At 41.3% G+C, this 576,716-nt stretch overlaps 1 protein-coding gene across 3 annotated transcripts; it reads left to right on the forward strand.

Annotated features, from left to right (window-relative positions):
- Window positions 1–163,549: 163,549 nt before the first annotated feature.
- On the forward strand, window positions 163,550–455,766 carry LUZP2 (leucine zipper protein 2). 3 transcript variants are annotated; one of them, XM_033151006.1, is made up of 13 exons: window positions 163,550–163,964; window positions 299,873–299,990; window positions 301,418–301,488; window positions 307,296–307,377; window positions 318,328–318,390; window positions 372,900–372,962; window positions 381,268–381,330; window positions 398,325–398,441; window positions 407,412–407,486; window positions 408,980–409,144; window positions 442,726–442,815; window positions 453,656–453,736; window positions 455,370–455,766. In XM_033151006.1, exons 1-13 carry the CDS (start codon window positions 163,903–163,905, stop codon window positions 455,472–455,474), a joined length of 1,155 nt encoding a protein of 384 aa, XP_033006897.1. In that variant the 5' UTR covers window positions 163,550–163,902; the 3' UTR covers window positions 455,475–455,766. The 3 variants fall into 3 exon arrangements, with proteins under 3 accessions (XP_033006897.1, XP_033006900.1, XP_033006902.1); XM_033151009.1 differs by lacking the exon at window positions 398,325–398,441 and having other exon boundaries at window positions 163,554–163,964; window positions 455,370–455,474; XM_033151011.1 differs by lacking the exons at window positions 381,268–381,330; window positions 398,325–398,441 and having other exon boundaries at window positions 163,557–163,964.
- The last annotated feature ends 120,950 nt before the right edge of the window (window positions 455,767–576,716 follow it).

Raw genomic sequence — 576,716 nt, forward strand, 5'->3', positions numbered from 1 at the left:
CCCGTGTGGTGTAGTGGTTAGAGTGTTGGACACGTGAGACCAGGGTTCAAATCCTCACTTGGCCATGAAGCTCACTGGGTGACCTTGGGCCAGTCACTGCCTCCCAGCCAGACCTACCTCTCAGGATTGTTGTGGGTTTAAAAGAGGAGGGGGAGCTATGTACACCACCTTGAGCCCCTTGGAGAAAAAGGTGGGATATAAATGTAATCATTAAATAAATCTGTGAAGAACATCTAGCTCCTATACAGGTATGCTGCTGATTTTCATAATTGTGGCACTTCAATTATTGTGCAGTTGTGGATACAGAAACAAGCAGCCATTGTGAATGGAAGAATCTGATAATATTTATTTCTCATTTTTCCAATCTTACACTCAGTTCTCAACATTCAGTTTGGGACGAAATCTTCATGAAAATTCATCAGTGTTTTAGCGTGGATTCCTTTTAATATATATATTTTGGGGTGCCAGTTTGCCTAGTATACATATATTTGCAAAACAATCTCCCCTAATAGAATGTATGCTATTTCCAGCAATATGTGGATATATATGCACATGTTACCCTTGTACACATTTCTTGGCAGGGGAACTGCACTGCCAGATTAGGAGAAGTGTGGATTTCAAAGGGCATCTGTGTGTTCAGTTTGTGCATTGTTTTGGAAAGTGCAAATTAGAAAGGCTTGCCTTTAGATGTGAACAGAGACACAGGTGTTAGGAACATGCTCGCTCACAGCCACTAATGCCAGAGGCTATATAACAAGAACATTTGACTAGGGGAATGATGCTCTTCCCTAAACAGTGGTGGCATTCTCTGATGAATGCTATAAGCTATTGCTTATAGCCAGTGGCGGAGGAAGGCTCCACGCTACCCGGGGCGGTGAAAGAAAACGCCCCAGGGCACACTCCATCATCAGGCCGCCACCGTTTCTGCAGCCCCCTTGTAAGCCGCAGAGCTTGTGGGGCTGCCGAGTGCTATCGACGGCTCCCCGCCAGTCGCGCACGGCAGCCCCATGAGCTGCCTTTTCGCTCTGCGGCGCAAAAGGGGGCCACGGAAGCAGCAGTGCGATGGCAGAGTGCGCCTGCGCGAAATGTAGTGCAGGTGCACTCCGTTGTCGGGCCGTGCGCTGCTGCTCCGGGGTGACGGAGGGAGCGGCGGTGCGTGGGAGTGGTGGGAGGGGCTGCCGCTTGTCACCCCCATGCACCGCCGCTTGTCACCCTCCCCTCCCGTCACCCGGGGCGTACCGCCCCTACCCCCCCCCAGCGACACCCCTGCTTATAGCTACCATTCCAAGCACAGAGATTTTCTCCTTGGCGTGACTGTTTCCATCTGTCTTGCCCCATCCCTAAGGGCTGTATAAAGAAGCTGCTATGAAAAGGAGCTGAGGTGACATTCTTTCCTTTGGGTTCAAGTTTAAAAAGTTTTTTGGGGGACGTGCGTGCGTCATTAGGGTCTGATTCCATCAGCTTTGGGAGCAATGCTATGCAAAGAATGTTGGGCTGCCTTTACAGTCCTGACACAGCAGGGACACAGCAAGATATTGTAGTACTGATATCGGATATTGCTAACTGGTCTATTGTTGTGTTTCTGATATAAACTTTTGATACATTTTAACCTCCCCCCTTTTTTTCAATTGTTGGAATGCCAATGGTCAATGTCAATGGAGCACTGCTAGTTCTCCCCACAGTTGCAATAAGTTGCATGTTCAGACCCAGAGACCTCCCCCCCTAAATAAAGACACATTTGACTCAAATTTTAGTTTGGGTTTTTGGCAGAATTTAGGCCACAACTTTATTGATTACAGAAATGTGAGTGGTTGCATAGGCTCTGGTTCTACTAGCTCCCTACACCCTTGCAGGTAGAGCTGACCCAGAGCTCTATCATAGGTCAGCCAAGGGTGAGCACCTGAGGTAGGTTAAAAGCCTGGGAACAGACTCTGTTCACTCCCCAGATGCTCCCCTGGACTCAGGGGTTGACCAAACCAAGTTGAGTCCCTGGATTTCTTTAATGGAATACCCTTCACATAGGGATGATGAGACCGTTCTCCCATCCCTATCACATGAACCAGTGCCTACCCACAACCTTACAAGTTGTGACGAATTGCTACGTGGCAGGCAAAACCCAAATGGCTACAGCCAATCAGCCAAGTGGGAAAATTCCTGCCGTGACCCTGCCACAACCACAGACGACACATGACGGCATAGCACGGTCAACTGCAATGCCCTGAAAATAGGGAGAGGTGGGCAGGTGTTCCAATCCACGAGCCGAAAGAGGAAGCTCTGGGACACGTGCATAGGTTTATATAGGTCCCTCTATCGTTTTACACTGCACCCAGCTGCCAGATTACACCCAGCAATGAGGGACCTACCAATCGGGTATTGTGGCTATCCAATAAACCCACCCACCCACAACCAGGAGGTCAGTCTCCAGGTCTCACCACATGATTTACAAGGCCAAAATGGCCTCCACTAAAAGTCAGGCATTTAGTTCCACTGGTCCCCCTGCTATGGAATACTTTTCTAGCCGGGACTTGGCAGCCAACCTCACTTTTGACTTTCCAGGGTCTCTGGAAGACGGTTGTATGCCAGTTGCTTAAAATGTTATGTAGTTGTTTAAAACATTTCTGATTTGGCCAGTCACATTAATGACTATTTTAATGCTGTGTTGCACTTTTATTGTATATGTATTATTGTGTACTGCCCAATATTTTAAGAGATAGCAGTATATACATACTTTTATAAATAAATTAATGTAATTTATTTCTTAGGGTTTTTTGGACTTTGTGTCTACGAAACACTTTGAGCACAATATTTTTCTACTGACCATGACTATGGTAGGGGTGTGCATGCTTTATAAGAATTCACCACAGCCATATTATACCTACCTTTTCAAAATATTAATGAAAACAAAGCCTTTGGAAGCAATGCTAGAGTTAGCCTGAAGGGATCTTATGTAGGATTAACACCTAGTCAATAATTACAAGGCAAAGAGTTGTCAATTCAGAATATGCTACTGTTACCAGATGTGTTGATTTCACAACTCTAGAAACAATTCAGTCTTGGTAACAAAATCCAACTCTCTCTTATTTTTCAACCCCAGACGAAAGCTTATTAAAATGCACAAAGTGCAAGCATAGGCAATAAACACTCAGTTTCTTAGAAGATACAGGCTGCAATATTTATCCAGAAGTAAGTCCTACTGAATTCAGTGGGTTTTATTTCTGAATAGACAAGTATAGGACTGCACTGTACATTTCTTTATCTGAAAATTAGACCTTATGTACCAAGTATCTGGAAATGTCTGATCTCTTTCATTTTACATGTCCTGAATGACCATGTAATGCATACATACATATATTGAAAAAAGATGTGAATATTGGTGATAATATACCAGCTGAGTCTTTTAAAAACAGTATTTCATGTTTCTGGTAATAAAAGAGGGAGTGTGAGTCTTTTGAGAACTCAGGTGTTTTGTTAATCAAGGTGATTTAAAATATATTTAGCAGCACTAACTACTGTCAGTATAGGTAATGGCCCAGATAAGACACCATTCAGAATTACAGGCGCTAACTGGATTTTCCAATCGAGAGTAACAGTAAGTGATGGCATTTGTGCTTTTAATAAGGCCAATCACATAAAGGATTTGGAGGTGAAAGACACTAATCTAATTCGCTGTGTTAAATCTGGTTACTGATATAGTCCTTCTGTAACACATGCATCTTTGAATGAGCAAGAGATCAGGACAGAAATTGTAGGCAGGATTCAATGCGGCAAAATGTTCTGCATCTTGTAAAATGGAACAGAATATATGATCATTGCCCCAGACTTTATATAACTTGGGTGAAGTTGTTTAGGAAATCCTACATGCAGAGTCAAGTCCTGTAAATTAAAGGCAAGGCCTTGTGGTTGTCATGCCAACCCCAAACCCCCATGGCAGAGTTTTTGTTCATACAGATTGAGTGATAGTAGAAGCTAAACTTGATTATCAGAATTACATGATTAATATGTTTCATGTATATTCATTCATGGGCTACTCACTAGCTTCTTTTCTATGGGAGTTGTCATATTACTTGCAGACCCTGGTCCAGTCTTCTGGGGACCCTGGCCAAGCTGCACAGATTTAGGAAGACATAAATTTCCATTCCAATCTGAGTTCTGCAGCAGTGTCTCTGTTCTGCTGCAGTTTGGCTTCCAACAAAAAAGTATGTTAATTATTCCTTCTTGTTCATTTTAATGCAAAGGAAATACAAAGCAAAAAGGGGGAGGAAGTCATTAACTACATACCATTTGCTGATTGACAACAACAGCAACAACAGCAACAACAGTAAGCACCGATCAGATTTGCTGGATTGCTTTCTGTTCCCAACACTGGACAAAGAAGTGGCAATTTCCACTCCTGGGTTTTGTTTTTGTCATTGCCACTTGCTCACCCCTTGTGCATGCTTACCCCAAGGTAGTGGCTCACTACAAGACCTCCACCAGCTAAGTCTCCTCACAAGCAAACGTGAGGCAGAGACTGCCTGTTACCTCCCAACTCCTCATAATATAAGCTTGTCAGCAGGCTTACATGGTGGCTCATTAGAACACTGCCACTGGCTAAGCCCATTTTCACTACAGGGACAGGGTGAACAGCCATCAGTCTACCCAAACACTCTTCAGGGAGCTGTCAACAGTGCTGCAATGGGCCATCGCTGGTGGGCTTAAGTGGTGACAGACTCTGGGAGGCCAGGCAAGGTGCCAATCCCAGTGGGCCCAGCTGCAGTACCCGGACTCTGACAAAGGGGGATGCTATGCACATCTCCTTGAACTCCTGGAAGGAAGGATGACATAAAGATGCAATAAATAAAATCTGACAAATTCAATTCCTTCTAAACTCCCTATACCTAGTTATCTTGCAGTTTCCTAGAATAACACCTTCTCCATCCAGTGGCCACAGATTTATTTCACCAACACGTGCTTTTATCAAGCTCTCTGAACTTGAACTATCAGTTTACCTCAGTGCAATGCCTCACTCAGCAGAGAGGCAATAGGTCAGTGTCTACTTCCAAGGAAATACAAAGGTGGCCACAAAGGTTACACATTAACTGTCATTAGGTTACACATTAGCTTAACTGTCATTTTGATTAGGAAAAATCTACCAATTGAAGCACCTGTATCTTTTCTTCTAGCAATTTTGAAACTTCAGATCTAAGATCCAAAGTGGCTGGGAGTGAGCAATCCTCATTCACGATGTGACAGATAACAATCCCTCGACCATCTGGCAATCATTAACTTTTTCAAGAGTAAGAGCTGTGAGACCCTGTAGCCTGAATTAAATATGCCAGTTTCATAATCTTGTTGAATTGCACGTATCAATGATCTCATTGTGATTATATGTCGCTAACAAGGGGTCTAATGAGTCAAGCTGTAATTTGGAAATGATGTCGAAGTCCATTTAAATCCAACAGCCCTTCATATTCACAGATGTCAGGCGGCTGATTCCAGTCCAGACTCAAACTCTCAGTAGGTTAGGGACTTCCCCTGCATGCAATGACAGGCTCTGGTGGATTGAGTAGATGAGACCAATAGTGAGTTCAGTGGTCAAGAAGGCGGTTGCTGTATGTGCTGTAGAGGGGGCAGATGAGGCTTGCCATCTTGGGAAGGTAGCCTATCTAGGAGAAGGCAAACTCTAGTCCTAAGCCTCTGCTGCCTTGTGGGATAGCTTCAGCAGAAGAAAAGGGGTAAACCCTACACAAATCCAGAATGGAGTCCTTAAGACAGTTGAAAGGTTATCATCCTAACCCCAATGATAAAAAGAGCCTGCTTGATCAGCCCAATGGGCCATCAAGTCCAGCATCCTATTCTCACAATGGCCAATCAGATGCCCATGGGGATGCTGTGATTCCCAGCATCAGGTATTCAGAGGCATATTGCCTCTGGACATTAGAAACAGAATATAGTTTCTTTTGAGTAACAATGATTATGATTGTTAAGAATATTGGGATCATTTTTCTTGAACAAACAAATGTATTTATCACATTTGTCTCCACGGAGCACAAGCAGTTATATGTAGATGGATTATTTCCTTTTTATCCTCAAAAGAACCCTGTAAGGTAGGATCTGCAGAGCAATAATGACTAACCCAAGATTGCCCACAGAGCTTCATGAATGACTGAGGTTTTGGATCCAGTTTTCCCTAGTCACAGTCCAACATTCAGCCCTACTATACGGCACTTGGCAGTCATATTCAAAAGCATAGCCATAGGCAGTTTGGTTATGTGATTATCACAGGATGTCAGCCATAGATGGAACATTCTGCCCTGTTTCTGCTGTAGTGATCCCTGGAGGCAAGCTTGCCAAGTAATAACAGATCTGCTTTTGTTGTATGGGTGATCACAGAAAAAAACAGCGAATTCTCCCATTAGCTCACAATATAAACAGCCTGAGCTTTGCACATCAATTTAAACAAATTCTGTTGTCCTCTAGAAAGCAAAGGCTGAAGAATCCCTCTCCCCTTGAGATTTGAAAAAGCTGCAGAACATACTGTAGTCAATGAGGCAAAAGAGGGCGGCTGGAAGCTAATGCCGCAGCAAATCTTGCAAGAGCTTATGCACTTTAAATGTGACAACTGAGATCATTTACACATACCTCGGAGTCTGGTGAGGTGAATGAGATTTTTACATGGAATTTATGGGTAGCTTTTGGGAGAACTACATATCAGAGATACATTTGGCAGATTCAGTGTTGCCTCCAGCAACGAAAAATTAGCTCATTTTATCATTATTTTCCCTGGGATAGGTATTCATGTAACTATTTATTTATTTATTTATTTATTTATTTATTTATTTATTGTCAAATTTGCAGAGAAATCAAACAGCAGAAACAAAATCTGTCAGAGTTGCACTGACATCCACCCCCAATTTAGGTGGCATTTTTGACAATATTTATGGTCCAGCTTGTTGTGGTTGCTTTTGGCTCCTGTTCTAACATTAGGTGGAAGTGGATATGCTGTATTTCAGGATATCTTGAATGAACACTTTTAGCATATTTTTGATATGATTTTTTATGGTTGTTTTATGGTTATTTTTAGTATGCAATTTTGTGTTTTATTTCTCTTCTGCAAATTACTTTGGGAATGCTTTTAGTTGTGTGAATCAATAAATTTAAGATAATTTTTGGTTGTTGGGCTCAAATAAATATGTGTTAAACTAACTTTTCCGCCTCCAGACCAAGTATTATGTGGGAGGGATTTAGTCACATACAAGAAATTTAGGTTTGCACAATTAAAGGTGATTGGAGTACTCCGGTGCAACAAATCCACTTTTTGTGCACATTCTCCTTCCATCTGTGGCATAGTTGAAGTAATAGTGTCTCTTGGCATCTTGACTTCCCTTTTGGCCTGTCACTCAGGAATGGTATTTGGCTTTCGAGGCAATGCTTCTGGGATTTCCTTATAAGAACTAGCTTTATGGCACAGCCTGTGTCACAGAAACCAAGAGTCATTGTTTCCATTGGGATATTATCAGAGGGGGAAGATCAGTGCCACATAGGGCACTGTGCATTCTGGGAAATTTAAAATGGGAGACCCTGGGAAATTAAAATGCTGTCTAGACTGAGGAGCATGGCAGCATTTGGGGTACTGTCGGTGCTGCCCACTGCCATCAGGTAAGACTGCTGATGGAGAAGAGAGTCATTTTTTTAAGGTGTCCTCAGGTCTGAAGCTGACCCTGATTTCAACATTCTCTGTTTCCTCAACCAGCCTATGTCCAAATATAAGGAGTGACTTGGATCTAATAAAACATTTTATGCTTTTATTTTACAAAAAGTTCCACAGCTCTTTCTTAACTATAAAGCAATGCGGAGAGAGGACAAATTATAACTGATCGGTGTGTGTATATATTAATCCTTCCCATCCATGTTGACTTTCCTTTCTTCTCCTCATATCAACCTTCTCCCCATTGTGGGGCTACAGAGGTAGGAAAATTGAATCTTTTACTTTCTTGTAGTCCATGAGCACCTGGAAGGCACCAGATTCGAGATAGGGAAGAGAAAGAAATTTGATTAAATTTACATTTTAAAGTGAACCTACCAAATTCACACTTTCTGAAACAATACAGGAACAGGAATACAGCTATCCTTTGGAATTCACAGTTATTTGAATTTTGCAGTGAATTTTTCCAAACAATGCTTACAAAAATGGCATATAGGAGGGGAAAGTGTGCATAAAAATGCATTAGTGAATTGAATTTATCCCCTTATTCCTTTTTTTTTTTGACCAAGGCAAAATAGTTTATTTATTAACTGTTTAACAAAAATATACAACAAACATTCCGACTGCAAGTCATAATAACAACTTTCCAAAAAGAAAAAAAAAATATAACATTGTCAAATATTGTCATCAATTTGTCGGGTTTTTGTACCATTCCTTTCTGAATTATTACATAGAAAAATAAATAAATAAATAAAAATTTCTGTATTAATTTAGATGGCATTAACCGAACATCTCCTTTCATCAATCCATATATACATGACAAGCAAAAGATAGAAAGAAAAAAGAAAAATCAATCAAATACCCTCACCCCCCACCCATCCCCACATAAAACAAAACTACATACTTCGAAATTGAAAAACAATATCAACCCCAAACACAACAAAATAGAACAAAACAAAAACAACACAGAACTCAACCCTCTTGACTTCCTGTCAAGCCCAAACATAATACTCACTCTTACTTATGAGTGTAAATCAACCTGTCTTCTTATCTTTATAGAACTCTTTATTTCACTACCATCTCGTTCAGTGCCCCCATTTCACTTCAACGTCTTCTTTTCCATCGCCAAGACTATTGAAAAGCTGTCATGGCTATCCTTCCCTTGGTGTACTTTTCGACGTATGTTTTATATCCAACCCAATTGTCTAAATTTTTTTGCTTTGATCCCCCTCTTAAACTGTTGGTCATCTGGGCCATTTCGGCGAAGTCTTGCAATTTGTTTTGCCACTCTGTTATTGTAGGTGGCTCCTGTTCTTTCCGCCTCTTTGCTATTATAATTCGGGCAGCTGCCGTAGCATACAGGAAAACTTCCCTTACTTTAACTGGGATTTCATTACCTACGATACTCAATAGGAGAGAATCATGTTTTTTACAGAATGTAATTCCCAACATTTTCTTAATTTCCTCATAAATCGAATTCCAGAATGTTTTTATCTTCTGGCATGCCCACCACATATGGAACAGGTCTCCATTGGTCCCCCCACATCTCCAACACACATTAGATGATCCTTTGTAGATTTTTGACAATTTTGAAGGAGTGAGGTACCACCTGTGTTGGATTTTCATCATGTTTTCTTTTATATTCGAAAAAGTCGTAAAATTCATACTAACCTTCCACAGGTGCTCCCACTCCCTCATCATTATCGGTCTTCCAATGTCTTGTGCCCACCTCACCATGGAGGACTTCACAGTCTCTTCCAACACTTCCCAGTCTAATAATAATTGGTAAACTTTTGAGATTACTTTGATATTATTCTTTATTAGGTCTTTCTCCAACCTGGTTGCCTCTTTAGCAAACCCCGTCTTTTTATCTTGCTGGAACACTCCGTGCAGTTGGTGGTAATCCAACCACCCCCCCCAAATGGTCTTTAATCTCTTCATACTTTCTTAGTTTTAATTCTCCTTCCTCTTCTATTAATAACTCATTATATGTGAGCCAGCTAGATCTCATATTTCTTCTTTTAAGTGCCTTTGCCTCTATGGGGGACATCCATTTTGGCGTTTTTGGTTCTAATAATCTTTTATATTTTTCCCAGGTTTTGAATAGAGCATTCCTGATTATGTGACTTGTAAAATTTTTGTGAACTGCGTATTTTCCATAGTATAGGTATGCGTGCCATCCAAATCGAAGATCGTGTCCTTCTAAATCTAACAATTCGTTATCCCCGAGTAGAAACCATTCTTTCAGCCACGCGAAACATGCGGCTTCGTAATAAATAACATTCTTTCATTCTTTCAGCCACGCGAAACATGCGGCTTCGTAATAAATTTTAAGATCGGGGAGTCCAAACCCCCCCCTTTTTTATCTATGAGCACCTTATATTTTATTCTTGGTCTCATACCCGCCCATATAAATTTTCTTATCTCCTTGTTCTAATCCTCTATTGATGTTAATTTCCCTATTATTGGGATATTCTGATACAAAAAGAGTAATTTGGGTAATACATTTAATTTGACTGCTGCTATCCGTCCCAGAAAGGAAAGCTTTAGTTTGTTCCAAAATATAAGATCTTTTTTAATTCCTTCCCAGCATCTTTTGTAGTTATCCTCAAAGAGGTTTATGTTTTTATCTGACAACCAAATGCCCAGATACTTGATTTTGGCATATATTTTAAGTCGCGTTATCTCTTCTTATCCCCTTATTCCTATCCAAAGGTAAAATACACAGCTGGAACCCCATGGCTTCAAGAAAGAAGCAAATCATTATGCTACACTGCACACTTACACAGATAATATTTAGTAAGATCCGCACATTAATAATGTGCGGATCTTACTAAATATTATCTGTGTAAGTGTGCAGTAAAACTCCTAAATGTACTATAATGCCATTAGTCAGAGTATGACCTTTTGTAGGTTATATATTTCCCTGTCAGATTTTTGCAACACATCTGGGGGGGGGGAGGTGCTAGACAAACAAATTTGCAGATAATCATGTTTGGGAACATTCTGGATTACTTTCCTATTAGTAGAGCAGTGCAATTAGAAACATATCTAATAAACATCAGGTAGGGACAGATGTAATAGGATTAATGGAAGACACAGCTGAGCAGCTCTATACTGCCTCTAAGAATGTAGCAGGACATGTTTGAGGAGACAGATTTATTGCAACCAAGGGAAATGTTAAAAGTGAATGAAACTTTTTATAAGCTACCAAGACCACAAGTTAATGATTTTTTCTCCCCGGCGTTGTAACTCCTTTTCAGTTTTTAAACTATTATTTATGATGGCTTGTTCAGAGTGACATGAAGCATGGTATAGAATATCTGAGGGCAAAGCAAATACCAGAAGAACAGCAAGAAAAGTCCAAACTTTCTTGTAAATTGCAATTGGAAATATTTTTGAACCCCAGTTATTTAGAATTCCTGTGCTCGCTTCAGCAGCACATATACTAAAATTGGAACGATACAGAGAATTTCTTTCTACATGGATTAATGCTCATCTGTCAGGGGCTGGACTGAGGAGGAATGGTGAGGATTGTCCCCCTTTCTCCTGAACCTTCCTGAGAACAGGAGGACAGTATAGATTTAGAACAGTGGTTTGCAGAAGGGCATAGTTCAGAGGCTGCAAAGGGGAGAAGCTGGAAAATATTGGAAGAGGAGCAGCAGGAGGAAGAAACAGCAGGGGAGAGACAGCTGACAGTGTCTTTGGAAAGTATTCCTGACCCCACCCCCAAGACTAGGCGGGCATTGAAGGTAGTAGAACAGAAAGCTCAGCGGCAAAAAGCTCAGATTAGCTGGTGTAGGGGTGTCGTAGAATAGGAGAGGCAGAGGGGGTAGGACTTTACTTAGAACAACACCATTTCTAGAGAGAGACCGCATTTCTTTGTCTCTCACAGTGATTGCATGTCAATATCCCGACACCCCCCCCCCCCCGTGGTGAAATAAAGACACAGGACTCAGCAAGTAAGGTTAATGGGCATGAAAAGGCCACAACTTTATTGGTTACGGATGTTGAGCGGTATTGGCTTAGGCATTGGAACTAACCAACTATATCCGACTCCAGTACATCGTGCTGGCAGTCTGGGAAGGGTTAATCACCGATGGGAGAGCCCTGCTGCTGCACATCAGCTAGGGACTCACCCTGTGGTCACCGATATGGGGCATACCTTTGGCCCTCACCTACCATGGCTTCGGACAGGGACACGCCCCCCGGACTCATTTAACGAAGTACCCATCAGCATTTGGGGGAGGTGATGGCCCAACCTCCCCCCCCCACCTTCAGCCTTCCTGAGATAATCCAGTGCCTAACCGTCAAGACCAAAGTTATGACGAATTGCTACGAGGTAGGCGAAAACCACCAGGCCAAAGTCAATTTGCCAAGTGGGAAAATTCCTACCAGGCCCCTCAACGGTGACCAACCATGGTCCATAGCAAGGTCAGGAAGAAATGCTGGCTAAATGGAGAGTGGGCGAGGAAAACGTGTCAACTGGGAGCAGGAAGCAAGAGGCTGATCCCTGGCCGCATGCTTGTTTAAATGCAACCAGCCACACCTGTCGGCCGCACCGGTTGGTTAGCCAGCCAGGCGCCGCGTCCAGGGCTCAGCCAATGGCGTCAGGGGATGGAGCCATCCCCTGTGCACGTGAAGGGCTCGTGATGCCTGCAACCCCCCCTCCTTTCTATGGGCGGAAGGGGCTTTATTGAATAAGCTAATTGGTAAGAGCTCTTCTTTTTTTATCTGCTTCTTTGCTGCCACCGGGGTGGAGATCTGATCCCTCAAAGCCTGACACCATCACATGCAACGGACAATGAAATGGGATGTACAGGCAGAGGGGGCCCTGTGATGGACTGGAGGTGGAGCGAGGCAAAGAACTAGTCTTCTCTGTACCGGTGTAAAAATGTATGCACAAACTGATCCCTATCAAACACACATTTTTAAGCAGAAAAAAATGGAGACTCTTCATTCCTATTCATTCCACCTGGTCCAATGTGTATATTTACCCATGTGTTTGACATTACAAGGAGTAGGAATGTCACCACGTAATTTGGACAATGGGTTTGCTTTTAAAACTACTTAACTCAGCTAATGAGGTGGAACAGGAGGCAGTGCTTAGTGTAAGGTTACTAGATTTTTTTCCCAATGAATCTGGGGGCAATTTTCAATTTCCTACTAAATAGATGGATTTTGTCAGGAGACTGATTTGTAAATCCGGGAACTGTCCCCGGGAAACAAAAGCTGCTGCTGCTGTCATTGTTGTGTGGTGACACACCACACCAGGGGTTACTGTATGGCAGGATCAGAAGCAAGGCAATGCTGGATCAGAAGAGTTTGGATTTGATATCCCACTTTATCACTACCCTAAGTAGTCTCAAAGCGGCTCACAATTTCCTTTTCCCTTCCTCCCCCACAACAGACACCCTGCAAGGTGGATGGGGCTGAGAGACTTCAAAGAAGTGTAACTAGCCCAAGGTCACCCAGCAGCTGCATGTGGAGGAGCGGGGACACGAACCCGGTTCACCAGATTACGAGTCCACCACTCTTAACCACTTCACCACACTGGCTCTGGATCAGCAATGTGTAGGTACTAGAAAAGAGCCCTAAACACCAGCAGGCCAAAGAGTCAGCAACTGTACATCACCCACATAGGGCGGATTCTTCTTTCCACTGCCTCTGATGCTACTTCTCCATGTTTCCCAGCAGAAATATGGATGCTTTCTGTTCAGTTATTGCTTAGAGATGATAGACCCAGCATCATACCCTGCACCTCTTAGCCACACACATCAGCCCCTTTAAATGTAAAAGGATGGCCATTGACTTGGATTGCTTTAAAACAGAATGAGACAAATTCATGCAGGAACCTCAAACTGCCAAGTCATAGAATCGTAGAGTTGGAAGGGACCCTGAGGATCATCTAGTACAACCCCCTGCATTGCATGAATTGCAGCTGTCCCATATGGGGATCGAACCTGCAACCTTGGCGTTATCAGCACCATGCTCTAGCCGAGGCATAGGCAAACTCAGCCCTCCAGATGTTTTGGGACTACAACTTCCATCATCCCTAGCTAACAGAACCAGTGGTCAGGGATGATGGGAGTTGTAGCCCAAAAACATCTGGAGGACCGGGTTTGCCTATGCCTGCTCTAGCCAACTGAGCTAATATATAAGCCCTTAACATTAAGGGCATGCCAACAACTTACAATGACTACTAGCCACAATGCTATTTCCAGCCTATTTCCAGTGTTGGAGGCACCATGCCTCTGACAACCACTTGCTGGGCATTGTAAGCAGGGAGAGTTCTGTGGTGCACATGTTCTGCTTTCAGGCTTCCCATTGGCCTGGTTGGCTACTGTGAGTGGAGGACAGAGTGCTGGGTTAGATGGGCCTTTGGCCCAATCCTGCAGGGAATCTTTTTAGGTTTCTCCATTAAGCTAATCCATTGGGGGTGGGGTGGGGCTAAGAAGGAGGAATCGTGAGGAATGAGTCGACCACCCACCTGGTAAAACTCCCCCTACCTTCATATGTAGTTTATTTCCACATTGATAACAGTGTGACGGTTTTGAGTTGTGGATCCCAGTCTAGCTTACAATTATGAGCTGCACGTTTTTTGTTAGTAATTATGGCTATTTGTAATCATGAGGTTTCGGCAGCGAGCACTGTGCAATATGCATATTAAATAGAAATAGTAACTAAGGTTCTAGTCTTTAATAAGCTTAATCAGTTGATTAATCATCAAAAGGTTTTTCTGATTAATTGGGGAAGGTCAATTTTATTCAATGAGGACAGATTTTAATGGGAGAGAAATTATGCGTTTTTAAATGCAGTCTTGGATCTGAGATGCTGCCGTAACAGGAAGCACGAAGGGGGAACTGCCATATCTCCCCTAAGGAGAATCTATATATTCCTGATCTGTGGAGAAGAATACATATCTCAGAAGGGAAATTCTTAAGTTCCTCCCTCCCTCCCCACATTGCTATGCAATCTCAAAGGGTGGAAATGCAACTCAACTCAGTGATGCTTTCCCTTTTAGTACTTTCCAGGAAGCCACTCTTTATTTATCTTTAGGAGTTGGAAAATAATATATGGGGAGGTTAAAAAAAAAAGGACCCCTGGGCGGTTAAGTCCCGTCAAATGTGACTATGAGGTGGGAGTGCTCATCTTGCTTTCAGCCTGAGGGAGCTGGCATTCGTCCACAGACAGCTTTCTGGGTCATGTGGCCAGCATGACATTGCGCTTATCGCGCAGTGGAACACCCTGACGGAAACCAGAGCACACGGAAGCACTGTTTACCTTCCCACCACAAAGGTACCTATTTATCTACTTGCACTGGTGGGCTTTCAAACTGCTAGGTTGACAGGAGCTGGGACGGAGCAACGGGAGCTCACTCCGTCACGTGGATTCAAACTGCTGACCTTCTGATCAGCAAGCCCACGAGGCTCAGTGGGTTAGACCACAGTGCCACCCACTCCCTGTAATATATGAGGAACCCCCTCCCCCACCTCAGTAACTTAAAATGTCTTTGTCGTGTGCATTCATCAGCATCAAACTTTTTATCAGTATAATTGCATAGGGTGGGCGGAGGAGCAGCAATTGTCTGCATTTTATTCAATTAATTTCCAAGATATTGAAATAGAATTGCAGTCAGAATCAGATTGGGTTAACAAACGGAGACCCAATCTTATCTAAAATTATTTTGGTGCGTCTGCTCTGCAGCTCCCTAGCACAGTAATCCTCTTTCTTAATTTTGCTCTCTGTCATTCACTTGTCGTAAGTCCTATTGCCATCACTTTTAGACTCAAGGTGAATCTTAGCTTCAAAAGGATTGCTTTTTCTCATATGACCTTTGTCTTATATTCCCTGGTTGTCTGTTGTTTTGCTTCCTAAGATGAGATACTGGCCAGGTTTCTGCGTAATGCTAAGACATGGAGGTGACTGTAAACCATGTTTTATAAGTCAACAACAAACCATAGCTAACAAACATGGTTTGTTTGTGGCTAATAAACAATGATTATGACATGTGAGCTGAGTTTGGATGATCAAATTAATCATACTGTTGGTTTTTAAAAAGCCAATTGCTTAGCATTATGTGCAAACCAGGCCACTCCACTCATTGTTTGCAGCTGTTCTCAGATAACTAATAATTAGTGCCTCTGATGTAATTATCATTAATAATAAGAATAGTCATATTAAAGGCTTCCTGTTCTACACAAACATAATTTTATGTTTTGCTTAAATGACCAAAACATCTGTTCAATACTTCTGTGCTTCAAGATAATCGGAGTGTAATGAGATTTTAAATTTACCTGTGCAGAAAACAATACAGTCCTATATTAGAAGAAAAAATGGAAATTGCCACTATTGGCTATAGTGGGGAGGGGATGAAACCCTCTTTCATCCACTCTCTGCTGTGAGAAAGGCAGCATTTTTCAAACAGGGGAAATGAAAGTAAGGTCAAAATGCTATTAATTACCAATTTGCCTAAGGGATGCATGTTTGAAATGTTTTTTTGTAGGTTGATGAGTTTGATCATCTCGATCTGAAAATTTGCTTGAGTTACTCTTCTTGCTTGTTAAGTATTATTCCTGCAGCGTGCCTCTGATCCAATTTGGAATAATATTATTTAATTGCTCAGAATGATGGAACATGTTGTTTTCTCAAATGCTATCCACCTGCATCATTTTTTTAAATATTCTCAATGGAACCTCAGACAACAATACACTGAAAGATGAGCATAATCTCCATCACTGTGCCGAAATGTTGATATCAAAGCTCAGACATCAATGAGCTCAGAAAAAGTACAGAACACTCATCCCTAAGGGGATATTTTCTTGCTACAAGCATGCTTTAAGGCTTAAAAAGTTGCAGAATTGACCTTTAATGAGTAATTCTGCCCTTGGATGCAGCGTTTTCTCCCACTAATCCTATTAAATAAACTATTGGGGCTGTAGGGGGCTCTAAACCCCGTCCCTCATGAAAATCCTGATCTGGAATGGGACACTTGTGCCTGTGATTTGAATGGCACAAAAATCCCTTCTAAGTGAAAAGGACATTTTTACAGGAGTGTCCCTGAATCACATTTGAAACAACAGTGAGGAGGGAACTTGCTGGAGTCCGGATCCACATTGGCTGTTTATTGGGTAAGGGGAGCAAACCCTGTACTCAGGGGCAGAACTATGAAGTTTAGGTCACAGGTAGGTTGGCCTTAGTACTTAATCTTTTGGAACAGAGTTGTACATCCTGGTGCAGCCAGCAGCCAGCAAACAGCAGAGAGGTTTTCACAGGTTGCTAGCTGTGAAATAAGTGGTTGTGGACCAACAGCAGTAGTGCCCACAGAATGTGTTGGTGTTGATTCTGCATGTCAGGGAAGCATCTAGTTGTAAAAGGCTGCTCACCTGAACTCAGGGAAGTACAGCCACCCTCACCCCCTGCTTATTTGGAAAATACTGTACCCATGGTGGAGTGAAAACTTTTGCGTATATTCAGTGATTGCTGGCTCTTGTTAAGTGTTGTTGTTGTTGTTGTTGTTGTTGTTGTTGTTGTTGAACTGCTTGTTTTGCATGGACATTTTATTTTTAAGCCCCCTTTGGATATTTTCCCTATCTCTCCATCTCCCCACAACTTTCTAAGTCTGTGGAAATTGGCAGAGAATGAGGATCTGAAGGGCAAGTGATGGTGGATGACCTGTTCCAACATGGATGTTTCTGGTATTTGGAGACTTTTAAGAAGTTTTCTCTCATTCACCGGACTTCTAAGTGATAGCGTGAGTATTTCCACTTAAAGGTGTTTCAATAAATATTTGCTGGAAACCATCAAGTGAGAACTACAGAGGATGCTTCTAAAATGTGCTCTCCGCCAATCACGCACGGCAGCCCCACGAGCCGCCTTTGTGCTCTGCGGTGCAAAAGGGGGCCGCGGAAGCAGTGGTCCGCCGACGGAGTGTGCCTGCGTGAAATGTCGTGCAGGCGCACTCCATCGTCGGGCCGTGTGCTGCTGCTCCTGGGGTGACAGAGGGAGCGGCGGCATGTGGGAGTGGCGGGAGGGGCTGCCGCTTGTCACCCCCACACGCCGCCGTTCGCTCCGTCGCCCCGGGAGCGGCAGCACCGCACACACCGTGCACTGCTGCTCCTGGGGCGATGGAGCAGGCGGCGGCGCATGGGGGTGACAAGTGGCGGCCCCTCCCACCACTCCCCATGCACCGCCGGTCACCCCAGGAGCAGCATCGCTGCATGGATGGGGTGCTCGCTCGGCCATGCGTTGCTGCTCCCGGGGTGACGGAGGGAGCAGCGGCGCATGGGAGTGGCGGGAGAGGCCACCACTTGTCACCCCCCGTGCTGCTGCTTGTCACCCTCCCCTCCCCTGTCACCCGGGGCGTACCGCCCCTACCGCCCCCCCAGCAACGCCCCTGGCTAGAGCTAACGACTCAAATCTTTACCACAATGTTCTCATTTCCAGTTCTGTTGCAAGGGAGGATGAGTTTGGCATTGTTTAAATGCTTCTAAAATATGCCTTTGGTATCAAATAAGTAAATGAATCAGTGGAGAGGACTGAATTGACTTTGTGCCATTAGTGCTTTTGTATAAAGATGGCAACTAAGTTGATCAGCCCAAAGCAGAGTACATCAGTCATGTACTAAAGACATGAACCACTTTGCTGTAAGTACAGTCGAGCAGCACACCACAACCAGAAATATGGATTGCTTGCATTTATTTCCCTTGAAAGCCAATTGTTGTGACACTCCAGAAGCTTGACTGAAGAGGCTTGAAAACCCTGTGGTATTACAAATGGCACCTAGGCAAAAATGTTATGTGCCTGACCTTTCCTCGATGTGCCACACAGCAGCCAGTAACAAAACAAGCTGTCTAAATGTCAAAGCAGCAGAATAAATAAGAAAATCCAATCACTGAGCCGGTAGCTACCAGTTAGTTTCCTCTGCTTATATCATCGGCATGCGGCAAGGGAAATCTCATTTGTTTTACTGCCCCATCATTGAGTTGTCCTAGCCTTGCACAATGAATGCCAGTGCTGTGCAGTCTTCATATTATGGGTAGAAATCTGATATTTGGGGTGGGGGTGGGACAAATGGATAATGTTTTTCTATTGCCCTATCCTTCAATCGCCCCATCCCCCAATTGTATGAAAGAGCTGATCATGACTTTTCAGAAACAAAGTTTGCCTGCTGTGTCTGGCCTCAGTAATGGACTGGATGAGAGCAAACAACATGGAGTTCAATCCAGATGAGACTGTCAGTAGTGGTTGCCAAGTCCAGGCAAGGGTGGCACAACCCATTCTGCATGGAGCCACACTCCTCTTGAATGAGCAGGTGCACAGCTGGGACCTTGTGCTCCAGGACCCATCACTGTCACAAGCCTCCATGGTGCAGGGAAAGGCAGGTTGCTTTCTTCTGATGGCATCATATTAGTTGGCTGGTTGTGAGGACAGTGTCTCACACACTGGTTCTTCATCAATCCTGGTGACCAGAGGTAGCCAATGTTGCTGAACTACAGCTTCCATCAGACCTGATCATTAGCCATCCAGGCTGGGGCTGATGGGAGTCGCAGTCCAACAATGTCTAAAGGGCATCAGGTTGGACATAAACTGTAGATAAACCACAATGGACTCAATGGAGATTCCAAAGCAGTGCTCCCAGCCCACCAACTTAGAGGAACACCATTCTTCATATGCTTGCCTTTCTCCAATTGAATTTTTCCCTCCATCCTGGGGCTTGTCACACTGTTACACTTAATTCCCCCTGTGATCAAGAGCTCTTTTCTCAAAGAGCATGTATAAGTAAACCACCCAAACTTTTGTTTTCCCATTCCCTCCTACAGTGTTGACTTGGTAATATATGTAAGGAAAACAGGGCCACTGTGACCTCGTGCTGAGCAGAATAAAAGGAGAAGAAATGTGCTTTTTTGAAAAACATCTCAGCCTCACATCGTCACATCGTCCCCAAAAGTTTAGTTCCCGGAGTTTGCTCAGCAAGCTGACAACTGGGCTGTTTGGCTGCCAAAACCTGAAAGAGAAAAACAGATCTCCAGCTGAGATGCAGCCACTGTTTCTGTATTTTATTTATTTATGTAGATGCTCTCCCTTTCCTGTCTCAATTACAATTTCAAGAGGGCTCATTACAGTATCGCTCTCTCTTGGGCACAGTTCTCGTTTACGCAGTTTTGTACTTTCACAAAGGGTGGGATCCAATGGGTGCTGCTACACTGATGGAAGGCATCCGTCAGCGGAATGAGAAGAGAGGCAGCTCTCAGTAACAACTCTGCTCTTCTGAATTCCCTCCCCCCCAAAAAAATCTGTGCTGGAAGGTTGGGAGATACGTGGAAAACTATCGGGGGGGGGGGGGGCGCATTCAGAGACAGTATGCCTAGGACTACCAGTTTCTGGGAGCTGCAGGTGGGGAGAGAGCTGTTCTGTTCAGCCTCTGCTTGCAGCCTTCCTGTGGGTATCTGGTTGGCCACTGTGAGAACACAGGGCAGGACTACATGGGACTTTGGCCTGTTCTAATGGGAATGATTCTCTGAAAGCTGCCTCTTTCTCCTCATTCCACTGACAGGCATCTTGCATCAGTGTAGCAACACTCCTTTGATTCCACCCCCCCTTTTTTAACCCCCAATGACATAGATGCTTCGTCAGAGAAGAACTCTCCTATCAGAATTTCCCCTGCACTAGGTACCAAGAGTCTTCAGAACTCCAAGTGGTCTCTTTACCTCAGAGATACCCCTCACGGGGCCCTTACTCAGAGAGCTTGGTCATCCCCTTCTCCTGCCACTCTTTCCTTCTTCCTAGTTTGCTTCTGGGGTTTACAGTCCCAAACTCTTCCTTCCAGTTTCTCTTTTCTTCCACTCTTCTTGTCCTCACAGAGCTAGCACAATTTCCTTCTGCCGTTTGGTCCTTCCTATGCCACTCCCATTTTCTCCCTCTGCTCCAAGTCCTGTTGACTTCCTTTTCGTATCTGTGCTTCTAATCGGTCACTCCTGTCCCTTTCCTCTTCTACGCTGGGACTAGTACTGGGCAGTCCCACACAAGAGCTTTCAAAGAGATGCTGACCACTTTCTGCATCCTTCCAATGTGCATCATTCCTGTGCAGCTCCACTTTTGTCAGACAGGCTGAAGAGCCACACAGAAACAGACAGCGTTTGATGGGATCCCCTCATACCTCCCTATCGACTTTGCCTTCTTTTTTGCAACTTCTAAAAAGCAGAGACATCACCTTGCTGACAAAGGTCCGTATAGTTAAAGCTATGGTTTTCCCAGTAGTAATGTATGGAAGTGAGAGCTGGACCATAAAGAAGACTGATCACCGAAGAATTGATGCTTTTGAATTATGGTGCTGGAGGAGATTCTTGAGAGTCCCACGGACTGCAAAAAGATCAAACTTATCCATCCTTAAAGAAATCAGCCCTGAGTGCTCACTGGAAGGATGGATCCTGAAGTTGAGGCTCCAGTACTTTGGCCACCTCATGAGAAGAGAAGACTCCCTGGAAAAGACCCTGATGTTGGGAAAGATGGAGGGCACAAGGAGAAGGGGACGACAGAGGATGAGATGGTTGGACAGTGTTCTCAAAGTGACTGGCATGAGTTTGGCCAAACTGTGGGAGGCAGTGGAGGATAGGGGTGCCTGGCGTGCTCTGCTCCATGGGGTCACGAAGAGTCGGACACGACTGAACGACTGAACAACAACAAGCAGCAAGCTTTCCAAACATGCCTGAATTGTAATTCAATCCCATGTCCTACAGATCCAAGATCCAGGCTTAATTGCCCTATATATATATATTTTTGGGGGGAGAGGTGTTTGATAATTCTAGCCTGCTTCTCAAGTCTACCACTATTTTAAAAACATTGCCCTCATTCTGTTTTGGGAGATTATAATGCTTGCATGCATAATCCTACTTTTTTAATAAATTTGTTTCTTAACATCTAGCTCCAACTTTAATAATAATAATAGTAATAATAGTAATAATAATACTTTTATTATACCCCACCCATCTGACTGGGTTGCCCCAGCCACTCAGGGCAGCTTCCAAGAAAAATACAGGAAAAACAACAAAAACAACAAACTTTATACACTTCCTGAAACATACACTAATATATACACTAGGTGCTTAACTGTTGCCTGTCCACCTTTAGGCATATTAAAAGTATCCTAAATGTTTTTGAAGCATTTTCTAGTTCCTTGTCAGACTAACCCCAGAGAAGTAAAAATTAAATATTCATCTTGCAGCTGCTAAACACCTGTAACTGTCTTATACTAACTCAGATTGTTTGTTCACCTAGCATAGTATTGTATATCCTGGTTGCTAGTAGTTCTGTAAAGTCTCAGGAAGAAGCCACTCTCAGTAATGCCCGTGATCCCTCATTTAAGTTCTAGGAATGGAAAATGGAACCTCCAGCATGAAAAAAATGTGCTTTACTACACAACTATGACCCTGCCAGTTCTTCCCTGTGTTGATGTTCCTGATACTGCATATGGCAGGTTCTTTCTCAGCAAGCTTGTTGCCTGCAATAGCACTGCAGCTGGGATTTGGGTATTTGATTGTTTGTCTGGGTTGGCCTGATATTTCCAGCTTCTATGATTTGTAAGGTGTTCATTGGTTCACATCACAAGACGTGAAGAGTAGTGAAATAATGAATCCTATACAGTGGGCTTCTATACATACTCATAGTAGTTGTACACATACATACATGGGAATAAATCCCACCAAAAAAACAGTGGGACTTACTTCCATGGAATTATGCACAGAACTCCAACCTAATAAGTCTTTTTGTTTGACTATATTTTGTGCTATGCTTTCCCCATTCATTTGAAATAAAAAAGGTAAAGGACCCCTGACAGTTAAGTCCAGTTGCGAACAACTCTGGGGTTGTGACGCTCATCTCGCTTTACTGGCTGAGGGAGCTGATGTTTGTCCACAGACAGTTTTTCCAGGTCATGTGGCCATTATGACTAAGCCGCTTCTGGCGAAACCAGAGCAGTGCACGGAAACGTCGTTTAGCTTCCCGCCAGAGTGGTACCTATTTATCTACTTGCACTTTGACGTGCTTTCGAACTGCTAGGTTGGCAGGAGCTGGGACCAAAAAATGGGAGCTCATCCTCTCCCCGGAATTCAAACCACCGACCTTCTGATCGGCAAGCCCTAGGCTCTGTGGTTTAGACCACAGTGCCACCATTTGAAATACATTTCATTTAATAAGCATTTTATATAAGGGTATCAGCTTTTCAACCAACCTTTTAGCTGTGCCTTTATTTGAACCAATTAGCAGTTGATAACACTTATCTGAATGAACTTGGACAGAGTATTTCAATTTGATGTAAATGTACATGAGAGTTTTAAGCTTGTAATTCTATATCTGAGAGTCAGACCCCCCACCCCCCAAGACTCAGTGGCCGTTATTTATGAGTAGTCATGCATAGGACCCATATTGTCGAGGTAGGGGAAAGCTTGAGAAAATAAAAACCTCCTAGGCACATGCCTTTCGGTGTGTACAGTTCTGTCTTTCTGATTAATTGCTCACATTTTATTTTTGTGGAAGTCACAGACCAGGCAATTTCCATCATTAACTAGTATATGAAGGAATTCAGCTTGCATTATTCTCAAGTCCCTGTTCTTTGTGTGAAGTAATTAATCATTCTAAACTACTGAAATAAAGGTAAGTGAAGTGTAAAATAACTTATTAATTTACTACTTTGCTCATATCCACTTTTGAAAGAGTTTAACTTAATTTGCTGCCAGAGGAAATGCCTCCTGCTAACTGGCATTATGCTGAAGTCGTGATGGATAAAAGTTCCTCTTAATATATACAAGGCCAAATCACATATCTTGCATATTTTAATCAAATTGGAACTCAGCTGAAATTGATCAGAAAACATTTTTCCGAGAAAGTTTCTGCGACCCCTTTTTTCCATCCCCTTAGAAAATACCACTTTGCAGAATTTCATCAGAATATTGCCACCATGTTGTTTAAATGACAGATACCACTACCCCTCCATAGTGCCTCACCCTGAATGATGCTTATCTCCTTCTCTCAAGAAGGTAAAAGAAGTTTCTATATTGTACTGATCACAATGAGATTACTCGGCAGTAAGAAGAGCCCTCAAACGGGTTTTCAAATGAGTTCTCATCCATCTAGACAGTTTTCAAGGCGAGATCTTCCTAGCCTCACCCAGTGGCGTAGCATGGTTTTTCGGTGCCCACTAGGCGTGTGCACACCAGGGGCAGGGTGGGACATGGAAGGTGAATGGAGCCTGCCATGCCAGCCCAGCCCTTGCTGCCAGTGCCTCCGGAGCGACTCTCCCACCTGAAGCCAAGCAGGGTCACGCTGTGCTGCTGGCCTGCCCACAAAGTCTCACCCTTGCTTTGTGAAGCTGAGGTTGAAGGGCACATGGCTGTTGCATCCTTCTCACACCACCCTGCCAGCCCCGAGCTGCTCTTTGAGGCTGGGATCTGATCTGAAAAATTTACCTGGTACCTCGCTTGCCGCCTGAAGCTTGTATTGTATCTGCTTTTCTGATTCTGTTGTGGTCCATGCAGGCTATGCAAGTATCTTCCTAGTCTTCACTGACTTGTCCTCCTTTTCACTTCCTATAATAATCTTGCATTGTGTCGAGTTCATTTAAACGATTGTAGAACAGCCATGCCAGGTTTTTTTAATCTTCATTTTTTGTAGGCTTGCAATTCTCTGTCTAGAATAACTCAGTGGAACAGCCATGCCCTCTTGAACTCTTTTCTATTAAGTTTTCTTTCGAAGAAGATTCCCCTAATCTGGTTTTCTAGAATCTTCTTCCTTTTTCCTTTACTTTGGGTCACAAAAATGTGTGTGTGTGTGTGTGTGTGCGTGTGTCCCCATATCACCCCTGCTTTTTCTCACCTGCAAGGTGCCTGACACTTTTGTTTTCACTATGAATTCGCCTTTGCTAATCAATAAATGCTGACTCTAGCTGCCAACATTTCATATAATATTTAATACAAAATTTCTGTCTGTAGAAGTCTTGCCTGAAATACATCACAACAGTTGCTTAGCTGCTTGTCTCTGTTAATGAGAACCAGATCTAAAACAGTTGAGTCTCTACTTGCTGCTTCAGTCATCTGAAGCAACAGGTTCTTACCACAACCCATGTTTTCATGCATTTTTGAAATGAATATCAGTATTGAGGTCCTCCATTATATGACTTGTGGACAGTTAAAACCTTTCTTCCAGCACCCCAGACAACTATGTCTTTTATCTGTTTTGCTGGTCTACAGCAGACTCCAATTATAATACCTTACAGAAAACACCAGAAAAATCTGAAGTAATGAGAACAAAGGAGGATAAAATAGCAGAGAACAAAGCAGGGAAGGTAGAGACAGGTTATCCACAAAATCAAACTGGATATTCTAGCTCTGGGAATGAATTAAAGTTTTGTCACAGTGCACTTCTCATTTGGTATATGTTTCACTACACAAAGCAAGCAGTGGGTGCCGATGAACAATGGGTGACAGACAACAAAATGGCAGATGAGACTTAGGTCCCATTTACACTGTACATTTAAAGCAGTATCATAATTCTTTAAACAGTCATGGATTCCCCCAAATGTATCATGGGTATTGTAGTTTTGTAAGGGAGAGATGTTAGGAGACCATTTCGCTATCAGGAAAGAGATCTTGGGAGCCAATGAAACCATCAACTCACTGTGCAGCAGCTGTGAAAAATGCAAACCCAGTGTTGAGAATGATTAGGAAAGGAGTTTGAAATAAAGCTGCCAGGATCATAATGCCTTTATGGTATGGCCACATTGGGAGTTTAGTATCTAGTTCTGATTGCCTCATCTCAAAAAGAAGATCACAGCACTGGAAAAGACAGAATTAGGGAAAACTAAAAAAAAAATAATTACTGGTTGGTTGATTGGTTTGCATACAAATGTTTATATAAGCACTTGGTCCATTACTTTTTGCGGGGAGGACAATAACTAAGAAGGGGCATGATAGAGGTTTATACAGTTACAGTTGGCATGGAGATGGTGGGGAAATATTTCTTTCTTTCTTTCTCTTTAAATACTGGATGTTGGGCGCGATCCAAATAAATGAATCAGTAGCAGGTTCAGAACAGACAAGAGGAAGTTGTGTTTCATACACATATAGTTGATATTAAAGGATTTGATTCCATAGGATGTGGCGATGGTCAGTTATATAAGATGGAGCAGATTGTGCTTATGCACCTTTGTGGGAAGACTTGAAAAGTAGAGGTCTCCTTGGATTCTGCCTGGCAAGTCAGATCAACTAAATTGATGGCAGCTGGCTTCTTCTAGCTGCTTGCCAGATTCTGATTTGTCTTTGTGGCAGAGACTTTGTTAAGCTGCTGAAAAGAAGAAATGGATTTGGGTTTAATTTTATTATTGTAATATGTGTGTCAATTAAATCTCTAACTACCTAACAGCATACTTAATGGCAGTGCTCATATAGCTAAATAAGTCAAATTGTGCCTCACAAATAATCCTTTAAAAAGGGATTTGAGTAAGACTGAGATGATAAGAGCTGTAATTTTGGATGATGTGTTCTACAAAACTCAACATGCATCTGTAATAACTGGTGGTGATGAAGGTTTTCACCTCAGGGTTCAGTCATTTCCTCCAGCCACAATTACGCAGCTAACTCCTTGCCCTTCACAGAGTGAGAGCCTGAACTTGGCCCTGGATGTGTGTGGTCAGTTGACTGCCGATAGGATGTTAGAAAGTGCTAAGCAATGTTTAAGCACAGCAATTAAATGCAGACAGGCATTTATAAATCATCAAACTATTGTATGGGGTTGTAGCAGCTCAGCTTTTCTAGTTTAAAATGAGCATTTTTTGTGTGTTCTGTGATCTTTATATGCGTTCTGCTATAATGAGTTCATATTATTGTAATGATAAGGTCTGGACTGAAATCAAGGAGAGGGGCATTCTGTAAAACGCTTTCAATGATGTGCCTCCCTTTAAGGACTCCTCAGAGGGGCTGCAAAATGGGTGCAGGGGTCAATACAGTATTTGCATTCAGCCATTGCCTGACCCTTTTGGTATTTTAGGTGCCACCTGGCATTTAGGAAGCCAGAAGTCCAGGCCATGCTTTTCATAGCCTCAGCCAGCTTCAGCACCATTTGTTGGCACTGAAAATAGTCATCCTTTCCCCAAGAATAACAGCATCACATAACTAATAAAATTGGGATTTGTGGTGATGCCAATTGGGAAAAATAAAGCTAATTCAGATTTGGGTTGGGCAAGCACACTTGATGTTTCCTGAGCACTTGACACGAATACTCTAAGGATATAGTTGCCTGCCAGCATGCTACCCTGCCCATCTCAATAAACATGGGAGAGGACCAGCAGGTCTCTCTGCCAATAGCAAACAATGATCTGTGCATCTTCTGTCACTGTGGGGTTTGAAGCTCCACGTAGCCAATGTGGTTTGGAGCTTCATGTATGTGGCTGAATTCAGCTTTGACTCAAAAATAAGCTGAGCTACATGTGAAGTTTTGGGGGGGAATAGGTCTTTTTCATCTAAAACTCAGGGTGTTTCACAAAATAATGTCCCATTCATTATAGAACGTTTTGCTTATGGAAAGTTTTCTGAGCCAAAAGTTGCTAAGCACATAATAGATTACAAGTGTATTCAGGAATTTTCCCATTGTTGTTGTTCTAGAAGATGCATTGCACTGGTTCCTCTAACTATTGTGGTGGAGATGAAGAAGTTGCTGCAACAAAGAGCTGTAGGAACTTAATCCGTTGTTCTCATCCTTTAGGTTCCTATTACTGTATGCCAGTTCCTTCCTGCTCTGATCCCTTCCAGCTTAGAGCACCTTATGATATTTTGACAGTCATCTTATGGAATATTGTACAATTGTAGAGGTGTTTTTGTTGCTTTTAGTTTACTGAGCCTGCAATCGTTTGTGCTTTGTCATATTGTACACCCCACCTTGATAGCTTTTGGTTTATAAATCTGCAAAAACAACAACAACCCAAACAAACCCAACTTCAAATTCAGCTCAGTGAGGATGATGCTTATTGGGTGACCTTTAGCAACACACAATTTCCAGCCCAATTTGCCCTGGAAGGTGGTTATTCAGATAAACGAGCACCGTGACATCAAATTGCAGAAGTCTGGTCATTGGCTTTTATTGATGTGATGAAATCTGACTTGCGTTTCTGGCAGAAAATGTCCTTGTCAAACTCAGTTCAGGCAGTTAAGTCCAATAGATAAATTCCTGTGCTCTGCACACAGTGGAAGTTTTGGTGCATGTCACCCTTCCACCAGCTTTGTCTTTTAGTGGACAATGTTGATGAACATAGTGCAAAAGCTTTGCTTAGAACAATGATGTAGAAGCCCACATCCCTGTCTTCTTTTTTGATTGGGTGTTTCCCTCATTTAGGTAACTGTAGAAAGAAATACTCCTACCTCTGAAAGAGAAACAGCTGAATGATACACATGAAAAGAGAGTTGGGATATATTTCCCATATATGTATAGGAGGATTTTCTTGCCAGAAGAGAGCAGTGCATCAGGAGTGGAGCCTTAGCAACATGCACATTGATTTTCTTGCTGCCTGAACTACTGCAGGACAATTGGTCAAGGTGAACAGAAATGCTGTAAATGAAAACAGAAGGAGATGGAGATAAATTGATAGACCGTACAGCCAAAGCCTGAATTAGACAGGTACTTTGTAGGCCTTAAATGAATGGGGGCTTTAAACTCTGGGCATGAATTCAAAAAGGTCATGACAATACTTCTCCGATATCAGTTTTTGCCCTTGATTTGTTTCTAGGTAAATGAATTAAAACATGACATCATGTTGCCTCAGCATATGATAATGCCAACCAATCAGAATATACACTGTGTTGCACCTTTAGGTTGTTTGATCAGTAGTGCAGTTGTGTTTCTTTGCTTTATGTTTTTTTCCCCGTCTACAGCAGGGTGGTGTGTGTTTTAGCTTTTGAACATTATTGATTTCCTTGTCTCCTCCTAACAGGAGGGGACTATATGGCTTACAAAGCCAGCAAACACTTTGGTTGATACGAACATTTAAATATCCATAAAGCAGATTGCTTGGTATGGTGTCATTTAGAAGTAGTTGTGGGGTGTGTGGGTGTGTGGAGAGAGAATGTGCATAAAGTGGAAAAAAAGACTCTGTGTGGTAGTGAGTTGAGGACAGGAAAAGGGAGAGGCAGATTTTTATTCTACCGAAAGATGTACCCTCCCTACACACACATTTCTATTTCTTTCCATTTTCCTGAAATACATGAGGACTTCACCAATAATGAATGGTGGAATGGGGCTGCACTGCTTGCCTGGCCTCCCTCTGACTATATTGCTGCTGTATATCAGGATGGAGGGGAACAGGGGTGAAACGGTGATGTTTTTGGTGTGGCCCAAGTGCAGCAGCAGAGCAAATCCAGTGCTCCTGCTGCCACCTTGCCCCTACATCTCTCCACCTCAGAATGCAGTAGCAACTTAGCCAGAGGGAGGCCAGGTGCAGCCCCACCACTTTCTCAGTAGTGGCGCCCACCCTGTGGAATGCTCTCCCATCACATATCAAGGAAATAAACAACTATCTAACTTTTAGAAGATATCTGAAGGCAATGCTGTTTCGGGAAATTTTTAATGTCTAATGTTTTACCATTTTTTTATGTGCTGTAAGCTGCCCAGAGTGGCTGGAGAAACCCAGCCAGATGGGCAGGGAATAAATATAATATAATGATAACAATGATAATAATGATAATGATAATAATAATAATAAATAATAATACAATTACCATGCCATCTGCTACAAACTATTCCACAGCACACAGCACTGAGCTGCCTAATCCTAGGTGGCAAATTGGAGAATGCATGAACTAAGCAGCAAATAATAACTCTTGGGCCCCCATACCAGACGCTGAGAAAGCAGTGACACTTTTCTCTCTCATCTGGGGCCTCCTTTCATGTGAGACCTCTGGATCCACCCCTTCTCTTCTTCTCTGAGAGCCAGTGTGGTGTAGTGGTTAAGAGCAGTAGACTCATAATCTGGGGAACCGGGTTTGCGTCTCTGCTCCTCCACATGCAGCTGCTGGGTGACCTTGGGCTAGTCACACTTCTCTGAAGTCTCTCAGCCCCACTCACCTCACAGAGTGTTTGTTGTGGGGGAGGAAGGGAGAGGAGATTGTTAGCCACTTTGAGACTCCTTTGGGTAGTGATAAAGTGGGATATCAAATCCAAACTCTTCTTCCTCTCTTCTTCTGTGAGAAATTCCACCTGGGCTTACCTGCCCCCAACACAGGAGATGTAGGTGATGGGATATGTGGCATGGTTGGCTAACCCTTTTCCTTCATGTGGTCAGACCTGGTTCCAGCTAGTATAATTTGCTTCAGTGCTTGGAGCACAGTTTGCCAGGCTTTTGGCACTCATGGGCACATTTGCAAACTGGAGAAAAAGTTGTGGACTGCACATGGACACACACAGACACCAGGTAGGCATCAAAGTCTATTTTATTGTCTACAGTAGCTAGCTTCTTTGAAGCCTAATTTCAGCAGTGGAAGGGGTATCCAGGATAGGCCTCTACAGGTACATGGGTGCCCATGGTGCCAAGCTGACATCCTCTGGCCTTGACACAGTAGTTTGTGCAATTACTTTTCGGTACATTTATACCCACATTTCCTTAATAGAACTGAAGGGTTCCAAGAAAGGCTTCTACCCAGCCATGAAACCAAAGCTGCTTAATGTCAATAAAGTTTAAAGTTTATGTTCCTTCGTTCTATAGATGTGGCCTCATAATAGCTCTGGAAGTAGTGGCTGAAGGCATCAACTATTTTTTACCTGTCTATACTTCACCTGTGAAAGGACCCAGGTGGAAACTCTGACATACGCTGTAACAAACCAAGTGAAAATAATGAAGGGGTCTAAAGACCCTTGAAGGGGTCTAATGAGCAGGGAAGCAAGTGACGCCACATAATATTTCTATTGGCAGCAAAATGGAGGTTATATTGAGTTTAAGAAAAGCACAAACAAATCTTACTTTGATTTGAAGAAGGAAACAGGTGTGTGTGTGTGTGTGTGTGTGTGTGTGGTGTCTTAGTCTTTGAGTGAAAGATTCTGTCTAGTTCTAATAGGAGGGAAGGATTAAATCTAATGACACCATGGCAATGCAAAACAATTCCCTTCTCATGAATAATTGTGCTTTCCATAAATACAAAGCTTGCTCACCTACTAAGGATAATAAAGTACTTCATATTGCAGTGCTTTTTACAGAAATGGGAAGGGCCATAGTTTAGTGACAGAGTCATACATGCATTGCTTTTAAAGCAATCAGCCCCAGCCAGCATGGCCAATGGTCAAGGAAGATGGGAGCTGTAGACAAAAACTTCTAGAGGGCTTCACATTGTGTATAGGGTAGACTTGGCTACAGTGATGGTAGCAGCCCAGGTCTCCCTTCATTCTACAGTGCCTGAAATCACAATGTCATATAAAACACAACAAGTAAATGCAACCACAATGTGTGTTTCCACTCCTTTTCTTCCATAGCCTGATTCGAAATCTTTTTATGTTATTTCGTAGATAATTTGACCCTTGCATTTGTCCCAAAGCTTGGAATATTCCTTTAAAAAACCCACATGGATACACCAAGCAGGTAAAAAACAGATGGTGTGCTCTGTGTGTGGGGGGTTTTTTGCCTGGTGCTCTACAGCAACAAGGCGGGAAATCAAAAAGTCCCCAACATAAACAGATGGGATGGCGGGCAAACTGACATTGTCAGCAGTGGGTTTGCTTATTTTCAGATGGCGCCCAGCCTTGCTCCACAGGATCATCTGCAATTCTCAAATTCACATTCTGTTGTAAAACTGGCTCCTACATTTCATTTTGTATTCAGAGGATCACTCCTGTGAGTGACCATGTGGACAAAAGTGTGAGCAAGTTATTTCTGTAGTTTGAGTCCCCATCTGTGAACTCTGTCAAACAAGACAGTGTGGTTACTCTTTATCTTTTCGGTATTTGTACGTGTCCTTCTTTCTGATTTTTGAATTTTTCTGTGCAACCAAAGCAGTAAGGCAGTCTTGTGCAATTCGTGATCTACCAATATGAATGAAGCCCACCAGCCTGGCACTGTGCCTGGCTGCTTTCTTGACAAGCCCCTTGTCCAAAAAAATGCAGCAAAAAAGGGAGGGAGAGAGGGAGAGAGAGAGAGAGAGAGAGAGAGAGAGAGAGGTTTGATGAGCCCATAGAGGGAGACCAAAGATTGTTGGTGCAATTTGTGAAGCTCATTGCATGGTTCCACAGCATTGCAGGAGCAGAGCTGATCTCTCCTGCCCCATTTTAAAATGCCATTCCAACACAGCTGCTGAGATTTTCATACCACAGCTCCTGCGATTTCCATTCCTGCAAGTCCTGCAAATCATCCTCATGGTCTTCCCTGGGCTTCTCAGGCTCATCCTGCCCCTCTCTAGCAGCTGACCAAACTGTCAGGGCAGCCCAAGACCCTTATCCAGATCATCCAATGACTGTCAGGGGCTTCACCTCCATCATACATTCTTCTTTTTCAAGGTACAAACTACACATCTCTGCACAAAAGCTTCTTTTCATTCCCCTTTCCCTTTTAAGCACGAGTTGTTGCTTAATGTCTTAATTGGCCTAGATATGACTTTGTGCTTTGATCTGGCATGCAGTCTTTGGTCTTTTTCTACTAATCTTTCAGAGAAGCCCTTGAAGAATATATTAAACACCAAATGTCAGGTAATGGATTCTGTTTGTCTGGTTTTATTTGATTGGACACCACGAGACCATGCAAAAAACAAATATTCTTTTTAATCTTTACCATACTGTGAAGCTCAGAGTGACTGAAAGTGCTTGCCTGCACCTTTTCTGTGTTTGTTAACTTATTTTTTTAAAAAAGCTCTTTCTGCTTCCAAAATACCGTGTATTTTTTAAAAAATTTGGCCTGTTTCCCCTTAAATAGTATTCACGGTATGAGAATCATGTGAAAGGCAAGTCATAACATAAAAAATTAAAAAAGATAAAACATTAATTCAGTTCAGGCATCAAGCCTTGCATGATTGCAGTTTTCATTTCAATTAATTTGGGGCATTGCGTAACCACTGAAGGACGTGATGATGCAAACATATATAGCATCACTTAATTTGGATGCAGTTCTTCTCACACAGATCCATACTGCTGAGAATAACAGAGCTGAACTTGATGGATAAGTGAGAGACAACTTCGAGTTTAAGACTGATGGAAAGTAATGGGCAATATGAAAAAGAACAAAAATGTATGTAGTAATTGTGGGCGTACTTACCGGTAATGTAGCACTCCCCACCTCCAAGTGGATTTTCCTCTCTTCAAAAATGTTTTTAAGGGAAAACTAATGAAAAAGGCATTATTGAACCAAAATTAAGCATTTTTGAATCTCACTGCAGACCAAAGATGCTTGGTGGGCTTTGTGCACCTGACTGGGAAGTTGTGCAGCACTGCAGTGTTTTTGCCCCCATTTTAAAATGCCATTTCAACATAAGTCAATGCTGCTGAGATTCACATATCTGTTCCTGCTACGGACGAGTTAAAAACAAAGTTTGGCTTTCTTTCATTAAATCAGTCTGACGGAATTGTGCCCACAGTGTGGGGCAGAATGTCCAAGAGAGATAGGTTTAGAAGATTGATTTAGCCTTTGCAAGAATGATGAAACTAGGATTTCACCTGGAAGAAAAGAAAAGAAACCCCTGTGCCAGTAGACTGACTGATGCATTCAATAGTGTTTGTAATTGGGCAGCACAACTGAATTATCACCACGGAAACTCAGACTCTCAAAAAGATCAAGGTCAAAGGAAGCAGTAAGTAACACTGTGTAGAATCTGAGTTCTTTATGCCTTTCATTTGGGGGCTGTTCTGTTATTAACTTTCAGTTTCCATTATACCTGGAAGACACATCTCCATCCCATAAGAAGACCTCAGGAATCTGCATAACCAAGCATTCCTCTTCTTCAGCAATCATACGAATTCCCTCTCTCCCCCAGAAGAGATGGAGGAGGAATTAGAGTGGTCTAGCAGTGCACCAACCTAATTCTACACTAAAATCTTGCTTATGGATTGGAATGCAGCTCTCAGTAGTACCTACACATCTCTGAATTTTGCGATGCAGTTTGAATGTGCAAAAGGTGTGCTCAAAAATACAAAAAAGTAAAGAAAAATGCATACAAAATGCCAATTTTACAGATGAAGTAGAAAGGTTGCAAGGACTCAGGCCAGGATGGCAATAAACAACAGTTTTCTCTATATTTGTGGTTGAAAGTATAAGACAAATTCCAGTTGCAACAATTGTTAACTCCAGGACAAGGCCCTGTTTTGTTTATTCTTCATCAGCTGGAATAATAAAGAATCTCAAATTAAACTTATATCTTCTGACATTATTATCTATTTAGACTCCAATTTTCTAATTAATTTTACAGATGAATGCATTCAAATGTATATCTTATGTCACAGTGTGTAATTTCTGTAAAATTTGTGTACAATTTTAATGTAGATTTTTTGCGTATTCCTTTTTAAAAAATCCACATGAAACAAGACAGATGTGCTGTTCCACTTGTGCAAGAGACTTCCCTTGTTTAGGGAAGATTTTAATATTTGATGAATTACTGTATTTTAATATTTTGTTGGAAGCTGCCCAGAATGGCTGGGGAAACCCAGCCAGATGGGCGGGGTATAAATAATTAAATAAATGATGATGATGATGATGATGATGATGATGAAGTGGAACTTCCAATTCCTTTCTCCATTACAGGCTCCTGCACTTCTCCAAGTTTAGCACTGGAGGATTGGGGGACCCCTTAGAGAGGGTTCTGGGAGTGCAAAGTGGGAGGAGAGAGAATGGAAATCCACTGGCCCTGCTTGGAACACAACTCGGAACTGATAATTGAGTGCCAGCAAGACTGAAATGGGATGAAATTAGTTCCATCCCTAACTTAACTCTAACAAGTTCACTATCCCTGGGATAACTCTCTGCACATGGTTCTTAGAATCAAGGATAGAATTAATGGCTTCTCTTATTTCCTCTCCTTGCTTTTAATAATATACATCAGAGGATGAACATTCATTACTCATAAATATTCTTGACACAATTTCTTCAGCATATAATATGAAACAAGATGCTTGCTATTATAGATGCATCGTTCAACCCAGACACCGAGGTCCATCGCCGAGGGCCTTCTGGCAGTTCCTTCCTTGCAAGAAGCAAAGTTACAGGGAACCAGGCAGAGGGCCTTCTTGGTAGTGGCACCCGCCCTGTGGAACACCTTCCCACCAGATGTCAAAGAAATAAACAACTACCAGTATCTGACATTTAGAAGACATCTGAAGGCAGCACTGTTTAGGGAAGTTTTTAATGACTGATGTTTTAATGTATTTTTAATCTTTTGTTGGAAGCTGCCCAGAGTGGCTGGGGAAACCCAGCCAGATGGGCGGGGTAGAAATATTATTATTATTATTATTATTATTATTATTATTATTATTATTATTATTATACCAATGTACACAGCGAATGTGCAGATGTGCTGAGAAGCCAGGTGGAATTCTCACACACAAGGTCTTTCAAAGCTTTGAAGGAAAGTTGCCATGAGGGAAAATAATATCTTCCCACAATAAGACTGTGTTATTATTATTTTTCCAGTTATTTTTATTGATTTTCCAAATTTCAACCCAATCTCCATAAATTATTACAAATTAATACCAAATTAATACAATTTTGATTAAATGACTTCCCACTCACCTTTGTTGATGCGACCTTAGCTTCTGATATTACTGCATTGAGTATTTTACATGATCTCCAGTTACAATCCATTACCCAAAACAATCCCTTAATTATCAGCTGTATTCATAGCCATTTCCATTCATGTTAAAACATTATTTAAAGCATTACATACTTTTGTAAAACTTCAAGTGAAAATAGAATACTTCTTTTCCTTTCATTCTGTGTATGACAGTTCTGATATAAGACCTTCATATATAATCTTCATTGGCCTTATCCGCTGCCATTTATATCAAACGTCTCCATTTCTGAAGATGACCTTGAGCAGCATTCCTTTCTGAGTACCTGCGGTGCTGTTACTTTTGTTATTCGGTGCATGTGGTATTTGAGGGTGGCATTATAAACAACCAGGGCTGGTGGTTAGGCTAAAGGTGGCTGAGGTGCCTGCATGCTTAAGAACATGAGAAGAACCCTGCAGGATCAGTCAACAAGCCTACCTACTTTAGTATGCTGTTTTCACAGTGGCCAACCAGATGTTGATGCAATTCCTGGCCACTGGTATTTAGAGACATTCTGCCTGTGAGGGTGGAGGGTATAGTGGTAATTGATAGCCTTATCCTCCATGAATTTGTGTTTTTTAAGCAATCCCTACCTCCTGTCCCCATAGGGACACCACCACTCTCTCCTCCCTGATTCACACAGAGGGCTTCTGCAATTGCCCGAATGGCCTAAACATAGGTGGATGCTTGAATAATTTTCACTTTGCAAATTGACTTGATCTGCACTTCCTGGACAAACATTCAGATCGGGACTTGGAATCAGTATTCAGCAGCTCCCACAAACTTCAAATAGCTTGATGCACTTCTCAGCTCAAAAAGCAAATCAACATATGTTTAGAAATGAGTGGGAGGTTTTTTAAAATTATTTATTAATTTTTGAAAGAGAGAGAATTCAGATGTGAACTTCCTGGCAGGATTTTTATTTTTAATCACAGATTACTCTGGAAATGTGATGTGGGGGAGGGACATATGGATGCAAAACTGCCACAGATTGGGGTGGGGGTGGGGGTGGGATGCTTTGCTCACCCCTGGAGCAGCTGTTACTCTTACCAAACTAGTATGTATACACAAGAGGGGGGCAAATGGGAATATGTCTGCTAACTCTACCACCCCTCGTTGCTCTTGTTGTTGCCTTCCAGCTCATGGAAGGCAAACCTTCAGAGTGGACAGCCTTCCGCATCTGTGGAGGCTTCCAGCAGGTTGTAGAACCTGACTTCCCATGGCCCTAACATTAGCTGCCCCTGACATTAGAGACTCTCTGGTCAAGGAAAAAGTAGCAGAATCATTTGGTATTTCCCTGCCACTATTGCCAAAATATGAATCTTCACTTGGCATTTCAAAATTGGTCAAGTTCTAGATCTCTTTTTACCGCTAGCCCCATACCTCCTTCCTAAGGGCGTACCAGTGCCTTGACTAGTACATTTATTAATTATATCGTCCGCTATATCTTAAAGCATTAAAGTTATAATTGGGTATGTAGTTACACACTGAAATTTCATAGTGAAATCAATGGGACTTGACCCGTGAACAAGATTGCAACCATAACCCTTAAAACTTATTGATTTCAAAGGCTTTTGAACATGTACAATTTCATCTCCAATAGTAGTTGCAATTTGCTTCAGAGAACCCTTATGTGTCTTTTTCATTCTTGATAGGCCTTAAGTGGAGGGGGCTTAATGACATCAGGAAACTCATGGACTCTCATGTTGTCTGAATGTGCAGGTGGGGGAGAATGATATAGTTGCCTGGTGCATTGGCTGCAGGGCTTGATAATTTAGTTACTTAAATTCTTTCTATATTTGATAGATTCGTATCCCAGCCTTCCTTCAAACCAGAGCAAGAGGTGGCTTTCAACAAGGATAATAAAATATCATTATCAAACTCAAACAAGTATTAAAACCAACAAATCAAGGAATATGTAGGGGATACTGGAGCATTTATAGGAAGTTGCCGATTACCCTTCTGAATGTGTTGAATGCTATTTTAGAGGCTCTAATGGCTTGCAGAAACAGATTTCATGTGCTTGAGGGGGCTACAATCTGAAAGGGAGCTTGTGTTGGTTTAGTTTGGGAATATGTGCAAAATTGCACTAACTGCTTGGTCTGTGTCTTGAGTTTTCCTTTCCCCACACCTGATTTCTGTTCAGAGTTAGGATGCAAGCTGTGGTGGGCCTTTTGAAACAGCTCAAGGAAACAGGCATCTGGCATGACTCAGGTCTCAAAGAATGCATGCACATGCATTCGCGGGTATAAAGCCAAGGATGAATTCAGAAGCTGAGTGGTAGTGAAGTGTGGTTGTGGTGAATCTCTCTCCAAACTTGGATCTCTGTATGGCTGTATCTCTTCAGGTTAACCTCTAAGACCAGGTTACTGTACTTAGTAGTGTAGTTTATCATGCATCCGCATCTCTTAACTTCATGTACATAGTGTGTTTGAACTGTCTTAGGGTTGCCATACAGTCATACCTTGGAAGTCGAATGGAATCCATTCCGGAAGTCCATTCAACTTCCAAAAAGTTCGGAATCCAAAGTGTGGCTTCTGATTGGCTACAGGAAGCTCCTGCAGCCAATCGGAAGCCCCATCAGATGATGGGGTTCCAAAGAATGTTCACAAACCAGAACAATCACTTCTGGGTTTGCGGCGTTTGGGAGCCAAAACATCTGAGTACCAAAGAATTCAGGATCCAATGTATGACTGCATTTCAAAAAGTGTATCTTGAGGCAGTAAAACATTTCACACTGAATTGTGTGGGCAAAGAGTTTTCTTTACTGTCAATGCTGGAAAGGCTGACAACTGGAAATGGAGAAGACTCTGAAGTGCTGCTGGGGCTGGTCACAATGGTATGATGTGATATCAAAACAGTATCAATTTGCAGTTGACATATTAGCAGTTTTTTTTTTTTAATAGTAGTTAGCCTTATTTTAAACCTTTTGCGGTCCCTTGCATGAAGACACTATTTAACGGCTCTATGTGGCTCACTTTATATTTTTCTGAGCAGTGGCTGTGTTATGCTGCTCTGACAAATGATGTTTTATTACACAAATGTTTCCCTTTCCCTTAAACTTTTGCTCTCTCAAGTATTGTACAAATGCAAGACAAAATTGAATGGCATTTCTTTAAACATGATGACAACTCTTTCACCCTATAATTATGATATAATGTGGAGCAGGTTAGAAGCTAAACTTCATCTCGTTTGTATTTTCACAAAGTAAATAACTTCATGGATTCAGTCAAATTATACTGTAATACTTATACTGTTGTAATGGAGGTATAATGGGATTCTGCTGTTTTGAGGAACTATTGGTTAAGCAATAGCCTGAATAATTCACTGTTAAATTGGCTTTGGAGTTTTATTTTACTATTTTTTTTTCTGTTTCCAGTTATGTAATCAGCAAATTAAGGATAAACCAAGGCTTCTTCCCTCTCCCTTCTCTTTCTCCCCTTGTGTTTCAGAGCTTAATTCCTGGCCTGGGTCCCCAGTTATTAGCCTGGTCAGTTATCCCCTATTAACCAGAATTCCCTGGTTTGGACATAAGGGGAACTCTGGCTTAATACAAGCCAGGAATGAACATCTGAAGCTGGCATACAAGAGTAGAGCAGAATTGCAAGCCCAGTACTTGTTCCTGTCTTCATAAACCATTGTTTATGAACCTGGGAAGATGGTCCAAACCAGCTCATTATGGAAAGATACGTGATTTCTGTTGAAAGCTACAGCTCCACACAGAAGAAGGAAATGTATGCTTATTCCCGGAGTTTTCTCATGCTCAGCTACTGAAGCACAGCAAGGAACCTTGGAATATGATCTACATGTTATCTTTTTGCTACATAGTTGCTATCAGGAGAACGAGAAGCGGGAGAGATAGGACCCCCTTTTAAAGCTTCAGTCCTGTATGAGCTGTGATGTGTCGTTTCATCCTAAGATTCTTTAACTGCAGATTCAAGGCCCTAGACTTCTAAAATTCAAAGTTGGTGCTCTGCTGGGTCTTCTATTAGCATTGCTGCTGAACTTACACAAAGTTCTCCTGGACGGGAAACAACAAGCAAAATCTTGCAATGCATGTTCACATGAGTTGTCCCCATATGCACCATAATGTCAATAAGCAAGTACAAAAAGTCGATTCATAGACCATTATATAGAATGATACAAATGGAACAGTTCCAGAAAAACTAGTCCAATTTAATAGCTTAAAACAACACAGAAGAGAAAACAATGTCTAACAGAGAGATAAAGGTCACAGTACCAGGGATGCTGAACGGAGGTCAGATGCATTCCACTTATATCAGAAGATGTATCCACTTAGTTAAATGGTCACCCAAATGACAATAATGAAGCAGATGAAGATGCACATTTAGATTTCATCTCTGTGGTCTACTTGTGTGGCTATATCCCTCCCTCCCAGGACACATTTTATCGAATTAAATGGGCGTAAAGGCCACAACTTTATTGGTTACGGATGTTGAGCGGTATTGGCTTAGGCATTGGATCCTAACCACTATATCTGACCCCCAACCCAGGTGTTGGGGGTCTGTGAAGGGTTAACTACCAAGGGCAGCACCCCTGAAGCATATCAAGGGCGGAAGTGGCTTTGTGGTCTACTTTCAAAAGTTAATCTCTTGCTGGACCTGGACTTCTGTATTTTCGAGCACAGCAGTGGACACATAACCTTTATGTTGTTCCCCTAATTTTTTTCAAAGGGGGGAAAGGTGTATATATAATTCATACAAAAATTAGCCCCTTACAAATGTCTTTCATAGGAGTATATTTGTTTACCACACCTTATCAGGGAGCAAACCTGCAGCTATTTCCAAGGGTTTGATTTACTGTTCCACTATATCTTTTCATAAAGCTAGGTTTAGGACTGCTACATTATTCATGCCTCAGGCTTCATCTGAAACAAGTAGCATATCCTGGTGAGTAAATAACATAACCTGACTGATGGTTTACCGCTTTGCCAAAAGGTGAGGAAAAACTCACACTGTGTACGATCAAGGAAATTTTACTCCATAGATTATAGGTGCCTTAAAAAAAATACAAAAGGAGCAGATTGTTAGAGATAAATGATCAACTCTTTCATAAGGGAACAGAACTGCAAAGTACAGAGCTTGACAGGGTGTTCTTCAAGCGAAGTTAAGTTATGAGGCAATTTGAACTGTCTCTGTAATTGTAAGCTAAATCCACCAGATGGCATAAGGAAATGAATGTCATTAACTGCACATGTCCCCTGTTCTGGGTTTAGTCCAAACTAAACAACTGACACTAGCATACAGAAAGAAGAAAAGCTTTATTACACCAAAGGGAAATAAAACAGGAATAAAAGATGGCCCTCGTAATTAAAATCTGGGACTGGATCAGATGAAATCTTTGGCTCGTAAGTCATAGGGTAGCATTTGGGAATTGGTGTGCTTGTTTGATTTTTTTAGACGGAAGATGTATTCAAATGGGGCATTTAAAAAGTTTTATAAAATTATGGAAGATAAGGAGAGAATGAATATAGAGGCTTTTACAGTGGTACCTTGATTCTCAAACTTGGAACCCAAACACTGCAAACCTGGAAGTAAGTGTTCCGGTTTGCGAACTGTTTTCAGAAGCCAAATGTGTTCCGTTTTTAATGTTACACTTCCGATTTGAGTGCCACACTTCTGATTTGAATGCTACACTTCCGATTTGAGTGTTATGCTGAGGTCTGTCTGTTTTAGCTATTTATTTTGCGTTTTTGTTTTTCCAGCTCTTTTGTTTTGCTTTTGTGACTGTGTGGAACCCAGTTCAGCTACTGATTGATTGATTGTGTGACTGCAGCACATTGTTTAGCAGCACATTTATGGATCAATGGTCTCGTTAGATAGCAAAATTCATGTTAAATTGCTGTTTTAGGGGTTGTCTGGAACAGATTAATCCATTTTGCATTACTTTCTATGGAAAAGCGCGCCTTGGTTTTGGAACGCTTTGGTTTTAGAACAGACTTCTCGAACGGATTAAGTTTGAGAACCAAGGTACCACTGTATTCTCCCCCCCCCAATTATCCAATGAGGAAGACCATCAGTAGCTTTGGGAGTGAAAAAAAGCAAGAAATACTTCAGGTAACTAGAGCCTTCCCCAACCTGGTCCACTCTACATGTTTTGGGCTACAACGCCATTGTCCCAGACCACTGGCCCTGCTGGCTGGGGCTGATGCGATTTGGAGTAATTTAGTTTGCACTAGACCCAAATCTGCATGACTGAACTCCTGTTGCCAAGATGCTTCTCAGACAAATTAGGTGGATTGACTTTGACTTGGTGGAAGGAAAGGAATAACAGATATCACCAAGGACTTTTGGTGCAACAGCACATATCACCAAGGACTTTTATAATGATTAGAGTCCCCCTCTGTACCAGGCCCTTCTGAGCCTGTTTAGCAACAAAACAACTTTGCAAAATTGTATTATTCTTTCAGTTACTAAAACAGTTGTGTGATTTCTTTGGCAGATACATGGCATATTATACAGACAATGAACTTTTATTTTTGAAGCACTGCATTGTGGCTTTGTGAACAGCATCATGAGCTTTGAGGGGGGAAGGTGCAGCAGCAGAAGCATTTGATAGATAGATAAAGTTGGCTTACAGAGTGAAGGGGATGTTCTATTGGACTCTCCCTCCCCTCTAATAAATAGAACCCTGAGCGTGTAGGATCAAAATCTTTCCATGCTCAGATCCATCATTGTTCCATTATTAAACAGACTGTGTGACTGGAGGCACTCCTGGACTGTACTTATGCATTGCTACAACTCTGGTGTTAAATATTTGCACCCACACTTCTTTGTAACTAAAGATGATGAGTAATAATAATAAATCAGGTTTGAGGTGAGGGGGGCAGAAGCACAACTTCCTTTACATAGCTTGCTGGAACAAACAAGGAAATATTAAGGAACTGAAATTACAAGGGGAAATTACTAGTGACAAACTCATTTTGCATCATAAAAGTTGGCTTAATCGTTCCCAAGTCGACTAGAAATCTGTTATACTGAAGTTCAAAGAGTGTGAATTCACCACTACTTTAGGTTTATGAGCAGTTAGCACCAGACACTCAATATGAGGCCGTATCACACAGCTGTTACATATCTCTTGGTTCTTCTGCTGCTAAAGGCATCAAAAGGCCTCTTACAGACTCCAGCAAAAGGCTGGTGAAGACCTCTCGTCTAGTTTAGCAGCATAATGCTCACATTCACAAATTGAGGATAGATGACATTAGGCTTTTGGCTTATAAAATATCTCAGAAGGAAACACCTCAGAAAAACTGACCTACCTTCTGATACATCTTAGTTTGAACAGAGTTTGCATCATGATTATTTCTGTCAGGAGTAGCCCAGCTACTCATGAGGAGAGGGGGGGAGAAAGCCCTGTTCAGGAGCAGGGCAGGGAAAGCTGCTCTTCAAGGGGAGACAGCTCACGAAACTATAGGGAGCCTGGACCTCTTTTGCAGACGGACTCCTCCTCCTCCTCCAATCTATCACAGGAATCGTCTCCAAGCGAGGGAGAGGAGCAAGGGCTCCGGGACACTGCTGAAAGACACAGCACCACCAGTCAGACAAGCCCACAGCTTCCGACACAGGCACAGCGCAGGGGGGCTAGAGGACCCAGGAGACATTGTTTCAGGGTGCCGAAGATCTGGTGTTGGGGGGGGGTGTAGCAGAAGGAATGTACTTCCGGATTCTGATAGTGATTGAACGGTCATGTTTTTAACTAGCTCCGCTTGTAAATGTTGTTGTTGTTGTTCAGTCGTTCAGTCGTGTCCGACTCTTCGTGACCCCATGGACCAGAGCACGCCAGGCACGCCTATCCTTCACTGCCTCTCGCAGTTTGGCCAAACTCATGCTAGTAGCTTCAAGAACACTGTCCAACCATCTCATCCTCTGTCGTCCCCTTCTCCTTGTGCCCTCCATCTTTCCCAACATCAGGGTCTTTTCTAGGGATTCTTCTCTTCTCATGAGGTGGCCAAAGTACTGGAGCCTCAACTTCAGGATCTGTCCGCTTGTAAATAGCTATGCTTAATAAATAACTTCAGTTCTTCAAAGGAGTCTTAGTAGTTACTCATGAGCAGCACCTGGGAAGATACTTGACAATTTCATTAAAGGCCAATGAAGTTTTCATGGGGGTAAGGGGCACAATATATCTGATGGATACATAACTAGTGACAACTAGCACACCAGAATTTCTCTGGGCCCTTTTGTGCCATTTAGAATGGTTTTTTATACTGTAATTGCTTCCCTTTCCTGTTTTTCTTTTCTTTTCTTTTTTGCCTACAGAGCCAAATTTAAAACAATCTACATAACTAGTCCAGAGGTTTGCTTTTAGGAAGTCCTTGGAAGGGACTGAAGGGAATTTGGTTTCTTTTATGTCCTGGTGTCTTTCTGCTTGCTAAAGCTGCTGCATCCACGTGGCTGTTTATTCAGTTTTCAGGACTTTCCCCTAACTGTTAAGTTCCACATTCTATTTGAGTTTTCACAGGATGTTCAATATAGTGGAACATTGTGCAAGTTTGGTGGTCATTTCCATGTTATTTGCTTCCAGAAGGAAAAAAAAATCTAGAAGTTTGCAAATGATTTAGAAATGAGTGCTAAGCTTGCAATGTATTCTACCATTGATCCGCCATATTGCACTCTAGTTCTGGAAGTGGCTTTTACATTGTATGAATGCTCAAACTTAATTTGGGAAAAAATTAAAATAAGCTGCCATGTAGATACAGCTTTAAACTTTTACTGATTGCCACATGCTTCTTTATATCAGGAGAGGTGAGGAGCCTCAAGCCCAGGGTCTGAATGTGGCCCCCTAGCCTCCCTGTCCATCCCTTGGGACTCTCTTGAGGCCATGCTCTTTTGCAATGTCCTGTCCCATCTCCCTTGGTTACACATCTCACCAGTCCTGCTCCTGTGATGATGCTTACCTGGATGGAGAGGTGTGGATGTGTGGAAACCTGACATTTGTGTGGTTGGAATGTAGCCTACTGTAAAGACAAGAGTCATACCCATTGCTCTGCCCATTGCCTCAGATCCTGGCTATCTTGAGCGTGTCACCTCTTGAAGGTTTGCCTATGCATTCCCCGGGAGCTGAAAAGGGTTACCCACCCCTTTTTAATATGGTAGGCCTTGCCTTTGGGGCAAAGGCTTCTAATGGTCACAGCATCTTTGGGGGAGCCAGCTTCCAGTTGCCTAGATATGGCTGGGACATGGCTTCTTGCCTACCTTGGAGATCCTTCTCACTCACCACTGCTCAGTCGTCCTGACTGCTTGTGGCTTCTTCTTCTGGCACCTTGTTCAGAGCCAGACTTGAGGATTAGAGTTGGGCTTCATGGAAACAAAATATGATAGCTTGTTTTTAAAAAGGACAAAAAATTGAAAGTGGGAGGGAAATACAACATTTCAGTCAGAGGGACAATCCAGAACAAAAGCCAGCAAAAAAACCAACAACCCCCCCCCCACCACCAATACAAACTTTTCTGGTAAGTAAGGAAGGACATTGCATGAATTGTTGAGCTGAGTAGAGAACAGAGAATGTTTCTGGCTGAAGGTGAAAGATTATGGGAAAGAGTAGCAGAAGTAGATGGTAGAAATAGCCATCTGAAATAAGGCAGGAAAAAATGAACAGGGAATGGAGACAAGCAACTCAGAACACAATTGTTGGAAATGGACCTAAAATATATACAATAGAAGGTTGCTTTAAATATACTTCTTTTTGATCAGATTGATCATGAGCAAGCGTCAGCACAGGTCAGAAGGAGCCAGTATTAAATGAAAAGTCTTTTACACAGATCCTAAACCAAATTTCCTTCAAAGAAAAAGAGCTATTAACTTCAGTTTGTCTTAATGCTATGGAGTTAGTTTAGGATCACAACTGTCATTTTAACTGCTGACTAGGCATGGCAAATATTTGAGATTACTTCTCTACTGCAGGCACATTTGTAAATTTAATACCCCCTTGTACACGCTGCTACAGGTACAAGTGGCAAACCTATTGTTCTCTCATGAATCAGCATCCAGGGAAATCCCAGCATGTTGATCATAGATGGAGAAAAAGGCTTACAGAATAAGATGTGGGATTTGACTCACCCATTGCTTGAAGGCAGGTAGGAATACTCCACACTTTATTCTTGGTTGGCTCTTGTTTTTGGACAGTAACTCAATTTTGGTAGGAATATAACTTAACATCTTATTGTTGTATATCACTTTTTCGCCCTCCAGTTTTTCGCCTACTGTATTTTGTGTATAGCAGTCAGTGATATTGCACACTTTGGATTCTGTCAGAGTCTGAAGGTTCAGGAACAGAAGAGAATTGATGTTTCCTTCTCTTTCTGAACTGCAGTTTGCCAAGGAAAGTCCTGTCTCTAACTGCACTCCCTGCTGTTCCACCAGCGTTTGTTAAACTGACGAGAAGCAAACTGTAGGGATCATCATCAAGCATTTCACATTGCCCATAGCGCAGGTAGATTTTCCATCCCCTGGGACACCAGGACTTCCACAGTGGACAATAAAATAAAATAAAGTAAAATGACAAACAAAACATTGTTTCTTGAATACTTTAAACCTATACACACTTACCTGGGAGTAAGGCCAACTGGACTAAATAGAATCTGTGAGCTAGCATACATACATAGGGCTAGGCTACAGATCTTTAGTCCACAGAATGTCTACAGTTATTTTTAGTGCATGAATTCAGTATAAGTTGGTAGCAGGAAATTTACATCGGAATGAGAAAAAATCAGTTTCTGTAACACCTTGCTGCTAAATATATGCCAGGTTTAGTAAAAGTTGTCCTTAAATTACTATGCAGACACAGAAGATGACAGTCATTTCAAATCTCACTTTCTCAAGTTAGAAATAATGAAGAACTGGTGGGGAGGGGGGAATCCAGATTATATAGTGCTCATGAAGAAAATGCACACGGGAAAACACACTTTACTGCACTAGTAAAAATTTACACAGAAAGAAATCTATACCTTTTAAACACCTTAACTCTATCAGTAAGTTCATAGTTGTCCTCCTCCACCATACCTCGGGGACAGCAGTATCTTGGAAAATACCAGAATATTATCATGCATTTTGCTTTTCCCACAAGCCTCCAAATGTGAGTCCTATTCATAGGTTGAATCTGCTTTCATTTAACGTGTAGGATTTCATGTGCACAGAATCAGACCCACTGGCCCTGCTACCAATCTCTTCATGCTCAGACAACTATTTAAACAGTGTGTGTGGGTGTGTGGGTGTGGGTGGGTGTGGGCTCTGTTCAGTGTTTCAGCTGAGCATGAAGATGTTGGGACGTGGGACTGCCAACTCCCTGTGTTCCTGGAACATGGATTCAGTGTGAATAGGGAGGCTGTACATTTTCACTTTGAGATGCAGCTGGGATTCTGACTGTGCAACATTACAAGAACATATTAAGAGTCCTGTTGGATAAGAGGAGGGGCCTATCTAGTCTAGCAACCTGTTGCTTACAGGAAGGTGACTAGCTCAGTTGGTTAGCTCAGCATGGTGCTGATGATACCAAGGTGTCAGGTTTGAGCCCCCTACAGGACACCTGCATATTCCTGCGTTGCAGGGAGTTGTTGTTACTATTATTTATTGAATTTATATGCCACCCTACAGCTGGGGGGGTCACAGGGGGTTCACAGAATAAAGTTGGACTAGATGAATCTCAGGGTCCCTTCCACCACTCCAATTCTATGCTTCTAAGCAAGACATGGATGCAGTAGCCCTAGGCCTGCTGTTGCCCCTCAGCAACAAATATTTAGAGGCATGCTACCTCCCATTCTGGATGTACAGCCATCATGACATGTAGTCTTTGATAGCCTTATCTCCCATAAATACAGTGAATGCCATTTTGAAGCTAAATTGGTTGCCCTCACCACAGCTTGTGGCAGTGAATCACAGAGTTTAACTATGTGCTTTGTGAATACTCGTGTATGGTCTTCCCTGAATCTCCTACGATTTAGGTTTGTATGATGACTCCGGGCCTGGTATTATGAGTAAGAGAGGAAAAGTACCTCTCTTTTCAATTTTCTTCACACATGAATAGTTTTATTCACCTCTGCATTGATCCTCTTACCTTTTCTTCTAAATTAACCCCCTCACCAAAAGTGGCAACCTTTCATCCTAGGGGATTTTATCCAACTTTTCAGGTTGCGCTTTTCAGGTTGCTATTGTCTACGACTTGTGTTCATTTCACCCTATGTTTGACCACAGTCTTGGTGCTCATATTTCAGGAAAAGCATTCTAGTTCAGTTCTAGCCTTGTGTTTCTAATCCATTTGCCTTCGGCCTACTGGACTAGTAATGTCTTCAATTTGTCACTAGGCTGGAATTTTATTGTGCTTGTAACTCAGCCCTCTGGCTTAATGCTTCATTTTGGTCCAGTGCTTTGACTTTTGACCTCCCAGCCTCTACTTCTGCTTTGCTTCTGGTTAGTTTACTATGTGAGACCTCATCATGCCCAGAGTTATAAAGTTAGGTGATACTGCAAATAGCTGTTTGCATCCCGGTCCTAACACTAACACTCTGTCATCCTCATTCCATGTTATCCATGGTTGATGGGCAATTTTGTGTTTGTCATCAGCATCCCAGGCCATTTGATTGTGGCTCCGAGCCATCTGCAGCACAGAACAGCGGCATTGTGCTGGGGTATCTGTCCTGGAATTCAGCATTCATGGTTATTTAAAGCCTAACATAGATACTCTGCTATCAAGAAGAAAAAGGGGAGGGGGGGAATAAAGGCCCAGCTGCATTCATTTCAATGATTACATATCCAGCTATGTCTGATTATGCGAATGTAAAACACAGCTGCATTCATTTAAGTCATTACATGTTGAAACGTGTAGGGGCTGTACTTTGGTCTTTCAAAAATTAAAAGGAGTTTTGCACTGATGGTATGAAGACTAGCTTTTGGTCATTCGTGTGTGTTTGGATTATAAGCGTTTAATAATTCATTTATCTCCCAGTAGTTTTTCTAGGTTAGGAATATATATTTCTCTTGCATATTTAACACTCTGTTTATTTCCATTAGAAATAAAAAGACATATTTTTAATTGAGGCATTGCCAATGACCTGCACAGCATAGATTACTTTGTACCTGCAGCATACTGTTGTAATTACTGCTACGACTCTATAATTTACGTTCATTTGCATTGGAGTGTTCCAGGTTCCATGAAAACATTGGTCTTCAAAGGGCGAGGCATCACCTGCACTTGTTTGGCAATTTTATTTGAAGTGGGTCAAGCCTAGCAGTTTCCTTTTCCAGAATAGATGGGCAGACAATGGACCCATGGACCAGAGCATGCCAGGTGCTCCTGTCTTCCACTGCCTCCCGCAGTTTGGTCAGACTCATGTTAGTAGCTTCGAGAACACTGTTCAACCATCTCGTCCTCTGTCGTCCCCTTCTCCTTGTACCCTCAATCTTTCCCAACATCAGGGTCTTTTCCAGGGAGTCTTCTCTTCTCATGAGGTGGCCAAAGTATTGGAGCCTTAGCTTCAGGATCTGTCCTTCCAGTGAGCTGATTTCCTTAAGAATGGATAGGCTTGATCTTCTTGCAGTCCATGGGACTCTCAAGAGTCTCCTCCAGCACCATAATTCAAAAGCATCAATTCTTCCATACATCACTACTGGGGAAACCAGTATATAATAGGTTTATAGGTAAAGGTAAAGGGCCCCTGATCATTAGGTCCAGTCATGTCCGACTCTGGGGATGCAGCGCTCATCTCGCTTTACTGGCTGAGGGAGCTGGCATACAGCTTCCGGGTCATGTGGCCAGCATGACAAAGCCACTTCTGGCGAACCAGAGCAGCGCACGGAAACGCCACTTGCCTTCCCACCTATTTATCTACTTGCACTTTGACGTGCTTTTGAACTGCTAGGTGGGCTGGAGCTGGGACCAAGCAACGGGAGCTCACCCCATCATGGGGATTCAAACCACCGACCTTCTGATCAGCAAGCCCTAGGCTCTGTGGTTTAACCCACAGCGCCACCTGCGTCTATATATACACCTATATGTATAGGTATATAGTACATATTAAATGATTGTTGCTGTTGTTGTTAAAGCTTGCTAGTTGCTTGTTACCCCCAAAAGATCTCTAAGTGGCTTACAATATATTTAAATCATCAGCATATGTTTTTTTTTTAATAAAAAAAACATTATAATATAAGCATTTTTACAAGACCTAATATACAAGATTGCCCTGGGAATCCTTTCCTATTCTACAATTCTGTGATTCTATGAAGATTAAAAAGGCACCAAAAGGATTCCACTCTGTTCCCATTTCATTGCTGTTAGACATGCAAAAGTGAGAGCTGCTAACAGCACCCCCCTCAGTTTTAATGTATTTTAAAGGAACCTTCTAACATTCAAATGCTCTGCAACAGGATCCTTCTTCCAAGGACATACCAAGCCACACAGGCTACCACAGCCCATCAGCCTCCAATTCATTATTGTTCTTGAAAGACACGAGGAGGGAAAAGAGAGAAAAGAGCAGAAAAAGGGGCGTCAGAGGGAGCAGACAGCAGGTGAGCTTATGCAAGATGACAAGCAAAAATTTACAGTCACTGTGAGAGACGCAGAAAGTAACGAATATAAGTAACAAGCTGATAATCAGCACAAATTATTGTTGAAGTGAGATTGTCATTGAGCAGTCCCATCATATTATTATGCAATATTGTCCTTATTTATTTAGTCATCCAATCGTTTTCTATTCTGCTTTTCAGGCAGAAGGCTCACAAGCTGGGATGGAGGAGGAATTTGTTTTACACATGGAAATTGGTGGTCCTGACCTGATTTGAGCTTTGCTGGTATTGGATCACCAGCTGTATCAAGTGGAAATTCACGTGTGAGCCGCTTGTGCTTTTAAAGTTCATATAGAAATAAATCCCAAGCAAATTACCGGTAGCTGCCTCAAATACAATATTGTCAAAAAAATAATTAGCTCCCATGACAGCAAATGCAGGTTTTGAGGGGGTGTTTTAATGGAGGGGGGGGGGAATACATAGTGAATTTATGTTAGGAATTGGAAGGCAGGTGCTATAACCTTCCAACCATTTGACTTCACCCACACTGAACTCTTCCAGTGTCACTGAGACAGAAGGATGCTAACCAAATAATGTTATATTAACTCATATTTTATTGCAGAACATGATGAGAAGTTTTTTTAATTGTCAAATAATTAAATGAATGTAAGAAATTAAATTAAATAAAAAATGCATATACTCGGGTAAGGTGTGCGTGTGCGTGTGTGTGCGCGCGCGCATAAATGCATACACTACCAGATATAATGCAAGGTATTACGGGAAATTGCTTGGCAATAATGTGCATAATAGTCAAAACAGCATGGAAAAATGTGTATAATAGGAGAGATTAGCACTAAAATTTTCATGAGGTTTTAAAAAAAAATTAAATTGCAATGTGGAGAATTGAACTTAAAATGGGGAAAATGAGAAAGTGAGAGAAATTAAAATTGACAGGTTCATCCATTCCTACATATAAAACAGTTGAGCCCCATGCTGTAATGCATTTCTGCAGCATAATTTTATATCATGACATCCATATTTTTATTCCGTTTTACACAGTTAAATGCACTATTGTATGTGCCTCTTTATGTGCAAATGAGGCAGATTTTCAGATTAGAGGACAAAACTTTATATTCCACCTTCCCTCCAGGGAGCTCAGAGCGACATACATGGTTCTAACCCTCCCAAGTTTCTCTGCACAACCACCCTGTGAGGTAAGTTAGGCTGAGAGACAGTGATTGGCTCAAGGTCCCCCAGTGAGATTCTGGCTGGGTGGGGATTTGAATACTGGTCTCTCCTGAACCCTGATCCAAGACAACAATGTGCTGTCTTGGCAACTGATGTTCTAGACACACTTCTGAGTAGACATGCACCGGGTCACATTCTCAGGCACATTCGAATCTCTGCATTTCTGTTTGCGTGTAGAGGTCCCCAAGACCACCCCCTAAATAACTCACACAGTACACAGGAATTTTGTTCAAGGTTATTGGCATAATTCTGGCCACAACTTTATTATTATTATTAAATTACAACATGTGAGTGGTTGCTTAGGCATTGGTTCGACTATCAGTCCCATCCAGGGGACAGGCTGACTTCCGCCCGCTTAGTGGAAGTCAACAAAGGGAAAACACATTGGGGAGAGAATTGGGGTCGGGGTGGCCAGGACCCTCACCTCTCCCCTAATGTTCCCAGGGGCTCTTGCGTGGCCCTGGCCCCTGACCAGGGGAACGGACAAAAGCATGGAGAGCCCCTGGATTCCTTTAACGGAATTCCCCGTGCAGCAGCAGCATTGGAGGGGCAGGCACAGCCAATCACTTCCCCTCCACCAACCAATTGAATAACCAATGCCGCTTTATTGCTTTATCGACTGCTGAATTCCATCATGTCTGCCATGATTCCACCACGTCTTTGCTGTTCTTGAAAGTGGAAACCATAAAGAAAAAGGGAGGCAAGAGATGGCTGGCTGAAGGAAGGATGCAGTTGAATGGGAGGGAAGCTTTCTGTCCTTGGCAATTATAAAACTCTTTTCACTGCAGCTCCCATTTCTGCTGCTAGTCCACTAATACTGTCCCCCTCTGCTGAGTCTGCTGTTCCAGAAACAGTATTTTCTGTCAGCAAATGACAGGAGACATTGCTTCTGGCAGGGCTGATGCAGTGGGAGGCCAGTAAACCAGAAGAAACTGTGTGGTAAAAGAATTTTTAAGGTCTACTGCCTGCAAAGCAGGAGTTCCCCAGCACATAATAAGGAAAGAAGAGATTTAGTAGTGTATTAGCGTCATGATGGCTTCTGACAGGTACTGTATGGTACAATAATGTTATTACACTCTACTCTTTCTTGCTCACGGGGCTATAAATCTGTGTTTTAGTTATGAAGCACTATCTTTTGTTCCATTCTCTATAAAAGATGTGGCTTTCAAACATACGGATGTTTGACAATTTTGTTCTGCTAATTCTCTCAAACCGGGGATGTTTGTGTGAAAAGGGGAGGAAGGAGGAAAAGAAATGGAAACCTATGCCATTCACATGCTCTGATTCTCCCTGCTGTTCGAAGCGCCGAATGATTTAGTGAAAAGCCTTAATGGCTTTACATTAGGCATATATCATAGATATTAACAAAGGCATCAAGTCTAATTAATCAAATATACTGCACCATATCCCAAGGCATTTTTCCAATGAAGTCGTTTAGAAGAAACAAAAGAGGCAAACAAAGGTTGGATGTGGCTTGGAGGGGGGGCAACACTTAGATCAGAGGCCGTCAAACTACGGTCTGCAGGCCAGATACGGCCCACCAGGCTTCTTAATCCGGCCCACGAACCTTGCGGACCCTGCCGCCCGCTCAGTCACTCCCCGCGCAAAACAGGCGCGGTGGAGACTGCCGCGATGCAGCACAATCAAAAGCCACGGATGCCTCTGGGCAGGCCAGGCTGCTGGTGCTGCTTCTGATTGGCTGCAGGAAGCCGCAGACACCTCTGGGTCCCGCCCCTTCCTTGCCGCTGAGGCAGCCAAGCGGGAAGGAAGCTCTGCCAAGACAGAGAACGCTGACACTGCTGAAGATGAGGCGGCGTTGGCGGCTGCAGCGTGAGTAACATTGGTGGGGAGTGCTTTCGGGAGGGGGTGGGTCCAGCCCCCCACAAGGTCTGAGGGACAGGGGACTGGTCCCCGCCGGAAAAAGTTTGCTGACCCCTGACTTAGATAAAGGGTAGCAAACGTCTGACAAAGTGACCAAATACCAGCCCTCTAGGCAGCACTGTCCAGTCTTTGGGATTTTTTCCAGGCCATGTCCCATCAGTGAGCAACTACAGACTACACCTATTACTAGCCCTGATCTGCTTCCCATGACCTTCAGTGCTTTTGGCTGACTGGGATGTATTCTTGAACTGTGTAAGTACCTCCTGCTTCCCTGGGTGTGTGGGTTCAGATGTCTAGAAACCGCTGGCTTTTATATGGTGGGTGTACATGTTAATGTTCAAAAGAGAGAGTAAAATCAATCCGTATGTGGTTTTTGACCCCGACCAGCAGGGAAAACGTGGTGAGGCACTTCTGCCCAGGGCTGCCCCCTGGGCATGGAGGCTCTGATGCTGGCTGCCCTGTGACAGCTGTGTGAAGGGTGTCCGTCTGCCAAGGATTGAAGTGGTGTTGGCTAGATGACTCTCGGAGGTCCCTTTTCAACTCTACAGATCTCCGCCTCAGTTAGCAACCAGCCTGAAGGGGCCATGTGTGTGGTGTGTGTAGGTGGGAAGCAGGCTAGATGGCGTGTGGCCCACAGGTTCTGTGTCAAAGTGGTGTTCAAGCGGGCAGCCTAGTTGTGAAGTGACCACTGGCGCCACTTCCAAAATGGTGGCAAGGCTTGTGGGCTCCTTACGAAGTGCTCACTTAGGTGGGACCCCTACCAGCATGGGAGAAGCAGTAGTGGCTTCTGAGTTCTAGCCATAGCTGTCAACTTTTCCCTTTTCTTGCGAGGAATCCTATTCGGAATAAGGGAATTTCCCTTAAAAAAAAGGAAAAAGTTGACAGCTATGGTTCTAGCAAGATACTAAAACCTTGGCTTTGGCAGGGTGGTAGTGGAGGTGGCAGAAGCCAAGCAAAGCAACACCTTCTTTTCCACCTCAGGATGGGCCATCTCTCTCTCTCTCACACGTGCGCGCGCGCGCACACACACACACACACAACCAACAGTGTTTAATTAAAAATAAGGACTAAACATGATTCAAGGTTGAAGGTGGATTTTGCAACATTGAAGGGTAGTTCATATGAACCTGCTTGGGATTTGCCCTCAGTTTGTGAGGCCCTTTCTTGTCAATTCATCCCCTGCCATCTGATGTCCGACTTGTGGGTACAACAGAGGGGGCTATTCTTGGATGCTGCACCTAAATTATGTAATAACATTCCAAGAGAGATTTGTCTGGCACCTTTTCACCAACTTTTCAAAGGTTCCTGACAGTTTTATTTCAGACTATTTCATTTTCAGCAGGCTACCCTCCCCCTTTATAATGAACTTCCTTGAGTTAGCTTAGGGGCCATGCCTATGTGTTTCATTTGCGACTCCTGTTGTGTTTTATTCAGTTGGTTTATTGCTGCTGAGGATTGCTTGCTGTTCTTAGAATTGCATTTTAAGCTTGCTTTTGTCATATATATTTAATTTATGACTTCATGAGTATGCCTTTGACATTGGAAATTAAGGTTACCCAAACATGGATAATGGTGGCATGTGTTTTTATCTTGTTTTTGGTTTATCAAACATTTTACTTTTTAAAAAATGCTTTACATATTTTAACTGGTGTGTTTTTTTGTTGGTAATTTTCTTGCTTCATTTTTGTAAGCTGCTTTGAGATTTTATTACAATCCAAAGGTACAGAAATCTTGTGAAATAAAATAATAAATGGATAAATGACATCGGCAACAGCAATAAATTTCCAGGTATAATTTGAAGTTGAGGTCAATATATATAACTCATGAAATCTGGACCAGATTTGCACACCTGATCAACGATTACCTCACTAAGTGGCAACAGGGAAATGGGTGTTGCTTTCTCCTAAATTATCCATTTCAAGGGGATGAAAAAGAACCAATGCTAGATGTCCTTATAGGGCTTTAGTCAGGATCACTGGCTGTAAAATGCCTGGCATGTTGGAATAGCTGAAATTTTCAGGCCTGGCAAAAGGACTTAGTGTCTATTATGCTAACGAGAACTGTCTAAAAATCTATGAGAAATGAATTATTTAAAGTAGAATGAACGACTGCATAACAGAAGTGCAGAAAGTGTACGACATTATATGAAAATTAATCCAGAATTTCAGGCAGAAAAACAAACTGAATAACATTTAAATAAAATTGAAGAACTCTTTTAAAAAAAGTATAGACCAATTACTTGTGGGTTGTTGTGAGGATCAAATGGGGAGGAACCACGTACCACTTTAAGTTTCATGGGGGAAAGGCAGGTTATAAATGTAGTAAGTATGTAAGATGATCTCAAGAAGGCAGAACAAGACTAGACAAGCTGATAGTGCCTTCCCATGAAAATTTGCCCACACTGATGGAGGGCAGCGTATCTGGAAATATTTCATTGGCCATCTGGTATCACCTGACTGTTCAACCCAGGGAGCTTATAGGCTGCACTATGAACATTCCAACTGATAATTCTGTCCACTGACCAGTTTAGTGAACAGAGCAGGAAGCCAGTTTCCTGATCTACAAGACTTCTGGATTGAGTCTTGCAGCTTCTGTCATGAAACGTCTTCTCTTAGGAATATATATTTGATTCTTTGCAGCACAGTCTTTAATCAAAAGCAAATCCCAGAGTAAATGCCAGAATCACCTTCCCCACAGCCCCAAAAGTAACAACTTATTATCCTGGCCCAAAATGTTTCTTCTTGCTTTTTGTTTTGAACCCCTTGGAGTATTATCGTTTTTAAAATTTGACAATCACCAACTCCATGCTGCTAGATATGGTGTTTCATGGCATGTACCTCCACGGGCAGCCTCCGGCACTGAGAATTCTTCCTACAGGTCACTGAAAGATTGAAGAGGCCACGCGGCTTGTAAATCCGAAATCATCTGGCATCATCAAACATGCTCAGGTCACCAAAACCCAACAGTATGTGCATTTTTAAAAGCCCATTCTGACTACTGAGAGTAATTAGTTCATGTTTATATGGTCTTTTTACCCACAGGCCAGAACACTGCTTTCTGATAGCTGGAAACCAATAGATCAAAAAGGCAACACAGGTGCATAGCTGAACAAAGGCTAAGACTGACATGAAAACATCCCACAGCAGCCCATCATGTACACTACAAAGGATGACCTACAGGCAAACAAAAATACATGATATAAAGTATTGCACAGAGTAAGAAACTAAGAAGAACTCTGCTGACTGGCTGTGCTCACAGGGAGAGGGCCTATGGCAAATTGTCCCTAGAAGAGAAAGAGCAAACACTTTATTTACGATTTTGCTGCGATTGTTACTCACATAATGACAGATTGCTATATTAACCTCAGATGCATACCAGGGAATAATGGCCTATTATGTTTTTCTTTTTTAAAAAAATTTCCAGACTAATGCCTTTTTTTTTGCTGTAACAGCAGCAATCTCCTTTAAAAATAGTAATGAGATGTATTGCATCTCATAGTAAACAGTGCAGACTGTGAGTGTGTCACACTTTTGATTCACCCATGGCTACTCCAGCCTTGTGTAACCTCAAGATCTTGCTGGACTATGACTCCCATCATCTCTGACCATTGGCCATGCTGACCAGGCCTGAAGAGAGCTGGAGTCTAACAACATCAGGAGAGCACCAGTTTAGGAAAAGATGACACACTGCAAGTACATAACACTCCACTTAGTTTCTACAGATGGAAAATTGAAATTACTTCATGGGACTTCCTTTCCCCATGATCTGTTATGCAGTCAAAATGATGTCCCCTTGATTAGGGTCTTATAATTTACCCCATTTCTCTTGGTCTAGACGTGAGTATAGAGAACTCATGGAAGATGAGTGGGCCTGTTGTCTCCACACTCCTCATCTCAGTGTACTAATATTGCATCTTGGTAACTTCAATGATTTACAGTTAGTCAGGTTTGGGGGAGTGGTGCATGTGTGTGTTGCTGGGTGAGGCCTATTTTTTAAAATTATTATTACATTTGTATACCTCCCTATACCCGCAGGTCTCGGGGCAGTTCACAGGATAAAATCACAACACAAAAACACAGAGTACATAATCAAAATAAAAACAAGAACAACCCAATAACCTCCCCCAACACATTTTAAAAGGGCACTGAATGTCAGTCTAAAGAGACAACCACCAGCAGAGGAAAAAAACCTCTTCAGAGTTTTGGCTGTGTTATGTATTCAGTGGTCTGGGTTTGCCCAAGCTTCAGTCTGGACTAAGGAATCTTGAGCCTGTGTTCTGATTCGATACATGATATCCAATCACAGAACATTTCAGGATTTGGGCCTCTGTCATTGGCCCTTAAACTCTGTGTTATGATTTGCAGTTTAGCGTTTAGACAGCCAATCATGTTGAGAGTGGGAGTGACCCAGGCCTTCAGAAATGTATATAACCAGTTGTGTTGTCCCTGTTGTCCAGTTCTGTTAGTTCAATAAAGGTTCTTGCCATTATCACTGTGTCTTGCTTTGTGAGGGAACCCACCTACACTTTAGGCTGGACTGTTAAAGAAAAAAAAGGATCCCTTTAATGCAGAGCCCCCTGCCTAAACATATATATCATGTGTGCATGTAGTCTTACTCAGAAACATACTGCTAGTACGTGGAGGTCGGGCTGAAGAAAGCAATCAAGCAAGCATGTGCTCCCTTTCAAGTGCTTTTTTAAAAAATATCTCGGCACTTAACAATCTGAAAGGGCTGGTGGTCATGGAGATAACTAGGCTTTCAAAGCCTGTTGCCATCATGGAATTGCAGAGTTGGAGAGAACCACGAGGGTCATCTAGTCCAACCCCCTGCAATGCGGGAAACCCACAAACCTGAGATTAAGAGTCTTGTGCCCTACCAAGTTAGCTATGCAGTTGGAATGGAATAAAGGCACACTGGGTTGTTTTGGGAAGCCTAACCACAAAGTTAGAGTTTACCATTCAGGAAGTATGGAAAGAGGAAGGGCCTTTATGGAGAGCCTTGAGGCATGGCTACTGAGGCCTCCTTTGGGGATTGTCAGCTGCCAAAAGTTCTTCTGCAAGTTATGCTTCATTAAAAGGCAAGCTTAGATCGCAGGGCTTTATACAGATCAACACCTATCATGAGATAGAACGCTTATCAACAACTCCTGTTTTCATTTGGGGTGCCTCCCTCTGCCCCATTTCACAACAGTTCCATCTTGGATATATAGATAAATGGAAGGTTGAATTAAGTTGTTTGGTAACTTCTCAGTCTCAAAAGTGTAAACAGGTGTAAGAGTGCATAAGGAGCTACTGTGAATCAGCCCATTGCTAGGTTTCAGTATTTCGTGCAATATTCAGTTGAGTGAACTTTTAAAACGTGGGCATCATTGGTTCTGGCAGATAATAGCCCCACATAACATTTTGCTTTTTATGTCAGCTGCAGCCTGATTTAGCCTCCCAAAATGTCCAGTGGAATGACAGAATCCGCAGGTCACAAACAAGGCGGCTCAAAAAGGGTGATATGTCACATTCAGGGCAATAGTAAAAGCTTAATTTATGTGAAAGCTGATGTCTGTAGCACTTGCTTCAAGAAAGGGGACAAGAGAAAAAGAGATAATACCAAGCTAGGATGATAAATCTGCTCAGAGATGCAATAGCCTCTGCCAGGACTGATGATTTTCTTTTTTAAAATGTCAAACCTCTCACTTCTTTTTATCTGGAAGGCAAAATGTTAATTTTCCATAGCTAAGTATCCACGTTTGCTTTCCACATACAAGTTTTCTCAACTAAGGTTTGTTTTCAGTCTGATTTTTCTGAATGCTTGTTGCTAACTGCTCCTTGATTAAAAAATAGAAAGGCAGGTTACTACTACTTCTATGGTTTAAGCTGGTCTCAGACCGTAATAAATTATCCCTCTCTCTCTCTCTCTCTACTTCTATGGCTACAAGCCATTATGTACAAGCCATATTTATTTATTTAATTTACTTTATTGCACAACATTTATGTACCACTAGATTGTAACAAAACCTCAAAGCGGTTTGCAATAGATATTAAAATAATAAATAAAAACAATTTAAAACATTGAAAGAGAATTAATATTAACTGCAAAAACAATAAAAATATGTCAACGTCTAGGTGTCTGGGTAGGCTTGCCTGAAGAAAAATGGTTTTAGGAGGCACCAAAAAGAGTACAGCAAACAGGCAGGAAGTTCCAAAATATAGGGACTGCCACACTAAAATATAGATGTTATAGCAGTGCAGATCAAGTATTATGTTGCACCTCTTTTGTGACACTTATAATAGTGCCAGTTCTGCAGATTGAAGTGGTTGACTGGGCAAATATGGAGTAAGGCCATCCCTTAAGTAACAGGGATTAGTTTGACTGGTTCTGAGCTATTATGGGCTTTATATACCCTCCCACTTGACCCCTTGGTCTGGGCTAGTGCTGTGCCATGTTCTCAGATGGGTGCAGCTGACTTTGGTCTGGGGCACTCAGCTCACCAATCCAAGTCTCAATAATAGAGGCCAGCTCAACCCCTTCAGCCAAGATCAAGTCATGGATGAGCATGGTCTTACTATGGACTGATCAATAACAACACCAGACCAGCATGTCCCTGAATTCCAGTTTCTGGGAATCACAAGTGAGTAGAGTGCTGTTGCTTTGGGGATTCCCACAGGCATATGGCTGGCCACTGTGAGAACAGGATGCTGAACTAGATGGGCCATTGGATTGATCCATCAGGCTCTCCTTGTGTTCTCCGACTGCAGTAGTTTTGACACTTAGTCAATGGCAAGGGGGAGCTTGAATAATGTTAGCTAATTTATATACAAGGGAGAGCACAACTGCAATTCAGAATAACTCCTTCTGAAGGTCCAGCCACATGCTGATGTTTTTCTCTCACACAGCAATAGTAAATATTTCCTACTTCCTTCAGCCCATGAAGCTACAACTTAATAAAAAAAGAACCCAAGGTCTACTGCTTTTATTTGAATGACCACATAAGTCAGAGGTACTGGCTGTATTTATGAGTAAGTTGCTGAAGTAAAAGTTGCTTGGCAAAAACTAATTTGAAACTTGTTTTCTGGGTTTTCCTGAACATGATCTCTTCTGGCTTACATATTTGGTGTTTATTGCACTACAGATTTCCACTGCAGAAGGTACGAGTGGGTGTAGCTCTGTCTATGATTATTTTTATTTAGACCTTATCTCTGCAGGTGAAATTTTTCAAACGATGCCATCAAGCAAATGCTTTCTCCCTTAGCAACCTCCCAACATTATTTTCTCGTGAAGTTGCCATAGGCTACACCAAATGCGGACTCCAGTTTCAAGGCTCAATCAATGCCAGAGATGCTGTAAAACTGAACTGTGAGCTTCTGCATAGTAGTATTTGCATGATGTGAGACCCAAGGTCCTCTGATTCAAACTAGCTTTTTATTTCTCATGCATGCGTATAGATTCGACAATGCATAAAAATGAAGTGAGATTTCCCAGCCATTTCACCAGTTACTCAGTTATCATCATCCTTTGTCACCAATAGCTTTTTGTAATGACAGGCAAGGCTAGTGAAAGGAGAGGGAGGCTATACATTATATATATAAAAAAACAACAACCACGGAGCGCTGTGGTTCTGAACTGTACGTAAATTAACCTGTTGTCATTTTTGTAGCATTCCAGGTGCTCTTTCAAGCAATTTGTACAAAAATGCATATACTGGGGGCAAAGTGTGAATGAAAGCACATATATCAGAGAAAACAACATCCACATAAGCATAGTATTAAGGGAAATTGCTCTCCAAAAATATGTACATTGGGGGAAATTGCATGCGAAAATGTATATTGGAAGACATTAGCACCCAAATCCTTGTCACTTTTTTTGTTTTCGCGAACTGTTGTGGAAATTTGGAGAACTAAATTTAAGATTGGAAAAATGAGAGAGAGAATGAAGCCAGCATTGACAAGATTCTCCTGTCCTTAGTTCAGTGTTCCAAGCAAATGGTTAAAGAGAGTCACCTTCTCTCAGAAAACAGCCACTTGGAGCACATTTGGGTCAAATCCAGTTGTAAGTCTGTTTTGGTCACATCTGTACCACTTCACCCACATGCAGCTTCAATAGATCTACTATAATCTATTGCTGTTGTCTTTGTCCATGGAGTTTTCTTGGCAGGGATACAGGAGTGGCTTGTCTGTTCCTCCTCCAGGTGGATCACATTTAGTCTAAACTCTCCACTACGACCTGTCCATCTTGGGTGGCCCTGCATGGCATAGCTCATAGCTTCCCTGAGTTATTCAAGCCCCTTTGCCATGACAAGGCAGTGATCCATGGCAAAACTGCGGGAGGCAGTGAAAGATAGGCGTGCCTGGCGTGCTCTGGTCCATGAGGTCACGAAGAGTCGGACACGACTGAACGACTGAACAACAACAATCTATTGTGGGGATGAGGAAGTACCATTTAAAAATAAATAGGTAAAGTACTGGAGTTTGCAGATTGTGACTACTCCAAGGTCACTAAGAGATTTAGCTACATGTCTGCTACTGCCATCCCAAGTGCTCTTGGACTCCAAGTCCCATCATCCCTGGCCGCTAGCCATGCTGGCTGGGGCTGATGGGAGCTGGAGTCCAACAACATCTAGAGGGCACCAGGTGGAGGAAGGTTGGTCTATTACAATGCTGTGGTTAAAAAATAAATGAAGTTTTTTATTTCTGACGCTTATTTATTTTATTTCTCTCTCATCCCATAAGGTCTCTCCCATGGATGTTGTGTGCATTTCCTGCTAGAAAAACGTGGGAACCTTAATCTGGCCTGCGCAAGTCTCATTTATTGCTTATTGTTTTCTTTAGGACTCCGAGGAAATTACTGGCATTAGCAATCCTAAACATGCTTGCTCTGTTTCTGCTTGCACCGAGGCTTCTTTGGTACTATCAGTTGGGTGTTTCAGTCCAAAGTGTTTTAGATCTGATCCTTTATCTCAGGCATTCGCACAACAACTTGTGTTGTGGGTAGGGCATTGTGAAGCCAGGACCTTGATTCAATTCAGGGTCCTAGAATTATAAAGTTCTATGCCGCAAGGTGGTTGCGTGTGGATGCGTCAGATAAAGGCTCATATCTAAAGAAAAATGGCTTTTTCTCTCCTACTTTCCAAACACGTTCAAGAGGCCCTTGACGCTGCTCTGTGAACTATGTAATCTATTCAAAAGAAGAAAAGACACTAATGCGCACACAAGTGAAGATCATGGCACATATGAGCATAATGCAACATTTGGCCCATTCTCCTCCATGAAAACTCCTCTATACATACATTTGAATTGCATATACCCAACACATTTCTTTGCTCATAAAGGAAGAAGAAAGTTCTACAGGCATAGGCAATGAACATATTTCAAAGCCAATGAATCATGACCGTAAAAGCTTACAGAAATTATTATTACTAAATATATATATATATATAATATAATGGGGAAAGCAAATAGAGTGAGAAACTATTATAAGGTATGAATAGAAGACAGAATCTAAAGAATTAAGATTTGGTGATAACATCGGGAATTATAGCTTCTTGGCATGCACTCAACATAACATTGACTTGATGAGGACAAATAAAGAAAAAATATAATGAAAAAGTATAAAGAAAATGTTGGTAATAACTTCGGCTGAAATTGGATTTTATGTTGGAACAAGCCTCTCTGTCATATAAAGTTCCTTGGAGGTTTTAATGATCATAAACATTGAGATTCAGCTTTCAGTTTCATCTTTCAGTTAATATCACCATTAAAATACTCCTCCCTGATAGTTTTTTTAATGTTTCTACTAGCTAGCACTTCCAACCTGATGTGTCATTGGGGCCAAGGACTCAAAGCTACTGCATTTGAAGGGCACAAAAGATGGCATTATGCTTGCAATGTGGGTGGATTTGTGTACATGGCCATATTTAAGAATTGGATATATGTTAATTCTCAAATGGAGGGCATCATGCTTGTAGTAGTTGTACATATGTTCCTTGGGCAGAATGATGAGGTGCAAAGGAGGTCACAGCTCCTGGGTCTTTAACAGGGGCATAGAATTTCATAGGGCATTCATAGTGTGGAACTTGCTATTTTAAAAGCATCCGTTCAAACAAAGCATAGACCTGGTATAAAATGATTAAGGGTAGCATATAAGGGTATGCCTCAGTCCAAGTTTTGACTTTCCATTCAACATAAAACTAGTTAAAAGCTTGTTTCAGGTTTTTCTTTTCCTTTCCTTTAAAACTTCCACGTGGGTCACTATCCTTTGCTTACTTCTCACTTAATCACCACCTATTATCTACTCTCCTGATAAAAAATAACAAACATCTCCATTTCATGGGGCTAAACTGACCTAAAACCGCCTTGCTTTCAAATTCCTACTCACTGGATTTGGGTGAGCCCAGTAGTTGAACCACACCTGAAGAAGTGTGCATGCACACGAAAGCTCATACCAAGAACAAACTTAGTTGGTCTCTAAGGTGCTACTGGAAGGAATTTTTTATTTTATTTTGTTTTGACTATGGCAGACCAACACAGCTACCTACCTGTAACCCACACCTACTTTTGTTTTTCTATCAATTACTGGCTGCATGAACAGCTGAGGGAAGCTAGCCAGGGCTACAAATACAGAACAATGCAAATTTAGAGCCAGAGGGAAGCTTCTGATGGTGAAGTGTCTCTTTAAGAATGGGGTGCTTTTGCGCTGATCCAGCAGGACTTTTCTTATGCCAGGCTTTGTCAGGGAATTTCCATTTACCCTTGATCGCTCCTTCAAAATGATGCAATGGCCTATATATTGGCTTGAGGGGGCTAATACAACCCACAGACTCCTCACTCTGAAAGACACAAAATAGTGGACCTATGGTGGTTTAATTTTCAAGTCACACCACCTCCTTTCATGGGACCCTAGTGTGTATTAGCACCATTTAAGAACGACTGTTTCGGAGGCACAAGATCCCCAGTCCCCATTGAATTGTTCCTCAGAAAGATTGGCCTGATACAGCCTTTCAAAATTTGCAATAAATAAAGCAGTTATGCTTCAGTTACCTCCTCTGTCTTTCTATAGCCAGAGACATACCGCGAACTAAAGCAAGCAACTACACATCAGTCACGCTGCATATACACACTTTTAAATTACTCATCCCCCCCCCTCTAAATTAACTAAATTAAGTATAAAACCTAACTGGAAGTCCCATGCCAGAAGTTTTAAGAAAGTGTTGGAATAAGCACAATTCTTGCTGAGAATACTTTTTGTGGAAGAGACATCAATCTAACAGTTAAGGCAGTTATTCAGTATCGAGTGAGAAAAGACTGGGACATATTTTATTAGCGTCAGTTCGTGAATATAATTTTGTACTGCTCATAATTCAAAGGGAGATTTGAAAACTTCGGCCAGATTTCCAAGATTTGTAAAACTGACTTGTTTCCATTACCTGTAATTCTTATCAATCCTTTGTGTTGCTAAACATCCCACCTCCCCCTACATTAGGCTAGTGTAGCGCCTGCAAATCATTCTGAGCGTGCAGCGACAGCTTCACTGTGGCTACACAAGTTATGGTAAACCTCCAGTCAAACTACTGCAATGTACGGTGCATGGAGCTGCCACTTGTTCAACACAGCTCCATGACTACTAAGTGGAACTGAGCACCAGTGTCATATGATGCCAGTGTCTGAAAAAGGCTCTACTGGCTCCCCAGTGTGTTTTCATCCTCAGTTCAAAGTGCTGATGCTCACCTTCATGGCAAAGTCCTTCATGCCTTAAGGTCCAGCTTGGACAATCTCCTCCTGAACTAGTCCACCCTGTTACTGAATCATCCCCTGACTTCCCCTGCTTTCTGTAGAGTAGTGGCTAGTGAGTGAACAGTTTTCTATATTTCAAATGCACTTACCCGGGGTGCTCCCCTGTCAACTATGCTTGATGCCATTTTGGCACCAGACAAAGGCCTTACTCTCTGAGCCTTTTTAACCTTGTAAGCCCATGTGAGCGTTATATCTGCTCTGATTTATTTCTGATGCTTTGTCTGCTTCTTTATGCTGCCATTTCATTTATTTTATGAGATTTCTGTCTTGTATCGATTCTGTTATTGTGGCCCACCATGGGAACACCAGGAGCTAAAGGTACAGGTAATAAATTTAAATAACTATATATATATATAAAACATATAAAAAGTGTTTAATGTACAAAACACTTTACAGTAACTAAATGTGAAAAGAGGTATATAATATCTGTAGTACTCCTCCTCATAAGACCTCTGTTCAGAAGGGTTTTTTTAATATCTGGTAATAAAAAGGTGGATGGTTAATCCAAGTTTAGAAAGTAGCCCTTTGAAGGACTTTGGCTCTAACTGGGATTTGAAGTTTTACAAGATTTTTTTTTTTAAAGGTGAGAGCCTCTGGGGTGATTAAGATTCACTGTGCTGGAGTTTTGGAGCAAAATATAATGTTTAACAACATTTATACCTAGAATGAGAAAAATTTAAAAATTTAAAAGTAAAGAATAAAGATTAAAACTTTATCGGGGTTTTGATAGAGATATGGTGATGAGAATTTCTGGAAATATGCTTTTTGTGACAGAAAAAACAGATTGAGAACCAGAGGCTTACCAACTAAATACAAATATTTCTATTTGGAATATTTCTATACAGTATTTCTAATTAGAAAATAGTCTGATATCCTTTGTTATACATACCCAAGCTGAAATAATGTGTGTGTGTGTGTGTGTGTGTGTGTGTGTGTGAGAGAGAGAGAGAGAGAGAGAGAGAGAGGATGAACATGTTCCTATTGAGTCTTAAATCTATTAAATAGAAAGCCCTACGCAAATATTCTTCATTCTTTTGAGGAGTGGTATAAAGTATCCTAACCTTCAGGGTATTTTATTTTTCTAAAAGGAAGCTTGAGCAACCATACGTGGGGGTTTTTTGGGGTGGGGAGGGAAAGAATAACATTTCATTATTTTTATTTTACTTGAGGTGCCAATTTACTGAACCAAATGCACCAGCACAGCAAGGGATGATAACAGTGGAATCTTCTAATCTGTTCAAAAGTAGCTAACAAATCTGGCAACATGACGGTTTTTGTGGGGGGACCAATTGCGCTTTGTAGATTAATTTCCTTCAAAACGGAGGCGATAACTGCAGGGTTGGAGTCTGAAAATATTAATTTGGTGCTTCATAGTCTACAAAATCCATCACATAAATTGTAATCAGATTTGTCAGAGCCATTTTTCTTTTCAAAGGCAACATTTTAAGGCTTTTCTGCAAGCACAACTCAGCTTTCATTGCTTTTTTTCTATTATGGGAAGCTTATTTCAACACTGCCGCTGAGGCAATGGAGGGATCCCTCCCCCAATTGTTGTTATTTCAGTTATAACATAACCATGCATAATTTTATGTAGACTAGCTGCCTTTTCAAGCACTTTTATCTGTTTTCACCCTGGAAGCACAGCCAGTAAGGGCCTGGGTGCAAGCAGTGTCCCCCCCCCCTTAAAATAATGTTTATTGGTACTCTCATTTTGACTCAAGAAAAACACCATTTTATAGTTCAAATTGGGAAAAATAAATACAGTAAATACAATGAAACTGACTAGATTCCAACTCCTACTTCACACATTAAATGCTCACTTCCATCTGAAACCTGAAACTCAGGAAACACCATGACAGGAAATGAGGCCGCCATCGGGGGTAGCAACGGAACTGACGTTTCACTGTGCTGGAGAAGAAACTAAAAAGAACATTAGTTTCATCTCCTGTTAGATTCACAAAATGTAGCCCTGTGTCCCCTCAGAAAAAAGCACTGGACACCTTTGCAGGTGAAGGACATTTCTGGAGGTGAGTTGGGCTGTGGGGCACAGAGTGGAGAGATGCTAATCTTTGTAAAGCTAGACACTTGACCAACCAACCATTCTGGCACTCTTGACCCATACTCTTTGAGCATTACCAGGGCTGGTTTGCAAAGATCAGCATCCTCCCACTCTGTCCTGTGATAAGGTAAATAAATAAATAAATAAATAAATAAATAAATAAATAAAGGATTCCTAGACAGTTAAGTCCAGTCAAAGGTGACTATGGGGTGCGGCACTCATCTCACTTCAGGCCAAGGGAGCTGGCATTTGTTCACAGACAGCTTTCCTGGTCATGTGGCCAGCATGACTAAACCGCTTCTGGCTCAATGGAACACCGTGGCAGAGGCCAGAGCGCATGGAAATCTTTACCTTCCCGCTGCAGCAGTACCTATTTATCTACTTGCACTGGTGTGCTTTCAAACTGCTAGGTTGGGAGAAGCTGGGATAGAGCAATGAGAGCTCACCTCATTGCCTGGATCCAAACTACCAACCTTCTGATCAGCAAGCCTAAAGAGGCTCAGTGGTTTAGACCACAATGCCACCTGCTCATGTGATACTTGTGTGTAGGCACTTACAATGCAGTCCTGTATCCGATGGTCTGTTGGAGGATAGCCCTCTTTTTGAAGCTATCCTCTATTTGAAGGGCTGTGTGGTCCTAGTCCAATATAAAGCTAAAGAACAACTAGAGGGGAGAGCAGGGACCATCAGTTGTCCATCAGTAACTGGACAGCATGTATGAGCATGCGGAAAGCAGGCAGATCAGGAACACAGGTCACCAGCTCACATTCTCTCTCACAAGGATGAGATGTGTTGGAGTTCCATTTAAAGTGTACTTCATTATTCCCTGATTTGCATTGGCACTTAGAAAGTAATGTGTGCACATTTTATGCAAATCTGTGGCCTCTATTTGGGCAATGACCATTGCCCTGGTGTGTTTAGTGATGTGGTAGAAAAAACTATGCTGAATAGATAGAATGGAGGTAAAGTCATGCTGGTGGAGATTATTAATATCGCAGACATGTGCATCTGCAAAAACACAATATCCAACTTGCAGGCTCTCTTTACAGTTGTCACATTGTCAGGGAAGCAGAACCATGTCTTTTTTCTTTGCCCTGTCTCTTGACCTCCATGGATTGGTTCAATTTGTAAAGAGAGCCTGCAAGTTTGATGTTGTGTTTTTGCAGATGCACATGTCAATTGCACACACATCTTTTTGGGGAAACAGAACTGAAGACAATTCATATAGCAAAGTAAGGAGGAGGAATGTAAGCCTGCCGTTGAAGAAGTAGTAAGCCCCTAGACATCAATACTTCTGTGAAAACATGCCTACTCAGAAGCAAGGTCCAGAGAGTTCAGTGGAACTTCACTTATGTCTAGCCAAACATGAGTTGACAGCCTAAGTCTCTTTCACTGGGATTTTCAGAAACAGTGTTGCAGGCAACGACCTTGCCAATACACGAGAAAACAAACAAACAAAGCATAATCCTGACATGCTCCTCTGCCATGAAAAGCAGCTTTGTGTACAGAAACCACACCTGAAGTTTTTCTCTAACCGTTTGCTAATGTCTGCTGTTGTTGGAGACTCAGCTACAGTGACCAGCTGAAAAACAGAAATTCTGTAGGAAGTGGATTTTTCAGTCTCTCTCTTTTCTTTCTTTCTTTCTTTCTTTCTTTCTTTCTTTCTTTCTTTCTTTCTTTCTTTCTTTCTTTCTTTCTTTCTTTCTGCACTCCTTCCTTTTAAAAAGAAATGCAGCCTCAAAGAATTTTAAGCAGAGAAGCAACAAAGGGGGTGGGCAGGCTGCTTAACCCTTTCGTCCCTACTGTGTTCCATCTCCAAATTAACTCCCCTGGCTTTTCTCTCCTGTACAATTTAACACATGTTTTCAATGAGGGAGGTATATTTGGAATTTAGCAGTGGAAGTTGTTGGGTGACCGCAATGAGCCTGTCACTTCTGACTTCATTGCTCTGCTTAGATTCCCCCCCCCCCTCCTGAGTTCCCTTTGTTATGAGAAAACAAAATAAAAATGGGGGATACACATATTATTAGCACAGGCTACACCATTTGCGATGGAAGAAAACTAGTGCTTTGAGGCTGCAGAAAACGCATTACCGTATTTTACACTCCATAAGACACACGTTTTCCCTCCTAAAAAGGAAGGGAAAATCCCTGTGCGCTTTATGGAGCGAAGGCTTCGCTCCCACTGCCTCCCCGCATCCCCCGCCACGTTCGGCGGGAGGTGGGGGGAGGCAGCGAGAAGCGAATGGGATGTTGCTGGATCGTGTCAGCACCTCCGTTCACCGAAACAAGCTTCTTTCGGGGAACGGAGGTGCTGGGCACGATCCAGCAACATCCCCTGTGCTTCCCGCTGCCTCCCACATCCCCCACCGCATTTGGCGGAAGGTGGGGAGAGGCAGCTGCAATGCCTGCTTTTGGGATCGGTGGGCGGCAGGGAGGTTGGTGAAGGATCCCAAAAGCAGGCTTTTGGGATCGGTTCAAGGTGAGGGGTGGTGGAGAAAACAGCGGGGATGCTGCTGCTTTCTCTACCACCCTGCGCCCCGCGCGCCGATGCCAAAAGCAGGCTCATCCCCTCTTGCTTTAAAGGGACATGGGGAGGAGGGGAGAAATGGAGCGTTCTCCCCTCGTCCCCATGTCCCTTTAAAGCAAGCGGGAATGAGCCGCTGTGAAGGGAGAAGGGGCTCCCCCACTAGCGCCCCCCTCCCTGCCTTTTAGAGGAGGAAAACAAGGAAAATATTTTTCCTGGTTTTTCCCCTTTAAAAACCAGGTGTGTCTTGTGGTCCGGAGTGCCTTATGGACCGAACAATATGGTACTTAAAATGCTTATTTTAAAAATAGCGATGATCTAATTTCTGACATGGAGTGAAATACAATTTGTAAATTAAGAGGTGGAAGGGTTAGTTCCCTGGTTGCAAAGCTGCCCACTTGGAGTTGGGCAGGAAAGAATCAGATCAGAACTGCAAGATGAAAGTCCCAGGGATTTCTATGCAGCTGAAAAAGCAGGTGGTGGTAATTGCAGGCGAATGTGAGAAATATTAAAAGGTTAACCAACCAACCAACCAACCAACCAGTAAAAAGAGCTTTCTTAGACATCATTTTAAAAAACAACAACATGGGAAACTACATTGTTTTCAGTTTAGTTTTTGGCTCAAGCAAGAACTTTTACTTATTGATTGAAATAACAACCGGCCCTTGAATATTTCTTTTTCTTCACTGCTGATTCTCTGATTTAAAACTGGCCATTTCTTAACCCTTGCCCTTAAATCCTAAGGTTATGTACAGAGGTGAATAAAAGAGTTAATGCTCTTATTATTTCCTAACTATCAGCGGTAAAGTTTGAAGTTGAGCATATTCTTCTTCCTATATTATTATGTGTTGAGCATTAATACTAGCCACCGACAGTATATAAAACCAATAGGCAGCTGGACAAAATATAAGGTTTTGCTGTTAGTATATGAGGCCCTGAACAACTTGGGGCCATCACATTTAAGGGATCCTTGCTCCTTATGTTCTTGCCTGACTATTAGAACTGGAGAAGCACTTTTTACAGTCTGGCAAGATGTCCACTCCATGGCAAATTGAAGCCAGGCATTTAGTGTGGGAAAAATGGTCTGTGGCATTCCTTACCTATGAGTATTAAGCATCACTGCTACATTTTAGGCACTTGCTAAAAACCTTTCTATATTCACAAGCTTCCCTTGGAATATATTATAGTGATTTATATATATACCTCATAATTTGAGTTGTTCATTGCATGGATATTTCTATGGCCAAGAAGTATATAAATCTGTAAACAAACAAGCAAATTAAAATTCCCCACCATGTGTTTTAAATGTGCTATGTCTGCCCAAACAGCATGGTGTCTATGAGATTAAATGATGTATCCTGGAGAAAATAGTTCCTTGCGTTGCAGTGACTGGCAGCAGTTTATCATTGATCTCCCTATTCAAAAGTGATGGAAGAAATTGGAATGGATGTTTGTTGTGGATTCTGGCAACCCTTGTGGACATTCAAGAAACCAGACTCCATGCCACTGCCTTTAAATGCTCTCATGACATGCCAGATGATACTTGAAGCCCTGCTCATGCATTACAACAATGAATTAGGGCAAGACATAAATTCGCTAATGTGCAGTTAATCACTAAGGAACAAGAAGACACATTCCTCAGACTGTGCTAGCTGCATGCAAATGAAACAGAACAAGGATGCAGAAAGGAAGAACAATACAGAGAACGAGAGTAAATGACTCTGACTCATGCCCATCCTCTGGAATTTTTGATGGTTGAGCCTTTACTAGTCATCCAGTGGCCTTTTATTTATTAATGCCCTTCCATCATCAAAGTCTATTCTGACCTGCTATGGCTGGAGTGCTAGTTAACTTGCACAGATGTGGATACTGGTTGACTTTCAAAACACCCTAACTTACTCCTTTCAGGTTTTTCTACATTGGTCAGGAAGCTAGTCATGCACATCATTCTGAATTCCTGCAAAGGCACAAGTTCTTTGTAAGCAATTGTTTCAAAATCTGAACTTGTAGCTCATAAAAATGGTGATATGTTGATATTTGAATCAGCCCATGATGGAGAAGGCTGCTTTTGGGCTTATTATTCTACTATGGCTCCCAAGCAGGATCAGCTAACAGGACCAGTGGTCAGGGATGATAGGAATTATAGTCCCAAAACAGCTAGAGGGCTGAGTTGGCAACCCAACCTCTCTAATCTTTTAAGGTACTCTTGAATCTCAATTCTGTCTTCAGCAGCATTGGTTACCCCTCCTAATTTGATGTCACCTGCAAATTTGCTTACCATTGTGTCAAATAAGTGCTGCCTGTTTGTTTACATGGTACCTCGGGTTAAGAACTTAATTCATTCTGGGGGGTCTGTTCTTAACCTGAAACTGTTCTTAACCTGAGGTACCACTTTAGCTAATGGGGCCTCCTGTTGCCACCGCGCCGCCACTGCCCGCTTTCTGTTCTCATCCTGAAGCAAAGTTCTTAACCCAAGGTACTATTTCTGGGTTAGTGGAGTCTGTAACCTGAAGCGTCTGTAACCCGAGGTACCACTGTATTTAATAATAATAATAAAAAACCATTGAGGTCATGAATGTGACACATCTGGAAGGCAGCATAAAAGTACTTAAAACTGGATACAAAAAATGGAGGGATTGAGCTGTAAATCAGAAAAGTCCTTTGTCAACAGGACAATTGAAACAAAGTGCTTCCGGTGCTTGCTTAATATCAATAGGCAAAAAGTTCCGCAATCCAGTGTAGACACACTAAGCATCTTTCTTTTCTTTTTTGGTAAAATGAGGGTGAACATCATATATGGGCCTTTGGTCTAATCTTCTTTTGTTTCCTGGGCTGCAGAGGGAGAGCTGCCTTCTACTCATGCAATGTTGGACACAACTGATACTTACTTTATAGACTAAATTTAGCATCCTCAAAAGAAGGGAAAATATATATTCCAGAATATGGATTCTACATTTTTTTCATGCATTCTCATGGTGCAAGGTTTATGTTCCTTGCTGGCATGGGTTTTAAGGAATATGAAACAACAGGCTGTTCTCCTGGGTCTATTATTGTCACTGTGCCCTGAGATAATGCAGCAGTGATACCAGGAGATAGCAAGGTAGAAGTGATCATTATTTCTGAAACTCAGCCATGCATCAGGTAATGATTTGTTCCTATTAGCTTGGTAACACTGTGTGAATTTTATTAGCCAAAATCAGCTTTACTTCTCATTTTCTTGGCCTGGTTTCCAGCAGAGGTGTTGCTTATTGAGTAAGAAAGAAGCACAGGAGAATGAAAAAGAGGGGAGGACAACATGTGGGTTGTTGATTTTCACGTGCCAGTGAGCATCAGCTAAGATGAAGGAAAAACGTCTACCAACAAGTTGTATGGGAAGACATTATTTATTTGTATAGACCTACCCACACCAAATTGCATTTCAGAGCTGGATCTCTGTGAGAGACCATAGAGAATTACTGAAGTGCAATTGTCTTTGAATGCAGAGACTCTCAAAAAGGCTTTTGGAAGTCCCCACTCACCTGAGGCTCCAGGTGGGCAGTGTTTGCTGCCCAGTGCGACCAAAGCTAGGACCTTCTTCCCACACGGCCTAAATGCCCATCACCTCACCTTCCAGTCGCATAGGTCTGACGGGAAGGCCAACTCTTAGGAATGGAGAATATTTATGCTTCCTTAGATTGAAATGTGGCTGTGGTAATGCCTCATGAGCTCATATCTACTAACCATAACATAACAGTGTGAAGATGTTAATAGCTTTTGCTCTTGTCAGATAGCTGAGGAAAAATATATGCAACATTTTCACTTCAGGCATATGCATTGTAAGAGAAGAAGAGGATTGCCTGGACTGAAGAGATCCCTCCCTGAATAGCAGTGGGCACATTTGTCAATTTCAATTCATCCTAGTTTCTCATTTTACTATTCTTGCACCCAATTCCCCACATTTCCATGGCAATTCACATTAAACAAAATCCACATAATCATTATTATTTCAGTGCAAATTTCTAACAGTAAATGCATTTTTAATGCAATTTGAACTAATATACTCATCTTTGCAAGCTTCCTCCCCTAATTTATGAAATTTGTGTGCTGTTTCCACTCATATATGCATCGCTATGCACCCTTTTAATAATAACTGCATTTTTGAACCTGTTGTTTGGTTGGAGGTGTACACAAAATTCCAAGAAGTGTGAATTTTGAAGGATAGCTGTATTTCAGTTCACATACTGGTTTGAGAAGTGTGGCTCAAACAACAACCATTTCCTCGCCCAGTCCTACCTGTGACTCACGTATTTATCCTTTAGATGCTAAGCTAATGGTGCAATGATTCTTCTAATTCAGACAGACGTGTTAACATTTCAACAGAACCTAATCCTCCCTAAGATTTTGCACACGTTGCATTTCAAGTTCCTGAAATAAAAATGTGATATGAAACCAAACTGGAAAAAATATGCCTAAACATTTCAGCATCTGCAAAAAAACACACACAAAAAACCCACTTAAGCTCAGCCCACTCAACTGATTTAAATTCATTTAATTACACTTTCTGTGTAATTCACAGCTTTGTTCCTAACAGATGGAGACAGCCCCTTATGTGCTTAAATTATGCCAGTAGCTATCTTATTTTCTGCTACTTTTCTTTTTCTTTTTCTCAGTGATGACTATTACGCATTTTTTTTAAAAAAAAAAAAATATTTCCAATAAACACATTATAAACACAGAGCAAATTGTCAGCTTCGGCAACTGCAAGGGGTAAAGGAAGCAGCAGAAATAGCTAGAGTATACATATAAAGGGGCTGGACACCTGCTCTGCGGAGCAACCTATTTATAGATAAAGCTGCCAGCAGTGACATTGTAAAAAGAAAGTTCTCCTTTCCACTAACTTGGCGTTTGTGGATTGTTGGTCATTTGTTGGAGGATGAACACACCTCTTCACATCTGAAAGAAGAATAATCTGCAAAGCATTGCTTCATGTTGGCAATGAAATCCATAGATAACATCAGAGAGAGAGAGAGAGAGAGAGAGAGAGAGAGAGAGAGAGAGAGGGAGGTTGGCCCCATCTTTCCAACAAAAGAAAATGCTACCTTGTAAGTGAACAGTAGAAGAGGTGGCAGTACTCACCATGAAGTTTTTACAGTAAGTGCCACACTTTGGGGGGTGGGTGGGTGGGGGGAAGGTGCCGGTATACCCTTGACACTCCCAGAAAAATCCCTGGGCAACACCATCCAGATCAAGATGAGCAGGTGACAGCAAAGGTTGCAAGGTTTTTAGCTGGGGCAATTAGAATCAGATCCATTATTTGACTATTGATCCAAACCCCCAATATGCATTTTATGTAATTGACTTTTTACCTTTATCCTCTGTATACCGCATTTTGTTTGTTTTATTGCTGTGGCTGGTGGCTGATGCAAATAAAGATTCATTCATTCATTCATTCATTCATTCATTCATTCATCCAGATCAATTCAAATTGTCCTATTAAATCAAAGTATACACCTCAAGAGCCATTGGCACCATCTTGCTGCTTTTGCACCACCTCTTTGAGTGCATGGGTGGTATCCAACCCAGCATTTCTGATAGCACAAGCAACGGAATGAATCTGCTGCCTCTCCTCCTGCTTCACATCCCTGCAACCCCAGGAGGGTTACCCCAGAACAGACTTAGGGGGGACATGGGAAGAGAAGGAGAGAGTAGGGAAGTTCAGTTGCACAATCAAAAGTCCTTGCATTCACAGAACTACTTCACTGGATACCACAGGCCATGCCCTGCCATTTGTTAATTGGTAACACTAACATCCTTGTGTGCCTTTCAGTGTAAGCAGTTGCTCACTCATCAAACATCTATGACCTTTTCAGAAACCATCTTAACAGACACCTCTATCCCTCTTGTTTCCCATGGAACTTTTTAAAAAATTATAATAATATAATATCTTTATTGCGGTCCAAAGACCCATCGAACAATTTCAGAACAAAATACAGTTAAGACAGCCAACCACAAAAGAGAGAGGAACCAAGACGGTCATTTTGTTTTGTCTCAAGCATGATGATCCTTGTTTCTTTTAACCTCCGAGAGAAACTTTGCCACGGCCAGTGTAATATCATTAGACCTGTCATCCAAAAGATACTTAATATGGGAGGCTTCAGATTCTCCTTCAGATTTTTTTTAATTATAGCAGACTATCTATTATTTTGTCTTCTTAAAACTGTAGTTGCCTTCAGACTCCTCTGCTTAGTATGTTCTCAAGAGCAGTCCTGCTGGCAAACACTCTGCTTCGCTTTCTCTTAGAAATCCTGTCTTTGCATCCCCATCGATCCATACTCTTCCTCTGTGGAAGCCCTCCTACAGCCTTGGGAGCATTGTCTCCTTCCTTCACCGTTCACCAGCAGCAGATCTGGGTTTTTTCTTCTTCTTCTTTTTACCGTGGTGTAATCTGCTTTGAAGACATATGCTGCAATCCTCTGCACATCTCCTTGGGGGCAAGACCTCCTGAACACAGCAGGACTTGCTTTTGTGTAAATATGCATACGGTTGCATGCTTTTAGTCTGGGAAGACAAGCTGTATACCACGCATGAGTAATCCTATTGAAATTTTCAGTTGTAGTTGTATAAAATTGCCAGTAAGGCAATAAATGTAAGTACTAGTATTTATGACACACTTTCAAGTGGTCATTTTCAGAAATGGAATTGCCTTCACAATAAATGTAGAAACTGTATCCACACTGCTCATTGGCCACAGTTAATAATCTTACTGCTTGTGGGTATCCTAGTGGTAAACTTATCTGTTCCTCTGAGTTGCTTGATTTCTCTTTCAGGATGTTTTGGACAAACTGCTTTTCCTCTTGTAATATAGAGAAATACTCATTGTTTAATTCATGCAGAAAAGCTCCATGGAATACATGCCTTGACATAATTTAAATTATATCTGGCTCTGCTTTCCTGTGTTCATATTATAAACTCTGTCTTATGAACTTTAAATTTAAGCATTTCTGGCATTTGAGGTCAGAAATCTTCACTGCAGAATTGAATATCCTTTGGATAATATATTATAACAGATCATAAATTATCTAAACCTGTTTTACAATGCTGTTACAGAACCCTAGTTTCAATTTTTGTCCCTATTTTAAAATTGGATGCTCTGAAGGGATATGGCTTTTTCTGTCCTAAAGTCACTGGAACTATCTTTTCAGGCATCAATGCTAACAAATGTAGGTGACTGTAAGGTAACAAAGCTACATTTTAACCAACAACAGTTCTTGCTTGTGTAGATAGCTCTTATCTTGGAAAGATGCTGGAAGGCTAGCAATGAGATGTGATCTTCCAGAAGCTATTGCAATGTTTTTAATAGGTAGACCTTGAATTTGAAGTCTTAGTTTTGTTAATATAAAACTAGTTCCTGTTTGCTTCCTGGCTCAGTAATCCAAAAACTGTTGCTAAGTAGGGATGGGGAAGAAATTTAATTCAGTTCAAACTGGAAGGCCACCCTACCTAGTTCACACTTTCCAAAACAATACACAAAATGGAAACACAACAGTCCTTTGAAATTTGCACTTATCTGAATTTTCAGATGTAGTTCTTCCGCCAAGTAATTCTACAGAAACACATTTACTATGCTTAAGTGTGCTGCATAAGAAACAATATATTAGTTCAAATATACAAAAATGTATTAAACTACGCAAATTTTTGGACAAAAAATGTACATTAGGAGAAACTCATGCTAAAATATGAATGAACTTTTATGAGGATAAAACTCACAAACTCATTCTGAAATGTGAACTGAATTTAAGATTAGAAAAAAATGAGAAACGTGAGAGAAAGCAAAACCGATATATTCACCCACCCCTATTTGCTGGCCAGTTAAAACCCTGCAGATAGATAGATCTGGGCATTTCAGTTCACCCACAAACACACTCTCTTCTCCCTGCCCTCACATATCCACTGAAAAAGGAAGGGAGAGAACAAAGTAGATCTAAAATAACCCTCTAGTATCATTGTTAGCCAGGCGAAATGAATCTCCATGTTCTGTGATAATGATATGGTTAGTTTTTCTACTGTCTTTTGTAAAATTTAAAATGCATATTTCAAAAACTCAATTTTAAATCAGAAGCTAATAATAGAAAGCATGCAAATCATAGCAGTGCTTTCATTGTTGATTTAAAATGCAAGCTGAACATTTAAACAACATGGGTTTGATGCAATTCCACAGAAAGTGCAGTGGTGGGGGGGGCACATCATTGTGTACAATGGTGTCTTGTTTACCGTTCCCCTCCTGCATCAGTGCAAGGCTGCATTGCCTCATTACAAATGAGAGAATGCATGATGGCAGTTGTAGGAGGAGGTGAAAGAGTGGGAAAGGCCAACATTGCAAATAGGCAGGGCCACACTAACACCCTCTTGTGTGCATGAACCATACACATAGGGAGACAGACGGCCACACATACCTAGACACACACCTGCAGGCAGGTACCAACATAAACATGCTCTCACCTGCAGCCATAGCTTGAAAACAGAAATTAGAACTAGAATCAATGATAGGCAGAGGCAACTAAATCCAGTTTTGCCCCCATTTGTTCTCTGCAGAGTTCTACAATGGCAATACTGAGATTGACAGCAGGAAACAGACAATTGATTGTAAGTAAGAAGGCCAGCAGGTGGGGGCAGACTGAGGTTGGTGGGGCAGCCCCCAACTTGCCCTGGTGCAGCAGCCTGCACTGCTTATAACAAATCAAATTTGGCATGGGAAAATCACTAATGTAGGCAGGTATTAAGAATCCAGACCAAATTTCCCACTGGAGATCATCATTGTCAAAGATCATAGTACTGATCACCTCTTGAGCAGGCACATGTTTGCACTTCTATTACTTCTGTTCGATTGGTGGATTGCATCTGTTGCCATCAGCTGTACAAAAATGACCAGCTGAAAACAGAGCTGAAGCAGGAAATGCAAATGGCTGCTGCACCATTGCAACAGTCATTCCCCTCCCACCCATTGATTTAAAGTAATCTGCAAACTATTATAGCGGCAGCTAAAGAATGCAGAAGTAAATCTCAACCAGCTCTTAAAATAAGATGGATGAGAGCTGCCAATTAGTTATCATTTACTGAAAAGCTATACAATGTTTTATTGCCTGCAGTGGCATTTGAAACACTTTCCATGCAGAAGGAAAGGTTTTGGTCTCCACACACCAACTACGTTAAACATCTAATGGAATTACATTTGCAGCTGTTAATTAACATAATCAAAGTAGACTCAGGTAGATAAGTTGCTATTATTACCGTATAGTGAAGGGAAGGTGTTCAGCATTAACAACTAGTGTCTTCCATTTCCATGGGAGTATTAAAACCCCAAATGCGTAATTCGATTTTATACTGCAAGGGAAAGGATATTTGCAAAAGAGTTTCTGAGAGTGCACTAGGTGTGTTTGGAGAACACTTTTCTATGCTGCAGTGGGGTAGCAGGCAGAGAGAATGGAAGGATTATATTTACAACAACAGAGATGGGAATAGGAGCTTGAACTTTTGAGTTGCTTACTTTCCTTTAATATTACCAAAACACAGACTGACAGTGGGCTAATTTAAAGCATCTTAAAGCTCTGTTTGTTTGTTATTTAGGGCTGGTTTTAAAAATGTTAATATATTGATAATATATATATTGATTCCCAACAAACTTTCAGATAGCTTATGAACAAGATGACCCACCATAGGCAAGTTTGTGTCCTAGACCTAGAATATAGTAGGAAAGGAAGGAATGTTCCTTATATCACATCCATCTGGCCAAGTATTGTGAGCTCTGAGAGGTAGCAGCTTTCAGGGATTTCTAGCAGAGATACTGTATTTCCTATCACTGCTATCTGATCCTTGCCATTGAGTGACAAATGTTTTATTGGTTAAGTGGTGACCCTTGGCTATTACTATAATGCTCCCTGGTCAAATGATGCTTTGATGGCAATGTATGCAGTGAAAAAAGAGGCCATATCCAAAAGTGAAGAGGGCAACAGAGAACATGCAACAAGTGTAGGAAATGGCATTGATCAGGAATGACAGTTCCCCACATCAAATGGGGGGCGACGTTTGCGTGGTTGCGTGCAGCCCCCTGGATTCCAGTGTAACACCTGGTAGTTCGGGCTGGCATCGCCTTCCCCCAGGCAGGGATACCTGGGGTCTCCACCTACCTCAGTCAACTGCCCTGGGGAGGCGTTGCCAAGGGATTGGCCAGGTAAGGGGAGGGACCACCCAGCCCACACAATAGAAGGTGTAGCCTACCTGGGAAGTGGCTGTTGGGGCTCCAGAGCTTCTCCCACCCTTCACTCCCTCAATTAACGCTTATTGTTGCAGGTTAACCTCTTCTCCACAGGTACACAGGCGCTGCTATGTCAAGGCCGTTGCTGAAGGACCGGAAAGGAATTTCCCTGCATTGGCAGGTTTTGCCTTTCCCGTAGCAAAATGTCACAACTTTGGTGGTTTCTTTTTTTTTTTTTTTACAAATCATATTTATTAAGGTTTCCAATAAAATAACATGATCTGAAACATTCCAAATTACATTCCAAATTATTTCTCCAATTATAAAACAAAAAGGGTTCCAGATTGTCCAAATTATTACTTTAAATTTTACTTAAGGCTTCCCATGCTTCAAAATTCCAGAGGCTCTATTATCATAACTATTGCTTTGCTTTCACTTCCAATATTTTCGCAGCCGCTGACATCTCCAACAAGCAAGATAAGTCCAAACAAACAGTATCGCTGTGTGATTTTAAGTCTGTACTCCACATTCCTTCCTTCTCCCTTGCTGGTTGAAATCCAAAAGTCATATTTAGACGGTCACCATCTTCTTGTTTTTATATTTCATATATTTTTCCACTTTTAAAAGCCCCGATCTGCACCAACTTATTAATCTTCGGAGAGTTAGCCATCTCACTTAACTTTGGTGGTTTCAGGACTTGGGCAGAATCTTTTAGTCATCTTCCTAAATGGGGAGGGGCATGGGGTGGTGACTCCACACCCCCAGTGTGACGCCAATACCAGGGTTCCCCGTTAAAGGGGTCTTGGGGGGAGGCATTGGCCATATGCTGAGAGGTTGTCATTGCTCTCCCCCACCAGTGGCAGCAAAACGGAGGGCAGGCTCTCTACTTGAACATATGTTCTCCAGAGCCAGCCCAATCCCCACACATTCTGGATAACCCTGAAGTTTCCCAGATCCCCGGCTGGGGACTGGGAAGGATAAACGCCCAGTGCCTGAGCCAAGGTCTCCCTACATCTGAAACTTAATAAAGCTGTGGCCAATTTTAATCCCATATCACGTTGTCTTGTGTCATTATTCCGCTCAGGGGTCACCTGGGGTTTGGGGGACTCCGCCTGTCCACACAAAAAGACTATGATGCTCTCACTATGGCTTGAGCTGGGTGTCAATAGCACAGCATCACAGGTCACAGGAGCCCTGCTTTCCCTGTTTCTTTGCCATACTTACTCTTTTGAGTACAAATGCTCTACATCAGCAGTGGGGGACCAGAAATAAAATGGTGGACTGGATCCCTACAATTTATTTCTGTGGGCCAGCTTTAACAAGTGGTTGGAGCTGCCCACCTGTGGATCACTTGATGGCACAATGACATCAGGTGACCTGTTTTCCTCTGCCCATGTGGTTTGATTTGGAAGCACCACCCATAACCAAGTATATATGTACCCTACCCCTGATACCAAGTTGTTCAGCTAATTTGGAAGGCAAGTTTGATCAAGGTATGGAAGGATACAATACAACACCTGTGTTTCATATTGCAAAGGAATTCTAGACAGTTGTCAGCCATTTGTCTACGATAAATCAAAGGCAGAATGGGGACAGTCTTTGTCCATATGCTTTCTCAAAAAACAGTTCACATTTTGTATTGCAACATGGAGCCTAAGGATTCTAGGTAGAAAAACAGCTGTAAGTAATTCTTGTCCCCACTACCCCAGTATGTGTGTGGGACTACCCAATAGGTTCCAGCATCTAATTTTAACATTTAAGATCTATGCAGCAATGAAAGCTTCAGTTCTATCATATTCTGAGTTCAGCAAATTGCCAGCGTTGTTTAGTATCATTTTTTAATATCTTTTTTTGGCTACAAAGAGCCTTTTTAGGCTTCTCATAGGGCTTGTGGATACTCTTACCAAATCACATGGTCTGGGGGTTCCTAGTCATTATATGGCATAATGATGGTAATGGCATGGGCAACCAAAAAGGACCAAAACAAAATAAAAATAATAATTATTATTTAAAAAAAAAATCCTTCCAGTAGCACCTTAGAGACCATCTAAGTTTGTTCTTGGTATGAGCTTTCGTGTGCATGCACCTTGTGTAAGGTGAATCCTATCAACTCTTGCTTAGTGAGTCATCAAGAATCTCGGGGGGGGGGGGGAGATAGCCCCTGCAAGACCAATCAGCCTATCTCTGCCTAGACTCACTAGAGCATTTCTACTATCGGAGGCTGATTTGGGGCAGCATGACCAATTTGGTTGCACTGGGTGTGGAGTCTTGGGGGCACAACAGGGGGTGTCCCAACTATGAAGTAGAATGCAAGGCAATAGGTGGGGGACACTGGGTTTTGGCATCACACAGGGCGCCACTGAAATTTGAAACCCCAAGGTCTGCCACTTTTATGCAAGCTTTCAGTGCTGCCATTTAGTAGAAGACAAATTTACCTGGCATAACAGATGAAGCTTTCGGCATGCAATAGATGCTAGACAGTAACACAAATGAACCATCTATGAAAACAACTGACTGTTTGGACTTAGGGTCTAGTTAGGAAAGTGCCAAAGCTAATTGTATCTGCCATCGTTTAAAGTGGTAAAGAGCCTACCTTGAAGTTAATTAGGCTTTTAGAGGTATTCATTGTTCATTATTTTACTCCACTGCGTTTTAACAAAGTGTACCCACACTGAGTGTACCCACACTGTGGGCTCAGACAATGGTGATTAAGACTCATGTCCAGCATGAGTAAAAGTTTTCTGTTTTCTGTTCTCATATTTAAGAATATATTATTTTGCATTTGTGGCAGCAGTATTGCTAAAAGATGGTGATGAGGCTGGACTATAACTATGCCAGATGTATCATTTTTCTCTCATTCATTGCTGTTTTTAAAATGGTCTAGGATAGCATTGTCTCTAGGAAAAAAAGTACATTATTAGTACAGTACTTCAAATATGAGCCAGGGAAATTTATGGGCATTATCTCAACTGTGAAAATTGGAGATAGCATATGACTACCAGTTAAGCGAACAAATTACCAGTCCAATTCTGGCTTGAATTACAAAAATATGAATCTCACAAATTGCCTTGAAAATCAGATAACTTACATTTCCATCACAAGGTAGGGAAAATTGGCTCAAATATTTTGGGTAAAGTAGAGAACATTACAGTTTAATATTTCAGTACCTATATTTATGTCGTTCCAAAGCAGTTCAAGTATTAGGAGATGATATTGCAGCACAGTTCTATGAGTGACTGTTGCTGCCATTATAATAACAGTCATATAGTACATTTCACCCTAAATAGTACCAAAGATGTTGTACTATAATGCTGAAATAGCAAAGCACAGTCCATTACTTAATTGTTCAAGTTGGAACCTGAATTTCAGACTGATGACACTGAGATGCACATTGGATACAAATCCATGCATATTCAGAAAAGATCATTAGTTCATTTAATAATCAAGCCTAGAAAAAAACAGAATAGATGGTAAATGAAGCATAAGAAAATCAGAATAGTGATGCTCAGCCAGCCTACTGCTTCAGATCTCCAAGTTGCCTTTCCAAATGTTGCCGAAAAGAAAGATAAGAGAGGAAAACAGTGGTAGACACGTCATTATTGTGTTTTCCCCCATAAATGGTAAGATGGGCATAGACCAATGAACCTGTCCCCCTCACAGCCACTTCTGAATCATCATTATATTTATTAATGAGCTGACAATAATTTTAACAACTTTATGAGAAATTAATGGCATGAGATTTTCATTGCCTAGTTAAAATATTTCTGTTCTCCAAGGATTTTTAAATATTGCTGCTTTGGGCATTTTGCTACTCATATCTAAAGAAATCTCTGGCATAACTCCCTGAGCATTCTTCACGCAAAAGACATAAATAAAACAAACATGTAAGCTGCAGATTGAAGTTTAGATATTGCCATGTGACTTGCTTGCATAGCCACAAACTTGTGTTAGTTTTATTCTTAGCTATACACTTTTATTGGCTTCCTACTACTTTAGGATGCAACCGTTATGCACACTTACCCAAATGTGCATTATATTGTACATTCAATTGCATGCCTTCCCCAAAGAATCCTAGGAATCACAATTTAGTGAGTAATCACCTTCCCTGCCTCTATCAATCAAACTTTGAGCTTCTTAAAGCATGAAGGGATATATATTGCCAATTAACAATGCCTCGCTTTGAATCTTCTACAGACCCTTCCCCTTTTTAATGTTTGGTGGAGGTGGAGAGTGTTTGTTTATATTGTAAACCATGGGTAGGCAAACTAAGGCCCGGGGGCCGGATCCAGCCCAAATGCCTTTTGAATCCGGCCCGCGGACAGTTCAGGAATCAGTGTGCTTTTACATGAGTAGAATGTGTGCTTTTATTTAAAATGCATCTCTGGGTTATTTGTGGGGCATAGGAATTTGTTCTTTGTTCTTTCTTTCTTCAAAATATAGTCTGAGGGGCAGTGGACCGGCTCCCTGCTGAAAAAGTTTGCTGACCCCTGTTGTAAACCACCCTGAGATCCTTGGATGAAGAGCAGTATAGAAATTTAATAAATACACATTTGAATAAAATTTAAAAAGTAGAAGACGGAAGAGAAAGTGGGTTCTCCATCATAGAGAGCACATGTTGCGGTGGGGGCCAGCAAGCCACCTCCATTGCTGTGGGCGGAATAGTATGGATGGCCAAGGCTCGGATTGGGCCTGGGCTGTTGTTAGGGAGATTCATATGTATCAATTTGTGATGGACAGCCAGAAGCCTATATATGGGTCAGCTCGTTGAGTGACTTCCCTCTTGGCTGTTTGCTGTGGATCACCCGCTCTCCCTCCCTGTGTTTAGGCCTCTGCGCTGACTTTGCTATGCCTGTCATAGGGTCGTCTGCTTTTGGGGCAGGGGCCCGGTAGGAATTTTGCCAGTTGGCTGATTGGCTGTTGCCATCTGGTTTTTGCCTACTATGTAGCAACTAGTCACAACTCGTAAGGTTGGTGGTTAGGCATTGGTCATTATGTGTGATTGGAGGGGCGGTAGTCTCTCCAAATGGTGATGGTGTGCTGGGAATTCCGTTAAAGGAATCCAGGGGCTCATATGCTTTTGTCCGAAACCCCGGTAGGGGTCAGGGCCACGCAAGAGCCCCTGAGAACCACTGGGGAGAGGGTGGGTTCTGCCTACCAACCCCCATATCTCTCCCCAGATGGGATTTCCCACTGCTGAAACGTGGTCAGCTCTGTCCTGTTGGACAGCTAGTCTGGACCAATGCCTACGCAACCACTCATATTGACTTGTATTTTAATAAAATTGTGGCCTAAATTCTGCCAAAAACACAAACAAAATTTTTGTCTCATGTCTGAGTTATTTTGGGGGTGGTGTCGGGGATCTCCACATGCAAATTAAGAACAGGACATATTAGGAAGGCTAGTATTAGGACTGAGAGAGACTGCACATAAGCTTTTAGTCTTTTTGTTGGTGTTCTTTGACAAACCTGCTCTTACTGTGTCAGTTTTGTTGAAAACCTTTTGTCCTCTTTCCTCTGTTTTCTTTATTTTCTGAGACTAGAGAACATCAGAAGAGCCCTGCTGAATCACACCAAAGTCCCATCAAGCCCAGCATCCTGCAATCATAGCGGCCAATCCGACAGCTGTGAGAAACCCACAAGCAGGGACTGAGTGAAATAGCAGTCTTCTCACTTGTGATTGCCAGTAACTGGTATGCAGAGACTTATTTTGACTTTTATACTTATTATAAACAGCTTAGGAACTCATAGTGCTGCTACGCCTCCTAACATGGGTGTAAAGTGGCTCTGTGGGTGCTGCTGCTCATAGCCAATCAAAGTTTTATATTGTGGGAAGCCTCATATTAATCTCAAGGTGGATAACCAGTGGTGGAAATTTCCTTAACAACACAGGCCAAAGGAAAGTCAGTACAGCGACAGCAAGAAGGGATAATATCACTGAAACTGACCAATTAAAGTCATGGTGCTTCTCGGACAAATTAGAGCAGAGGCAATTAGTGCTGCTGCCACGTTCAAAACCAGAGAGAGGAAGAGGAAAGCGGAGACAGATTTGTGGAAAGCCTATATGGGATCCTTAATAGCAATTGACCACATCCCCAGACCTACGCAGAGATAAAGAGCAGAACTGAGACAAATTAGTGGCACCCCCGGAGGGCGGGGGGCATGTTGCTCAAGCCCAAAAACCAATTAAGCTTAATCTAGGGGTGCCAGGGGAGTGACAACAGTGACACATCAGAAGCCAAGCAGCCCCACAGATGTAATTTTCTATATGAAGTGGTGCCAGATACAGGAGTCAGTATTATATATGTTATGCTGGCTGAGGGAACTGTCTGAGTGCAATATCACCTCATGAAAGCTGCTAGTTGAAAGGAAGCCTCTTATTTCCTATGGAACTCATTCACAATCCTGTCTGTCTTTCTGTCTAGATTAGAAACCGGCTGCTGCCCAGCAGAGAGGCCTTCCTGAACTGGAACAAGCAGTTGTGCTATTATGGAGTGACGATTAATATTCTGACTTCACAGAATGAAGGCGTTTGATATAGAATGTGGTTGACTCTTACCTGTCAAATTTGGCCTGTTAGGGAAAGGAGCAATAAGGATTTGGCCCGACGGTTAGATCCTGTCCCCTATACCTGTCACACAGGCTCAGTTAAGGATAGACAGACCAATTAATGTGCAATGCTTCTCAGTTCTGCATCGGGACAGGACTAAGAGCATCCTATCCTGTTTCCCAGAGGAATTCACAGAGCAAGGAGCCCAGGGAACCATTCTAGTCCATAGGCATCTCGATTACTCATGTTAAGTGTTTAAAGCACATAAATCTGTTTTGGCAGAATGGATGCAGTGTGGCAGCCCCTGGACTTTCTAAAGGGATCAGTAGGATGGCAGGTTCTGAAGCACACCCATGATCTGTTTTGGGTCCATTTTGAAATCTGAGTTCAGCAGATGCCTCCCTCATCCCTAGGTTCAATGCATGGGCAATGAAATGGATGGCAGCCACTTGCACCCATTCATCAGGAGCTTAGAACACCCTCTATGCCTATGCATGATGCAGAGATCTCAGCTGTATGGAGAAAGCCTACAGACCTACCAGTTGCATACACATTGGTTCTGCTATAATATTTGGATTGGCATGTGGAGACTGGTCAATGGCATATGCAGTCCTACATATGCATTTTCCTTGGGTGGCTTTTGAAGGGTTGGAAAGGAGCTAAAGTTGTAGGGGAAGAAAACAGTCCAACTAATATGGGTGGGGCTCAGCTTAATGAGTGCAAAATAAAGTCAGCCACATCATGAAAAATCAGCATCACTTACAATGATAGAAGATAATGGCTTGGATTAAAAAAACAAAACAAATTGTCACTGCATTCACTGATGGGCAGGGGCTCCTGCTTCCCCCACCACCACCACCATTGGAAAGAAGATTTCTTTGATTCTCCTTTCTCTCTGCAATTCTTTGTCCTACTCCCCACTATCCAAGAGGATCAGACAACTCTTCAAAGTATATTAAGGGGGTTAAGGATGGGGAAAATTGGGGAGAATCACTTCTGCTCCCTCACCAACAGGAGGAATCCATGAGTGAAGTTCTGTTCACAAGAACTTAGTATGCAACCAATCAGTTGTATCTATAGTAGGACTGAGTAATGTGATCCGACAGTGGAAGGATTTATGCCTATGCAATGAGACTTCCCTCCTCTCTTCCCCCCTGCACCCCCAAAAAAATCTCTTTTAGGGGTTCCCCAATCCTCTGAAGCAGATTTGGAGAGGGCATGGGACACACATGGAGAGGGGGGCAAGTCCCATTGCACAAGCAAAAATCATTATACCAATGGAATGCATTAGTTGGTCACTACCTGTTATATCCAGTTAGCACAACTGATTCTCTACATTGTCTTTTTTTGTGTAATCCAGATTCCTAAATAGCTTTTTATCGCTTCTCATAAAACAGTCAAATACACCAGACACTCTTTATTGGTATTTCCTGAAGTTCACTTCAGTTCTGCTAAGAGATCTTTTTAAAAAAACAAACGAACCACAAACCTCTCTAATTAGAAAACACATTAGGTCTGCGCATTTGGGTTCCACGTAGAACTGAACCCAGGAGAAAATAAATTTAGAATGCAATGGTATATTCTGAATTTGGGAGGCAGTCATTCTGGCAAGCACTCTGTGGTCAAGAGAAAACCATCAATAGGGGAAAAGCTGGAAGGGGAAAGAGTCTCTGTGGAAGAAGTTATCAGTGGTTATTTGCCAGCAGCTATGCTCTGCCTCCACAGTTATAGGCACTAAGGCTGGAAATCACAGAAAGGGAGGGCCTGATCCAACAGGCTCTTATTATGTTCTAACTAAGCTGTGGATATGAAGGAAGATTCTCTGAGCCAGCTCTTTTTACCAAAAAAAAAAAAAAAAAAAAGAACAACCACATTTCCTACCATGATGATCTCAAGATGGTGAAAGAGATGGAGAGGAAAAAATGGCAGAATGTGGGTGTAGGCTGATGAGAATATAGATAGAAAATGCAACACACCCGCAGTAACAATTTCAATGTGTGGAATTCAGCTTTTGCTTCAGTCTCGCAGCTCCAAAGGGAAGAGATGAGAGGCTTGGCCAGTCCAAGGTAATATTTCATTTCTCTTGCAGAGCTGTACTCTTTGTCAACATTCTGTCTGCTGGGATGTCAGGTAATGCTGTGCTTTGAAGCCCCGATGATTGACTGGCTTGCAATACACTTGAAGTCCTGGCAATGAGCTGCTCACCAGGACTTCGAAAGCACTCCCAATATGCTCTGGTTCGGCAAATGGAGAGGTGTGGTGGGCCTAATTAGGCCACTGGGTTGGAGGCTCCCCACCATACAGTTTCTTAAGGTGTCTTTTTCAATGCCCATTTGACAACATAGCTAAATGAAACCTTTACATCCCAATTTGCTTTGTTTCTGAATACTGACTTTTAAGGGGAAATCAGTAAGGCTTTTACATTACCAAGAAAAATAGCCGTTATGGGTATAAAGGTAAAGGGACCCCTGACCATTAGGTCCAGTCACAGACGACTCTGGCATTGCGGCGCTCATCTCACTTTATTGGCCAAGGGAGCCGGCATACAGCTTCTGGGTCATGTGGCCAGCATGACAAAGCCGCTTCTGGCGAACCAGAGCAGCGCACGGAAACACCGTTTACCTTCCCGCCGGAGTGGTACTTATTTATCTACTTGCACTTTGACATGCTTTCGAACTGCTAGGTTGGCAGGAGCAGGGACCGAGCAACGGGAGCTCACCCTGTTGTGGGGATTCGAACCGCCGACCTTCTGCTCGGGAAGCTCTAGGCTCTGTGGCTTAACCCACAGCGCCACCTGCATCCCATTGTTTACATTATGGGTGTAAACAATGTTAAAAAGCCATTAGACTAAATGTGATTGGGTCATGCTTCTTTGGTATTTTCTCCCTCCATTGGGCTCTTAAATGTCCATTTAGGGCAGTGGTTCCCAAACCTTTTGAAGCCACCACCACTTTAGCTCCATAAACTCATCCCCAGTGACACCTACCCTATAAAAAGAATTATTCAAAATGAAGGTTTGCATGACCCACTGTGGAGGACAATAATACAATAAAATTCAAAACAGTAAAAATTAATTGCACATTTATTCCAAATCCAATTAAACCTATGTAGTTTAATTAACTCAACAAAATGAACGAACTTGATCTGGTGATACCAGCTTTTCAAAGTCTGATAGCCGTTTACACCTCCAGCATCCCCCAGCTGCCATCTTGCCTTTTAGCGCCCCTTAGGAAATATCTAGGAGGCAGGAGTCTCCACTTCAGAAACCACTGGTTTGGGGCATTATAGGTTTGGCATTGTATTAGTTTCAGGGAAACACTGAGATGGGGAGCTAATTCTGTTGGTGAACTTGTGCCAATGTTTTGAACTTTGTGGATGAAAATTAATCTTCTAACCATAGAGGAGCCAGTTCCTCCCATGCAATTACATACAGAAGTTAGAAATTTCACATAACTTTCTGCAGCTTGGGAAATGATTTAAGGGCCTTTATACTTGTCCTTTCGGGAACTTCTTAAGAAAAAGTCAATGCAAACATTTAAGTGCCCGTTTCTGAATATAGATGCTTTACTGAGCAGAAGGAACAGACAGTTGTTAAGGATGTTTACAGTGATACAGATGTCAAGGTAGTCATGACTCAGACAGCAGTTGATGGATTTCATATTTTAGATCCCCCCACATTTCCTGCTAGTGACTGCGCTTGGTAATAATTTCTTGTTTTATGTCAGTGTGAACTTCCAAAATGTTTAGTGAAAGCACCATAAATATTCAGAGCTGCATATTTTAGCACATTGCACTTATCTGGCTGTCACTGAGTATGCATGAGGAAGGATTGCTTTCTTCTGTTAATGTATGTATCAAGATTCTTTTTATCTCCAAAGCTTAGGGTGGGTTGCAGGATATTTTTAATCAAAGGGGTTTTGTTTGTTTTTAAGTTAAAATACAGCAGAGCTTTATTATTATATTTTAAAGGGGGGGAATCTAAGCAATGTGAAGTATCAAGTGGATTTAAATCTCAGCCTACAATGGCTGGACAAAATAGCATTTAAGTTCTGTAAGGCAGTAGTTCCCAACTGGTAGTCTGTAGACCCCGGGGGGGGGGGTCCTGTGAAACCCACCCATGGAGTCTGTGACACAGGCCCATAAACTATCTGGGACATAATGTTTTCGGCTGCTGTGCTGTCACACAAGAGCACAGAGCCAAAAACTGCACGAAATAGCAGCTGGGCACATGTCTCATGTGAGCTTGAACACCCCAAAATGTGCATTTTGGAGCACCCTGCTTTTGCACGGGTCACATGAAGATGTGTGTACCGGTTTTGCATCAGCACATGTTGGAGGGTATGGTGGCATCATTCACATAACAAGCACTAACACAGAGATATCAACTTTTTCAAAAGTAGGGGGTCCATGGATTGACTTTTGAAAAAGAGGGGGTTCACAGTGCTTAGCTAAATGGGAGCCATGGCTAAGGCATGGAAATAAAACAAAACATGCAAAAGGTTCCAGCATGAGGGTACATCATTTCTTCTTCTAAGACTGAATCTGAACCCAGCCTCCATAAAGGCTATGGGCAGGAGTCAGCATCATTTTTAAGCCCATGGGCTGTCAGGATGCTGTCGGCGGCTCCTGGCTGATTGCCCAGGAAAGCAGCGAGACAGAGAAAACACAGGCTTTTTAGTCCTTTTTATTATTATTCCAGATGCCAAGGCAAAGCAACCAAGGACATTTCAGTATCTAACACTGCTTGAGTGAAGCTCCATGCCTGCCTCCTCTGTACTTCCCTATTCATCAGACTCCTCCCTTCTCCTATTGCTGTTAAGGGCCAGCTGCCTTTGAACCCTCTTGAATGATTGGTTTAGGGGAAGGGAGCGGGTTCTGGGAGACTCTCCAGTGACAGTGTGTCAGTCAGTTGCTGCTCGGGCTCTGCCTGCTCAGTGCTACCTGGCTCCTCATTTCCCATTATCCCCCAACTTCTTGCCTCTTCTTCTTCCTCTGGGGTGCGCCCTGTGTCAAACTAGTCCTGTAGATCTATACTATCTGCCCCTTCCTCCTCTCTGGAAGGCTCCTGGGGAGGTGGTGTCCACCACTCCTCTTCAGCTGCCCAGTCCCTGACATGGGCACAGTTGGATTTCTGAGCCAGCATGATAAGCACAACTTCCTTTGGTCCTTCTCTCTCCACTCCTCTGGTTCACTCCACCCCAAGAGGCAGAAAGGGAAAGCACACAAGCACGCACACACACACACACAAACTTCCAGGACTGGGGATTCAGAATCTGAGCCTTGAGAATTGCATAATGATGAAAAAGGAAGTGGGAAAGATTGTGACTCTTCCAACTTCCTCCTTCAGCTGTATGTGTTTTTCAATGCAGAAAGATGTAACCACCCTTACCGCCTCAGGGCAGTGAAGTGGAGGGAATTCAGAAACTTTGTGGGTACGAGGTATTCGTACCTTGCACTAATATGCACCACACTGGTCGCTCCAAGACTATATGGTGTAGGCCCTTTGTCCTCTTCCCTTTCTTTCCAACCCCTGCACAGATGAATAGCACAAAGGGTTTACATGCCTAGGAGCAAGTCTTTAATTTATCAGGGGAAGTAGCAGCCATCACGAAATTTATAAACCCTATCCCTTGACTTCTCACCATTTAAGCTAAATCACGTCCCAGTAGCCTTCCAGAAACCGCAACTGAGGAAGCTGGCTAAGGATCACACACAGTGCCAGCATGCCAAAACATTGAAAATAAAATAAAAACCTCTTGGATGTGCCTGCAAGACTATAATCCAAGATACCAATTTAAACGAAATTATTTCTGAAATTATTATTGAATAGGACTTTAAAAGGAAATAATGGCTTGCTGCAAAGGGGTCTAGCATGAGTTGAAAGATTTGTTTGTACAAAATGGTGTGTGTGTGTGTGTGTGTGTGTGTGTGTGTGTGTGTGTTTTCTGCTCCCCTCCCTCCATATGCAGTAACCAACACCATATCTCATGCCATTCCCAAGGGCCCCCTGATCCTCTGGATCAGCATTTTGAGGGCACTTGAAGGTGCAGGAAAGCACTTTGTAAAGTGCTGCTGGGAATTGTAACTCTCTGAGGGGTAAGGTACAGAGCCCAGAATTCTTGGAGAGAAAGAATGTTCTTCTGATGTGTTTTAAAGGTATAGCCTTAGCATCCAAGCCAATGTCTCACTGCAGGTTGATGGTATCTTGGACCGGTTTCCCCCCCTTTTATACTCTTATTTACAAAAGAGTTGTTTCTGTATTGCATAAGCCTATCTATCAAGAGAACCTGTGCCATTGTTCCAAAGTGAAGAGCCAAAGTGGAACGTATTAGGCGGCATCAAGGTTACATGGTGAGCTTTTGAGTCTGACCTAAAAGCTTTCCCACTTCTGTACATGGTTTTGTTTTCCTGAATGGTAAGAGCAGGTGCTGACTTCCGGCTGGCGACGCCATAGCGGGTGGTCGGGGCTGCTTCGGCTGCGAGGCGCCCGATCCATCCCGGGGGTTAGGAGCCCCGCAACCGCAAAGCGGGGCTCCGGTTGGGGTGCGGGAAGAGCGTCCCGCACCCTGGGCTCCCCGGCTGCGCCCACGGAGGCTCCGAACCCTTCCCTTGCCCCCCCTGTAAAGGGGGAGTGGGGGTGAAGGGACAACGGAGCCGGGCTTACGGGGATATGCCCCAACCGGGATGCAAATGCGGCGACAAAGCCCGCGGTGAGCGTCTTAGTTCTACCTTTGAAGAATGGAGCCAAAGGAACCCGGTGGTCGTGAGTAACTAATTTGACCAGAAATCGAGCTTTTGGAACGATCCGGGGGGAAGGAGAAAGGCAGCCTGCCTTCTTCCCTTCGAGTTAAAGAAGCTAACCAATTTGAGCAACTGCTGCTACAGGACTGCTACAATGTGCTTAAAATTGATACATGAGACTGGCAAACTTTTTTCTTGGGAAGTAAATTAGTGGAAAATATCTCCATTTAAAGTTGCGGTATCTGCGCTCCAGTTTAGGAAAATGGCGATGAACAGAGAGGCAGGAGTAGAAATTTGATACCCACTTCCTCCCCCTCTACCAGTATGCTGGGCTTCGTCCTTGAACTGGTACTGAACTCTGGACTAACGGACGAACAGAGGCTCACTGCTTTGAAGGTGGAACTGCTGTACAGGAAAGTCAAAGTCTTGTGTGGGGGTCTGAAAGAGAACCAATTGCCCACAGAGGAGGCTTTTAAAACTTTTAACACTTTGGAAGAAAGTCTTGCCAAAGAGCTGAGAGGATGTCTGGGAAGATGGAGAGAAATGAGTGAGCTACTTCGGAGAAGAAACTCGCCTTTTGGGGGTGGCAGTCCCAAGGCGACGGTAAGATTTGTTATATCCAGTCCCCGAGGTGTGAGCTCGGGGGCCAGGGACAGAGAATTATGGTTTTTACAAGAAGAAAAGGAATGCTACAAAGAACCGGAGAAGCTGAGAGACGACGAGATGGACATCCTGGAGCTCGTGGCAAGGAGAGTTTTGGACTGTGCCTGGATCTGTGGACGCTTGGAGAGGGAAGCCACAGGGAAATTCAGTGTTGATGCCACCAGGAGAAGAATAATGGACAGAGGGGGTGTGGGGTGAAACACTAAGTAAAATTTGAAGTAGCCTGTCATGGAATTTTGAAATCGGAGGGTGAATACTGTCAACAATCTTTCTGTTTTATTTTTTGTTTGAATATGAAAGGAGATATTTTGAGTTACTATGTTATTAGCAGCAGTTTAAAGGATAGAAGAGATAGATATGATATAAATGATTGGTGAAGATTTCAATGGAAGAAGAATTATGATGAGATATTACTACGATGATGCATTGTTAGTTAAATGTTGAATATATAATTGTGTGTAACTATATAATTGAATTTGAATTTCAGGAGAAATGGTTATAAAATAGATTAAGGATATGAACTCGAAGGAGAAAGGGCAGGGGAAGTCAATGGTCAAGATATGGAAATAGAAATTTTCTTTTTAAAGAAAAGATGCAACAAGAAAACTTGACACTGTTGGTATTTGTTTTATCAATGTATTTGTTTTGTATTTGTTTAATTGTAGGTGTGGGTGTGGGTATATGTTGTTATAAGAAAAAGGTCAATAAATTCTTATAAAAAAAAAAAAAAGAATGGTAAGAGCAGGTGCTTTCGCCCTGGGATGTAGAGCTTAATTGGGTTGCCAGTGGTTCTGCGACTGTGCATTTTTACTTTGTGGCAAGAAGACAGCAGGACAGAATGCTTCTAAATAAAAACAAGTGATTACATGCAAAAGTTCTGATTCCTATTTCCCTCCCTTAAAGTGGACTTTTTCTTTCTTTCTTTCTTCTTAATAGCACACATTATTATCTTGATGGTGCCGGCTGGATTAAAAGAGAGTAGCTTGTTAAATGACTACTTTTGTATTCCATTCGGCAATCTTTTCTTTTGAGTTTTTGTTTCATTTCTTTCGCTGTATGGGAGGCAGTGTGTGTACAAAGACATCATTCTGATCTTATGAAAATGTTTCTGTTTACTTCATTGTAAACAAAATGCCTGCTCCAAAGGTCTTATCTTACTGCACTAGGGATTATATAGCTATGTATGAAATTTCAGGCATATCAGTTAATATCTTGAGCCTCCACCACAAAAACAGCTGTTTACTTGGCCGTTTTCCCATGTCATGAAGGCTGAAATTTCAATTCAGTGGCCCACCTCCCCCACCTCCAGTCTCCGTTGTTGTTTGTTTATCCGTTGTGTGTCCTGGCTGAGGGGAAAAACAGAAGACGGATGGCCATAGGATGGTCAGGGATGGTCTAGTTGAGATTCCTGCATTGCCCCAGATGTTTGGCTAGCTGACCCTCAGGGGTCCTTTCCAACTCTTCAATTCTCTGGTGCAGGCTTGTGCAGAGTTTTAGGTACAAGTTGGATGCAAGGATTGCAGCCCATCTTATGCACCGTCAGCTCAGGAATAAGCCCCACTGATCATGATGAGACTAGATTGCTGCTGTGCAGTCCTGTTTGTTTTTTTAAATAAATGTTTTCCTTTTCAGATAATACAGAGCATGGTGAAATCACAATAAATAAAAGCTCCCCTTCAGTAGTTTCAAGCACTACTACAGGTTCCACATAATATCTGTACTGCATTGTTTACTGTGACAGCACCTGCACTTTGGAACTCCCCAACTATTGCAACAAAGCACATGCCTTTGCTAGACTCTTTTCGGGCACCTGCTAAAAGCATTCTTCCTTAGGCAAGCATACCTAGCTGCTTAGGAAGTTGAAGTAATTTTAATTTTAATATTTTAGCTTTTGTATGTTTTAAGATAGGATTGTTAATTTTTCTTGATTTTACTGCTGTGGTGGGGTTTTTTGTTTTGTTTTGTTTTGTTTTTTGGTAAACAAAACAGGTTTTAAAAAATAAATTTTATTAAATAAATAAACAATAAATATAAATAAAATAACACAAGCCAAAACACAACCCATCCTGTAGATTTAAGTATCTGTCCATAGTCGCCTACTTGTTATCAGAGGCCCAAATCTACATTTCTTTGTAAGAAACTATGAAATAACATAAAACCATTTTTGCAGGCAAAAAATAAATAAAAATAAAAAATAAATTGGGGGGGGGGGGCTTGACAAGAAATTTTCCACACCGGGTACCACCTGACCTTCCTTCGCTTCTGAGTACCAGCACATTGGTCAATACTTTTAGTTGTTATTGGTTGCAACTCAAGTTGTTTTAAACTGTTTCTAATATTATTATAAATCCTGGGACTTTAGGTTGAAGGGCAGGTAATAAAACGATGATGATGATGATGATGAGCCACCATCACCCTCAAAAAGCAAAACAAAATGTATTTTTAAAATAAGGATAATGATGTGTACATACACATATTCTTTCAAGGAATAGGTCTCTATTGGTTTAAATGAATGGAGAAGCAACATGCACTAAGGCGAGGATACGAACTAACCTAATCAGACAGTTAAACACTTGAAAAAAATCCAAGAAATACTCTAATATTTTGATGCCGCAGTTTGACCAATATGGAGTGGAATCCTAACATGTCCACAGAGTACAGGGTTAGCTTAAAGGAAATTGCCAGTGCCTAGTGAGACCATTAGTCCATCAAGCTCAGAATCATCTAAACTGGCTGGCAATGCCATTCCAGTATTTCAGGCAAGCACCTTTCCTAGCTCTACCTGTCTTCAATATATCAGAGAGGTACCAGACAGCCCTTCTGCATGCCAAGTATGTGATCTCTAGTACTGAGCTACAGACTTTCCCCAAGTCATATTCATGCTGACTTGATGTCTTTAGTTACTAAGCAGTGACATTCATGTGTGAATGAGCCATCAGAGATCAAAAAACACATAAACGAATACTTTTCATATCATCTCACAGAAGTTTCAAAACTGCTCAATTATTTGTTTGTTTGTTTGTTTGCCCACTAGGGCCAGCTGTGATTCATTAAAAACTGGCTAAGCAACTAATAAGAAACGGAGTTCCAGTATTCTGGACAGAGTGAAAAATAAACTACAACCCTGTCACAGATCTCTTTAGTTATCTTTTTCTAAATTAAAAACTCCCAGCCTAGTCAGCTATTCCTCCTGGAGAAAACTCTCCAACCCCTTTATTATTCTAATTGCACTTTCCAAGATCGTAGACACCAGATTGTACACCGTAACTGTACATAGTATTTAAACAGGTGATCACTCCATAGATTTATATATTGTCATTGTCTCTTTCTCTCTATATGTGAGTTTGCAGAAGTGTACTACAAACTGAGTGAGATGGTGTTGCTATCTTCTTGCCCAAAGGCCAAGAAGCAACAGGAGTCAGAGTAACTTAAAGAGCCATCTTTCTTCAGAAACAACATATAAAGAAAACATAGCAGTTTTGATGATACTAGAAGATTAACACACCCTAATCCCAGCTAACTGGATTAACCACAGCGATCCAACAACGAAGGGAGCTTCTATCAAGGCATTCTTGTAAGGCGATAAATATAAGAATCATAGGTCTACAATTTATTTACAGCCTCTGTCCTAAGAAGTCCTATAATAACTGTTTCCTTATTCATTAACTGCTGCACCCTGACCTGCTGTTTTCAGTGAAATAACTACTGTGGCTCCAAGGTTTCTTTTCTGGACAGTCACAGACAATTCAAACCCTGTAAGCTGATATGAAGTTTTCTATGGTTATTTTGGTTCAAACATACCACCACTTTGCTCCCAAAGTGAAAATGAAATGAAAATTAAGCATTGTTCATTTATATATTCACTGTACCTGTCAGTTGCCTAAGAAACATCATTGTCTGGTCAAGTTATAATATAATAAAAACAGTTGAAAATCACAAATCCATATAATGAAATGCAGCACAAACAATACAGCAGTAAAACAGTTATGAAAATCTAAAAATCATATAAAGTCCGAGTTAATTAAAACAAAAACAAAAACAAACCACTGGTGCTTAGACCCTGTTTGCAGTTTTCCCACAGGAATCTGGTTGGCCACTGTGGGACCAAGATGCTGGATCTAGCAGACTCTTCTTTTGTTCTTTAAAGGGCCACAGAGTTGGGTGAACACATTAAAAGATTAAAAACACAGTTTCAAAAGCCTGTGAAAATAAAAAAAATATTTAGCTGGAACTGAAGAGACATCCAAAAAAAGGCAACTGGGCAAATCTCTCTGTGTAACTGAGGGCGTCTCTGCTGAGAAGAAAGCTTAGTCGTATCTCAGCTTGCAAGAGCACTTGGAGAAGCACTTTTGATGATAATCAAAGAACACATGTTAAAATATTAAAATGTTCACAAATTACATGAAATAAATGGGTGGCATATGCTGTATGACATGCATTAACTTAGAACTAGTAGTGATTGGCATGGCGAGTCTTCATTTTTATCATCTTTAAAAAAATATTATTTTATTAACGTATTTTTTCTTCCATAAGATGCACCAGACCATAAGACGCACCTAGCTTTTAAATGAGGAAAGCAAGAAAAAAAATTCTGACTCAAACCTGGGGCGGCTGCTGCAGAGGAAGAACGTGCAGCCCAAAAGCAGCTTTTGAGCTGCTCCTTCCTCCTCCGCCCCTTTGCCCCTGTCTTTAAAGCCAGCTGGGGAGAAGGGACAGACCGTAGCATCCTCCCCTCCTCCCCAGCTGGCCTTAAAGCAGGGGTGGGAGCCGCGTTGATGCTGCACGCGGCGCTAGCTGCTTTCCCCCTGCTTGCTTTAAAGCCAGCTGGGGAGAAGGGACAAAAAATAAAAACAACAAAACATATTTGAACATTTGACTTCCCCCTATTCCCTTCCCTGGTTCCATTGTTTATCATCATACTGCATGTCCATTTTAAATTATAAAATCATTAAAATTACTTATTATCCAGTCACAATGTCTTTACAAGTATTTTTAAAATCCTGCTAATGTATTAACCTGTGTACATTGCTTCTGTATATATGCAATAAAGTCCTTCCAATCTTCTTTAAATTCATTGTCATCTCTTCCTCTTAATTTCGAAGTCAATTTTGCCATTTCAGCATATTCCATTAATTTCGCTTGCTAATCTTCTTTAGCTGGGACACCTTCTTCTTTCCAATGTTGTGCTAATAGTATTCGTGCAGTCTTGGTATATCCACTCCTGTAAGGCATTGTGAGACTTCAGTGGTCACCTGATGGCTGGTTGGTTTTGTCACTGCTGCATACTGGGAAATAGAGGGGAAGGGTGCTGTGGTGCCGAGGCTGGCATGGTGCAAATACATTGACAGGGTTACTGGATTGGCTCCACCTATGTGTTTGCACTACACCAGTCTTGAGTCTCCCACTCTGCCCTCCAGGAAGCAGCAGCAACATGACTGGCCAGACATCAGCTGAGCCACCCCACCTCACCCTCTGCTTCCCCTGAGAACCTGAAAAGAGATGCCCTTCAAGTAGGTAAAAGGTAAAGGGACCCCTGACTGCTAGGTCCAGTCATGGATGACTCTGGGGTTGTGGTGCTCATATCGCTTTACTGGCCGAGGGAGTCGGCATACAGCTTCTAGGTCATGTGGCCAGCATGACTAAGCCGCTTCTGGTGAACTAGAGCAGCACACAGAAACGCTTCTGGTGCCTTGACCCTCAGACTGTGACTTCATGCTTCTTGTGTCTTGACCCTCGGACTGCAATTTTGTGTTTCTTGTTTCTTGATCCTCAGACTGCGACTTCGTGCTTCTTGTTCTTTGACCCTCAGACTGTGACTTGGTACTGCTGGCTTCTCGACCCTCGGACCCCTGCTCTTTGGACTCTTGTTCCTGCCCTCTTGCCCCTTGTCCTGATGTGCCTTGCTGGGACTTTGTTCGCTAACAGCCCAGACCGTGACAGGTAGTCTGGGAAGCTGACAGGAGAAAGGTGTACTTAAACGAGCACCTAAACAACAACTACAAATAAAGCAAAGGTGGATGAAAGGAAGGTCGCCAAAAAGGTTACTGTTAATAATAAGAAGTTTGTAAGCAACAAAAGGTCAGTGAGGAAGATATAAAGGCCTCTTAAGTGATGGCAGCAGCAATTTATTGACAAAAGAAGTAGACAGTTCTATGAAATTGGATGAATTCTATTGCAGCCCTCACAAAAGCGGGCAGGATGAGATGTCGGAGCCGGACATAAATTTCCACAGGGAAAAAACTAATGGCAATAATAAATAAATAAATAAATAAAATAAGAATTGTGGCAAAACGGATGCTCTAGAAATAAGCTCATCTGAACTCAGAAGGCTAACAAGACTTGGGGCAGCTCTAAAGGGAGGGAACAATCACACAGCAATAGGAAGAGGTTTTGTTTCAAACAATAATAAGAGGACTGGTTAAAAAGGCAGCCATCACCTATTCACCTGATCTCAGAGGTTATCCGGAAGGTCACACTGGCATGCCACCTAATGCCTCCATTGCTACCTTCTGCTGCTGTCCAGTGAGGACATCAGATGTGCATCCCTGTGTCCAGCCATTATCCTTGAAACAGTTAATGCATCTAAGTGGCAAAGTCTGCCTCAATCTATTCAACTCAGCGTTCCAATAACGAATATAATTTGCTCTGAGTCTCTCCATAAAGCGAGTCCTACTTAGAATGGTGTGCTGGTTAAGTTCTAGCTATGATGTCACATCATCATAGCTACAAACATAGAATCACTGCTCCAGGGATGATGAAGTTTGTTCCCTACTCTCAGATCCACAGCTTTTCCCAGCAGGTCCTTGACACCAACACCCCCCAAGGCTGCTTCCTTTTCACCCTCTTTGATGCCAGAGCATTTCACAAGTGCTACAGAGTAGCAAAAGATGATGATGATGATGATGATGATGATGATATATTTATACTTATACTCCGCCTCTTGGAGGTAAAAATCTTTCTCCTCAACACTAAATCTCTCTCCCTCTTTACACTCTGAGAATGAGATTCAATTAATGTTCTGACCCCTCAGATGCCCTCACAGGAATCATAGGGTTAGGGTTGCAGCCTTAAATGCGCTTCACTTTTACCTTTGTATTTTGATTGTGCAAATGGCTCTGGCTTGGGGATTGGGATTGGCTGCTTGTTTGTACATTATTTTGCTAGTAATTTGTATTAAGTTTCTTTGGGGGGAATTAGATACAATTGATTTAAATATATATATAAGTGAAGTGTACACATTCATGCAGCATTTAGTCATCAGAAGCTGTAGAATCTAATGTGCCTTCTGTAGGTAGCTAGGAACATTTCCTAAGACATCGACCCAGTGGCATAAATACATCAGAACTGACCCTGGACTATTGTTGTCCTGTGTGGTGTCCTTCCAGCTGACTAGCCTGTGCCACACAGCGGAGACAGAAATTCAAAGCAAGTTTTCAGGCTCTCCAAGCAGGAGAGCAGCGAACTCCTCCGGACTCAACCAATTCCATCTTGTTTTAAAGTACAGAAGTGTTTGTGAGATAGGGCCTCCCATGGTGTGCCCTCTTCCATAGTTCTGTAGCTTTGAAAGACCCTCTCTGAACTGCCTCATACTGACTGCTGTGCTCAGTAGTGCAGCTGGAAGAGACCCTTGGGGGAAAAGAATAGCTCCAAATCTTTATGAAAGCTCTAAAGCACAGAGCACACCCCAGATTCCCTGAAAGCTTCCTTTTACAACAGCAGATGTTGCTACTTACACAGCAGAAACAACTTTGTGCTCTCTGAGGAAGGAGTTGGTGGGAACCTATGAGAGCAGCCAGGAAGGGGTTGTTCCATATTTATTTTTGTTTTAAAAAATGAACTAAACACACTTGTGATTTATATGTGCTGGGTGTGGATGCTGGGTTCTGTCGATGCCATAAATTAATTGCAAAAACACAAGGGCAAGTATTCAGGTTGGACTTGGCCACATTGATTTTTATTTCCCACGACTGTGGGAGAGATTTGCAAATGTTTCACTTTTCACAGGGAGGGTATGAAACAGCATGAAAATGCCTGCAACAACAAAAAGAAGTTTATTTTAAAAACCAACAGCAGCCGCAAAGACATTCTCTGAGAATGAAGGTTTGAATTCTCCCAGCACCAAAGAGTTCCCTCTTTCTTTCCCTTTATGCATATTTATGAACTATGTGCCTGTGGGGGAAGGAAAAGGATCACATGGCCTGCTCCCTCACTCTGTTTTCTTATTTCCTCGCGACTGAGTTTGAAGAAACTGTGGCTGCGGCTTTCCTTTTCACAGCATTGATCGGGCACTTGTGGCTGCTGCTACATACTAATGTCTGTCAAACACCTCACTCGTTTTGTAGTCTGGGAATGTTTCTGTGGTTTGCAAGTTGCCAGTATCACCCAGTGAGCCTGAAAGAGGCCGTTCTTTAGAGCAGTGTGAGCGGTTCTGGGCTTCAGGAAGGAGGCATGAGAGCTCTGACAGGGGCTTTGAGTCCTCCTGCCTCCTTCCCAAAGCTGGGCAAGTGCTTACCAGGCTTTGGGAAGGATGTAGGAGGGCTCTAGGACCTTGCCAGAGCCTCACACCTTCTTCCCAAAGCTGTCCTTAAGGCAGTGCTGTGAAGGCTGGGGAAAACGTTTGATTGTATAATCTGCAGCCTTCCAAACTTTGCTGGACTTTGGGTGGTATTCAGCTAAGTTTTATGCAGGGTAAAGCCATTGAAATCCAAGAACATGACAAAGTTAGGTACATTAATTTCACTGGGTCTGTTCTGAGTAAAAGTTAGTTGAGTATTGCCCAATTCATGAGTTGCAGTGCCTGATGGGAGTTATGATTCAACAACATCTGGTCACCCCCCTTTGCTTTATAGTGAGCTTTCCAAAGGCACCACAAGGCATTAGTTGACCTTTTAAAAATCTGTGGGGTTTTTAAAGATGTATGATGTTTCCCAGCCCATAGCTTTATGCATCTCTTATGTTTCCGGGTGTACCATAGTGCATGTGTCATTTTTTTTTTAATGAATATGTGGTTTTAAGGATATGTGCTTCTTTTCCAGATGAGCTACCCAAATGCATCCATTTGCAATGGAAGTTACTTTTGTTGTGAAGACAATGCCACGCACTTGCGTGTGCACAGGAAATATATGCTTGTGGGGCTGGATCTAGTCACATCAAGAAGCGCTTCAGTTTAAACATTGCAAATTTAAACAGGGAAAACAGGTAGAGAAAAACAGGACTCTGCGTCACCATCTGGTGGCACAATGTTAGATCACACATTGACGCATATAAATTGCTTTTTCTTTACCAGTCTTCCTGAGTCCTGCGTCTTGGTGCATAAGATACTGTGCAAGTCTCAAGGGCCAGATAGAGAGGCCTTGAGGCCATGTTCAAGCCCTTGGTTTTAGCTTCCTTACTTGTACCTTAAGCCAAGATCCTCTTGTTAGTGCTGGGGCTCAGCTACAAAATGTAGTTTTCAGAGTACACACAGATCTTTAAGTCAGGGTTGGACCTTTAGCTATGGACCCATTTAGTAGTGGGAACTTTTCGGAACCTGCAGGTGCCACTTGCCAAGCATTTCTCTTTTAACTTTTTGTTTGTTTGTTTGAGAAAAGGCTCCCATCTTAAACTGGGGGTGAGGTTACTTTAGTATTTATAGACATTTCCTCACCATTGTATATGCATAGCTTGCCACCAACGCATTTATGATTAGGTGAAAAGAGGCTTTTCATCCTTCATCTGTTCTGTTTGCATAAGTTTAGATGGAGATATCACACCTACACATTTCCTTTTCATTTCTCGAAATTGAAAATTTGTGTGTGTGTTTGTGTGTTGAACCAAAGGTGAAATGTTCCAGAAGGCCTGCAGATGCCATCCTAGTAGTCAAGACAAACCCAAAACTATTTGGTAGTTGTTGCAAGAATGAGCTCATCTATGTTTATAGTCACTTGCTTTGATATATGTGAATTGGCTTCCTTTGATGCTGTGGGCCCTGGGATGCTGGGCTCTTGGCCCACAGAAGGGAGCTATCTTGGATAGTTGCCACCTATGGCCTCAGCGGTCAAGTGAATTGATGGGAGGGTCTTGCCAAACTGCTTTGTGTATAAGGAATGTATAAACGTTTGCTTGGGTGCAAACAAGTCATGCTGACCAATCACTGTTGCAGTGTTCATCCCACAACTGTAAAGGTGTTGGGGGCTCCGAGGGCTGTGCTTTAAGTCTACATCTCCTTATTTTAACAGAGCACTAGAATTGTTCGTTCTAGTGTTTTTGACAACCTCCTTTGGTATCCTTGCATCAAACGGCTCCTGAGAGCCCACCTTTGGGCTGGTGGATTAGAACAGTATGGGAGGGAGGGAGGGAGGGTGGGAGGGAGGGAGGGGGAGAGAGAGAGAGTTAAAAACATTTGGTACAAACAAGCAAATATAACAACAGTGATCATTTTGTATCTTCTTCTTTGGCGATCATTCGTAGCCAAGTAAGATTGTCTTCCACGCCTGCACACAAATTTGTTTTATGCGTGGAAATCAGTACACGATGACCAACACACAGTCTTCACAGTAAGGCTCTGCTTGTTCTGCCATTGAGGACTTCTTGGTTCATTGTCTAACTCCTCCCCTTTGATCTTACCGCCTTGGGTGACCGTGCTGGGAGTATGAGACTCCCTATGGCTTCACTCACAAGGATCACAGGAACGTGCAAGCCCACTCACCGTGACAAGGTGATGATCCACCGAGTGAGATTTTTATATCTTCACAGAAACACAGGCAGGTTTCTTCCAAAGTGCTGTAGCATTTCAAACCATATGTTGCGTTTGCACATCTCTGCAGAGGTTTCTAAATGCTTGGGTTTTTTTTTTAAGTTTCCAAATCTTTTCAGAGTGTTAAACTTTACAGCATGAGCAAATCCCAGCAGTTTTCTCCAGTAAAAAAATAAGGTTACATTTTAAAATAAGGTAAGGTTTGTTTGTTTTTGAAAGAGAGAGAGAAAGAGAACAATCAGATTGTCATAAGAAGCTTAGCATGCTGAAGGTTGCAATATTCAGCTCAATCCTAAACAGTCAAATCTTTTCAAACATTTAAACTATTATATACTAATAGTAACACCTTGAACCTGGCTGGGTAGTAAATCAGCAAACACTGCAAATCTCTAAGCAAGGCTGTTGTACACAGCAGCACAACACTGCATTGAGCTGGTTATTACAACTTTTTGTGTGCCGTTTTTAGTTTGATTGTTATCTTGGATCTCAAACGCCCTAGAACTCGGACATTTTGACTCCCAAGTGCCGCAAACCCGGAAGTGATTGTTCCGGTTTGTGAACGTTCTTTTGGAACTCGAATGTTGGACGGGGGTGGGGTGGGGGGCTTCCTCAGCTTCTGATTGGCTGCAGGAGCTTCCTATAGCCAATCAGAAGTCACGATTTGGTTTTCAAACATTTTGGAAGTCGAACGGACTGGATTCCATTCAACTTCCAAGGTATGACTGTAATTTGCAATAATTTGTTTGCAACATTTTTTAATGCTGTGTGAAATCCCGGAGAGCCTCTGCCACATAGTATGTGAACTGTATAGGCTGGTGGCCTGAATCCATTGAACAGCTGAACTGAACTGTATGCATAGCTACTGTTAGGTATTAATGTTAAACACTATACCGCAACAGGAAATATCAAGTACCTGAGTTGAACTTTATTTTGTTCAGCCAACCATGTTTTCCTTTTCCTTTGGCCTTTCAGTTGGAAAAAAGATATTCTGTTGTGAATTTTGAAACAGCTACTTTTATCCAGAAAGAGTTGCATAAAATTATTCAGTGGAATGATTTTATAGTTAGTATTTCTAAATCTTCTCTAATATAGATGAAGGAGTTCAATTATTGAGGGACACATTGTGGGAGATGTTTGTTTCAGGTATTCAAAAACTTCTTTGCATTATCCCTTTTGCAAAGAGGATTTCACTTCAGATCCTTGCATGTGGAATGCTATTGAAATGCAAAAATATTATGAAAAACACCATTATTTTTAAAATGAATTCCTTGCTAATGGCAGGATTTTTTTTTTTACACAAGGCTACTAAAAGGATGCAAAGCAGCCCATTTATCTCAAAATTTGCATTTTAATGACACTAGGCAGAAGGGCAGGAAGGCATTAGAAGTTAATTTTAGAATACTGGAGTGAGGGACCCTCTTAGGACTTCATGATACAATAGAAGAGGCCTGTCATGGTGATAATAATAATAACTACTTGCTTTCATTAATCATGTCAAAAAGAGAACTATGACACTGATTAATTAATGATTGGCAAGCCACTCCTTCCTAATGGAACTCTTCGTTCATCGACAGTACCACTTTGGCTTTTTGTGAACAAGAATCAGCCTTTGATTAATGGATTACCATTTTCCACTGCTCTACAAATGAAGCTTTCCTTTCCCGCTAACCCCCCACCCCAAAGTGGTGCATCTTAGTTATGTCCGTGACAGTAGTGATAGGTTGTGTGAAGAGTTATTTTCATGGTTGGCATTTCAGGATTATGCAAGCCACCATTACAGCAAAGTGTGGCCAGATCATGTGGATCAAACAAGGGTTTTTAGTGAAGGGAAAATGCTGGGCTCACCCAAGACCCAATGGTTTCAACAGGAAAACTACAGGATAATCCTGTACAGATCTCCTGAGAAGTAACTCCCATTGAGTCAATAGGGATTACTTGGAGGTAAGTAGCATGTGTAAGTATCTCCCGCTGACATCAACCAGACTTGGAGTGCCGGCATTTGAGGACTCATTCCCAATTTCATTTTCATACAGTGACTCCACAGTTCCTGGTGTTCATTAGTGATGACTTCTACTTGCACCAAAGATGTCTGGCGCATGTAGTGCCCATGAAAAAAAAAAGTTTCAGAACCCCCCCCCCAGATGTTTATTTTGATATGCCCCATTTCTGGGTATGTGTGTCATGCGTCCTCCCCATTGAACACGAATTCTTATTTCCCTGTTCCCCAACATTTCTCTTGCTCGGCTTGTTCCAGACAAGAACAGGTTAACTAGTCTGCCATCCAGTAACAGTATATGTGGACTCCTGATTGGGTTCTTCTTTTCCTATTCTCAATAAGCCAAAGCAAAAAGCTTGTTATATTTCCCATAATTTGTTTCTGAAGGTACCACTGTAATGCTGAACTTCTGTGTCATGGGAACATTAAGGTGTACATCTTGTTCCATTTTCTGGTTTTGTCTAATGGAACATTAGTACTGCTGGGTCATCACAATGCTGCTTGAAATATCTTTGTTTTATTCCTTTGATATATTGCCTGTATATGTGTGTAATTCTAGGGTTTCTCAGTCTTGCTCATCCTATTATTTCACTTGACTTTGAAAGCATTTTTGCAACAGGTTGCTTTCCACTTCTCTCTGTGCAATATGTCTGGAGATTTTACTCAGCTGTGGAACATCAAGAATTCAGCTATGGAACATTCCTCATAATGAAATAATAACATTACAGGAGAGTTGTGTTCTAGCTTCTACCATCTCTCTGATTTACATTTATTTATTTATTTATTTTGGTCCTCAGGCTGTTCCCAAGTGGTTTTAGGAATACCAGTGTGCTTACAGCAGGCACTATTTGATTAATGAACAATTATTTTGAGTTAATCATTAGATACTTGCCTATGGGGACTGCCTTAATTAGCTAAATGCAAAGAATTTCCTATCTCTACACAGACAGGCTGTGATATTTTCTTTCCATAAAGCAAAAATAAGATAAAAGGGATGTTAATCATGCTCAGCCGCCTGTTTGAGCAGCTATTCTGCTGGGATTTTTCCTTCCCAAAGCTCAACATCATTTGTGACTTCAGCAGAAAACAGGTCAAGGTATGCAATTTATTAGGGGTCCAAAATATTCTTCATTGACCTAGCAGTCAAAAAAATGCATTTTTAAACTGCTTTTCTACACTGTAGGTAGCAATAGTGATATTTTTATATATAGATCTTGACTTCTGTACAGCTAAAAGTGTTCCTGCAATGTCCTGTAACTGTATCAGTGGCATTCTCAGATGAAACATCTTAGATTTGAACATGCATAGGAAATATGGTAGGTCCTTAAATGTTTGTCCTGCAATGCATGCAGTAGTGTGGTACCAGGCATACCTCAAAGATATTGTGGATTTGACTCCAGACCACCACAATAAAAGCAAATATCACAATAAAGTGATTCATGTGATTTTTTTGGTTTCCCAGTGCCTAAATGTTACATTTACACTATACTATAGTTTATTAAGCCAGGACCCCTGAAGAAGAGAAGAAGAAGAATTTGGATTTGATATCCCGTTTTATCACTACCCGAAGGAGTCTCAAAGTGGCTAACATTCTCCTTTCCCTTCCTCCCCCACAACCAAGGTACGACTGTACACAGAAAAGCAGGAGTTTCAGTTACTTCACAGTGATAGAATTTCCTTTTAGATGCTCACCAAACTTGGAGGATCTGTAACTACTCATGGCAAGGGGTAAACTAGAAAGCTGCATTTGCAGAAAGAGGAATCACATGCCATTGTAATTTTAATATATCTATATACTCATAAAACTTGAACACACTTCAAGCCTTTGTGTAAAGATGGATTTGTTCTTATTTTTGTTTTATACCTAAAAAATAAAATTAATCACCCTTTTACAAAAACAGAGAGAGGCAGAAAATTGAGATACACAGACAAGGAAAATTGTTTCCATGAAATGTAATAGAACAATATGCAAGTGGAGTGAACAAAATTGACCTTAGTAATCATCCCATCAATCTCACATGCAGAGAAATACTTTATTCAGTTCAACTGTAATTACTTTTGTTCATTAGATTAATCTATATGATCTAGTCTTTGGGCATTTTAAAATAGGACAAAATAACGCCATATTTCTTCTTGTGTTGTAAAGAGGTTTTTACAAAGAAATTGCCAGTGTCTCCCTTTTCAAAGGGCTGGCATTGCTGAAATCATTTTTATGAGAGAATCCTGGTTTTTAAAGTTTTCATTGCTGTTGCAGATCAACAAGCACTATGCTTTTGTCATGTTTTTAGTCTCATTATGTTTTAATTTTCTGTGCCAAGCAAAATACCCTATAATTGCCATCTAAACCTGCAATATTACCTTTCACCTCATGGCCAAATATACATATATAACAATGACAATGGATGTACTTATTTATGACTTGCCCAGTATTTAAAAAAGCAAAATATCCAACCATATACATGACTGTTTATGCAACTTCAAGATCCACGATTCAATGGAGTTCTGTGTGAAACCATATATATGATGACATCTGGGGCATAGATTGCATCAAAAATTGGGAAAGCAAGTAAAAAGTGTAAGATGTTTGTAGATGTCTACTTTATAAACTTCCCTCATTTCCAGTCTTGTCTTATCCACACACACCCCATTACAATTTATGCATAAAGCTTGGTGATCTTATTCCCCCCACAAAAAGAACTACATTAAATAGGAGACAGAGAATGAAAGATACCTATTTTGTATAAGAATTGTTTCCGAGACACTCAAATTGGGGTGGGGGGTGGGGTGGAGAAAACCAATGGAACTATAGATCTTGCTTAAAATCAATCATTAACATTTATTGGCCTCATCTCCGAGACTCGACACCAGGTAAATGAAAGCAAATGAGTGTCTGTGCCAAAACATAGCACACTGCTCAATGCAAATGAATCATTGCAGTGCAGGCAGAGGCTTTTAACAGACTAGACACTTGCAAAATGCAAAGAAATTCCATAGCAGTAAAGAGGATACTGATGAGTCAGGCATCTGCATGACATGCCATTTTAGGGTGTTCAAGTCGGCTCTTGCCACCTACACAAATTCAGCCTTATAATCTCTTTGGAGAAGAGAAAAGGGAGCTTGTTGTTATGGTCAGATAAGAGTTCATGGACACGTCTTGCAACTGAGTCCATGGTTGGCCTAGTTGCTGAGACTGCACCATATAACAAATACTTTACAGTAGCTTCAGGTCTGAGTAGGATTTTTTTCTTCTCTGCTTGCATATTGGCCAACCCCAACAGGTTGTTTTGTAAAAAAATTAAAAATCTTGTACTGGATTCAGGGGACAAGGGATCTAGAGAGTAGCTCCATTTAATAGGTTGGCCATGTTGTTGGCAGGAAAGGCTATATTAGTTAAGGGAACAGGTGAGCAATCTTAGACACCTTAGCAGGGAAGAGGTGAGTTGGGCTGTGGGGCCCTTGGTCAAGATAATGTCTGTTCTTCTGGCTAAGCTGCCAGGAGTTGTGGGACCTTGGGTGGGATGGGGCAGGAAAACGCCCCTTCTCACCATACTCACTATGCCTTACTGAGCCCCTTGGAATGGGCAGAGTCTTGCTGTCCCAAGGCTGAGATTAAAGTTAGCTTCCCACTCTTCTAATTTACCCTGCAGATGTTATTAATAAAAGGTGGCCATAACAACTCATCACTCGGGTCTCACCTCTTTTATTCCTGGGTCTGGTTGCAACAAGTATCCATATTTGAGGACAAGATACTAGTTTGGGAAGTGGAGGGCAAGCCACAAGGCACACACAGACACACACACACACACACAGTTCTGTCCTCTAGTGCCTGAGGCAGCTGCCTGCATTTGCCTAACAAGAGAATGGAAGGACGGGGAAGATGTGTTTCCTCCCCAACCTGTTCTGTTGGAAGTGAAGTGTCTATCTGCATACATTTATATCCCCTCCCAATTGTTGGATAATACATACATACATACATACATACATACATACATACATACAATAATTTATTACTTATACCCTGCCCATCTGACCGGGCTTCCCCAGCCACTCTGGGTGGCTTCCAACAGAACATTAAAAACACAGTAAAATATCAAACATTAAAGACTTCCCTAAATGCAATAATCTATTAAACATTAAAAGCCTCCCTAAACATGGCTGTTTTCAGATGTCTTCTAAAAGTCAGTTGGTTGTTTATTTCCTTGACATCTGATGGGAGGGTGTTCCACAGGGCAGGCCCCACTACTGCGAAGGCCCTCTGCCTGGTTCCCTGTAACCTCACTTCTCTCAGGGAGGGAACCGCCAGAAGGCCCTCAGCGCTGGACCTCAGTGTCCGGGTTGAGTAATGGGGATGGAGACGCTCCTTCAAGTATACTAGAACTCGGAGTGGAAGCATGTACAGGATTATTAGAAACTAGATTATTAGAGATGATTCAAGAGGGCTGCTCCTCTATGCGTTTTGTAAAAGGAAGAGAGAGAGAGAGAGAGAGAGAGAGAGAGAGAGAGAGAGAGAGACGTTGGCCCCATCTTTCCAACAAAAGAAAATGCTACCTTGTATGTGAACAGTAGAACTGGGTCTTAGAAAAACACATTACATTGTACCATAGCTGTCAACTTTTTCCTTTTTTTAAGGGAAATTCCCTTATTCCGAATAGGATTCCTCGCAAAAAAAGGGAAAAGTTGACAGCTATGCATTGTACATTATGATGATTGTGCGAGGATCGCAATACAGCTTTGTTAAAAATACAAAATTGTTAAGTGCCCACAATGTTAAATACTTTATTTCACAGTTGTACACAGTTGAAAGCAGGATTCTATAGAGAGCCAGCTTCCAGGTAACAGTAAATAATGAGGTGCAATCTACCCTGTCATGTAATTCTCCCTTCCTAAACTTAATGGTACATTCCCTTTAATTCTAATGAAGCTTGTTATCACCTTTAAAAAAGCAATGATGAAACACTTGCTTTAAAAAAAAAAACACATCAGTGCTTTGAAATATTCTTTTTCTATGTGTGTGTTTGGGGGGGGAAATAATTGAATGGAAAGCAATTAACATTTCTGAGTCATTTAGTCCCCATTATTTAAAATAAAGGGAGGATAGATGTCAATCATTGTCAAAACAATGCTGCATGGAAATACACATTGGAGTAGATAAAAGCATTAGTGCTGTCAGTCTAAAATTCTGAAATAATATGTGTTTTGCAATAATCCATAAGTTGCTAGTCAAAGATTTCTGACTAACAATTTGGGTCTTTTAAATAGAACTATAGAAAAAATATACAAAGGATCTGGTAGCCTGATAGTATGATGGACGGAACTGAACAAATTTATAACTCCTCACTGCTGTTTTGAATACACCCATGCCAAATATCTACAAATCTGAGTAGCAATAAAGATTGCAATAATAACCATCTGTCAGTGCGCTTTTTCAGCTTCTGTTTTCCAGGCTATAAAGTTCTGCTTCATATACATATGCAGAACAACTCTTTCCTGTTTTATTTCATGGCATATAATTCTGACCTGATGCAGCCAAGCATATACCGGTAATGAAGTGAGGGAAAAATTGGACAGGTTATTCTGGTTTCCCAACCCATGCCACCCATATGTTTTGGACTACAACACCCATGAGCACCAGCAAGTGTGGCTGTGCTAGTTGGAGATGATAGGACTTGAAGACCAAATCACCTGAAAGGCACAAGGTTCAGGGAAGCTGGCCTAGCCTGATGAGCCACTGCTCTGGAACAGCTTGATAGTACATAATGCTTAAGTGCCTGAGAGCTGTTGCCAGGTGAAAATGATATCCAATCAACTTTCAGCACTGGCAGAGTATTGGTCCTGAGGGAGGAAGTAGGTAAAGTGGCTATCTAGAAAGGAAAGATTGCAAAACTGTGCTCCTGATTTATTTTATTTTATTTTTTGCAGTAAGGGCTCTGGGGTGGAAGTTTCCCTGGCAAGTTGCAGAGATATTTACGTATGCCCTAATTGTCAGGAATTGAATTCTATGGCTAATAAAAACAGAAATATAGGGTTTACCTGCTCCGCTTCATTAATGCAACACTTGCTTTAAAGATACAGGTAAACGGTAAAGGTAAAGGACCCCTGGACGGTTAGGTCCAGTCACAGGCGACTATGGGGTTGCGGCGCACATCTTGCTTTCAGGCTGAGGGAGCCGGCGTTTGTCCACAGACAGCTTTCTGGGTCATGTGGCCAGCATGACTAAACCGCTTCTGGCACAACGGAACACTGTGATGGAAATGCCATTTAACTTCCCAGTACCGCTGGAGCGGTACCTATTTATCTACTTGCACTGGCGTGCTTTCAAACTGCTAGGTTGGCAGTGCAGCAGCAAGCTATGTTACAGACAAAGGTGCAGCACATCTAATCAACCTTGACAAGTCGATAGTAAGAGGGTGCTTACTGCCCCAAATTCCATCTGGGAGTCAAGTCTGCTCTCTGTGAGGAAAGATTTGGGATCAGAGGAGGTAAAGGAAAAGTGTTTTGTACAGTCAGCTGCAGGGAGTAAGTACGTTGCCTGCGTGTTGACGTTCTTAATCTTTATAAAAATTGTGCATGGAGGAAGTGGATAAAAAAGAGTTTTTCTCCCTCATATCACTAGAATTGTGGACATCCAATGAGGCTGAATGTTGGAAGATTCAGGATGACAGAATCATGGCACAGTTAAACTATGGAACTCACTCCCAAAGGAAGCTGTGGTGACTACTAGTTGGAAAAGAGGAGTAGACACATTCATAGAGGACAAGGCTATCAAGAGCTATGAGGCATGATGGCTGTGTTCTACCTCCACTGTCAGAGGCAGCATGCCTCCGAATGCCACTTGCTGGGAACTGTACATTGGCAGAGTGCTGCTGCACTCACATCCTGCTTCTGGGCTTCACAAAAGCATCTGGGTGCCCACTGTGAGAATAGGATGCTGGACTAGACAGGCCATTGGCTTGATTCAGCACACTCTTCTTGTGACCTTTTGTACTCATTCCCACCCCCAGCATTAATTAATCTATATTAATTAACCTTTGTTTGAGCTCTGTGTGGAACCTCTTAGAAATGTCTTTGCCAAATAAAACCTAAACCAAATAGGGAAAGGATTGATTTCTGCTTAGTAGCAAGCACCTCTAAGTGACGCTTATCCTTTATTTTAATATTTATTTTAATACAAGTTAACAAAAAAAAAACAGATTAAGGAATTCTCTATCAATGGCAACTTAAGTGAATCAGATCAGAAATGCATCTTGCTTTTATTCCACCAATGTTTAATTGAGCTTAATAAAGCTGGCAGCATTTAGAACTATGAGCCAGTTTTTACCACACTTAGAATCAAGATGTGGTAAAGCAAAACAAAACTGGCTCATAGTTAAACGAAGTGATGCCAGCTTTATTTTCGGAGAATGCTAGATCACTCCAATTCTACCTAAGGAGTAGCAGCTTTCCCCGTTCCATTCTTTAAAATGGATATCTCTCTTGAAAAGTAATTGATTTTTGCTCATCATCTAAAACAAGAACCAATGGAAAGAGATAGGCCAAAGATGGGGCTACGATCTATACATAAATGGAGTGAAGTACAGCACTTAATTCTTGAATTTAGGAAACAAATTGTGTACATGCATGCATGGATGCTTGACTAGTCTCTTAGCAAATATATAGGTCAGCCTCCTCTATGTCATGTTGATTTTTGATGTGTATTTGTTGGAGATCAGTTTTGAAAACAGTTTGAAAACTCTCCCATAAAAGCACAGTCCAGGGGAAAAAGGCAGCATACAGTTCTGCTTCATATATAAATTGATTGCTCCTACTCATGGTTCTCTTGAAATACACACACCACAGCGGCAACAATTGCCTCAACATAGCACTCCACAACTACTATACTAAATCAGCCACAGCCACAGCAGAGAACATATGGAATTATATTAAATTTAGAATGGTCATTGGCATAGTCATTACAGCCTGCATTTGCACACCCATCCCTCCGATAACTCCACAGTTAGTGCATTTGGATGCTTGTGTTGTCCAAATTTCAAGTGCTTTGGAAGTCCCAATGCACACCACAGACTTAGGCTGCATGAGGCATCTAAGCTGCTGGTTGGAGGAGGGAACTACAGGAATTCCAATTAAGAAAGGCCAGTTGCAGCCTATAATCTTCCTGGACTGAGACGTGAGGACCACTCTATTGGCTGCTATAAGGATGCTAAGACTGAATGACTTCCCTTAACCTGAACAACTTGTTGATGAGGGAGACACCTGGGATTGCCCCTAGCCTTCATCCAGCTTTCATGTGGCTTTCGACTTGTCACCTGCCCTGAGGTCTGAGAGTTTGTTCAGAGTTCCTCATGGCGTTCTGCATGCCTCACTCCAAAACAGGGAGACTATGGAAAACTTCACAAAGTAGGTCCTTTGAACCCACAATAAAAGATCTCCCTCCCAAGAGATACACTTCCGTGGAAGAATAATATAGTTGTTTTATCCTGGAGAATAGATTTGTGTTCTTTTCCACAAAACGTGGCCACCAATCACCAGCTACAGAACTCTAAAAAAAAAAAAAAAACTTCACCAAACACTTTCCTAACTATTAAGGCTACTTTATAAAGAAATATTTCAGAAACATTTTCCTGCACTGCATGTATCTTTTACCTGGGGTGTCTCCTGGTTCAATTATTCACCAGTATCCAGAGGTTTCATGTTGTGCTTCATACATGCTAAGCAGTCATTTGCATTCCAGAGCTACATCCTGACTCCTCTGGTTCTTCTTTGACATCCTTCAATGCACAGCATCCATAATGAAGATCAGGTGACAGTGGGTAACTATACCAGCAGTTCCGCTTCTTGAGGCAGGAAATAGTTTTTCCTCTGTGGTTTATAAAGAGTCTGACAGCCCCTTTCAAGCAGCCAGAGCATAAGCAATTAATAGTATCAATAGAGAGCCAGAGTTGGATTACCTATTATGCTAAGTATGCTATAGAGTACAAACGTAGCCAAATTGAGCCCACTGCTGCACCGTAATTATTGGAGTTTCTCCCTTTCTCCTAATGATAAGCTCTTTAAAAACTCACAAAGGCTCAGAATGTAGTGGTTGTATCTTCCTTGAAAATAAACGTTTCCAAATGCTAACAGTCTGCAAAACATGAAAACATGAGGTAGTAAATAGAAGAAGAAGAAGAAGAAGAAGAAGAAGAAGAAGAAGAAGAAGAAGAAGAAGGGAAGGGGGAGGAGGAGGAAGAGGAAGAGGAGGTGGTGGTGGTGGAGTAGGAGGAGTTTGGACTTGATATCCTGCCTTTCACTCCCCTCAAGGAGTCTCAAAGCGGCTAACATTCTCCTTTCCCTTCCTCCCCCACAACAAACACTCTGTGAGGTGAGTGGGGCTGAGAGACTTCAGAGAAGTGTGACTAGCCTAAGGTCACCCAGCAGCTGCATGTGGGGGAGCGGGGAATCGAACCTGGTTCACCAGATTACGAGTCCACTGCTTTTAACCACTACACCACTAGGGGACTTCTGGGTGAATGCCGTATGGGTGCTGCAAGAAAGCCAAAAGAAAGTATGGCCTAGGAATCAAAGAATTAAGAGGCCCAGGTCGTATGTTTGTCAGAAGAACATTTCCCCCTTAAAACCCAGCATGAAAAATTAGGCTTAACGATCTCTAAGAAATATATTTAGCTTCAAAAGACATTTAGATTTCTTAGCCACACAAGTTTCAGCTGCAAAATACTATTAGCTGATTTTCCATGGTTAAATTAGTGAGTAATCTGAATCATTGCTGCTGGAAGGGATTAGGATATAGTGAAAGTCCACTGGTGCCTGCTGGTCTCAGTTGACAAGGAATGGTTTTCATCACAGAAATAATGCTTGCAAATGAAGGGCCCTGGAATGGGGTATTGCAGGACCAGGGTGAGGATGGAGCAGAGATGACCATGGGTTGCTGGATCCAAAGCTTTGACATTCCTTCTGGAAGAGTCCAATCCAGTCTCCCTTGGCTACATCTAACAAGCCACACCTACATACAGAGAGAAACATAAAGTGATTTGTTGCTGGGAGACACATTTTGGGAAGGGGTTGGGCAGCTCAGGGTGGAATTAGCTTATTTATTAACCTAATCATAATTCAAAGGCTTACTTTTTAACTGCAGAACAACCAAATACCATTATTCCCTCTGCTCTCAAACTGATAGCAGTGGTGTGTCATATCTGGATCCCCTGATCCTCCAATTAGAAAATCTAGTGGATTTAAAAAAAATAAAAAATAAAGCATGCACTAAGTCTTGCAGGACTCTGATTTGGCACAGTAAAATCCAGTGGCAAAGGATCCATCCAGGACATGGTTGTGACTATGTCACCACACTAGTTTTCTTTCCTTTAATCCATCCCAGCTCCTTGCTATTGATTCTCTGTTTTCCTCACTGTTCATTATTCAGCAATAACCTCCTTCAGAAATAAGGCTCAATGAGTTCAAACAATGCATGGAGGCAGAGATGGATTAAGTTGCCAAATTTAGTTTCTTTCAGTGTTCCAACTGTGAGTTCACATCTTCCCATTTCTGCAGCAATTTGAAAATTTTGCTTTAAGAAGGCCAGGTGAAAAATTGCATGTATTTTCATGCACATTTCTCCTAATTTATACATTTTTTGTGCATAATCTTCCCTTATACAGTGGACCCTCGGGTTACGTACCTCTCTGGATACGTAATCTTCGGGCTGCAAAAGTGGCAAACCCGGAAGTATTTTTCCAGGTTTCACCGCTCATGCATGTGCATAAGCGCTTTATTGTGCGGAAGCGGCACCTCTGGTTACGGATTTTTCAGGGTGCGCACGGATCCCCGGAACAAATTAAATCCATATCCAGAGGGTCCACTGTACACATTTTTTTGGGGGGGGGCAAGTGCTCTCTCCTAATATTTGGTTTATTATTATTATTATTATTATTATTATTATTATGCATCTTGTGCAGGATTTTTTATTAGAGAACTGCATTACAAAATTCAGAGAACTTTGAATTTTGGAGAGCTGTGATCTGATTTGTTTGTTGGTTCTGTATGTGTAAATTAGGAAGGTCTGGATTACAATGTGAACCAAACACATTTCCCCTCCAACCCTATGTGAAGGGGAGATTGGGACAGAATGTGCTATCCTCACCCCACCCAGCCTTGTTGGATCCATCCCAGACTGTTGCAAGCCCTGATATGAGGTTGGAACTTACATGCCTTGAACTGAACACAAATAAGCTCCTACTTGGAATTGGGAGCACTACATTATGGAGTTCCCAATCATATGAAGGAGGAGGTACCTGTTTAGACAAATGTGTGTTAAGCTATCATTTCAGATCTCCCACCTAATGCTCAGAGTTCTGGGCAGAATGTAACCCAAAGTAGACGGTCAGGTGAGTAACAGTTGGGGCAGATACACAGTCCATTCAACTTCAGAGTCTAATTTCCAAAGACAGTTTTTTTAAAAGCCTGATGTCACCCAACACACTGGCTTTCTTGTGCAGCCTTAGTCTTTGACACTTTACCACTTTCTCAATAAATGATGCTGATTTGGCCCTTGCCTGTTAGGGCAGGCAGCCAGCAGTCTCCCATGTGTCTCTTCCAAACCACCAGCCTCTGTACAAGTCTGGTTTGCTCTTGGTGCTGGTGAGTTGGTTACTGATTTCATCTGGACTACTACTCAGTTTAGTGTTGGATTTAAGTATTGGGCATAGACCTTTTTTGGGGGGGGTAAACTTCTACAGGACAAGGCAATAAAAGGCTTTGCTGCTGGCTGCTTCAATTGGTGGCTTAACTATCTTCAGCTCAGTGGCATCCCCATTGACATTTGGGATAGGATATAATGATTTAGCATCGTTCTCATGGGTATTCTGGAGAGAAAAGAAGAAGAAGAAGAAGAGTTTGGATTTGATATCCCACTTTGTCACTACCCAAAGGAGTCTCAAAGCGGCTAACATTCTCCTTTCCCTCCCCCCCCCCCACAACAAACACTCTGTGAGATGAGTGGGGCTGAGAGACTTCAGAGAAGTGTGACTAGCCCAAGGTCACCCAGCAGCTGCATGTGGAGGAGCGGGGAATTAAACCCAGTTCACCTGATTACGGGCCCACCGCTCTTAGCCACTATACCACACTGGCTCTCCCCCAAAGATGGCTGAACTTATTGCTCAAATTCTTCATGCAATATTTTTTTCTTTTAACTCAACACATTGATAACTTCAAGTATGTACAGAACAATATCAATAGACTGGGCGATGAGCAATAAAACCATTTCTGCATTCCGATTGAGGATCACATGCCTGGGTTTGTCATATCCATGGAGAAATATAAGGAAGAAATGTGCATATAATATCTTCTGGAACAGAATATGAAGATGGTTTCTCTTCACTTATTATGGGGCATCCAAGAAATGAACAGCTATAGTTTGGGGAAAATATTGCACCATCTGTCTGTATCTTCAGCTCCTGTTATTCTACTAATATTTGCTTCAGGAAACATTTCGCAAAAGATGGAATGAATATGCATCACATTGCAATATCTGGTCACTTAACAAATATTAACAATTCACCTGATCAATCACATTCAGCTCAACTATGATCTACTTCTTAGTTACACCAGAATACATCAGAAGTCACTATAAATTCAATACTGTAGCATGGAAAAACTGCTGCTGATTATTTACTTTTAGCCTAGATAAAATGAAAACACCATAGCTTTTTGGGGAGGGAGCATACTTAACTTTTTATTGTGATTTAAAATTATATTGACAGTCTTGCTGTGTATTTTAGAGATGTTTGCACAGAGCACCCTGGGATTTTGCTGTACTCTTAGATGACAGCCCTGCAGAAGTGAGATTGGAAACCATTTCTGTAAAAACAGAGTATTTGAACAGAATACTACTGATTGCTGTATTTTGGCCTCCTTTCAAAAAGGTAATTAAGCATGGACTGTTCTTATATCTACTGAAAAGAATCGTAAATATGATTCAGTGCTCGTGTATCCTAGAAAAACATGTTTGCGTAATTTTGCTGATTTGTTTCCTTCGTAATTGTTTTACCTTCACCTGACTAATGAAAGAAAGAGTTGAACAAGGTACAAAAATAGTCACATTTCCTAATCTTTACTACACTGAAGTCAAAACTTTGTCTTCCCTTTTTCATTTGGGTAATTAAAAGTGCCCCACCTTCATCTTATCTTTGCTTGACAGCACATTTCATAGAAAACCTTTGAACTCTTCATTCACTCTTTCCTAGTCATGTTTGACTATCACAGACGGTATGTTTTCTATGCAGGGATTCTTAATATACAGAATTTACAACTGTTGCATCGGGAATCACTAACCAATAATGGCACTAGCTGGCAATAAGTGATCATATATAAGAAATACCAAACAAAGTAAAGTATTCTTTGTTACTCAGCAATCTCTCTCTCTCTCTCTCTCGCTCTCGCTCTCGCTCTCGCTCTCGCTCTCTGTGTGTGTGTGTGTGTGTGTGTGCTCTTTCTATGTCATTTCTATGATTTCTTCCCTTTTTCATTTGGGTAATTAAAAGTGCCCCACCTTCATCTTATCTTTGCTTGACAGCACATTTCATAGAAAACCTTTGAACTCTTCATTCACTCTTTCCTAGTCATGTTTGACTATCACAGACGGTATGTTTTCTATGCAGGGATTCTTAATATACAGAATTTACAACTGTTGCATCGGGAATCACTAACCAATAATGGCACTAGCTGGCAATAAGTGATCATATATAAGAAATACCAAACAAAGTAAAGTATTCTTTGTTACTCAGCAATCTCTCTCTCTCTCTCTCTCTCTCTCTCGCTCTCGCTCTCGCTCTCGCTCTGTGTGTGTGTGTGTGTGTGTGTGTGCTCTTTCTATGTCATTTCTATGATTTAGCACCTGGTAAAGGGACCCAGGTGGCGCTGTGGGTTAAACCACAGAGTCTAGGGCTTGCTGATCAGAAGGTCGGCGGTTCGAATCCCTGCCACAGGGTGAGCTCCTGTTGCTCGGTCCCAGCTCCTGCCCACCTAGCAGTTCGAAAGCACGTCAAAGTGCAAGTAGATAAATAGGGACCGCTCCAGCGGGAAGGTAAACGGCGTTTCCGTGTGCTGCTCTGGTTCGCCAGAAGCAGCTTTGTCATGCTGGCCACATGACCCGGAAGCTGTCTCTGGACAAACGCCGGCTCCCTTGGCCTATAGAGCGAGATGAGCACCGCAACCCCAGAGTCGGACACGACTGGACCTGATGGTCAGGGGTCCCTTTACCTTTACCTAAGAGTGTTAAATAAATGTTAAAACAGTAAGTAGTAGTAGTAGTAGTAGTGAGAGTCAGCTATCAATTACCACAAAAGTTGTGACAAAGAAAACAGCTTCAAGCCTAGCAGAGAGATTCATTGGTATGAAGACAGGAAAAACCTCTCTGCAAAGAGGCCAGTTATACAGAGAGTAAAATTCCATCCCAGCTTTGTGAACTAGCAACTGGTCATGTCCAAAGCAAGAGTAAATTAAAATGGGGAAGGGTGGCTGGAAACCATGGAAACTGGAGTAGATGAGGGTGCTGCTGCCAGAAATTACGCCCCCCCCCCTCACATGCATCCCAGAGCAGAAAAGTTTCCTTTCTGATCTGTACCAAGGAGTGCTGCCTGCAACCACCAGGAGATAGAAAGGACTCCTGCCCCCTCACCTGTGCAGGCAGGGCAAGTATGCCCACTGCTAAGAGCTGCGAGTCTGCATTTATCCTCTCCATTAAGGTAGACTCAGAAGAAAAGGATGATTTCTGTCTTTTTTAAAAAGTGACTTCTATATTTCTGGTTTTCCAAAAGTTCATTGCAACTCTTCCACCCTTCATGTCATTGCATTACTCTGGATAAAATATATGTCTCCTTTCACATTTTGTGAAAACATGAAACATCAAATTGGATTACAGTCATCAAGAGTTCCATAGCAAAGCCATCCATTAAGGCAGATAAGTGATAGCTTAATGCCAGTGCTTTAATCTGTGGCTTTTAATGTTGCAGAATTCTTCCTGTGGCATTAATGAAAGGCTCCCACAGATACTTTCTAAGGAAGTCACTATACTATCAGAAAGCATGCTTAGATCACTTAGAGACGGAGACAAACTATATGTGTAAATGCCTTGTAATGGAAAATATTTTACCGCCCAGTGAGTAAAGCTGGGATAGCTCAGTTGGGAGAAGTGAGACTCTTAATATCAAAGTTGTGGGTTTGATCCCCATGTTGGGCAAAAGATTCCTGCATTTCAGGGGGTTGAACTAGATGACATTCATGGCCCCTTCCAACTCTACAATTCTATGAAAAAGGCAAAAAGGGTCTGCTTCTTTATCTTTCAACCACCACATGTGCAACCTCTGGCTTAAAAATATTTCTGGTCGGCTTTCTTCTTGGTTCTGATTATCTTTTAAAGATGGAAGCTGCCCAGAATGGCTGGGGAAACCCAGCCAGATGGGCAGGGTATAAATAATAAAATTATTATTATTATTATTATTATTATTATTATTATTTAAACTTCTTGTCCCCATCAATATATTGTTGTTACAGTTGTGGTGGTTCAGAAATCTGCAGACATCTCCATGGAGGCACTTTAAAAGATAATTTACACTTTGTAATTGTAATCATATGTTGCCTAAGTACATTTCTGAGCACAATTCAAAGTGTTGGTGCTGACCTTTAATGCCTCCCAGTACGTTTCTGAGTACAATTCGAACTGTTGGTGCTGACCTTTAAAGCCCTAAATGGCCTCAGTACAGTATACCTGAAGGAGCATCTCCACCCCCATTGTTCTGCCCAGACACTGATGTCCAGCGCCGAGGGCCTTCTGGCGGTTCCCTCATTGCAAGAAGCCAAGTTACAGGGAACCAGGCAAAGGGCCTTCTCGGTAGTGGCACCTGTCCTGTGGAACGCCCTCCCACCAGATGTCAAAGAGAAAAACAACTACCAGACTTTTAGAAGACATCTGAAGGCAGCCCTGTTAAGGGAGGCTTTTAATAGACAGGCTTCTGGATAAAGTCTGGTTTCAAGACCTTCCTTAGATGATAACACCTCAGGTGTGCTTCAAGGCCCTGATTGCAGTTTTCACAATCAGGATTTCAGGAATGCTCCTCTCTTTAAAGAAGGATAATGCCACTGGCAAGGGTCCAGAATTATAGGCAGGTGACTGCTGAAAGGACCATCTAGTCAGCACTTTGCACAACCCTGTTCTGTAAATGGGAGGGGGGGGGGAGAAGGGACACTGATTTGTGAGTGACACACGGCAAAGTTGGGGAACACACAGCCTTCCTGATCCTGCTGAAGTGCAACTGCTAACATCCCTGACCATTGATCATGCTGTTTGGGGCTGATAGGTGTTGGGAGTCCACAAATTCCCAACCTTTAATAGATACAGTTTTATCAGCAATATGCAAACCCAGTTTCTGCTCAAACTGGGGGTAGGGGATAGATTGTGCCTGAGGGCTGCCTAGGGAGGAATAATAGAATTGCAGAGTTGGACGGGACCCTGAGGATTATCTGATTCAACTCCCTGCAATGCAGGAACTCACAGAACAGGGCACAGGTGAAGGAGAGGGGGGATGGTTGTCCCATCTGGCAAGCAGAAATACTTGTGCTGACCGAGCAGAGCCAGGGTGGTGTAGTGGTTAGACTAGGACCTGGGAGGCCAGGGTTCAAATCCCCCACTCAGCCATGAAGCTCACTGGGTGACCTTGGGCAAGTCACTGCCTGTCAGCCTAACCTACCTCGCAGGGTTGTTGTGGGGATTAAATGGGGAAGGGGAGAGACATGACACCTTGGGCTCCTTGCAGAAAAAGGTGGGAAGTAAGTGCAATGTTCTTGTTGAAATGTTGATGCTATTCTTAATAATGCTTGAAATGTTGATGCTATTCATCATAAGAACCCTTAAAACATTTTTAAAGTGAAGAGACGATGCCCAAATACATTAAATCCATAAATACATATGCACACTAACATTATTATTTTTTTAGTGGGGAAAAGCTAAAAGCACTGCCCACCATCTGCCATGGAAGGAGATGTTTCAATAGAAGGCTGGGACACCTTTATAAGTGTCAACATTCTATAAAAATGACATCTGCTTGGCTAACGTTTAAAAAATTGGCATACATGATCTTGCAGATGAAATCTACAAATCTGCCAAATTTCAAATTGATGCAATAAAAACTGTCACAGGTACATATAGTTACAACATGCTGTAAAGTGACACATTTACCCATTTTATCCCATTTTTTGAAGAGATATGTCACATATGTTTATTAAAAAATTGTGAAAACTGCTGATGCAAATTATTCTGGTTTATCAAGGAAGGAAATCTTTCATTGGTTTGCTAAAAATCAATGAGTATTAAGGTTTTCCCACTCCATTAAAGCCCAAGGCAGTGAATACTGGCATATAAGACCATTAATTATTAAAGTAAAAATTCTGCCTGTACTCCAATATAGTGGTACCTTGGGTTACAAACTTAATTCGTTCCAGAGGTTCGTTCTTAACCCGAAACTGTTCTTAACCGGAGGCGTGCTTTCGCTAATGGGGCCTGCTGCGATTTCCGTTCTCAGCCTGGAGCAAAGTTCTCAACCCAAGGTACTACTTCTGGGTTAGTGGAGTTTGTAACCCGAAGTGTTTGTAACCTGAGGTACCACTGTAATAGCAAAGGGAACAAAATAGTGGATGCTTGTTCAATGCCTGTTCCTTTAGTTATGAATACAACACTGTGATGCACTTGTGAGTTGAAGTTATTAGAAATATCATTCAGTATTTGTATCTGAATGCTATTTTACTCTATGTTGAAACGTGTCTTTTCTTTCAAAACTCACATTTAAGAATACAGCCCTATGCACATTTTCCTGGGAGTAAGAACCAGGAGTAGACATTCAGGGGATTGTAGCATAAATGTGATTTCCTCTCAAAAGTTCAACACACATTTTGATACGTTTTAACTGCTGGGAACTGCGTTGCAATATTTCAGAAAGTACAAAATTTGGTGAATCATTACGTTCTGCCTGCACATTCGTTCAAGAGATGCAGCTGAGTTGTACAGAAATTCACAAAGAAGAAGAAGAGTTTGGATTTGATATCCCGCTTTATCACTACCCGAAGGAATCTCAAAGCGGCTAACAATCTCTTTTCCCTTCCTCCCCCACAACAAACACTCTGTTAGGTGAGTGAGGCTGAGAGACTTCAGAGTAGTGTCACTAGTCCAAGGTCACCCAGCAGCTGCATGTGGAGGAGCGGAGACGCAAACCCGGTTCACCAGATTATGAGTCTACCACACTGGCATTCCTATGTGCAATGTGGGGGCACTGGATATTTGGTTCCCAAAATATTCACTAGTGCAGTTGGGGAACATGGATACCGTTTGTTACGTACTGGCTCTTCCTGACTTTACAATTAATTCCATTTTTCAAGTAGTCATGTGTGAAGCAGCCCTGAAAGACGTATTTTGACCCTAAACAGACTCCAAGTATCTGAAGGTGTACCACCCTCACATAGATATGCCTGGGGGTTAAGATTTGAATGAGATGCCCTGTTAATGGTCTCTGTGCCCTGTGAAATTCTGGTGTGGTAGTGCATAAGAGAGCCTTCTCTGTGGCAGCCCTCAAGTTATGAAATGCCTTCTCCTCTGAGGTGCATCTGGACCCAACACTGAAATCATTTTGGAGGTGTGTGTTTGATAGGGTCAACCCGTTTGCTTAGAGGTGAAAGATGAGAAAGTTAGACAGTAATAGCCTTGCCTTTGTAAGTGGTTCTGTGTTTTGAGTGTGGCTTCAAAATACAGTTTTATCTAATGTTTTAGCTGCTGGTTTCGTGTGTGAGTTGTTTTAATCGCTACAATGATTGAGGTATATCCCCCATGGTCATGGGTGACTTATAAATGTTTATAATAAATACATAAATATAATGAATGCATAATATGTAATATAGTAAAATACATGCATAAATATGGTTATTCCGTCCAGTGTATTGTCAATGCAGCATATGGATGCACAAGCCTGGCTTCAAGGGAGTATATACAGAGAAATAAATTGCTTGCCAAAATTACCCTTCAGAAGTTGGCAATAGATTTTTTTTTACTTGTTTCTTGGCATCCAGTACAGAAGACTTTTACAACCGCTTACTGCAGCCAGCCAGCACACACACACATGCATACCCTAAAGGACTTCTCCCTCCTGGGACATTCCAACAGTCAAGGATTTTTTGTTGTTTGTTTCCCATTCTCATCCTAGATCGGATAGATTAGCTAGGTTATGATGGATCAGTGTAATAAGAACTATAAGCCAATCGATACTGTAGATACTGCAAGATGAAAATAACAATAAAGCTATAATTGAGAGAAGTGAAAATATACCAGGGTCTTGCCATGGAATGAAAAAGAAGAAAGGAATGGTGCCTTGGGTTTGTATCAGAGACATAGACATGGATTTGAAAACCTGCCCTGTGTACAGACACCTGCAGAAACTATGATGGACGAGTCAATTAAAAAGAGGTTGGCAATCGTTTAGATTTGCTGTCAAAACCTACCAATAAAAGAGGAATTCAGGTTGAGCATTGCAGTTCCAGGAATCCAGATTAAATACTATGGTTCCAGAGATTCGGGTTTTTGCTCCAAAGATTCTGGCAGCCGTACAAAAACCCACCTGCTTTCAACTGATCCAACAAAACTTCACTTCATTGTTGTCACACATCAGTGGGCACTCTGTATATTTTAAACACCTGCGTTTTAATTATATTTTACCGTTCTTTCCCACCCAGGCATACACTGTAATTCACCAAATCCCACTATGAAATGTTAGAAGCCTAAAGGAAAATGCACAGGCACAGAAATCACGAATGATTGATAGAATCATAGACTTTTGGAGCTGGAAGGGACTTTGCGGTTCCTATAGCCCCATCTCCTGTTTGATGTAGGAATATTTCAGCTACAGCATCCCTGACAGATAAATATCCACCTTCAGATGAAAGATCTCTAGTTTAAGGAAAGAGAACCCATCAACTCTTAAGGTGCCTTTTCCCATCATTGAGAAGTTTCTCCAAATATTTGGCCAACACCTGCTTCTTTGCAATTTTCATCCTTCTGGTCTGGCGCAATGGAGAACAAGTCTGCTGCGTTTCGTATTCTTCAGGCCCTCAGCTATAAAACCCATGTATCCCAAAGTGGAAACATCTGGAGCCTTGAAGTAAAGTAGGCATTTATTACAGCAGAAAGAATGGAATCACAACTAGAACTAGACAAAATCGGCATTGGAACTCAAATTTTACATCGGGATATAACTGAGAATGGTATTCCTTGTGCGAGTTTGTACATAGTTTCTTTCAGTGTTCTATTTTATATTAAAACGTGGTCCAAGCATGAAACCATTTTATACAGTCATATTTTAAAAAAAAAATTCCCCAAAAGGTCTGAGAACAGTAGGTTTAGAAGGTATGTGTTTTTTTCTTGGGGAAACACTTGCAAAGGTTTTCTAAATCAGGCAAAACTTTCTTGTAGCCCTGTGCTTTAAAACACACAAAAAGGTTACAGAATCTACTCACAGAACCTGCATTAAGTATATGCTCGTCTAGAGATGACAAGTACTTAATTTACACACAGGAGCAAATACGGGCAAGTAAATGTGAGAGTTCATTTACAGTACGCAATCATTTTTTTTGCCTTCTTTCCTCTTCTCACTCTTCATCAGAAAAAAAAATGTTGCAGGATTAACACATGCTGCCAATTATTTCCAGGCAATTAATTATGGTTCCAAAAACCTATCCTGAATTTTAGGACGCAAATTAACTGATACTGAAAAGTATGAATTTAGCTTTGCCACTCACAATTGATTGGTGGTTTTGGAGAGGCTTGAAGATACCTGCTTCTTAGGCTGCAATCCTATATATACACTTAGAAGTAAACCCTATTGGCCTCAGTCGGGCTTATTTCTGAGTATACATGCATAGGATTGTGCTGTCAGTCATTCCAGAATACACATAAGGGAATTCTATCACTATATCCAGTAAGCTACTTTGGCGTTTTAGCTGCTTATTACCAAGTCTTGCAGAATAATCAATAACAAGACATATTGTTAAATAAAGCCAGATATAACACATTGAATATCTTTTTTAAAAAACAACAACTAAGATAACTTTAGTCATAGTTTGTATTTATTTATTTACTGGGAAGGATATTGTTTTAGAAGAGATTTAAATCTAGGACAAAAAATATTTTTTGTATTAATTTATTGTAATAATTTATGTATGTCTAGTCTGAATTTTATGTTGAGAAGACAAGCAGACATTTTTGCTCCCTTGTGTTTCCTTTTACTATGGAAGGCAAAGATATATTGTAAGAAATCAGACTGCAAGCTATAAAAGTGTTATGTAACACAATGCAACTTTAAATTCTGTAATGGAATTGCATCTTGCAATACAAAATGATGTCTAGCTGTCTATATCAATATGAAAAAACAAAGCATAATTTTGAAGTTGGTTTCATGAAAGCAATCTCTTTAGAAAAGAGATGAGGGACATACCAAAAAGTCAAGGGTGTGGGCACTCCTTCATTTAAGATCATAATGGAGTTTGGGGAAAATATTGCTATTATAGTCATATAAGTTCTCATTTCAACTTTAGAGTCTTTTTCCATGTGCATTCAGAGCCAAGGCCAGGATGGATTCATTTGGTGCACCACCCCACTGGATTGTCTACATGACAACATTTCCAGAAAGCAGGCTTTTTAGATTCCTGACATAATAGTTTCTATTTAAACAATAACAGCTGGTTTCTGAACAGGAAACATTCTGTTAAAAGTAATCAGCGGTGGCTCAGCTAATCTGCCTTGTTTTCCCATAGATCTCCCCTAGTTCAGGATGGATTTATTCATAACAAAACAAAACCTGCTAAATGAGTCTATTTGCACCCTGGACTACACATTGTTTGATTTACAATTTCCTTAATTTTTTTGTATAATGCACACTCCACATTGTGCACTCATAGGTTTCTGAAGCCTTCCATTTCTTCAGCTCATTCATGTCCCCCTACCACGATACCAATGTCCATGTATTTACTAATAAAACAAGAGCACACATTTTCTTGCATAAATCAGTAAGACATCACACCATAGGAATCTTGATGGAAGCCCTGTTCTGTGCCAAATAAGCCTGAGATGCCTTTGCTCAGCGGCACTTTGGCCCATAAATTGCAGCAAAATACTGGGAAAGGTTTTGTCCAGCATCTTCTCTGTGTGATGGGCTCATGGGAAAAAGCTGTCCCATGAGCCCTTGCTGAAGAGGGGAGGAAAAAGCCTATATAAGGCTGCTGACCCTGGAGCTCACAGCCATTTTGCTTTGAGAGCTTCCTGCCCACCCACCCTTGGGTTAGAGCCTTCACTGAGCAATTTTGGGCTGCTGGTCGACAGGACTGGAATGGAATTTTTCTCTCTCAACCTGATTGGCACTTGGTTGGCTGTGAGCTCTTATTTCACCCTGTTTGGATGCATTTCTATGCTGGGTACCAGTTTTGTCCCCCACCACATAATAGTTGGTCGTGTAGTTACAAAAGGCCAATGTGGCTAGGCCCTGTCATGATACCCCATTCTGATCATCTACCCTGTCATGATACCCCATTCTGATCACTCACTGGATGATGAAATTACCCCTAGGCTCATCATAAACATTCATGAAGCCTCTTAAATCCCACAGAAAACCCAAATTTTGTCTTACATCTTTTATGTATGTGTACACACTCTAATAGAGACAGAAATATTCTCTCTCGCAGACCAAAGCAAAACTCCCACCGAGTTCAATGCTATCAAGATATAACTTACTGTATACTAATGTAGGCTCCCAAGAACAAGTAAATATACTAATAAAATATTTAACGCACTATTGAAGCACTATCCATCCTCATTTAATCTAGTTAAAAGTTTCAATGTTCAACATGTTTTGAGCTTAAGTTCTGGGACAAGACGGTACATCAAGCAAGGCTTTCTGCACTGTTCCTCCATTAGTCTATCTGCACTTGTTTGGTGACTGAAGGGCCAATTGCCCCTCTCCAGGAGGCTAGGAGGGTTGTTAATTGTTACAGATCACTGTATTAAAAGTTCAGAAGGTAAGAATTTCTCAGGGAAACCCAAAGGAGAGAGTTGTGAAGTGAAAATGAGTGGCACAGAAAGAGCTAAATATTTATTATCCTTATACTCGTAATTGTTTCATCCAGTATCTCCTCCTTGGTGGAGCTGTCCAAAATTAAGAAAATATATTTTTAAATGTTTTATAAACAGGTTTTTCTTGTACTCAGCAGTTACTGCATATATTTATAGATTTCAAAATAGGGTTATGGCAACCATTGTTCCACAAACTGAGGAATTTTGCTAAAGGTCTTCATTTGAAATTTAGCATCATTTTTTTTTTCAAAATAAGAAGCTCTTCATTCACATCAAATTTTGCTTTTGCTGATTTTGATGTGTTGGTCCTCCGCATCCTCAGCCAAGTGCTTCCAAGCCCTATAATTTAACCTTGAACTTTATGAGTTGATACAGGCACCTCATTCTCCAAACATTAAGACATTTCAGGGGTGCCAGCACTTACGTTGTGTTTGGTTTTCATGGAAGGAATATCAATGGAGACTGTGGTGTTTTTGTGATATATGATTTTATTGACATGTGTATACAGGCTGAGCTTAATGTTACAAGTGTGTACGTGGATTCCCTTGTGTGCAACCAGCACTCATGTATGTTGAGCAGCACACACTGCTGAGAGGTTTAGGAACTTTTGCTGGAGTTATAACGCACACTTGTCTATGGATATGTGTTTTACTCTCAACTCCATGCCCACAAGTATAAGACAGGAGAGCTCACATTATAAACTCTCCAACAGATCTTGGTCCCTCATTTAATTTCTGGGTGAGTTCCCAAAGTCATAGCTTTGGTTTCTGCACAAAGAGCAAATCAAACCTCTGTCTCTTCCCAACTGCAAATGAACCTAGATAAAGACTAGCCCCTGGCCTCCTGTTCTCCTACCTCCCCATGATGTGTCTTTCATTCAGTGAAGGGGAAGGGGGCACGCCTGCCCTGTCCTTCTGGAAGCATCACTACCTGGTTGTTTCTATGGCAACACACCAGTATTTTACCTACTCTTTAGACATGAACAAAGGATGCTTAAGAGGCTGGGCTAGGGCGACGAACTTAGAAAAAGACTAGTTTGACTACCAGGCAGTTCCTTATACAGTAGTACCTCGGTTTAAGAACAGCCCTGTTTACGAACTATTCAGTTTAAGAACTCCGCAAAACCGGTAGTGTCCCGGTTTGCGAACTTTACCTCGGTCTAAGAATGGAAGCCAAACAGTGGAAGGGCACCGGCAGTGGGAAGCCTCATTAGGGGAAGTGTGCCTCGGTTTAAGAACAGTATCAGTTTAAGAATGGACTTCCGGAAATGATTAAGTTCGTAAAGTGAGGTACCACTGTACTGCAGACTCACATCTTACATAAATAAAATCACAGGCTTGGAAGGAACACAAATATATCACTCAAAAAACTCCACAATTCTACTGTATAACAGTGCAGCCAATATTTTTGAAACCTAGGTTTTCTAAAGGTTTTTTATTCTAAACTTACCAGCTGGTTGCCAAGAGGTACAGCAATCCATTAATTTCATTATATGAAAACACATTTGTATTTTGAATTTTCAGTTCTACTTTTCTCCTGAGCCCCAAAGCTCCAGTGACTCTTATTCAAAATATATTGAATAGGTGCTTCACACATGCATTTTTCAGAGAGATGGGCCTAATATCCTTTGTAGCAGCATTAGATGTTGTAGAATTTGACCACAATGTGTCTCTTGATAGACCATTGCAAACAAACAAGTTATTAAAAAGTTATATCTATATAAAAATTCTAACGGATCAATAATTTTTACACAAGGAAAAAAAACCTTCAGCAAAAGATATTTTAATACTTCGTCTTGCTTTGATAGTCTTAAACCACCACACACTTTAAATTTAAAAGAAGCTCTGATTGTGAATACCTTGGAGTGAAATAAACCTAGCAATGCTTCTATGCAAGCCTTTATTTAAACAAATGGGATATGTGCAAGTTTAACACTATCTTGATGCCAGCTCTCTTTCCCATTCCACAATATACACCAGGAGGCTTAGTTTGGTCAGAATCAAGTATATCAGGCATCCCCAACCTGTGGCCCTCCAGATGTTTTGGCCTATAACTCCCATGATCCCTAGCTAACAGGACCAGTGCTCAGGGATGGTGGGAATTGTAGTCCAAAATATCTGGAGGGCCAAAGGTTGGGGATGCCTGAAGTATACACCTCCAGAGTTAACACGGAATACATTATTTCTGGTAAATCGGCTACCATAGCTGTTAGAGGGTCGTGAAAATTTATGTCCTGGGCATTTTAGACTTGTCTATCCATATACTGTCTGAAACCAAAGGGGAACATTGGTTGCTAGATATGAAATATATTGGCATTATTTTCAGCTCTCTTCCGCCGCTATTACTCATACTGAATTTCTGGATTCTAGGCAGTTCTTTCCCTTTCTGCCCATTTGTGGATGTACAGGCCAATACGGGAGAGACATGTTTTCTTACAGATGAGATAGATGAAGGTACCTGGTGATGCTTGCAGATGCACCATGGCATTTCTTCTCAGTGGTCTCCTCCTGGTGGTCGTTCCTCCTCTGGTCACTGCTGTGGATGCACAACCTGACTGTCTCCAGATTCCCACATGGCAGGGCTAGTGTTACCAGCCTTTGTGTCAAGTTTGCAGAAATCTTTGTAACACAGAGTTGGTCTGCCAATGGGCCTGGTGCCTGAAGCCAGCTCCCTGTAGAGCACGTCCTTAGGGATCCTGCCATATTCCATTCTGTGGACATGATCAAGCCAGCGTAGACTTCGCTGAGACAGGAGTGCAAATATGCTGGGAAAGTGGATTCTGAGGTGGGAAGGCAGACATCAAAGTTTGCTTGTATTGTGCTTAAGCCATGCTTCAGCTATATGAATCGCCTTTGGAAAGTTTTGTTTTCTCTCTTTGACAAACAAAGCCATATAGTTTTGAACATTTCCCTCTTTTCTTTTCTTTTCCCTTTTGCCTAAAATGTCAGAGGCTGACGTAGAAAATGTCTTAAGCACCCATGGAGTTGGGAAATAACAAGGAGGAAATTAAATATGACAATCTGATAATTTATTTTAAAAATTGCAGCACAGCAACAAACCTGTTGTAATTCACAGCACCATGAAAACACCTTATGTAACTGACAGCCCTTTAAATGCTCTAGCCATGAGACTGCAGAAACAACAAAACTGCAAATTCATTTTTCTTTCAACCGGGAAAGAAGAGAATGGGAAGGGAATGAATGAAGACTAAAATGCTGGATGACAATGCCATATTAAAAATGTTGTTAATCATTTTGCCATTTAACAATCAATGAGACTTTGTAGCTTCAGTTAAGGTTATGACATACCTTGCATGATAATTTCTCATGTACTAAGTGTGATACAAACATGCGATAGGGACGCGGGTAGTGCTGTGGGTTAAACCACAGAGCCTAGGGCTTGCTGATCAGAAGGTTGGTAGTTTGAATCTCCGCAACGGGGTGAGCTCCCATTGCTCATTCCCAGCTCCTGCACACCTAGCAGTTCGAAAGCACATCAAAGTGCAAGTAGATAAATAGGTACCGCTTGGGTGGGAAGGTAAACGGCATTTCCATGTGCTGCTCTTGTTTGCCAGAAGCGACTTTGTCATGCTGGCCACATGACCCAGAAGCTGCACACCGGTTCCCTTGGCCATTAACGCGAGATGAGCGCTGCAACCCCAGAGTCAGACACGACTGGACCTAATGGTCAGGGGTCCCTTTACCTTTAAACATGCGATATATAAATAGTTTAATGTGAGTAACAATGTCTGCATTATGCTAAGCCTCTTAATTTGCATTATTATTTTACACTTGAGTATTTTATTGATTCTGAATAAGCCACAGAGTAACCAAAATGTGAATGTAGATATGCAGCATATTCCTTAGATCTTTCTACCCTATCAGCTATTATCTTAACTGTTGGAAACAGTATACCTCTGAATGCTGCTGGCTAGGAATTGCAAATGGGGAGGGTACTGTTGCGCTCAGGTCTCGCTTTCAGGCTTCCCACAGGCACTGTGAGAGCAGGATGTCAGATGACTGCTGCAGGACCTGTTTAGCTTGAGAAAGAAGAGACTGAGAGGAGATGTGATAGCTATCTTCAAATATCTCAAGGGCTGTCACATGGAAGATGGAGCAAGCTTGTTTTCTCCTGCTCTGGAGGGTAGGACTTGAACCAATGGATTCATGTTACAAGGAAGGATACTAAACATCAGGAAGAATTTTCTGACAGTAAGAACTGTTCAACCATAGAACAGACTGCCTCAGAGATTGTGGACTTGCCTTGTGTGCTTTTCAAGCTGGGTTTTTATCCAAGCTAGAGAATAGTTCCTTCCACCCTCCCGTACTCCTCTCTACTACTACAGTTACAGCACCAGCAGTGGGGGAAGGAGAGAGGTATTGGTTCAGCCACTCTTTTGGTCTCCATCCCTTCTCTGTTTCTCTCTGTTATGCTAAGGCAGCTTATTAAGAGAGTCCTGGGAAATGTAAATTGATCATGGTATGACATAAATATGAATACAGGTAAGTTGATGAAGATTGTTTTCGTTGTTGTTGTTCAGTCGTTCAGTCATGTCCAACTCTTCGTGACCCCATGGACCAGAGCACGCCAGGCACCCCTATCCTCCACTGCCTCCTGCAGTTTGGCCAAACTCATGCTAGTCGCTTCGAGAACACTGTCCAACCATCTCATCCTCTGTCGTCCCCTTCTCCTTGTGCCCTCCATCTTTCCCAACACCAGGGTCTTTTCCAGGGAGTCTTTTCTTCTCATGAGGTAGCCAAAGTACTGGAGCCTCAACTTCAGGATCTGCCCTTCCAGTGAGCACTCAGGGCTGATTTCTTTAAGGATGGATAAGTTTGATCTTTTTGAAGTCCATGGGACTCTCAAGAGTCTCCTCCAGCACCATAATTCAAAAGCATCAATTCTTCGGTGATCAGTCTTCTTTATGGTCCAGCTCTCACTTCCATGCATTACTACTGGGAAAACCATAGCTTTACTAAACGGACCTTTGTCGGCAAGGTGATGTCTCTGCTTTTTAAGATGCTGTCTAGGTTTGTCATTGCTTTTCTCCCAAGAAGCAGGCATCTTCTAATTTCATGACTGCTGTCACCATTTGCAGTGATCATGGAACCCAAGAAAGTGAAATCTCTCACTGCCTCCATTTCTTCCCCTTCTATTTGCCAGGAGGTGATGGGACCAGTGGCCATGATCTTAGTTTTTTTGATGTTGAGCTTCAGACCATATTTTGCCCTCTCCTCTTTCACCCTCATTAAAAGGTTCTTAATTCCTTCTCACTTTCTGCCATCAAGGTTGTGTCATCAGCATATCTGAGGTTGTTGATATTTCTTCCGGGAATCTTAATTCCGGCTTGGGATTCATCCAGTCCAGCCTTTTGCATGATGAATTCTGCATATAAGTTAAATAAGCAGGGAGACAATATACAGCCTTGTCGTACACCTTTCCCAATTTTGAACCAATCAGTTGTTCCATAATCTATTGTCAATAAATTTATTACCCCCTCTTCAACAGCGGATGAATGAGGAACCTTTGGAAGAATAACAGGAACATGTAAGTTAATCTTTGAAAATGTTTTAATGAGACAAATGAAGCCTTTTTGCATCCCTATGAAGTTAAGTTGATTTCATCGTCTTAGCACACCTGTGTACCCTGATTTCTCTCTCTCTTCTGCTTCTGTTAAACCTATCACAAAGCTTATTTATCCATACCCATTTCTTCTAGACTGATAATAAACACAAAAAGACCAATCTGTATGTTTGAGTACTTCATATTGACAGTGCTTTCACCTTGCTGCATGAGACTTGGCTTCAGAGGTGAGTAGAACACATTCCTATGCAACGTATTGTTATTTGCATCAATCTGGTATTGAGGAAGCCATTTGGAGATCATTTTGTAGTTGCTGAGCAGCTGCAACCTCTATAGTCCATGCTTTTCTCAGCCCAACAAAATGGTTGACCTGGGATTAAAATAGAGAGGCTGAAAGAAGAAGCAGCGGAAGAGCTTTCAGAGATGGTTAGTGAGAGGCCTAGAAATCTTCTCCCATTGGAGCTAAAATTAAGCCCAGCACTGAGGACAAAGCACCTTGTTTACTCAAGGATTTGCACAGTACTTTTATTTCCTCTCTCAGTATCTATGCCTTTGATAATGAATCATGAATTTAAATTTGCAGAAGCTTGTACCTTAGCAGCCACTGTTCTTGTTACATTAGAATCCTGGGATTTTAATTTCTCTTTTATCCACACTCTCGAGGTGACATATCAATGGCTGTAAATTTCCCCAGGGCTTTTGCTGAAAAGGGACTTCAACCTGGACATATGGAAATATTTGTTTCTTTTGAAAGATTTATAGCCTGCTTTCCCCAAAAGTTCAAGACATCCAACAACTAAAAAAAGAACACAAAAGAGAGAGTGTCTCTCTACTAAACAATTGCCACTATCCCACACACATTTGGGATGCAAACAGAAATATTTCTAGCAAAAAGTGAGAAGATTGAGGGAGTCATACATGGTGCAAGTTATGCATGCTAACATTTATTATTATTATTATTATTATTATTATTATTATTATTATTATTATTATTATTTAAAGTCTAAGTTTCCAGTTATTTGTTTATGAAAATACTCGCATTGTGTAATTTTATTTATAAAAAAAATCAAAGCAGCGTACAACAAAAAATATCACACAGACATATTAAATCACAGATCACTGGCTAACTGTAAAATCTCTCCCCCAGCCCCGTAATTCTCTACATAAGCCAGTTCTTGGCATATAAATGTTTGCTGCAAATGTTTAAAAAATAGCATAGGATGTCTGCTGAATCTCTGTTGTGAGAGCATTCTTCAAGACCAGATACTGAAGGCTCAGTTTCATGTTGACACCAGACATGTCTTGCCAGGGCTGCATTCTGACGTGGGGTTTATTGAATTGTTTTTACTGGTTATAATGCTAGTGCTTCTGTTCTGATTCCTAACAATTGTGTGTTCAGGCCCAGAAACCTTCCACCTAAATAAATTCACACTTGACTCAAATTTTAGTATGGATTTTGGCAGAATTTAGGCCACAACTTTACTGATTACAGAAAGTGAGTGGTTCATAGGCTCTGGTTCGACTAGCTCCCTGCCATGCAGGTAGCACTGACCCAGGGTTCCAGCATAGGTCAGCCAAGGGTGAACACCTGGATAAGCGGAAAGCCGGGAGCAGGCTATCTCTGCCACCCAAATGTCCCCCTGGACTCAGGCACGGGCACAACCCCCTCTCAGGGGTTGACCAAACCATTGAGTCCCTGCATTCCTTTAACGGAATACCCTTCACATAGGGATGGAGAGAGCGTTCCCCCATCCCTATCACCTGAACCAGAGCCTATCCGCAACCTTACAATTTGTGACGATTTGCTACGCGGCAGACGAAACCCAAATGGCAACAGCCAATCACCCAAGTGGGGAAAATTCCTGCTGTGCCCCTGTCCCAACGACAGACGACACATGACGGCATAGCAAGGTCACGCGCAAAAGCCCTAAGAGTAGGGAGAGGTGGGCAAGTGTTCCAAATGCGCACGCCGAAAGAGGAAGCTCTAGGTCATGTTCATAGGTATAAATTGGCCCTTCGATCCGTTTGGACTGTGCCCCATTGGTCCAATTAAACCCAGCATCTAGGGACCTTCCACTTGGGTTTTGTGGCTGACCAATCATACCCACCCACAACACAGGGTGTTGGTTTCCAGGTCTCACTGCAACATGTGCCCTCTTTGAGGGAGGACCCAATTCCTTTTACACTATAGTACCTGTTGCATTAGGGAACTGTGGCTTTTCAGTCTTCTGTGCAGTGCTGTACTTTAAATGGCTGGAAAGAACTGTATTCCAGGATATCTCCCCAAATTTCATCACATAGTTACAGCACAAAACTCACATCATTTTCCAAGTTAACAGGGTCACAAGTGGATTTTTCTGAAAACAACTAATACACTGGTACCTCAGTTTAAGAACAGTCCGGTTTAAGAACGATTTGGTTTACAAACTCAGCAAAACCGGAAATAGTGTCTTGGTTTGAGAACTTTACTTTGGTCTAAGAACAGAATCTGAATGGTGGAAGGGCACTGGCGGTGGGAAGCCTCATTAGGGAAAGCACACCTCGGTTTAAGAACGGTTTTGGTTTAAGAATGGACTTCTGGAACGGATTAAGTTTGTAAACCAAGGTACCACTGTACAACTGTGAGCACGAAGCTTCCGCTGGATTCTACCAGATTCCCAGAAACAGCCTTTACATCATGTTACAGATCACATAAAACACAAAAATGAAGAGGCAAGGAAATGTCGGGAAGATGGAGCACCTTCTGAATGCACCCCAAGTCAGAAAACAACAATAGGCAGATGGTCTCATTGACTGAGCAGGGATATAAGGATTCAAGTGGCTCCAAAGGTATGCCGGACCCAAGTTGTTCAAGGGATTTGTAAGTGAATAGCAGAGAGGGCCACGAACCTGGCTTTGTAGCAGATGGACAACTTGTGCAAATGTTTTAACAATGGTGTCATATGCCGTCAGCTCTCTGCCCCATCAGTAGTGTAGCCACCATGTTCTGCACCAGCTGAAAATTCCAAACCAGGCCCAAATGTCTACCTAGAGGAAATCAAGGCAGACCACACAGAGTGCACTGCAGCAATCCAGTACTGAAACGATAATGAAAGTGATTTAGTCCTACAACATTTTATTTAATAAAAAAAAACCAAGAACTGATTTTCCTTTACAAAGGACTCATTTCCTAGCACATTAAAGCGATCGTTACAAATTTTCCTCTCTGAATTACATGACGTTGCTTCTAGAGGGAATCGTGAAGACATTAAAAAGATTTCCAAAAAGAAAGAAAAGAAAAGAAAACCCACTGAAATTTTCAAATTCAATTAGCACTTCCATTTGGCTAAACCTCTGTGTGTTTTGAGAGGAAAAGATTGCTGACAAAACATTCCCTGTGAATGATTCACTCAGACTTCAAAATAGGATATCTTCAAGATGCTATTACTGTACCTTTTGTGTTGGGCAGAACAAGCCAAACTGATTGCTGTTGCTGCTGCCACCACCAAGTCTCTGCAGAGTGGCAGAACTACCACTGCATCTCAGACCAGCCAGCCACCCATAGCTGAAGCAGAGGAGGCTTCTCTTATGGGCAAAGTGGGGCATAGCCCTGCCAAGATTCTGACCCCTCCTTCAACCTCCAAAGCCATGTTCCAGTCTTGGTCCTTTCACCCACAATAATATTGATACATTTCTAGTGGCTAAGAGGCTTCTGTCCATCTTCTCAGCTTAGCAAGTAATAAAAACCACTAGCAGTAGATCCCTCCTCTGTCTCCAATAAGAGGAAACAGGTTTGTTTGTTTTTGTTTGTTTAATAAGCAGGGACAGATCTAGGGAGGGAAGTATGATTTCTGTCCCATTCTCCCTGCTTTTCTCTCTGAGGAGCCATGCCTGGAGGCAGAAAACTTAAGCTCTAAGCTCTTTTGGGGTCTAGCTTGTTCCAAGCTGTTTCCTCTTTTTGTGAGTGCAGTTTCATTGATTGCCTCCCCTCCCTCCCTCTGCCACTCATGGTGTGTGCATGCATGAGAGATTTGCCCAGGCACTTTTCTTTGAGGTGAGGTGGGAAAGCCCAGATTTCCTTCTCCTAACTGAAGTAGAAACAAAACTCATGCGATTGTATGGCTGGGAAGGTCACAATGTTTCCCTACGGGCATTTCTGTATTGCCCTTCTTGATGTCAAATTTGTGCCCATTTCTTCTCTTGAACAGAGACTCTCCAGCACCAGTTTGTTTTATGTGTATGCATGTACACTTGCACATTAAGTGCCCACCCTAAAAGCAAATTTCAAAGAGGGAACACAGCAGGAGATTGCTTCGATACCACTATGACCACCTGTTCACTTTTCCTAGTTATCTCCTCCCCTCCCACTTCCTGGGGGAAATTGGGTCATCTAAACCACTCAACAGTTAATGCCATTTTCTCTCAGCAGTTCTCTGTCTGGTTACCTATGCGTAGGCAGGGAAGCAAAAAATGTGGGTGCAGTGGTGCCACATGTAAATCTCTCATGAAGAAGAGCATCTGTTTCTGTGCGTTGCTTCTCACAGTCTCTTCAGCTCTGGAGAGCTGCTTCCATCTCTAGCCCACACCGCCAGCATTCTTGCTGGCTTATCTCCATTTGCCGCTGAAGGAGAATTAAATAAACCCAGTCGCTATCAGCTCCTACTCTTCCCTAGAAATCTGTCTTTGTTTTGATCAGAGAAGAAGGAAGAGAGATGGGTGGAAAACCTGAAGAAGTTCTCTCTCATTTCAGAACAGGGAGCGATGGTGTTCTCTGGGATTCCATCTCCACTATAATTTTAGAGCAATATCATTACACTTTAAACAGTCATGGCTTCCCTCAAAGAATCATGGGAACTGCGTGTTAAGGGTGCTGTTATGAGAGCCCTATTCCCCTCACGGATTTACAATTGTCCCAGTGGTTTAGCAGTCAATCCCTCTTGTCAACAAACTCTTGGAACTGCAGGTCTGCGAGGGGAATAGGAGTCTCCAAATAATTCTTATGATCAAACTTCATATTCCAGGATTCTCTGAGGGTATGATATTGCATTAAATGTATAGTGCAGATGGGACCTAAATTAATACTGAGAACAAACTCCCCAACTGAGTTCCTGGGTAAGGGTAAGGAATGGATGGTTCCCATTTATAGGACAGGATGGAAAGGAAGTGGGAAAAACTACTAGAAAGGGAATAGGGGAAAATGTATTTTTATGGGGGTAAGCCTTTCTTTTCTGCTTATGCAGTATGCTTGCAATGACAGGTGTGGTTGGGCAGCCTTGTTTTGTTTCTAAATAGAGATGTCCCAGGAGCCAAACTTCAAAACAGTAAGTGGATATTTAGCATCAGGTAGGTAGCCGTGTTGGTCTAATGCAGTTGAAATAAATTCAAAAAATAAAAAATTGCCCAGTAGGTCCTTAGAGACCAACTAAGTTTGTTCTGGGTATAAGCTTTCGTGTGTCTCTGAAGAAGTGTGGATGCACACGAAAGCTTATACCCAGAACAAACGTAGTTGGTCTCTAAGGTGCTACTGGACAATTTTTATTTTTATTTTTGATATTTAGCAATAAGGGATATGCATTCTCCATAGGTTAGTGGCACAGTTTTATTTATATACTGCAGGACTCAACCCTGGTATACAAAAACTGATTCTGTGGTTGAGTCATAGCATACATGAAATATGGAGATTTTTCTACTTATAACCATTGACAGCAAGATGAAGTAAAAAAGAAGAGCAGGCTGTGTAACTAGGCCTCCAGTAGGAAAGCAATTCAAAGAGAGAGAACTAGCTTGAGAAACTAAATGGCATAAAAAATCAGAAATGAATACATTTTGTTCTGCTTGCATAATATACGATTTCTAGGACAAATGAGGATCTTGTGTATTGCCATTTTGTCCCCATGCTTCCATTTTGTCTCACAGTTCCCGTAGCTGTGAAGCTGACAAGGGCTGAAAACAAAGGACAGAGATAGTGGACTGGCTGAACTAGCCTCCACTCTCCCTTTAACCCCTGTGTTATTTTTGAATGTGCTACGGTCACATTAAATGAAATCAGGGCACCCCACTCAACATCATTCATTTTCAGAAATGTCCTTGCTACCTCCATCTCTGTTGTTCTTCTGAAAAATTCCCTTTAGTGGACACCTTGTTTGTGTGTGTGTGTGTTTTTACCACTAGAAATGTTGGGGGGTCCCTGAATTCTGTGTGCTCAGGGTAGGGGCTGGGGTTGTTTTCCTGCTGACACTGTATTTGGGTACTGCATGCATTTGTGGATATGTCCTTCATGCTATGTCCTTATAGAGGACAAACTGATATTTCACTGAGCCGCTACCATTTCACACCATCCCAGTAGCCCAGTCTAAAAGCATTGCACTGATGCACCTGGCTGCAGAGCTTGCTTTGATAATGTAATGCTTCTGGAGATATTTTGCTGGCACAGCATTCTGCATATGCACATTCTAAATATTTGTTTGCTGGTACAGCAAGTCTTAGGGAATGGCAATTAGTCTCACCCTGAAGTGGGCACAAGTAACTTCATGAAAGAAATGGAACATACCCACAATTCTCTTCACATGCATGTTCATTTCTGAGCCGTAGTGGAGTCCTTTTCCTGGATTCTGCATTAATCATGTTTTGTTGTGACACTGAGTATCGGTTGCTTTCCCCCTCCTTAATTCCAGCTCCTGAAAGACCACATATATCAATTTCCTTTTCATTGACGCTAGCAAAAAGTCTAGTTCATGTGGCAGTGAAGAATACCCAAATGCGTTTCAATGACATCTTTGTTCATAACATTGACTATAAACCCAGGCCAACTTTTTTTTAAAGAGTTTGCTATTACCACATCCCCTGGTGGCCACCTCTACTCCTCCCTTTCCTTTTGGAACAATACGACGTCAGACAAAGTATTGTTCCAGGGACGTTGCAGGGGGAACTGGACATACTAAGCAGGTTTCAAACCAGGGCTTTCCACTACCTTACTCCTTGCATCCTGGGTCTTCAGGAGGCCAGGAAGACTAGACCTTAGAGCATTAGTGGCCAGTGCGTGGCCCTCCAGATGCGTAATAATACAACTCCCAGCATCCCCAGCTAACATGGCCAATGGACCTCAGAGATGGTTGGAGTTGTAGCCCACAGATGAGTCACCTTGTCTTTGAGTCAAAGATATAGTTCCAGCCTGAAGATAATCAGCTGACTCTCTAAACCAACTGGAGCGCATATATCCAAGCCAGTTCATCAGTCTGAGTAACTTGTCTTGAGCATTTCGCTAGATTATTGTATTTTAACATTCTGTTGGAAGCTGCCCAGAGTGGCTGGGGAAACCCAGCCAGATGGGCGGGGTATAAATAAATTATTATTATTATTATTATTATTATTATTATTATTATTATTATTATCTCTTCTGTTGCTGTTTTGGAAGTTGACCTTCTGCCTGCTCCCAATTTTGTACTTGCCTCTGGCCCTTTAATTCTTGTCTGCTTGATCCACTGTCTGTCCTCCAGCCTGCTGGTGACCATAACTACTGCCTATGGCCCTCTGCTCCTCATGTTCTTGATCTAGTGACTAACCTCAGCCTTATCTGTGGCCGCATTATTGCCCTTCTGATACTTTCCTGCCTTCACCCAAACTGGATCCCACCTGTAGCTAACCTTGGGAGGAACCCAAGGGCAGCAAAAGAGGAACAATAAGGAAAAGAGAAAGCAATGGTATCACTGCTACACAATAAGCCTCGTGAAATTTGCAAATAAATTTGCCCCCCTACAAAACTTTGCCTTTCGATCTCCCCCACCAGCTGATACCTTTTAGTGCAACTCCACCCCCCCCCCAAATGTGCAAATAATCCTCAGCTACAAATCTTTGCTTCACATTTGCCACCTGCAAGTGGGAGTTTTTGCTCCAGTTTTGCTTAATTTTAGAAACACTATCCCCTTTGTTTGTTACTGGTTTGATGAAGCAAAGCATGCTGAATGGGATGCAGAGTCCTCCCTTTGGCCTTGCACCTGACATTGCATAGATCCCCCCCCCAACATCATTTTACACACTGAGCTATTTGAAGGAGGAAGTTGCCAAACATTCTGTGAGCTGGAACCTTTTCAGACCTTCCTAAACACATGGACAGTGGGGGAGGGAGGAGCTTCAGGAGCAGGACAAAATCATGCAGCCCCTGTCAACAGAAAGCCTGGACAGAAGTTAAGAGGCAAAAATCAGAAGCACACAGTGCTTTAGAATAAATCTCACGGCATCATTTGTGGAACATTGACTTCAAAGGCTTGCACAGTTTTGGCAGGACTGCACTTCATACTGTTAAAAGCAAACTGAACAGCTGAACTAGTTTTGATGGAAGCTGTTTCCATTTATTTAACTAGAATAATCAAAAGTACCAGATTTCAATAAAGTCGCCCAAAGTAATTTTGGAATTGAAATGTAAATATTAGCCCAAGCTTTTAAAAATGAAAACAGGAGGATATCTCTTCTAAGCATATTATGCTCTACATTTGCCAAAATTAAAGGTGACCTTTTTGTTCTTGTAGTTATAACCTTACGTTAGAAAGCTTCGTGTTTGTGGTGTTGACACTCTAAGGTTGCTTTTTGAAAATCTCACTGCTGGGCATTCAGCCTTTATCCTGGACGGAATGAATCTGAAATCCTTAGCTCAAGTGCTCTTAGCAGATAACTGTTCTACATCATTTCAAACACTGAATCATAGGTCAGTACATTTTTTTCTGGCTTGACTAAAAATGAGCTAGCATGAAGACTCAATTTTCTAGTGAATTACACAGTAATGCTGTTTGTCCTACAGGGCCTTTTAATATAAGGTGACAGTTTATGGAGGATCAGCTGCTTCTACTTTCTCAGACTTAAAATAACCAGGCCTTGCTATGAGAAAGTGTTATTACCCCAAAGTAAGCTTGAAAAATAAGGCTGATGCAGCACTATAGCAAAAATGTAGAAACCATGCTCTAGGAGAACCTGGGATTCCTCAGGAACCTTTTCATCTGTCTGTCTGTCTGTCTGTCTCTCTATCTCTTATCTGTTGTCTGTCTGCAAGAAGGATATCCAAGGCAATTTACAAAAGAAATTTTGGCTAAGGAGAGCAATGGATGTGTTCTAGGACAAAATGACAAGATCAGTAGTGGCAATGAGCTTTGCTGAAAGATAATGTGCCAGTGTCACGAAGTTGGAATCCATCTGTCTCGAGAGACAATGGGAGTGCACCTCCGGGGATGAAGTCAAACCGCTGAGTTAGCAGCACAAGCCTGGGCAGTGTTCATGGAGGTCCTGGGCTGCCCAGGTGACAAGACAGCCCCTCCCCTCCAGCTTCGCTGGTGTGGTCCAAAGGAAAGCAGTGCAATCAGTGCTATTTTTCTAGAAAAAGAGGTGCTGGAACAAACCACAAACACCTCCCTCATTCTTTTAGAATGGCAATGGTGCCTACCTGAGATGGGCCAGAACTGAGTTCCAGCGAGTTCCAGCTGAAAAAAGCCCTGAGTGCAATATGTTTGGCACCAGCTGGCCGCAGGAGTTGCTGGAATTAGGCGTACAAGGCACCATTCAACCATCTTAGGGGCTCCACCCTGGATTTGTGTAGAGTTTACTCCTTATCCTTTTCTATCCCCAAAGTTATCCCACAAGACAGCAGAGGTTTAGGACCATAGCTTTCCTTCTCCTAGCTGGGATACCTTCCCAGGTTGATGAGCCCCATCTGCCCCTCACTTCTCTCTACAGCATGCACAGAAACTGCCTTCTGGACAACTGGACTCATTGTTGATCCTGCCCACCCAATCCACCAGAACCTGTCTTCGCATGCAGGGGATGTCCCTAAGTCACCAAGGGCTGGAGACCCATCGGATACCCTCAGCTGGCTTAGATGGCCAGTTGAAGCTGTTCCTGGGGTGTGGCTGCTGTTGCATACTGACAGCTTCTGAGAGCCACAAGTGAGAGTGCAGGTGGGAACCAAAGTTACCCCAGTGTCATGAACTGGCAGGGCTATGGGGAGGAGGAAGAGGATCCCAGCAAGGGATGCAGCTGGGAATGGGACACACTGGGGATGGGGAAGGGAAGGTTGGTGTAGGTGATTGAGGATGACAAGGGGATGAGGGTCAGTGCACAGGAACCAGAGCAGCAGGACCAGAGCCAGAGGGGGCCCTGTCTTCACAAACACAACAGGCTCTGAGGCAGAGGAAGCAGCGGATGGGATACTCCAGGAGGATGAGGCAGATAAGGGCCCAGAGCCCAGCTCCCTAGCTGGCCAGGTAGGGCTCGGTGTGTGATTCCTCAGTTGGAGTAGGCATGGAACAGTTGAGGGTCACGTGCCTCATCAAGCCCAGATGCTGCAATCAGCATGCAGAGTATAAAAGGGCAGCAGAGCTGAGGTGCTGTGTCTGCTCTACTGCCCATGTTGAGGGACTTTGACTTGGATGTTTCTGGGCCTCCATGGACTGTATCCTGACTGCTGGATTTTAGACTTGGCTACTTGGATTGACCCTGACTTTCACACGTTGAACCTTCAGATTTTGAACTTGCTGCCAGCTAGGCCAGGGGTTCAGAAGGTGCACAACATGTTCCCCCACCTGAGGTACTACCCCTCCCCAACACCCCGTCCATGTAATGTACCCTTTTCAGACTTTCCTTTCATGCTGACACCAAATGTGCAGAGAGGCCTGGGATAGCCGTATGTCTTGGGGGCTCTTGCATTGAACACAAGGCACAAATGGCTGGGGCCAGAGGACATGTGAAGGGCAGAGCCAGTAAGCTGTGATAACAATCCAGCTCCATTTTCTGTGCACTCAGTATATGCACAGTGAATACCAGAAAAGGGCTAGAGAAACATAGCTAAGGAGAATATTGGATGTGTTCTATGACATAATGAGGTACGATAACACAGCAGAATAGTCTTGGCTGGTACTCTTCGTGAACTGACTGAGCACCGTAGAACATGGACCACAATCTTCTGCAACACAGATTCCCTGGTCTCCAAACTGACACAGAAATAGATTCCTGAAGGCAGGAGCTTTGCAAATGATTGCATTATGGAAAGAAGTGAAAATGTTATTCTAGCTTATATTGGAAGTGATAAGCTGACAAATTTCAACATCTGAATTCAGCTCGAGTCAATGCAAGGGCGATTTTCTCAACCAACACTCTGAAAATAACAACGGCCATGATCCAGGCAAAGTTAAGAAATTGTTGGCAGCAATCCTGTACACTTACATGGAAGCAACCCCCATTGAAATTAAGAGAACCTGAGAGTAGATGAAGAATTGTACTGCTAAATGGCTGCGCTAAAAATGTAATTAACTCCCTCTGCATTGAAATCGATGTGACCTTAAAATATTTAACTTTGGCTGAATCTAGCCCATTGTTTTTGTTTGTGACCTGTGGGATAGGTTTTACAATGATTTAAAGCAAATTATTGAATGTATCTACTGCTGCTAATAGAAGCCATGCTGCTGTGGATACTTACTATAGATTTTTTATTAGTTGAAGGAGTGATGACTCCTAATGAGTATGATGTATTAGTCATGGCTTGCAGTCTATTCAGTGCTGCTACCGCTTACAAAACTAGATGCTAATTGAATTCTAATTGGATTTTAATTGGAATATAGTCAGAACCAACCCAGGCAGTTGTTTTCACTTCTGAAATTTAAGATCCCATCTGGCTGATATTAAATCTAATTCAGTACTGGCATCTTCTGCCCCCAAAGCCTTGTGCCCCAATCTAGGGAACTAGGAACAACTAGGGAACTAGAATACCTTTGTACCCAGAAGAATGTTGCATATGAAACAACATGGTGTGCAATGGGGTTGTAGTTGTTGCTCTTCTCTCTCCCCACTTGCTTCCCTGTAGGTTACAAGCTTCTCCTGTCAGATAGTTAACTAAAATACCGAAGTTTGATATGTTTGGTATTCAGGAACAACGAAATGCAATGTTGGGGAAAATTTCACCTGTTGAATATCTGCCTGTTGCATAGTTATTATAGGCTCAGCTCTGTTGGGAAAAATAATAATACATGTTATCATTTATATCCCGCCCATGTGGCTGGGTTTCCCCAGCCACTCTGAATGGTTATCCTATTTTGTGGCAATCCTACTTTTGCCAACTTGCTACCGACCCATTGGAGATGCTGGGTACCCAGTTCAGCTGATCTGCATGAGGGAACCTGTATCTACATGAAGAGTGCCCATAGCAGTCTAAGATGATTTGGTTGCAATGTGTTCTACAAATATTTGTGGTTTTTAATGGGATTTTGGAATAATAGCTATATAAAAATCAGGAGGGAAGAGAGTGGTGGGCTGAATTATGACTTTCCTCCAGTCCATAGGGAAGTCTTTCCCTTTGCTTACTCTGAATAGAACTTTATCAGATCCTTGACTGTTATTAAATTAAAGCCTTCACAGAAGCTGCTCATATATTTTCAGGGTCCTCCTATAAATTAAGCTTTTCCTCCTCTAAAAACGAAATACGATATCCTCAAGATACCATAGAAGCTAGAAGATAATGCAGTAGAGCTGTCGTCAACAAATGGCAATCATTTTAAATAAGTCATGCAAAGAGAGAGAAAGTATCAGATTCATAACAGAAATAGCAAACATTCAAATGCATAAAACTGCCAGAGAGAAGAAATCCATGGCGTTCTCGCCCTCGGAAGTCTGAGAAGCTTGAGCTGTTCCAGAGGCATAGGAAGCATTTTTTTTAAAAAAAATTGGATAGCATTTAACATTTGAGCATGAAAATGGTATTATTTATAACTTTTTTAAAAATGCTATTTCCTTCTCTGAGCCTTCAGCACAAAAGCCTTATAACTAATTAAAGTATAACAGATCTTTCCATGTGAGACTATTAATTTTGAGCCCCGGTAATTGTTTGGAACATCCAGAAGATGGAAATACTTATTATGCACCATTAGAAAATGTAAGGACCAATTCCTGCATTGGCGTGCACATTCGCAGTGTCATTTTTCTAGAAAAAGAGGTGCTGGAACTCACCATGAACACCTCCCTTGTTTTCTTGCAATGGCGCCCACCTGAGAGGTGCCAGAACTGAGATCTGGTGAGTTCTGGCTGGGAAAAAATAATCCCTGAACATTCCCTTATATCTGCAATACCCACAGAGGTCATAGATAGAGGTCAGCCAGTGTGGTGTAGTGGTTAAGAGCAGTAGACTCGTAATCTGGGGAACCGGGTTCGTGTCTCGGCTCCTCCACATGCAGCTGCTAGGTGACCTCAAGCTAGTGTCACACTTCTTTGAAGTCTCTCAGCCCCACTCACCTCACAGAGTGTTTGTTGTGAGGGAGGAAGGGAAAGGAGAATGTTAGCCACTTTGAGACTCCTTAGGGTAGTGATAAAGCAGGATATCAAATCCAAACTCTTCTTCTTCTTCTTCAAATATAAATGTGTGTGCCAATGCACATCCGGATCCTCGGTGCTCATCCCCAGCCCCTAGATACTAGGTTTTACATCACTTTGTTCTGCCTGAATATGCCTGCATCAGGGTCATATTAAAGGTTGAAGCCTCCAAAGACAATCTGGTATTTATGAACAGTGGGATGTTACTTCATTAGTACCTGCTTCAAGGGTATGCACCACTGTGTACCTCTCTGCTTTGAGGAGAATTGCCAAAAATAAGAGCTGATGGCAGCATAAAAAGCCCTGAGCTGGAGCATCACAGGGGAATAAGTTGCGGAGGGGGAGGAGAAAGCAAGACCTTGGTTAAAAGGGTAGGTTACATAACCCCAGGTAAACTGTATTGCTCAATGCAGCCAGTGCACTTAGCCAATGTGGGGAAACCAAGAAAACACCATGGTGGGAAATGATTTAACTGTTAGCTTTAGCTTCTGCTGTGAATGAAATAGCTAGTGAGTATTTTCAGAGAAGATGGAATCCATCAGGACAAAATAACTTTCTCAAATGGAAAGCTTCAGAAATTGAAATATAAGGGGAACAGAAGTTATCATTTTTGTTTTTATCCAAGCTGATCCAAACATGGGTAGGAGGCTCTCAACCTGAGGATTGACGCCATCAATAACCCTGCTCAGAGTACAGTTACACACACTGACCATACAGATGAGGCAGTGGAATTGTACAAAGAATTTTCACCCAGAGAGCTTCAGGGCTGTGTGGGGATTTGAACTCTGCTCCCCTAGGCACTTGTCCAACATGCTAACTGCTATGCCATGTTTGTTCTCAGAGATGCTGTCTGAGCTGGGCGTGGGAGGCTGTTCAGTCAGTGAAATATAATTTCCAGAAGGTACTGCCAATGAATTTTTGCTTGGCTCTTATGCTGCTTATATTTGGCGCTACTGAAAAGTTCTGTCTTCTTTTCCATGCTGTTTAGTATCTACATGAAACCAGGGGACAAAGTCATCTAGGGATCTGGCTTGCAATATCATCAGTATGTGGATAACACCCAACTCTCATCAAACCCAGGGGAGACAGTGGAAATGCTAAATCAATGTCTGGCTATGATAATGAACTGGATGACGGCCAATAAACTGAAGCTCAATTCAGACAAGGAGGTAGCGTTAGTGGGTGGTGGTTTTTTTTAAAAAAAAGATGCGAAAAATAAAATAAAAGTTGTAACATATACTCGATATAGAAACCACATTGCTGTAATATGAAACATATTTGCAGTGGGCAGATTATTACCCTCTAAATGGACTTGACCATTCAAGTTGGTCAGAACCCATTGTTCTGGTAATTGGGGTGAAGACTACCAGGAGATGTGGCAGTGGCAAAATCAAATTAAAAATAAAATCTGTTGTTGCCATCCTAGCCATCGGCTCACTAAAAATGCAAATAGGTTTGTCCCTGAAATCACACACCTCCCATCTTCTAAAACCTTAGCCCCATTTGGAGTTGAAAGTTCTTGGAGGATAAGTTTGCCTCAGCCCTATCCCCTTCAATGGCCTTCCTCAAACTGCTGTCTACTCCAAGTTCCATTAGTTGGAATCAGTGCTATTTTTCTAGTAAAAGAGGTGCTGAAATGAACACCTCCCTTGTTCTCTTATAATAGCAATGGCACCCACCTTTGAGGTGTCTGAACTGAGTTCCAGCTGCAAAAAAGCCCTGGTTGGAATATATGTGAAGAGATAACTCTGCATCAATTGAGCATGTTATTAAATCTTTACCAGGCTCCACTCACTCTTGGATCTCTCACAGAGGGCAGTCTGTGATCATGTCTATTTACCTGGGTGTAAATATCACAGTAGGATGCAACATGTATAGATGCAAGACACTTTGGCCCCAAATCTATCAATTCAGTTAAATCCTATTGAAACTAATAGGTGACAGTGATTGTAGCCAACTTACATCCCATTTTACTCAAAATCATATCTCAATGGGACATACAGCCATCTAAGTGTGCATATAATTACAGCCATAATCACAATTGGGTTTAACGAGAAATTTGCCTAAATGCGCCATCATATTTTGTCTTCTTATAGTGACATGAATGTGTTTTGAATAAGCTATTTCAAATCCTTCTGGATAAAATGCAGTACAATCCTGGATGTTCTATTTCTTCCCCTCCCAAACCCACAAAGGTGCTAAATTATAATTTACTTTCATCCCATTCAGATGATTTGTGGGACTTGGCAACAATAAGTAACTTTACAAGTTTAGTCTGAAAGATTTGTGAGTTGAACGAGAGAGGATTGAGGTCTTTCTGTTTGAGGAAGCTGAAGCGGCTTCAACAGTTTTTATGGGTTTCAGAAACGGAAGGCAGTAGTCTGTCGTTTTGTCTGATAATGATTCAGGAGAGAGAACACAGAAGACCCGAAGGAAAGGGACAATTTTGTGGGTTGTTGTGTTTTGTTTTGTTTTAAAAAAGGGAAAGCGTTAGGCACAAAAGTGATGCATGTGTTTGCGCTTTTTATGAATGAACGAGAATTATAAATGCAATCTGTCAGTTGCATTTAAAGAATGATTACACGTCTCAATGCAGAGTATGTTTCAGAGCTTACCTGAATAAGGATTATGCAATAAAAGTCTTATGAACACCCAGCTGCATCTCTCCTCTCAGTTTTCTATATCAGATGCATAGATAAGATTTGGAACTTACTGCTTATTGACTTTTTTAAAAAATCTGATCTTTTTAAAAATGTTGACACAAAACTGCAGTTACAGAGTTGTGCTGTGATCCAGAGTCTTACATGTGCTATGAATGATGTGCCTACTGACATTCTGGTCATGCACTATGCCTTTCACTTCAATGAGGACACATTTCTGCACACCTTACTTTTGATATCCAGACCTGTGCTCCCCTTTTTAATGAATATGAGTTCCCTATGGATATTTCAAGCCCTGCACTTAGAGAATTGTAGGGTTCGAAGGGGTCCCCTGGGTCATCTGGTCCAACTGCTTGCAATGCAGGAATCACAGCTGAATCACCAGGCCACACACCATGACGGAGAACCAAGGCAAAGCGCAGGAAACTGTCTTCCTTCCAGATGCCCCTCACCACAACTTCCTCCACCCAGACAGGTGAGACAGCCGAATTGCCTGGTTAAAGACCACCCAGTTCACTGTCTGGTAACAAGGTGGAGTGCTCAGTGAGCTGCTCTTAGTGAAAGTAACATTAAAAGTTCTCAGGAAGTAGCTTGACTACATCAAAACCAGGAATGAAGGTGGTTTCTTCTTCCTCATGAGCACCATTCAGATGTTCAAGGATGTGCTGATATAGCTAGTTTTCCTTCAACCCAACCTGGAATGTCAGTGGAAAGGGCTTGTGAGAGCTCTGGGTGGGGTTTTTTGCCCCGTCTCCAAAGCAGCTGCCTTGCACAGTCTTGGGACACAGGAAGAGACACTCGGCACCCTCAACATGCTTCATCTGCCCTCTCTTCCCTCCCCCAACACCTGCAGTAATTCAGCCAGCATAGCCTAGCCTCCGGGCTTGTCTTCCACTTCCTGAAACTGTGGAATTGGCTTTTGTTGGTGTTGTTGTTTAGTCGGGTCTGACTCTTTGTGACCCCATGGACCAGAGCATTCCAGGCATTTCTTACACAGCTGCAAATAAAACGTTTTAAATGTGTTGCAAGGTGCAGTATACATATGTGACTCTAGATGGCGACAGAGAGCTATGCAAAATTCAATGTATTTTTCAAAACATTTTAAAATGAAGCATTTTCACAGCTACACACACACACACACACACACACACACACACGCTGGGCTTGGATGGCTGAATCTAAGCAAATATATATAATATTTGTGTAGATTCCGCCTGTGTGTCCTTTCAAATTGTATGTTATTATGTTGGGAATCATCTGCTTACTACCAACAGCTGTTCTCAATTGTCACTAGGACTTTCATTATGCAGTACAGGAGTAGCACAAATGAAGCTATTGGGGAGGTGAGGGGCATGGACTTGGGTGCATCCTTAAAGCAAGGAAGGTGTGATCCTGTCTTTCTAGGGCTGTTGCAAACCAAAATATTGGTGTAACTATTAGTTCCAAGTTAACCACTCAGCCCTGCATGTCTCAGATGTGTTTAAGCAGAAGCAAGCACCACAAAAACTATTCAAAAAGGAGATGTGATTAGGTTATTCATGGAACATTGCATAAAATGTATGAGGAAATGTCTTGGGCAAGGCTGTGGGGAAATGTGGGCTTAATTCTTGGCATCCCATTTCTTGTTAGGATGGAAACACATGAATTGTGTAAGGCACAAGAGTATCATCAATCTATCCAAAGAAATAAGCAGAGCAGATAGGTGCAAATCAATCAATACACGACAGAGGATTTTCAGCACATCTCTGTTCCTACTAATTCCTCCTGCAGAATAAATCAAAATGACAAATCTAGGGCTGGCATCAGATTTGAGAGGGTTCTGGGCAAAGGATAGATCCACCCAGTTCTGCTAGTGGACCCTGGCAGCTTATTTAGTTGTGGTAGTGTTGTTCCAGCAGCGCTGAGCTTGGATGGCTGAATCTAAGCAAATTTCCTACAAGGTCCCATGGTTATGTGAGATCAGAGCATTGTGATCAAATACAAGGGTGCTCTGACTACTTGGCTATATATAGGCCAGAGCAGACATTAGCATGTAAAAAAAATGGTAAAGGACGCCTAGACAGTTAAGTCCAGTCAAAAGCAACTGTGGGGTGTGGCGCTCATCTCACTTTAGGCCGAGTGAACCGACGTTTGTCCACAGACAGCTTTCTGGGTCATGTGCCCAGCATGACTAAACCGCTTCTGGCATCATGGAACCATTACAGAAGCCAGAGCGCATGGAAATGCCATTTACCTTCCCTGCTGCAGCGGTACCTATTTATCTATTTGCACTGGCGTGCTTTCGAACTGCTAGTTTGGCAGGAGCTGGGACAGAGCAATGGGAACTCACCCCGTCGTGGGGATTCGAACCACTGACCTTCTGATCCTCAAGCCCAAGAGGCTCAGTGGTTTAGACCACAGCGCTACCCACACCCATACATTAGCAGGACTCCTGCAGATGCCCAAGAATGAAATTTACTGAGGCCAGCCCTGATAGGGTTGCCGTATGCCCTCTTTTTCCGAGAAACGTCCACTGTTCCATGGGTAGAGTCGTCATAGCAATCCATTATCGCCATAAAGTTGGGAAATGTGTCCTCTTTCTTGCTCTTCAGAATATGGCAACTTACCATGTATGCCAAGAGTGGCTAACCTGTGACTACAGCAGCCATTATCCCTGACCACTGGTCATACTGACTGGGACTGAGGGCAACATCTGGAGAGGTGGCACACATTCCTTGTCCCTGATTTATGCTATACATATCATTGAATAAATAAAGGCCTTTTAAGTAGAGATCTTTCCCAGTCTGCACCTGCGTTAGAATAGTTGAGATGTTTTAATTGCTTTATTGCTTGGATGTTTGCCACCCCAAGCCCCTTTCGGAGGACAGGCACAATATACGTTTAATAAAGAATAGCTCCTCCTATACACAGTGGTGTATTGGAACATATTATTTAAATTTTCTGTACTGGTATTACTCTGCTATGTTCCTTAAGAACTGCAAGGACACGATTAGGGAATTTGTAGAAGTAAATCAAGAGCTTCTAGATACTGCAGTCCTGGGTAAACATAACGGAAAGGGTATAGCATCAGAAATATATAGGTATAATATCTAGAGGTTATGTTTGAAGCAGCATAGAAGACATGAATTTTCAGAATGAGTCAGCAATGTAATTTTTGCTCAGCTGTGACCATTTACTTTTGTCTACTGAGAATTACCATAATTGCATGTGCTAAGTGCAGATAAGCATGCTGTTCAATATACAGTCTACACAAACTAAAGTCAACCCTCCGTTTCCAGTTACTGTGCCCATTAATTTAATGCCTGCCATTCTCTGTTGGCCAGGGGATTTTTTTTCCTGAGGTATAGTAAAGACTGCAAAGAAGCTTGAAATTCAATGCAAAAAAAACAATTAGCTGGTATTAATGAGGTTTAAATGAGAAGTGTTAGAAATGGTTTTAGCTCCTCTTTCTCTTTAACAAACTATTAAGCAAAGAGAGAGAAAGGGAGAGAATTAGTAAAAGTGTGAGTGTATAAAGGCCAGACTGACCGTCCACCCTTTTGTGGGACCACTCAGCCGCTCATGAGATGGAAGGAATGTCCACAACTTTCCAGGAGACAATTCTAAAACTTTCAGATGACAGTGGGCTTCCCTTTAAAGGCAAGGTGGCTATGCTTCTTTCTCCTGTTTTCTTTTGTATTGTAAAGCTTTGCCATTGCTTCAGGCAACAAGTAGGCTGCCCTCAGCAGCCCAGAGACACCCCCTTAGAACATTCTATCCCAACTTTTATCAAAATTATACCACATCACAATTTTATGCTCCTGATGATGAATCTTATCTTTGGAGGGGTGGCCTTCTGTCCCAATGCCCCCCATGCAAATAAAAAATAAAAAAATTATCCAGGCTGAATACAGCTCTAGTGAAAGCTACATCTGAAGCCGCAGAATGTTCTGGAGTTCTGAAGGTTTATGAGACTGTAGGAGGAGCTACTCTGGAGACCTGTATAAAGAATCACTGAGGGAAGTGGGACAGACTTTGGTTGTGTTCTCCAAAATCCGCCTCTGTTTCCAGCTTGTCAATATCCTTCTTAAATTGTGGTGTCATGGTGCCCCAAGCTGGACACAGTACTCCAGGTATGGTCTGACCAAGGTAGAATAGAGCAGTATTATGACTTCCATTGATCTGGACACTTCCATTGACTCGTGTTAGGCTTGTCTTCTACGGAGACACCTAAATCCTTTTCACATGAACGATCAACAAAGATCAGATGTCCCCTTGTCTTATATTTGTGCAGCTGGTTAATCCTGCCTAATCCTGCAGATCCTTACATTTGTCCCTATCTAAATTCATTTTGTTAGTTGGAGCCCAGTTCTTCAATCTATTAAAGTCATCTTGAATCCCAGTTCTGTGTGGCATTAGCTACCCCTCACAGTCTGATGTCATCTGCAAATTTGATGATAATCCCCTTAATTTTTTCATCTGAAAAAAATAGGCCCAGGACAGAGCTGTGCAGCACCCCACTTGACAGTTCCCCCCCCCACCAGGATGATGAGGAACCATTAGTGAGCACCATTTGCACAATGAGTATGGGGTTAAGCATAACATTGTTGGAAGGTCGTCAAGGGTAGTGTGAGTGTCTATTTTTCCCCCATTAAGAATTTCTACAGTGCTCCCAGTTGCCCATGGTTCCTGATCTGAAAAGAAACCCTTGGGTGGAGTCACCTTAAGGCATCTTTCCTTAGAATTTAATTGATGCACAGAGAGCTATGAGGTTGCCTACACAGTGTCTGAAAGCAGTGTGCTCACTGATCCTTTCGTCCACCTTTTAAAAAACTAATTCCCACACCGACTGCTTTAACTGTAGAGATGTGGTATGTGAGAATTCATTTGAGACATAAGATTGTAATCTGCATCTCAGTTACTTTCAGAACCTACAGTTAAATCAGTGAGGTCATCAGAGCAAATGGAGGACCGTGGCTTAATTTCTATGTAGGCATTGGCAATGTTCACCTTTGCTTACTGGCTATAATGTTATTGCCCACAAATGGAAGCGATTTTTTAAAGATCTATTTTTATCATGCTCTGCAGTAAGCAAGCTTAACAAAAAAGCCCCCCCAGTTTAAAAAAAATGTAACTTCCATTTTTAAAAGAAGTAGTATAATATAAAATCAAAACATTGAAGAGAAAAATTAACCAGTAAGTATAATTGGCCTTTATGCCAAGGTGAGCCTTGCACTGTGCATACAACCAATAATTAAGGGTAAGAAAAATTTAGGCAGATTCCAAGCAGTTTCAATAGCATGAGAAGTTTTTAAAAAAGAAAGAAATCCAAGCATATGCTGTGACATTTCCACATCAGCTGATTTGACAAAGTTACCCTTTCAGTCTCGTGGTACTGGCAATATTGTCATGTGAAAAGTGTTAATAGATCTCTACTCTAGAAAACAAGTCGGCACAGCATGTGACCCACCAGTCCAAACCCAACACACCAGCCCATCAACCTGGAGACTTGATCATTCATTCCTCTGATTTTGCAGGCCCTCCTCAGGTAGCAAAATCAAGTTGGTTATTATGCCATGATTGGGTGTCTTGTTGGGTGCCTTCCTGTCATCCAACTGATGCCATCTAGTCCCCAAATACAAATTCCAAAGATGGGTGTGATAGAGCAGCATTTATGGGCAAGAAGACTTGACAATAGGTGATCCATGGCAGTGGAATTCGAGAATACCCCACCCATTGCCTTTTTAAAGTGCCCCCACAACATAAAAACCCAGTTACTGTCAAAGTCTATATGGCTTCATCTATACTGTAAGTTTCCAAGTCAACTCCACAGCCCTATACAAACATTCTTTCTCCCACACACTTGCCATTGTGTGCGGGGCACACACCACTCACAGCATACCTGTTAGGATGTACTACTTACAAGTAGAACTTTGGCAGAGACACATGCCCGACTGGCATGTTCCCTCCCTCCTGGGTGATTGTTCGGGAGCTTCAAAAGCTTTCTTCAGCCTGAACATCACAGTGACTAATGCCAGAAGACATTAGCACACTTAGGAATCCGCAGAGTCTTGCTCAGTTGCGTAACAGAACTCAGCAACTCAGCATTTTGGCTAATCTACTTTATTTACATATAAACACACACAGAGCACTGCAACATGGCTCCGTCTGTCTCTAGCATCAGACAGCAAAGAGAACGAACAAAGGACAATAGTCCCACTTCAGGAAACACAGTAACACAAACATCCTGTCTTCGTGAATTCCCACTCTGTGGAATGAAAACACACACCGTCATGTGATAGATAATAAACCCATGACTGCACACGGGGAATGAATCTCCAACAATACCCGGAGAGGAACATTTGCAGTGGGGACCCTGCAAGATCAAAACTCCAGATCATATGGGATCCTAGACAAAGAGAAAGGTCTCTCCACCACAAAACACAAGGATGATAAAGCAAAGGGAGGGAGGTCACCCCTGCTCCCACCCCCAATACACAATACAGTTAGCAGAACTAAATTCCACTGTGTTCACTCCACTTGCTTCTTAGCAAAACAAAAAAAAAAAAAAGGTGAGGAACTTCAGTGAGATATGCTTCTGAGTAGAGCATGCCGAAAGAAGGCTTTCAACAACCTTGGATCTAAACAAACAAATGAGACACATTTATAGAGTAGGCTTCTCATTTTAATTTCCCAAACATGGGCATATCTTCCTCCCTACTAAGGCTGCTTGCACTGGCTCTTACTGTCGCTGAAAATTGAAAACAGAAGTCTCTCAGAAGCCTGAGGTGTTGTGGAGAACTGGGTAACTGAACACTTTTTAACTTGCTTTATTCTGATAACGAGCTCACTACAATCCCATTTAAATTTATCTATTTTAAGAATCTCCTTATTGCTTGTGTTGCAGGTGGTGGTGGTCCTGTTGTTCATTAATTGATTGCTTTCCCTTTTTTTGCTCCTTTGATTTTTTTGTGCTTTATTAGATTTCTAAGTTGTAAGCACCATTCAACATAATGCATAATACACGGAGTGTACAAAAATATTAATAATAATTAGATTGCAAGCTTTGTTTTATGCCCTGCAACAGTCAGCACTTTGCAACCTAATCGTTAGAACTAATGATCTGGTTAACAAATATTAGGTATAATTAACAACTGTCAAGACTTTGCTGCATTACCTTTGTTTTGAATTATTACTTCATTTGCACATTTTTAATTAGTATATGGAGATTGGGGTTTTTTGGATTTTTTTTTTAAAAAAATGTTTAATGTAGTAGTTCTTTTGAGCCATTTTGGGGGACAACCTCTTGTGTTTGAGATTGTGAGAGCACCTTGATAAACTGGTATTTTCTGTCCCAGATGACTTTATATTTATACTTTACTAGCAAAGTAGGAATGCCAGCATCATGTCACCTCTCCATAATATACAGCTAGTGTGCCTTTTGCTACTGCTTCTGCACAAATAATCTACTCCAGTAATTTCATGTCAGTGGTGGTTGGGGCCTAGGACAAAAGATTGGGTGGAGCAGTTACTTTTGTACAGTTAGCTAGTTTCTAGGCACACCTCTTTCGAGCCTCCATCCAGGCAAGGAAGAGTCTGAGATACATCTCAGCCAGGCAAAATACTTGAGGGTGCAAAGCAAGGGCAGTGAGTAGCATGGGTTAGGGAGAGGAAGAGTGGCTGGGAATTGGGAAAGTTTGAAGGGTCGGGGGAGGGAGATTGGGTACCCAGACCTGATTTTTCCCATCCCTGGCTTATAGCATCATTGAATTCAAGAAGAGACATGTTGCAAGAGGGGAAAGGACCATCTAAACCAGCATCCTGGTCCCCATGTGCCTATGGGAAAACAGAAGAAACATCATCATTGAATGTGAAAGCATCAAATGGAAGCACTATCTTTTGTAAACCCTATTTGAAAAGCTCAGTTCATTTAACTCAGTGTTTCCTAAACTTGGGTCTCCAGCTCTTTTTGGACTACAACTCCCATCATGCCTAACTAGCAAGACCAGTAGTCAGGGTTGATGGGAATTGTAGTCCAAAACAGCTGGAAACCCAAGTTTTGGAAACACTGATTTAACTGGAGCAGTAGATCAGGTCTACCAAAGTAACTATGCATTTGCATTGGCTTGACTATAATTTGTCGTTGTGGTTTATTTGAGGGAGTAGGCTTTGACAGATATAGTCAATGATACATTGATCTCAGAATCACTTCTCCGTGTGACATCCTGGTATGTTAAGGCCCATTACACTAAGCTGTGGTGACTAACCAGGTGCCTTATAAAATGTGGCTACAGCACAGGGAAGAGGGAGCTTTCTTAAGTTTTAATCCCCCCTCTGAGAAAATGTTTCTGTTGAGAGGCAAAACAGTGATTGAATTCAGAAATTAATCTTCCACTCGCCTTTCCCCCAAATGGCATGAACTTCCTCCCTTCACTCAAAAATAAATAAGTAAACCTCACTCTGGATGTAAATGACAGAAGGTTGGTTTATTGGGCTGAAGGTGAGGTGCCTGGCAAGGTTGAAAGGTGAGGATCTGAGAGGTGGGCTTCCAGTAATAGGCCACCACATCACCATGGTAACACGACTGGCTCTGCCATGCAATATGAAGAAATTAAATATAAAAAACACATTCTCACATTAATAGGGAACTGTGAAAAATCATGCTGAACTGAATAGCTGCTATTCTAACCGCTGTAGTTATGGAATAGTGAAAAAAGTGAGATATATCAAATATGGTCTTTTTTATCAATATGCACACTCTTATTTCTCAATAGAACACATCCTCAAACGATGACTAGAACGTGGTTGTATTTGTGACTGTTAAAAATGCCTTAAAGATCAGATGGTGTGTAGAGAACCAAGGTTGGGCATTCAGCTTCAGTTTAGACTTAAATTTGCCAAACCTGGACTGATTCAGGTTTCTGATCTAAGCCCCTAATCTAGTTTATAAATGAGTTACCAATTGGGGAACTCTGCTGGGAGCTGGTCCTGGAGGGAAAATTGGTGAAAAGTGCTCTCTCTCTCTCTCTCTCTCTCTCTCCCTCCCCCCCCCACTTCCTTTTGATAGGAGCAGCTTCCTGAGCAATTCACTCAAGGGTTGCCACCTCTGGTGAGAGCAAACTCTGGAACCAATCCATCATGGTCGCATACAGAGCATATCTCTATGTCACCATTACAGCTGTCATTGGGCCTTCCATACATACCATTTGTAGCACTCTAGCTGTTTGTCAGAGACATGTCCAGCAGAGAGGAATCTGCAGAGGGGGAGGAAGAGACAAAGGAAAACAGGGAGTTGGTTCTTTCACACAACGAAAGTGAGATAAGCCCCTCTCACTCTGGATTGCTTCCTGAAAGTATTCACAGCAGCACAGAGATGAAGGAGCAGGATGCAGGTGGTTGGAGGGGGTTGGATTCAACTCCAGAGGAGGAGGAGGAATTGGCTGCACCTGAGTCTCCAAGAAGTAGGAGGCAGAACAAGTTATTAGAACAAAGGAAGACCAGCAGGAAGCAGGGGAGGACGTGGCCTATATCTGGCCTTGGCAGGGGCCAGAAGCCAGTTGAGTCAACTGACTCTGACAGTGAGGTATGAGTTGTGGGAAGCTCAGGTTGCAGAAAGCCTGTAATTGCTAAAGAGAAGTGCTAAACCTGACACTGTTGTTTGTTTGTTCAAGGGTTTTCGGAGTGAAATTGTAGTGGACCATTCACACCACTGATGTTACTCAAACCACAAATCCCAAGCACCATCCAAAATGTGGCACATTGCAGAAACCAACATTTCACACAAGGAACAACATTGTGGAACCATGCTGGAACGTTCACAAATGTCAGGTTTTTTGAGACAAGAAAAGGTCGTTTGATAGCTATAGTAACCTGAAAAAGCAATGAAATGATTGATGACATTAAGTTGGAAGAAGGCAGGAAAATCCTGTAGCTATAGCACAGGGCAGTCCAATTTTTCATACCAAGTGGGCTGTAAGAGTACTTTGACACAGAACCAATGGGCCACACCCTGCCTTGTTGCCTGGGCAGGGAAACAAGGCCAAAATTTGACAGCCCTCCCAGCCCATGCAATGCCTTTACAAAGACAGCTAAGTGAGACAGTAGGCTTTGGGAAGGATGCTGGAGGACTCTAGGACCCTGTTAGAGCCCTGACACCTCCTTCCCAAAGTCCAGCATCTTACCCCTTGGGGAAGGAAACACAAGGGTTGTGGGTGGGTTGTGCATCAAATGTTGCTGGGGGCTGCAAAAGGAGGCCTCAAGGGCCATATGTGGCCCTCAGACTGTGTACTGGACCACCCTGCTATTGGTCTACAAATGTTACATATGGAAGGGCCCTTCTGTACCAAACCAGTATTTCAGAAATGTAGTACATTTCAAAACACCTCTCTGTGTATAATGCAGCAATGCATGGAGCCATGTTGTTCCAGTATAGTGGACTATTTTAAATGTGTTTGGTTGGATCCAGACTGCCTCCCAAGAACAGAAGGGCTGCTTCCATCAGTGGAAGGCATCTGATTCAGCAGATGAGTCCTTCTGGTAGCAGGAGGGAAAGTTATTTCTCTTGATTTTGCCTTGCTGAAATCTGTTTCAGAGCATTGGGGTACCTTTTGGAACAGAGAAGGAAGTGGTGCAGGAGAGGGAGACAAAATAGTTGCCAGTATCTCTTCCATTCCATCTCTGCCACCTTCTTCTGGCAGGAGCATCTGAGCAGAACTACACGGGGGGGGGGGGGGTTGTCTCCAGTGTGAGCAAACTCTGGGTCCAATCCACTGCGGTTGCATGCAAAGTGTTTTTCAAATAGCAGAGCCATACAATTAGGATCCTGTGAGCACATACAGGCTAATAGGAACCACTTGAGTAGTGACAGTAATTATCTGCAAGTACTAGACTGTGGTTGGGACAGCATATCAAGGGCATGGGTCCATTGAACCTGAATCTTTACCTTTATGCCAGGGGCAAAATCATTTAAATACAAAAAGTAAAATACTTCATATTACCACTATTCACTGTGAAGGGTATGTCTCCATTTCCACATCATAAATGTGAAAACAAGGGGCTGATTCAGACCCTCCAAGTGTCCCTATTTTCCAGGGATGCCCTGATTTAGAGAAGCCATCCCGGTTACTGATTTGATCCTGGAATGTCCCACTTTTCCTTAGGACGTCCCTATTTTCATTGGAGAAATATTGGAGGGTATGGAGTTATCCAACCCTCAAGTCGTCTGAAGGAAATCCTGTTTAGGGAAGGTTTTTTTAAAAAACGTTTTATTATGTTTTTATGTATGTTGGAAGCTGCCCAGTAATATGTGTGGGGTATAAATAGTAAAATTATCATTATGGAATGGGACATGCCTATTTTCATTGGAAAAATGTTGGAGGGTATGCTGATTCCCTTTGAATTTTTCTACAGTGTTTATTTGCAAAGACACCTTGCCATTTGACTATGCATGCCCCGTTCACTATTAATTACCATGTGTGTATTTTGCCATTTAAACTAAATTAGCTTCTAGTTAGCATGTTTATAGCTGATGGTTGCCAAATATTTCCTTTCCTAATCTGCCAGAGGGTGAAAAGAAAGAAGCATAGGTTGAATCTGGGAAGCTTTTGTCTGTAATGTATTGCCACTGTGTGATGTATCAAACCATTTTAAATCTTTCTGATGCGTTCTGCATGAGCAATTATGTATTCAGGCAACCGAACTCTCCTTTCTTATGACCCATGTAACCGTCTTCACTTTCCAGAACAAGCTGTTCTCATTTCATGTAACTGCATTATGCTTTAAATTCTGCATTTCTGTCATACCTTAAAATCTGGGAATCTATTGCCTATCAAAGAGTGGAGTTTTATTTATGTGTCTTGGGAGTGAAGGGCATTCAGGACTTTTACACTTCTGTCAAAAACAGTTTGCCAGTAAAAGATGAGGACCATCATGTAAATAATTTAACCTCTTTCAGAACACACACACACACACACACACACACACACACCTTAATGAAATGTGCCAACTGTTGGGCTTTTTTCTTAATTAAACGACATATAGCGAGAGAAAGCATAAGACACACAAACGCAGAAAGCAGAAATTTGAATTGTCCCTCAAATAGGTGCCTCAGGACTAGGTGGCATCTCAGGGTCTTTAGAGTGGCACAAACATTTCAATATATCTTTTGGTTTACATTTTTACTTCATTCTTTTTTGGTGCCAACTCCCATACTGCCAAGATCTGCACTTCTGATTGGCACAATAACTTCCATTTCTAACTGAGCAGAGTACAGCCGTCTTATGCACAGTGCATGAGGTTAATTTGAAACTTGTCTGTTAATTTAAAGAAACCTGACCTGTGATCTACATTGCAAATCCTGTTGAGTGATGCAACTTTAATTCTAACAACAGACAGATTTTTGCGTCTGTGTGCTTTCCCTTTGATCTCGTTTTTAAGGCAAAAGTGATGTGCACTCCTAGCCTGGGAGCTAAGTAGCATCCACGGTGCTCTCACTTCCCTCCCTAGTTGCCACTTAAACCGCTAGTAATAACAAATCCTTCAGGACATCAATAGAGTCGCTGTGTTGAATAATCGCAAGCTATCAGGCAGGAGGCTTGCAGCAGCAGCTCCATTGCCTGTGACATCACTCCTGAAGCTCAAACCCCACTCTAAGCTGCCTTCATTAGTCAGTGTGTTGGTCTGTCTGCTTTTTCCAGATCTACAGACCGTCACACGCGGGAGCAGGCTCTTTGCAGAGGAAGGACTTTGGGAATCAGAAGCACTGGGAGAGACGGCGGAATAAAGAAGGGAGGGAGAGCGGCAGCGAGCCCCAGAGAACGCAACAGACACACTTACAATATGAGATTCATCCTGCCTGGTTACTTGCTGTCCCTTTTCCCTGTTCTGGTTCTCAGCACCAGGTGAGTGCATAGATCTCTGACTTTGGAATGTGTTTGAGAAGCAGTTAAGGTGCATTTTTTAAGCATGATTTTCATTCCGGCTTCTCTCATGCTTGTAAGTTCAGGGAGCACCTTTTCTTGAACTGATTCCAGGGTAGGTTTTTGTTTCATGTTTCCTCTCTCTCTCTCTCTCTCTCTCTCTCTCTCTCTCTCTCTCTCTCTCACACACACACACACACACACACACACGTCTTTGATTCTGGGTCATTTCCTGATTAGTCCAGTTCATTCATCTCCTTAGCTGGTAACAGAGAAACTGCGAGCTCTGCAATGACCCAAACGCTTTTGTGATGAAGCAAAACTGTTCCAGTATAGCTGTAGCAATTTTGCATGTGTTCCAGTGAAAATAAAGCTAAAGAAATGGGAATGGAGAACGTGGGTTTCTGATGTTATGAGATCTGAGCTGGAAAATAGAATGCCAAAGCCTGGAACAGTTTTATTGCAGTGGGAGTTTTACAATTGAAACATAACCGTGTGGAGTCTTTCTGTTTGTATTTGTGAATGGCATGAGCCTGGAATGGCATCGGGATGGCAGGGGAAATATTTTAAAGTTCCAGAAATATAGGAATCTTCCAGTGTGTGGCTTCAAATCAACGAAAGGTTTTGAGTTTTCAATTTTGGGCATCACAGTTTGGGATCTATGGAGAACATTTATTCCTGAGTCAGGTGCAGCATGTGCTGCAGCCAGTATACATAGCATGTGCAGTAAATCAGATCTTAAGGGATGGCACTCTGTCTCACAGTCACATTGCACACAGATTGAAAGTTAATACTGTGTGCAGAGTAGGATCTGTTTGAGTAAAGACCTCTTCCGACGTCTTGCTGTCAGTGCATGGCTTTCAATTTCCTGGTGCTTATAAACAAGAAAATGACAACCTCCTGCTATGTTGGCTATTAAGTACCTTGTAAACTTCTAAGTCCACAGAGATGGTAAAAAGCAGTGTGCCTACACCTAGGCATGTCTGAGAGAATTACCCATATCCCTTTATGATTAAGTTTTGCTTTCCTGCAAGGTTTCTCCAGCAGTGGATTTGAAGAAGCTTTCTATTCTGGGCTCTAAGTGTACTGTCATTGAAAACAACATTACTCACTAAACAGTTGGGTTTTCAGGTGTAATCTACCTGAGCAAGAGTGCCTGCCAACTGCAGGTGTAACTGAGAAGGAAGGGTCAAAGAAGTAGAGAGAGAAGTAGCAGGACCACAGATAGTTTTGTGCTGAGATGTGCCAGGACTTCTTACTCAGCTGTCTACACTTTTAAAGAAGTTATAATTTTAGGTTCTGCCCTGCTCAGCCAGTAATGAATCCCTCAGATGCTCTTTGATAGACCATCCAATTCTCTTTGGAGCCTTGCATTGCAATTTGCTAATTATCTGAGGCTCTGTTTTGATTTACCGAGTAGATCTTGGAAATACCCTGTCAGTAAGAAAGTCTCTGTCAATTCAGGCTGCTGATCTGGTGGCTAAACTGTATGTGCATTGCCAAATGACACAGGAGTTAAATTCAAATGGAGGCTTGAGATGGAAAAAGCAACTCACCAAGAGATAAAAGTTTGCATCTTAAATGGGCTTTTGATTGAAGTGCTTTTATAGCTGAGTTGATGGCTGCCAACTTATCTCCTGTTTACAAAGAACAGAAAGGGAAAGGCGTATTTGCATTTCCATATGTTTTCAAAATTTGAATAGATTTTCTGAAAGAAAATGAGATCAGAGAATCAGCTGCTGTAACCGAGAATCTTGGCCAATAAATTTTGAAAGGATGTCATTAAAAAGGTCACGTAAACCTCTTTGCCTATGAAGTATATCAATGGTAAACAATTTTCTTCTTCTCTGGACTTACCTTGGAGTAAGCCCCACTGAATTCAGTGGGACTTGCTTCTGAGTAGACATGGTTAGGCTTGCAGCTTTAGATGACAAAACTGGAAAAATATACTTGAGTGTCCACCCCACCTCCATTAGTGTAACTTTCAGACTTAAATTCAACTTGCACAGAGTTCTGAAATGCATGTTAGCTTGATTCTTTTCTGGTGATATTGAAAAGATACACCAATGTGTGCAAATCACCAACCAGTCATTGATTACTTATCAGTGAGTACGGATTTACAAGTAACTTCCTTTTAGAACTGTTGTTGTTGTTGTTGTAATTAATGTGAAGCTTCCACTAGGGTTTTGAACCTGCACTGGAAGCCACAGAGATTTGCAACTCCAAGAGAAAGTGATTTTTTAAAATAACATAGGTTTTATTTGGGATCTTAATGAATGCTTAACATAAAGAAACAAGAGTTGATTGATACTGCTTTGCTGCTGGAAGCATGTTAAGAGATGAGACTTTATTGGGAATGCCCATAATTACACAATAGGAGTGAGAGGGAGGAGACAGTAGACAAATTGGCTCCGGGAACTAATTGAAAGTTGCCTTCCAAAGCATTAGTTTTAGGGTGCATATAATTTGAAACAAAGCTGCAGAAGGGGGCATTTGTATGTATGTTACATTTTACATTTTGATTTTGAGTCCTAAGTTTTGGAGAATATGTTTTTGAAGTTACCCTCTTGTTTTGTGTTAAATATTGCCATGATTCAATGGCAGTAATTCAGGAGGCTGTTGGAAGTGAGCATATTGGGTGGTATTTTGTTAATGTGGTAACTTTGAAGAACTATGGGTATGTCCTTGCAAAGCTGTGAGTGCAATAGGGTGTGCACAGCCTTCTGTTGGTTTTTCTCTTGCAGGGTTTAGCCAGTGATATTTCTCCTGCAATTTGTTCTAGAAGAATGTCATTGAGTTTGTAGCATCTAAGATTGTTCCTTGCTAACATATGGTTAATGCTCAGGCAATTGCCCAAGCTGAGAAGGTTTGCAAGAACAGTTGCTTTAGTGAAGATGGGAATCTATTATCCTGCTGTGTGAAACTGCTTAGCTCAGGCATAGCTAAAGCCACGAGTGCTCTGAGATTTCTTTGGAAGTATTTTCCTGTCAACTTGTCATGGACACAGAACAATCTTCATTTCTTGTATTTACCAGCACTAGAATCAGTGGACAGTCCATTTGATTGGCAGGTGTGACGGGAGGATGCAGACAGTTAAGCTAAAGTTTACCATTCTTATTCCTTGGTGGGGGGGTTATCCCCATTTCTCTCTCTCTCTCTATTTATGAAGAAGAGTATAATTTTAAATAAGTATGCATTCTGCATGTAGTTTTTCAGGAATAACTTACCGGTACTTCCTTTTCTAAATTGTATTTTTTCCCCATGAGCAAAGTAGAATAATCACAATCAAAGTTCTGGATTTCAGTACCTTGAAACTGCTGGCGGCCAAATCATGAGTCATGATTTGAGTCTTCTGATCTAGATCTCCAGCTGGGGCTTTATCAGTAAAATGGAAGCTAGGACACAATAATAATAAAAAAAAAAAGGTGTACTCTCAAGCTGTCTTGCCTAAAACAGCCTTTGCCAACCTGGTGTCTGCCAAATATTTTACACTAGAGGCCCCATCAGCCCAGCCAGAACATACCTAAGAGTAAATGTTTGCAGAAAGAGACATTTCTGTAAGATGTGCTGTCAGAAATCTATCTGGTGGAAAGTCATTGGGGATTGTTCTTCCTTCCCAGCCTCCTGGCATACTGAGTCAAGAAAGCAGCACTGCAGCATCCCAATACACGCTCCTTTGTATCTTTTCACCTTTCACTGCCATCACTTTGGTAGTTGTAAATAGGGATACAGAAGTTGTCTATGTATTTTGTGCTTTTTTGAGTTGCAAACTGACCGACAGTTTTGAAATCATGGGAGTCGGTATCTCAAGGACTATCAGCTCCTTTGTAAATATGCCCAAATGGTCATTATCTGAAGCCCTCCTCTGGATGCTCCTGTTTTCTGAGGTAAGGCTAGGTATGTAGCAGGTGGAGAAAGCACCTTTTCCGTGATGGCACCCCATTTGTGGCATGCTCTCTCCAGGAATTTTTGGGGACTCTGACACACACCATATAATTTTTTAGTTCCTACCAACTAAGTGAGCCTAAAGCACATCCCAATTGTGAGCTAGCTAAGCTGTGGCTCATGCTAACTTTCCTCAGTTTTGCTCTGTTGTTCAATAAATGCAAATATAAAAAAATGAGAGCACATCTCCAGTGACCTCATTCCAAAAGCAACCAAACCCAGGAAACCTCTGAAAGCCCTGAAATTTTTCACCAGCTAGGAAAATTGGGGTACACATAGCAATTCCCTCTTTTTAACACTTTACTTCAGCTCTAACATTTGCAGGCACATGAATTACTTGAGTTCACAGAACAGTAGGCTGCGATTTTGTAGTGAGCCAGTAGGAATCACATCTTAATCATTCTAAGCAATTTATTTTCTAGCTGGCAGTCCAGTGGGTCAAATCCATTCCAAGTAGTTCTTCCAAGTAGTATAGTTTGACTGTCTTATGGATTGTAGCTTTTCTTAAACAACTTTGCTGGTGTGCCTGTGGACTTTTCCAATAGCCCTACAACCATGAAATAATTTTTAGTGAAGCTGTATTGACGTAGCTTTTGATGTATCCTTCTCAGCAAATAATTCTTAGGATCACAAGTTAATATAATGGCTAAGTGGAGAGTACAGCATTAACAAAAGCAGTTTGCTGGGCGGTACAGAGCCACTACTTTAGCCTTCCTGTAGGAACCTTGTTGCTTACCAGGAGAGAGAGGGGTGAGGCAGCAGGGAGGTCTGTGTGGTGCAAACTTGGCAGCAGACCCAACCCGGCACTTCTGCCATTGCTTGTGCATGGTGCTGAGCCACCTGCTGGGAAGTTTGTGTAGCAGGTCTGCCTTCACCCAATGAGCTACTTCTGAGCATTAAGCACCCTGAAATCTTCCAGACCTCCAACGCAGATCTCTGACCCTCTGCTCTAACAGTGCACTCTACACTATGTACATTGTTGTAAAAGAATGTATGCAAGTATTAAAAGTTTTACAAGGCCAGACAGATACTGCTTCTAATCCAGTATTCTGGTAGCTTAAAGCAATAAAGTAAAGTTTATATACATATGTCAAAAGTCTGTTCCCCCAAACCTTTCAGTTTATAGGCATTGGTATTCTTTTTCTAATTTCCTTTTTTTTTTTTTTTGGTCTTTTTATTTCATTATACCAGAATTGTTACCACAATGTACTGTGAAAATACATTCAAAGGTTAATTTGCATTTTAGCTTTTTTCCCCTTTGCCTGAAGTGTGTATTTTAAAAGATGTCAGAAAGTTACTACTACTGTGAAATTATTATAGATTTTAAAGTATGCTAGGACTGTGCTGAATATTTTCCATATTTGGGTCAAAGCTAGAAATTTTGAAAACTTCTCCACTCAGAAGCTTAGACTGCCCAAATGCTTGCCATTTTTTCAGGCCTGCACACTGTCATCCCAACCCCCTTTGGCTGTTGTTTCTTCAGCATTAGAATGGAGAAAAGAGAAAGACAATATGTATGGGAAGATATATTTACAAATTACTTATCAGATTTTACGGTACATTTTGAACATCCACGTTCTTCCTCAGGGGAAACTAATTCAGGTTGCAGCAAAAACACAGCTAAATAGATCTATATTTAGATGGTGAACCTTTGCTAGAAAAGCTAATCTTTCCTGGTGTTAAATGAGTAAATGAACAGTTTTGCCAGAATAGCTGGGACATCGTTAGAAAGGTAGGATCAGGCTGCTTGTTTTTTGCACCATCATTTGCAAATATGGTTGATAACCTTTCCAAACTCTGGCTACGAATGTCATACTATTCAAAAGCTCTTTCTACTGAAGGAGTGGAGTTGGTTCAAGTCAATGAGATAAGTCAGCAACAGCATCTCTATGAAACTTCTTGAGGTTCTAAGATTAATAAATAATAATAATAATAATAATAATAATAATAATAATAATTAATAAAAACAACAACCCTTACAGGCATATACAGGGTATACAGGCATATCAAAATTTGCAGAAATAAATAACTTGCAACATGTGTATAGCAAACCTCAAAATTTTGGCTCCTCCCTGAAGCTTCCTGCCTTCCATCTGACCAAGAGGGTGCCTCAACCCCTTTGGATCAGATGGTTGCAATGGAGGCTGGGGGGAGGTGATGGCTGCAGACAAAGGAAGGTTCACCAAAAATTGCTTTCCTCTTCATTTTGCTGTAAAGGTAAAGATAAAGGGACCCCATTAGGTCCAGTCACGGACGACTCTGGGGTTGCGGCTCTCATCTCGCTTTTTTGGCCGAGGGAGCCGGCGTACAGCTTCCGGGTTATGTGACCAGCATGACTAAGTTGCTTCTGGTGAACCAGAGCAGCGCACGGAAACGCCATTTACCTTCCCGCCAGAGTGGTACCTATTTATCTACTTGCACTTTGACGTGTTTTCGAACTGCTAGGTTGGCAGGACTTCATTTTGCTGACATATGCATTTTGATCTCGGAGCTTAACCAACTGGATTCCACCCAATGCGCTTTCCCACTGCTTTTATTATTAACAGAAACCTATTGGAGTCTTTCTTCCTTTTCTATAGTGTTTCTGTGTGTGTGTGTGTGTGTGTGTGTGTGTGTGTGTCTCTAAAATGGTGTGCAGTGTGAACTGAAACCTGATGCCATTTACTACTAATAATGTGTGTAATGCTGACACTCACTAAATGGGTGTACAAATAATAGGGTAAGATTTGGTTTATTTTAAAAAGAAAATATAACTGGGTCTCATATTAGTTTAATAGCAGGGGAAAGGATTATGGCAGCACCCGCCCGCCCCAAAGTTCAATAGAGCCATTCCACGGCTATCTTAAATTGCTATTATAAAGCACTTTGTAATTCAGTTCACAGGAACAAGTGCCACATTAGTGACTTTTGACAGAACTGAATATAGATTTCTTGAGTCATGAAGACACGATTTCTGGATCTCATTTTAAATTTATTTATTTATTTAAAACATTCATACCCTGTTACTCTAATGCCCGAAGTGCTTATGGGAACAATGTTTCACATTTCTTCCGAAGCACAGCAGAGAAAGCAGTGATTGGTATTGGGTAAAGCCTCTGTTGTTTAAGCAAAAAGTGTGGTGGTAAAATGAAACTTGCAACATAAAACATAAAACACAAATACAAAACAAAAAAGCAAAACAAAAAGCAATTCTTATATCAACTTCTCATTTACCCTTTAACATCTTTGGGTGACTTCCCCCAACCTCCCCTTCCTGGGTTTCATTACAATTCTTCTTTATGCAGTTTCATAATTTATCATAAGTTCATTAACATATTCAAATACCTGTTATTTTATTATCCAATATAATTTCATTTAATCATTTATTAAAATCCCAATTACCCTATTTTATACCAGAAACTTCTTGTTACTTCCCTAGAATTTCAAAAATTTCAAACATTACAATATTTTTTCAAATAAACTTTAAATTTCTTCTAATCTTCCTGCACCATTTCCTCCCTCTGGTTGCACAATCTTGCCGTCAGCTCAGCAAGTTCCATAAAGTCTATCATTTTCAGTTGCCTTTCTTCCACTGTTGGTATCTCCTGATTCTTCCAGTTCTTTGCAATAAGTAGTCTAGCTGCTGTCATGGCATACAAAAATAAAATATTGTCCTTTTTGGGGATTTCCTCCCCCATAATTCCCAAAAGAAAGGCTTCTGGCTTCTTTAAGAAGGTGTCTTTTAACACCTTTTTCATTTCTTTATAAATCCTTTCCCAGAAGTCCTTTATTTTGGGGCACGTCCACCACATATGATAAAAGGTTCCTTCCTTCTCATTACATTTCCAACATTTATTATCTGATGGGTGGTACATTTTAGCAAGTTTTACCGGAGCTAAAAACCATCTATTCATCATTTTCATCCTGTTTTCTTTCAAAACAGTACATGCAGTAAATTTTAACCTTTTCCCCCACAACCCCTCCTAATCTTTCAACATTATATTGTGCCCCACATCTTTAGCCCAGTCAATCATAACCCATTTCACTTGTCCGTCTTTCGCATGCCACTCTAGCAATAAATTGTACATTCTGGAAAGATTCCAGCAATTCTGTCTCCAGTCTGGATTTTTCTATCTGAAAACCTGAGTTTTTACTGTCCATTTTAAACATCTCGTTGATCTGATAGTACCATCGATATTGACTTTCCTAGCCCAGTGTCAAGGCAACCTCTTTACTTACGTGTTTACTTAGGCAATAGGCAGAATTCTTTGAGCGCATTAATTATCTCTTCTTGCAGTGACTGGATCAAGTATAAAAAAATGTCTGAAGAAAGGCAAGACTAGATATTGGGTCTTCTGAGTAGACATGCATAAGGTTGAACTTTAAATCTTACCTCATCCTATGGGATCACCTCATACTACAAGATGTGAATTGCTGTGTCTGGTTTGCTTTGCATCACTATAGAAAGGGACAGAGAAATAAAGGAAGGACCCCAACATGGAGAGGATGGGGGAGTAGCTTAGCATGAGGCACTGAAGCATCTCCTCCTTATGCCGCAAGGGTACCGTAATTTTGTTGGCGCTAACATCTGGCAACAAAGCTATTTTGAAATTTGTGATTTAGCACTGACAAGAACGTGCACAATATATAGATATGTGAGCATTGCAATGATGCCATTCAACTTCTGATCCTTCTCTGCTTCTTAACATGAAAAAGATACTAGTTGATGACCATTTCTGAAGCATTCGTCTTCAAAGTTGTATAACCAGCTTTACTTCCAGGTACCCCCGCTGACATTTCATGTTTTTTATTGCACATATTTATAAACCATTTTCCAAAATAATGGACTGGAGGTTTTAGTAAATGTTCGTGTTTTTTTTTTACAGACAAATTTAATCAGTACCACTTCCTTTATCTTATAATAGCTTCCACCAGCCTGATGCTCTCATTATGTTTTGTACAAAGTTGTTTTAAATAGTTCTGATATAGTGTAATATTGTGTTTTCATATTAAACTTGAGTTTTCATTGTTGTTACCTACCCTGGGACCTTAGAGTGAAGGGCAGGTAATAAAATGTAGTAACAACAGCAACAGCGTATCTATCAACCCCAGCAAATGCAGCCTTGCTTGTTGTTACTGATGGGAGATACAGTCCTTAACCTCTGTTGGGCATCAGGCAGGGGTAGGCAACCTAAGGCCCGTGGGCTGGATGTGGCTCAATCGCCTTCTCAATCCGGCCCGCAGACGGTCTGGGAATCAGCGTGTTTTTACATGAGTAGAATGTGTCCTTTTATTTAAAATGCATCTCTGGGTTATTTGTGGGGCATAGGTATTTGTTCATTTTTTTTTTCAAAATATAGTCCGGCCTACCACATGGTCTGAGGGACAGTGGACCGGCCCATGGCTGAAAAAGGTTGCTGACCCCGATGGAATGCTGTTTTGGATGCACATTTAGGAGAGCCAGTTTAGGATAGCGATTAAGAGTTCAAATTCCCATTCAGCAATGACCTTGGGGCAGTTGCCTTCTCTCAGCCTAACCTACCTCACAGATTTGTTGCAAGCATAAAATGGGGAAAGCCACACATGCCACCCTGTACTCCTTTGGAAAAGACAGGATATAAAGGCAATGATAAATAAAATCAAGAACATTGACAAGACTAATCAGAGGGTGTTTTCAGAGGGTTTTTATTGCCCACTTGTTCTCTTCCTGTAAGCTCCACAACTTTCCACACTTCAGCAAATTATCCCACTATCATCTATCGTGTCAAAAACTTTTTATGAGACGAAGAGTGGCAAGTCTGCATTAAAACACCTAGAATGAAAGTACCTAGAGTGTCAAATACAAAAACTCAAAAACAGGCAGAGATCAGTGGACAGATAAAGTACCATTCCTGCCTGTTGAAGCTTGCCAAACTATTAAAAAAATGTCCAGTTGATTACCGGTAATTATATGCCAAATCACTTATTAATTGTTTAATTAGTTGACTATGTTGACATTGCTGAAATCTCACTCCAGATATATTTTTAATAAGCAAAGGTTGCAATTGCTCATTCAATGAAAAAAGCAGTATTGCATTTTCTCAACCCCCCCCCCTCAAATTCCATTTACCGAATCTGATGAGAACCAAATACCATTAAAAAGCAAATGTCTCCTGGTACAATCACATATGTATTTGTTGCAACAACAAAAAATAAATGTTGTGTTGCGTCATTACATGCCAACATGTGTAACAGAAACAAGCACATGTACTCATCCAGCCCTCAATCATGTTCGCTTCAGAGCGCAGCTATCGTTGTTGTGCCATCTGTGTATTGTAAACATTGCTATTCTTTAATTTTGCCTGTTTGAATTTCTCTGGGAAGATGAAAGATCAAGCTTCCCTCTTGACACATAATTCATTCCACATTTGCTTTTCTATTGTCTTGGAATATTTTCTGGTTTCTTGTAAAATGTACATCTGAAAGGATGCTGGTTTTTCCTCTGCTTTGTGGACCATGCACATTGGTGAAAGGAAGGGGGAGGGACCTTGTAACACCTTGGACTTTTCATATAAATGCTCCTTTGTGAGCTACTGTAATGAACTACAGCCACACATGATCATTTTTCCAGTATAGCACTCCTAGTCATCAGTCAATTCATTGGATTCCTGATAAACATAATGGTTCATATCCATTCCAGGTATAACTTCCATTGATTGCAAAGCCACAAAAATCAATATAGCTACATCAGGGATGGACTGAGCTTGAAGACTTAATAACTACTTTGATGACTTATGATTTGGGGGGAATGCTACAAAATGCTACAAAATGCAGGGAATGCCCAAATCCCTGTTCAGATTCTTTGACTCTGATGAAAACTCATTTTAAAGTGAGTTAAATCATTATGTCATTTGTGTAATAATGAGCTATTACACAATCAATCTGAATTTGTGAAACTCCTAGCACGAGGGTTGATATTTTTAATGCATGACTGAAATTTAGACAAGTTCATATAGAAGAGAGATAAGTAGTAGCCCTGATGACAGCTAAGTAACATCCATAGATTTAGAGGCAAATGTGCTGTAAACCGCTTGTTGTCTTTAGGGGAGACAGCAGAGAAGGGCTGTTAGGTTCATATTAATCCAATACAGTTTAATGTCTGAGAGAAATTTAGGCTGTCTGGAGAGTGCCTGCACCACCTCCGCTTTGCCGCAACAGCCAGCAATTACTATCTAATATTTAAAATAATATTAAAACGTCTTTGAAAATTAATTTGTCTCCCTTCACAGCAAAGCAACAATGGCACCCACAAAGAATAACTCTGAGTAAGGACCCCTTCCTCAGAGCAAGGAATGGAGTATCCATCCTGCTACTGCTTTGTCAACCAATTGTGCAAAAACAGCTGTGGTAGGAGGAGGCAGTGGCAGTGTGACTCTCTCAGACAGTGGAATGTTTTACATGCAAAAGTAAATATTTTGTTGATTTCAATGAGAAGACTGGGCATCTACTTACTACAGTAAGGAAGTACCGTTCAGTTGAAGCAATTGGATATTAAAATGTTTACATTTGAGTGGATCATGCCTGTAATTTGTATTAGTTTAAAACACAGGGTTTTATTTAATTTTAGGCTAGGTTGCAATTTAGTTACTGCTATTATGCATGTTAATTCCATACTTAGAATTACTTATAGTTGCACCTTCCTCCATATAACCACATTCTGCTTATTGGAATCTGCTGACATTTCTAATTCACTGCTGGCATGTGTCTAATAAGAAGTCTGGCAAGAAGTGATACCTATTCCTCTGCTGCACCAATATGCTAAAACTGAGATGTATACTAGTTAACACAGTTATGCTTGTCGTCCATTGTTGATTTAGTAGAGGATGAGTGTGGCTAAGCTCCATCAGAGCTGGACTGAGGGAACTGGATCCACTGCATGTAAATATCCAATCCCTGAATATGCTGTGTGGAACTATCTGTGGCAGTGGCCACTATTGGGAGCCCCAAGGTAATATGATATGCTCTGCTTGCATTAGATAGAGATTATGCTAATCGTACAGGTACACTAGAAAAAAGATGTTTTGGATTTGGAAGGCCGACCTAAGATTAGACAAAATAGTAGACGTTAAAACGGATAAGCTTATTTTTTTCCTGTTGAAAACTCTGCTGCTTTACTATCCTGCTAAACTAAATTGATATTTAACTATCTTGTTAAGTACCACTTCAAGCACACAGATGTCCCCATTTGCAAAACTGAATGGCAAAGCGAAATAGTACAACTTGAACTCAGTAGTTTTTCTTTATAGTCTGTAATATATTGCTATTATTCAGTAGCAGCTTTTCTCTGGTGCTCCATACTCTCCCCACTCTCACCTTGTGGCCTTTAGATGGCTGCTCCACACTGATTCTTCTTCACACTTAAATGGCTGCCAATAAGAACAACAGGGGATGCATTTAATAATATTTTTTAAGCCTCAAGATCTTAGCTACTTTTGTCTTGATGCACACACATCCCAATTTGGCCCACAGGTCTTTCTCCCCAAACCACCCCATCCTGCCCCACCCACCTCTTAAATGTTTCACTGGGGTGGGGGAACATCCTGCCTTTTAGTCCTAGCTGACACAGGGGCTGTAAATGTCAATATCATAGTCTAGGCTAGTCACAAAACATGTCAGGGGCTAGGCTAGTTGGTGTGGCTCTATCGCTCTGTTACTTACAGAGCAGCTATATCTTCTGAACAGGGCTTCCACGCATGGTGAGCCATATGAGACTTCAGACAAATAGACCTTATCCTCCTTACAAGAACCTCCCACAAGTTAGTCTGTGAACTGCCACCTCCCCGGAGAGAAGTGGGGTGTCTGGCTTACTTTCTTCTTTTTCTTATGTGCTAGCATGTATTCATTTGTCTGTCAATGAAATGGGTAATCAATCAGCCAGTTACAAGGGTATTAAAGTGCCTTCTGTTCTGAGTCAGCAGCATGTGAATTCATGGTGTGGACAGCCATCACTGGAATGATTACTGCCTCATCTATTATGGTCTTTAATCATCCCTTCTGCAGCTTCTTAATTATGGGTCCTGTGGCAGGACACAAGGAAAAGCTGCGACATAAACTAGGGAGGGAAATTGCCATTCGTAATGTGCACTTATCGGTTATACTACAGTAGCAGCAAAAAAAGATTTCCAATATCCTATTGAACCTGAGGAAAGCGTCAGATGTCACATAAAAACTAGTGAACAGGTAATAAAATGTGAGCAAATGGCTAAGTTTCAATGGGAGAAATAGCACACCTGCCATCTAGTAGCCTACTGCATGGGCATTGTTTAAAGAGGGTGGGGGGTATCCCCTCCACCATATTTCAAACATCAGTGTTGCTACTGCTGGCTGATGGATGGATTGATTAACCACCACAAGGATTTTTCTTAAAGCATGCTTTTTATCTTTTGCATATATCCAAGAGGAGGCCCAAGAACCTCACTCTGAATATCCACCTCCCTCCACCCACAATCTCTCTCCAGTCAACATGGAAGAATACATTTCATTTGTTTGCGTTGCATTTATACATAACAAAATTAGCCATCAGTATCCCCAGGCTTGGCTAACCTGGGGGAGATTTCTTATTGCATGAAAGCCACACTTTCATACTTTATACCAGTAATAGCCAGCATGTAGGACCTGAAACAGGGCATTAGAGGGGTGGGACAGTGAAGATTTGATTGTGGATCCACTGGATCCTGAGGCAATCCATTTGTGAAATTCATATATTGCCACATGTATTCTGAACCAGTCGTCTCTCTGCCCTTGTTTGTAGGTTGGTTTGGTTCTGTTCCTTTCTGGGATGCGCACATTCCATTTGAATGTGCGAACCAATTCTCTTGTATTTGAGATTTGTTTAAGTTGAAAGCAAGCGAGATTAAAGATCTGTTTGTGCCATTTGCTCTGTGATGGTTTGCTTATTCATTCGTACAAGGCACCACTTGATGTCACAGTGATGAACTTGCATGTGTGATCAAGACCAGATATTTTTAAAGAAAGAAATAAGCTCTGTTCCCAATCAGGGAGAAAGGGAAGTCTTTGGCGTTGTTTTGAGTTAAGGCTCACATTTGATTTTGAAATTCATACTTCTATGAATTTTGGCTGGGTTTCCCCTCCCCTCCCCAATACTGTTAACATAAATTTATATCCAATTTTTATTTTTTGTAGACTAGCTTGTAGGAACCAAGGTGTGAATGTAGATGGGAAAGAAGTCAATGTGTGAAAAATTGAAATGACAGATATGGTTGAACAGGCTTCAGAATGACTCTTTGTTCCTCCTGATACAGCAAAGAAATTGAATACCTGCTTGATGTAAAGATAGAGAAGCCTTTCTACATGCGAAAGAAACAGCTGTGTTTTGCCAACTATTTTTTTATATATAAAAAACCCACAACCAGTCTCTTTAAAGTCAGCATTTCAGCAAGGTGGGGGCTAATCATGTTCTAGCCAGTGCAGCCTGAATACAAATACGTATTTTTAACAATGTGCTGACCTGCCATCCCAAGCTATAAGTAATCTCATTTTCACAGCAATCCTACCTAGGGCCAATGTACTCTCTCTCTCTCTCTCTCTCTCCCTCCATCTATAGATAAATAAGAAGCAAATTTGTGGCTTCCTTTTCAGGTGAACCGCCTGAAGAGCTTCAAGGCAACACTTGTTTGAATCTGCAGATAGCTAGGTTGCCAAAGGATTTTGCTTCAAGTGGAATTCAAGGAGAAGGTGTTAAGTTCCTCCTCAGACAAAACCTCTGAGGAATTTCAAGAGAAGCCAAAGGCTTTTTGATATGACCAGCAGTCCCCACCCCCCATGAATGGGTAGGTTGTAAGGCCAGTTAGTGAGGTATTGTTTCTCTCTAGGCATCATCTGTTAATACATTTGGGGACTGGAACTGACTTTATATTTGTACTTCGGGTCCATTTGGTGCAATATAAGTGGAGCCAAACTTTCTAATTGCCATAATGGGTTCCATTGCTATATCATCACTTTTTAACGTCCCGAATGGAAGCTTTGAGGCACCTGCTTGAATACCCTTGCAGTCTATAGGTTGGATATAGGGAGTACTTTTGGAGCCATGTAGATCAACAGCATGGTTATAACCCTGTCAGAAGTAAGTGTCCTAGCTCAGTCATAGATCACCTGCAGAAGGTCACAGGTTCCATCTCTGGCATCTCCAGACAAGGCTGGGAGAAAGGCTCCTGCACAAAAACCTAGAGAGCTGCTGCCAGGCAGCATGGACAACACTGAGCCAGATAGGCCAATGGTCTGACTCAGCAGAAGGCAGCTTCCTACAACCCTATTGATTTGAATTAAATGAGATTACTCCCAGCTGAGTGAGTTCAGTGAGCACTGTGGGATTGACTTCTGAGCATATGTGTGTAGGGTTGCACTGTAAGGAAAGTTGAAGCGACAGTATTCATTGCATATAAGGAAGGTGTCACCAGAACATAGACACTGTGCGTCAAACAGGAGACTTAAGCATTTGCTCTACCAATGAGCTGCGTGAATTTGGGAAGCGTATTTTGAAGTTGTGCATAAGACACTGAAAGTGGTCTTCTTCTAGAATTTACTTTAAAAAGATCTGAAGAAACTGAAAGGAGAAACAGTGTGCCACAATCAATCAAGTGTGTGTGTGTGTGTGTGTGTGTGTGTACAGTGCCAGATTTACGTATAAGCTAAACAAGCTATAGCTTAGGGCCCCACTCTCTTGGGACCCCCCAAAAAAGTAAAAGAAAAAAACTGGATGTACATTCCCAAAATATAAGATAAAAAATAAATAAAACCAAACCTACATACAGCAACAGTGTTTTGTGTTGTGTAGGCTCCTATGATGTAAATAATGGGCCACACTTGCTAGCCTGCTCCCTAAAATATCACTGGTTTGCTCATTTCTATATATAATGTGCCTACATTCTGCATGTGCAAATGGCTTTAGATACCTATTAGGTCCATGAATTACCATATAGCATATATTCAACGCAAAAAACAGCAAGAATTTGTTGTTGACAGATGACAGCTGGACATATAAAGGGCCCCATTATCTTCAGTAGCTTAGGGCTCATTAAACCTAAATCCGGCCCTGTGTGTGTGTACACACACACAATGCACACAAACACGCGTAAGTCTCAGCACTGGAAATGGTTGTTGCTCCAGCCTTCTACATGCAATGCCTGGGCAATCACAACAAATTTCACAGAGTACATTTAATGCTGGCTGTTTGAGTGATTCACTGAGAGCATTTTTTCCCAATTCTGCCACCAGCTAATGAGGAGAGGGGAAGATTCACTGTCAGAGGGTTATTGTGTGTGTTTTTTAACTAATCTAATAGCGAACTGCAAAGGGAAGGTTCGGTAGTTTCCAATCCAGCCACCATCACAGCGTCCCTGATAACTGTGATAAATAGTTATAAAATCCAACATGGCATCAAACTGCAAAGCTGAACATTCATCTATGTCAGTAAACTGTCATTCAGTAATGTCACTCAGGGAATTAGATTATACATATTTGTTCAAAGGTATGTATAAACTATAGGCCTATATTTACAGCTCTAAGCTCCTCAAAGGCTATTCGGAAAAAGTAACATAAAACCACTGGCTTAAGGAAGGTTGTGAGGAAGGGGATTTCTTCAGCCGATTGAAGAAAATCATGAGTTTGTGCATTCAGATCTGTGCATTCTTTATAAAATTCCAGGGACACCTGGTGCTTTCATCTGCTGCCTCTGCTTCTCCCATCCCCCCTTCCTTTTTGTTCCTAAAGAAAGTGCAATTTGCTTTAAACATACATAATACTAAATGGAGGAAGTTTTTAGCATTTAGGCTAAAAAGTGATTATAGAGTAGAATTCTGCCATTTATGTTTATATGTCATACTCCAAGATTGTTTGCATATGCATGTGTGCATGTACATTTGTTTGTGCTTGTATCTACGGCACACACAAACATATACACTCTTTTATTTCTTTCTAACTGAATTGCTTCTTAGTATTTGGGAAAGAAGCTGATTCCCATCAGCCATAAAGGACACTCTCTGGTGATTTTGGCACTCTCCTCTTGGATAATGGAAGAACAACGGTCTCCATTATATTGACTTCCTCAGCTGCAGTTGCTGCTGTTCAGAGGCAGCAGAGGAGCTAGCTGTCATACTGTTATGGCACCTGCAGTACTGATTTTCGATCCATCAGAACCAGATGCACATGGCTTTTTTAAAGAAAATACCAACTACAAAATAGGAAAAAAAATAATTCAAAATCATCTTGCAGCTCTTACAGTGACGAAGTCAATATTTCCCCAGATTGACTAGAGACCTGAAGTCCTTAGTGTGTTGGTGTACACTGCAACATTTTGCCTTTCTGAAAGTCTTTCCTCAACATTCTGTTACACTGTTGCACAACCAAAGCAACATAACTTAGGAGGGAACTTTTCAGGTGAATGGAGGCATTGTTATGCAGATCATAGTATACTACTTCCTCAATGGCTTCAGTCACCAGGGGCAAGGGTTAGGCTTAGTTCCAGCCATATCGTATCCTTGAGTTACTCACCATTGCCTTTCCCCATACAAATTAAGAGAATGCTGCTCACCAGTGTTAGAAATTGAGCTATGAAAGCTAGAAGCTAAATGGCACCTTAAACCTAAGTTTCCAGATATTCTAATATATCAATGATATTTCTTGTATTTCCCGAAATCTGCCTTTTCGGTAAGAACCCAGCTTGATTGGGATATATAATATCTTGTATGGCTTCTTTTAATCTGAAGAAGTGTGCATGCACACGAAAGCTCATACCAAGAACAAACTTAGTTGGTCTCTAAGGTGCTACTGGAAGGAATTTTTTATTTTGTTTTTTCTTTTAATCTGTTTGCTAATATATTAGCAAATAATTTGTAATCACAATTTAGAAGCCCTGGTCCCCTCAAAAAAATGGGGGGGGGGGGTTTGAAGAAGAAGAAGAAGAAGAAGAGTTTGGATTTGATATCCCGCTTTTCACTACCCGAAGGAGTCTCAAAGCGGCCAACATTCTCCTTTCCCTTCCTCCCCCACAACAAACACTCTGTGAGGTGAGTGGGGCTGAGAGACTTCAGAGAAGTGTGACTAGCCCAAGGTCACCCAGCAGCTGCATGTGGAGGAGTGTAGACACGAACCCGGTTCCCCAGATTACGAGTCTACCGCTCTTAACCACTACACCACACTGGCTCTCAAGGGACCTCAGCTCCTATGAGAGAGGGCAACTCCTATTCTCCCCCTTCACTGCTAAGTGACCAAGCCCTGCCTTATGAAGATCCTTGAAAAACTGCAATTAATCTCTCTATGCAGTACCATACATGTCAATTTAAAATATCTGATTAAAATATAAATATCTAGCTGTGGTGGACTGCTGACAGCTGTTCAGAAAAGCAAGAATGAGGAGGCATAAAAATGAATTTCTAAAATTCTTTCTTACATGAATTTAACAGTGCTGGCCAAACAAACAAAAATTATTGTGAAGATTTTCATGTGGTGATTTATTCTCTTCTTCTCAAACCATTGCCTTATTTAAAAATGTTTGATATTTTATGATGTTTTAAATATTCTGTTGGGAGCCACCCAGAGTGGCTTGGGCAACCCAGTCAAATGAGTGGCATGCAAATTATTATTATTATTATTAGTAGTAGTAGTAGTAGTAGTAGTATTGATACTAAACTTTCTGCAGGCCAGGAGTTATTTATTTTTAAAAGCTAAAATGCTATTTAAATGAATATGTTGCATAGTAAATTGCTCTAGCATTGCTCTAAGATAGGGTTGAGGAACCTCTGATGCTCCAGAGGCTGTTGGATTCCAACTCCCAACAGTCCCAACTAGCATAGTTAATGCTCAAGTATGATGGGACTTGGAGCCAAACTACGTCTAGAGGGCCGCAGTTCTCTATACCTGCACTTAAGGAAAGGAAGACTGTAACTGTGTGTACACCATACATTTAAAGCACAACCCTTCCCCCCAAACCATCCTGGGAACTGTAGTTTGGTAAGGGTGCTGGGGTGAACCAGTTCCCAAGATTATGAGGGCAGGTGCTTTGAATGTATAGTGTGTATACAGCCTTAAAGTCCTTCAGTCAGATCCTCAAGGTGAAAGGCTCTTGAAAGTCTTCCACAGGCTCCCGTGTTAGTTACATTTCTGCTTCAGATGGCTTACTCTGGGACTTGGGAGCAGGCCAGCCACAGTCTTGATTTGTACAGAAAGGATAATTTTTGTGCTTCATCATCTATGGGTTTTCTTATATCTGCCAAATCCTCTGCCCTCCCACATACCGTTGTGACCTAGTACAGTTAAATTATTGTCATCTTACCCTCTTCAGGATGTATCTCAAAGAGTGCTTCGCATCCCACACGAGCCTCCCTTTCTAAATGAAAACACCACAGTGACGGGCCATATTTAAAACACAACATCTCAGACTTAGGCACCTCTCTGTCTCGAACATTGCCAGGGATGAAGGCGCTGCTAGGAGGCTGACCCAGTTCTGCCAATTAGTGCCTTGAAGAAAAATTTCTCTTCCATTCTTTTCGGTCCCTAATGTTATGCATCTGGATACAGTGCCAAGTTTAAAAGAGGTGAGCTAGATGTGCTTAAAGTATTAATCAGACATCCACTCCAGTGTGTTATGATAAAAATAGTTCCCACAGAGGAAAAAGGGACACAGTACTAATTACCACATTACAAATTACTATATTCGACTCAATTCACACATAGAAGCCTGTGTAAGTTGGACTATGCCTTCACTTCATTGTTGATTGATATCTGATGAATGTCCCCCTGATTCAGGCACCTGTCTGAACATGGAAGAGCTTAAAATGCAGAGGGGTGGGGGACAAAAGACGAGCTTGTCAAAGCCTCTATGGTACATTGGGCAATAGATATAGGACATGATATAGATTTCAATCTCTGCGGGAAAACTTTGGAAGAGTGATCTGAAGTTTACAGCATGTTGTTCCTTGAAGGAGAACTACCTGAAAATGATTTACAGATGGTATTTAACTCCGAGTAGGCTTGCTAAGATGTTTAAGCAGTGCCGGATTTAAATATAAGCTAAACAAGCTATAGCTTAGGGCCCCACTCTCTTGGGGCTCCCCCCAGAAATGTAAAGGGGGGGGGGAAACTGGATGTACATTTCCAAAATATAAGATAAAAAACAAACAAATTTGATAAAATACATATTTTGTTACAGTGGTACCTCGCTAGACGAATGCCTCACTAGACGAAAAACTCGCTAGACGAAAGGCATTCGCTAACAAAAGGGTGACTCGCATGATGAATTTCCCTATGGCCGTGACTCACAAAATGAAAATGTTTTGCATTTTTTCTCTCTTAAAACTGCGCTTCCTCCGACCGTGCTTCGCAAGACGAAATTTCCACTATATGACAGCACTCGCGGAATGAATTAATTTTGTCTTCCGAGGCACCACTGTACATGCAAATGGCTTTAGATACCTATTAGGTGTGTGTGTGTGTGAGGGAGAGAGAGAGAGAGAGAGCGTGCAATGGCAGGATATGACACAAAGACCATGAAGTAGCTTGTATGTGGTTTCCCTGCAGTGACTATTGAAGCTAACGGCAGTTTTAAATCAATTACTTGGGCAGCTTTAACAATTTCTTGCAAAAACGCATTTAACTTCTTTATGGGCTCATTGTACAATCAATTTGAAGTGGAATTTAATTTTGACTCCTTTTAAAATGACATTGTAATATGTTATTGCCTGTCTGCATTGAGCTTGTTTGGTAGTTGCAGACAGATTATCCCTCCCACATGTATCTGTATTTTACATATATTTGAAGACAGATTACATTAATGCTAAGGGCCAAAAAAAACAACAACCCACCAATAACAAAGGCAACTATATGTCATCAAGAAGGCTGATCGCCAAAGAATTGATGCTTTTGAATTATGGTGCTGGAGGAGACTCTTGAGAGTCCCATGGACTGCAAGAAGATCAAACCTATCCATTCTCAAGGAAATCGGCCCTGAGTGCTCACTAGAAGGACAGATCCTTCATTGCCTATCCTTCATTGCCTCCCGCAGTTTGGCCAAACTCATGCCTGTAGCCTCGAGAACACCGTCCAACCATCTCATCCTCTGTCGTCCCCTTCTCCTTGTGCCCTCCATCTTTCCCAACATCAGGGTCTTTTCTAGGGAGTCTTCTCTGGGAGGCAGTGGAAGATAGGGGTGCCTGGCGTGCTCTGGTCCATGGGGTCACGAAGAGTAGGACACGACTGAACGACTGAACAACAAAACCAGCTGAGACAAGACTGTTGGAATTTACATTGTTGTAAGTCCTGGAAAATGGGCATTGTGGGGGGAGTGATAGGGTGGGAACAGGAAAGAGAGACATATACTGGATCCTTACTCTGTTCAGCTCAGTCCCATGACCTGGCATCCAGTAAAATGTGGTGTCATTCAGACTTTAAGATGTGTTTTCCCTTTGGCAGGCTTAAACTGGTAAGACATAGTTAGGCATTGGCGGAGGGAGGGGGTGCGGGGAGTGCGGCCCACTCCAGGTGCCATCCTTGGGGGAGCGACATCGCTGCGCCCCCCCCATGCTCACCGCGCCCCTGGATGCTTGCTGCATGGGTGGTGGGCAGTGGGCCCTGCCCCCACGGGCCAGCTAGCCCCACTCCCGCGCCGCTCTGAGTGCCAGAGCAGGTAGCTCCACCTCTGTAGTTTGGATGCCAGCTTAACTTCTCATACTGGTTTCCTATACTGTACTTAGAATTGCTCTCTTAAAGTTTTAAGATGAGCCAGTGATTTTTATGATTCCTCTGTGTTACTTTTAAAGGTATTTTATCCCTTTTCTAAATTTTGTCGTACACCACCTGGATATTTTGTACGAGGGGCTGTCTAGGATTTTTTTTTAATATAGAATATAAATAAATGAAATAAATATATTTCCAGCAAACTCTGCAAGACATAATGAAATCTGGCACAGTTTTTTCATGTTGCTGCTCACTGAATGACTATTTACCTAATAGAGCTTACTAATGGTACTTAAAGAGAAAACCACTTACGATGATTTTACATCAATGACAATAGGTTTTATCTTTCTAAAGCGAATGACAGAATGTGGGATGTAATCCTAGAGTGACAGGTGTTGATGGCCAATTGGCAACAGTCTTGATCCGTACAAGGAATCAATGGGCAAGACTAGCCTTTTCAGTTGCCAAGGTTTCCTTCTAGCCTCTAGCAAGGAGGTAAATTAACATCTAGAAATCCAACAGCAGACCAAGTGATAGAGAAAAATAGATACTTTACAGAGTCCAATATACATAGCATCTGTGTCTGTGTTTTTCTCACATGAGGTTAACAGCTTATGTAAGTTACTTTGATTGATGTAAGTGGCATAGGGAGAAAAATTAAAACCTCCTCACTCACAACTGTTTTTTTATTGTTTTGAAGTTAAAAAGGAAAGGAAAAGTCAGGAGATCTGATGATGTGTAGTTTGGTCCTACTGGAGGTGGACAAATGGATTTGGTATTTTCTTCAAACATGTGTAAATGATTGGGAGATACAGCGAAGAGCTCTACATGTGCCACCAAATTATACCAATGTACTTAGGGAATGGAAGCTGTCGGCCAGGTTACTATAGTAGCAGAAAGTTAGAGTAAGTGGAGCAAAAGGTGGGAGAACAAGGATACTGCAAGTGCCTTATTATGGTAGTGTTCATTAACCTGAGAATGCAGAAGCCATGAGCCTGTGTCTAGCTAGGGTTTAGGTTCTGTGAATACAATGTTACTCAGAGAAAAGCCACTAGATTGCCAAGGAAATTCCAGGGCATAATTAAAGGATAACAACTGAACCATCATTAAAAAAATTATAGATCCAAATGCTAAAGCAAAGGTTATGGGACTAGAGTAGTTCAGTTTAGATAGGAAAATTGCATTTCCAAATTGTGCTTAAATGCCAATAACAGGTGAGATGTCACCCCACAAAGGTGTTCAGAGGAATGGGAAAGAGGCATGACGTTTATAGCCATCTTCTCCCAAACATCCCCATTGGAAAATGTTGGAGAAAGCTAACATCAACATTAGTTTTTAGATATGACCCCCATGTCCTAGAAATTGTCCGTTGAAAGCAATTACCAGCTTGACGGACCCTAAACGGAAACTGATCCAATTTGCAGGCTCAACTCCCATTTTCTTCAGCAGAGTAAAATACCATACCTCAATCCCCAAGGGAGGAATTTGAATGAAACTCTGTCTCCTCTCCTCCATATGCTTATCACCCCTAAGAGAAGAGAAGATTGTCTCTTCCTGTCTTGCTGCTCTTCATTTCACAGCAGTAGGCACCTTGACTGGAACTAATATTTTCTCTTAAAATTGCAAATTCTTAAATATTGTGCCAAGTCAGACATCTCTGATGTGGTAGATGTTCCACATCTCATATGCTGCCCATGTGCCCAGTTCAGTGCCATTGTCCACAGCCACAGATTTGAGAAGTATCCTGAGTAAAGGCAGGTATCAAGAGGTAAACAGTGAAGTGGAGAAGTTTTCAGACGACAATAAATGATTCCAGATTGTTAAATCCCAAGCAAACTGAAGAGCTTCAAAAGGATCACTCAAAGCTAGATGAATAAACAGGTATGAGTAGACTAAATGAAAGAGTGTGTCTCGGTACAGGCTCTTGATCCAGTTTGTTAGAATTGGGGTGAGGGGGTGAATTAGAACATAAAGTTAGAATACTGTATAGTAAGAATTTGTGAATTAGCCTACAATGTAAGATTAACCAATATTCTAAGAGTGAGGGAACACAGACAATTTGATAATTTATTTATAAGAAAGCGGAACGGGTTTGCCATGTAATGGCAAGACACAATGGTAAGACACAAACAATTTATTATTATTATTATTATTATTATTATTATTATTATTATTATTATTATTATTATGTCATTGAAACATCCAGTCCTATTTTGCACTTGACAAGATGCATGAAATTCAAGCAACAATGATTGTAGGGGTGTTGGTGGTGAAGAAAGATGGAAGAAGTTGGATCTTTTTTATTTTAGCATTATAAGCTAATGCTAATGGGGGTGTTAGGGGAAGGGGAGTATCTTTGGTGGGGGAAATGTTTTATCCAATGTGTCTCAGCTATCAATGAGGTTAGGTACTTCCCCTGCGTGCAAAGACAGGCTCTGGCAGATTGAGCAGACAAGACCAATAGTCTATGGGGGAGGGGGGGAGATTCCAAAAGTCAAGAAGGCGGTTTCTGTACATGCTGTAGAGCAGGCATAGGCAAACTCGGCCCTCCAGATGTTTTGGGACTACAATTCCCATCATCCCTGACCACTGGTCCTGTTAGCTAGGGATCATGGGAGTTGTAGTCCCAAAACATCTGGAGGGCTGAGTTTGCCTATGCATGCTGTAGAAGGTAGTGAGGGGCAGATGGGGCTCATCAACTTGGGCAGGTAGCTCATCTAGGAGAAGGAAAACGCTGATCTTATACCTCCACTGCCTTGTAGGATATCCTCAGGAGAAGAAAAGGCTAAGGAGTAATCCCTACACAAATTCGGAGTCATGTCCCGAAAATGGTTGGGTGGTACATTGTATGCTTCTTTTCAGCAATTTCTGCAGCCAAGCTGGTGCCAAACATACTGCTTTGCTTTCCTCTCAGCCACATCAGTGAGGCTGAGGGTTTTGGCATCTGGGTAGCCCAGGACCTCCACACGCATAGTCCAGGCTTGTGCTCTGGGGAGGACACTTTGGTGCTGCTAACACAACAGTTTTACTTCACTCCCGGAGGCACTCTCAAGTGGCTCTTGAGACAGACAGATGCCAACCTACATAAGCAGGAGAACACAATAGAGGTCTATAAAATTATGAAATGTGTAAATGAATATGGATGTTATCACCCTCAAAATAATATAACTAAGGGTCATCTAATAAAATTGTTTGGTAGTAGGTTCACACAAGCAAACAGAAGTCATTTTTTTCATTTAGAATTTACACGTGATATTCATTGCTCCAATATACAGAAATAGCCACAACTGTGATGACTTTAAAAGATTATTAAATCTGGATGTGAAGAATAGATCTCCTTATGTGCTTAGTACACCTTGTCATCTGCCACAGGGGCAAGAACTAAAAACTTCCCCCTCTCCCCATAGCCCCGCAAGAATGAGAATCGTTGAAACACTTGAGCTCTTAAATTAGATCAGTCTGAATAATTATCTTATATCTGCCTTTAAATAGAGCGTTAGCCCATTACTGAATCACTTGATGCACCTGAAAATAGTTCCACCCACATTCACAATTGGCTTGACATCACAACCTTGGAAAGAGTCACCTATTACTCCAGATACAATTTGCATGTGAAGCCTATTGCTCCTGACATGACCTCTTGAAGTAGCTTCTTGGATATAACAGCTGTGAGACATTTATATCGAGCAGGTACATCTTTTTGTCAATGCAAAGGTGACACTATCATATAGGGTGGGTGTGTCTCATGAAGCTTAGCTTGAAATAATAGCAGAGCCATCGGACTACAAGCAATACAATGGGCTGTAATTTTTTTATTTTTCCTCTCTGAGCATTAGTACTTGCAGAATTAATAACAATAGGACTGCTGTCTGTTTCTGCTGTACTCCATATGCCTCATAAATTTAATTCCATTTTAAATGCACAGGAGTGTATTTCATTTCTTGTTGACTTCAACAAAAATTCCTAGTTCTAGGTGATAATTTTTGCTCTGTAACAAGTAACCAAGAATTAGTTTAATTAAAAAAGAAAGAGTTACGAATTACAAGTTTAATAAGCACAAAGGCAGTTACAATGAAGAGAGCAGCTGCTTTACATTCCCACAAGCAGATGGTTCCTTTCTTGTTCCATGTCGAATTCCCCCAATGGAGCATTGGTGAAAAGGAAAGGCAGGAACTGTTGTAACATTTAGATATCATACAAAGTATTAGGCATATGGATGTTTCCTGATGCCTGCATGGGGCCCAGTTCTAGAGTGCATGCTTATTTGTCCTTGCGAGGTGACATGGTTTTAGAGGTTGGCAAAAGCTCCTTTTTATTTATTTATTTTATTAAATTTGATACCACCCTTCATCCATAGATCTCAGGGTGGTTCACAGAATAAAAATACAAGATAAAAATACATATAACATAATGAAAACAAAACAATAACCCACCCATACATTTAAAAGATGTTAATCAGCCAAAGGCCTGGTTGACAAAGAACATTTTCGCCTTACATCTAAAGGTGTACAATGAAGGTACCAGGTGAGCCTCCCTGAGGAGAGCATTCCACAAATGGAGAGCCACTGCAGAAAAGGTCTGTTCTCATGTTACCAACCTCTTGTGGAGGAAGCACATGAAGAAGGGCCTCAAATGACCATATCATAGTCTGGGTAGGCTCATATGTAGAGAGGCATTATGTTCTTGAGGTACTGTGGTCCTCAGTCGATAGTGACTTCCAGAAAAGCAAGACACGAGGTCACAATGCTGCAGGTTAGCAGGAAAAATCTCAACTCTAAGCAGCTTTATTGATCAGAGAAGCAGCCATCTTTGATGCTAAGATACTTCTTTGCAATTACAGATTGTAGAAGATGGAACACAAGTCAGTCAATTTGGCCAATTCCACCCATGTGCTCAGTTGTCCTAATGTTGTCCAGGGCTCCTATGCATACGGGTGAAAGCACATTTATCTTTTGTATTGAAAATAAGTCATATATAAAGCCTTGTAAATTAAAAAAGTTTGTGTTCTTGGAAAGTTTCAACATACCCCCCCCCAAAAAAAACCACAATTTAAGTGGTTGGAAATGGCTGTTAAATAAATAAATAAGAAAATCTTATTGCCCAAACCAAACCTTGATCATCAATGCTTGTATGCTAAACAATTCACTATTTCCTCTTAAAGGTGTGAAGCACATAAAGTCCTAATTCCATATAGCAACAACTTCCCCCCAAAATGCTCCAGGGCAACTTTATTCATTATGTATAAGTGAAGTATTAAAATATAATGGTGTTTATGAGGCATGTGTAGAGGTGTGTGTTGAACAGATTCAAAGATTCATCATGTCTTGTTATAAGCTAATGTGCTGGTACTTTCCAAATTGGATTTTGCAAATTTGACAAAACTGCTTTCTCATTTTCATTTTATAAGCTCTGCAATGAAATGTATTTATCTTATTATTCCAGGAACGGGAGGTTTCCAAGGTAATAAATGACTCCAGTTATTAGGTTCGTCTGTGTCATTTTTCTTTTCTTTTCTTTTTAAACAAAATATTATAAAGATTGCTTGAAACATGCATACTCTGCATTCAGTTATCATTTACCCTATTTCTGGAATGTGTGGACCAACACAGATCAGTACTTGTAGATAGATTGTCGTCATCTTCCTCTGAAGCCCTTTGCATATGTTGCATCTGGCTGAATATCCACAGTGGGGGTTGCGGGATAGCATAGCAGTGGCAGTGCATAAACTTATTCGGTATATTTTCATGTGTGAAATACTCTGGGCCAGTCCCCGGATTTTTTTTTCCAGAGGCAAAGGACAAGATGCCTCCATCCCCATGTCCAGAAGCCAGCTAGACTGGCAAGTGAATTTTACTTCAACACTGGCTGTCCCTACTGCAAATCTGGGCAAAACTTGCAAATGGGATACAGAGTAGGCTATGTGGTAAACACAGCTCTATCCTCCAAGGCCTCAACAGCACTCCCCTGTTGCCAGGAGCGTCCTACAGGCGAGTAGGCATCCGATAGAGACACATGCCCGACTGGCATGTTCTCTCCCTCCTGGTCGGTCATTCGGGAGCTTCAATAGCTTTCTCCAGCCCGAACATCACAGCGACTGATACCTCTGAGAGGCACTGGCACACTTTAGGAACAGCAGAGTGTTAGCAGTCAACATCAAAATAAAATAAAATAAAATAAAATAAAATAAAATAAAATAAAATAATTCCTTCCAGTAGCACGTTAGAGACCAACTAAGTTTGTTCTTGGTATGAGCTTTCGTGTGCATGCACACTTCTTCAGATACACACGAAAGCTCATACCAAGAACAAATTTAGTTGGTCTCTAAGGTGCTACTGGAAGGATTTTATTTATTTATTTTTTTGACTATGGCAGACCAACACGGCTACCTACCTGTAACTGTTGCAGTCAGCGTGACAGACTCAGTAGCGCAGCAATATTGGCTAATCTACTTTATTTACATATAATACACTCAGAGCATCTTGACTCAGCTCCTTCCTCTTTCTCATCAGACAAGAAAGAGAAAGAGACAAAGGACAATAGTCCCACATCACAGAACACAGTAATATAAAACATCCTGTCTCCGTCACTTCCCACTATGTGGAATGAAAACATACAATGTCATGTGATAAAAAACGATCTCATGACTGCAAGCACGAGGCAAGAATGCTAACACCTGCCACCCCAACATCCTCTGTCTGAGGCAGCTGACTTATTCTGTGATAGGACCAACCACATAAATCTTGTAAGATATGGTATGAAGGTTCTCTGTTAATAAATACTATACCACAGAAGTGATAATATAGCCACTAATGATTATAATCACTGAAAGCCAATGCAAATCAATATGAAACTAGCAATGTACCATTTAGGGTTTTCATTCCATTTCATTTTTAAAAGTAAGCATTCTGTCTGAAATATTTTATTTTTGGTCTAAGTTCTTGTGGATTTTTTTTTAAAGTAAGATATGAAAAGTTAACCGCAATCTTAATTTAAAGTGTGAATTGTTTGTTAACGACAATCTTCTCTGTTTACTTAGCAAAATAATTGAAGATGTGGTTGGCAAAATATGCAAAAGCAATCAAATTTGTGCACCTAGCATGTGTAATGTCTAATCAACAATGACTACTTCAAGCTCAAAGATTGCTAAGGGATCTCAAGTGAAAGAAAGAAAAATGCAGGTTATGCAAACTGTACAAGGATTTAACCTACAAAGATTCTAAGCACTAATAAGTGTAACGCCGGTCTTTCAGGTTTACTCACCACAGGGAGCAATATATTTCAAGCAATATGTGTCCTGGATTTTACATCCAAGTGAAAGGAAGGTGAGCCACCTTGCAGCTGGTTCAAGATCAAATGGCATAAAAGAAAACATCCAGTACAGCGGTACCTCAGTTTAAGAACAGTCCTGTTAATGAAGGATTCGGGTAGCACACTCTGCAAAACCGGAAGTAGGTGTTCCAATTAGCAAACTTTGCCCTGGAAGCTGAACGGTGGAAGGGCACCGGTGGCAGGAAGCCTCATTGGGGAAAGCGTGCCTTGGTTTAAGAACACTCTCGGTGTAAGAACAGACTTCCGGAACAAATTAAGTTTGTAAATGTAGATACCACTATGTAGCACATTGCCATACAAAAACAGCAAGCTATGTTGTTTTGTTTTCTGGTACAAGAAGTTCAAACATAGTACTGAACTTAGATCAGAAATAAGATAGTTATGCTTAATCCTCGTTGAAATCATTGAGATCTATTAGTCATTTGAGTTGATGAAGTCCCATGCATTTCAGAACTTGATTCCTGCAGGACCTGGCATAATTACTTTTCTGGATGAAAACTGTACCCAATTGGTACACCTACTTTTTAATCTTCTCAGTAGGTTGTTGTCATCGGTGCCCTGTGAGTGGGAACCACCCACACAGCCCTAAATCTGGCACTGCTCTGTGAGGGGAATAGAGGTTTCCTGACAAACCAGCAAACTACAGCTCCCAGGATTCTTTGTGGGGGAAGTCATGACTACTGAAAGTGTTATGATACAGCTTTAAATGCATAGTGCGGATAGGGTCTGTCTTGCAGTTGGGGAACCTTTGGCCTACCAGATGTTGCTGGATTACAACTTCCATCATCCATAACACTTGTTGTGCTGGCTGAGGAATTCCAGCACTTGTTGTGCTGGCTGAGAATGATGCCCCACAGCCTCTTGAGGGCCCAGGATTCCTCAGCCCTCCTCTAAGCGATTCCAAGCTTCACACTTAAGTCCAGTGCCAGTCCTCCAGCTCATGCAGCTGACCACATGGGTCCTACTGAGGTATTTAACAACAACAACAAATACTTTATTACTTGTACCCCGCCCATCTGGCTGGGCCTCCCCAGGCACTCTGGGCAGCTTCCAACAGGATATTAAAAACACAATAAAAGATCAAACTTTTAAAACTTCCCTAAACTGGGCTGCCTTCCGGTGTCTTCTAAAAGTAAGGTAGTTGTTTATTTCCTTGACATCTGGTGGGAGGGCGTTCCACAGGGTGGTCGCCACTGCCAAGAAGGCCCAGGTATTAAACCAGGTTTTATCTCCCAGTTTACATTTCTTTCCTCCTAATCCCTTCCCGACAGTGGAAATGTAGTTTATAAACTCAGTGGGGCAGAGACCTGTTTCCCCCACTTGCATTCGTTCCGCCAGAAAGCACGGGAGCATACTGACAGTCAGTGGCAGAGGAAGCCGCTCGGGCACCTGGGGTGGTGTGCCCAGGGGCGGGACGAGCTGCCCATGGGGAGGAGTGCATCATGGGGCCTCCAGGATCTCACTGCCTCCTCCCACTCAGCCCCCCTACAGCTGAGGGGGAGACAGCAGGTGGACCGTTTGGGCAGCACGGAGCTTGCACACGCACGAGCTACTGCATCTCTCCCAGGAGGGACGTGACTCAGGCGCCCTGCAGACCCCTGGTGAATGCCACCCAGCATTCTGTCACCCCCCTCAGTGGTGACATCCGGGGCAAACCGCACCCACCACCCACCCCTTTCCTCCACCCCTGCTGACAGTGTAATACATATTCAAATAACCATCATGGATAAAATGACCACTTTTCACATACTTTTTATGAATGTTTCTGACTTCAAGGGACAGTACTGTCATATAATTTTCTAGAAAATTGTAACCTAAGTGAGTATGAAGAAGCCAGTCCTTGCTGTCTGTTTCCAATGAACATTTCACAACATGTTAATACGATAAATTTAATGGCAGAATTCCATTTAATGTAAAGATGGACCTCAGCACCTACATGAGGCTGTGCTGTTCCCCTTTCATTATTAAAGCATTATAAAATGGATGAGAGTTAGAAAATAGCCTTATTGGTAGATAAACAAAAAGACTATATTAAAACAGGATAAACACAAATCACTTTATCTTCTCGGTCTGTGAAATCCCATTTACTGCAGCTTTAGAAACGAAACATGGATTGATGGTTTCTCATACAGCTACCACTTTAGCCATCTTATCTGAAAGATAATGTACTTGAGGAAGAGCCAGGTGCAAAATAATGCAACACACAGCTAATATTAATATTTATTTGTCCCTTCTTCTTTTTTTACTGTGCATGGTACCCAGGCTTCAGAGCTGTTTCTCAGTGACAGCAGAAGCAGACCCCCTGAGATGTACCCTTGAACAGAATACATGTTCCCATGTACAGAATAATCCTGCTCTGTTTATAGATACAGAAGGCAAATCTGGAAACTGTGTGTGTCTCTCTCTGTGTGTGCAGTGGAATCCACTGTGTTTGCACATATTGATACACTGCAACCCAAGTGTTGGATCAGAATGATTAAGTTCAGAATAGCTTGCCTATTCTACATCTATGCCATTGCCTAGGCCTACCTGTCTATTTAGCTACACAAACACACACCATACAGGCACATCTTTTTAATGTCATCTGAAAGTACTTTCAGTTCCAGTTTTCAGGTCTCCTTAACTTGATCCTGTTTCACATTAAATCAGTTCACCTTTCTGAGAGAATATTAGAAACACAAAGTAATGGTTCATCATGTTAACTTTTAGGTGCTTTTTTGGGACACCCTCGCTCAATTAAAGATGGCGTAAGAATCTGCTTTATCAGTTTTGCTTTTTGATAGATAATTGGATCTTCAGGTGCAGCTCATCCTGTGCCCCCATAGCTCTTGCCCTATCCCACCTGCTTCACCTCTGAAGGCTAGGTAGGGATGGGGCAGAAATTCAGTTCAGTTTCCATTTAAAGGCGGATCTTCCAAAGTCACACTTTCTAAAGCAATACACAGCCTGAATACGGCTTCCTTTCAAATGTGCCATTCTTCAAATGTTGCAGGGCAGCTCTCCAGCTTGGTAATGTGTATTAAAATGCATGTATCAAAATGTGCACGAAATGTATATGTTCGCGGACATAACATACAGAAATGCATTGGAAAACTGCATCCAAAATGTGTACATTAGCAGAAATTCACATTAAAATGCTATGAATTTTCATGCACATGCACGCACACATCCACAAAATGTTGTGGAAATGTGGATAATGTTTTATGATTAGAATGCTAAGAGAAACTGAAATTCACCCATCCCTACTGAATTGCTGATCAGCCAATGTAGAAAATACTGCATTATAAGGAACAATGTTCTGACTTATACTAAGGCAGCTTCTTCCTGTGTTCCTGTGTTCCCCATGTCCAATTATATTCGAGAGATCAAAGCATACACATTTTACAATGTGTTTTTCTTCCCTTTACTGATAAGATTATTTTTGAGAACCAAAAACCTTTATGTCAGATCATGAACGGCTAGCTACAGATCATCTAGGTGGGTTTAGTTTAAACCTTGAAAATGTTGACGGAACAAAGAAACCAGGTCCATTAGAATACCCCCCCCCCCAAAAAAAAAGAGAAAGACATGGTTCAAAATCCTGCCAATTAAACTTGGGAGGAAACCTGCATAAGTAAACAGCTGTTTGAATTCTCAAACTAATTGCATTCCAATCCCTTACATGCTTTTGACTCACCAACAATTTTATTACAGCATTTATTTATTTTTTTAAAAAATATGTTGCTTTTTGTCTCTTAGCTTTGTGGACTGAAATGCCTCTGATTTTTTAAGAGAACAATTGGTGAGTTGAGACCCCAGGCAACCCGTTGCAATACAGGAATCTCAACTAAAGTATCCATGACAGATGGCCATCCAGTCCATCTTGCGTGTGGCAATTCCTTCCACTGCTCCTCTTGCCCCATTTCCAAAAATTGCCATCATTGATATTACTTTCTCAACTCTTAATGGAATGTTTCAAAGACTTCTCTAGTGAGATACAGCATTCCTTTGGAGGATCCTATTGCAGTTCCATATACTTTGAAACTGCTCATATAATTGTCATGCCTTCGGAAACATTTTTTACTGAGCAGCTCTTCCTTTCTAAAAGCCACCCAGATGCGAACCAAAGTACATGAAAGTTCCCTTGATTTCAATTGAAGAGTAAGCATGAGTTTAAATATCTACCATTTTAATCAATGGGACTTGAAAGGGTTTTCACTTCACAAGCATGGTAGTTAGGAAAAGAGCTTCACTGAAGCAGTGAAGTAAAATGCCCTAGCCATATTTGGTCTGGATTAAAGAAATAGTGCAGTGCAACGGTGAATGGGTAGAGTGGTTCATAAGCATCAGTGGAGGAATGGTAATGCAGATTTGCTGACATTTGTAAATAAGAGAGAGTACTTAGCACATCAGATTATTGCACCCTGGTCAAATATGCCATTCTTGAAAGTAGAATTGGGGAAGAAATTTGCTTTTGTTTGCATAGAAATGTGAAACTACCAAATTTGCATTTCTTCAACCAGTACTGAAAAAAATAGCTATCATTCAAAATTCTCAGTTCTTAGAATTTGGGTGATGCAGTTCTCCAGTGAAACAATGTGTACAACATACATTCTCCTATCAGAGAATGTGCCTAAAATGCATATGTTAGTGCTAACAACATTCAGAAAAGGCATTATATCTATAAGTCACCTTGAATGTGGGGTATAAATAAATATATGATAATCATTATATTTGGGGAAACTACTTCCAAAAATGTGTATATTAGTCACAACTACATACAAAAATGTGCTTAGTAGGAAAGAAGTGGATGGGTTTTGTTAAACAATTTGTTAAACAAAATCATAACTTGCTGCAGAAACATGGAGAACTGAACTTAAAATTGAAAAGAGAGAGAGAAACAAAGAGAACCAAAATTGAAGGAACCATACATCCCTAGAGAAGACTGAGGGGAAAACATGATACCGTGCTTCAAATATGGTAAAGACTTGTCTCATGCTGACCCAGAGTGCTAGGCTGCTTATAATGGTCCTAAGTAACCAATGGGCAGAATATCTTGATGATAAGAGCAGTTTCTCAAGAATACAATTACTAAGAAGAGTAGTGGGAGCTTTGTCACGGGAGATCTTCTAGCTGTCAGCCATCTTCTTGGGGACAATCTAGCTCTTGAATTCTTGCATCAAGCAGGTGGTTGTAGAAGGATTACAAGCCCCCACCTCCAATCCTGTGAAAATTGTCTCTTGCCAACTATGGACATTTTGAAACAAAGTTTCAAATGCATGAAAAGCATTCTTGATCACACCAAGTGGCAAGCGTCCATATTAGCAAAAGGAAGTCCATTGTATTTGAACGGAATTCATACTCAGCATGGTGTAGATAAATGAAGAAGTTTCCAGGGGTGCAAGAGAGTAGCAAATTCCTTGCTGTACTGTGAGATAAAAAAGAGAATTTACAGACATGAGGAGATCAGTGAACCTGAAAGACAGGTGTTTAATTTAAAAAACAAAACATTTTGTTCTTAGCAGCTTCTAGTTGACTGCCACATTCTTCTGGAGAACAGTTGAGGTCCAACGTTATATCCATTCAGAGCCCAAGAAGGAGCCAGAATCCAAACACTGACAGGCTAAGACTATAGGAGCCACTGCTGTGAAGGTTTCTGCTAGTGTAAATTGCTTTCTCAGTTACACTTGGACTCATGACATAACACTGTTGGGTGCTTCATGTCCTGCCACAAGGAGCTAATTAACTACTGACATATCTTCTCTGCCAAATACTTGTCCTTTCTGTTCTTACTTTGAGTTTCTTGTTAGGGTAATTTAAATATTTTGCATGTTAATAAACCTGACCCCTACTCCACTGGGACTTGACCTTACTTTCCTGCCGTTTGTATCCTACTGTTCTCAAGTCTGGGAGAAAATGCCCTCAAATAAGCCTCTGATACCAATTTGTGATGCCTTTTAAAAGCTTTTTATTGGGAGCTGTATTAAAAATCACCTTATGGTCCTGCTTCTCTTCAAAGTATATGAGCTGAATTTCATGAGCCTCTCACCATATGTTCTTCTTCAAAGCTCTAAATTATACATCATTTCTATTTCTCTGAACTCTTTTAAATGGAGTTATATAGCTAAAGGCAATGATGCCCATTGGATTCCATGGGAACTAAGTGCATTAAAGCAGAAACCAGGATTGGTCCCATGTTTCTTATGTAACCCTCCAACAATTACCCCTAAACGACTTGCAGCACTTTAAGCTGTTAGTGAACTACTGTCGCTAAAATGGCCTCTGACTGAAAAGTTCACACTAAACCTAAGTATATATTCTGTTTTGCTCTTTGGTTATTTTTAAAAGAGCAAAATAATTTTCACTCTTGAAAACATATATTTTTAAACTGTGTTGTTTTTCAGGTTCTTAAAAGTAATACAAAAGTATGACATTTCTTCCGAAAGGCATTTAAGACAACATCCTCCCCACAAAATGTTTCCATAAAAATGAGCTAGAATTGTTGCTCAATCATTTCAGTTGTATTGAAGCAGGAAGCAATCATGGGAACTGTGAAACATCGCTAAACAAGCTATAGCTTAGGGCCCCACTCTGTTGGGGCCCCCAAAAAAATTAAAAGGGAAAAAGAAAACTCTATGTGCATTTCCAAAATATAAGATAAAAAAACTAATAAAATAAAACCTTTATGTGCAAATGGCTTTAGATACCTATTAGGTCCATAAATTACCATATAGCATATATTCAACACAAAAAACAGTGACAATTTGTTGTTGACAAAGGACAGCTGGACATATAAAGGGCCCCATTACCTTCAGTAGCTTAGGGCCTGATCAAACCTAAATCCAGCCCAGCTAATACTGAGCAGGACCATCGGTCCATCTAGCTCAGCAGGGTCAGCCGGAAGTGGCTCTGTAGAATTTCAGCCAGGAGATTTTCATAGGTCTACCTGGAGATCCTGGGAATGGAACCTGAGACATCCTGAATGCAAAGCATGTACCCAAAAGTCTCTTCTCCCAGCACACTGCACCATCCTGTGAGCAACTTGAATTGGCACAACTGGGCCCGTATAACTCATGGAACTGGGTTTAACAGCCTCACGATACAGACATGATAGGAAAATTGCTGACATCTTTCCAGGACCCAACCATAACCCCATTGTTGTTACATCAACTGCTACCAATGACAGTATTGTACAAGGAGTTGTTCCCTCTGCCCAAACAACAGGGCAGTGGTGTCACACAAGGACACTTATGGTGTGTGAAAGGACAAGTGGCCGGGGGACCATCAGAAGAAAGTGGATACAATCCCTTCCCCCCACTCTGTCCAAAACCTTTTCCTAGTTGTTAATACTTTGAGAGAGGTGTTTTGCTGGTGGCAGGTAAGCTGTTGTGTCCTGTTCAGGGAAGCACCAATGCTCAGGGGTAGAACGTAGGCTTGTGCATAGCCAAGTTCTCAAGTTCAATCCCAGCCATCTCCAGGTAGCTCTGGGAAAGTCCTTGTCTGAAACCCTGGAGGTCAGTTTAGACCAGTGGTTCCCAACCTTTTTTTTTTGGCCATGCCCCACCTAAGCATCTCTAAAATCCTCACCCCCCCCCAGTGACATATAATACTTATCATTCAAAAAGTGAACTCCTATTCACATGGAACAAGTCTAAAATGTCATTAACTTTTAATAATAATAATAATAATAATAATAATAATAATAATAATAATAATATTTTATTTGTATACCACCTTTCTATCTTACAATACTCAAGGCGGTTTACAAGCAGAAGAAACAAAAAAATACATCTTTTAACAATCTAATGCAATGCAAAAATGTGATAATAAAACAAAACTTTAAAATAAGCAACCTACATCAAAAAGTAACATTCAACAATTATTAAAATAGTATAAAATAATATCAACATATAAAAGTTAAACAGAAATCTACACAACATTTACAATAAACAATTTCTAAACTAATCAATAAAACAACGGCAAGCCACAGTACATAAAATAATACAATACAAATTGAGAAGCAAAGACTAGAGGGTGGGGCAAGGCAGGTGGAAGAAGGCATTGCCTGATGGAGTCTCTCCCCTCACAGTTCTTCCTTCAGGAACAGCTCCCTTATGAAGAATCCCAGGGCTGAGGTGGGGTGGGGTGGGGCAATAACTCATTCTAGAATTTCCCCCCTTAAAATTCAAATTGTCCCCCTATGTGGTGTGTGCCCCACATTGGGAACCATGGATTTAGACAATACTGAGCTTGATGGCCCAGATGTTCTGACTTGGCTTTGAGTAAAGCAGGTTCCTGTCTTCATGTATTTCTCTGTGTGCTTCATCAGAGACTATTTCAGCATAAGAGAAGACTGTGAGATATTTTAAGTTGGGTTGTTTTTAAGCACCTTAGAATAAAAAGGGTGACAGGTGACTAACCAAGTATTTAAAATGGAAGGGGGTGATTATTACCATTGTTGAGCTCATAAATGCAGCTTGCTTCAGCCTGTGCAATCCAAGCAGTACAACCGAAGTGGAAATGGCTTCCGCTGGAAGAAACAGAATGAAACCATCAGCTTCTGAAGTCTGCCTTGCAAAGCATGTGAAGTTTAGATAAGCACGCTGGTTTTCAGATGCTTAGCTAAGCATGACCTTTAATAGTTGGAATTGCCATATTTCGTATGGCGGGTATTGCTCAGATCCTTCCCTCTGCCAACAAGCTTTCAACTCGCCTCAGATAAGGAAGCATCTTAAACGGCTCATACTGAAAGGAAAGTAGACAGGTGCGGTGACAGCAGGACCCTTGTTTTTTGACATTATGTAGGTGGTAGAGGAGCTGTTTGCGACAGATTGCTGGACGAGGAGGAAGTGACACAAACATCCTGTTCTCAATTTCACAGAAAGAGAAACAGAAAACAACAGCCGAGCTCAATTTGTGAGCTCACAGTTGGTTTGCTCTCTCAGGCATCGTCTACCTTTGACTCATGCACAAGTGCTTGACAATCTGTCTATCTCTCATATCTGTACAAAAGCCATACGAGTTAATTCACAATTATTCCCATTTTACGGATGGGGAATTTGATCTGAGGGACATTGGCTGCAATTCAAGGGACTGGAAGTGGGACAAGGAATGTCATTTGTCTTCTGTCCATGTCTGGATGTACAAAACTCTGCAAGCAAAGCACACAGTAAGCAATATGATAGAGTAGAGGCCAGTGAGGCAGTTTGTTTACAAGAACTTCTGTTGCTCTGTTTTTCTGTCCACTATGTTTGGATAATTCGGGGTGCTTTGTTGACTCAGCCCGATTCACTTTGCTGCCACCTAACTGCAAAACCATCTGCCAGTGGTGCGAAACAGGCTTTTCAAAGTATACAGCAGGTCTTGTATTAAACTAGTTTTGAAAACTATGTTTAATCCTCTCAGCAGTTGATTCTTTCTCTACCCGATGCTCCTTGCTCTGACTTTGTGGTAAACCACTACCATGTTGAGGAAATGATTACCGGTAATTAAAAGAGAGCTCACATTCAGTGTGAGCTTCTGAGTATATAAGAAAAGACCACACGACCTATTCACGGTTTATTAATCTATAAATAAGATGAATATGGCATGGGAAGTACAAAAAAATGATAAATTTCATAATGCAGCAAGGGACTTAAAACTGAGCAGTCTCAGCTTGGCCAAGGTAAATATCTGAAGCAAACAAAATATACACAGTAACTAAATGCAAAAAAAAAAAAAAAAAAAAAAAATTGAATATGACAGAAGAACACAGCCAGCAATACAAAATGGTTTTTTTATTTGTATTTTTATTTGTTTTTATATTGTTTTAATTTTACTATAGTTTAATTACTTTCTAACTATTATGTTTTATATTTGGGGGGGCAAGCGGGATATAAACACAACAACAACAACAACTCATCTAGATTCTGTTTCTGAGCTTTACATAGGCATCTGGTTGGCCACTGTGGAATCAGGTTGTGAAGATAGACGGGCCTTTGATGTGCTGAAGCAAGACATTTCTTATGCACTTGGGTGATAGATGCTGCACAGGGAAGTTGGTCATTTATTCAGACTTACAGCTGTCTTCTCATCCGTAAATGTTGGCAGGTGATTCAGGACAGGCAAAAGGAAATACTTGGAACTCACTTTAATGAGACTTACTTCTGCATAGGTATGGCTAGGACTGCAACCTTAACCACTATAGGCTACACCAGCTTTCTAGGAATTTTGTTTGTTGTTTTTCTCAAAGTATAAATTGTGAAGCATCATGCAATTTAGGACCAAACTCTGGGATCTATTTTGGGGTGTGTCTTTTAAAAGTGATTGTGGCATAAAAAATTTTTTATGTCTATAATTGTTCTGTAAAAGAAAAATCAAGATGGTTGATAATAAGTTTGCTTACATCTGATTTTGTGTTGCCATACCCCCCACCACTGAAATGTCACCCGGAGCACTATTTGGTGGAAAGGTGGGACAGAAATTCAACAAGTGAACAGATAAACTTCAAAGGAGTGCATAATCCATAACTGTTAACAAAGTCCCAACTGAAAGTCCCAATTGGTAAAAGCCATTCTGCAGACCTAAAGGGGTTTGCTAAAGTATACAGTTTAGTAGGTCCACGTTCACAGAATTAAAAGTGAACATGTAACAAAGCTGCAAAATTTAAGCATCTTCAGAAAGCTATCATAGCCCCAAGATTTGGTTTGCATAAGCACAGCTCTGCTTCAATTTATTTTCATTGCTGCTTTCATTGTGGTAAGGTAAAGGGTAAAGGGACCCCTGGCCATTAGGTCCAGTCGTGACCAACTCTGGGGTTGTGGCACTCATCTCGCTTTATTGGCCGAGGGAGCCGGCGTACAGCTTCTGGGTCATGCGGCCAGCAAGACTAAGCCGCTTATGGCGAACCAGAGCAGTGCACAGAAACGCTGTTTACCTTCCCGCCGGAGCGGTACCTATTTATCTACTTGTGGTAAAATGAGCCAATTCACAGGGAGGACATACTAAGAAAGAGTGGGCCATATTAAAAACCTCCCGATCATTGGAAATACCTATACGTCAACTTTAAGTTAAAATATTTGTAGCATTCATATAGCTCTAGTTTAAGACCTGAAAATACTTTTATTATTGCTTTAATTTGAATGAAAGTGAAAGACAAGCTGACTATTTCAACTTCTGCCATAACCAGATAGGTAATTCCCCATGAAGTGATCTGCAGGAGGCTGAGGTTCCTGCGGTTCTCCATTTGCAAAATGAGGAAGTTATACTTAATTACCTTCTTCCCTGGAAGTTGTCAGAATTGGCTTGAACATGTCATTTTTTTAAAAAAATCTTCCACTATTGCCATCTCTTGAGGAAGTACAAAAGATTTAACATCATAGAAGTGTTAATAGAGGCTTTCATTCAACAGCTGTTTACTGAAATGCTATGTGCTATTGATCTTAAGTGTTTACTCATGAGGAGAAATTAGTCATGCTGCATTATGTTGCGATGAATGTGATTTGACTGGTGTGTGTTTGAAAATGCCACCAATTCTGCACACTTACATGAAGGCTTAGGAAATGTGCCAGCTGACACTTTGAACTGCTGGTTTTGGAGGCTGCCTGGTCAACATGTAGCTGAGCGGCAGTGGACAGAAACCAAATCATATGATAAAAGCTTGAATAAACTAGTTGTATATATCTGAAAGGAAGGGGGGGGAATGAGGGAATACATTGAAAGTACGTTGAACTTAATGGGATAGTGGTTGGACACTGGAGCTACTGAAAAAAGGGCGGAAGAACGTGGTAGATGTCAGAACAAACTTCCAAGTTATATGAGCACCTCAACAACAGAGGAAACTCTTCAGGGAGTTGGAATCTCCTTCCTTGGAACTTTTTAGGGAAGTGCTGTACTTGCATCTGCCAAGGATGACTGAGATAGAGAATACTTTTTTTTTTTAAAGGTCAGTAAGGTATTTGTTCCAAGTAGCTCTGTGGGCCAGTTTATAAAGAACATGTATATGTAAAAAACTCACATCCACATAGACAAATGTTAACATATAACCCAGGGAATTATGGGCATGGCTGCAACAATTTCTATTATTGTGGTGGCCATTTTTCAAGCCTCCAAAGTCCCAGGAATTTCCCCTTGGCCATATTTGTCCCTGTTTGCTGTACACACTACACTTCTTGACACAAACACATACATGATCTGCATATAAATAAGCCTCTAAATACAGAAGCTAGAGCCCTCTGATAAAGCGTGTCCTCCATAAAAAAGGGCACGTGTTGCGGTGCGACTGGCTATCTGACCCAGTGTTGTGGGTGGTTAATTTGGAAAAATAGCCACAACCCCTGATAGGTCGGTCCCGGGTTGCTGGGGTGTAATCTGGTCAATGGGGTGCCTCAAAGAAGCAGCAATGAGGGACCTAATTAAGCCCATGAGAGGCTACTGAGCTTCCTCTTTGGGGCTTTCGCATTGGAACACCCACCCACCTCACCCTAGATTTAGGGCTTGCGCTTGACCTTGCTATGCCGCCGTGTGTCGTCTGCCATTGGGGCAGGGGCACGGCAAGAATTTTCCCCACTTGGCAAATTGGCTGGTGTCATTTGGGTTTCGCCTGCGGTGTAGCAAATCATCACTTGTAAGTTGCGGATAGGGCCACGCCTATGCAAATGATGTGGCCACGCCTATGCAAATGCAGGATATTCCAGTAAAGGAATCCAGGGACTCATTGGTTTGGCATTCCCCGAATGGGGTCCTGCCCGCGCATGAGTCCAGAGGACATCAGGGCAACTGATTGGTATTCCTCCCAGCAGCTGTCCCTGGTATTCATCCCTGGCTGTCCTACAAATGTGGCTTTGGGACAGCACTGCCTGCAATGTTGCAGGGAGCTAGTGGAACCAGAACCTATGCAACCACTCACTTGAGTGTAATCAATAAAGTTGTGGCCTAAATTCTGCCAAAAACCAAACCAAATATCTGTCTCCTGTCTGAATTTATTTGGGGAGGGTAAAAGGTCTAAACACGCAACAACAAAAATCCTATTATTATTATTATTATTATTATTATTATTATTATTATTATTATTATTACTGCTGCTGCTGTTGCTTGCTAGTTTTATTTAAGAAGTACTGCAAAATTATGCAACTCAATGTAACCTCGCAAATGTAGTATTTTTTTATTTTTATTTTATTTTGTATTCCTGTAAATGGGCCATTGCCAGTAAGCCAGACAGTACACTTTGGCCCAGATGTCATTGATCACTGCTACAGAATCCAGCAAAATGTAAAGATCAGATTAAAAATGATTACACTAAAAATAAAGGAAAGTAAAACAAATCCTCTATTCAAAGTAGTTCAACATAATAAAACAGAAGTATTAATTATGAAACCAAATGGAACGTTATGGAACATATACAGAAAGGCCGCTCTAGAGGCCAAAGTCATAAAACACTGTATTTATTTCTTAATTATAACATTTGCAACTTACCCTTCTTTTAAAGTGCTTTGGGTACTGTAAGTAAATTTGTCACTGTGTTATCATCAGAAAGATTTCCTTGCCCAAATTAATTAATCTGCTCAATGTTACAGCTGAACAGGCGTTCTTTGAACCCCATGCTAGAAACAAAATGTTGGCAGCAATGTCCATAATTACCCCAGTATTAGATCCTTCGTCTCTTTAATATACACTTCTTTCTCAGACACTATAATAATAGTAATATTTCTGTGCCTCAAGCAGAAAATATAAAAAGTGCTACCCATTGTTGTAATGGGATACGGTAATAATAAACAACAAAGTTGCAGTTTGCTACTTTTAATGGTACCATCAGATCTGTCCCCTAAGGCAGGGTGCTAAACCTTGTCACATGCCTGGGAGAGTAAAAAAAAAAAACCCTCAAACCTTTCACTCAAACCATATCACCTTAATAATAATAATAATAATAATAATAATAATAATAATAATGTAAATAAGTCCTTGAAAGAGCTCACAGGCAGATAGACTTTGCAAAGTCTGGAATGTATTTATTGCTCAACTCTTAATGAAGCTACTAATTGGTGTAATTGTTGTGGTCCATATTTCCCCTAATTATTGGCCTCATGGCAACCATTACTAATTAATAATATGTAATAAACCTGTACATAATGTACAATAGTTCTTTTGGGATTCATTTTGTAACATGTCACTGAAACTTACATTTATGGAATAGATGGCCTTTCCCAATAGACTATTTCTTGTTCTTTCTCCTGTTTCACTTTATACCAGATGCTCCTGCCCTTAAATGAGTAAAGTGCTGTCATCTCCACATATAGAATGATTTCCCCCTTGTCATATTACAGGAATCACTTTCAAGTTCACATATAACATTATTTTATCCAGAGATGAAACATAGTCTAGCACTTAATGGGGACTAAGAATAGAGATTCTATTCTTGATTCTGCACAGATTTGATGTGAGATCTTCAAATGCTTAACATAGACCTTCTCATTTCCTGGTTTGCCAAAGGGATAATTGTTCATTATTCATGTTCCAGGACTCAGTAGGAAATGCACTGTAGACAGATATGAGGACAGACTAGTATACAAAGAGAGAAAGATTGGATTGAGAATTATTCAAGATTGTTGAAAGACTGCGATTCAGTGTGTAAACTGATGCATATTGGAGGCAAAAAAGATCTAAATTTCACACACACATACACACACACACACACACACACACACACGGGACCTGAATTGGCAATGACTAAATTTCAAGAATCGGTCCTTGGGGTTGGAGTGATTATCTCAGAAATGTTGACCCAGTGTGTGGCAGTTCTACCAAAAAAGGCATCAGGGATCATCAGGAAAGGGATTGAAAATGAAACTTCCAATATCATAATGACATTATACAAATCTATAGTGCAACTGCACTTGGTATGCTGTGTGCAATTCTGCTCACCTGAAACAGGATGTTGTAAAGCTGGAAAGTTCACTGAAGCACAATTAATATGGTCAATGGAGTGGTGCAACTCCCCATGAGGAAAGTTTCAACATTTGGGGCGTTTAGGTTAGAGCAAAGATGAGTAAAATTAAGTGTGATGTGGAGGAGGACATGGATAAGAATATGTTTCTCTGTCTCAATATTAGAACTCAGGGACATCCAATGAAGCTGAATGTTGGAAGACTCGGAAGTCAGAATGTTGGAAGGAAGTACTTGTGTACACAGAGCATTGCTAAGCTATGGAGATTGTTTGAATAAAAGAGAATGAGAGAAATTCGTGGACGTTCACGCTATCAGTGGCTACTGGGAACAATGTTCTACTTCCACTGGCAGAGGCGATATGCCTTTGAATGCCAGTTGCTGGGAATCATAGGTGGGCAGAGCACTGTTGCACTCAGGTTCTGCTTGCAGGCGCTTTCATGGGCATCTGTGAGATCGGAGTCCTGGACTAGATGGGGCCCTTGGACTGATGCAACAGGGCACTTCTTAGGTTCTTGAGTGAATATTCAGTTTTTATTTAGAGACTTCAATAATAATACATATAGCAGTTTTCTACATTGGTCACAGATTTCGCCGTACCTGATCTCAGTAATCCTTCCATGAACTCTGACACTACCCCCACCCCCACCCCACTACTACTACTGCTACTATTACTACTACTAATTTTATTGTTTATACCCAGCCCATCTGGCTGTGTTTCCCAAGCCAGACTGGGTGGCTTTGAGCAAAATATAAAAAATAATAAAATGTCAGACATTTAAAACTTCCCTGAACAGGACTGCTGTTTCTAAAGGATGTTTTCTAAAAGTTTGTAATTCTTTATCTCCCTGACATCTGATGGGAAGGAGTTCCACAGGGAGGGCACCACTGCCTAAAAGACCCTCTGCCTTCTACAGATGGTGGAGCTTTGGCACTTGCCTAAATTCATCTTGTGAGTTCATGCTTAAATGGAGATTGAATCAGGGATTTATATACTCTTTACTACTATATAAACAACAACAACCAGAAGCTGGTTACATTTAAATTAGCAAGATAGTTTATTTCTGTCTTCTTTGGGAGACAAAGTGCTACTTTAGAGAAGGGTAGGAGGAGGCAATGCTTACCAGTACTGTTCCAGAACCTGACCCTCAGTTTCCAGAAATTTGTATTCCTCCCCAAGGAGGCTTCCATGTATTTGCCTTATGCATAGAATTTCTTTATAATTTTGGTAGGCATGGGATTGGTCTTATTGTATTGCTTCAAAGTGGCTGAGGGTGGTGTGTGTTTCTTTTCATTAAAGATTTAGTACTCTGCAACACACACCCCAGCTGCACATAGAAATAATTAAAGCCCATACAAATAATTACCTCATTGTGTCTTTGATCAAAACAGAGAGACTGACTACTGATCTGTTTTTCTTGTGTTATGATCCCTTGTAGGCTTCATGTTCCAGGGTTGAGAAACGACCCCAATCATATTAAATAGATTCATATCAGTTGCCTACTTTTTTGATGAAAGGTATCTCTTGTCAAATGGGCAATCTTTGTGTGTGTGTGTGTGTGTGTGTGTGTGTAAACAGAACCTACAAAACCCATGAAGATTCTGCTCATTCCTGCATGAAGTTCTTTTTTGACCATCCTTCACCGATTACAAAATTGCATTCGAAAATTTTCAAAGGAGGGCATAAACATTTTGGTGAAATTCTCTTTGGTATTCTACATATGGTTTGTGTGTTGTGCTCACCTTACTTTTGCCAAGTGTTAATTCAACAATCCACCTCATCAGTGGTCAGCACTCTGCAGCTTTTGCAGTGCCTACAATTCCCGAAAACCCCATTGCATCCTTGTCTGGGCTTTTCTGCAAAAAAAGACAGGGGTCCTGTGTTTGCTATGTACCTTAGAACTCTTGAATGAAATCTTTTGTACTTAAAAAAAAATCATTAGATTAATATTCTAGGGTGAAAAGAATCTCTTAGAAATGAATGTAAACATAGTAGGATTGGACTGGGCGTCTTTCTATAGATATTCTATTATATTTTGCTGTAGAAGGATGCAGTTCCTTTCACACAGCATCCCCCATGCTTTGTAGATATATTAAGAAGGAAATAAAGCTATCCTTCATTGAATGAAATGATAAGCAAGAACAGTTCTATGTTAATATATTTTCTGCTCTGTCTCTTGGGAGAAACCACTTGAAAATAACCATCTGTTTAAATAACAAAAAGGTCTAACTGGAAAAGCAAGAGCATATAGCTTCTGAACTTTTAATTTTTCTCAAATGGGAGATATTGCATATCTAGAGTGTGGCTTGTTTCTCTTTGTCAGTAGGAAATGAATGTTTGGATGGATGACGCTTTCACTCCTCATAGAGAGAAATCCCACGGGATAAACTAAGACAAAAGCAGCAGTAGCAACACCCCAAACCAGCTCCTGTATATTTTAGGCAATGGAATGGAAAACAACTATGCCAAATTATCATATAAGACTGGGAGCTTTCTCAACAGTAATATGTGCTAAAACAGCAGTGCAAACATTCTTGTTTTGAATTCATTTGGCTAATTGGTCCCCTTTGAAAAGCAACTATACAACATGTTATCAAGAAGTCTCCATTAGATTTTTTGAGGAAGAAAGATAATTGATTTGACAGCATGCAATTACTGTTAAATAATTTTAATGTAATTCCTCTGTGGTTCAGTACAGGTTCCTGAGCTTCAGCTCAAAAGATGCATTTGGAAAACCTCCTATATTTAATAGAAATAATAGATTTAACCAAAGCTTTCTCCCTATTTCCGAAAAGAAAACACTTCACGGTGTCCTGTCACATACTCCATACTTCTTCTAAAGGTCCTACCAGTAGTCATCTGGGATGAAATTCATTTTGCACATCATTTTCAGTAGCAAGAACAACATTTTAACATAAATCCTCAGTCGTATTCGTAAACAGTATTTTCAATATGATAACTTGAGAAATTATCTAGTCACAAATAAGTTGCCCATGTGCATATCCCAACCACACCCCTTTGGTTTGCTGCCTGATCAAAATTGAGGCAGATTTTGGCTACCTTTTAAAATCTTTGTGGCCAGACTGCTCAGCAGACTGCCTCCCTCAGTATTGACCAAGCTGATATCTTAAGACCTTCTGGAAAGATCAGGCTGTAAATTGGTGACAGTACAAAGGGGTGGCAGCACCCACCTTTTGGGATGTTCTCCCTTTGGATAATCCAAGAGGCAGAGATAGCACATAAACTTTACATGAATTATTATTAGCCAGGCTTTGCTGAATGCTGACTGTTAAATTTTCAATTTTCTTTTTATCATGCCCTGCTCAGTTTAATCTATATTATATAGCTTTCCTCAGTTGTAAATCAGGTTTTTAAACTTTTGTTTTACTGAATATTACTGATGTAAAGGTACCCCTGACAGTTAAGTCCAGTCGCGGGCGACTCTTGGGTTGCGGCGCTCATCTCGCTCTATAGGCCGAGGGAGCTGGCATTTGTCTGCAGACAGCTTCTGGGTCATGTGGGCAGCATGACTAAGCCGCTTCTGGCGAACCAGAGCAGTGCACAGAAACGCCATTTACTTTCCTGCCAAAGCGGTACCTATTTATCTACTTGCACTTTGACGTGCTTTCGAACTGCTAGGTGGGCAGGAGGTGGGACCGAACAAGGGGAGCTCACCCTGTCGTGGGGATTCGAACTGCCAACCTTCTGATCAGCAAGCCCTAGGCACAGTGGTTTAGACCACAGTGCCACCTGTGTCCCAATATTACTGATGTATTTTTCTATGATATTGATTCCTTCCCCAGTGTTTATTTATTGTTTGCATTTTGTCTATTTTATGAAGACCACTAAGAGATCCTGCCTTATTAAGCGATATGTGAATAGTATAAATAAATAAACCACAGATACATGTATTATTCCATCCAGCCTTATTAAACCCCGCTTTCACTGATGTAGTTAACCTTTATGAAGGGATATATATCATGCACAGTCAGTTAAAACACCTCCAGGATGTAGACCTTCATTTTGCTTTTTAAAACAAAACAAAACAAAAACTTGGATAAATACCCTTGAGCTGCAAATTAAGAACTCCAGCCATTAGTCTGTTAAACTCAACATTAGATTGTCATCAGCAGCGTGGAAAGAAAACTACTACCCAAGCTTTCCTCTGTAAACTCTCCTTTCAAGAGAACAGGGCTGTCCTTATTGTAAAATCCAAACACACAACTAGCTTTTTTTGTGAGACTTTTTGCCATCTATATGCCATTTTCCTGGTTTGGATGCCATAAGGGTCAATGAATAATATATTATCCGTGTATGTGAGTGGAAGCAGTGCCTTGAACTGTGTGAAAGAATCCAATTGCAAATGACAGTACAGTGGTTACATTAAAGGGAGATTACTTATCTCACTGGTATTGCTGATGCTGTGATATGTGGAATAAGCTTATCAAATGTCTACAAAGGGCATGGTTCATAGGAATGAGAGAAACCGACTTCCGATTTCACCGCAGCTGTGACGGGTGAGCTCCGACTGCAGTTAGCAAGTCGGGGTGTACGCCGGTCTGGGGGGGGGGGTACGTTAGGCTAAAACGACCCCCAGAAGGCTTGGAAGGAAGCCCAAGCTAAAGGAACTTCGGCAGTGCTATTTGGGATCCCGGCACCCCTCGCCAGAAAAAAACGGCTGAGGTGGGGGGGAACCAAGGCACAGAGAAGAACAACACGCGAACCGGCAGAAAGCCTCAGGTTACCGAAGCAGCGATAAGACGGTGAAATTTCTATTTTTATATCAAAATTAACATAAAGTGGTGGCGGTGGGAAAGGATTGAAATAGAAGGGAAGAAAGGAGGAACGAGAACATAAAAGGGAAAGAAAAACCCTCCGCAGAGTGAACTGTAGTAAAAGGAAAAAGGGAGAGAAAATAAGCAGCGGAGGGGAAAATAGCGCTACCACAAATAAATAGGAAAACAGAAAACAGAAGAAAAATAGAAGGAATAAAAAGAGAACGTAAAGAAGTCACTCAGACTGTAATTAACTCCATTAAAAGCACACTAACCGAAACGGACTTGAAACCAAACGAAGCAGAGTGGTGCAGGCACTTGGCGATTGGGAGGGAGGAGCGTGAAGCAGCCGCTCTGAAATAAAACGCAGATCTCTGAAGGGAAGGCAAGGACAAGGGAAAAAGGATCGCTGTGGGGGAAAGAAGGAGGACAAAGCAAAAAAGATGGCGACGATGGTCTGAAAAAGCTGAGCCTCCACCAAGAAGAAGGAAGTAACAGAGACAAAGAGCGGAAGGAAGCTAGAGAAAGGAGGACACTGGCGGACTGGAAACAAAGAGCACAGCGACACCCACTGGACAGAGTAAGAAGGACAACTAGGAAAGAATTTAAAAGTGACAGAGGGACACCTGGTGGTCGGAAAAAGAACGTAAAATGTCTCAAGGAGTCAGGAAACAGACTGGAACTGTAAGTCAACAACAACAAAGAAGGAATTCAGGCTTGGAGCAGGAAATGGACTTGAGAGAACTTATTATGAGCCTGAAGGGGGACATTGGAGAAATGAAAAAAGGATTGGACGAAAAAATTAATATAATTGATGGGAAATTAGGAAAATTAGAAAGTACAATGGAGAAAAATGAGAAGGAAAATGAAGAAATAAAGGAGAAATTATCAGAAGTGTTGGAAGGAATGAAGGAGACAGATAAAAAAGTGCAAGAATTAAAGAACAAAAATCAGCAAATGGAAGAGGTGGTGAAAAAACTCAGTAAAGAACAAAGGGAATATAGAAAAGAAATAGATAGACTGAAAAAAGAGCTGGAGGACCAAAAAATAATCCAGGAAGCTACCGGGGATGCTTTGTCAATGATACAGATGCAGATCAAACAGAAGACCTTGAGATTTAGAAATATTCCAGAGGAGGAAAAGGAAGATATTTGGAAGAAAATGATTGATATCTTAGCAAAGTGGCTACATCTGGAAGAAAAAGACATAATAGAACAGACAGAGAAAATCTTCAGGGTGAACTCCAGGAAAGCTAAAATGAACAAATGGCCAGCAGATTGTATAATTGAATTCACATCAAACTGGATGAGAGATAAGATTCTTCAAACAAAGAGTAAGAATAAATTAATGATAGATCAAAAAGAAATAACAATTATGAAAGAAATCCCACCAAGGCTGAGGAACAAGAGACAGCAATTCCAATTTTTAACAAAAGCACTAAGGACAAAATCAATATCCTTCAGATGGGAATATCCAGTGGGGATCTCTTTCAACTTTAAAGGAAGAAGAAGACGATTTGAGACATTTGAGGAAGCGGATATATTCTGGAGGAAATACCGTGAAGAACTGGGAGGAGGGAAAAGTGAAGGAAGAACGGATGAAAGGAAAAAGGGAGAACTATCGGAGGATGAAGAAGGAGCCAACCAAAAGGTGGAAGGATAAAGAACTGTGCCAGGGGTAATAACCAGACCAAAAATTAACACAAAACTCACTTCTTTTACCACCATAGAAAGCTTAAAGTCTTTCTATTGATCTTACAAGTTTTTAAATAATAAAGAATGAAATTTAAATTATTATCTTGGAATACAAATGGTTTAAACAATAGGAGGAAAAGACAAAAAATAGAGCGCATTCTAGATAAGCAAAAGTGGGATTTAATCTGTCTGCAAGAGACACATGTTAATATTAAACATAAGAGAGTATTGGTAAAGCCAAGGCTAGGGGAAGCATTCATCTCATCTGATGTTAAAAAAAGGAGGGGGGTTGTAATATATGTTAAAAGTAAGTATGAACCCAAACTATTATATGAGGATGAAGAAGGGAGGATAGTGATTGTTAAAATAATATTAGAAGGAGAATCAATTGTAATTGCTGGTATCTATGGGCCAAATAATGGGAAATCTGAATTCTATGCCAAAGTAAGATCTCTGTTAATGGAATATATAGATATGAAAATTATCCTGCTAGGAGACCTGAATGGAGTAATGGAACCGGAACTGGACAGATTGCAGAAAGTGAGGGGGGGAAATGAAGGGAAGCTACCAAAAAGTTTTGTGGAAATGGTGAAGATTTTTGATTTAGTTGATATATGGAGACATAAACACCCTGTGGAAAAGGAATTTACTTACTTCTCAGATCCCAACGAATCTCACAGCAGAATCGATGGGATATGGGTAACAAAAGATATGACATTAAACACAGAGAAAGCGGAAATATTACCAAGAACACTTACTGACCACAACCCAGTATCATTAACACTTAAGGGAAGAGAGAGGAAGGGAAACAAAAGGTGGAGAATGAATGTTTTTTTGCTAAAAAATCAAGGTGTGATCCAAGGAGCTAAAAAGCTATTAAAAGAATATTTTGAAAATAACTGGAAGAAAGGAATAGATATCAAAACAGTGTGGGATGCTGGGAAAGCAGTCATCAGAGGGTATTTCATACAACAAAACTCAATAATATATAAGAATAAAGAAAAGAAAAAAGAGGAACTTTTAGAAGAAATTAGGAGGAAAGAAAAATTAGCCTATGTGAGTAAAAATAAGGAGAGATTAAATGAGGAAATTAAAATATTGAGAACAGAATACAATAGAATTATAGAACAAGAGGTAGAACAACAAATAAAATTTTGGAAATATAGGAATTTCGAATGGGCAAATAAACCAGGCAAGGTACTTGCCTGGCAATTAAAAAAGCGAAGAAGTGAAAAATTAATAAATAAAATAAAAATAGGAGAAAGAACATTAAATGATATAGCAGAAATCAAAAAAGAATTCGGAGAATATTATAAAAAATTATATCAGAAAGATGAAGTCTTAAAAGAGGATATAGAGAAATATATAAAGGAAAACAAATTAACAGGAATAGAAGAAGAAGACTATAAATTACTTAATGAACCAATATCAACTGCAGAAATCAAGGAAATAATTCAAAAGACCAAAATAGGAAAGTCACCAGGCCCAGATGGCATACCATCAGAATATTATAAAGAACTGGCAGAGGAAATAATCGAACCATTAAAAGAAGTAATGGAGGAAGCATTGGAGAAGGGGAACATTCCGGACTCTTGGACCCAGGCGTATATAACACTGCTACCGAAACAAGGCACGGATTTGGAATCCATCTCAAATTATAGACCAATTTCGTTATTAAATTCAGATTATAAAATATATGCAGGATTACTGGCTAATAGGTTAAAGAAAATAATAGGAAAAATAGTACATAAAAATCAAGCTGGATTCATGGAGGGAAGGCACATTAAAGATAATATAAGGAATATAATAGATATAATAGAATACTTACAAATTAGAACTGACAAACAAGCAGCTTTGATTTCAATTGATGCAGAAAAAGCATTTGATAAAATTTCATGGGAATTTATGGGGAAATTAATAGAAGAATTGAATTTAGGCGAAAAATTCCAAAAAGGTATAAATGCAATATATAATAAACAAAAGGCAAAAATAATAATTAATGGAGAGATGGGTGAAGAGATTAACATATCAAAAGGTACAAGACAAGGATGCCCCCTATCTCCAATGCTATTTATAATGGTATTAGAGACTCTGCTAAAGAAAATAAGATTGGATAATCAAATAAGAGGCATAGCAGTGGGTATCAAAAGATATAAGTTGAGGGCCTATGCAGATGACATCATGATAACAACGGAAAATCCTCTGCAATGTGTACCCAGAATACTAGAATGTATGAATGAATATGGTAGACTAGCAGGTTTCAAATTAAACTATGGGAAAACAAAAATATTAGTGAAAAATATGGAAGAAAAAGATAAAGTGGAACTACAAGAAATCACAGGATTGGGAATTCAAAAAAAAATAAGATATTTGGGAATTAATATAACAACAAATACTATGGATTTAATTGAAGAAAATTATGGGAAAATATGGAAAGAAATTAAAAAAGATCTATCAGTATGGGATAAACTAAATTTATCTCTATTAGGGAGAATATCAGTAATAAAAATGAATATCTTACCCAAGATGATGTTCTTATTCCAATGTATCCCAATATTAGGAGGAGAAAAATGTTTCAAAAATTGGAAAAAGGATTTGGCAACATTTATTTGGTCCGGGAAAAAACCGAGGATAAATATAAAATTATGATTGATAAGAAGGAAAGAGGTGGATTCAGCCTCCCAGATTTGGAATTATATCATGATGCGGTGGGTCTGACCTGGCTAAAGGAATGGATTAAATTAGAGGATTCAGATGTATTGGATCTAGAAGGAGTGGAGACGAGGTTTGGATGGCATGCCTATTTAGTTGATGAAAAAGTTAAAGTACATAAAGGCTTCCTAGGGCATATAATTAGAAAATCTATATATAAAATATGGGAAAAACACAAAAGAATCCTAGAGCCCAAAACACCATGGTGGGCGTCGCCAGCAGAGATCGTAGCAGTGAAAAAATGGAACATGAAAGAGAATTGGATTACCTATAAAGATGTATTAGAGGAAGAAAATGGTGTACTCAAACTAAAAGATTATGCAGAAATTAAAGCGTATATCACAGATTGGTTTCAATATACTCAAATTAAATACAGATTACAAAAAGACAAGAAAGTAGGATTCGAAAAAGAATGTTCTAAATTTAGTAAATATTTAATACAGGAAACATCAAAAAATATATCTAAATTATACGATCTATTATTAGAGTGGGAAACAAAAGACGAATTAGTCAAAGCATCTATGATTAAATGGGCACAAGATATTGGGAAAAATATTATGTTCGAACAATGGGAAAAATTATGGAAAGAAGATATGAATTTTACCAGATGTAATATATTGAAAGAAAATTACTTAAAAATGCAACACAGATGGTATTTAACACCGGAAAAAATAGCCAAAATGAATAAAAACTGCGGAGATATCTGCTGGCGATGCAACACTGGGAAAGGCACCATGATGCACATATGGTGGAATTGCTCGGATATAGCACAATTTTGGGATATGATATACAATGAGATGAAAAAAATGGTTAGGCACTCATTCAAAAAAACAGCAGAAGGTTTTCTACTGGGAATAATCCCAAGAAGCCTAAAGGAAGAAAGTAAAACATTATACCTATACGCAACAGTAGCCGCAAGGCTACTGATAGCGAAAAATTGGAAAAGCGGGGTAATTCCAACAAAAATGGAATGGCTTGCCAAACTTTTAGAATATTACAATATATCCAAAACAATGGAAGAAATTGGAAGGACCACAACAGAAAAGACAGAAAAAAACTGGAAAGCGTTCAAAGGGTACTTACAAAATTATGTTGAAAAGTCGGATCTCCTATTGTAATAAACAGGTTCCGTTATAAATATTAGATATTAAACAAGCTGAATAATAAAGGAGAATTGTAAAGAATTGTAAAGAAATAAGAGATGGGAATAACAGTGTGTTGAAAGAAAAAGGATAAGTGGAAATGAACTGCAGCTGAGTTGACTGGAAGTCAAGCACAGGGTGAGGGGGGTGTTGAAAGGTGGTGGGGAAAACAGATGTAAGGATGCAAGGGAAGACTGGTCGAATTTTTTGTTTTTTTCCGTTTCTGTTCTTTATCTGTTGTTTTTGTTGTTGTTGTTTTTCTGTAAATGATTGAATGTTAGTTTACTTTGTTTGTAAAAATGAGTGAATGTAATAATGAGTGAATGTTAGTTTATTTTGTTTGTAATATGCGAATGTATTAATAGTTGTATTGGCGAATAATAAAATAAAGCTTTTTTTTATATAAAAAAAAAAATTTAAAAAAAAAAAAAAAAAAAAAAAAAGGAATGAGAGAAACCAGCATTAGAAGTAGAAACACGTAGCTGGAAGTTACGTTATGAGGTGACAACAGTATAATGGAATTGAACAAAATTTGCATTCCCAGTCTCTCCTGAAGTGTCCATGGACCATTTTAATACACATTGGGGGAAAGCAGCTATTATAATATTCTAGACCTATTACAAAATGGCAGATCTCCAGAATCCACCCAATCTTCAGAGACTCAGCAGCATGTCCTTCGTATAAACATAACGAATTTGTCCCCACAGATTTCATTTCTAAGCATGCATAGAACATTTTCTAACACTGGTGTGAAGATAAGAACGGTACTACCTGGAGCCCAGGAGCAAATCAGAGCATATGTGGCATTCTTTCTATCAGAATCAAAGCAAATGAGTAAAACTTGTTGCTGGGAGAGTTGTCCTGGTTTGATCCAGATTTTGTGGCCTCCAAACAGAATGCCTTCCATCTGTAGAAAGCTTCTGATCGAGCAGAAGAGTCACACCAGAATTGGCAGTCCTCGGTGCCCCCACATTTATTTTAGAGGGTTTGGTGACTCTCCAGAACAGGGGCCAGCAAACTATTTCAGTGGGGGGCTGGTCCACTGTCTCTCAGACCTTGTGGGGAGCCAGATTATATTGGGGGGGATGAATGAATTCCTATGCCCCACAAATAACCCAGAGATGCATTTAAAATAAAAGCACACATTCTACTCATGTAAAAACACCAGCCAGGCCCCACAAAAAACCCAGAGATGCATTTTAAATAAAAGGACACATTCTACTCACGTAAAAACACCAGCCAGGCCCCACAAATAAACCAGAGATGCATTTTAAATAAAAGGACACATTCTACTCATGTAAAAACACACTGATTCCCGGACCGTCCACGGGCCGGATTTAGAAGGCAATTGGGCCGGATCCGGCCCCCAGGCCTTAGTTTCCCTACCCATGCTACAGAACATCATGAGAGGTGGAGTTCCAGAGAAATTAAAATTAAAATCCCATCATGAGCTATAGAATGAAAGGGTCCACAAGGCTGATCTGATCTGGCAAAGCCCCGGTTGAATTCCCTGTAACTTAGCCATTAGATCTCAGTCACAGTGGAATGAGAGGAGATAAATTGTGCTCTCACTTACATCAGTGTAAAAGTGCAGGTCTAGTAAAACCACTCAAGTTATTCTAGATTTATTGAAGGGCCTCTGGTAAATCTATGACAACAATGTCAGGTTGGAAAGATACAGAAAAAAGAATAATAGCATCCATTTGAAAAGAAAGGAAAAGAAAATCTCATAGGCAATAAAGTGAAAATATAGCCATCTTTCCCAGAAATTGTTATGTACAGTAACAATGCACAATGGTTTCTCATGTCACACAATGGTAGGTTTTTGTTCTCAGCTTTGATAGTGCTGATTTCCTGTTGGCAGAAGAGGTTCCTCCCCATCCACCATTTCCCAAGTAACAAGTGTTAGTGCTGAAAATGCTAACGATGGGTGTAGAATGTGGCTTGTAGTTGTTTTTCGATTCAGTGCAGCAGTCTCCCCCTGCCTTCTTTCCTATGTTGGATAGAATCAAGGATCTAAAATTAAGACACTGCAGCACCTCTCTGTCCACGATGGAGCTGAATTATTACTGTGAGGTTATCCAAATGACTACATTTTAAAAAGGTGAACTAGAGTGGTGGTGAGAGTGAACGTATAATGCAACAGATTATTTATTTATTTGTGAGCCTGTCGTGCTAGATGGCATGTGTAATATCCACAAATGTGGAGCAACATGCTAAATAAAGATATTCACCTTGAATTTTCCCTCTTGACTGGGATTTTTAAACTGTGTAAAACCAAGAGTGCTTTCACTTCAGAGAATGGCTCAGAATTTAGGAACAGAAATCAACAGGTGAAGCTACAATGAAGGCATTCAACGAAACTACAAATTAAAAAGTTGAAATTTTATCCTCCGTGAATGTCTTTCTTCTTTCTTTCTTTGCAGCTACCTAGCAAATGAATACCTTAAAGTGGTTGTCAATGAACAATGCAAAGAAAGCCTTTACAAAAAGGCGCTATTCATCTGTTTTGATTGTTGAAACCATGTTCATTTTGCTGCCAAGCTCCCTCTCGCTTTCCCTTTTTGTTCTTTCTTTGCAATTTCACAACTTCCCTGCTTTGTTCTTCCTTTGCAATTTCACATTATAGAACCATCACTGTTGCAGCCATCTAAGTTCAGGCTGTCAAAGGAGTTCAGGGCAGTTCTCCATGAGGTTCAAGTCAAGAGTGAAAATCCAGGCCAAATCTTTAACACTGTAAACGGAAATCAATTTAGAGTTCGAATCCATGAAGGATTTACACATCTCAGGGCTTTTCTGGATGGTTCTAAGTCTGACCCATTTCCAGTCACATTTTAACCCTCTCAGGAGCAAAGCTAAGTTGGTGTCAAATGTAAAATGAATGCATCCAAGTGCTGATATCAAGAATCGCATAGGAATAGCATTATAATTGCATTGTGTTTGTTATGTTCTATCCTAACTGCTGTTGAAAACTGCAGCAGAATGAACTATATACACACACCCCTAGTGGCCTGGGGTGAGAACTTCAATACATAACACTAACTGAATATTTGGCATCCTTTTACATTCCTCCAACACATCCAATTGTGTTCAGAGCACCACAGCTTATTCTAATGCCTAAGTTTACTAGCCTATTTACCACTGTGGAATAAAGTTGATAATTATGCAGCCCGAGCTGTGGAGCAACCTTCAGCTGGGCAAAAATATGTCAAAAATAGTCAGGTAGGCAGCAAGCAGAGAGAGTGAGAAAATCATTCTTTGGACACATTATATATTGGTCAGAAATCACATCACAAGAATGGAATTTCCAACCTTTTAAGTCAATTTCATTACTTACATATGCAAACCTACAGTACAGACCATGAATTAACATGACCTGTCTGGTGGGAAGCATAACGGGGACCCCTGCTTTTCTAGGTTATGTCTTTGAAATGTTCCACCAATGTTTATGATTCCATATTCATAGTGCTGATATTGGTTTTGCTCTTTATGACTTTAGCATCTTTTCACAAAGCAAACACAATCCTAACCATGTCAGTGTTATGATGTAAATCATATGTCATCACCCAGGATGTCCAGATCTCACATGACAGCTGGTGAGATTCAGCAAAGAAGTTCAAAGCAGCTTGCACAAAACTAACACAGAACTGAATTTTTCATTCTTAGCATCCATTTTGATCCATTTTGGCTGTTCTACTGAAACTTTGCTGTCACTGGTGGTTCTGCATGTCCAGTAGGGGTCCATAGTAACAGAGTCTATCACTGGTGTCTCTGAAAAAAATTACATATCACTTGGGAAGACAGGCAAACTAATGTCAGTGTACTGGAAGAAGCAAAGATCACCAGTGTCAAAGCAATGATTATTCAACATCAACTTTGCTGGACTGGTCATGTTTTTCACATGCCTGATTATCATCTTCCAAAGCAACTACTCTATTATCAATTTAAGAATGGAAAGCAAATTGCCAGTGAATAACAAAAGAGGTTTAAAGATGCTCTCAATGTGAATCTGAAAAAAAAGTAGTATAAACACTGACAACTGGGAAACACTGGCCTACGAGCACTCCAGTTGGAGAATAGCCTCTACCAATAGTGCCATGGACTTTTAAAAAGCACGAACTCAGGACGAAAGGGAGAAAAGAGCTAAGAGGAAGGCATGTTTAGCAAATCCTCATTGTGATCAACTCCCACCCGGAACCCAATGTTCCCACTGTAGAAGGACATAGATTTGGCCTGCACAGTCACCTACGGACACACCGTTAAGACCATATTAATGGAAGACAATCTTACCCAGCTACAAGTGATTGCCAAAAAAGAAAAGGGGGGGGGAGAGAGATTTACCTTCATTATGCATGCATGAAGAACTCGAATGCTTTGAACACCCAGGTTTTGCTCCCAGAGACATGTCATTCCAATAAATGAATGCTTCGTATTCATTCAAATAAAAGCAAGCTGTGTGTGCTAGTTATTTAGAGCTGAAGCCCAGCTTAGGGTTTAATGAGCAAATATGTGAGTTCCTTGTGCCCCAGAGAGGTGACTTCGGTGCTGCTAATGCAGCAAAAAACAATGTGGGAGGCAGCAGTAAAGAGTTACTAGTCTCTACAGCCACAGCAGGTGCTGTGAGTCTCAAGAGGTTTAAATTCACCCCCAAAGACACACTTCATTGTCTTTTGAGAAAGACAGATGCCAGCAACTAACCATACTCCCTTCAAAAGCCCAAAACAGATAATTCTTTGCTCCTTGAAATGTTGCAGAACTTCCATTTTGTAAAAAAGTACTGTGTGAAAAACAAAGAAAGCTGTTGTCTCAAAGCAACTTTTTCTCCTTTCCTCCCTATTTGAAATCCTAGGATAAATATGCATTTCTGTGCATAATAAGATTTAGCAACTGAAGGCAGGAATGTTATGTGCTTGCAAGAAAACCGTAACTGGAGTATTCTTCATCATTCTAATCTTGTGGAGTTTCAAGCTCCCCTGCCCTGCCTTTCTTTTTCTTTTGGTGTTCCTTCCTAGTAATATGCAAGATGGATAACAGGTAGATAAGCATCTTGCGGAGAGAAACAAGATCACATGTCAAAATTCAGAGTTTTGAACACGGTGGAAACTGCTATCCCTGCCCAGTCAGGCTGCTTATCTGGAAGATGCAGCTGGTAGAGCTCAGGGAACATAGCCACAACCATGATGTCCTTAAATAGCTTGGTAATTTTATTTTCACCAAGCACTGCTCTCAGAAAGAGTTTTACCAAATAAATCCCAATTTCATATCCCAAATGCATGCTTCTCTTGCAAAGAGTATGTTTAAAAAGAGAGCATGCTAATGAAAAGTAACTCAAAAACTGAGCAATGGGATTCATGGATATTAATATCTCATTCTGAAGTATTTTGAAAGCTTGTAAGTGTACATTAGGAACATGGGAAGGTGCCTTCAGCCCATCTGTGACCACATTATTGCCCTCCAGACATTGTAACATAGCTAACATAGGAAGGGACTTGTACTAAGGCAAATTACTGGTCCAACTATCTCAGTAGTGTCTGCATTGCATGGCAGCAGATCTCCGGGGCTTCAGGTGAGGATATGTTCCAGCACGACCTGCAGATGCCAGGGAATGAACCTAAGATCTTCTGTATGCAAAGATGCCCTGCCACTGGGCTATAGAATCATAGACACCCCAAGGGTAATTTAGTCCAAGCCCCTGCAGTGCAGATTTTTTTTTTGTCCAATATGGAGCTTTAATTTATGGCCCTGAGATTAAGAGTCTCATGCTCTACCGACTACGCTATCCAGCTATCCTCTGACCATAATCCCATTCAAGGAACTACAGATGCAATTTCTAACCAACATGAAAAATAGTGAGCATAGCATTTGAAATATGTGTGTGTGTGTGTGTGTGTACACACACACACACACACACACACAACCTTTTAAAAGTAATTGTCCAAGGGCGCTTCCAGATGGCTTGTTTCTTAGGTATTCACCATGATTTGTTTGACAGGAGGCTAGACTATGTTGCATCAAAGCGAGTCACTGCTAATGGTCCTGTTATGAGTTTGCAGGGGGCAAGGATCCCCTAAAATTCCTGGGTGCCAGGTTCTCCCCATAATTTCTGAAATTAATTAATAAATGTGGGGGTTTGATCAACTGATTTAGCAAGGAAGAAGAAGAAGAAGAAGAAGAAGAAGAAGAAGGAAGAAGAAGAAGAAGAAGAAGAAGAAAGAAGAAAGAAGAAGAAGAAGAGAAGAAGAAGAAGAAGTCGTCAAGCCCACTTCCTCAGGAGCTGGGCTTAGAGAGGAGCCATTCAAGAACAAAGACAGTTACAGCAGAGTCAATACCCAGTCAAAAGGGTGACAGAATTACGGGGTGTGTGATGTCACTGCAGGAAAAAAGTGCCTTGCATGAGGTTTTGAACTGGAGGTGGCCAGGGTGACGGGGTGGGGGGAGCTAGAAGCTGAAGGGAAGGAGTTGTTTTCTGCAACAGCTGCTGTGTAGGAGGAAGTAGGCAGAACTCCACATGGGCACTGAAAGGGAGCAGCCATGCTGGCTGGCTGGAGCAGGCTGTTACAAACAGACCAGGTGATGGCACTTAGGAAGCCTCTGAATCCAACGCTGCTTTGCTGGGAAGGACAATTCCATCTTGAGATGTAAATGCTGTGAATTCTCTCCATCAAAACCCAGGTTGTTAATATGTGTGAAGTACAGTGGCATAGGAAGGTGGGGGCGTTGAGAGCAGCTTGCCCCCGGTTCCAGCCGGTTCCAGCCTGGAGGGGGGTGACACTGAGGCAGCCCATCCGTGCAGCTTCTCACGCCTGGCAGCCTTGTGAGTTGCCGTGTGAGCAGCCACCGCACAGACAGTCTGCACTCCGTAATGCACATGCGTTGTGACATCACGATGCATGTGCGCTACGGAGCAGCAACGCGCCCCCGTGGGGAGCCCCGCATTTGCCGCTCTGGGCGGCAATGCAGCTCCGTACGCCACTGGTGGAGTAAACCATATTTCACAAAGGTCTGTGACCGTAAAATAAATTCAAATTCAACCATATTTCACAAAGGCACTAGTGTTTGCTTAGCCTCATTCCCCCATTAAGGGCCAAGACCAGTGCCAGAGTCCTTCTGCCGCTCTGCGAGATTGAGGTGGCCTGTAACAGTCTGCCATGGCTTGGATTCACGCTCGAAGCAAAATGGCTGTGAGATCCAGGGGAAAGCAGCTTTATATAGGCTTCCCCCCTCCCCTCTGCAGCAAGAGCTCACGGGACAGCTTTTTCCCATGAGCCCATCACACAGAGAAGATACTGGGCAAAACCTTGCCCAGTATTTTGCTGCAATCTATGGGCCAAAGCACCGCCGGACAAAGGCAACCCCATACTTATTGGGCACAGAACAGGGCTTAAATCCAGTTCCTTCTGCTCTGCTTTTGACAGCCCTGTGGTTAATACATTGATTTTCCAATCACTGTATTAAAAAACAAACAACCCAACTGTCAGACAAATATACTGTTCAGTATAGTTTTCTGAGTCAACAATTGAAATATGAAGCCCTAAATAATGCCCCCCCCCAAAAAAAACTAAAGTGAAAATTTATATTTTCTATAATATTGGAGTGACGGAAGATGGAAAGCTATTTGCAGGATGTAGGATGTCATATTGTGATGGATGTACGCATATCCACAGTTTACTACATTATCTCATCTTTGCAGAGCTACTCCCACTAGCACTTCCTCATACAGTGAGGGCCGAAACAATTAATCTGTACACTAAATCTATGAAGAACTGCGATGGATTATGAGAGGACAAATGACTGGTTTCTTAACTATAGAGAAATTAAAACCAGACTGGCCAAACAACTTAAAGAAACACATCCATATCCGACTTTTATTCAGAGGGCTGCAGAGGAACCTGATTAATGAGAATGGGTGTGGTTTTAGTCCAGTGCAGTTATGTGCGATTAAGAACCATTGATTTCATTTGGAGCTAAATGCATGCCACTGTATACTGGACTGTGGGAAGTGTTTCATACAATCAATTAGGTTTGTGAATGAAGGTGTTCTTTAATGAACGGCTCAGCCACAGTCAGCCTCTTCTATTTGCAAAATTGATTACATTTGAGTCAATAGTTTAGAGAGGGAGTTCAGGTAAGAATGTCTGTCCCAATGCTAGTTTTTGTTTTACACTGGAATGAATGATTGTATATACTGAGCGATCCTCGAGTCTTGTATAACAAACTTGAGTGAGCCAGATTAATACAAAAGAGGAGATTTTGACATCCTGACTTGCCCAGAGGAAATCCCGACATGAGATTATAAGGTTTGCTTGTTTGGTATTTCCCCCTTTTGGTACTTTGTTTAAGCTTTTGGCTGTAGGAAATAGAAGTGATCCCTTTAATGGGTTTCTTGATTTGCAATTGCTAGCTATTCCTAGAGCGCATTTGCATTTGATGGGTTTTGGTAGAACACCAATGATTGTAATTGGAACAGTGTGCAACCTTTGTGGGGAGCCTGGAACTGGGATATCTACAGTTAATTAGCAGGTTGCCTAGGGGTCCAGCTGATGAGGGGGAGTCTCCATGCATATAAGTGATTATGCTGCAAGGTGTCATTGGCAGAAATAGCTGCACAACTTTGGAGGGCAGGGGAGACTACGAATGAAACCTCACATCTCCTTAATGTCAATAACACCTTAAGGCAGCTTCTCTTGCCAGTCATTTGTAGCTATTTGAAAGTAAAAATGACATTATTAGGACATACCGTACTCTGCCACAGACCCAACTATAGCTTTGGGGAGGGAGTCTACAAATGTTAGATTAGATATATGGGCCAATATACATGTTTGGGGTGAGGGTGAAGCATATGGTAACTCCTGCTAGGATTATACCACCATGAGAAAACAGAAGGAAAATGTATGTTTTAATGCTCCTCCATGCGGGAAGAAAATGTCTGTGGAAATCTAGCATGACTATTTTGAAAAGGTTAGCTTAGCCTTTCCCCCCGATGTGTTATTTCATGACGTTTTTTTTTTTTAAAAACTGATTTGGAATCTTTGGGAGAAATTCGACATCCCAGATAAAGAGTAGAATACAAATTTAGTAAATAATAATTTTAACCCCTGACCAATCACCATGCTGACTGGGGCTGATGGAAGTTAAAGTCCAACAGACCTGAAGGGCCAGTAGTCCAGACTTTATGTCTTTAAGTCCCATTCTGTATTTCTGCAGATATTTTATTTAAAGTCTTGAATACATTTGGTCTTTACATAAGGAGACCGACACCAATGTATCTGAGGATATTAGCTGGTCCGTGCTATGATGTTGTAAATAAATAATAAATAAAACATTTTAATTTGCAGCAGTTGAACTGAAAGCCAGCTTGAAATCAGTTCTACTCTACTGATTTCAAATGAGAACATCATAGCTGCCTGACAGTCCATAATTTTTAGCTGATGCTTCTTACTTAGTGTTTTCTAATGAATTTATTCTCCCAAATCATTTTCCTTTAGCAAAACAACAAAATACATGCCCCTTAAATCTTCCCAGACAAAGAAGAGAAAGTATGTTTTTAAAAGTGTGAAAGTGCCATATATGTTTAATTTATATGTTGTGGCTAATGCATTGAATGGAAAATGTGCATAATAATGGTTATTGTGCAGGAAGACTGAAGTTCTGTCCTTTAAAAAATATTATGCATAAGAAACTAGCATGTAAGAAGATTAGGTTACAAAAAAAAAAAAACCTCATTAGCACAGACCCTCCAAGTGTCCCTATTTTCCAGGGACGTCCCTGATTAGGGACCCATCTCAGTTTCTGATTTGATCCCAGAATATCCCACTTTTCCTTAGGGTGTCCATGTTTACATTGTAGAAATGTTGGTGGGTTAGGTGTTATCTGACCCCCGATCCCTCTGAAGGCAATCCTGTATAGGGAAGGCTTTTATAAATATAGGAATGGTCCTTTGACTTGTGATATATTTTTTAGAAGAAGAAATAAGATACTTAATTATAGCCAAGTAAATTTTAGGAAACTGTGTTGGTGAAACTAGGAATCAATCTATGGAGGAAGAAAGCACTAAGGGACATAGAAAGTGAACAGAACTAAATCAATAGATGGTGAAGAGTTATGTGTGTACAAACAGGCCATAAGAACACAAGAAGATGGAAGAGAAAATGCCAGTATAGATTTAGAAAGGAATTATAATAAGCAATCTTGCCAGATGGCTGAGATATAAAAGCCAACATTGACCCTAGTTTTCCTGGTGAACAATCTATTTTTCATGAGTTACTCTAATCAATATTGCCGGAGCATTTTCATTCCTAACTGCTAATCAACATGAGTGAAGACTGCACATTCACGCACCCTATTAGACAGGGGGTGGGCTGCGGAAGAAAATGGTGACAGTGTTTCTGACAAAAGAACTTGGAAAAACAGAAGATTTCAAAAAGATTTTGAAGGAGGGGGGTTTCCACTCAAGCAAAATTAGTAGGATTTTAGTGACAAACAACAGTATGATTTAAAATTAGGGATATTTCTGACATGCTCCTCTTCTGAAGTTCCCTACAGATTTTGACATTCCAAATTACACGGTCTGTTGTTCAAAAGGGAAAGGATTGCAAGTCATTGGTAGAGCAACTGTTTTGCTAGTAAAATGTCCTGTGCCCAAGCCTGGCATCTCAAGATAGGGGTGCCAGTGCCCCCTGCCTAAAACCTTGGAGACCTGCTGCCTGTCAGTGTTGAATATCATGATCTAGATGGACTGCTGCCTGACCTGGAGTAGGCACATCCCTATGGGAACGGATGAAATAATCCTCATTCTGTATTGGTTTCCAGTTTTTGCACAGAGAACTATATGTTCGTGGGAGGGTATTTCCTATGAAGCTAGGCTGTCTCCTTATCCCTGACATACTGCTTTTGTATGTTTAGGGAACCGACTGACCTCCTTACCTGCTGTTGCAATGTCCAGGTTGCTCATTTTATAGAGAAACTGAAGTTACGAAGGTGGTAATTAAAAAGTGTCCAAATGTGTGGTTTTACAGCCTTCCTTTAAAGCAAAGCAACTTGGGCCACAAGTCACATTCTGTGTCCTTCAGCAGAATGAAATCTGTGTCTTTGGTACTGGAAGAAGTACAGGCTCTCATACCTTGAACAATTATTGGCAACTCAAAGTTGTGACCTTTTCTGGGGACAAAAGATGGGATACAAATCTGTTTTTCTTCTTCAAACAAAGTTTTACTGACATTTTTTGTCAGTAAATCAGTTCAGAGGAGTAAGGCTACACATCCTAAGCACACTTATTTAGAAGTGAGTCTCATTGAATACAGTGGAACATATATTTCTGAAACAGCATACACAGGATTGTGGTCCTGGTCTCAGATCATTGGCTGGGAAAACCCAGCCAGATGAATGGGGTATAAATAAAATCATCATCATCATCATCATCATCATCATCATTTCTTTACTGCCTGGCAAAAGATTCCTGCATCGCAGGGGGTTGGACTAGATGACCCTTGTGGTCACTTCAACTCTATGATTCTTTGATCTATGATCTATGTTCTCAACAGTTTCTTATTTGGATTTCTGTCTAGGATGGTTTCCATTTGATTCTCTTTCTGTTTTCAGATGCTGGCAAGCTGGCAAGACAAGCCTTGTCAATAGAACAAAGTCAGTCTAAATCCAACAATGTGGACCAGTTTGTTTGTCAAGTAGACCATGGGAGCAATCCTATATACAAGAAGCTGGCATAAGGCAAGCCAGGTGTAAATTAAATGGGCATAAAGTGAAGCAGGTCCAAACTCTGTTCAGGAGTTGAGCTACAGCTGGCTGAGGTGGCCTAAGTCTGGCAGAGGGGAAACAAGTCTTTAAAATGGTGATTGAATTACACCACTCTTTTTGCCGGTTTAACTTATTATGGGTTGCCAGGTCATGTGGTGAAGCTGAATGGGTTTAGGATCCAGCCTAAGTCCCCTGATGCCATTTTCACCCATTTTCAGGGTTTAAGATCCACCGGACTTAGTTCAGCCTGCTTGGTCCTTGATGGGAAGATGCCGGTGTATCTTCAGCTGAGCCAGGGATGAGGTAATTAAGCCTGTGTGGCCTGGCTGCACTGTGAACTAGACTACTCAACCATAGATCCTGTGAATCCTAATCCCACTCATGCTGGTGGATCTTGTTGTAGGATTACTCCTTCAAGCCCTGAGCTTTCAAGTTGCTGCACTAGTTATTCCATGGTTTTATGTCACTGAAATTATAATAAACATTTATGTGGTTCTTTGCCTTTCAAGCAGCATTAAACATGCAGATGAAAAATAGTGCCCCCAAACAAAGAATACAGGTGTTGATGAGGGTTAGTTGCTATTGTTTAAGCTAGAAAGTTCTCCTCAGTGGACCCATTGTAAGACAAAAGGCACACAGCTATGTGTTCAGTAACTCAGAGGAACGGCTGAATTGATTTTAATTTTAACCTCATTTACATTCTTTATTATTTTCATTGGTTTAATTAAATTTGTCTAATTCATTACAATTGCTAAAAGTCTACTATTCATTGCATCATAAGCATAACTGTTATGTGTTTATATTCAAATGCGGCGACAAATTAAGCGGCGATTAATTTTTTTAAAAAAATCAGTTTGTATTATCTATCACATTCTGGACAGTCGTGAGGTAAAAGCAGTTGTTGTTGTTTAAAAAAACAATCCATAGAAAACTTATTTAGTATTCTAATGACTAGTAGGCTTCTTAACTTGAATTCTGAGTAACTCCCCCCCCCTTCAATTAGGTTTGGAATGTGATTGTGTACAGTAAGTGTGTGTGAGAGATATATACAGTAACTTAACAATCTGCATAACAGTAAACTGTCTCTTTGGATGAGTCTTTTTCCATTCTTGATCTAACCCCCATCAGACCCAAGGCTATTGACCATGGATGAGTCTACCACGGAGACTGTGTCCAATTCTGGGCACCACAATTTAAGTAGGATGTTGACAAGCTGGAATGTTGTAGAGGAGGGCAATCAAGTTGATCAATGGTCTGGAAACGCCTTATGAGAATGCTTGAAGGAGCTGAGTATGTTTAGATTGGAAAAGAGGAGACTGAGAAGAGATGTGATAGCCACTTTCAAATATCTTAAGGGTTGTCATGTGGAGGAAGGAGCATGCTTGTTTTCTCCTGCTCTGGAGGTAGGACTCTAACCAATGGCTTAAGTTGCAAGAAAGGAGTAAGAGCTGTTCAGCCGTGGAACAGGCTCCCACGAGAGGTGGTGGACTCTCCTTCCTTGGAGGTTTTTAAACAGAGGTTGGATGGCCATCTGTCATGGCTACTGCATTACACGAGGTTGGACTAGATGACCCTTCAAATGCTAAGATTCTATGATTCAAGATTGTTGAAATGAAATGATTCAATTGTTGAAGTGAAAATTGTGTTGTTTGGGAGTCAGATGGAGTGAAGTAGCAAGTTCGGCAAAAAATAATCTGTTCACTGATGAAGACCCACAATCTGTTCACACAAATTATTCATGTGATTAAACATAGTTTCCATGTGATAAATTGCAGCTATCATGTGCTAGCTTGTTTGTATAAACTTGCTCTTGCAGCTCTGCTATCATATTGCCATCTTTTCTCTCGCTCACTGTGCTCCAAACCTGCCTAGCTTTGTTAGCTAATGACTGATGGAATAAGAAGAATCATCCATAATACAATAGATTCATGATAATGGCTTAACAAAAGCAGATTATCACATGATCGATTCTGTTCATCTCACAGCAAACTATTAATTCTGATGTGTTAACTGATCAGGTAAACTCGCCCACACTTTGATTTTCCAAATCAGGCTGAAATAGGATTTGTGCAGGATGTTGCAGATTAATGATGTTCCCTTTTGCTTAGGTCATCTTACACAGATGCCAGGTCAGGGAACCATTGCCATTCAAGTGTTGCTGAACTACAACTCCCATTGCATCAGGCCATTGGACATTTTTGCTGGTAGTTTTAATTCAGCAACATCCTGGACAGCCAAAGGTTCCTCACCTATGACAGAATCACGCCCCCCCCCCAAATGTAGATTTTCTCATCCCCTACTTTGGGAGCAACCAATACCCCAGTGGAATCTGCCAGTTCACACTTTCAGCCACACTGCAGTGAATAGGTTTAAAGTGTCCAATGTTTCAAGGACAGAACAAGGAGAAATCATTGTTAGTCTTACACCTGTTAATCCTTTTTAAAATCAACAATTTACTAAAACTGGAGAAGTGTGTGGTTGAGAGGGGTCATCCTTCCCATCACCTCAGGATAATAATCTGGGTAATGCAAACAGGACATGTTGACACACTATGACAGAAACACCTGTTTCATGTTGTCTCCCTCGCCCCTCTTTTTTGTGGGATGGGTTTTTAAGTGGTAGAGAGGATTATTATTGCGTTTACCTTCCAGGAATCCGTTGTATGGGTTAACAGTTTTAAAATGCCACTCTTGGCACAAAAATAAAAAAAACAACAACACAAACATAGGAATTAGGCTGTAAAGCCTTCTTTTGAGTAATTCCAGTTAGTGAGTAGGCTGGCATCTCCTTTCTTACCCTGCTTACAAACAATCAGGCAACCACTTGGGAGTAAGTTTTTAAAATATGGTTTTATTAATTTATAATGGTGCATTGGTTCACAGCGGAGACAGCAAGTAAAAAACTATGCAGGCAAGAAGCTCCATTATTGACATATAACTTCAGGTATGTGCCTAAAGCTGGATAAGCAGAGACATGACTGCATCCAACATTGGTCAAAAGAAGAGATGAGGGAGTACAGGAAGTACTATATATACTGCTTCCTCTCCAGGAGAGGGGGGGAAATGACATCACACAGAGCCCTCTCTACAAATTGCATTTCTATGGTCAGAGCATCTGCCTCCCAGGGATGCAGTTGTGTGGACTTAGCCTCTTCTCATGCTAGCAAGAATTTGGTTTGATAGGTTTGGCTGCTAATCTCCCCCATTTTAATCTATTGCATGAAATTGGATGGCTGTATTGCCTCTATATCACACTTGACACATGTGTGATGAAAGCTTAAGTGTGGTGTCCGCTCCATTATATACAGGCTCCTACTTTCCAAGTGATATGAGAGCCCTCAAGAATTCAGACAGCACCTGAACACTTAATTTGTCAAGAAAACAGCATTGTGATTAGAACAACAAAGGTTTAATCCATCTTGCTCTTCTTTGATTCTCTTTTACCTCCACTGTCAGAGGAAGTAAGCTTCTGAATTCTAGCTGCTGAAGACCTCGGGTTGCACTGCTGTTGCACTCAGATCCTGCTTGTGTACTTCTCACAAGCATCTGGTTGGCCATTGTGAGAACAGGATGTTGGACAAGATGGGCCTGATCCAGCAGTCTCTTCTTACGTTCTTTGACTTTGAAAGCCCCACACCCTCTGCCCACTGCCATGTATAATTTACACAATTTTGAAAATTAAGAAATAAAAGCAAAATATTGCTACAGAGATCAAGAAGCCCAGTACTACCTCCATCAGCTATAAAGCGGCGGGTTTTTTAGATGCTAAGTTTTACATGGTCCAATATCTGGTTGAAAATAATGAGCTAAGATGGTAAGAGCTATTCTCAATGGATGTGTAGGCCCTTTCCCTTTAATGGAGGAGGAGGAGGAGGAGGAGGAGGAGGAGGAGGAGGAGTTTGGATTTGATATCCCGCTTTATCACTACCCGAAGGAGTCTCAAAGTGGCTAACATTCTCCTTTCCCTTCCTCCCCCACAACAAACACTCTGTGAGGTGAGTGGGGCTGAGAGACTTCAGAGAAGTGTGACTAGCCCAAGGTCACCCAGCAGCTGCATGTGGAGGAGCAGAGACGCGAACCCGGTTCCCCATATGGATATGTCTGCTCTTCCATGTGCTAGCTTGGGCTACCAATGAATACCATCAGTGGTTTTTGTATCTGCAGTCAGGACCAAAACATCATTCTGAACAAAATCGAAAATTCTTTCTAGTAGCACCTTAGAGACCAACTGAGTTTGTTCCTGGTATGAGCTTTCGTGTGCATGCACACTTCTTCAGATACACTGAAACAGAAGTCACCAGATCCTTAAATATAGTGAGGGAGTGGGGAGGGGTATTGCTCAGAAGGGTGGTGGGAATGGGTGATCAGCTGATAGGTGTGGAAAACCTGTTGACGACTCTTAACGGCTGTAATTAGTCTTGCAGGGAAAGGCAAGTGGTGAGATGGCTAAAGATAGCTTTGTTATGTATAATGAGATAAAAATCCAATGTCTGAACGTGTGTTTTGAAGTTTTTTTTTGGGGGGGGGGTTAATGCAGCAACTGAAGGACTATCTTCACTCAGGATCACCTGTTATGTTGGACAGCTGATGCTTTTTCAATAAATGTACTGCATTTATGGAATTCCCTCTCAGAAGATTGCTTGCATCTTTATGGAATTTAAAGAGTGTTTTTCAGTTCACTTTTTCTTGATATGCCAAGTTGGATTTTAAACCATCATTCCTCTCTGTTTTATATTGTAGTGTGTGACTTTTTACTACTCAGATTGGAAATTGTTATTTGCAGCTGTGAAATGTTTGCTTTTAAAAAAAGAGAAAGTGCTATTTTGAAACTCTGGGATGTATCCAGTGAAGTAATCCTATTAGTAGATCCCCCCCAAAAAAAGAATAAAATATGATCTGGGTTACTTTCCAACCCTCTGGAACAGATTGCAGGGAGGGCATATCGGGAAAGAGAGGGCATCACACAGGCACATCCTTGTAAGTCAATAAAGTTTTGGCCTTTCACCAATCCATATATTACCTCTTGCCTTCATTCAAGGGGCAGGGGGCACAAGGTCTATGCCATTTAGCAAGGGCTTTCAGAAAGCAAATGTCTGTAGGATGGGGTTTCTATATCTTGTACAGTTGAAGAACAGCTGCAATGGAAAGGGCTTTTATAATTGGATTTTATAACGTTGAGTGCTAGTTGCCTCTGAATGGCACCTATAAACTGTCATCAACCCAAAGAGTTGTATTCTACTTTCACAGTGCAATGAGCAGCAGGTTAAACAAGGTTTTGTCAACAGAGAGAAAGTGGCTTGCATAATACAACACTAAATCATGCAGTATAGAAATTATAGATTCATTATTAGGAAGATAGTTTATTGATGACTACATTTTATTAATGGATCCTTTCCCATTAATAAACATGCAGGTAAATCATGTGATTTAGTAGGGGAAATGAAATTAGGAAAGCTCATTAAAATCAGTAAATGTGCTACAGATACCTAGCAATGAATAATTCATCAACTGTACAATGCATTTACTTTTGAAAAAGCTCCCATAAATTGCTTTTATTACTAAGCTATTCTATTTTGTTGTTTTTTGTGAAGGGAGATCTCAGAGTTTATGCAAATGATTAACATGGTGCTTGCTAATTAATCAGCTGAAAGAGATTTAGGTTGACACCATGCTAGGTGCTCAAATTAAAGGACTGTCCTATTGCGTTAAATACAGTACATTTGTCACTGATAAACTAACAGCCTCTTTATTTGAGCAGACAGCCAATGGAGGAGAAACGAGGATCTATACTGTACTGGATTTAATGAATATACGGATGATGTCTACCAAATGATGTCTACCAAATAATGAATATGCGGATGATGTCTACCAAATGATGTCTACCAAATAATGATATGCGGATGATGTCTACCAAATAATATATGGATGATGTCTACCAAAAGTATAAGAAGATTTTCATGTGGTTCACCTTTCACAGTTAAATGATAATCTAAACAAGTTACATCTGAGTTATTATGACATTATGATTTTTTTCACTCTCAGAAATACTGATTGGTCCCATGGTTCATCTTAAACCCACTAAGACCAGGGACTTTAGTGTGGTGGCACCTGCCCATTGGAATGTGCTTCAAATGAACACCGAACAGGCAATTTCAGTACTAAATGTAGGCACCTGCTTAAAAGTAGGCTTTCACTGAGGGCTGATCCAGCTATATTAATCAAATCTACTGTTTTGTGATGTATTTTATACTAGTTTTATGAGTGTAATTTTATTATTGGTTTTATACTGTTCACCAGCCTGACATTTTTTGTTAACACTGGCAGTATAGAAATGATTGCAAATCAATCAATAAATGCATTCACTGAAGATACATTCAGTTTCACATATATATAATACTTCATCAGCCAATCATAAAAAAGCAGGGCAGGGGAGTGGCGTACTGCTAGAACAATAAGTCACTTGTCATGAAATAACCGTCATTCAGATGCTGAAATATGAACCAAGATATGAAATTCAATAAAAACACCAATATACAAAGCACATCTTTATATATATAAAAAAACCACCACCGCCATACTGAAGCCTGATTAAATAATAACAAATGCATGAACTGAAAGTCACAAATGAGTAGAAGATAAAGCTTCAAATGGATAGGGCTGAATCCAGTGAAGGTCAATTACAACAAAACCCTATTGAAAATGGTAGGATTGGGGTTAGTTGTGAGGGATTGATGGCCTGCATTCCTATGCACACTTACTTAAAAGTAAGCTCCATTGAAAGCATGGATAAGATTGGACTGCAAGTCCCATTCATTGCTTACAATGTCACTTAGAGTTGCCATATTTCAAAATTCTGGGAAATTCTGGACATATGGCAACCTTAACTTACCGGTAATTGTGATGGTTGCAGGTAGGTAGCCATGTTGGTCTGTCGTAGTCAAAGCAAAATAAAAAATAAAATAATTCCTTCCAGTAGCACCTTGGAGATGAACATTGGATTGCAACAAACTGGAACACAACATTTTATGTCCAACAGGAGCCATTAACTCCAAGATTTGTACTGCACTGTGTAGCAAGAGATTTGGCTCAACATAGCCAAATATAAGCAAAGCAACCCCCAAGAATGGAAGGACCTGCATATCAATTTTGGGTGTGGCTTGCGGTATATTTAGCAAACAGTTTGGCCACTACACAAAACTGTTGTCAAGACACTTAATGGTCAGATTGAGTGGAGGCAGAACGGATCCTTCAAAAACAGAGGAAAAACGTATGTAATGAGATTTTATCACTTTCTTGCGTGCCCAATGTAGGGTTTTATCAACCATGATGTTTATTTCTATGGGTGCATCATTATTCTAAATAGCACTGCTGTACAGCCTTGGACAATCGAAAGAGTCTCCCATTCACGGATAATGAAATAAGCTGACTTTTTAATGCATGGAATAGAAAAGAGTTTGTGGTAGTTTCATACAGAGCTGCTCAGGCCCTAAGTTTGGCCTCAGAGGCCCATCATCAAAGTTGATCAGAGACCAGGTTCTTGCAAAAACACATTCCAGAGTGTCTGCTTAAGAAAGGAAGACGTCCCTTGCTCCATGTCCTAAACTCCCTTAGGTAAACCCATATAAGGAAAGGAATACAAAGGGATCACGTGCAGTGAGGTGCTGCTTAGAGAGAGTTCATTGTGTGCTTGCTTAATGTATATGCAATTAAGGAAAGACCATAAATGGTATGTTAATAGGGCGATGTAGCCTAGGATTGGAAGGATTTTTCTGCAGTTTATGCATATGTGCCTTAAGAGATAACAGAAATGTATATATGAAGGAGCGCCTCCCTTTGGAAGGGGCTCAGACTTTGGAAACAGAGTCAGTTTGCTGGCCAGTAAGCCAATAATAAACCTTTTGTTATTCCTCATTTGTTGCATGGAGTCTTCCTTCAGCCCAGATGCTGCTGTTTTGCAACAAGGTCTTTTTGGTGGTAACCCCACACTTGTGGAATTTTATCCACAGATACTCTCATTTTTATTAGACTTTAAATGGACCTTGAAAACCAACATATTTCAGTCTGAATTTTACCAACACATTGTGTTATTTTTTTAAATAAAAAAATTTTGTGTCAGATTCTATATATATATATATTTGAAGTGTGTGTGTGTGTGCATGTATGATGTTGTAAGTCACCTTGGGAGCCCTATGCTCCCTACAAAGGTGGATTGTAAATATTTATAATAAATGAACAAATAAAGCTAATGCAGGGTTACTGCAAGAAAGATGGCACAAAATAATTCTTCAGCTGGCTAGGCTGCAAAAATAAAATTAGAAAGAAAATCTTAAAGATAAGCTTGTCTTTTAAACTCAGTTTTGCATACATCAAAAGGCATGTGACCGCTAGTTTGTGAACATATTTGCATATTACAGAAAAGATTAATACTTATAGCACTCATGACAGCCAGAGTTTGGTTTGGAAAGTGAATTCCTTTTTATCATTTAAGCTTTCTGATTCAGAGGCTATTATTAGCTAACAGGCATGGAAAGATTATGAAGTGAATGGCTCCATAATATCAATTTTGTAAATAAGAAGAAGATATCTCTATTACACACTGGTAATTTGGCATATTTCTAACAATTTTATAATCCATTAAGTGGAAGAAGAAACTGTGAGAGTGTATAGAAGAACAGTTTGAGTTTCATGGCAGCAAGTTCGCAAGGAAAACATCTTCTGCAATGCCCTTCATCTTTTAGTTAACATGCTGTCTTTCTGCTATCACCATCTTTTTCAAGGCCTTCCTAGTTCCTCAGCTGTTCTCCCATACATTCACTATATAGGATCGTCTATGGGCCTATCAAAGCCCGCAATCCTAGACAATTTTACTTGGGAGTAACTTCCCCTGTTGAACTTACATCTGAAAGGACTGGAAGGGGAAAAAATCCAGCTGCCAGATGCCATGTTTTTCTAGAGCAAAATTAATGGCATGTAAATTTAGCAACACAAAAGGAAACATGAGTAGGAAGGAAAACTAAAATACTAATGTAAATAACATTAATGGGCTGTCCCATGTAATGCAAATTTCTGAATGGAATGGGGATGATGCTTAATCCTACAGCTTGTTGTTTGTGCTATGTGGTTCAAGTTAACAGGGTTCCTGAGCAGAGAGCCACCTACATAATTTATAATTATGTGTCTGACTGATTCAGTGAATACTTATCATTGAATTAATAGAAAAGATTCCTCTGGCAACAACTCAGAAGAGGCTGAACTCATAAAGAATACAGGAAGGAATGGTTCGGCCATGTTTATGTGCAACACTGGGGTGGGGGTGAACGAAAGTTTTATTACTGAAAAGAACAGGAGCAGAATGAAAAGCTAATTGGAGGAGTCATTTCTGTTGGTTTGAATGGTGCAGCAAGAATGTAAAAGCAGCAAACATTGCAGCAATAAAATTGTGTTTCAATCTGACACATGCAGCTAATTCACAAGCTGAAACTCCAGTGGAAAAGAGTGGTTCAGCTAAGCTGCCCATCTAATACATAGGACAACAAATAAATGCAAATATATATGCAAATATATGTTCACCATGTATCACATAGCACAACAAAAAAAGACAAGTGCTCTCAACAACATTTGAAGAGTTGACTAGCAAAGTAAGATGTAAACTGTAGGACAATTGTTATGGTTTGCGGAGTACTATTTATTAATCAAAATACTGCATATTTACTGCAAAATGCAAGGCATTATGATTAAAATGACTTGTATCCTGTTAAGTAACAGTCTATGTTATGATTCCTATAGCAGGTAGAAAGCTATTAAAAGTAAATCTATGTGATGCTATATTTTTCATGAAGATTCTTCATGCCTTTAAAATGTCAAATAGCAACACTAATTTAACCACCGCGCTATCCTAAAAATGAGAGTCTGCTAGGAGGATAGTTGAGTTTTGGTACAGCTGCACAGATCTCCTAGGACTGTAACACTTCAGACTGCAGGAGGGGGGTCACATTTTAAATATTCCTCTACATCAAAGACAGCATGGATGAACATCAAATAATTAGAATGCCAGGGTGAAGTCAGGACTCGAATCATTCTCACTCTAGCTACTTTGCCACATTCACATTTGTTTCTTTACATAGGGGAGTGTACAAACATATGATCCCTCTATGCTTCATGAGCTGATGTAGTTCAGAAAGGATTGTAGTACACGATCTTTTGGGATGTGTAGATTAGACTTTCATCTCCTTATTTGAGACAGTGAAGGATGGCCCACCTATTCAGTCTCTAGAAAAAGACCATCTAGGTATGCATAAAGATTTGCACGCTCACGCAAGCACACACACACACACACTCATTAGGGCTCCTCCAGTTCCCTCCCCATAACAGCACCAGAATTATATATTTTTCTAAAGGTGAGCATGCTGTGTCCTAAATCATACAGGGAGCCTACACAAAGCAGTGCAGGATTCCCACTTCTGTCTTCAGGGCCAATGATCAGGTCAACATTCTTCTCGTGTGAGGAGGAACACATGAGAACATCTGAATAGGGCGATAGTCTCGTTCATGCAGGCACACAGCACCACTATAGGTCCATTTTGAAGTGGCTTGTATTATCTGAAGAAGTGTGCATGCACACGAAAGCTCATACCAAGAACAAACTTAGTTGGTCTCTTAGGTGCTACTGGAAAGAATTTTTTTTGTTTTGTTTTGACTATGGCAGAACAACAAGGCTACCCACCTGTAACAAGAAAAAGCCCTGCGGGATTAGGCCAAGTGCCCTTCTAGTCCAGCATCCTTTGGCCACCCAGAAGCCTATGGGAAACCCAGAACCAGGGCCAGAGAGCAACAGGTAACCAGAGGCATACTTCCTCCATCAGTGGAGGGTGAACACAGGAATAATGACTGATAACCATGAATAGCCTTATTCTCCATGAATTTGTCTAACTTTCCTTTAAAGCCACCCAAGTTGTGTGAACCTTGTGGGAGCACATTCCATAGTTTAACTATGTGCTGCATGAAGAATTATGGTGGTTCCTGGGGTTATGAACTTAATTTCTTCCAGAGGTCTGTTCTTAACCTGAAACTGTTCTTAACCTGAGGCGCACTTTCGCTAATGGGGCCTCCTGCTACCACCGTGCCACTGGCATACGATTTCTGTTCTCATCCTAGGGCAAAGTTCATAACCTGAGGTACTACTTCCGGGTTAGCGGAGTTTGTAACCTGAAGTTTTGTAACCCGAGGTGTTTGTAACCTGAGGTACCACTGTACTTTCTTTTGTCTATTCTTCCAATATTCAACTTCATTGGCAGCTTCAAAAATACTTATACAAATCTAATGCTCAACAACCAACCTTCAGAGTGAATGAAGAGTACCAATGAAGAGTACAATTTGTACATAGTACAAATGGAAGCCAATTGGATCTTAGACCTTGCGAGCAAAGTGCATGCTGGAATGTACATTAAGGGTACCAGACGTCCCCGTTTCCCAGGGTCAGTCCCTGGATTTACAAATCAGTCCCCTGACAAAATCCACCTATTTAGTAGGAAGTTGAAAAGTGTCCCCGGATTCATTGGGAAAAAAAATCTGGTAACCTTAATTTACATGCCATATTTACAAATTTCTACAAAATCATTTAGTGAGGTTTGTTGATGCATTGCAATGCCACTGTCCTTTACTGTTTCTCTATACTGATGAACCTGTGGTATGTGGAATTGAATTGCATTGGTTTGATTGTCATTTTCTGCACCTTTTCCAGCTCTACAATGTGTGTGTGTGTGTGTGTGTGTGTGTTGTGGTGTGGTGACCAGAACTGTACAAACATAGTGTTCCAGGGCAATCAACTCATAGATCTGCTTAGCACCATAATGATATTGGCCATTTTTAAACTTCCTTTCCTAATTATCCCCAATATGGAAATTACCCTTTTCTGACAGCTATGCATTGGGTCAAAGTTTTCATCCTGCTATTACTAGTAAAAATCAGAACACACTGCTCTAAACGGCAGTGTTGCTTTCCCCTGCACAACAAATGGGGTGAAAAGGGAAAGGAGAGTGGCTGTGAAATAACTGTAGTTTGCAAAGGAGCTATTAATGAGCCAGTTTGGCACCCTCTACCTAGAAGACTAAAAATGGAAGTGGTGGGGAGATAACACATTCAGGTCTGGGGGTTGTTGCCTCAGTGGCATGCCAACGGAACAGCAACAAAACAATGTAATTACAGAACGCTGATTATATTCTGGAGCACAGGGTGATAGTAACTTTGCATCAAACTGATTGCTAATAGAGGTCTCTGATGATGAGAGGAGTTGTGAGCTGGAGAAAGTGATGTACTCACCAGCAGTCTCTGGAAGAGAAATGGACCATCTGAAGCCATGTGGTCTCCTAGGTTTGGAAAGGAAGGACAGGTTAAAGTCAAAAGCCTTACAGCAATAGTAAAGGTGTCACAGCTACTTTCTCATGAAGTTCCAGTTTGAGGGACTACTCTGTGTCTGAATGCATACATCATATCTAGCATGGAATCCCTTTACAAAAGAGTTGCAGTGATATCAATTATAGCATCTCTTCCTCCTTTGAGCAAAGATCAAAAGAGAGTTTCCCCATATGTTTGCAGATATGGAGCTGGCACAGGCTGACCTAAGAATAAAAAGTAGAATTTGGAGTGATTACGTTGGCTGCAAATTGGGACTGAAAGACTTGATTAATTATGGCAATATGTGAAATTAGCTAATTATAAGTCTGATCTTGAAGTGTAGAGGTGTGCTGTACACCTCCGTCTCCCCATCTCTCTTATCCTCTCTGGCAGCTTTTCTTCCACAGACACACAACCTTTCCCCCTCCCAAAGTGACTGTGGATTTAATTCACACCTTCCGGTGCTACCTCCTCCTTCCAAGTATTTCAGGAATATACTCTATATTCATATAAAATGTAAACGCTTCCAATGGAAGACTGTTACTAAACTACTGAAAAAGCAAGACAATTGATATCTATTTCTAAAATGCTTCAACTGCTTAATATAAAAAACCTCTGAGCAGTTCACATTAAGACAGTATTAATTGTTTCATTGTTTATCAGTTCCCACCATTGTTAAATGAATAGTCTGCAGTGGCATATACTCCGTATAATATAAAGGGGGTTCCTCACAACAATTATAGGAAAATAAGTGCAATGGACCAATCATCCCTGCATGAAAACCGAGCACATCGAGAGAGTCCAATATGAGCAATTCCAAGATGGGTGATAGGATGTTTTTCATAGGCCAATCTCGAAACTACTTTCTCACTTATTCCCCTGTGTAGTCGGTTCACCTCCATCTTGCCATGCTTCCATATAGCCTCACTGTAGTTGGTAGCTGTCACACAGAAGGTAGAGTAGTACTATTTTGTACAATTTTGTATGATTATTTATGCAATTTTAGCTTCAATACATATTGTAACTTTTGAAATTCCTCTGGCAGCCTTCCATCATGGTTCTCAGGAAGCATTGGAAGCATCATCCATGGAAGGCATCTTCCATCATCCATGGAGGCATCATCCATGGAACTTTTAGAAACTTTTTAAAAGTTGGCTCTTGAAAAGCAGTGCTTGAAAAGCACTATTTGTTGGGCAATATATATAGTAAATTAATGAAGTCCTCACCATCAGTGTCTGAAGGCATCTTCCTTTTCTCATAGAAGAACAGTGTTTGTACATTCAGCATAAGACAATGATGCACTAATGTGCAAAAGCATTATTTATTGGGCTATATAATTATGCAGTTTATATAATTAAACCATTGAAGCCTTAGTCCTTGCTTATTGAATGCATCTTCCCTCATAATAGGACAAAAGTAAACATAACTGTGCTTGTATATTCAGTGTAAAAGCAAAGATGTGTTTGGCATGACAATGGTGTGTGTGTCTATCTCTCTGATTCTATTCAAAGAGTCAAAACAATAGACATGACCTTCTAAATGTGTTGGATCTGAAAGTATTATCTAGGGAATGTGGACTTTTTATTTTTATTTTAATAAGCAGGAATTATATTGTATGAATGAGGGAAGAACAAAGTGCTAGAGGAACAAGGTTTATTACTTACAAAATACAATCTGTTAAGAACATAATGATTCCAGCTATGTAAAGAGTTTTCATCCACCAATACCCCTTTCTCTGAAAGAGAAACGTTATTCTGTAAAATCATCCTATTATGCTCATTTGCTTTGCTACAAAGCACACAAAACCTCTACGTCTAAAACCCGAAAGCCTAAATTGACAATGACTCATAGTTATCATAAAACAAGAAGTTTTTGAATTGGGTTTTCCATATGAAAAGCATTGTCATTCATTGCAGTTATATAGAGAGATTTCCCATTTCCCCATGTTTCATAAAATGCACTGGCATAGCCACAAATCCCAAGAATGTTGGATTGAGGGACTTGATGCAGATGTTTATTTCTCTACTTGTCTTTGTTTGCTTGCTTGTTACATCTTTATTCCACCTTTTCACCCAACTGTGGAGAGGCAGTATGATTCTGATTACCAGATTCTGGAAACCTATTTCTTATTGTGATTGCACATCTGTGTCAATATCACCTCACCCTGGACTGAGTCAGAAGATAGGCCTCCCTCCTCAGGCCCCCATATTCCACACAGGAATGGAGTGTGAATACCATCTATGTTCATAAAACCCAATAGATCAGACCCAGACTAAGGCTCCAATCCCAACTCCACCTCCCTGGGTGTAAGCCCCAATGAAGCATAGAATCATAGAATTGGAGAGCTGGAAGGGACCCAGTGGGTCACCGAGTTTAACCCCCTGCAATGCAGGAACCACTACTAAAGAATCCCTGACAGATGGTCTTCCTACCTCTGTTTTAAAAAACCTCCAATGAAGGATAGGCCAAAGAAAGAGCAGCCAGTAGGACTTACTTATGAGTAGACACAGCTACTATTAGTAAGAGTGGACACACTGAAATCAACAGGACTTAAGTTAGGCAGTCTCATCGATTTTAATGGATCTACTCTAAGTCTGACCGAGTCTGAATTGAACCCAACATGCCTAGGCTAAAACTGTGCAATTGTTTCCCTTAAAATCCGGAAATCAGCTATGTACAGTACTTTCTTTGGGAAAGCATAGCACTAGCTTCATATGAAAGCATCTCCACTTGTTATTCTTCTCCTGAGTTTCCTATCTGTGTGCCTGCTGATCTCTTTGCGTGACCTGTTAGATTTACTTTATTAGTATCAACCCCTTGTTGTAACCTATATCTTGTATTCAAGGTGGTCATGTTGCTGCAATGAAAAATGTCATTTTGTTTTGCTCTGTGGTTCTTCCAGTTGCACTAGATCAAGGGGAGACTAAGATGTGTCAGGCCTGGAACCGATTGCATTAGCAGTTCTGAAATCATATCATAGGCGACCTGACATACACCTGACAAAACTAGGTACAAAAGAGGAACAAAATGCTTTAGAGATTAATGATGGAGTTGCTGATCTGAATATTTTACTGAGCAAGCTGGACACAATCCATATTGCAAAAATATGATGGAAAGTATGTGGGCATAGAATCATAGAACTGCAGAGTTGGAAAGGACCCCTAGAGTCATCTAGTTCAACCCCCTGTAATGCAGGAATCTCAGCTAAAGCATCCATGACAGATGGCCATCCAACCTCTGCTTAAAAACCTCTAAGGAAGGAGAGCCCACAACCCTCTGAGATAACCTGTTTTCTATTGAACAGCTCATATTGTCAGGAAGTTCTTCCTGGTTTTTAGTCAGAATCCTTTCTTGCAACTTGAAGTCATTGCCTCGAGTCCTACCTTCCAGAGCAGGAGAAAACAAACTTGTTTCATCTTCCATGTGGCAGCCCTTTATATATTTGAAGATGGCTTTCATATTTCCTCCCAGTCTCTTCTAAACATACCCAACTCCCCCAACCATCCCTCATCATCTTGGTTTCTCTCCTCTACACACATTCCAGCTTCTCAACTTCCTTCTTAAATTGTGGTTCCCCGGAACCTTGGTCTTACCAAAGCATAATAGAGCAGTGCTATTACTTCCCTTGGTTGCACACAATACTTCTGTTGATGAAGGTGAAATCTCAGAAGTGTTGCCAAATGGCAAAGTGTCGTGAAACGTGTCATTGTTTGTTTCATAGCTGCTGATGTTCTTTTTCCAACTGGAAATTTCCATCAGCCATCTTGGGAGGGGGATACAAATCGGGACTGGTATGTGTTCTTGATGAAAATGGCCCCCTTGCTAAAAAAAAAAAAAAAAAAAAAAAAAAAAAAAAACCACAACTATAATAATAATAATAATTTATTATTTATACCCCGCCCATCTGGCCGGGTCTCCCCAGCCACTCTGGGCGGCCTCCAACAATCAAAATACAATACAGAGTCACAAATTAAAAACTTCCCTAAACAGGGCTGCCTTTAGGTGTTTTCTGAATGTCAGGTAGTTGTTTATTCCCTTGACTTCTGACGGAGGGCGTTCCACAGGGCGGGCGCCACTACCGAGAAGGCCCTCTGCCTGGTTCCCTGTAGTTTTGCTTCTCGCAGTGAGGGAACCGCCAGAAGGCCCTCGGCGCTGGATCTCAGTGTCCGGGCTGAATGATGGGGGTGGAGACGCTCCTTCAGGTATACAGGACCGAGGCCGTTTAGGGCTTTAAAGGTCAACACCAACACTTTGAATTGTGCTCGGAAACGTACTGGGAGCCAATGCAGATCTCTCAGGACCGGTGTTATGTGGTCCCGGCGGCCACTCCCAGTCACCAGTCTAGCTGCCGCATTCTGGATTAATTGCAGTTTCCGGTCACCTTCAAAGGTAGCCCCACGTAGAGCGCATTGCAGTAGTCCAAGCGGGAGATAACCAGAGCATGCACCACTCTGACAAGACAGTCTGCGGGCAGGTAGGGTCTCAGCCTGCGTACCAGATGGAGCTGGTAGACAGCCGCCCTGGACACAGAATTAACCTGCGCTTCCATGGACAGCTGTGAGTCCAAAATGACTCCCAGGCTGCGCACCTGGTCCTTCAGGGGCACAGTTACCCCATTCAGGACCAGGGAGTCCCCCACACCCGCCCGCCTCCTGTCCCCCAAAAACAGTACTTCTGTCTTGTCAGGATTCAACCTCAATCTGTTAGCCGCCATCCATCCTCCAACAGCCTCCAGGCACTCACACAGGACCTTCACCGCCTTCACTGGTTCTGATTTAAAAGAGAGGTAGAGCTGGGTGTCATCTGCATATTGATGAACACCCAACCCAAACCCCCTGATGATCTCTCCCAGCGGCTTCATATAGATATTAAAAAGCATGGGGGAGAGGACAGAACCCTGAGGCACCCCACAAGTGAGAGCCCAGGGGTCTGAACACTCATCCCCCACCACCACTTTCTGAACACGGCCCAGGAGGAAAGAGCGGAACCACTGTATAACAGTGCCCCCTCCCAACCCCTCTAGCCGGTCCAGAAGGATGTTATGATCGATGGTGTCAAAGGCCGCTGAGAGATCCAGCAGAACCAGGAAACAGCTCTCACCTTTGTCCCTAGCCCGCCGGAGATCATCAACCAGCGCGACCAAGGCAGTTTCAGTCCCATGATGAGGCCTGAATCCTGATTGGAAGGGATCCAAATGGTCCGCATCTTCCAGGCGTGCTTGGAGTTGTTCAGCAACCACCCGCTCAATCACCTTGCCCAAGAATGGTAAATTTGAGACTGGGCGATAGTTGGCCATATTGGCCGGGTCTAGAGATGTTTTTTTAAGAAGCGGTTTAATGACCGCCTCTTTCAGCGGGTCTGGAAAGATTCCCTCGCAGAGGGAAGCATTCACCACCGCGCAGAGCCCATCGCCCAGCCCTTCCCGGCTAGCTTTATAAGCCAGGATGGGCAAGGATCTAGGAGACAGGTGGTCGGTTTCACTCGTCCAAGCAGCCTGTCCACATCCTCGGAGGTAACAGATTGGAATTGATCCCATGAAACATGACTAGACAGGGCTCTAGCACTCTCCCGCCCCGGCCCTGCTCCCACGGTGGAGTCTACCTCCTTCTGAATCTGAGCGACTTTATCTGCAAAAAACTTTGCAAAAGCATTGCAGGAGATCTTGGGGTCCCTACCAGACCCCGGTGATAAAGGTGGTTCTGCTAGGTTGCGAACCACCTGGAAGAGTCTCCTGCTGCTGTTTTCTGCAGATGCAATAGAAACAGCGAAGAAGGTCCTCTTCGCTGTCGCCATTGCCACTTGGTAGGCTCGAAGTTGAGCTCTAACCCGTGTCCGGTCTGATTCAGAATGAGTTTTCCGCCACCGGCGCTCTAGCCGTCTCAGCGACTGTTTCATCACCCTCAGCTCCGGGGAAAACCACGGAGCTGTCCGGGCTCCATGCAATCGGAGAGGACGCTTCGGAGCCAGACAGTCAATAGCCCTGGTTAACTCTGCATTCCAGCGGGCCACCAGGGAATCAACTGAAAGGCCATCAACATGGGATAATGCATCCCCTACCACTCTCTGGAAACCAATTGGATCCATTAAGTAGCGGGGGGGACCATCTGAATCGGTCCCACCTCCCTGCAGAGGGGAAGGGTCGCAGAGAAGTCCAGCTGCACCAGGAAGTGATCTGACCATGGCACTTCTTTTGTTTCACTTTTACTTAGTGTCAGATCACCAACATCCATAGAGGTAAACACCAGGTCTAAGGCATGTCCGCGGCTATGAGTTGGACCAGACTTATTCAGGGACAGCCCCATGGAGGCCATGCTTTCCACGAAGTCCCGAGCGGCCCCTTGTAAGGTCGTGTCGGCATGGATGTTAAAATCCCCTAAGACAACCAAACTAGGTGTCTCCAGGAGCATATCCGCCACGACCTGAAGCAGCTCGGGCAGGGAATCCTTGGTGCAGCGGGGAGGTCGGTACACCAAAAGGAATCCTGTACTGCCCCTATTGCCCAACTTCCAGAACATGCACTCAGAAAACTGGGTCTTCCCAATAGGACGCCTGGTGCAAACTAATGACTTCCTAAAAATCACTGCAACCCCCCCTCCCCGCCCAGATGGCCTGGGTTGCTGTGCGTAAGAGAAACCTGGTGGACCAGCGGCAAGGACAGGCCCATCTGCTTCATCCAACCAAGTCTCTGTTACACATGCCAGGTCAAATCCTCCATCCACAATCAAGTCGTGGATGGCAGTGGTTTTGTTAATCATTGACCTGGCATTACACAGCAACACTTTCAGGTCATGTGGGTATCCCCTGCTGATTCCAATATCCATCCGGTCAGGACCAGACCTGGAGGCAGGGATAGTCCTCAGACAACGACTAAACCTGCCTCCTCGGTAATGACATGATCTGGTCTTAGCGTGACTCCTCCTCCTGCCCATGATCACTGAGATCGGGTGTCTTTCCAAGACTACCCCCCCTGTGGAACCTGCCCCAGCCATCCTGTTGGCTGAGGCCCAATCCCTACCCAACGCAGCAGGTCAGACTTTTTGGAGCAGATAGTGGACATTGGTCATTGTCAGCATGCAGTGCTAAGCCCCTCTCCCTGTGCAGCAGTCCCAATCATGATCCCTTTCCTCCTGTATATGATATATATTGTACCAAGTGGTAGAATTCAGCCTCTTCCCACAGAGTTTGGTTTAACCTGGCTTTCTTCCTCTCCTTGCCCTCACCTCCATGTACAGTACTGCAGGGTTTTTTTTATTTCTGAATAATGAGACTAAGTTGGAAATAAGAGTTTCCTCTGCATTAGATTCCTGTTATTATGTTAAGCAACACATTGACACTTGGGAGTGCTGGAAAGAAATAACACTACCAGAATGATTTTAACACCATTCTTCTCTTTCCCCCATTTTTAAAATAAAAAAGAACCCGGCACATAACTGTCTTTCACATAATGATAATGTCCCCTCTTGCTCAGTTCACTTTCCTGCATCCCCCAATTTCTTTTCTTGGTTGAAGTTTGTGTCTGAATCGGTTTCCAAATACCAAACCTGACAGATCCGTGGGTCCTTACAGAGTTAAGCCATAATAATACGCTGCCTCACCTGATTTGCATGGAATTGATATTACACCTCCAAACATGAGTAGGAGGGTTTTTGGTTTGCTTTCTTAAAAAAGCTGTGAGAGATTTGGGCTGTGAGATTGCCATTAATGTCAGAAAGAAAAATATAGCTACAATTCTGTGCAGCTCTCTTGACAGGTTTACACGGTGCCATCACGTCTGTCTTTGCTCTTTGCCGGAGTCCTGTCAACATTGTTTTGAGGAATCCAAGCTGGAGAAGACAGTGAATAAGGACAGCAGACACACAGGGGCACAGATTACACATAAAGAGTGTAGCCTGCCCACCCCATGCGAGAAGCTAACCAAGAAGGGCCAAATCACAGTGGTAAACTGCATGGTCTTCAATGCAGACGGTCTCCTCAGGTTCAGTCTAGCTTCTCCAGGTAAGGATGAAACCTTGGAGAATCACTGCCAGCCATTGCCAACAATACTATCTCGATGGACCAGAGGTCTGACAGTACAAAGGCAGTGTTCTGTGTTCCAAAGTCACCATTAAATTACAGTGGACCCTCTGGATATGAACTTAATTAATTCTGGGGGTCCTTATGTACCCCCCAAAGTCCGCAGCATGAGGCGCGCTTCTGTGCGCGCGTGCGGCACGATAGAGCGCTTCTGTGCATGCGTGAGGCGTGCAGAGCGATTCTGCGCATGCACATTTGCTGCATTCGAAACCCAAACATTTTGTTACCCGAAGGTAATGTAACCAAGGGTCCACTGCAGAGAGAGTTAGTGTCACACTGAATTTTGTGTGTGTGTGTTGTTATTGTTTTTAACATTCTCCACCAATGTGGAAATCGTCAAAGGGGCAAGATGAACTTACTTCCAGTGTGGCCAAGGAGTGTTTGAGATTGTTGTTTCATTCTTTCTACAAATCACCTCCCTAGTGATCCACAACCCTCTTGAATGCCCTCACTTCCTGAAAAACCTCAGCTGTAAACAAGTGGGAACAGAGAGGCTGTGCACTTGGCAGCTGTGGAAAAGAAATCAATTGTGCCAGAAAGTGCAAATGAATATTGGAATGGATTGAGGCAGGTTGGTACATTCTGAGCCCTCTTACCCACCTCTTTAAGTCACAAATAACATCTTGGTAACATAGATACAATTTCATACATCCAGTGTTCTGCTGGAAATTTAAAGCTCGAGCCACAATTCTGGAACAAAAAAACACTTGTTTTAATACTGTGTTTTAATTGTGACCTGTCCTGGACCTTGGGGTGAAGGGTGGGTAATAAAATGATAATAGCAATAATAATTGTGTACAGGAAGCATGTGAAAATGAATTCTTGACTAGCAAAGGGAAAAGAGAGATGAAGGGAAATGTAACAAATGTGGCAAGAGGATTTTAAGTGATCAAGGTTGTAGCGTTGTGTTGGGAGTGGGAATCACTGCAGCCTGCAGCGTAGTAAAAAAGCACACAACAGTAGCTCCCACTTCTGTGTTATGACCCAGAGTGCCGAAGGAAATATTGTCAAAAGCTTAGACTCAGATAAATTCATTTCTCAGCTTGTGCTGGTGCAGGGAGATTCTAGATTAAGGAGTTCAGTGTCAACTTTTATTTTCTTTGCAAAAAAAAAAAAAAGTAAATAATATATTTACTGCTAAAAGCCATAGGCCAAGGCAGAAATAGGAAAGAACCTTGTTTAATTTTAAGATTGTGTCACTAGAGGAGAAAACATTATTATAGCCACAATGGAGATAACTGTGTATATTGCTCCAGGCACTTTGTGGAGCTTTGTTTTGCACATAGCAGTTTATGGCAACTTTCCCCAACCTGGTGCTCTCCCTGACTATTGACCATGCTAACTGGGGCTGAGGACAGTTGCAGCCGAAATCATCCAGAGGGCCATCTAGCAACTTCCTTTGACAAACTATGGGAACTTTCCAAAACAATTTCTGCTGCAGCAATGGGAACCTGCTGAACCAAGAAAACGAGTCCCTCTGGTGGCGTGCAAGGCCTCAGGATCCATTTATGGTCGTTCTCTGACTTGTGACCAATAAGTTTTCAAGTAAGAGCTCTTGAGGGAGAAAAGAGGCCTGCATGAAAGATTCATAAGCCCTTGTTTCTATAATGTATCCTTATCCATTAAGAACCATTTCTATAAATGCTTTCTCCCCTCCCTTCCTTCGACACACTGTATTGTTTGCTTTATGAAATATCTTGGCAAGGAAAGAAACAAAAAGCACAGCTGACTGAACTGTGTTGCATAGCAATTTAGAGGTGGAAAGGAAAGGAAAGGAAAGGAAAGCATCATTTGCATCTGAGCTGCTCACTTCAGAGCACAAGGCCATCCGGGAAGTGGGAAGCCACCTGCCATTTAAAGGCCTTGGTATGAAAGAGTTCTTCGCAATAATCAAGCGGCCTTGGGTCTCTCTACGCTGCTTTTATTAAGGAAGTACAAAGACACAGGGAAATGGAAGCAGGTTTTCTGGCCACTGGGCATAAGCTGCTGATAGAAAAAAGCATGAATGGTGTTGGTGCTTATTTGAAATGGTAGAATTATTTCTACAGAGGAAAAAAGTTGCTGTTCGGAAACAAAACTTTATACTCACCAGTTCTTTATATGCCAGTTCTCAGAGCTTTTTGTTTCCCGCAAGCTTTCAGTGTTGGCTCCAGGTATTAAAAGGGCCCTTGGCAGAAGTGGCTCACACTCTAGCTTCCTGGCCATGGCACTGTTGCCACTTAATGGGATGGTGAAGGGCTGTGTGGGTGCAATGGCTGGCATGCCACATTGGCTCTGTCACCCACACAGCCCTGGCCTTCCTACTATCTCCTGCCTCTCCACCCTGGTAAACAGTACCAATGCCAGGAAGCTAGCATTGTGACTCCTCCGCACCTCGTGAGCCACTTCTGGCCCCAGAGCTAAATATGGGCCTCCTTGCCCCACCCTCCCTCAGTGAGTCAATATAAGTTGATAGTTCTAGCCAAACCTGCAGCAGCAGTACAAATAAAACAATACAGACAACAAAACATCCATAATATGAGCCAAAATCTATGATATAAGAGAGAGGTTACCAGAGATTCCAACAAACTCAAATCCAGCTTCATTTCAAGTTCAACCTCTGAATCACCACAACAATTTATAGCAATTTCATCTAACTCCTCCCCACCCCATCCAGTTGCCTAGAGGGCCACCCTTTGTGTTAGAAAACTATTGTTGTCACTCAAAAGAAACTAGGCCATTTCTGCTGGGGTTTGCTTGTGCAAACAAAAGTGTCAGAAATCGATCTCTTGGGTCTCTATATAAGGGGCAGCTGGTGTCTTCCACTGAGGCTGACCACAAATACAAAGTATGTAGAGGACCTTGTAGTAGTGGCTATCCAAGACTGTCATGGGCATCACTTGGAAACACAGCCAATAAAGGCATTTCTTCAGGAAACTGGCGAGAGTTTGGTCAGATAATTAGCTATAAAATGCCCTGTTCTCAGAAGTGGATACCAAGGAGGAAAGTGGGTGTTTCTAATTAGTTACAGGTCCCTTCTGAAATAAAAATACTCCATTGTCATTGGAGTTGTTGAGCTTTTTAGGGGAAATGGTTTTTTTTTGGGGGGGTGGAGGTCAAGAACCAAAGATTGACCAGGATCGACCAGGAACACCCCGCAATCAACCAGTAGATCACATCGACCTGTTGGACATGCCTGGTCTAGTTACAGGTGGGTAGCCGTGTTGGTCTGCCATAGTCGAAACAAAATAGGAAACAAAATAGGAAATTCTTTCCAGTAGCACCTTAGAGACCAACTGATTTGTTCTTGGTATGAGCTTTCGTGTGCATGCACACTTCTTCAGATACACTGAAACAGAAGTCACCAGATCCTTAATATATAGTGAGGGGTATTACTCAGAAGGGTGGTGGGAATGGGTGATCAGCTGATAGGTGTGGAAACCTGTTGGACTCTTAACGGCTGCAATTAGTCTTGCAGGGAAAGGCAAGGGTGAGATGGCTAAAGATAGCTTTGTTATGTATAATGAGATAAGAATCCAATGTCTTTGTTCAAGCGGCACAGCAATGGGCACCCGCATGGCCCCACAGTATGCCAACATCTTCATGGCAGATTTAGAACGTTTCCTAAACTCCTACCCACTCAAACCTCTCTTGTACCTGCGTTACATTGACGATATTTTTATTATCTGGACACATGGTCAACAGACCCTGGACACCTTCCACAAGACATTCAATGACTTTCACCCCACCATCAACCTAACAATGAACCAATCTATGCAAGAAATACACTTTTTGGACACTACTATAAAAATACAGGATGGACACATAGACACCACCTTATACCGTAAACCAACTGACCGACAAACATATCTACATGCTTCCAGCTACCATCCCAAACATACCAAACAATCCATTGTATATAGCCAGGCCCTACGTTACAGCCGCATCTGTTCCAACTCTACAGACAGAGACTCTCACCTAAGAGATCTACAGCAAACCTTTTTAGAACTAAAATATCCACCTGATGAAGTTAAACAACAGATCAACAGAGCCAGACTGATACCCAGAGAGAACTTGCTGCAAGACAGACCCAAAAAAGAAAATAACAGAACACCACTAGTAATCCATACAGCTCCCAAGTTAAAACAGTACAACGCATCATCAGAGATCTACAACCTCTCCTAGACAATGACAGTTCTCTTTCTCAAGCTCTGGGAGGAAGACCCTTCATCGCCTACAAACAGCCACCCAATCTCAAACAGCTCCTCACCCACAATAACACAACAACAGGACTCAACATGGACACTGGTACCAGAGCCTGCAATAAACCCAGATGCCAACTTTGCTGCCACATAACCCGGACAACACCATACTGGCCAACAACATCAAACATACCATCTCAGGACTATTTAATTGCTCATCTTCCAACATTGTGTATGCAATCAAATGCCAACAGTGCCCTTCAGCTCTCTATATTGGACAAACAGGCCAAACCCTACGCCAAAGGATAAATGGACATAAATCTGATATCAGGAATCACAAGACAGAGAAACCAGTAGGAGAACACTTCAATCTCCCAGGACATTCTATAAAAGATCTCAAAGTAGCTGTCTTAATACAAAGAAATTTCAGAAATAGACTGGAAAGAGAAGTGGCTGAATTGCAACTAATCACCAAACTTAAAACCATGGAGAAACCTGGTTTGAACAAAGACATTGGATTCTTATCTCATTATACATAACAAAGCTATCTTTAGCCATCTCACCCCTTGCCTTTCCCTGCAAGACTAATTGCAGCCGTTAAGAGTCCTCAACAGGTTTTCCACACCTATCAGCTGATCACCCATTCCCACCACCCTTCTGAGTAATACCCCTCCCCACTCCCTCACTATATTTAAGGATCTGGTGACTTCTGTTTCAGTGTATCTGAAGAAGTGTGCATGCACACGAAAGCTCATACCAAGAACAAACTCAGTTGGTCTCTAAGGTGCTACTGGAAAGAATTTCCTATTTTGTTTCCTATTTCATGCCTGGTCTAAAACATCATGGAAAGCTGCTTTCTAGAGTTCGTTTTCATCCAATTCCATATAGCACAAAGCAGGAAAATGCTCAATAGGCATAGTAGCATATTTAAAAAATACATTACTTGTCTTATTTGTTGGCAACACAGATTCTGTACAAGAGCTGATGATATCATGCCTTGTATTTCTCCACTTACTATTGCAGATTTGCCTTTTCCTGACTGCAGTTACCTCCCCATTGTAGCAAGGTCAAGAGACTCATGGAGTAGGCACTTGCTGGGCACCAGCCCATGACAGATGCCTGACCATGCTGGGCCTTGATATCCATCCAGCTTAATATGTTTTGGACCAGTCTAATATTTCCAAAGGCTTAGAGGTTTTGTGCATACAGAAGGAGTTCTGAAGCTCCCTAGATCTACATATGATGCTCACCTTCTTTAGTTTTTGAATGCTCCAGGCAATGCTCCTGTTACACATGTTGCACGAAGGAATTGCATGCAGTCTCTACTCTCCCTATTTTCTAGTACTTCTCCCAGGAAAATTGCAGTACCTCTTTTGCCTTTGGGTAGATATTGGGGATATTGCTCTAAGATGCAGTTATGATATCCATTATATAGCCAAACATTCTTATGAGTGTGTGTTTTAACAAAGAGGAAAAAACTTGTTATCACAGTGGCCAACCAGATGCATATGGAAAGCCTGCAAGCAGGACTTGAGTGCAACATGATTTTGCTCTCTTGTACCTCCCAGCAACTGGTAGTCAGAGCTGCCTCTGCAATGAAGTACAACATAATCACCACTCATAGGCTTTTCCTCCATGAATTTTTTCTACCCTGTTTTTTTGCATTTCAAGCTGGTAGCTATTAAATGAATGGTTGCTTATGGTTTACCTTCAGAATGCCTTTTCTGAAGTTTTTTTTTTTTAAAGGAATTTTTAAGAGACAGTGTAAAATTATAGAGATGCCCAAAATGGAGGGTTGTTTTTAAAAAAACTCATTTGAAATAAAAGCACTTCATGAAGACCCTAAAGAATGATATAAAATTCCCTTGGCACCGCTTGCAATGAGTAATGTATCCAATGAGATATTTTTTTTCTTCTTTTTCAGCTAAAAAAGAAAAAGAAAACTAAAGAATAGAAAGTTAGAAGCCCTTTTGAGCTAAGCTGCCAAATTTTCCACCAAGGTTATTTTGGAGTAGCTGTTGCTCTTTTTATCTGGGGAGCAAAAAGTCAATTAAAGCATTCATCATATCCCAGGTGCTCTAAAAGTCAATGATCCATTTTAAACAGGTGAAAATTTGTGTGCTATGACAGTTTCTTTGACGAGTTATGGAAATTTAAAGTAGGGTCTATTGTAGCTATGGAGAACAGATACTGTCATTATTCTTTGAAGAATGTAAAATAAATTAGTGTATTGGTTTAAACATAGTGTGCCTGTACTAGATAATAACTGGGCATAATTATTTGAACGTGGTGGCTATCTCTTGTGAAGAAGTAACTGGTAATGTTGTTTTCATATTAGGATGTACTTGGGCCTCCCATAAATACTTCTTCCTACTTGTAAGTGCAATGATCAAAGTATTGCACACTGGTACCAATCAACAAAAAGAAAGTACATTCTAGGACATTCTATTTCCTACATCACTAGGAAGGAGCTGCTGACTTCTCTCTGCAGCGCCACCACTGCAGATGGCCTGAGTGTGGTATTGCACCTACCAACTCTATCTCTTTTGACTGCCCCCCCTTGCAATTTCCCACCCACCCTACTTTCTGCCTCCAATCCTTGCTACCACCCACATGAGATTCAGCCCCCTGGCCTCACCCCTGGTTCCTCTGCAAAGTAACAGTTGTAACACTCACGTATACTGATGTAAATGCACGTGTAACCCCAGGGTATCTGTAAAGATAGAGAAGTAAGAAAGTAAAATGAGAAAACAGACTTTGCTCCCCACCCCGTGTTTCTTTCCCCACTGTTTGTCTGTATGGTTTTCCTTGAAGTGGGAGGAAAGGAAAGTATTCTGAAGCAACACATTCTAGTGAATATCACACTGTAGTTTCTACGGTAAACTCAACTACAGATTGCAGGCGTTGTTTGAACTGGCAGAAGGGATAGTGAGTTAAGTGCAGTCTATATCCAGTGTCCCGCAATTAGTTTTGTATTCTGGTATTAGCACTAAGTAATAGATACATCAGGACACATGCACTGGTAAATCACATCTTCCTCCACTGAAAGCCAAAACCAGGAGAGGACTGTGGCCTCTCGTGTACATTTTATTAAAGTTTCAAGCATATATTCAAACAAGAATTCATTTTTCACAAGTAGTACAGTATCAGCATCTACTTTGTATACAAAAATCTACATCAAGGTACAAAGTATATTGTGACAAGCATCCCTGGATGCATATAGTACATCCTTACTAAAATTTTGAACTCAGAGGGATAGGAAGAGTAACAGCGGGACTATCAATCTTAAAAATACAGTGTTAATTGCTTTTTAGGAAGTAAGCCAAAATGTTTTACACTTCCCAAGGTGAGCTTAAAACTCTGCCAGAGCTGTGCACCTAATAGTTATTGCAGATACCTACTCTAATATTATCATTTACAGAGATAACAGTCTTAAAGTTAGTTATGTACAGGCAACTGCATAAATGGCTGGTGGCAGGGGTGTAGCAAGGGGGCAGGGGGCGGTCCACCCAGGTTCCATAGAGGGGGTGACAAATTATCAATGAACAATTACTGCCCTACTAGGGCTGTTCATAAAAAACTTTTATTTTTTTGAAAATGCCTGCTCCAAAGGTCTTATCTTACTATACTAGGGATTATATAGCTATATATGAAATTTAATGCATAGATTAATATCTTGACTCCTCCACAAAATAGCTGTTTACTTGGCTGTTTTCCTGTCGTCTGTCAGTTCAGGCTGTTCCAACCCTAACCCTGGGAAAGCCATCTAATTAGACTTTAATTTGATTTTGAGATTTTTTAGGAGGTAATTCATTATTGTTTGATTTTATACCAATATTATGTGTCTGATGTTAGCCACCCTAAGCCCGACTTGGCCGGGGAGGGAGGATATAAAAAAAGTTTTTTTATTATTATTACTTGTTATTATTCCTTTGTAAGAAAATATGAAATAACGTAAAACCATTTTTGCAGGGGGGGAATCAATGGGGGGGGGTGACAAGAAATTTTCCGCACCGGTACCACCTGACCTTCCTACGCCTCTGGCTGGTGGTTGATGGTTGGAATCTGATGCTCATCGAATACCACAGTTGTGGTGAGTCAAGACTAAAGAAGCAGTGGAACAATGGATGGGCTTCTCCAGCATAGGAAAAGAAGTTGCATACAGAGAAAAACAAGCATTAGCACAGTGAAGCATGTGCCATCCAGTTTTATAGCTGCCTTGATTGTCTCTACCACTAGTGCCACACTTTTAGCCAGTGCTTTTCTTCTAGAAAAAAGGTGCCATATTGCATATCCTTGAGTACCCTCAGAAAAAAAGCACTGTATGTTGGACAGCTTCCCAGTCTGTCAATTTCACTGCTCGCCCACTCACTTAGTGCCTTTGTGCTTACGTTGTGTTATGACCTGTACAACCGTCCCAGCACTCCAATTCAGACCAGCAAGTTCTTCATGAATCAAATGACTTCTGAATGGAACGTTCCTTTGGAACGGATTCATTTGAATGCCCATTCGGTTTTTTATAATTAAAGCGAATGGAAGAAATGGATTCATTGTTTTCATCTGAGAAACTGATGTTAAATGTGGATGAGCGAATATACAATTGGCTTGAAACATGGCGTTAGGAATATGATGCATTGAAAATATTGATTTTGTCTGTGGGCAGATTCTCCATCAGATTTAAAGTGTATTGATAACTATTTGAGCTGCACAACTATAGGGACTGTTCACGTGGGATGAGTGGTGTGTGTTAGAGGTGTATGCGTTACAAAGAATTTGCAAGAGAGTAATTTCCCAATACACATATATGTGGTGAATCTCCTCACACCCAATTTCACTACCCACAAACAGCATGGAAGTTGGAGAAGCCAGAATTTGAGGAAGAATTTGAGGAAGCAGCTTTTAAGTGAGTTTCTGAGTTGGCACTCAGGTATGCTTGGGCATATTTGTATGCTAGCACAGGCACAAACATTTATGCATCAATCTAAATGCAAGATCATAGGTGATATTTTTCCCCCTGGCAATAAAAATCAGTGGTGTGTTTGTTTATTAGCTCAGTAACCCATGTCTTGGGTTTCTCCATTAGAGGATACAAAAGTTGGCATTTTCAGATGTGTTCATGATATTTTGATTGTCCTCATCTTGACCTGTAGTTCTGCTACATTGGTTCGTAACTGAAGCATGCAAACCTAGTCTAGCTGGCTGAATTTGTGGATTATATACACTCCAAATTATGATATCCTCACTTCATTTGCATTTCTTCGGCCTTGATTTCTTCTACCTGAAGGGAAATTATTTCTGTTTTAATTGTATTATTGCATTGGGTTTAATGGCATTAAAAATATACATTTCTCCAAAACAACAACAAATACTGTTCAATAAATATAGAATATTCAAAGTAGACTAATGCTATTCAGAGTGCAGAGTCACAAAATATGAACATTGCAGACACATTACATGGTTAGGATTGGAGTATTTTTCTTTGGCGATCACTTGTAGCCGAGTAAGATTGTCTTCCATGACATGGTTTTAACAGTGAGTCCGTAAGTGACTGTGGAGGCCAATTCTGGATCCACACGTCCTTCACAGTGGGGACATAGGTTTCGTGTGAAAGTTGATCATGGTGAGGGTTTGCCAAACATGTCTTCCTCTTAGCTAGTTCTCCTTTTCACCTGAATTCAAGCTTTACTCACAAGGATCATAGGAACGTGCAAGCCCACTCACCCAACAAGGTGATGAGCCAGCAATGAGAAGATTGGAGTATGCATTCAATCTAAATGTCCTAAGTGTTTAAGTGTTTTGCTCACTACAGTCTACATTGCAGTTGTTGCTTTTTTACCAGTTATATTCCATTTTTATTAATTTGTTCTAAATAAAATATAAAAGGAAAATTCAATTTTAGCATGCTGTACTAACTAAATTCAAGCAATTAGCTAATGTAATCTCTGTTGTGAATATATCGATGTAGAAGGGGGATTGTACAACTGGATGAAGGATGACTTTTTACCATCTGAAGATGTTGCTTTCTGTAGCTTACAGGCCTTCCCATCAAGTGGAATGCTACCTCATTTGCTTTTATTGGTTTTTTTTTTTTACCAAGATCACTTAAAATTAATATCCAGCTTTTCTAATATAAAAACTGTCATGTTCATAGCTTCAACCTTCCTTTTTTTGTGGGAAATTCCCCTATCAGTACGATAGGGGAATTTCCACGAAAAGGGAAAGTTGACAGCTGGTCATGTTTCTCTTTGAGAGGAATTCAGTCACATACTGTCTTGATCACTCTTTCATCTTTTACTGCATTTAAACTTGACAGATGGAATAGACCCCCTTTTCCCCACCATGGCCTGTACAAAGGGTTTTTTTGTTTTGTTTTTTACCCTTCAGAGCCAATGTGAGGCAGAAGGCGAGTAGGGAAGGAGAGGCCAGGCACCAAACTGTCTTATGACACCTTGCTGAAGTTAAGGAGGGCTGTGTCTGGTCAGTGCCTGCCTTGGAACCACTTCTACACAACTTTGAGTTCCAGGTTATAACTGTAGGTGATGCAAATGATCCAAAATAAGTCGCAAGCAATATGAAGATAATACTGTTTTCATAATGACCTGTTGAGGACTGCATTCCTGTTCAAAGCATTCCTATTTGTGTTTTGAGCAAGTAAGCAATTCACAGGGATTGTGGGAACAATAAAAAAAGGCATTTTGAAGAACAGGTGACAGATGAACAATGAAGGGCTAAGAAAGTGAAAAGGCGGATCAGAAAGCAAATGCTTAAGCATGATTCAGTTATGATTTATGAAATCAGCCCGCATACATGGATTGAAAGGATTTAAAAACAACAACAACAAACAACAACAACAAGAAGAAAAACCTTTCTGTTGTGAAGGGGCAAAATGGATACTGCAAGTAATTTCATCCAGCTATCAAATTACATATATTTTCCTTAGACATTCATCAATAGTTCCTATTGCACTTCTCATGGTATACTGCTCTCATTGGGAAAGTAACCTTTTAACTCATCATAAGGTAGAGGAACAGAAGATCAATGAGTCAGTTATTTTTCGGGAAATGGCAATATACTTAATACACTCTTGACCTATTTTGAACTTCCCACAAATAATGCTAGGATTCTTGTAATGAGTGTTAGGCGTGTCAGATCGATGGCATCAATCAACAAAGTGATATAGCATCAAAACAAATTTGATTATCATTAGACGTATGTGGGAATTATAGGGTGGGACAGCTGCTTGAGTGTCACCTTGCAACTCAGATCCACAGATGGTGTTGAACTGCATGCAACCATGCAAACATAAGAGCACAGGATTGCTATTTAGGCAAGTCTACCATGCATCTCATATGATACAATGGTAGCTCTGAACCTCTTATAGAAAACTGGGTTACCAACAGTTTTCTGTTTTGGTGTTTGTTTGTTTGTTTTAAAGAGTTGGTGCGTCTGTGTCAGGATTGAAAGGTTTTCTTCTTCTTCTTTTGGTTTGCTCATTTTTTTTTATTTTATTTTATTTTCTGCTGCTTGGCTTGCCCTGCTTTTTAAATATTGTTCTGTAATTAACTGTAATTTTTACTTTTAGCAACCACATACAGTATCCAGTTAGAATTCCTTACAGCCAAGAGTGCCACTGCTCAGTCTTAACATGAAAGTCTGGTATGTGAATAGTTGGATTTTCTAACTCTGCCAATGGCAAAGATGCCCCTCTAAAAAAAAAAAATAAATCTGCAATTGTAAGGGTTCCGTATTGACATATTTCAGAAGGGCATGGAGCCTCCCCGAAGGCAAACTAGGGTAGCCATGTGTTCTCATCTACAGATACTTTCCTGAAAGGGTTCTCAATTCCATTTCAATCCATTATCATGTAAACATAAATAGAAGTGGTTGATGTCCCTAGGTACAATGAAGAGGAATATCCAGCACTTTTTTCTTTTCAGAGCAGGGCTGCTTCTACGTAAAATCCTCTGATTTGTTGAAAAAGTAAAAGAAGATACAGTATTGTTCATTTTCCTTCACTACCCGGGGGTTGGGAAACGCCGAGGGAACACTGGATAACGCAAAGGAGGTGAAACAACAGGCCTTTTCCATTTTATTTTATTTTATTTTCTTGTCTGCCAAGGCTAATAGGTAAATCTCACTTGGTGTATGATCAGTCCAGAGTCATGAAGAAACTTTGACTCAAGACTTCATATGCAAAATGTTGCTTCACGCCTGTCCAACAGCCAAATTTGACTGGCATCACTTAAAGCTCACATTTCAAAAGATTGATGTGCAAACTTTCAGATGTATGAACTGTCATTTGAGTTTGTCATTTGAAAAGCACACAGCCATGCTCAGTGCAGGCTGGCAAAAATATTAACATTAGAATTCCAGCCTTTCCCTTTTTCAGTGACAGCTCTAAGTTCAAGAAATGCTCATGTATAAGGAAAGAGCTGTGGGGAATTGTCAAAAACAGTTTCTTCATACACCTCTGGTTGACAGTTGTGCACAGTTGCTACCATATTCCCTATATTCAACACAATAATGACAGTATTTATCCAAAATATGGGCATAATGGAAACAATGTAAGCATTGCACATGATGGCACCTAATATAGATAGATAGATAGATAGATAGATAGATAGATAGATAGATAGTATATATATATATATATATAGAGAGAGAGAGAGAGAGAGAGAGAGAGAGAGAGATACAGTGGTACCTCTGGTTACATACTTAATTTGTTCTGGAGGTCCGTTCTTAACCTGAAACTGTTCTTAACCTGAAGCACCACTTTAGCTAATGGGGCCTCCCGCTGCCGCTGCGCCGCCAGAGCATGATTTCTGTTCTTATCCTGAAGCAAAGTTCATAACCTGAAGCGTTATTTCTGAGTTAGCAGAGTCTGTAACCTGAAGCGTATGTAACCCGAGATACCACTGTATTTCAGTTTAATTTATGTACTACCCTTCATCCAATAAAATTCCAGAATGGTTTGCACAAATATTTCAGGAGCAGCTACCAAATGTTTGTCATACCTACCTATAAAAATAGGTCTGACTGTGACTAGCTATGGTTAATATCCAGTAAAAACAAAAATGTGATGAGCATAAAACAAAAAAGCACAAATTAAAACAAAAGACACCTTTCTTAGAAATTAGTGCTGAAGAAGAAGCATGTTTAGGATAGATTTACAGGAAATTCTTGAGGGAAAACAGGAAGCACAATAAAAAAAATGAACCTCTCATCTAATTGATTTCAGTGGTAGTAATTTAAATGAGTTTTACTTTTTCCTGTTGAAATCAACGAGACTTGGTTGGATAAAGGTGAGATCATGTTCATGACATAGAGATATAGCCAATATATGTTTCACCTTTTTGTGTTGGATGAGCCAGTTTGGAGTAAGAGTTGTATTTCCCCAGGATGGCCATAGGCAATCTATTTCTAAAGTTCTGAAATACTGCAGAAATATTATTCACTTCACTTTAATCTTTGCCTGACTCTAGAGCAGGAAATCATGTAGACAGGCTGTTTTTTAAGGAACAGCTACTCAATTTCACAGGTGCCAGGGGTCTGGGCAGTTTAAATAAGTGGGATGATTAATTTGCCAAAGCAAACCTGGACTTTAAACCTTTTGAAATTTGAAAATCTGGATTCTCAATCATGTGGCATCTTATCAAAATATTCTCAGCATGTTAATACTCACAGTTAATAGGAATGGAGCAAAAGTTATGTGCTCATATTTCCTTGAAGGCATTTGAGGCATTTTCACATGACTGCTTATTCACAAGCTTGTGAAGTTGTGATATGAGGATAAGAATCCCTCACTGGATGAAATGCTTGGAAAAAGGAAATAGGAATGGCTGTAAATAGTGCACTGAAGAAGTTAACAGTGGGGTAGTATTCAGGAGATTATTTTTTTAGTTCAAAATATCCAGTTGATTTCCTTGGCATTTGAAGAATGCGGAGATCAGAGCAATATATGCAGGAATGTTCAATTGAGTGAGGTCTTAATAGTGGTCAAGTGTTCTACAATGTGTGAATATTATTATTATTATTATTATTATTATTATTATTATTACATTCTTGAACTGGGAATGTACTTCTTCATAACTGAAAAAAAATCAGCTCACAGAACTGTCTCACAGAACTATAAAATAAGTAGTACCCATTTCTGATGGCTTCTAGATAAATTGACTGAGGTTGAGCAGCTAGACCATAGTTTTGTGTCACATTCATGAGCCTTGGAATTGTCCACTTCCTCTCTTCTCTTCTCTGAGGAGCTGAACCAGACGAGGAGACCAGCAGTCTTTGCTTCCAGTCTCAACCAACATTTTTGTGTTTTGTTGTTATTTGTGAAGCTGGAAGTAACCCAGGGCACTTCCAGACTGCCACTGATTTTGGGTGAAGTTGCGTCACATACTAGCAAATTCAGTTACTCTTGCACAACAACACATCCCCAAACAAACAAACAAAACCACCCAGACTTTTTGTGATAAGGAAAGTGATAGGAAAATGCCCTTGAAAGTGTGAGATAACAGTTGCTTGATGCAATGTTGTATAACCTCCCTGCAAGCAAATCAGAATGAACGCTCAAGAAACAGCCAATATAATCCTGGGCCCTTGTTGTTTGACAGCTAATCATATGAGGAAAGAGTAAGGGGAATGAATAATACACAGCAACTGGGATAGCTCCGTCAGTAGAACAGGGTTGTGGGTTTGAACCCCATGTTGGGCAAAAGATTCCTGCAGGGGGTTGGACTAGATGACCCTCATGTTCCCTTCCAACTCTACAATTCTATGACTCTGCTTCAGGAAATTTGCTACTTTTCTAAATGGCACTAGCAATAAGGTATAGTGTGCAAATGCATGAACTCACTGCAATATGCGTTTTTGCTAGGAAGTAAATCCTATAAAAACCCAATACACCTAAAGAAGTGATCAGTGCTCTGAATAAGGACCTATAAACATGTTCATATGAAAGCTGTATGGGCTTGTTTCTTTTCTTGTCAGCTAAATATTCTAATTCCCTTGGCCTGTAATATTCCCTTTATATCCAGAATGATCACTGGAGATGTCTGCTAAACACTGTGTTACTTTCTGAGATGTCATTCAGCTAACTGGCTAATGTTGACAATGGTCTGGACCATTGTGGTCCTTCTTGGTTTCTCTAGCCATACGGCTTAAGTCTCAGGAACTCTGGGAGTTTGCTTGAAAGCACCAGAAACTTATACTCCATAAGCTTTCTGGAAAGATTTGATATCTAGGCCATTTCAAACTAATCCTAATGATTCTTAAGAAATCTCATATATTTAATTGGGACATACTTTGAAGTATTCTTAGGAATATAGCCATTAAATTTAACTTTTTAATGCAACACTTTTTAAAACTTTGCTTTTCATTGTGTTTTTCTTATTGTCTTGAACCGTTCTGAGACCATTTATACTGAAGGGTGGCATTTGACACCAACCAATTTGATCCTTCTTTAAGGAGCTTGTAATTTCATCTAATCCAAAGCTTTCTAGGTCAAATCATCTGATTTAATTCTGCCACTGCACCTTCCAAAGCATCCAGTAATCTAATCACTCTAAGGGTTAGTTTCTCAGCAAAGCTGCAAGTATTCTCCATGTTGGCTAGATGAAAAAAAGTCATTACATCCTGAGGCAAAAAAGGAAAAAGGAAAAAAAAAAAGATTCGTTTGGTACTACTATAATTAGAAAAAAGTTACATATCCACAAAAAATACCCCAAATACTGTTAAATGCCTTAATTTTAGATTGCCTAATCTAAATACTTCAACAGTCTTTAATTTTCAGAATTACTGAATGTCAGCATTATGCAAAGAAGTTTTCAATTAATGTTCTTGGGTCACTAGTCATTTTTAGTCAAAAGGTCAACTATCCTTTTCTTCAGTCTGATGCAGACAGAGCAATAGAACTTCATTAGGTTAATTTAAGACAATTATATTAGTAAAAATGGAAGCAGCAATTCACACCTCTTTTTCAGAGCTGAATACATAAATGGAAAATTGTAACCATGGCACTGAAACTATTTCAATTAGCACTTAATTGCCCCATACTACTCTGGTAACAGCTGCTGCCTCACCAAAAAAATGGGAAGAAATTCCTTCCGCTTTCAGGGGGGAATTTTCCCTAAGCTTTCAGTTTGTTGTTGTGGTTTACGTTGGATTCCTTTCTTTGCAATGAATAAACCTCGTTACAGACGCTTCAGATTACAGACGCTTCAGGTTACAGACTCCGCTAACCCAGAAATAGTACCTGGGTTAAGAACTTTGCTTCAGGATGAGAACAGAAATCGTGCGGCAGCAGCACAGCGGCAGCGGCAGGCCCCATTAGCTAAAGTGGTACCTCAGGTTAAGAACATTTTCAGGTTAAGAATGGACCTCCAGAACGAATTAAGTTCTTAACCTGAGGTACCACTGTAGCTGACATTGGAAGAAGTATTTTCTTTCTAAAGAAATTTTTAAATAGTTTAATGACAGATACCAGGGTGCTACGGTAATGCTCTCCCGACTTCCTCCATATAGTATAGAACTGGGCTTGGCTTACTTTTAAATGAGGTGAGGTGTGTGTGTGTGAGAGAGAGAGAGAGAGAGATTGAGATTTAAAGCTTTTTTTAAAAAAAAAGGCTTCAGGCACTGGAATGTTCTCTGATCGCCAAAGAATTGATGCTTTTGAATTATGGTTCTGGAGGAGACTCTTGAGAGTCCCATGGATGGCAAGAAGATCAAACCTATCCATTCTGAAGGAAATCAGCCCTGAGTGCTCACTGGAAGGACAGATCCTGAAGCTGAGGCTCCAATACTTTGGCCACCTCCTGAAGCTGGGGCCTCCAAAATAATTGTTCGTAATCCAAAAAAAAAAAAAGAGAGAGAGAGAGAGTTTTAATCCAAAAAAAGGTTGCAAACTTGGACATGCACTTCTGGGTTTGATGTGTTTGTAATCCAAAACATATGCAAACCATATATAAAAGCTAAGATTTGAAATGTATCCTGCAACACCTGGATTCCTTGCGGACCTATGTACGAGTTCTATTTGTGGACTTTAGCTCAGCTTTTAATACTATTGTACCATCTAAATTGTTTTCTAAATTAATTAATCTCAATTTACCTGCCCCTGTTTGCCGATGGATATACAGCTTTTTAACGGACAGGAGGCAGCAGGTGAGGTTGGGGAAAATTATATCGAGCAACAATACCATCAATACCGGTGCTCCCCAGGGGTGTGTGCTTTCCCCACTGCTTTTCTCTCTCTACACAAATGAATGTACCTCAACTGATCCATCGGTTAAGATCTTGAAATTTGCTGATGACACAACAGTTATTGGGCTTATCCAGGAGGACGATGAATCTGTGTATAGGAGGGAAGTAGACCATCTTGTTTCGTGGTGCACCCAAAATAATTTGGTACTAAATACCCAAAAGACAGTAGAAATGGTAATTGATTTCAGAAGGCACTCTTCCGTTCTGCCACCACTTTCCATTCTTGGTAACATGGTTGTAGCAGTAGAGTCCTTTAAGTTCCAGGGCTCTATAATTTCTTATAACTTAAATTGGTCAAACAACATCAATAGTATTATTAAAAAGGTCCACCAGAGGCTGTATTTCCTGCGTCAACTAAGGAAATTTAAATTGTCCCAGGAAGTGTTGTTCCAATTCTACAGAGGCATCATTGAAACTGTTCTCTGTAATTCTATAACAGCTTGGTACGGTACAGCCTCCAAGAGAGACAAGAAAAGGCTCCAACGAGCTGTAAGAATTGCAGAAAGGGTAATTGGTGTTAGCTTGCCTTCAATAGAGACAATTTATGCTACCCGAGTTAGGAAGAGAGCAGAGAGAATTGTAGCAGATCCTTTACATCCCGGTTATCATCTGCTTAATTTACTTCCATCTGGACGTTGCTACAGGACTTCATATACAAAATCGGCCAGGCACAAGAATAGTTTTTTCCCTTGTGCCATTAAATTGTTAGATTCATAGTTGTATAGCTGAAGGGGGGGTAAATTATGGGTGGGGTTTCCTTGCTTCTTTGTATTGTGAGAGGAACAGTGTCTGTATGTTTACATTGCAATGTAGCTGAAACAAATTCCAAGTATGTTGGAAAATGTACTTGGCCAATAATAAATTATTCCTATTCCTATTCCTATTCCTATTCCTTTCCTTAGCAACAGTGAACAACGGTGGAATTTTAATTACTACAGTGGTGCCTCGGGTTGCGGACTTTTCGGGGTGCGAATGGCACCCTGGAACAGCTCGATATCGCGCTTCTGTGCGTGCTCGTGTGGCGAAACCTGAAAGTTTCTTCTGTGAGCTAGCAAATTAGAAATAAAGTTTTCTTAGTTGCTACTCTGTCCTTTTGATGCCGGGTTAAGTCCAGTGCTGTCAAGTATCCCGTTTTCCCCGGGATTCTCCCTTATTTTAAGCAGTTTCCCGCTGCTCTCCCTTATTTTTTATTTCCCTTAAATTTCCCGTTTTTAATGGAAGCAGCTCCTCCCCTGCTGGCCAGGGACTGGGTGGGAAGACCTCGCCTACTTGGAGAGAAAAGCCTCAGCCCTCAAAGCAAGTGGGAGCCATTTCCCGTGCTTACAGGGGGGTGTATTCCCCCCCTGCATCAGCCCCTATCCGTTGCTGCCGAGCCCCTCAGCCAGCCAATAAGGTTAGCTGGCGGGTGGAGCCTGGCTGACTTTGAGCAGCTGCTGCTTCCTGTCCTGTTTTGATGGGATCAGACAAGAAGACGATGGGGCTCCATTGTGCAGAGCACGTGGCTGCCCTCCTCTTTGCTGGCTGCCCTCCTCTTTGCTCCGCTCTGAGCCCGAGCCCGCTTGGAGTTTACATTGCTGCTCCGCCCACTTTTGTTTCTGGCTCCGCCCACCACTGACATGTGACTGTCCCCGGGATAGGTGAGACTGCTGATCCCTTATTTTCAAATCCGAAACTTGACAGCTATGGTTAAGTCCCTTTTACTGACTGTATGTTTGATTTAAGTTTTCCAGCTTCTTCCATTGTGCAGTGCTTATTTATAGCTAGCTAGATTTCTTAATATAAACACTTCATTAGGAGGAGTGTTGATTCAAGATGACAATGCTACCCATGCCACAAAATGGAAGGTGACAGTATTTGAGGGGCTGCAATGTTCTTGTCAGTTTATTTCCTTAGAGGTTGCTCATATTCCTTTCCTTTGTCTAATTAGGAAAAAGGCAGGAAAGAGATGACTGTCCCAGACTGTATATATTTCATGTCTTCCAGGTTGTGTTATGCTAGAAAGATTGAGATGAGACATGTGGATGTGTTGTTTGGTTATACAAAAGAACTGGAAACTAAAGATCAAAGCTATAATGGAAAAACCGAGGGACAGGGAAATCAATTCATTTTCAGCAAATGTCATTCTTGCTTGTGTTCATTCACAAGTCTGTTCTTTCCTGTTTCAACAGTAATGTGATTTAAACAACAACAAAAACCACCAGAACCCTTTCATTTAAATGGGTAAACTCATATTGTATGCATTTTATGCAACTATTATCTCTGAAAATATTAACTTTAAATACATGGCCCCCTAAAATACACAATTTTAAATGAATTTTGATACATTCTTTGTGCTGGGGGCTGTGTCAGAACATTCAGGGAGTGGGAAAGCTGATGGGTAACTGCTCATTCCTCGCTGCAAATTAGCCAGGGAAGTGAGGATCTTGTTTGTTTGTATCAAAACACACAAAGGGTAGTGCCCCAGGTGCAGGCTGCTTAAATGGACAAGGGGCAGATCCGAGGGAAGCCTACCCGCTCCGTCAGCTCCACCCCCTGGGGCACCCCAAGTCCCAGCCTGCTTCCCCATTTACCAATGCAGGATGCAGGCTAGGATCTGATTTCTGATTGGTGAAGGGGGCTTTTGCCCCCCATCAGGAAGAGCAGCTGGAGCCACAGTGAAGCCTCTGCCATCCCACAACACCGCCACACCAAAAGGGGTGAGCAGACTTGTTGGTTTGTATCAGAATACACAAAGGCTACATCAAATTTAGACCTACCCCATGATCTCAAACTATTAAACATAACTGTGGTTTTTGCACATGTTCTTTATCTTATTTTATGTTTTAAGGTGATTTATTTCACATTTTTATCCCAACTTCCTTTGATATCATGGAACTCAGAGCAATGTACTCCTCCACTTACTGGCCACATTCAGACTTACATAGTTTCAGCAAAGTTATAACCTCCTCCCTCCTTAGACCAGCGGCGGAGCAAGCCAATCCGGCACCTGGGGCGGCCCATGTGCCCTGCAACCGGGGGTGGGGACAATCGCCCATGGGGGCGCTGCGGGGACTCTGAGGAGTCTGCCTGCCTCGTCCCACTCAGCCACCCTACAGCTGAGGGGGAGGCAACGGGTGGACTGTTTGGGGCAGCGTGGAGCCTGCAGGCACTCAAGCCACTCCGTCACTCCCAGGAGAAATGCACAGCTCAGGTATGCTGCAGGCCCTGCGGTGAGTGCCGCCCACCATTTTGTCACCCCCCTCAGTGGGGACACCCGGGGCGGACTGCAGCTACCTCACCCCCTTGCTATGGCCCTGCCTCAGACCATCCTGTTTCTTTTTTGACATGATAACCCCAGTGTCAGAGAGAGGCACTTACATATTTATTTCATCTCTTACCTACCCTTTACCATAACATCCCAGGGCAAGTTAAAGTGCAAAATGACATGGTTAAAAATTCAGTGGTAGATCACATGTTTTGCCAGAAAGAAATCCCAGGCCCTTAACATCTCCAGCTAATCAGATTCCAGGGCTAGGGCAGGTATCCTTGCTAGGGAAAGCCTGGAGAGGCACTGCCAATCAAAGCAGAAAATACAGGACAAGGGGGACCAATGGTTTGACTTACTAGCAAAGCTTGATGTGACATACCAATGTTATCCTTAATAACAACTTAGTGAAAACAAATTACTGAAATTACAGAAGGAGTGTCATTTTAAAAAAGAATTGATTCAGAGTCCACTTCTAAATACCATCTGACATTTGCAAGACATATGAGCATGTAGAAACAGAATGTGATTGCAAAGAGTTGATCTTTTAACCATCGGGGTAAAGGCTAATCTGGCAGGACATGTGACAGGCAAGGATTCTATTAGATGTATATACTTTTTCTGACAGTTAGTACAATAAGGACATGAAGGAGTTTGGTAATAAATTGGTGTTTATGCTGTCCTAAGAATTTAGTACTTGTTTAATCGAAGTCACATTAGTACTTGTTTGATTGATGGCAAAGGTAGCTGGAGGCCAAAACAGGTGCCCTTTTAAGAGGCTGCAAATAATTAAATAAATATGGCAGAGCTAAGGGAGTTTGGTCTGTGAACTCGTTTCATTAAACTAAACTCACTCTCTTCTTTATGAAAGATTTGTGCAATAATTAACACTGGCCAAGCTAGATTGTGTGTCCCCACCTCCACTTTAGTTTTCAGTTTAAATTAGATATGTTCATATGCCTCTAATTGAAATCTTACATTATCCTAAATAAATATGCAACCTTGCCAAAGGGCAATAAGGCAAAAGTTACTCATGTAGGCGCAATGTTTAAGGTGAGGTCTCAGTTCTATGCATGAACATCAGCAACAACCAAAGTATTTTCTGGAAAGGAAATATGTCTTCAGTACAAATGAATAAATAATTTTTTAAAAAAGTATGATTTCAGCAATATGGATTTATAGATAGATTCCCTTCTATTTGTGCTGTTTGTATCTTTTAGTTTTGCTGCATACTTACCCAAAGGATAAGAAACTATTTTTGATTATGGTCTGAGAAAGCGATGGATTTTGTATCTGTTGCTGACTGAATGTGTAGGGTTTAGTGACCATAATCTCTTTAGATTTGAAGTACTTATAAGGAATCATAAAAAGTAACAGAGAAAAGATATTTTAAGTGAAGATAAAATGCCATGGTCTCCAAAGCTGATGGAAAGGTGAAATAATAAATAGCATTAAAAATGGGCTTGAATTCATCTCACACAGGTTACCTGTATTAGAGAAATAATAATTCACAGATAGTATAGGTGCTTGGAGAATGTTTTAACAAATTGAGATATAGTTGTATGTAAAATCCATTCTATAAGGGCTTCATTTTGGTGCAATTTCAGCTTTCCCCATATTACCAATACCGTTGAGCTCCACAACATGGATGCTAATAATGAAACTATTCTTCATTCAAAGTATATTGGAGAAACATACCAAAACTTTTTTGAAGTTATTTTGATTCAGTGCTGTTGTGATCACCATTAAGGGAATGGTTCCAAGAGTGTGACTTAGATAATACAAGTTTATGTACCTCCCTCCAGTATATGCTGAAAGTGGAACTGAGAATCTTAAGGCAATGAAGGGATCCAGAAGTGTGTCACTTCAACTTGTTTGCTTGAAATTGAGTTGGTGACCTTAACTTTCATGAGCACATCTCAAGAATGCTAATCGCCTAGACCTTTTTTTTTAATACTACATGGATGGAATATCAGAGGACTTGTGTACAAGCCACCTGCATGTGATGATTGGCCATATTCAGACCCAACACTCCTGCTGTCAGATTCTGTACTCCCTTTGAAAATTGGACCTGGAGGGAGTTCAGGGGATATTAGTTATTCCATGGATCCTGTAGGTGGCCCAATTTACATCAGCGAAGAAGGGTCTTCAGTTGTAATCTGCTTACATGCCACTGTGGTTGGTTGGTGGTAAAGACTGGGAGCATGTGACACTTGTTCTATCAACATCTCAAAACCATGGAACATTATGGAACACCATAGAAGTGATCGGGGTGTAGGAAGGGGGCAGGGGGGGCACTCTGCCCTGGTGTCATCCTGATGGGGGTGACAAAATGGCAGGCGGCACTCACTGCAGGACCTGCAGTCATGCCCACTGCCTTCCTCCTCCCCCCCCCTGCGGTATGCCCCGTCCCTATGGGCGCCGCATGCCCTGCTTCATCCCTATGGGTGCCATGTGTTCCGTCCCTATGGGAGATTTGCCCTGCCCCTATGGGTCATTCTCCCCAGGTGCTCAAGAGGCTTCCTCCGCCGGTGGAAGTGATAGCATCATTGATTAAACAAGGAGTTCAAGTCAAAGCTTCCCTGAGTGGCCACGCTATGGAGACAAGGAACTGAAGGTACAAACCATGCAGTAGTCTCTTGATTGTGTCTGATTCTACATACATAGGGAAGGGATTATTTATTCATGTATTTATTACATTTATATTCCCCTTTTTCTTCATGGAGCTCAGTGTAACATACATGGTTCTGCTCCCTCTCCTTTTATCCTCACAAAAAACTAGTGAGGTAGGTTAGGCTGAGAGACTGTGACTGGCCCAAGCTGACCCAGAGAGCTTCATAGCTGAGTGGGGATTTGAACCCTGCTCTCCCATGTTCTAGTCTGACACTCTAACCACTACACTATGCTGGCTCTTCCTCCCTCCCTCCCTCCATTTCTGTATTGGGAACTATCACAATTTAAATAATCCAGCCTAAATCAAGTCGATTTTAATGTTGGTGAGTTACTCGCGTGCTCTGCATCATTATAACCAGTGATTGAAAGGAATAAATTAAACAAGCACACATTTCCCTATTGCTGACATTATGGGGAACAGTTCACTTCTCAGTTGTCTGTCAAGTAGGTGCTAAAACGTAGAGGCACTGTTGAGAAAATAAAGGTGGAAGCCCTCCTATAACTAGAGAGGGGAAGGAGAGTAATGAATAGTTGTGCTAGTGGATTTATAGAACAACTCTACTTTAAAAAAAAAAAAAAAAACCTCACTGGTGTAGAAACCACTATCTTATTTTAATCTGTCCAGTTGCTCTTTGGCAAATTAAATAAATAACAGCTCAAGTTCAAGTTTAGATGCTCTCCTTTGTTTTCATCCCATTAGATAACATAAATTATAAAACTTATGATAAACGTGTTGATGCTGCGCTAGTTGGTAGTTTACTACCTTGCCACTATCACATATTTTATAAGGTTGGGTCTTAGGGGAACTACAAACACATCATTAAGCCCTTGTGTGTCCCCTACTTTAGATGCAAGCTGCAAGCCAGGGGCAAGACTCATATCTCATATCCATACAGGGGTCTCAGAAGTAGTTCTGCACTTGCTGTTGAATGAATGGCAAAAACAACAACATTGGTTTCCAGAACACACCTCTGAGAAAACACTGTTCCCTGCTGTATTTTAAAGAATACATTTTAACACTGTCACTGAAGGCAGCAAAAACATCAGAGTGCCCTGGTCCCGGAATGTGTTCTTTACGGTGCCAGGGTCAGTTTTGCTGAATGAAAAACCCGGAGAATTGCTGCCTTTGAGCAAAATGAATTTTTGCTAAAGGCCTGCTGAGCATTAATCAGAAACACTGTGTAAAGCAAACCTTCCCCCATATTTCTCACTCATGTATTCTCTGTATCAAGAAGATGTGCAAATCACACATTGAACATGACCTGGAAACATGGGGAGAGCATGGATGAGTATTGTATTGGTCTTGATCTTTTAGGGTAATCTGAACTGCCACACCTTGTATTTAGTTCTTTAGCAGCACTTCTGCATATATTTACTGTAAAGCTGAAACACAATTCAAACATTTCAGCAGAATTCAAATGTGACCTTTAACATCTGAAGAGATTTTAAAATGCAGTTTTTGAAATATGATACATACCCCATATCCATACAAATCAAAGCATAGTTATGATGGAACTAAAATGTGTCAACCTTTGGATAGCTTGTGGATGGGGAACTTTGAGGAACTCCTTTCTGCACAGCCTTTTGACAGTGATGCGGGCAAGGCCAGATGCAACAATGAACATAGCAACCCATGCCAATTTTACCTTTGTAAGTGGGCTAGCTTGTACACACCCTTCTCTAGCATTCATCCTGGCAGGCAAGAAGCATCATCAGAGTCTGAAGACACATTTCAGCTGGGCAAAAACACTTGTGGAGGGTGCAAAGCAGGCCTGATGAAGGGCATGGCTTGGGGAGAGGGTGTGTGGCTGCAGGTTTGTTATAGGGAGAATCCCAGGGGATAGAAAAAGAGGATTGGGGGACTACATCTGCCTAAGGTTTCCCATCCTGAGCTAGAGATGTTTGGGCAAGTTTCAGTGGTGAAATGGAAAATGATAATACTGAGAAACATCTTCAAATTTAGTGTCTTGAGTTTAAGTCACCTAAGCTCAATGGCATTCTAAGTGTAGAGATTTTTTTGTGGAGGGTGATAATGGGAGAAGAGAAATTAAGCACTGCAAGAAAACTGGACTAAGGGAATTTACTTGAGAATTGTTTTCCTATGAACTTTTTTGATTTCTTAAATTGTATCCGGTCTATTTTGAGCGGGTAATTCTAAATACATAAACACATAAGAATTACCTTGCTGGACCAAATCAAGGGCCCATCTAGTCAGGACTTTGGGGCAGAAGTCCAAGGTCCCACTCAGAAGAATGAGCAGAAAGGCCCCAAACACAACAGAGCTAGCTTGATACGTTTTGAAGTATGTGAAGTATTATATTTAAAGGGCAGGAGAACATATAAAACTGCACCTGTGCCAGTATTTTGTCTGCCAGATTGACCCCTCTGGTAAGCTCTTTGTTAGGCTATGAATATGATGCCCGTCAACTGGTTTTTTTTGTTCTCAGCATCTGGGCCTGCAGCAGTGGTGGGAATAAACCGATGATTGCCTTTGCATGTCAGAATGGATGAAAAGTAGGATTCTGATGCCAAGGGATTGGTTGACATGATCATTTTAGATAATATCACTTTGTTTTCTTTGATATTTGATTGTATGCCCAGATGGGGTCGAGGCCTCATATGTAAAACAAAAAATCTTGTTTGCAAATGGAAACAAATTGGGGTAACTAACTTCAGGGGAACAACACACACTTTTGGCTCTCTGTTGAATAGACTGGAGAGAATAACAAACACGCTTTGCTCCACAAATGATTGTGCTGCTGCAGAGCTTGCCTTGCCAGAGAGTGAAGATGGGTAGCGCTGCATGTCGAGCGACCAGAGTCTGTTTTGTTTTAAAACTGCCGCAGCAATTTGTTTACCCAAATGTACAGTTTGTATAACTGTAATTAATTGATCTTTTCCAAACAATTTTTTAGAGAGTGAATGAGGCCTGACAACCTCATCATCAAGGTGCCAAATAGTATCAGAGAGTGCTTGGATTCTGTTTGATCATTGTGTGTAGACAACACTCATTTTCTAACTAGGCTTTGCTTATGCAATGGCATAGTAGCTTGAAAAGTTATGAGCATCACAAATTAGTGAAGGGGGCAATGACCTGCCCTTTTATACTGTTCAAAGTGCCTTGCATAGTGACACTACTCTATAAATAATAGTAATAAGTATTGTCATTGGACTCTGATGTCTACCAACTTCAGTTAGCATGGCCAATGGGCAGGGATAATGGAAGTTGTAGTCCAGCAAAATATGGAAAACCACAGATTTCCCATTCATGGCTTATGCTATAATAAAAAATTTGATATTTAATAAATTTAAAATAATACAATAAAATATTTTAGGTGCAACAAGACTCTGTAATAATATAATAAATGTTACTATTATTATATTATATATATATTATATTATATTATATATCATATTTCATTTTTCATTTCATTTCATTTTATATCATATATCATACCATATTATATTATATTTATTTCATACTACTCTCAACAAAAACAGTAATGAAAGAGAATGCTTATAAGTTAAAGTAGAACAAGAACTTGTATATCATGTGGTACAAAAGTATAAGAAAAATTACTAAGTGCAGTTGCAGTCACTGGCTGCCATACAATTACAGTTGTACCTCTGGTTAAGAGCTTAATTCATTCTGGAGGTCCATTCTTAACCTGAAACTGTTCTTAACCTAAGACACCACTTTAGCTAATGGGGCCTCCCGCCGCCGCTACACCACCAGAGCAAGATTCTTAACCTGAAGCGTTATTTCTGGGTTAGCGAAGTTTGTAACCTGAAGTGTATGTAACCCGTGGTACCACTGTATAGAAAATTCAGCATTTGTTTTCAGTCAGAAGATAATATATAAAACAATACTAAAAGGGAAGCAATTTCAACGATGGATAGATTACTCATTATAAGCATGTGTACCTGAGGCTGGACTAAAATATCATATTTGCATGTTGACATAATTACATAATTGAGTGATCAGTTTGTCAAGTGAGTTTGTCTTCACTTGACCCATTGTGAAAAGTTCATTTTTTTAAAAAACTATCAAATAAGCAGGTTATAATGTAACAGAAGGGTCATAAGAGATATATCTGAAGCGATCATAATTCTGTATATTTTGGGTTTTATGCTCCTGGTCAGATGGTTAACATAAGTATCAGTGCAGCCACTTCATTACAGCACAGCTTTTCAACAGCCATTTAATATCCCCATGTCAATACCATAGCATGTATTCTTACAACATTGTAACATATTTCTCTATTAGGGAAACACAGCAATCTACAGGCACTTTGCAGGGCATATTTAAGATGTTAACAGTTAATCCACACTGCTATAACCTTGACTGGCAATTTATATGACTTTCCCTCTAGGATGTTAAATATCTCCCTTGAAGCTATTTAATGCTTTTTTGTAGATGCAAACGAAGGAGAACAAGCAAGAGAGAGATTTCTTTGATTTGTTCTATTACTGAAGGGGGGAAATGTGTTATTTTGCTCTATTTGCTCTTCGCTCTCTCACAGTAGGAACAGGCAGTTTCTCACACTACAAAATTACCAAGAAGCTAGTGAAAATACTTTTTGGTGATTGAGCACTCCAAGGAAAGAAGGCATGTGCCCTGTTAATGGTCTAGCACAAGGCACTACTGGTGGTGAAATATGAAATAATGGAATAGTTAATCATGCTTCTACTAGACATTTCTGAAATCTGCTCCTTTATATCTGTGGATATTTCTGCTTTCCTACACATTGGCATATTCAGGACACCTATCTGCAAATGTGTGCATGTTGCTTTCACAATACAGATCTGATGCACTAGACATTGAATTATTATTATTGTTATTGTTATTGTTATTATCATCAGCATCAGCATCAGCATCTGTTGGGCTCAGATTCTTCTTGCAGGCTTCCCACATGCATCTGGTTGGCAGAGCCGTCTTTCCTATTGGGCTTACTGTGCGCCAGGGCACAGCCTCTCAGGGGCGCCCAGGGGTGTAAGAAGTGGGGGGCAGACCGGGAGGAGAGCAATCCCTGCAGAGGCTTGAGAAAAGGTTGACAACTCTGGGAAATGGGGTGGGGGGGTGGGGGTGGCACCAGAGGGATCTTTGCACCACGGCGCCGGATATGCTTAAGACAGCCCTGCTGGTTGGCCACTGTGAGAAAAAGGATGCTGGACTAGATAGATCACTGGCCTGATCCAGGTGGATCTTCTTATGTTCTTATCTACTAGGGACTCAGTTGGATTTCACCTCTCTTCCTAAACAGTACAAGTCAGAGGCTTACCTGAACTTAATGGGACTTCTGAATAAGCATACTTAAGATTGCTCTGTAAACCATAGCTACACATCAGATGCATGGTTGCCATCATCTGTGCCTAGCTGCCACTTTTTTCACAGTGTTAATATTATTTCACAGTAATATTATTGAACTCTGCTTGTGTGGTGCATTTGTCCATTATAGATTAACCAGTGGCTTTGAATTAGGATTGAGAGATCACAAATGTTCACTGCATTCCTATTATTTAGGTGGCAGTTTATATAACAATACCAAGTACTTTTTGGGGGGGGGGATCTCAGTGTGTGTGTGTGTGTGTGTGTGTAGTTCATTCAGTAGAAAGTCTGCAAATGCTGCATGAAAAAAATGCTGATCGAAAACTTGTAACCAGTTAAATTTTTTCCACATCCAGCACTATCAGGGCCTGTGGTATGGACTGTTTTAGTGTCTATTATTTTACACTTCTGATAAAATGAAGAACAAGTACAAGATATAGAAAAGGGCAATCTTATAAAAACAAAGATTCTTTTATAACTGTTCTTCTTAACACTGCAATCCCCTCAAGAATAGCAGGTTATAGTTCAGGAACAAGGCAAATCAATACAACCTTTGAAGCCCTCTTGGGTTACCTGAGCTGTACTGTATTCCTTTACTAAGTGGCTCAGTCCACCTTATGGTAAGTAGAAGTGCTGTCTTTAATAGCTCCATAGAGGAGGTCAACAATTGTTCACTTTGATTGTGGCCATTCTGCTCACCTTGAAAGCCAGGATGACTCATCAGATTTACAATGATATGAGGGAGAAACAAGTCCAGATGCTTCCAGCTAATCAGTGTGGGTGATGTTGTTTGGCTGGTAAAGTAATGTGCACTGTTTTAGAAGGCCACAACACCATACTTAAGGCCCAAAGATCAATTTTGTTCCTCTTTTCCAAAATGGTGCCAAGTTCAAAGCATTTTGTAGGATCAGCATCCTTTGAAAAATTGGAAATGTCCTGTGGCCTGGGAAGCTTTCTACAAGTTAGCAAAGATCTCTACTCTCTCCCCCTCTCCCTCTCCCTCCCTCCCCTCCCCTCTCCCTCCCTCCCTCTCTCTCTCTCTCTCTCTCTCTCTCTCTCTCTCTCTCACACACACACACACACACACCACTCTTTTAGGTAGCCCACAACATTTTATATGGCTGTTCTTGGGTCTCAACCAGACCAAGACCTGCTTTACTTTTAACAACAAACAGCACATTTTTTCCTCAGACCTTTCTTTGGTCCCAAGAATATAGCAACCAACACAGGCAGTAATATCCCAAAGCAGCATTATCTGTAATAGGTATTTGTTGCACTGAATTAGTTAACTTTTTATTATCACCTATAAAATGGAATTAAACACAAACACCCCATTTACTTGAGCACAGAAAGTTTTCCTGCTTGCAAGAGCTATCCTTTTACATATGTGCCCAAATCCGTATTTGCAGATACTGAGTTTCCCCACTCAGCAGAATGCAAATTGAACAGAAAAAACTTAAACACATGGTGTGCTCCTTATGCACAACACACATTGCACTCTCTAGACTAAAGAGATGGAGCTGAAATGTTCTGCTCGCTGTGCAAAATTGGCCCATTTGAATCCTATTGACTGAATGTACCATCACATGGGCTGATGATCTGGCTTCTTTCTCCTTAGAAAGATGGACACAACAGGATGCAAAATGTAGAATTCCTGCTTTTGTAAGCTTGCAGTAGCTGTAGTATATGTAAAGATTTTTGATAATGCTGGATCCCATGGTTCTTATGTAGCTATGGGCAACCATGTCCATTGCATATGCTGGTTCTAATTTTATTCATCTCTTTTGTGCTTCCCCTTGTCTTTTTCTTCCAAATGAAGAGCCTCAAACATTGTAAATTTTATGTTGGAGCTTTCCTCTACCATTTCTCCCTTTCTAAAGAGCACTTTTAAGCATGACAAATTTGCTAGTCCCTGCACACTAAGATGGGAAGAAGTCCAACTCAAAACAGTTCTTAGCAAAAATCCATAGGATCATACTGCAAACATGATATAAGACTGGGATGAGGAACCTATGGCCATCCATATGGAATTGGAATCCAATTTCCAGCAGACAGCATGGCCAATGGTGAGGGATGATGGGAGTTCTAGTTCAGAAAGATCTGGAGGACCACAGCTTCCCTATCACCCCTGATGTAAAGGAATGGGATTTATTATGTTTCTTTTGGAAACTGGTAGACTGGTTTATCATCCTAACATTTGGAAACATGTTACTTAAAACCTGGCGTTATAATTTTAGTCCAAACACTTCCCAGACATTTCTGACCTATCATGGGTCCTGTTGGTCTTAGGCTTCTTTTGTACATTGGTCACCTTCTCTCCATAATAGCATGCTCCCTACCTAGATTTCTCATTGAATTTCCCTTTCCCTCTTATTCTAGTTAGAGGCGAAGAGTATTCTTTATTCATAATGCATAATGGATCACATTCATAACTGTGCAATCTCTGAGGTGCCTTGACTGATGTCATATGTTGTTATTAAGATCACAATTTGCCTCAGTGCCTCTAAAAGAGATGAGAGGCAAGTATTCAGGTGTTGCCGTGCTTCCATCTGCAGAAAAAAGGTCCTTGGATCAGATATCACATTATGTGCATCTAAACAAATTAACTTCATTTACAGAAGATGAAAATGACATGACTAATGCAGTGCACATTAAGTAGCAATTAACCCCAGGTGACTGCCTCATAAGCTTTCCCCCGATTAATACATACCTTGCTTAAAATATTTTATATTGAAAAATAGTATTGTGTAAACAAAGATTTGTTCCTATCATTCGCAAACATAATTCGTTTTCATTAAATCAGATAAAGAGGATGCTTAAAACTGCAGTGCCTGACTCAGGTTATTAAACTTGTTTTCCCTTCTCCAAATGCATTATTCATACATTCTGCAATATTCAGATATCTCACATTCCTTGTTATTAAAACATATATTTTACCATTAAGCAAAAGAAGACTAATAACTGCAAAATAAAATAAAATAAAAGATTCTGAAGGTTTTCTGGCTATTCAATTTCAATTACAAGATCAATGACCAAAAGAAGGATTTTTCACACTTTGAAACAATCATTACTTTTGCTGTTGTACCTACATGTCAGCAGTCCCTTTGATGTCCCTTTGACATAACTAGAACTGTAGGATATAAATGTACTTAGTTATATAAAGTTAAATCAATAAAAATACATGAATCTAACAATCCTAATTCCATATAATCACAAAAGAAAAGAAAAGAATTTTGTTGAGGGACACATAATCTAGATGCATACAGTAAAATAAACAACAATATACTAGAACTCCGGTTTTCAAATCAATAAGAATGTGCAATTATACAAATGAACAAACTGTTTAAAAGCTGCAAGGAAGTCCCATAATATAAAATAAATGCTGCTGTGTGGATCAATTAGCCAGTTTTACCAGTTCTTAATCAAGGGCAGAGCCAGCAAAGCTCCAGTATAGAAGTTCAGTATAGTTTTTCAGCTGTTAAGACTGCAATTCTGTACACACTTCTGAGAACAAGTGCTTTTCAATTCAATGGAACATACTTCTGAGTAGACAGAGTGGCTGTACTCACTTATCTGGCAGTGACACCCAATAACACCCCAGATATGGAGGGTCACATGTTCCTTAACTTGTACTTAAATTTATTTCACACATGTCTTCACCACAACTACAACATTTACAGGAGACAACTTCTATACTTAGGGCTAATTCACACTTCCTCTTGTTTCGCTGCTCCCCTCTCCCCAGAAAACCGCTCTTTAGCACTGAACTGGAACAAACAGTAATTTGGGTTTTCTCATGAGGGGTATGAAATAGACATCAAATGGAAACTGAATGGCACTTCAGAGTGAACAGTGGGGGACAGGCAGCATGTTTCTGCTTTCAGAATTTGGCCACCCCGGGAGACAAAATGCTGGACTAGATAAACTTTGCTCTGCTCTAGTAAGGCAAGGCTTAAGTTCTGATGTAAATAGAATGGAACAAATAGGCATGGGTCCCCTCTTCTGAACGATATTGTGGAGTTCCTCAAAATGCAAACCCTTCCTAACCCAATAGTAGGTTTTAGCATACATGTCCATTGTACTCACTATATTTAGAGAGAGGAGGAAAAAGAGAGAACTTTAGAATTCAAATCAAGAATTTGGAACCTGTGACCCTCCAAACATTGTTGAAGTCTATGTATCTCCCATCAATTTCAAACAGCATAGCCAATGATTAGGGGTGATGGAACTTTGTGTCAAAGAGCACCCACACCTGGTTTAAACATCCTAAGAGTAAGGAATGTGGTCATTGCTCTTCAGTACTAAAAGCTGGATGTTGTCCTTGTAAGCAGTAGATTGACAAAGTAGCAATCCATTAATCAACCCTCTTCTTATGACATTGTCTAAATATCACGACAGCATATGCATACCATTGCTTCACCATATACATGGAGCAATGACTGTTTTCTACTCCTCCATCAGATTTTACCACACCACCCACTTTCATAGTTTTGCACTGACACTGAATTCAGTTTTTAGTAGTGAATTACCAGGTTACACATTCTCTACTGGAATTTTCAGACAATGAGCAGAGATGTGTAATGCTAGGAACATTCCTCAGAGGGAGAAAATGTGTCCCTTTTCTTTTTGCAACAACCATGAGGGATAGAAACATGTTTCTTTTAAAATTCTCTAGGTGGTAACAAATGCTTATGAACCTGGTGAAGCATTTACTCATGAGGGTTTTGCATACCCATTTTATTGGCAGTTTAAACAGTGGCAATCAAAACATGCTGAGTTGGTATTACTGAGAACACCATTTATCCACACAGTGGTCTCATAGGATTCCTGTAAGGTTTAATTATCTAATGATTTTGCAGAGCTAGCAATGTATAAGTGCTAAGTGGGTTTTGTTGTTATGCATAACTCCTTTTAAATATATCCTTGAACAGTTGTTCATACTTTTTTCTGGCTAGAATTTCATTCTTTAATATGTATATTCATTATATAGGATTTTTTTTATTGCCATGGAAAATTCACTTTCTGATTTAGATGAGGTAACTGTCACCCATAAGCTATGCACATATTCTGGAATCAACTGTTCTTTCATTAGATGTGCCATAGAACAATTGTGTTCTCTCCATCAGTCAAAGTGCAGCTTTGCAAGAAAGCCCAATGAACAACTGTCACTCTAATGCACCAACATCTATCACAAAACTTGACAGCCTCTTCATTAATCCATGACTGAAAGGAAACAAAAAGATTGGGGTAGGCTGTTGTCACTTAATGTAAAGTCTCCTTCACTTAACTTTGATTAAAGGTGCCAAAAACTGCATTGCATTTGTGCAGCAAAGGGATCCACAAGCCTCTCACATCAATATTTTGCCTTAATGAGATGTGGGATCAGACTATAATCCTCAAGCAACAAACTCAACCATACCCTAGTGGAGCAGAGTGGCTACATTTGATGGCATTGTTCTATATGAGTGCTCTAAGATTATTCAAGTTGCATATCTTGCTTTACTGCTGTCCACTGTGACTGTAGAATTTATGTGTAGGACTGAGTAGAGCATGGTCAACCCTCTTCATCATGCACAGCAGTAGTAATGGGGCTCTATACATCCCTCTTCCTCCAGCAGCCTCAGACAGGTGCATTTAGTGCTACTGTGAAATGTCTCAAATTTGCTTGGAATGAGATATCTGTGTGCAGTTCACTTTGAAGGAACCAGTCATCTTGCTCTTTGGAGTTGTTCATAGGTTTTCTCCATGCTTCAAGCATGAATTGGTTGTGTGTGCAATGTTGGGGAAGTCCAAGATACCTGGTCACTCTAATGGAATTTGCACGAGATGGAGTGGAATTAACATGTACACTGTGTGTACACAGCCAAAGAGCACTTAACACAGAGCACAAACACAGATCTCCTGTCAGGGACAGAGCTGTGACCATTGGGCAGAGAATGATTGTGCTGCTAATCTGGAGGGCAGAAAGCTGTATGGATAGATTAACTAAAGGTTTATATCCTAAACTGATGAAAGCAAGTCTTTACAGTATTACATCTCTTTTAAAAGTCTATTTCATTTCTGTGGCTTGCCTGCAGTCTGCCTATAGGTAATGAAAGAATAATAAATGCCATTCTAACACAAAATGTAGGTTTTGTTTATTCAAATTTGTTTAACGCCAGCGGTTAGATCTAAACCAAATCTGTATAGGATTCCATTGATTCCAGTGGGTCTCCTCTAAATCCGATCCAACCCATTGCCTTACATAATGGAAACTCTCTTTGAGAGCCAATAACAAAAAGCGTTCAAATTGTGATCCCTTGGCTTTATTTAGTTTATATTTAAAATCTGATATCAGAAGCATTTGGACACCCTATTTTCCTATGGAAGCTGTCCCTGAGAAGTACAGCATCCATGATATTTTGGTTAAGGTAGTACAATGACAGTTTGACCGTAGTGATATACACAAATCCATGACACCTTTGGTAAAGGCTTTCTCCAGGAGTGCTCAGAGCCAGTGTTTCCCAGTTATCAGTGCTTATACTACTTTTTAAAGATTTGCTTTGAGACCATCTTTAAACCTCTTTAGTTGTCCACCAGTATTTCACTTTCCATTCATAAGTTGGGAATAGAGCAGTTGCTTGGAAGATGTAATCAGGCATCTGAACAACATAACGATCCACTAGTTGATATTGACGAAGAATTGCTTCGATACTGGATCTTTGCTGCTTCCGTACACTGACATTTGTTCGCCTGTCTTCCAATGATGGGTAAAAAATTTCAGAGACACAGTTTCCACAATCACTTACGGACTCCTGTTAGACTGGTTCATGGAAGGCAACTTACTCTGCACAATGATCACCAAAGAAGAATCCAAAACAGAGCATCATTCGTCTCTCCATTCTCAATTAATTTGAACGTAATACATTTCGAACGAGATGCCCTGACGACTTGTTTTCAGATGGTAAGAACCCAACGAAGATAAGATTCACACAAATCACCCTGTTTAAAGGGCTACACCCTCAATGATGAATCCATGCAATATACGGCTTGAAATACATATAATATCGAGCATATAGGAGTATAAGAACAGATCTTTATGAATGGTCCAAAGGAAGTGCTAGATAAAATGTGCCATCAAATGGTTCTCAAACCTGAATGGCAAAAAAAAAAGTACGATACAAAGGGAATAATTGTCTGTCTCTAGCAAAGTTATATAAAATGACATTTACTTCTATATTACAAAGGGACTAATTGCCCCATTCAAGTCAGGAACATGTAAAAAAGAGCATTTGGTAACAGCTGATCACTTCTAATCAAATCTTAAAAGATAATTTTTTTTTTTAACAGGATATTACCACTTGGGAAGTAGACTTGAATCGCTTTCTTGTCTTCTAATGGTTGATAAATATACCTCTTGGAAACATAATCAGATCTAGGAAAAAAGACATCCGTGGCATCTTACATTTGCCATTGTACTCTGTAGATAAATCTGACAATTATTTGTAAAGATGCTTGCAAAATCTGATAGTAATTCAAACGCTTTAAAAATGATTGCCCATGATCACAGCACAGCTCTTCTTATTGCATGCAGTAACCTGCTGAGACTGCATGCAGGAGAAATACAACTCAGCCTTCATTTATCCAAAGGCCTTGGAGAAATGAGATTATTGAAGAAATGAAGTACGTCTTTCTTGGGAACCTGTGAAAGTTATTGGGGTTCACGGCTCAATGGCTAAAATTAGCTGCAGTGAACTCGTACATGAAATCCAGTGTGATGAAGAGTTTACTGATGAAATTTAAACTTCCTGCCTATATTAGCCCCTTCTTGTGGTTTATTCTTTTTCAGCATGGTCACATTAGATTCTCCTGCTGTTTGCAGAAAGACTGCACCTGGATGGCTGGATCAATGCTGATGTTGTGGATACACCCTGCTTTGACTGCTCACATCTACCTTCTCTGACTTATTCCTGCTATTTTCTACGACAGTAGCCAATTTAACCCCATAAATGCAATAACTAAATAGCATATACTGCAATCCTCAATATGGGTACCTGGAAGTAAGTCCTGCAGAACTCAATGGGACTTTCTTCTGAATATATATGTATAGTATTGCACTACTAGTCACTTTCTGCTTTTTTATTTTTGGTATATGAAGCCCATAATGGCTTGTGGTTGGCTAACTTAAGACAACGCCTTGCCCAATATGTGCCTACTTACAGGGGCGTAGCTAGGTAAATTGGTACCCGGGGGCAAAAAAATTTTTGGCCCACCCCAAGGCATGGGAAGGTCAGGTGGTACCCGGTGCGAAAAATTTCTTGTCAACCCCCCCATTGACCCCCCCCCCTGCAAAAATGATTTTACATTATTTCATATTTTCTTACAAAGGAATAATAACAAGTAATAATAAAAAACCTTTTATTTATATCCCACCCTCCCCAGCCAAAGGCGGGCTCAGGGTGGCTAACACCAGATACATAACATTGGTATAAAATCAAACAATAATTAAATTACCTCCTAAAAACCTCTCAAAGTCTAATTAGATGGCTTTCCACAGGGTTAGGGTTGGGAACAGTATGTGTTCTCTGAACTGAAATTTCAGCCTTCATGACATAGGAAAATAGCCAAGTGAACAGCCATTTTGGTGGAGGAGGGTCAAGATATTAACCGATATGCATGAAATTTCACATATAGCTATATAATCCCTAGTATAGTAAGATAAGACCTTCGGAGCAGGCAAAAAAAAAATTCAAAAAAATATCAAAAAAACAAAAGTCCTTGATAATTTGTCGCCCCCTCCATTATGGAACCCGGGGCGGCCCGCCCCCCTCGCCCCCCTTGCTACACCCCTGCCTACTTAACCACTTCACTCAGCAGAACTTGCATATTGTTACAGATGCCTGCTGAAAAGGTTTTTATTTCAACAAGCCTACCCAGACATAAACTATAGCCACATATACTCATTTAAAAGTTTTAAAAAGTGTTAAAAACAGTGTTTTTAAGTGTGTGTGTGTGTGTGTGTGTGTGTGTATTCTTAATATTTGGGGGGATATTAGCTGCATTTTATCTACAATTTTACTATGGACAAGGCTTAGAGAGCTCTATTATTAAGTGGATTATAAATCTTTCTAAATTAAATGATCATATACAACCTTAATCCTTCACACAAAACTAATAGTGTGGGTTTTCTGGGAAATTTTGCATTGGAATACAAATTATTCTGTTTGCTTCATGCTAGAGAGTGCTCTAGCATGCTTATTTTATTTATATATAGCAAACAATGCTAAAATGTTGAAACTGTGAATTCTGCCTGATATTGTATTTACAGATGGCATCTAATCATCGCTGCTAATGAACTTAAACATGTCTCACTGATGTAACAACAAATTAACACCCAGTCTGGATTTAGAAAATGTCCTTCTAAATTAACTAATTTAGTTTCAGTTGGACTGGGCTCAAATAAGCTCAATGTAAAATTTGTCCCATTCTAGGCTTTAGGCTTCTTCGTGCTCTTGGGTACATTGGAGACCTGGGGCCTATTTAATTCTAGCTCAGAATAATTCCAAATCCTCTCACTTGTCCTTCCTTTCCCCAAAACCTGCCTCCTGGGAAGAGGAAGCTTTCTCCTGAGGACATCATTAGGCCCCAAACCTTACCAACATAAAATTCCCAGCACTTAGTTCCCTGTGTATGGTACTTTGCTAAGTTTTCTAGTTCCTTACAAAGGATCTGGATGTCCTCAAAAACCACAATTCCAGCGTACAGCAATCAAGGGTATGAAGAAGGTACTCATACTCAGGCTTTTATTGGCCCTAAAGCAGAAATGTACAATAGAAACTTCCTAGCAGAAACATTCCTGTAGTTTGCCAATGGTTCTGCACACTCACTAAGGGTAGGTTTTCAGAGAAGCAAGCAAAAGGCATTGTGGCACTGAGAGTTCGTGCTACTCTGAAATCGAAAGGCAAAGAGAAAAAGCACTAAGCCCCATATCAGCACTAAGCCCCATATCAGAAGTGAACCATGACCATCTGAGAGGGATGCTTTAATTGTGATTCTTGCATTGCAGAGGTCTGGACTAGAAGACCCATGGGGTCCCTTCCAGCTTTACAGTTCTATGATGTGATGGGTTGGAGCTACCATCATAAAACCAGCACCACTGCTGTTTACCTGGATGATGTGCGTGGCAGCAAGGTCTGTGTGTGCCCTTGTCCAGAAGAAACACCCAATTGGTGGTGACAGTTCTGCTGGTGCAGCCATGTGACCCTGTCTTCACTGCTGCCATGCTCCATCCAGACAAGCTGCAGGGGTGCCTGTATGAGGAGATGGCTCAACAACCCCATCCCGCCACAACTCGCTGCTGCTTCAAATATATCCCTTAAGAAAAGCTCTTTCTAAGGTTGCATTGCCAAGAAGAGTTTGCTTAAAATTGCAAATTACTCATTTATATGTATATATTCATATTTAGAATTACTGACAACGCCCAATTTACACAGGGGTTATGTTCCAAGGTGATGCACTTTTAAGTGAAATAATGTATATTTGAAGCACAATTGAAAAAGTCTGCAAAGAGCCTGTTCTCCTGCCCTGCCCCCTTTGTGATGTTTTTGTGTTACTTCTGGGTTCAGTGTGAAGAGCAAAGTTGCAGTCGTGCACATATCAGACATGCCTAAAATGGTTGCTGCCTGTAATTACTATAATTTTAATAGAAACACAACACATTTCCAGATGATTGACCAGGTGGTCTGGATACCTGCTCAGTCTCCTGCCCAGTTGCTCACATCTTCAAGGTCCCTGCTCTCCCTTTTCAGGGTTGTCACCATCTTCTCCTGTGATGTCCACCTGCAGGAAAGTGTTGGGTGTTACAAGCCATGTTCTCAGTCCATGCAGGGTTCCGAGATCGGCCTGCATCATTCATAAATTGTGGGTGCAGCCTCTGTGCAACTCAGGATGTAGTGGTGCTGACGTGCCGAGTTGCCTTGACGAAACAAGTCAATAAGGAAAACGAGGCTGAAAAATTGCAACAGAGTGAGCATTAAAAAATGGTATTAGTAATCGATCAATAATTTATCGTGAGGCAGTGCAGCTTGGAAAGGCTAGGGAACATCTTTGATTTCAAGCTGAAATCCACCATTTGGTTAACACCGTTTTATTAGACTAACTTGTGATTATTTAGCAGCAATACACATTTTACAGGAGTCCAACTGCCCCCCCTTTTTTGTAAGATCAAGCAGAAGCGCTCGAGTTTTACGTGAATAGCAAAGAGCAGCTTACTTAGCTGGAGAAACACACAAACTCTGTTTCCCACAGATGTCACAAACATCTAAGAAAGTTGGCACTGCCAAGGGAGCACTGAGAAATAACATCTTTTGCTAATCAAATGCCACTGTGAGAACAACATCAGCAACAACAGGAAGGAGTTGCATAAAGCCTTTTCAGTCTGAATTGTGGGAGCAAATCTGCAGGAAAAGACTTAGTATTCCAGAGTATTCCGTCTTTCATAGTCTTCTACTGCAATATTTATAGCACTCAAGTCGAACCGGAAGAGAACATACATTTGTGTACAGACATACATGTTCTAGCTTCTTTAAGTCCTCAGTATCTATGTTTTCTAAACTTTCTACATTATTTACATTGTTTCTTTAAATTATTCCCAAGTACGGTAATTTTTAGGACTATGCCTTCAGTGATGCGCATAGAAAACACAATGGGTGTCTCTTTGCATTCCTCCTAGACACATCAAAGAAGTGGTGATACCATTACAGATCTGTTTGAGATACTTACAAGCAGATTTTTCAAAAGCAAAGAAAGTGAAGAGAACTTGATCACTGTGTGCTATCGGGGAGCAATCTTGAGCCTTCTTCCTGCTGAACCAACTGACATTCCCGTACTATCACCAGTGAGGTCTTAGAATATATATATATTCAGCAGTCTTCAGAGCAATTCTCATGCAGTAGTATAGTATATAATTCAAGGAAATTTTATATATAACCAACCCAAGTTTACTTGTCTCTCAAATGGTTCAGTAAGCAACATCTGTGCAACATATTTGGGATATGATGTCAATCAGCCCACAATCTCACATTCCCTAAATAATTAACTGTGGTGGAATGTATGTTTGATATAATTTATTGATAAAGGATGATTAGAACCCACTGATCAGACTTCATCCAAAGAGTAAGTTTCTACTGTACCTCAGCACAGGTAGACCCCAGGATGTCAACACACCTTGAGGGAAAACAGGAAGTCTTCCCCTATAAGACTCCCGCCCAAAGAAGCTGAAGTAAGAGACTCAACCCTCTGCCAGCATTGCCACCCAGTCATCACCCCCAGGACCTTAGGAGCAGAGGTGATACCAGACCCACTGAAGCCCCGAACCAGTGACAGTGTCTGACTGTTCAAGGCCCATCAATCCTATTTGGGAGAAGGAAGCAACCACTGGGCTGGGGCATAGTCTGGATCAGGGTCTTGCTGAAATCTAGGAGGAGGTGGGAAAGTAAAGGGACCCCTGACCATTAGGTCCAGTCCCGGATGACTCTGAGTTGCAGCATTCATCTCGCTTTATTGGCCGAGGAGCCCGCGTACAGCTTCCAGGTGATGTGGCCAGCATGACTAAGCTGCTTCTGGCGAACCAGAGCAGCACACGGAAACACAGTTTACCTTCACACCAGAGTGGTACCTATTTATCTACTTGCACTTTGACGTGCTTTCGAACTGCTAGGTTGGCAGGAGCAGGGACCGAGCACGGGAGACTCACCCCGTTGTGGGGATTCGAACTGCTGACCTGATCGCAAGCCCTAGGCTTTGTGGTTTAACCCACAGTGCCACCCGCATCCACAGTGCCACTATATACTAAGTCCACTATAAAACCCTTCCATTGCTACCTGAAGTGACTGGTGCAACAGCTCAGAGGGAACACTCCCTTGCCAAGCATTCTGCCCTGGACAATTCACTTACTTGTCCAGGACTCCTAAGAGAACCCCCTCTTCTTGCTTTCCGGATCCTAGTTTCCCATCTGATTAATGCCTCCTGTCCAGTACTATCCTATTGTTTGAATCCTCCTATATCATAGAGTGGAAATAGCCACAGAAGTTTAGCTCAAAGTGGCTCTCAACAATCACAATAGCATTAAAACAAACATTGCAATCATTATGATATCAAACACAATAGCATACTGTATAAATAACCGAACAGCAACAAATTAATCAAAACTATTAATACAATTCAATAAGTCAATAAGGTTCTTCACCTCTATCTACTGCCCTGGAATCTCTTTTGATGGGAGGTGATGTTGGAATTTTCAAACATATAATTCTATTTATTGCCCATGAATCCTAACTATTCAGATTTAACAACATGTAAAGTTCTCCCCCACATTTTCTTACACTCTGGTGTGAGTGGCATATAAACAAAGGCAATTCAAACCATGTGTGGATCAAGTAGCATGATAGCATGCACTGAGAAAGAGTTCTGTTACTTAATTAGGGAGAAATTTCATATTTATAATAAACAGCTAAATGTATGCACTGATGTTAGCATCTGCAGATGTCATGGCAATTATTTCTGTAATAGAACTATTAAGTTTGATGGGTACATCTAGCTGTGTTTTTAATGATCTCAGACAGGCATGAGTACCAACAGTCTGGGTGCTTATGCTCAGTTTTCTACTGTGGGTTTTATGTGCGTGGGTTGGTTTTTTTTGTTAAGTCAAGGAAGTGGATGTGCCAAAAGAGTATACAGAATAATTACAAATGAGACTTTGCTTTTCCTTAGGGCTTAAAAATCCATTTTCTTCCCCACCCCCTTGTTCTTTGTATTATTCAGGAGATAAACACATCTGGTCCTGAATTCTGAGCACTTAGCAGTTGGATTTATAGAAGGTGGAGGGCGTGACAGAGGTTGATGGGTTTACATTGGTAAAATAACTGTGACTGTCAGTGTTGTTAATTAGTAATAATGCTTAAGCTCAGTTGGGTAGTGGTATTGAAGAACAACTTTTTATTCTTCTTAGCTCCCTTCAAAGTGTGCTTTTGACTTCACATGGGCTTTTATCTGCTGTTGTCATTGCTGCCTTCTTGTTTCTTCCTGACCTACAACTTAACCAGTGGTGCTGCTGGTGGCTCACCTAGGTCCTAAATCCAAAAAGATCATGGAAAAAGGAGTTAGAGGGATGGGGTCGAGGGACTCATGAAGCGTGGCTTCTAGGTCCCATTGTGTCCCCAATGACATCAGTGTAAATATGACAGGGCCCAGACGTTGGGATGGTCTCAATTATAAATGACTGATATTGAAAATAAATTATTTTCATTGAGGTCATTCCAGATTGAGACACAATGTGAAGATCTCAACTTTCATGGTATGTAGCTATCTGTTTTCTTTAACTCTCTCTTCCTTGAGCTTCTCACCCCTACCTTCCCACTTGCCTTCTAGCTTTAATAGAGATGGACAAATGTGCCTAGGGCAGGTTTTCCCCCCATTATTCATTTTTCTAGTCTTAAATTCAGTTCACCAATTTTCTGCATCGGTTCAGTTTTTTTTTTTTAAGACCTCACAAAAATTCCATCAGGGTTTTACTGTGTTTCCCCTTATACTATGCACATTTTCCTTCCTGTGAAAGATCGCTTAACATTCACATTTGTGCAAATGCTTTCTCCTAATCTAATTACATTTTGCATGTTATTTCTACTATAGAACATCTATATATTAATGTAGACACTCCCCTTATGCGTGGATTTTTGAAGGCATTTGGGGCTGGAGAACAGCACTGCAAAATTCATAGAAGTATGAATTTCAAAGGATTGCTGCATTTTGGTACATGCTTCGTTTCGGAATAGGTTCGCATTAGGTTCTTTCCACTGCATCTTTCTTTCCTCTTTAGGAACTTCCTAGTACTTTGTGCTCTCCCCCCCCCCTCACCCCATTACTTTATTTACTTTAAATTTACCTGGGCATATCTGAAGGACAGATTTGACAGTCATTGCTGCTTCTTAGGAATCCTGAAAATAACAGTTCTGTGGAGCATGGAATGGGATGAAGGCTAACATAAACTTTAAGAAGCTGCCTTACACCATCTGACTATTGGTCCAGCTACACAGTAGTTTCACAGTGGCTGGCAGTGGCTCTCCAGGGTTCAGGGAGGAACCCTCCCAGCCCTACCTGGAAATGCCAGGGATTGGATCTTTTGCAGACAGCCATGTGCTCTACCACTCAGTTACTGATACTGATGTCAAATAAATAAGCATAAGGACAGCAACGTTCAAGACAATATCTATTCTTGATTCAAGAACAGGCACTCTCTGCTCTAATTCTTTTTGAATTTAGACTGATTTGCGTCAACACATTGAGGACGACACTGGAGCAATTTCAAGTAACGAGCTCCAAATTACTTCATTTCTTGGCATATTGCCAAGTGCTATTTATCTGCTCTCCTTCGTTAATACAAATTCTACACACTGCCCAGACCATTGCAGAACGATATTTTACAAGTTCAAACATGCCCTATAAGTTTATCAGCTATATATTGAGATTTGGATTGGTGAGTGGAACTATCAGATGAAAGGAGGGAAATCCATGTGCATGTTGAAAGATTAAGTTTAGAGCGACTTGTAAGTACAAACTCCAGCTCTTACAACAACAACAACAACAACAACAACACCAACAACAACCTGTCTACTACAATGCTAAGTACATACTGTACTATAGATCTTGATTTGTTGTACATAACACCACCAATAACTGGGGTGCAACCACAGAGAAAGCCCTGTTCTGACCTCCTGCACAATGAATGACAAATTGGCTGAACCTCAAGTAGGCTCTTTGTTGATCTTAAAACTCAGGACAGTTAGTATAGGGAGTACCATACATACAGACGGTGAAGATCCTACATGAGGAGTATTTAAATGGCATGACATCAAAGTGCTGTAGTTATGATTATTGGAAACAGCATTGTGCACTAGCTGCAGTCTCCAGGCCAGTTTCATAGACCTCATTACTGTGTTCTGTATGGGAGGTATAGGTTTGCTCATATATATGCAATGCTCATAGATGGGTTTGTACTGGTTCCATCTTTGTGGCTGATTGCATTCACATTACTGTTTCTGCATTCACTCCATACATGGATGTCACAAAGGCATGGGAGGATCTCAGCACATCAAAACTGAGCCTGTAATGAATTAGTAATATTTAATTACCATTCCCAAACAATTGATAATTTCATACGTTTTCTTCTCCCACACACTTACATACCCCAGGGACTCTTAAATGCTACAATAAACAGCATGTACACTAACCCAGAGATTTAAACATAAATGCAACAGGAGATCAGAAAGTAAGCAGAAGAATAATCCCACCCTAAGTAGTACAATTTTCACCCAGATCTAGTAATTAAGTTCCCATGCTGTTCAGATGCTTGGTAACAAACATTGTTTCCATTTCTCTTATGCAGCTCTTACTACTTACAGCTTCAATCAGGGCAAGTGCTGAAATTCCCATAATTAAGCAATACGCTGGCATAGTATGTAATTTTTCAAACGGGAGGGGAAGAGAACTAGGGTTCAGGTTCAAGCTTCTGAGCTGAGAATAAGGATGGGGAGGAAATTTGGTTCAGTTTGAAGTTGAAAGCAAACCTACCTAGTTCACACTTCTTGAAATACTACACATTTGGAAAGAAAGTCATCCTTTAATATTGCATTTCTCTGAATTTTGCAATGCAGTTCTCCAGTCATGTAATGTGTACATATACGCACATAGGGTCAACTGTGCTTATAAATGCATACATTACTTAAAATAGCATACAAAATGCAGTATATTAGGGGAAATTACTTTGCAAAAATGTGTACAGTGGGCAAAATTACATACAGAAATGTACATATTAGGAAAATTTTTTACTAAGATGCTGACAAAGTTTCATGAGGACTTCTAAAAGAGATTCACAAGCAAATCTGGAGAGTTGAATTTAAGATTGGAAAAAATGAGAAACTGAAAGAAACCAAAATAAAGAGATTCTGCTATCCCCAGCTAGGAACACTGCCACCTACTGGCAGTCAATCCTGTTGCCCTAACACTGCTGCCGCCATTGCTGCTGACCAACACTACAGAATCCACCTGTTGCCTCTAAACCAGGCATGGCCAAACTTGGCCCGCCAGATGTTTTGGGACTACAACTCCCATCATTCCTAGCTAATAGGACCAGTGTTGAGGGATGATGGGAGTTGTAGTCCCAAAACATATGAAGGGCCAATTGTGGCCATGCCTGCTCTAAACCTTGTTTGCTGCCCCCTGCAATCCATTATAAGATTTACAGATTTTCCATACAGTTATAACTGTAAGTCGTGCCTGGCTAATCACTGATACGTCTCAGGTCATTCTGCTATGCTCAGAACACAACAGCATGGAGGCCATGATTAAAAATGACTGTGTAGATTGACGGGCCAGGACTGAAAAAGCTCCAGCTCACATTGATATGGATTAATGCACCTCTTATCCAAAGATGTGTGAGTAGATGATAGTGCTAGTATTTGGCAGGAACACAGGAGAATACTTTCTATCAGGTCACACTATTTGTCCACCTAGCACAGTATAGGCTATCCTAATGGGCAGGGTCAAAGGCAGAGACACCTTTCCCGCAATGTGCATGGTCTCATGCTTCTAACTAGAGATGCCAGGGACAGAGGTTGGGACTTTCTATTTGCATAGTATGTACCCTACTGCTGGGATATAGTTCTTTCCCGATGGTTTGTCTCTGGTTTCAAAGCAATGAGCTGAATCTCAAATATGTAGAAAATCCCAGGCAAATAAACGTTGGAGTGCAGCTTGCCCTTGACTCACAAGGAAGGAGACAGTTCTTCTGTTCATACTGTGTGACTCATGTCTGCAGCATTGGCAACATGAGGAATAATGTTACTAAGTACATAAATAAAGACAGTGTCACAGAGTGTCTTGTCATCTCTTGTACAAAGGAAACAAAGGAAGATCAGACTATATTATATTATATTCAAGGATTATTTGGGGTTAAACACAGATAACTTCAGAGCACAAAAGAGTACTTAGAAACTTGTGCTGTTATGGATGCTAATGACATTTTCATGTAGGCTTTCAACTGCACTGTGAGTTTAAGTTTGTTGCTTGGTTGTGGGGACTCAAGATAACCCCCTACCTCATGAGTAAGTTGTAGGGGAGGTTACATTTTGCCTGCTCTTGAAATGCAGTGTGTGGGGCTGGTTCTAAACTACATATGGGTTGAGCTCTGTACAAAGGACTCTCCTACTGCTGGAAGAGGAGAGTCAAATCCAGCCGATACCTCCTTCCCCTTGAAACCCTCTGTGCCACACAAACACCCCCACCCCATCCCCACACGCTGATCAGGCTAGTCAAGTGACCTTCCCAAATCGAGTTTGGTGCTTGGGACTGTAGCGAGGAAGAAGAAATGAGTTGATATTGAAACATCATAACCAGACACTGGAGAGACCTGTCAGGAGTAAGCATGGACCAATGGTACCAAACAGTATGGGAAACATCCTTACTAGAAAAATTAAGCAATAAGCTGAAACTGAAATGGGGACAAATAGAAGAAGACACGTTCACCCCGGTATGGCTCCCTTTTATCACACACACAGCCCAACAAGACAATGACAAAAATCCACCAACAGCATACAAATCAATATGGCTAACCTGATCCAAAACACACCCACACACCCACTCACACATGAAAACAGAGACCACCACAGCCAACCACAAATGAACAAGCACGCCCTAGGCCAACCCCAACCTCTCACCACCAACGGAACACAAGCGAACAACAGAGAACCTGCACAAACAACGCTGACACCAAACCCTACATACATTAAGTAAAATAGAAACATAGTCACCAGACCCCACCCCACCCATCTCCCCCCCTGCCCACCCCTTTCCCCCTTTTTCTACCTAATGTCTCAACAAATGAAACTAATTTGTAAAAATGTTACTTGGAAAAAATACGAGAGAGACATTGCACGTACTTTTGTGAATTAAGAAAATCTTTAATAAAAAAAACACAATAAAAATATTATAATGGAAGATTGCCTCATCTAGCAGGAATGCATCTCAGTCTCCTCCACAAGCTATAATCTAAGCATTTGGTTTGGGGGGAATTGTTTCTTGTTGCAGTAAGTGCTGTGGAAAATAAGGTTGTATCTGTATAACAGACACCTATTGGATAGTTAATTAACATGACACCTCTTGGATCACAAGACCTCAGCCACCCACTCACTCATCCCATTTTATGACCTTTACATTTAAAAGCTCAATGGTTGTTGTTATTTTCCTATTCAAAGACTGTACTTTTACTTCATTGTAGTGCTTTTCCAACTTTCTGGCTTCTACATTGAGATATAACCCTGAGCATCTTTCTAGGGATTCCTTGCTGCAGAATCCTTATGTAGGACCCAATTCACTTCTTAGGGCAGCTGAGCCCTTATTGAACTCAGCTGTATTTTGGTGAGCTCCAGACCCCCCTCACCATGGATCCTGTCACACAACGAATCTGACTTGGGAGCTGTGTAATGATGTGCAGCTACTGCTACATTGGGACAGGGTGCAGTGCTCATGTACACCAGCTCTAGAGGTTTCCCCCTGAATCTATATTCTCTAAAAGTGATATAGTAAATGGTTAAAAGCTGGTAATAAAAATTCATTGATTGGTCCAACTTGGATTCAGCTGAGTTGCACGGAGGACAGTGGAACCACATAACATTCAGTTGCCATTTACAGAATTCACAAAGGGTATATATTGTTTGAATGACTGTTCTTTTAGTCAAGAGTTGTTTTAAATGACCTCATTAGACAACATTCAGGTGAACAACAGGGTTACAGGAAGTAGCTATTGATCCTGCAGTACAAAGGATATTCATTCACTTTTGGTTACTGGCTCCCTGCTGATCCATTCCCCCTTGCCCTGTGTTTTCTTTCATGGCTTCAAAATATAATTTGCTTTATTTCTCGGCAATGCACATGGATATTGGTTTTCTCTGGCTCCAGACTCAGACAAGTATTGTGCTGTGGGTTTTCACTTTGGATTTACATTTAAAAAAAAAAAAAGGAAACTCAACTATTTGCTATTGATCTCCTTTGTGGAAATGAAGGATAGGTTTGCTGGTGCCATGTAGGTATTGCAGAGTGTAGGCTGGAGATTATTGTATAAAACATTAACTAGTTAAGTCAGCGGTAAGACAGTGGTGCTCAATACTAGGTGGCATACTATATTTTTGGTAGTGTTGTTAAACATCTTCATAGTATTTTATTTTGTTTTTATGCATTTCTTAATTTTTATAACCTTTATTTTCTATGTGAGAGCTCAATTCCACACAGGGGAAGGGGGGAAATAGTTCCAAAAGGAACCTGGAATTTCTTTATCCAGACATATGATGTTCAACTCTAGTCTTTCTGTATCACAGTGGGTAATATCTTATGTACATGTCAACTCTATCTGTGTTTTCCCTCATTAACAATGAAAGGTGGGTGCATGCACCTTTCTCTCTAAATGATTGTGCAGAATACTGGCAGCACACTTTGCCTCTTACTGGGCAAACCCCAGAAAACTGGGTCATAGGACAATCCTGCAGACTCAAATGAAGCAGTTCATTTTCTAGACCTGAATGACTTTGATATGCTTGACATGGTGAGAGGCTATGAGAGGATGACAGAAATGAGCTCTTTCCTGTCAGTAATGGATCCTGCTTCTGTCTGAATGCAAATGTAATAAGCTGGATCTCTGATTTCAAGCTTTGTTTGTTTCAGTTGCTCTGAGAGGATCTCACTGATGTTCTTTCTGGGTTAGACAGGGCTACGAAGAACTGGAAAGACAACTTAAAGAAGTCTTTAAGGAAAGGAGCAACATTCTTCGCCAGTTGTCAAAGACATCCAGAGAACTTGAAGGAATTAAAGTAAACCTCCAGGTACGAATCTTCATCCTCCCCACCTGCCCCATGATATGTAGTCATCATTCACACCATTTCATAATGCAAGCATTTTGTGATTAATATACTAGAAAAATAGCCATGGAACTTCACAGCCAGGTTGTAGGGATTTGGATAAGAGAAATGGACTCTGACCCTTCCATCTTCTATTACCCTTTCCTTCTTACTATACACTGCTGCCTGGCACCACCACTTTTTCACCACTCACACATGGCAAATATTTTCTCAAATTTTCCCTACTCATTACCAAAACACATCTGCACTGTTACAGCTTCTACAACCTGGTGATCTAGAGAAGAAGGCTGGTGCTTCCCTTCCTACATCAATGACAATGGCTTGAGTGATGAAAGATGGGGTCTTCTTCTACTTCTTCTTCTTTGGCGATCACTCATAGCCGAGTAAGATTGTCTTCCATAAACACAATTTTAATAATGAGTCTGTAAGTGACTGTGGAGGCCAATTCTGCATCCACACGTCCTTCCACAGTGGGACATTGGTTTCCGGGTGGGGGTTGATCACAGTGTGGATTTGCCAAGCGTGCCTTCCTCTTAGCATATTTCTCCCTTGCGTTCTGAGTTTGAGTGTCTTCAAAGCCCATGACACCTTTGGTAAAGGCTGTTCTCCAACTAGAGCAATCGGAGGCCAGTGTTTCCCAGCTGTCAGTGTCTATACTACATTTTTTTAAGATTTGCCTTGAGGCGGTCTTTAAACCTCTTTTGTTGACCACCAGCATTACGCTTTCTATTTTTAAGTTCGGAATCGAGTAGATGCTTTGGAAGACGATAATCAGGCATCTGCACAACATGACCAGTCCAATGAAGTTGATGTTGAAGAATCATTGCTGACCTAGTTTTGACTAGAGAGAAAGGAGCAGTTCACATCTGACAGCAAATAAAGTAGTTCATCTTCTACACCCATGAATATAGAATCTTCATTGATTCTCCGTGAATCAATAAAGAAATGGGATGGAACAGACTTATGAATGAGCGTAGGCAAAAGTGGTATGGGTAAGAAATATATACACCCATCTCCCATGGCTATATTTTTATATGTGGATAGGATAAAAATGACCAGCTCCATGAAAGGAAGATTACATGTGAATCTGTCAACGACCTTCACATTAGGCAGCAGTTCATCTCTGGCATAATTACAGAGGGATATATAGAGATGTTGGACCTATGGTGGCTTTTTTACAACAATTAAGGTGTCAATCAAAAGAAGTGTGGGAATGTTGTAAGGCCCTGCAGCAGACGAACAAGGCTGTTTCCATTTCCATTTGTTCTTAGCTTTAAAATATGCTATTCACGGAAACCATTTTATCAAAAGGGGTACCATTAATAATTTTACTATGGAAGAAATGGTAAAGAGCTTCTTGATAACATAATGTTTCTTCCCTTTGTTCTCAGTCTTTGAAAAACGATGAGGCATCTGCTAAAACCGATGTACAGAAACTCTTGGAATTAGGCCAAAAACAAAGGTATGAGTCAACATTTATCTGTCTTACTTTCTTCACACGTATTGCAAAGTGCGATGAATTCTCAACTTTTCCTATCCAAGCAGTCATGGCAAAACTGAACCATACAGAAGGGGCAAACTGACTTGAAACATTTTGATATTTTGATTGGCAAGAAACAAAAATGTACACTTAGGGAGAAGGATTGTAGCTTAGTTGTAGAACAACTGCTTTGTCCGCAGAAGGTCCCATGTTGAAACTTCAGCCTCTCCAGGTAGGGCTGGAAAGATTCCTGTCTGAAACCCTGGAGAGTAGCTGTTGGTCATTACAGACAATACTGAGCTAGATGTACCAATGGTATGACCTGTATAAGATATACTCTAATCTTAATGGAGTGTGTATGTGTGAAATTGGCCAGGGCACAAGACATTGCAGGGTGGGAGAGAGACTTACTTTTCTCCACTTGTGGATGTGTTTTGTTTTGTTTGTTTTTAAAAATTTCTCACTTTCTCCTCCATTGGTCCCAACAAGGCGAAACCAGCTTCAGTCTAGATGGGGGGTGCACTCCTATACACATTTAAGTGGGAGTAAATCCCATGGAACTACGTTTGAGTAGGCCATGCATAAATTGCACTGCGTATCTTGGTAAGAAGTTAAAGCCCCTTCCACCCATGGAAAGGAGGGGGGGTTGCAGGCTGAAGGGTACTTCGTTAAATGAGTCTGGGGGCGTGTCCCTGTCTGAAGCCATGGTAGGTAAGGGCCAAAGGCACGCCCCATATCGGTGGCCACAGGGTGAGTCCCTAGCTGATGTGCAGCAGCAGGGCTCTCCCATCGGTGGTTAACCTTTCCCGGACTGCCAGCACGACGTGCTGGAGTTGAATATAGATGGTTAGTTCCAATGCCTAAGCCAATACCGCTCAACATCTGTAACCAATAAAGTTGTGGCCTTTTCATGCCTGTGACAATTTATTTATACTGGCCAGCAGAAATGGAAACACACTTCCACGTGGTATATCTGTAAAATCCTTCTGCTTTCCCTGTCTCAGTGCATCCTGCTGCTCCCTGTGTGCTGTTCCAGAAGGTCCCTCAACCCTCCGGAGCAGATATTTTTGGGAGTAGTGGTGGTGTTGGTGGTAGGAAGAAGGAACCAGAAAAGCTCAATTAAGCTCACTGTTGTCTGGATCCAACCCAATGTATTATTATAAAATATTATATATTTAGAAATTGATATTCTATTGATACACTACATGTTTTCATTTGAGGTAAGTTCTTTAAATGCAACAAAGCTGAATATCAATTAAATGTGCATGGTTTTTTGTTTTTGTTTTTTGTTTTTTAAAAAGGGTGGATTGAAATGACCTCCAGTTTCAGCCTCTCAGTGAAAACAAATAGTGGCTAAATTTCTACTGCTATGGAATGAGGTTTTAAATTTGTAGGAAGTGGTTGCCACTTACCTTACTAGGCCTTAGCAGGAAGCTGTGGAGAAAGCCTCACACTACTTCCTGCCAATCATACTTTGCAGAGTGTCATGAGAATGAATAAGCATACTGAATACTTTTTGTTGTTGTTGTTTAGTCGTATCCAACTCTTTGTGACCCCATGGACCAGAGCATGCCAGGTGCTCCTGTCTTCCACTGCCTCCCGCAGTTTGGTCAAACTCATGTTAGTAGCTTCAAAAACACTGTCCATCCATCTCGTCCTAAGTCATCCCCTTCTCCTTGTGCCCTCAATCTTTCCCAACATCAGAGTCTTTTCCAGGGAGTCTTCTCTTCTCATGAGGTAGCCAAAGTTAGGGAGCCTCAGCTTCAGCACTTGTCCTTCCAGTGAGCACTCAGGGCTGATTTCTTTCAGAATGGATAGATTTGATCTTCTTACAGCCTTCTTTATGGTCCAGCTCTCACCATAAAGAAGGCTGATCGCCGAAGAATTGATGCTTTTGAATTATGGTGCTGAATACTTAACTTATGGTAAAAGCATGCCTGGCCATACAGAAGCAAAACCAGGCCTCCAAGTATTCCTGGGCTATGGATCTTCCTGAATTTGTCACTCTCCTATGTAGAAGCATTTCTGTCTTCTCTCTTCTGTCTTCATTTTACAAAGCACATCTCAAACCTATGACTGTCTGTATGCATATGAGAATTTCCAGGTGTCTCTCCATCATGGTATGCTGAAAACAGCTCTTCCCAGGGGGCATTGCAATTTGGTGTAATGATGTGACAACATCAGTGCAGATGCTCTGCCATAGTGAGCTGGAACCAAACTTTCAAAAAACAAATAATGTCTTTCCAGATGTTCATAATCTCCAAAATGACTGCAATTTGACCTGAGGGCAGTTTTCCTATCACTACTATGAACAGACAGCATTTGTTTTTGTTTTTTTGTTTTTTTCCAAAGCGAGGTTTCATTTCAAACTTGTCATAATCCATCTGAAATGCATGAAGATAGTTTCCATGGGAAACCAATACAGAGCTTGACTTCATTGTGCTGATTCTCTGAGACAGACAGCATAATGCGTGCAATGCAGCGTTTTCAGTGAAGCAGTGCATTTTCTTTCGTTTCTTGATTTTTCTTCTGACACTCTAAGAGCACACTGTGGAAACCACTTCTGTGGATAATATAACAATTAATGATTCCACACGCCCTGGTTATGGAAGCACACATTGTTAAGACGCTCACAATGATAAAATGCCAAGGCATGAAAACTGGCTTGTTATTAATGTGAGGGGTGCCCCACATTCATTGTATGTTTGGCTCCCATGGAACATATATTAAATGACATATCGAATACTTCCTGCCAGATGCACAACATCTCAGCCCTGAAACATTGTCTTGTGCACCCTGTGATAAATCTTCTAAAACACAGAATGAGAAGGGCTCTCCAATTTACCTATTGAGCTGTCAGGAATCACTGTGCTGACCCTAATTGGCTGTATACACAGCTGCTCCTAGTTTTAATACATGACTTGTCCAATCAAAATGTTGTGTCCCAGACTGGGACCTGTCATTCTTCAGCTGCATGTCTGTATTAAAGTTGTGAGCCGCTGTTTGGGTGGAAACCAACATCGCTTAATCTCTAGTTTATATTCTTGCTATTTCTATGATTGCAAGGTTAGCCCTGCTTCTAGCTGCTGTAAAACAGACTAAATCACTGAAGGTAAACTGAAACTAAGGATCAGCTTACATCTCAATTCACATTTATTGGATCTGTGTCCAACCCATATTCACCAGTCATGGTAAATCAGATTAGGCAAACTCAGCACTCACTTCAGCACTCAATAAATTTATTTATTACTAATACTTGTAGTATCAATATTATTATTTATTGTGTTTATCCACCTCTTACTACAAAATTGTCTCAAAGTGACCTGCAGTTATAAAAGTATGCATGATGCAAATTTTAAAATGCAACAATAATATAAAGTTATATTAATTGGCTAACATAAACAGGACAAATCCTACCCCACGCTGCTAAAAGATGGACTCTTGTGCAGGCTAAGGCACAACTAGGGTGAACAGAAAAACCTTTGCCAGGTTCCTAAAAGTTGATAGTGATGGAACCAGGTGAATCTTTTGTGGGACAGTGTTCCAGAATTGGGAAGCCACCACTAAAATAAAATAAAATAGAATAGAATAGAATAGAATAGAATAGAATAGAATAGAATAGAATAGAATAAAATAAAAAGTTCTTGTGTCGCACCCTCTGATCCTCCCTGCAATGTACATCTGAATCGGGGCCTCAGATTGTGAACCCAGGGTCCAGGTAAATTCATGGAGGGAAAGGTGGTCCCTAAACTATTTGGGTCCTGAACCTCATATGGTTCAACTCCTAATCAACCATCTAGCCAATGAATTCTGTGCTAGCTAAGGTTTCTGAACTGCCTTCAAAGGCAGTCCCATATATAACACAGCACATATATAATAGAAACTACACTATCCCTGTCCATATAGGGCCACAGCTTATGCCTCCAGTGACAGTAGTAGATTCAGAAGTACTCCCAAACTACTGCTCCTTTGGGAGAGTGCAGCCGTCCACCTATCTGGTCTAGGGAATCACCCCCTAACAATCTTTTAATTTTACCTGGATTGTGCTTCATGCTTCGTCACCTAAACTATGGTCAGTGCACATCTGTGCATGTGTAATCAGAAATAAGTCCCACTGAGTTCAATGAAGCTTATTCCCAAGTGACACATTCAATTCAGGGATGAGTGACACATTCAATTCAGTTCACATTCCAAGGTCAACCTACCTAATTAATACATTCTAAAAACCAAAGTAAAATAAACAAATAGAAAGACAGCGATTTGCAGAGCTCTGAATTTTCCAATGCAATTCTCCAACTAAATAAACTAAATAAACAAATAGAAAGACAGCGATTTGCAGAGCTCTGAATTTTCCAATGCAATTCTCCAACTAAATAATATGTACCAAAAAGCATATAGTAGGATAAAGTGTGCATTAAAATTCATACACTGTATTTTTTATTTAAATAAATTTTATTGCAAAATATATACATATTACAAGACATATACAAAGAAGAAAAGGAAAAAAAGGAAAAAAGAGACATATACAAAAAAGAAGGAAAGTTACATTAATTGACTTCCACCGTTGCACATCACTACTTATGTCCAAACTAAGAATTTTTTTATCTGTCATTCTTTCATCTGGCACCCTTTAATACATTTTCTGATAACATCACAAATCTACTCTAAACATAACCAAAATCCATCATTTGTTCCTTGTCTATTTACGGTAAATACTCATTAAAGCCTTTCTATTGTTTTTGAATTATATTTTTCGGTTTTTGTCTTATCAGATCAGTCAGCTTTGCCAATTCCAGGTATTAATACATACACTGTATTAATGAAAATAACTTACAGAAATGCATTATATATGGGGAAATTGCTTACATAAACATGTATATCAGGAGAAATTTTGCACAAAAGATGTTGTTGAATTTTCATGAGGATGTTTTTTTTAAAAACAACAACTGAGGCAGAGAAAAATGAGGAACTAAAATTATCAGATATGCTCACCCCAATTCCCAAGTAAGCATAGAACTAGTCTGGGGCATTTCTTAATATCTGTCAGTTCACTCGATCTCAAATACTGCCAGTGTTTACATGAACAAAAACCTTCATGTAGCAGCAACTGTATTCTGTGTAATTAATCAGGACAAAACAGAGGCAGATAAAAGGACCAGATTCTCCCCTCCCGTCATCAGTGTGGTTTTATAGATCACATAACATATTCATTCTCCCTGTCCTGAAGATTTATCTCTTTGGATCCTGCTATGTCTAATCCTCAGAACAGCTGTCAAAAAGTGCCACTACGAAGGTCTCATTCACTTTGAGGAACCTTATCTGTCTGAGAACTGGATCTGGACCAATGAGGCCAAAATTAGGTCTTCTGTTTAAGATGCCTATGTTCAGCTGAAGTTCAGTTGCTACCTGAAGATAATGGGGAAAAGATGGGTCTCCCTAAGAGTTTGCAACTGCATCTTTTCCTACTCACCCCTTCTAAACAATTGCTGAGGGGGAGGTGGTGTGCCCATAGGGGGAGATCCAAGTATAAACAATTTGCTTTGAAAATGAGACTTAGTGAATTGGAATATGAATAATGCTTAAACAATATTTGCACAGTATTCTATACAGTAGACACTGGTGTGCACTGGGCATCTGTGGCTTTCTTAATAAGCCACCCCAACAAAGCACAACCAGTGGTTATTCTGTGTAATTAAAAGTGCCTTGTCATGAAAAGAAAGTAAACAAAAGCATTCTTTCCTCATGTACAATAGAGATGAAGTTTGTGTTTTGTCTCTTCAACAAACTAGGGAAGAAATGAAATCGCTCCAGGAGGCCTTTCAAAAACAGCTTAATGAGGCAGCTGAGAAGGCAGAAAAGCAGCAGGCCACAGTGAGTAACTTCTCTTCTTCCTTTGTTATTATTTTCTCCAACCTTTCCATGCCCCTCTCTTCTGTAAATGCTTCAATAGCTCAAATATGTCTGCATGAACAAGGCTGTTGAATATACTATAGAAGGCTCTTTGTGGGAGCAAAGAATCTCACAGAATTCACTGCTGATAAATATGTGAAGTGCATCTTGCTATCACTGTACTAACTGTTGTTTCATGGTGGTTTAAGAAGGGACTTTCCAACCTGTTTTTCTTAACCTATCAGGGACTAACACAAATAAAGATGGAGAAGAGTTACAATCTTGAACAATATGGGTATGATCCAATTCAATTTTCAATGGAAGGGACACAATGAATCAATTTTGGGCATGCTCCTAAAGATCCCCATATCTGAAGTTTGAAAGAATTCTGACCCTCTCCCAAACTTGAGTAACTAGTGTGTTGCTGAGCTCACTTCTGTCCTTTGGTTCTTAAGGTGTGCATCTGTAACCTGAGGTTCTGTTCACACAAGCTGTCTGGGTAAATGTGCAGTGAATAGCTTGTTCTGCTTTGCTTCAATGAGTTGGACTAGGTTGCCATTTTGATATATTCAAATATATTATGTGCTCTGTGAAGTTTGGTTCTTGACATCATCCCACGCTCCTGCTTCAACCTTTGCTTCTTATTCTGGACTTCTCTCTGGCACAGACTCTTCCGTCTCACTAAGCCCTGTTACCACTTCAGCTTCAGACACCTCTTTCTCCCAGTCTTCTCTCTCTGATGACTCATCATTGTCCCACCACACACACACACACACACACACACACACAGAGTCGTACCTTGGATCCTGAACGCCTTGTGAATGGAACATTTTGGCTCCCGAATGCTGCAAACCTGGAAGTGAGTGTTCTGGTTTCAGAATGTTCTTTGGAAGCTGAACGTCTGACACAGCTTTTGCGGCTTCCAATTGCGTGCAGGTTGTCAAACATTTTTGGAAGTCAAACAGACTTCCGGAATGGATTCCGTTCGACATCCATGGTATGACTGTGTGTGTGTGTGTGTGTGTGTGTGTGAAATGCTCAGTATATTTCTAAAAATTCACTTGGTGAGGTTTCTCCCACTATTTAAACACGTCTTACTCTTTTAAAAAAATATTATGTATTGACAGAATGAAAGATCTAGCAATGGGACCAGAACATTTAAGGAATGTTACACATACATAGGCACACCCACACACCATATTTCTGCTTTCACTTTTAAATACACACAAGCAATTTTAAATGAAATTAAGCAAATTTTCTCTCTTGGAAGTCTAAGCAAGTTTAGATTGAAGAAACAAAAACAAACAGTGGTTGTTCTATATGCTACTTCCTTAAAAAGCAACTAGAAATCAGAGACTTTAGCTTTTTTCTTTCAGTAAATCATAAGCAGTCCATTTCTGCAATGATTTACAATCAAGAAACCTTGAAATAAATTATATGTTTCTTACTTCTTCTTTCTATTACTTTGTACTGCATTAAAGTGGCTGAGACCAACATGGCTAAGACCCTCCATTGTACCTTACTATATGTGCTGATGGGTGCCTTTTTAACAATATTATCCACACACTACCTTTGACCACAGATGTCAAAGGCAGATATAAAGCACAAATTGCTGTTTCACAACTATGCAGCTCTAGGGGGAAAATGAACCATTGAAATCACTTTAACAAACCCTATAGTCTGCTTCTCTGCTTTAAAGAGGGATTGTGTTTTGCATGGAAGAAGGAATGGGTGAAAGGAGATGTTCTTAATCCTTCCTTCATCTCCCAGTTGTCCCCCTGTAACCTCCCTTTGCTTTTCTCTCCATTGGGTCTTAAATTCTATTTTTGTGATGGAATTAACTAGAATTATTTTATCTGCATGTATCTAACATGCAGTGAATTCTGTGGCTAAGACAGAATTCAGCTTGCTGAAATGTTGATAAATGCAGAGTACATTGACACATTTCATCCTAATGGATTCATTTCAAAAGTCTGTACTATTTAAGGGAAAATTTGGATTGTTTATCCCCATTTTTTTTACCATCTTTGGCTCAGAAGCTTTTAAAACGTGGTTCTTTGTATTCCTGGTTTTGTAGTTTCTAGTATAAACATGAAATTAGGAAAATTATTGTCTTTTCGTGGAAACATCCAGCTTTTGTAATTTTACTTCTAATAATAATAATAATAATAATAATAATAATAATAATAATAATTTTAATTATACCCCGCCCTCCCGGGCCAAAACCAGGCTCATTTACTGGTCTATGCTAATTAATTGTGCTTGTTTGCTATCCAACCTGTGGTAGATGCTAAGCAAGAAACCATTTTGGAGTCATAATTATTTAGACCAGAAAACAACTCCTGAGTTGGAACTTTCAGCCCATAGTCAAATGAGAGAGAAACCTGAGTCCAAGAGACACACCACAGATTCCTATAGAATAATTTTACAGGCATAAGGGCAATGATGGGAGGCATGGAAATCCCCCTGTTGAGGTTTCAACCTGTCTAGACATCCTGCTGGTCTATGCACCTTCAATTGTGTCTGAAGGCTCACAGCTCTTTTCTCACGTAGGTTTGTGTGACGCTTGCTGAAAGCTACACTACTTCCTGCTAGTTGATTTTGCATTTTCATCACTGATACTTGATTCACAAGTCAGGGCACTGCCCGAGGTGTGAATTTTATCCATTATCAATAAGGCATTATTGCTGTTAGTAATTTTTGGTGCAACATAAATCTCATCCTGAATGCTGGATATGAAACTCTTTGTGTTGTTCACATTAATAATTAGCTTGAAATGTGTACGTGCTGCTGAAAAGGAATCAATAATTACTTGTCTGTCCTCTGAAGCATTAGCTACTAGGGCACAATCATCCACTAATGATAGCACCTGATCCATTTCTTCAAATACCTTACTTTTTGCTTTCAGCTTTTTAAGGTTAAATAGATTACCATCTGTTCTAAATCAGATCTTTATCCTCTCATTAACATCATGGAAGGCCTTCAGAAGCATAGTAGCAAAATTGTGCAGTAAAAAGAGTTAGTACATGATCACATCCCTAATTGTAGTTTCAGAAGAGAGTGGGAAAACACCATCTTTCTCCCTCAGTCTATCGTTCCATTGCAAGATTGCCTCACCTCTGCATTAAATCCCTCTGGGCAGCTGAATATAAAGGTAAAGGTAAAGGGGCCCCTGACCATCAGGTCCAGTCGTGTCTGACTCTGGGGTTGCAGCGCTCATCTCGCTCTATAGGTCGAGGGAACCGGCTTTTGTCCGCAGACAGCTTCTGGGTCATGTGGCCAGCATGACAAAGCCGCTTCTGGCAAACCAGAGCAGCGCACGGAAACGCCGTTTACCTTCCCGCTGGAGCGGTCCCTATTTATCTACTTGCACTTTGACGTACTTTCGAACTGCTAGGTTGGCAGGAGCTGGGACCGAGCAACAGGAGCTCACCCCGTGGCAGGGATTCGAACCGCCGACCTTCTGATCAGCAAGCCCTAGACTCTGTGGTTTAACCCACAGTGCCACCTGGGTCCCTAAGCTGAATATAGCAAGTCAATTTAAGATGGAGTCTCTGTAGAAAGTACCAAAGGCCTTTGTAAAAGTCACGCCACACTTAAAATGTAGCACACAATTCCTAGATATCCCAAATTATCCACTGGACAAGTAAAGGTAGGAGCCTGTCCACCACATGTCTCTATAAGTTTACAGAAACACACTTCTCTTTTAAACACTATGGTGGCACTGAACACTAAGAGATCCAAGGAGAAAACTTGGAAAACATGCCACGTGAAATGGTCCTAAGTACCGTGTTTCTCTTAAAATAAGACGTCCCTATAAAATAAGCCATGGCAGGATTTTCAACCGTTCACGAAATGTAAGACATACCCCGAAAATAAGCCATAGTGCTGGGCGCAGTTCTGGAGGGCGCCAAGGAAGATGCGAGGTTGCCCGCACCTCCAAGCCTCCTTCCCGCTGGAGGAGCCGCCCTCCAGCTGCTGCCCATCTTCTTTACCGCACGGTTGCCGCACGGAGCGAGAGTGACGAGCCACGGCAGGAGGAGGAGGCGGCCTGCCGGCTTGGCGCCCGGAACCGGCTGCTGCTGCAGTGCCGAGCGGAGCGCGCCGAGCCAGCAGCCTCGCCTCCGCCTGGCCCGGCCAAGGAGGGCTGCCGGCTTGGCGCCCGGAACTGGCTGCTGCTGCAGCGCCAAGCAGAACGCCCCAAGCCAGTGGCCTCACCTCCACCTGGTCCGGCCGAGGAGGCCTGCTCGCTCAGCGCCCGGGACCGGCTGCAGCGCCGAGTGGAACACCCCAGGCCAGCGGCCTCGCCTCTGCCTGGTCCGGCTGAGGACGCCTGCCGGCTTGGCGCCCGCAACTGGCTGCTGTTGCAGCGCCGAGCAGAGCCCCGAGCCAGCGGGACCCAGCAGCAGAACCCAGGAGCAGCAGCACCTTGCTGCGTGGAGCCCCGAGCCACATACCGGTAAGTGGGTATCTCCCCTCCCCCTCCCATGGCTAAACAGTTTTTAATTTCTGGTTTGTTTTTTTTTATTTCACCACTTTGACACAACACTTTGGACAGGGGACTTGCTAGGCTTTTCACTTGGCTCCAGGGGGACCCTATCCTTGTAGGTTAAACTTTTGGGATTGGGACTTAATTACTCCCCCCCCCCCAAAAAAAAATACTTGCCACTGTATTTGTGTTAAAGAAAAAAAAGTTTAGCAGAGAATGTACATAAGCTATGCAGTCTTGGCAGCCTGCACCCACATTTAGTACTTCTCATGGCTCTCACTTGGTCCGTTTATAAATCTGTGGTAATAAAAATAAGACATCCCCTGAAAATAAGCCATAGTGGAGTTTTTTGAGGAAAAATAAATATAAGACGGTGTCTTATTTTCGGAGAAACACGGTATAACAGGCAACTAGTTTAGATTAGTGCTTTCTGTAAATAATGGGTTAAATGTCTGCCCAATTTTGCATTCTGGGCAGGACCGCAAATTGTGCGGGAGCATAAGTTTTTCTAGAATTTTGGTGGTTTCATTCTGAAAACAGTAGGTGAAGCCTGATGTCGCTCAGAAGTAGTCCTGAAATGATCAGCTCCCACATGCCAAAGGCGTTGGTGCAATGAGACTGTGATGCAGTGCTGTGATCCAGAAGAGGCAAGAGCTTATCTTGAAAGAAGAGCATTATAACAACTTGCAGAATAATTTAAAGGTTCTCATGTTGAAAGATGTGAACGGGACATTTTATATTTTGTACCATGGGCAGGGTAAAAATCAACCAATGGAATGGGTTGAGTTGGGAATCTGCAGGCAAAGGAAAACAGAAATAGAAATTACTACACCTATGGAAATGTTATTTGTAAGGGCAAAAGGCTGCAATGATTACCAAAGAGCAAACATAGTCATTTAAAAAAAAATGGGGGGGAGGGGTGCACCAGAAGGTATAGTTTCACCCTATATGGCAAACAAGACCAAAGGCAAGGAAGTGAAACAATAATGATAATATGCAGTAACAATATCAGGCAAAATCCAGATTTGGCACTGTGGGTTAAACCACAGAGTCTAGGGCTTGCCGATCAGAAGGTCGGCGGTTCAAATCCCCGCGACAGGGTGAGATCCCATTGCTCGGTCCCAGCTCCTGTCAACCTAGCTGTTCGAAAGTACATCAAAGTGCAAGTAGATAAACAGGTACCACTCTGGCGGGAAGGTAAACGGTGTTTCCGTGTGCTGCTCTGGTTTGCCATAAGCGGCTTAGTCATGCTGGCCACATGACCCAGAAGCTGTACGCCGGCTCCCTCGACCAATAAAGTGAGATAAGCGCTGCAACCCCAGAGTCGTCCACGACTGGACCAAATGGTCCAGGGTCCCTTTACATTTATACAGTGGCAATTCCTTTCCTACCCTTTGTACCCCTCACAGGAGGGTCCACAGCCCTCCAAAACAGGTGGAAGGCTGTGGTGGACTGGATACAGGACCGGAGAAAGGATAAGGCCAATTTTGCTCAAGCAGAAATTTGTTGTGCAAGTGGGACACCACAATTGGATATCACCCGCTACATGGGTATCTTACTAGCCATCTTATGTTTTAAGTAAATGCCTTCTAGAATTACATCATCACCATCTACACATAGTCTATTTTTCAGGGGGGAGGATGGTTTAATTTGAATTTTTCAAGGTCGAAAGCCTGTTATAATAAAGGTCAGGAAATGAAAAATAACATTCATTTCCTATAATAAGTATAATAAGGTTGGAAACGCAAACATACAGTCTTGTGTAATATTGAGTGCTTGTCTCCTAGAAACATAATGTCATTGTCCTTCGATAAAACTAAAAAAAAACACAGAATCCAGATAATGTGCTATATTCCCAGATTTTTAAATGGCAGCCTTAATTTAAATATAAAGTAGAGATGCATGAAATCCTCCTGAGATGTGCTGCTAATCTTAATCTTATTTAAGTGCTTTTTAAGTACTCTTGAACTGCGTACCAATGTTTTGCCTTAGAAAGAACAGATAAATCCTTCAGATTTGGTCCTTTTTCCTGTGTTGGTGCAATAAAATTCACTAATGAGAGCACACTGTTAAATAATGAGCTGTCAACATACAAGTGAGTCAGCAGTGCAATGCAGTGGCTAATAAGGCTACTGCAATTACAGGTTGCATCAAAAGAAGCTTGGGGTTCAGATCGCAAGAAATATTGGTGCTACTCTGATATGTCTTAGGCGGACCTCAACTGGAGCACTGTGTCCTGTTCTGGGTACCACAGTTGAAAGGAGATGTTGACAAACTAGAACATGTCCAGAGAAGGAAGTAAAAGTTACTGAGGGGCTGGAGACCAAATGCTTCCCCACCCCAATTTTTTTTTGTACAGCTTCATCCAACTCAGATCAGTGGAGAATGTGCAGTGCTCATGGGGCAGGGGGGAACTCTCATTGTATAAGTGGAAATTGTTGCACTGACAAGATACAGTAGTTGAATACTTCCCCCTGTCTCATTCCTAGACAATCACCACCTGTCCAATGCCAATAGGCATATATGTAATTGAGATTTAGAAATTTTCCCCATTGACTCAGTTTGCAGGGGTCCTCTTGGAGCTCTTCACAAAATATTTTTGTTTTAAGAACTCTGAACAATTTGCTATCAGCTAACTTGGCTACCTCACTACTCCACAAGCTGACCTCTCCTCTTATTTCTTGACTACTATGGGTTGAGTTGTTTTAAAATGTTGACTGGAGCAATTTATCTTCCATCCCTAGTACAATGAAAAGAGTGTGTACATGATGTAGCCTGGATGTCTTTCTTTAGCTAAATAATTTCACATTTACATCTTAACAACTGTTTCCTTTTAGTTTGTTTTTCTGTTTCATGGTTGAGAACATAACAGCTTCGAAGTATTTCCCACCATGCCACGATGATCTGGGTAGCTGATCTCTTACCACTTCTGTGTTGCTTATATAGTTCATCTCAGTAATACATCATTAGTTTCTGATCTCAATTTTGCCCAGATGATTTAAAAGGGGATTGCTCATTATATGAAAACAAACGCAGAGACCCATCATAGATAATCTTGTGGGTTGCAGTTAAGACCCAGACATCTGACAAAATCATTGCCTATGCATCTTTCAAGAAGACAAGAGGAAAATTAGTGCAACTGAAGAGGGAATTAGCAGGAGAGATTCAGTAAATAGTGCTTAGAATGATCTTACTTCAGGGCTTTTGAAGTCACTTAAGAAAAATGTGTGAAATGAATTTACTTCATCAGGTTGTTCTGACTTATTGGAAGTGAGGTGTGAATGCCAAGAGGCTTTTCCTTACAGACTTAAGAAGCTATAAAGAGGAATGTTATTCATGGAATTAAGCTGGTTGACACAGTACAATAATACAGTTATAGTGAGATAAATCTATTGAATTTAAATATCTGCATCTAGATACCTAGCTATAACACCATAGTTGCTGTGGAGATTGTTAAGAGACTGAACCTTTCAACACTTACCAATGCTCACATGCAAATTCCTTGCCTCAGGGGCACCTCTCTGAGAGCTGTTGACTGGCAACATCCAACTGGTAGCAAGGGAAGACTTCTTCTGTCTTGGGCTCAGAGAAGTCCAGCTGCTTAGGCCCACTCACTTGCCTCATAGGACTTATTCAGGAGCTGTTGCCTGGCAACTACCAACTGACATGAAGGGAAAACTTCCTTTTGTTATGGGTTGTGTGAGATCCATCTGCTCAGCCTCACTCCCTTGCCTCAGGACACCATAGAGGAAGCTGCTCTCTGGCATACCAGGGAAGAACAATGACGATGACAGGAAATGCTGTCTGATTAATCTTGGTTTCCTTTGGACACCATGCAAATTCTGTTCCTGACCTAGATTTGTGTGTGATTTTTATTTTGAGAATCTTTTGTAAGCCACTTCATCAGGGTCTGAAGTCTACAAAGGGGGTGGGGTACAAGTATTCTACATAAATAATAAAATACAAACATTACAGAAATCCTTGAAGGAATCATACATGAAGCCACAATCAATCATGTATAACTGAACAGATATAAAATATGAGAAGTCCACATGCAACCCTGAGATGGGAGTGAGAGGAACATGGGACAGTGTGTTCCTCCTGACCAAGTAACATATATGGTAGAGAAAAGCAAATAACTATGGCACTGCATATTAGTCAATATTTTATCATATGGTTTATTCTGAGCATCAATAAAATGCTTGTAAGAAGTATGATAGCTGCCCTATCATATGACAAAAAGCTAGGTGAATGCCATCTCCTTCATAGGCTTTATATGTGGAACATATTATTTTGTTTAAATTTTTTCTTCTTTTCTGAAATAATGGATCTCTTTTAGTCTGAGCACATTAAGGCAATGGAGAGTATCATAATCAATCATATTTAAGCCTGAGATTTCATTCCAATGATTCTCCATCATGTAATGAAAAAACAAATTGCATTCAAAAAGATCAAAAGGGAGAGAAAATTAGGAGAAGTTCTCTTTAGTGTGGTGCAGAGTTTTGGATGCACTTACTTTACTTGAAAGTGAATTTGTGAATGTTAATTATTTCATTGTACAAATGATACCACCAGCAGTGTGAACTCTGCAGCCCTGGTCCTCAGACTTCAGCTACAGTCTAGGGGAACATATCATGGGGCAACTCCTTCCATGGGGCTTTGCATTTTTTAAAGGAAGAATGGACGTTGAGGGAGGCTGCAGAACACTGGAGAAATGCTTGCTGGAAGAAAAATCATATTTATCCTTCTGGGCTCAGAGTGATAAAATGAGCTAAAAATCTGCATCCATGGATAGTCTAAAGACATTATTGATTGGCCCAAGAATGAGACAGAAAAGGGGAGGGGGCTTTCAAGAAACTGGAGGACAGATTTTGGTATAGCATTAGGGTTTGTTTGTTTTTCTCATGTTCAAGTCCAGTAATTTTCTATGTAGGCTATTTAGATGCTAGTTATATGGGTAGCACTGGAATAAAGGGAGAAGAACAGAATTCTGATAAAGGGATAAGATTATGTGAGAAGTGATAAAATTGTCCCCATCAGGAAAGTTGGAGTGTCAGATGAAAGATTTCTATTCAAAACTGTCCTGAGGTAGTATAGTCCCCAGAAAACACAGCAATGTGTTGTGTTTTGTCTGTGCCTGCATTATATACTGACAGAAAATATACTTTTGCATTGTATTCTGGGATCATAGTGTAATATATCCACTATAATCTCCTCAAGGTACAGCATCTTTCCAAAGGGAATTACTGTCTCTTCTACCTCCCCACCCAACCTAAGGTAAAGGTAAAGGTAAAGGGACCCCTGACCCTTAGGTCCAGTCGCTTACGACTCTGGGGTTGTGGCACTCATCTCGCTTTATTGGCCAAGGGATCTGGCATACAGCTTCCGGGTCATGTGGCCAGCATGACAAAGCAATCGATCAATTTATTTACTGCATTAGCCCTATGGCCATAGCACATAGTAAAAGACCAGGCAGTAGCCTGACACGATTATACAGAAAATACAACAGTTAAAACAATTGGGAGTAAAATCAAGCAGGTTAAAACAAATAAAATAAAATAAATAAAATAAAAAGCAGTAGCAGGCGTGATGACAGTCTCCATGTTGGGATTATACATAAGACTAAGGCTAGGGGAAGTTGGCCAAAAAGGTGGTCCTGAGTTTCAGGGCCTGTAATATGTAGATGGCCACTCCATGTGAAACCAAGGGGTTGGCATCCACCAGTAGATATTTCATGCGGTCAACGTCCCTGGCGATATTCGGCGGGATTAGAGAGAGAAGCCTGGATCTTATTGAGGCATATAGTGGGCATGACAAAGCCACTTCTGGCGAACCAGAGCAGTGTACGGAAATGCCGTTTACCTTCCCGCCACAGCGGTACCTATTTATCTACTTGCACTTTGACGTACTTTCAAACTGCTAGGTTGGCAGGAGCAGGGACCAAGCAATGGGAGCTCACCCCATCGCAGGGATTCGAACCGCCGACCTTCTGATCGGCAAGCACTAGGCTCTGTGGTTTAACCCACAGCACCAACCGCATCCCTCCATCCAACCTAGAGAATGATAAAAAAATGAGAACCAAATGCTCCAAAATGTATCTTGTTTAACTAATGCTCATCCATTTTTATGTGAGTTTTTCTGAGGGAGATACCTGCCAAATTCTGCCATACATTCCACATTTTGCCATACATTCCAGTTTCCATTTTCTGCTGTCTAGCCATCTTCATCCTTGTTATAACTAAAAGTAACCCAAGTTGTTATATAGGACTTCTTCCAATTTTTCATCAAATAGTGTTAATAGTGCTTGGGCAGCCAGAGAAGAATTCCTTTTCTAAAAGGTACACAGGTAAAAGTTGATATATAAAAAGTCTAAGATGCCTCTCTCTTGGGAGTTTTTGGATGGGTTTATTGCAACCAATTAATAGGTTATTTTTCATTTTTAGATTAACTTTTTGAAGACTGAAATGGAAAGGAAGAGCAAAATGATCAGGGATCTTCAAAATGAGGTAAGAGGATCCTTAGCTGTCAGAAACATACCTAAAATACGTAAAAGTTACAGAGATTGGATGCCTGGGGTATTTACAATACCCAGTTTCTATCCTGCCATATTTTTACACCTTGTTCCTTTGAGCATTCTGGCCTCATTTTAGGGAAATAGTCTTTGCTGACTCCAGTTAACCCCTTAATGATATATTGTGCAGCATTCTATCTTGTGTTCAAGGCCTGAAGTTTGGAACCTGTATCCAGGGGATGGTCAACCTATGGCCTGCCAAGTTTTGGGAGTTGTAGTCCAGCAGCATTTGTAGGCCAACAGGTCAGCCATCCCCAATGTATCCCACCTGCCTTGTTGTTAATTCTGTCCTGGAGTTTTAGTGCTGATCTGGCATGCTTCTGATTTCTGATTATTTTCTGGTGACTTGTATTTTTGGTAAGCCTGCCTTTCACAGGTTTTTCCTGTTATGATAGCATGCCTGTTCCAAACTCCTGTTTGCTTGTTTTTCATGAAATCTGCATTTTTTTTCCTGGTTTTCCTTGTCCTGGGTTCTTTGGACCTACATTGGCTCCTAATACGTTTCCGAGCACAATTCAAAGTGTTGGTGCTGACCTTTAAAGCCCTAAATGGCTTTGGTCCAGTATACCTGAAGGAGCGTCTCCACCCCCATCATTCTGCCCGGACACTGAGGTCCAGTGTTGAGGGCCTTCTGGCGGTTCCCTCACTACGAGAAGCCAAGTTACAGGGAACCAGGCGAAGGGCCTTCTCGGTAGTGGCACCTGCCCTGTGGAACGCCCTCCCACCAGATGTCAAAGAAAAAAACAACTACCAGACCTTTAGAAGACATCTGAAGGCAGCCCTGTTTAGGGAGGCTTTTAATATTTAATATATTATTGCATTTTAATGTTCTGTTGGAAGCCAGCCAGATGGGTGGGGTATAAATATATTATTATTATTATTATTATTATTATTATTATTATTATTATTATTATTATTATTATTATTATTATTATTTGTCCCTGCCCTGACTGAAAAAATGAACATTCAGAAATAACTATGTATGTTTTCCTTACACTGATATTTTAGTGAAGTTTTCTTATGGCTAAGATATAATAATGGATTTTTAACTATATGTTCTGAAACAGGAGGAAACGAGTCTTTGAAATTCTCCATAGTAAGACTGATTCTCGATAGGGTTGCCATATTTCAAACATTGAAAAGCCAGCCAGAAAAGTTTTTCAAATTTGCAAAAAAATGACATTTTGGAGCTTTTTTTGGGGGGGGGGGTAAATGCACAAACGACTCTGCCAACATGGGTTGCCATACATCCGGATTTCCCCAGACTTTTTTTTTTACTGATTTCCATCCTGACACTACTGCCAACTACAGTATTCCAAATATATCCAAGAAATTCTGGACGTATGGCAACTCTAAAGAGGTTCTATTATCTTTCAAAAAACAAGACAGACAGAAAGAATGTACAATTGAGAATGGGAACTATCCAGTTTTGCTTATATTACATCAAATTTCCAGCACAATCCTACTCAGATGTAAGTTCCACTGAATTCAGTGATTCATTTCTTTGAGTGTGTGAATAAACAGTGTTTCTCAAAGCAATCAAGTTCTATTAAGACCAAATTCAAATAATTCACCAGCTCTGTGGTGAGATGTTGTTTGTGAGAAGTTGGTGCCTCACAGTTTAAGGGCATTTACAGTAGGCTTGTGAATCTGCTCCTTTTTTTTTTTTTTGAAGATGCTATGTTTTGCTGATTTATTTATTTTTGTATAAATATTTATACACAACTTTTTGGCTCCCCATTAGATGCTCAAAGTGAGTCACAACCACAGTAAAATAATACCAAAAAAAATCAGTGTAAAAACTTGTGAAAAACAGGAGCATCAGGAACAAAATTGTGTGAATTGGACAATGAAAAAAGCACATTTAAACAAAACAGTTTTAAGCCATCTATAAAGTTGTAAATGAGGAGATGGATAAATCTTACAATTTTGGTTTCTCCCTCTCTTTCATTTTTTTCCAGTCAGTTCACCGCATTCCTGCATCAGCTTTTATTTTAGGTTCACATGGAAATTCGTATGCAGTTGTTGTGCATTTCTCCTAAGATATACACTTTTGCAAGAGATTTTCCCTAACATCATTTACCGTATCAAAATCATTTATCTGGCAGCTTTTTTTTTTTAAGTCAAGGTGGTTTAAAATAATCTAAAATAAAAATCCATGAAAAAAGCTCAATGCATGCAGTGAATGCATACAGCATCTCCAAGTAACTTAGTGGAGCAGTTGAGAGGAATGAGTGAATAAATATGTGCCAGAAGCCTATTGCCACTGGCTCCTGACTCACTTCAGAGGGGATGCAAATGACACACGGTGGGTATTACAATAGAGAAAAGCCCTCTCCCTAGTCACTGCCAAATGGGTTTCTGCAGGCTGCAGACCTTTGTGCAGAGGCGGAGCTAGCTGCTCCAGCACCCGGAGCAGCACACATGCTGTGCACCTGGGGGGTGGGGCTAGCCACCTGTGGTGAGCATCCTGGGGGGCCCGCCCATGGTGAGCGTCCTGGGGTGGTGGTGCCGCGAGCATCCTGGGGGGGTGCCGCCCACGGTGAGTGGCGAGTGTCCCAGGGGGGCAGAGTGGCGATGCAATCCCCCCTCAGGGATTACACCCGGGGCAGACCGCCTCCACCGCACCCCCTTCCTCCGCCACTGCCTTAGTGATCAGGCATGAATATCCAAGCATTCTTGTACTATTTTCACTAAATACACACTGTTACGCACACTTTCTACCAATATATGCCTATATGTACACATGCATTTGGATGGCGAACAGCATCTCAAAAATCACAGCAGTGCAAATTTCAAAGGATAACTCCATTTTGGTTTGGGAAGCACAAATTAGGTAGGTTCACATTAAAATGCAAAAGAAACAAATTTCTTCCCCATCTCTACAGAGTTAGTATCATAAACACCCAAAAACAACAACCCTGCATTATATTTCATTGTTTTTAAGCTGCTTGTTTTTGGGTAAAGGTGTTATTAAGAAATAACTCAATTTAGGTTTCTTCAAACCATTTGATATCATTTTAGCACATTTTGGGGTTTGCAGCTCCTCCCGCTTTGTGAAGTATTTGATCCCTGGTAGCATAAAGAGCTTTGATCTTCTCTGCCACTTTATATTATATATCAGCTTGGTTGAAGCATTTGTCACCCACCAGCTCCTGCGAGACAATTTCATTTTCTACCTGCAATCTCTCAAGCCTCTTTGGGATGGGAAATGTGCTAAAATGTCTCTTGGGGAGTCATACAAAAAAAATCTATGTTCTCCTTTCACATAAAACGCTTTAAAAGACACATAAAAATAAAAGGTATGAAATGGAAGCTTATGGCTGCTTTGGGACTGTATGCATCGGTTCACCTAAACGCTTAACAGTGCCTAATGAATTTTGATGAATGCTATTCTTTAAGCAAGAGTGGAACTTCTCAATGCTTTCATCAGCATGTTTCAGTGAACATAAATGCAAAGCACTGGCCTTTTTGTAAACAACCTTGTCACCTGGATGCATTGCTAACTCTATGGCCATACTTTTCTGTAAGCTTGCAAAGTTTAGCTTTACCACCTTTAATAACCCCAAGGAAGCAAAGAAATATTCCATGTTATGATTGTTCACAAGGGATCAAAATAATACCCTTTTCTGTTGTTGGAAGTTGAATGGGGCGATGATTTGGTTGTTTATATGTGCAATGCAGTCTTCACAAGGTTTGCTGATGAAAAGCTTTGAGTCATACCGACAGTCAAACTTTAGCTTCTACCATTTCTATGGGTGGTCATGCCATCCACTGAATCAAAACCCAAAGGAAACTATGGTTGTGCTAAAAGCCAATGCTTGGTGATCTGAGTTCATTGTGTCAGTAGGCACCCAACCAGCTCAACCCATGGGAGAGGGGCTAAAAGTAAGCAATGGTTGACTAAAACCCACATGTACTGTGAGGTCATGGGTTAAATTCATTTTCATTGATTGGGTAGGTTCTTTCCCCTGGCCTTTGATATCTGATATGTGTGCTTTCAGAGCCTCTTCTATTCTTGTGGCTGTAATCTGTTTAATTTCCCCCTCCGCTGCCTCTTTAATTGTTGTAACCCACCTTGGGACTTGCTGGTGAAGGGTAGATAATATATTTAATAGTAATAGTAGTAGTAATAGTAATAGTAATAGTAATACCATGGTTGCTGCATATAGCTGTGGTAGGTTTCTTAGGCTGGAGGGGACAAACAAAAGTCTCCTGAATATGGGAACTATGGCATAGCTGGATCTGACTGCGAGGCTCAGAACATAGGATATATGACCATTTGCAAAATCAAACTAATGTTTAAAAGATTGATTTTAATTCTTATTAAAACATGTGTCACCGGGAATGTACCTACCAGATACTTGCTTCTTTAAAAAAGAGCATATTGGTTGACATGCTGGGCCTTACTGCTATATAGTAAATTAAATTAAATTAAAAGTGCTGTTTGCAATGCAATCAAGCAAAGTTTAAATAGAAATAGAAATGGGAAATATAAGCAGTTCCCAAGGAAATGCATGTGTAAACATATACAGTAGATGTCATTCTTGGATTCTTCAGGACCTGTTAATAAATATTCCAGGCAAACAGCTGAACACAAAAGGGGGGTCCTACCTCCATCTTGATGTCCAAAACCTGCTGGTAGCAGAGTATAGCCTAGAATCCCTTAAGTTTGAGTGGTAGGGTTGAAGCTGCCTGAATCAGTTTGTTATACTGATGCTAGTTATATCTTTTTGTATCTCAATGGGACGGGGGCAACACAAAAGTGATGGGTAGGTTCATTTTATATTCTCTGAAATCAACTGCTGCAAAGGATCAATGAGTCATTTATCTTACCCAGTGGCTTTTTTCTAAAATAAACAAATAAATGTTTAGGAGTACTCTCATTTTGATTCAAGAAAAACCACAATTTTATAGTTCAAATTGGGAAAAATAAATATAGTAAATTGACAAAAGTACAAAGTTTCACAAAACGTTTGGGGGTATGCGTTCCCCTGCATCCTCACAGAAAAAAAGCAGATCTTACCTATCACCTTCAAAATAGACAACTGGTTCAGTTAATCCTGAGACAAAGACCTGAGGAACTCAAATAAGATCAAATATTGTTGTAAGCCAAAAATCCTAGCATGTCATTTTCCGGTGTCGGGGCATATATATTTTTGATTTTAAAAAAGAAAAACCCTCACAGAGTTGTAGAAAAAACTTATTACATTTTTCACCCCATAGTTAATATAAGTGAAAAGCAATCCTTACATTAAAGGAAATAGAAAAATTGCTTATGTGGGATTAATGGTACCGGCAAAATCTTTGTGATGAGTTGTATTGATTCTGCCCGTAAGAGTTTCCTATATAAATTTTTTTAAGGCTGCTTGCCAAAGATGCTTGTGGGCAGGCATATGATGCAAGCTAAGAACTCTGGCCCATCTATAGTTTATTTATATTTATAGTGTATATACATAGGTTTCCTTTCCAGATGCTTTCCAAGGTGGAACACAAAATTAAACATACAATTTAAAATTCAATTTAAAATTAAAATGTAAACTAGAATAATAATAAAAAAAACAAGCCCAGAAGGCTAGCAATGGAAAAGTATGATCAGTACAGCATGTCTAGCCTGCAGTCTTTTGCAGGCTGACTAAAAGGTGAGCCACACTGAACATAGTGAAACTTGTGAGTAAATATGCATAGGATTGCATTACCATGCATTCTTTATCTTTCACATTCAAAACACAAATTAAAATGCCGTTGTAAATAAGTTTTCAGGAACCAATGAAATGTAGACAATGATAAAGCTGGGTGGGCATTGCCCTTGAAAGAAATGTTCAGAAAATGAGTGCTCAAATCCTAGCTACCAAGATGAGTTTGTTAATGAATGGAAGATACATTGAGCAGAGTTTTCCCTCTACATCTCAGGTGCTATGGGAAAGTTTGTATGGGAGAAGTTGTAAGTGGTTTTCTCCTTGTGCCACCTACGTCCAATTCAGCTTCTTTTTGAAGCCTTCCACTTTTATTCGAGAACATTGGACTGGTCTTCCAATTCTGATACCAGCTCTAGAGCCAGTGAAAACCCCTTAGGTAAATCTCTAAGGGTTTCTAAGCAGCCCTTCCAGATGCATGTATGTACTATGCTTGTTTAAAAACAACAACATTCACAACATGTCTATGGACCCTGCCCTTCCAAATGAGGAAAGCAAAACACCACTTGGAGAATGAGTGAGGCAATCTGCTCCACCTTTCCAGTTGCTATCTATGCAATGGACTGGGAAAGAGAGAAATGGAGCCCAGCTGAGGGTTCACAGAGCTGCAGCTCCATTGCTGAAGAGCAGGGCTGTCTTACCCATAGGCACTAGGGGTGTGGGGCACCCGGGCCCCGGGCTCTCAGGGGTGCCAAGCCAAGAGTCTAGGGTCCGAGAGTTGAGTCCAGGGAAGAGCCCGTCCATTGGTCGGAGCATGGCAGCGGGCTCTTCTGCTGTGGGTAGCTTTGCGCCGCGAGTTCGGGGGCAACCGAGTCAGTGAGACACTGAGGCAGCTGGGCAGCTCCGCCCTCCTGCGTGCCTGAGACTGGGGAACCTGGGGGCGTTGGGCAGATCTTTGCACGCATATGCTTAAGACAGCCCTGCTAAAGAGCACAAGTGGGTGAGCAGGATGTAAAAGGAAATCTGGTGCCCAGAGTAGCCTTGGGACCAGGTCAACTGGTCAATTAGGAGAAGTGGAATTGCTGCACAGCAATGTCATTGACGGGATTTGAGCTGAGGTTAGATTAGGTTCCTACATCTGTACAAAGCAATAAATATTTTTCCCATAGCAACCGAGCTGAATAGGCACAGCAGGACCCTGTGAACCTCTTTGTCAATATAATAGCTCATAGAAATGGGTCACCAAACTATTATTATTAAGGTAGAAAGATATAAATGTCAGAGTTTCAGGGAAGAAGAATTAAGGGAGCACTTGAGTCTCTCTTTGTACTGAATTACAAAACAAGTTAAAAACACAGAACAAAAATGAACTGCAGGAAAGATCTGCTTTTTTATTTCCAGAGGACCTCTTCAAGATAATTTTGTGGAGATTTTTCTTGGTCTTGTGACAAGCCTTTCAGATTTTCTTTTCCATGCATAGAGGTCACCAGCTGCATGAAGCAACCGCATGGATATAGCTGTAGGTCCATACTTCTGCCCTTTACAGACTCATAACTTGTTTTATGGAGACTTGTGGGGCAGGGTAAATCAGGATAAATCAAGACAGCAGAAGATCTTGCAAATAAATCCACAGAAGTTACTAGTCCATTAAAATGTTTACTATCTTGTCTATCAATATGTGGGAGATTAGCAGCCAAACCTAACAAATAGATATTCTTGCTAGTTAGCATGAGAAGGGGTTCAGTTCACAGAGCTATACTGCTGATAGGCAGATACTCAGACCACAGAAATACAATTGGTTGAAAGGGCTCTGTGTGATGTCATTTCCTCTCCTCTCAAATTATATTTTTAAACTTACTCCCCAAGTTGTTGCCTGATTCTTTGTTAAGTGGGGTAAGAAAGAGAGAGCCAGCTTACATCATAGCTGGACTTGCTCAAAACAAGCATAATTCCTATGCTTTGCATTTTGCTGTCAAAGGTGGGATGCTCAACCCACACACATGGGTGTCTTGAGCAATTAATTGCAATTAATTTATCCTCTCCTACCCATTAAAACCCATCCCACATTATATTGGGCATTTGTGGTACATTCGGACAATGTTTAAAGGAAAGAATGAGAGTCGAGAAGAAGGAACCAACAATCTCCCTATTTCTAAAAGCTTTCCTGCCTGTTTGCCTAGATGCCATGTTATTCACCACAGGTGAGTAAGTGATTGACCATTTACAAGCCTTATATAAGAGGGTCAGTATATATGTGTGGAAGTTCCTTGAAATTTATCGTTCAAATTGTGTTAGTAATGTGTTTTTTATGAAAAGAACATTCCCATGATTTAAGACAACCACATGTCATTGCTAAACCTCTTAGGATTCCAGGCATAGGCATACCTTTCAAAAACTCTTAGAGCAGTGTTTTTCAACCTTTTTTGGGCAAAGGCACACTTGTTTCATGAAAAAAATCACGAGGCACACCACCATTAGAAAATGTTAAAAAATTTAACTCTGTGCCTATATTGACTATATATAAAGTAATTCTCCTGAATAGGAATCAAATAAACACAAAGAAAGTATTTTATAATTACTTTATTATGAAATAGTAAGTAAACAGAAATATGAAAAATTATAAAATACTTCATTCAGTGCGCAACCAGGGCCTGTTTGGCTGAACACAAAGCTGATATTCTGGCTGGAATTTTTCCCACGGCACACCAGGCAACATCTCGCGGCACACTAGTGTGCCGCGGAACAGTGGTTGAAAAACACTGTCTTAGAGTATGCATTGCATTTTTGACAGCACTTAACGCAGCAAGGGATTAACTAGACCACCACTGCTTCATATCTCTTTTGGCCTCTTCCTTGTAATGTTTAGGTAAAAACAATGTATGATGTGCCATCACTGCATTATGTATTTTCCTGTACACAGTGTACATTTTCCCAATGTAAAATAGCTAACGATGGGAGGTGGGGGCAGAGAAATGCCCAGTGATGACAGTAATACTTTTATAGTAAGAATAATCTAAATGCATTAAAAAAACTAGAAAAGCTGTTGCTGAAGTTTCTGTTTCTCTGTATGTTCTAATATATAAGTGTAATGGAAAACAATATGTCTAAGGTCATATAAATATCTCTGGCACTGTAAGCTGCATGCCATTGGGATCCATTGGCCACACATGTTGAGATGACCATGTGACTCTGCTAAGTACTACTCTTGAGTGTTTGCTCTTAGTGATGTTCATAATGGCAATTTAATTACCTCAGCATATGGTATTGGCTCACATGTAGAGCTGTTTCCACAATGGAAAAACCATGTGTCCCAGCTCTGATTTGTACAGAATAGATTATTGTGTAGGAAAGGGGCTTTTCAAATGTGACTCATCGAGCTCTCATTTAAGTTATGCTGCTGGGATATCTGCACTGGAACAACCACGCCTACCTGATAGATCCTGTTGTCTATTGATCAGGGTAATACAGTTTGACTTTTATGAGTCAAGAAACTTGAATGTTCTTTGCAGAACATACAAGTTACTTACAACTCTGCTCCATTCCCAAACATCTTATCCAAAATGTTCCCCAACTCTCCAGAGCAGATTTTACTGGTGTATGAAGGGCTAAAGGGAAGAGAAGAGGAAGGAAAAGTTCCATTGCATGAGCAGAATTTCATGCCATTGGGAGTCTAGGAGTGTTGCATGCCTTTGTCAACACCTGTTTTCAAAAAATGGAAGGACCAAAGGCAAGAGTGGGAAAATATGGGAAATGGTTATTGTTATATGGATTGTATTACCAACTTCATAGTTGAGTTCCCCTTTTGCAACAGTTCATAAAATTTGCTCTGCTTGAACATTGCAGGTTGTCTTAGCAGACCGCTTGATTTTTTTTTTTTTTTGCAGTACCAGTATCATAATCAAAAACAGTGGTGTATTGGCTAGGATTCTGAAAAGGGACCCTTTAGCTGGTAATATTTTAAGGGTGGTGGGTTTGAATGGTAGACCGTACCAAAGCCAGATTTTGTAAGACATGAGCCCTAGGTCAGGACATTGTTAACCCATTTGATAAATCCAGCCCAGGGCAAAACTGAATGCCGGGGCAAAAAAAGTCAAGTACAGGTCCAAGTATGTATATTCTCCACCTTTCTGCAACCTTTCCACAGTCCACCTGGATGGAATTCATGGTCTGCAGACTACAGTTTGCGAACACTGCTGAAAACATTTCAATCAACGATGAAAAAATATATATGCAGATATTCTTAAGGAATCAAAGACGTCTTAAGTGTACCAAAGAAGTGAGATTATAAAATGTGAATCAGAGCTAGCGGGGTTGCTTGAAAATCTTGTAGGAGATTTTGTGTGTCAGGCTTGCTACATAATTAGGGAAGTGATAAAAGGAGCACAGATTCATTTGGAAAGTTGGGTTACAGGCAGTACAGTCCCATAGTTCAAGCAGAACAAAGTCAAACATGTAACCAGTGAAGAATGGATTAAAGGAAGCACTGACATTTGAGCCATTAACACAGATAACCTTTCTCCTTATGCTCTCTCCTACAAAGATGATATACAAAGCATGGATTATTTGGTTTAAACGGTATATGAAATTGCCTCATGCATTTCAAGATTAAATCCTTGGAACATACCAGCTGTAAGATAAATAATCAGCTCACACTTAATGTTTTGTACTCACTTTCAGGGACTCTGTATAAGAGATTATGGAATCGGTTACAGTTGTCTTGTTGGAGCTGCTTTAAAAATATGGTACTGTATTCTAGTGATCTGAAAAACACAAGAAAATGTGGTGTTGCTATACCTTCTATTTTAGGCCAATAGCAGATTTAGTTGACATTCACTACATTTTAAAATGGTAACTTAAGAGTATGTGACCCTATTTCATTTAAAGTCTCCCGATCGTTTAATGAACTATGTTAGCATCTGAATTGTCATGAGTCACAGAATGTTCATATGCATTTTCTGAGGTAACTGGTGTGTGTGGGAGTATGCTGAGGAGTGACAGTTGTGTCAATTTCTGTTTCTCTCAATTTCATTTTTTTAAAAAAGTTTTAAGTTCAGTTAGCTAATTTCCCAGTTTGCATTCTGCTCCTTGCAAAAAAGTATATTGTGTGTACTTCTCATAAAATATGTATTTTTCTATAATTTCACCATATATGTGCCTGTGTGCAATGTCCCCTAATATAATACATGTATCCCAGTTTGGTGTCAGCTGCAGATTTGATGAGTATCAATTCCTTCATCCAAGTCATTTATAAAGATGTTGAACAACAACAGGCACAGGACACTTTTTTCCAGGCTGATGAGGAACAATTAATGAGCATGGGTTAGGGGGTGCAAAATACTTGCCTTGCCCTGGGCACTGGCAACCCACACTACGCCACTTTTTCATCCATCAGGGTGACCAAGGCTGATTCCATCCGAAAGCTAGGCCTCAACACAGACTGAAATTTGTTAAGATAATCAGTTCTACAGCTGAACTGTCACTGTTCTCTCAAGCACTTTACAGTAGTACCTCTGGTTGCGGACAGGATCTGTTCTGGAGCTCCGGTCAGATCCTGAGGTTTTCATAATCGGAGGTGCCTGTTCTGTGCATGTGCGTGGCACGGTAGAGAGCTTCTGCGCATGCGCGCATGGCGAAACCCGGAAAAATACTTCTGGGTTTACCACGTGCGTATCCCGAAGGATATGTAACCAGAGGTGCTCGTAAGTAGAGGTACCACTGTACTCAAAAAATGGCATTTGTGCATGGGTGGCTATTGTCAAGTACTTCAAGGACCAAGGAGGTCATATTTAGGAGTAGTCACACTCCTTTAAGGAACCAGGCACCTCTCCACCTACCCACAAATATGCATTAGGCACACCCTGGACTCTCAGCTAGCTCAAATTACCCACGATGGGTAGAGGTTGAGAGAGTACGCTATGGGCGAAACTGCTGCAAGGTACCACCTAAAATTCTAGAAGCATGCTTAGATTTCAGTAAGAAAAGCAGCAAACGGAGATTTCCATTTATTTGAATTCCTTCCCCATCGTCGTTTCACAGTTCATTAGTCCCAAATATTAACACTTCAAGAAGCCTAAAACTACCTATTTAACATGTATAATTATTCAGCTCAAATTAATTTACATTTCAAGTACCTTCCATTTTACCTTTATAAAGCCTTATCCAGCCTGATTAATGAATATTTCAATCTTCAAATCAGTTATTTTCAATCATGTCAACATTTTCTTTAACTTATTTTTCTCACTGCCGCCAGCCAAATGACTTACATGATAAAACTCATAGTGCTTGAATCAATTTGCATTACTATCCTTATTGCCTTTTCTAAAATGAAATTTATCAGCAAAGGGTACAAGGCCAAATTTCTCACAATCCCCAGATTTTAAAATGAGGACAAAAACTCATATGTGAAGGACATATCTTCTCCTCCATTTTTGGTTAGCTGCTGTTTACTGCCATTCACCTCCCTCCTGCTGCTTTCAGGCTTTTTCTAATCCAAAATGACCACAGCCAATCAAGGAAGATACCATAAATGTGCTAATGTCACATTACCCTGTATCCAACCAGATTTGACTGTCACCATGAAACTGAGAGTGAGGGTGTCATAGGAGACTTAGAGGATGCACCAATCTGGAAGCCAGACAATCAGCTTACTGTACCCTCTCTCTCCATTGAGAACAGAACAGAATAAGAAAACCCTGACTCAACCCAGACACAACTAAATTCAGTGCCATCTACAGATTGAGTCATATAATGAGCACTCACACTTTACATTGTGGGTGCCCTTCAGAGCCGTCTCATCCATAGAAGCCGGTGGCGCGGTGCGCCAGGGCGCTGGGCGCCCCAGGGGCGCCCCCGCGAGCCCGCCGGCATACCGGGCTCCTCCTCCCCAACCCGCCCCCACGGGCAGGCGGGCACTCGCGCGCCGGCGGGCGGGCTGTAAGCCGCCCGCCCTCGCCTCCCAGAGCCCCAGCTGGAGCGCTGGAGCGGCGCGGGGCTTTGCGCGACCTTCCAGCACTCCAGCTGGGGCTCTGGGAGGCGAGGGCGGCCGGCTCGCGCTCCCGCACGCAGCCGCCCGCCCGCCCGATGCAGCGCGAGCTGCCCAGCAGCGCCGCGCCGTCCAGCTGCGCGCGGAGCGCGAGCTGCGCGGGAGCGCGAGCCGGCCGCCCTCGCCTCCCATCCCGGAAGCGCTGGAAGGGCGCGCAGAGCCCCGCGCCGCTCCAGCGCCACGCCCCTCACCCCCCGCTCGCCCACCCCCCTCCCAAGGGGCGGCAAGCGCGGGAGGGAGGCGGCGGAGAGGCGGCATGGCGGGGGCGCCGGAGGGATAGCCGCGCCATGGCGGCAGATCCCCTTAAGACGGCTCTGGTGCCCTTTGTGCGATTGCGTGTGGTGCTACAGTTCCCAGGGAGCTTACTGGCAAACAGAGCTGGCTTGCCCCTCAGTGTTAATTTTTGGAGGTTCACGCCCAGCCTCAGTAATCAAGTTTCTTGCTGGGAGGTGGGGCCAGCCCCATTTATAAATAGGGTGTGGAGCCGACAATAGCCAGGCAGTCAGCTCTGGAGATTCACCCTCCCTACCCTCCCTTTGTTTAATGTTTCTTGTTTGCAGGTTAACTTTTTCTTCCTGTTTAGCGGGCGCTGCTACGGTCTTTGACCGGTTGCTGTTGCAATCAGAATTTAATCTCTTTTCATTTTAATCCTTGAAAATGAGAGGCGAAAGCAGGACCTATACCTGACTCCCTGAATCTTCAGTTGGATAATGAAAGCAGGGCATCCCAACCACTTCCACAAAAGAACACAGTGGGTTCTGACTGGTTGCTTTTTAAGAGACTAGGACTTTTTTCTGGTCATCCCTGATTGGCTATTGGGCTGGAAAGTTTTCTACCTCAAATGTGCCCTTAAACGGTAGTAATGTCTCTTGCTTGTTGGCATGGAGGATGGAGATATATTTGTGTGTGAGAGAGACTGTAGAAACCTCTGACATTTGTGCGGCTGGAAAGTAACCTACTATCTGTTGTTCTTCCCACTCTTGCCTCTGTCATTCTCCACCATGGGCACGTGGCCTGTGGGATATCACCCAATAGGAAATGCAACTCTCAGGCCTTTGATATGAAACAGAAGGAAGGATGGGACAGTGAATCCTATTAAGGACATCAAAAGAAGGACTTAATGTAACAGGAGACACCTTTGTTGTTGTTCAGTCGTTCAGTCTTGTCCGATTCTTCGTGACCCCATGGACCAGAGCATGCCAGGTGCTCTTGTCTTCCACTGCCTCCCGCAGTTTGGCCAAACTCATGCTAGTCTCTTCAAGAACACTGTCCAACCATCTCATCCTCTGCTGTCCCCTTCTCCTTGTGCCCTCAATCTTTCCCAACAGCAGGGTCTTTTCTAGGGAGTCTTTTCTTCTCATGAGGTGGCCAAAGTACTGGAGCCTCAACTTCAGGATGTGTCCTCCAGTGAGCACTCAAGGCTGATTTCTTTAAGGATGGATAAGTTTGATCTTTTTGCAGTCCATGGGACTCTCAAGAGTCTCCTCCAGCACCATAATTCAAAAGCATCAATTCTTCGGCGATCAGCCTTCTTTATGGTCCAGCTCTCACTTCCGTACATTACTACTGGGAAAACCATAGCTTTAACTATATGGACCTTTGTCGGCAAGGTGATGTCTCTGCTTTTTAAGATGCTGTCTAGGTTTATCATTCCAGTGAAGTCTTCTAATCAGCCTGCAGAATGAAGCTAACAGGATAATTGGTATCAGTATAGCAACAGGAACTAGAGCAAGTGCACAGCCATCTTTTTAAAGCCGGAGTACAGCATTAACGTAAATGGAATATCTATAAAGCAACAGTAGTATTGATAAGCCGTTATTAAGCAAAGTATTGCAACATATTCAACCTGCAAATAAATCTATCTGGTTATGTTATTTTAAGCTAAAATGAAAGTTACCGTATATACCCGAGTATAAGCCGACCCAAATATAAACCGAGGCACCTAATTTTCCTACAAAAACCTGGGAAAGCTTATTGACTCAAGTATAAGCCGATTCACCTTTGCCGCTGAGGAGGAGGAGGAGGAACGAGCAGCCCGAAAGCAGCCCTTTGGGCTGCTCCTTCCTCTTCCTCCTTTGCCAAGTTTGCATTTATGCGAGCAGTTCAGGAATGGAACAAGCTGCCTGGGGAGAGTAAAGAACCGCTGTTCTTATACACTTCTTAAGGAATGGTTGACTGGGGAGAGCGGGTGGCGGCACGAGCTAAGAGAAAGGGCTTCTTTCTCGTCGCCCCCACCGCCTGCCTCACTCGAGTATAAGCCGAGGGCAGCTTTTTCAGCACAAAAAATGTGCTGAAAAACTAGGCTTATACTCGTATATATGGTATTTAGTTTTGACTTTCAAATCCTGGTCTTTTTGTCCCATTCTTATAGCCTACTACTTTAAGTGAGTAAATGCATACAGAGGAACCCCCCCCTTCCTGAATTTTAAAGATGGCAAAGGGTAGATAAGACAGAAATGGAAAGCAGATACCCTTTAATATATGGTGTATTTGGCAGAGTTTCTGTGCATGATAATAATATAGTGGCGAGAATACTAAACCACAGCTGGCTGCATTCACTGAAAGTGGTGATAGTGAGGGTTGGCATCAACCATTTGAGCGATGGATGAAACATTACCCTTTGTGTGGCCAGTGTCATTGCCATAGCTGTCAACTTTTCCCTTTTTTAAGGGAAATTCCCTTATTATGAATAGGATTCTCGTAAGAAAGGGGAAAAGTTGACAGCTATGGTCATTGCATGACCAGGCGATGACAGACCCAGCCCTCAGGGATCATAAGGAAGGAATAAAGACTCTGACAACGTTATATGGAATTAAAATTATGCCAAAACTTTATTAAACTTCTGAATGTAGGAAGACCTTGGCTTAGGCCTTGGGCGTGTATCCCTCCCAGCCCCATAGTCGGGGGAACAGGGGCATACCAGGGTAAATGGGATATGTGGGTGCTCTGCAAGATGTAAGTGTAGCAGGCAGCCAAGCCCATATCCCCACACGCAGGGTAGTTCACTGAAGACCTTTCAGTGTATGGCCAGTGACACACACACACACACACACACACACACACACATATATATATATATATATATATATATATATATATATATAACCCCTTTAAGAGGGTGGCCCAGGAATCGACGCAGCAGGGGGTTGAGTCAGCACTTCACCCACCCACCCCATATAGGGAAGAAAAGACTAAAGGATTCCACCCAAGGCCATAAACCGCCAAAGTTGTGATGAATTGCTACGGGGAAAACAAAACCTGCCAATGCAGGAAAATTTCTTCCCGGTCCTTCAACAGCAACCAGTCAAAGACCTTAGTGGCGCCCACTAAACAGGAAGAAAAGTTAACCTGCAAACAAGAAACATTAAGCAAAGGGAGGGTAAAGGTAAAAGTAAAGGTACCTCTGACCATTAGGTCCAGTCACAGACGACTATGGTGTTGGGGCACTCATCTTGCTTTATTGGCCGAGGGAGCCAGCGTACAGCTTCCGGGTCATGTGGCCAGCATGACTAAGCCGCTTCTGGCGAACCAGAGCAGCGCACAGAAACGCCGTTTACCTTCCCACCAGAGTGGTACCTATTTATCTACTTGTACTTGATGTGCTTTCGAACTGCTAGGTTGGCAGGAGAGGGACCAAACAACGATCTCACCCCATTGCGGGGATTTGAACCTTCTGATCAGCAAGCCCTAGGCTCTGTGGTTTAGACCACAGCGCCACCCGCATCCCTAAAGGGAGTGTAGGGAGAGTGAATCTCTAGGGCTGACTCCCTGGCTACTGTCGGCTCCACCCCCTATTTATAAATGGGGCTGGCCCCACCTCCCAGCAAGAAACCTGATTACTGAGGCTGGGCGTGAACCTTCAAAATTAACTCTGAGAGGCAAACCAGCCCATTTGCCAGTAAGCTCCCTGGGAACTGTAGCACCACGCGCGATCCCACAAAAGGCACCCACAATGTAAAGTGTGAGTGCTCATTCTTGTGAAACTTCTGGTGATGTGGGCCCAAAGTATCACAAATCGAGGAGAAGATTAAAACAAAGGAAAATGGCGCTTAAATTGATGACATGGAATGTTCGGGGATTGAACCAGAGACCAAAGAGACGCAGAGTATTTCATGGTTTGGAAAAGAAAAATTTGGACATTATATGTTTACAGGAGACCCACATAGTTCGGCGACATAGAAGATTACTACAAAATAGAAAACTAGGCCAAGAGTTCATATCATCAGACAAGGTCAAAAAGAGAGGAGTGGTAATATATGCAAAGGAGAAATACTGCCCAAGACAGTTATTTAAAGATGAAGAAGGGAGATACATCGCAATTGAAATTAAAATACAAGGCGAAAAATTCTTGATTCTGGGACTTTATGCACCAAACGATGGAAAGTCAATTTTCTACAAAAAAATACATGACTTGCTGTTGGATTATTTGGATTATAAACTAGTTTGCCTTGGGGATTTTAATGGTGCAGTTTCCACTTTAATGGATAGATCCCAAAGAACTAAATTAACAAATGATGGGAAACTACCTAAGACTTTTTTCGAAATGGTGGACAACTTAAACTTGGAGGATGCTTGGAGGTTAAAAAACCCCACCGATACTGAGGCAACTTACTTCAGTGAACCTCAGCAGTCATGGTTGAGGATAGACTATATTTGGATATCGAATGAATTGACATCGAAAATACAAAAAGCGGAAATCGGCCCAAAGACTTATTCGGACCATAATCCTGTACAGGTAACTCTCAAAATGGTTTCCAAGGGTTCTTTCAGATGGAGAATGGATGACGCGTTGATGAGAGACACCAAGCTGGTAGAAAGAGCTGCGAAGAAGATGAAGGAGTATTTTCAAATCAATTGGAACTCGGATGTAGAAAAAAGAATTGCCTGGGATGCAAGTAAAGCGGTAATGAGAGGATTCCTCATTAGTGAAAAAGTAAAAAAGAAAAAATTACAAAATGCTGAATCGGAAAGACTGTTGAAATTAATCAAAGTCAAAGAAAAAGAGTTAAGAGGACATCCCAAATCTCTAAGAATCCAAAAGGAAATCAAATACTTGCAATCCCAGTATGCAAAAAATATGAATCAAGATATAGAATGGAAATTGAAAATGATGAAACAAAGATCATTTGAATCTGCGAATAAATGTGGAAAACTACTAGCTTGGCAACTGAAGAAAAGACAAAAGGCAAATGTCATCGGCAATTTAGCAGTAAATGGAAAAATAGTGGAGAACCCGGAGGAAATCAGAAAGTGTTTTCAAAAATTTTACAAGCAACTGTACAAGGAGGAGAGGATAAAAGAAGAAGAGATAGACCGATTTCTGCAACAAAATAGCCTGCAAAAAGTCCCAGAGGATAAACTAGTAACCCTCAACCACCCAATATCGACCCAAGAGATTGAGGACGCAATTAAGAACATGCAATTAGGAAAGGCACCAGGACCAGATGGACTAACCGCAAAGTTTTATAAGACTCTTAAAGATTGGCTCTCGCAGCCTTTGAAAGAAATTTGCAACAAAATACTGGAAGGAGATAGGGCACCAGAGACGTGGAAAGAAGCCTTTATCACACTGATTCCAAAACCAGATACAGATAGAACGTTAATGAAAAATTATCGCCCAATTTCCCTTCTGAATGTGGATTATAAAAATTTTGCAAATGTTATGGCTACAAGACTAAAAAGAGTGCTGAAAGACTATATACATAAAGACCAAGCGGGTTTCCTTCCAGGAAGACAAATAAGCAACAATACAAGAATTATTGTGGATATTTTAGAAAAACTGGAAAGAAACATAAATACAGAGGCAGCACTATTGTTCATTGATGCGGAGAAAGCCTTTGATAAGGTATCTTGGATGTTTATGAAAAAGAATTTGGAAAAGATGGGAGTTGGAGAAAGATTCTTAAATGGTATCAAAGCCATTTATATAGAACAAAGAGCAAAAATAATAGTAAACGGTGTGATATCGGAGGAAATTGAAGTTGAAAAAGGAACAAGACAAGGATGCTCTATCTCCCCTTTATTATTTATTACGGTCCTGGAGGTCCTTTTAAATATGTTACGAAAAGAGAAACAAATAAAAGGAATCAGGGTGGGAGAGAAAGAATACAAATTACGCGCCTTCGCAGATGATTTGATGCTGTCCCTACAAGAACCGGAAAGCAGTGTCCCCAAAGCCTTGGAATTAATCGAACAATTTGGACGCGTAGCTGGCTTCAAATTAAACAAACAGAAAACCAAAGTTCTAAGTAAAAATATGAGTGCAGAACAGATACAAAGATTACAAGATGGCACAGGCCTCAATTTTGTTAAATCTGTTAAATATCTAGGTATCAATCTCACAGCAAAAAATGTCAACCTGTACAAAGATAACTATGAAAAACTGTGGACAGAGATAAAGAAGGATCTGGAGATATGGACAAGATTGAAACTATCGTTAATGGGAAGAATAGCAGCGATTAAAATGAATGTCCTACCAAGGATGCTGTTTTTATTCCAAGCCATACCAATTTTGGATAAAATGGACTGTTTTAAGACATGGCAAAGGGACTTATCGAAGTTTATATGGCAGGGCAAAAAGCCTAGAATTAAGTTTAAGATTTTGACAGACTCTAAAGAGAGAGGAGGCTTTGCCCTGCCGGATTTAAGACTTTATTTTGAAGCAGCGGCCTTTTGCTGGCTGAAAGATTGGTTTAAATTAGAGAATGTAGATGTGTTGGACTTGGAAGGACACGACAACATGTTTGGCTGGCATGCATACCTTTGGTATGACAAAGCTAAAATCCACAGAACTTTTAAGAGTCATATAATTAGGAAATCTCTGTATCAGGTCTGGATTAGATATAAAGACTTACTGGAGAGAAAGACTCCTAGATGGATATCACCAGTGGAGGCTAAGGCCTATAAGAGACCAAATATGTCTGCAAGTTGGTTACGATACATGGACATATTGCAGCAGGAAGGGGACTCGTTTAAGTTGAAAAGCTATGATCAAGTCAAAAGTCAAGTCCCTGACTGGCTGCAATATCATCAGGTACATGAAACATTTAAATTAGATAAAAAAAATTGGTTTTCAAGTGGAAAAATCTAAACTGGAAACAGAACTGATCGAATCGAACTCTAAAAACCTTTCCAAGATGTATAATTTGCTGCTAGAGTGGCATACGAAAGATGAACTGGTTAAATCAACAATGATAGACTGGGCAAAAGATGTGGGTCATAATATTATGATGGATGACTGGGAGAGATTGTGGCAAAAAGGTATCAATTTTACTGCATGTAATAGTTTAAGAGAAAATGTAATGAAAATGATATATAGATGGTATCTGACACCAGTTAAGTTAGCCAGAATGAATTCTAAAAGGTCGGATGTGTGTTGGAAATGTAAATCGTCAAAAGGTACCTTTCAGCATATGTGGTGGTCGTGTTCAGGGGTAAAGGCCTTCTGGGATAAGATTTATAATGAGCTTAAGAAGGTAATGAAAATTACCTTTTGTAAGAAACCAGAGGCATTTCTTTTGAGCATGACCAACGAAGAGATACCCAGTCAGGATAGAGTATTTTTTATGTATGCCACGACAGCGGCTAGAATTTTATTGGCAAGAACTTGGAAAGGTGAAGAGCTACCGACAATTGAAGAATGGCAGATGAAGCTGATGGAGTATATGGAACTCGCAGACCTGACCGCCAGAATCCGAGACCAGAGGGAGGAGAAGGTGTCGCAAGATTGGAAGAAATTTAAGGACTATTTAGTTAAGCATGCTAAACTGAATGTTTGAATACTTGAGCAGAAATATATAAAAGAGTCGGCTTTTAGAAGGTTAAGTTTAGTTATAATGGTTTAGAAGAAATTTTGATGTGATAAATCTATTTGTATAAGAAGGTTCTAAGATATAGAATATAAGTTAAGAAATATATTGGTTCAAATAAATTTAAAGAGTATTAGGATATTGAGCATAAGTCAATGGGAAATGAAATGAAGCTACCTAAAGAGAATATATGTTTTTGAAGACAGAGGAGGGATCAGGGGAAGTCCCCCCCCCCAAGAAGTTTAAAATAAGATGAGAAACAAAGATAAGTGTTAGGTAAGGTTTGTATAAGTTTTCTTTTTTGTATGGTATTGTTGTGTTTCATATTGTTGATTGTGTATTATGTTTTTATTGTGTTTATGTATGTCTAATGTTGTTTTTGCTTTGTTTTATGGTAAAATAATAAAATCTTTATAAAAAAAAAACAAAGTATCACAAATCATGGACCCACATAGCTATTTCGTTCTCTCTCAGCTCCTTTCTCCCTGAAGTTAGCTGCAACAACAGAGAGCCCCTGGCTAATTTTAATCTTGTGCATCCTGATCACAGCTACATTTAAATGGAAGTTTGATTTCAATATGACTTACTTCCACATATATATGCTTAGGATTGCAGCCTTAAAATACTCAAGCAAAATTGTGTGTGTGCACTTCTTGTATTTGTTGACATAGCTATTAAATAGTAGTTGAAAGTGACAACTGACATATTTCCTGTGTCTTATGGCCATGGCATTGCATGATTTTATCTGGAAGAGGTGCCTAAAGCAGGAATTCTGACAACATGCATTTATAATCTTTTTATAGTTGTGGTGGTAGGAATCACACACACACACACACACACACAGTGAGAGAGATGATTGATGAAAAGAGTTGCTTGCTATTTTTCAGTTCATAAATGATGTTTTGACAGTGGTGTAAGGGAAAAGGACCCATAGGGAGTGTAGCTCAGTAGAACACACTTTTCATGCAGAACACACTTTTCATGCAGAAGTTTTCAGATTCAATCTCTGGCCTCTCCAGAGTCTAGGAATGTTTCCCATAGGAAACCCTGGAGTGTCAATGCCAGTCAATGTAGAGCAGTGTTTTTCAACCATGGATCTCCAAATGTTGTTGGATCACAGTACCCATCATCCCTGACCAATAGCTAAGCTGCATGGGATGATGGAAGTTGCAGTACAACAGTAACTGTACCCAAGGTTGAGGAACAGTGGTATGTAACAGTGGCCTAGATAACCCAGTTATTATTAAAGTGTTTTGCCTAATGAACACTTGCCTTCCATTTACAAACACCTAGTGAGGCAGAAATGCTCAGCAGATGGTTTTCTGCAAATAGCCATATTCCCAAGGAGCCAGTACAACACAGCTACCTAGTGACACTGTGTCACATTCTATTAGACCTTTATTTTGTATTGCATTGCTTACAGCATGGGCACAGAATGCATTATGAAAATGGAGCCTGATATTATCTGACATCCTATAAGCATCAAACAAAGGTCCTGTCGGTTCTCAGGCAGATTGTCGGTTTGATCGGTGACTGCTTGATCCTATTGATTGCTAGAGATGGCCCTGGAACCTTTGCTTGTTTCACCAGCTTTATTTCCATGCCTTGTAATCTAACATAGTAGATGGACCTCTAAGTTAGTAGCTGTCAGCTCTTTTCCAGATTTGTTTTACTTCAAAAGATTGCTCATTAGATTCACTCTGAATTTACATAAAATATGTGTGTGCATATGTGTGTTTGTGTGCATGTGCAAACAGACAAGACTATTGACCCCCATGCTTCAGCATAAAAATATACTATTTAATAACCACATATTCCGGAGTCACCAAGCTCAGCAATGGGTTATTTTCAGCAGTCCAGTCTGTGCTGTCACTTGCCAGTGTTTAATGCTTAGATCAACCAAGAGACAGACTCTTATCAAGGTGAGGTTTGGGTTTCCTGGTGTATCATTCAACAACAAAAGAAAGACACTGATTTAAAAAGAATTTCTAACAACTCGTAATAGGATATGGCAGTAGAGCCTGACTTGAAGACAGATACAACATTTGGTGGCAGTGAATGGAGGTGGAGACAAATGTGTGTGGAAATGAAATGATATAATGACTTGATATGTAGATCAGGGACTTTAGGTGTTGATTTTATCCACAGACTGGTAAAAATGGGCAATCATATAGTAGTACCTTGGTTAATGAACTTAATCTGTTCTGGAAGTCCGCTCTTAAACCAAAACCGTTCTTAAACCGAGGTGCGCTTTCCCTAATGAGGCCTCCCGCTGCCGCTGCCCTTCCACTCTTCGGATTCTGTTCTTAGACCAAAGTAAAGTTCTCAAACCAAGACACTATTTCTGGATTTGCGGAGTTTGTAAACCAAATCGTTCTTAAACCGGACTGTTCTTAAACCGAGGTACCACTGTACTCTAATTATTCTATATTCATGTATGAATGTCAGCTGATACTTGCCCAGGTAATGAAGTAAAGTCTGGAACTAGACAAAACTGAAGTTGGCTAAGCATAAACTTTAAAAAGGAGAGAGAAAGAAAGGGAAATAGATGCCAGAAGGTCTAATATTGCAGTCTTAACAGTGTCTGCTCGGAAATAAATCTAACTGAATTCATTTGAGCTTACTCCCTGGTGATGTACTAGTTTAGAAGGTGGTAAGCTTTCTTTTCTTTATTAATTTATAATTTACACAATCTACATAAATATCTTTCCAGTTTTAAATTACCATTTTATCTATCCAAATAATCAATAAAGAAATTCCATATCTCAGAAAACTCAATCTTACACCCTCTTCCTTTCTTCCCTCATACAAATTATGTCCATTGGAGCATAACTGCAAATAGTATACACTTCATTAACCATTTCCACACTGTTGGAATATTCTGGCCCTTCCATCTGGCCCATATGATTTTTGCAGCCACTATTAAGATAGAGACCAATGGTTTCAATCTTTAAGCCACTTCTTTACCATTAGGGTTGAAAAGGAACAACAACAGGGTTACATATATAATACAATTGTTAATAGTTACATCTATAATACATTGTTCTACAGTAATTTGCTATGATCAGGCATTCCCACCACATGTGAAGTAAATGCCCATTGCTGCCCTGACACTTCTGACATTTAAAGGGAGTTGTTGGGTAAATATTGGGGTTCAATGACCATTGCCCTGTGGGTTCAACCTAGACAGCCAATACATTCCAGACTCCAGAGGTCAGCAAAACAGGACATTTTTAAAGCATTGCAAGGCTGGTGCAACATGACATCGTATTTGATGAGTGGCACATCAAATATGAAAGCAACACAAGTGTTTATACATTTACAAGCAAAGGGGAGAAATGGGACAGTTATGTTCCATACACTTTCTTCTGCTAGCTTCTCCTGGTTTAATCACAAGGCATAGAAACTTTCTTCCAACTCCCTTACCTTCCCCTGCAACAGTTTCTAATAACAAACTCCTGCCTACTTACTACTTTGTCCTTTTTCTCCGACAAGACAACCTTCACTTTCCATTTTATAATTTTGATAATTTATCCAACAGAGTAACCCTGTGAATTCTATTTAATCCTGCAGGTGCTAGATGCCAACTTATTAGTAAATTTACACTATACTTCTTTGATGGATCAGCTTACTAAAGATTTATTCACATGGTTCTCCATTTCAAAATTGCTCTGTAATATCCCAGGATGCTTCTCTTTCCCATCTCACTATGCTAACTATTCTTCTCCCTACCTCATATCCACCAGTAACTAGTAATTTTTGAGACTTTTACTTATATGGGGGGACATTAAATAACACAACACATGACCAATGCTCTTCATTATTGTCTTACAAGATGTTGATGAACTGACATAATAAAATAATGCTTTTGGCATAGCCTTGAGGCCACACTAGCAGCAAATCCTAGTTTGCTTTATTGAACTGAATGACTTTGAAGATTTCTTAGATCCTTCAGGAAATCTTTGGGAGCTGTAGTAACCGGTTTAACAACCAGGCCATCATTTCCATAGTAGCAATGATGACTATGGTCCCCCCCCCCCCCAGAAAGGCATTCAGGTCTCTTGGCTGCCTCTGTAATAAACACAGTTCCCTTTTTGGATCAATAATGTCTCTGATGTTATTTTTTGCCAAAATGCTGAATGCCAACTTGGCTTGTAAAAAGGGTATTAATATGAAGAAAAGTCTTAAATCTGTTTCCCTCTGTGCCTGGCTCAGAGTCTTCTCTAATCACGTATTGTGACAGTCATCTTAAGTGCAGCTCCATGCAAAAATAATGCTAGCCATTCTCGCTTCCAGCAAATACATTTTTTTCTAGATCAGTTGTGCCAAAGTTTTTGTGTGTGATTATATTACCTGCTATAGTCAGAGGACAGGGAGGCATAGTTTAAACCGGACTTGTGGAAGCTAAAACTAAGTTCTGTATTTGTACCACTGGGTATAGAATGGAACAGTTAGATCTAAAGAACCAGGAATAGGAAGAAAAGAGCCACTGATGCTGTTTCACAAATGTTTGGGTACAGAGTGCTATAATAATGAGAAACGTAAGAAGCTACTATATACCAAGCCAATCCTAATCTGGAGATGCCAGGGATTCAGCCTGGGAGTTTTACATTCAATGCATGCATTCTGTTGCCAAGCTTACAGATATGTAGGAGTACCGTAGTTTGTTCCTACTGTATTAAAATATGAAGCTACTTAATTCACACATTTTGAACCTTATGCAAATTGAAGTGCATTTCAATTTGCCTGCCCTTAGAGAAACTAAGGTGGGGAGGCCAACATCACAGATATATGGGAAGCTGCCTAATGCCAAGGTAGACCAATGGTCTATCTACCTAAGTGTTTCCAGAGTTTCAGGCAGAAATCTATTCCAGCCCTTCCTGGAGAAGCAGGGATTGACCCTGGGACCTTTTGTATTCAAACCACAGAGCTGTGGTCCTTCCACAGGGAAGATGAAGAGAGGCAATGACCTTAGGAGAGATGGAATTGGAGCGGCACGAATCAGAGTGGAGACTCTGAAGAAACTTCCCAGTGTTTCAGATGATGGCATATATTGTACAAGGGACAGGAAGAAAAGCTGGTTAAGGGGAAAGGCATTGATGAAAGGAAGTTGGGCAAAGTAAGCAGTTGTCTGAAAAGGGCTTGCAGAAACAATGGGTAGTGGAGACAGGGAGTTAAAGAAAGAGGGAAGCAAATAAAAAAGAAATAGGTGTGTGTGTGCGTGCGCGCGCGCGCTACATCCTAAAAACAGGAAGGGCAGAATGTTCTTAATGGGAATGCAGTGGACAGGCGAAGGAATAAGCAAGCAGAGCAGAGGTTTGCTGGGTCAGACTCCAGAACTTGATGGAAAATCTTTTAATTGTGATCCCTGCTGTCATTGAGACATTATGACCTCATAAACTAAGGAGGCAATGAGAGCCCCAAAGCATTGTGCTAGCTGGTTTGTTTGTTTGTTTTAACTAACCAGCCAGTTCTTTTGTTCAGGCTTCTAGTTTCCTATAAGGATGATCAAACTCCCTTCTCCCTGATTTGCAAATTTCGTACTCGCGCGCGCGCACACACACACACACACACGTGCATACAGTTACAGAATTGGTTTTGAAAATCAGATAAGGCCTTTAATTAGTTTGTCTTAATGTCTCAGTGCCTCTTTTCCCTTTTGTACTGTGTCATGCTCCTTGTCTTGGCTATCGTACATCCAGGGCCTGGAGAGATTTCCTGATAAGCACTGATCAAGAGAGGTGGGTGGGAATCAGATTTGATCCACAATGTCATTACTTTCTTTCGCTGCGTCAATGCTGAAGGCTAATTTGATTGTACTGGTACTGAAAGAAAGAACTTGATAAGCTTGTAATGGTCATTGCAAAGTTTAGGGACATTCTGAACAGAATCAGTAAGGACCAAGCAAAATGTTCAGTTAATTGTGTCATATACTTTCCAGGGCTGGGGTTTCCCCCACGCCCCACACAAATAGCTCACATGGGTATTCAGTCTGTATTGGGCCCTATCATGAAGGAGGAAGGCTTAAGCCTTTGACTAGATTGAACTTGGCTGCACCTGCTATTTGCACAATGAGAAAACGCTCATTAACATAAGCTGACACAACAGGGTCTGAATGAAAGGCCCCCTCATAAACCTCCATGCCAAAGTCCTGATCTAGGTGATCTACCCCCCCCCCCCAGCTAATCATGAAAGAAAACCCTTCACTTAATGACAAACCATTTGATTAATGTACTATGTAGTTTGGAGCTAAGTTGCTGCTTTCATTCACGCTCTTCATAAATTCTGACTTCCTTTACTAGGTGTTCAGAATTGTGTATGTTATTTCAGCCATGGATTTAAAGAAGTTATATCTGCTGTAAACAAGAGTATGCTCTGCTCATAAAAGCTCTTTTCATAGTACCGGGGTTGAGGCTAGCGCGTGTGAATAAATAGTTTCCCCACAACAGATCTTATGGCTGGTGCTGAAAAATTAATAATGAGGAACTAGTTGATGACCCTAGTTGCCATACATCCAGAATTGCCTGGACATTGCCGGGATTCAGCCATCGAAAATAGTGTCTGGGTGGAAAATCACTGAAATGTCCAGGAGAATCCAGACATATCGCAACCCACATTGGCAGTGTAGATTTTGGTGAATTTCTTTTTAAATAGCTAAAAAAAAATCTTTATTTTTTGATATTTTGCACACAAAAAACGCTCAACAATTTTTTGAAATATGGCAACCCTAAGGGATTGTGAAGTTGTTGGGGGTTTTTTTTTGGGGGGGGGACAACGACAAAAACCTGCCTTTTCTCCCTGCCCTACACTTCACACCTTGCAAATTACTTATGGTTCCCCACTTATAGTGATCTATATATTTATGATCAATTCATATATACACTTTCTGCTTTTGCCTCAACTCATGAGGATGATTCTTTGATTAGTTTCATTTTAATACATGAACAGTCTCCAGTGAAGTTGGCCTCCACTTTTAGTTGACTTCTAATGATATGAAATGATATGATTCATCATGTTACTATGTTTTACTGATGGGTGGGTTTTTTGTATTTGTAATTTTGCCTGTAATGCTGTGATATATATTTATTATGATTTTAATGCATTTGATATCTCATAAATTATCAATTTAGGAGGGGTGTGTGTGTGTGTGTGATAAACCACCAAATACGAAAGCTTCTGTTCAGGAATCAAGCCAGCCATGCTATGCCATGCCCTGTATACTACATGGGACTCCAACAGGCCATTCCACTCCCTCTTCCTGTATTACTCAACATTCATGGTTACTGAGCATGTTCGACACCCACTGGGCAGTTTTAAAATTTTGTTAATTGTACCTATGCAAACCTTGGGGGTCCCCAAAGCTTGTTCATACCTCTGTTTTGTTTCTTAGTGGCCATGCTTAGGCTCCAATTCTGCAACTACCAAGTTCACTATAAGAGGGGGTAATTAAATGGTAATTTGTCCTGACCCATCCCAGATATGGAAGGCACACATACAGTTAACTCTTTATTGGCAAGAGAAGCACTTACAGCAGCTTCCATGGTGCTCAGTGGGATACAGCCTCTAGGCAGCTGTCCACAGGTCTGGGCCCTATAGAGCATTTGCAACAACAGTGGGGGCCATCCCCTCCTCCAGCTTATTTACCCTCCTCTGATAGGTTGTGTGTCTGTAACCTGAGATTTCTCCTGCGTGAAAGTTGTCATTGCTCTTTATTTGTGTCAAACAGAATCACATTAAGGGGCTCACAGCGGGCGATGAGAAATTTCCTGTTGCACGTCACTTGTGCCAAAACCCTAGAAAAACACAATGCAGAATGACGCTGGGGGTTTTGTGGATCTCTACGTTCCTCGTATATGCTCTGCTAGCCACTGGATAATTGGTGCTAAAGACCATGCCTCCATCCAGATGAATACAGTGGTACTTCTGGATGCAAACGGGATCCGTTCTGGAGCCATGTTCGCATCCTGAGCAGAACGCAACTTGCAGTGCCGCTACTGCGCATGCGCGGGTCATTATTCAGCACTTCTGTGCATGCACATGACATTATTTGACGCATCTGAGCATGCGCAAACTGCTGAACCCGGAAGTAACCCGTTCTGGTACTTCCGGGTTTGGCGCGTTCATAGTCTGCGCCGTTTGCAACCCGCAGCGATCGTATCTAGAGGTATGACTGTATTTCTGAAGTTGATAAAGTCACAGGCAGAGTCAATGGCCAATTCAAAACTAACGCAATTTGTGGAGCAATTCGCAGAATGGGGGAATCTGCTGACTCATTCCTGTGCCTTGCAAAGAACAATGGTATAATACCCAAGAATTTCTAAAGCATGACGAAGAAGCGTGATGTGAATTTTTTTAATAAAATAAAACTGTTGGAAAGCAAAAACAAAAAACCATTATCACATTAAAAGGTAGATTTGAAGTCATTCTAAGAACCTAATCAGACCTTTGATTTTAAAATAAAATAAAATATATGTGTATGCTACATATGTATTCTATACAAAGTGCAGATCTTGAACACCTAGGATGAATTTACTGACCTGGATTTTCTCATACGCTCATATTAATTCTCCATTTAAGAGTTTTGATTTATTACGGCTGCTACTGTGGCATATTTATTAACCTCACAACAGCTGGAATTGGGAGGCAAATATTCAATTACTGCTGAAGACAGAAGCTATCTTTCCCCTACTCTGAAGCACTCTTAGAATATGCAAATATATCAACTCAAAAATGTAAATTTAGGGTTTGTATTTAATCCAAAGTAGATTTCCCTGAATTCTACTATAAAATGTAAACTCCGAAGAAGGAAAATAAGCCTGACTGTAAATCACTAAGAAATGAGGAAGGTGATATTGCAATACTTCCATCTGCCCCAAACCCTAGGTAATAGGAACCAGATCACTATAACAGCTACTTAGAGGAAATAACCGTGGGTAGTGAGAGCTGGACCATAAAGAAGGCTGATCACCGAAGAATTGATGCTTTTGAATTATGGTGCTGGAGGAGACTCTTGAGAGTCCCATGGACTGCAAGAAGATCAAACCTATCCATTCTTAAAGAAATCAGCCCTGAGCGCTCACTAGAAGGACAGATCCTGAAGTTGAGGCTCCAGTACTTTGGCCACCTCATGAGAAGAGAAGACTCCCTAGAAAAGACCCTGATGTTGGGAAAGATGGAGGGCACAAGGAGAAGGGGACGACAGAGGATGAGATGGTTGGACAGTGTTCTCGAAGCTACTGACATGAGTTTGGCCAAACTGCGAGAGGCAGTGAAGGATAGGCGTGCCTGGCGTGCTCTGGTCCATGGGGTCACGAAGAGTCGGACACGACTGAACGACTGAACAACAACAACAACAACAACAACTTTAGTTCACACATAAAACCAGCATCTCAAGTAGCTTGAATATTGCTCAGCAGATCCAGTAAGTCAAATTTATGCCACCTGAACTCCTTGGGAAACAACTACTTGTGAGAATGATCTGAACCCTATATAAGTACTTGCGGATATACAAAACATGTATTGTTAATCTGTTATTACCCTCTGCATACTTCTGCACTGAACCTTCTGATGTTGACTAACTTTCTGCTCTATTATGAATATACCAGTACTTGTTGTATCTTCAAGAATACTAAGTCAGTGCCATCCATTTATAGCTAGTATAAGTAACCAAATCACTCCTAAAATGCGGAAAGAAATGTCACTTTAATATACCTGTGATTAAGCATATGTTTATAGTTTTAAATCTACTCATTGGCTGTGGATGGTTTTTTTGTTGATACCTTAACAGTTTCCATTGCTGAAGAAACAAGCTGCTTCCCCCAAACTGAACAGTGGAGTAACTCTTCAGCGATGGAAGCTGTTTGTGGCAACATAAAAGTTCCTGACTGTGTGCCCGCTGTGCTTATAGCTCCTTTGGATTCTGGCTTTTATCGATAAATCTCGGTGCTGAATTGAGAGAGGCATTTAAAAATAACATAAATGCAGAATGCACAGCAGTGTGAAAATATTGTTTTTTCTTGGCATGCTGGAGGCTGGGACAATTATTAGAGATTTGTTTCTGTTCTTCTGTGAATAAGCTACAGCCTTTAAGGAAAGTCAACAGCAGATACCCATTTTGCTTGTTTGCTTTGAAGACTTTTGGAAGTTTATTTTTGTGACTTTTTCCTACCATGAACAAATGCTTTGCCTTTTAAAAAAAATTCCAGGCACCTGGCGGCATTGCTTTACTCTGAAAATGCTACATAGCTGGAGTCTGACTTAGCAAATGAAGCATGAGATCTTGAGCAACTAGCACATTTTCTGTTCAGTCTTGCAGTAGTGAGTGGCTAACCTTTCCATATAAATCACTTGGTACTCAGTGAATTTATGTGTAATTTATTTTGTGGATTATATTTCTATACAATTTAGTTGCGGGTGTATCAAGCTTACACAGCTTTTATTGTTGGCATTTTTCATTATGGCAGCGAACATGAACAATGTCAGCCATCTACCAATAACAATGTTAATTAATGTTTTACATAGTATGTCTAAAGTGCTCTATGCAATTCACATGCACCTTAAAGCCCTGCATTATAGACCATTATTGTGCCCATTCTACAGATGGAGGCTGAGTCCATAGTGGCTTGGTTAAGATTACTGCAAACATTTGTATCTGAGAATAGAGTTCAGATAGGGATATAACATTTACTTAACCACTACATCATACTAGCTTCCTTCCTTTCTTGATTAAACATTACAAGAAAAGTGTTCGTGGTCACCACCAATTGGAAGAGTTAACCTTTTGTATCACCATTGTATGCTGGCAACTGCTGTCCTCTAAAAAAAAATCAATCATAGTTGAATTGTCTCCAGAATAATAACTGCTGTTATGATTTATTTGTTTATTTTGTGCAGCCAAATAAAAATCAATGGGGACAGGAGACACATAAGTATACCAAGTTTGTGGTTTAATAATGGATGCCTCCAGTACAAACTGCATCCTACATTTTTATATGCTCAGAAACCCAATTCAGCATGTTTCATTCAAGCTATTTATCAAGCAATGGGCTGAAGTATATGCGTATTGGATGGATAATGCATCAGAAATTGATTCTATATTTATTAAAGATTGTGAATGCACACAAAATAGCCAGTAAGTATAACAGCATCTAGTTTTCTCATAAATCATTGTCATACTGCACAAGAAACAAGAGAGGCTACAAAGTTTTATTCCGGGGGGGGGGGGGGTGGCTGGTGCTGAGCTGCGTTGATTGTGTTTACAATTTAAACTGTAGAGACATACCCTACAACTTTTCACAGCCAACTGCAAAGCTGTGCAGTGCTTTTTTATTTTCTATTGGTTGTGACTGCAAAGTCTAAGAAGGTTTGCTTAGGCCACACACTTTCAAGGCCACACCTTACCAAAATTCATAAACAGCTGCCAGTTTCCACCCTGCAACATTTTCTCTTAATGAGGAACAAATGCCTTACAATCTCTTGCTCTTTTTTTGGGAGCTACAGGGAATTGGTTCACTTACCAGGTGTTTCAGTTTTATCCACTAGACTTTTGCTTGGTTTTTTTTAACTATTCAAAACAGCATCCTGGGGAAAATCTAGATTCATAAAACATTGGCTAGAAGAATAGGAATTTTCCCCCAAGCATGAATAGCGACTGTGGCACCATATCTCTCTTCTTCACAGACAAGTGACATTTGATATATTGTTCTCAGATATCTCCCACCAGCTAGCACATTTGCTACAGATCCACACTTCTTTACTTCAGATTGCCTATTGCTAAGAATTTCATGTTCACACTATAATATTTGTGTGTGGGGGGGGGGGAATGCAATTTCCCTTCTCCCAGTGCTTCCTAGGCTATTTGGAGTGCCTTGTGACATTGCAGGTTATTAATCCAACATGACTGATTTGGACAAGTGACACAGTCCTCTTTTCTGGTCTTAGCGCCTCATTTATTCATTTAAAATTGGGTGGAACTCAAGGGAGTGCTAAGGAAATTGCTTCCTCAGTGCAATCATTTCCACTTGTCTGACAGTGGAGCTCCTTCCTCCTCTCATGTCCTGTTTTGGGAGATCTCCTGCTGCCCTGGGCCAAATTGGGGGGTATGCCCAGGGAAAGGAGATGGGGAAGAAGCCGTGTTGTGCTAGTGGAACTTGTTGCATTGACTTCCACTAGTATTCAGTTGAATCTGGTCCATTAAGTTTTCCTGCATCTGATACAAACCCTCATGAAGGTTTATTTTCCCATTTGGTGGTGGTGAGATGTAAATGTGAGGCAAAGCCTGGCAAACAAATGTTCTGGATGCTACCTCTCTCCCTTCTCTTAAAATAATTTCTCTTTCAGCTCTGCATTTCTGAATCACAGCAATGTATCTGCCTTGTTGTTCTGGTTTGTTTATTTATTTGTTTGTTTGTTTTAATTAAGGGGAAGGAGCACGGGAGCCCAAAGTTTACTGTGACTCATGCATGCCACTCTAAACAATTATTTTGTGTGATGCGTGAATGTTACCAGAAAGAGAGGGACAAAGAGAATCGTTTTGTTTTTTTTTAATTTACTGATAATGTGGCATGACAGTGATACAAGAATATGAAAATTCCTAGCAGATGTCAATTTAGAAGCAAAAGGTAAAGTATTGGTGGAGTTGCCAAGCCATATTTCTATGTACACTTCTTCCCCCCCCTTTTTTTTAAAGGAAAATGCAGTCATGGCACAATGAGAAGTTTTCAGTGACCATAATCCTTCTTGTGAGTTGAAGAAAGTTTTATCAATCAGATTAAACACCCTGAATTTTCAAAACAATCCCTCCTGTTGGAAAAAGAATGGCAGCTGTGGCGCATATAAGCAGGCAAGATCTGACCATGGCCTAGTTTTCAGGCAGTGCCAATAACTTTTTTCAGTTTCATGTACGCGAAAACTGGTGCTTGGAGTTTGTGCTTTTGACATTTCCAAGGGTGCTTGGATTGATGGTGTCTTCATCACTCCATTCCCACTCAAAATGTGACATCAAAAACCTTCACATTTCTGAACGTTCATTGTTCTGTAATAGATCAGATTATACTGAAGATGTTCTAATATGCAAAGATGATCATGTAAATGCAGAACCCAAGAACACACCACCCCGATATATAGCAGGGATGGTGTCTATAGTGCAGGATTTCTACATGAGTAGAAATTTTAAGTACAACTGTTCACATTAAAAAGAAACTGTTACATCTAAATTGCTGCTCTGATGGTTTTGTGCTCTGTACCAATTTTGCAGCAATCTAAGGTCTGCTACAGCTTACCTTTGTCTTTAATGATTCCTATGAGGTTGTGTGTGATTCAGTTGCTAATAGAATTGTTGAGGATCTAGGCCTTAATTTTTATTACAAGGGTTTTATTTGATCTGTGGGAAAAATCAATGAAAACTAAGTATCCATTTGATTTTGGATGCCTGCAACTCTGTGGGAGTTCTTATTTTCTGGTGGTCTCTCTCTCTCTCCCCCCCCCCCAAAAGAATGTAGTGGAAACACAGGTGAGTGTACTGAAAACAAATGACACTCCCTCCTTCTTACTCACCCACCCTAACCCACAACAATCTTAAATAGCACCAACCAGTCAAATTTGTCTCAGGTGCTTTTCACAAGCACTGATGCCACTGCAGAGAAAATGTTATCAATAATGAGTGACATCTGGAGTGCGGGCAAAAACATTAATGCAAGAAGATTTTCATGGTGAGAGGATCCCTCTTCTGATAAAAGAAGGCACGTGTTGCGGTGCGACCAGGCCACCTGACCCAGTGTTGTGGGGGGGTAATCTGGAATCATCCACAACCCCTGATAGGTCGGTCCCGTGTTGCTGGGGTGCAATCTGACCAATTTTCCCCACTTGGCTGATTGGCTGGTGCCATTTGGGTTTCGCCTGCCGCGTAGCGATTAGTTACAACTTGTAAGTTGCGGATAGGCTCTGGTTCAGGTGATAGGCGTGGAAAGTGATGTGGCCACGCCTATGCAAATGAAGGATATTCCGGTAGAGGAATCCAGGGACTCACTGGTTTGGCGTTCCCTGAAAGGGGTCCGGCTCGTGCCTGAGTCAAGGGGACATCAGGTTGGCTGATTGGTGCTCCTTCCAGCAGCTGTCCCTGGTGTTCATCCTTGACTGTCCTTAGAACATGGCTCTGGGACAGCACTGCCTGCAAGCGTGCAGACAGATAGTCGAACCAGAACCTATGCAACCACTCACTTGGTTGTAATCAATGAAGTTGTGGCCTAAATTTCTGCCAAAAACAAAACCAAATATCTGACTCTTGTGTGAATTTATTTGGGGATAGGTAAAAGGTCTAAACACGCAACAACTTATCCATAGTCTTCTGCAAAACTAGGCATTGGTTAAACAGGCTTTTGCTTTGACAAAAGTCTATAGAAGTACCGTATTGGCCCGAATATAAGCCGCACCTTTAAAATTAAAGGGGGGGGAAGACAATACCCGAGGAGGAGCGGGGGCTGAGAGGGGCAACGGGGGCAGTGCCTTCACTCCACCGGAGGCAGCAGCAGTGGTGGGCAGCAGCGCTTCCAGAGGGTCAGCACCACCATGGCCCCCTGAAGGGATGGGCAGAGAGAGGTGGCGGCTGGTGGAACTCATGTGCCCCTCATTGGGCTAAAGCCAGTCCCAGCACACTGGCTGCATCTTCTGTTCCTCCTCCTAGCAGACCTCCTCAATCTCTTGTCCCCGCTCTTCCCTTCCTCCCTTTTCCTCACCGCCTTCTGACTTCCTCTCGGGGACCCCCTCGCTGCACCGTCAGCTTGGGAGCCGGCCCAGCCAAAACCAGGCAACATCTAGGGACAATCCCGCTCCAAGCCATTTTTTGTAAGGTCGCGAATGTAAGCCACACTTTTAACTTTTCACTGTCAGAATTTTGGAAAAAGTGTGGCTTATATTCGGGCCAATACAGTATTAAAAAGAGATTGGTAGGGCCCTTCTACTTTTATTTACAGTGGTACCTCGGGTTACACAGGCTTCAGGTTACAGACACTTCAGGTTACAGATTCCGCTAACCCAGAAATAGTACCTCGGGTTAAGAACTTTGCTTCAGGATGGGAACAGAAATTGTGTGGCTGTGGTGCGGCGCCAGAGGGAGGCCCCATTAGCTAACGTGGCACCTCAGGTTAAGAACAGTTTCAGGTTAAGAACGGACCTCCAGAATGAATTAAGTTCTTAACCCAAGGTACCACTATACTGTGGTATAGTTGCTGGGTGGGTGGGTGGATGAGTGTGTCACATTTTTCGGCATGCTGCCACACAATGTCATTATTATTCAGCTAATATTCTGGAATAATTTGCTGCGAAAAATATTTTTATTCTACCACAAGCAATCCATATTTTGGGAAAGATCTGGAATGGATTTATGTTGTCCCCGTTTCTGTGCAGAGGGGTTGATGGGCATGGCTTCGGAGACATTTTGCATTACCTCCCTCTGACAGGGGTGAGCTGTCAGTTTTCAAGATCAGTTCAAAAGAAAGATCTGGTAGATAGAGACCAAAGTAATATGCCTGACAGTGATCATTAGCTGCAGACAGAATTACATCACAATAGCCAGGTTCACCATAGACACATAATCTCTGATACTCCCACAATATTCCTGAATACTAGGTGTTAAATAAAAGACCCCCCCCCCCAAAAAAAGAAAAAGAGTAGTGAAAGGGCTCATTTTCATGATTCTGACATTTAGTGGCTGGAGGAACATGATGGTACATAAGGAGTATGGATACAGCCATGGATTTTTTTCTCTATTCAGGCACAACCCAACATTAGCGTGGAAAGGAAAACCCCTTGCCCACTATGTAATAAGAGTGACATGTAACCACAGGTGCAGACAGTCAGCTACAAATTCTGCTCTTCGGCACACCAGATGAAATGGCAGCTATACCACTATAAATGGTCAGTACAGAACGGTTCATAGAGAAATGTAGCACATGATGTTTGTTTCTACCAAATGCTGTCATGGCTCTGAAAAGGATTCAAAATGGGCATCAAAATTTAAGTGAATTAAAAAGTTTGTGTTAAACTGGTTACAGGTAGGTAGCCGTGTTGGTCTGCCATAGTCGGGGGAAAAAATTGGCCTTGCAGGAAAAAGCAAGGGGTGAGATGATGTCAGATTATCCAGGAATCACAAGACAGAGAAACCAGTAGGAGAACACTTCAATCTCCCAGGACATTCTATACAAGATCTCAAAGTAGCTGTCTTACTACAAAGGAATTTCAGAAATAGACTGGAAAGAGAAGTTGCTAAATTGCAACTTACCACCAAACTTAAAACCATGGAGAGACCTGGTCTGAACAAAGACATTGGATTCTTATCTCATTATACATGACAAAGCTATTTTTAGCCATCTCACCCCTTGCTTTTTCTTGCAAGGCCAATTGCAGTTGTTAACAGTTGTCAACAGGTTTACCTCACCTATCAACCAATGACCCATTCCCACCACCCCACCCTCTCACTATATATAAGGGTCTGGTGACTTCTATTTCAGTGTATCTGAAGAAGTGTGCATGCACACAAAAGCTCATACCAAGAACAAACAAAGTTGGTCTCTAAGGTGCTACTGGAAGGAATTTTTTAATTTTTAATTTTGTGTTAAACTGATTAGTAACGTCTTAGGAAGGCTTGGGGGGATCTTCTGCTTCAACAAACAGCTCTTACTTTTCATCACAGAAAATTATTTTATGAGGTCACTCCAATTCAAACACATATTTGAGGGAGCCAAACCATGACTTGATGCAAATGTGTGAGCAGGAGGGCTCCCGGAGTCCTGCTACTGCTGCACCGCTGTCAGCTAAATTATGGCTTGACTTTGCATATTGTTCAAACCCAAGCTGGTGGTTTCTTCCAGACAAGCCATGATCTGTAAATCAATAAAAAAATGTTAATTAAAGCCTGTGGTTTGTCTGGAGAAAGTCTTTGTGAAATGTGTCAGATGCCTGCAAGTTTCATCCAGTTCTAACAAAAAAAGTTAAAAAAATTCACTCTAAAAATAGTATCTAACCATTCCTTGCATGAAAACCCCTATCTACTCCAAGATCACTGAAATTCAGTCTATGTTTCTTTTGTGTTTGTGTTACATGCATTTGCAAAACCAGCATTTCCATTGGAGTAGTATGTGTACTGCAGTACAGACGAATGCCTCGCACAACGAAAAACTCGCAAAACGAAACGGTTTTGCGAGTTTTTAGTTGACTCGTGAGACGATTTCGTCTATGGCTGTTTTTCGCAAGCCGAATTAGTCTGGCGAGGTACCACTGTAAGCCGTTACCGGACTGCACCGCGTTTTAAAGCTGCAGCGAGCGAACAGCAGAGCTGCTGTTCGCTCGCTGCAGCCTTAAAACGTGGCGTGGCTCCGTTGCCGGTGCAGGTCGGAAGGGGCGGCGGCCGATCGCGCCCGCCATCTTGGGTGGGCGGGAATGATCGGCCGGTGCCCCTTCTGACCGGCACCAGAGCCACACTGCGCCGCATTTTAAAGCTGCAGCGAGCGAACAGCAGCGCTGCTGTTCGCTCGCTGCAGCCTTAAAACGCGGCGCGGCTCCGATGCTGGTGCTGGTTGGAAGGGGCGCCGGCCGATCGCGCCCGCCAAGATGGCGGGTGCGATCGGCCGGCGCCCCTTCCGACCAGCGCCCCTGGAGTTTTTTCCCCATAGGAACGCATTAATTAAATTTTAATGCGTTCCTATGGGAAACGGTGCCTTGCAAGACGAAATTTCTGCAAGATGAAAAGTCTTGCAGAACGAATTAATTTCGTCTTGCGAGGCACCACTGTACTGAATGGAGTAGAAGCTCTTCTTAGGAGAAGTGCTTTTCATTCCATTTGTCTTGGTGTGTGTGGGTAAACAGTTTTCTCCTAGTGTGATGACACATTATTGCCTAGAAAATTACCTCTTCAAGAAAGGGCATGATTTGAGCTAGTTCGGTAAAGTTAGGATGAAATGGGAACTTTTTATCTGTGCAAGAAATGAAGATCCTTCGATCACCTAACCTGTGTGCTTTCCTGAAGGGTACACCCTCTTACTGAAGCTGTTATTGTAGTTATTTTCTTTATGAAGCGAAGGAGCATAAAGCAGATGGTGGTGGGGAAATAGTGAATGGAATAAAATAAATTCACATTAAGCAATGTGGGTTTGACTTCAGTGATGTAGGCCAGTAATCTCTGAGCTATTTAAATTATATCACTCTTGTATCTGAAAAGGTTAGCTAATGAATTACTATAAAACTGCTGTAGATTTTTTCAGAAGCACTTTTGCTAGCTCATCGTGCTGTGTTAAAACCCAGGTCAGTTTGATCCAGGCTATTGATTATGTGCAAAACGGCTCTCAGATTAAATGCACACATAGAGATGGTTTCTGCAACTATTCTAGAAGAATGGAGACATAGAGCATTAGCAGAGTTTGCTAGTTTGGTATAACTTGGCCTAGTTGTCACAGTGAGAAGAGATAGCAAAGGACAAATGGTTTTACTTTGTTCTGCTGCTATGGACTGGTCTAGCCTCATTGACTTAAAGTCTGTATCTACTGTCAGAAGATATAAAAGTATGTACCTACTGTCAGAAGATACTATCCTCTCATATATGATTTACCAAAATGTGGGTAAAGTTCTCTCTTGCTCAGAGAACTTTAAAGATTTTTTAAGCTAGAGTGGAGCCCATATGTTTTGTAATATAGACCAAGTAAAAGTTGAGAGTGAGGTTTGGATTTTCTATGACTGACCCCAAAGGAGGGTGGGTGACCAATCAGATTAATGGAATCTGAGTGACTTTTGAAGGCTCTGGTGGATTTTCCAGGTGGCATGACTGATGTTCCTGCCAAGGCCCTAGTTTCACTATGGAATAGTGGGGTGCAGGGGGCCATTGATATGATCACTCCTAAGCGCCTCAACCAGCCAGAGCTCAAAGCAATGAATCAGGCTGTATGCTGGCTGTGGCATAGATGGTGCAAGGTCCCATTGCAAATCTGACCCAAAAGAAGTACAAACATGTAGCCAATCCTTACCACCTCAGTGATGGCAGCAAACAGATTATATCTCTCAGCCTCTATGACATTCTTGGCGAATCAGCCAGCAGAGCTGCTTAGAGTAGTAAACAGGCTAGTCTAGTGAGTGTTGTATCAGTTACTACAAACCAGTGAGAGATTCGTGGATCACTTTGAGGTCAAAATCATGTGGGTCTTTTTTTTAATAAAGAGATAACTGATAGCATTTCACTGAGCATCAATAGCAGCAACAGGTTTTTCCACCTTCTGCCATCCCTGGGTAGAAAAATGATATGTTTTAGATTTTTAGCTTGCTCTTTGTTCTAAAAAAAACGTTGGCAAGAGAATGAAGAGGACAAGAAAGAGATTCTCAGAGAAAATAGTCAGTTCTGGAACTGCTTTGGTATGGAGCTGCTCTTATTAACTTCCAAACACTGCCTGAAAATGTTATGAGTAGCATTCACCTTTAAAGTCTAATATATGAAATTTGCACTTTCCAATACAAATGAGAACCATTCTTCAATAGTCACACATCTGAATTTTGCAATGTGGCTCTCCGGCCAAACAATGTTTACAAGGGTGCGTATGTTAGATCCATCCTCCCATTGGCTACCACATCCCACACAACAAATGTTTTCCCTCAAGGCAGTCAGGGGGAGTGTCATTCTTGACCTCTTTGGTTTATAGTGAGATGACAGAAACAAAGTATTTGCTTCCTTCCATATGCCTCTTTGTTCAATTAAAATTACAGTCCTTTTTCGGGTGTTTTAGCTCTGTCTGAGTACTAATTAAAGGAGGATTTAAGTTAAAAAAGCACTCTTCATGCCTGTGTAGAAACTCATTTTGCATTCTGAACTGCATCGGAATTGTTGAGGTTGTAATACTGCTTCATATGTGAGCCCAGTTTTATAATCTGCTGTGGTTTGTATGTCTATGCCAGGAAATGTGAAACTTGGCAGCATTTCTGCCTGTTTGCATGACCACCTACATGAAGCAGGCCTGTTAAAATATAGGAGAGCAGCCACTACCTGTCTCCTGATCAGTAGTCCTTAATGCAGGGACATTCAGGAAGAATCCCCAATGTCTTGCCTGATTTTATGGAGTCCCTTGTGTACCTTTTCCTTGACTGAGACCTAGTATCTGGGTAAGCTGCCGCTTCTGCTGTCTTTTCATGTTCTGATAATATCTGCAATACTCTTCTCTTCCCAGTCTGTGCTCAAAATATATGTGACATTAATCATGTACTTTTGTCATGAGTACAATCCCTTTCCTTTCAAAAATTGCAAGCAAGGGGCCCCTGCTCTGAATTGAGACCCTGTTATTATATGAATATTATAAATTTATTTATACCCTGCCCCTTTCTTTGATAGATACTCAAGGTGGCTTACAGAGAAAAATAAAAACAGCTAAAAACATTGAGAGGGGGGAATTAAAAAACCCAACAATGATTAAACATATATAGGCATACTATTAAAACTATACAAATAATTGCAATAAAAACAGCACAGCACCATCTCTTTCATTAACAGAATCCAGTTCCCAAAAGGCCTGTTGGAATAAGAAAGTGTTCACCTGCTAGTGGAAGGACTGACTTCTAGCCAGTCTAACTTTTCTAGGGAGATAATTTCAGAGTCTCAGTGCACATCCTGATGATGTCAAAAGTACACAGCTGGACTCAGCCACCTCATGGCATTTCCCAGGGCCACATGCAATAGTTTACAAAATATGCATTGGGGCAATTTTGGAACAGAAATCTCACTAGCACAACGATTCCCTACATTTATGTGGGGGGCAGGGAACCAGCATACAGATTATATTAATGGGAGGGCAACCTAAGTGCAATTTTCATTCCGAGAATCTTGGTAATCTGTTCCTGTTTCTTGTACCCATGCTCTTTCCACAAGGGTATATTTAAGACAATGGTCACAATACAAATGTTTACCAACCTGCCAGAATTTAATGCAGCATTCTACAGTCTGTAGAAGAAAGATAAAAGATGTGGAGCTAAATACTGGTACTCTGCCTCCTGCCACACTTGTTCAATGCAGCAGTGTGTTGTTTGGAAGTCAGGAATTCAATAATGCATTTGATATTTAGTTTATCCCCCCCCCCTTTTTGCATATATAGCTTCAGGATGTTGCTCATTTCATTTTTATCAGTTTGCCTTCGGTGGTGCTGTCAGTTCACAGTAATGGACTTTTTAAGCCCAATCTGCAGCCTGCGGAGGTCAAACACTTCTGCACCATTTCTCTAATAAATGGAAAGATGGTGCTGCAGGCTGACATATCTCTGAAAAGGTGCTCTGTTTTTACTAGATCTTGCAAGCAGCACTGGAAGCTCCCAATCACTCCCTTCAGGAGAAAGGATCAAAGAATCACCAGGCTTCTTCACTACACAATCCTGCATAGTGCAAGCAATTACCTTACATCTCAGAATCAAATACTGTAAAATGGGATTCTCTGCTTAAATCCATTGCTTTGCTTTAATTAGAAATGCTTCCTACGTGAATGGAATCATTAAGTGAACATGCTTTTCTGTAACAGGTTTGATGTAAACTGTGTAGAAATAAATTGAAGGGTTTGGGGGGAGGTTGGGGGAAAGAGGTATCTTAACACTCATAGATACCTCCCGATGAACAGATGAACACCCAGCAGAGAAGCAAAAAGGAGTGTCCAAATTCTGATTCCTTTTGTGGACGATCCAAAGGTCTGGATGGGGGAGAACCACAAGAAGTGTGCATGCACACGAAAGCTCATACCAAGAACAAACTTAGTTGGTCTCTAAGGTGCTACTGGAAGGATTTTTATTTTATTTTATTTTGACTATGGCAGACCAACACAGCTACCTACCTGTCACAAAAGATTAGTTCATGGTAGGTCATAGCAGGGCCACAGGCAGCAATGTAGTCAGGTCAGGCAGACAACCAGGTTCCCAAAGGCCACAGCCAAGGGGAAGGGAAGTGAGAAACAAAAATCTCTAGAGTAGGTGCTGTGAACACCTGAGGATTTTGTAATGGCTTTTAGTCAAATACAATAAATGATTGCTTGGTTGAATAGCTGAGGAAGGAACCAAAACTGAGGCAGTGGTTATATAAAACCAGCCCTGCCCCAGTTGCCTCTGCAGGGACCTGGTCTGGCTGCTCACACAGCTTTGGAAGGGCTAAAATGAATTGAGTCGCAATAAGAAAATCAAGTTGGGGCTGAACCGGACCACTTTTATTTAGACATTAAATTAAAATCAGCAGAGGAAGTTGACTATGGAGCAGGAGCTAACTGAACTGGATAACTATAGCCACTGGATGAAGCAGCCTTGCCTAAGGAATTGGGGATGGCTCACTTGTTGTTGTTTAGTTGTTGTCCGACTCTTAGTGACCCCATGGACCAGAGCACGCCAGGCACTCCTGTCTTCCACCGCCTCCTGAAGTTTGGTCAGACTCATGTTAGTAGCTTTGAGAACACTGTCCAACCATCTCGTCCTCTGTCATCCCCTTCTCCTTGTGCCCTCAATCTTTCCTAACATCAGGGTCTTTTCCAGGAAGTCTTCTATTCTCTTCTCAAAGTATTCTCATGAGGTGGCCAAAGCATCCCTAGCGTGCCCCAATTCCCTGGCCACACTCTGAAGGTGAGAAGGGAAGCTTTGCTCTGTCACCACCCCAGAGGACCACAGAATCTCAGGTGGATGAGGAAGTCTCCTGACCCAGTGAAAAAATCCATAGGATTGACCTATTTAACAACACAGCAAATCAAGCATTCCTAGGGTTGCCATACGTCTGGGTGGAAATTGCTGTAATGTCTGTGAAAATCCATCCGATGTTGGAAGTGGCAGATTTTGGCAATTTCCCTTTAAAAACAGTCAACAACACACACACACCGAACCTTGGTCAACCCCCCCCCCCAGACTTTTGTATCCAGATTCGCACTTTTTAAATATGGCAACCCTAAGCACTCCATCCTGCTATTCAGTGTGAAGTAGGTAATAATAATAATAATAATAATAATAATAATAATAATAATAATAATAATAATAATAATAATCTGCAATCCAAAACACAAATAGGGGGAAAGAATCCCATATGTGGGAACCCTGAGGCACACTGGGAGACAGAGAGAGAGGCTGCTACTGCAAATAGAGAGGCTGGAGAGAAGGTAGGTTGCCCCTTAAATATGGATCAAGTCCTGCCTGCCTCCTTGGACTACCTTAGGAATGCATCAATCGGCACCAAGGATTTTCCCGCTCTGCCTCTCTTGCTCCAATGGCACGCAAAGGCACCTGGCCATCTTGGTACCATCTCGGTTGTTCAGCTGAATGTTCTTGCTGGGGCAGAGCGCGTGCGAGCGTGGGGGGGGGGGAATAAATGTGAAACAAATTCCCCTAATTTAATTGTACAAACAAAGAAGTGAAATAATTTTCCCAGAGAGAAAAAAGAACGGTCACTTTAAAGGAAAAAGTAATTGCATGGAGAAATATCCCAGAAATAACCACACACACACACACACACACACACACACACCTGCTCTAGTCCCTGGCATCCTCTTTGCCCAGACTTCTGTTTCAGTGTATCTGAAGAAGTGTGCATGCACACGAAAGTTCATACCAAGAACAAACTTAGTTGGTCTCTAAGGTGCTACTGGAAGGATTTTTTTTAAAAAAATTAATTTTTATTTTGTTTTGACTATGGCAGACCAACACGGCTACCTACCTGTACCCAGTTTCTTTGTTCTGCAGACACCTTTACATCTCAGTCCATTGCCAGCACTCCCCACATCACATTGGATTAAGCCTTCCTACAGACCTCACTTTTATGTATAATTCTTTTTCCAGGGTGGGTCAATTCTGGTCCTCCATATGTTGTTGAACTCAACTCTAATCAGCCTCAGGCAGCATGTCTAATGGTCAAGGATGATGGCAGTTGTAATCCAACACCTGGAGAGCCACAGGTGTTGCCACACCTGTTTCCTTCCTTCCTTCCTTCCTTCCTTCCTTCCTTCCTTCCTTCCTTCCTTCCTTCCTTCCTTTTCTAATTCAGTTAATTTATCATCTGTCTATCATGTTAGGAGCCAAACAAGAAGAGGGCATTGGAGTGTGTATGTGCATGTGTGAAGACACACGTATGTGTAGTAGCATGGACTGATTTTGAATGATGTTCTTTCTCTGAGGTTGTGGCTCCTCCACTCACACACATTCATTATTGTCTCTTATTTGTTCTTCTTGTTTATAAAAAGTTATCATCCATTTCTTTGGCTGAAGTCCCCACCCCCTCCACTTCATTTAGATTCCTTACTGCATGAAAGTCAATTTATCTTTCTCTTGTATGATTGAAGGGCTGGGCAACCCTTCCTGGATTTTAGCAAATTCACCATTTAATGTCATATAAAGCAAGCTGCTACTCTGCTGAAAAACAATTTGCATAACTCACAATACCAACGCTGCTAACAAAAACACAGTAGGATGTTCAAAGATATTTATTTGCCCTACACTGATGTTTCCTCCCCACACACCCTCCCCTGTGCTATCAAACCTCTGTAAAGAGCCATCATTTAATAGGAAATGGGAAATAGCTCATTTTGGCAATCAGCCCTGTCATCGTCCTGAGAAGCACAATGCAGTTTTTTGTTTTTTTTGGGGGGGGGGGGGTTGGGTGGGGATGATTCCTATATAAAATGTCCTGAAGATGGGCTCAGCATAGTTTGATTTACTCTATTCATTAAGGGAAAGCAGACTCAAATTTATCTTGGTCAAAACAAATAACGCCTTCCAGACAGCGGGTAAAATGTCTAGATTGGCATTGATTGTGGGAAATAATTTTCTGAAAGAGAACATGCTTCTCCTTGCATAAACAAACACTGTGCCCCCACTTCTTAATATCCGAGAGAAGACACTGGTTAATTTGTACTGAGCCTTCCTGCATAATGGTATTGTTTTTTCTCCCACTGAACAGTACTTTGCTATATTATTATTATTATTATTATTATTATTATTATTATTATTATTATTATTTGTACCATGCCCATCTGGCTGGATTTCCCCAGCCACTCTGGGCGGCTTCCAACAAAAATCAAATACATTAAAATATCACACATTAAAAGCTTCCCTAAACAGGGCTGCCTTCAGATGTCCTCTAAATATCTGTCTATCTCTTTGACATCTGGAGGGAGGGAGTTCCACAGGGCGGGCGCCACTACCGAGAAGGCCCTCTGCCTGGTTCCCTGTAGCTTTGCTTCTCGCAGTGAGGGAACCGCCAGAAGGCCCTTGGTGCTGGATCTCAGTGTCCGGGCTGAACGATGGGGGTGGAGACGCTCCTTCAGGTATACAGGACCAAGGCCATTTAGGGTTTTAAAGGTCAGCACCAGCACTTTGAATTGGGCTCAGAAACGTACTGGGAGCCAATGTAGATCCCTCAGGACCGATGTTATGTGGTCCCGGCGGCCACTCCCAGTCACCAGTCTAGCTGCCGCATTCTGGATTAATAGCACTTCCGGGTCACCTGTATGGCCAAAACATGGGCCTGATAACATTTCTTTTCACAACGTCATAAAGTCTAGTTTGCTCATGTAAACTTGAGCAAACTATTACAACAAGAAGCTAAGCATCAAATCTGCAATCCCTGTCCTGACATGTTACAGTTCAGAAAGGGCCATGCCATTTGCTGATGCTTTATATGAGAATAGGTTTTGGTGTATTATTATAGAAATGGTGGCATTTGGCACATTGAAAGGGAAGCACAACCGACCAGCTGAGCTCTTCTTGTGTAGCAGAAAGATGTGAATTGGTTCACTTACTGAATTAGATGATACTGATGAACACCAGTGGGACAATCTCACAGGTTTTAATTAGAACAAAATCGAAAATTCTTTCTAGTAGCACCTTAGAGACCAACTGAGTTTGTTCCTGGTATGAGCTTTCGTGTGCATGCACACAAAAGCTCATACCAGGAACAAACTCAGTTGGTCTCTAAGGTGCTACTAGAAAGAATTTTCGATTTTGTTTTGACTATGGCAGACCAACACGGCTACCCACCTGTAACAGGTTTTAATTAGGATTTTCTTCTACTGTGGACCCTAGTGCTTGCCACAGTCCCACATGGCCCTTCCCTTCTGTCTTGCTAGGTGTTTATACCAGATTGTTAATGAGTTAATAAAGGAAATACAGTCACTCTTTAATATGGTCACCAAGATTTTGCATGTTTTGGTTATGGTTCCTATCAGTTGGGATGCTGAAATTACTAGGAACTGAAGCAAGCAATAATGTCATAGACCAAGAACAGATTTTAGTTATTAAATGTGCTTAATGAGAAGAGGATGCAAACACTTCACTGCTCTTGTATATTACCCAAATTACCTTGGTGATTCATTTATTTTGGATTTAATGAGACATTTTCACTAAATCTAAGGGCTATGTTTAGTGTTAACGATTACTGTATTTTAAAGAGAAAGTGGTTATTAAAAATAAACCCCTGGCTATTTGAGCAGTTATGTTTCATATGCTTAACTTGGTGGTTAAGTATAAAATATATTTTTCTATTAATATAAAAAAGCATTGAATGAATGCCTTCGTAATGTCTGGATCTGGTTACTTACTGTGTGGATTATTGCACTGTGAATGAGGATGCTTTTAAAGACAATTCAAGTATTCTACAGATGAGGAAAATAATAAAGTTGCATCTCCAGAAAGGGTGGATGATCAGAATCCTATTAAAGTGGTGTTTAATTCTGCCCTACCTTCCAGTAGTTTTGCATCCAGATCAATGCTGTGGTCCCTAGTAGGCTTTGACCTGACATATCTCACAGGCAGTCTGTGATAGCATTTGCTAAGTGAATGTGCACATATCCCATAATAATGTATTATACTTGTTATAAATAAGACATATAGGGATTGTGGGAGGGAGAAAACACATGACTGAGATGTGTTGAGTATAACATTTGGATTGGGTCTCAGAGAACATCCACTTCCTTTTTCCTTAACTGATCACTGTATTCAAAACAAAATAAAGTAAAAAATTCCTTCCAGTAGCACCTTAGAGACCAAATTGGTCTCTAGGGTGCTATTGGAAGGAATTTTTTATTTTATTTTGTTTTGACTATGGCAGACCAACACGGCTACCTACCTGTAACTGATCACTGTATTGTGTAACTTGTCCAGGACAATTACTTTCTTTAAACTTATTCCTAGACAGTAAGACAGCAAATGCCTTAATAACAAGATTACAGGTGCCTCACTGCAATCTTTGTCCAAGCCTGACTGAAGGTTTAAGATTATTCATCAGTGTAGAAATCGAATCTAGGCCTAAGTAAATTTTGCTTGACCATACCGACAGGGCTCTCACTCACATGATGATTCTGTAGGTCAGTGGGCAACTGGCTATATCACGTATTGTGACAAATTAAAAAAAATAATGACAGAGGTTTGAGGGAGCATGCAAAGGGTGACACTGAGTGGCAGGTAGTGGAAGTTTAAAATAAGGCTTGTGTACAGCAAGAAGGGAACTTGGAAAGGCTCTGTTGTGTTAGCTTCTTGGTGTTAGCTTTTGTGTTGTGCCCATCATGAGTCTTGAAGATAGGGCAGGTTAGAAGTGTAAAACAGTAGTTGAAATAATAAAATGAAGAGTAGTGAAAAATAAGCTGGACAGTATCTTCCTCTGAATTATTATGATCATCAACCTATTATTATGAATACAATGTTATAATTAGTTGTACAGCCAGATTATTTGCCCAACCTCAACACAGGTTAAATGTGCTTTGCAAGCTGCAATAGAAGGAATATCATCAATATTAATCAAGATGCAAAACAATGTCTGTCACTGCAGTGTGGTCAGAGCTCAGTAACACCAAATAACACGCCAACAATAAACAACAGTGTTCATTTGCTCTTCGCAACAGGTTCCCATGAGTGCCCTTGATAAATTTAACCTGTCATCTGGTGAGGTTTGTTGAGTATTGCTTTAATAAGTAAATATGACATCATTATTCATCATGCTGTCAGCAAGCTTCTACACTGATCACTGGTATAACTGTGCCACGGGGATGGGCAGGGAAGGAGGTTGACTGTCCAAAATGTCTCTTAAAAAGAAAAAGAAAAAGCATTTAGGGAAATTCAGGTTTTAATCAAAATTGCTCATGCATGAGCCGTTTTCAAAGTGTATCTGAGGATCTTAGAAATTCCATAGCTCAGTGGTAAAGCTTTGCATGCAGGAGGTTCTAAGTTCAATCTCTGTAATTTCCAGTTTATTTATTTATTTCTATTCCACATTTCCTGAAGGAGCTCAATGTGGTGGCATACACAGTTTCCACCCATCCTCATTTGAAAGACATTACTGATCCCTTGCTGAATCCTTTGCAATTTGCTTATCAAGCTAATAGGTCAGTAGATGACATGGTCAACATGGCATTGCACCATATCCTGCAACACCTGGATTCCCTGTGGGCCTATGTGCGAGTTTTGTTTTTGGACTTCAACTCAGCTTTTAATACTATTGTTCCATCTGAATTGTTTTCTAAATTACTTCATCTTAATGTTCCTGCCTCTGTTTGCCAATGGATATACAGCTTTTTAATGGACAGGAGGCAACGGGTGAGGTTGGGGAAAATTATATCGAGCAACAATACCATCAATACAGGTGCTCCCGGGGGGGGGGTGCTTTCCCCACTTCTCTTCTCTCTATACACAAATGACTGTACCTCAACTGATCCATCGGTTAAGATCTTGAAATTTGCCGGTGACACAACAGTTATTGGGCTTATCCAGGAGGACGATGAATCTGTGTATAGGCGGGAAGTAGACCATTTTGTTTCATGGTGCACAAGAAATAATTTGGTGCTAAATGCCCAAAAAACAGTGGAAATGGTAATTGATTTTAGAAGGCACTCTTCCATCCTGCCACCACTTTCCATCCTTGGTAACATGGTTGTAGTAGTAGAGTCCTTTAAGTTCCTGGGCTGTATAATTTCTCGAAACTTAAATTGGGCAGGCAACATCAACAGTATTATTTAAAAGGTCCACCAGAGGTTGTATTTCCTGCGTCAACTAAGGAAATTTAACTTGCCCCAGGAAGTGTTGATCCAATTTTACAGAGGCATCATTGAAACTGTTCTTGGTAATTCTATTACTGCTTGGTACGGCACAGCCTCCAAGATAGACAAGAAAAGGCTCCAACAAGCAGTAAGAATTGCAAAAAGGGTAATTGGTGCTAGCTTGCCTTCAGTAGAGACACTCTATGCTATCCAAGTTAGGAAGAGAGCAGAGGGAATTGTCGCAGATCCTTTGCATCCTGGTTATCATCTGTTTGATTTACTTCAATCTGGACGTCACTACAGGACTTTATACACAAAATTGGCCAGGCACAGGAACAGTTTTTTCCCTTGTGCCATTAAATTGTTAAATTTGTAGTTGTGTAGTGGAAGGGGGGGTCAGTTATGGGTGAGGTTTCTTTGCTGTGTCATTGTATTGTTAGTGGAACAGTGTTTGTATAAGTTATGTTTACATTGCAATGTAGCCGAAGCAAAATTCCAAGTATGTTGGAAAATGTACTTGGCCAATAAATTATTCCTTCCTTCCTTCCTTCCTTCCTTCCTTCCTTCCTTCCTTCCTTCCTTCCTCATTTTCCCCCTCACAGCAACTCTGTGAGGCAGGTTCAGCTAAGAGACAGTGACTGGACCAAAGTCATCCAATTAGCTTAATGAGTAAGTGGGGATTTGAACCCTGGTCTCCTAGGTCCTAGTCCAATATTCTAACTAGACCTCATGTGAGAACTTTGAGAGCTGCTGGCAATACTGGGATAGCTAGACAAATAGTGTGACAATTGTGGAATGTGATACATAAGTAGCAGTCAAGTACAACATTCATTGTTTTCCTAAAGTGGACATGCGGGGGACTGTTTAGTCCAGCCAGTCGAAAATTTCCTGTTTGTCCTCCTGGCTGGAACATACTTCTTTTGCATGTGACTAGAGGTGGGCATGACCTTACCATCCCAAGTAACAAAAGGGCAAGTCATGCAGCACACTCTCACTCTTGGTCAGTCTTGGTTAACGTGAAGATAAAGGTGTTTCTTTATGGACACTTCCCACTCCCTTTTTGGTACTAAGGTGGAAGCAATGAAATTGAGTTAACACAAGTACCTTTGAAGAAGGAGCTATCCTTTTTTTGCAGGTTCAAAGCATGATTCCCTCAGCAGAGATGGCAGGGACCTTGTGGGTTGCTCAACTGCACTTGCTTGTAGTGTGGAGTCGGCTGGTGGTACAAGAAGCAGTCTGTGAAGTATAGCAACTGGGATATGCACTCTGTGTAGATTCAATGTCCCTCCCCCATAATCACCTCCAGAGGTATCATAGCCAAATGAGCAATGCATTAGCACAGTAATTATCAGTGAATTTAGCACTTCCTGCTTTAACAGTGAATAGAAGTTACCTTCAAGCTCATTCTTAATTTGAGATGAAGAGTGTGATGTTCTTGCCTCAGGCTTACCATGTCCTTCCCAGGTCTCAGATTTCTTTCTGTTCACTGTGAAAATGCAGCCAGCTTTCAGTATTCCTCTCAAGCTTTCTTTTGGATTGGTTTATAATTAATCGAGTTATCCTTCGGAGCGCTGTGATGCCCTTGACCTCCTCTTCTCTGGCCTGACTAGATCGAACTGTAGCTCAGATTCTCTGCATTTGTCTTTGGAAAGAAAATCACTTTTTGTGCCAGATTTCCCACTGTCTCCTGACTGGATACTTTGCTCTGGGTTTACAATATTGAACATGGGGCCAGAAGAAAAAATCCAAATAAAGTAAGAAAGATGTAAGCTCCCCAAAGCTGAAGTGCATTGCTGCTGCTCTGGGGCTCCCCTGCTCTATGCAAAAAAATTGTAGAATCAATCCATAAGTAAAAAAATAAAAATAAAAATGCCCTTGGCACAGCATAAGACTCAGCAGGTGTAAAGTAACCTAAGGATGGCTTAGACCAACTGGCCCTTGGCATCAAGAACAAAGGGGACAGTGTAGACTATAGCTGTGAAATGCCAACTCAGACATGTACCCTTGTTGAGGACAAAGTCAATTAATGCATGGCAGAAAACCCTTAGTCTCTTCCAGTTTGTGCTGATTGACTGGGTTTGCATAGGTGCTCCAAAGAAACGAGGAGATGTGCTGAAAGTGTGAATTCTGAGTTCTCTGTAGAATAATATTGTAGTTCCTCTTCATTGCCTCATAGTGCCACAAACACCTGCATCAAGCAGCTTGAAGCGATTTATCATTGCAGAAGGAGCCACTTTCAGTGGGTAATAGACAGGAACAAGTTAAAATGTGTGTGAAACAAGATGCTGTATGCTGTCATTACCCAGGAATTGTGCAAAGGACACATGAGGGATTTCAAATGTAAACAGTGAATGGGAATTTTTGCATTGGTCTTAGCAAGCAGATTTAGTCCAATAAAACTAAGAAATGTCTTATTTACAACTCAAACTTTCAGAGTTTCCATTAGAATGCAGATTTAAATCTGGCTTGATGTACTGAATTCAATTAATATTCTGTTTCAATTGATAACATGTTTCCCATGCATAATTTTAGAGGATGCTATTACTAGTTAGAAATAAATTTGCATTACTGCTGCAGTGTGCTTATCTAAAAGAATCAAATGCATAGGGCTTAGTTTCCATATCATTTACAGCTGGTTGTCATTGAAAGACTTCACATATTTCATTTTTAAAATATGTTTTGATGTGGATTTCCTAGGCACTGCGTGCTGCAGTGTGAAAAGTAATGGGATGCCATTTAACAGAAATTAATCAAAGAGAAATGCTCTAGCCCTTTACTTTTCTTTTCATTTTTCCTGAGAGTTATTGCATCAAGGTGAAGGATATTCCTCTGATATTCCTCCTACTGACTATGATAGGCAGAATCCTGTCTTTTGCCTCCTCTGCAGGAAGAGGGGCAATCCCTCTCTCCAGACTGACCCTGTCTGTAGTTAATAGAATCACAGAATCATACAATTGTAGAGTTGAAAGAGACCCCAAGGGTCATCTAGTCCAACCCCTTGCAATGCAGGAATCTCAACTAAAGCATCTAAGACAGATGGCCATCCAACCTCTGTTTTATAACCTCCAAGGAAGGAGAGTCCACCACCAAGGAAGGTGTCCGTTCCACTGTTGGACAGCTCTTACTGTCAGAAAGTTCTTCCTGATGTTTAATCTCTGCATAGTCAGATTACTTCCCACCTCAGCCAACTGGAGTTCATTTGACTTATTAAATGGTCCTTCCCGCTAATAAAATTGAGCTATTGAATTTGGGAGCTAAATCGCAAGCCACTCCTCCTTAGGCACTCCTATTGAGAGGTTTCTAAAGGCACCTAGCCTGCATCTTCCTTGTGGTACAATCATCTAGTTTTGATTGCCTTATCTACTGTGAAAAGCTTTCCAGACCAACATTTTATTAATTGTAAAGATTACGCACCAATTTCATGGTGATTTTCCCAAATAATGAACTCACAAGACCTAAACACATGTTGCATCCGAGTGAATGTACTGAATCGTGATGACCTCCTTTTTTTGAAAGGGGAAAATATATATACCTCAGGAGGGGTAGAGAAACAGCAGTAGAAGAGAGAGTGCTTAAGCCTTTACTTATATGCCTCTTCATATCTCGCGACATCCACTTTGCCCATGTTGGGTTGCTGCCAAAACATTTCAGTACCCTTTGCAGGGCAGAGAAACACAATGATAAGCCTTCTCCCTGCTGTTTCTCTGCTCAGAATCATCCTTCCCAACGTGGCGTTTTATAGAAAAGAAATAGGGCCTCCAGGGCTCGAGACAATGGTTCCTGAGCTTTATTTGACTCTGTAAGTAAGTGCTATACTATTATTACACTTGCTGTATAAAAGCCAGAAATGGGAAATTGCCTGAAAGCACTTTTTGCAGTCTGCCTCTCACTTTACACTACAGGCTCATCCTGTATCCAGAACATCTGCACTGCTTGTCAATGTCGTAAATGTTGTTAATATATTAAAAATGTGGTATTAATTATGCAAGCTCTCCTCGATTGGAGTAGCATGGTGTTTAAAAAAACATAAGATCCATTAGAAACCACTTTAGCTTTTTCGCGAGGCTTCTTAATATCCCACATGTAATGAAATATAGATAGTAATGGGTTTCTGTGCAATAATGAGGGCAGAAAATGGAGGTGGGGGAAGAGCGATAAGACTTGGTACAGCTTTTGTTGCAAAGTTATCTAGGAATTTTTTCACATACACTAAAATGTGTGGCTAGTTTGGCGCCTGCATATAAGCGAACCTAGGCTTCTGGCCTGCTTCACTGTATTATTAGCATGAAGATGAATGGAATTAAAATAGACCCAGTATCTCTGTTTACCAAGTGAGAATCTGTATATTAAATCGGCTACCAAGTAACAGACAATTCTTAAATTGCTTGAACGGTATTTGCAGCTACCACGTGGTTTCGTATGCAGTAAAATTTGAAGCTTGGTGACTTGTGACAAGGATGCTTCACATGGTTATTCCCTGTGCCAATGCAGCTTCCACTCATGAGCTGGTGACATTTATGTGTGAAGACATTGGGGGAGTGCAGACAAGCCCCTTCATGTGCTGAAAATGCACTAAAATTAGGGACAAAGTCCATACATAGCAAAAACTAGCATTGCTTCATTTAAGTCAACAGGGGGAGAAAGTGCCTTTCTGTAACCTATCCCCCTTTGTATCCCATATTGTGGCTAGTCCAAACAAATACTTTCCACCTTGATTGACAGTCTATTTTTGAAAACTTAAGTGTGCTTTTCTGTCTCCTCAAATGAATATTTAAAAGTAAATTCCACAGGAAAGAGAAAATGCTACTTGTGCTATTATATATTTATCTTCATGTATTTTTGTCCTCACTGCTATCTTAAATACCATATTTTCATATACCATGCTAAAATATTTAGATGATTTTTTAATATTTTAATGCATGCTGGTGATATATATCTATATATTTATTCTCCTCCCTTTAGAACAAAAGCCTGAAAAACAAACTCCTTTCTGGAAGCAAGCTTTGTGGCATTCATGCTGAAGAGGTGAGTAGGATTTGTTTTGTTCTGACCCCAGCAAGCCCAATGGAAGAAATGATTTTTTTTGGTGAAGCCTGTTGCATATGAGGGGCGGATCTAGGGATGTGCAAGCAGTGAGCACTCATTGGGTGCTGAGCCTGGGCGGTGTCATCTCAAGGCCCAGTAAGTGAGGTGCTGGGCTTTGGAAAGGAGGTAAACGGCTCTGACAGGGTCCTAGAGTCTTCCCTCCTCCTTCCCAAAGCCTAGTTAGCGCCTTCCCAAATTTGAAAAACAGATGAGAGGGCTGTGGGACCCTGCTGAGCTCTTGTGTCTCCTTCCCAAAGTCAGGTGCCTCCTTACCCACCTTTGGGAAGGCAGCCCAAGGACTAGTGGGTGGAGGCAATTTTTGGCCTCAGAGAGGTCACCATAATACCCAAGTCTGCCACTGTACAACTTTATTTCAGGAGTAAAAAAATATTCTGTGCAGGTGTCAAGATAATCCTGTGCACAAAAAGTGCCTGGTTACCTCCAGTAGATTCTTACATGTTCATTCATAAAGCAAATATGTGTCCAAGAATAAGAGTCTTGAAGTCATTTGTGCAGTCAATCATAAAATTCTGCTATTTAGTCTGCTTTAAGGGGGAAATGGATAAAAAATATTGTAAATAAATCAATATAATAAAACTCCTAAGCAATGTTTCAAATCTAATCAAAAGCGCAACCACTGTTTCAAAAACCTTACAATGTTAATGATGCTTCATATTTTCACACGCATGGCTTATAGAAAAGCCATATGCTACGTATGTGCTGGGAATAGGATGTGTACCCTGGAATTTTCTGTTTGTTTCACATTCAGCAGCTCTTGTGTCAAACATGTGCAAAATATTTCTGTGAACAGAAAATGGTGGTCAATGCTAGTCCTATTGAGAGGAGACCCATTCAAGTTAACAAACATAAATAACTTAGGTAGGACTTAGCTGAATATCATTCACCAATATTATGATAGCATCCCTGCCCCACACCCAGCAGATGAAATTTCAGCAAACACCTCAGCTAACATGTCACAGAAGTACAGTGGTTACCTTGGTACTCAAACAACTTGGAACCCAAACTCTGCAATCCCAGAAGTGTTCCAATTTGCGAACATTTTTTGGAAGCTGAACGTGCTCTCTTTTGAATGCTATGCTTCTGTTTTTAGTGTATGCTGAGGTCTGTCTGTTTTTTGCTATTTATTTTGAGTTTTTGCTTTGTGACTCTTTTTAGTTTTGTTTTTGTGACTGTGTGGAGCCCAGTTCAGCTACTGATTGATTGAATGTGTGACTGCAGTACACTGTTTATTGTTTTCAATTTACGGATCAATGGTGTCATTAGATAGTAAAATTCATGTTAAATTGCTGTTTTAGGGGTTGTTTTTAAAAGTCTGGAACAGATCAATCCATTTTGCATTACTTTCTATGGCAAAGTGTGCCTTGATTTTGGAACTCTTTGGTTTTAGGAACTGACTTCCGGAGCGGATTAAGTTTGAGAACCAAGGTACCACTGTAACTGGATATGCAGCTGCAGGCCATGGGTTGAAAATCTGAGAAAGGACACATTGTCATGGAAGGGGTTAATTAGCTAACCTATATATTTACCTGAATGTATTGTTAGTCCAGTGAATGTATTAAGTATAAAAGTGCCCCTGTTAAGCTTTTCTGTATGAAACTGCTCTGTAAAGCTGTGAACTTTTATCTGCATTGTACTTCTCTCTGGCAAGCTTTGCCTTACTAAGTGTCTGGAGATAAGAACAGTAGACCTTACGCAGAGAGTACTGTAGCTGTCCTTGCAGAGAGGAACTGTTGTCTAGGTCAAGAGATAGGATGGCCTTGCTGGAGTGCGCATGAACCAACTCTGGCTAAATGTCATTTGCCTTATATGTACAACAGGAAATGTTCCTTATATGGACAAGAGGAAGTTTTCCGAAGGTGGGGGGAATGAGTTGGAAAACTGTATAAGAACTGCTGGTAAACTGACTAACTTTTGTACTTGCTTGGCTATCTAAACACCGAAGTACCTCTGCATGCAGAAATTAAATCTTTCTCTCTCTGAAGCCAGAAGCCTCAGGTTTTTTTTTACTTCCATGTTCTCTCACCGGGCGCAACAATGGGAACCCGTAGGGGCAAATAAGGCTCCAGTCATTTTAAAACAACAGCCACCCTGAGTCATTGTTAAAGGGCACCTCAGTTCTCTTGAACCACTTGAGCACCAGAAGCAGAGTTTTAGGACCATCTGAGGAATTTGGTAGGCTAGAATAAAGACAAACTTCAATGCAAAAATGGATGTACATCTGAGTCAGCGCCTGTGATTTGGGCTCAAAGTATAGGCTTTTCAAAGTGTTACAAAGCAGCAGTTCATGCAAGGAGGAAGTGGCAGTAGTGCCCATAAGTGGCAGCAGTACTGCTGTTCATTAGGATGGTGACAAGGCGTGGTGTTGACAAGGTTGAGGAGCTCCAAGTTGGTGCCTCACAGGTCCATACCATAGATTGAGCCATTTCAAGTACAAATGTGTGACTTTCCTCATGTTCACATCCGATTTGCTTAGAATACAAAGTTATCATACTTGCTATCATACTTGAAAGAAGAATGACTGTTGCCAGAATAATAGCTTTGGCACCTACGCTGTTCCTCAGGAGTAGAATTCTTGATGAACCCAAACAGTGCTGTATGTTTGTACCCTGTCTGGTACAACAGAATGGTTTGGGAGCTTGGTGGCTGTGTTGCTAATAAATGGATGAATAGATTGATTAAGCAATTTTTTAAAAAAATCAGCATATCTTAATACAGCTGATTAGGGGGAATATTTAATGAACGTTTTTCATTCTTCAATGATCTAAAAAGACAATACTGCACTGAGAAATTAATATCAAAACACAATGCTTTAAAAAAAAGGAACAGAGGGCTCGGGAGTGTTAACAGCAATGCAAATCAACAAATTTGCTTGTCATTTCACAGAGGACAACTGTAATTAAATCCAAATTATTAAATTTGCAATCACTCTCCTGTTCACATGGCACACTTATTAGATAAATTACATTTGCAGATATCATTGGTGAAGGCAATCCAGCCTAGTTTACACGATCATGTTTGCACTAGTTTTAAGCAGACCGTTATCCATGTTTGACTTTAAAAAATCCAGATTACACCCCTAGCCAAAGCCCATTATGACTGTAAAATGGAGTAAGTCCATGACTTTTCTGACTCACCTGATCTTACTTCCTTTTTTTAACTGCATTTTATTCAACTCTGTTCATTCCTTTTGTACTCTTGCACCTTTCATTTTTGCTTCTAAGTATAATAGAATGAACACCACCAACAGTTGATATATATTTTAATGCACTAGATTGTTGGTAAGTATATAGCTGACCTGTCCATGAATGACGACATACCAAGGGACCAGAAATAACCCTTCAGTATAGGAAGAGCTCTCTGTTCCCCCCCCCAATACGCTATTAGGGAGGAAAGAGAGAAAGACACAGAAGCAGGTGACAGAAAATAAGAGAGAAAAGGAGGTAACCCTGCCTATTTTTGGCTATGTTCCTTCTCACTGCCTGTGTGCAGCCCCTGACAGATTACTCTTGGGGAAATGCAGTCCTTGACAGACACAAGGCCCACCTAGGCAACTGGAAAATGTACTCTCTTATCTTCCCATATTGCACTGAGAACCACACAAAAAAGCCAGAAGATAAGAGGTGTCCCTGCCTCCCCTTGAACAGTGAGCAAACTTCATTCATGTTCATAGGTCCTCATTCAAAAGGGGGGGAAAGTTAAATGCAGGAAGGCAATTTCGCAGCCAACAGAAAGGGCCGCTCTTTCAGTGCAGCCCTAAATAAAACTAGGCTATTGTATTGTAAATTAGGATATATAGATATAGATATACTTTTCCAGAGGGTTCGCAATGATTCCCTGAATACATCTTTAGCCAATCATTTGAATAATTTTTCAATATACACAATGTGGCAAGAAGGAATTCTCACCTCTTTGTCATCATATTGATCACCATTTTCTTTTTTAATCTAAATTGTGAATCATTTTAGTTGTGTGGATGCAGCCAATATCAGTGGTTTTCTTCTGTAGCTCCATAACATTTCATTTGGGAACATCATATTTTGATCTGCACTGTTACTTTACAACTGTTCCTTTTCTGTTTGTTTTGCATGATGTTTATGCACATTTTAATATTTGCTACACAACTGTGAATAATGTAACACAAGAGTTTACATTTAAATGGTAAACAGGGAATATTACTTCCCGGTGCCTCATATTAAATCTGCGCCCCTGAGTATTTTTTGCCCATAGATCTTTGTGAGTTGACAAGCTTCTAGAATTGTTCACTGAGCACCTTTCTAAGAGAAATACATTTTATAAAGGAATGTTTGTTAATAATAAACCTGCCTTGCTGTGGGTTTACCTAATATAACAGAACCTGTAATGGATTCTTCACTTAAAAACAGCAACCATACCTCAGTGATAGAAGACATCTTGTGCATGCAAAATGTTCAGGGTTAAATCCCAGAGATCTCCAAGTAGGGCTGTGAAAGACCCACTGCCAGTCATTGTAGACAATACTAAGCTTAATAAACCAAGGAACTGGATTGGTATAAGAAGGCTTCCTACCCCCAATAGCAGGCCATGGGGTGGCACATGTTGTGATATTAGTACAAACCGAGCTCCAAGAAGCGAGGTCACTTGACTTGACTATGAGTCATGTATTCACCCTGTGGGAATCACAGCAGCCCTACCAGCATTTCCACACATGTGATGTCATTGTAATGTACGGATGTATTTTACTTTCAGTTCTGTATCAGGAGATGCAGACGCTTTTACAGACTGCTCTGCAATAATGAGCTACGCAGAGACAGACTCTGTACTTTATCTACAATAAAGTAGGTTTTTAGCCTTACTGGCTTGTGCGTGTTGTTTTTCAAGCTGGGAAACAATCACATATTATCCTTGTGCCCCTGGACTCCAGAAGCCAGAGGGCACAGAGGCTTCGTCCACCTTGGGGGTCAGTCTCTCAACTTGCCCCCGCGGGAGGTTTTCATAACAGCACAGTGGCACTCATCTTAACCTCTGGATGCCTATGTCACTGCTGCCTACTAGGATGGGAAGGGGTGAGGTGGCAATGAGATCTGTGCAGAACAGATACACCAGCAGGATTGCCAGGTTGGCTCTGCCAGTGCATTGGCACTGCACTCATCTTGCCACCCTGGCCCTATCCCAGGCATGGTATGGCTATTAAGACTCCTGTCTGAAGCCCTGTAGATTTGCTTCAAGTCAGTGTAGTGTACTGAGCTAGACAGATAGATCTGTGACTTTGCTGACTGAAAGGCAGTTTCCTACGTTCCTATGAGATAACACAAACATATGGAATCTTGCTGATTCCAAAGATACGTCATTGATTTGGAGCAGCTACAATACTCAGCATGTTAATTTGCAAAATAGTTTGGAAACAGCCCTGTTTGTAGGCCTGCATCTGATCATGGTTGACAGTATTAGGCAATAGGCCCTAAATTCCTTTGGGAAGGGACCATAGCTCTGCGACAAAGCACAAGCTTTCCATGCAGAAGGCTCCAGGTTCATTCCCTAGTTACTCCAGTTGAAAGGATCAGGAAGCAGGAAATGAGCAAAACCTTTAGATCAAGTTTACCTTGCCTGGGCCAGTTCACTCCAGCAGAGATCCCTCCTTGGGCTGGATTGCATGTGTGCATAAGTGTGCGCGCCTGCGATTTCCGACAGATGCTATTTCCGGCGTCTGTGTAGACATGATTTCCGGCATCTGCACATGTGCAGATGTGATTTCCGGCACCATAGAAGTGAGTTCCCGCACTTCACTGTGCTGGTTTAGCACAGCGCATGAGGACTCGCTCAGTTCGGGGGCGACTCGTGAGCCAGTTAAACGACCCCTGTGGGCCACTTGTGGCCCATGGGCCTTAGGTTGTCTACCGCTGCTTTAGACTCTGGAAAACTGCTCACATTCAGAGCAGATAACACTGATACACAGACTTTCTGACTTGGTATAAGGCAGCTTCCAATTTTTCACTCAGTATTAATGAATATTATTAAACTGAAAAATTAATAGCAACTTGAATCCGATTATGACAAAGCAGATATTTCAGCATCAGTTTCATAATTGGAATGAATGATAAAACCTTTAAAATTAGTCAGTTAATTATCTAAAATAAATAGCTACTGGGTGGGGTTGCAGGATTTCTCCTCTTGCTTCTGGGTTGTTGTTGTTGTTGTTGTTGTTGTTGTTGTTGTTGTTGTTGTTGTTGTTGTTTTAATTAGATCATGTTCAGGCAAGACTGGCCAGTGTGACATTAAAGACAGCAGTGTAGCATGGACAAGATCAAAGTTGCCCTCACTAACCAATGTCGCTCTCAGCTTAATAGGGTTTTTAAGCCAAGAGAAAATGGTCTGCAGCCATGTAGCTGTCAATGAACATTTTCTTTTTGAGGTTGATTTTGCTCCCTCTAGACCATGAAGTCAGTGTTCTAAATATTGTTCCAAAGGCAAAAAGAAAAAGAAAAAGAAGCTTTCAGTTTTATCTTGTAGTTGAAGTGTCTCATACCTGCAATTCCAATCTGCCATCATGCCACCAGCCAGCCTGTGAAATAGAACCGGCTGAACAAAATTTCTGCAAGAGAAGAAGCAAACTTCAGCATGTAGGGAGGAAGTTCACTTCATGCTTCTGATCTGCAGAGTTTAATTATGAAAAAATGGTCCTATGTCATGGGTGCCTGTAGTTCAGTGTTAGATTACATGCTTTCCATGCATACAATTATAGGTTCAAATTCAAACTCTGGCTTCCCCAGCTTAAAAGATCACATGCAGCAGGGCTAGGAAATACCCCCTTGAGACTTTGCAGTGCAACTTATAGTTAAATTAGAAACTAATGGGGCAGATAATCCAGTAGTCTGATTTAGGATGCCATCCCATACAAATCTACGAGGGTATAAGTTTCTTCGAAATCAATATGCCTTACATCCAAGTAGATATGCATAGAATTGAGCTACCACTTGGTTACAATGTCCTTGGTTACAAGCTCCTTGGTTACAAGGTCCTTTCTCTAATGCGTTTCTTGGCATTAAGTTACTGTGTGTGCAGCTTTATAGGGTTTACACTCATCAATGCTTCAAAGCACTCCCCCACAGCCCGCTAAGCAGTTTAACAGAACTGGCAAATTCAGGGGAAAGCAATTTAAAGAGTATGGGGGGCGTGGGCATGGTCAGAACCAGTACCTTTCCACCATCAACCTTTCAGCAACTTCTCAGGACTTCAGAGTGTCCCTAGTCCAGTGGTGGTCAAACTTGGCCCTCCAGCTGTTTTGGGACTACAGTTCCCATCATCCCTGACCACTGGTCCTGTTAGCTAGGGATGTTGGGAGTTGTAGTCCAAATAGAGCTGGGGGGGGGCAAGTTTGGTCACCACCGAAGTTTGGTCAGAGCAGCTCCAGCTTTTCCCAAAGTGGTTTGCAGACTTATTGTGTGTCTCCGTGATGGTGTGGTAAACACGACTAAATCCCCATGATAGCAAGCTGCTTCATGTTACACATCTTCATGTGGTTGCAAACAAGAATTTCCTGAGCGGTTTATTTGCAGATACAAAGTGATGAAAAACAATTTCTAACAGATATTTTCTCACTACAAATTGTGAAGAGTCTGGATAGCTCCAAGCCCTAATTGATTATACCAATTTATAGAGATCATTATAGAGATAGAGATAGAATGGAAATAATCCCTAAACACAGTAGGGTGGTGTGGTGTGGTGTGGTGTGGTGTGGTGTGGTGTGGTGTGGTGTGTGGGGAGGTGCAGATCCATATTCTGTGAGTTAAACGGAGTCATGAAAAGTGGCTCCACTCAATTTTGCGTAATGTGCCCTCCCTTAACATTGTGTTGTTCAGGAGGGTTGTCTGATCACCCATTTTTGAGGGCCAAAGAGAGCTTAAGGGTGAAAGTCTCCTTGACCTGACTGAGCTTACTTTGCACTCATGTTCCAGGCCAAGATGTGTGTTCTAGTTTAAGAGCAGTCTCATTCTTGATGTGTCAGTTGTGCTTGCCATGTTCCTGAGGATAAAGTGGTAAATTCGGCCCTTTGTTTTTTGTGCAAAATGTATGCAAGACCATCATAGCTGTAGCAAACAGCTCGTTTCATCAACAGTTGTAATTTTACCAAACCTCCCCCCGCCCAGGATATATCTTCCTATTACCTGAACTTTAATAATATATTTTCCTCTGCAGGTTTTAAAATATAAATTACTTAAAGGATTAATGTATTATCCTCTGCTTGCAGTCAAAAAAGATCCAAGCCCAACTGAAGGAGCTTCGCTATGGGAAAAAGGATTTGATTTTTAAGGTGAGTTTGTCACTTGAGCTGGCAAAGGTATTTGCTTACAGGCAGTGTAACATTAAGGGAATATGGTCCAATAGTTTTATTATTCTAACATGTGCTGGGGGGCAGAAATGACTACCTATCACCATACATATTCAAAGGGATTTGGAAAACTAAAGGGCAAATTTAATTTCTGTGATACGTTGTCGAAAATGTCAATGATTTCAGCAGCTTTTCACTATGAAAATGTTCTTAAGGGTGAAGTCCGGTAATTCTAAATCTTCAAACCATCTAGCACTGTGTACTAACACTTACTTCATTGATATTTATATTCAGACTTCTTACACATCTAGCAAAGTTGTGATGTGTTTTCAATTATCCTCATTTATCACTTTCCCACTATTTCCACTAATCATGGAAGGGAAGTCACAGTTAGAAGAAGAAGAGTTTGGATTTGATATCCCGCTTCATGACTACCCTAAGGAGTCTCAAAGCGGCTAACATTCTCCTTTCCCTTCCTCCCCCACAACCAACACTCTGTGAGGTGAGTGGGGCTGAGAGACTTCAAAGAAGTGTGACTAGCCCAAGGTCACCCAGCAGCTGCATGTGGAGGAGTGGGAAAGCGAACCCGGTTCACCAGATTACGAGTCCACCACTCTTAACTACTACACCACACTGGTGTAGTTAATGTGTTTCCAGTAGTCTAGCCTTTGTAAGCATAGAAGTGATAGTTTGTATATAATCCATATAGCTTGTCCTATCCATATGAAACTGACATCACCTTCATGAGGTTTGTAAGTTTTCAAAATATTGGATGAAAAATGACTCTGTTACAGAAGTTCAAAAATTGTGAGATGAAGAGCAAGACTCTTCTGTTTCTGGTCAATCATACTTTAAAGCTTTCATTTAAGAGGCTGGATTGCTTTTTATTTTTATTTTGTTTTTTTGTAAATAAATCATTCCACTGGAGATTTCATTTCACAGAGATGGTGAAAATCCACTGTGTACATATAAAGTTACAGAATTATTTCCCTTCCATTTTACTTAGTAAATGGGCACAACATGGCCTGGGAACCTGTGATCCTTCAGATTATGTTGGACTCCAACTCCCATGAACCTCAGCTTCCATGGCCAGTGATCAGGAATTATAGGGCTTGTAGCAGTACCCAGAAAACTGCAGATTGCACCCTCCAATGGTACAAGCTGTACAGCACATGTTAGTTGTAGCTAGTGGGGTGGGATCTAGGAACCTAATGGGTAGGCAAGATCTGTTAGAGTTTAATGCAGCGAACCCTCCCACTATATATCCATATAACCATATGTACATTGACCTTCATTCCAAGGAAAGCAACACTGGGTAAGCTTTGGAACCCCTGGAATCAGCTGCGTAGCTGGCCGCTCCGGCTTCCGGAGCGGCGAACATGCCATGCACTCAGGGGTGGGGCGGGCCACCCACAAGGATGATTGTCATGGTGATCCCCACCCAGGAGGTGGCACCCAGGGTGGATCACATCCCCCACACCCCCTTCCTATGCTCCTGCCTAGAGTCTCTCATTGCTTGGAGGTTGGAGTGCACACAACAGTATTACAGCAATCCTGGATACTCTTAAGTACAACCCACCATGTTCACTGGAATTCAGTCCCATTTGGGTTTAGGAGCATGAAGATATTCCTTTTACTAAAGCTTGATCCTCAACAAGTCCTTTTTTGCTTGGCTGTACAATCCAAGGTCAGGACCATTTTTATTTTTATTTTGTGAACCGTCCTGAGACCTCCGGATGTAGGGCAGTATATAAATGGAATAAATAAAATAAAAATAAAAATAAAAATGAGCCCTGTGATCTGGCAAGTAGGGGCAAGTTTTGCATTTTGCTATTCATACCTCCTCAGGAGGAAGCTCCACTGAGTTCAATGGGACAAAAAAAAAAAAAAAAAGACATTTCCAATCTTCCAGAGCTGGTGTTATTTGTTCCCTGTTGGAGGGGCATGCCCTTTGTGACTTACGTAAATGTGCTTGATTGCACCCATGCCCAATAAGTAGAGCAAATTTTCTATATTCTTTAGTGCTCTATTCAGTACACTGCCAGTGAAAAGCACCCTATAAACTATCCTTCTATTGCTAATCATTTTTCTGATGAAGAAAGCTCTCGGAGCTTTTATATGCCATTAGAACCTATTCTAGACATGTGCTCTATGTTGAAAATTCTATACGGGTGAACATAAATTCCTTCTATCATCTCATCAGCTTTTTATAACTTGATTTCTTTTCACCTGAAATTTTTATATCACAAAAAACAAAAAAAAACAAATGCAAACTGAGAAATCGCTGCAGATTTGGTGAAACAAAGCAACCCTCTATTTTTTTTTTTTTTACTATGTTCATTAGAAGTCTCACTGATTTCAACAGAAATCATTTGAAATAACTGTGCCAAATTATAGAAGTGTGAGTCATAACAGACAGCAGCAGAATCAGCTTAGTACTGTAGTTCTTAACTGGGACTTAGTCTCACTGAACACCGTGGGATTTATTCCTGAGAAGATATGCATGGTATTGGGCTCTAAGAATGCATGATCACAGTCTAGCTCTGGAATCTCAGGCATACTTTGAAGGATAACTCAATTTGAACTTAGTAGGACTTATGTTTGAATAAACATATTTATAATCAGGCAGTGAGTAGCTTGGGGGGGGGAGTATATTGCAAGTGATCAAGGAAGTGGAAGAAGCCATGTTCTGCAGTGAGCAGATTGTTGGAGTCCAGGTTTTAACGCCACTGAATAAGCATAGAGGATTATCTTTGACCACTTGCAATCTCTCAGCCTAAACCGGCTCAAAAAGTAGTTGTGAGGATGAACTCGGATGATCTCACAGTTTCTGAAACCTTTCTTATTTTCCATGGCTTTTTATTACTGATTTTTCTGGGTTTCTTTTAGCAGTTTTACTGCTTGGTGTTGGTTCCTAGATCTTGTATTCTCAGGTGTTTAAAATTGTTTGGCTTTGGGTGATTTTAATTGCTGTCCATTTATTGTTTTGTTGTTTTCTAATTTTTGTTGAATGCCCTATACAGTATTTTTAAAGGGAGCACGGAAATAATTTTAATAAATAAATAAGAAATCATAAGAAATCACTGTAAGTTCATTGGGATATGCCTGTCTTAAAATTATTGAGAAGGGGTGAGCTAAATAAGTGGCAAGAAGCTTTAGGTCTGTGTGTGTGTGTGTGTGTGTGTGTGTGTGTAACTTTTGATGCGTATCCTCACTGAGCATGTTTTCTTGGACTCTGCATTAAATTGCATCATTGACTCAGATGAGATCTGAATCTGTCACAGCCTAAAGCAGGAGCGAGGAGTCTCCCCACACCACACCCTCTTCCCAGCCACACCTCATCTCTCCTCATCTCTGAACTAGCCTTTCCTTGCACCTCTCTTTAATGTTTTTGCATGGTTGGAATTTGTCTTTGAACTCAGACATTGCCTCTTGCTGGCCTTCATGGAATGTTGCTCAGAAGGGAATGCCACCCTTGGGCTAAGAAACTTTCCCCACCCTCTGGCCTAAAGCAAGAATTAGTCTACTCTATAAGATGTTTCACCTCCTCAAGAATAAGCAAGTGGTAGTGGTGAGGAGCTCACCCCAACCCTAAACCTTTGCACTTTTGACTCCTCATCCACTCCATCCCAGCTTTCAGTCCCTACTCTAATTAGCTGAAGGTCCAAAAAGCATAAATACTCACAGATAAATACCCAGAGCTAAAGCTGAGGGACGTTATCCACTGAATGTGAGTGTTAGAAGAGACAACTGCTTCACCGAGCATTTCCATTTCTAAAAGAAAAAGATCAAGCTTCACCATTGCTGCTAGTGCTGACTCCATATGGTTGACCGCTCTCATGTTTATTCATACAAAACCAAGTGAAATCAATGAAGCAGCACAGTTGCAACTGCAAGCATTATGTCATCAAGTACATTTATTATGGGAAGGCTTCGCTGCTTATTTTCCTATTCTTATGCCATTGTTTTATTTTATTGCCCCTCAGGCTCTTGGACTTTTTATTTAGATTTAAATTCTTAGGCCACTCTTTGGCCACATCAGTATACAAAGATGTTGATGTATATTAATAACATTTGCTAGGCAGGGAGTTAAATTATTTCACCCATTCAATTCAGGATAGTTTCATTGGCCTTTAGAGGGCCAAGAGAAAATAAAGGGCTCAGGAATGCTGGCTTTTAGGTGTGCTCAGTACTCTTCTAGAAAAATAGGTGTCGGTACTCACCATGAAGTTGTTACAGTAAATGCCATACTTTTTAACAACCACCAAAAAGAGGTGCCAGTACTGCATACCATTGAGTACCCCCTGAAGAAGAAAAAGCACTGTTTGTGTTCCTCTTTAAGCAACAGTGATCTGCAGTTGTACCTTGGTTCTAGAATGGCTTAGTTGCAGAACAAATTGGCTCTGCAAACCCGGAAGTAAGTGTTCTGGTTTGCGAATGTTTTTCGGAAGCCGAACGTCCGACGCAGCTTCCGCTTGAGTGCAGGAAGCTCCTGCAGCCAATCAGAAGCTGTGCCTTGGTTTTTGAATGGTTTCAGGAGTCGAACAGGACGGATTAAGTTTGAGAACCAAGGTACCACTGTACATAATTTCATCCAAAATCTTATAGGACTATAGAACCACGTGGAAACATATTTTGTTAATTGAGGGATCGGTTGATTGCATTTATATTCTACCTTTTTTCTCCAAGGAGCTAAAGGCGGCATACATGGTTCACCACTCTTCATTTCATCCCCACAACAACCCTGTGAGGTAGTTTAGATGGAGAGGCAGTAAGTGGCTCAAGCTCACCCTGTAAGCCTCATGGCTGAATTGGGATTTGAATCCTGATCTTGAAGGTCCTAGCCCAACAATCTTAACTATTACATCACACTGGCTATCAACATATATTCTCCGTCTTTCTTTCTTTCTTTCTTTCTTTCTTTCTTTCTTTTAGAGTTGTGCTGAAACATGCCCTCTGATTTCTTGAAAGTTTTCTTCTCTTGTGAACGAGACTTTCTTTTTCCTGTCCTGTTAGTAAGTCGCTTTAGAGTTTTGGTGGGTATTGGGCTGAACTTATCTAAAAGGTGGGGAACTAGATCTGACCAGTGGGCCAGAGAATTATCTCAGAACAACAGGCACACCAACACAGACCCACAGGCACACACCACTTGCTTGCTGAATGAAACGCCACCTCAAGAGGATCTGCAATAGCAAAACCTGCACCCCATCCATGAGAATTTCACATTGTGATTCGAGGACCCTACTCCCGCATGTCAGGAATAAAACACAACAACACATAAATTTTAGGTTAAATGGAGGTAAAAGGCCACAACTTTATTGGTTACAGCATGTGAGTGGTATTGGCTTAGGCATTGGGTTGAACAGACTATAGTTGACTCCCCCCGCAAAGCGTGGAGTCACTCAAGGGTTAACCGCCCATGAGGTGGAGCCTGTTGATGCAAGATACAACTGGAAGCTCCACCTCTTGAAGTCACTGGAGGTCGTGCCATGGCACCCAACAGGGCATTGGACAGGATCCACGACCGCCGGATTCCTTTACGGAATACCCAAAATTTAGGAGGGTTAGGCGATGGCCCGAACCTTGCCCTCCGATACCACACTAAACCCAATGCCTAACTGCCACCCGAGCCGAAGGGGCTCGCCACCAAATACCCTCACAGCTGCAACCAATCTTGAAGACCTTTGGTAATATCAGACAACCAGATGTCATTTCCCATATCAGAGAAGTGGACGCCATCCTTCCAGAAAAGAGCAGAATTGCCATATTTGATGTTGGCATGCTCAACCACGAGGCCATTTTGGTAACGCAACTTGTGCGCAATAACACAATTCAACAGCTTTCTGGACTTATCCACTGCCACAGGAGACCGACTTCCCCACCAGACTCTTCTCTTCAAAAGTGAGGACCAACAAACAGTAGTATCAGGGAAAGAAAGCGCTAATTCATCCAAGTCCTTTTTGATGTGCAAGGTTAAATCCAAACTCTTCCTACAGGCCAAATCGTTTTCGCCGAGTTGGATTATCATAATGTCCGGGGGGCCGATTGAAGCTGATTTTGCCCGAACCAAAGGCATTAGCTCTTCCCATCGCATGCCGCGTCTGGAGAACCAGGAGACCTGCACATTGTTGGGAAGGCCCAAATTAGTACCGATGCCAGAAGCTATGGCGCGAATTCTCGCCCAATGGACAATGCTGTGTCCGCAAATCCACACGTGCCTCCTGTGTAGCCCTGGCAAATAGAGAAAAGGAGAAGGGGAAGGTAAATGATAGCTACTCAACAGTTCTTTCTTATATAACCCTTGTAAGCGTTCGATTTCCAACGGCCCATCTCCTTGATTCTGTCAGCTGGGAGGCCCATATGTGGAGCCATTGTGGCTGCCCCAATCCTGAAAGAATGTGCAGCATAACCCTCAGCTGAGAATCCACTAGCGTCTATCGCCATACGCAGAACTCGGGTGAACTGATGTCTCAACAACCTAGATCCATCAGCGTGAATTAGCAATGGCCCGGGGCCAGGCGGCCTGAGCTGTAAATAACGTCTCGTGTCCTTCACAGGGCATGGGCCAGGTGCAGGAACAACACAGAATGGCGAAGAGGGGCCGCCACGGCAGCCCAGGTGCAGCAAAACCCCGCCCCCAAGTCAGCCCTATTGGCTGACTGCTAGGGGCGCGGCGCGGCGGCGGGGCAAGGCGAAACGCCCCCGCCTGAGTGCTGGAACCGGCTCCCGCTCACAACCCCTCCCCTCACTGAGGAGGAGAGGCTTAATTGTGTCATCTGATCATTTCTGGATGCAATTTCTTTTCCCACTCAATGATAGAGAATAGGTGGGGCTGTTGTCTGGCAAACACAGAAGATATTTTCAGCACAACATGACTTTCTCCCCTCCTCCTATTTTATTTTACTCTTAGCCACATGATGACCTGCTTTGGGCTTGTCTTGCATCTCATCACAGCTGGATATTCCCCTTCCCTTTCAAGCTCCATTTGGCCTAGAGCTCAGGACAGTTTAAAAATGCACTACTAGCTTTCCGAGATCTTCAGCATCTTAATTATCTCTAGTGCTTCTCCTTAGGGCATCTTCAAAGTCCCAATCAGAGCAAAGGCAAAAACACATAGCCAGCTTGGGCCAGAACTATAACCTTTTTTTTTTTTTTTTTGAAGTCAATTACAAAACCAGTCATTCGGTTTTTCAGTAATAGCAGCACCTGCATAATCAGCTTGAAGGACCCCTCTTGTTTGAAATGGCTGCAGAGCTGCTGCTGCCACTCCAACTAAATTTATCTGCCTAACCTTGTCACACAAAATAACTTGGGTGACGTATTAAAGGTGCCATTAACTTCAAATGTAAGTCCGGAACCTTAAGGCCACCTCAGGGGCACGCAAAACTTTCCAAATTGGATTTTTTCAGTTCATTAAAGATGTAATAACCTTCTTAATGCACAAGGCCACATTCAAAGAAGCTACAAAACAATAGAAAGACTGTTTCTAACATGTCAGAGATGAAAGGGGCTCTTGTTTCCTTCACAGGTTTATAAAAATAGCAAAGGAATCTTCATGTGAAGATGAGAGAGAGCTTTGATTCATTACAACCTTTGGTTGACCTATTCACTGGTATGGATTAATTATGGCTTTATAGACCATTAACCCAATATCAGTTCATAAATATTACATCACACAAGCAATTATAAATCTATGTTAAAACTTGAATATATGTCTCCTACCCTTCTTTTTGTCACTATTTCCCTTCATTTGCATTTTAAATTTAGGGGGTCTTTCCCAGGATGTAGGCTTTATTCTGTGCTCATTATTTATTTACTTAAAACATCTCTATTTTGCCTGTCATTAAATAATACCAAAGGCAGTGTACAATAAAGCAATTCAATACAAAACAATTAAAGTTTAAAACAGCCAATCACAATTGTTGCCCACATGCATGTGGTATATTTTCCAGGAGCCAATCCCCCACTTGGAATAGCATACAGAGTCCAGGTGTGGGCCCAAAATAGCCACAACTATATTGGAAACAACAACCCCAAGGTTTAGTGTGTTGGATGGCTGCCATCAGGGACCTGACTGATAATTTGAATACACCTTTGCATGGGTCATTTCAGTGGTCCTAGCCATTAACTGGAATCTGCACATGAGCTACTGCTGGTGCTATAATGTAGCATCCTGACGAGACCCCTTCTGTGGTCCTTCATTTTTGTATCTGTGATACAAAATGACAGCAGAAGAATAAGAGTTATAAATGTAATGAGATTAATGCAAGGGCCTTACTCCAGGGAAAGAGAACAGCCCACACCACTAAGACCACTTTCTTAATGTTCTTGTTTCTTCATCAGCTTGTCTTCTGAGAAATCCCTGTGCTTTCCCCACATAATTGCTAGAGAGCACGCACAATTAATGGAAAGTTATGACCGAGGAAATATTCCGTCACTGGAATCTGTACAAGACCCATGGCTTCTAGGAGGGAGAGTGGGTCCAGCAGACTCCTCTGCATTTTACTAGGAAACGGATCTGCTCCATAAGTAGAATGAAACCTTTGGTGCAGGGAAAGAGAAGTGTCTTTGCTTTCCCCCATGGAGGCCTGGGGAATGTCGAGATGAGGAAGGGAATGAATACGGCTAGGTCCCTATTTCATATCTGCACCCTAAGACAAAAGACCTCTAATCCAGTCTCCACATCCACCCTGATGCATCAAGGAATATGCCTTTTTTATTACCTCACCATTGGTGAATCAGAGTGAATGAAGAAGCCATTCTGGCCTCCCTAATAAATGCCGGGACTTTAATAAAACACACTGAAATCTTACCTACCCACTGAAACTCTGCAGTTCCGTCCACCCCTCTTCTGATCAGCTGTGATATGTTTCATGGTTACTCCCAGCTGTGCACTGGGTACACCTAGAACCCAAGTAGCAGGGGGGGGGAATGGAAGCTAGCCTGTCTTTTCTCATCATTTCCCTGAAGACCCCTTCCCCTGGATTAAGTTCCATGAAGACACAGAGACACAGGTTGAAAACACTCCCATGAAGCAATACAAATGTAAAGGCCCATTTTCTTACTTATCCATAAATGTTTCCCTACTTTATTTGTGTCAGGCTAATGAAACATCTTATAGGGCTGTCTGAAAAGAAATGGAATGTCGTCCCACCTTACTTCATCCCATTACATGAACCGCAACACTTAACACGTATGCAAAACAAATTTTAGGCTAGGATTATCCATTGAGAAGTTGCACCATAAAAAAAAAAAATCAAAACAAAGAGGCCTGGAAATGATCTGCTGTCTGTGTATGTTTCCTTGAAATACATAATAATGTTTAAAAGTAATCTGGAAATGAATACAACTTGTTGTGCCATTTCTAAGGGCACTCAGGGTCCACATGCTAGTTCTTTTTAGATTCAATTATAAATGAAAGGCTTCTGGGATTATTGTTTTTTTGTCTAGAAGTGCTTCAAATGCTTAAACATGTTTTCTGTTTTGATTTGTTTCTGTTGTCTGAGTTGGGGGGGGGACAATAGAAAAATGATATATTACTTTGTATGTAGTTTAGAGGATTCCTAGTAGCAGTGGGATGAAATGAGAGGGGCGGCTTTGATAGAGAAATACTAAGACTCAAGTTTATGTACTGGAGCTATGGATCATGACTTGTGTGCATGCAATTATGGTAAAACCAAGATTCCTGACAAATATTGCCATGACACCCTGCCAACTTCCCTCTATGCTCTCTCTTCTGTCTTATTATGGTCCTCCTTCTACAAAAAAGGAGAGAATGATTGGCAAATGAATCAAGAAGCCTTGCTGAATAAAAGCGTGAGACACACACACACAAAATGAAACTTGTTCTTCACAGTGAAGACTGTATTTGAGATAGTATCTTGATTACATCATCAAGTAAAATACCAATGATTTATTCTCATGAGTGTTAGTAAGAAAGACGAGATATGCAATGGGGGGAAATGATCTATTTTTTCCTCCTGCTGAAAATAATTGGAACTAAGTAAATATACAATTACTCAAATTCTCATAGCAAATATTGCCTTTGGAAAGAAGCTCAGGATTTCATTTAAAATATATACCATGCAAGCAGAATCTAAATGTGGGCAGAGTTGGAAGTAAAATGAAGTCCTAAAGACAGTGGGTTAAACCCAAAAGTGCCCTTCCTAATGCACAAGGCATGTTCTGCTCATATACCGGCTAATTTTCAGCTCACATCAGAACACTGGCTCACAGGCATAGTTAATGGAGGTTTGTTTGTTTGTTTGTTTGTTTTTGTGAATGCAAAATGGGATAGTTTGAGGGCTTTACCAGTAGTTGTCCTGGCAGCCTCTGGCTACCATCTTCCCCACCCCTTCCTATATGTCTCTGTGATGATCTAGTGTTGTTCCCAGGGGCATTCCGGAGGTAGAAATTGCTAGCACCAGCTAGTGTCCATAGGGAAGACTGCCACTGCCACAAAGTGGTGGCAAAAGTGGAAGCAGGGGAAATGGTAAGCCATTTTCATATCACAATTGCCCATCAACATTCCCCAAATTTGAGCTGCAATTTTTCCATGGGCAACTTTTGACTTAGTCTATTCAGCTCCCAGAATCAGAAATCAGACAGTGAAGCTCCAGAAATTATGTGTATGTGAACGGCAACCTTTATATGTGAATCAAAAGCTCTGTGAAGTCTCCTAGCAGACATTCCTAGTACAGGACAGCTTATAATTTACATAAATGGAACCATTATTGGAAACTTAGACACACAGATAGAACTGAAGTAATTTGTACAGCACCCATGAACCTGAATAATGCCCGATTGTCATCTCCTTAACTTTAGCAGACACACAAATCTAAAAGGATGCAGTGAATTGATGCTGGCACCTATTTGCCACCATACTTTTGTGAAGCTAATGATCAAGTGCTCAAATCTACTAAACTAGAACAAAGATTAAAAATTTGCACACAGACTCACTATTAATGAAAGACAGGACAGATTAGGAAGGAGGATGAAAGGAAAAAGCTATTTGTTTTGAGGACACGTGTGCCATGAACCAGTTTTTAATCAAACTTTAAGAAGTTGTTTATGCATGAGAAGGCGCATCAGAATGTGGATGTGCATGAAAATGGGCACCCAACGAAATGTAATGCAGTGCAGATAGATGGTCACAAACAGGTAAGCATTCCAATGTACATTTTTGTGCATATCCAATTTATGTTTGCAGTTCTTGATCTGACCAGTGACATGCCTAAAAGCTTCCTTTGACATATGGCTCTCCTTAGGCAAAGCTGGATTAGAAACACAGCATACATGCAACTATTCACAGAGCTATGTCAAAGCACAAAATTTGTATTTTTCATTTGAGCTGGAGAATTTGGAATTAATGAAGCTAGCTGGATATAATGAACACACAGAGAAATCTCATGAGGAAAGAATCCCCAGAAGTATTTGCAACTATTGTTCACCCTCAGGCTACAGTAGTATCAAAACAGACCTTACTGCAGCCCATTAAGCATGCAGCAGTGCTTCTGGAGTCATTAATGTGCTCATCAAGACGACATCTAAAACAATAGCCTTTTAAAAGTCTAACTCACAGCTGGTAAATGTATTGTTCACATCTGTTTGATGTGCTGAAAGGTTAGTAGCTGACTCCCAATCTTTGATTTAGTGAGCAAGCCAGGTCTGTAGATTGAAAGTCAGCTATCCTATCTCTGATGAAGCACCGAATACAACTTTAAAGCCTGCATACTGTTTGGCTGTGAAGATAGTCTCATGAAAGGCATTGTCTCCTTAAGTTATGGTTTAATCTCTCTTCTTTCAGTTCTAATATTTGCTATTTTAGCCCCTCTCTCTGCTCTGTACCTTTAAAGCACATTTGAAGCACATTCAAAGAATTATGGGAACAGAATAATAGAACTGTAAAGTTGGGAGGGGCCTTGAGGATTATATTGTCCAACCCCCTGCAATGCAGCAATATGCAGCTGTTCCATACAGGCTCAAACCTGCAACTTTGGCATTATCAACACCACACTCTTTGTTAAGGGCTGCTGGGAATTGTAACTCTGTGAGGGGTAAACTATAGCGCCTAGAATTTATTTGAGGGAAGAGGTGTGCTTAAAATGTGTTTCAGACACACATGAGACATATACTCATTTCTGTTTCCTTAGACATGTGTGTGTGTGTGTGTGTGTGTACAGTATCATAGAGAAATCAATACAAAAACCAACACATTCATATTTCTCAATAAGCATCAAGTGGTTAGGCCAGCAAAGCTGCAACTCCTTGTAGCATTTCTGCTACCACTGCTGTGGGCTTGTATTCCTGTCTTCACCATTAAGACCAAGGAATTACGACACAAGTCAAGGTCTCTAGCATGGTGGGCTGAGTAGCAGAAGAGCTGTCCAACCACGGAGTCACGGGACACCAGGAACTGACCAAAATGTGATGCTGTGCCAGAAACAGCTTCTTACAAACCCAACCAGTTTTACACCTGCTCCCAGCCCTTCCTGGAACATTAGCAGGGCCCTGATCCAGGTGACACATAGTGACCACCCCCCCCCCCTAGAATGAGGCTCATTCTGGGTTCATACTACCAGGTATGCACTGCACCTCTTGGCCTGGCCACCTGCTTAGAGTTGCCACCACATTTGCCATTTGTTCCTGGGGTTTTGGCAATTAGTGTAGAGGGGATAGGCTCTGTGATGAGCCAGGGCACATTGAATCCCTCAGATCCATAGGTTCCTGGAGTGGGACATCATTTAGGGAGGTGGTGTCAGAATATTTATCAAGATCTGCCAACCCACAGCCATGCTGGGACTGGCAGTGGGATCATTCTCCAAGCAGAAAGTCACATACACTTCTGGCTCCACTCTGTTCCTGACACAGAGATTCTCACTGCATCTTCGAAACTGCCATTTATTGAAATGCACAGCAGCAGTGAATTGCTTGTCATATTGAGTAAGATTTCAGGTATGCTGAAGCCTTCGTAAGAAATTGGATAGGTAAATGGGGGCAACCTAAGTTCTGTCTTGTCTCCTGAAGCAGTGATGAATTGGAAGGTATTCTTCAGGTTGCAGTGCAGCAACTTATCTAGTGGGCCATATATCAGGCCTCCCCAAAATGTCCTTCAAGCTTCTTTTCCTTTCCTACCCCCCAAGTCTCCTCTTGTCATTGTCCCAGTAGTCTTCTTGGCATCTTGCGGTTCTTGCAATTGCCTCAGAGCCAACCACAACATTTGCAGATGACGTTTCCTTATGTGCATCGAGAAACCAGATGCAGTGGGAAACTGGCCTTTTAAACATCATAAATTTCACCTACCTGGTCATATGTGTCTGGCTAAAGCCTTACCTTCTGAGGTTGGTTTTCCTATTTTATGGTAAAGGAGCTCCACCTTCCTTTGCATAAGATCACCGTAATATATATACAAAGCAACACACCTGGATCTGGGCTATTAGTAGACACTGAGAACTGCTGTTTCATGAAACCCCTAACAGCAGTAGGTAAGGAGACACCCTAATTTTACTGAAGGGTGATATATATGGATGAAGACAAAAAATGTAATTGACTTTGGTGCTTAGAATTACATTAAAAGCCCAGTGTTTCAAGCATCACTCCTGGATTCTTTTCAGTTTTTGAAGAAATGAACATTTCAATACAACCTTGGGGGAAATGAAAAAAACTGCAGTTTTTCTTGACTGATTATTAATTTCAGCTTATTAAATTCTAAGGCAATAGATTCTTTTCTCCTAGACAAAACATTCTTGATGAAGAGAATGGTTTGGTATAGAGTCTTGCTGATAAGCGTTGGGATGTTGGAGTGGGGTATTTTTTTGCAAACAACAACAACAACAACAACAACAACAACAACAACCAAGCCACTGCCAGTTCTGAAATCCTTAGTGTGCCCATCCAGAATAAAATAGGTTTCGGTACTTATTCTTGCAAACAATATGCTAACAGCAGTTCAGTAATAAAAATATAATATCTTTCAGATTCTTGTCTCCAGGCTTACGTCTCTTGTTATTAAGATAACATATTGAATTTAGCTGGGAGTTTCTATATCTATTTCTCATCTTTAACAAAGTCACCACTGTGAAATTTCTTTCACAAGCGGAAAATATCTACTTCTTCATATCCAAAAGCTGCTATAAATTCTTTAAGTAATGTTAGTGAAGTGAACTGACATAACAACCCCATTTCTTTTGCTATGTCTTGTTCACAAACATACCTAGTTTTTTTCTTATGTATGTATGCACATGCAGTGAGTGAAATTATTCTATTTTATGTCTTTTAAACTTTGTAACTAACCTCTTTTCTTAGACAAGATCTCACGTACCGGTAGTTATATCATACATACTCTTCCTGAATTACAGTCAGTAACCTTTTGCACTAAGGATGTCATATTTAGAATGTATTTCCATTGTTTTTTATTCACACAGCACCATTAATATACATGACAGCTTAAATATACATATCAGTTAAAAAAATAGATCTGTGTCCTGCAGAGCTTACAATTTAAATGTTAATAATAGGGCAGACAGCAGAAGGAGATGGGAGAAGCAAACAATGATTTTAATTTATTTCTGATACTACTCTAGGAGCCCATGCAAGAGCCACAAATGCTCTCCTCTATTTTATCTCAGTTTTGTGCTTTGAAGAGAGATCCTAGCAAGTTCAGATAAGATGAGTGAAAGTTTGGGGAACAATCTTGGGATTGGTTGTTACAGACAGGCACTGAACATAAAACCAGGGGGGAGGGGGACAACACAATGAAAACAAAACTGAATGGCTAGTTTAGATTACGCCTAGTAGCAAGGGGAATTATGAGCATCTCTAGCCTCACCGGCAATGAAGGATGGTGTTACACAAAGTTTGGGAACTTGGATTCCATGGACCAGAGTCCATAGAGGTGAAACCATTATGGAACCCATAATGGCATCACTTTGTAGTCATTCTGATAATATACCTATCTACTGTGTCACCAGCCAGTCTCTAAGTTGTCTTGGTGAGATGGGGAGGACAGATTTTTTTTTTAAAAAAAAAAAAAATATTAAAGCACTTTTACTTCACTCTTCAACCAAGAAGACTCTCAAAGTGGCTCACAGATCATTTATATGAAGAAGAAAAAAGGATGGGAGCAGAAGAGGAAAACATGCAGATCAGGCACCAAATTCTTAATGTTACAAGTTTCTTACAATAGCCAGCTGGGATGGAAATATTTCAGGTAGGATGATGGACTGGATTGGGGCTAGGTAAGGGGGAGCCAAGGCAGCTGAACTTGCAGAAAGACTGATGCAACAGCTCTGCTTCCCTCCTCTGCAACTACTAAATGAATTGGGTTTGGGATCCAGCCGAGTTATTTTCTTCCTCCAACATACTGAGGTGGATCCAAAGAGCCATAAGCATAGCCACTAACACTGTTCCAAAAAACATTTGCACAGCCAAAAGGTGCACAGTGTGTTAAGAGACATGTTTATTTATTGGGCAACACTGCCAGGCTATAAGGGTAGAATTAAATGTTGCACTTTGAGAATTGTTCTGTCAGCTTGCCAGATAGAATTTCCCCTTCTCTCCTTCCCCCTGGTGCTGTTTTGAGAGGAGCCAACTCTTTTGGTGGAGGAAACCCAATTGCTCAAGGAGAAGTGAATCCCCACTCTAAGTTTGGTAAAATTTTGGTGGTATATAAATGCGGTATATTAGGGCGGTATATTAATAATAATAACAACAACAACAACAACAACAACAACAACAACAACAATAAACAAATGTAAAGTTTTCCTTTTGTTTCTTTTTTTCTTTTCTTTTTCTAAACTATTGTGCTGAATGCATGACAAGTGCAAGAGAACGACTTAAACACATTTTAAATCTTAATGTCTCCCATGCCCGCTTTTCAAGCATAAAGGGACCCAGCATCACTGCTCAGTGTGAATAATTTTAGCCCATTGTTTGAGTGTCTATATTCATCACTGCAGCCATTTAAAAATCTCATCAGATCAGCTATGGGCACTTTTAAAAACAGTTTGTGTGGGTGTGAGTCACAATGGAGTCTACCCATCTCATTTTTTGCAAAAATGGTTAACATGGGTTACTGCATGTGACTGGTGTGCTGAATTTGCCCCCAAATGAATTAGCTGGAACAGTGTCGATACCACAGCAATCACAAATAAAAGGCCTAAACATATGTGTATGATATACAACTAACTCATGTCTGCACATTTTGTGGCCTGTGATCTGCAACACAGTGCCAAGCTAGACTATATGGCTGACAAACCCTTCCGCTTTGTTGTCTTCAGCTTACAAAGCCCTTGTGAGGCTGCAATACCTAGCTGCATTCAGCTCAGGGGAGATCACGAGGTGTATGAAACTGGGTTAACTAGCATAGACATATTGAAAGGAGTCTAACATTTGCAACGTTTGAGAGTATTTCAGGCCCCAAGCATAGGAGAAACTGAAGTCATCATGGCATTTGTGTCTTGCCACGAGTGTTGTTGATTAAACCGAAGTTTACTTACACAGAGCAAGCTGTTGACAGATTGATGGCACTATAAAAATGCATTTTATGGGGATTTCAATTTGAGGAGATAACAGTGCTTTACATTTTAATAGTGAAGGAATCTTTTTGTTGCTGAAATGTGTTTATCGCTTCTACTCTCCCTGGAATATCAGTTTTGCTAGGATATGCTAGGATATGTAATTAGCTACTTTTAATATGGAGAGAACAAGTTAACAGTGCACACTGTTGATTCATTTTTTAATTTGGGAAAAGATAGAATGTACAGCTGCAGTCCAAAGACAATTATGCTTATAGAGAGATATAGATATATAAACAGAAATAGAAATAAAGTCACTTACAGTGCAATCATATGCATGTCTGTGCAGGAATAAGCAATGTTTAAATTACATTGCTTATCCGTGTTTTGACTATTTAACTCTGAAAGCTAAAATGTAAAATTGAAAAATAATGTAACGTCATATTTATTACTGTCTTGCAGATCTCTGGTCCAGATCCCTACACTCTAGGGCCTGTAGAGAAACACTTTTATTTTCAGTCTGAAATGAGTGTATGCTCAAAGAAAATTGGTTGGGAAGTGGTTTGTCAAAAACACAGAGTGAGTTCTGAAGGTTATTTAAAAAAAATTCCACCAGTGCTCTGATAAATCATTGTTTCCCATTCCAGAAACATCTGTTTGGATTCTGAAATTTCTAATTCTAAAGATAGTTATGAAAGTTTTTCTGCTCCGGTGGTGTCTGGGATGAGTAGAGTAGTTACAATTCTATAGTGAACTGTTGTGTATATGAGATACGCATGTCTGTAAGAATTTGTGCCCAAATTAGAATTACATCCATATTTTGTGTGTGGGCAGGTTCTCTGCCTGTGGTGTTAGGATCTGCAAGCATTCCAATGGCACACATCTACTTAGGACCTTATTCTTAAATTTATATATTGTCCTTCATCTGAAGATCACAGGACAGTTCACAGCATAAATTTACACGTCATTAATAACAGGAGTAAAAGAATGAGGAAGATCCTGCCTACTTAATGAATAGTAAACAACAACAACAAAAACCCAGTCATAATAAATATAAAATTGATAAATCCATCTATAAATCTGGCCAGGCTTTTTTCCTGAAGAATGTCATCACAATTATAATAAACACACTATAGACATCAAGTGACTATGTGCATGTTTTCCCTCAAAATGAAAATTATCTCCATGTAGGGAAAAGCTGCCACAAGTGAATCAAATGTTAAACATCATGACTGTGATGCTACCATCTATGCATGCAGGAACTGTGGCTACATTCATGTTGCTCTCGGGGCCGGCCCACCCATGAGACGAAGGGAGGCAGTTGCCTCAGGGCAGTGGGCTCTGGATAGCTGGGAAAGGCAGCAGATCAGGCCTCCGTGGAGCATGCCTTGCTCTTGTCGGCTGCCGCCATTGCTTCCTCTCCCTCTCCTGCTGTGCGCCTGCCCACTGCCCAGCATACGCACAGCAGAGGAAGAGGAGGAGGGGGTGGCCTTTTTCCTGCTTTTCCTCATGTAGCAAAACGTGGTGGGCTGGAAAGTACACCAATTCACTGAACTAGAAGGGGAGTGGGGACTTAATTTCAGCCCTTTCCCTCTCCTGGACAGCTCATTCATTCAATTCCACCTTACTTGACAGGGCTACACATATGCAGTCCTGGCTGCTAAATCGAGCTGAGGAATCATATGTGATTGACCAGGGTTCCTGTCCCCTTGTTGGAAGCCGTATGTGTGAGTAAGGCTCAAGTCAATCATTCATTGGCCATGGAATGTGCCCGACGCATGCAGAATCATTGAAGAGGTGGAGCCCACCCAGCATGTTCCCCTCGCCCCTTCATGCATTCAGACTGAACACCTGAAGAGGTCTTAGCTAGAATGGGATAAAAGGGAACTACAATAGTCTCTGCCAGCAACTTCTTCAGTTGTAAAACTGCTCATTTTCTTCCCGTCTCATCTGTCATTTCCAAAACTTTTAATGGATAATTATTTCTCAGGTCATCAGGATTTAACTCTTCAGTATAATTAGGCAAAACAATTATTATCCATCTTTAATTTTTCAGTGAAACGTTAAACATGTATACCCGAAAGTAACCTGAGAATAGATCAGATTTTTTAAAAGGAAAAAAAAGAAAAGGATTTAATTGGAAACAATGAATTGTTCTCAAGTATACAATTGCAGTTTGCAAAATGAAAGATTCTGAAACTAAATAGGATATGTATTTGAAAAGATAATTATTACAATTACTGAATGTTCTTTTAGGAAGGCTCTCTTATACCCAGTGTTTACCTATTGTCTCATTTTCTTTTTATATAAAAATGAAATTAATTAATTCAATATCCTTTTTAATATACAATTACTTCTGATATAAACTATGCACAACATACTGAAAAAAGTTTCATTTGGTAACATAGTATCCAATTTAATTATGAAAGGCTACTTGGAATACACCATGATCTCTAGGAAGCAGGCAATATTAAAATAAAATAAACATTTCACTATGGTGGAGCAGAAGAGACTTCCAAAGATGTTTTTAAATTACTCTAGAAATACTAGGGCTGGAAGAAATTCTGGTGACAGTCCTGTTTGACAAACTAATGGAAGAACTTCCTGAAAACTTAGTGCAATATGGACTTAGTACAAACACTATCTTTATAAATTGTGTGTGATCTTGTGCAAGCGACTACACAAGATCTTGTGCTAGCAGTAGCACACTGATGAATTTTAGTTCTCTTTTCCTAAGCAAGGATCTTGCACTGTCATTAAGAGCCCTTTCCTTAGGATCCACTCTACTGATCTACTATTCAGGACAATATTTGAAATCTTCCATTAGATCAATAGTATTCAATAGTAGCTATGTTTGGAATGTTTATCAGATATTAAGTTTTCTTAAATGTGAAATCTCATTAAGTCAACTTTGAGTAACGTTGGCTTTTTTCCAGCTGTGGTTCACGGGAGCTGATGTAGAGTTCGGATTTCATTAACAGGAACTTTAATCCTATTAGAATTTCATGTGAAAAACAATATGTATTGATTCTGCTTCTGTTCTATATTATATATTGCATAAGTAGGTAGCCTTAAATATAATGCACATCATTTACATACTATATCACATTTTATGTTCTGTGTTTGTAAGATGTTATGTTTATATTTGTTTGTCAGATATACATACGGTGGATTTTTGTTTGCTTGCAATGATGAAACCTAACCGGTCTGCCTATGTCTTGAAGAAATGTGAAGTCTATTATGCTCCCTGGACAGAGTCCTCTGAAAAGTGCTGGGATCTGTGGAAGATGCGTAGGGATTCCTTGGTAGATTATATAATATCAACAGGGTTGCTTAAATGAAGCAGGTCTGGAAAACACTGCTGTAGAGAGAAACAATTGCTAAGACTTTCACAACTGGCACTTGAAAAAAAGCAACGTTAATCTGTTAAAGTTCATTTCTGATGTTGTGCCTTTGTTCCCGGTACTGAAGTGATACACTCCTTTACTATTACTTCTTAATTTTCATTATGCCTCTCATAATGACTACCCCAAGACTTTTTCTCCCTCATTTCCCAGTTACATTTCCTAAGTATAATGATCTCCCCACCTCAACCTGGAGGGCTATATCCTACCTTCTGAAGCAAGCAGAAAGCACCAGACTGCCACCAGTTCCGCTGATTTTCTTTCCAACAGCAGCCCCTGAGCCACAGCACAGATTGTTCTGGAGAGGCCTCCAAGTATTTTTGGGACACAGAGGTCCAGGGTGGGGCTGTAAAAAGCCCCCCAGCCTTCTACTCACCTTTTTTGGATGCCAACCATGGCCAGTGTATGCACTTGAAAATTCATTTTAGAAGGCTGAACACCACAACTGATTTTATCCCTTTTTGAACCCCATATTTCTTCCAATGTTCTCAGGGCAACACAGGGTTAGCCACATTCCAATTGTATCATTGTAGCAACCCTGTGAGATAGGATAGGGTGAGAAGTACTGGTGGGGAGAGTGCAGATTTTCTCTTGAGTCTCCACAGTCCATGGCTAATCTTCATCTGCTACATTGATAGATGTTTCATCATCTTTAAGGCAAAGTCCAAATTTGCATCATAATTTATCAAAATGGAAACCTATGCACATTTTTTTTCTTAACAACTTTTAAAGGGAATTTGGGAATAATCTAACAATAAAAAGGTAGAGGTTTTAAGCATGATTGACTTCCAAATGACCAATCAATCTGTTGAACCTAACAGCTTTCTACTGCAAGTTTGTTATACAAGTTATGTGGCAGGAGGATTGATACTTCCAGCTTATTGATTCAATGGCCTGTGAACGAAAAAGGATTTGTGAAAGAGATTCAGACATTAAAGTCAATCAGTTAAACCAAAATGCATGTGTACACTTGTGCACACACACACACACGCATACATGTGCACACACAAACACACATTCCCTCTCCCTCTCTTTCTCATGAAATGTGATTAAATGATAGGTAGGGTTGCATATATATCTTGTTTAAAAGACTATTCTGGCTAAACCACGAATGGATTTACTGATATGAATAAGAATGTTTATACTCTATTGGGCTCATTATTTTCTATCTTGGAAGGACTGCAAATGGCAGCCATGGCAAGAAAATACCTTTGGTGTCAAATTCTTCCAGGTGCACCTTTTTCATTCACAAAATTAGAGATGATTAAACTGGATTTAAATTACAGGGAGATGGGTTTGGTTTACGTAGCTTCACTATACACTAGAGCAACCTTTCATAGCTAAGAATTTCTGGAATTTCCCTCACTGAGGGATTTTCAAGAAAAGAATGGCACCCACCAGAGGGTTTTTAGGTTGCTTTGATACCGAGGTTCAACTAGAAAGTACATCAGATCTTTCCTAACTCTAAGCCATTTGGACATTGCTTTACAAAGGTGAGCTGATGCTGTGCAGGAACTGGCATGGGACATTTCTGAACTTTTCCATGTTGTTCATGGAAGAGTGTTCATTCTGGCAAGCCAGAGTGATTTCTTTGTCAATTTCAGCTTAGGTGGGCTCTCCTCTTTGAAGGCTGAAAAGTCTTCCGTCCTTGTTCTGGTGCACACAAAACTCCCGGTGTTGTTTGGGAGGAGGGGGAATAAATAGCACAATATTCCCCCCCCCCTCTCTTCTTCTCAGCAAAGCCTATTCTCTCCTGAACTTCATCTGTAACCCACTGTAATACATCTGGATGAAATATCACATTATGGGCACTCCTACCAAAAAAACCAAAAAGACATACTTGGACATACTTAGCTTGATTCAAGAGCACCCACTGAGAGGGATTGATTAGATATTTAGTCTTGAGTCTCCACAGTTAAGTTGAATATCCAAGTCCTTGTGTGGACTGAAATCCTGCATTCAGTTCACTGGGATTTATAGCTTAGTTGGTAGAGTATGAGTCTGTTAATCTCGGGGTCATGGGTTTGAGCCCCACATTGGGCAAGAGATTCCTGCATTACAGGACGTTGGACTAGATTACCATTGTGGTCCCTTCCAACTCTACAATTCTATGATTCTAAAATATCTAACTTTTCACTGAACCTTCCTAATTTACTTTTCATATTGGTGGAAGGATTCCCATTCACTTTGACATTGCTTTTGCTCATAGTCTATTTAATATATTTGGCATCATATCTTAATTCAGTGCATGCCATTTTTTATTTTATTTTATTGCCAACTACCAGCCTGCCAATGCCACACATTAATGATTGAGAGGGTGAAAGTGTCTCTTCCTGTAGTTCTGTAAAGGAAATATGAAAGTCAGACATCTGGATGGTGGCATCTTTGGGAAAAATTAGCAGTAAGCTCTAGCAATTGCCTGTTTGGAAATATTTAGCCAAGAGCCCTAAATGTGATGTCCTTTATGACTTTTTGAGTTAAAACCTTGCAGAGCAATTCATGTGCAAAAAAAGTTAAATGCCTCATAAAAATGTATTACAGCAGAGATAACCATCTGGTCCAGTATCCTTTCTCCCTTTCCCTCTATAAACACTGGATGTAACCACAAAGCCATTTAAATTTACAAATAGAACAATTATACTAATAATTTTGCTAGTTTCATTGTAAGATGTGGTTTCTATTTTAGGAGTAATTATTCCTGGCCCCAGTAAGCAGCACTGATTCTACTCCCTCCACTATGGGGAATGATCATATTCATGTCCATTTGGATGGTGCTGTGACACTCATTGTCACAAGCCCATCTCCCACACCATTCATCATTTCCAATACCAAGGGGATGTTGAACTCCCTGCAGATGGCTGCACTGGTACAGTGCTAGTCTGCTTTGCCATAATGAATCCTTCTACAGAGAACGAGTCTCCACGAGTCCATTCTAAAACAATTGGCCAGCTCAAATAGCAGCAGTTATCTCATTCTCAGAGGGCAAGTATAACAACAACAACAACAACAACAACTAGAAGTGAAACAAGACATGTAGCTTAGTACTTTGAGGTCTTCACTCGACTTCACGTGAAGACCTCAAAGTACTAAGCTACATGTCTTGTTTCAGTGGAGAGTGAAGTCAAATGGGCCTTAGAAAGCCTTGCTAACAACAAGGCCAGTGGAAGTGATGATATTGCAGTTGAACTATTTAAAATCCTAAAAGATGATGCTGTTAAGGTGCTACACTCAATATGCCAACAAGTTTGGAAAACTCAGCAGTGGCCAGAGGATTGGAGAAGATCAGTCTACATCCCAATCCCAAAGAAGGGCAGTGCCAAAGAATGCTCTAACTACTGCACAATTGCACTCATTTCACACGCTAGCAAGGTTATGCTTAAAATTCTACAAGGCAGGCTTAAGCAGTATGTGGACCAAGAACTCCCAGAAGTGCAAGCTGAATTTCGAAGGGGCAGAGGAACCAGAGAGCAAATTGCAAACATGCGCTGGATTATGGAGAAAGCTAGAGAGTTCCAGAAAAAAATCTACTTCTGCTTCATTGACTACGCAAAAGCATTTGACTGTGTCAACCACAGCAAATTATGGCAAGTTCTTAAAGAAATGGGAGTGCCTGATCACCTCATCCGTCTCCTGAGAAATCTCTATGTGGGACAAGAAGCTACAGTTAGAACTGGATATGGAATAACTGATTGGTTCAAAATTGGGAAAGGAGTACGACAAGGCTGTATATTGTCTCCCTGCTTATTTAACTTATATGCAGAATTCATCATGCGAAAGGCTGGGCTGGATGAATCCCAAACCGGAATTAAGATTGCCGGAAAAAATATCAACAACCTCAGATATGCTGATGATACAACCTTGATGGCAGAAAGTAAGGAGTGTTAGGGCGCCAACAAGCTGGCGTGCTGAAGTGCAGCAGTCAGTCAGATAAGCCAAGGTCGAACAGTCCGGGTCAGAAGCCAGCTGAAGTCAGGTATCAGTATGGGGTCAGGAGAAGCCAAAGTCAGAACAGTCCAAGTCAGGAACCAGCCAAGTCAGTCAGAGAAAAGCCAGGAGCCAGGAACAAGCCGAGGGTCAGGAACAAGCCAGGAGTCAGGAACAAGCCAGGAGTCAGGAACAAGCCATGAATCAGGAACAGAACGACCAAGAGCAACCACGCACTCAGCATATCAGTTGCAGGTGCTAGTGAAGGGAGGAGCTAGCCTTTCTTAAGTAGTTGGCCTGCAACCACGTCTCTTACGAGTTGCAGCTGCCTCTAATTGTTCCCTGCGTCTCTCAGCTCTACGCTCTACAGCTGAGAAGGGAGGAGGGGAAGGGCTGTTTCTCTCCTCACAAGGGCCTGATTCTGGCTCGACTTCCTCCTCCTCCTGTTCTGGTCTTTCCCCCTCTCCATCTGACTCTTCCTCTTCCGAGGAGTGCCGCCACCAGTCTTCTCCAGGTACGAACTCCTCCATTTCCCCAGGTTCTTCCGTGGGTGCAGCCTCAACAGGGGGGGCTTGCCACCACTCCTCCTCATCTGGCTCAACCCTGACAGGAGGAATTGAAGAACCTTTTAATGAGGGTGAAAGAGGAAAGCGCAAAATATGGTCTGAAGCTCAACATAAAAAAAAAAACTAAGATCATGGCCACTGGTCCCATCACCTCCTGGCAAATAGAAGGGGAAGAAATGGAGGCAGTGAGAGATTTCACTTTCTTGGGTTCCATGATCACTGCAGATGGTGACAGAAGTCACGAAATTAGAAGACGCCTGCTTCTTGGGAGGAAAGCAATGACAAACCTAGACAGCATCTTATAAAGCAAAGACATCACCTTGCCGACAAAGGTCCATATAGTTAAAGCTATGGTTTTCCCAGTAGTAATGTACGGAAGTGAGAGCTGGACCATAAAGAAGGCTGATCGCCGTAGAATTGATGCTTTTGAATTATGGTGCTGGAGGAGACTCTTGAGAGTCCCATGCACTGCAAGAAGATAAAACCTATCCATTCTCAAAGAAATCAGCCCTGAGTGCTCACTAGAAGGACAGATCCTGAAGTTGAGGCTCCAGTACTTTGGCCACCTCATGAGAAGAGAAGACTCCCTAGAAAAGACCCTGATGTTGGGAAAGATGGAGGGCACAAGGAGAAGGGGACGACAGAGGATGAGATGGTTGGACAGTGTTCTCGAAGCTACTAACATGAGTTTGGCCAAACTGCAAGAGGCAGTGAAGGATAGGCGTGCCTGTCGTGCTCTGGTCCATGGGATCACGAAGAGTCGGACACGACTGAACAGCAACAACAACAACTTTAAGGTCTATCAGAAAGGAAGCAAGGAAGTGGAACACCTTTGAAAAAATAGCTGGTCCCTTAAGTTGAAGAAATGAAGCAGTGCCCGAGCTACAAATCTTCTATCTACTGGTTCGAGAAAAATCTAGGATGAAGTAAATAGGGGCAGTTAGGAGCACATTGTTCACACCACACTATACAGAAAAGCAGTCTTAGAATGGGTCGAAAGGAAGCACTTTTCCTACTTCTAACCCTGCCCACCCCTCAGGTAGGTTTTCTATCTACATGAACCAACATGTTTGGAGATGCAAACATACATGTGAGATAAAAGAAATGTAAGGGGGTGAAGCAATTTGCATAGAGACATGACAAGAGTAGAAAAGATTAAGGAAACACTCCTCTTGGCTTTTCTGCTCCATATTACCTATCCTAAAGATGATTTCCTCCACTAGGAAAAGTAGAATTTAGCTTTTTCCAAATGTTGGCAACATGCAGTTCTATCCTAAGCATCTTAGAAACATACAATGCAGTATTTATTTACCAACGGTGTATGCAAACAGTACAATGCATATGCTTTGATGGGGATTGTAAATATTTTAACACAAGATGAGATTCCCCCTTCCCCTTCAAATCTATGCCGAAACATTCATCTGAACAAGGCTGGATTTAGATACTGTAATAAAATGTTCCCACACCAAAGGCCTCCCTCAATTCATCCATCGTAATATTCCCCAGAGAATCTGTTATATTGACAAGATGGGGTTTTATATTTAATCTATTTTTCTTACCTTCCAAAGTAAAACTCTTGCACCCTCCTCACAGAAGTGTTAGACGAAATAGGGTTATAATTTATACCAGCTAATTTGTTTTTAAATTTCCCACAGGCACAGCAGCTTACAGACTTGGAACAAAAACTAGCAATTGCAAAAGAAGAATTGGAGAAAGCAGCTCTTGACAAAGTAAGAACTCTTCTGAGCACATCTTTCAGCTCTATTAATAGACAGTGATTGCAGTCTAATATGGCAACGTAGGATCTTATTCTTGTAGAAATGTAGACATATATTTGATTGTATGCATAATGAGTATTCCCCCTGGAGAGGAGGGAAGTTCTTGCAGTATGACAGTCTGAGTACAGGCATTTGCTCATTGAAGATGAAGAAGAAGAGCCATCTATTTTTCCTCTCTCTCTCAACATGCTCAGTAAGGGGCAAGAGCATCATTATGACTTTTACAACTTCAAATACCCAAATACAGCTGGGACCAAAAAGATGTGATGTTGTAAGAACTATAGCACAGAGCATCATTACAGAGAGAAAATGTGTCTTGTGTGGAAATTTTCTTCAGACAGGAATATGTTTTAAAATATAAAGCAGTCTCATCTAGCTAGGTGGCTACTATGCCTGGGCTGATGTCAGCATAATGTGAGGCAATTCTTTGTTCCACCAGCAGCAGAGGCAACACCATAATGAAATCCCCAGAAACACCAGCAAACCCGCCAATAGTCACTGGTGGATGTGTCTTGTTGATAATGCTTTCATCGTACACATGCAGAGAAGGCACCAATAATCCAGTACACATTGTCACATAGCCAATGTCCTCTCCAGTACCTAATATTCCCCACATAGGCACTTTTCAGAAATTAGCACAAATGTCCTGGTGCCCAGGTGAGGAAAACAAAACTTTTTGCAAGAGGCAAGGAAAGGGTGAAAACCAGAACAAAATGCTCACAGGGATCAGTACCAAAATCCATCTGGTAGTCCAGTTGGAATGAACACTGTGATGGGAAACAGATGATATGGGCTTGAATCTTCCCGGGGGGGGGGCTTGTTTTTACTCCTTACTCCTGTATCACAGTCACAACATCCTGAGGATTGTTGTACAAGCAGCAGTGAGGAAGGGTGTAGGGTTAGCAGTGCACTGGATTATTGGGACGTTCCCCTTAGAAGCATAGTGTTCCCTGATAATGTCAGAAATCCAATGCACAGCATCCGTTATATGTAGCAATCTAGCAGCTGCTTTATCAAATCTAACACAGAAGAGCCCACCACCTTTCAAGGCATTCTGGACCAGTTCATGGTGCCTGGAAACTGTGTTTTTTTATGGGCAAGGCTAAGTTGCTGACCCAAGGCTGGAAGAAGTACAAGGGCAGATAATCCACTGCCATCGTGTCCTCATTCCAGTGTGTGAAACACAGGTCGCTGAGGTGAGAAACAAGCTAGGAGTTCCCAAACAGAAATGCCTCTTTCCTATGGGGAACAAAATGGAATAGTACACTTAGCCATTGTGTCACATGCCCGTTTCTTATTTTCATTTGTGTGCTCGATCATACATTGGTTTTCTTTCAGTTTTTTTAGTTGCTGAAAATTGTAAAGAGCGCGGACATAAAAAGTGCAGAGTAAAATATGATCCTCTGTAATCTCTTGTTAAGATCGAATGACATTTCCCCCCTCAGGAATCACAGCTGAAGGCTCTGAAGGAGACCGTACAACTCTGCCTGTCTTCAGTTTTGCACAATCAGCCTCCCACTACAAATATAATCCCTTCAAAACCGACTGAGAGACAGACATCCCCAGTTACAAATGGTTCAAAAATTCCATTTCAAGTGACAAGCACCAAGGTATCTTTTTCCCTTCTTTTTTTTAAAAAATGAGAGTGTGTCCTGAAAGTCCATCAAACTGGAACTAAGAAGGATTTTAAATTCATTGAAAGATTAGGATGAATTTTGAAGGTAATGCTAAGCCTATCTTTGCTGTCACTGAAGTTACTTTTTACTATTTTTCTTGTTGCTGAAGAAGATTTGGGATATTTGCTCTTATAGAAGCCTCATCTGCATAGTTAACTGTTATAGTACATAATCTCTCCTATTTGGTATGCAGTTTATTGATACTGCCTGTAATTAATATACCGTTCAACAGAGCTTACTGATATAATTCCTATTCCTGCAAAGGCCACTAATTGCAACTGAAAGCAATGAGACAAATTGGTCATGACTGAAATCTTATCCCATTGCGTTCCTTAGGTCTTGGTTATTACTGAAATGCAGTAATGCAAAGCATAATTTGAATCAAGCAGCAGTGCAGAAAACTTGCAATAATTTTTAAATGCTTCACTAATCCAGTAACATATAGTAGCAACCTTTGGTGCCTTAGTGATGACGGTGTAATAGCAGCTGCAATCCCCAAACATACCAGCAATTGCCATCACTGTGTCAGTAATCCTCTGTTGTAGCACTACTATATAAACAACTCTTAGGATTTTTTCATGCAGTATATACAAGTCTTATTTTCTCAAGTTGATTATGCACATGTATACCCTTACAACTCCAGGCCGGACAGGGGATTTCATGGTGTTTTACACCCACCCACCCCTTTGTTTACTAACTTGGGTCATTCACATTTCATTGTAGGGATGTACAAATATGTACACTCCATTGTTTTAAGTGAACATATGAGTGGGGAAAAGATTGTGCCCACTAGTCACATTCGCAGGGCTGGTGTAACTGAATCAGGTAATTTCTAATGGCTGAGAAATTATCCTTGTCAATTCAGGACAGCCCTAGCTCTGATGCACTGACTGTCTACTATGGGGCCTGAACATTCGGCATTTGTGGAAAAGTAGCTTACACACATGAGACTCCTCTATGCAGGCAAGAACCTGCTCACATGGAGAAGCTCCATGCATGCATATCATTACATGTGTTTCCTCCTTTACAATAATGCTGAGTGGTGTAGCCAACAGCTCACATGGCCAGCGATCCTTCTTCCTCTTCCTGCTTTTACTGTGTATGTTATCAGAGCTGAACACCCCTTTTGTTTCTCCATGGAACCATGGACATGAACTCCGTTATCAGAGGTGACACACTGCTATTAATACTTACTTCAGGATGAGAACGAGGTATTCCAAAGGCACCTCATTAAAAGCATATAAGAGCTGCTAGTCCAGCATCATGACTCCGAAATGTTGCTCCCCTTGGAATTCCTCAGGTGTCTCACCAAAGGAGGGGCTCCTAAATTTACTTTAAATTTCTTCTTAGCAACATTTTCTGGTCACAGCCTTGTAGAGCCACACTCCAGGGTTAGCAATCACTAACAGGTGGGTTTTAATATACTCAACATGTTTACTTAACATCATTCACCAAGAAATATTATTACTTTCAGAGATACTGCTCATACTGGTACATGCCATGAATGTGTCTGAGGGAAAATTATGGGTCATAATCCTGCTGCTCTACTCATGGACACCTCATTATTGTAAATCTGTACATTATCCATGATTACAAAACCCTTGAAAACTTGCTACTGTGAAATAGGTTGTCAGGGAATCATGGTTTGAGCCAGAATTATACCTTCTGCAACGGAATTATATCACAGAACACTTTCATGATGACAGCCATTGTTATGTATGTAGTCCTTGACTTTGTCTTCCTATTAAAAGCTAACTAGCCCCAGCTGTAATTGCATGAGCTTTTCCTTTCCATCAGTGTATATGACTCCGGTGTTGTTGTTTTTTAATGCGTACATGTGCTTTTTTAAAAAAAGTGACACAGAATTCAGAGTCTCAGTGCTCATGAATCCTGTCACTTTTGATAAGAAGCAGCTTAACCTTCAGTGTATGCCTTGCCTTGTAAATATTGTAACTTCAGGGGATTATTCATCCAGTTACCAAATCATAGGCTTTTCTCGGTGTCAAATTTACATATCATTTATAGGTTGAAATGCATATTACATTGACAATATCTGTCTTGGGCAACACTGTAGGAATCAGTGTGTGTTTCTTTTAGAAAGTATGCATAAGGAGATAAGAGATTTTTGGCAATGGGTGACAGCCATCCTATCTCTGTGTCCTTTGGTTCCCAGGCATGCTTACTAATGGCAGGTCCATTGTTGAGAAGGAGGGGGCACAGTCTCTTACTAGTTTCTTTGTGCCACGAATAAATATAAAAACCTGTTGTCCCTGTAGTTTCATACAGCCCACTCTCCAGCAAGTGGCATGGCTTATGTATGTGTGCATAGGACTGCAGCCTTAAGGCCAAATGAGATGTTCGCTCAGTGTGCAGCTATGTATTGTCTTTAATTACCGGTAATTACTGGCCTAGCCATGGAGTTGAAGCTTACTGGGAAGACTGCACATGAGGGATTTCTCTTCACTATCCCACTGCAAATAGATTGCCCTGCCCCCAATCCACAAAACTAGACACTCTGAAAAATGCCCCTATTTGTGCCTCTGAGGGGAATTTCCACTATGGTTTATTTTTGTGTGTGTGAGTGTGTGTAAAGATAAGGCTCCCTTCCACACACCCTACCCCAGCAAGTTAAAACAATGGTACTCCTTCATGTTTGTCACTCACTATTTCCTCCACCCTCTAGCAAAAGGAGAGTTGCTCTCCTTTTACGTAGGACTCTCTTACCGAAGTCTCACCCAATGCAACATGGGTATTATAATAATATACTTTATCTGAATTGACATTAGCAGAGATTTTTTTAAAAAATGTTTAACAAACTCAGACACAATGTATGAACTATGGTCTCAGAAAGATTATGAACTCCTATCTTAGCTGGCAAGTTTCTTTTCTTTTCTTTTTTACAATAATACATTACTCTCCAGTCACAACTCCATTGCCATTCTACATAGCTGAATTGTTCTCTGGAGTCTAGATAAAGTATAAGGATTAGAGTCACATCCTTTGTTCCAACCACTTTTGCCTCTGGCCCCTGCCCATCACTGGCAGTCGGCTCCCAGAAGCTTGCCTATGAGGGTATGTCACCCTCAGGCTGAAAAAGGCAAAAGGCTGAAAAGTGGTCATTTGAGTCACTAAATTTTTCTGATCCATCAATTCCTTTTGAGGCTACAAATTATGAAGAGGCAGGGAACTCTGTTCAGCATATCGCATATCTAACCCAGGTGCAAAAGCTACAACACACACACACACAGAGAGAGAGAGAGAGAGAGAGAGAGAGAGAGAGAGAGAGAGATTGATATCCTTGTGCGAGTATGGATCCTATTGGAACTGTAAGTTTCCCACAAAAAGGACCTTTGTGAACACATCATAATGTAGACAGAACTTTAGATCAATCACTCCTGCACAGACTCTGCAGAAATGAAAGTAATTAACACAACAGTAGTCAAAATCCATTGAAAACAAAATATAGTCCCCATCAATATTATTGTTCTTGGCATCCGTCTGTCTTGAGAGACAGTGGGGTGCACCTCTGGGGTGACCTCAAACTGCTAGAGAATCACAGTACCTGCTGTGGTTGCAGAGACCTGTAACTGCTGCCTCTTGTGTTGTTTTTGTTGTATCAGCAATACTGAAGTTGCCTCACCAGGGCTGCCCAGATGACAAGACCCCCCCTCTCGGCCTCACTGATGTGGTCCAAAGGAAAGCAGAACAATATGTTTGGCACCAGCTTGGCTGCAGGAGTTACTGGAAGGAGGCATACAGGATGTCACCCAACTGTCTCACGGACTCCACTCTGGATTTGTGTAGGGTTTACTCCTTAGCCCTTTCTTCTCCCGAAGATGTTCCACAAGGCAGCAGAGGTTTAGGATCAGAGTTTCCCTTCTCCAGCAATATATGTTCATGGTTATCTATGTGGTTCTAGCCACTGATCTATAAGGTAAGAGGGCCAGCCCTCTATGGGTGTGTCCTTTGGATCCAAATCACCACTTCTTGAAACAAGTGATCAGCAGAGCTGGCATTGCTAGGAAGATCCAGGCAATAATTATTTTCCTTTGAGGGCAGGCCAAGAAGTATTCCTAAATTAGAATTATTTTTTAGAAATCACTTTGGTTGCTAAAATTAGAACCAGTGCCGATCATTTCATTTATCATAATATCCCAATTTAAATTCATGGTTTGACCTTTTTGCACAAAGCATTCTTCTCCGAAGAGCATATAAGACAATATAAATTGAATTACATGGTGGGTTCTTTTTCCGTTTCTAATACGAGAGAGATATGAAGCTTTCCTAATGCGTATAGGGGTGGTTTTTTTTACCTCCATGTGACCTCTCTTATCAAAACATGTCAAAGTCCCTCATTTCTAAGGAAGATATTTCTCTTAGGCAAGAACTTCAAGCTGTTGCTATGACACCCTGTCAGCAAGAACCCAGAAATATCTTGTTTATTACAGGCCTGTTTCTTATGCCTAATATCTGTGTCATTCATGAGGACACATTGCTTTGTAAGATTAATTTTATCCTTAGAAGGAAAATATGATGTACCTCATGTAGCAGAATGTGAACTTTCAGCAGGCTTTTAGCTTGGCATTCATTTTTAAACTTTGGGCATCATTTTGCAGCTGCTGAGACCCCAACACCCTGGCAGTACCTATCCCTGATGCCTGTCTGCAGCCCTTCTTGGTGGGGTGGGGTGATTTACCTCATCTTCTGAGTGTCCGGAATGCCATTTTAATGTCCCACAATGAAAAAGGGGAAGGACCATAGTTTTAATGATATAACATCTGTTTTACATGCAGAAGGTCCGTGGTTCAATCTCAAAATCTCCAGGAAGGGCTGGAAAGGTCTCTTGTCTGAAAAGCCAAGAACCTGCATTGCTCCCAGTTTGGCCCATGAGGGCCCTCCCCCAAACCTGGGTTTCAGGATATGTTCATTCTGATGCTAAAGTAATGCACATTTTTTTGCCTTAGATGGAGAGTGAAAAATAAACTGAGTATCACAGAATCATAGAATTTTAGTGCTGGAAGGAACCGAGGGTCATCTAATGCAACAAGTTTGAAATATGCTTTCCACTATTACAATCACATCTGCAAGATTTGCTGAATCCAAAAGGGAGTTGAGTGCATAGATCTAATGTACTAAACTGAGTCTGCTTCATTGATTTCCACAAACTCTAGATTCTAATAATAATAATAATAATAATAATAATAATAATAATAATAATAATAATATAATCCACTCACTTACCTGACAATTGTGATGAATACAAAACAGCACCAGGTACATATTTTAGCTGTAGCAGAAAGAGCAAATATTGTTTTGGGAAAGGAATTGTTTTCTATAAAGTCAAATAAATGATTTTTTTATTATTATTTAAAATGTTTATAACCCATCTTTCACTCATTAGATATTAAGAGCCACTCCAAGCCCCACATGTCTTGAGTGCCTCGCACATTGGGGGGCCTGGACCCCTCCCCTGAAATATTAAGGGGGCCAAAAACAGCTTATCCCCCCATGAGCCAGCGCCCCTAGATAAAACCATGGCTAATGCCAACCCTTCTGGAATGTTACCCACATGAAGGCATATGCTGAGATCATACAATTTATTATTATTATCATTATTATTATTATTATTATTAGCCTTCTCTATTGCTGCAAGGGAAGTATGAATAGTTTGTAAATTACAAAGCTTGACGCAACTGCCAGCAAACTCCACAAGGAATTAAATGATATTAAGCATTCATTAATGATTTATATAATGAGTATTAATGTGGTATCTCTATATGATGCATGTATTATTAATCCAGTATTATAAAGTTGTGTTCTAACGTAAAGAGAAATTAAAGTAGGAAAGGTGGCTCGTGATGAATTACTCCTCTTTTGTCTGGCGCTTGATTAAGATACCATCTTGAAAACATTCACTAGAAAAGAGCATTAATTTTCAGCAATGAATCAGGCAGATTGACCTTTATGATTCAGGCGCAGATTGTATGTCTAATCATTTAAACTGAAACGTGTTGAATCATTGACCATAAAAATGTGGAGAAAGTGGGCCATCAACAACGCAGGAATTCAATTTATTTTGTCCTGAATGATTTAAGAAACAATCTACAGATATAAGCTGAAATCCTGACAATTCCCAATGGAACTTATTTTTGATTTTCCTATTTGAAAACCTTAGCAGACACCTGAACCAGTTTGACCTTCAGTGGACACATAATGTAATAAGTCTCATCTCATTGTCTTTAAAAGCTGGTCTAAAAAAAGGCTTACGGAAAAGCATAGGGGAAGGGAAATCCAATTTCCTGGTAGTTTAAAGAGATGATTTCCCTTTAACCATTCATTAACCATGTTTGAAAATTGAGCAGTGAATATTTATCATCCTGAGTGAGTAGATACTTATGTGCACCCTGTACATAAAATAGTAAATGGGTAGCCCTTGTTAAACATAATACAATATTTTGGCTCTCTTTACTTAAAAAATCATTCTTTGCATGATAATATGGCACCTGCATACAGCGGAATAACTACTGGGCTCAGTGAGCTCTAATTTCATGGGCCCACTGCAAATAGATTTGTATGGTCATATGATTTAAATAGTGATAAAGTAACAGTGATTTGAAGCACTTCACCAGTTGATCGTCTTTCAGAGAAAGGATGTTTTACTGGAGGCAATCAAAGACCACAAGTGATGGCATTCATCATCCTGTGAATGAATTGTTACCTAGGCAATTATTTATAATCCCCCTGGCAACACCTCCCCAGCCGGGATTGGGCGGCTGCTAGAGTAGGTGGAGTCCACAGGTATCCCAACCTGGGGAAGGCAAGCCAGACCAACTACCAGGAGCTGCCACCGTGATCCAATGGGTCTCCCCGCGACCTCGCAACATGCGCACCCCATTTGATGTGGGGAACGCTCATTTATATTTATCTTGAAATAAACAAAGGGGACTTATGCAATGTTTAGCTGGCTGAACAGCCATGGACTGGTAAATCAATGATGAAGTTAGGTTTCCATTTCAAATGGAAAATGAACAAGATGCCACCCCAGGATATTTAGCAGCTTTCAAATCTAAATCAAGTGATGTGTTTTGACTTCCCAAAACATTTTGGAGACATGCCTTATAAGCCTTCCTCGTAGCACTTAATGTGCAGAGCTGCTATATATTCTTATGAGTTTGGGGGTGCCTGGGCCCCCTTCTAATTCCTGGAATAGCCATGCCAGGCCCACTAAGTATGAGTCCTTTAGAGAATAAAAGGAAAGGGGACTCTGTGCCAGATAGCAAATGGGTGCGGCCCCTCCTTCAACTCTTAGATAGAAGGGCAAAGCCTGAGTTTTTAAAACAGGGTTTGCTGTGATGTGAGGTAGGAGCTGGGTGCAAAAGCTGCAGGCTGGAAAGGCAGAGAGAGAGCCAGGCCTGATTTCTGCTGGCATCTAAGGCTGTGGCAGGACTTTATTGGGGTGTGAATGCTGTGACACCCCCCCCACTGCATCATAGCCACAGGTTGCATATATGTGTGAATAAACCATATATCATAAAGACACCACAGTCTCTGCTGTTCCTCATTCCCAGAGGAAACACGAACCCTGGGTAAGTGCCTGGAACCCCTGGAATCTTGCACACTCAGAGATTGGGGTAGCATGTAACAATTGAAACACCCACACCCACAAATGTAGCACGTGCTCTCTGTTTTCTGTTTAAGGAAAGTTGTGCCCTCATTATCTGTATTTTTTTATTATTTCTGTTCACTGTGACCCTACCCATCCCTTCAAAAAGTCCCAGATTTCCTTGTGATCTGATTCTGTTTGTTCCTTGTCAGTCCCTCTCACCCACAGGTCCTACCTCTGCTCTGATACATTCTAACCTACTTGTGTTTATTTTCTTTGTCGACTATAATTGCCTTTGGGGCCCTGTGTGATAGTCTGTGTGACTAATGCTTTACATAGAGCACTGTGCACAAAGAACTGCTCACTAGCCTGTGACTAATTGCTTTTTTATTATCATGACTGCTTCCAAAAGAAAACAAAATAGTTCAGATTCTCCAATTTCCCTAGTTTCTCTCTCTCTCTCTCTCTCTCTCTCTCTCTCTCTCTCTCTCTTTCTTCTTCTTCTTCTTCTTCTTCTTCTTCTTCTTCTTCTTCTTCTTCTTCTTCTTCTATACAGGAAAAGTGGGCCAGGGGACACTGGGTGGATGCACTTCCTTGAACCATTTGAGGAACATTTGTTAATCTTAATCCTTGTGCTATGGTAGCAACGTGGTAATATACTGGTAGTTAGATTTGAAGGTACCTTCCCTGTTCTGCCTTATGGACCTCAGGCCCAGGGTGTCATATGGTACTGCTGTTGAACCAAAGCAAGATGTGGCACACATGATGCTGGTGTGCAGATACACATCATGTCAATGATAGCAGAGCCAGGGACTATTTAAGACCACTCTTCTCCCTTCTAAATATTGGTTTTGTTATTCCTCCTCTGAAGTCAAAATGCATGAATGCTTATTTGTCTCTTGGGCCCAAACTACATGCTATCAGTATTATGTGGCTGCCACCACTAACCTGAAACACTTCCTATGTCTCCCTTACTTCCCTCCAGTAACATTTGGTTGAATAAAACATGTGAATGATAATAAGACTATTACTCGGCATTTTCCTGCCCACCCAAAGATGAAAGATAAGAAAATGGAGCAGGGATAGAGAAATGCTGTGCAGTGATGACATGTCACTCTTATTAAATTAGCATTACCAAGGAGCAAGTGCCAATAGTGGCCTCATGTTTATGGTATCATGTAATTAATGCTTTTGGAAACCTCTAAACCCAATTATTATCTGTTCCTGAGATAAGATGCATAGGCAGCTGAACTGTGGAAGTGGGCCTAAGGATTCCAATTCTTCCCTGGAAAATGAATGTGTATTAACTTTCAAGTGTAACATTTGCATGTCTTCCTAGGAATGAATGTGGGGGAAATAAACAGTCAAGACTCAGCACTGAAAAACTGATATCAGCACATTGTGGAAAATCCATGTGCTATTACCTTTAGTTTAAGAGTAGACGAAGCAGTAACTTTCCAAATGTTGGAATTCAGGTCCCATCATGCCTGACCATTGGCCATGCTGGATGGGGCTGCTGGGAGTTGTAGTTCAACAACATCTAGAGCGCCACAGGTTGCGTATCGAGGACCTCAATCCACCCCCCATTGACTTGACACAGGAGACAGATTTTTGGTTTGGGTTTTTGGCAAATAATTTAGGGCCACAACTTTATTTAAATACAAATTCGGTGAGTGGTTGCGTAGGCATTGGTTCAGACTACTGTCACACCGGGACAGAGGCTGGCCTAGAACCAGCGATTGGGAGAATGCGACTGAGGAGAGTTAAGGACCGGGGGGAAGCAACGCGTCCCTCTTCCTCAATGGTCCCGGGGACTCGGCTTATGGCCCTATCCCCTACCGGGGGCATCGGACAAAGCATAAGAGTCGCCGGATTCCTTTAACGGAATTCCCAGCATCAACCTGATTCTGGATGGGCAGCGCCCAATCCAGCAATCCACACAGGAACCAATGCCTAACCGCCAACCTTACAAGTTGTGACAAGTTTTTTGCCTACTGCAGTAGGCAAAACCAAAAGGCACAGCCAATCGGCCAGATGGACAAATTCCTACTGGGCCCCTGCTACAAAGCAGACGACCCCATGACAGGCAGAGCAAAGTCAACGCAGAGGCCTAAGAAAAAGGGGGGGCGGGACGGGTGATCAGCAGCCGAAGCCAAGAGAAGGAATGCCCTACGTGCTGAGGCTTAAATAGGACGCTAAGCTGTCCATCACAAGTTGCAACATTAACTTTTGCCCAGCAACTCCTAACTGACCATTAGCTACTAAGGCCGGCTACCGGCCCCACCCCCACAGGAAGGGAATGTGTCTTGCCAGGTCCCGATCGCAACACGTGCTCTTACTCATGGTAGAACCCGATTTCCCCAACCCTGCTTTAAGCTTTCCTTTGTACAGCTGGAGTTTGTGTGCTCCCTCCTCGCAAGTTATCTTTGTTAAATTGGAAGTGAGGTGAGATGACTTGTATAATCGCTCCGTGCCATCCCTAGTCATGATAGCTTCTGAACGGAGTTGATTTTTTAAAATGTCAGTTTATGACATACTGTGTGCAGTTGGGATTTTGTAGTCATAACAAAAACAACATTTCCATTTTCAAAAATATGTTTTAGAAATGTAATTCCCTGTTCATTTTCTCAGTCAATAATTCCTCCCTGTTTAGGCATGATGGTTCTCCTCCCCCCCACACACACTTTTTGCCATATTTGACTGCTTTTTACCCTGTCTAACTGTTATTGGCGTATCTGATCATATATGAGAGAAGAGCAAGGGTTAGATTCTGAAGTGTCAGCAGAAACATGAACATTGTAATTTGCAAAGCCTCTGTGATAAATACGCTCATAAACCTGCAACTGTACATGGTCTGTACAGGTTGTTTTTTAAAACACACACACACAAAACACACACACACACACACATGTGGCTTTCCACACTAAAAGTACAATAAGAATCTAATTAGAGCCAGTGTGGTGTAGTGGTTAAGAGCGGTAGACTCGTAATCTGGGGAACCAGGTTCGTGTCTCCGCTCCTCCACATGCAGCTGCTGGGTGACCTTGGGCTAGTCACACTTCTTTGAAGTCTCTCAGCCCCACTCACCTCACAGAGTGTTTGTTGTGGGGGAGGAAGGGAAAGGAGAATGTGAGCTGCTTTGAGACTCCTTCGGGTAGTGAAAAGCGGGATATCAAATCCAAACTCTTCTTAATTAAATAAGTTAAATGGCTATTATTCAACAGAAATAATTCTGCTAAACAAAATACTAAACAAATACAGGAGAAATATCACAGAAAGATAAAATGATGCCTATTCCACACTGTTTCATAAAACATCAAGGCTGAGATCTAAGTAGCATCTTTAGACACTGTGCCTTGGGTACCAGTCCACATCCACAGTGCATCTAACATATCCTGTTCATTTCTATGGACTTGGAGTACATCTTAACTTTCTCAAGTACAAGACAGTACACTGCAGTATTACTCTTTGAAGAAAATTAGCTGAGCATATTCAGTAATGTCCATTTCCTTTCTTTTCGTATTACTTTGCCATGTGAAGGTCTAATGTAAACCAACTTGGTTGTGAGTGCTGTCCAGCCAGCTAGTATGATATACAGAGGGAAAGGTAATTTTAGCTCCTGACAACACATATTTGACTGTCTCCTTCTGCTGGGAATTGCCATTTCTCTCTCAGCAGTCACTTCCTAATGTGAAAATAGTGAGAAGTATAGGAATTTGTGGCTGTGAAGAACAACAAGGAAGAGAGGAAACAAAGATGTGTAAAGAGCTACAGAGGGATAAATGGCTTTCCCTAAAAGGTCAGACTGTAACATGCAGGAGACAATATGAAATGATTTGTGGAGCTAGGAAGGTGTTGTATATGTAAGGACCAGAACTGGCTAGGCTTGGAAGTGTAGGCCCTTCCTTTGGACACAGAGGTTATGCTCTCACTGGGAGCTTAGAACTTATGGGAGAGGATCTGGAATGCTGAAATTGCAGTATCCCAGGCCATCAAATCCCTGTGAAATGTAGTTTTCTAGGCTATCTGATATTCCCAAAACACATATCCCATGAGTCCTGGTGCTTGGGATATTGCTATTTGTGCTAATGCACTACTCATAAGGAGTCCTGGAACATGTACAGTCGTACCTTGGAAGTCAAACAGAATCTGTTCCGGAAGTCCGTTTGACTTCCAAAACATTCAGAAACCAAAGTGAGGCTTCTGATTGGCTGCAAGAAGCTCCTGCAACCAATCTGAAGCCCTGGAAGTTCCATTGGACGTTTGGGTTCCAAAATAGTTCACAAACCGGAACACTCACTTCCGGGTTTGTAGCGTTCAGGAGCCAAAACATTCGAGAACTAAGCTGTTTGAAAACCAAGGTTCGACTGTAGTCAATACTCCTGATTTTTCTACTTCCTCATGCACCTTGGGGTGAAAAGGTATATCCCGAAGACTTTTATGTCTACAACACTTTCATTTCAGTATTCCAAGAGTCATGAAGCATGCCAGCTTCAACAACATCACCAGCTACAGCAGCTGCCAGTCAGTGTAGAACAGGCGTTGGCAAGGTTATCCGGCCATGGGCCGGATCAAGCCCACGGAGAGCATCCGTGGGCCAGACATGCACAGCGCGATACCGGAAATTGTGTCTGCGCATGTCCGTGGTGCCAGAAAATGCTTCTGCGCATGCCCAGATGCCGAAAATCACACCTGTGTAGAAGCGATTTTTGGTGTCTGGACATGCGCAGATGCGATTTCCAGTATCTGTGCATGTGGCACCGCTCGGCAAGTCCCCACGCTGTGCGTGGGCAGTTTGTGGGCTGGGAAAAGGGCCTTCATGGGCCGCATCCGGCCCATGGGCCGGAGGTTGCTGACCTCTGGTGTAGACAATGTGACTAATATGCTTCAGGTAAGTTTTTGGGAAAGGAAAGGAGCAGCTGCAGAACTAGCAAGTGGCAGTGTGTGGGGACTTAAGTCACCTTCCAAAGCCCTTCCATTTCAGCACCATCACTAGCTGAGACTGCTACAGCAACGTCTTAACCCTGAAGGCTAAAAAAGTATCATGTAAACTGTGAATGTTCTTGTAATCTATTATCTTTTCTCACTGCTGTGCTAGGTGTCTGGCACAGCCTGAAGTGGAGGCCTAGGTGGAGCAGACCCTTATATCACACTTCCAAACCACCATCTTTTTGAAGCCTAGTGGCCCAGACCTTTACTGCTTAGTCTCCACTTTTTCAAAAATCTGTGACTCTGGTGTTTTTAAATTGAATCAAATACCTCTTTTATTTCTCATTTTCTATTTTATTTCATACAGTTGTATTTATATCCTATCCTCTTTCAGATAAAGTAGATGGTTATAGGAACAGGACAAAAAAAGACTATGCTTGCTTAGAAGTAAGTCAGAGATCTTATGATATATATATTATTGATGTAATATGTAAACTTGCGGGTAAGTTGTAAAATAAAACTTGGTTTATTATTAGATATAAGATGTTATCATTACTTAATGGTATTACTGTTGCTTCAAGAAGATAGCTAGTTACTTTCCTTAAGTCTAGCCTATAATAGCCTTAGTCAAGTCCTAACTCCACCCCCCCAGGTAACTCACAGGCTTGTCAAGAGGGCTTTTCTTGAAGTCTTCCCTTTGTTCAGGGTTCACCTTTTTCAGTTACCTTTCAGCTTTACTAAGGTCTTCACCAGAAGTGTGCACCTTCTGCCATCATGGCCTTAGCTGTCTCAAAGGCTGCTGTAGGAGTTCACACTCCTTTTTTTTTTTGCAAGCCTCCTTAGCTTCTGCCTTAGGAAATGTCAGCTTCAGTCTTCTTCATCTGCCAGCTCCCTTTCTCTCTACCTTTCCTTGAACCTTTTCCAAAGTCCTTTCCTGAACCTATTCACAGTTCACCAAAGACAGCACAACTGACCTCCAAACAGTACTGAATTTGGCCTTATATTCCTTTCATCCAGGACTCTCAATCTAATCAATTCATTTCTGATGGAATTCCAAACCCTCATTAGCCTGTAATTATGTACTAATGGATTTGAATGGATTGCCCACCAAATGCCCAAACATTAAATATAAATTGGATGCTACTGTTCTGTATATGGAAGCCAAAAGCCAGCATGCCATCTCAGCAACAGGGAACAAGTGCAACAATTTAACTGTCGCTTCACCCATTGCAAGCAGACATTTGTATCTTCCCTCTGGTTCTAGTTAGGTATAACAAACAAGGTTTTTCCCCCCTTACACTTAGCTATTTACAAACTGTTCCGTGTTTAAATCTTTAAAATTTTATTTTCTTCTTTACCTCGACACAATATTGTTCATCCAAAATGTAATGGGATGTGAGTTTTTTCTTTGGCTGCCTGGCTCAGTTGGTAGAGCATGAGTCTCAGTCTATCTATTTCTTTTCTATATTCCCTTTGTTCTTTACTGAGTTTTTTCACCACCTCTTCCATTTGCTGGTTTTTGTTCTTTAATTCTTGCACTTTTTTATCTGTCTCCTTCATTCCTTCCAACACTTCTGATAGTTTCTCCTTTATTTCTTCATTTTCCTTCTCATTTTTTTTCATTGTACTCTCTAATTTTTTCTAGTTTCCCATCGATTGTATTAATTTTTTCGTCCAAATCTTTTTTCATTTATCCAATGTCCCCCTTCAGGCTCATAATGAGTTCTCTCAAGTCCATTTCCTGCTCCAAGCCTGAGTTTCTTCTTTGTTGTTGTTGACCTACAATTCCAGTCTGTTTCCTGATTCCATGAGACATTTCGCGTTATTTTTCCCGACCACCAGGTGTCCCTCTGTCACTTTAAATTATTTTCTAGTTGTCCTTCCTACTCTGTCCAGTGGGTGTCGGTAGAGCATGAGTCTCTTAATCTTAGGGTTGAGGGTTCCATCCCTACATTAGGCAAAAAGGTTGCTGCATTGCTGGTTTGAACTAGATGAGCCTCATGGTCCCTTCCAATTCTATGATTCTAAAATGGAATGGAATGTGAGTTTCATCCTATTTTGTCACATTCCTGTTCTTATTTCCATATATGTGCCATATTGTAGCTTTGTGCCAAGACTACCCACTGAAGTCAACCTGTGATCATGTTGCAACTTGACAACACGAGTTGGCAGTCTTTACTCCAAATTTGCTGTTACAGGAGGTCATAGGGATGGGCCACAAATAGCATGCATATTTCTTGGACATCTTCTCTGACCACAAAATCGGCAGGAAAATGGAATAAGACTTTCTTCAGGAGAAGGCAAATGCAGGCTTTTTAAAAAAACAAAACCACAAGAACAAGGTGTGCAGTTAAGCAGCGAAGCTCCATGAAACTTCATTAGCATCTTCCCATTTAGTATTTCGCCCTGAAGGGGAAAACATCCCTCTTATGTGAAAGTGAAATGAAGCACTGAAAATGTATCATCTGAATTTTACCCTAATTTTAGTACTGTCACGTAAGGTACAATGCAACCATACTAAAGCTTTTGCCACTTTATATTCCTTGCAGATATTCTCTCTCTGTTAATGGAGAAATGAGTATGTATATATGTGTGCATGTGTGTGTATATATCACAGATACATAAAAGCAGGATTTTGTTTGATCTGAAGTACAAAGCAAGGTTACAATTTATTAAGCATCTAAGCACAGGGAAATGATGTTTAAGGAGGCCAGTGAGGTTGTTAAAACTGTCAGAGGGTTACTAGTTTTAAAATCCATGTGACACCCCCCACACACACACAAAAAAGAAAAACCCCTTAAACTATTATATTGTCGCTGGGCGTTTTCAGGGAACACTATGCTTTATGATTGCAAGAAAAAAGTCCCCTGGACATGTGAAAGTACATGGAGATTTCAGCTTTCCTAGGACCTAAGCTTACTGTTGCTCTTACCACAAGCCAGGGCCAAACCATACATGCATTTAATATGTAGCAGACAGCTATGTATTTCCTTAACTAATTACTAGTGCTGTGCCAAAATCTTTCCTTCACTTTTCCTTCTCAGCAAAATGTTTCCATTGTTGCGCCTCATTGTCAGGGGACTGAGAATTTCCATTGGGATTTCTATAGTATTTTGATCAGTGCAGGATCTTGAGCTTACAATAGGAGGTGGCCTCAGGCGATATACAGTAGAGGTGATATACAGACTTTGGTCTTTCAAATTTCAGCGGTGGCTTGTGTGAGGCCAAAATTGAGCACCTCTCGGCTTCCATTCTGTGCCTGCATTACATCACAGCAGTGCCCCCCTTGGCTTGGCACCCAGTGAGAGTAAACAGGTCATGCTGCCCAGAATCTGCCTCTGCCCTCAAGAATAGATTTGAGGATGGCATAGGAAAATCCCATTATTTTAGTGCTAATCCTTGTGCTAGCACAACTATTTAGCTGAACACTTCCCCCTGTTTCCTGTAAATATCTCTCCAGCAATCTGCAACTTCTCCATCTAGCCATGCTTCCTGGTTTTTAAAAGGGCCCATGGGTGGAGTTACCTTCTGATGTCTTCACTGGACTTTGATACAAGTATGGGCACCTAGGAAGGCTGCAGAGTGCAGACCGCTGGTGAGATGATTTGTAGAATGAATGAAAGAACACACACAAACACCTCAAAACTAAGCACAACAAGAACCTTGCACCTCAACCATGAGAATTTGTTTTCCCATGAATAATTTTATAACTTTGAAATGAAATTTCTTTTCTCATTCATTGGCACACACACATAATATTTTTTTGTCTCGGAACTACTAATTACAAATGGGGGTGCCTACATATGGGGAAGGATGGCTTTGTCTCTGTGATTGGAACAGTGACCCTTCCTACACAGCTGTGAGCCCTGGGAGGGTGGCTGGGAGAGTGCCCACTGGCACCCATGAGGACTTTGCTCTGAGAGGGTGGTGGGTGGGACAGTTTTTATTCCAAGATGAGATCTCTATTCAGATCATGAGGGGAAATGAAGAGAGAAGCCTCCTTATATGCTGCCTTTGCAGTGTAAATTGGATTTTCCCTGTAATTAGTTAAGGAAACATAAGGTTTTAGCTGCCTGCAACATATCTAGTTTGGTTCTTAGGGGATCTGAATTAAGGGAGTCTGACAACACAAAGTAGATTTTAACATTCAACAAGCAGAGGAATCAGAAACCATGAGAGAATTTATGCTTCATTTTTTTTACGGTTTGTGTAATTTACAGAGTAGGTGCTCATTCACCATTTCAATGGTGAAATGCATGAGTTTACGGAAGAATTAACTTATTCATATGGCCTGTTTCTCTCACTTGTTAAACTATAATTCCCAGCGTCCCCAACCATTGGCCATGCTGGCTGGGGCTGATAGAATTTGGAGTCCAACATTTGAAATAGATTCTTCACTTTTGCTATGTGCACTAGCTCCTTTTGCAAAGATAAATGTGTGTGTGTGTGTGTGTGTCTATATATATTACCAAAACAAATAAAAATTTTCTAGTGATAATATAGCTCATTTCTTCTTTGATACGGTATACGGTGTATAAGGTAGGTGCATTGTTTGATTTTTGAATATCACAAATATGTCAAGGCACTCATGGATATATTACAAATAAATACTCCTTCACTATGTGGAAGGAGATGCGACGGATCCATGAGCCCCACTTTTACATCTCATATAGTTTACAAGACAGATTCTACACATATGTTGTCAAATGCTGCTGATGCTGTGTGGGAAGCAAAGAAATCTTTGCAAAGTAAAGAGAAATGAGTGCTTCTAAGTCCCCAGAGCTCCCTTTGTGAAACTGACACAAAGCTGCCCAAAACGCTTGATATTTTTCCCCATTGATATCAGCTGCTTTCAACCCATCAGACATCAGTGGAATGGATATGTGTCATTTCTGGAAGGATAGTGCATCCCACTCTGAAAAATAGTCCTTTATAACATAGATATTGGAGCATGTAGTGTGTTACACTACATTACCCCTTTTCTGCATTTTTTGTAATAAGGAAGAGTCACAAAGCAAAGTTCTCTGGTTTGTACTTTTTGTTGTTGCTGCTGCTCTGGATTTTTTTCCGTCATACTGTGATTTCAAGAGACAATTTACAAAGCCCCGAAAATCTGATTAAAATGGAAAGAGGGCAAATATTTAATGGCACAAATGTCAGTAGGGTAATAGGAAGTTTCTTAGCTGTATAATAAATCATCAGGCTGGCTGGCATTTTAGGTGACAAATCTGATCAGATTTATAGGCAGAGTGAAAAACATTACAGAAAAGCCTTTTGGTAATTCCTCTGCTCTATTTTACTTTTCCTATCTATATTTTTTCTGGCTTGGGGATATTGCTCAGATTTCATCTTCGCTAGTGGCAATGGCAGTATTTTAATTCACCTACATTGCATACAGCATTTGGGCAAGAATGTGTTTTTTAATGGAACCTGGGATCTTCTGTATGCTATGCAATTGCTCTTCCATTGAGGTATGGCCTTCCCTCAAATAGGTTTATGATGTGAATATTCATGCAACACATAAGTATATGTGTGATCTACGCATAGGGATTGCTTGCTGGAGTTTTCTTGTAGTAGGGTAGCATGAAGAGCTGAAATTATTTGACAGTGTACCTTTTGCTAATGGGCAGAGTTAGTTTGCATCAGGGTACTCTTGAATGGAGGGATCCATCATTCCAAGCATGGGAACTAGATATTGGATTGACCCAGCATAATACAGTGGATAAAATGCTAGTTTAGGAAGATCTGACCTTGGGCCAGGTGTCATCTTCTCTTGTCCCTATGTGTTACTATGGGAATAAAATGGACAACAATGTCATGTATGCCACCCTAAGATGGATAGAATAAAAATGTAAATGACCATTATAGCAAGCAGTGTGCCTTGGCTTGACCACTGCTGATTCTAGAATGGAATGGTAATGAGTGCAGAATAACAGCATCTGCAAAGAGTTCTGGAAAGGAGTAGCAGCATCTGTGGATTCTAGAAGCAAAGACAGAAAGGACTACGTAAGACAAGAAAACAAGAGAAAAAATGAATTTTCAAATGCCTGAATCAAGAATACAATTTTCTTTCTTCAGGGCCAATTTGAATAAGTAAGCGTCTTGGGTCCTCATTATACACTTGAGGTGGTTGGGGAGAGAGAACTGCATCACAAAACCCAGAGATGTGCACATTTCCAAGGAGATATGTATCTTGGTCTGCATATTGATTTGGGAATTTGAGTAGGTTCATACTAAAATGTGACAAAAACAAATCTCCCCTATTGCTACATGACAGTGCCTCTTCTTTAGTAAAATAAATCTACAGAAGCATCACTAGTTTCCAGGAGAGCCTGGGCATGATTTTCTCATGAGTCTGTGGCCTTCTCAGGCTCTTCTGAACAGAAGCCTCTTCATGTCTGGCTCTGCACTGTGACCCCCATCACCACCTGATGTTTGGAACACTCACCAGGGGAGTGCAGCCTGAGTTTGTAGCCTGGATGAAGCTAGCATATTTCAGAGTCAACCAGCCTACCCTTCTTTTTGCATTGTATCATCACAGATGGTTCTGTCCTTAGGAAAGTGCTTGAATCATTAGCTAAATTGGCTTTAAAGGAGCACAATTACATGACAGAAGAACATTTGCCTCCCCTTCAGAATCCAGCAGGGAAAAAATCAAGATGCATAGCAAAGCAAATGCAAGTTAATGAGACTTGCTTTCTTCTTAGGTTATCAATGAACTTGTTAACCTTACTCCTTCCGACCCATGGGTTTTGCATACTAAGATTGCTGCAAAAATGAGAGAGAAGCTGCGTTTGTGTTTCCTTTCCTCCACTGAATATTATGTCCCTGTTATATTTCAGCCAAAAAGTTAAGAAGTGACAGAAGCTGCTGGCAGTTGTGGGAACACCCACCCAGTTACAGTAAAAAAAATCCCCACGGATAATCACATGAAGCAATTACTTTACCATTGTCACTGTCTTCTCAACATATTGCTGTTGGTTGTTGGCAATCTCTGTGTTCAGAGGAGGTGGTGTATATTATCAGGAGCGGCATACCCCCTCAAGCTTGGGAGATGCCTTTGGTAAATGTTTGCATTAATCTTTCAACTGTTCTCCCTTTTATGTCAGCATCATGTGTTCTCCCAAGTATATCTTCACATGTGGATACAGAAAGATTGAGTGTCAGTAACTGCACACGTAGAAGGGCTTTGAGTATGTCCTTTCAGCTCCCCTTGAAATGATGTTCTTTAAACGGCAACAAAATCTGAAAACAATGAGCTAACACTCTACAGGTAATAAATGAGAAATTATGTAGATTCGTGGTGCTGAACGTTGCATTTTCCATTGGATTAGCATAAAATTACAGGCACAGGTGTTTCTGTAATTGGGAGCCATTTGGAGAATTCACTATGTTCAATGACCCTCTGCTGGGTTGTTTGCCCAGTTGTGATGGAGCTAATGTGTTAATAGTGTAGTTTTTGTCATGTAAAATAATGCAGTAATGTTGTCTGGAATTCAGGTTCCAACAGCATTTATGATGATAATTTTGTTCTTTGCGAGCTTCCGCCCCCTGTTTAACTGTATTTCTTTTTCTTATTTATACATAGGCGTCGCAGTCCACAAATCATTTCTTGATTTGCACAAAGATAGTTTTATTGTGTCAGAACAATGATTGCCTAATCCAAAATCCCATCTCTGAGAGTCCCCAGTATTACGAAACAGGGTGGTCAGACAGCACTCCAGAATTTGAGATTCAGGGCCTATGTATAGGTCCCATGCAGAGGCTACTGAAACTCCATCTAGGATTGTCATCTGTAGCAGAACTCATTACATACATTCGCTCTGAGAGGCTCTGTTTTGTTAGTTGACGTGCCTTATTTTTAAATGTGTTCATTCTGATACATTTAAACGCCTCAGATTAAAAATTTAAAGACAACCAAAAGGTATAAAAATGCAGTAAAAATTGAAACTGCAAATCCAACACAAGAGTAAGAACATATCAGAAAACAATAAAATGTTATAATAATAAAAACAACTGCAGCTCTCAGTGGCCCAGTTCAAATTTGAGAATATTTGTCTAATAAAGTACCCTGAAAACAAGCATTGCATTTGATTCAGCACTGCTACCATGGTTAATTAAACCACACTTTCATATTACTTCCAAAGAAGGGTTTATACTCTGGTTTGTAAATAGAGATATAGCTGCAACTGTGGTCTATTGAACACAGGAAGTGTTCTATAATGTGCAAAAAAATGGAGGCGGGGAAGAGGAAGCATGTGACACAAGGCTTGATCTCAGTCTATTACTGCTGCTACACAGAAACGGGATTAGTAGTCTAACGATGATCAATCACCAAAATTGAATCTATATCAAAACTATATATGTAAGAACCTAGAAGGGAAAAACATTCTTCATTCCACAAGGAATATTTTTTTTAACAAATATCATACAGATGTTAATGAACCAGTTTACTGAATTTTCTTTTGAATTTGTTATTAGCAGCAATCATATCCATAATACTAGTATGCACTCAATATTAACAGACTTTGCAATAGTCAAGAATTTGGGTGTTTAATACCCAGGAAAAGCTATTTATAGTTTCATATATTCTGATGCCATAAAGGTATAATAAATATAATTTGTTACCCTAGGAAACTTTGTTGTTGTTTTTTGAGCCAGTTTATTGCCCTGTACAATGTGGAGAAAATGCTTGCCTCCTGCATCTTTTTCTTCTAGAAATGGGTGATGAGGCAACTGTAGTTAATTAACTGCAATAAGAAGCTTTTGGGTACTCAGGGAATATGCAGTGCTTATAATGGTAGCATGCCTAAAGGAGGTCAGAAGAAAAGTTTTCTCTGGTGAGATGGTTATCTAAAAATGGCACAATGCAACTGAACTGTACTGAGAGAGAAAGTTGAATTTCAGGGTCCAGGCTGAATTGAAGTTCCTGGGTTGCTCTTGCTGTTGCTGCAAGCATACTGCTGACTTCTTGCTGTGCTCTCCCATAATGCCTATAAAATGCATGTCTTTCAACACCAGCAATGTTCAAGCCTACTGCGATCTAGGTTTCCTTTCCATATCAGATTATTTGGCAAGGAATAGTCTTCTATTAGTCTCCATTTAGTGTTTTAACTAGCCTTTTAAAATAATTGATAATGTTACTGCCTTTGGCAGTTTTGATTATTTTATATTCACTGTATTTTTATGATATTGTGAGTCATCTTGGGTATTCTATGCCCAAAGTGGCAGCAGATAACAAATTGTATGTATGTATGAATGAATGAATGAATGAGGAATCATTCCAAGCTAGTCATTGACCCTTGGACATTACAAAGTATTCTGTGATGTGTTCAGGGATGTACAGTTAGTTCATATGGTATAGTCATGTTGAGATTTCCCATACACCTTAGTACATGCAGCTAATGCCAGTGATATGTTACAGTGCTGTTTCAATTTGTTTTTATTTCCTTTTATCAATTTGAGCTGCCCTGCACTCCTTCTGGGGAGAAAGAGTGTGATATAAACTGGAATTTTCAGAGAAGCTTGTCTGTTGTTACTGATCTTCTAACCGAAAAACCTAATATAAGTTTCCGGAAAAACCCATTTGAAAATGACTGCTATCCGATTATGGGTTCTTAGAAGAGAAGAGTTTGGATTTGATATCCCGCTTTTCACTACCCGAAGGAGTCTCAAAGCGGCCAACATTCTCCTTTCCCTTCCTCCCCCACAACAAACACTCTGTGAGGTGAGTGGGGCTGAGAGACTTCAGAGAAGTGTGACTAGCCCAAGGTCACCCAGCAGCTGCATGTGGAGGAGTGGAGACGCGAACCCGGTTCCCCAGATAACGAGTCTACCCCTCTTAACCACTACACCACACTGGCTCTCTACATAGGCTTAAACCAACATGCCAGCCCCCCCCCCCCCGGGAATGAAATAATTTCCTGCTACTACAAAGACTGATTTTCTGCATGGGTGTGAAAGGTGAGAGAATGTAGAACTATGTAGTTCTATGAATGTAGAACTTCACGGACATTGCCAAAGGATAAAACCACACTGCAACAAAAGGTACAGGACCCCCTCATTGCAAAGACTGTGATTACCTGTGATCACAGCACTGATTGTAATGTACTCATATGCTGAACAGCTCACCAGCTTGTAGCATTCAATTGCAAGCAATGTTTAGATCAGGAAGGTCAGTTGCAATCTACCCCCTGCAATTTGTCTGCTAGGACAAGCACAGTTTATGCAGCATTCCTAAGTTTGGTTGTTGCTAACTCTAGAAACAAGATAATGCAGACACAAATTTCAATAATATTTTTGAAATTACATATTTAAATATTTTAGACATAAGTGTGTTTTACAAACCAGAAATTGATATACTTATATAGTACTTTGAAATGTTCAAAGTACTCTTCATGCTTCTCTATCAGTATTTATTATGTAAAGGTAGGTTGAAATCATTATCTTGATATTGTTGATGGAGGCTGAGTCTTTTTAAAAGACATCTGAAGGCAGCCCTGTTTAGGGAAGTTTTTCATATTTAATGCTGTATTGTTTTTAACACTTGATTGGGAGTGGTTGGGGAAACTCAGCCAGATGGGCGGGGTATAAATAATAAATAAATTATTATTATTATTATTATTATTATTATTATTATTATTATTATGTAGTAAAGGTGGAATTTTCATGGCGGTAAAATCAAATCTGAACCAACTACTTCCTCTTAGCCACAACATTACACTAGCTCAGTTGAGGGAGGTTAATATTCTGTGAGATGTAATGCTTTGTCTTGTCCCATTCTATAGTTCAGCAGAAGGAATTTAGGAACAGAAAGGCAATAAAGTAAAACAAAACAAAACAAATGAACTTGGGAGTTAAGATAATAAAGCTGTATGCTTAAAACAGATCAGTTATAAAGGGATCTCCTGTAGTTTTTGCCTTGATGTGAAAGTAAACAAGGCAGTGACAACATTGACTGTGAAGAGGGCAGTGCCAGGACTGCCTTTAGAGACTTGCCAGAAATCTCAAAGCATCTGCAATACCTAGAGCACTTTATCTCCAGCTGGCAAAGCAGCTGCTACTCTGCAGGGCTGTTCTGCTGATAAGTATTTTTCACAGTTATCAGACCTTTAAACTGAGATGTAAGCTTAAGTGCAGGGTGGCATGGCAGAACTCAAGACAAAGCAAATTGGATAATTGCGGAAACAATGAGCTCATATACTGAAGAGAACGCTTATTTGGTCAGTCTCTCTTTCTCTCTCTCAACTTGATTTTTAAAAAAGAAACCTAAGATGACTTCTTACTTTCTGTTTATTTTGTCTCCAGAAGAAGACATGAAATCAAAGTGACAGTCCAGTTGTCAAAACAGCAAGGAGCACATCTATTGAAATGCATGGATCTTATAGGATAAAGTTTCTTCAGGCTTATATCCTAAATATCTCATTTGTATTCTGGATGCAATCCCAGAAAAGTTGGCTTGCTTTTGCACAAATGGGAACAAAAATGCTGGAATGCTGGAAACAAATAAAAAGCAATAACCACATTGCGGGGTTTCCCTCTACAATTCCTCATAAGATAAATGTTTTGTTTTGTTTTGTTTTCCTGCATATTCAGTCAATCTGTTGAAGTTAGGTTCGCAACACAGATGCAGAAAACAGGAAACCAGGTCTTGGTCAACCACAATGTTGTAAGATAAAATGTAAGTTACAGCCAATTAAAATATGTTTATTGACCATTCATCCTGATTTGCTTGCACAAAACTTACATGGAGGTCATGCAATACCTGGTCTTTATTGTGCATTCATCCTGATTCACTTGTGTGGTAGTTACACATCTTTCCATTACTCAAGTAATTTTTTCCACATTTTTTCCTGCATTTCCCAATCACTTTCCTAACCTCCTACAAAATAGATAATGGAGGTGACTCATGATAAACACAAACAAAGGAGGTGCTGTTGTGTCTAGCCCTCTTCCAAGGTGACATAACACATTGTGCAATGTGCATACCTTTCCTTTTATAAAAATTAAAATTAACAAGGCTGCAATCTTTAACACACTTATCTGGGACTAGTCCAGTTTAAATCTATGGGGCTTGTTTCTGAACAGATATGAATAGGATTACACTATTAAGTGTATTTATTCTTGTTTTTTTCTCCAGTTTTTCTTCTTTTTATTCATAAGTCATAAGAATTAAAATGTAATACCACTAAACACATGAAAATGACACGCTAAGAACAGTAAGAGTAACGTATCCCTATTTCTTTTTGTAAATACAGGAAAGAGTGTTGTGGCACTTTAAAGACTAAGACATGTATTATTTCTTATGTGTGTGTTTTACTGTTATCATATGAACACAAGAAGACCCTGATGAATGAGGCCAGTGGCCCATCTAGTCCAGCCTCCTGTTCTCACAGTGGCCATCCAGATTCCTATGCGAAGCCTAAAAGCAGGAACTGAATGCAACAGCACTCTCCCTAGAAGCACTGTCTTTCCTTATTATTTGTATAGCTGTTTCACATAACCAAAAAGCAATTCTCTGCCCTCAAGAGCTTGCAATCTAAATTCTAAGTCCAAGTATAGCTATACATTTCTGCACTTAATCCCATTGTGTGTGTCTACACACAGACATATATGCAGGGAAACCAAAATGCTTGTTTACAAAGCTATTGTACTACCAACCTTACTGTATGCTTGTGGAAAAAAATGGACCACTTATAAACTCCATCTCCAACTCCTCGAAAGATTCCATCAACGCTCCGAAAATTTTTACACATCACTTAGGGAGACAGGCGAACTAATACCAGTGTACTGGAAGAAGCAAAGATCACCAGTGTTGAAGCAATGATTCTTCAAAATCAGCTTCGTTGGACTGGACATGTTGTGTGGGTGCCTGATTATCGTCTTCTAAAGCAACTATTCTATTCCGAACTTAAAAATGGAAAGTGTAATGCTGGTGGTCAACATAAGAGGTTTAAAGACTGTCTCAAGGCAAATCTTTAAAAAATGTAGTATAAACACCAACAATTGGGAAACACTTGCCTGTGAGCGCTCCAATTGGAGAACAGCCTTTACCAAAGGTGTCATGGGCTTTGAAGACACTTGAACTCAGGACGCAAGGGAGAAACGTGCTAAGAGGAAGGCATGCTTGGGAAATCCACACCGTGATCAACTCCTGCCCGGAAACCAATGTCCCCACTGTGGAAGGATGTGTGGATCCAGATTTGGCCTCCACAATCACTTACGGGCTCATTGTTAAAACCGTGTTTATGGAAGACAATCTTACTCGGCTATGAGTGATCACCAAAGAAGAAGAAGACAGAGGGTCATAGAGTACACCCTCCCCCCAATAAATCCCCAAGTGTAAAAAATAATGTTCTTAACTTTCTGAAACACATAGTTTCCCAGGGGGCATATATTAAAGTAGTGCTCATGATTCACCCCTGTTTTTTTTTACCGTGAACGTCTTTCAGCCTAGCCCCTCTAAGTGAGGCTCTTAGCAGTGTCTGAGGCTTTTGAGAAAAGAACACTTTCCCCAGGCTCTTGAAATCCCATGCAATGCTTTGTTGTATTTCTTTTTAAATGGCTGTTACTGTCATAGATTGATCCCAGCAGACCTCCTTTCCACTATTAGCAACTAGTTTGCTCAGTAGGTCTGGGGCAAAGAGTTGTGCAGTGTGGAAAGTTTCAGTGTTTTAAAATGAAAAGATGTATTCCTGTGTTTTTTATCAATAGGCAGTTGAGGAAGTAGCCATTTTCCTTTGACCCGCAGAGAAGATTTTGAAACAAATGGGGGAAAGTGTCACAATAATAAAATCATAGTTACTAGCATTGGTACTCCATATGTTAATACTTACAACATATGCAGAAATAGGCTATGAACATGTTTGGAGATGCAAGATAAGATAAGATAAGATAAGATTTCTTTATTGTCATTGTACAAATACAATGAAATTGGATGCTTTCCCATAAAAAACAACACAAAAACAGTACTAGCATAGATGTTGAAAATATCTCTTGAAACGGTCTTTCAGCTGGTGAGTAGCACATTCATGCCAGATTTTAACAGTCTTTGTTATAGTGAGAGCCTGTTTCCTCAGGGGATGTATGTTGGTACAAGGAAAAGAGACCTATGGTCGGTCTAGTTCAGAGCACAGTTTTAAGTCCAGCATGGTTGAAATCTCCAGCAATGATGTTCACAGTAGTCTTGCTGGCTGCTGATAGAGCCCAACAGCCCTGCCTTTGCAATAATAAGAGAGCAATAATCCACCTTTTAATGAAAATTATGAAACAGATTAAAGTTTAATCAACATTTCAGAGAAGTGGGAGGATGACCCACAAAAGTCCAATGGCTAAATATTATAAATATAAAAAACAAAATAAAAAATAATAATAACAATTCCTTCCAGTAGCACCTTAGAGACCAACTAAGTTTGTTCTTGGTATGAGCTTTCGTGTGCATGCACACTTCTTCAGATATATTATAAATATATTAACACAATATATCCGGCACAAGGTACCATTAGAAATTGATGGATACTTGGTGATTTTTTAAAATGTACCATGTGTACATGTACTCCAGTTCCTATCATAATTGTCTTTTTCATAAAGGGATTTCCACTTAGTGGAATCCCTTTGTTCAAATCCACAATTGGAAAGGCTTTAATTCCAAAATATACCTCACCTAATGGAGTGATTTTTCACCATTTCCCTCTCCCCCTGCAACCTCCCCTCAACTACTACAGAAAGTTGGGGAGCCTCCAGAACAGCATGGAAGGTAGTACATGAATATTTAGGGAGAGGTGGAATTGCTACGACCAGTAGATTCTTATTTGCTGCAGACTTCATCTGCCTTCACAGCCATTGTAACATACCGCTTGTTATCTTCCGCTGGTTCTGCCATTGAGGACTTTTTGGATCATTCTTTGTCTAGCTCCTCCCCTTTGACCTTACTGTCTTGGGTGACCCTGCTGGGAGTACGAGACTCCCAACGGCTTTGTTCACGAGGCTCATAGAAAGATGCAAGCCCACTCACCATGACAAAGTGATGATCCAGCGAGTGATCCAATGAGCCCTCTACTTGGCTAGTAAGCAGGTAATGGCAATGATGGGGAAAAGAAGCAACCACAGCAGCCAATAATTGTTAGATTCACTGGAGGAGAGGAGGTCCACTGAGGTTGTATTGCCCAGGGACATCTCAGAACCTGGAGTTGGCAATCTGAGGGTTTCTTTATACAGTGAGGTCTACCAATCTGAATGTAATACTGCAAGCTAATAGACTACTACACATATCAGCTGGGTATTCTCCTTCAAAATATGAAAAGAGAAAGTAGTAACTGGTGAAGACTTTTTTTTAAAAAAAATCTGATTATATTCTTTTGCCTTAGAGATGGTGACCTCCATAAAATACGGTTCATTAAAACTTTTTAGCACAGAGAGGGAATTCTTGTTTATGCTAATTGGTACCTGCATGATGCCTGCAAGGAAATAATCACCACTTTGGGCAATCAGTTTGGCTTTAAGGTTCTCCTTTATTCTTTTAATCAAATGAATGCAAATGAATTTAGAATTTCTTACCAGCTGTGTTCTGATTTGGGTAGGGAGACTTACGGAACGGCTGGTGAATGCAATGCTTTAACTTTGGGAAAGGTTTGGCCTAGGATAACCGTGAAACTGTCAGATCCTTTTCAGAATTTTTGGAACAATAGTGCATGTTCATTAAAGAGATTGAGAAACCAAACATTATAACAAATGCCTGGGGATCTTCTACCATTCTCTTTGTATGTCCAGATGTTGTTGGATTACAACTCTCATCATCCCTGACCATTGGTCATGCTGGTTGGGGCTTGGAGGAAGTTCAAATCCAACAACATCCAGAGGGGAGCAGCTTGGTGAAGACTGGTTTAAGCACATTTACAAAGCACATTTTCAGTTTACTGTTATTTGCAGAGCTGTTTATTTTTTGCTTTTATAACCCATGCACCACCAAAAGATCCTGGGAGTGGGCACACACAATATTTCAAAATGACAATTAAAACAGTTATTGAAAACCTGTTCAGAAAGAATTTTCCACAAATATAACAATATTGCAAAGAGGAACTAGATCCATTCAAATATGTGAGCAGAGAAATGTGTCATAAACTATCGGCAGAATTTTCAAAGAGACAATACCTGGTGTATCTTCAAGGGGAAGGAGTTGCATACCCTAAGGACTACCAGTGAGGAGGCCATCTTGTGCATTGCTTCTCCCCATATTTCAGAAGCACTGCCACCACAAACAGATCCTCTTCAAGCTGCAATTTTGAGAAGAGAAATTCAGTTAAGTTTGCATTTAATGTGAATATACTTACTGTATTTTTCCGTCTATAAGACACCCCCATGTATAAGATGCCCCCTATTTTTGGGGACTCTGATTTAAGAAAATGGGGAAAGATCTATCCGTGTATAAAGGTAAAGGTAAAGGTAAAGGGACCCCTGACCATTAGGTCCAGTCACGGACGATTCTGGGGTTGCGGCTCTCATCTCGCTTTATTGGCCAAGGGAGCCGGTGTACAACTTCCGGGTCATGTGGCCAGCATGACTAAGCTGCTTCTGGTGAACCAGAGAAGCACACAGAAATGCCATTTACCTTCCCGCCGGAGCAGTACCTATTTATCTGCTTGCACTTTGACGTGCTTTCGAACTGCTAGGTTGGCAGGAGCTGGGACCGAGCAACGGGAGCTCACTCTGTTGCAGGGATTCGAACCTCCGACCTTCTGATCGGCAAGCCCTAGGTTCTGCGGTTTAACCCACAGCGCCACCCGCGGCCCTATCCATGTATAAGACGCCCTCAAATTTTGGACATTATTTTTTAGGGGGGGAAACTTAGTCTTATATACTGAAAAATATGGTAATTTGCACTTTCTGAAACAATGTGCACACCGAATAAAACTATCCTTCGAAATTAGCATGTTGCTGAATTTCATATTGTAGTTCCCCAGCCAAGTAATGTGTACAGAAATGCATATACTAGACTATGTCTATAAATGAAAATAGTAGTGAAAATAACATACAAAAATACTTTATATAAGAGGAAATTGTTTTGCAAAAAATGTGCAATTAGGGAAGGGAGGAATATAAAAAAATATGTATATTAGAGAAATCTGCCCAACCTAATATGGAAATATAGAGAACCAAATTGGAAAAACTGAGAAACTGAGGAAAAACTGAAATTAGCACATTTGCCTATCCCTACTTTCAGTTGCTGTTATATGTGAATCATCCTACAGAGGCTTGTGCTTTTGATTCTTCCAAAAGGGTAGGGTCATGTATGGGAATCACAGGTTCTTCACAGAACTGGAGGCCCAGAATGCTGTTGCTAGTTTGTCCTACCAAGCTGCTCTGACCTTCTGTGAGAAAATGCTAACAGATAAATAAATACCTTTGTCCCAAACACCAAGTAACAAATCTCCTAGATAGATATTCAAATGCACAGTGGTCCTTGCCAAGCTTAGGTTTAGTCCTGGCCTATTAGTTGCCATCTGTCTGGCTGCTCATCTGTCATTATTGTTGCCTCACAGGGAGTTAACTGAGCTGGCATCAGCGGACTTCAGCTCGCCAAATTGGAGGGATAAGATGAAGCGTCATATTAAAGTGGGCATTTTGATAGAAGTCTCGTTGTATTTTAAGTGTGAGTAGCCGTACCACAAAGGCAAGGGGGGGGGGGCTTTGTCAAATTTAGAAACATTGCTATCTAAATTTAAGGTGAAATCCTAAATGTCTTACTAATGCTGCAGGGTAAAGTCATATATTTCAAAGCTACCCTGGTAATTGGCCATGTCTTCAGTTCAGCAGATTTTCCCTTATTGGTTATTATTGTATGGTTATTCTTTTTTTTAAAAAAAGCCATCAGTTCTCATTGTGTTTACTTGCTTCATTTATTTGATGCAAATTGAACATTTTATCTCTTTGGGATAATAGGGCCTCACACTACACTTGTTATATCTAAATAGTCTATGACTTGGCCATGTTGCTCAAATTATTTCAAGCAACTGCAGTGGAAAAATGGTGTGGAAAGGGGCATGTCTTTCAATATTTTATTTATTTGATCCCATTACCAAATATCTAGTCTGGTGTTCCTTATGAATATAGGGCCTGCCGTTGGTTCATCTACCTCAATATTGTCGACACTTATTAACTGTAGCACTCCAGGCATCTCTCCCAGACTTACTTGGAAATCCTGAGGACTGAATATAGGACCTTCTGCACACAAAGCAGATGTTCAATCACTGAGCTACAACCTTCACCACGCTCCTGAAACAGAGAGCCCCAATTCATGACTTCCAAGTCAGCCCTGTCCTCACAGAGTGAATCGTAAGCTTGTTTCCTGTTCTGTTTCAAGCAGTGATGGCCTCGGCAGTACAGGAATCCTGACCTAAGGTAGCTGGGCAAAGGAATAGTCTAGGCTGGGGTGAGGTACAGGAAGGCAGAGGACTATGGCTATGGAACATTCCAGAACAATAAACCATGGGTTCCCAGTGATTTAAAACCAAAATGGTCACATTTTGAATTTTGAGAAAGTGCTGTGGGTGCCAGTCACAAAATGGCTGCCATGGGTGGCCTGGCATAGCACAAACCTCCCATTGAATCCTCATGGTTGCTGTGAGGTCACCTATGTCCTACTCAGTGCTTTTTTTTTAACTCACCAGGAAGTTGTTACAGTAAGTGCCTCACCTTTAACATTTGGAGGGGGAAAAGGAAGGTGCCAGCGATGTGTCCCCGTAGAGTTGTATGCATCTCTTTCACACACACAAATCCCGCCCCCTTCCTTCCTCACATTCACCACATACATCTCACACACAGAGACCATACATATGTATAAACCTCCCCCTTCCTCCTCACCCCTCTCTCTCTCTCTCTCTTTTACCCCATTCCTGTGGCCTTCCCTGAACCTACAGTATGCCGTCAACGAGAAGCAATGCTGGTTTAAAAAATGATATCTGGATGCTTCCAGTTTCCTCACAGGCATGCTGGTGGAAGAGGAGAGAGCGGGAATGAATGAGCATGAGGTTTGCCCAAGTTAATTCCCGTAATAGTAAAGCAAGCTGGAAATACATAGGTTGCTTTTCATGGGTCAATCAGAGTTATGGAGCAGGTTGCTGGACCCCAAGCCTAATGGAAATGGGATTTCTCCTCACTTCATAATAGCTAGAACTGCCATATGTCCTGGATATTACTGGGATTTCAAAGGTGGAAGTGACGTCCAGAGGAGATTTCCAGAAGGCGGATCTTTGTCAAGTAAAACCTAAACCAACATTGGGTTTTCCTAAAAAAAAGAAAAAGAAAAAAAAGCTCAACAACTGGTTTTTACTTTTTGAAATATGGCAACTCTATAATATCACTCCCATGGGTATGTTCTTAAGAATGCAAAGGTGTTACAGTCTGATCCAAAAAGTGTTGTGAGTGAGAAGCTATCTGAACATCTGAAAATTAGCTTATTCGGTGAAGAAAAAAAACTGAAATGACATAGCAATGTCAAAAAAAGGTCACTAAGTAGAAGCATCATGATTAGGGAGCACTGCAGCAGTATTAGACAGTGAAGAGATAATGAAAGACACGGAAGATTATAATAATACAAAGAAGAGAAATGGTAAGTAGTTTATAATGAAAAAGGAACTATATAGATTGAAGCAGAGAGAGAGAAAATAGGAAGCATAGACTGGAACAGGAATGTATCATTTATTCCAGCACAAAATTTGGAGAGCAACACAGAAAAATAATGAGTTTGGCTTGCTATTCTGTTTCAAACAACCTGGATGTTTAATTCTTTTTTTATATATTATCTTTTACCGAAAGCTGTGCAAACACAAATAGATTTTAGTTTCATCAGCAAGCCCATGCATAAGTTAAGTGGGCTGCAAACGGCTTTACTTAATTCTTAAGTTTCTGAAATTTGAAATGTGATTTTTGGTCAAGCATGAAAAGGTCTCACCTGTAAATCTCTCTAATTTGTGAAAGTAATGCCGGAATGCGGATCCCTGCATATGCCGCACATACAGTCCTGAAATATGAAAGTCATCAGCAGGCTTCAGAAATGCAAAGACAAATTGGATAAGGGGCTGGAGTGCTTTCCAAAATGATTCACCCCTGAGTGCACAGTTGTACAAGCAGACTGCTAACTAGGTTTTTATTTGACTTGTGAATGGTGTGCTCTTTATAATTAGGGTGTAAATTGTAATTAGATATCCGTTATTAGTAATTGCATATCTTACTGTTACAATGAGATTTAAATAAATTTTATTAGAAACAAAATGCCACAATATCTTAAGCTCAGTAGCAATTAATTCATATGATAGCTAACAATCTGCATATTTCCAATGGGAAAATTTGGAAGTATTTACTCCACACATGTGGTCGATAATAGCCCTTTTTTATAGGCTTCATCTTTGCTGACTGGGGGATACGTCCAAATAATTTGCAAACTGATGTGGAAATGTGTAGAACTGAACACAAAAGTGGAAAAATGAGAAAATGAGAGTAACCAGAATTGACAGATTTAACCATCATTAGTTGCACCCAAACCTTCACTGCATGAGACCTGCACACATGCAGTAAGATTTCCCCTTTCCTCCCTTTCCTTTGTAACCCTGTCACTTTCAAAATCTGTTCCAGGGTGTTGGGGGACACCCTGGAGCAGATTTTGTAGGGCTTCAACTCATGCAAGATGCTTCTAGGATTTATCATCTCCCACTGCAGATCCTAAGCTCTATCCCTGTCCCTCGGCCCTCAAGAGTTGCTTTTCAGGGATGCCCAGAAGCAGGAGAGTTCCCTTTTGAAAGCGTCCAACAGTTCTTTGGATCCAACAGATAGCAAACAATAGTTGTGCTGCTGAATGTTTTGAAACAGATTTCTGATTTCCAGGTAGTAATTGTTTACAACAGTTATTTGAAAGAAGGCAGAGACTTATCCGACAGATAAATATCCCTGCAGTATTTTTTCACAGTCTTTTATCTTTCTTGTCATCTAGCAAAGAGCTCCTGAAGACAAAGAGACTCTTCGGGTTTCCTCAAGAAATGAAGATAATAATCAAAGCACCTCAGAATGCAACTCGCAAGATGTAAGTTTAATCCATTCAGAAGTCAAGACTTAATGTGCACTGTATGCAGACTTTAAAGGAGATGCATATTTATTTGGTTGTAATGATCAGAATATGATATATAGCATTATATTAAGGGGGATAAGGTTGTTTTATATTCAGGTGCTGCAAAGGAGACGCCTTTTGATGTAAAAGTCTACTCTCCCTGGTTTTGCTTGAGAGATTAATTAACAGGATTGCAAAGCTTTCGAAAAGGAATGTTAGAAATGTGATTTAATCATCGACTGCTTGTAATCCACCTGGTTTATTCACTTGTGAATTTACCACACCAAATCAGTTTATTTTCCATAGGGATGCAGATTCTGCTTGCATTGTCTCAAGGTACTGCTGGTACAAATAGTAAGTCACTGTGAAGTGTAGCAAATCACAGCAAATCTTTACTAGCCTAATGCCTTGTTATTTATGCCTAGTGGCAGGGATTCAAAATGGAGAAGCAGTTCGTGTGTCAGACTAGAGGGTGGAAGTGGGGGAGAGCCACAGGTTCAAATCCCCACACAGCCATGAAGCTCATTGGGTCACCTTGCACCATTCACTATCTTTCAACTAGCATTCCTCACAGGGTTGTTGTGAGGATGAAATGGTGGAGGGAGAACTATATACACTGCCTTGAGCTGCTTGGAAGAAAGATGGGGTATCAGTGTCATAAATAAACAGAGCAAGGCTGTGTTTGGACGTGTGTCGCATAGAATGGTTTGGTATGCTTTGTGAAAATAGGGGATTCGTTGTATGAAGTAAGCAGCTGAATTCTCCCCTCACATGGAGATGTGGTTAACAATAATGTGCTGTTGATAGATAAGTAATTATATAACTGCCCCATTAGGAAGGAAGCCTGCCAGAGATATTTTTTTTGGGGGGGAGGGATAAATAAAATGAACTAAAAAGCATCCTGCAGCACCCGTTCCTCTGAAATGTTCACAATCTGAAACCTGGAATATTTGTACTGTCTTGACATTGGGTAGGCTGTGCTTCCTTTTGACTATCTGTTAGATTGTCTGAAAAGCACTGGAAACACAGAATAGTTAAAAATTCAGAGAAGCACTTGTTAACTATTCAGTGATTGGTGTTATAGAATCATATGAGCTGTACTTCTGAGTTGCCTATTTAATCAGCAAAACAACTCTGAAGTGGTGGAAGAATACAATTGTGCATCACAAAGCAGGGGATGCGTTGGTTGAAGGCAGGGAACTTCATTACTTTGATAAGCTGGGCTGTGTTTCCTGACTTGAACGCAATCAGACCCTTAACTGTTCTCCTCCTGTTCTTTAATCCTCTGCCATTCTCGTCTCATTATTAATAAAGTTACGGAAATTCAGTAACATATTCAAGACTGAATAATAGGATTAGGTTCTGAGTAGTTAGATCTGAAGATAAATTACTACTCGGTAGGAGCAAGTGTGAATTTCTTGGGGCTAGCATTTCTCATTAAGCTTCTGCTTCCAATAATGATCCATAAGAAACTGTACAAAAGAGGTGAAAGAAGCCATATGTAATTAATGAGCCCAAACCATATTAAATTCCGGTACTCTGTTGAAAACATGTGATTCTTTGTCTGATTATACTAGTTGCCAAACAGAAAAATAGTTTTGCATCAGTGTATTCCTCGGTTGAATTCATTCAAAATCTGAAACTTGAGTATCTGATTTTGTCAATGTCAGCAAATTTTAAAATGTATTTCTAAATACCTACCTCTGTTATCTTGCCATTGCTGGTTTCATCGGCTTCCATCTGCTGGAAAGGCAACCTTCTCTACTGATGGAGCCTCCTGATGTGATTTTGAACCTTCATCCTCCAGAGTTATCCATCAGTATTGAATACTCCTCACTGCAGAAGTTCATTTTCTTAACATGAGGAAGGCAATGATGGTTGCAATGGTGATACAACTTATGAGAGTTATGAATTGAAATGCCCTTATGACTTGAAATGCCCTGGTTGGTCCCCACCCACTCCCATTTTTAATAGACATTGGTGGAGAAGATTATCATTGGGACTGTGGTATGTGCACAGTTCCAATGAAAATGCCACCTCACATCCCTAGGAGGCAAATTCTGATAGATACCTCTGGAACCTTGTCTTCCAGGGTTACTATATCTAGTATGTCTCTATGTCACCATGGAGAACACTTTTCATTGGAACTATCAAGGGAAGAAAAATCTCCTCCCATGCATTCCAAGCTTGATTAAAATCCCCTCCGCTACAACAACTACCGTATTGGCCAGAATATAAGTCACATCCGAATATAAGCCGGACCTTTAAAATTAAAGGAGGGGAGACAATACCCAAATATAAACCCTTACTAACCCCAGGTAACCAGACAAACATGTTGTTATTATGAATTCAATTCACTAAATGAAAACACCATTCATGGAAAATAAATTAAAGCAGTCTAGCATAAATCAATTTGCTGATGCAATATATGCACAGGAATGTGATGCATAACTTTAATCATTGCTAGTACCACCAAGAATCAGAATCGAGCATTTTATAAAACAATTTGCTTTGTTTTCAATTGTTTACATTCATCATCCTATGCCAGATTTCCAGCTGTTTGCCCTTGGTCATCTTTTCTTAAAAGGAAAAAGAAGTGATAACAGTTTTATTTATTTCCACCATACTTCTGCACTAAACAAATCCTTTTAAAAATCATTAATCATTTGGTGACAGAGGACGCTGAGCAATGGACCATATCATGTACATATTTCTCAGCAACCATGGCATTTAAGCTTCATAATTTGATCACTCACCTTTGGCTATTTGGCTCAGTAGAGTTTATTGAGAGGAGAAAATTGGATGTCGTCAAAATCTTATTTGGGGCTGACCAACTTTTTGGCCTAAACTTCAGTTGTTCCCTGGTTCCCTTTAAAGGTCAATAAGGGTTAAAACACAGGGAATTTCCGGGCATGCGTAGTGGATCCGGCCGGCGCTGCTGCGAGCCGGCGAGCAAGTGGTGGGTCAGGCAGCCCCACGACCCGCTGGTCGCTCGCTGGCTCGCCGCAGGAGCAGCAGCGCATGGCCCGGGTGCATCCGGCCGGTGCTGCTGCGAGCCGGCGAGACGGCAGCGGGTCGGGCAGCCCTGTCCCTAAAGAAGCACGGACAGGGTGTCAGGCAGTGGGGGAGGGCTGGGGAGTGTCACCCCCCTCCCATGGAACCGGGGGCGCAGTGCCTCCAACGCCCCGCCCTTCCTACGCCACTGTATTGGGGGTTAATCTGTTACTTGGTTTGAGTTGGGGCGGCAGCGGAAATCAAACCATATCAACATGAACCTTACAGAACTATTGGAGCACACCAGACTGTTCCTTGATTTTAAAATGATCCCCCTTACATCACTTTCATCCCCTAGTCACAACATACACCACTGAACAATCCTTTAGCACTTTGTGTAGGGTGACGACCTGGTTACAATTGAAAATGAATGAAGATTGATTGTCTGGCTAGTGTTTCTTTTTCACACAGACTGGTCAATGAGCATTTTGTTGTTGTTGTTGCACATCTTCCATAGGAGTAAGCACATGTATGAGTAACTTCTAGGTGGCATGAGAAGATTGTAAATAAGCCCTATTCTGGTTTTTCATTTTTCTTTCAAGTTGGAAAAAATACATTCCCAGCTTCTAATGAGTCTATGGAATCCTTATGATTTAGACCTGTTCCATTTTCATTGACCATAATAAACAAGTTGCATGAGATCAGGCAGGTCTGCAGTGTGCCGTTTTCTTAAGCTGAGTCTTGCTTCATTGATTAAGCTGAATACCTTTGTAGTCCCATTGTTGCAGTTTGCATATCCACTTGCATAACTTAATAGCCAAGAGACATGCTGAATTTTACTATTTTATTTTTTCCTCCCAAATTCTTTTAATGAAGATGCATACTTGACTGAGCCACTTTCATAATTTATGCTCCCAGCTGTGTACTTCCCTAGCTTTGCTGTATAATTCACTGGCTGAGCTACCTACTGGAACTTGCTGGATTTCTACATACTTTACTGATCAAGCTGCATATTTCATCACTCGAGTTTTCGCATCCAGGTACTTTTTCTGATCAAACAGCATGCTAAACTGATCAAGAAGGAGTAATGTGTTAAGGCAGGAACCATGCCTCTGATTGTCCTAGGTAGTTTAATATCTCACTTCACAATTTCCACACTTCTTTCTCTTTCTAGTGGCTGCATAAAGAGGATGATCATTGCATCATTAGCGTACATATTTCATTTGGGAACGCAGAAATAAATAAACTTATTTTTCCTTAACAGCCACTTGGTAGTCATAAACTGTCAACATCATTGCATTTTGCCCACCTAAGCTTTCCTTTTACTGACATTTGATTCAGCAAACAACAACAACAACAAAATGTAAGCGTTAGTCAAGACAGTGTTGTTCCCCCATATAAAAAATGCAAGTAGGGACAAACCTGGCATTTCAATAAAGCACGGCTGATAGAACTTTTACATGCCTGCCCACAATCCATGGCATTTACTAACAGGGTTCAGGGAGAAGCAGATGTTACAGAGGGAAAGCAGGAAGCAGAGATACATTTAATGAAATAGATAATTTATCCACCCCCGCCCCTTTCCCCAAAAGGATAAATTCTAATTATTACGTTGTATTTCATAGATACAAAAGAGACCTCTACAGTGGATCGTGACATTATAAAGATGCAACACCAATTAGCTCCATTTATAAAGCATCTGTAATCTTGTCTGCTCATGCTGCCCTTGGCCTTGCAAAGCTCCATATTACAGATATTTTAAAACTTGATTAATTAAAATCTGAGTTTGGGGGAAAGTTAGCTATCTGTAAAATGGCCAGTTTGATAATATGAATTTGTTAATTTGAGGTCCAATTATTTAGTTCTGGTTATATTTCTTCCATAAGTGAAACATACATACAGTGTATAAGCTTCCTGTTACTTCATTGCCAGAATGGCCTTTCGAAAACCAGCATCGCTGAGAGTACAGAGAGAAAGTATTTTGATATTTGATCTCCTGCTGGTCCTCTGTAATTTAGAACTCTGATGAATGCTACCTTAATTGCATGTTTTGATGTTTTATATGGGGATGGAGGGGTAGATGGATGGATAGTTTTTAAGAATTCACGGTCTACAAAGAAGTAGATTAGCTGGTTCTTCATTTCAACCAGGGACTTTAATCAAGCCATAAAAGAGAGGGGGGGGAAGAGAGGGGGCAAATGGGACTGTTCATCCTCACTTAGGACTCAGCTATACAGCTGAAAATAAAACGCTTTAAGTGTGTTTTAAGTGCATTATCTCGAAGCGACTAGCATGAGTTTGGCCAAACTGCGGGAGGCAGTGAAAGATAGGCGTGCCTGGCGTGCTCATTAGAAGGACAGATCCTGAAGTTGAGGCTCCAGTACTTTGGCCACCTCATGAGAAGAGAAGACTCCCTAGAAAAGACCCTGATGTTGGGAAAGATGGAGGGCACAAGGAGAAGGGGACGACAGAGGATGAGATGGTTGGACAGTGTTCTCAAAGCTACTAACATGAGTTTGGCCAAACTGCGAGAGGCAGTGAAGGATAGGCGTGCCTGGCATGCTCTGGTCCATGGGTTCACGAAGAGTCGGACACGACTGAACGACTGAACAACAACAACAACAACAGGCTTCTATACACACAGGGAAGGGAGAACACAGTCCAGCATAAGAGAGAGAGAGAAAGTTATAAGATGACCTAAAATGCCAGCACATTAAATATGGGTGAGGCCATGAGGCAATGTCATTTGTACAATCAGCATGTAGTAAGTCCATATTCATTATATTAAAGCTACTACATTCATGGAATAGACCCTTTTAGATTCCCAAAAGCTATTGTTTTAATAATACAGAGACACATTTATGAGTCCTTTTGTTTTGTTCAGGTGTTCCAGCAATAGAGCTGCCCTCCAAAAGTAATGAATAATACCTTAGTAAAATTGCCTTGCAAAGTCCCCTTGTTTGGCCTTCGAAATGTATAGCCTGATTGTTCTGTTAAATCACTTTCCTGATACTACACAGTAGCAATTATCTGTAGCCTGTAAGATGCTTACCTTATTCATTCTCTGAATTGCTATAATATACACCCACATGCAGTAAAATACTGCAATATAACTGTTGGAATTAAATAATCATGCAGCTTTGACTTAATTTGTGCTAATTCTTGGTATTTGGCTAACTGCTGGCTGGCAGTTACTTCAATATCTATTGAACATATTTCTTGAACTATAATAAAACCATGTTTTCACTCTGCTGTTGAAGCAAATGAATCTCATGCGGTGTCCAGATCACTGTCTAGTCCTGTTGTGTTGGATGAGTTTCAGTTTCTAAGGCTCAAGGATGTGGATGAGATGCTTGGATTGGTTAGGTATATCACTTATGCTCTGGACTCTTGCCCCACTTGGCTGATAAAACTAGCAGGGAGGGGACAACTGGCTGTGCCAGGAAGGTGACTAATGCCTTCTTGTGAGAGTGGGTGGCCTTGCCTGCTTGCTTGAACAAGGCAGTGGTAATATCACTCCACAATAAACCCTCCCTGGATTGGGATATCTAAGTAACTAATGGCCAGTTGCTAATATCCCCTTCTTGAGCATGGTTAAAAGTAATGACATTCTAGGGTATGTCCATTATGCAATGGACTTCTCCTTCCACAATGAGCTTGCATTTAGCCTGCTTTGATTGCCCAAAATCCATTAGTCTAAACAGGCTAATGCAAAATGGATGTGGGGGCCGGTAGGCTTAATGGGTCAGATGCAGGCCATGGGTTTTCCACAGAGTTTTAGCCCTGTGTTCTCAGTTATCCATGGCAAGTGAAACTAATCCATGGAATGAAACTAATCCTTCTGAAACTGATCCCTGCCTCTATCAGCAAATTGGGAGAAACTCCTTTATTGTACAAAGGAAAGTGATAAAAGATGTCCAAGACACTTTGGAGGGTCTACATTGGAAAAGGGGACTTGGAAGGGACTCCTTCAGGGTGGGGGTAATCTTATCTTATTTTTGAAACCTTTGTGCACAATTTTCTGTCTTGAAGCAAGATTTGCATAGTATCTACTTCCAGCTCCCAGGGACATGCTGGGGTAAAAAAAATTGTGGCTTTTGGCCACTGGGAGAAGGATCGCTGCTGTGAACACCAATGGTAAACTGTGTCTGCAAATTTTAAATCCCTTTTAACCCTATTTTACACCATCTTTCCCTGAAATTTCTCCCCCATTTTCTCTGCCTGTTGATAAGGCAATGCAATGGAGGATGGGATTTCAGTCCACCTACAACCAAAAGTACCTAGATGAGGGAATGAAAGAACACAACCCAGATGCCCTGGTTGAGTATCTTGTCCACTCTTATTTGATTTCAAGAGTTCTGAAATTTACTGTAATCCATGAAGCATCAGACCAGATGTTCTCTAAGCTTGATAGATCTTGTCAATGGATGAGAGCCAGAAGGATGTCTGAGAACGGAAGGATGAGCCAAAACAACAGGAATTATTATACATGTGCAGCTTCAGCAGTGGTGGCTGTGGCAGTGTGGCAGCCTAACTTGGATGAGATCAAGACCTGCTTCATAAACCTTATATCTCATCTAAGAAGAAAAATGCTTATCCGTATGTGAAAGGATACATTGCTCGTGGCACAGTCAATTGCACACAAGGCTGTTAGCCACTCCACTTTGGATGGAACTATCACTCCTTCACAAACCATGCAACTCTGGGTTGGCATTATATTTTGGTTTTGTCTCTGCCGATTGACACTGATGGGGTTATTGTTATTGTTAATAAGTAAAAGCAACTGGTACGCCTGACAGGTTGTCAATACTCCGGGCACTCAGAGCAAGAGAGAAGAGGAGGAGGACATGGTGGTTTGAGAATTGTGGTATGTTCAGCATAGTATCATGTCTCCACAGCAACTAGCTCCAAAGAGGCCAAGATGAGAAATTGTGTCCTCAAAATCATGGAGAGCCATGCGTTGCAGTGAGAGAACCAAACTGCCTTCTTGTTGCTGGGGCAGGCCCGTTTGGATGTCCTCTGCACCTCATTGGTTGCCCCTTTGTTGCTGGAGAAAATTTTCTGTCTGTTGGGGTTTGATTGGCAACTAAGGGGCTATTTAAGGGCGAAGTACTTTCTCTTTCGCATCGTGCAGCGGATCTCCTGTCCTCCCTTCCTATAATTTAAGGTTGTGTTTTTGACCTTGCTATGCCTGTCTAGGGGTTGTCTGTTTTTGGAGCAGGGGCCTGGAAGGAATTTTGCCACTTGGCTGGTGCCATTTGGTTTTTGCCTACCGTGTAGCAAATCATCACAACTTTGTAAGGTTGGTGGTTAGGCATTGATTCATTCTTTGGCAGAGGGGATTATGGATTGGCTGTGCCTGCTCCTCATTTTTGTTGCTGCTGCTAGGGAATTCCGTTAAAGGAATCCAGGGGCTCAATTTGCTCTGTCCAATCCCCTCTCAGGGATAGAGCCATGCCAGAGTTCCTGGGAGCATCTAGGGTGAACTAAGAGACGGAAATCCGCCTCTGTGCTCCCCCAGTATGTTTTCCCTTACTGAACTCTGGAGGTTCCAGTTGTCAGTCCTGTTCCTTCCAGTGCAGGCTCAGGTAGTCCGAACCCATGCCAAAGCAATCACTCACATGCTGTAATCAATAAAGTTGTGGCCAAATTAATGCCAAAATCTTAAACAAATATTCTGTGTCCTGTGTGGTTTATTTTGGAGGGGGTTTGGGGGTCTTCACATGCAAATCATGCTGAGAGTGGGAGGGATCCTGTTCTTCACTTCTAACATTTTATGTAAAACTATATGGGGTTTTTTATTACATCCACAAAAAATCTGTTTCCTACATTGTAACATGTTTCAGTATTTACTTAATTGTTCCATATTTTGTAAAACACATGAACTATAAACCCTATGAAAGATCCCTGATCTATCAGTATAACACAAAAAGACCGCTTTCCAAAGAGTGGAGCACTTGCATGCAAGAAATGCAGTTGTGTAATCTGGGTTGTTTGCTTCTGTACACATTGTCACTCAACTTCTGAGTACACACGCATAGGATTCTGCTGCAAATAGACTGATGGGCTGCTTCAATGGTTCAGTCTTGAATGCTGTCTTCTGTAAGAAGATGGGCTGTTGAAGTTCACAACGAGGAACTTTGGAAAACTGAAACTTTGTTTTCTCTTGAACACCCCATGTGAACAGTTGGAAGTTTTCTGTGCAGATTTCTCAAGCTAAGTTGATCCTACGGTTACAAAAAAATAAAACTAGGATGGGAGGCAAGACTGCAGTTTCCTTGTTCTTTGTCTTGTGTGGTAGCCAACAGCAATCTAACTGGATGGCAGACAGTTGGGTTTCATCTATGGATCACATGCTGCCAAATCTTAGTGGGTCAAAGCAGTAGTTCAGCTGGTTCAGCATTCTGTTTCTCACAGTGGCCAACATAAAGACAGCTCTTTTCTGTTGTTGCTCGCAACAACTAATACTTGAACTCCAGACTTAAGAGTCTCTGTAAAGTCACTATCACTATTAGTGTCAGGTCATGTATCCACAGCAGTGACCAGAGGAAGAATGACTTCTGGGAAAAGTGCAGAAAAAAAGAAATGCCATGGTGCACCGGTAGCAGCAAAACTGGATGCCTTCCTCTGCCCCAGTTGCAATAAAACATGTCTCTCCCTTATCGGTCTCTACAGACATAGCAGGTGCTATAAATGTCCAGTGGTTTGACTTTAACCCCGAAGGCACACTCTTCCATTGTCTCCCAAGACAGACGGATGTCAACACTGTTTTAACTTATACTCCATGATTTTCTTTAAATACCATCAAAGTTAATGGCCATGGTTTCATGTGACACTGATTTTGCAACCCGAGGAGCAATTCCCAACTTATTATAAACAGTTTAATATTATAAACAGCGCTATTTCAGGGCCTGCTCTCACAATCACCACTCCCCTCTCCTTTCTAATTTCCTCTTCCTCCTCCAAACTCCCCTCTCTCCCACTATTGCCACTAATATAGTTATGACCTAAGTGGGGGAGTATTTAGAACATTTATATTAAGAATGCTGGAAGTATTTTTAGCATTAAATTGTCCTGTTGCATGAAATGTTACATATGTTTGAAAATATATATATATAAAATGGTGATACTAGGTGTCTTGGAAGTCATTGCTTATTTATTTTGATATTTTGATACACCCCAAGAACACATTCTAAATATCTTGGGGAAAGTGTGGTTCAAATTCAAATGATTTCCCATAGAAAGATAGAACATGAAACTGTACGTGTGAAATAGTCAGCCACCCTGCATCTCCAATACGGCTGAAGTTCCACACTGCAGTTAATTGCCAATTAACAGTCTTTATCTCAGCAAGAGAAACAAGAATGTACTTTTATTAAATAACACGGAGAAATGTGTGTGGATAATTTTTATTTTTTTGCAAAGGAAATAATTAAATGCACTGTTCCTCTCTGAGAGTTTTTCTGTTTATTTGCCACAGATAATTTCCATTATTTTAATTATGACATAATGATTATGCTATGAATTAGGACTCATTTACAGGAAATAATGGATCTGCGTGTTCTCATATCTGTTCTGTAATATTTGAAGGGGAAATGCTTATTTGCATACTTGTTGAAAATGTGCTCCAGAGTACCATCCAGCTGCACCTTTTCGAGATACATTTCCAACTCTTTGCATTCAAATCTTCAAATGTTACAAAAGATATGGGGTTGATGTGCTCAGAAAGTCTTGGACCATTATTTCCAGTTGTATACTACTAGACTGAGATACAAATTATGATTGATTGGTTGAATCACGATGCCATGGTTTTCCTTTTCAGGTTGGCAAGACTTGCTTAGGAAACCAGAACAATTCAACCTCTCTTCAGCTAAAGGTGGCAGAAACAGACCCAGATATGCAGGTGCTAATCTTGTTGTCTCTATAAATACTGAGCAAATTATAAAATGTGAAGATTTGTTTTCTTCAGTTGTTTTCATTTCTGAAACATCTGCATTCCAAGAGATGTCTGAGTGCAATAATTAATGAAAGCACTCCAAAAAATGACACACAGGGACTATCTTTTGACAGTTTTCATAGACGGCACCACACTCCAAAACAGATGTCCTTACGACCCCAAGAATGGCATTAGTGTGTTGGTGTGGATGTGGCACATGAGGAACATGTTTCCATCTGTGATGAGAGTGCCCACTTGCAAAGGATTTCTGGTCTAATGTATATCAGGAGGTTTTGACTACCATAGAGATTACTATACAAATGACCTCACTGCTTTCATTGTTAACTATATGGGCTAGTCATAATAAATGATTATGTTCTAAGGAACTTAAAACAAAGCTGTTGGCAGCAGTCAGAATATCTATAGCACAAACATGGGAGACTTTACAGGGCAGATATTATGTGGTATAAAAATGCATGGATCCTGGAAAAGATAGCACATAATATAAAGATCTCCAATAATTTGGAAGATCCAGAAGATTTATATGTTTTGTATCTTGGAAATATTTTATATTTCCCTCAACTTCAACTAACCATCAGGACACTTTGGTGCTATCAATGCAGGCTATATGGATTTCTTAATTTATTTTACCAATGCCTTCTGACCTTGCTGATGTAAAAATTAAGAGGATGGATGTATTTTCTTAGAAAGCATAAGGTTTGCTGTAGCAAAGCTGTTCCCTTCCAATGAGCACTAATATTGAGAATTACTCCTTCTGTTTACAAGCTATTTATTCCACAAGATTTACATACTACTTGACTGCAATAAAACCTCAAAGCTGTTTGCATAAAGGATTAAATAATACAATTATCAGTAAAAAAAAATAATGTTAAAAACTGCTGCAGTATATCAACATTCAAAAATAATTAAAATCAGTGATAAGCTAAAACCAAATTAAAATATGTCACCATTCTACATGTCTGAATAAGCTTACCTAAACAAACATGTTTTTTGCAGGCTGAAGTTACACCTGAAGTTATAGGCTGAAGTCTTCCTAAACACCCTTTCCTCTGGTGTTTGTTTTTCCTTCCCCCTTCATCTCTCCCACCCCTTACTTGCGTGGCGAGGCCCCGGGCCCCACAGTTCCCTTAGATAATGAACACATGGACACAAGGTTAATGGGAGGCAAAAGGAGGTTGCCCCCCGGCCGTGCCACCGTTTAAACAGCAAGTGGCCATGCCCCCTAGCCATTCCGATTGGTCAGCCAGGATGTGTGACACGGCCAGGAGTCCCTATGATGCAGGTGGCATCCCTCCGCCCACAGCCGGGACACTGGGAGGCCCCAGATCCCATCCCACAATACTGCCCCCCAGGGAAGGGGAGCGGACCTGTCCCACATCTGACATCATGTATGGCGAGTGCACATGGATTCCTGAAAATAGCCTTGTGGGTGAAATGGGGAGGGAATGCCAGTGAGCAAGATTTCTCTCCTCTTCTCCTGGTTTGGAGTGAAACAGAAAAATCCCCCTTGCTGGTGCTGAGGCTCTGAAAGCCTTGCAATATTTTAACACTGATTGCGTTTTTCTCCATCTGTTAACAGAAGTCACACAGTCCTCCATGGATGAAACCAGAAATTAAAAAATCAACAGAGAGAAAAGAAAACAACCCTGAAGCATTGGCTAAAATCAAGGGAAAGACTCTGTAAACATCGCCCAGCTCTCTTTAAAACGTTCTTCATTAGCTATCGTCTTCATCTTTTTAGTCCAGAGGCATGAAAATGTACCAGGTTTCTAAAGCATGCAATTTTTTCACTATTTTATGGATGTTTGTAAATTAGTCTAGAGATTTCTGAAATAGATTGATTAGTATCTTTCAGCAATAATCCAAGAGAAATGGATGTTTGAAAAAAAAATGCTTTGTAATACAGTCCAGTTTTTTGAAATATTATTCTGCCCTGATCTGTAACTTGCTTATTATAAATCACTCTGTTTTGTAAAGAAATGCTATTAAGAATTTTTATTTTATTAACCAATCCTGTTTCATAAGTATCATTATTGCAAATCGAGGTCGAAAAGAAACTTTGCACACACATGCATACCTTCAACCCGGTAAGACGGTGTCTGAAACTCAGTAGAGACGGTGCTTGTCTAACTTCTTGAGGGAGAAAGTTCCCTAGAGTTGGGCAAACCACACTGAAGCCGTGACTCCTTGCTGCTTCAGGTCCATAGGGAACTGTGCTCGGATAAGGTGGTCCTTAAGGTACCCTGGGCTTGTTATTCAGGGCTGTGTACACTAGTACAAGAATTGTATTGAAGGGGAATACTCTAGCTGAGTCTTATCCCTGAGATGCTGATTTGCCAAATGATGCTGGAGGACATTCCTCTGTCTTGCCATCCCATGAGAACCTGCACAATCATCCCTACACTTAAACTACTGTTCAAAGGACATAACGGACTACTTGAAGGTTTGAGGCTTCTTATCCTCTTAATCAGGCAATGTAGAAAGAAGCATTTATTGTCCTTGAGTCTATTAAAAACATCTTCAAAACTTTCCAAAGGGATTATCTGTCAAAGAGAGGAATAAAGGAATATTACTGAAAACCTGTGGGGAAAGCACTGTAGGCAGTTTGGCAGCAGGAACAGGATGAGAAAATTCATATTTAAAGTATGTGCTTCATTTAATATTGAAATGCCAAGATGTAGGTGGGGGGGGGGAGCAGAAAGCGTATCGGAAGCGCTACCATCATGTGAATGCCACAGTTAAGTTACACGTATTGTACAGACAACTAAAATCTGCTGAGGAGGCTCCTTGAGCCAAAGAACGGAAACCCTGATAAAAGACAGGCATCTGTGCTTTTTCAATGGTTGGGGCTGAAGCCTTGTGAAACTTGAAGAAAGGGCAAGCCCATCTTTCAGTTTCACCCACCAGGGTAATTCAAACCCATCCTCTTGGGGAAGGTGTCAAACTTCTCATGGACTCATGAGGTAAATATACTTTAGTTATTCCAAATACAGCTTGTAAATCCTACACTGCTACTACCCTTGTTAAGAAAAAAAACCCCACCTCCTGTGGGAATTGGTATTTATTTATTTGACTGTGGCCCTCTAAGGTGAGTCAACCAGCTCATCCAATATTGCCATTGGAAACGCTTGTCCAACATGGCCCTGCCATTAGCCTATCGTTGCCGCCACCACCAGACAGATTTTAGGAATGGGGAAAAGAAAAAGGGTGGTGGAGAGTATGGCTTTTTATCAGTGGACTGTATGTTGTGAGGGAGATTGAGGGAAGCAGGACATCTAGTAAGAATGCAGCCCCTCTATGGGTGTCCTGAATAACAAGGCAAACCAGGGAGATTCGGGTCAGACTTCAATGCTCCCGAGCCAGGCTGTGCCATTACCAATGCATGCTGAGGGAGATCTGGTCTTCTCCCAATCTTTTGAGTAGCTTGGTATCTGCAGAAAGCTAAAACATGATCTCCCACCCCTTTTCTTTCCTGAGAAATCAAACCAAGCTCAACAGTGAAATGGCCAGAGGGCCCCCCCACACCCTTCAGTTAAAGCTTGGGAAAGATATAGCAGCTTCTCTTATGGGCCTTTTTCATATCAAGAAGCATTGGCAGCCAGGGAGTTTGCTGAGCTGAAGGGCTAGAAACCATACACTACTTTTAGCCATCTCACAATGCTGTGCTAAGCTCAGAACTCTGCACTTGCAGATATCCTAAGGGAAATCTTAAGTGCCCAAAGAATTAGTCAGGAAAATGGAAGCCTCTTTTGCAGGGGAATATTTTGAGAAATTGTAGGGGTGTTAGGAGGAGGCACTTGGCTCTGTGAACAATTCAGCAGCTTTTCATCTCCCTGTGCCTGTACAGTAGTTAGGGTGCTACTTCATGATGGTCTCTGGCAGTGCTTTTTTTCTTTAAAAAAATGTTTAGGGGTACTCTCATTTTGACAAAAAACCCCCACCATTTTATAGTTCAAATCAGGAAAAATAAATATAGTAAATGGACAAAAGTACAAAGATTCACAAAATGTTGAGGGGTATACATACCCCTGCGTACCCCCAGAAAAAAACACTTGTCTCTGATAATGGCATTAGATCCCATGCCCCCAGTCACTGATCAGCAGCACTTTGCCTTTATACTTACAGCAAACTACCTCACAAGCTGTTGCTACTTCTGCAACATGGTTAACTCCAAGTGACAACTCTTTGAAAGTGTATTTTCAGCCTAAAATAAAGAGTACATATTTTCTTGTTCAGCCTGAACAACTGATGGGAAAAAAGACGAGGGCATCTGGGGTAATTTTGTTTTTTAACATCTTACGATTATTATTTTTCTCTTTGGTTGGCATAATAATTATACACATCCACACACTTTTCAAGCGCTGGCTGGCTTAGATCAGTGTGCATTGTAGAAAAGAAAAGTGTTGCATCTGGGTTTTTGTTTCCCACTGATTTCCATCTCAAATGCTTAAATTAAAAGGGGCTTTACAAACAACTTCCAGGAAAGCCAAGCAGCCAATTTTGTATGGAAAGATCACTGTATTTGAGCAGACACAATTTTCTTTTTAATTGTAAAGAAATATGAAAATAGCCTTCTGAGCATTATTCTCTGGAAATGAAGGCAGAAAAGTCTCACTTGTTGTTTAAATGTTAATGCCAGTAAAGAGACAATGAGGAATGTTAACGAAAGCATGCCCCCCCCCAAAAAAGTGAGTTTGAGAGCAGGTAGAAGGATAGTGGATCTAGAAACACATGCAGTAAATATTGGCTAGGAGGAAAATTCAAAAGCAGCTGTATTAGATTTGGACTTCCAAAAGGTGCATATAAGAAGAACAGCCCCTCTTTCCTAGTGACAGTTTCCCTTCTCTCTTCTCTCCCCTTGGATCAGCAGTAGAACATTTGTTTTGCATGTCGAAGGTTGCTGGTTCAATCCCTGACATCTCTAGGTAGAGCTGGAAATGCCTCCTTGAACGAAACCCTAGAGAGCTTCTGCCACTTAATGTAGACAATACTGAGCTGGATAGACCATGGGTCTGACTCAGCAAAAAACAGATTCCTATGTTCCCAGCTCCCTTCCCAAAGCCCTTATCCAAGACCACCAGAATAGTGTGGTTGGCTTCAGAAACAGGGTGGGCCTGCTTTCATTAAGAAACTTCTCAGAACAAACCAGTAGCAACCTAGGCTAATATTCAGGAAAACTCTGGTGGAATTTTCCAGCGTTAAACCCTTCAGCAATATACACACAGGCACTCTCCATTAAACAATTATACTTAACACACCCACCCTTCCTTCCTTGGTGGGAAGATGTGTCATTTTGTGGTTTGCTCAGGCGCCAAAGTGTCTTGGGCCAGTCCTGTAAATGACTGTGATTTCAGAACAGTTTGGGTTCTGCGGGGGTGGGGGGGGGGAACTCCTATAGTTGGAACATGTTCCATAGCATCATGTTCTTTCATTCCAATGATATGCCTTTTGCATTGGCTGCGCTTCATAGATCTTGGGATCCCAGTGAAAAACAAAGCATATCCTATGAGCCTGAAGTTTGCGCCCAACCCTGACAAAACTTTTTGAGCAAGCATGACTTTAAAAACAATTGGACTCCTTTGATATGCCTATAACAAACTGTATCCTGCAAAAGAAGATATTTTCATGGTACGCAGTAGTTAGATACCCATTCCTCCACCCCGCAGGAATTGGTAAGACCTGGGGCAATGATTCATGAAAATGCATTGTAAAATACAGTGTTCACCAGTCTGAAAACCGTTACATTAAGCTACATGAAAAGAGGGCCGCTTTGTAAAGTTTATGGTCCCTTGTACTAAAACAAGGGACGGCTTTGCACATCCTTGTGATGAATATTGCAATTTCATAGGTGCAGGCACTGAAACAAGCACTAATTGCAAGTGTCTGGAATTATTTATAGCTCTCTGTTGAACAAGGTTTTGCTAAACAAAATGAATGTAAACAAGAGCTACTCTTCAGATGCATTTTCTGTGATCAGTTGGAGATTTTTTTAACTGCTACAGATGATGCTTTCTGACGGATTCTCAGAAAAGTTCTGAATTATTATTTTTAACCCTTTTAAAGGGCTTGGTGATGGTTATGAAAAATCTCTAAAGCTGAAATTCTATGTGCTACCCAGACCTGGATGTAAGTCTCATCAATCTCAATAGAAAATACTTCTGGGTAGACGTTCCCAGGATTGCATCGTAAGCCTTCCTTATTTAAATGTTCACAATGAGCTTGGTTGAAAGGAGGCAGAGGAATGGGTGAGACAGGGGAGTGGGGCATGAAGTGGGGCAATCTATTTCGAAGGCCTAGTTCAGATGCTGTAAAATCATCCACATTAATGAATGTATTAGTGTCAGCCTAGCTCATCCATAGCTGTGGGCAAGAGGTTTCAAGTGATTTAGGAGCAATGTGGACATTCATAATTTGATTATACACAGTGTGGAAAAGAAGTGCTGTCTTTTGTCTTGCTTGAATTTATTGTTAACCATCGGGCGATCCTGTGATGTTATCTTCTGAGAGAGAGACAATTTTCTCATTGTACCATTTATAATTTTAAGTTCCCCTTGGTCATTTTTCCATCCTAAACAGAACTTAAGGCTTCTCTTAGAGAAGCTTATCTAACAGTGAACATCTGGCTTTATATTTTCTGTCCTCTTGCAATGCTATCATACCCTCCCAAGTGTCCTGATATTCCAGGGACAGTCCCAGAATGACAAAAGCCACCCCAACTTTTCATTTCATCCAGGAATGCCCTCATTTTCTCTGCTTACTACTGTTCCCACCGAGCTCAGGGAAGAGGATGAGCTGGTGCTTGTCCCGAGCCGCGGTAGCTGATGCTGCGAGGAAGCATCCTGATGCCTCTCTATGCAACGGCACAGCAAGCCGATCGGGTACCTGGGACGGCGCGTGTGCCCTGCGCCTAGGGGCAGAGCCAGCAGGGCGAGCCAGGGCAGGACGCTCTGCAGGGCCTCCAAGGATTCTGCCTGCCTCCTCCCACTCAGCCGCCCTACAGCTGAGGGGGAGGCGGCGGGCGGACCATTTGGGGCAGGGTGGAGCCTGTGGGCGCCCAATTCACCATGTCACTCTCAGGAGAAACATGTGGCTTGGGCGCGCTGCAGGCCCTGCGGTGAGTGCCGCCCGACATTCTGTCACCCCCCTCAGTTGTGACACATGGGGCGGCCCACCCCTACCGCACACCCTTCCTCTGCCACTGTCAGCCTCCTCCCTTGCGTAGCTTGTAGCAGCTGCCAGAGAGCTGGCGAGGAGGAGAAAAGGCTGCCACCACTGAGGCCTAACTTATGAGAAATTTTATTTTTAACCAAACCTTATGGCATCAGGACTCCCAGAAGATACATTTTTAAGGAGTAAGTGTGGCTGCTTTTCTTCTTTAATTTCCCAAAGATAGGAAATTTCAAAAACTAAAAACCAGGACACCCGGAAAATGGTTGAGCTTTTTAAAGGAAAACAAAGTGCTACCTTTCAGAAATTCACCCCAGACGTCCATTCCACAGTTGGGACTCAGCTTTAGAAAAAGCTATCTCTCTGATAGCCAGCATCGTAATCCTTGCATGTGACTTCGCTGGTGATGATGACATCTGCTATCCGGGTTCATAGAGGATCATTCAGTCTTTGGGTTTTCCTGGCTCTAGATAATTTAGGACTGCAAGGGTTAGAACCAGCATTGTGTCCATAAACATAGTGGAAGACAATGAAGTTTCTTGACTATAGACGTGATATACTTGGTGGCCCCATCATACCAACCAAACACAACCTAGTCATAGGGCTGATTCACATGACAAAACTAGAATGTGAGACCTAGGCCCCAACTGCACTACACATTTATAGTGGTATCATACCACTTTGAGCAGCCATTCATTCCCCAAAGGAATCCTGGAACTCCAGCACCCATAACAAACTACAGTTCCCAGGATTCTTTGGGGGAAGCCATGACTTTTTAAAGTGACATAATACTGTTTTAAAAGCACAGCGCAGTTGGAGTCCTAGACTTAACACACAAGGAAAGTGAGATGTTGGCATCCAACAAAATAGTTCCAATAGCACAACACTCCCCCCTTTCTTTTTCTGTGCACTGTAACTTCCCCGCCTTCTAACTCAACTGTCATGCCCACTAACTGTACTCTCATTCACTGTTACATGTGAATAAAGTTCAGGAAGTGATGGCATGAGTTTGGCCAAACTGCGGGAGGCAGTGGAGGATAGGGGTGCCTGGCGTGCTCTGGTCCATGGGGTCACGAAGAGTCGGACACGACTGAACAACTGAACAACAACAACATTGTGTTCACAGGTGCACAGATTATACTCATTGAATGTGATGTGTGAACACCCATTATGTGCATTGGAATAAAATGTTGTTAACATCTTAATTAAAGATCTCATAGAATACCATCTGACAACACTGGAAAACAGATAGCCTTACCTTTGTCTTGGCTATTTTTGCTGTTCCTAGAATATTTATTTGTTGATTTACTTAAGTGTTTCATATCCCAACACAGACTTTCATATTCTGGCATATTTATATTTGCTTCATGTAAGTAAAAACTGAAGGACATCGTAAGATTTGATCTAGAAAATACTCCCTCCCTCTCTCTTTTATTCTTGTGCAGTGCAACGGTCTTGTGAAAATGCCCCCAAGCAATAAGGATGCTAGTCATAACATGTGCTACACGGTAAATTTTGCCTTGGGGAAAGTCAGTGTCCTTGGGGGAACATTTAAGCAGGTGCTCTTACAGAAATAAATGGTGCTTAAGAGTGTTTAACTTTGGCTAGGTCAAGACCCAATTTTTCCAGCTTCACACCACCCCTTCCTCCTTGCTAATCAAAGAATTTTTTTCATTTCTAGGAAGGATCTCTTGCTAGGACTGATAAGTGCTTCCCCCAACAAAGTGACTATTTTTATTCTTTGATGTGAGTTGAAGTTGAATGGCGGAAGTTTCCCTTTTGAGAAAATTTGTCCCACCAGCTTCTTTCTGAAGGAGGGAGAAAAGGTTCCAAGTGCAATGCGACAATTTAAATCACTTTGCAGCTTAGATCATTTAAGTGTCAAGAATCCATCAGTTTCTTGAATAAATTACCATACTTCCATTTCTTCCTTCTGAAGTTGTGCTCATACAAAGCTGATTCACTTCAATGTGACTTTGCCATTTTAATGGCAGGGGAAGAAGAACTGACCCCTTTAAACGTCATCAGCCACCATTTGAGGGAAACTCAAAGAAAGAGGCTAACCTGGAAAGTTCAACAAAGTCCTTACTTACATAAAGAGCAGTGTATATTAATAGGCCCCATTTTTTTAAAAAAATAAAAATAAAACCTAGATTTAGCTTCAGCATTCAAAGGAAATAACTAGTATAAGCTCACAATTAGGCCATCTTGAAGGGTAAATGTTTTGTGGTTTGTTCTCTTCTCAAATGATGTTCTTGAGATGAGTAGAAATGCTTGAAGTCATTCTTGTTTATGTAAACAAAGAAGTCTAAAGCTATATGTATCACAACCCTTTTTCTGGGGGTACTCAAGGACACACAGTATCGGCAGCTTTTTTTTTTCTAGAAGAGAAGCACTGGGCACAACAATAAGAAAGAGGCAATCCTGAAAATTAGGGGTTCTGCATCACACCAGGAGTGAGTATGAGTAGAAACAAGATCCCCACTTCTGACAGTTGCCATGAAGGTGACAAGAGTGGAGTTGGAGCATGGAGTTAGCATGTACGTGTGTGGAATCTGCTGATTAGAATGCCAGAATAGGGTTTCTAGCAACGTATTTTCCTCGGCCCCTAGATATACAGGGCCTTGGTCTTTTAAGAGGAACCCTTAGAACGTTGGCTTTATTTACCTGTTTTGAGGATGGCTGGGGAAATGCAGCCAGGACTCTTCTTCCCTTTGCCTAATTGCAGAAGTAGCCAGATGTTCCCCTCCAGATGTTACTGGGCATCAGCCCCAGCAAGAGTGACCATTTGTCAGGGATGATGGGAGTTGCAATCCAGCAACATCTGAAGAACATTACATTGGCTATCCCTGGTCTAATGGCTAGTTCATACCATCTATTATTATTATTATTATTATTATTATTATTATTATTATTATTAAAATTTGTATACCGCCCTGTACTCGCTGGTCTCAAGGTGGTTCACAAGATAAAATCACAGTATAAAAACACAAAATACATAATCAAAATAAAAAGAAGAACGACTCAATAAGACCCCCACACACATGTCCCACCCTATCCACCTGATTTTCTTGCTGCTCCTGCAGTGGTGCAAGGGAGCATGGCTATTCCCTTTTCTGTCTGTTGTCTACTGTTATGGCTGTATGCCATGTAGTTTTCCCCCATGTTAAAATGCATCTGCTCCTAGCATGCAGCTGTAGCAGATTCACAGGCATTGGATAAAGGGGGGGACAGGAGGCCCCCTCTGTTCCTTGTGAAGCCTTGCCCCCCTTCCCCCCCCCTCTGCTGCTGAACAGGCTCCCCACCACCACCATGGGAGAGCAGATCACACATGTCTAACTGCAGTGAGCAACCAACCAGAAGTCCCAGTTCCTCCATTCCACTGGTGACAGAGCAGTAAGCAAGGTAAATTAAGGGGTGACCAACAGTGATGCTTCTCCCTCTGTTCCTCCAACTGCATCCATCACCAGAGCAGCAGACAAAGTAAAGGGATTAGAGAAATGGAGAAGAGTGTACAGATGCTTGGACCAAGGGGCTTGGACTTTGCTTCAGTTCCAATAACATCTTCATGGACCTAATTGGGGATCAGCTGAACACCTGCTGTTTTCCAAACAGCCGAATTTTCCAAGCCAAACTCTGAGCTTGATTCGCGGAGTTCATGCCCATCACTATTTCAAGCTGCATAATTCAATCAGGCGTGAATGTAGTGTGTCATAGGACATGTAAACATCGCTAAATATAGCTTTCAAAGTCTCTCCTTTTTATTGCCGAGACCTTAAATACCTTTTTTGTATAAACCTAAACATTCTGTTCTGTGATTATTTTGGAAACTGCTTGCCCACCCAAACCACTAGTTTAATGCTATTGGGTGAAATAGAATATAATAATGGAGGCATGTGGGGGGGGGGAACTAACTTGGCACCTGCAGGCCTGAAGCAGCAAGTGATGTACAGATCTCTCAGTGAAGAACCTTGCTGGGTGAGGCCAAAGGCTCCTTGAGTCCACAACTCTGTTTTCACAGTAGCTATCTAGATGCCTGTCAGAAGCCTGCAAGGAAGAGGACATGAGCACAGCTGCATCCTCGCCACTAGTCAATTCCAGCAACTAGCATTCAGAGGCACACTACTTCCAAATGGGTGCCTTCATCTGCCCCAGCTGCTTCTGAACATGTCTCTCCCATATCAGTCTCTACAGCCACAGCAGACGCCATAACCTTCCAACAGTTTGACTTCACCTGCAAAGGTACACTCCTCCATCGTCTCCCCAGGCAGATGCCAACTACCTCCATAATTATCTCATTGTACCTCATCTCTCCAGCTAAGTAGTAAGAACTGGACAATGCTGGGAGCCAAAAGATTCAAGGCCTTTTCAGGTGTTTCCCCTCATATGATTTTTCCTATACCAGTAACAGTGGTTCTGATGGAGCCTATTATTAGTTTCATTTGATGGTGATAAAAATTGCACTTACTGAGACCATGATTTTTAATCAAAGAAAATAAAATAATAAAATGACATTGTTTACTCGCTTTTGCCTTTATTCTTATTTTATTTTTTAAAAAACTTTTGGTTGTATGTTGTGCTTAATAAAGTAACAGTGTAGTCATATAGAGAACTGCTAAGCTGTAAGTCCCATTGATTTCAGTGGGGATTACTCCCAGGTAAACAGGTATAGACGGCATCAAAATAATGATCTCAAGTGAACTTACTCTCATTTTAAAGCCATTTCGCATCAAATGAAACCAGGCACATATTTTATACCTGCAGTTAAAAGAGTTTCTAAATCAAAGACAGATAAATGACACCGGACTAAGTGATAGCTTTATGGCTAAGTGCTCATTTGTGTTTGTTCCTCAGGAAGTGTGGCATGCCACAAATGTTGCGGAATGTAAAATTACAGCACCTGGCAAATGTCAAACCCAAATGATTCTTATGTTGTTCACACGCAAGGGCTGAGGCCATTTCATTATCTGAATGATATCTAACCAACAGCTTAATATGTCTTCTCGGAGTGTCAGTGCTTTGTACCATACGTCACAGAATGAGGCTCAATGCAAGTAATGAAATTACATTGCTTTTACCTTTGCCAATGCAGATGAGATGACTGCCATCTGCAAGAAATTCCCACAAGTCACAGTGTGAAACTAAATTTAGCCTCACCAGCTGGATCTTGTTCTCAGGGTGTAATAACCTTAATATCATAATACTTCTTTCTTGATGGGGCAAATGATCCTGCAACAGCAAGGAGCCTGTTTACAGCCAGTCTGTGGTGTTGATGACAGCTCCTACCTTCCAGGGTAACACTAGTATGAGGAACAGTAATTCCACCTAACAACCAAGAAATAGACCAGTACTTGGAGGATTTAGAATACAGGAAGGTCTGGGTTCCGTGAGCAGAGAAGGCTCTCCACAATTGATGGATGCCTTTCCACAGAGGGAAAAGGACATTGCTGGCTGTAAAGATGCAACGGACAAGAAGGGAGCATCAGGCTCAGGGCCAATTTCCTTTCAAGAAATCAAAAGATGTGTGGGAGACAATGGGCAAACAAAGCTATTCTGATATGGGTGAAGTCCAAACCGTTCCCAGCCTGAACGAAAGAGGCGAGTTTGAAATCAGCACTCACCCTCTTAAATTGGCTTTCTATTTTCCCTTTGATAATATGTTTAAATGTCAGTCGTTTCAAGACTGCTCCTTCAGTTACTTCTCCTCTTGCCTCAGCATTAATACCCATGTGAGCAGAAGAATGTGTAATGAAGTATCACAAATAACTATTTTCCAATTCAGAGATCGAGAAATCCTGTTCTTGTTCATCTCTGTGGCCACGTGTCAAGAAATAAATGACCGTTTAGACTCTCACTCTCTGGCGGAGCATACATCTTTGAACAGAATTATTAATTCTGATGTTGGGGGGGGGGGTTATAGGTGAGAAGTTACCATGAGAGACCCAGAACGTGTGTAGACTGAAGCTTGAAATAAAAGAGGATATACAGAACTATTGTTAATATTTCTGTAACCCACCCTTCTCCAGCAGGCTCTAGGGTGGATTACGACAATCTGAACTTCAACATCAAAAAGAGTTTTTAAAAATCATGTTCCCAGGAATATGACTGGTCTCAAAAACATGTGTCTCAATGTCAAAGGCCAGAGCAAAGTGGTTCATCTTCAGCATAATGTATAATGAAGGTGCCACACACACCTCTTTGGGGAGGGAGTTCCACAACCCAGCAGTTATCACAAAGAATGTCCTCTGGTGGGCTGCCACCACCCCTGAACTTCAGAGAGCGGTGGAACTACTAAGAGGGCTTTCTCTGCTGATAAGAGGGGCTTCAGGGAAGGAGGTATTGTTTCAGCTATTTGGCCAGAAATGTTTAAAAAAGGTCATTTGTGAGAAGTTAAAAAAGGAAATAGCAATATCTTTCATAAGAAGAAAAAGGTCTATATTTTTATAGGCTTCACAAGAAGAGGGAAACGAAAAGGAAGAAAATGATTGTCAATTATTTGACAGCCATTATATTTCCTGAAAGTTTTGTGCTCTTAGCAAACTGCAATTACTTTTGTGTGCTCTGTTTGAAAGCTAAAGAGAAGAGAGTTTTATTACAAATGAACCTAGGAGAAACACATAAAATCGAGCAAAGCGAAAGGTAACTGCCACGTGGGCATTGCTTGGAATGATTTGTGGTATTGCTTGCTCTCTTCTTCTCAAAACTGAAAATGGTGATGTTTGGAGGAAATTCCCTAGACTGACTCTTAGGAAGGGCATAGACTTCTGGCATCTGACATGGATTCAGCTATTTTGACACATTTCCTGGTTAAAAAGAAAAGAAGAAGAAGAGTACTTAGCTGTATTGCACATAGCCCCACCCTTTTATGTCCAGTTTAATAATTATGCCTCTGGTAGTTCAAATAACTTTCCAGAGCAGGTGCTCCTTGATAAGGTACAGGTAATGGCAGGCAGCAGGTGGTGTTGTGGTCTAAACCACTGAGCCTCTTGGGCTTGCCGATTGGAAGGTTGGCAGTTTGAATTCACGTGATGGAGTGAGCTCCTGTTGCTCTGTCCCAACTCCGGCCAACCTAGCAGTTCGAAAGCACACCAGTGCAAGTAGATAAATAGGTATCTCTGTGACAGGAAGGTAAACAGCATTTCCATGCACTCTGGTGGTGCTCCATTGTGCCAGAAGCAGTTTAGTTATTCTGGCCATATGACCAGGAAAGCCGTCTGTGGACAAACGCCAGCTCCCTCGGCCTGAAGCAAGATGAGTGCTGCATCGCATAGTCACCTTTGACTGGGCTTAAGTGTCCAGGGGTCCTTTACCTTTTTACCTTAATCCTTTATAAGTATATCATATTCTTGCAAACTTAATATATGCACTTTGGGTCGGGTGGGACATCGTTTTCCTAGTTGTTAAAGGAGAGGAGAGTTAAATTAGTGAATCACAGGGTCAGAGGAAAGAAATGTTTTTTCCGGTACTACTCTAAGATGAATACATTATCATGATGGATAAAAGTAATCTTTAAAACACTGGTAATCTGAATAAAAGTGACAATTTGTAAAATCCTAGTGTACCAATTTCATTCTTTTTTATATATATTAAAAAATTTCTTGGTTTACAAAGTGTGTGTAATGTCTCTCGTGTTTTTCCATAAAACATTTTTACAGATCTCTCCCAATTTGTAAATTATGTGGTATCCTTATGGCTTTCAGTTCACTTGACTGCAATCACTCTGTCCCCACCCCAACCCTCCACCAGGGCTTCTGTTTTATTTCCTACATGGAATGTGTTTCTTTGTTTTTCTTTACAAACTTTTTTGAAAATCTTAAAAGCAATCACCAAACATGAAGTGTTGTCTTCCAAGACAAATACATGTACATACTTTACATTAAACCTTGTACACCGACATCCACATGGAATCAAAACAAACTTGGAAAATCTTTTACATTACAGATTCAGCTCATATCTACTGGGTATACGTCAATCTAAAGCATTAAGGTAATTTCTCCATAGTGGCTGCTGTGAATGAGTTGGAAGGGAGATTACTGTAGCATTGTTAATAAATGATATAAATTGAAACCATACTGAGACAATCCCATCTTTCTTTGCTATTCATCTTATCACCTTCCAGTAGTGAGTTAAGTGTTCCATAAGTGTTATATTCCACACATATTAGATCCAAGTTTCTGTGGTGGGAGGGTTTTTTAAAAAATGGAAGAAACCAGTTGTCTCATGGCTATCATAAGAAAGAAGACCAACCCTTTATGTTTAACATTCAGATTGATATTGCTTTCCATTGGCTGCAGGGCTAACATGGGATTGGGTACAAGATGTTGCCCCATAATGGTAGGTGACAGTGAAAAATCTGGGTCCATAAATCTTTTCTGGATTTAGCTCATAATACAGTCTTATATGGGGTTCACTTTCATGGGTTCTGCATATATGCAAAAATGTGTACACGCAAAGCATTGGAAATTATCTCCCATGCAAACATCCTGGGCTTCTGCTATTGGTGTGCCAGCTCCAGAAGCCACAAGATGCTCTTGTGAGATGTTTGTGGGACCATCCAACTTCCCGTGGAATTTCACAAGAGCTTCCTAGACCCTGTGAGAGGAGAAAGTCCTGCTTGGAAAGCAAGGCACAGGGAGAGCTTCAAAGCTCTTTTGTGTCAGGAAAATCTAGATGCTCAGCACTTTTATGAACATATAAAATCAATACCATAAAGAAGTCCATGTTCAAATTGAAGGCCGTATCCCCTGTGCTGTTTTACATCTACATGAAACCACTGAATGGGGTTATCCAAAGCTTTGAAATATATTGTCAGGAATATGCTGGTGACACGCACCTCTACTTCTCCTTTCCATTTGTAGGTGAGGCAGTGAATGTGCTGAACTGTTGTCTTGCCTTGGTAATGGACTGGATGAGGGCCAACAAATTGAAGCTCAAATCCAGCGAAGACTGAAGCACTGTTAGTGGGCGATTCCCTAGACTGAATGGATGGAAGGTGGCCTGCTCTTGATGGGGCTACAGTCCCTCTAAAGAAGCAGATAATAGTTTGGGGGTACTTATGGATCCTTTGCTGCTGCTTGGGGCTCAGTAGCCTCAGTGGCACCATCAACAATATGCACCCCAAAATAGTTCTAGCGTTATCTTCAACTGTTCTTAAGCTATTATTCATTTATTTATTTATTTTGCAAAGAATATCAAAGTGATAACGTGAAATATTATCTTTTTTTGTAAGAGGGATGCTGCTGAGCAATTCTAGAAGAGTTAGGGGTCAACATTGCATGATTTTCCTTGAACATCCCAAGAGCTGAAATTGTAGGGGAAGAAACTTTCGGAGCCCAGGTATTTTATAAAAGAAAGCAACAATCGTAAATGAAAGTTTTTCAGTGTTCTGCCTAAGGAAACAGAAGTGACAATAGGGGATTGAAATAGTGGTCAGTCTAGGCCAATTCCTGTTATTTATAGAACCAGAACCTGTACTGACATGCAATGAAGGAGCAAGCAAGAAGATAAGAAAATAGTGGAGGACAGGGCTATTATACAGCTTCTCTCTACTAAAACCCAGGACTATCTATTATTGATGTGAACTACAGAGGCAAGTGCATTCAGTGTGAACTTGAAGGATTTATACATTTCTATGTAATTAGCGTAAAGTTCCATGTTAAATAGTTTTATTATGTATACGAACACCAATATGAACTCAAGGGAAAGTAAATGTAGGGAGTATCTACTGGTATTTATGCTGTTGCCTCTGAGGGGCCAGAAAATGGAGGTCCTCGGAGGATCCAAAACCTATGGTTTTGCTCCACCCGAAACATCTCATTTTGGGGGATTTTGTTGGTTGTTGTTGGCAACAGGATTGCCAGTGGTAGTTTACCATCCACTTGGGTGGATCTCAGGCCTCCATCATAGCTGAGCTCCTTTCCTGCTGCCATTAGCAGCACATATTTCTGCTGGCAAGGAGGTGACTGTGCTTGGTCCTAAGTCAAGACCCCAACCATCAACAGCTGGGTGTTAGGCTTGCATGCACACAAGCCCACACTACAAACTAAAACAGAATTATTCCAGAAGTAAGTTTCTTGCTAATCTCATGCAGTTACACTTGAGTTCTATGGAGTGATAAATAGGCACCATTTTTGTGCACAGCTCATTGATCAAGAATATCACGTTATTGGATGAATTATGTCAGTTAATTTGTCTGTTTCTGCAGAGATTTCATCAGCTATTCTCTAGGCAGAGGAAGAGTAGGGTTTTTGCACTGGTAATAAATCAGTCACAAAACTGTTTAGTACATATGGAATGGTTACATAAAATAATACCTTCATAGGAACCAAATTCCAATTAAACCTTACTATATGGGAAATTAAAAAGAAAAAAAATTAAGGATGTTAAAAATAGGTCTGAAACAATATGAAGTTTATTGTTGTCACCCAATTTGATATTAATAATATAGAGAAAGAATGCACAACATAGTTAATTTTGATTTAGCGTTCACTATCTCAAACTGTAACATGTCGACAGAATATGAATTTATATTGTGGGTTCTGAAAGAAAACAGTTCATGATGCCAGAGGAAACAATCGTTACTCCTAGCTTTTTTTTTTTTTAAGTAAAACGCCAAAAAGCACAATTTTTCAATTGACTTGCCCAAGATCCAGGACAAAGCACCGCCTTTCGGAAATCCCTCCCCCCGGGAATCAAGTCTGCCTTTGAAATCCTGGTAATGTCCAGGGAAATTTGGACGTATAGCAGCCCTATAGTTATAGGCTGGTGCAGCAGAGAGGGCTGAATCAGACTCACTGCTTGTACTGGGGCTGGCTAGGATCCAGCAGTTTCCTTGTTGGGTCCAACTCTGTCATCTTCCTTGCCCCATTTCAGGGAGTTCCACTGGAGTTCCATTGTAGCAGGGAAAGTGATGCTGACAGCAGCAGCGTCTACCCTGCTGCACCTTTTTCAAAAGCAGCAGAGATTCTCATAGAGCTGCCCCCACCAGAAGACCCCAATGGAGCCAGGAAGAACTGGGCAGGGACATCATCATCCTCATCACTTTTAATTTGGGACACAGTGTGGTGGATCAGGGTCTTGGATATCTGTTATGTTAGCTTGCACGCACACTGCAAGAATATGTCCTATGCAGTATTGTACAAGGAACAGTTTGTTAGCATACCTCAACCTAATGACTTCTCCAAAACTTCTCCTTCCTTTCTTCTCTCCCTCCTTCCTTCCTTCCCTCTCTCTCTGCCGTTTTTGCCAACTAAAAGAAAAGGTAAGGAGTCACCAGGTTCTCACTACCAGTAATAGATCTCAGGAGTGAATCCATCCAAAGGTGTTTGTAAAAGGGAGATGCAATATTTCAGTGCTGTAGTCAGAAAAAATATCGACCTCAAGAAAGAGCTAAATGGAGGTCAGTTCTGTATTTTGACAGCATTGTACAAGGTGGCCCAGTGAAAATAGAACCACCTGAAGAGAAAAGAAGAAGAATAAATATTGCAAGATACCAGAAGGCACATACATTTCTTGGCTAAACTGACAAGAGAATTTGCTTCTTGCACTTGAGTTTACTTAGGAGGAGAAAGTTGCACAAACCTCCCTCTTGTCATTAAACCCTAGCACCTTTCCTACCCCCTCACCTTGCAAAGCAGCAGGAGGCAGATCTTCTCTCCTCACTGCAGGTTAGAGTATAGCAGAAATAAAAATCAAAACTCAGTTGGTTTTGTCTTGGAATGCTGTGAGGTAATCACCAGCTAGTTTTCCCCCCTGACTCATATTTCACATCATTTCCCTCTCTTCCAATTATAAAAATAGAAGTAACTTTCAAACAAGTGGAAACTGTAGCCAAAACATTTACAAAACAAGCCATCCCAATTAAAAAAAAAAACCATATTACACACAACTTATATCACACTCTGCCTTTCCTGGCTGCAATTTTCTCTACAGTCTCCTTCTAAATTTCAGAGAGGAGGTTTAGGTCAAAGTGGGGTCAAGAGTCCACTCTGGGTCTTCTTCTTCCTATGCCATCAAGACACTCCAGTTATTTTTATGCAGAGAATCCGACCTGACACACACTATTTTATTATATCACAGTATCATGGTACTGCATTCCATTATTCTCTCTCCTAATTTTGGATGAGTATATAAGATAATTTTCTTGTTTAACCACAACTAAACACTGAACAGATGTCTTCTCTGAATTGCCTCCTATGATACACAAGAGGCTTTCATTAGCTAAGGTAATGGATTCTGAGTCCATTAAAGCTTATGAATAATTACTGCAATCCTCTTTCCTCTTGATTTATTAAGCCTGAAATCCTACGCATGCTTACCTGGGAGTAAATCCGATTGAACTCAGTGGCGCTCGTTTGTGAGTAGACATGCATAGGAGTGTACCGTTAGAGTGGATTTTATGTACCCATCTGCATATCCATCTGCGTAAATTTTATTAACTCGTTTTTTAAATCCGTGTATAGTCCCTTATCACCAAGTGCCTGACCAAACTCATGATGGTAATCAGAACTATGTGATATTTTTGTGACGCATATGCCAGCATTTGATAAGTCACATAGTGGCGTAATTTTTACTAGTAGCCAGAATCTGATCAAACCCAGAAGAATGAAAATTCTCCTCAGCAGTGATAAAGAAGACTGTTGACTGACTCACCAACTGGTTGCAAGTTAACTGTAGTAAATTACTCCTTGCTAACCAATTATCTTTTCCTTATGCAGCGATTCCAGTCTTTCATTCTCACCCTAACAATGGGAAGCATGCCTCTCTCAGTAGACCAGTCTTCATGAAAATTGATCAGCATTTTAACAAAAAATTCATTTGTGCCTAATATATATGCCTTTGCTAGGAAAATTTTGTGTGTTATTTTCATTAATTTATATGTATTTGTATACATGCTTTCCTCTACCATATGCATTTTCATGCCTGCTAAAAATATTCTTGTTTAGACAAGCCTACCCAGATGCTTAGAAAGTTGAGGTCCTTTTAATCTGTTTTAGTATTTTAGCTTTTGTATGGTTGTGGATTTTTCTCAATTTTATTGTTTCATCTATTTGCAAACCTCGTTGAGGTCATTTTTAAACAATCAAGCCGTGTATAAATTTTATGAATTTAATTTTTTTGGTACACATTATTTGCAAAATTCAGAGAAATGCAAATATGAAATCATGGATGCTCATCAGTCTGTTGATTGTTCCAGAAAGTACAACTTAGGTAGATTTGCCTTTAAATGCAACCTGAATGGAATTTCTCTCCCATCCCTCATCCGAGCAGTATTATTACTTCACAAACCACAGGTCAGTGTGCCTGCTTTCCCTTAACAGCCATTCCCAGGTTTCACAAGCTAACCTGCCACTTTGACAACTTGAAAGTAATATGATCCTTTCCCTCAATTACATTGTCACACCTACATTAGCTAGCCAAGAGCTTGAATGCTGAATCCCAGCATTTAAAATGTACACTGTGTCACTCTGAAATAAGCCATATGACAACTCCCCTGTTTTGATGGGGGTTTTCATAGTCACCTGTGGAGTTGCCAAAAAGACACCTTTAAGATTTTGCACAAATTAGCTTTGAGGAAAGATAGTATTTTTAAAGAGAGGCAGTATGATCAAATACAGCTAAGATGTTGCTCTGCAGATTGAATCAGAAAAACACAACTCCTTTGTAGATGAAGACATTACATTTTTATGCAGATTTTTTAAAATCAGTGGTGTATATATATATATATATATATATATATATATATATATATAATCCACTTAATAATTAACCTACACTATTAATTTCTGTATAAACATGTTTCCTACTTGTTTTAAAAGTGGCAGAATAATGTGGCGGTCATTCAAACATTTAGAGTCCAACGGTTATATTGGCATTTCTGGTGTAGGTTAACAAGTTACAAGAATATTAAGCCAGCTCATTTAAATTTGTCACAGTGCTTACCTTGATGCCATAATAATCACAGCTCTGAAGTAGAGTGAATGGCCACATCATGGTCAGAGGAAAGTAAGGAAAACAAATTTGCTTCTCTGTGCATTTTTTTTCAAGCCAGGACTTTGTGTCATTAGTTTGGTGCCTTTCACGACACCTCAAAGAGGGTTGAAAATACTCTGAGAGGACTTCAAATTCTCCTTCCTTATGTCCACTGCTTGAATTTTCCTGTGTCTGATGTGATATATGGTGTTCGGTTCAGGAAAGGTAGGTGTGAGCTGTTCAAAAAGACCCAGTGGCCCAGAGGTTCCCCAACAATAAGTCTGATGCTAAGTAACTGCACCATTGTGGTACTTGAATCAACAGTATACCTATAAGGAAATAGGATGAGGAAAAAATGAGAACCAGTTACCTGGATATTCCCTTTGGCTCCATCTCAACTTAGCTGCCCCACGAGGTCAAGTGATGACCATCTGCCACTGCTAAATTCCATTAGCCCCAATAGGCTGGCCAATAGTCAGGAATCATGGGAGTCTAACAATTTCTGGAAGGCCACAGGTTCCCTGTAAATGACTTATAGCCAAACAACACACTTCAGAATATCCATATTAAAGCTGGCTTGAGACAGTACTACTACAGATTGCAGGTAGGGACAGATGTTTGAATGTCCCACATGTTGGGGGGGGGAAAGCCTCTTTCTCTCCATGTCACTGTTGTGCTACACTTTCAAGAGAGTAAATATACAATCCCTCATTGCCAGTTTTGATCACATTTTGCCCTGATCAAATGCTTGGCTGAATAACTTGGAGCAATTTGTAGGGGTTCATAGATGTGAAATATTTCTAACCAACTTGCTTAGGATGTAATTCAGAAATCGCACCAAGCTGCAGTTTACATGATGGTTCTTGGAACAAATTCATCACATAACTAGACATGCAGACATGTAACGAGTCCCCTGAGATTACATGGGGCACTGAGGGGAAGTTGAGTGGAGAGGGAATTGTAGAAGGCCTTTAAAAAGCAGAATGGATTTAAAGACGAGAATGAGAATGATTACTGATCCTTTTTATGACCTGTTGAGGGCCCTGTAGAAGACGGTAATGACTCAGGGGTGCAAAAACAGACACCAAACTTTTGAGGGGAAGGAAAAGTGTAGGGAGGTGAAAGAAGACTCAAAAGAGGACTTGGGGAAAAGGGCATGAGGGGGGAGAGATAGACCCAAAAGGAAAGGTATGGAACATCTTCAAGAGACAACCATTTAACTGCTCTTTCGTTATATATTTTCATTTTTTTTGAAAGCTGTGGTATCACCTCCATTTCTCCATTGAGTACCTTGCATGGGCACTCAACTACCTAGAATATACAATCCATAAACTACCCGTGCTTGGATCCTTTTGGAATTTTGGTTAGTTTAGGCCAGCCCTACTGGTCACGGGAGGAAGTGGAAGACAGGAGTGCCTGGCATGCTCTGGTCCATGGGGTCACAAAGAGTCCGACATGACTAAACGACTAAACAACAACTGGAGAAATACCAGCCTGTTCTCCAGGATATAGACAAGGTTGCAGTTGGGAATGGTTCCCCTAACACAAATTTGAGATACGTTGCTTTTGTCATTTCTGCTCCCAAAGAGTTTATCCCCGGACTATGGAGAAGCAGTCTGCAGGTGCATGTCCCAAGCAAACATGGTAGCAGCACTTTTCAGCATTCCCTGTGTTGTCTGATTTCCATCTGAAAAGGCCCTTATATAGCTAATGTTAATTCTATGCGTTAAACACTGCTTACCAGTTCTTGATGTGTAAGGGCATTTGGAACATGGTCTGAAGGTATCAAAGGAATTCCACCCTTTCAGTAAAATAATCTAGACCTTAACAATACCTGAGCAAGAGACTGCTTGGGAATTTCCTATGCTGAACTCCTTAGAGAAAAAGGCAGGACGCAACTTTTTCAAAGACATACATCAGCATGCACTTAGTGGACTCTTTACATGCACTAGTAAAAGCCAACCCCAACGGTTGCTTTGAATAACATGATCAAATATAAATGCCCCATTATATTTTCCCTTATGGGGCAAAATGTAACTGGAAGGAGACCATTTTTGTGGGAGAAGTGGCATGAGGGGACTGGGTGAGGGATAATTTCTTTACTGGTTTTCTACTTTAGTCTGCGGACTCTAGCCCAGCTTGGTCATTAGGCCTGTACAGGGAATTTAAACAGAGTTTGGGGGCAGGCATATGTCTTACCACACCTGCAAATGTCTTTATGCACCTGCTGGCCTTAATAGGTTCCTGCCCCAATGTTCCCATGTTAAATAAGAAGGACTGATGGGTTTCTAAGTGTCCTCAAGTGAATATAGTTAGAAGCCTCCATGCAATCAAGAACAATGATAATGCAGGGTCCCTGACTGGTTCTAAGCAGGTACAATCAAGCACATAAAGAAGTGTGGCCCTCAGACCTTCACACTCAACATGGAAGGTCTGGGGCAGAGCACATAGGATGCTGAGATGGTTCTGTTTGCATGTGCCCAAATGCTCTCTATTTGCATTTGCATTTTGTTGAAGCATAACAGAACTTCAGCAGATCCATTAAAAAAAAAACCAACAAACCAAACATCCAGAAAATAAACTAAATTATGTATAATTTCAATTTGACCCTTAAGTCGGCCATGGTTCAAGCTTCATTAGCTGTGTGGTTTAAAGGCAGTGAATTTTAGGAGAGCTTCAGTATGGCATACACCTTCTCTTTTTGTAACTGCAGAGAAGCTGAGTTACTGGAATGTGGATAGAAAGGAGGATTTCTATCCACATTCCAGATGAGGGTATTCTCATCTGTTTCCAAAACTGAGTACAGGCAAGATTTGAAATGCATGGAAATATGTAAGAAAGGGAAATAATTGTTCTGCATTTGATATATTGTGCATAACTAACACTTGCTTCTGAATTGAATACTATTCAAGCTCCCTAACCACCTAAATGAAAGTTTATGCCATATTAAAATTGCCAACAGAGCTCTGTCCCCTAACACCTTTTGAAACAATCCTAATTTGCCAGCTGCTCCAAATGAATAGGCTTTCTTCAAGAAATGCTGTAGTTGGTTATTGTTGGATTAATCTGTTCCTTTGAGCTTCTGTGTAACACATTAAAATGTTCCCACTTCCATTTCATTGTGTTATGATGTAGGCAATGATACTTGCAACAGGATTTACTTAATCGTGAAATTAGACTCTTAAGTACATATGGTTTAGAGGTTTAATTTCTCCACCCTTATTTCAAGAGTTGGTCCATTCTTTGCCCAGGGCCTGAATGGGCCTCTTTGATGTAATGAACAACACTGTGGAGCAAGCAGAGACTTTCTTTTGAAGTAAGGAAATGATCTGAATTCAATCTCATTCAGTGGAGATTTCCATTGAGATGTCTCCAGCTGTTTCCATGAGAATTTGAAATAAACAACCTATCCTTGGGCGCTGAGCAGCATGCAAAATAGGAGTTCTGTTTTGTTAAGACTTGTGTTTTAAATAAAAAGGCTCCCCTTCCTGAGCTAATGGACTATTTTGCTGATATGTCCATATTTACAAAATAAGGGGAAAGAGTCTCAGAGCATAGATGAACAGTTTAGGTTAGAAGGAAGGCCGCTAACACTTGATTCTGAGGTCCTATCCATCAGTATGTTTTGGAAGTAATTCACTAAAGTGCAATCCCCCTGTTTTCAGCTTACTGGGAGCAGTCATTGTGGGCCAGTATGGCCGTAGGGGAAAGGGCAGGAAGCTTAAGGAAGTATCTGCCCAGGGCAAAGCTCCCCATAGCTGGGCAAAGGGAGAAGAAGAGGAGGAGGAGGAGGAGGAGGAGGAGGAGGAGGAGGAGTTTGGATCTGATATCCCGCTTCATCACTACCCGAAGGAGTCTCAAAGCGGCTAACATTCTCCTTTCCCTTCCTCCCCCACAACAAACACTCTGTGATGTTGAGAGACTTCAAAGAAGTGTGACTAGCCCAAGGTCAGCAGCTGCATGTGGTGGAGCGGAGACACGAACCCGGTTCACCAGTTTAGGAGTCTACTGCTCTTAACCACTGCACCACACTGGCTCTCTGTAAGTGGAGCTGGGTGCCAATCAGCCACATTGTTTGGCTCCAAATAGGTGGGGCTTCTGAAGCAGCCAGAAAGAAGATTTTGGGAGTCTGGTCTGCTCCAGGAACATAAAAGGATGAAGAACCTACCCAGCCTCTAATGTGTGGGATGTAAAGCACAGGAGCAGTCAAACACAACATTGCTAGAGTGGACATAGAAGGGGAACTCTAGGCCAGCCAGTCAGAACTTGCTGTTTCTCCTGGGCTGGGATGGACTTCCTCTGTGTAACTGGAGATGGGTGTGGTCTCACCTGGGCAGGTTAACACAAAACCACAGGGACCAGACTCCATCTTCCTCTTTTGGACCACGCTCTCAAGGAAGGAGCACCACTGAGATGCTCTTTTGGTTTCCAGCCAAAGGAACTGTTTTCCCTTATGGAACAATCTCCTGAGTAAATGTAACTTTTACTAAGTTTAAGTCTGCCGTCTGGGATCCAATTGTGAACAGATGATTTCTTGTGAGTAAACTTTTTTATACTTTTATAGAAGACTGTGCAGTGTCTTATTTTGAGAGGGATTAATGGGGAAAATACCAGGACATTTATTGCAGAGGTTTTAACAAATCTGAGCAAGCTATCTGCTGTGTGTGTGTTTAAAAGGAGAATGAGAAGTCTGCTGATTCCTGGGACTTGTAAACACAAGTTGGAATAGGATATCTTAAACAATATATCCTCTCCTGCATCCCAAAACATTCCCACATAATGTTGGTGTATGTAATTTTGATTTTAATTCAGATTGTGCCGCAGACTAGTTGGACACAGAGGAATGGCAGAAGGAACCAACTTGCTTGTGGTTTCCTGCCTGCTCCTGCACTCTCCTACCCACCAGCTACAGCGTTCACAGGTCTTCAATAAAATTGCCTCAGGCAAAGCCACTCTGGAGGGAAGGGGTTATATGAGGAGAAGCAGTGATAGGTGCTTAACCCTTTCTCTGCCCACTACTTCTCTGTTCCACATTGTCTCTGACGCAGCTGCCCATCCGCCAAGTCCAAATATGCATGTTTGGCCCCATGCTGTTTCAAGATGTTTGGATGGAAGTGAGTGAAGGGCTGATATCTGAGGGAGAAAGAGTGAACTGACAGAATACCTCAGTGTCAACATCAGAGGATGAACTTCCAGTTTCTGACTGCTTCTATGTATACTTGAAGTTTGCATTCAGAGGATTCTATCCCTAGATCACAGTATCTCTTTATTAACATATCCATATTCCAATCTCTGAATTTCTCTGAGGTGACAGGCTTACAGATAACTCACATAGTCAGGCTACTAACATCAATCATTACCTGGTGAGTCTACGTGGATCATTGCTTCTTATCACTTCATATCTTGGATCCCACTGGATAATGTGCCTGAGGTTGGAAGAGGCAATGATCTGTGGTGACTCACCATGTGGAGACAGATGCTAGCATTTCCACATATTCAGGTTAGCAGATCGTAAGTGAAATTATACCATATGATTAAGATAGTGAGTGAATTCACCCTTAGCTGGCCCAAGATAAAGGGTTATTGTGGGATAAACTGCTATCCTGGACACATACGCTTCACACAGAGGCAAATTGTGAAGGAGGAACTGAGCTGTTTCTGGAAGAAGGATTTAAGATTTAGGTCACTAGCACAGCATGAAATAATCTTATGGTGCAGATGTTAGGTCAACTACCACTTTCCATTTCGAATTTACTATAATAATATTGTTCATTTATTACTACATGTTTGCATGTCATACTTTCATTGTCCTAAAATGGTGGAAAACCTTGTGGGTGTGTTTGTTGCCCTCCAGGCTTCCTTATCTGGCCCTTGGCACTTTCCTAGGACACCTGCCCTCCATAGGACACACACTTTCTCTGGTCCAGCTCCACAAATTCCTGGAGTGCATGGGCCTGGCCGGAATGTGTCCTTGAATTGTGATAATGCCTCTTACTAGGATGGAGGGGTGTTTGTGTGTGTGTGTGCCCTCACCTACCACTATCATTTGGCACACTGGAAAATTCCTCACAAGGGCTTGCAGTGCTTGGACTTAAAAAGGTTTTCCTTCCCCTGCTCTAAAACATAGACTCAAGGCAGTTTACCAAGCAATAAAAAAATTAGGCTGGAGTAAGATCCTATAAGATCAGCACAGTATAAAATTGCATTTCAGGCCATATCAAATGTCCCTCCAAAGAGAAAGTGCTTCAAAATATTGTTACACTTCATCCCCAATCTCTGCCGAGAGGCAGGAAAATTCTAGGGGGTTCCAGGCACTCACCCAGGACTGTGTTTCCACTGGAAAATCAAGGCACAGCAGATTTTTAAGTGGAAGTAAACTATCACATTGGAAAGTTTATACCTAATATGGATTTCAGTCATTTGAACTGATTCCACTTGGGGGAAGATACTGTAATGGTTTTAACTCTCTTACCAGGGAGCTCCAGATCATTTTGCCTTCAAACAGCCACATCTTGACTCTCAGTCTCCATCTTGACTATAACTGCAGGCAGGTAAGGACCGACTGTCCAGGGAAAGTTGCACTTGTAGAACTACCGGTAATTGCCACTTCAACTGACACTGATGTGAGTGGCAGTGTTTGTAGTATTCATGCAAGAAATATGAGTCTGTCCCATGTGCTGAGATTTCTATCTGAGGACAGGCAGTTAGAGACCAAAGAGGTGGCCGTTTCTATTAGAACTTCTGATTTCTCTGCTACAACAGCAGCAAGAATGTTAATAGCACAAAATTGGAAGACTGGAGAAGTACCATCCATCCAAAGAAAAGTTGATGAACTATGCAGAGTTAGCAAAATTAACAGACAAGTTGCGTGAAAAGGACAATAGTGACTTTGAAAAAGAATGGGAACCCTTTACAACATATTTGCAGAAACAAACAAAAAAATGGACTCACTGGCAGGATTTAAATAAACATTTACAATTTAATTTACAGAGAACAAGAAATATAACAATGGGAAAACATAGTATCATATATGAACAGTAGATTGTACCATTTGATGTAACAAACCTGAAATAGAGGTTGAGGGAAGTCAACAAGGAGGGGGGAAATTGGAAAATGAATGTTTAGCAATGATGATGGATATTTGTTGCAAGAAAGAAAATCACACGCACACACACAAACTTCTGATTTCTCTGCCAAACGAGCAACTATAAGAATAAAAGAGAACCTGGTGGGAGAGTAGAGATGGTAACCCTAAAATAGGAAGAAAGTAGGATTTGGATAGAAGGAGTAATGCTTCACCCCATAACCCTTTCATATTTCTCTTAAGCACAATAGTTCAGTCACTTCCAGGGTCTTGGCACTGTGGTCTAAACCACTGAGCCCCTTGGGCTTGCCGATCAAAAGATCGGAAGGTTCAAGTCCATGCAATGGGGCGAACTCCCTTTGCTCTGTCCCAGTTCCTGCCAACCTAGTAGTTTGAAAGCATACCAGGGCAAATAGATAAATAGGTACAGCTGAGGCAGGAAGGTAAAAAGCCATTTCCGTGTGCTCTGGCACTCGTCATGATGTTCTGTTGCACCAGAAGCGGTTTAGTCATGCTGGCCACATAACATGGAAAGCTGCCTGCAGACAAACACCGGCTCCCTTGGTCTGAAGCAAGATGAGCGCTGCACCCCATAGTCACCTTTGACTGTACTTAACAGTCCAGGAGTCCTTTACCTTTACATCTTTTCCAGAGAGAGTGCCTCCAGCAAGCAACAATTGCCTAATACAACTCTCTCTGTCCTCATCTGCTAAAGGCCAGAAAGGGCAAAACCAAAGAACACACCAACACACATTCCTTTAAAAAATAGACATCCTAAATCTGCTTTAAGAATGCTTCCCCCCTACTCTCCCTCTGTAGTCATACATACTCCTGTCTTTGAAATAAGATCATTAAAAAGAATCCCTTTTCCTACCCCACCGTTCAGAACATGAACTATCACACACAGGAGGTCATCAGAAGAAGGTTGCCTCAAGGAACTTCTTCAGCTCTTGTGTAGTAAATCTTAACGATTCCAAAGAGAGACAATGCATCTTCCTCTTTCCTGATTCTTAAACATTATATGCTGTCCCCAGGTTAGAAATAAACTCAGGGTTGTTGTTTTTTACATCACCTACATAACTCTCTGTTTATACTGCTCTCCCCTTCTTTGCAGCGCTGTCTAGATGATATTATTTGCTAGTGAAGGCAGCCAGACACTCCTGCAACTTCCCCTACCATAATGAAGCTAGCTCCTCTGTGCAAGGAAGGAATTAAATTAGCAGGAGTATCATCTTCCCTTAAGGCTCCACAAGCACCTGCCATTAAGGCTAATTGGAGTTACATGCTCCAGTTGCATTAATGAGATAAAAAACGGAACCCAGAAGGAACACATTTACACATATGTAGTGGGCGGCGGGTGGGGTGCGGCGAGAAAAGCAAGGGTAAATAATGCCTAATCTGTCCAGGGATGTTTATCAATGTGACATCCATAGGAAATGAACATGTTCCAAGCAACTGGTTGCATTTCTCACTGAGATCCAATTTCTGGTATTCACTTTCGTTTAGCTCAGACTCAAGCCCCGCTTCTGTAATATGCTGCAAATATAACCGAGCGTGTTTTAAAATGAAACTCGCCAGCTTACAAAATAATCAGGAAGCTACAATACAGCTCCATCTTCCACCTTCCAAAGCAAAAGGGAAAACAAAGTTTTACCCGGTCACAGATGGGGGCAGGACCTGTAGACGTCAACCATGCCAGCCCAACAGTCAATGTGGTGGGACAAGCTGGAAGCTACATAAGCCCTACTTCCTGTCTCCATTGGCCTCATTTGCAGTTGTTCTTGGGGCTGTGAGGTGTGTAGAGACTAAAGAGAGGGAGGTAGCGGTGGGAGGTGAGATATAGTCTAGAGGGCCTGAGGCACCTGTTCTGCCAGTATGTGAACAATGTGGTGAAAGAGTAGTGACAGCCCTTAGGGCCTATGTTTTGTGCCCTGTGTGGGCTGAGGGTGACTGTAAGCTAGCAGCTTACACATTGCCCCCCCCCCAATGAAGATATGCACCATCCAAAAACAAAAATGAAAGAGGAATGTATAAGCATAGGTGGAAAATTAGAAATTAAATAAATTATAGTAATCATTGCTAAATTTGCATCTACTTTTTTACCCCATATGCCTGGGCGCTTATTTATAGCCTGAGAGTGGATCTACACATGGGGGGGGGGGACTCTATATAAACAAGTCAGGAATTTAATTGTTATAACAAAAAAGAAAAAAACGCTATGGAAAACAGTAAAAAAATTCTTTTGCTCTCCTGCACCATCTGGTGTTGCAGATTTATAACACTGTTTTTTGACTAATGTAGCTGAGTCCTTAGTGTTGACCAGTAGCAATTCTTCAATTAGTTTGTACATGACCTTGGATCACCCAAATAAGTTGTTCCTTGTCAGTTAATTTATCCCCAATTAATTTCCCACTGAGATCCTGTCCCAAATTAAATTCCTTTCAATTAATTGGCCCTCATTCACTGATTTAAATTACATTCAAAATAAACAGGGTGAATCTTCCTCAAAAGCAGCTAACAATTCTTATTACAGGTAGGTAGCCGTGTTGGTCTGCTGTAGTAGAAACAAAATTTAAAAAATTCCTTCCAGTAGCACCTTAGAGACCAACTAAGTTTGTTATTGGTATGAGCTTTCGTGGCACATGCACACGAAAGCTCATACCAATAACAAACTTAGTTGGTCTCTAAGGTGCTACTGGAAGGATTTTTTTAAAAAAATAATAATTAAGCAATTCTTAGAAATTCTACATGCAAGAACTGAAGCACCATCATAAAACTTAACATAAGAAGACCATGGTGCAAAGCACTTTCAGTTCACTTGTGACAAAAAGCAATATATAAGCACATAAAATAAAACAAATTCTAAATGTCTGAGCACTTTAGGATGTGCTGGAGGGTAATTATGCAGAACTGGCAAAATTGATGGACAGACTTCGAGAAAAAGACAACAGGGACTTTGAAAAAGAGTGGGAACCATTTATAATATTATTGCAGGTACATAGGAAGATTATTGACTTGAGGGCAGGATTCAAATAAACGCTCACACCTTTAATAACAAAGAACATTTAAAACGACAAAGAAATGATAGTGGATTTTTAAAGAAATAGCAATATGTAATAAGGTGGAAACAAACCAGAAGTGGAAGCTGGGGGAAGCCCAGGAGGGGAGGGGAGAGGTGATGTAATATAAATGTTATTGCTATGAGATGTATGTAATGATAGAAAAAGAAAAATGAATAAAAATTTAATTTAAAAAAGAGAGAGAAAAGGATGTGCTAGAGGGTAATTTATCCTCCCTATTTTCTTCTGAAACCTCAATGTACCACAATGAATAAAGTGGTGTTCCCGTTTGACCCACACTCATGTCTCTGACTGTTCAGTGTCTCCTGTGTACCTGCCTGTTTTCACCTGATGCACATCAGTATTTTTCTTGAAAAAGCAAGAATATTGCTACTAAAGGCAGTGGCACTCAAAGTATCTCTCACCAGTAGTATTTAAAACATATGCAAGTGACCAATATCATTTAGGTATTTACTTTCTTCTTATTAGAAACTGATTTTGTCACCATGCAACATGGGAAAGATCTGGGGCAAGAGTAAATATTTACTTTTCTTACTTTCCCCCGTTGCCTTTAAAATACTGACTGCTAACTTCAACCAAGAAGAAATCTAGGGTGGCTTCCAAGCATGTGGGGACCTACTACTATGTTGTCATTTGAAAAGTTGCATATAGTAATTTCTCTTTTTACGATGTGACACTTACATAAAAGAACACTCCTTATTGCTTACTCCTGCCTCTTCACCATAAATTGAGTCAGTCAGTCTGTTCGGCTTTCTCTTGTGAAATATACAGTGTTGTTATCCATCACAATAATATGGGCTTTTGGACAGAAGATTCGCTTAGTCAAAACATAATGCATTGCAGGGTAAAGCGCATAGCACTTGTCATTTTTGAAACACAGATTTTCTTTTCTCAAAATGAGAGGAAATATATTTACAACAGACTAATATGCATGGAGGGAGCAATAAATCAATGGGAACCAGCATAGGGTGCTCTCTGTTAAACAATATGAAGCCAAACTCTGTTGAATAAAACAACAGGGTCACAATTTATGAGTGAAAAGGCACTGCAGACAAAAACAAAAGAGGAGATGAGATAGAATTTGCAGAGTGAGAAGTCTGATGAGTGATTACCCACCAAGAACCTTCAAGCAAGGTGCTAGAAGATATTGGCCTGATTTTCCTCTAACTGGGAAGCAAAAGCCATTCTGCGAGCAGAACAGACAGAATCAGATTCCATCCATCCTTTAAGCTGGACAGGAACACACTTCCAAACTCTCACTGCTTTCGGGCGAGATTCGTAACAGAAAATTCAGACTGCACAATCAAAGCTAGTTTGGAAGTCTTGCAAAACAAACCCACTTTGACAAAATATTGGACTTTTAGCGATAAGGAAAGAGAAGTGGAAATGCACTGGGAAGCGTGGGGTAGCACTTGCTTTGACCAAACATCATCTAATCTCTTCACAAACACATCAGGAAAAACACTCATTAAATAGCTGTCTAATCTTTCAGCAAACAGTTCAGTCTGATTGCTCGTTAAACACGTTTTTCTGGAAGCAACCATAGTAATCAGTCCCAAATGACAGAAGATCATTAAACTTTTGTAAATCCCTGAGTTTTGTTGTCAGTATCTTTCTTTCAAGCTTTAGAGTGCCTTCATTTCTCTCTCTCTCTCTCTCTCTCTCTCTCTCTCTCTCTCTCTCTCTCACACACACACACACACACACAATATTTTTTATTGTAATTCTTGATGCATAGCAATAAATAACCAGTTCCCTTCCTCTGAAGACAGAGATTCACAACTGAGGAACCATCTTTGGAGCCAGCTTCGTCTATGGAGGTCTAGGTAGCCTCTGTGCCTAAGAGCTCCTATCACCCGCTTTGACTGCTGTATCAACTGCACCCTTTCATAGACAGGGATAATTTGGCCACCGTGACACACATTAGCAACCTCACATTTGGACTACATGGGGCTTTCCTGGCAGTTAGTCTGGAGGTTGCAGCTGGGGCAGAATGCTTTGGCCCAGGTTGTGAATAGTGCTCCTTATCAGGCATGTATCAGGCCAGTACTACAGCTTCTGCACTGGTTGCCTATTAGCCACAAAGCCACTTTAGATGTTCCACTACTTACATATAAAGCCCTCAACAACTGGACCAACTCTGAAAAACTGTCTTCTTCTCCACTATCGGCTAAGCAAATTATGATCAGCAAATGGAACCCAGTTAGTTTTGCCCAAGGACAATGATGATTGGCTTTTGGTAGAAAGTAAGGAGGATTTTTCACTGGTGGCACCAATCTTATGGAATGTCCTTCCTGCTGAAATATGAGAGGCCCCATCAGTATGGACATTCCTCCAACTCTTGGAGATGCACTTGCTTAGGCAAGTATGCTTGAACATGAACTTCATTCTTTGTTTTCATTGATCTTTTAACTGTTGTAATTGTTAGGTTGTTAAACTGTATTGTTGTGAGTTGTCATCCTTCCTTTTCATTTCTGAGTACAGAAAAGTGTGCAAGGCATAAGCAACAAACTGTTGTGACAGCAACACTTTCCCCTGATGAGAGTGAATCTCTCCAAAATGACTTATAACAATCTGGGGGCCCCTGAGAACTGGAGAACAGATAGTTTGTCTAATGCATCTTCACTATAGAGAGTGCAATGACCTGTCACAGGAATAACAATTCCTACTTTTCATTCACTTCCTCTGAGAGGGCTCACATATAGATTTGTAGCAGCCATTAAGTACTCCACCTTGGCCTTGCCTGAATGATATAAGCAAGGGGGTTTACTATATCTGACAGAATGTGTTCACCCTCCTTTTGAATTCCTCAACCCATGTACAGCAAGTAGCCATTTGCACTTTTGGAACCTGAGGTGCTGTGGACGCTTTTACAACAGGGTGTTGTAAAAGTGAAACCCCAAGTCATTCTTACCGGAATACAATGGTAAAGGAAAGTCTGACTTCAACAGAACCCTGAGAACTCAATGGGCAATGAAAAACTCCTTGGTACTCCAGTGTGAAGAAAATGCTTTCGACTGGGGCTCCAATAATCTACTTCATCTATTAAAGACTGCCGTTTCTTTCCCTACTCCAATGCTTTCATTTCTCCCAGTGCAGTATTGATTCACTGCACTTCCCAAGGGGAATGCCAGTTAGCTTAGTCCTGGGTTGTTATTTTTTCTCTCCAGTTTCTTTCCCGCCTCCCTGCTCTAGCACATCAATTTTGGTTTAAGTTGTGAGCCCTGAGGGCAGGTTTTGAATGTCAGCGGCAAAAATAAATAAATGGCAAGCCAAACAGATTTAGTAAAAAGAAGAAGAAAGGAAGACTGCATCTTCATTAAGCACCTCATTCAAGGTGGGGTTGGGAAATGTGTGCTCATTTTAAGGTTATTTCGGACTAATGGATGAGAAGAAAGCAAAAACAACCTCGGTGGTATATATATTTAAAACCCTGTGATAGTTTCTGAATTCAGGAGAAGCTATTGTGGTCAGTGACAATAAAACCAGGAACCAGGGGTGTCAACTTGAGTAAAATATTAGGGGGACCCAGGTGAGCACCGCCCCACATAATCGATCACAAGACACGACACACACACACACACACACACCATTTCGATTGCAATGCCCATCTACTTGGGGGATGCTCTCAAATATTTTATTGGGGAAGCTGAAGGGACCTTGGTCCCTAGGAGTTGGTTCCTATGTCAGAAACTTTGCCTGCATTATAAGCTCAACTGTGTGTGTATGCTCACAATGAATGAAAACCCTGGAAAAATTCAGCCTATGACATGCATTATGTAAACCACTTGGCAGGGATCTGAATCAAATCATTGCATTTATATCTACCAAAGAAACTTCCAGTGTAAACCTTTGCACTTATATCACCCAAACGTGCTGACAATGTGGAGTAGCCTTTGGCCATTGCAGTCCCATCAAAGTGAATTCAATTTGTGAGGAGCGTAATGTGAATTGATGGCAAGTGTGCACAGAACCTTTACCTCTCTGGATAAATATAAGTTGATCATTTGAATTCCTTCCAGATTCCATTTGGTTCAAAAAAGCTTTGGTTTCTGCATCTTTCATTCATCCTAATGGGACCTGAGCGGCTGAAGTGCCACACACTGAGTTGACAATCTCTGCTTTAGGCAAATGTGGCATAAATTAACAAGAAGCTGTCAGCTGGCAGAAAGAGATCAAAGCCAACTCATGACAATATAAGCTTTTTAACCATTCCAAAATACAGAAGACGGAAAGAGATTGAGAGTGTGGGTAAAAGTGGGAATTGCAATAGCACTATTTCTTAAAAAAACTAAAACTTACATTATCCTTCACTCTTATCCTTCCTTTGCTGAAACACAGTAGGTTGTTGCATACATAAATAAAAGGTTAGGCTCCCTACTAATCTCCAATCAATGTTCAAATAAAAACTAAAGATTCTGGCAGAATAGGCATTTCTCACTAAAATCACTTTGTGCAAATAAACAACTTTTCCCGATGCCCTTAGGTTTCATTCTTTCCCCTGCTTTGTACTTTTTCAGTACCAGATTTTACACTGGCCTTTTCTTCTTCCCTCCATTTTTGGATTAACACAATCTGGCAATGCAGTGTAAAAGTGATGATATCAGATGTTACATAGCTAGTCAGCTTTAGCTATTTGATGATGTCATTGACGGTATGTGAGGGTGACAGAAGTCAGGGCAACTGGGGGCAATTGAAATGAAGAAGCAAATATTTTTGGAAGGAATGCTGAGAAATGGGAACTGTGTTTTCTAGCATCATAGCAAATACTCACAAGAAGTTTTGAACAACAAACAGCCCTATTAAAAAAGTACACTGTGACATTAGGTCTTCCAAAAGTAAGTTGCAGTGTGAAATCAGTTCACAACAAGCATGATTGCAGGCTAAGTATTAGATACTTCGCACAGACATCTTTTTGTCCAACATGTTTATTTAGATGTCATGCACAGTGCAGGTCTATTCACTGGAAACATTGCAGTTCACTTTAAGTTATTTGGAATTTTGAGAGCAGGATTGTACATTAATCTGCAACACTTCACACAGCAGCAGAACTATTAGTGATAAACAAATGAAAACATTCAAAGGAAGTACGGTTTCTAATGCAGTCACTGTTTGTGTCTCAAATAGCAACTGCACTGAATAACCGGCAAGGCATTATGTGAATAGCAACTAACAAGGGGAGAAAAGCATCTAATTCAAACCATTGAATTTTTGATTTTATACCTTTCTCCACTGTGTGAATGCTGATTTCCGTGTGATGCTTGAAGAGAGGTCTCAGGTGGCTTTTTACAACACCTACTTTGTAAAGCATTGCTGATTGCTGCTTTTAGCAAGTTCTGTGAAATCATATAGCTTTTACTGGACATGAGTAGGAGTTAATGATAGGTGGACCTAATCTCTTATGTTGCCTGCTAATCTTCTTCCACTGCTATCTATAGATTTCATGAATCATTTATCGAGAACTATTGTGCTATACGTGGAAAAAATCACCATGTTCGACTGTGTATTTCTTCAACCCCAAGTAGTTTTTTTCTCAGATTATGTTCAGAATTAGACACATATCTTGAAAAACTGTAATAATAAATTCAATCTCAGTCTGAATCTATGGGCTCATCCATACTGTTGTTTAACATGGACAGCAGGCTTCCTGTACCCCCATTAATTCTCTTTTGTCCATATGACATTCTCATCCAAATCACCACCTTCCCATACTTTCCACTCCCTCAATCTGGATTTTCCTTATACCCTCTCCTGTAATGATGTATGTCTGAAACCCACAAGTGTATCATCATGCATATGACCCTAAAACATAACTTTAGCAGATGTTCCTTTTACCTTTATCCCCAATAAAGAACTTTCCATACCAAGAAACTCTCAAAAGATTGGTTTATTACAAGGAAAATATAGAGTCTTGCCTTTTAAACAGTGAGTTAGAAAGTGATCATATACAGGCAGCACCCAATCATTGATACATTCACACACTCTATTGTAAAGTAAAAGAGATCCTAATTATTCTGTTGTTGTTCAGTCGTTCAGTCGTGTCCGACTCTTCGGGACCCCATGGACCAGAGCACGCCAGGGACGCCTATCTTTCACTGCCTCCCACAGTTTGGCCAAACTCATGTTAGTCGCTTCGAGAACACTGTCCAACCATCTCATCCTCTGTTGTCCCCTTCTCAATGTGCCCTCCATCTTTCCCAACATCAGGGTCTTTCTAGGGAGTCTTCTCTTCTCATGAGGTGGCCAAAGTACAATTATTCTAAAGGTATGTAAAAAGTGGGCATCCAACCTCTGTTTAAAAACCTCCAACGAAGGAGAGTCCACCACTTCTGAGGGAGTCTGTTCCACTTTCAAACAGCTCTTACTGTCAAAACGTCTTCCTAACGTTTAGTCAAAATCTCCTTTATCATCTCGGTCACTTTTCTCCGCACATCTTCCAGCATGTTCTCTAGGTTTGGAGCCAGATATTATGCTGCTGACTTGCCACTGGAAAAATTATAGATTAAGTATGTTTCGGGGTCTCACTTGTTCTTTTTATGTGAAAGTATGCCATAAAACCATGAAAAATGAGGGGAGGGGAACCAACAAAGAGACAAAGAAACATACAAACCCTGGAACCCACCATGAAAAATGAGGGGAGGGGAACCAACAAAGAGACAAAGAAACATACAAACCCTGGAACCCACCATAGACCCCAAATTGGAAACAGATTTAAAAACAGAAGCCCAGATTACTTAACTTACTTAAAAAAGAAAGGTAGAATCATAGAATCATAGAATCATAGAGTTGGAAGAGACCACAAGGGCCATCCAGTCCAACCCCCTGCCAAGCAGGAAACACCATCAAAGCATTCCTGACAGATGGCTGTCAAGCCTCCGCTTAAAGACCTCCAAAGAAGGAGACTCCACCACACTCCTTGGCAGCAAAGTCCACTGTCGAACAGCTCTCACTGTCAGGAAGTTCTTCCTAATGTTTAGGTGGAATCTTCTTTCTTGTAGTTTGAATCCGTTGCCCCGTGTCCGCTTCTCTGGAGCAGCAGAAAACAACCTTTCTCCCTTCTCTATATGACATCCTTTTATATATTTGAACATGGCTATCATATCACCCCTTAACCTTCTCTTCTCCAGGCTAAACATACCCAGCTCCCTAAGCCGTTCCTCATAAGGCATCGTTTCCAGGCCTTTGACCATTTTGGTTGCCCTCCTCTGGACACGTTCCAGCTTGTCAGTATCCTTCTTGAACTGTGGTGCCCAGAACTGGACACAGCATTCCAGGTGAGGTCTGACCAGAGCGGAATACAGTGGTACTATTACTTCCCTTGATCTAGATGCTGGTACTGAAAATACTATAAATGTGGCTTCAGGTGAGCCTACTGAAGAAGGATATTTCATAAACGGGGTGCCACTACTGAAAAGGCCCTAACGATTCCCTGCGTAACATCATTCATTGAGGACACATGGAATAGGCCTCCCAAAAGGCTCTCATGGCTTGAGAAGGTGGCCTTTGAGGCTAATGGGAGAAGGCAGAATAGACCTTAATCAGAGCCCTTTTCACAAAAAACTATTTCACTGAATGCATGAAGAGGCAGCAGAACCACGCTGGCTTGCCACGTACCCCAGTGGTGCATCTCACTGGCCATGCTACCTGATATCTGTGCATCCAGTTGAACACAGTGGCATGTTATTGGAGTTTCCAAATGCATGGAAATGCACAAGGACACCTTTCACTTGTTCAGTTGAATGGGCAGTTGCTGGCGTCGTAGTCAGAGGGGCATGCTGACCTTAGCTGGTGTGTCTTTGAGTGTCTCTAGTCAGCAAACATGTGAATGGGTGTGTGAGAACAGCTCCAGAAATGGCTAGTTCCAGTTAATCAAGACATGTATGTATGTGTGTATGTATGTATGTATGTATGTATGTATGTATGTATGTATAAAAGTATTCATATACCACACAGTCAGAAAATATAATGCAAAAAGTATAATGGAAAAAGGTGGGGGAACTCACCACAAAGTTAGTCAGTTTATTGCGGACCCAGTTGCAGTGCCACCTCCCCCCACCAGGCAGTGGCTAAATGTAAAATGTGATTAATAAACTCAAGTACACAATGATCTGGATTAGAAATGGCCACAAGTTTACTGAATTCAGATATAGGTGGCTTTTTGGCTCAGGCATTGGGTGTATAGCCATTCCAGCCCCTCCCCTCCCCCCCTGCCAACAACAAAAAAAGTTAATACATTTTTAAAAGGTAAGGGGACACAGTTTCCCCAAGTTCCTGCTTTTAAAAAAGCCCATGTGTAAAACCATTAAAATATATATTAAAAGCAATACAGGACAACCATCAGCATAACAGGGTTGCTCAAGAAAATACTATACAACTGCATAAGCCTATAAGGAAAAAAAAACAGTTTTCAAGAGATGCCTGAAAGTCAAAAGCACAAACACCTGCTGAATCTCTGCTGGAAGAGTGTTCCACAGCATGGGACTGGAGCATCAATCTTGCACAATTTAAAAGATGGAGAATCTGTTTGACAGCGTTTACATTAGTAGTGACAGGACAACTATTTGAATTGCCCAAACATGGTGATTCTGTTGAATTTTTTGTTGACGTGTACATGAGTGGAAATCAAATCTGCTCTATCGAAACCATTTCTTTCTTGTCCTCAGAATAGGTTGGGGTTTGTTTGTTTTTTGCACTCCTCTTCTTTTTTATTCTGATTTTATTCTTTATTATTGTCTGGAATGCAAAGGGCCCCCTGGTTCTTCTTAGGGAATTTTGCATATGAAAGAGAGAGTTGCTGATTTTACTGTTGGACTGCCACAATTAATACGCCTCCAGAATACATACACTGCTTCTTGGATCCTGCTCTCTGTGATTTCTTTATTAAAATGTATTTATTTATAAGCATCTATAAACCAGTTAATATTTCATGTTCTCCGTGTTTAATGTTCTCCGTGTTTAAATTTTACAGTTAGGCCTAAAATAGTTAAGTTTTTGCAATTTTCTGCAATTTTCAGTTTTGCCATAGGTTTGTTGTTTATGGCCTGAAAGTGGCTCCGAAAGAATAGAAGTCTCCTTTCAAGAAGTTACAAAACCACTTATTTTTGTATTATTATTACCATTCCTACATTTTTGTATTATTATTATTATTATTATTATTATTATTATTATTATTATTATTATTCCTAATCCCACTTACCTAGGAGTAAGCCCCTGAATTCAATAGACTTAATTCTCAGTAGACGTGCGTAGGATTGTGCTGTTATTTTCAAGATCCCTTATATTACCAGATCAGATCATTTGCCAATCTATGCCAGTATCAACAGCATCACTCATTCTACAGAAGCTTTGGATTGCAGCTTTCAGAAGCATGGCCTAAGGTCAGGAACGATGTACATTATATTCCAAAACATCTGGCAGGCACCAGGTTGGAGAAAGCTGATCTCCACTGACCGGGAACACCTCCCCATACTTCTATCCACCATATAAAATAATAAAAAGGATCCCAAAGGGAAATCATCGGACTGTATGCAACATGCAGTTCCACGCTGACTGCGTCAGAGCAATAGTCAACTTGATTCTTGGTTTGTTTTCCATTTATCAGAGATCCTCTTGCTTTGACACCATGGGTTGATGTTCTTTTCCTCTGAACATTATTATATTTTAGCTCTTGAATTCGTAATTGCTTAGTTTGTATCCATTTTACCTTAGAACCAAACCTATCTTTGAGTTCTTTAATGAACCTGCCCCTCATTTCTCCAGGTGAACAATTTTAAGACTGGTGGAGAAGGTTGGGCCAGTATGTGGCTTTAGGCCTATTATCAAAACACACTTACACAGTCGTCTTTGAGTTTTGTATAGTGAACATTGTGTTAAAATGATCCAATTTTCACATCTAAAGCAGGATTTTCTGCTTGACAAACATTGTATTCAACCTAGAGGTCAAGTTGTGTTCTTCCGGGCTTTTCCACCAACCATTTGTAAGACTTCCACTGTCAAACACATGCCAAGGATTCAGAATGCTAACAGAAGAAAGGTTCAATTTTGTCAGCAAGCCCAGCAGAAGTCACTCAAAGCTCAGCAGGGAAAACTCAGGTAATCTACAGGGGCCCAGTAATTGTGAGCCATTTCCAACAGTACCATTATTGCAAATGTAAGCTGCTGAACACAGCCACTGAATTGAAATCCTAATGCAAACATTGTGGGTGAATTTCATTGTGGGTGAATTTCAACCTGAGACACACGTGTTAAGAAATATTGACTAAAATTAATAGGAACTGGATGCACATTCGGAGCTATGGGGAACCTAGGTTCAAGACCATGAATGGAAAGGAGGCAGCTGTTTTGTCATCTCGGCCTCCTGGGTTAACTTAGCTTAAATCTCAAGGCTGGAAGATTTCCTGCCCATCTACAAATGCTTCTCAGCTGGTGGTTGTAGATATTGGTGGAGGTAACAATACCTTCCTAACCTCTTACTGAACTTGGCATGTGAAGCATGAGAAAAGTAGCTTTCAAAAACTCCAGACTTTAAGCTAACTTCCTGGCTTAAACTTTTTACTTCTGATGAAAGAAGTCTGAACCACTTAAAACATTTCAAGGAGTTCTTTAGGCCTATGTCAAATCAGGGCTTTTTCTTCTGCCGGAAGTTGCCAGAACTCTGTTATCTTATAATGGCAATGGCGCCCACCTCAGAGGTGCTGGAACTACGGAGGCATTTGTGGTGAGTTCCAGCACCTCTTTTTCTAGAAAAATAGCACTATGTCAAGTATTTTCTGTTTTCAAGTTTGGAGGTGTGAAAAGAAATTATTTGTGTGGAATAGAAATAATTCCTGAAAAAGTACTTCGTGCAAATATCTGCCTTTTTAAACATCTTGTTTAGTACCATTATTGTTTGTACCTGTGGCTGCTTCACTGTTCTTTTCACTCTGGTGATTCCTTGTCATTTGTTGTTGTTGGTTGTTTAGTTGTTTAGTTATGTCCGACTCTTCGTGACCCCATGGACCAGAGCACGCCAGGTACTCCTGTCTTCCACTGCATCCCGCAGTTTGGTCAGACTCATGTTGGTAGCTTCGAGAACACTGTCCAATCATCTCGTCCTCTGTCATCCCCTTCTCCTTGTCCTTTGTGACAAATCCCAGTCATTTACCTAACTCTAAAAAGTCTAATGTATTGCTCTAGGGTAACAGAACTCTTTAATTGTGCAAATCTAAATTTCTTGTAGGTGCTTGAATCTTTTTTTGCAAATACTGGAGGCAACCTGGATTGTTACTTACTCTGACACACATTGTACCTATCAAGTGCCTATAATTATTAAAAAGGATGTAGGATGAATTATTTAGGAGAATGCCTATTAACATGATTTAGGATGTCACTTTCCTCTCACGATTGACTTGCCATTCTTTTTTCCCTTGTTTGTGGCAGAAGTAATAAAAACAGCTGAGGTAATGCATTGGCAAACGCATGGTATCATTAAGGGGTATTTATCTAGCAATAAAATGCTTTTAAGAGTCCCACTGATCTCAATATTTTCATCAAGGAAGTGACTAAAAAACAGGACAAGTCTTTGTTAAATCTCTAAAAGGGAGGGGAAAAAACAAGATTTCAGCTTCTATTCTAATAATTACACTTAGGTTTCATAAAGAGAGTGGGTAACTGGAAAGCAAACTAAGGCATTAATATAATTTTAAACTGACAAGGTATTTTAGCTCCAGTTTAATTTGTGCTTTTGCAGTCTGTCCCAGACTGAAGACACTTACACACATTTAATGCAAAAGCCAGTTTGTAAAAGTCATTGGATTAGTAGTTATTTCGTATGCAAATATTCAAGTGCAGATAGGGTTTGTTTTTACTAGCCTAGATGACCTAAAAGACTTAATAGTCTCTCTCTAGTAATTGTACAGATGTAAATGTAAGGGACATGGGTGGTGCTGTAGTCTAAACCACTGAGCCTAGGGCTTGCCGATCGGAAGGTCGGCGGTTTGAATCCCCATGATGGGATAAGCTCCCTTTGCTCTGTCCCAGCTCCTGCCAACCTAGCAGTTCAAAAGCACATCAAAGTGCAAGTAGATAAATAGGTACCGCTCCGAGCAGGAAGGTAAACGGCGTTTCCATGCACTGCTCTGGTTTCGCCAGAAGCGGCTTAGTCATGCTGGCCATGTGACCCGGAAGCTGTATGCTGGCTCCCTCGGCCAATAAAGCGAGATGAGTGTCACAACCCCAGAGTCATTAGCAACTGGACTTAACTGTCAGGGGTCCTTTACCTTTTTTAAGACTTTTACAAAAAAACAGACTCATGGCTTTACCATCAGCCAATCTTTCCCCCCTCTCCCCTTCTTTGTACACCATCTAGCCTGATGAAGAGTTCTGGGGAACTCAAAAACCACTTTGTGAAATATCAATAGATCTGGAAAAAAAGCTATCACTCTAATATGGATTTTCTTATTCTGGATCAACATGTCTGCTTTTTGTGTAGACATATATGGTAGCATATATTGACAACCTTGATGGGAGAAAGTGAGGAGGAATTAAAGAACCTTTTAATGAGGGTGAAAGAGGAGAGCACAAAATATGGTCTGAAGCTCAACATAAAAAAAACTAAGATCATGGCCACTGGTCCCATCACCTCCTGGCAAATAGAAGGGGAAGAAATGGAGGCAGTGAGAGATTTCACTTTCTTGGGTTCCATGATCACTGCAGATGGTGACAGCAGTCACAAAATTCTCTTGGGAGAAAATCAATGACAAACCTAGATAGCTTCTTAAAAAGCAGAGCCATCACCTTGCCGACAAAGGTCCGTATAGTTAAAGCTATGGTTTTCCCAGTAGTAATGTATGGAAGTGGACCATAAAGAAGGCTGATTGCCGAATAATTGATGCTTTTGAATTATGGTGCTGGAGGAGACTCTTGAGAGCCCCATGGACTGCAATAAGATCAAACCTATCCATTCTTAAGGAAATCAGGCCTGAGTGCTCATTGGAAGGACAGGTCATGAAGCTGAGGCTCCAATACTTTGGCCACCTCATGAGAAGAGAAGACTCCCTGGAAAAGACCCTGATGTTGGAAAGATAGAGGGCACAAGGAGAAGGACATGACCGAGAACAAGATAGTTGGACAGTGTTCTCGATGCTACCAACACGAGTCTGACTAAACTGTGGGAGGCAGTGGAAGACAGGAGTGCCTGGTGTGCTCTGGTCCATGGGGTCACGAAGAGTCGGACACGACTAAACGACTAAACAGCAACAACAACAAATATGGTAGCAGTGATTTTTATCATGTACATATCGTATTCATGGTTAAATCATCATCATCATCACAATTTATTACTTGCCCTTCTCCCTAAGGCCACATTCTGTGCCAATTGCTAAGGAAATTGTGGCCACAAACAAGTGCTCAGAGCGTACCTTCTTAATATTTGATGTTCTGAAATTATGTCCCAGGTACAAAAATATATATAATAAGCATTCTCCCCTCCCCCCTCTTACACCCACACCCACACCCCATACAGGGCTAAAGTATGGATTAGAATGATGTTTCTTTTAGTTGCTGTTAGTTAATAATTCTGAAATAAACAGTTAGTTTTACTACTTTGGGGTTTTTAAAATGCAACAGAATACACCTATGCTAGTTTGCATAGAACTGCTCCACAAGTGGTTGTGCTTCATTGCACCAGGCATATTGACTGATTCTTAATTGAATCTCTGCTCTGTTGGCCACCAGTCAAGGAAGCTGAGCTTATGCAGATCACATTTGAACACCGATCTTTCGACAAAATGTGGCCATGCTGATAGAAAATGAGAGGAAGCAGTTTTACATTTCTCCATTCTATGTTGTATTCTGAAAGAAGATAAAGGAGCATTATTCTGATGCAATGTATATTAACTATCATTTAACTGCACCGAGAGCTGCTTTTGCCTACCCTGATTTCTACGGTTGCACAACTCGGCCCATTTCTGTTCTGCAAGATTCTCATTTCCCCCCGGTCTTAAATTTAGTTCTTTACTTTTCTGCCATGATTTGTGATTAAAAGAAAAAATCCTCATTAAAAAATGAGTGCAAATCTATCCCAATAAGCATATGTTTGTATGCAGTTTTGACTCCTTTAGATGCATGTTGGCAAGCAACTTTCCCTAATATAATGCATTTTTGTATGTTGTTTCCACAAAATATTCCTGCATTGCAGGCGAGAGGACTAGATGACCCTCCAGCTCTACAATTCTATGAATGTATACCTTTTTATGCCAACTTTTTCCTAAAATGCATGCATTGTTGCAAACATTCATTAGAGAACTGCACCTCAAACTTGGAGAAGTGTTAATTTCCAAGCTTCAGTGTGTTCCACTTAGCACTTTGTTTCAGAAGAGTGAATGCGGTAAGTTTGCCTTTAAATGCAAATTGAACTGAATTTCTCACCCAATCACCCAATAATATGTTCCACGGGTATGGGATAATGCTACCATTGGAGCCTCAGCAAAATGTATCTACAGAGGCTTTGTGTTTCAAGGATAATTTCTAATAGTCACAAATAACCAAACTGCTACATGACAAAATGGCAGTCAAAACGACTGAAGGTACAGTTGGCCTCTACCTACAGACCAGTATTGGAATCCCTCTGCTCCTCAGGCCATCAGTGGAAGTCTCCTTCCATGCCAGGTTTCAGCTGTGTTAGTCCCAACTGTATCACCACAATGCCAGGCATTCAGTGTGACCGCCAGGCTATTCCTTCCAAGGCAGGCTTCTTCTCAGAGTTGCAGCACATGTTTGCATGCAGAAGGTCTCCAGTTCGATCTCTGGCATCTGTAGTTAGGGCTCAGAAAACCTTCCATCTGTTCTCTCCAGTAAAACACGACTTAATTGAGTAAGTGGATGCAAAATGATTTCAGGGAAACCTACAGAGATAGTGACCTGCAGCGTAACAACATTCTTTGCAAACTGCTGCCCAAATCAACTAATCTTCCATTTTAACAGACTGCATGAGAATTCTTCTTCTTCTGCAGGTTAAACCTCCTTTGTCATCTCCAGGGTCTTCATGAAAGTTGCTCCCCCTACCTGCTATTTATATAGATTAAAAAAACTGCTGTGGTTTCTCTAATGACTCATTGTGCCTCATTTCTATTTTTTTGACCCTCAGATGATGTTAACATTTTAAAATTTATTGTCTTGCAATGCCTCTGCCCACTCTGTGTTTTCTTTTCTTTAAAAAGTCCTCTTTTTCAAAACACAAAAATGTACAATGGAATCTGTGCTGACTGCATCTGTGAGAGTGAGAAGTTTAACAGTTCTGTTAATGTGCAGTAAAACAAGTTAGAAGGAAGGATGTATGAAAACAAAAGGATGTGTCACAGGCTTTCAGGCAGTTATTAAACAATCCCGAGTTTCAAAAATAGCTAGGTGAAAAGAACTGTTATGAAAATGGAAGCAATATAAGCATCACTTGTGACAAATTTGTCCACAGGTTGAAACTTTAGTGCAGAAATGTTTAGTGCAGGACTAGGGAACTGTGCTACAATCTGACCCCACCTACCTGGTAAGAAACTTTGACAGATAGGTAGGGCTGCACACCTGGCAATCACCTGATATCATTATGTTCCCAGGTGATAGCTTCAAAGGAGATTCCTGTAGCACTGACTGAGAGCCCTGCTTTAACCATTTGTAGGTGTGGTTGGGATTCAAATGGCACCTGCAAACAGACAGTTTCCCTTAGCCGACTGGCTTTCCCCCCTCTGCAGGTGTCTTTAAAGTCTTTTGCAGGCGTGGTTTAAAAGCAAACCATGCCTGCAAATAAGCAAAGAAGAACTCACTCATCAGTGCTGTCAGCAAACCCTGCTTGCCAAGGAACAAACAAGAGTGCACTTTTAAAGCTCCCAGTTGCTCCCAACTGTATCTTTATTTGTCCCACACCTGACATCACAAGTGACCCTGGTTTGAGGAAAATGGGTTTGCACGCCTAAGTAGGCCCATGTACTGGGGGTTCCTCACAGCTGGCTTTGAAAGGCTCTTGCCTCATAAATCAGCCATGCCCAGGAACATGGAACAGAAGCACAGCTACTCAAAATGTGATGAAGCCAGTTCACGTATGTGGTTGGTATGTGTATACTTGTGTGTAGGTAAATACCCCACAAAGCATTTCTTTATAGACTTAGTTGAATGACTTCACTCACTAGAGAAATACAAAAGCAAGTTACACTAGATTTCAACTAAGGTTGAATTTATCTCATAAATGACTGGATCAATCCCCAGTCAAAACTTACCTGAAATAGCATGCACTGTGCCTGGCATTAAAATATAAATAGGGCCATGTATCAGTATTGTAAAGGATTCTCTGAGAGCAGTAGAGGAATTCTGGCTCATAATGCTGCTACTGGCTGCAGTTCAGCTGATAGGAAAACAGAGAAAAGCAAGCTGAGAACAAGCTGTAGTATTCAGTGGCTCTTTCAAGTTAGAATTGCCACCAGATTTTACACGTTACGTTTCATGAATACTTAAAAAGGAACGTCAAAAAGGGCATCACAAGGGCAGCAAGAAGCAAAGCTATAATTCCTGATATACACATAGAATTTAATGAAGTATTTCCATTGAGTCTTACCCAGTTAAGTCTTCAACCAACAGGAGACAGAGAGCATTTTATCTATAGATACACAAATAACTGTTCAACCAGAGCAGTGCATGGTAACACTGTTTTCTGGGTCATGTGTCCAGCATGACTAAGCCGCTTCTGGTGCAACAGAACACTGAAACCAGGGCAGCACACAGAAATGCCATTTACCTTCCCACCAGAGCGGTACCTATTTATCTACTTGCACTTTGACGTGCTTTCAAACTGCTAGTTTGGCAGGAGCTGGGACCGAGCAACAGGAGCTCACCCCTTCGCAGGGATTCAAACTGCCAACCTCCTGATCTGCAAGCTCGAGAGGCTCAGTAGTTTACACCACAGCACCACCCACATTCCTTGCCAGTGGTACCAGAGGCAAATGTGACCAAAGAGAGACAAATTTCACTCTGGGGCAGGCAAGGACTGGGTGGGCACCCCTGCACTGAGGCCATTTGCCTTTGCTGCTGTGCTAAATCTGACACACAGCCAATCCCAAATTAAGCAACTCCACATTCCTGATTATCTAATTTAATGTCACACAGTGTTGATGTGAAATACCACTTCCCAGTGCATTGGAAAGCAATGGCTGAAGATATAAGGAGAGAGGTTTTGTGTCTGAATTTGTGCATTGTGAATTCAATGCATTCTTTTAAATTCAATCATCTTTGCTGTGAGTATTTGCTGGAACCAGCACAATGATGGATAATGAAATGCTCTGGCGCATGACTGTATGTTGGCCACTGGGTACTGATTATGTAATGTCAGCTCAGGGTTCCTTCACATGCTGCGCAATGTGTTAACATTTCACATATATTAGAGGTGCAGAATTCTGCTTTTTCCTGCCCTAAGACCCTAATGAAGAAAAATAAGGTGCTACTGGAAAGAATTTTTGATTTTGAAGAAAAATAAGTTATATTAACACTGCAACCCTAACCCCACTTTCCAGGGAGTCAGCTTCATTGCATTCATTTGGGGCTTATTTCTGAGTAGATATGGTTAGGCTTGTACTGTAAATTAACATCTTTTACAGACTTCTGTATATCTTTTTTACAGACTTCTCTTTACCTGGCAAAGTGTAGAGGGTGTAAGTGAAGCTGAAAGACTTAGAATGATTGCTGTCTTTCAGAGACCTTGCTCCTGGTGACGTAAGCTGTTAAGGTTTGGAATGCTAGCAGGACAAACATAATGTTATGCAACTTTGGGTTAGCAAAATCACTATTTTCATCTAGAGGGCTTATATTCATCTAATGATAGCTACCCAAAAATATAATGGAAGGGTTGGATTGAAAGGAAGTGCTGCTCCATTCAGCCCTGCCAGCCTTTGGTGCGAAGGATAGGCGTGCCTGGCATGCTCTGGTCCATGGGGTCACGAAGAGTCGGACACGACTGAACGACTGAACAACAACAACAACAACAGTCTCACTCCAGTAGTGCAGACTTCCCCCTTCTACCTGTTGGACATGCAGGAAAGCAAAAGTGCCACTGGCAGGATCCCTGTTGGTGACAGCCAGCTAAAAAGTGGAGTCTTTTGATGCCAGGAAGGGGCTGACCCAGCCTGAGATCCATTGGATCTTCAGCCAGCCCTGTTCATGTCATGTGACAGCATTGGGCCTGATTTAGGCCAGATTGCTGCATCACCTGTGGTCTTCTTTGTGTACTTCGCTGTCAGCAACACAAAACTATATTTTGTGATCCATGCCTCCAGTAGGGTCAACCTGGAAAATGCACAAATTGGTCAGATTTAAACTACTTCTAAAAGTACATAAAAATAATCTCTATGCAAATAAAGCAGCATTTCATTCATAGCATCTCAAATAAAAGAAAAAAGAAAATGCCCCCCCCCACTTTTCTTTCTTTCTTTCTTTCTTTCTTTCTTTCTTTCTTTCTTTCTTTCTTTCTTTCTTTCTTTCAACAGTAGCACATAGCTATCATAGAGATAAATGCTACAAAACAGTTTCAGAAGACATATTATGGCTAAAATCCACAATGTTCCTACTCCAGAATGACTTGAAAGTGCAATTTAAATGAAATAGATTTTGCTTGCTGAGTCTCTGTCTAGTCATAAGAAAAACACGGAATACAAATCTTAAAATTGCTGGCTTTATAATGGAAAAGCCCTCAACTAGCACCATATTTTTCATTCACTTGTACCAACTGTGGTCAATAGTATGAAAAATAACAGTGTGACAACGTCTTAAACCCCCCCCCCCCCCCAAAAAAAAAGCCTTTTGAGATTCGGTATTGCCACTGCAAGGTAAAGGTAAAGGGACCCCTGACTGTTAGGTCCAGTCACAGACAACTCTAGGGTTGCGGCGCTCATCTTGGTTTACTGGCCAAGGGAGCTGGTGTACAGCTTCCAGGTCATGTGGCCAGCATGACTAATCCACTTCTGGTGAACCAGAGCAGCGCACAGAAACACCGTTTACCTTCCCACCAGAGCGGTACCTATTTTATCTACTTGCACTTCGTGCTTTCGAACTACTAGGTTGGCAGGAGCAGGGACCGAGCAATGGGAGCTCACCCCGTCACGGGGATTCGAACCGCCAACTTTCTGTTTGGCAAGCCCTAGGCTCTGTGGAATAACCCACAGCGCCACCCGTGCCCCTTTGTCACTGCAAAGATTAGCCTAAATATTCTGATTGCTCCTTAAAAGTGTTCTCTGCAGTAGAAGGATGTGTGAGGAAAACATTAAATTGTGCTGGTTTTAGTATTTTGAAGCAGCATTGCTACTGATAGCAAATTCCAATCTTACTAGTCTTGATTTACTGCTATGCAACATCTGATCTCATTAGCAGATGCAGTTACCCTTGTAAAAGTTTGATGGTTTTTAGTGAGTTTTAACAATGAATTCATTTGACCCAATTCCATCAATCTTGGTTCTACTGCCGTAAGGAAAACAAAACACATCAACCTCAGTGTCTGCTTTGAGGGCTATACATCTTTGTGAATTACATACGTGAAGGATCTAGTGATAGGTTATGGAACGCTATAAATAAGAGAAGCTGAATGAAAAGTAGGACTAAGTATTCAGGAGGGTCTTTTGTGAACATTTTCAGTCATTAAAAAAATTGTCTCCTCTTTGGGCAATTTGTTGATGTTCTTGAAAGCAGCAAACCATATTCATGACACCTGTCCCTTAACTGCCTCAGCAACTGGAATGCCTTCCATCTCTCTTTCCAACCCACCCCCCAAACAACCCACCAATTTAGAGTGAAGGCAATAATTTGCGTCATTTATTCTAGGGGATATTATTGTATACCACAATGGTCATCAACACAGTACTCATGGGCAGCTGAAATGAAAGGGAGCATGGTGAGAACAGCTTGTACATTTTGGCCTTCTGTGGTAAGCATAAGGTTATCAGGAGTGGCTGTCTCTTTAATTTTGAATTATTTCACCTCCACAGCAACTGTTTCGTGACTGGAGCCCCCAGCACTCTCTCAAAATTCAAAATGTGTCCACTGGTCCAAAAAGGTTGGTGACCCCAGTAAAGCCTAATATGTTTAGATTTGTAGTGCTATGACTTTATTGTGGATGCAACATGATTCCTGATTGGCAAGAATCACTTGGAGAAGAAGCAAGCCTTGGGACAGCGAGAGATAGAGAAAAGAAAACTATGAACATCAATTTTTTTGATGTTGTTGTTGTTTTGGCAAGGGAACATTTTGAACCACTCAGGGTGTGGGGTGGTGGTGGTGGTAAAGATTGAGAAAAATACTCTGGAAAATGCAGGAAAGAATTATATCTGAAAATCGATTCATGAATCGACTGTATAGTGTTGTATTAATGGAGGCTGAGCCATGGTTATCAGTGCAAGTTCTTTCTGGAGCAGCTGTTATGGGATATCACCATGTTACCTAAAAACAGAATAATCAGCAATTTATAGTTTTGCTCCTGAGTTTTATTTTCAATTTCCCACAGTATTTTCCTCAACCTTTGACTGTCAGAGTACGTTACATAAGCTGCAGAATTGTGTCAACCATGACAGATGCATATTCTTAATTTAATTTTTAAGTGTTTGGGTCACACAAAAGTAAGTCTATGCACAGTACCTTCTCCAGACTTCCTACTGGATGTAGGAAGTTTTGCCAATCATTCTCCCACAGCATGCACAATCCCTAGAGGCCTACAAACAACAATCCAGATCTCCCTCGACCCTACCTCTCATTCTAATGATCTAATAGCACATCAATATATTTCACATCCATAGAAGTGGCACAAAGGAATTAAGAAGCATCCTTGTCCAGTAACATTACCTGCAGAAAATAAAGCAACCTGGTGTCTCACTGAGATTAAAGGGTTTTCAGAGTACAGTTCAAGAGCTTAATGAGCTTCTTTATCTCTCTTTGGACCATCCCATTCTTACTGATCTGGAATCCCAAGCACATTTGTTTCTGTGGAAGAAAGCCCCATGATCACCAAATTAATCAAAGCAACTAAGTTGTGCCTACTGAAAAAAATGTGTTTAATTATAGAATTCTTGATTGGAAATTACCAGCATTTTCTATTCCATTTGAGCAATATTATTGATGCAAAAGAACTGAAATAATTCTTGATGGGAAATTACTAGTTGTCCGTTACATTTGAGCATGATTACTGACATAAAGAATATTAATTCTGCAGTGAACTAATTATTGTCCGGCAACCTGTTTTCACAGCCAACCAGATGGGAAGGGAAGCCCTGAGCACAACAGCATGATGCCCAGAATTGCGCTGTATGTCTCTTTTTGACAGTGGCCATTATCAGATATTGGGAGAAGGCCACAAGAATCAGAGATGAACAGAGTCCCCCAAAGCAGAATGTTGATTTGATCAGTGTGTATGACAATCTTAAGACTACTTTGAGCATCTTCCCACCTCTTCCCAATGGCATGAAACTGACAGGTTTCCACGTGACCACAAAAACAGTACCTAGCAGTAGTGGTAAGGAATTTGGGGTACTGGAAAAGTGGGTTGGGCTCACAACTTAATGTGTATTAATCTTCTATTGTTATTTTTATCCTGCCCTTCGTCCCAAAGGAGCTCAGGGTGGCAAACACATCAGTGATAAAAATAAATAAATAATATTCAAAACATCAGCTGCCTCACTTATTCTACCCTCTTCATCAGATCACTTTCCCCATCAGATAAGTGACCAAAATTTTGTATCCAGCGAAACAATCAGAAGTGAAATGTTACAATCCTCTAACTCAATAGGAAAAGAGCCCAGCATTCCCCAGAATTTTCCCCATACTTTGGGTGGAATTCAAAATCAAATTCTTCCAGTTCTTCTGCCTACACAAACATTCCAGTTTGCCAGAGAAATGTCCCCCAATCTCCCCCATGCCTGGGGGTTCTGGGGGTTTTCCTGAGTCAATTTCTGAGGCATGGGGGACACACAGAGAAAACAAGGAGCAAAGCCTCATTGGCTCTGGTTAGGTGAAGATCACCCTTAGCGTTTTAAATTTAACCCTTCAAACATTCCCATGTACATAGCACACTGTGTATATACACTGTATCAAAAGCAACCCTATTCCAACAAACTTTAAAAGGTTATTTCTCCACAGGCTGCCTGGCACTGATGGTGGCAAATATGGCTTAAGATAGGCCTTTGGTTGAACATGCAAAGGAATTTTAAAGAGATCCATCTCATTATTCAATTAGAGAAAACATTAAAGATACGTTAAGGATAAAGATGTGTTTCCTAACCATCTTCGCTAATATCCATTAATGAATAAAATACGTAATGCCATATATCCTGTAGCTGGCTGACTTAAACTTAAATGCCAATGCATTTATTAGCAAGACAAGATGAAATGCGAGTGAGTCGCAGAAATGAGGGATTAATATCTGTGGGGTAATCAACTATTCTTAATACCAGTTTTAAAATATATATATGCAGATGAATTTATTATTTGCCATTAGAAATTAACATTAAAGCTGATTTAAAAGAGAGATTGCTTTAAGCACACCTGTTAGTCATGAAAATGCTGTAGCAGTGTAGTGGAAGGTTTCTCTTTTAACTTCCCTCCTCTCCTCCCCCACCCACCAAAGAAAACCAAACATCTGGTTACCTGGGGAGCTAAATTTGCACTGGGTGGAACCCAACATATTGGGTATCCATGGTTTCCTTCCCTTCTCATGCTAATTCCTGCTGTTGAAAAATATGCTCCAAAGGCTACAGTTATGGGAGCAATTTTGTTACATTTAAATGTATGAGACAAATGATACTTAACAAACTTCACTGTTTTTAAACTGGGGGTAGAATTGCTATAATGTATATAATTATTTTATACCAATTTAACTGCCTTGCCAAATTTATTTGCCATGCTGCGCTCTGAAAGGCATGCTAAAAATACCTTAATAAAATATAAACAGAAGGGAGTGCCCACGCCTAGGGTATGGTCTGAAAGCACATGAGACCACCACTTTATTGAAGAGAAGCAGGCATGTGCCTAGCCAGTGTCTGGATGGGAGACTTTGCCAGCTATAAGTATGTGACCTTCAATTCTGCAATGGAGAAAAAGAACAGGATATAAATGAAAGAAAATATATACAAATAAAAAAATAAAAACAAATCACTATGCAATAAATGGGCATGATAATGTGTAATGTCTCTAATCTCTAATGCTTTTTCCTAGTATTACCAAGTCTCTGATTTTAAGGATTCATGTGCTGCATATTCTAAACAGCTGCCGTTTATTCTGCAGTTTGCTCATCCAAAAGGATATCATAAAAAATTCCCTACATTAAGAATACTCAAATGGCATTGAAAACTACAGAACAAATGCCAGAGTTCTGTAACAGGAACCTAGGAAGTAGGGGGGGGGGGAGAGAGAGAGAGAGAGATTCTGTGTTTGCTACAAGAGGAATGCAAGACCAGCTCAAGACATTTTTCTTCCTGTGGCAAAGGACAACATGATGCATACAGAAGCCAATCGTACTAGTACAGTAGTTGAATCTTACTCCAGTACTAGTGAAAAGACAATGCCTTCCACTGCACTTGAGGGCAGGAGACCAGAGTAGGGGGCACAGGGCAGGCATCCCAGTTTCTGATTTGATCCCAGAATGTCCCGATTTTCCTTAGGACGTCCCTATTTTCATCAGAGAAATGTTGCAGGGTATGGAGTTATGGGACTCCCAAGCCATCAGAAGGCAGCCCTGTATAGGGAAGTTTTTAATGTTTTAATATATGTTGGAACCTGCCCAGAGTGGCTGGGGCAACCCAGTCAGGTGGGTGGGGTATAAATAATAAAATTATTATGGAATAGGACGTCCCTATTTTCATCGGAATAATGTTGACAGGTACGCAGACCCCATGGCACTCATAGCTCTGGCCACTCCCTGCACCTCAACAGCTGCTGCTTGAGGCAGCTGTCTCACTCTACCGCATCATAGGGCTGGCCCTGGGAGAATGGCAATGCATACCAGCCTTAGCCTACCTGCTAGTCCCAGGAGCCTTAATAAGGGAGCTGATTCCACAAGAACTCTGAGGGGGCTTTTGGGTTGAGGGATAAGGTGGGGAGGAGTTTCTAGGTAATAAGATTATCAGTTCTGGGATTACTTTTGTAATAGGAGGTTATTGGGTATTTTCACTTGTTAGCTTTATGCTCACTCAGATCTGGGATTACTTTTGTAATAGGAGGTTATTGGGTATTTTCACTTGTTAGCTTTATGCTCACTCAAATTTTGATGCATTGTTGCATACTAAATGAACTTTAAAAAAGGTAAAGGAACCCTAACAGTTAAGTCCAGTCGAGAACGATTCTGGGGTTGCGGTGCTCATCTCGCTTTACTGGCCGAGGGAGCTGGCGTTTGTCTGCAGACAGTTTGTCCAGGTCATGTGACTAAGCCACTTCTGGCGAAACCAGAGCAGCGCACGGAAACGCCATTTACCTTCCTGCCGGAGCAGTACCTAGTTATCTAATTGCACTTTGGCATGCTTTCAAACTGCTAGGTTGGAAGCTGCGCTTTAGTTTTCAAATGTTTTGGAAGTTGAAGGGATTTCCGGAAATGATCCCATTCAACTTCCAAGGTATGACTGTATATTTGTGCTGCTTCTAAATGTGCAAGTTTGTGATCCACTTGAAAATAGTGACAGACTGGAAGTGCCCTTGGCAGGCATATGTATGAACTTAAGTGAAGTTCCAAAGGTGGCCACATAGAGCCACAAATGCTACTGTCTTCTTGCATGGCCAGCATGTGTCTGATTATGGCTTAGCTATCTGAAAGATTATCAAAGGACATCCAGTTGAAGATGTAGCCTCCTTGTGCTTTTTTGAGGAGGAGCGATTTCAGTACAGTGGTACCTCAGTTTACAAACTTAATCTGTTCCGCAGGACTGTTCTTAAACCAAAGCCGTTCTTAAACCGAGGCTCATTTTCCCTAACGAGGCCTCCCGCCGCCAGTGCCCTTCCACCGTTCGGCTTCCGTTCGTAGACTGAGGTAAAGTTTGCTAACTGGAACACTACTTCCGGTTTTGCGGAGTTCGTAAACCGAATAGTTTGTAAACAGGGCTGTTCTTAAACCGAGGTATTACTGCACTCAAATTGTGATCCAGCAACCATATTTTATCTTTCCAGGATTGACCATATTGCAGTGTGATTTATTTCAAATAATCTTATTCAGACATATTTCATGGGTTATCTATCTTTCTTTAAAAATAAATCAGAAATAATAATAATAATAATATTTATTATTTGTACCCCGCCCATCTGGCTGGATTTCCCCAGCCACTCTGGGCGGCTTCCAACAGAAACCAAATACAACAATATCAAACATTAAAAACTTCCCTAAAAAGGGCTGCCTTCAGGTTTTTTCTGAATGTCAGGTAGTTGTTTATTTCCCTGACCTGTGATGGGAGGGCGTTCCACAGGGCGGGCGCCACTACCGAGAAGGCCCTCTGCCTGGTTCCCTGTAGTTTTGCTTCTCGCAGTGAGGGAACAGACAGAAGGCCCTCGGCGCTGGATCTCAGTGTCCGGGCTGAATGATGGGGGTGGAGACGCTCCTTCAGGTATACAGGACCGAGGCCGTTTAGGGCTTTAAAGGTCAGCACCAACACTTTGAATTGTGCTCGGAAACGTACTGGGAGCCAATGCAGATCTCTCAGGACCGGTGTTATGTGGTCTCGGCGGCCACTCCCAGTCACCAGTCTAGCTGCCGCATTTTGGATTAATTGCAGTTTCCGGGTCACCTTCAAAGGCAGCCCCACATAGAGCGCATTGCAGTAGTCCAAGCGGGAGATAACCAGAGCATGCACCACTTTGGTGAGACAGTCCGCGGGCAGGTAGGGTCTCAGCCTGCGTACCAGGTGGAGCTGGTAGACAGCTGCCCTGGATACAGAATTAACCTGCGCTTCCATGGACAGCTGTGAGTCCAAAATGACTCCCAGGCTGTGCACCTGGTCCTTCAGGGGCACAGTTACCCCATTCAGGACCAGGGAATCCTCCACACCTGCCCTCCTCCTGTCCCCCAAGAACAGTACTTCTGTCTTGTCAGGATTCAACCTCAATCTGTTAGCCGCCATCCATCCTCCAACCGCCTCCAGGCACTCACACAGGACCTTCACGGCCTTCACTGGTTCTGATTTGAAAGAGAGGTAGAGCTGGGTATCATCCGCATACTGATGAACACCCAGCCCAAACCCCCTGATGATCTCTCCCAGCGGCTTCATATAGATATTAAAAAGCATGGGGGAGAGGACAGAACCCTGAGGCACCCCACAAGTGAGAGCCCAGGGGTCTGAACACTCATCCCCCACCACCACTTTCTGAACACGGCCCAGGAGGAAGGAGCGGAACCACTGTATAACAGTGCCTCCAGCTCCCAACCCCTCTAGCCGGTCTAGAAGGATGTTATGGTCGATGGTGTCAAAGGCCGCTGAGAGATCCAGCAGAACTAGGAAACAGCTCTCACCTTTGTCCCTAGCCCGCCGGAGATCATCGACCAGCGCGACCAAGGCGGTTTCAGTCCCATGGTGAGGCCTGAATCCCGATTGGAAGGGATCCAAATGGTCCGCTTCTTCCAGGCGTGCCTGGAGTTGTTCAGCAACCACCCTCTCAATCACCTTGCCCAAGAATGGTAGATTTGAGACTGGGCGATAGTTGGCCATATTGGCCGGGTCTAAAGATGTTTTTTTAAGAAGCGGTTTAATGACCGCCTCTTTCAGCGGGGCTGGGAAGGCTCCCTCACAGAGGGAAGCATTCACCACCCCGCGCAGCCCATCGCCCAGCCCCTCCCGGCTAGCTTTTATAAGCCAGGATGGGCAAGGATCAAGGAGACAGGTGGTTGGTTTCACTCGTCCAAGCAGCCTGTCCACATCCTCGGAGGTAACAGACTGAAATTGATCCCACGCAACTGGACTAGACAGGACTCTGGCACTCTCCCGCCCTGGCCCTGCTCCCACGGTGGAGTCTATCTCTTTCCGAATCTGAGCGATTTTATCTGCAAAAAACTTTGCAAACGCATTGCAGGAGATCTTGGGGTCCCTACCAGGCCCCGATGACGAAGGTGGCTCCGATAGATTCCGAACCACCTGAAAGAGTCTCCTGCTGCTATTTTCCGCAGATGCAATAGAGGCGGTGAAGAAAGTCTTCTTCGCCGTCGCTATCGCCACTTGGTAGGCTCGACGTTGAGCTCTAACCTGTGTTCGGTCGGATTCAGAATGGGTTTTCTGCCACCGGCGCTCTAGCCGTCTCAACGATTGTTTCATCGCCCTCAGCTCCGGGGAAAACCACGGGGCTGTCCGGGCTCCATGCAACCGGAGAGGGCGCTTCGGAGCCAAACAGTCAATAGCCCTGGTTAGCTCCACATTCCAGCGGGCCACCAGGGAATCGGCTGAAAGGCCATCAACATGGGATAAAGTATCCCCTACCACTCTCTGGAAACCATTTGGATCCATTAAGTGGCGGGGGCGGACCATCCGAATTGGTCCCACCTCCCTGCAGAGGGGAAGGGTTGCGGAGAAGTCCAGTTGTACCAGGAAGTGATCTGACCATGGCACTTCTTTAGTTTCACTTTTTTTTAATGTCAGATCACCAACATCCATAGAGGTGAATACCAGGTCTAAGGCATGTCCTCGGCTATGAGTTGGACCAGACTTATTCAGGGACAGCCCCATGGAGGCCATGCTTTCCACGAAGTCCCGAGCGGCCCCTTGTAAGGTCGTGTCGGCATGGATGTTAAAATCCCCTAGGACGACCAAACTAGGTGACTCCAGGAGAACATCCGCCACGACCTGAAGCAGCTCGGGCAGGGAATCCTTGGTGCAGCGGGGAGGTCGGTACACCAGAAGGAATCCTGTACTGCCCCTATTGCCCAACTTCCAGAACATGCACTCAGAGAACTGGGTCTTCCCAATAGGACGCCTGGTGCAAACTAATGACTTCCTAAAAATCACTGCAACCCCCCCTCCCCGCCCAGATGGCCTGGGTTGCTGTGCGTAAGAGAAACCTGGTGGACAAGCAGCGGCAAGGACAGGCCCATCCGCTTCATCCAACCAAGTCTCTGTTACACATGCCAGGTCAAGTCCACCATCCACAATCAAGTCGTGGATGGCAGTGGTTTTATTCAACATTGACCTGGCATTGCACAGCAGCATCTTCAGGTCATGTGGGTATCCCTTGCTGAATCCAGTATCCGTCCGGTCAGGACCAGACCCGGAGGCAGGAATAGTCCTCAGACAACGACTAAACCTGCCTCCTCGGCAATGACATGGTCTGGTCTTAGCGTAACTCCTCCTCCTGCCCGTGATCACTGAGATCGGTTGTCCCAGTGCATCCCACCCTGTGGAACCTGCCCCAGCCATTTTGTTGGCCGGGACCCCCTCCCAGGCAGCCCTGACCCCACCCCTTAAGAACAAAATTAAACCTATATAAAAACAGAAAACAAAACACAACAATACAAACCAAAAACTATAAAAATTACAAGTAACCAAAATTATACAAAACTCAAAACCCCACTAAACATCTATCCCACCCCCACAACAAGAAAACTTAAAAAGATGAAAAGAAATAATAATAATAATAGAAACATTTTAAAACATTTAAGAAAAAAAAGAAAAAAAACATTTAAAAAAGAGCTGGACAGCAGCAGCACTCAGGCACTCAGGCAGGGGGGTCCTCCTGGGCAGCAGCAACCAGCAGCAAAGCAGAGGCAGCAGCAGTCCTTTTGAGGCCTTACCAGGCCCCGCCCTGGGCCAGTTGGTGAGTGGCAGGAACGGGGCCCTCAGGCACTCAGGCAGGGGAGTCCTCCTGGGCAGCAGCAACCAGCAGCAGAGCAGAGGCAGCAGCAGTCCTTCTGAGGCCTTACCAGGCCCCGCCCTGGGCCAGGTGGTGAGTGGCAGGAACGGGGCCCTCAGGCACTCAGGCAGGGGAGTCCTCCTGGGCAGCAGCAACCAGCAGCAGTGCAGAGGTGGCAGCAGTCCTTTTGTAGCCTTTTCAGGCCCCGCCCTGGGCCAGGTGGTGAGTGGCAGGAACGGGGCCCTCAGGCACTCAGGCAGGGGAGTCCTCCTGGGCAGCAGCAACCAGCAGCAGTGCAGAGGTGGCAGCAGTCCTTTTGTAGCCTTTTCAGGCCCCGCCCTGGGCCAGGTGGTGAGTGGCAGGAACGGGGCCCTCAGGCACTCAGGCAGGGGAGTCCTCCTGGGCAGCAGCAACCAGCAGCAGAGCAGAGGCAGCAGCAGTCCTTCTGAGGCCTTACCAGGCCCCGCCCTGGGCCAGATGGTGAGTGGCAGGAACGGGGCCCTCAGGCACTCAGGCAGGGGAGTCCTCCTGGGCAGCAGCAACCAGCAGCAGTGCAGAGGTGGCAGCAGTCCTTTTGTAGCCTTTTCAGGCCCCGCCCTGGGCCAGGTGGTGAGTGGCAGGAACGGGGCCCTCAGGCACTCAGGCAGGGGAGTCCTCCTGGGCAGCAGCAACCAGCAGCAAAGCAGAGGCAGCAGCAGTCCTTTTATGGCCTTACCAGGCCCCGCCCTGGGCCAGGTGGTGAGTGGCAGGAACGGGGCCCTCAGGCACTCAGGCAGGGGAGTCCTCCTGGGCAGCAGCAACCAGCAGCAGTGCAGAGGTGGCAGCAGTCCTTTTGTAGCCTTTTCAGGCCCCGCCCTGGGCCAGGTGGTGAGTGGCAGGAACGGGGCCTGAAAGTAAAAGTTCTGCCTTCAGACTCCCTCCTTCCAGCCACCTTCTTCATTTTTAATTTGTATACCGTCTTTCTATCTTACAGTACTCAAGGCAGTTTACAAGCTGTGCTGGCCCCAAGGGTTTGTCCATGAAGCGAGGTCCAAGTCCAGTCCTGGGTTATAGGGGTCCAAAGGAGGTCAGTCCGGCGGGGAGCGAGGCAGGGAGCAGGTCAAGGTCCAAGGCAGGTTCAGGCACAAGGTTGCAGGTTGAGCACACGCTTGCAACTAAGTTGCTCAGAAATGACTGCTTTACTACAACAGAATCGATTGTATAGGGAAATCACATGATTGTTCACTCTAAAGCCGGACTGCACAACTTGGGATCTGACAAAGTGAATTTATTTATTTATTCCTTTTGCAATCCCAGGCAAAGACAGCAAATGCATTTGGTCTATCATGTCTCCAAAAACTACAACACATTACTGGTAGGCTGTATGTTCTGCAGACCTGCTCTGAGCAAGCAAGAGAAGTCATTTCTGTTTACTTAAGTTTTAGATCTTGGAAATCTGTGATTAGTAGAGTCAAGAAAGCCCCCGTGTTGAGAAAGTTGCAATTGTGATGTAATAAGAGAATCAATGTTTCTAATTTAAGCTGCTACCCTCAAAAGGGATAGAATGTTTTCTTCAGTCATCTGCAATTGGTTAGCCTCTTAGAAATGAGAAAAGGGGTCACAATACAAACCAAGCATATATATTTTTAACAACTCTCTCCCCTTTTCAAACTCTGTGGTGAAATTAACCGGAATTCTCATTATCTGTATGAGAAAACACTAAAAGAAAATTGAAGGCAGATGATGCATTTCACTGTGCCTATCATTCATTTCGAAAGAGAAGTCACAGTGAATGATATTTATCTTTCCTTTGTTGTTTACTGGTGATATCTGGAGGTCAGTTTCTGGATACTTAATTTAATGCACAAATAATACCCTGAAGGGCACAGAGAAAGAGAAAAAACATCCTATGAGAAAACACCTTCTGAAACAATGTTGTAATGGTAAGAGAGAGAGAAAGGGAGGGAGAAAAGGTGGGAGGGAGGGAGGGAATATATTATGGCAAAACTGATAGGTCAAATGAACCAAACCCTGGATAATAATTTGAGTTGTGCTGCAGGCTACCAATATCACCTTGAGAAAGTTTTCTCACCTCTCTTACCTCATATTATTAATAAGGGTATATGGATACATTCCCTGTTTCATTGTGGTGGTAGAAAACTCCATTAATTACTCATTTCCTGTTTAATGCTATTGTGGCAGAAATGAATGAGACTAAATAGCAGCATCTATCTTACTTTAACAAATGAAGCTAAATCAAGGGGGGGGGGGAAGGAGGACAAAATTTCATTAATTTTACATTCGAAAGAAGTGCTCTAGTTCACAGCATTTCAAACCATATATTTCACATTTAAAGCAGACTGCACCCTTAATTATTGTTTACTGCACTTGGAGCAGAAAAGGCAGACACCACATCAAGTTGCTAGGCAGTGTTTCATGTTTCCCCCTCATCAGTGTTAATGTGTGTTGCAATATTATATATTTGTATCATTGACGTAATATCCCGCTTTAAGCAATTAAAGAGCAGTACAAAACCTTGAAACATGCAGCAGCAATTCAGTTTCCCTAGCTTCAAGCACTGAGACTTTTATTTTAAAAAATTCTGTAAACTGATTAAAGCATTGGGCAACTATTTGCTGTACTTCCGCTGCTCAGTACATGATCTGTTGTTCACTCTAATTCATGTCCCCATATATGATTCCATATATGTAGCTTGTCCATTGTACCTTTAGTGTGCAATGAGGCATGAACCTAGCCTCAAAATTGTATAATCATATAGGCATGGGTGGACAGCTGCCCCCCAGATGAACCATAACCACTAGATTTCATTTTATTACAAGATGTCGAGAGTTTGTAGAACCTGAGATACAAGGCAAAATGTATAGGCACTATTTTTCTCAATCTTTTTGTAAGAAATCAACCCGCTCCCTTTCAAAGTTTTATTCTTCCTTCCCCCCCCAAAAAAAAAAATCCTGTGAATGCACATGAAAACAACTTGCCTAGCTCCATTCTAGTCATGTGTTGATAACTGCTACTAATGGCCCCATCAGCAGTGGAGCTATGACAATATCCTCGCAGTAGCAGCTCTGTTGCCACTTACCAGGGAGGCAGTGGAGACATCAAGGCTGTGTTAGGATTTTGTGTAGCCTCTGATGCTTCAGCTTGACTGTTGTGATTAGTATAAATCACATCAATTCAATTCAACACCTTTATTGGCATATATATAAATCACATGAGTGTCTGAGAGAGAGTGTGGGAACGGAAGACTGTCTTATCTCTTCCGCCTAAGTGTGTTATTGTAAGTTGGTTTCACTTGTGCTGTGTCACAGTTTGTTTCTTGTTCTGCCAGAGCTGGGAGAACACAGACGTGAAAATGGATTCTCTGTATATAGACTGTAAAGAAACGTAGTTTAGATCTACGGATGTTTCCTTCTTCTTGCTGTGTGATGCTAGAAGACTTGTGTGCTCTTCTCATAAGAGAAAGGTTGCAGATATAGGCACTCTTGACTGAAGGGACATGCCAGCCAGAGAGGGCCTCTTGGGAGATGCTCAGGGGTCTTGGAGTTCACTGTCTCCGAGTGAGCGTCATTCCCAACAGGCTGTGCAGGTACACTGGTAAAGCCAATCTAGTGTCCTAGATATATCTACTGATCAATCTACTGATGGACAGCTACAGCCCTGACCTCATCCTTGCCACTAAGCAGCAATGGCTCCCTTGCCAGGAGGCTACTGCTATGGCTTTATCCCACAGGGCGAGCCGCTCCTGGGCCCCTTATGGGGCTGTGTTTTGCCATCCATCAATCTACACCTGCCTCAAGTTCAGGGAAGACTGGAAGCAAAGCAATGTGCATTATAATCAGCATGTATATCAGCATCACTTGTATATATGCACATCATCCCTGCTGGCTTGGGGTGCCTGACTTCCTTGAGGGTAAATATTTTTGCTCATAGTTGCACTATGTTGTGTTTTGTAGTCTAACACCAACACAGCTTAAGAGGCGCCGAGAAAGGCAGCCTCGGCTCTTGCTCTGTAAATTACTATTGTTTGTATAATGTATTTTACATTGTAATGTAACCAAAGCAAATTCCAAGTATATTGAAAAATGTACTTGGCCAATAAATTATTATTCTATTATTCTATTATTCTAAAGGCAGAGTACACACTGAAGTCTGTTTCATGAGTACCTATTTCATTCCCACCAGCTATGGGTTTTGCTAAGATTTCAGAAGATGGCTTAAAATAGTACAATGCAAATATCATGGATTGCCCTTCTGAAAATGAAAATAACCCAAAATCCAGTGGTAGCTCTTGTGGGCAGAAGGAAGGAGGCAATTTCCTCTATTTACCTCTCCACCAGCAATTACTTTGCCATCTTTCACACTGTTCCAGGGCGTCTGGATCCATTTCCATGAAATTCCCAATGTTTCCTGATCCTCAGTCAACATAACTGACCACAGTGCAGACACAGGAATTTCCAGAACAGAATTCTCAATTCCCAAAACTAAAACCTGCATTCATTGTTTGTGTGTGTGTGTGTGTGTGTGTGTGTGTGCGTGTGTGTGTGTGTGTGTGTGTGAGAGAGAGAGAGAGAGAGAGAGAGAGAGAGAGAATACTTAGGTTTATCTGAGTATTTACTGTTTATCTACTAAAGCAACTATCTAAACAAGGGCTTCTTATTCCAATGCAAAAGAGCTTAGAGTAAGAAATCAGGTATGTATTTTAATTTACATCTTTATTCATATAGTTTTCTGGGGGGGAAAAACCAATGTCACTGTACTTTCACTGCAAAAACCAGGCTAGTTTAAGAAATGGCTTTGGACACCCCATCATTAAACCTAATTGCAAATTCATTAGCCTTTTGCAGTTTTATTCAAAAATCATTTTGCCATGATAAATGGTCCTGAAATTCTTTGGTTCATAGTCCTACCATGAAAAAGGCCCTGGGAAGATTAATGGATAAAGAAACCACAACTCAAGATTTTTTCTTTTTAATTGCACCATAGCCGAAAGGCATCCTATTCCCAGTAAAGGCCTAACTGGTATAAATCCATCATGATGTACTTCTCTCCCAAGGTTTTAAACTGCTGCTAGTCATATTTTAATTATGTCTCCCAGTTTTTGAATTAGAATAAATTGTTGGTGGTGGGGGAGAATTATAGCACAGCCTTGGAGCGACTCATTGAGTAGTAGTGCAATTGTTCCTAATGACATTGCAGATTACCACCATGTTACTAACTCTGTTTGGCTTTGCTGTTTTTTGGTTTCCTAATGCCATGTAAATAAGGTTTTTACCTGTCCTTCTAAAAACCTTCTCTTCTGTTCCTGTATAATTAAGAGGCATACCTTGCAAGAAGGTTCCTGGATAAAAGCAGAATATCATAATATACCAAGATGTAGAAAGTGTGACACATACATTCCCCTTGTCCTCCACTGTAAGGGACATTTGCACACACACACACAGAGAGAGAGAGAGAGACAGAGAGAGAGAGAATCATTAGATCAGTTTCCTTTGTCGGTTTGCCATAATAAAGGGGAGCTTTTGTTTGTGTTTGATTTCTCCATCATGGATGAATTGCTAAGAGTATTATTTTTTTCCAGGGAAGCAGAGAACATAGAGTTACACTAACACCACAATCCTAACCATGTCTACTCAGTTTCTTGCTGTCTTGTGTATGTAATAAAGGGGAGCCACACCAGGGTGAATGTGTCCTCCCTTGTTTGTCCCCATGCCTTGGGCCCTCTGATCTCTTGCTCCACCAACAATGACCACTCCCCACATCAAGTGGGGTGCACCTTTTGCGTGGTCATGCACAGCCCCCCCCCCCGCATCCCATGTGGCTCCTGGCAGTACGGGCTGGCTTCGCCTTCCCCAGGCTGGATACCGGGAGGTCTCCGCTTACCTCAGCCAATTGCCCAGTCCCGCCTGGGGAAGTGTTGTCAGGGGATTGGCCAGGCAGGGGGAGGGACCGCCCTGTTCACACAACAGAGGGTGAATCTTACTTGGGAACCGTCATTTGGCTCCAGAGCTTCTCCCACCCTCCCCTCCCTCAGTTAAGCCTTCTTTTGCAGGTTAACCTCTTCTCCACAGGTACTTAGGCGCTGCTACGTCAAGGTTGCTGTTGAAGGGCCGGAAAGGAATTTTCCTGCATTGGCAAGTTTTGCCTTCCCCATAGCAAAACGTCACAACTTTGGTGGTTTCAGGCCTTGGGCGGAATCCTTTAGTCTATCTTCCCTAAATGGGGGGTGGCTGAAGCGGTGACCCACACACCCCTTGCGGCAGCGATCCCAGGGTTCCCCGTTAAAGGGGTCTTGAGGGGAGGCATTGGCCATGCGCCAAGAGATTGTAATTGCTCTCCCCTCCAACGGCGGTGAAACGGGGAGTGGGCTCTCTGCTTGAAAATATGTTCTGCAGAGCCAGCCCAATCCCCACACATTCTGGATAACCCTGGTGTCCCCCAGATCCCCGGCAGGGGACTGGGAAGGATAAACGCCCAATGCCTGAGCCAAGATCTCCCTACATCTGAAACATAATAAAGTTGTGGCCAATTTTAATCCCATAGCACATTGTCTTGAGTCATTATTCCACTCGGGGGCTGCCTGGGGTTGGGTGGACTCCGCCTGTCCATGCAAAAATAAGACACTTATCCTTGTGATGCTGACAAAAAAAGCTTCATTCATATACTATGTAAAGAATGAAAGTTTACTGTCTCCCGAACCTAACGCAATGCAGGACATCAACCAACACTACTTTTCCAGCTCTTATTTTTCACACATATATAGCCACTGTTTGTTTATGCTCTCACCACCAAATTCAATGGAAATGGAATCAGGCCTTAATTTAATTTCCTTAAGTTGTGTCTGAGGAAACATCCATAAGGACTTTGAGTTAATAATGAGTGTTTCAAGCACAATTGTTCTACCTTTACTCCAAATGGTATTAAAGGACTCAGTTCTGCCACTTAAAAACTGGGTGCATGCCAACTCAATTTAAAATTATTACTTCACTGAGTTTGGACAACAGCAGTTTTCTTTAAGAATATGAAATGAAAATATCCCTTACCAGCTTCAGCAGGTAGTGGGGATGGTAGTTCATAGCAATAGCAGGATAGGAAAATTTAGTCCCAGGTTGAAATCCTCTAGACATTAGCTAATGCTGAATGACGAACATTACTGTGTTTCAAAAATACTTTTTAGCACTTCCTTATGTGCAGTATTTGCTCACATAATATTCTATATTCTGCCTACATCCTACTTATATTAACCTTGCTTTTTAAGAAAGCACAGGATAAAGAAAATCTGCTAGAGCTACTAGGTTTAGTGAAAGCTAAAGGATTGAGCTAAATAGATCAAGAATGCTGTTTCTTATGGCACAAGGATGTCCACATTCTTGTTTATTTTAATTATACTGTGTTATGGCTTTTGATGAGATGTGATGAAGGCTGACACCAGGGAACAAATAAAAGGAGAAAGATTAATGTTAAAGTTATACACGGGGAAGGGGGGCAATGTGGTGCTACCCAGATATTGTTGTACTCCAACTCCCATGAGCCCCAGCCAGTATGACCAATGTCTGGAGGGCATAATATTGACTAACCCAGCCATCTTGGTAAATACAGCACTGCTGCTTCTGGGAAATGGGGACACTGCAATCACTCTATCCCCTTCACACCCTATTGATGTGTGTTGTGCTGTAATATGTTTAGAATATTTTTTTAAAGCTTCCCCACAAAGTCAAAGTAAAATTTGCACAACTAGCAAACAATTTGCAGGACTTGCAGAAATCCAACCGGCTGTGAGGAACCTGAATATGGCAACCCCCTGCAAGTGGCAGGAATAGAGAGTTGCATTTGAACAATCAGTTGACTTGGTAAAGATTGCTAGAATTGTACAACTGATTCCCATAATTATTTACCATAAATGGGACACGAAGCACGGACGGCAGCATTTTGGAAACTTCACTTAGCAGTGCATGAGTTTCTGTGAGCAAACTTCCACATGCAGCTCTTAGGATGCTAGTGGAGGTGGTGTGGGACCGTGAAGCCTCAGTAAAGCAGCCATTCTCCTTTCTCAAATTGTTAATTTATTTCCAACTTGAACAGCTTGAAATTTAAGGAAGAGATAATGCTCCCCCTTCCCCTCTCTTCTATGGCCTGGTCATGACAAGACAATATCCACAAAAACCTTAGCACAGCTGTTGCTTTTCCTGCCAAGCTGTTTCAAATTCTCTGCCTCCAGCTAATTAGTATATTTGTGATTGTACTTAAACTTTGCAGGCTCTTGCTATTTTTCCCCCTATGGAGCTACCGTGCATTCACATAAAATCCTACACATTTGAAACTGGTATACTGTGTTTATCATCTTATTTCCATGTACACTAAACTGACACCACATTTTAGTATGAGGACAATAGAAAATGTCACTGCTGATAGGAATCTTATTAGCTCTTTCACAGTGAATGTACAAGGATCTTAATAAAATTCTTGTTCAGGTTTATTTCTACCTTATGCTGCCCAACACTTACCGTTATAATTTGGGGTTCATTATGTCAGCACATTCAATGAATTTTGCACTGGAAACCCCAATGTCACATGTTACCTTAAAACTGAAAGGCTTTGATATTTGCTTTTGGTGAACAGGAAGGAGAAAGTGAAATGGAGAGTGTGTGATTTAAAGGTTTCCCCACCACTCTCTCTGTTACCATGAAAATAAGGGTGATTAATGCAACATAAATTCAGCCACGCTTCTATTCTATTGCATGCCAATCATGATATTTCAGTGGAAGGGAAATGTCAGCTGCAGAGTCTTGTTATGCTCACCCATGGTTTTATATGCTGACACAACCTTGAGGATTGTTTTCAACAATTAACGAAACATTTCATATCAAAGTAATAGGCATAAATTGATTCTGTGATATGTTTCCTCTGCTTAATTTTGAGGAGTATGTCACCAGTTACAAATGAACCACAATCTAAAGATGTCATGTCTGATAAAGGACTATAAAAGTGATAGATGGCTCTAGAAAGTCATGCTAGAGTCAAACTCATATTATTATTGAGTGCCCCACTTCCAATTCAAATAGCAAAGTTCATAACAAGACTTCCAAGTTAGAGAGCTTGTTCACCAGAAAGGATACCACAGTTTTCTATTCAGTTGTTGCATCTGGTAGTCCAATCCACTCATTCACTTAAAAAGCCGATCCAAATTCTGTGTAAGAAGAAAATAAAGTGGAACCTTGAGTTGTGGACGTAATCCGTCCCGGAGGCGCACTCGCAACTCGAACCGTTCGCATCTGCGCATGTGCGTGGCGCGATTTAGCACTCCTGCGCATGTGCGAGTGGTGAAACCCAGAAGTAACCATTCCAGTACTTCCAGGTTGCCACGGGACGCAATTTGAAAAGACATAACCTGAAGCAGATGCAACATGGGGTATGACTGTAGCTGCAGGCAAGCTATGGACTTAAAAGAGAAAGAAGGTTGACCAAGTCACAACTTATGGATCCTGATAGTCAGTTTATAGTATGGAATGCAGAATCATGTTACATTTGCTAAGAAATACAGTTGACTCAAGTTTTTGTAGGCTGAATACAAAATGGAAAGCGAAAATTAGTTCATAGTTTGGTCGAAATTCATTCATTTCTTACACAGTCCGAAAACACACATTTGTAAAGTTCAACAATATTCCTTTAAAACCTAAATCTCCCCTTCTTCTGACATTCAGTTTGAATTGTGAAGCAGGAATGTATAGGACGAGCGCTGCATTCCCTCCATTGCTTATGATTCCTTGAACACCGGATGCAGTGACTGATTCCATAGTCACCAAAGCTAATCATGGAGGGTCTCATGTCATATTAGAGTTATGTCACTCTTATGCCATGATCTGCAGAGGTAAACCATATCATAAATTCAGGTCCATACACCCCTCATTACAGAAAGTATAATCTATGATCTTGTTATCGCTCAACTACTGTAGTTAGACTTTGTCTTTTCTGAATTTTCTCCCTACTGATTTGTCCCTCTTCAGTTGATTCAGACTGCAACATGTCTGTGAACATCAGCTTCCCCTCCCACTGTTATGATTGCATCTCTTTCATTTGTTGTAAAGAATTTATAAAGAGGTGATTCAAGTATTATCACATGTGGAGACTGCTGCCCTTTCCTGACACCCGAAACACGCTGTCAAAGATGGCTGCATCACTGTGCCTAAAGCAGGCCTGGCCCTGGCCCTGGTCCTTTCTCAGGAGTTGCTATATGATTACAATGATAAACATAATTAAAAAGTGACAAGAAAATGGAAGACTGTTTAGAAAGAACTGCTCCTTCTCCTTCTCCACTCCTCTCAGAGCAAGATGGTCCCTCAGATCAGATGTCCCTGTGGTGACCATCATGGGAAGGGAGGGGCCACTGTTGAGGACTGGTTTGTGGAGTGCCACCATGCAGAAGCAGTTTTCAGCAAATGTCAGCATTGAAATGTAAATTCATGGAGCATCCACTACCAACTTTGGCAGGTATGCCAACTTTGCCCTTCAATGGACAGGGATAATTTGGCCGCCCATTGATAACCACACAGGTGGTTTACTGGAAAGTTATTCTGCATGGTGCTTCCCTTGAAACCAGTCTGGGAGCTGCAGCTGGTCACCAAAACAGGTCATTCTGTATAGCCTTGTTGTTTACCTACGGTTGAGGGAGCCTTGCTTTTTAGCGCAGCGGTTTGCAGGCATCATGGATGAGCTTGTGTTGTCTTCTGGGTGAATAGCATATTATCTGGATCATTCACAGATGTAGGGGATAATAAAATAACACACCTGGGAAATGCTATATAACAATGGTCCTTGCTGTGTGGTGTGGGCTGCTATGTCTTGTTACAGATAACTGTGAAAATGCACTTGACATCGACTTGAGCCAGCTGGTTTTCTTTCATAAAAGGAAAATTAGGGTTCTTGCTGTTTTCATTGATGGAGAATCAGCTTTTACTAATTAAGTGGTCGATGACACCGGTGGTGTCACTGTACAACAACAAAGAACACAAAATTTGACCTAAACTATACAATTCTTATGAATGGAGAACATCAGATGCATCAGAGATTCATGCTGGTAATGCCGTACTAAGATCACAAGACTATCAAAGGAAGACTAAGATTAGAAGAGCTTATCTATTTATTAGTTTACCTATTTTCTATTCATTGCTGAAGAATACCGATCTGTCAGTAGGGAGAAATGAGTATTTTGTTACAGTCATCCTGAATAGATAGCACTGCGAAAAATGTATTTCTCATACAAATGTTTTAAAGGGTTTTGGCTTGTCCTAAGTGGACATGTGTGCTCATCATTGATTTGGACGATAAGCTCCAAGACATTGGCAACTCATCACTCAGCAGGCTACTGTTGTTAGTTAACTCTGTATCCAAAGCCTGCCTCCAAAATGCAGTCCTCTCACAGCTGACCATATTGGCCTATACCTCAGGGTCAGCTTTTCTCTGACAGGTTCCTCCTGGGTTGTACTTCATTCACTCCAGAGGATTGACTTCAAAATCCTTTCAGAACCCAACCCATCTGCCCTTGTTTGTCAAGGAGATATTCGCAGCCACCACATACACTGAGTAACCTCTTACATGGGGTGGGGTTTGTTATCAGCGTGGGCATCCTCCTTTCCCTCAGACTCCAGCACATCATTAAAAACGGTAGACTGTTTTTGCGACTTTGTGAGGCTCAAAGCAAAAGAAGAACATTAATTTCCATAAAAAAACCATAAATAGTTAATAGCATAATTGCAAGCCAGAGCTTCCAGCACCTTGAAACACAAACAAATGCATGCTCTTCCAACCAAAGCCTTAGTGTAATTCTCTGCGCGCACACTGTGTAATATTGATAAGCATGACCTGTATGAACTGAATAACAAATGAGCTTTGCTTCATGCAAAATATTGCATCTGTAGAAATAGGCTTGTCTGGTGTATAAGCTGAGCAGCTAGTACAATCCATAGTATTGAAAAAACATGATTTTTATACTTCTCTCCTGTATTTTAATTACTTCTATTACCAAGTAAAATCATTTTCTTTTTTTTTACAATTATACGGTCCGTTCCTTTAGCCAAAACAAGTTCTACCTTTCCTAGCTGAAAGATTAGGATCATAAAAGGGGGTCACCGGAATGCCATTACCGACTGCCGAGCCATTCTTACTTGAATCACAGTGCTCAGTAGTGACTTTAGGCAGGCAAATAGCTATTCACACACCTCTGCTAACACTATTGAAATTCCCAAAGGCAGGTGCGGAGATAGGTTGCCTGCTCCCCCGGCCATGGTTTGGATGTATACTGCCTGCAATTTAACAGACGGCGTTGAACCCCAGGAACATGGTGATAAGCAATAAAATGAAATAAAGATAAATGGGAAGTCCTAGTCCCATTTTGCATCCTCAATCAGCTTGGGTGTGTTGTGTCAGCAAAATCATTATTAATCGTAAATTATAATTAATCATGGAGGAATCAGCTTATAAGGTCTTTTTTTTTTAAGTTGGAGCCCCAGACACTTAAACTACTTTCAAGGTTACAGCTTCAATTTGGTAATGTTTGTGAAGTACTTTGATGATGGAGTCACCAATGAATGCTAAGTCTTATTCTTATCTGTGCCATGCCCGAACTCTGGTCTTTTGAAGGTTAGTTCACCTCTAATTAATTAGTTCGTATTTGTAAAGCACTTGAGTATGCCCCAGCTATGCACTGCGTGTGAAATGTGCTGTTTAACAGGAGGTAACAGCTATCAAGGACTGTACTGCTAATAATTTTCACTCATTTTAATTGTGCTTGTGTGGGATAGAAACACAGGCCATTTTTTAAATTTTATTTTAAAGAAAACATGCAATTAGCAGTTGAGGCATGACAGATCCTAGAAATGCCCTAATCCTGTCTATCAAGAAATTGCTGAGACAAAAAGCAGAGCTCTTTGTTGATTTTAATGGCTCTTAGCATACTTTCCACATACACAAAACTAGTTTTAGGACTGATTATGAGGATGTTTTCATCCTCTGATGGGGGAAGAAATAGCAGGACCAAACCATGGTTGTTCTGCTTTAAACTAGAAGTGGAATAGCAAACCAGCTTCCACACATTGGTAAGCAAAGTAAGCAGTCCACTGAATGTTGGAGAAGGGTGGTTTATTATTATTTTTGGAAGCAATGTGCAGGGAGTGGGTAGGAATGGGTTAAATTGTCCCTTCCTATTCACTGCACTTTCAGTCATGAGTCATCCCCCTCAGCAAAGTTAGGCCATGGGGATGGAGTGGAGAAGATAATAAAATGGATATAAAGTCAAGGTTGTTTGGAAAGGTAAGGGTTAGTGTGATAGAGTCGATTTGTAGAGAGGAAGGACAGACCATAGAAAACAATATGGCAACACAGAATCTGTAAAATGCCCTAGCAATCTTTAGGTAAAGGTAAAGGGACCCCTGACCATTAGGTCCAGTTGTGTCCGACTCTGGGGTTGTGGCATTCATCTCATATTAATGGCTGAGGGAGCCGGCGTACAGCTTCCGGGTCATGTGGCCAGCATGACTAAGCCGCTTCTGGCGAACCAGAGCAGCACACGGAAATGCCGTTTACCTTCCCGCCAGAGCGGTACCTATTTATCTACTTGCACTTTGACATGCTTTCGAACTGCTAAGTGGGCAGGAGCTGGGACCGAGCAACGGCAGCTCACCCTGTTGTGGGGATTCGAACCGCCAACCTTTTGATCAGCAAGCCCTAGGCTCTTTACACAGGCTATAACCCAAGCAGAATACCAATGGAATTAATCATCTACACTTTTGTGCTTTGGGTGGGGGGGGGGCATGCTCTCACAGTACAGTGGTACCTCGGGTTAAGAACTTAATTCGTTCTGGAGGTCTGTTCTTAACCTGAAACTGTTCTTAACCTGAAGCACCACTTTAGCTAATGGGACCTCCCGCTGCCGCTGCGCCGCCAGAGCACGATTTCTGTTCTTATCCTGAAGCAAAGTTCTTAACCTGAAGCGTTATTTCTGGGTTAGCGGAGTCTGTAACCTGAAGTGTATGTAACCTGAGGTACCACTGTACTCAAAAAATGTGTGGTTTGGGGCACCGTGTGAAAATGCAAATTTCTTTGTGGTGAGATCTCAGCACAAAATCATGCAAGAGCACAACACACAAAATGGCCACTGTGCTCTTGTGGGGGGTGGGTGGGTGGGATGCCACGGTACATGGTACATGTTTAGTCAACACACTGGAAAGGACAATGCTATCCTCTCACCACCGCTTGCTCCGGAACAATCTGTTGAGATGGAGAGCGAAAGACACTTAGGTGATATAACAAAATTTCAGCTATTGTACAAGCTGCTTCATATTTGACTGTATCATTTACATTGTATATGCATGGAATGTTGCTTGGGGGAATGGTATGGATGCATAAGGGGATTCTTATAAATATTTCCAGGACAGAAAAATTGAGTTTTTATGAGCTATTAAGAAAACAAATGCTGAACTTGGAAAAAATGAGAGGTGGCTGTTTTGTTAATGTCGCCGTACAGATGCCCTGTGAAAACTGAATAAACAAAGTGTGGCTATTCCACAGTAAGTCCCCAGTGTAGGGATAGCCTCTCTCTCTCTATTTGTATATGTGTTTATACTTCCTTTTTGTTCCTCATTCTTAGCTGACTAGCATCCTACTTGTTTGTGCCACTGCGAAGATGAGTTGGCATGGTTACTAGTTTCTAATTCTTTTAATAGGGTTTTTTTGTGCCTTTAACAGACAGGCAGGGGTAGCTTTTCCATGCATAGAGAAACAGTGATTAAAGCTGTCATGGTAGGCTTATAACACGCAAATTAGAAAGCTAGACAAGAACCTTATTGTCTCCCTCTCCAGCAGGAAGAAGACAGCAACAAAGAGCTCATGACTCCACCTAAGTACAACTAGGGGAGAGAAAAGGGAAGCAGACTATTCCCATTTACTCTCCCCAACTCACACACAGAAGCACCCATTCCATTAGGCCCTTTCTGTTCTGGCTGGTTGTTACAAGAATCTGTAACTTTAAGAACTGGCACCTGAGGGCAGAGAAAGTCTTACTACTGCTTTTTCTAAGCCATGCTGGGAGCTTTTCAGTGAAAAACTGGGGTGGGGAAAAAATGCTTTATATAAATATTGACACTGCCAATGCAGAAGCTTTGCTTGTTTATACCCCCCCAAAAAACCCACCTTGATTATTTGACGAAGCTAAAAAGGGAGGCAGGTAATTCCAGCCCCACCTTCCACTTTGCAATTCCTTTAAAGTTTAGATGTAAAGAACTTGGTAGCAGCTGGGAATTACTGGGTGCACACATTTATGCATGCATATGCTTGAAAGCTGAAGTCTTTGATGCTGCTGACACACAGTTTAAGGACAGTGGAGCGAGGCACAGATATTCCAAAATCTGGGCAACATATGTAGCTCCAGAATCAGTATCAGCGACATCTGTCTCCTTCAGCTTTCAGGAACCTTTCCTGATAGTTGTTACCTGATTGACACTGAGCTATGACAAGGTCCTTTTGGTGGTGGCTTCTTATTTGTGCAATGCACTCCCCTGGTGAGGTGCAGCTTCCTCATTATTAACATTCAGGAGGGATTTTTTTATATAAAAAAAATCCTGTCCACTCAGGCATTGGATGGCTGAAAGACACCTTGTACATTTTTTTTGGCAAAAGGTGTTTAAGGAGAACAGAAATCGCTGGGTTAAAGCTCATCGAAAGTCCAGAGGTAGCATTATTATCAATTTACGATGGGGTGGAAGGTTCACAGGCTATGAAGGACTTGCTCACAAATTTATTGACAGCTGCACAAATTATTATAGCCAGGAAGTGGAAGGGGAAAGCAGAATATAAAATGGAAGAATGGTATAAAGAGGTTTGGGATATAGCTATTAACCATAAATTAACATATACCATTAAGGTAGGATGAGAAATATGCAGGAGAAATGATTCTGAGGAGATATGGAGGGTGTTTCTAGAATTTGTACTGTTAAACCAGAAAGGGGTAAAACCATCACAAGAGGTGTTGAAATTTTGGGAGGTTGGATAGTTACAATGGAATGGTCTTCGTGGTGGGGTGCACATTTTTATTCTTATTTATTTATGATTATTAATTTGTCAAAATAAAATAAAATAATGTTTTTACCTTGTATTTTTTATTGCACTGTTTCCCTACTTAGTTGTTTGCCACCTTGGTTCTTGGGGGACAAAAGGTGGGATATAAATTTATTAGCTGACGGTGATGACACATTCCCTGAGTCAGAGTGAAGGGTTGGCATGACTGGGCATTGGCAAAGAGCCCACATATCAACAGTAAAGGTAAAGGTACCCCTGACCGTTAGGTCCAGTTGTGAACAACTCGGGTTGCAGTGCTCATCTCGCTCTATAGGCCAAGGGAGCCAGCATTTGTCTGCAGACAGCTTTCGGGTCATGTGGCCAGCATGACTAAGCCACTTCTGGTAAACCAGAGCAGCGCATGGAAACATGATTTACCTTCCCACCAGAGCGGCACCTATTTATCTACTTGCACTTTGACATGCTTTCGAACTGCTAGGTTGGCAGGAGCAGGGACCGAACAACAGAAGCTCACCCCGTTGCGGGGATTCGAACCGCCGACCTTCTGATCGGCAAGCCCTAGGCTCTGTGGTTTAGACCACAGCACCACCCGTGTCCCATATCAACATTAGGTCCCCTGATAAGAGCCCCTTGGACCTGCTTCAGTGGGGAGGTAGAACCACTGAGGATAAAAAGTCCATGAAGGGTAAAAACACTCAAGGGCCATCCCAAAGAGCCAACACTGTGTATTCCATATTGGAAAGGTTCCTTTACGTTAGCCACATATCTAGACTTTATTGTGGTCTGAGCATAACCTGTTTGGTTGTCATCACTATGCACCATTAAATGGCTTTGCTCCTTTGTAAGCTTTTTTTTTTTTACCATATAAAAGCTGTTTGTTTTTATGCAAATCAACAGATTTCTTATTCCTTAATATTGATTCTGACAAGCCAGTCACATGTGATTAGAATTCACTCTTGCTTAATTAAAATGCTTCCTACAGTGCTTAGCAGCTGATCACAAAGTATTAAAGAAGAAACCGTTCTAATCCAGTTGCTATATTTCTAGAAGTAAATATAAGATTAGTCTGATAGGCTTGGGAAACAGGGTTTGTGAAAACCAACTTGCTTTAATGAGCACTAACTGATCAGTCAATCAGATACATTTAAAAGCAAGAATTCTCCAATGCCTTATGCTATGGGATGGTCAACCTGTGGCCATTCAGATGTTGCTGGACCACAGCTCCAAGCATCCCTGCTGACTGTGGCTTGTGAGGGTTAGACTCTTTTATTTCTGATCACAGAGGGTATGGATTGCCTAATGCAAAAGCTTGCAAAGTCTTGTTGACCAGTCACAACAGGGAGGGAAATGAGCCTGCAATGAAAAACTATCTAAAGACCTTTAAATGTTGTATGGATCCAGGATTTTCTCCAGCACAGCTTCCCCTGTCTATCCCATGGCAGCCATTCCAGAGGGTCCTCTGAACTTCCAGGGCATCTCTCTCTCTCTCTCTCTCTCTCTCTCTCTCGGGAGGGGGAAATAGGGGCAGGAACTGGAGGCGGGGGGAAGCCTGCTGATATTTCTGCTGTTTTGTTTCAAGCCATAGTCTGCCTCCAGCTGTCTAAAATGCCACTTCAGTAGGGCACATGGTACAATGCTCCATGCAGTTGTACACTCTATACTATAGGCCAGGGGTCTGCAACCTTTAAGACAAAAAGAGCCACTTGGACCCGTTTCCGAAGAGAGAGAAAAAACTGGGAGCCGCAAAACCATTGCGGCCCACAAAAATATAAACACCCAGAAGCTCATAGCACAATTTAGACAGGTAATGAAGAGCAGGTAATGAAGGCAAAATGGCAAAATATCACGAAACGCTCCCCCCCCCCAGCAAAACAACAAGCACTGTATTAAAGGAACCGTCCGAACGCCTGACGCTGCAGGGGCAAATCTAGAAGGGGAAATCCAACCCCCCAGAATACTTCCGCCCCATGAACAGCACAAAAGTTTAGCAAACTTATGCAAAAGCACACAGCATGCACACTGCCCCAATCACTATTGGCCAGCAGAGGGGCTGGGCAAGGCAGCTGAGAGGGGCTGAAGCAGGGGGCTGATCACGTCCCCCCTGCAGGCACGGGAAAACAATCCTTCAGAATGGATAAAACCCTTCTTTCAGTCCATGGGACTCCCGCTTCTCGGGAGGTACCCGCCGGTACGCCCATGCTCGGGCCCCTTTCGCCACGCTGCTTAAGGGAAGTCTCCTGCACGCCCCCAAAACAGAGCCCGGGACCGGTCGTCCCCTGAGCTTTTTCCCGCGCCCATTTCAACCCGTTGGGCCGCCCTTAGTTGAACAGCCGGGCTTCCTTTTCCTTCCCAGACTGCCACGTGTCCTGGAGCCGGGCCCTTCCACTTTTTAAAAAGAGGGCTTCCCCCTCGCCCGCCGCCCCTGGCCCAGCCCGCAGCTGCAGACCCCCGCTATAGGCAGTCAATATGGTGGCCACCAGACTACTTGCATCATCCCTGAGCATTGGCAGTGCTGGGCTGGGGCTGATCAAAGTTGCAGTCCAGTAAGATCTGAAGAACGTTTTGATGTCAAGCCAATTTTGTTTCTTGACCAAAATGGCACCCAATACTTTCTGAAGTTTTTGAACTGTTTCTTCTCATCCCTAGTGGTCCTGCAAAATTGAGATCTTGGATAAACTGAAAGGTCACTCAAGCTGGGCACTTTAGAACACTTAATGTGGAGTCATAAGCTCAGTCTTCCTGATCCAGTTGTAGGATATTTTCTTTGTTTGTGGTTTTCAAAATTATTCTGGGGGAGGGCTATGGCTCCATAGTAGAACACATGGATGCAAAGGGTCCAAGGTTCAGTCCCTGGTGGCTCCAGGTAAAGCTGGGAAAGACTCCTGCCTTAAGCTGTAGAGAGCTACTGCCAGTCAGTGTTGACAATACTGAAGTAGGTGGACCAATAGTCTGATGTGATATACAGCAGCTTCCTATATTACCCATGCTTATACTTTTATTGGTTACATTATATGGTTGTCTGGTCAGATTTGACCTATATGGTCAAATTCTCTGACAAAGTGAGTTATGTATGAGGTTTTTCCCCTGACTCTTGTGCTCTCCATAAATAAGTTCCCCTGGCCCAGCAACATCCACCAGACATGTAGGAAGGAGTATTTTATAGAAAGGGGGGCATGTATCTATCAACCCCTTGCATGTGCATGGGTCATAAATTGTGGTTTCTCTTCTTGCTATCTGTCCTCTTGAAAAGGCAGAAATGTTGATAAAGCAAATGTACAAAAATGCATTTTCATGCAGGAGGGGTGCAAACATACCTTTGGTTGTCTTGTTTGAAAACAGCAGAAGCAGACTTGGGGGCTTAATGGATTGAGCTGTTTTTGCAGGAAAATAAATCAGTGGGTGATACAAAGAGAATGATAAGTATGAAAATAGAGAGCCTTGAGCACTAGAATGATGGAACATATCTATATTCTTAGAGAAATCCAGAGCCATTCATTTAATTTTCAGACTGCTTCTCAGCAATGTAGTGACTACAGATACAACCTGCTATTATTATCAAATTGCTTTCTGTTCATCCAGCATACTAAGGTTTAAACTGGCCTCAAGTCATTGGCCAGATAGCTTACCCTGGGAACATCTTAATATCCTGGTATGTCATTTTCATTTTCTGGTCAACAATAAAACAAATATGTAATACAAAGTATAAAACAAAGATATGTTTTGTTTTGACAAATGAGGTTCCTGTTAACAGGGAACTTAAAGGTCACTCAGGAATCAAGTGCTAAATAGTATTCCACTGGAATATTTTGTAAACTTGATTCAGGAGGTGTGCCAGTCCTTAACTGTGCACATTTGTTAAACCATTGAAAATTGATGTGGCCAAACCTTTGCATAATTTTACAGTAGCCTATTGAGGGAAAAGTTAACTTATGCTGATGGCCTTACATAGGGGGTGTTTTATTGGTTTGTTTTTGTTTTATTGTGTAATTTGTGTTCTCATTTTGTGTTTTTATGTTGTGAACCATCATGTGAACTTAAGATGAAGGGCAGTAAGCTCGGGGGCAAGGGACAAGGAATTAAGATATTTACAAGAAGAAGAAGAATGGTACAAAGAAGCGGAGGAGCCGAGAGAAGAGGAGAGGTGGACCCTGAAGCTCGATGCAAGGTATGCTGTGAACTCTGCCTGGATCTGTGGACATTTGGGAAAAGAAGATAATTGGAAGACTGGTTCCGGCGATAGACAGAGAAAGTCAATGGACAGAGGGGGTGTGGGGTGAAACAGTAAATGTAAAACTTAAATGGTCTGTTATGGTACCTGAAATCGGAGGGTGAAGGTTGTTAGTTGTAAGCTTATTCTGAATAAGTAAGGAGATATTGAGATTTTATGTTAATAGCAGCATGATAAAGAACAGAAGAAATAAGTTTAGATCGTATGAGAATATTTTGTTAAGATTTATGATAGAATAAGATGATTAAGATATTATTTTTAATGTTTAATTGAAGTTAAAAAATTTTGAGAGAAGTTGTTAAAAAAGTAGATTATGGATTTAAAACCGAAGGTGAAAGGCAGGGGAAGTCAATCGTCAAGATTCGGAAATAGAAATTTTTTTTAATGTATACAAACAAGAAGAAGAATCCTGGCAATATATGTATTTGTTTTATATTTGTAGGTGTGGGTTTGGGTGTGTGTTTTGTTACGAAAATGCCAATAAATTCTTCATAAAAAAAATAAGATGAAGGGCAGTATACTAAATAAATAAATAAATAAATAAATAAATAAATAAATGGGAACTGTTATGGGAGGGGTGATATGTCCCATACTAAGGCCTTATGCAGATTTCTTCATCCGACCACCAGCTGTGTTTAGGGAGGGAGGGAGGGAGAGAGAGAAAGAGAGAGAGAGAGAGAGAGAGAGAGAGAGAGAGAGAGAATGTGGATAGGTAGATTAGTTCATGAACCTTTGACACCACATGGAGTTTGTCATACATACCATACACATGCACAAACAAATCAGTTTTCTTGTTGTTGTTTAGTCATTTAGTCGTTTAGTCGTGTCTGACTCTTCATGACCCCATGGACCAGAGCACACCAGGCACTCCTGTCTCCTCATGAGAAGAGAAGACTCTCTGGAAAATACCCTGAAGTTGGGAAAGATTGAGGGCACAAGGAGAAGGGGATGGCAGTTTTCTTACAGCTGGATATAAAACTTCATCACTATGTTCAGTGCTAATGATTTCTAGCCTCTATTTCCCTATATACTAAAAGTAGAACAATATCACCTATACCATTGTGAACAAATGCACCCTGTATTATTAATATTCCCTTCATGTGAGTAATCATGTAAGATTCAAAGTTATTGAAATCTTTGGGAAATAAATAATGAGTCTCAGAAACATTCGAGCATAACCTCACAATGTTCATTGTAATTTAATTTGAAGAGGTCTAACATTTCCCATCTATTCCTGCAAAAAAAAAAAAACTGTTTTCTGAAAAAGCCATTATTTCACAAAATAAAATATACAACTGATATATCTTACACGTTGCATCTCAGCCTTTGCAAATGTATTGTTGGCATGGCCATGCAGTGAAAACAACAACAACAACAACAACAACATGTGCAGAGTATATGTTTTGTAGCCATGGGTAACTGCAGTTTCTGGCACATAGGGATTGTTCATCCAAGCAATTCTGTTTTCAATGGTATCCTCATAGGTGTAATGAATGATTAGGGATGGGGACAAAATTCAATTACGTTTGTACTGAAAGATGATTACACAACTTCCAAAATAATATGAAGCACAGCCATTAGGAAAGAGATATACAATACTTCAAAATTCACATGTCTCTGAATTTTGCAATGCTGCTCTCCAGTAAAATAATATGTACATTTTATGTGAACATAGTTTACAAAAATGCATTAAATGAAGTGCCAACTTGAATAAAATATCAGGGAGGGGGCGGGTAAGCCCTGTCCTGCATAATCAATCACACGACATAGCGTGCTCACACCATTTGAATCACAATGTCCATCAACTTGGGGGAGGCCAAGCCCCCTCAAATACTTTATTGTGGACAGCAAAGGGACCTTGGCCCTTAGGAGTTGACTCCCATGAAATGAGGGAATATTGATTTGCTAAAATGTGTAACTTAGGCAAAAATTTCATACAAACATTGTATATTATCAGGAACTTGACTAAAATGATGACAAATTTTCATGAGGACAAAAATAAAGTCACACACATACCAACCCCAGAAAATGTGAGGAACAGAATGTGAGATTGGGGTGGGGATGAGAAAACAGGAGAAAATGAAATTAATAGATTCGGCCTTCCCTATACCTAATCTTGATTTTTTCCCTCTATGGTGCCTCCACACTGTCCTTTTCAAGAGGGCTTCAAATGTAAACTGGAACATTAGACTTGTACTTTTAAATGCACTCTGTCACCCTACCACAGCAAATCCACTTAATTTTCTACAGTTCCAGAAGCGATAGGGAAATGTACTGAAAAGTGTTAGATGAATGAATAGTTAATGAGAAGCCATGTAAACACACCCCACAAGGCAATCAGGATGAATGGTCATGGTCATATAACCATCACATAAATTAATCAAAAAGAATGCTCAATAAAGATTGTATATAACTACTGTGAAAGCTTAGTGGGGGCAAATCGAAATGAATGCTGAATAAAGCAAGTTATATGGAGGGGTATTACACTTCAGCATTGAAAGCACATCCTACAGCTAAACACTTGTATTCATGTGGTTGAAACTAGCAATGGGTGAACTGAGCTGCCTTCTGTTTTGGAATAGAAAGAACAAATGAAAATGTGATTGAAAGCTTTCTTTATTCCACACATTTGTATAATTTTCTCTCTCTCTCTCTCTCTGTTTTCAAGTGCACCTTGGGGACATATTGTGTTTTAAACATTACCCAGACAACCACATGATTTCCTTTTCCTCACTTCAGTAATCCAGGAGGACAGGTTCATTTCATTGAGGATTATTGTAAATAGCCAATGTCCCATGGATGGCAAGATCAAACCTATCCATTCTGAAGGAAATCAGCCCTGAGTGTTCACTGGAAGGACAGATCCTGAAGCTGAGGCTCCAATACTTTGGCCACCTCATGAGAAGAGAAGACTCCCTAGAAAATACCCTGATGTTGGAAAGATGGAGGGCACAAGGAGCAGGGGACGACAGAAGACGAGATGGTTGGACAGTATTCTCGTAGCTACTAACTTGAGTTTGACCAAACTACGGGAGACAGTGGAAGACAGGAATGCATGACGTGCTCTGGTCCATGGGGTCACAAAGAGTCGGACACTACTAAACAACTAAGCGACAACAATGTTGTTCGCCCATGAACAGATGCTAAGTGTGACTGCTTGCTCTCATCCGCTATGTAGACTGCATAGGCACATGAGGGGGGGGGGGACCAAACACCTCATTTCAGCACATGAGAATCAGGGCTGATTAAAAGAAAAAGAAAAAAAGAATCAAGGCTGATGGCCCATTCAGGAATTACAGGCAGGCTAGATTTTTAAAGACATTTCAAGCTGTATCAGCATTGAACTCTGGCTATGTACATGCCAGTCAGGGGTACCTTTACCTTTACCTTTTTTATGCACAAGCCAGAACACTGTAACAGTTCTATCCTTACACAAAGCATTCATAATATTCCCCTTTTTGGTTTCTCTCTTTCTGACTTGAGGATGGGTTCGAAACTACCAAGAAGGGCTTGTGCAGTCCAAGGAAGAAAAATGCAAGCTCCATTAGTCTCCAGAAACCACGCACTTTGGTCCTTTGATCTTTCAGCATGGTGTATTGCCATTCCATGGAGCCAAGTCAGTGCTGCCCATCCTACTGAGTACAGTCAAATGATCCATGACTGGGAGTTGCTATAAGCGCCCAGATGTTGTCAGTACCAATGTTCTAGGTAAAAGGTATGCTACAGGGTAGACATGGCCTGTTAAACGCTGGGTAGATTAACATCAGCTGAGCCTGCAGTGCAGTACAAATTATTGACGTTAGGATCAAGCCATTACACTTCTCTACTCTGAGAGGAAACAGAAGCCCAATTTTGTCTCAAACTTCTTAATAGTTACAGAATGAAAGAAAATGAATTCATTTTTGCAAACCTCCCTCCCCACTTTATGAGGTTTTTTAGCGACACACAAACACACACACTCATATGCTGATAACAAGGGGCTAAGCATGTTTCATAAATGGAAAGCAGCATATAACCACAAGTACAAAGTGATTCAGTCATTGTGTGCATGCTGTTTGTGTTGAGAGTGATATCACAGCTTCTGTAGTAAATAGCAATTTTAAAACAACAAAACTTACAGAACAATTCATATCTCTTTCAAAACACTGGCAGCTTTTCATTTTACCAGACATAATTAAACATGCAGTATGAAAGCACCGCAGGTTTTTGTTGGTTTGTAAACACTGGCTGACAAGCTTACGATGAAATAATCCCAATGTCTAATGGAATAAGGTTTCTTTGTGTGTTGTTAAATGCAATCCAAAAAGCTCCACTATGAAACATTTGAAAGGCCAATTTCACTCACTCATGAACCAGTAGTGTGTTAGCAATTGCAATCAGTACACTTGTCAGATGCAGTGATTTGTCAGATCCCTAATGAAATGTCAGGGCATATGTCAGTTATGATACAGAATCGCCAAAATGCCCAAGGATCAGAACACCAAAGGGTCATCGAGATTGCGTACATTTGGTGTGTTGCCTATTCCTACAGTTTGAATAGGTATAGGCATTTGAAACCATGGTAATCCCAACTGGTGAACATGCTTGATCAGAATCTGTGTGGAACTGAAGAGGGTTGCTGAATATACAGTGGGCACAACTGTAGGATGCTCATTAGTGTGTAAGAACAATTAATAGCAAATATTAGTGGTATATGAGTATGGCCAATCCCCCCCTTTCAGTGTTTAATGTCTCCCACCACAAGAGCTTGAAAACACTCCCCCACCCCAACTCATATACTTGCTCTAAGCATGGGAGTTTGAATGTCTCTGTGCATCTGTGAAATCTGATAACACTTTTAATAAAAACAAAGAAGTAAGAAATGCCATCAGGCCAGATGATATCAACTCCTAGATGGTTTTTCCCCCCTAAAACAAATGTGACTTTTATGAATGCCAAGCAAATAATATGAAAACTTAAAGGAGCATTGATTGGATGGAATGTTAAAAGGCAATTGGCAATGGATGCATAGAGGAAGAGAGTGATTGATTTATAAATGGGTCCTTTGTCGCATTTAGGACAGTAAAAGCTTTGTCTAAAGGCATTTTTGTTGCATTGTCTGCCATTCAAGCATGTTACTAGCTAGCTGAAAAGCCTGAATTTGCATACATCTTAAAAAGGTGACGAATCAGTCTGTACACAGATCAATCATTCTCAGAGTAGCCTCCAAGTACATTGAGGAAAATGGAACAAAAGAAGACTCCATGGGTACCTTTTATAGGTTGCTTTTGAATTTCAGTTATTCACTTGATCATGCTCTCTTAATATAAAAGGCAAGGCAATTATTGCAAACTAAAAGAAAAGAGGCTTGCTACTGTACATGTACATAGGAGAATTTTTGGCATTGTGCTTCCAAGTGTTTGAAAAGAGTAAGTCAAGCATTATTTTTGGATGACAAAACAGTGAGGAACAACAGTTTTGTATAGTCTAAATGATGGAAACAGTTGTTATTCTATTGTATTTTAAATGCCACCAGGGAAATTGTTCAGGTGAGAAATGCTACAAATTATAAGTACAGTTAAAATTGTATGCATCCATAAGCTGCTTTTCTATATCATTTCCATATTATGGAGCTTTTAGTACAATGCTGACTATACAGTAAGTGTAGTGGATGGATTTGCTAGTCAAGGCAAGTATTTTTGGCTGGATGAAAAAATATCGGGGAGCTATATATTGACTATGATTTTGTCAAATCTTTTTTATTAATTTTATATTCATACAAACCATAAATACAAAAATTATTTGCAGAAATTATACATTGAAGAATAAACTTGAAAAAATAAAAAGTCATATCACAAATAGTCGTGCTGGATCTTGCGTCTTGGACTTCCCTTCTTTCATTTTATGCCTTCTTTATATCACATCATTTTTTTTTTTTTTAACACGTTTTTTATTACATTTCCTCATGCCTAGATCAACCTTCTACACCTTCCCCTTTCCCTTTCACCCTTTACAACTTATGAAAATCCCAACTTCCATTTGATCTCTTCTTTGTCATTTCATTAACTTATTTAATTTGTTAAGTCTTCTTCTTCTATTTCTTTATACGCCTTGAGTTAAATGTCAAAATTTCACGATTTGCAAATCTTGTCTAGATAGTCAACATATTTTCCCCATTCTTTCTTAAACGTTTCCTCCCCCTGTTGTCTGACTCTCATAGTTAGTTTAGCAACTTCCATATATTCAGTGACTTTTTGCTGCCACTGCTGCGTCGTTGGTATCGTTTTTTGCTTCCAAACCTGGGCCAGCAAAAGTCTCGCCGCAGTCGTAGCGTATAGAAAAAACTTTTTGTCGATACTCTGGATCTCATGACCTACCATGCCTAGAAGGAATGCTTCTGGTAATTTTTTGAAAGTATATTTTAATATTTTTTTAAGTTCGTTGTAGATATTTTCCCAAAACTGTTTTATTAGGTCGCATGTCCACCATAGATGATAATACTCCCCGTCCTTTACCTCACATTTCCAACAGGTTTTACTGCCTGTTTTGTATATTTTCTTTAATTTTATCGGTGTGAGGTGCCAGCGATACATCATTTTATAAAAATTCTCTTTCAATGATGTACATGCTGTGAATTTCCAATTTTCATTCCAAAGTTTGGTCCATTTTGAGAATTCTAAGTTGTGACCGATATCCATGGCCCACCTTGTCATTACACACTTGACCTCCTCATCTTTCAGGTTCCATTCTAACAGATAATCATAGGCCTTAGAAAGTATTTTGGTGTTGTTTTGGATGACCTCTTTTTCTATCCATGACCTATCTGGTTTAAAACCTTTCGTTTTCTTATCTTGCACAAAAACACTGTTCAATTGGTGGTACTCCAACCAACTTGTTATTTTTCCTTTAGTTTCTTCATATGATTTTATTTTTGGAATGTTCCCTTCCATCTCCAGAAGGTCCCGATATGTTAACCAATTCATTTCCATATTTGGTTTTTTAATTGTAAAGGCTTCCTGTGGTGACAGCCAGCCTGGTGTTTTACCTTCAAACCAGTCCTTATATCGGCTCCACACTTGGTATAATGGTTTCCTAATTGTATGGTTCAGGAAGCTTTTATGAACCTCAACCTTATTATACCAAAGGTAGGCGTGCCACCCGTATCTGTTATCCACCCCTTCTAGGTCAAGCAGGTCAGTATTCTTTAGCCTAAACCAGTCACCCAGCCAGTCAATGCATGCCGCTTCATAGTATATTTTAAGGTCAGGTACCGAGAATCCCCCTCTGGTCTTTTTATCTGTTAAGAGTCTATATGCAATTCTCGGCTTTTTACCTTGCCAAATGAATTTCGAAATCGTTTTCTGCCATTCTTTGAAGCATTTCTGGTTGGTTATAATTGGAATGTTTTGAAAAAGAAAGAGTATCTTCGGAAGGATTGACATCTTGATAACCGCTATCCTTCCCAGGAAGGATAAATTCAGCCTTCCCCAAGTTTCCAACTTCCTTTTGATTTCCTTCCAGAGCGTTTCGTAATTATCTTTAAACAAATTTAAGTTCCTTGTTGATAGCCAAATGCCGAGATATTTAATTTTTTTTACTATTTCAATTTCTGTTTCTCTTTGGATTAGTTTTTTTTGTTGTTCATCCAAGTTTTTAACCATCATTTTAGTTTTATTTTTATTTATTTTGAAACCTGCCAATGTGCCGAATTCTGATATTACCTTTAATGTCTCTCCAATATTTAGGTGCGGATCTTCAATGGTTATAACAATATCATCGGCGAAGGCTTTAATTTTACACTCTTTACTCCCATGTCTTATGCCTTTTATTTCTTCCGATGACCTGATCCTTTGCAGAAGCACCTCTAAAGTTAGAATAAATAATAAGGGAGAGAGTGGACATCCCTGTCTTGTTCCTTTAGTTATATTAAATTTGTCAGTCAAATCGTTATTTACTATTAGGCTCGCCTTTGGTGCCTTATAAATCGCCTCTATTCCCCTCCTGAATTTGGAGCCGAATCCTAGAATTTCCAGATTAATTTTCATAAAGGACCAAGACAGGTTGTCAAATGCTTTTTCAGCATCCAAAAAAATTAGCGCGGCTGGTTTGTCTATCCTCAGATCCAAAAAGTCGATAATATTTAGCATCATACGCATATTATTTTTCACTTGTCGCCCTGGAAGGAAACCTGCCTGGTCCTGATGGATTAAATGAGTCAAGATCTTTTTCATTCTTTGAGCCAATATATTTGTGTATAACTTATAATCGTCATTTAATAATGATATTGGCCTGAAATTTTTGACATTTGTAAGATCTGAGTCTTGTTTCGGAATAAGCGTGATATACGCCTCTTCCCATGACTGGGGCAATTGTCCTTTTTCCATAATATTGTTCATCACCTCCTTCAATGGCGGGACCAGCTGCTCATGTAATATTTTATAATATTTTATGGAAATGCCATCTGGTCCTGGCGCCTTATCATTTTTTCCCAGCTTTATCGCTGCTAGAATCTCTTCTTCTGTAATCGGTTTCTCTAATAAGTCTGTTTCTGCCTGGGTCAACTGTTTTAACTTGTATTTCTCTAGATAGCTTTTAATTTTTTCGCTGCATTCTTTTGGGGCTTTGTACAGTTCTTTATAGTATTTTAGAAAACTATTCTTAATCTCTTTTGGTTTGTCCACTGTTACTTTGTTTACTACTAGTTTATTAATCGTGTTCTGTGCCCGTCTTTTTTTTAATTTCCAGGAGAGCCATTTTCCGGCCTTATTTGCATTCTCGAAGCTTTTCTGTTTTAATGCTTTAATCCTCCATTCCACCTCCTGATTTATCAAATTGTTTATTTGTATTTGTAATAACTTGTATGTTTGTTTTAATTTTAAGTCAGTTGGTTTCAGAGTCATTTGTTTCTCCACTTCCTTTATTTTGTATAGTAAGTCCTCCTTGTTTTTCTCTCGCTTCTTTTTAAGTATATAGTTTTGTTGCAAAAAAACCCCCCGCATAACTGCCTTACTGGCATCCCAGACTATATTTATATCTGTCCCCTTATTCATATTTAGTTCAAAATAAGAGTTCAGCTGTTCTTTAGATCTTTCCAGGACATCCTTATTATTTAGAATACTCTCGTTCAGTCTCCATCTAAATTGTTTGGGTTTCTGAACTTCTAACTCTAATGTAACTGCGTTATGATCTGATAGCATTTTCGGCAATATCTCAACTTTTTTAGTTTGAATTGATAGTTCTTTAGCTAGCCAGATCTGGTCTATCCTACTCCAGCTTTGGTGAGGTTCCGAGTAGAACGTAAATTGTTTTGTCGTTGGGTTTTTAAAACGCCAAATATCTACTAATTCATTCTGGTCAATTATATGGTCAAATACTTTTGGAAGTCTTCCTGAGTTCAATTTTTGTTGTTTACCTGACCTATCCATTTCCGTTGATGGGACTCCATTGAAGTCACCCATTAACATAATCTTGTGATCCACATATTCCAACAACATTTTTTTTAATTTTTCATAGAACTCCGCTTTTTTGTCATTAGGGGCATAAATCCCCACCACTAAAATCTTTTGACCCTCTAACTGAACCTCCACACCTATTATCCTACCCTCTTTGTCTTTAAATTTTTGTTGTGCCAGATATTTACTTTTAACATACAAAACTACTCCCCTTTTTTTCCGTATATCTGAAGATATGAATTCGTTGCCTAGTCTGGAATTTTTTAATACCCTCTTGTGTTTTCTTGTTATATGAGTTTCCTGCAAACAAATTATGTCTGCATTCAATTTGCTTAGTACGTGTGTCACCCTATTTCTCTTAACCTTGTCGTTCATGCCTTTTGTATTCCAAGATATAAACTTTATAGCCATTTTTTGCTTAGTTAAATATATTTATTTCGGTATTTAAATATTTAATTTCCATTTTCTTTTAATGTCTTTTCTTCCTCAATAATTTCTCCTTCGTCTTCCTCATCCTCTTCTTCCCCTAGCTCTCTGCGGAATTCCTTGTACCTTCTTCCAAATTTTTTTAATTCTAGTTCGGAATTTATTTTGTGTTTTTTCTCTTTGTAGTAGAAAGACACGCCCTCAGGATATTCCCAACGGAATTTAATTTTCTCTGCATTTAAGTTTTTAGTTAATTCTTTGTAGCCGTTCCTTTTTTTCAAGAAGCGATTCGGGATGTCTCGAAAAACTATTATTTTCTTTTCGTCTATGATTAACTTGCCCTCTCTGGCTTTTTGCAGTATTGTATTTCTTACCTCTATTGAACTAAAGGTCGCTAGACAGTCTCCTGGATAGAGTTTTTTTTGTCTATTCTGGTGGGGAGGGGGTCTAATTCTGAATACACTTGTTACACCATAGTCAAGATCCTCTTCCTTTATATCTAACATTTTTGCCAACGCTATTATAAGTTTCTTTCTGACATCCTCTCCCTCTTTTTCAGGTACCCCTCTGAATTTTAGATTCAGAGCTTTCTGGTTCATTTCCAAAAGTGCGAGACTGTCTAGTGTACTTTCTTGTACCTTAGAAAGTTCCTCAATCTGATCTTTCATTTTCTCTCTATCTTTTTTATTCTCCTTTATCTCCTTCTGTACCCGCTTTTGTTGTTCCTCGACTACCTGCACCTTGTTATGCAATTCCTTCATCTGCCCAGATAAATCAGTTGCTAATTCTGCCAATTTTTCTCCTATGTTTTTTTCACTTTCCTTCACCGTCTCTTTAACCTCTCTTCTTATTTCCCTTATTTCTGCCAAAATTTTTGCCAACTCTCCTTCCCCTTCTATATCTGCTTTGGAAGGTCTTCTATCTCCTGGCGTCGTCACTTTCTGGGGTTTGTGTGCCATTGTTCTATATAAATGTTTGCCAATCCTTTGACTGTATTTCCCGCTTTAAGATTCACCTTCAAAACTATTACACAGTTTACCACAGTTCACCACATTTCCAGTTTAGGATTTTAAGTCTCCGTTAACATACAACCCCAACAGTCTCCCCCACCCAGTAGTGTAGGCTCCTTCTCCAGGGCTCTAGAACGGAAAATACCAGTAGATCTTCCACCTTTGTCTTCCACCTTTTCTTCTTAATAGATACTTGGCAATCCCCTTACTTTGTTGGGTGTTCACTCTCTCGAGGAGCTCTCCGTTTTTCGCCAGTTCGCCACAGAAGAAAATTTTTTAACTCCCTTTTCGGCTTTATTTTTATTATCCTGGGACTTGAAATTTACCTTCCCACCCCTTAGTTTTCTTAGTTTGTATCAAGTTACTCGGAAAACTCACACTGTTGCAGCAGTTGCCCCACTCAGTCACTGTTACAGTTGCAGTCTTGTGTCCGCTCAGCTCAGTCCTTTATAATCAAAGTCCTTTATAAATCAAAGGAAATCAAAGGTCTTAGTCAGGCTAGGGGGTCGGAAGCTAAAAACGACCTCTTCAGTCCCTTTTTTCCAAATTGTAAAGCGCTCACCCTTGCTCCTTCCCACTCCGGAGCCGTCTCCTCCAGTCGTCGCTGCTCACAGCTGTTTCTAATCAGACTCACTCAGAGCGTTCAAGCCCGTGCGCCATTTTCCGGCATCTTCTGAAAGAATTCCCTTACCTTAGAAAAATTAAATAAATTTACCGTCCTTTCCAGCTCCTTCCTGCATATTAACCCAGGTTTCTGTTGGTCGTCTGTTTTCTTGCAGCGGAGCCTGGAATAATTTGTAAATCCCGGGAGACTTTGCCGCTTCTCCTGAGGAGCTCGAGGCTTCGCTCTGCAGGCTAGCGTGTTCCCTGTACTCGCGACTCAATCCTGTGCCTCCCGGACCTTCTCTACGGTCCGGTGTTTCACCAGGAGAATCGCCAAGAGTGCAGTGGGAAACTTTGGTCCCAGAGTTTCTCCTCTCTGGGGTTTGAGGTCTGCGTCGCCCTCACAAAACCTCGCAAATAGCCTTCCAAAGCTCAGGATCATCTGGCGAGATCGATCCTGCGCTCCTTCCCGGGCCGCGGCAAAACCGGAAGTCCATATTGACTATGATTTTGGACCCCATATTGTCTGAGTCATAAGCTATAATTTCTTATCTGTCCCCCGCTTGCTGGTGAGAGTGGGGGCAGGCGCAGCCCCGCCTCAGGCGCTTCCACCACCTCAGGCAGGTGTGTCACCATGCCTTATCAGTGGGCTGGCTCTGTTCAAGCATCATAACAGTTTTCACCTGCTGTCTGAATGCACTCAAGGTTGAAAAGAACTGAACCTCCTGGGGTACCGAGCAAGTTCAATAATCTGTGCTGCTGATGAAAAGGCCTGATCATGCATCACTGTCAAGAGCATCTCACAGGGCGCAGGGATGTACAAAGTTTGAGACATATAAATTCAGTGCTGCTTTACAATTAACCTGTTCCAGAATTCCATTCATTCTAAAGTTTATCTCTCTCTTGTGTGTGTGTGTGTGTGTGTGTGTGTGTGTGTGTGTGTGTGTGTCTTCTCTCTCTTAATATGTGTACCTTTCGATCATTTAGGAACCATTCTACGTTTATGTATGAATGCACATGTATTTAGTGCAACAGGAGGAGGAAAGTAAATGAACTGCAGCAAATAACTTGCCACAGTAGGACGATGAGAAATTTGCTTCAACGCCCATCTCTGTATGTGAACCAAGCTAATTTGCACTTCCCAAAACAATATGCAAACTGCAACACAGTTCTTAAATTCACACTTCTCTGAATTCTCTAACCCATGAAAGTGCGCAACAAATGCATCTGTAAGGGGAAAGTGTGCATAAAAGTACGTATATTAGAGAAACAACATGCAAAATGCATTATATTAAGGGACATAACTTGCCAACATGTGTATATTAAGCAAAATTGCATGCAAAATGTGTCTATTAGGAGAAATGGGCACAAACATGGGGGGGGTGTGGATATTAATAAGGTTTTTCTTTTTAAAAATGCAAATGGAACTTAAGACTGGAAAAATAAGACACTGAATTGGCAAGGGTAAACCTAAAACCTTGGCACAGGAGCTCTTACACTAAGATACTCTGAGGAGTGATCTAGCAACTTATACAGGCTGAGGGTTTCTCATAAACATAGGCAATAACAAACGGAGGGGCATGAAATGAACTTGAGGTCACCTGAATGCTACAGCACCACCCTGCTGTCTAATGACGATGCTGATTATTATTATTATTATTATTATTATTATTAACCCACCTAAACATTTCCCCGGTACACTTCAGCCTCCCTAGTTGCAAGCACTTCTTACTCTGAAAAAGCCCCATGGGAGGAGTTAGCTCATGATGTCTATCTCTAGGCTTTAATTATAACTTCTTGAAATAGTTTTAACAAGTGGAGGGAAGGTGTTAACTGTGAGAGAATGGCTTGAAATGTATAACATTTGTTATAATATAAATGATTTCTTATAACAAATTCATGCTTTTTCTGTCAAAGTAACTGATAGCCCCATTTTGCAGCTACCTGATGTTTCTGATAGCTTTGACCATGCCCTGTGCCTCTATAAAACTGATCTCTTTTTAAAAAAAACAACCAAAAACAAAGAATAATTGTCATTCTCCACTCATTACAGAGAACATCCTGGAGGATCAGTGATGTACGATGAAGGAGATGAGTCATCTATCACTTCTCCTACCAAATTAGCTCTATTGTCAGACCCCAGGAAGTTAGTAGGAAAGTAATTGAGGTATGACACATACTTAGTCAATGTTTGCTGGTGATGGCAGTCCATTGTGGAGGAATTCACAATATTTATGAGATTCCTTCATCTGAAACGCTACTACGCAGAGGCCTCAACTGTATTACGGTTAAAAATGAACAAAACTGTTGCACCATTAATTTATCCCAGATCTCTCTCCCCCCCCCCCACTTTCCCATTATGAAAGGTGTTTCACAATAATTTATCTCTTCTCTACTAGACACAGAATGGAAAATTTGGAAAGTGGAAACTTTACAATGACAACTTAACGGACATGTATCAACCGGTCTGTCACATGCAATTTGAACATTTACATGTTAATGTCGGTTCACAGAATCCGACATAATTTCTCAGACTCCCCACCCCATCACAAGGACTCAGAATATTTAACTGTGTGCATGAGGAAGACAGGACTGAGGGTTATTGCCACCAGCTTGCTGCAGCTAAGCAGGGCTGGGTTTGACTTGTGGCTCGATGAGTGACCTTCTGTGTTTTTAAATGACAGCATTCTTAAGTGCGATGATTCCTTGTACAGCTAGGGAGAAGCAACAATGTGATCCACTGCATTCCCCCTCCCCGCCGTTAGCTCAGTGAGGATTATTCCCAGGGTGGGTGCACACAGGATTGTACCTTGAGGCAGGCTGTGTACACACATAGGATTTGAAATGCACAGGGTCCGTCCGTCCCCCCTGAGAGCTTCTGTATCTAACACTTTGCATTTGTACGTTCCTTCACACACTAACGTTGTCTAACATGGGAGTTAATATCTGTACTATCTATAAACGTGGGCCAAAGAATCAAACTGAAATTTTACATTGAGGTTCACCTGACAGTTACTAAAAATGAATCTCACTTGACACAAAAGCAATTGCTTATATTCTGATACCCAGGGAATATTTCAGGTGTCAGTAGTGAGGGGACTACATGCAAAATGCACATCAAGAGTCAATAACCTGCTGTTGGATATATCCGGATATATTCACATTGAGGGGACAAAGCGGTTCACTAAGAACAGATGATGTGTGGAGTAGTAAGTGGGCAGATAGAATTTCAGACAAAACAGTCCTTTTGTAATATTGACACATTCAGCCACCTATGTACCTATGTGGTTCCCATCCCTTTCCAACACACACACACACACACACACACACACACACATATCTCGGTGTCTGTGTCATTTATTAATTTGCTTACAATAACTTCTGTAAAAAGACATCTGGCCTTCTGCTAGCTTGGCCTCTGTGCATGCTGTACAGAACTATAGGGCATCAATGGCATCAAGGATACAGCAGCTCAGATACCCCCCCCCCCATAGCGATATTAAGCCTTTGGAGCTGTTTCCATTGCTTTTTCCTTCGCATTGCAAATCCCCCCCCCCGACGCCATTTTTTACATCCCAAAATCAGCACATGTCAGGAATTTTACTGATATACTGCAAGCCTAGCTAGCAACCCCTCCCCCCCCCAAAAAAAAAATATTAAGTAAGGTCTGCAAATGCAACACACGAAGGTGGCAGGATCCTGACTTGGTAAAGTGAACTGTAAAAACTCAGACTGTAAGTGGAGTGGCCGGCTCCCCTTTTTTATGACTTTCCCATGTGCCAAACTTCCTGCAAGTAAAACAACAACATCTAATGCATCAGGGAAAGAGGCTTGTTTCTAGCCCACATTCTGCTGTGCTAATTTCCTGGCTGCATTTTTTTGTTTGGTAGGGTGTCATTGGAAAAAAATATAATTTCACAGTTGTAGTCTTCAATGATACACAGTCCCCATTGCCCCCCTAGGACTCTTCTACTTTACTGCACCATCCCATTCTGCAGCATGGGTAGGCTAGGGAGGAGGAGGAGGAGAAGAAGAAGAAGAAGTAGAAGAAGAAGAGGAGGAGGAGGAGGAGGAGGAGGAGGAGGAGGAGGAGGAGGAGGAGGAGTTTGGACTTGATACCCCACCTTTCACTCCCCTTAAGGAGTCTCAAAGCGGCTAGCAATCTCCTTTCCCCTCCTCCCCCACAACAAACACTCTGTGAGGTGAGTGAGGCTGAGTGACTTCAGAGAAGTGTGCATAGTGCAAGGTCACCCAGCAGTTGCATATGGAGGAGTGGGGAAGCGAACCCAGTTCACCAGATTACGAGTCCACCGCTCTTAACCACTACACCATGCTGGCTGCAGACAAAATACTGCAGTTTGAGCACTAACAATTGCAGTCTCTGTGCCAATGTACTGCTGCCTTGATATTCAAATTCAGCACAACAGAGTACCGACTGCGCAATCTATCTCCTGGTGTCAGCACCGATGTCTTATCTGACAGGTAACAATTAAACTTTTTGTGGCATCTGCTTTTATCAGTTGCTCTGGCTATTGTTCCTGTGGAATAAGAGCAGTCCTGTTCCATGTTGCGAAAAAGACTTTGTCCTGCACATTCAGAGCATGCAAAAAGTTACCCAGGTGAATTACAAATCATGTGACCCCCCCATGAAAAGGAGAGAACCTGATTCAGCAACTAATTTATTCAGCAAAATATTGTCTTGGCAAACTTTGGCAGATGAGCCATTCATACAGAAAAGCTATTGCAGGAGGTAGTGGGGTTAAAACAGAAGCAGCAAAGGATTGATTGAACAACTTCCACAAAAGTACAGATTTAACACATTCTAAACACCTGGGAAAGGGGGCACTAATAGCTGGCTTTCTGTGCTCCTTAATGCATGCTACATTTACTGACAACTGTGCCGTTAGTAATTAACACAAGGAACATGTCCTGTCACCTCAGGCACGAAAAACTTGCCAGACTGAAGACACTGAGCTGAGGGTGGGTGGGTGGGGGTGCAAAAATACTGTCTGTTAACATCTAGTGTGTTCCTGTTGGCTCTGCTTGATATGGCAAGTGAGTGCCGAATTATTTACATATATTAAAAAACAGGGAGGGGAAAATAAATAAATGCCCCCCATCACCCCAGGAAGTCCTATTTGTGCCTTCCCCTAATGGGCACCTGTTTGTTTTCATCCCTGCCAGTCTCCTGTTCACCTTCAATTTACTGGAAAGGCAGAACTATTTTTTTTTTAAAAAAGCAAGTTGGTGGAGGGAGGAGTAAAAGAAAACAGATGCTGTTGCTGCCACCAACCGGATTTATCATGTTATTGCACACTTTTGATAAACTCAATATCCTTTAAAAACCAAAAGGGTCTCAACTTCTTTTAATCTGTACAAGAATGTAGCCAGCAGACGATTGCTTCTCTCCTATAAAGAGGTGTCAGGCTTTGAATGTGCTAATCATTTCGGTCTCTTATTCAAAAAGAACAAAAGGGGGCAATGCTCATCCTAATCCCTCACATGCAGGGGTGATATAGTTAGTAAGTCTGTAGTGAGGGAAAGGCACTCTGCACATGGTCTTTGTTGTCACTTTGCATGTTCCCTCACTGAGCTCTGACACTGACCTGGCGCTTGGATCAAAATGAGCCCCAGGTGTAACTTATTGCTCTAACCTTATGGGGGTCTTATTCAGACTTCTTTATGCACCCTCTTCTCTGACATTTGTCTCCTCTTTCATCACTTCAGAACAATCCTTCAGGGGTTCCCTTTTCAGAAACTTCATAGCCTTGTTCTGTGCTCTGTGTTCCATGTTCTGTGTCATCGAAAGCTGTTTATGATCAATCCCATCCCGATCTGTATATCCTCACTTCTACAGTGGCAGAGACAAAAAAGATGAAACCCAGGCACTGCTTTCTTTTTTTAAATACACCTGTGTTAGAATTTCCTCTAGGTTGCGTTAATACACCATTCCCTTCAGGAAATAACATTATAAAGTGTTGAGGAAGTTGTGAGATCCTTTCTACCCAGGAGCAGAACACAGTCTCCATTGCTAGTTTAGAGAATGTGATGGTACAACATGAAAAAGGGAAAATTAAATGCTTTGTAAAAAGCTTTGGGGCGCTTATCATCATAGAATTCACACAGAAGAGCTCATATTGACTCTCAAGGTCCGCCGCTGAATGTAGAGCTGCTGTGAACAGATACGAGAGAAAAATAAGAGAAGAAGATGTATAAGAGGGTTGGGGAATCTTTTCCGTTTGAATCTTTTTGGTTCTCTTCTAGACTACCTTCTGAGGGCCACATGCCAGTGTGGCTAGGGCCAAAGGCCAAAGTGATTGAAGCAATGAATTTAAAGTTTACCTTTGTACAGGAAGATAACACCCTTCTCTGTCCTTCATCCACACAAGCAAGAGGCGTTATCAGAGTGCAAGAACACATTTCAGGCAGCCAAAAACATTTGGAGTGTGAAACAGGATCAGTGAGGCTTTGTGAGGGCTCCCTAAGCCTGAGGTTTCTTTCCCCTTGTCTAAAAAAAGTTTGCAAACCTCCTTAACAGAACAATAAAGCATCTTATTTGGATCCAGGATCTAAGCGTGGCTCTAATTTTCGCATTTCAGTAACATGAAGTTTGGCCTTGAGTTTGGCTAGGACTCTGCATGGCATTGGCAGGGGTCACCAACATGATACCACAGGGGCACACAAATGGCTACAGATGCCTTCCCTGGTGCCTACAGGGTCCCTACCCTTGCCCTTCCTTCATTGCAGTGAGGCGGGAAAGGAAGCATCCATTGCAGCCAATAAAATAGATTGTCCGCATCTCACTCTTAGTTGTATGTTGAAACAAAGGAGATTATTTATAGAATTTTACAACTCAAAGGGTTGACTGCCACCAAAGCAGCACCTGGCATAAATTTAGCAGGACAGAAAGAATGAAATGAAACATCATCCATGGGCTTCATTTAGTAAACTGCAGAAGATAAATGACTGGTGCCATGTCTGACCAAAATGCCAGAAAGCTCATTTTAGGAACTGAATGCATCACCGTGCCCAGCCACCTGTTATTTCCATATACATTATATATGATCCTGCATGACAGAAATGTTAAAAGGAATCCACAAGACACTGTTCCAGATTAATGGAAAACTGAGTAGCCTGTCCATAAAATACTGCAGCAATATGGTAAAGGAGATAAGCTGTAAAACAGACTGTGAAAGACTAAAGGCAACAAAGCTTTAAAAAGTCAGGTCCTGTCATTTGATGTTTCAGTGATTTATTCCTCTTAATACGAGTTTGATGGGTCTGTCCAGATATGTAGCCAGTGGGCCTGTCTAATAAACACTAACTCTTCCTGGAATTCTGTTTATTCTTCAAGCACTAAACCCTTCCTTTGACTTCTGAATTAAAAAAAAAAAAGCTTCTGTAAGAAATAAATTTAGACAATATAAGGAGTCCATGATCAGTTTGGGTGTCAAACCACAAAACCATTGTTTTAGCAAAATGTGAACATACAATGTGTTATTATGCATCTCAGCTTTTTTCCAGTTATGTGTTAATATGTCTGTTCAAACAGACATCCAACCGATATTTTGTTTTTAGAATTTTCAGTGTCAATTTCCTAATGATTACACAGGATGCTTTCTCAAAACATCGTGATTCATTGGTATGCAAAGTTCTTATCAACTTTGAAGTTGTCCCCAATCTGTACATTGCTTTGTCTCTTCACCTCCTCCTTTGCCCTTATATCCTTTCCCCCAAGCTCTCGTGACAGTGTTGCCCCTCTTGCCCTGCAATGGTGCAGAACCCCAACCCATCCTAGCAGCCTCTCTGTCTCTACATCAAGTTGTCTTCCAGCTGAACTCCTTATTTGCTCTGGTGCTGTCAACTTTCCTACTCCTTCATTGTGATTTCAGGGTTTGTTCATTGGCCACAAGTTCCAATTTACCACTGGATGGGCCTGCCTTGTTCATCTTCGCAGCACATGTATGTATCTCTTTTGAAGCAAGGGATGGCGCACCAGTCTCATGCAGCTGAATATGTCACTGCTGCTGTTCACTTGCTGCCAGCTTCTGACATGATATATGTTAGCCTTTGATGCAATTTGTCACCTGTCACAGAAACCTGCCATTTCTGTGCACTTGCTGGATTGCTAGGCAGGCCTCCTGACTTGCCTTGTCTACCCCCCCCCACGTGCGCCTTTTTCATTTTATTTATTTGTAGTTATGACTTTCAGAATTGCCTCTGGTAAGAATTCAAATGTTGCCCACTGCTCCTGTTTAATATGCTGTTGCAGTGTAGATCAGTACGGCAAAGTCCAAAGAATCACTTTGCATACGAAATAACCCGAAGATGTTGGGATCCGATGACATTCAGCCCTTTGTGTCTTCGATTCACTTCTAATCAGAATATCACTGAGAGATAAGCAATGAAGCTGTTTCCGAGCAAATGAAGCTCGTCCTTCATCTTTCTCACAATAAGGAATTCTGTTCCTTCAGCTTCAATGGGAAGATAATCACAAAAAGGATGGGTGAGCATGAAACAGCCACACTGGATTTTGTTGGATCAACACTACGGAGTGCTACTTGAGACAACTGTTTGTTCTTCAATATGAGGTTATGCATTCTTGGAGAAATGGATTGAATGTTAACCTAACACAATGAAATAGGTACAAAAGCTGCTGGGGGGGGGGATCCTAAGTACAAACCCAGTTCCATTCTGGCTAGGAATACTGGAAGCTGCCTTATACCAAATCAGAGCATTGGTCCGTTTGGCTCAGTATTATCTATAAGCTAACAAAAAATGGGTCTCCGGGATTTCAGACAAGAGTCTGCCCTACCTGAAGATGTTTTAGCTGAGATTCCTGCATTACAGGGGGCTGAACTAGATGAGTCCTCCAACTCTGTTATTCTATGATCCTATGAAATGGAACCAGGATGAACTCCTCACTGAACTTCATAACTGATGTATTTTTTTAAAAAAAAAAAAAAACCTTGTAGATGTGGAAGACTGACAACAGCTCCTTTCTCCATATGTTTTGTGATATCACCTTTAGACTTCATTCCTTACTTAACAAGAGTTCTCTACTATATGAACACATATTTCCACAACAGACTTGTTTACTAATATCCTGTTCTGCTTCAAGTAATCAGATTTATTCTTCCATCAGTTGCTCCTAGTACAAGCAGAAGCCTATATGTTTACCATTTGGCAGGGCTGAGAGCTAGATTCCTACATAAGAGCAGACTTGGGAACTAAGTTAAACTTCTACAGTATATATATTTTGTCCCTGTTTGCATTCCCCTCATAAACATTCATTGCATCTAAATTGTTGAAAAGCATGTAACGCTGTGGTATGGTGGGTACTGCCATTTTACACTGCAGACAAAATTGTTCCAAAGAGGCAATCTTGTAAATGTTTGACATTTCAGTCTGTCCACAGTGCAAACAAATGAACTTAAACTTTGTTTTTTAAAGAGCTGATGACATCAAGAGATTGCATCAAAGCAACCTTTCTCTCCTGTGAACTGGCTATAGCACAATTGCCTTAATCCACCTTTCCATAACCTGGTGCCCTGCAGATGTTATTGTTCTACAACCCCCATCAGCCCCACCCAGCATGACTAGTGGTCAGGTATGATGGTGAAGGAGATGACCAGCTTGTGCAGGGGTTTCATTCCGCCCTGTTCTGCCCCTCGTTCTGTCTCTGTTCTTCCCTCTTCTGGGTCCAAAAGGGCATGTGAGTCAGCGATCACACACCATTTAGATGCACCAGCTGCCTGTAGTTGTAATACAAAATATCTGGAGGGCACCAGGTTGGGGAAGGCTGCCTTAATCAGATGTAGAATGACTATCGCAACATTACTTGAATTGCAGGGAAGCAGAGGTGGGGAGGGGCTTCTTAGATACTGTTTTCAGAACCTTGCAGAGTAGAAGATGATCTGGCTATGAGCCACAGAGGTGAATTTTATTATAGGCACCTCCTACTTTTACCCTCCTGTTGCTTTTGACATCCATCTGTCTTCAGAGACAGCAGAGGAGTATGCCTTTGGAGGTGAAGTCAATCTGTTGGAAGGTTAGAGACCACTACAGGAGAGACATGTTTTGTTGCAGCTGTGCAGCTGGGGCAGAAGAAGCCTTCTCACCGCAATGATTTAAGTGTTGAAACAGGTTAAAATATTTCTGCTTGCTAGCCACACCCATTATGGATGTGGGTGGCGCTGTGGTCTAAAACACTGAGCCACTTGGGTTTGCTGATCAGAAGATCGGCGGTTCGAATCCCCATGATGGGGTGAGCTCCCGTTGCTCTGTCCCAGCTCCTGCCAACCTAGCAGTTTGAAAGCATGCCAGTGCAAGTAGATAAATAGGTACTGCTGCAATGGGAAGGTAAACAGTATTTCCATGTGCTCTGGCACTCGTCACGGTCCTCCGTGTGCCAGTAGCAGCTTAGTCATGCTGGCCACATGACCCAGAAAGCTGTCTGTGGACAAACGCCAGCTCCCTCAGCCTGAAAGAGAGATGAGCACCACAACCCCAGAGTCGCCTTCGTCTGGACTTAACCATCCAGTGGTCCTTTACCTTTACCTTTTACCTTTTTATTATGGCTGAGGGCTTGGTAACCCTCCTGGTTGGTTGCTTTTCAAAAACAGGAGAACTGGACCAGGATGGCGTAAATCTGGAAAACTATTTGAAGAAAGTATTTGAGTTTGTTTAGATCTTACTGCAAGAAGTATTTCATGCTGAAGTAGTGGCCAAAGAAAGCCTACACTCTTAATTTCTGTGCTGCTATAGAATGCCCTACAGATGTCCAGCTGCAGTACACAGCTGTCATTTCACATTTAAACATGCTTCAGATCAGAACAGCCAACCTTAAGACACCAGGAGTTAGCCTACACACTAAGATATGAGCATGTATACACTGATTTTCCAGATAATTTTGGAAAGGAGACTGCCCTGTTCTCTCTTCCTTCCGTCTGTTAAACAAAATGTTCTGGCCAATTTGTGGATATTTTCATGCTGGGGGTGTATAAACGCCATCTGAATTGTCATATCTAGTAATGCACACAGTTCCTGCCTGTTACAAACACAGAGTTTTATTTAGTCACACTCAGAGCAGGGTCATTGAAATTAACGGCCATGACTAATTTAGGTTTATTAACTTCACTGGGCCTGGTCTAAGTATAACTTACTCAATACAGCTATGTGCTTTGTTTCTTTTCTTTTTGATTACCTGAGAAACAAATGTAATTAACTAAATGCAACAAGGAAAAACACATCAGAATGTTGAAAATTTACTAGATAAAATGAATATCGGGGGGGGGGGGGTCACAGTAAAGGGTATTTCACCACTACCAAAAATACATTAGAAATATGGGGAGCAATTCCACATCACATTCTTCTGATGATTCCCATCAGCCCAAGCCTTTCAGCTCGGCAGATGGAATGATCCCCTCTCTCCTCCCTCCGTGCTGTTTCGGGGCATCTCATGACTTCACCCCCACCTGAGCCAATTTCCGGGGGTAAGGATGTGCTGGGGAAAGAGAGGACAGAAAGCTCCATTGCAGAAGTCTTTGTGCAGGGTTTCCATTGATGAGGCTCCTTAGTTGAATCCCATGCATGAAATAGCAAAAGCTGGTTTTGTTTCTGGATCGGGAATAAACAACTCTATACTAAATGCATACTAAACACCATAGGCCTACCATATACTATTCAGAGCTCATTCTTGATTATGTGGTTCCATTCACCATGGCAGACAAAGTTCTCTGTATGAAACATTGTACTTCCACTTCCAGGGCCAACAAAGTCAGAGCATTTTTGTCAGCCTTACTGAATCATTGACTAGGGGAGCACAAATATTCAGTATTTTCAGGGTCCACTTTAGTATTAAGTATTAAGGTCCAGGAGTCAGATGTGAACCTGCTATGCAATTTGATCTCTTCACTGTTGGTCAACTTCCAGAATGTTTATTATTACTATTTTTAATCTGTTATAATGTTCTTTAACATAGTGACTGAACAAAATCGAAAATTCTTTCTAGTAGCACCTTAGAGACCAACTGAGTTTGTTCCTGGTATGAGCTTTCGTGTGCATGCACACTTCTTCAGATACACTTAGTATCTGACTGACTACATTATAAGCCATCACTGCTGTTGAGTTTATTTTGCCAATTCTAATTCAAATGTCACAGACGTTTGTTCAGTTCATTGCCACTTTACCTCACTATTTACAACACAATTTCCCTTTTAAGCTGCACCCATATATCTGTAAATATAAATATGTCAACTGATGATAATCCTTCATGCATCTGATGAAGGATCCATAAAAACTTATGCAATATATTAGTTAGACTTTAAGGTGCTATAGGATGCTATTATTTTCTCTATAATAAAGTGATGCCTGGAAGTAAGACCTTCATACTACACATTCGGACAGGATGAAGTTAGTGATGGGGAGGCACTTGGGGAACGAATATGCATTTTGAAATAAACTCTTCATGACTAGGGATGCAATTTTGTAATCGTTCAAAACTATTCACACACAAACACATACACATATATTCTATTAATGTTCAATTGTGGGGTTTTTTAAAAAATAATTGCTCCCCTACTATGTTTTTAGCTGTTTCTATTTTAGCTATAAGCCAGCTTTAGTCCCTGTCAGGGAAAAAGGAACAACAACAACAACAACAACTTATTTTAATGTTATTTACTTCTTTTTACTAGTAATATGATTTTTTTAGTGTTATATTTTGTTACAGGGAAGGTTTATGCTTTAAAACATGGGCTAGAAACTCTTGAAAGGCACATTCCTGTGGTGTTTGGTGGGGTCTCTCAGGGGGCCATAAGAAACCATAGGCCTCACTTTCCTCCGCAGAGAGGGTGGTCTGCAGGTAGCCTTTGGAGGCCTCTTTACAGCATCCATGACCATTCCACATCTACTGTCAGTGCCTGGAAGTTGTATAGCAAATTTTCTCCTCAGAAGAATCAATGGGAGGTGTGTGTGTGTGTGTGTGTGTGTGTGGTGCATCAGGAAGCACAACTAAACTGGATTAAAAGGGAGGGGAATGCTTCTCATACCTTGTCCCATTTGAGACAATCAGAGCTCCCACCACCACTCAACCTCAATAGGATTGTTCTGTAAATAAACAAAATTGAATAAAGAAGAATCCATACAAAATTCTCCCATTCCAAATGTCTGTCGAGTTCTGAAGTACCTGCTCTTTTTTGCAGAATAACATTAATATATTCTCAATCAGCACTTTTCCCTTAAAAGAAACCGGGACTTTGTTTAAAACATTCACACATACACGATTTGCTTCAGATTTCAGTTCTTTTTCTCAACCCCCCCCCCCTTTACTGGTTACCATTTGAACATACATGGTGTCAGAGTAATGCTCTTTCAAATGGTGGGCTGGAAGGAATAAGGAATGAAAGGCCAGCTGCAGAGAAGTAGAAAAGGCACAAGCTGGCAGGTTATTGAAGATGAAGGTCATCTGTATTAAAAGTTAATAAAACATTTGTTGTTAGCTTCCAACATGGTCTAACTTCATTCCACAATACAAGGAACAACACCAGATACATTGATTAAAACTATGAAAAGGGAATCTTGGTGCAGTCACAAAATTGCATAAGCAGCCCTCTTTGCACTGTGCCTTATGGAGCTTTCCAGACTTTTCATGTTGGTGACACACTTTTTAGACTTGAATCACAACACAGTAATTCAGTTTTACTAGCAAACTAGAGATTAAACTAACCACTTTCCAGCCCCGGGAGGAGCACGAGGAGTGTTTGTGTGACACACCCACACACTGCAGCAGCCACACTGACGTGTCGCGACACACAATTTGGAAAGCTCTGGCGTAGATGTAGACAAAGCAGGACAGAACAGCATTAGTACAGTATGAAAATATTAATCAAAAAATACATGAAGAACAATTGCTCATTTTACCAGGTTGGTTTGTCCTAAAAGGTAATTGTACTCAGCCTTTGTAGCTCCTCTATTGATACATGAATAAAAATGACAAGCCTCTGGAGATTACGGTAACATAAAAGGTACATGAAGGAACACGTTGTTGGGAAAGCAGCTAAGGTTCCTGCCACTGTCTGCGTATAAATGTAATGGAGGTCACCAAAAGAAGTCACTCTTTGCCAAACAGGAGGGGAAAAAAGCAATCCTAGATTTCACAGCAACACTGCCATTGTCAATATTTGACAACAATGATTTGGTTTGCCCCTTGTGTAGTATCCCTGATGAGTGGAGTGTGACTTGGCACTGCAGTCAGGGTAAAAAATGATCTCCACGTAATGAGAAAACGTTGTGTGGCCTTATTGTCAGAGCAGGAGGTGACAATATCACAAGTCCATAATAGGAGGAACTATTACTGTCAGCAGTTCCAGTTTTATGCTCCCTGTCACCTGCTCTTTTCATCTTACAGAGAATCTTGCACTATCTATTGAGATGTTTTTATTTCCCCTTCAGCTCCTCTTTTATAGCAGGTGTCACCCTCATTCCCACTTCATTTTTTTAAAGCACTTTCATTTCCCTTCATCTTAGTTTTCATCCCTGTAAAAACTATATACACTTTATCACCTGCTCAGGTGGCAAACTTTCCTTTGCCACCTGAAGCCATCGCTGTTCAAACTGGAGTCCCTTGTACTGACTTTCATATTGTTGGCTAGCTTTTCTGGAAGTGACCCCTACTTGCAGGGAATAATACAATTTATTAATATTTATTAAATTGGTATCCCACCCATCCTCCTGAAGGAGCCCAGGGTGGCAAGAACACAAATGACAAAAACAATTTAAACATGTGGGGGGGGGGGAACCCTAAAGCAATTACAGTACAGCCACAGAGCAGGAAAAAATCCCTAATTAAAAGACTTGTTGGAAGAGAAAGGCCTTCAGTGGACATAGAAAAGACAACAGAGATAGCACCAGTCTAATATTTAATGGGAACGACTACCAATGAGTAGGTCTTACAACACTAAAGGCCTGATTCTGATATTGTATGGAGTAGATCTCCTGATTAAATTGTATCTGCAGGAGGCCATTATCTGCAGAGCACAGTAATAAATTGGGTGTATAAGGGGTGAAATGACATTTCAGGTATCCTGGTCCCAAGGTGTACAGCGGTACTTCAGGGTTAAGAACTTAATTCATTCTGGAGGTCCGTTCTTAACCTGAAACTGTTCTTAACCTGAGGTACCACTTTAGCTAATGGGGCCTCTTGCTGCCGCCTCGCTGCCACCACATGATTTTTGTTCTCATCCTGAAGCAAAGTTATAGAATCATAGAATCATAGAGTTGGAAGAGACCACAAGGGCCATCCAGTCCAACCCCCTGCCAAGCAGGAAACAGCATCAAAGCATTCCTGACAGATGGCTGTCAAGCCTCCGCTTAAAGACCTCCAAAGAAGGAGACTCCACCACACTCCATGGCAGCACATTCCACTGTCGAACAGCTCTTACTGTTCTTAACCTGAGGTACTATTTCTGGGTTAGCGGAGTCTGTAACCTGAAGCGTCTGTAACCTGAAGCATCTGTAACCCGCGGTACCACTGTATAGGGCTTTATACACCAAAACCAACACTTTGAACATAGATCAGTAGCTAATCGAAAGCCAGTGTACTTCTTTCTGTGGTGAAATGGCTTGGTGGCAATATCCTGTCCCACTGAGCAGTCAAGCAGCCACATTTTGCACCAGCTTCAGCTTTCAGCCAACCTGAAGGGCAGCCCCGCCCCATAGAGTACATTGTAGTAATCTAACCCAGAGGAAGTTCCTGGGTTTCAATGAAACTTCTAACATGGCATTTAGTGTGGATTAGGGCATGCAGAGTTTGAGGATCTTGTGTGAGCAGAAGAGTGTGGTTATCATGACTTTGCATTAAGAGCATGAGAGTCAGAGTCCTTTTAGTGGTGGCCTCATATTTATGGAAATCCCCTTCCCATCTCTAAGAGGTCTAGTTGACTCCCTCTTTGTTTCCTTTCAAGGAGACCTTGGATATGTTTTTATTTCTATCTGCTTTTCATACAGTTGGTGGTTGTTTTCTAGCATTGTATTTTAACGGCAGTGGGTTAGATTTCTTATATTTTGTGATGGAATTGTTGGCTTGAGATCAGTTGGTTTGTGCTGCTCCTTTAAGTATTTGTGAATTTCGACGTCTGTTTTAAAATGATTACGTTTTATATTTGTGCACTGCTTTGGGAAAATAAATGTTGAAAGGTGGCAAATTTCAGAAATAAAGAAATAAATCCTCAACATGTTCCTAAGGAACTCAGAGAGAGACAGAGACATAGACAGAGAGGAACATAGGAAGCTGTCTCATGCCATATCAGAATGTTGGCCCATGTAGTTCATTAGACAGCACTGGTAGTCAATGCTGACTCGCAGCTGCTCTCAAGGGCTTCAGACAGGAGTCCCCTCCCCCAACCAGATCTGGAGACCTTCTGCATGCAATGCAAGTGTTCTTTTGCTGAGCTACAGCCCCCCCCCCCCAACTCCCTTCTGACTGGTAATCAGGAGAGAGGAGGCAGGAGAGGGAGAAATACTAGGCTAGATGGGTTTCCTTTGTTGCCAAGATCAGACAAGTGACAGAAGACTTTTTGCAAGCCAGGTCTAAGACTGCAGCTTTAAGCATGCTTACTTGCAAGCGCTGAAATCAACAGGTCTTCGTTTTGAGTCAACTTGCAAAGGATTATGCTGCACAGTCTGCATAATCTTTAAAGGTAACAAGTGCAAAGGAAAGCAATCACTGCAAACCACCTGTCTTTTGCACATTATGTTGGGTATTTTCTTATCTCCTGGAAATGCACTGCTTTAATTCCTGTAGGATCAAGGATACAGCTGTTTAGGATTGCAGATTATATTCTATGCATATCTAAATAGTTCTTACATCACAGCTTTCTGTGGGCTGCAGGTTTGAATTTGAGTAGCTTTTCTAATTTATCTGCTGAGAATATTGCTGAATAGTAGCAGCTGGTTCTGTTATGGAAAGAGATGAACACCAATCACTACGGTGATATACCGGTACATAGAATGTATGTGTTATTCCCACATAGAAGTAATCAACACAAAACTTGTGATACGCCCTTTCTGTTTCCCTGCCTTTTCAGTCCATCTCAATCAGCCTTGAATTTTCTGAGGAATGGCAAATAAGCCAGTGTCTTTCAGACCCAGGGATCAAACAGAACAAGAGATCTCTCCCTGCCTCCTTTAACTCTGGCCAATTGTGTCTTGCTGTAATGAATAGTGTTGCCATTTACAGTCCCTGTATGTGCCAGGTACTGTACATGCCACTGAAGGGCTCCTGCCCCAGCTCCCCAGGGGATTCACAACTGACAGTTGTGAAGCAAATTTCCTGAGGTTTTGTTATTCTCTCTAACATTTCCAAACCATTCTTCTTCTACTTCAGGGCTCTTTACATCTGGCAGGTTCATTGCTTTTCAGGTAATTGATGGGATAATTATGTTCACCTTTTGAGTATGTAAGGCAATAAATGGCTCCCGCAGCTTAAATAATTCTTCTCTCACCGTGGAGAAGCTCTGCAGCACATCACAAATCTGCAACCTCAACCACGCATTATGCCCGTGGTATCAGATATTTTACGATCTTGGGTTATACAATATCTCTTCCCTCGAGGCTTTCTATTAAACGAATTCATAATAAAGTTTATGGGCATCTACTGGATACATATTTGCCAGGCCAAACTCTGGTGTTCATATTTTGCAGCACAAAGGGATGTAAGTATAGGTTTCAGGAATCAAAGATGGTAACTGCAGTGGCAGCACAGGTGATGGAACAGAGCCACCCTTCTGAAACCATTGCCAGTGCTTATTTTTTGCCGGATGGAGCTGTGCACAAATCAGTTCAAGGCAGTTGCAGCAGTTGCTAAAACCACCAATCTGGCACTTCTACAAATCCAGCAGGTTTGGCTTACCACATTTAAAAGTAAATGAAGTAATACACATGAGCATCTAAAGAGCTCCTCACTCCCTGCACCACCCTGGTAAGACCATTTTGTCTGGCCAAGAGTCTAAAACTACCTACCTGTATCACTGTTTACAGTGGGAGAAAATGCAAGTTCCGATGGATTGTGGAAAACTAAATCAATACTCGCGGTACACCTGGGAGCATTTAATGCTCCAGGTAACACACTGTTTCCCTATCCACACAGCAATCGTATGAACAAAAAGTTCCAAATGACTAGAATGTCCAAGAAAGAGAATCTCGTAAAAAAAAAAAAAAATCCAGGCTACGTTCTCCACTGCTTCCTAATCTCTCCAAAAATACTGCTAAACTCCAAGGGTTCCTATATTTTGTGCTAGTGCTCCATAGTTCAGGGGTCGAAAGGGGTTGCCCCTAGTGCAGATGGCTTTGTCATAAATGGTACCCCCCCCACACACACATCTTTCTTCAGCAGCTGAACCCTGTGTGATTCTTCTCAGGGAACTGCACTTTGTCAGAGAGTGACTCATCTGTGGTAGATTTTACAAGTTGTGTGACTTTTGACCCTTGAGCCATGAAAGAGCCCTCTAAGCTCGGCTTCTTTTCTTTTATCTGTGGTACTACTCCAGGGCACTGCAGTGTGTTCTTAATGAGCCCAGCACTTTCTTCATAATTTCAGAGGTGCAGAGGGCTTGCTAATTAACTTGACATATTGCAGCACCAGGCATCAGCAAGGAAGGAGGTGGGGGGGGGAAGCTTTATAGCCGTAGCCTAAAATGTCATTGCTCCTCTTGAGCGGGCTGCCAAACATTATTTCTTATTGTTTGCGCCAGTAGTGCCCCTTGCTAGCTCTCTAAGAAAACCAGTGGGACAGCTTGACTGAGTCTGTAACTAATGGCCACTGAATTGTTGAAAGCTCTATTACAGCCTGTGAATTAGTGCTCTGTCTTGACCAAGTACACCCCGGCAATGTTTGTTTAGTGAGAATGACGGCTTCATTTATCTCACCCGTCCCTCTTAAAGTTCATTACTGATGCTGCTGCAGAAGGGATTAAAATTGCTTCCCACAGGGAAGTCATTCCAGATCTGTCCACCTGCCATCCAGCCTCTGCATGTTTGCCGTGGAACTCCTTGATTTTTGTGGAGGATTCTGCAGCACGTTACAGGCCAGTTGTTGTATTTTAAAAAACCTTCCAGAAATACTGTCCGTACGCATGTGTCTACCGAGAAAATCTTACATGCCTGCTATGTAAATCTTCCATACATATGGAAGTTTTAGAAGATGTTGGAGGAATCAGGGCAGACAAAAGAAAGTAGTTCTTCACACATCACATAATTAAACTGTGGAATGGCCACTAGCTTGCATGGCATTAGAAGAGGGTTAGAGCAATTTATGAATGATTGCTGGCCACGGTGGTTATGCTCTGCCACCAAGGTTTGAGACAGCAATACTTCTGAATACTAGTTGCTAGAAATCATAGGAAGGAAGAGTGCTCTTGTGTTCAGGACATGCTTGTGGGCTTTCCATAGACATCAGTCGCTTACGGACTGCCTGTTTAATTATCTGTTCTAGGACCTTTCCTGGTATTGACATTAAGGTGACTGGTTGGTTGTTACCTGGGTCTCTCTTCCCCCTTTTGAAAATAGGGAGAACATTTGTCCACCTCCGGCTGGTAGATCTTGAAACTAGGCTATGAGATCATCATTATATTTAAAACACATACTGAAGTACAGTAGAGATCTTGTCTGAATGAGCATCAGTGTCTACTGCATTGATGATGTATTGATGATGCTGGCTGATAGTACCCTGAGATCTCAGGACTATTTAATTGCTCATCTTCTAACATTGTGTATGCCATCAAATGCCAACAGTGCCCTTCAGCTCTCTATATTGGACAAACAGGCCAAACACTACGCCAAAGGATAAATGGACACAAATCTGACATCAGGAATCACAAGACAGAGAAACCAGTAGGAGAACACTTCAATTTCCCAGGACATTCTATACAAGATCTCAAAGTAGCTGAGGAATTTCAGAAATAGACTGGAAAGAGAAGTTGCTGAATTGCAACTTATCACCACACTTAAAACCATGGAGAGACCTGGTCTGAATAGAGACATTGGATTCTTATCTCATGATACACGACAAAGCTATTTTTAGCCATCTCACCCCTTGCTTTTTCCTGCAAGGCCAATTGCAGTTGTTAACAGTCGTCAACAGGTTTACCTCACCTATCAGCCAATGACCCATTCCCACCACCCCACCCTCTCACTATATATAAGGGTCTGGTGACTTCTATTTCAGTGTATCTGAAGAAGTGTGCATGCACATAAAAGCTCATACCAAGAACAAACTTAGTTAGTCTTTAAGGTGCTACTGGAAGGATTTTTATTTATTTATTTATTTGTTTTGACTATGGCAGACCAACACAGCTACCTACCTGTATCTGTGTAAAAACACTGCCTGAATAGAGTTTAAATGATGGCATGTAGAATCTTCCCTGTATTCAATTCATAATGTGAAACCCTCTGATACAGTTATTGGGGAGGGGGGATAAAAAGAGCACCCCCTCTCTAAGTCAGAAAATTTTGCCTTGGTGATACAGTGTGGAGACAGTTCCATTGAAAGGGCTTCAGATATTCAATCAGCGGGAGCCATTACAAACTGCTTCCCTTCAGGGACTAAATGCTAGCAAGACTCCCTATTCAGTATTGCAGGCCCAATTCTCTGAACTTCCTCCTGGCTGAGATGAGACAGCTCCCCCCCCCTGAAACTTCTGTCAGCAGGCATTTTAAGAACTTTGTTTTTCTTATTTTATGGTAATTTTAACTGAGTCTTTATTTTTCATTGCACATCACTTAGAAAGTTAAAGAGTAAAGTGGTTTATAAATAGTTGAAAGAAACAGAAAAAAGCAGTACAGTCTGTAAAGATGAATGTGCTACCTAAAATCTTGTTTTTATTTCAAACAATCCTGGTGATCAGCAGGGTGGGGCATTTCAAAGAATGGCAAAAAGTATTATCAAGATGTATCTGGCGAGGGGGGGGGACCAAGAATCAAATATAAACTCCTTACAGATACAAAAGAAAGAGGTGGTTTCTCCTTGCCAGACTTGAGAATATATTATGAAGCATCCTGTCTATGTTGGTTAAGAGATTGGATTTTATTAGAGAATACAGATTTACTAGATTTGGAAGGTTACGACAACAGATACAGATGGCACACATATTTATGTGGCGTACAGAAGACCCATTTATGGTATGATAAAGGAAATGTGCATAAAGAATTTCTGAACCACATAATAAGAAAATCAATATATGAGGTGTGGAATAGATATAAAAAATTATTGGAACATAAAACTCCTTGGTGGCTCTCACCAATAGAAGCAATAGTGGTCAAAAAGTTAAATATGAAAGGTGAGTGGGCCACATATAGAGATTTATTGATAGAAATAGGAAGTCAGTTAAGATTAAAAACATTTGAAGAAATAAAAGAGTTATTGACGGATTGGTTGCCATATCATCAGGTAAATTCAGCTAGAATCTTGGGAAAGGTTGTGGAAGGAAGGTATTAATTTTACTGCATGCACTGCATTAAAAGAAAATGTTATGAAAATGATGTATAAAGGTAAAGGGACCCCTGACCATTAGGTCCAGTCATGTCCAACTCTGGGGTTGCAGCGCTCATCTCGCGTTAATGGCCGAGGGAGCCGCCGTACAGCTTCCAGGTCATGTGGCCAGCATGACTAAGCCGCTTCTGGCGAACCAGAGCAGCGCACAGAAACACTGTTTACCTTCCCACTGGAGCGGCACCTATTTATCTTCTTGCACTTTGACGTGCTTTCAAACTGCTAGGTTGTCAGGAGCTGGGACCGAGCAACGGGAGCTCACCCTGTCGCGGGGATTCGAATCACCGACCTTCTAATCAGCAAGCCCTAGGCTCTGTGGTTTAACCCACAGCGCCATGTATAGATGGTACCTAACCCCATCAAAACTTGCTAAAATGTACAGGACAAGATCTAATGAGTGTTGGAAATGCAAAGAAAAGGAAGGTACCTTTAACCACATTTGGTGGACTTGTAAAGAGGTTAAGGCTTACTGGGAAATGATATATAATGAGTTGAAGAAAAAATTTAAAATTACTTTTGTTAAGAATCCAGAAGCCTTTCTATTGGGTATTGTGGGTGAAGAGATACCAAGAGAAGATAAAAGACTGTTTATGTATGCAACAACAGCAGCAAGAATTCTTTTAGCCCAAAAATGGAAACAACAAGAAGTGCCAATGAAAGAAGAGTGGCAGATGAAAATGATGGACTTTGCAGAATTGGCGAAGCTGACGGGGAGAATCTGAAACCAGCATGATCAAATATTTCAAAAGGATAGGAGTAAATTTATACGATATTTGAAAGATTGTTGTAAACAATTGACATCACTAGCAGGGTTGTTTGAAGACTTGTAAGGAGAAATTTTCTCACTTTCCATATTTCTTGAATTTTTGAGGTATTTAGTAATGAGTGTATTTAGAATTGGAAAATGTATAAAATGCTATGAAATAAAGGTTAATTTTGAAAGCCATGAAACAGGAGGGAGGGAAGTTGATAGGCTCTAATGAGCCAGAGAGGTAAAGTGGATAATACTGATGTAATTATATATTGTTAAATGGAAAAATAAAAATTATATATAAATAAGAGAAAAAAGAAAAAAAAGCAGTACAGTTGTACCTTGGTTCTCGAATGGAATCTGTTCCGGAAGTCCGCTTGACTTCCGAAAACGTTCGAAAACCAAGGCACTCAATTGGAAGCCACATCAGACATTCGGGCTCCAAAAAACATTTGCAAACTGGAACACTCACTTCCGGGTTTGTGGCATTCGGGAGCCAAAATGTTTGAGTTGCAAGGTGTTTGAAAACCAAGGTGCAACTGTACTCTGTACCTGAGCACTGCTAATCTAGCCTAGAGAGAGGCTGTAAAACCAGTGCCCCTTTGCTGGTGCTAAGAACATATTTTTGAGTCTTTTCCGCATCCCATCCCCCAAACAGAGCTTTCAAGTCAATGGCATTCTACTCCATAGAACTGCCAACCATAGAAGCTTTTCTGTTGTACTGAAGTGACCTGATATATACACACTTCAGTGGGGCAACTCATGGGTAAATGGGGGCAGCTGCATGTACAAGGCATCCGTGAATTTATCAGGTCACCCAGAAATCTCTGGACTGAACTCAATATATTTAATTATCTGGGGTTTTATTTAAATGTCAATATGCTTTGTTTATTTATCTCCATCTATATTTTGCAATATTCTAAGTGAAATACAAACCACCAAAGGTGTAAGATCGAGTACCAGGCAGCAGCAGCTGTAAGGAATCTCTGCTTTATGCTCTAAAAATAATGGCACAATTAGCTTTCAAAAAATGTCACAGATCAAGTATCGTTGGCAAACTCTGTTCCCATAACAGGTGCTGTTAGTGCAGTTATTAGCTCTGTTAATGGCTGCCTACCCAATGATTCCCCCACGTTTTGAGCAAATCATAATTCCCTTTAAAAAATGGATTTTCAAAGTGGCAGGCTGACTTTTGGCTCTAACATTAGAAACACAGCTTTCGCTGCCGGCGTAGAATTCTGGTTTTTAGTGAAAACAGAAGATACGTAATTGACATAAATAATCCCACTTCTCTGAAAAATGCTTTCGACTAGACATAGGTTCAAAGTCATTTGAGAAGACAAAAGTTGGAAGTGACCTTTTAATATGTTGTGCCTTTTTTGGAAGGCAGAGCTCAACCTTGAAACAAATTATTGCTAAAAATGACAAGCAGTAGCTTTCAGCAATTCAAGGATAAAGTCTAATTTAAACTGAATAATTAAGGGATAAATTTAAGCTCCCTTTCAAATGCCAAGGAAGTCTAAATGTTAAATACTAGGAAAGAGTGTAAATTAGAAACTTTGAAACTTGAAATGCAAATCTAGAGGATCCGATACAAAACCCTTGATTTTTCATGGCTTTCCTTCCTCAGGTCTCAATTATGTAAATAAAAACAAGTTGTGTCTCCTCTACTGACTTGTGTCCTGCCAGGTGGGTTAGAAAATAATTGTTTATAATAGGTGTGATGGTCTTCAGTCCAATATTTTGAAAATTATTTGGTCTGCTAAAGGTACCTCAAGGGTTCTATGGGTTTTCCAATTTGGATTTGTTGTTTAAATTAATGACTCGCAAATGCCAGTGCAGTGCAGGCCTGATGCATATGTGGACCATAGTATACACCAGGGGCCAAGCACCTGTGCACTGAGTTTCCCACAAGTTTCAAACTGTTGGGACTGCTCCAAACAGATTTAAGCAGCTGTTGGACTGTAGATTATTTTATTTTACTGTTCTGCCTGGGTCTAGTCAATTTCCTGGGATGGGACTGGAGGAACAAACAGGTGTGCCCACATCAGAGGAGGTGGTGGAGGGTTTTGCCTCAGCAGCAAAACCTCCCAGCCTGGCTCTGGGGTCTAGGGTGGCCTTCTTCAGGAGTGGATGCACTACTTACTGGCTAAGGTAAGGTAAAGGACCCCTGGACAGTTATGTCCAGTCAAAGGCGACTATGGTGTTGCAGCGCTCATCTTGCTTTCAGGCTAAGGGAGCCAGTGTTTGTCCATAGACAGCTTTCCAGGTCATGTGGGGAGCATGACTAAACCACTTCTGGTGCAACAGGACACCTTGATGGAAACCAGAGCACACAGAAATGCCATTTACCTTCCTGCCACAGTGGTACGTATTTATCTACTTGCATTGGTGTGCTTTCGAACTGCTAGGTTGGCAGGAGCTGGGACAGAGCAACGGGAGCTCACCCCATCGTGGGGATTTGAACCGCTGATTTTCTGAGCAGCAAGCCAAAGGGGCTCAGTGGTTTAGACCACAGCACCACCCGCGTCCCTTTCACTTACTGTCTAAGGTCAGCAGACACAACTTCATCACATAGGGGACCTGTTTGCCACACTCTGGACACCCCACCTGGTCAACAGACCCCACTCCCCCGCCAGCTGGCTTTTACCAGAAAGACTTAAGCACTGCTTTGGATTCCACACTGTGCATCTTTTTCTGTTGTTTAACTATCAACACAATCAAATTTTTCCCCACCCCTTGCAAATCAGTTAACAATCTACCAGATAAAAGGAGCTTCTTCTCCCACTCTATCTGAGACATTGTTATAGATGTTTGTTGATGGCAGGTAGTATTTTTCCACTTAAAAAAAAAGTTTTCAGGGGCAGAGGAGTTGTCACTGCTGAATATAAAGGCATTTAGCTCTGCTAAGCACAATGCAATATTCCTCAAGGTAATTTCCACTAATATAAGTGTGAAGCCACACAGGAACCATAACAGTTAAGTTTATGAGCTTCCTCCCTCCTTAGCTGTATACTTTGCATTCCTGCAAGCTCTTACTTTCTGTTGCAAATGAGAATCTGTTAACTGTTTAGCTGCAGATAGCACTCTCTGGCTTTGTTGACATCCTCTCTTCCAATCCTCTTTAGTATATTTTGCATTTTTATTGTGAAATTGGGATGCAAATTCTGCAGAGGTCTGAGCCTCTGCAGTTGTCTTCTGTGAAGAATGTATTTATGGGAAATGCAGTGTATAAATAAACTGACTATGACTAACCCTATAAAGGATCATAGGACTTCTCTCTATGTCTACGGATCTGAAACACAAGATAGGCATAATTTAGAATTTGTTTCCATTTACCTATATTCTTTCTGTCTTTGTATTATACCATTAGGGTTACTTTATTTTTTTAAAATTAAGGTAGCAGGCACAGAGAATGTCTTCACACACACACCAGATACAACTCAGCTGGCAACTAAATTTAGACACAGCATGAAGATGCTTCTTTGAATAAAACAGAGAGGAAGAATATAATCATAGAATCATAGAGTTGGAAGAGACCACAAGGGCCATCCAGTCCAACCCTCTGCCAAGGAGGAAACACCATCAAAGCATTCCTGACAGATGGCTGTCAAGCCTCTGCTTAAAGACCTCCAAAGAAGGAGACTCCACCACACTCCTTGGTAGCAAATTCCACTGCCGAACAGCTCTCACTGTCAGGAAGTTCTTCCTAATGTTTAGGTGGAATCTTCTTTCTTGTAGTTTGAATCCATTGCTCCGTGTCCGCTTCTCTGGAGCAGCAGAAAACAACCTTTCACCCTCCTCTATATGACATCCTTTTTTTATTTGAACATGGCTATCATATCACCCCTTAACCTTCTCTTCTCCAGGCTAAACATACCCAGCTCCCTAAGCCGTTCCTCATAAGGCATTGTTTCCAGGCCTTTGACCATTTTGGTTGCCCTCTTCTGGACACGTTCCAGCTTGTCAGTGACTATTTCAGGGAGTGGCAATGTGGTGCCCTCTGGATATTCATCTGGTTGACCACTGTGAGAACAGAATGCTAGACTAGATGGGCTTTTGGTCTGATCCAGCAGGACTCTTAAGAACATAAGAAGAGTCCTGCTGGATCAGGCCAGAGGCCCATTTAGTCCATCACTCAGTTCTCACTGTGGCCACTCTCTCGATCTGTGATTCTCAGCAACTGGTATTCAGAGGCATAGTGCCTTGTTAAGGGCCTTGTAAATTAATATAAGAACTTTGAGCCTGGCCCACTACCACAGGGGCAGGCAGTACAGGCTTTGGAGCACCAGAATTATGGGCTTCCAATAGCCTGTCCCCATCAAAAATCTAGCCACAGCATTTTGCACCAACTGGAGCCTCACAACCAGGCTAATAGGTAGCCCCACATTGTGCATGTTGCAATAATCAAGTCTTTAGGTTACCAATGCACAAATCATTGTGGCCAGACTATCCCTGTCCAAGAAGAGCCATTGTTGGTGCACCAGCTGCGGCTGGTAAAAGACCCTCCTAGCCACTGTACCTACCTGAGTCTCAAGTAACAAAGATGGATCCACAAACACCCCCAAACTCTGAACTTGTTGTTTCAGAGGGAGTGCAACTACATCAACAGGCACCTGGCCAATTTCCTGCAGGCAGGAATATTGAAACCTGAAGGGGCTTCATCCATCAGAGTTCAAGTTCAGCTCATTGGCTCTCATCAACTCCACCACTGTGCCCAGGCAACCTCTCCTGACTCAGATGTTATGGAGAAGTAAAGCTCTGCGACATCAGCATACTCATGATACTTTGCCCCCAAACTCCAGCCACACTCAGTGGCATCATATAGATGTTAAACAGCATTGGGAACAAAACAGTCTCCCAGTGCTAGTATCTAGGCATGACACTGTAGGTAGGCCCAGAACCACTGTAGAACATTACTGTGAATACCCAAGCCACAGACCTGGTCTATGAAGATACCATGGTCAATAGTCTCAAAATGAGTGAGCAAGAAGCAGAAACAGAGTTGCAGTTCCTCATATAAGCCATTCATCAGCAAAACCTAGGCTGATTCAGTCCCAAAACAGCACATGAACCCAGACTGAAATGGCTCTAGATGATTTGCATCCTCCAGAACCTTCTGCACCTGCTCAGCCATCCTCCTCCTCACCACCTTACCCCCAAAATGGGGTATTTGCAACCAAGCTGTAGTTGTTATAAACCCTAACATAAAGGGTGGACTTCTGCAGGAGTGGATGGATCCACAACTGCCTGTTTATGGGCAGCAGGCACAACTCCATTGTATAAAAATGTGTTCACCACAACCTGGCCTAACTATTCAACCCCACCCCACTATTCAAGATGGGCAGGGATCAAGAGAGCAAGAAGGTGGCCACATCATTGGAGGAATCCTGTCCACGTCATTGGCCACACAAACAGAAAATGAACCCACAGATCAGGAGAAATCATGGCATTGGGCACCTCGACTGGAACTGCAGTGGCTGTGGCAATCAAGGCATTAAGAAGGTGAATTAAATGAATGCTTCTGTGGGTCCTCCAGAGAAGGAACCACTCCTCTGAGAAATATTTACCTTATCAAAACTCTATTCCTTTCCAATTCATTGAATGTTGGAACTAACCAAGTCACTTCTGCATTTTGTGCCGTGTAACATTTGGTGGCAGCTCTAGTCTGGGTGTCATCCTGGACTCAGCTTTGCTACTGGAAAGTCAGGTGTTGCATTTTCTATGCTTGGATGTAAGCCAATTCACTGCCAGAAGGAATATTACAGTCTTCTCTTATCTGACTGTAACTTTGAATATAGCTAATTATGGACATGTAGCTATCGACCACTTAGAAAATCTGAGTAATTGTTACCAGAATCAGGAAGCTGTGACTTATTACTCTGACTGTATAAAACAAATGCTTGATAGAAATTCTTCCACTTCTGAAAGATCTGGGGCAACAGGTAATTAACTTTTGGCTTAGGTTAACTCTTTTATAGTAAGTGCAAGTTTCCTTCCTCACATCAAGTTGTTTGACATACCGAAATGTCACATTTTGACTTTTCATTATGAGAACATGTTCTCCTTCAGACACCAGTGACATTTTTATTTTAATTGAGATTCATTTCCAAAAATCCTTTGACACAATCACTTTCACAGGCACTAATGCCAATTATCTGAGTAACCTTTTTATTACTCAGAAGCTGAATGCTTGTGACACTATTTGGAAAACATAATTTAAATGTGATGCAATCCAGGATCAGAGCTGCATTGTGAATGGCTGCAGACACAAGACAGATGCAGAGTGATAGTGGGGGGAGATAAATCAAGTGTGGCTCAGGTGCTTTTTTGTCATGCTTCCTGCAAGTCCTTTGCATGAGCATCAAAAGGGAAGGAGCATAGGAAGCTGCCTTATACAGTATGGAGTCAAACCATTGGTCCATCTCAGTAGTGTCTACAGAGACTACTGTCTCTGGGTTTCAGGCAGGGAGTAATGAGTGTGTGTCATTCTGAACTTATTTCCATGGTTTATCAGTAAAGCCTTTGCCCATGTAGTTCTCAACAGATTGTAGTCTCTTGCTGACAGGATCTATCCTGAGCCACCATGTGGCTTTAGAGCTCAGAGGTCAACAGCTGACATGATTTTCTCAATGTACCAGCTGCAGGATAAATGCTGAGAGCAGAGACATTCCTTGTACATCACCTTCATAAACCTTACCTTCAAAAAGGACTCTTCACACTACTCAGCAAGATAAGATGCCCACCTAAGCTCCACAGGATTATCGTGTCCTTCCACAAGAACATGTCCAACACCATCCAGTTTGGCAGCTCATCCTTGGACGCCTTCCCTATAAAGAGCAGTGTGGAATAGGACAGTGTTCTCACCCCAACTCTCTGTGGCATATTCTTCTCTCATTGCCTTCAGCTCAAATGAAGATAGTGTGTACTTTCATTTGAGGAGTGACAGGTGTCTGTTCAACCTGATATGTCTCCATATGTCTCCTGATATGTCTCCATACCAATACAAAAGTGTTGCGGGTTCTTATCAAAGAGATGTTGTTTGCAGATGATGCAGCCTTGACAGCGGACTCCAAGGACGCTCTAGAGAGACTCATCAACCATTTTGCCCAAACCTTGGAGTTCAACCTCACTATCAGCCTAACAAAGACCAACATTCTAGGTCAGGATGTCACCAGCACTCCATGCATCAGCATTGTTGACCATTGCTTGAGGCAGTAGACTATTTTGTCTACCTAGGCTCTGCCATAACCAGCAAGCTTTCCATCTATGATGGGCTGGATGAATGTATTGGCAAGGCAGCTACAGCAATGGCTTGCCTCTCCAAAAGGGTATGGGAGAATGTGATGCTAATGACCAATACCAAGATGAAGGTCTACTGGGCTTGTGTATTGAGTATGCTGCTTTATGGAAGTGTGTTGTGGGCAACTTACATCCTCCAGGAGTGATGCCTCAATGCCTTCCGTATGTGCTGCATCAGGAAGATTGTGGGCATCACATGGCAGGAAAGAGTATCCTTCCAAAGATCTGCTCTTCCAAACCCACATGTCCTGCATGTTCACATTTCTGTTTCAGTGACATCTACGCTAGCTTGGTCATGTACACAGAACTGAAGATGGCAGCATCCCCAAGGACGTGTTCTGCAGAGAGTTGGCTTCAGGTACTAGGCTTGTTGGCAGATCAACTCTGTATTACAAAGATATCTGCAAACATGGCAACATTAACCCCACTGTATGGGAATCCCTTGCAGATGATCACAGTGCCTGGAGACAAACAGTTGGGTCATGTATTCACAGCAGTGACCAGAGAAGGAATGACTGCAGAGGAAGGAGTGTGCAGAGAGAAGAAACACCATGGTGCACCTGTAGCAGCAAAACCATATGCCTTCATCTGCCTTACCTGAGTCAGATAGATGCCAACAAAGTATCTTCACCAATGATCAAAGTAATGATCAAATTATTTGGCCCTGAGCTCTGGCCTTGGAAAAACTGGCAGAGCAAATCTCTTAGGGACAGACAGAATGGTGGTCCATCTCTTTAGATCCATTGTGGCAGAAATTGAGCAAATGAATAAGAACACAAACATTACACATTTTCATTTTGCAGGTGAAAATGATGGTGTTAAAATACAAAACACAATAATCCAATTTTTGCTTCACTGCCACTATTTCCCCCTTTTTTGTGGGGAGTGGCATTATTCATTGCAATAAGCTGTCACCTAATTTTGCCCTTGGAGGACCTTTCTATGTTTTACGTGTCTTCTTGCTTTCTCTTTTTCTCTCCAGCAGCTCATTGCTTTCATCAGTTTTATGGACAATAAAATAATCCCTGTTATGATAGATGAACCCATCATTTTCTCCTCTTATTTAAAAGATGACTGCTTTATTATCCTTAAATTAGGTAATTTGTTTGTTGAGGGAAACACCTGCGTAAAATGTTAGGTCAATGTAACCACAAAACATTTCCAACTGGATATAAGAATATTTCCATTAGAGTTTAACACAGAAGCCACTGATGAGCTGATAATGTCATGATAAGCATTAAATAGGAGATGGACATTTTTATACAGAGATGTATGTTTATGGGCTGCATTGCTGAAAAAAACAATAATTTTAGAAGTGTAGCTTAAACATCCAAAGAATTGGACACTAAAACTGTCTCTCAAGCATTGAAGTACAAGTTTATCATCATGCCTTGGACAAGGGGAATCTCCCGAATTACTTTTATGGCAGCATATTCTATAGATTGATTTGCAAACAAT

The sequence above is a fragment of the Lacerta agilis genome, chromosome 1 (assembly GCF_009819535.1).
Source record: "Lacerta agilis isolate rLacAgi1 chromosome 1, rLacAgi1.pri, whole genome shotgun sequence".
Classification (NCBI taxonomy): Eukaryota; Metazoa; Chordata; class Lepidosauria; order Squamata; family Lacertidae; genus Lacerta; species Lacerta agilis.

What these genes read in the sequence shown, in the direction of transcription:
- LUZP2 (XM_033151006.1), top strand. Translation starts at nt 163,903, where the DNA reads ATGAGATTCATCCTGCCTGGTTACTTGCTGTCCCTTTTCCCTGTTCTG. An exon ending in CAGAATGCAACTCGCAAGAT is followed by an intron (nt 442,816 to 453,655) that starts GTAAGTTTAATC and finishes TTTCCTTTTCAG; the next exon opens with GTTGGCAAGACTTGCTTAGG. An exon ending in AAACAGACCCAGATATGCAG is followed by an intron (nt 453,737 to 455,369) that starts GTGCTAATCTTG and finishes ATCTGTTAACAG; the next exon opens with AAGTCACACAGTCCTCCATG.